Below are 576,716 nucleotides of genomic sequence, written 5' to 3'. Positions count from 1 at the left end.
TAATGAGGAAGGATCAAGTATTAGAGCCAAAATTGAATTTTGAAATTAGCAATACAGTTGCATCAGTAATCAGGTCATATCACTATTACTCTTTAACCATTGTAGTAGTGAATCAATAGAGTTAGCCTAACAACTATTTGTAAATCCTCTAACAAGGTGGCATTTCAAGATTGAAGTGTCCAAAGACCTCTAACAAGGCCACTCCTAGTAGGGTGATTAAATCCTCTAATAGGGTCACACCTAATAATGTGTTTTATAACCTTTAATAGGGTTGGCTCCTAATAGGGTTCACTTCAAAAGAGTGAAAAATTGTAACTAGCTACAATTGGTGGTTTTTCCCAAATTGGGTTTCCACATTAAATCTTGGTGTCACTTGTGTTCATGCTATTTCTTTTATATGTATGAAACTAAGTTAATTAAGGTTAATCAAACTTAACATCTTAAGATCTACATATAGTATTTGTTGAGTAATAGTTGATATTATAGTGCTTGTTGAGTTACAACATATTGATAGTGTTAACCAAGTGCCTGTGTGTTAATCAAGTGACAACAATTTTTGCAAAGTTTATGTTTTGTACTAACATCTAAGGGATCTGGGATTTATTTTTGTGGTAACCGATTTACCCCTCCCCTCTTAGTTACTCCTCTTATATTTCCAAAAATTTAGTGTTGTGATCAACCCAAGTGAGAAAAAAGGTTATATAAATCTCTCCAATTCTAGATTTGTAAAGTTTAGAAAATTTAATGAGGACTTAGGTTTGGTGGTTATGAATTAGGCTTGTTTATTTGGAATAATCTAAGAATTGGTGAAGATAAAATTTTGGCCTATTTGGAGAAGTTATTTGTCAGTTTTGATTGGTTTGGATATATACATTTTCATGTCTTTAGTGATCCAGTCTAGTGGTTTTTATCAGTAGCCCATTTCCTTGGAATCTAATAAGAGTACAAAGATTAAATAGCTACCCTTCAAACTAGAGTCCTTTTGGTATCATCACTCAAAGTTTAAGAAGGCTTTGTAAGGTTGGTGGACTAAGGAGTTCAAAGGACATAAGAATTATAATATGTTTTTGAAAATTGTAGAAGTGAGGAGGAATGTCAAACCTTGGAACAAAGAGATAATTGGTATTTTTTTCAATGAGAAGATCAAAATTTGTGAAGAGTAAAGTTGGTTAAGAAGAGCATCATGGAATACTGACTACTCCCAAGAGCTAAAGGAGAGGGAGTGGTGTAGGAGCACCTAGCCATCATATAATTACATGAGATCATAATGTATATTTTAATTATTTATATTCATTCATATATGTTTCAATATCATTCTATGTAATGGAATCCAATTGAAAAGAAAAGTTGTAACAAAAATGTTATGTTGTCCACATTGTCATAGATAAGGTCCCAATTGGTTTAATTTGTCAAAAAAAAAAATGACCCTTGAAAGGATAATAAACATGTAAAAGGTTATTAAAATTTTCAATATAATTTTAATATTTATGCAAAGTCAAAGCATCACATTTGTCAAAAGTCTCAAAAGTTGTCAAGAAGGTGAAGAGTTGCAAAAACTGCAACAATGTAAAATTGCATTAAAGTTGTAAAAAGGAAGTCCAAAGGTCATGGGTGGTATTTATAAGGTGTAAACTGACCAAGAAACTATAAAAGGAATTTTAAGATCAAACCAAGCAATAAAAATGAAGGAAAGGAAGGGAAAACAAGTGAATATTTATGTTCTTTTTGAGCAGTACATACTTGTTATTTTGATTGGCTTTCTAGTTCTCTTTTTGTTTTCAGGATTTGTACGTCCACATACAAACTGGAAATGATGCATTATTGATGTAGTATAGTAAAAAAATTAATATTACTTCCATTTCTTTTGATTTGATTTGATTTCATGCATATTTGAGAAAGTTATGAGCATTCTATGGATGACAATTTTTCATATTTTTAAATTACAATCATATTTAAGCAACATGTATAAATTTTAATTTGATGTTTCAAGGGATGAAACTTAAGTTTCTAGAGTGAGGGATGAATTAGTTTTCTAATGCAATTGGTTTGCTACATTTTTGCTAAGTTTGTGAAAGTTATGATAGTTTTAGTGAAAGTTGATGTTTCACCCTCTTCAATAGATTCATAGAAAATGGGTTTCGGTGTAAAGACCATAACATTTCAGTCTACTATTGGATGTTTCTGAGTTTTTGGAATAAAATTGCACCTTTTTTGTACAGTTACATTGAATAAATAATATTTAGTTCAAAAGTTATGAATATATGTATGCAAGTCCATCTAGAATGACATAATTGTAGAGTATGTTTTCAAGATTGATTTGTTATTTGATGATGATGATTTGATGGATGATTGTATAAGGAAATATATGTTAATGCCTCTAGAAAATTGAGGATAATATTTTTATGATTGGAACTCTATAACTGATTTTGAGGTTTTTGAAGGGTTATGAAGATGCTCTGGATTAGGGAGTGAATGAGTTCATAGGACGGAGGAGATTCTTTGACAACAAAAGTGTAATGTGACTTTAATAAAATTTTGGCTATCATAATGTTGAAGATATTGTCATTGAAGATGTGGTTACTACTAAGGAAGAGAGTAGGAATTTTTTTGTTTCACTTTTGGGGTCTCCTCAAATGGATGATGTTTCTCAAAATGCCTACCTTGATTTGACTTTTCTTAATCGTAGTAAGATATTTTTTGTACATTGTAAGAAATTAGATCTTCTACCTTTGACTTAGGTGCCACATCCACATGATAGTCAGGTGATGAGTTCTTTCAATGATTTTGGCATGTAGTGGAGGAAAATGTTTGGAAGGTTATAGATGATTATGTGTGTAGGAAGGTTATGATGAAAGCTTGTAATAAAAAAATTATATCCTTCTTCCCAAGATGCAAGATCAAAGAGTTTCAAATATTTTAGGCCTATTTTCTTAAGAAACACAAATTATAAGATTTTCACTAGAGTTAAGAAAAACTGCCTCAAAGATTATCTACAAAAGGATATTTCTAGAAATAAAGTAGGTTTTTAAAGAACATGCACATCTTAGATTAGATTATTAAGACACATGAAACAATCATCATTTTTATTCTTACTCTTGTTGTGTCTTTAGACAAATAAATCAAGCTAGAAACTTGTAGGGGCTCACTCTTGGGTTAGCAAGTTTCACATAGATTTAGCAATGTCACTCAACTCCAATTTTTTGATGATACTCTGCTAATTAGAGGTGGCCAAGAGCTTTATTAAAGTTTTAACCCTTTTTAAGAAGAGTATTGGTTAGGTCTTGAATTACTCTGAGTCCATAATATTTTTCCTTAAGAACTATTTAGTAATATTGATTATCTTGAATGGCCTTCATAGGCATCTCCATAAGCCCCTTATCAACTAGTAGACCAAGGTTTCTGATTGGACCATGTTGGTGGATAGAGTGTAGCACATGCTTGGTTCTTGGTAGGGGCATTGGCTCTCTTTAATTGGGAGGATCATTCTTATAAAGCATGTTGTGTATAAAATGTTGATTTTTAAGATTTGTACAAAAGTGGCAACCATTTTGGAGAGGACCCAATGATCCTTTATGAGGAGAAGCCATGAATTTTATTTTGGTTTAGTGAAGTTATCCAAGGTATACAAGCCATATTGGTGTGGAAAGATTGGTCTAAGAAGGTGTATTAGTAAGAACTAGGCTTTAGGGGCAAAACTCATTTCTTGGATTTATGTTAAAGGTAAGAACAAGGCTTTAGGGGAAAAACTCATTTTGGGTGATGGAGAAAAATATTTGGTTGCAACATATTTGCACTATCTAGAAGTCATTTCCCCCATATGCACAATCATAGGCATCACCTTATTTCATGTCTATCAAATCACCTTTGTGTACTATGCATTTTATGAGTTGTCAAATAAAATAATATTGTCAAAACATAAAGTACAAGGTATAGGCTATATTAGGGATTAATAATTTCAAATTTAATATGTTCTTTTATTAAATGATTTTTTATTTATTTTTGGTATGTAACTTGTTCTTAGTTGAAGTGAATATTTTAAAAATATTTTTTCTTTCATTATAGTTTAAATAATTTTAAATTTAAAAGATTAAGATTATTTTACTATTTTGAGAGCTCACTTGTGGTCTAGCAATGAATTGGGGTGACCTCTATATAGGAGGTCTTAAGTTTCACTCTCTCCTATATATGTGTGGCCCCAACCAACTTAGTTAAAAAAGAAGAAGATTATTTTACTATTAGGTGTGTGTAGGATCATAGTCAACCAAACTATGGCCTTAAGTGGTAGTGAAAAACTAGCGAATCAGGGTTATGTAAACTTGACACATAATTTTAAAGTGGTTCTGCACTTTATATCTAAAAGTTGTAAGAAAATAATCTATAGGAAATTGAATGCAATTTCTAAACTACTAGGCCTTATCTAGAGAAAAATAAAATTGATTGGTCAAAAGTTTGGATTTTAAAGTAGTACTATGAAAATTTCAAGGCAAAAATAAAAATTAGGTGTATGTTTGACCTCCTTAATCAAAATCAAGTGATAATATTTTTTAATTTAATTATAAATATAAAAGGTAGACTCATGCCTAGATGTGACACATATTTTGGGTATTTTTATTCTAAATAAATAATTAAATATAAATTTTTTACTATAACTTTTCTAGAATTTAAAAAACTCTCATGTTTGACCACCTTAACTAATTGAAAACTTTACCAATTTTGTTTCCTTATACTAGGTGAAGCATAAAACGTGACGCAACTTTTGGATTTCAAAAATGTTATACCATTTGAAATCTATAGCTATTTTTCAATCAGTATGTCAATCAACACTTTACAATCATCTTCATTAAAAATTAACTAATAAATACTTCTTGAACTTAGAATTTGATAGCAAATATATGGATGGAATCTTGAGAGTGTTATAAAAAAACCCTCTTTGTTTCATTGAATTTTGATGAAAAGAATATTGTCAAATGGCTACTCAAAGTCTGAAAGTCAGTGAAACCATTCTCAAACATGTTTGGTGAATACCAATCCTAATTAGGTACTTGATTTCAAATACCCTATATGAAATCAGATACTCAAAAACTCCTAATTTTCCAATTTTCAAAATTTTGGAGGGAAACCACCCACATTGGAAATTTTGGAGGGAAACGACCCATATTAGAGGGAAACAAAAATTTGGGAAGTGTGGCATTATTATTATTACATATGATTATGATTATTAGTATTAACTATTATTATTATTATAATATATCATTATGATTATGATTATTATTATATATAGTAATATATATGGTTATTATTATTATTATTAAATATAATATAGTAATATATATGATTATTATTGGTATATAATCTAGTAATATATTATAATTATATTAAAATATATAGTATTATATTATTATTATTAAATATAATATTGTCATGAAATGCATTGAAAGGGAACCTATGACCCCTTTTTGACACACTCGAACCAATCAAATGGGTCCTTAGGGGTCTTAGGGCCCCTATGGACATATGTTGCCATGAAATAGGTCAAAAGGGGTCATAGGTTAACCTATGACCCCTGTTGACATATTGGAACTAACGAAATGGGTCCCTAGGGGTCATAGGGCTCCTAGGGACATATGTTGTCATGAAATGCATCAACCTATGACCCCTTTTGACAAACTGAAACTAACCAAATTGGTCCTTAGGGGTCTTAGGGCCTCTAGGGACATATGTTGCCATGAAATGCATTGAAAGTGGTCATAGGTTAATTCTGACACATTGGAACCAACCAAATGGGTCCCTAGGGGCATTAGGGCCCCTAAGGACATATGTTGTAATAAAATGCATCAAAAGGGGTCATAGGTTAACTTATGACCTCTTTTGATGTAATTGAACCAACCAAATCAGTCCCTAGGGGGCCTAGGGCCCCTAGGGACATATGTTGTCATGAAATCATCGAAAGAGGTCATAGGTTAACCTATGACCCCTTTCAATGCATTCAAACAAACCAAATGGGTCCCTAGGGGTCCTAGGGCCCCTAGAGACACATGTTGTCATGAAATGCATCGAAAGGACCTATGATCCCTTTAGACACATTAGAACCAAACAAATCTATCCTTAGGGGCCCTCTAGCCCCTAGAGACATATGTTGTCATGAAATGCATCAAAAGGTTCAACACATTTGAACCAACCTAATTGGTCCCTAGGGGTGCTAGGGTCCCTAGGGACATATGTTGTCATGAAATGCATCAAAAATTATGACCCCTTTCGATGCATTCGAACCAACTAAATGGGTCCCTAGGGGTCATAGGGCTCTTAGGGACATATGTTGTCATGAAATGCATTGAAAGGGGTCATAGCTTAAACTATTACCCCTTTCAAATTTAAACCAACCAAATGGGTCCCTAGGGGTCTTAGGGCCCCTAGGGACATATGTTGTCATGAAATGACCCCTTTCGATGCATTGGAACCAGCCAAATCTATCCCTAGGGCCCCTAGGGACATATGTTGTCATGAAATGCATTGAAAGGGGTCACAAGTTAACCTATGACCCCTTTCAATGTATTTGAACAAATCAAATGGGTCCCTAAGGGTCTTAGGGCCCCTAGTAACATATGTTGTCATGAAATGCATCGAAAGGGGTTATAGGTTAACCTATGACCCCTTTTGATGCACTAGAACCAACCAAATCTATCTCTAGGCACATATGTTATCATGAAATTCATTGAAAGGGGTCATAGGTTAACCTATGACCCCTTTTGATGCATTTGAACCAACCAAATCGGTCCCTAGGTGCCCTAGGGCCTTTAGGGACATATGTTAACATGAAATGTGTCAAAAGGGATCATAAGTTAACCTATAACACTTTTTGATGTATTTGAACCAACCAAATGAGTTCCTAGGGGTCCTAGGGCCCCTAGGGATATATGTTGTCATGAAATTTGTTGAAAGGGTCATAGGTTAAACTATGACCCCTTTCGACATATTAGAACTAACTAAATCCATCGCTATGGGCCCTAGGGCCCTAGGGACATATGTTGTCATGAAATGTGTCAAAAGGGGTCATAGGTTAACCTATGACCCCTTTTGATGCATTGGAACCAACCAACTGGGTCCTTCGGTCCCCTAGGGATATATGCTGTCATGAAATGCATCAAAATTGTGTTGTCATGAAATGCATCAAAATGGGTCATAGGTTAACCTATGACCACTTTTGACACATTTGAACTAACCAAATCGGTCCTTAGGGGCCCTAGGGCCCTTGGGGACATATGTTGTCATGAAATGCATTAAAAAGGGTCATAGGTTAATCTATGACTCCTTTTAATGCATTAGAACCAACCAAATGGGTCCCTAGGGGCCTTAGGGCCCCTAGGGACATATGTTGTTATGAAATGTGTTGAAAGGGGTCACAGGTTAACCTCTGAACCCTTTCGATACATTTGAACCAACCAAATTGGTCCATAGGGGCCCTAGGGCCCCTAGGGAGATATGTTGTCATGAAATGTGTTGAAAGGGGTCATAGGTTAACCTATGACCGCTTTCAATGCATCCGAGCCAACTAAATAGGTCCTTAGGGGTCCTATTGCCCCTAGGACATATGTTATCATGAAATGCATCGAAATGGGTCATAGGTTAACCTATGACTCCTTTTGATGCATTTGAACCAACCAAATGAGTCCCTAGGGGCCCTAGGGCCCCTAGGGACATATGTTGTCATGAAATAGATTGAAAGGGGTCATTGGTTAACCTATGACCCCTTTTGATGAATTTGAACCAACCAAATCAATCCCTAGGGGCCCTAGGGCCTCTAGGGACATATGTTGTCATGAAATGAATTGAAAGGGGTCATAGGTTAACCTATGACCGCTTTCAATGCATTGAAACCAACCAAATCGGTCCCGAGGAGTCTTAGAGCCCCTAGGGACATATGTTGTCATGAAATGTGTCAAAAACTTATGACCCCTTTCGATGCATTGGAACCAACCAAATGGGTCTCTAGGGGCCCTAGGGCCCCTAGGGACATATTTTGTCATAAAATATCTTAAACAAGCCCCTAGGGACATATGTTGTCATAAAATGCATTGAAAGGGGTCATAAGTTAACCTATGATCCCTTTTGATGCATTCAAACCAACCAAATGAGTCCCTATGGGTCCTAGGGCACCTAGGGACATATGGCTTGATGAAATGCATCAAAAGGGGTCGTAGATTAACCTATGACCCCTTTCGATGCATTTAAACCAATCAAATTAGCCCTAGGGGTCCAGACTCCTAGGGACATATATTGTCATCAAATGCATTGAAAGTGGTTATAGGTTAACCTATGACCCCTTTTGACACATTCAAACCAACCAAATGGATCCTGAGGGGTCCTAGGGCCGCTAGGGACATATGATGTCATATTTGGAACCAACCAAATGGGTCCCTAGGGGTCTTCGGGCCCCTAGGGACATATGTTGTCATGAAATGTATTGAAGGGGGTCATAGGTTAACCTATAATCCCTTTTGATGTATTTGAGCCAACCAAATTAGTCCCTTGGGGCCCTAGGGCCCATTGGGACATATGTTGTTATGAAATCCCCTTTTGATGCATTTGAACCAATCAAATGGGTCCTAGGGACATATGTTGTCATGAAATGTGTTGAAAAGGGTCATAGGTTAACCTATGACCCCATGTGACCCATTGGAGCACCTTAGGGACATATTTTATCATAGAATGTATCAAAAGGGGTCATAGGTTAACCTATGACCCCTTTCAATGCATTTGAACCAACCAAATTGTTCCTTAGGGGCCCTAGGGCCCATAAGGACATTTGTTACAATGAAATGTGTCGAAAGGGGTCATAGGTTAATTGATGACCCCTTTCGATGCATTCAAACCAACCAAATGGGTCCCTAGAGGTCTTAGGGCCCCTAGGGACATATGTTGTCATGAAATGCATTGAAAGGGGTCATAGGTTAAGCTATGAACCCTTTCGATGCATTCGAAGAAACCAAATGGGTCTCTAGGACTCTTAGGGCCCCTAGAGACATATGTTGTCATGAAATACATCAAAAGGGGTCATTAGTTAAGCTATGACCCCTTTCGACACATTTGAACCAACCAATACAGTCCCTTGGGGCCCTAGGGCCCCTAGGGACATATGTTTTCATGAAATGCATTGAAAACTATGACCCCTTTTGACGTATTGGAACTAAGCAAATGGGTCAAACATATGTTGTCGTGAAATGCGTTGAAAGGGGTCATAGGTACCAACCAAATCGGTTTTTAGGTGTTGTAGAGCCCCTAAGGACATATGTTATCATGAAATGCATCGAAAGCAGTCAGAGGTTATCCTTTGACCCCTTTCGATGCATTTGAACCAACCAAATCTGTCCCTATGGGCCCTAGGGCCCTTAGGAAGATATGTTGTCATGAAATTACTATATTATATTTAATAATAATAGTAAAAATCATAATAATACAATATAATAATCATATATATATATATATATATATATATATTAATATGTTATATTTATAGGTCATAGTAATATATTTTATTTAATAATTATAGTGAAAATTATAATAATATAATATAATAATCATATATATATATATATTAATATATTATATTTAATAATAATAGGTAAAATCATAATAATATAATATAATAATCATATATAATTATAATTATATATAATAATAAATAAAAATTGTATTGCCCACAAAATTTGTTCAATTCCCTCCAAAATTTGGGCATCAATTTCAAATATCTGATCTCATATCAAGTATCTAATTTGGGATCAGATACCTGATATGAGATTGGGCACCTAATATACAAGCATGCTTTTCCTAACATATTCCCTATTAGTGTCAACCCGACAATCTCTTTTTTGTGGGTCATTTTCACGGATTTGGAGAAATTAATTTTTTGCGCCCATACGATTGAAAAGGGTTCTATAATATATGATTAGGTGTTTGATATTGTTTTATGAATAGGGAGCAGTGGTTATCAAATGGCTAAATGCAAAAGGAAGGTATCGAATGAAGACATTATAGCATATAGGGCAAGGGACAAGCTAAATCACCAAAGGAAGAGATAAGGTATGTTAAACGTGAGTCAAGTTGACAATGTATTGATCGAAGGTGAAATCATCAAATAATGAATATGTGCAGTTGGAGATTGAAAATGTACCAATTGATAAAGATAATGTCAGGATTGAAAATTTAGAAAATGAAAATTTGGAGAATGAAATGCTACCAAGTCATAATGTAAATTGCATAATTGACTGTGTCAAAAATGACAATGCATAGGAATGTTACATATCTCCCAATTATAATTGACATGAAGGTTCTAGAACACCAAAATGGATAATTTAAATTGATGAAACGATTATTAGCAATTTGGAAGGGAAAAAATTAGAAAGAACCATTGAATTATGGGCTTCAAGACTATATAAGTTGTTTTTCGACAACAAGATAGTGGTGGAGCAATGTCAACTTTTTATGCACTTATTAAAGATGCAAAAGATGAGACCTATGCTTTCCAAATTAAAGATTTGTGTCAATAAAAAATTGGAAAGAAATGACATTATTATGAAGAATCTTTTTAGTGCTTTTAATAGTGTTGGAAAAAATGATAGGGAGAGGGATAAGAGAGCTACTCGAAACATTATTACAACCTCTTTGGTAAGTCATCATTTGAGAAAGGGTAGATTTATGGGACAAACTTTTATTGACTTGAACCTAAATCGTACTACTTTGAGAAGAGATCTTAGTAGACAAGAGAGAATTAATGATCCTCTCCAAAATGAAACATGGGCTTTTGGTGGGAGACTTCCACATTTTGATAAGAAGCTATCCAATGATGTGAAGAAGAAAATTACACAACTTTGGCACTCTAGCTCAAGAGCATCACTCAATGCTAAAGACATGTTAAAGTTGACAATTGGCATCAGAGACTGCACACCACATCCTAAACATTATTTTAAAGTGAGTCAAACTATGTTGTTCATACAATTTAGAGAGAGTCATCCAAAATTTCATATATCACAAAGGGCTTTTGAATCTTTGAATCCATTTTATTGTGTACCACTTAAATTCGAAATACATGTTGTAAATATCATGCTGAGTTTTCTATGCATTGTGAACTATTATGCTTCATTCGTTCTACTTTGCATAGTAAAGAAATGTTGGAGAATTGTGGTGCTAGTGGTCTTCCAAAATCATCAAGAGACTTTCTAGATCAATTTTTATGTCATAGAGTTGATGGTTGTTTCTTTTATAGAAATGCTTGCTTAAATGAGAAGTGTTGAGAATGTGGTGGCTTATCCAAGTTTGACACATGTTTCTATAAGAGTTGCAAACAAGATTTTAGGAAGATAATAGTAAAAAAAATGGTATATGAAATGGTGAAATACACATTGAAGAGTGGGGGTGAGGGCTCTAGATATGAATTGGTTGCAAAAGAAATCAGTGTGGCTAGTTTTATTTCAAATTTCAAGACAAATATTTTCTACAACTATGCAAGACATACTCACAATTCTTAGAGGTTGGATAAAAAATTTAGAATGTGTAAGGAGACTTTTCCCATTAGCACTATTATATTAGTTGTTGACTTTGCTGAGAACTACAAATTGCAACTTCAAAATGAGATACAATCTCAGTATTAATTTTCCATTCAGATTGCTATTTTTGTCCACATAACATATAGACATGCCCTTAATAATGTGGAAGACAATTGGAAGATTATTAGAGAGTACCGTTTTTATATGAGTGATGATAGATCTCTCTCAGGAGTTTGTGCAACATTGTTTCGAGAATTATTTTGATTTCTTACAGGAGCATGCAATTGCTATGGATAGACATATCATTTGGTCAGGTAATTGTATAGGTCAATTCAAGAATGCTCACATGTTTAATTGGTTGTATAGGATTCATGTAAAGAAGAAGGTACCTCATATTTGGAGTTTCTTTGAGTCCGGCCATGGGAAAGGGGAACATGATAGATCAAGGGCATGTGTGAAGAGAGCTCTAGTTAAGGAGCAATTGAAAATTTTAGGAGCAAAGCTTCTTGATGCTTGTAGCATTGTTGATTGGTGTAATTTAACATTATCATTTGGGAGGACTCTTGATTTAGGGTTCTTTTGGTTGGTTGAGGAAGGGTCCATAGGTGATAGATTAGATTGTGCTACAATGATAGACTCATCAAAAATGCATTTATTTCAGAGCTCTAATTCTAATACATGGACCATTTGGACATGACAACTAGCTTGTTTTTTTCCTAGTTGTTTTTAGTGTGATTGAGATCATTGTGAGTTGAGTGAGTGAGTGGACACATGGGCTCCACATTTTCTTACTCCATTGTCTATCATACCCTCTATCAAAAATGATGACATGGAAAGTTCAGTTGAGCATAACCATCTATCATATCTTCTTTAGCTAGGGCATGTCTTTGCATTGGTTGCACCATAGGGGAATGATGAGAAATATGATTATTGGTTAGCACATTATGTAAGAGGTAAAAAAAACCTTTCACAACCAAACATAGATAATGATGGATTCACATATCCTACTGGTTCAGTGGTTGTCACTGGAACATGGCTACATACATACATGCTTAGAAGGAATGGAATTCCTACATTTGAAGACTATCAGAAGCACAAAACAATTACCATATATTCACATCTTATTATAGCAACAAATGTAAAGTTGAAGCATCAAGGAAGACCAAAAGTAAAAAAAACTGTTTACTATTACTAAATTTGATCATGAAGCCTTATTGGAGACCCTAAAATAGAGAGGGTACCCTACTGGAACACTCAACTAGGTATATTTACTTCTTATGTTATTTTGTTCATAATGATTCAGTGAACTAATGATTATCTTGCTTAATACAATAAGTTACTAATATTTTTTATGATATTAGAATGTAGGTACATTATGAAGAGTAGCCATGCATGAAGATAAAAAACTAAATAAGGAGCAAAATGAAGAAAAATCTATTCTATTTTTGACACTACAATTTTTGACACTGTGATTTTTGGTAGTTGTGTATTGATGTAATAATGATGAAACAATTGAGATATTTGAAATGTAAACTTGTTAATTTAATGTAAGAAACAAAGATGATTTTACTTAATGCAATTTATGTGGAGGGACCTAAAAATGATGATTTTAATACATACTAACACCAAACTTGCACCATGTCCAATGCCAAAAACTTGAGAGAGGTAAAAAATAATGTTTTTACTTTATACAAACCCTAGTGACACCCTTGTTATAGCTACAGAGACCCTCCATCATCCGTAGCCACTCCATACCAAAGAGTCTCCAAGGTGCTCTAAGTGCATGTCAAGGTCGATCTTCCAAAGGTCTTAACTCAGAGCTCATGGGGGATATTGATGAAATGTTTAATGCTACAAGATAGTCATGCTGAGGCATAAAATATCCTATTTCATTTTAACATATCACATTCTATTTGGATTTGGCACAACAATCTCGCTCGATGCCAAAACTCGCAGTGTGCCTCAATTCATAGGTGTATCACAATGCAACTTTGAAACCACTGATCTTAGCATTGAATCGTGAACACCATTAGCTTCGGATGGGTGGGTGAACCCTAGTGACACCTTTTTTTGGCCACGAAGAGCATCCATTGTTCATAGCCACCCCATACTAAAGAGTCTCTAAGGTGCCCTAAGTGCGCGTCGAGGTCAATCTTCTGAGGGTCGTAACTCGAACCTTGTGGGGGCTATCAATGAAATGTCAAATGCTATAGAATGACCACGCCGAGGCCTAAAATAAACTATCTCATTTTTGAGAGATCAGATTCCATTTAGATTTAGCACAACGATCACACTCAATGCCAAAACTCACAGTGTGCCTCAGTTCATAGGTGTATCACAACATAATTTTGAAATCACTAATCCTGACATTGAATCATCAGCCATTAGCTCTAAATGGGCAAGTGAACCTTAGTGACACCCTTGTTCTAGTTGAGGAGAGCCTCCATCATTTGTGGCCACCCTGTACTGAAGAGTCTCCAAGGTGCTCTAAGTGCGTGTCGAGGTCAATCTTTTGAGGGTCTTAACTTGGAGCTTGTGGGGGCTATCAATGAAATGTGCTATATGATGCTCTTGCCAAGGCCTAAAATAAACTATTTCATTTTCAAGAGATCACATTCTATTTAGATTTGGCACAGTGATCTCACTCGATGCCAAGACTCACACTATACCTCAGTTCATAGGTGCATCACAGCGCAACTTTGAAACCATTGATCTTGGCATTGAATCGTCAGCACCATTAGCTCCAAATGGGTGGGTGAACCCTAGTAACACCCTTGTTTTGGCCACAGAGAGCCTCCACTATTTGTGGCCACCCTGTATCGAAGAGTCTCCAAGGTGCTCTAAGTGTGTGTCAAGGTTGATCTTTCAAGGGTCATAACTTGGAGCTTGTGGGGGCTATTGATGAAACATCAAATGCTACAAGATGGTCATGCCAAGGCCTAAAATAACCTATCTCATTTTCAAGAGATCACATTTCATTTAGATTCAACATAGCAATCTCACTCGATGCCAAAACTCACAGTGTGCCTCAATTCATAGGTGCATCAAAACCTAACTTTGAAATTGCTGATCTTGGCATCGAATCATTAGCTCCATTAGCTCTAGAAGGGTAGGTGAACCTTGGTGATTCCCTTATTTTGGCCATAGAGAGCATCCATAATCCACATCCATGCTATACCAAAGAGTCTCAAAGGTGCTCTAAGTGCATGTCGAGGTCAATCTTTCGAGTGTCGTAACTTGGAGCTTGTGACGACTATTGATGAAATGCCAAATGCTACATGACAGTCATGCTGAGGCCTAAAACAAGCTATCTCACTTTTGAGAGATCACATTCTATTTGGATTTATCACAACGATCTCGCTCAATGCAAAAACTTGTAATGTGTCTTAGTTCATAGGTGCATCATAGTGTAACTTTAAAATTGTTAATCTTGGCATCGAATCATCAGTGCCATTAGCTCTAGATGGGTAGGTGAACCCTAGTGATATCCTTGTTCTAGCCACGGAGAGCCTCCATCGTGCACGGCCACCCCATACTAAAAAGTCTCTAAGGTACTTTAAGTGTGTCTTAAGGTCGATCTTCTGAGGGTCATAACTTAGAGCTCGTGTGGGCTATCAATGAAATGTCAAATATACAATATGGTCATGTCGAGGCCTAATATAACCTATCTCATCTTTGAGAGATCACATTCTGTTTGGATTTGGCACAATGATCTAGCTTGATGCCAAAACTCGTAGTGTGCCTTAGTTCATAGGTGCATCATAGCGTAACTTTGAAACCACTAATATTAGCATCAAACCATCAATACCATTAACTTTGGATGGGTAAGTGAACCCTACTGACACCCTTGTTCTGGCCACGGAGAGCTTCCATCGTCTGCGACCACCCTAGTGCAGGAGCACTTAAGTAGTCTAGTTTGTACCTAGTGCTTCTTTCTTGTCATTTTGGCTTGTAATTATTCTAGCCACATCACTAGTGGTTTAATAAGACCTATTAGGTCCTTAGGTAAGGTTAACTTAGTTGCTAAGTGGGTTTTGTCTCTAGGTTACTGTTAATGCCTATAAGTTGCTTAAAAGAGGTTAGGTTGACAAAAGTGGTAGAAAAGTTGACTAAGGGTTAAAAACCATCTTGGAATTTCTAAATCAACCTAATAGTACCCCTTATCAAGTTTGGTGAACTTGTCTAATTAAGAATTTTAAGTTATAGCAAAAATTGCTCAAAATTGCAAAATTGCAATTTTGCAACTTTTTCTTGCAAAGTTGAAAATAAGTGCAAAGATTTAGTTATGGGTTTGAGAATGACCATAAAAGGTAGGAAAAACCTATATAAGGTGTGAAATGACCTTGCTATGATTGTGATTTTAATGTGCGAACAACAAAATCTAGTTGAAATTTGTTTGAGATATTGATTTTTAGTTATTGTAGAGTTGTTGGTTGATCCAAACTCATACATATCAATGTCATGATGCTAATGGAAGCCTTAAATATTTTTTTCATTTCCAAAATTTCATGTCGCCTTGGTAAACCAAATGTGTGGTAAAGTCTCATAATAGCACTTGTTCTCATTTTCTTTTGTAAAGTTGATGTACCAAGGTGAAGGAGGTGGATTGCAAAGATTATTTCAAATTAAACATATATGATAATATTTAAAATTTAAAATTGCATCAAAATTTGATAATAAATATTGTTAAAATGTTATTCACAAATTATTGCATTTGAATTGAATATAACAAACATGATCAAAATGAATGATATTCCATAAACATGAACAATGCACATGATCTATGATAAATTAAACAGTACTATGCTAAATTAATATGCACATCATTGTGCACATAAATGAAAAAAATATATATCAAAATACATGTATCCATAGAAAAATTACAAAAATATATATATCAAAGTTCATGTATCCATAGACAAATTACACAAATATATATCAAAATACATAGATCCATATACAAAATGTGGTAATCATGCCATCATAATGTCTATAATATCAATGTTTCTGTAAACAATGTGGCATATGCCATCTCAAAATGTCTCATGACGAATCCTATGAAAATTGTATTATTATAGGCTACTGGTGGATGATCAAAATGTAGCCTCTTTGCTGTACTAGGTGGATCGGATGCCTCCTACATAAACAAAAAAGGAAAACCAAAAGTTATATTACTAAATTTATATGATTCTATGTATCTAACATTAAATTACTCAAATGCATAATAATCTTTTTTTTTAATAAAGATTTATAGTATTAAAATTTCATCATAAATACCTCTCTCATCAACCTCCTGCGCTGATTAGGAGTCCTCTCATATGTCCCCAGCAATGGTTGAACCTCATTGATTATGGCCTGTGTATGTTCAAGTATGTTTGTTAGATGAATCTACAACTTAAACTATAACATTATAATTCATAGCATGCTAAATTTATAACATATAATCATAATTCTAATTACAGCTTACCTATGTCAACTCCTCCTCTAGATATAATGGTTGCATCAGCAAGATACAAAACTTTGGCTTCCAACCTCCTCTGCACTAGGTATTTCCCATGAGATACACAATAGTAGTTAATATCATGGAAATCAGTTTTGAATTTATTTATGAAAATAAGGAAAATAAAAAATAAATGATACTTATAAATACAATGGGGCTCTTAGTGCGAATGAAAATGCTAGAGCGTTTACGACGTGAAATCTGTCTAGAATCATCACCAATTGCCACACCCTATACAATAAAGAATGTAATTAAATTTCATTACCACAAACATTTTACAAGAATGCATTGATATTTAATCAAATATAAAGCACCTAATTACCTTTCCCTTGTCAATGGGTAGTGCCTCATCTCCCGTAGTCTGCCCCCCACTGATAGGTGATACGTACAAGAAAAAAGAAAGATTAAAAACCATATATGCTACAATATCAAATAGTAAAGAACAATAAGAACACAACATAATGTACCATAGATGTCTCAAAGTCAAATGAAATAGCTGAGAGTGTGACATTATCAACCTATCTGATCTCCTCCTCAGTCATCAACTAAACATGAATGAAGATCACATACATGTATACATCAATATGTCTTAAAAATAAAAATTACTCAATTATAAAGATGAATTTTAAATCACATATGTTGTAACAAAAAAATGTATACACATACCAACACAGAAGGAGTCCATGCCTCTGCATGCCCCCCCTCTCTCATGTTAGGGTGTGTAGCCTCTGTACATGCATCTAGTGTATCCTTGTCAAATACAAGCTGATACTCAAAAAGATCACCTACGAGACCCAGACAAATATTATTGCACATTATGCAAGTATGGGGCACACAAACATGTGATGAGCTCGTTGATGATGAACTCGCGCTAGCATCATCAACACAAAGAGGCAACACTGACCTAAGCCTGAGATATCAATAGGCTACTCAATCTATGGATGACTCTAGTAATCTAAAAGCTAGGCTCTACAATGATATTAGGATGCTGCACTCAAGGAGGGGGTGAGACATCAGTAGGGGTGACAAAAGTGCTAGTTTTCTTCCACTAGGCAAAGAGTCTATCCTGAGGAGCTCCTCCTCTTACACCCATGTTGGACTTCATACTCCAATAGTTCACCTTGAGGCCCAACACAAATTCTGCATACAATTTTCTAAGGAAATAAAATGGAACCTCTAAATTGCTATGTGGAGGGACATCAAAAACCATCCACCAACGATCCCAAAAGTTCACATGCTTAGCCTCATTTGTGCACCACTTAATTGATAGTTTGGGCTTTGTGCATTCAACTTGTTTACCATTTTATGGGTCTGCAAAAAGGCTATCCAAATCATCTTTAGTTATATTTAGGGCCGCAACCTCATCATAGTCCAACCCATCATCAAACATGGCATGCATTTGGTAACGCCAGTGAAGAGCAACATTTTGTTCATTAGTAAGTGTTTCAACATTATCCACTATGGTGTTTAACATGGATAACATAGGAGCCAATGTGAGTATAGTATTATATGTGGTTCTCAAAACCCTCAATTTGGTGAGATTTTCAAATATCAAATCTTTGATTTGAGGAGGGCTTTGAGGGGGTAGGGGATGGTTTGGTGGACAACTTTGAGGGGGCACTGGATCGTCTCATGGAGGTTTACGAGGAACATTATTTCTTGCCTCAGTATCATAATTTTGATCAGCCATATCTATTAATTTACAAAACATAATTTCTATTAAAAACAACCTAAATTTAAACAATTTCTATTAAAAAACCTATTTTTTAACAAATTCAATTAAAAATAACTAATTTATAATAAGATTCATTCAAAACACTAAAAATTTTTACTAATATCGTATACCCGTTCTAAAATATAATACTAGAATACAGGGGACTCTCAAACACAAAGAAAATGCAATGTGAAAAGAGCCCTTAGGTTTTTTTAAAAATCAATGTTAAAGGTTTTGGGTATCTGATTTCATATCGAATACTCGATAAGGCTTAGTCCTAACTTTTTAGCTTTGGTATCAGGATGGGTGGAAAAAAGTCAGAGCGGATTTTGAAATGCTTTTAGATGTTTTCAAACTTTATTTTTTCACATTACCATTTTTTGGCACAACATGATCTTGCACATACCCTATTTTACAACTAGCACTTGCACCATAGGATGTGCAAGGGAATAGTTGATAAACAATTTTGTACATGTTGTAACTTAATTACCTATATGCTGTGTTGGAATTATTTAGAATAACTAGGGGTGTGAATCACTTTTACAAGGTCCATATGTACAAATAAAGCTCTTAACAACTTAGTGAACCCATATCCATAAAACATTTTCATGTATGCATCCATTAGATCATATAATGCTTAAACTTTGTAGGTTACTATCCTAGGTCAAAATAACTTTGCAGAAATGTAAACATGAAACACAAAAAATTCAATAATACATTTGACACATGGATTTTATGTGGAAACCCAGTTTGGGAAAAAATACCAGTAACATGCTACTAATTCTCACTCTTCTAGAGTGATGCCCTATGAAAGGCCAACCATGTTAAAAGTTGCAATACACACTATTAAATGTGACTTGGTTAGAGGATTTCAATCACCCTCATAGGAGTGAGCCTTGTTAGAGGACTTTAGAATATTCCCTTGGAATGTCACCCGGTTAAAGGATTTACAAATGACTATTAAGTCAACCTTAATCCAAAGGATTTACCCTAGACTAATACAATGATTAGAAAGTAACAGTAAGGCTTGATTTGATAACAAATTACAACTCATAGATTTCAAATCTCTATTTCAATCCTCCATTCTACTTGGCTTTCACACACTTCAGCTCTAATAGCATGTTTACTCTTCAAGCATTTATACTCTTAAGCCTTTTTGCTTTGCTTGTCAATAGCAGTATCTTTTGTTCAGCCATTGAATGAAGAAAATATCCTAGACTCCTTGTCTTTTGTAGGTTCTCGCACATGATGACCTTTGTTTTTGACTAATTCTCTCTATAAATAGAGATTTAAGAACTTTTTTCGTTTCACCACAATCGTCCATTTTAGGGTTAGGTAGAATACAATAAATCTATCCACTTTTCCATTTGGCTCCTCTAGAAACTTCTTCAATCCTCCTTGAATTTGCTACAAAATAGTTTACCTTGAATCTTGTGCCACCAGCTCATCATAGTTATCTTCCACATGCTTCACACAATTCGGGAAAAATAAAATAGTCATTTTAGATTCACTGAATCTATAATTTAACATGAATACTAGCACTCAACATCAATATATTTTCACTCAACTTCCATATTGTTCTTCCACTCATCTTCAACTAGTTAGCTTGGCAAACACTAAAGTTTACTAATGCTCGACACCAACTAAACTTTACTTGGCTTACGCTAAGTTCACTCGACATACACTAAATCTTCATTTTTCTTAGCTTTGACTAATTTTCTTCTCAACTTGTAGTAACTTTCCTTGGCACTACTATACACTCAGTCAAACTTAGCAGACACATTTTTTTTTACTTGTTCTTCTAGACTCAATCAGTGTATCCAACCTTTGCAGCCTTAAGTAAATAAACAATACACTATATCGTCACTGTCTTAACTGATCTTTGTACTCCTTTTTCATACCATAACTCAACCTTTCCTTTAGGTGCTCTTGTTATCTCATTTTATCAAATCCTCTTCATCAATCAAACAAATAATAGTACTCAAATCAACTAAGCAATTGTCTTACTAGCGAGTAGCAAGTTTGACATTAGTGACAGAACAATGATTGAAATACATTCTCGTACTTGTATCAATCTTTTCTCAAAAATGCCCAACTGTGTAAAATTGAATAGATTATTTATGTAATTCCTACTGTGCCCATTATTTGCCCCAATCAAAGGGTTTTCTTGACTCTTATGGTCATGGCATAAAAAATTGAGTTGCCCAATAGATAGGTTACCCTACCACAAATCCTCATCATGGTAAATGGTCCCAATTACTCAAGAAATAAGAAAATGAAAGGTATCTCAACCTTTTGTACTGCTAAAAAATCTAGGGAAAACCACCATGCACTATCTTGCTTCTCAAATTTATAGGGAGCATCAAGTTCATTCTCCTTCATTATGACATTAAAGGATACCTCTAAGATAAAGCCTTCTTTTATCCGTTGCCATTTTTCATAGTTGTATTAATGAAAGAGTTTTTTTCCTTTTAAAGCTTCAACACTCTTTATTGTTTTCATACGAAACCTAATGATTGGAAGTGACAAACTATTGGGTTAAAAAAAATGATTTAAATCATAACCCCAAGCATCCTTTCATGTTTTGTAGTCTCTCTTAATAGTTCAATATTTTGAGAATTGTCAAGTGAACCCTTCCCACATGTTTCTATCCAATCTTGGACTAAGAACTTCGCTTCAACTCAAAGGAGTTAAGAAAAATATTTTGATGACCAACTGCCAGAATCTCTTCACATAATTGCAAACTTGCGTATCTAATAAGAAGATAAAATCAGAGTAACAATGTTTAAAGAATCTCATTTGCAAGAAAATAACTCTTATCAAAGTTAGCTCAAATAAACCAAGTGTCTATCACAGTCTACTTTTGATATCAATCATAGAGATGCCAATGAAACCTTCTACATACAAAGATGATAAATCATGATCAAAAGGTCCAAAAAGAAAGGAAAGTAAATGTTAGTACACCCAAAATAACCAACCATCCATGTAATGATTACTTACTAAAACTGAATTCAAAACAATTGCAAAATTCTTCAAAGGACTAATTTGAACCTAAAATCATACCACATAGTAAATAAAAAAATTATTACAATTTAAAACACAAGTAGATATTACTAGGTGACAAGTTGTCTCTCACAAAATATCTTGGGTCTATTTACAGGGCTTTGCAACAAAAACTCACAAATCCTAAATATTAGTGCTTGCAATAGCTTTTCCATTTTAGTTGTAATCAGTATATTGAATGGACAATTGATATTTAACACTATAGAAAATAGACAACTACCAAATATTTGAAGCCAAAATGTGAAGGGGGCCACAAAATCATGACTATTAGAAGTATGAATAAGGCTCTTCCTATCAAGAAGGGGTGGAGAGTGTACCAAGATAATAAGGAATGAAGCTCTATTTAGAAGATTAAATGCCTTCATCATGCTCCCCCTCTATTAGATTTTTTGAACTACCTAGTGATTGCCAATTCCTCAGCCATATGGAGTGTGGTTCAAGGGGCTAAAAACATTCTTCAAAGAGGTTGTAGATAGAAAGTGGGTGATGGTAAAAAGGTGAGATTCTAGGAAGATGCTTGGATTACAAATTATCCTTTGCTAAATATACATAATGATGTTTCTTCCATTGAAAGATGCAAGCATACCTTTGGGTACTTTTTTTAAAACTATAGGAGAAATGATGGTTGGGTGAATCTTATAGAGGTCAATCCTAATCTTAGAAGTATCTAAATTTCTCTCAACTCTTTTTGTCTTAACCTAGACCGGGAAGACTCTATGTTGTGGGGAATTTAACTAAGTGGGAACTATAAGGTGGCCTCATCTTTAAGAGTTGACTTGAATGAGAATCAACCGCACTGGGCCAAAGCATGGATGAAGGGGCTTATGCCCAGGCTTTAAATTTTCTTCTGGATTGCTCTTTAAAATAAAATTATGACTATTGTCAATCTTCATAAAATGTGATTTTGTATTGTTGACAAATGCATTTTGTTTAAGATGGATGGTGAAGACAATAATTGTCTCTTTATTCATTACAACTACAACCATGAAGTCTAGAATGTCATCCTTGAGTACTAGAAAATTCATTGGATTCAACCTAAGAACCTCACAGAGTGTTTTAAAGGCTAAAAATGTCATGTAAGCTGCCCTTATACTCATTTTTTATGGAATTTTACTGTCCCCCATCTTTGTTGGGGTCTTAGGAAAGAAAGAATCAATAGGATCTTTAGAGATAAAGAGTGTCTTGCTTGGGTGGTAGACTGCAAAGTTCTAAGGGTTGTAAAAGAGAATTTTTTTAATCTCAAAGTGGAAATAAAAGGGATTTTAACATCAAGGATTTTAATATCTTTGATCCTATTAGAAATAAAGTTATTAAAAACAAAACTAGTAGAGAGGGAGTTATCTAGAAATCTCCTCCAATGGGAACTACTTTCTAATTATAGTTTTTGGCTCTTATTATACTACTCAAGTGAGGATTGTATATTTTGTATAAATTTTTATTATATACCACTTTCACATCCTTATAATTTTGTGTATGTAAAGTAGTATGAACATTCTTATCATGTTATATTTTATTAAAATAATTTACTCTCAAAATCAATATGTGATGGTGACAAATACAAGATGATAGTAAAAAATCTTATGTAATTTTTACTAGGAAAACAAAACTTATCAACTTACATCAACTATATGCAGATGGTGAGGATACACCATTTATTCATTAATATAAAATTGTCTACATGTAGGTGGTCTCATAGGAGTACAAGATCATGGAATATGGTTAGGTAGAAAATATTTAGTCATAGAAAATTTTTCACATAAAGCATGAACAATAGGGTCAACTAAGTATTTGTAATGCCCCGCCAAGGGATCCAAAAAATTTCACTAAGTTTGCCAAACAATTTTTTTTTTTCTTTAAACATGAAAGTAAAACCATTCATAACATTTGCGAAAGCAATAGTAACAAATCAAATAACATAACAGATTGCATTCTTTAAAGATCCCTTAACATTGTATCACATCTAAATTAACTATTCATGTAACATCACATCCTTATGAAATAACAATGATACATGCAACATTCTTAAACCATATACAAGTATCCTTTTTGTAATTACATTTTAGTTTAGCTCAATCATCCACTGTACATGTTACAAGGTATGAAAGGCTTAAAAGAACATACATCTGTGTAAATAAATAACATCATCATCCAATACTAATCCATGATGCAATAAAGTAAATGAAACCACAAATCATACATGATACATCATCACAAAAGATATAAACATCCATTACAAGAGATAACCATATATCAAAAACATAAATAACTAAGTGCACGGTTCCTCCCAACCATAAATAGCATCATTAGACCATCATGGATCCTAGCCATCCCTCTGTGCGTAACATTCCAAAGCACCGAAGAGATCATCGGTATTAACATAGTAGGAATGTCACTCCTAAAACATCCTACTAACATGCAAAGTAAAGCATAGGATACCATCATCTAACATATGCAAATCATCAATATAAGAAACATATCAATTAATACATCCATCATAAGGTATATCTTCTATCATAGTGATCCAAGAACAGAATGAAGATAAATACCAACCAAGAATAATCCAGCCACGATGTCTTAGATGGATCTCAAATGATAAGAGTGAAAAATACACTACCACCTGACCACGTGGAACCTAAGTGGTCCACTCCCACCGTGCTAAAGAGATAATCTCAAGTCCCAAGCAGGCTATCAATCCAAAAAGCATAAATCTCTATAAATCCAAGAATCCTAAAAGTATACTAACTCAAAGGTTTCGTCACACAAAATCGACATCTAATTCCCAGAGGCACAACAATGACATGCAGGAAACCTACTCTGCAAGCGAAAAAGTGTCATCGCATTTATCACGTACAAGTTACTCTGACAGTTAGCTAAACTCCATGGGTCCATACTGATCTCATGTGGCCACTAGTATCCTCTCATACTGATGAGGCATACTATGGAATGCACGGTCGCAACCATGCATTCTCACTACTCCCATCCTAGCTTGTGCAAGCACTCAAGGCATGGGCGAGAACCAAAACAATTATTATTTTAGGTTTATTTAATCCCCATTTAGTGTGTAAATGTTATCACTTATTAACCAAACTTATAATGAGTTACCCTGGCAGCCACTTAGGGCCCCGACCCCCATTGCAAGCCACTTCCCGACACTACAAGTAGATTACCTACCCTAAGCTCATAGAATCATAAAATCACCATAGCCCTGTACAAGCGACTGTAAAGAAAATCCAAAAGATAATCCATAGAAAGAATCATCAAATATCCATAATAAGAATCATCAAATCTCCAAGATAAGAATCATCAAATCTCCATGAGCATCTGAAAAGCATCCATAGAAAATCATGACCACAACAGTTCTCTATTGGCAACTGAAGGCATCACTGATAATCATAAGTATCCATTGGTTCTCAATAACAAAAATATATCTCAAAATGAATCACAATATCCATTGGTTCTTAGCAAACAACCAAGAATATCTCAAAATCATACTGATCGAAGACTCCAAAATGGTTGAGTCAAAACATGTCACAACATGACATCATCAAGAAATAAATCCACATTCAGTCCCATCATGGCGACTAGAAATAAACCAAGGATAACTGATCGATGACTCAAAAATGATTAGCTCAAGTGTCTCACACACATAGATCTCATCTTCACACGTGAAGACTGATGAACAATAACAATCAGTAAATACAAATATTTCATAGAGCATACGATCACATAACCATAGTTGGGCTTATAAAGATCGAGACCAAATAAGATCAACATGCCATCATATCTCATAACCTCCGAGCCTCTGGTAACAACCTATGATTGGTCAACACTAGTCAACCCAAACCCCAAAACAAGAAGCATATAGAATATACGATGCAAACACATGTTTTGGTTTGCTAAATTCACATAGTTGAATAATGTGTAGGGGTTTCTAGTTTTTTGTTTGCAAATATACTTCAAGTGTATAGGTTTTACCATTTGACCTACAAGTCAACCCATTTTCCCCCATAGCATTATCCTTTCTTTATTAAGAATTACATTCTAAGAATAACTTAAGGATAAATATTTACTAAACTGATCATCATTGACCTTTAATTAAATTGTCCTCTATATTTAACCATGATCCATATTCTAATTGATTAACTCTTCTTTTAAGGTTACTTCAACTTCCAACATAAATCAAGGATCATTATTTGTTAAATTATAAAAGAACCAATTATCAATCTTTGAATAAGAAGAATATAACTTTATTAAAGTGACCAATTAATATAGAAACACAATCCATGATCCATTAACATTTAAATGGTTAAAACTTAATTAAGTATCTCTAACACTTAAGCCTCTTAATCATTATAATAATTAAATTGTCACTTATAATCATTAAAATATCTAAGTCATTAGAATAAGACTTATCAACTTGATCTCAATATTTCTACAATCTCATTAAAATAATTATATCAATTAAATCTCTATTACATAACTTAGTTATTAATTAAAATCTAATTAACTCTCATTAATTGATTTAATTAATAATTGCATAACCATAGCAACGTTCCAATTAACATCAGTTGACTAATAACTAACTAGAATTCTGTAAGATAAAAGTCAACTATAGTTCAAAACTCAAATGATCATATTACTAATTCAATAATAATTACTTGTTAATAAATAACAAGCTATATTGATACTCTTAATAATAATCTTGTAATATCCACATTCGTCATACTTATATGATCATTGATTAATTCGTATTATCCATAATCATTTAGATCATTACTCTATTAGTTAATATTCAACTAACCTTTAAGGTATATCAATAACTAATACATAACGTATTAACAAATTCAGATCATGACTAGGTTATTAAATATTATAACAATGATTTTGACCTTGTCAATTAAATACAATATCATTTAAAGTCTCTTGATTTACATTACTATAATAATCATCATTAAACATCTTTATATATTACCATCTCATAATTATTTAATATATATTAAAAATTAACATCAAAAGTCAACCATTAGACTTCATATTCTAATTCCTCAATACTCAAAGTAATAATTCAATATCTCTTTTCTTTTAATAATATCACTCACAATAGTTTACAGTAACTAGCGTTGCTTAAGAAAAACCTCGTTGAATCCAAGATCAACTTCCGTTAACATTTGAATTAATAGTTTAATATTAACTTGTTAACAACTAATAACAAGTTATATTAAATTAACCCCATTAAATCAATATATTGAGATGTTCCTAAAAGTATATTCCATATTTGAAAAGATCCCTATTGTGTTTCAGAAAGACTCATTGTGAATTCAATATTAACAAATATAATTCCCCCTAAGTTCATTTAGATTAGATCTATAACATTAGATATCAATAGAATTATATATATATATATATATATATATATATATATATATATATATATATATATATATATATATATATAATTTAACATTAATATTTAAATCATATACAATAATTATCATTTAAAATTTATTAATAATTAATATCATTATATAAAATGATATAACATATAACCATATCATAAAATTCATATGATAATATTATAACATATAACATTACCATCAAATTCATGTGGTAACGTTATACATTATAATACTACCAACAAATGCTGGTTATAATTCCCACCGTACCCTGCGATTATCAACTGTGCAGGCCGGGGTCCCATATCCTATTTATAACCCTGCAAACATAATCAAATTGTACCGCCCCCCGCAACTTCAATACCCACGACCATCCGTGGATTGGGTGGCATTGTCGAAGCAGCCTGCTGACGCAGGCCTGTGACAGCACTATTGTCGCAATGTCTTCGGCAGCAGAGCTACCAGCTCTCATTTTCCGTGAGAGAGGGTGGGGGTACGGGCTTGTCCCTCCCCGCCTCTCCTTTATTTTATTTATTATAAAACGTTTCGGCGATATATATAAATCGACTCATCAATCATTTTTCCAAATAAATTTCTTTTATGACCCTTTTTAATTATAACGTTTTCAAAATTATATATATATATATTCTAAATTACGAAAGTTGCACAATCATATATGAATTTACATATATAAAGACCAAATCTAAAAATATGAGTGCAATGTATTTCTTCTAAGAAACTTCATTTAACCCTAATTCAAATAATTTCTCAGAATGCATGTGGTGTTTAAATATTCATGATTGGAAATGCATACATCTGAAGCATTTATTTCAAATCTTGTTTATCTAATTTCACAATATAAATTCGAACCCAAACTCGATTTAGATCTAATTCCTTCCATAATTGGATCTAGGGTTTTTCTATTGTTTCCTTTGCAACCAAATAGAATATCTAGATTCCAATTCAAATTGCAAATTCATTCATGGAATATAATCAGACACATATAATAGACACAATGAAGACAGGAAGAGAAATAGTGCAAAGAGATTATGCGAATATCACGAGTGCACCTGGACACTGATGCTAATTTTGTCATGCCTCAGAAGTCCATAGAAAATCCCTTCCTTCTCCATCATTTGCAATTCCTCCAAGATCCAAGCCAATCGAATCCTCCAAGTGACTAGAAGTGCTAGAAGAAGCATAAAAGCAAGTAAAAAATATATAAGCATATGAATCTTCTCCAATGCATGTAAGCTTTGAAGCCTCCATTTAAGCTTGTAGCTTGTAGCTTCCATTAAGCTTGTCTAAACACACTAAAAGAACCTCAATTTAAAGCCTCTAAGATGCATCTAGAGTGTCTCTAGAAACAGCTAGAAGATAAGCATTACAACCAAGCATGGGTCTTCTCCAACCTTCTAGATAAGTCTTAAGGTTGTAGACACTATGTGCTCAAATAAAATGATAACTTCTAAGTGTAAACAACTTGTACATTCTTAGAGTGCAAACTCCAGTGTTGTCTACATGACAACTCTCGAGAATTTGCCAACTCCTATGTGAGAAAACATTAAAATAATGCACATTAATTAATATAATATTTATTTACTCTTTCCAATTTAATTTATTTATTTATTAAATCTCATGCACTAACTTTAATAATTCCACTTTTCAATCTTAATATATTTATATTTTAATCACATGAGATTTAGAATCTTTTAATAATTTAAATATATTTTCCACTTTTAAATTTCATTTTTTAAAACTTAATTGCTAAAATATTTATTAGCTTTAATAATAATATTATTTAGTCATTTATTTAAAAATGAACTCCAATATATTATTATTAAAATAAATATTGTCACATTCCAAATTTAAACTTTTAACTTTTATTTTCAAATTTAATTATTTTATTTAATTAATTTTTCAATTAATTAAATAAAATAAATATTAAAATACCATATTAATTTTTCATTTAATTAAACCATTAATTAAATCTTTTAATTAGGCTTAATTAATAGAAAATACACCAAAGACTCACAAGGTAAAAATATAAAAACCCATCATAACCAAAATACATACAAAATCAAACCAAGGGTTTAAATCATGAATTATGTCATCCAATGTATTCGGAGGGTACTCAATTCAGATACTTGTCTTAATTTTTCAAGTAGAACAAATGGCTTAAAGGGTAGGAATTTGGACTTGAGAATTTATCTCCCCTCTTTTATCATTGAGATAGTGTGATAGGGTACGCTCATCCTGGCAATTCAGGGAAGTCGATACCCAGTACCTGCAACCTGCATAAAAACCACGCATGTACAAGCACAATATATACTAAACTAAACAAGCAATGGCAGGAAGTGGTGCATCGTGTAGATCCCGACTAGCAGGTGACTACGACTCCCTTCCTTAACCACATCAGACACGCCATACAAAAACAAACACTCAAAGCAAACACACACACCATACACATGCAAGTATGGGGTAAGTATCCATAATAAAACACATATGATAATAAATCATCTTACTAATCATCATTAATAACTGCAAACACTAAAAATAATCATCATACATACATGAAATGTAGAGTCTAAGTAATCTCATCACATAATAAACTGAATCCATAGCACAATATCTGATACTCTCAAACGAATGCTGTTAACCAACAACATAAAACTAACTCTAAAAGAGTTCAGCAATGATAACAAAATGCGAACCAAGGGCAGACACTACATCCACCCCCCCTGGGATGAGGCTTACTCTTGGAAGCCTACAAGAATGAGAAACTAAGATACTCACTATGTGGGTCCCATTGATCCCATTTTCTCTATAGGGAGACATGATTCCACTGAAGATATTACAACACCCTTAGAGCAATATGATTCTGGTTTAATGGTAAACCGAAAACCATATCGATCCAACATTCATTCTTTTAACAACTATTGAAATAGATTCCTTAATACATTCTAAACAAGAGCAACTTAATGCTTGCAAAGATATTCAAGGACATACTACCTTACAACATAGATAAAAGATACATGTTTTACAACTAGAAGAAGTTCCAATTTTCAGTTTTGCCGACGTTTAGGTTTAAGTAGAATTTTCAGATTTGAAAGCTAAGTGTTGAAGTATGAGAAATATGCGAGTAACAATTTTAAGTTTTGTTTCAATTCACCTAGTTTTCAAGTCTTCAGTTTGAAAGAGATACACATCATAATTCAAAGTTTCGTTTTGTTCAACTAGTTAACAACTAGTGGCATTCAAATATACCTAGAGCTCCCAATGTTGAAACTTGGGCTCTGATAGTATTACCACATTTAACAAAGGTTGCTTGACATTCTATATAGAAGTTTCGTAGGACAACTTGAATGTTACGTAAGTATTGTATTAGATCTATCTGATTTCCACAATCTATCAATATTATTAATTTGTTTTATGGATCTTTTCTATTTACATTTTGATGATGGATGAAATATTGATGATAAAAATGATTCATGTAATCAAATTTACAAAATAAACTATCAATAAGAATTATGCTGTCAACTATAGAAATAATCATTTATCCAACATTTGCACCTCAATAATGTAAAGTGTAGCTGATATTTATAAGATTAAAACCAGCCATCATTGTTAATTTTTAGCTAAAATGTTTATTGAGATCACATCAAATAATGTCAATCTGATTATAGGAAATACAATAGATCATGTCTTGTAGAACACTAAAATATTATTTCTAAATACAGTCCCTAATTAATGCTGTCTAATGGAAAGCCTTGTCGACGCGTATGTTCCGAAATGGTGCATTCAAAAAGTATCTTTTGGCTTTTCCGATAATTTCTAGCATCTCAAAAGTAAAGCAATTAACTTATGGTAATAGCAGAGTCCACAGATACAGAAATATTGAGATTATTATCAGTGTCAACTTTTATTTTTCACTTGAATTTAAGATCTTGTCAGACTCACAACGCCGATGATTGCTTTCTTAGAAAGGAGCATGTAAAGATTAAATGTATACGATACCGGGTCATCCCGTATGATCAAGTAAAATAAAAGCGCTTCAATAAAATGCTGAGGATTCTATGTTTACATTCTGCAATATTTCAGATTTCCAATCAAACATAACATTTACTTGGCATTTTAAATTCCATCTTTTCGACTCTACATTGTTTTCATAGAAAGCAGCTGAAGTATTTGATTTCTCTGAAATAATTGTTGAGGGAGATGATAGGGGAAGGCATAGATGGAATGATAAGAATAAAATGGATATGGTACCTAATGGCGAGGTGAACATAGCGTCAAAGTTCTCTAGCTTATGCAAAACTGCATGCAAGCGAGACAATGTAGACTTACCAAAAGCTTTTCCAAGATAACCTGCCAATGACCTTCGATTTCCAGGGCACCCTCATTTTGAAACCTCTAATTTAATCTTTTAAAACATTCCTTCGTATAGCAGCCCCACTTTCTCAAGTGATTTACCAACTTCCCTTTCTTTTCCTCTCGAGTGAAAGAGGGATCCCCCCATCAAATGCAATGCCTTCATCCTTAAATGCAAACCCACCAGAATCGGTATCGTGGTAATTCTACTTTACATAAGCATAAGCAGCCCATACATTACTACATGCAGAAAAATCCCCAATCCTTTATGTGATGATGGATGCCAGCCTTTACCCAATTTAAAATCCGGCCTTCGTGAACAACAGTCGCCTCAAAGCGATTCAACATATTGAAAACCTCTGCCATCAGTGACACTGGAGCACACATGCAAGCTCTAAGCCCCACAACCATGATCCTCCAATTTGTACATACAGATCAGATCCTTACGGCTCGAAGCCAAACTATATCCAAACCCATCTCCATTCAGAACCACACAGAATGTATATGTTGGGAATAAGCCACACTTGGACTAATGATGAAATGACCAAAGAGTGGACGGTAGTTGAGTTGGTAGAGAGCTCCCACAAGGTCTTGGATGTGAGTCCTAGCTGGTCCACAAGAGCTGTAACTCAAGTGACTTACACTTTCATTGCAAAAGGGTGCGTAAGTTACTCCATAGACGGCGCCTTCAATTACTAAGAAGTACATCAGAACCCCAAAGCCCAAATTTTAACATATAAATCAAACCCCCAGAAAAAGTTTCCCATGTCTACATTGAAACACTGGCCCACTAACAACAGCAGATTATACATGCAAATCTTAGAACTCTCATTTGAGTATCAGTTTTCGGGCATCGGTAAGTGCACCAAAATCCTAAACCAGGCCTACAGGCTTGGGAGAATACGACAATGGAAATCTTGTTTTCTGATGAGCTTCGTGACAAGCTTAAAACCTTCCATCTAACATGCAGTATAAACCAAGTCAAATTACAAAGCATGTAAAACCCCTTTAGGCAAGAGATAACAACAATTGTCTACATGATTAAAGAATATATCATTTAATATTGCTTGCAGAGATAGTAAATATGCTAATTAAAACGTTGCATTGAATTTCCTAGTGAGATTTCTTAATCAGATAGTTTACATACATTCAAAAAACAGGGATTCACAAGAATACCTTATTATTTTTTATGTTTATTTCATAATTTACACCATGGATTCATAAGTGAAGTTCCTTTGCAATAATTTATTGTAAAGCAGGTGCTGCAAGTATAACAAATTAATGTCTTAGACCATTTTCTGCCTAGTTTATTCCTCTTGGAATCTGTAAATTACTCTTAGATTCCAAACTGAACCCAAACGATTGAATATAACATAATTCCAGAAGGAAACTTGATAAATGACTACATGTTCATCCGTCCGTACAAAACCCTCAGCAGCAGTAATAGAACACGAATCAGGGTACCCTTTGATAGATTTCTTTTTGTATTAAGGTAACAATAGAGGATGTGTCAATACAGCTAGCATCAAACTTAGATTTCAACCCTGAAATCCACGGCCAGATTTTAATCTAACAGCACCTTGAAATACACCTAAAATTTCGACCCCTTGATTCTTAGCCTCCAGGGTCGAAAAACCTCCTACACCCACACCGAAACTTGATTTATCAAGATCATCAGGGAGTGCACAATGAAGCTCTAAATCCCGCATCTAAATACTAATCTTCAAGCACCACCACATGCACCAGTGAACCAACTGAAGTCAAATACATTACACCAAATTAAAATATCTAGGGTTCGTAAATTTCCTAAATCTATACTCCAGTCTGTTCCATTGAGAATGCTAGGCAGTGGACATTGAAGCCATCAAAAACCCCTTGATGCCCACATTCAAATTCCAGTTCTCCAACACCATTAGATGGCACTAAAAGCCCAATGAACAATTTTACGCATGTAAATTAAAGCACTGTGATCTGAAGATATTTGTCCACATTCAAATCCTGCTCCCGAGTGATCATGGAAACCCTAAACTCCACCTCGGAAAAATGGCTTTCAAGAACAATGAACTAAACCCTACCGTGCTCAATTAACAACTCCAAAGAATATGCGACAAGACCTTTCCCCAGAGACTCCAATTTCTCTGTACAATCCAAAATCCCAGAGGCTATGTCCGAATCCCTTTATCACAGATAACCAATCTGATATGCACCAAAACTAAAACTTCAACAGCGATTAAGAACAATGTAACAAAATCCCTACCTCTTCTTCCTCCATTGCTGTTTGAACCCACGGACATACCCTTTGCCCTCCTCATGCTCTCCACCTCCTCCAATAAATCAAAACTATTCCCCTTCATCTTCAGCTCCTCAATACAATAACTCAATAATTTGGCATCTTTATTTTCCCTTTCAACCTGCCTTTCAGCCCTCTTTTCGAAGCCCATTTTTTGCCTCATCCCACATATCATTACGAAAGATGCTACCGCTGATTGCAAGCAAGGAATCCAGATCTTGCTGCAGGCGTTTAGATTATCTGCTGCAGTACTGTATAGCAGAATTAAGGTCACTGCATGGTATACGAAATAGAAAATTTATAACTGCGTAGTTTGTTTTCGTGTGGCATCTAAGTAGGCTTCTTTGACGGCAATTCTTTTGCAGATGGCTGCTTCCTTCTTCATCCATTGTTTTAACAGAAGCTTGTGTTGGCAATTCCCTTCTATTTCTTGCAAAGTATTCCTCTCTACTTTGGAATCCATTCCAGGAGGCGGGAAATTTAGCAGAGGTGGTTTTCTTGGGAATTCGATACAACTGATAAAGAAAGTTATGCGGGAAATCAGTTGTGCTAATTTATTAGAGATTTAACTGCCATATTCGTGGTAAATGCGGGATTTGGACATTTTGAAGAAACCTACCTTAAGAAAATATATAAAATCTTGGCGAATCATTTAAATTTTTTATAAATATAATATTATTATATTTTTTAAAATATTATTTGTAATAGCAATTTGTTTTGAATTAATTTTTTTTCTAGAGAATATTGACAATTAAAAATAATAATAGGAAATTTAAATTATTCTTAATTAATTATTGTGACTAATGTTTTTTTTTAATATAAAAATCTTCCTATAAATTATGAAGCTATATATAGAAATCTTTGATGGGTTTAAGGGGTGGATTTTATATTATTTTATTGTGTTATTTTATTTAAAATATAATTTAATAATATTTATTATATTGTATGATATATATGTATTGATAATATTTTTAAATTCTTATAGGCCCCAAAATTTCTCCAAAGCTATTGATGTCTATTGGGATCAACAATCTAAAGGAAATCTTTTTTACAAGCTAGGGTTGTTCTTGCACCAAAAGATCGACCTATCAATGTTTCATACAACTATTAGACTTAGTACATAGGAAGCAGTTAAGCCATGTCATGAATCGTGAAGGGGAGTGATGGCAATAGGTTGAAGGTCATTTATAGTTGGCTAGAAAAATAAAATCAAGGTCAAAATAGATTTTTAAATTTTCTATATCAAGTTGATGGTTTAATCAAATATACTAATTACACTCCATATAAGTTTACATACGATAATGCATTTAAATATTACTTGTATTGTAGATATGTAGAAGTTCACAATTCATTTTAGCACGTGTTGGATAAAAACAAAATTAAGGTGGAGTTTGTTGTCATCTCATACCTCTTCATATTTGAATCCACCTTTAGTGCTCCATCACATTATCATCCTCTCATTGTTGCACATTCTTTGTTACACAATGAAGGATGACTCACTTTTGGTGGATGTGTAATTAAACCAAGCTAGTGAAACATGATATGGTTGCGATAGAAACTCATTATCTAGATAGGTAAACTAGTTCCAAGATGTAAAAGTGACAAATAAACAATTTTAGGTTAGACAGGTTAAGAGGTTACACACAAGTTAATAAAGAATGAGTTCTTGAGTGATGATAGGTTAACTGTAATAGAGTAGGTGTTAAGGTTGCAATGACTTAGGGCCAGTCAATTATAATCTAATGATGTGGATGTAATACGGAGGTGATGATGTGGCATCACAATGATCAAGATTGATTTTGTAGAGAAGATTCTTGAGGAAGGTCGTGATAGGTCAAAACATGTTGACCTTTAGCACACAATTCTATGAATTAGTTGGTGTGGTCAAGTAAAGTGATTTGTAACATAAGATAATATCTTATGGTAGCTAAATCTATGTGGGATATTTTAATTTTCTAACATAATATGTGTAGGATTTTGTTAAGTTAGTGGAAGTGGTAAAACTATTATAAATAGGTAAATGAAGGACATGTTTTAAATGTTCATTGTGATCTAGTTTGTGCGTGAAAAAGTGGAAAGTGCAGCCTAGCCAAGAAGAAGATAAGTGAGTTGCGAAGGGTAAGAGAGATTATGATGCAGGAGCATTTTGGGTTCTTTGGCAATCTTACATCAACCAAAAAAAATCTTTTTATTTGTTCATGTTTGTTGTTCATGGAATGACCCTTGTTGTTCATGTTTTTTCCTTTTTCTTTTTGCATAGTTGGTTTCTTAGTGTGGACCTATCATGGATCCTTATCGTATGTTCACAAAACTTAATTCCATTATATATGGGGGTGAACCCACAATAATGGGTTCCACTTTAGTGGGATGAACAAAAATGAGAAAAATTGCAAAATGAGAAATTGAGTTTACCATATGTTCGCGCGAACTTTTTTTTTAATCATGTTCGAGCGAACATATGTGATATATATGTTCGTGCAAACATGATTTGCATGTTCGTGCGAACATACGTTCACGCGAACATGGTAAACGTGTTCACGCGAACGCCATGTTTGCATGAACATGCAAAATCACAAAAATTTTAACCTTTTTTTTTTTTTTTCTTTTTTTTTGCTCTTTTGACTGTCATAATTGCAGGAGAATGATCTCCTACTATAAAATAAAAAGATGTCAAAATGTGCTGCTCGGAGCAAGCTTTCCAATGACTATAATTTTATTACATAATTTAATCATTAAGACTTTCAAATATGAGTTTAACTCATTATAGCTTCATTACCGATTGAACATAAACCAACTTTGACACCTCAGGAAAATTAGTAAATTAGGTCAATTTTTTTTTGAAAAATATGGAGGCACTGGCTTATTGAGACACCTTTCTATTCAAAAAAAAAAAATGGTTTATGATAAATTGACTTCAAATTATCTGTGTCAAATGGAATGTATGTTTGAATTACGGTTCATGTCACTTCAAAACTTCATAAACTATACAATATTCAACAAAAATAAATCAAACCAAATGCAGACACTGGATATTGATGTTACAAATCCAACATCAAAAGAATTACTTCATTATTATTTCTAGAAAAAAAGTTGTGTGTCAGATGGACTGTCACTTTTTAAAATATTGAATTTTATTATGTACCACTTTTTGGAGGAGATAAAAAAATTGACATAAATATATATATATTTTTAAGATTAAAAAATATGGTTACAAAGTAGGAACAAAGTACTCAAAATCACTAGTTTATGTCATCTTGAAATTATTTATAGTTTTGGAGATATAGTCACTTGAACGTGACGTTTGTTGCAAAAATATTGATTTCAGTGTCAAAATTGGTCAAAAAGTGGAACCCATTATTGTGGGATCACCCATGGGTGTTAAATCATTTCTCTTTACTTGTAGCATGTTCTTTCCTAAAAACTAAAGTAACAAGTGATATTTGGCTTCGATGAGGTTTTTTTGTTATCAAGGCTTTCCACGACCTTGGGGATCTCTTCTTGGATCACATGTGGACCTATCTTTGTTCTTGTGGATGTTAGTTTTCTTAATTGCAAGGTTGTTGAATTCTCCTTTGGGTTAGGACATATATTTTATAATAAATTGCCTGAGAAGCTAACTTGTGGTCTTGTTGGCTCTATAATTTGAGATCTAGGATTAGGAAAGTAAGTAATGATGTTTGATATAAGGAAGATAATGAGAATTTAGCTTTGCAAGATCGATCTTCTAATCTCAGAGGTTGTAAATTGAATATTTATGGATGTAACCAGATAGGCCTTGTGCTTGGCATATTGTAAGAAGATTTTCTCATCACATATGTAATTGGATTCAATATAAGTTCTTTTAGTTTCTTCAATGTTTTGTTGGCTTCTGTGTGTAATGCTAGTGAAGGTAGCTTGTGAGCATCTTGTTCAACCCTCCTAGCCTTGGATAAGATTTCTTAGATATACCTAATTAGTTATCCTTAGGTCTAGATATACCTATTCAGATTTTAACAACTTCAAACAACTTATTCAAACTCATAAATCCCTTCAGCTGATATAGAAACCTAACTTCTTCATTCATCACTTATCACTTTGCTCAGTATATGTAGAATAATAGAAATAAAGAATAGTAAATAGCATGCACCATCAAAACACCATTCACACATGTATGACACCAAGATTTAACATGGAAATCCAATTTGGGAAAAACCACCAAGTAACATGCTATCACTTTTCACTCTTCTAAAGTGAGCTTGGTTAAGAGCTAACTTTGTTAAACGTTACAAAACACACCATTAGGTGTGACCGTGTTAGAGGATTTAATCACCATGTTAGGAATGCCCTAGTTAGAGGGATTTAGATCATTCCATTAGAATGTCACCTTAATTAAAGGATTTACAATATGACTATTAGGTCAACCTTGATTAAAGGATTTTACTACCATATTGGTTAGAAAGTAATAGCTAGTTTTGATCTGATGAAACACAACTTAATTTACAAATTCAAATCTCCTTTTGGCTCATTTATGGTTCATTGATTGGACTTCATCATATACTCCATCTGTGATCTTCTTGGAAACCCTCCAAGAAATCACTCTTCACCAATATTCTCATTTGTCCTCTGCTACATTGTTCTTCACTGGTTCCCTATAAATTTTCCAATCAACAACCATAAAACATCTTGTGTGCCTCCTTAAATAGGCAGCTTTGATCATTTTTCACTTAAACATCACCATAGATCTTAGGGTTTGATCAGATTTGTTGAATTTGTCCATAATTTTTTCATTCTTCTCCTTTCTTGAAACTTCTAGAAACTTCTCTCTAAACCATAGACCTCTTAACAAACTCAATTCATGCATTAAATATGACATCTCATCAATGCTTATCATTTACATGTTTTGACCAATCCAAAAATTTAAATATGTTGGCCTCAAATATTGATTATTTCACAAAGTGTTATTTTGTTGACACTTAGTCATTCTTTTGCTCTTCAGCTTGGTCAACATTGTGTATCTTAAACTCTACTATTCTTTATCACTCATCTTACACTGGCTTGCTTAGCCTTCTCTATGCTTGGTCACTTCTATAGTTTTCTTCTTTAACTTTCTTGGCCATAACTATCACTTGGCTAATACCATTTTCTCAACTTCTACTTGAGTTCCTTAATCTTCTACTTCAACTTCTTCATTAACCTAGTAAAACTACCACTCGATCAAGCTTAATGTTTTATCCAACTTCTCTTCTACACTTCAATTGATATGTCTTCTTCACTTTATATAATGATCAAACAACACATTATCTTGTCAAAGACTAACTGATTAAGTGCCCATTGTAATTACATCATACTTATTCCTCTTTATTCAAAAAATTCACTAGTTCACCTTATTATTTTTTCGTTTCAAATCCTCTTCACCACTCAACTAATATGGAACTCTACACTATTAGAAAATGTCTTACCAGTAAGGTTTGACATCACTGACAACATAACAGTTGTTTCAATTGTAGTTTCTAACAATTTCTCTCTTTGGCATTGATGGAAATACCTTTAATTATCATATTAATGCAAATAATTCACTTAATTTTCACTTGTAGCCCTCTTTTTGATTTGTATCAAATCTTCATTAATATCCTTAGTTTCATTCTAATTCTCATCCATGTACTCTTAGATACACTCTATCAAATTTTCTTCTTCTTTACACTTCTCCAATTGTAGATTCTTCATTCTAACACCAATTTTATTAGCTCACTCTTTGACATATCTCCATGATTGTAACATAACATAACATACATCTCCCTTATCCATCTTCAGATATTTATCTTCTCCCTCTTTATTTGTAACATGACTAACATAATAACATACTATCCCTCTTGATTTACAACTTGTATCAGATGGTAACTAACATATATATTTTCCTTGTTTGATAATAATGCCAAAGAAATCATTCACTTTATACATATCACCCTCTTGTCACTATCTAACTAATTTGGAAGTAATCTGTCACTCTTTCATCTTTGTCTTTGATTGTATCACCATATTCTCACTTGTAGCTTCATCAACTCATACAACTTTCTATCTTTTTATAGCTTTAAGCAACTCTTAAAGTGTGACCTCCTGTAATAATTTGTAAGATATTTTGATCATAACAATCGATGCAATGTTGCATCCCTTCTAGGTAAGTGCAGAAAGTTGTGGTGCCAAAAAGGGGGTATAAGATGCCAATTTATTTTTCCTTCTGAAATTAGTGATTTCTAAAATTTGACGATAATTTAAAGACAGTCATTTGAATCTAGTTTCTAAACTACTTTAAAAAATAAAAATGATAGAGTTTAAGGCTATCAAAAAGGGGGCCACAGAAAGTGGTACTGCTTCTTTAGTAAAAAAAATAACATATCGTGAAGTGCAGTCCTCCTAAAATCCTATTTTTTTGGGGAAATTATTTAATCACTCTAGTCAGAAATTAGCTAACACCATGTAGTTTGTCCCATATTTTTTGGGTTATATATATTGAATTTTGTAATTGAGCACATTCTAAAAGCATGAAATATCAATGTGCCGCCCTAAAAATCAATGAAAACTAATAAAAATAATAAATTCATTTTTATAAAGTGTGTAGAATGGAGTCTAGATTCTAAAAAACTAACTTGTTGCAAAATCCAATGAACGTGCAAAAATCTAACCCCGAAATACTACATGTTGGTTTTTGAGAAAAAATGGACATACATTCAAAATAAATTATAGTTGAAATGCTTAAAATAGTCTAAAATCAAAATAAATTATATGGTTATATAGCTAACACAGAGATCTACAATGTCATGTAAACTGATTTTATTGATATTCAACCAAAAATAAACCTGATGGAGAGCACATAAGAAAACTTATTCATCTTTTGATATGCTTGTTGGAAAACATGTCATAGACTTGTTTGAAGCCACAAAGCCTTTGTTAGAATATATATTCCACTGATATAAATGAGGAGGTAGGAGGGGGGGTTTGGTGGAATTAGTTATCCAACTATTATCACAATTATCAACCTTAAAAAAACTTAACCATATGAGCAATATAAACTGAGACCACAACAAGGTACCAATACACAATAACATTAGATATGTTAACTAGGGAAACCCTTGATCAAAGGGAAAACCCAGGGGGAATGGTACCCACAAGATGATGTACTAATATAAATGTTCCTTATTAGAGGATGGATCCTCTTAGGAGTCTATGAATATATTTAGTACATATAAATCCCTATTAGGAGACTTTGAATCCTCGTTAGGAGATTCCAACCTTGTTAGGAGTTATGCCAACCTTGTTAGGAGTTTTGGAAGATAGCTAGATCCACTACCCAAATAGCTTCAAGGGCAAGATCAATGAATCCATTGTCCAAATGATCTATGTATTATTACTTACAAAATAATAGAATTGTACTGTATTTTTCCTTCCTCTTTTTTTGTCCTATCAACTAGACTTCTGCTCCTTCTAATATTGTAACCAGATTACAAATCTCACATCCAAGGGCCCTTAGATCTCTTACACACATTTAGTAAGCACTCTGCTCCTTTTTTCACTTCACAATTAATACAATGATGACAACACACTACAAATAAGGAAAACATATTTCCTTTTATATCATATCTTCATAATAATTCCTTAAGTTGGTCTTGAGGCTTTCCCAATAGTTATAATAAGATAATTAATTAATTACAATTACAATAACATTGTCGCCTCATAGTCTATACAAAAATTTACACGTGTGATACTAGGGCTTGCGCACTCACTATGTTACCAATTAATTGTCCTCTATCATTGCCTGACTACACATCTTCTCATTGCATCTTAGATGTAAGATAGCAAAAAAACATTAGGAACTGCTTTTCCAATACTCTGTCTCTGAGCTACTTTCTATAAAATAGGTACAACTTTCATACATCTTTGACTTAGACTCTGTGCACTTGACCATGTCATTAGGACACTGTGCCAAACATGTCCATGACTGCACACCATTAGGCAATCAAATAATGATACATCAATTTCCCATTTAATCTGATACACTTAACATCACTTCTTCATTTTATCTTCTATATTTTTACCAACCATTTCTTTTCTTACCACTACATCCTTCATATGATTTGGTAACTTACATAAATTAGTAAGTCAATATGCTTGAAATTAATGACAATATAATAACTAATTTAATTCCCCTACATTCCTTTTAGTGCTTTGTTGGTTAACTAACCTTATTCGTCATCAACATCAATTTGGGAATCAATATCATTTGTTGTAATAATATTCCCCTTGGTATTGATGGCAACCATATTCCTAGGACTCTACACGAGTTAGAGAAGAACTCATTAAGTCTAAGCCAAAGTCCATCAAAATGAGGTTGATCACCTCTGGGCTTAGAGTTGGAAGATTCTTGCTAGAGTTGTCATGGACTCACTGAGTCTAGGGACCCTTTGAACTTCCAAAGTTATGAGCTATGAACTCTCACTGGCAACATGACTCATAATGTGCAAAAAATAACAAAATAAAATGGTTAAGTGAATTGTTTTTACTTTGTATAAAATTTATTTAATCTCAAAAGGGCATTTCATACTTTGCTAGTGTTTTTGATAGAATGAAAAGAGTAAGAGAAGAGTTTATACAAAAGCATCCTGGGTGTAAGAGAAACCTTGCGTCACTCAAAAATATTTCCTTTTGTTTCTTGAATATGGGTTGTCTCAATGCAAATTTGTTATTTTTGGAGGCTTTCAACTTAGTAAGTTGGTCATACGATCTTAGAATTTACTAATTTTAGAAGTTGATGTTCATCCTTGATATATTAGCCTGCCATGTTTTGCTCAATTCCATATCTTTAGTATTCATGAAGATATTGCATATTTTTGGTGTGTAATTTTGGTAGAAAAACTTAAGGCTGAATTTAGAAGGCCTTAGAGGCCCTAGTTGAGCTCACAAATGGGATCAACTTGGGCTTGCACAAGTCATGCACTATAGATTAGAATTCAAGGATTTTAGAATTGGGTCATGATAGCCAATCAATGCAATGGTTCACAAGTTATGGTCTTTTGAATTCAAGACAACCAATTTTTTAAAAATAAGTCTAAAATGTGTACTCAACCAACTCTATATGCATTTTTTAGGATTGGTCATCATCGAGGGTTAGGGTTTGATGTCTAGAAATTTCCTAGGTGGCATTAAATTTCCTATATAAGAAAGCCACAGGTTATCTAGGATAACTCTAGGAGATAGTTTACAGTTCTATTTTGGAAATTTTTGTAAGAAAAATTCCCGTGTGGGTTTGCCTAATGTATTTTGAAAAATTGTAATTCTACATTTGGAGTGATAATAAGAAGCTTAAATTTTGTTCTCGTAAACTGTTGCATTCCTTTATTTCTATTATGTTTTTGTGGTATTAAGGGGAGCATCCTTCATCAAGTGTTATCGAAGAAAGAGTTTCCAAGTATGTAAACATATCAATGAACGTGGGGTAGTTGCACTAGGACTATAGATTGGGATGAGCATCAAACAGATCATTGATTGTGAGGCATTTTGCACTAGGGTTGAAGTAGAATCATGAAAAGTGCCTCTAGAAAGAGAGAATGATGGAAGAGTCACATGTATTACACCTAAGGTTTAGAGCCCTCTAGAGACATATGCAAGCATTGGAAGAATAAATTTAAAGAGGAATGAATATTTCCATAAGAGATGAAAGTAAGGATAAAGGAGAAGACAAAGAAAATGTTGAAGAAGAGGTGGTTTTGAACCCTAAAAAATGAAAGATTTTGAAGGTCATTTCAAAAATTGGAAAACACTTAAGTTTGAGGTTTCCACATTTTCAAGAAATATTAACCTAAAGGATTTGATCGATTGGATCAATGAATTCTAAGAATAATTTGAATATTAAGATATTGGGGATCTAGATAGGGTCAAATTTACAAAGGAAAAATTGAAGGGTCATACAAAGATATGGTAGCAAGAAATTCAATTGGAGGAAAATAGAAGTAGAAAGGATAAGATCAAAAGATGGGATTGGATGATAACTACGTTGAAGTGATAATTCATTCCATTGATTATGAGCTTTATTGAAGAAAATACAAGCATTGAAGCAAGTAGGAAGATCTATTCAAAACTATATAGAAGAGTTCTATCAATTTATAATTAGAGCGATCCATGCAAAATATCACAAGTTGAAAGTTGCTCATTATTTCAATGGGTTAAGGCCAACAATTTATGAGGATATTGAAGAGGCATACTAGTTTTCCCCAAGAGTTGAGAAAAAGGCAAATAAGAAGTTTGATAACAAGAATAGTGGTATAAGTTATGGTGGGAGATCTAGAGGATGACCTTATGGAGGTCAAAATGATAATTACGAAAAGAAGGACGAGGCTATCAGTAGCAGTTAGAACAAAAGAGGAAATAATTCCAATCATTTCATGATCAAAATAATAGAGATCATACGTAAAGAGGAAGAGGAAAAGGATTTCATAGAGAAAGTTCTTGTAGAACTTGTTTTCACTATGGAGAAGAAGGGCATAGGGAATTTGAGTGTCCTTAGTGCCAAGGAAGGAGAGATTGGAGAACTGAAGGTCAAACAAAAATTGCACATGTTGATGAAGATGTCAAATCATTACATTCTAAAGATGCTAAAAGTGGAGAAGTACTAGTTAATAAAAGAGTCATGTTGAGTGGTGAGAATGGACCTAATCAAAGGAGGATCTTGTTTTGCACAAGGTGTAGATGTGAAGATGAGTGTTGTGATGTGTTTATTGGTAGTGGTAGTTAGACAATATTGAGTTAGGATATATGGTAAAAAGGTTAAAGCTCAAGAGGTAGAAACACCTACACCCATACTATATTGTCTAGGTGTAGGAAGACCACAAGGTTATGGTCAATTAGAAGTGCCTAGTGAAGTTCAAGATTAGAAGATACCAAGATGAGGTAATTTGTGATATCATACCTATGGAAATATGTCATATGTTGTTGGGTAGGCTATGATAGTTTGATAGACATGTTGTATGTGATGGGCATGCAAATACCTACACTCTACAAAATGATGTAGTGAAACATAAGCTAAAGCCATTGAAGGACATAGATGATTTTTTTTCCTAGAGTGTATGAGGAGTGAGCACATGTATTTTCTATAATTATAAAAGATGGTAAACATGGAGTAAAAAGGCACCTATAGAAGTTTCAAATTTGTTAGAAGAGTTTTAATATATTGTATCTAATAATGTACCTAATGGATTACCATGAGTAAGGAAGATCAACTACCAGATTGACATTCAATATTAGGAGCTAGTTTTCCAAGCAAGACAACACATAGAACGACACTAGTAGAAAGTGGAGAGTTGGATAAACAAGTGCATGATTTATTGTAGAATGGGTTGACTTGAGAGACTATGAGTCTAGGTGTTTTACTAGTAGCATTTGCACCCAAAAAGAATGGAGAATAGAGCATGTGTAAAAACTATCAAGATATCAAAAAGATCACAATCAAGTACATATTTTTATTGCCACAAATGGATGGTATTATAGATTTCTTGAGTAGATCTATGTATTTCACAAAGATAAATATGAATAGTGGGTACATCAGAGAAGGAGATGAGCAGAAGACTATGTTTAAGATAAAGGAAGGATTATACAAGTGGTTAGTCATGCCTTTGGGCTAACCAATGTTTTGAGCACTTTCATGTGTCTCATGAATGAGGTACTAAAGGAGTTTATGGGTAATTTTTTCATTGTTTACCTAGATAAAAATTTGACATTTAGCAAGATATTGGAGGATTATTTGATGTACATTAATAAGGTGTTTGATAAGTTGATAGAAGAAAAGTTGTTGATAAATTTGAAAGAAGTGTAGTTTTTTTAAGGAGTTGGTGTACTTGGGATTTGTAGGTTTAGTAGAAGGTCTAAAATTGGAAAGGTTGTATAAAAATGTTTCACTTGATAGGAAAAAGTGGTTGGATTTCATAATTCAAGATTGAATAATATTTAAAGAAGGCTAGTTGTATATTCCAAGAAATCCTATGAGAGATAAACTCATCAAGGAGTAGCATAATGGAGGATTGAAAAGAAATTTTGGCAAAGATAAAATCATTACTTTAGTTTCTATGAATTATTAGTGGCCACAATTGTTGAAATATTCAAATGGGAAGAGTACTTTTGAGATGGGGAGGGGGGGTTGAATCAGAAGTAACAAATTTTTATCCTTTTAAACCCTTATTAACACATAACTAAACGTAAAGTGCATGAAAGTAAACATATAAGAAAACATGAAATGAAAGCATGCATCACCACATGAAACAAGAGATTTGGTAACCCAGAAACCCTCCAGGAATAAGAAGGTAAAATTGGGGTGGGGATGACAACCACAAAATCACTATAGCAATGAGTTCAACCACTTCTGATGGTTTGCCCTGTTAAAGCCCTACCCTGTTAAAGGCTTTACACTATGTCAATAGTGACTTGGTTAAAGTATTTACAAACAATTTACAAGAAATGTCACCCTATTAAAGGATTTACAAATAGGTTGTTAAACCCACCTAATTTAATAGGACTTTCATCACCTTCTCCAAAGGTTCTCCTACCTAGTTGTTAAGCTAACCTATCAACATAGGATTTCAATTTCTAATAAAATGATAATAAAGTATTAGAACATTTGACCTGATGGAATATAATCTATAATTATTGGGTTCAGGTACTAGATCTTCTCTTCCTGTTCTGATCCTTGCTTGATCTGATCTCTATGTGTATCCCCTGTTCTATTCTGATTAACTAAATGTGTAGTTGCAGTCCATTTCACTAAGTCCCTGACACCTCTGCTAATTGCTCTGCTCTATAATTTGATAACTCCTCCAATAACCTCCTCAACTCTTGCCAACAACCTTCAATGTGGTGTCATAGTCTCCTTATAAAGATATTGTGAACTCAGGGTTTGGTATGTAATCACAAACTTAAAATTCTAGCTCAAATCTTTGGTATTCACCTATTGGTTGCATGTTGTCTCCAATTTTCTGATTGGTTGCATGTTGATTTCATAAGTATGTGCAAAGGTTTGATCTTATCTTCTTATCCCTTCGTGAGTCATACAAAAATTATTTTGCATCTTAGTTTGTGAGGGCACAAACTATTATGTTGATCCTATGTTACTCTGCACATATTGCATTACTGATGCTCAACATGAACTATTTCTAGATTGCTCGACACCTATTATATTCCTGGTTTTCTTGGCACCTGTTATGTCCTATACTTCTTGGCACATGAATGTTCCTAGATTACTCGACATCTGAACATTTTTGGATCACTTGACACATGAAAATTTCTGAGTCACTTGGCACATACTATGTTCTAACTTGCTCGACATGAATTTTGACTCGACACTTATTGAGATTTTGACTCGACATACATTGTGAAAATGGTTAAGTGTGTTGACACTCAATTGTCAAAACCATTCTTTTGACCAAAAATCTCCCCCCTTGACATGAGTGTCAAAAACACTTAACTAAGCATTGATGAACTAACCTTATTGAGTACATTCTTTATTTTTCTTGGTATACATGCAAAATTTCAAAAAAAATTTGAGTAACAATTATACCTTATGACTCACCCTGAGTTGATTATGCCTTATCCATTCTTGAAACTGAAAGCTTTTTGTTGATGTGCCTAATTCAATTGTCCTTTGTCCTATTTCTTCATTCTAAGCCTGTATGTTGTATTTTATTTGTATGATGTTCAAATTTTTTGCATCTCCCCCTCACTTCTTTATTACTTGTCTCCCCCTTTTGACTATTTAAAAAATGAAAGATGTAATAAAAAATGATCAAAATTTGATATTCTCCCATATATTTACATATATACATATCTCCCCCTAATGTATATATCTCCTCCTTATTGTATATTTCTCCCCCTTTTTGACACTGATGTCAAAGGGTTCTATGGAGTAATACCATGCTTAGCCAAAAATGTGATATTTAACTCCAGGAGTATCTTCAAAGATGCATCCCAATATTCTAGTGCAATGTCCAATGATTTATGCTAGATGGAAATCTCTACCACAAGGTGTACAAGTCCATCAAGTGTAGAAATATTTGGATCTTTCTTGAGTACTTCTAAGTGTGGGGTTATAGAGGACTAAATTTGCATCAACTTAGATTTTGTATTTGTCTCCTCTACTATTAATACAACTAACTCCCTTTGGGTGTGAAGAATTTGAGTAAAATGCTTCTCACTCTGAGCTGGATTGGTTGGGAGTTGCATGCTAGAAATATTTAGATTTCTCTCCAAGCTCATTATTCTTTGGCTAGTCTCTTGTGTGAAGTTGAAAAAATCACATGACTTGTTGTATAGGGAGAATATGTTCCCAAGTACAATTTTCACTTTATCCAATTTCTTAGCCAATTCTACTTGTGCCAATGCTATATCATTAGATATTTTCTAATTAACTTTACCTTGAAACTTCCTTTCTGACCATTCCATTAATTTGACATTTGTATCATAGTCTTCATTTGTCACTTGATCAACTATATTAGATAGTTGCTCTACTATTGGCCTTGACTCATCTGGTGACTGCAAGCTGAAGGCATCCATAAAGATGCTCTTTATCTGATTTAGTGCTTGCCTATACTTATATTCTCTTCTTAATACCTCTTGGTTCCTTCTCCTATCTAGTGCACTCTATATTTCATTAATCTTTTCTTCAGTGAGGGTGCTGGATTCATAGTAAGGTATTTTGATTTCTTCATCTAGCTTAGGAATTCCATAATGAAGTGTCTTGGCTACCTTAGTTGAGCTCAAGCCTAGTGTGTGAACTTGCAATGCTAACATGTCAATGCTTGTCTTCTGAAGAGTTTGAGTGGGAGTGCCTATCTTTGATAATTAAACCAATGTTTGTATCATAATTTGCTCCTCATCTCTTGTCTCTTCCTTCTCTTCTAGTTGTTTCTCTTTATTTCTATCAATGGTTGGGGGTACGCTTGCTAATTGTTTTGATTTTCCTTTGTTATTGTTGCACTCAGCACCTGAAGTGCATTTGTTATTGCTATTGGTGCAGATGGTGGTGGGAGCAATAGTAGTCCAGTAGTTTGAGTGGTCAAAGGTGGTTCTTGTGTTTGCACCTTGACTTCTTTGGAATCTACTACTAACTTCTGCAACTCATCAACACTGACCAGTATTGGACTTGAGCATAATCTAGCTACTTGTTTTGATTGGTCAAGGATCTTTGTGAGATCCTCTGCAGTTAAAGGATTGATGTTTTGACAAGAAGTGTCAATAAAATCCTTTATCTTAATGATCTTTGTAGGTGTAGTGGTGGTATGAGGAGGGCTAGGAGGTGGCAGTTGTGTGTCTTGCACACTTTGTTCTTGCTATTCATCTGTGACCTTTTCTTCTGCTTTGGCCAATTCCTCCTCTTTCTCTTCCTTATTCTCCTCTTCCACTTTTCCTTCTTCTTTCGTCTCCTCTTCATCTTTATTCTCTTCCTCTTCTTTCTTCTCTTCACCTTTCTTCTCCACTTTCCTTCCTATTTCTTTTATTTCTTTTCTTTTGGCACTTGCTTCGCCTTATATTCCTCATAAAAAACATCATCAATTTTCTTATAGATTATCTTCCACAATTTTGTGGATTTTTTGACTACATCCTCAATTTTATTCTACAAAATACAAAGTGCACTATATTTTGGCATAAATCTGCTATTGTGCCTCTTATTTGCATTAGCAATTTGACTCTTAGTTAGGTTAGGCAGTAATCTAGCTAGTGTAGATTCTCTTATTTCTTTCTCCATTTGTAGAAAAAAATGCCATTTTTCTTCAACTATCTTGTACAATTCCTTAGGCATTGATCCATCCAATTCTAGAGGTGTGTGCTTATACTCAGCCACTATTGTATATATAGATTCCTCTATCTTATTTTGTTGTTCTTTAGTGAGCTTATTAAAATCTAAATTCTTTAAGTCTTTTAAGTCTCCATTCATAATCTTTGTACATAATTTATCAATGGTAGACTTAGGTGAGTCACTTACCACTTTAAATTGTTTGTTGTCATCTAACTCTATTTTCTCTTCATCTGAGTTAGGTTGAGCCACATATTTTCTTCTTTTCCTCGACTCATCTATAGTCTACTTTGTGGCTTTCTTCTTCTTTTCTACCTCTTCTTTAGCCTTTTGAGTTGAGGCTTTGATTATGGCTCTTATAGTAGGCTTCTTTGTAGTGGGCTTTGCCCCTTTCTTTGCCTTAGGCTATGGTGCAGGTTGAGCTTTTGCTTTCCTCTTGGTGATTTTGGTTCTTATAGGTGCTTCCTCATCTTCTTCTTCCTCTGTACCTTCTTCCTTGTCCTCACCTAGGCCTTGTGTTAATTGTAAAGGACCTTGCCTTGGCTCTTCCTCTTCATTTCCACTTTCTTCTTCTTCTTCCTCTACTTCCTCTTCCTTTGTAGTGCCTGCTACTTCAACTCCAAATCTTTTCTTGATCTTCTTTATGAGTTTATCCTTCTTTTTCACTACAGTGGTTGTCTTTAGGTTTCTTACCACCCTAGATTTGACAACATCATATGTTCCAAAGTGTTTTGTAGCCTTATCAATTTCTTTTACAAGTAAAGTTGTTATTACAGCCAAGCCCTGATCAACATCAAGTTCATATCCTAGTGGCCTAAGCCATCTCACTCTAGGTATGACTGCTTGGGTGTAGGTGTAATCAATATCCACCAAGAAGAAAATATCCTTCACATGTTGTTCCACCAGTGAGACTTGTATCCTCATCCTATGTTTCATGGACTTCTTGAAGTCCTCAAAATAGCTTGTCATTTGGGCATAAAAAATTTCACCCATCTGCTTGATGAAGTCATTGATCTGTTCAACAATTTTCTTATTTTTATCCCAATTCACCTTACCTACTAAAGGGAATTCTTTCATAACATAAAAGAAGATGCATACAAGTACTGAACCAAATTTGTATTGGGCTTCTTTAGAATTCCTTATAGCTCCTAGATTCTCATTGATCTGCTATAGCATGAGCTCTGTAAGGTCATATGCATGATCCTTCTTTACCAATTTGTATGCCACATCCACTACAATACATGGTACACTATTTAATCTACTTTATTGGTAGAATTTATGTGATACGACTCTCCTAGAAAAATCTAGTAGAGGTTTAGTGATAGTGTCTATTGTCATTCCCCTATTATTCTACTTTGCACCAATAGTCTTCTCCATGGCCTCCCTTTTGTCACTCCTCAAGGTCTGTGGCTGATCTAGGGTTGGAAAACCAGTAACCTTATGGATAGTTTTCTTGGTAATCTTCACTAGCTTGATCTTTAACTAAAAAGCTGCATCATGGATTCTACTCAACACTATTTGAATCCATTCAGTTTTAAAGATAGTAGGGAAAACTAGGGCTTTGGTCAGACTCTTCTTCTCAACTATGGAGAAATCATCTTTTAGATTACCCTTATCACATAGTTTATCAAATGCATTAAAGATTTCCAAGTCTCCTATGGCTCCAATTTTGTAGTTATAGCATTTCCTTACGTCTTGGACCATGACCACTTTGTCTAGTATAATTAAAAGAGCACTAGCTAGATCATTTTTATATGCAACCTGGGGTATGGGCTTAAAGTTTGGTTGTTTTACTTTGTTACTAAATAGTTGGATTTCATGGCTTTCCTTCCCCTTATTATTTTTGGACCGAGATGCCATCATTAACCAAACTAGGGTTTAAAATTAAATAAGCTTTCAAATTCTACGTAGCTTGGAACTTGGATGAAATACTTGTGAATTGATGAAATCGTGGTGAATTACTATTAGAATCAGTGCAAATTAATGCTAAATCACTGTATGATCACCTCTTTGCTCTGCTCATCTTCACCTTGTGTTCAAATGACTCAAAAATGAACAATTTTCAACTTTATTAGGTTCAAAAACTTAGTATTTATTGCATTGTGATTACAACTGTATACTCGACATCCAAAGGATTCATCAACTCAGCATCCACCAAATTTCATCTACTCAGTAGCTACTATCACATCTCACTCAGCATCAACTGAGCTTGTCAATTGCTTGACAACCACTAACATATCTTACTTGGCATCCACTAGACTATTCAACTCAACATTTACTAGAGTTTTACTCGGCAACCAGAGGTAGCTCGACAACCGCTAACATATATTACTTGGCATCCACTAGACTATTCAACTCGGCATATACTAGAGTTTTACTTGGCAACCAAAGGTAGCTACTATCACATCTCACTCAACATCATCTTCTAACTTTTAAAGTTTTAACTAGGCATCATTTCTCATGTAGATTTCTTCTTTGTAGCACTTCTTTGTTCTTTTGGGCTGATGTATGACATATCTATGTATATTAGCCCCATGCATTTGTTTTGTGCTTAATTGGATAAGGTATGATCACTTGACCTCTTGGGTGAAGTGACCCCTCCATTGGATGTGCTTGGTCCATCTCTTCTTTGCCATGTCTTTTTCGTTTCTACCCTGATGTGTTCCACATCAACTTTTTCTTTACCCTTGTTGACTTCTGTCTTGGGCGCCTTGGCCTTTGTTGGACAATACTTGCTGACATGTCTAGTCTTCAAGCAACTAAAACATGTGGTTTGATTCAACCACCTACTATAATTCCCTTTGAATTGTTTTCTTATGCAGTTTTGAGGTACATGACCATATTCCTAATAGTAGTGATAACTTTGCCTTGTATTGTAGTCCCAATTGTAGTGGTGTCCATAGTTGTTTCTCCTTGTTGGCTGATTAGGTGTCCACATGCTCTTTGATCTACACACAAAACCTCTATGTTCATACTTTTTGCAATTGTAGTAGTGACCTTCAAATCTTGGTGTCTTTATGGCTTTGATCCTACAATCTTGTGTTAGCTGTCCTTACATGTTACACTTGTGACAATAGCCTTTTCTTTTAGGTGTGTTTTTCTGATTGGTCTTTCTACTCCTACATGCATTAGTAGTGTACCCCTTTTTATTATAGAAATGACAAGTGGATTTTGAGTTCTTACCTTTGTCACTCCTTTGCTCAACACTCTTTGATGTTTCACCTTCTCCAACACTGGTGAATCCTAGTCCTGAAGTGTCATTGATTGATCTTGGTGATTTCAGCAACTGCTCAAAGTGCTTGATGGATTCACTTCACTTGTTGAAACTCTTTGCTATCTCTTTTTCTCTTTTCAACTCATTCTATAATTTTTCATTCTGCATTTTCAGAGTAGAGATCTCAACGTCCTTCATGTTTAGCTCATGATGAGCATTCATCATCTGACTGAGTGTGTCCAACTGTATGTTTGAAATCTTTATGAGTTCTGTGGACTTCTCCTCAAGTCTATTTGCAAGGTTTCTCTTGTCATCCTCAAGCATGGCTCTATCCTCAACTGCTCTCTTTTTTTGTTTAGATATCTCACATAGCATCATGGCTTGCAATTCTTGTTCCATCTTAAGAGATCTTATCTCTTCTACTTGAGCCCTATTTTTCTCCATCAATTCTGCTATTGTTGCATCAAACTCCTTGGAATATCCATTAGAAAATAATTATGTGGTGCTAATCTCCTTGTAGTGTATATCATTCTTAGTTCTGGCTATGTCCTTCCTTCTTTTTAAGGATTTTCTCAGTTCCTCTCTGGCTTCCTCTACCTTGTGTAGAGAAAGATGCACATCAATCATTTGATTGTTTATGATCTTCCCAAGTTTGAAGACTTCCATCTTCTGATATTTTTTTCCAAGATGTTAGGCTTCTCCTTGTGAGAAATTAGCTCTGATACCAATTGTTGAAATATTCAAATGGGAAGAGTACTTTTGAGAGAGGGGGGTGAATAAGAAGTAACAACTTTTTATCCTTTTAAACCCTTATTAACACATAACTGAAAGTAAAGTGCATGCAAGTAAACATATAAGCAAACAAGAAATGAAAGCATGCATCACCCTATGACACAAAAAATTTGGTAACCTAGAAACCCTCTAGGAATAAGAAGGTAAAACTGGGGTGGAGATGACACCCACAAAATTACTATAGCAATGAGTTCAACCACTTCTGATGGTTTTCCTTGTTAAAGGTCTACCCTATTAAAGGCTTTACATTGTGTCAATAGTGACCTAGTTAAAGGATTTACAAACACTTTACAAGAAGTGTCACCTTGTTAAAGGATTTAAAAATAAGTTGTTCAACCCACCTAATTTTATAGGACTTCCATCACCTTCTCCAAAGGTTCCCCTACCTAGCTATTAAGCTAACCTATCAGTTCATAGGATTTCAATTTCTAATACAATGATAAGAAAGTATTAGAATATTTGACCTAATGGAATGCAATCTATAATTGATGGGTTTAGGTACTTGATCTGCTCTTCCTATTCTGATCCCTGCATGATCTGATCTTTGTGTGTATCCCCTATTCTATTTTGATCAACTAGATACGTAGTTGTAGTCCATTTCACTAAGTACTTGACACCTTTGCCAATTTCTCTACTTTGCAATTTGATAACTCCTTCAATAACCTTCTCAACTCTTGTCAATAAACTTCAATATGGTGTCGTAGTCTCCTTATAAAGATATTATGAACTTAGGGTTTTCTATGCAATCACAAACTTAAAATCCCTGCTCAAATCTTTGGTATTCACCTATTGGTTGCATGTCGTCTCCAATTTTCTGATTGGCTGCATGTTGATTTCATAGGTAAGTGCAAAGGTTTGATCTTATCTTCTTATCCCTTCATGAGTCATGCAAAAATGATGTTGCATCTTAGTTTGTGAGGGCACAAACTATTATGTTGATTCTATATTACTCAACACATATTGCATTACTGATGCTCATCATGAACTATTTCTGGATTGCTCGACAGCTATTACATTCCTTATTTTCTCAGCACCTATTATATTATTTATTGCTTGGCACATGAATGTTCTTGGATCACTCGACATCTAAACGTTTCTAGATCATTTGACACATGAACATTCCTGAGTCACTTGGCACATACTATGTTCTATCTTGCTTGGCATGAACTATGACTCGACACTTATTGAGATTTTGACTTACCATACATTGTGAAAATGGTTAAGTGTGTTGAGACTCAATTTTCAAAACCATTCTTTTGACCAACACACAATTTCAGCAAGATGTTAAGACATTTGTATAGAGTTGTAGAGTATGTCAAATGGAAAAAGGAGTGAAGAAAAATATGGGGTTGTATAAGCTATCATGCAGTTCTTCCCACCAAACCAAGTTCACTCTTGTACATGGAATGGCCTCAAACTCCCATCCTTAGCCTTCTTGAAAACCTACAAACTCTCGTCCTTGGGTCTCCTTCTCTACAGGTTTGGTAGCCTCTAAAGAACAACAAATCAATGAGGAAAAATCAAGCTTTGACATAAACCTGAATTGCCTCCAAACCTCTTTAAAAGGGGGCATAACCCTAACCCTAACTCATGACCAAGAGGAGTCAATAATACTTATCTTAATAGTAATGTTCATTTATTAATCCATTTTCCAAAGGTTAAACTCCTTTCCTGAGGCTTCACTTTTTGAGCCCACCAACTTTAGCAAAAGTCATTATTTTTTAATTATTTGAAAAGGGGACATGGAAAGTCCTCCCTCCCAAATATTTCTTTTCCTCAAGAAATGAAGGTTGGGATGCTCAAGAATATGTCCTCCTTCCCAAGTTGCATCCTCCAATGGTAATCCTTTCCATTTGACCAAATGCTCTATGATGCTCCTATTTCTCAATCTTTTATCTCTTGTATCCAAAACCTCTTCTGGTATCAAAACCAATTTTCCTTAATCATCAAGAGGTGGTAATTCTATAGATACTATGGTTTTCTAGCCTAGAACATTCTTCAAGCAAGAGACATGGAAAACATTATGTATTTTTCTGTTTGGTGGAAGATCCAATTCATAAGCTACTTCTCCTACCTTCCTGATGACTTTATAAGGCCTATAAAACCTTGGCTTTAGCTTCTCCACCCCACTCTTCTTCAAGGTGCTTTGCTTATATGGTTGCAACCTGAAAAAGACCAAATCTCCCACCTCAAAAAATATTTTAGTCCTCTTCCTATCAGCATACAACTTTTGTTGGTTATGTGCATGTTGTAGATTATCCTTGAGGGATCTTATTATGTCTTGGCTTTGCTTGAGAAAATCACTTGTAGCAGGTACTCTACTATCTAAAAGTACTAGATCAAAAAAGGAAAGGGTATCATAACCATAAAGAGCACAGAAAGGAGGTATACCAATAGACATGTGATGAGATGTATTATAACAATACTCCCCTAGGTGCAACCATTTCACCCAAGCATGTTGTTGATTTGAAACATAGTTCCTCAAATATCCCTCTATCCATTTATTAACTATCTTTGTTTGTCCATCTATTTGAGGGTGATAGCTAGTACTGGGAGTGAGTTCAATTCCTGAAAAATGAAAGAGCTCCTTCTAGAAAGGGCTAAAGAATCTACTGTCTTGGTCACTAATAATGTTCCTAGGCAAGCCATGTAACTTAAAAATTTACTTGAAGAACAATTTGGCCACTTGTGATGCCTTGAAATCAAATTTGATGGGAAAGAAATGTGCATACTTAGTGAGTCTATCTACCACCACATATATGCAATCCTTACCCTGAACCTTGGGCAACCCAGTGATGAAGCCCATGTAAATACTCTCCCATTTTTGTTCAAGAATAAGAAGTGGCTGCAACAACCCTGTACGAAAAATTTGCTGACTCTTACTTTGTTGGCATACCATACATTCCTTAATGTGTTTAAGGAAATCCTCCTTCATACCATTCCGTGAAAATCACTCATGAAGTTGTCTATATGTCTTGAAGTATCCTTGATGACCAGCCAAAGGTGTGTCATGAAAGGCCCTCAATATCCTCTCCTTAATTTTTGATCCTGACACTAAGAAAATCCTATTCTTGTAATAAATCAATTCATCAACAACCTTGTACCCATTATCATCCACTAACTTATCAAAAATCTTGGTGGCAAAGGAATCCTTAGCATACTCTAAAATTATGGAGACTTTCCAATGAGCAAAATAGATGTTAAGGAACACAAAGTAGGCTTTCTTGAGAGAGCATCAACAACCACATTATTCTTTCCTTTCATGTATTCAATATAAAAATCATAAGTTTTCCTATTTTTTGTTGATAATCATTCAAATACATTTGGTTCAAGAAGAACCTGAGGCCATTATGATCTGTCTTTACAATAAATCACCCACATACCAAATATTGTCTAAACTTATGAAGTGCATGCATGATTGCCAACATTTCCTTATCATAGATGGAGTAACCTTTCTCTGATTGCTTTAATTTTCTACCCTTAAATGCTATTTGATGTCCCCTTTGAGTTAGGACAACCCCTCTACCTTCTCCAGAACCATCATATTCAACCACAAAAGGTAAAGAGAAATCTGGAATTGCAAGCACAGGGCATGAACTCATGACCTCCTTAAGCTTATCAAATATTTTTTGTGCCTCTTCTATCCAAATAAAAGATCCTTTCTTTGTCAAATCAGTCAAGGGGGTAGCAAGCTGAGAAAATTCCTTTGCAAATCTCTTATAGTAGCTACACAAACTGAAGAAACCTCTCAATTATGTAAGATTAGTTGGTGGAGGCCAATCCAAAATTGCCTAGATTTTTTGTTGATAAACTTATACTCCTTTAGAACTTATAATATGTCCCAAATATAAGATCTTTGTCAAACCAAACTCACATTTAGATAGCTTGGTATAGAAGGATTGCTGATCCAAGATTTCCAAAATAGTGTCTATGTGCTTTAGATGCTCTTCCCATGTTTTACTGTAAATCAAGATATCATCAAAAAATACCAAAATAAATTTTTGAAGATACTGGCTAAATACCTTATTCATATAAGATTGGAGTGTTGCTGGTTCATTAGTAAGGCCAAATGGCATAACAAGAAATTCAAAGTGCCCATAGTGACATCTGAAAGCAGTCTTTTCCACATCTTCCCTCCTCATGCAGCTTTGATGGTACCCCGATCTTAAGTCAATTTTTGAGAAGTATAAAACACTATGTAACTTATCAATGAGATCATCTATGCATGGTATAAGATACCTATTTTTAATGGTCTTCTTGTTTAGAGCCCTGTAGTCTATGCACATTCTCATTGTACCATCCTTTTTCTTGACAAATACTATAGATGACGGAAATGGACTAGAGCTAGGCCTTATGAATCCCATATCCAAGAGTTCCTTAATAGTTTTTTCTATTTCTTCCTTATAACCTCTTGGATGGTTGTATGGAGTTGTTATAACTGATTTGACACCCTATTCTAGCTCTATAACATGCTCAAAACCTCTATCTAGTGGTAATCTTGGAGGCAAATCATTGAAAACTATACTATGTCTATCAAGAATATTTTGAATTTCAAAATTGAAATTACCTTGATTCTTTGGAGAGCTTGTTGGATGGATTATGATTCCTGCTACCCATGCTACATGTCCTCTTCGAAAATTCCTCTCCATCCTCTTTGCAGAGACTACCTTAGGTGCTCCATTTGATAATGCTCTCAATAAGACTTCTTCCCCATTGGAATGAAATTTGAACTCCATAGTTTCATGGCTCATGTAATAGCCTCCAATAGAGTGCAACCATTGAACACCCAATACAATATATGTCTCCCCAATGCCAACAACATAGAAGTCATCACATAACTCATAATCTCCTAAGGTCATCTTGAGTTGTTTCACCACCCATGTGCAAGGCATAGTGAATCCATCAGCTACAATAACATTGAATCCCTAAAAATCTTCTACTTTAAGCCCTCTTTTCATGAAAAATCCCTCATCAATATAATTGTGAGTTGCTCCACTATCAAGAAGAATTGTCAACCTTTGCCCTGTTAGTACCCCTCGAATTTGAAAGGGATTATATCTTGGGACTCATGATAATGCTGCCAAAGTTCCATCCTTGTTGATTACTTTTTCTTTCTCTTCTTCTTCCTCCTCCTTAGTGTCATGAAATTCCTCATGGTCATTTGAATCAGATTTTGAAGCAACATCAATATAGTGCACCTGACCTTTCCCCAAACATCTGTGTCCTAGAACCCATGGTTCTCTACAAGTGAAAAAAGATTTTTCCTTTGTAATTCACTCCTAGTCTCTTCATCTACCTTCTTTTTTTCTACATTTATCACATTCTTTGGTGGTAGTGTTGGAAAAGATTTTTTCTGAAAATTCTCCTTATATTGCCAAAGATTTGGGGGTTTTTGATTTGTGGCTAGTTTCATAGGAAAACAAGTTTCAAGTTGCAAGCTTATTTTGATAGCTTCTTGTAAGGTTGAGGGTGAGAAAGCCTTAACCAAACCCTTAACAGAATCTTCCAACCCATCAAGGAAAAGATAAAAAATTCTCTTTAACTCATATCAAGTACCATAACAACCACTTTTTGAAACTCTTCTATATACTCATTAACTGATTTAGTTTGCTTCAACTTTGACAATTCTTTAAAATACTCTTCATCATCCTTTAGGTCAAATCTATCTATCACTCTTTGGCTGAAATCATCAAATATAGTTACCTATTCATGACCTTGAGTAGTCATTCCATGATACCACCAATCATAGGCTTCATCTTCCAAATGTAGACTTGCGAATTGAATGACATCACTCTCCTTCATGGGGTTAAGTGTGAAGAAAGTTTATAATTTGTGTAGCCATGCTCTAGCTGAAATTTTATTTGTTCCATCAAAAGTAGGGGTAAAAGCACAAACTTGTGTCACCTTTTATAAAGAAACGTGATATCAGAATGCGACAATTCAACATTAATGACAAAAAAAAAAATGGTATTTGTGTTTAGAATATGAAGATGATGTAAACTGATGAAATGTGTAGAATTGGATGAATTTTATGCCTATAATTTTTATGATTTTTTTGAGTAAGAATTTATTCATTTTATTTTATAATGGAGTCCCTTTTTTAAGTATAAAAAATATAACATGTAGTTGCCATCAAAAAAGTATGTGCAAATCATCTTTTTTTGTTTTGATTTGATAATATCTTATAGATGACATGTATAGCTAGTGAACAAAAAAAGAAATAATTATTTTTGATGTATATTTTCTTTGTTATAAGTACTCAAGTTCAACCTTATCAGGATCCAATAGTTTTTTCCTCCCGTCAAAACTTCCCTATCAAATCTATACCTTCTTGAAAAATAATTACATATTCGTGAAGAGGATTCTCTCCTCTAGAGATAAATATGATTTTTAATTTTTTTATATATGATTTACTATTTTTTTTTTCCTTTTTTGAGGGAGCATCTTCTGAAATGTTGAAATATTGACTTATAATATTTTTAAATTATAACATATTATAACTTATCAAAACACTTAAAGATTTATATAATGATGATATTGAATCTGATATCTATAAAATGGTATTTTTAGTTTTTGAAAAAAATTAAGTTTTGAGAGAGAAATGAGATTTGATCAAAACAAGTTTTGGTATCATAAACGGTGACACAAATCTATGCTTTTACCCATAGGTGCTGTAAACTTGCTTATTTTATTTTTGAGGTCTCTTCCACTCATATCATGCTCCCTCCTATACTCTTACTTAGGCATCAAAGTGTTCATCATATCCACATATTCTCTAAAAGGAATTGAATTGTGAAAGTCATCATCTAAACCATTGTAAGTAGCTCTTAATGCAATCAAGTTACGTATAACCTCTTCCATAGGACTAGGGGCTGGATTTGGTACTGGTGGCTCATCTGCAGGTAGAAAAGTAGTTTTTGTTAATTTAGAAGGTGTGGGTTTCACATTTCTTGACTCCTTTGAAGTGCTCCTTTTCTCATTAGTAGATACAACTCCTTGCAGTTTTTTTATCAATATCCGTAAAGCCTCTCTAGTTTTTGCCAAACTATCCACTGTTTGCTTCTGAGTATTCTGGATGTCCTAGAAGAATTTATTTTCCATCTCATTTGAGTTAACCATACCTATTCCTTCCTTAGATTTTGTACTTTTATTTTTAACTTGAGGTTTGATCCAAATTTCTTTATTCTTTCCTCACTACAAATATCTCTTTTCTCTTTCACTTGGTTGCATACAAACTTCTACAAACCCTCAGGCTGGCAAGATCATAGCTCTGATACCACTGAAATGTCCCCTTTTTGATTTCATATGATATCTAAAGCCCTTGATCAAATTTTAAAATCAAAAAACCAATTTCTTTAAAGATCTACCAATTTTTCAATAAAACCCTAAATCAAATATGCTTGTAATAGTGCCAAAAACTTCATAGCTTCACATATTATTAATAAATTTGGAAGTAGACTTTTAACAAAAATTTCTCCAGCATAATGTCCCACAAAATGAAATTTTTAGATCTGTATAAAGTTCACACAGTAGCTCACAAATGGGGGACAAAACAATGCTCGAAAATAACACAAAATAGCCCGACAACTCACAAATTTGCACTATTCAACCAAACGAAAACTTTGCATGAGCTTGCACATGGAATGGCCTCAAACTCCTGTCCTTAACCTTCCTAGAAATCTGCAAACTCCCATCCTTGGGTTTTCTTCTCCACAACTTTGGCAGCCTCTGAAGAATAATAAAGCAATGAGCAAAAATCAAGTTATGATATAAACCCGAATTGCCTCCAAACCTCTTTTAAAGGGAGCATAACCCTAACCCTAACCCTAACTCATGACCAAGAGGAGTCAATAATACTTATCTTAATAGTAACTTTCATTTATTAATATATGTTTCAAAGGTTAAACCCCTTTCCCGAGGCTTCACTTTTTGAGCCCACCAACTTTAGCAAAAGTCATTATTTTTTAATTATTTGAAAAGGGGACACAACATGAATGATTTTTCTGTAATTTCTATGGATACTTACCCCATACTTGCATGTGTATGGTGTGTGTGTGTATGCTTTCTTTATGTTTGAAATTTTTGATGTGGTTGAGGAAGGGAGTTGTAGTCACCTACTAGTCAAGATCTACACAATGTACCACTTCCTACCATTGTCTGTTTAGTTTAGAATATTGTGTTTGTAAATGCATGAATTTTATGTAGATTGTAGGTATTGGGTATCGACTTCCTTGAATTGCCAAGATGAGCATACTCTATCACAAATTTCAATGGTATAAGTGGGGAGATAACTCTTGAGTCCAAATCTTAAACCCTAAGTTAATTTTTCTAGAAAATAGGACAAGTATCTAAGTTAGTTTCACCTTTCCGAATTCATCAAGTGACATGAGTTCATGATTTTAACCTTGGAATTGATATTGTCCTTTGTCTTCAGTTGAGTTGTCATTTTTGGTTTTGTGGGTTTATGATATTTTTCTATTTTAATTAAATCAAATTGAAACATAATTTAATGATCTAAGTTAATGAAAATTTTATAAAAAAATTTAATATTTAATTAATTGAGAAATTAATTAAATGAAGGAATTAAATTTAAAATATTATATTAAAGTTCTATTTTTGATGTATTTATATTTATTTAATTTAGTTATAATTATTTAGGAGTTTATTTTAATAATAAACTCTAAATAACACTATTAGTTGAATTAATAAATATATTATCAAAGCATCTCATGATTTAATAAGAGAGAGAAAACATAATTTAATAAAGTTTATTTTAATTAAATTGCATAAAGCTTATGCATGAAATTAAAATATAATAAATTAATTAAAGAGAGAGTAAGAAATTATTTAATAAAGTTTATTTTAATTAAATTGCATAAAGTATATGTATGAAATTAAAATATAATAAATTAAATAAAGTGAGAAAACTAATTAATTTAATAAAGATATTTTAATTAAATATCTAAAAGTTTGTGCATGAAGAGGTAAAAGATAACAAGTAATAAACAATAATTGATCAGGGAGTTTCCTCACATGATTGTACAATCAAAGCCCCAAATTAAGAGAGAACTCTTTATCAGAGATCGTGTGATTGTACAATCAGAGCCCCAAATTAAGGGAGAACTCTTTATCAAAGATCTAGAGCTCATTATGCAATTACATAGGTTTGGAGGAGCTGATTTCTAGAAAGAGGGTTTTCGAAGGGAAGAAAAATTCTTCCGTGTTTTATGTATTTCTTGTTTTAGCATTAGATCTAGGTAGGATCTTGTGGATTTATGAAGTAGTTGCTTACTCTTTGATTTCTTTTTCTTCTTCATGTTGGTGAATATGTTTTTATAATTGAATTGAATTTGAAACCCTTGTATGTGATTTTATTGTTCTTTATTTGAGAAACCTTTGTATATGAATTGAATCTGAAACCTTGTTCATAATATTATTGTTCTTCATTTTGAGATCGTCCGTATGTAAATTGGAAAATTGAAACGCTCGTATTGAAATTATCACTCTTTATTTCTTGAGAATATCTATGAATGAATTTAAGCTTTCAAACTCTTTTGTAAAAGGAAATTGATTTATGTTTTTGGAAAGTTTCCATTTTTAGTAAGTTTCTATTTTAGAAAAGTCTCTTTTTTAGTAGGTTTCTATTTCAAGAAAGTTTCTATTTTTAGTAAGTTTCTATTTTAGAATAAATTCTATTTTTAGTACGCCTCTATTTCAGGAAAGTCTGTATTTTACCAAGTTTCTATTTTTAGCAAATTTCTATTTTTAGAAAGTTTTAATTTTTATTATGTTTCTATTTTTAGTAGATTTTCATTTGTGGAAAGTTTCTATTTTTAGCAAGTTTCTTTTTTGGGAAAGTTTTTTCAAGGTTTGATAAATTTAAAATTATTATGGTAATAATTGATAATTATTATTTTTAATAATTTTAATGAGCATTGTTAAAATTTAAAAATTTGATTTATTAATTTATTATTTAAATATAATTCTAAAGTAAATTAAAAATCAAAAAAATTACTTGGGAGAATTAATGTTTTTCTTTTATAAACTTGGATGTGTTTATATGGTTCAGATATATGGAAATGGTTTGTAATACTAAGGAAATTTTATTATTTGAAAACCTTAGTAATTATAATACTTTGAGAAAATGAAAGCTGAAATCCCGTTTGAGACCACAAACATTCTGAAATGATATATTGATAACAAAATTGAAAACTTGAAAACCTATAAGTGAAAATAAAACTGGTGTGTTTTCAAAACCTACCATATTGTAAAAGTAACTTTTGTATGCACTCTTTTTATGATGTGTGATTTTACCGTTGGGTGTCAGATTGACTTAGCTTTGACCAAATAAGGATGTTTACGAGAGGCTCAAGAGTTCTATTTTATGATGTCATGATGATGTTTTGATTACAATCTTTTATACTCAACCATGATAATGTGTCTTGTATGTTCTATGAGGTGTTTTGATCCATTGATTGTTATTGCTTTCCAGTGTTCTTGTGTGAAACTAAGGTAAATGGTGTACCTATTTGATTAACCTTTGAGTCTTCGATAAATTGTTTTTGGATTGCTTTCTAGTTGCTCGTATAGGATTGAGGTGTTTGTATGATTTGTTCTTTGTGATGTCATGTTATGACATGGATTGGTTTATGAGTACTTGATTTTTGATCAGTCCTAAATTAGGATGATCGTATTGGTGAAATCCATGATTATAATTAGTGATTTTAAGAACTGATGTATGGTATGTGGTCTTTTGTGATCTTTTATTTTTATTGAGCTTAGGGTAGGTTATATATATGTCATGTTGGGAAGTGGCTTGCAATGGAAGTTAGAGCCCTAAAGAAGCTTCTTGAGTAACCCATTCTAGGTTGTTTTAATAAGTGATAACATTTCATTAAATAGGTTAAAACTGAATTAACAAGATATGGTACCACAAAAAGTCACTAGGGGGCCAAAGGATTAAAAAACTAGCTAGATAACCTTAGAGCTGACTTGTTAGTATGCCTCGTTAGTACGAAAGGATACTAGTGCCACATAGATTCACTAAGGGGCCAAAGGATTAAAAGACTAATTAGGTAACCTTAGAGTTATTTTGTGTGATGACACTTGTCCACATGCATAATAGATTTCCTGTGTGTCATTATTGCCTCTGGGATTAGTTGATGCTTATGTCTTGGTAACCTCTAAGATAGTTTTCTTATAGGTGATTTCTTGAACCTAGATGTTGGTTTTGACTTTTGCATTTGTTATCCTATTTGGGAATTGAGTTTGGTTTTGACTTTTGCATTTGTTATCCCATTTGGAAATTGAGTTTATCTCCTCAACATAGTGGGAGTGGGCCTTTTTGGGTTCCACGAGGTTAGGTGGTAGTGTTTTTTCTTATACCATTGAGATTCGACCGTCGGATGCTATTGCTAGATGTGTTTGTGTAGATGTTCCTTTCTATCTATTCCTATATTTCTATGATAGATGGTTATATAGTTAGTGTATTGTATTTGATTTAATAGATCTTACAAGATGATGTAATTTATTTCATGATGTATATTATTTCAGCCTCTCACACCCTAAGACTTGTATAGTGGATGATTGTGCATTATGATTATTGTCAAGTGACATTTGAGACGACTGCATATTATTTAAATAGATTCATACTTGTATATTATTATTTCATGTGTATTTATTATATATTGTATTTAGTGTTAATTACAATTAAATGCGATTCATTGTCATGGGACCCTTAAGAGTTGTAACCTATTTATGTGTTGTTAATGTATGAGTGCATGTTATTTGCTTCTGCTATTCTATAATTGTTGTTGTATCTTTATTTTAATTTGTTTTAGCAAACTTAGTGAAACTTTAGGTTAATTTATTTTGGGTCACATAGCGGGGCTTTCATTTGATATCAGAGCTAGGTTTTCTACATTGGGAGCTCTAGGTATATTGAAATGCCACTAGTTGATAACTAGTTGAACTAAAACAAAATTGGAAGTGTTATGTGTGTTTATTTCAAACTTGAATACTTGAACTAGTTAAACTAAAATAAAATGTAAACAATGTTATGTATCTTTTGCAAAATTAACACTTGGAAAGTTCAAACTTGAACACTTGAAACTTAAAAATTTAGACTTGATACTTCAAAAATAGAAAAAGGAAAAACTTGTGATGTTAGATTTCAATTTTTATTATTATTTATGATTATGCTTTAAGGTAGTATGCCTTTTAATTGTCTTTGCGAGCATTTCTTATTTGAGTGTTTTTAGTAGAGTTACAAACTTGAACCTAAACAATTTGAACAAGAAAGATTAGAAGCAGTGGAACTTTTGAACATTAAACTTGAAAACTCATAACATTGTTGTTCTTGACTTTTGATTTATGTCTATACATTATAACTTTTATGTTTTTCGATGGATTTGGAGATGTTGATATTTTCGTTCGAGTTTTTTAGGGATCTATTTCAGTATTTGTTAAAAAAGATGAATGTTGGATCAATATGGTTTTCAATTTATTATTAAACCACAATCATATTGATCTAAGTGACTAAAAGTGTATACATAGTTTACTTATTTGTGTTAATTTCTTAAATGAGCTTTTTGTTTGACATTATAGATAATACTCTTTGACTTTTAGTTACCCTAGTCATTGTACTAGGCTTCCACGAGTAAGCCTAAGTCTAGGGGGAGTGGATGCAATGCTACCCCTAGTTAGTTTTATCTTTCTTGTAGGCTTCCAGGAGTAAGCCTAAGTCTAGGGGGAGTGGATGTAATGCCTACCCCTAGTTTAATTTTTAGATTTGTTTGCCAAATTCTTTTTAGCCTATTCTAGATAGGATTATATTTTATGATTATTGGTGTTCGTTACCAGATTAGAATAAACATATTTCATATTCAGTTGATATATGCATTGAGTTAGTTAATTCAGGTGTTTATGATTGTTTCGATGATGATATATATGTTCATGTAGTGACTTTCAGTTAGTTAATGATGTTGGTTAGATGAATGATTTTTATGTGGTTTCTATGGATACTTACCCCATACTTGCATGTGTATTGTGTGCATGTATGTTTTCTTTATGTTTGACATTTTTGATGTGGTTGAGGAAGGGAGCCATAGTCACCTGCTAGTCAAGATCTACATGATGCACCATTTCCTACCATTGCTTGTTTTGTTTAGAATATCGTGTTTGTACATGCATGGCTTTTATTCAGATTGTAGGTATCGGGTATCGACTTCCATGAATTGCCAAGATGAGCATACCCTATCATAGTATTTCAATGGTATAAGCGAGGATATAACTCTTGAGTCCAAATCCTAACCCTTAGGCCAATAGTCCTAGAAAATAGGACAAGTATCAGAGTTAGTTTCACTTTTCCAAATTTGTCGAGTGACGTGAATTTATGATTTTAGACCTTGGAATTGATATTGTCATTTGTCTTCAGTTGAGTTGGCATTTTTGGTTTTGCGGGTCTATGGTATTTTTCTATTTTAATTAAATCAAATTAAAAGATAATTTAATGATCTAATTTAATGAAAACTTTATAAATAAAATTAAATATTTAATTATATTCAATTAATTGAGAAATTAAGTAAATAAAAGAATTAAATTGAAAATATTATATTAAAGTTTTATTTTTGACATATTTATATTTATTTAATTTAATGATAATTATCTATGAGTTTATTTTAATAATACACTCTAAATAATATTATTAGTTGAATTAATATATATATTATTAAAGTGTATTATGATTTAATAAGAGAGAGAAAACATAATTTAATAAAGTTTATTTTAATTAAATTGCATAAAGCTTATGCATGAAATTAAAATATAATAAATTAATTAAAGAAAGAGTAAGCAATTATTTAATAAAGTTTATTTTAATCAAATTGTATAAAATGTATGCATGAAATTAAAATATAATAAATTAAATAAAGTGAGAAAGATAATTAATTTAATAAAGATATTTTAATTAAATATTTTTACAATTGTGCATGAAGAGGTAAAATATAACAAGTAATAAATAATAATTGATCAACGAGTTTCCTCACATGATTGCATAATCAGAGCCCCAAATTAAGGGAGATCTCTTTATCAAAGATCTAGAGCTCATTATGCAATTAAACAGGTTTGGAGGAGCTGATTTTTAGAAAAAAGGTTTTCAAAGGGAAGGAAAATTCTTGCATGTTTTGTGCATTCATTGTTTTAGCATCAGATCCAGGTAGGATCTTGTGGATTTGTGCAGTAGTTGCTTGTTCTTCGATTTCTTTGTCTTCTTTGTGTTTTTGAATATGTTTTTACAATTGAATTGAATTTGAAACCCTTGTATGTGATTTTATCATTCTTTATTTGAGAAACCTTTGCATATGAATTAAATTTGAAACCTTGTTTGTGATATTATTATTCTTCATTTTGAGATCATCTGTATGTAAATTGAAAAATTGAAACCCTCATATTAAAATTATCGCTCTTTGTTTCTTGAGAATATCTGTGAATGAATTTAAGCTCGAAACTCTTGTGTAAAAGGAAATTGATTTTCATTTTTGAAAAGTTTCCATTTTTAGTAAGTTTCTATTTTGGAAAAGTCTCTATTTTTAGTAGGTTTCTATTTTGGAAAATTTTATATTTTTAGTAGGTTTCTATTTCAAGAAAGTTTCTATTTTTAGTAGGTCTCTATTTCTGAAAAGTCTCTATTTTTACCAAGTTTCTATTTTTGAAAAGTTTCTATTTTTAGAAACTTTCTATTTTTGGAAAGTTTCAATTTTTAGTAGGTTTCCATTTGTGGAATTTTTTAATTTTTAACAGGTTTCCTTTTTGGAATTTTTTCCTAAAGTTTGATAAAAATTTAAAATTGTTATGGTAATAATTGATAATTATTATTCTTAATAATGTTAATAAGTATTGTTAAAATCTGAAAAATTTGACTTATTACTTTATTATTTAAATATAATTTTAAAGTAAATTAAAAATCAAAGAAATTAATTGGGAGAATTCATGTTTTCTTTTATAAACTTAGATGTGTTTATATGGTTTAGATATATGAAAATGATTTGTAATACTAGGAAAATTTTATTATTTGAAAACCATAGTAATTATAATACTTTGAGAAAATAAAAGTTGAAATCCTGTTTGAGATCACAAACATTATGAAATGATATATAGATAATGAAACTAAAAACTTGAAAAACCTATGAGTGAAAATGGAATTGGTGTGTTTTCAAAACCTAATATATTGTGAAAGTAACTTTTGTATGCACTCTTTTTATGATGTGTGATTTTACTGTTGGGTGTTGGGTTAACTTAGCTTTGACCAAATCAAGATGTTTACTAGAGGCTTGGGAGTTCTATTTTGTGATGTCATGCTAATGTTTTGATTACGATTATTTACACTCAACCATGGTAATGTGTCTTGTATGCTCTATGAGGTGTTTTGATCTATTGATTGTTATTGCTTTCAAGTGTTCTTGTATGAAATTAAGGTGAATGGTGTACCTATTTGATTAAACTTTGAGTCTTTTATCGATTATTTTTGGATTGCTTTCCAGTCGCTTGTATAGGATTAAGGTGTTTGTATGATTTGTTCTTGGTGATGTCATCTTATGATGTGGATTGGTTTATGAGTACTTGATTTTTGATTAGTATTATTAGGATGGTTGTATTGGTGGAATCTATGATTATAATTAGTGATTTTTAGTACTTATTAGTTGCTTGTTTAAGAACTGATGTATGGTATGTGGTCTTTTGTGATCTTTTATTTTTATTGTGCTTAGGGTAGGTTATCTATATGTCATGTTTGGAAGTGGCTTGCAATGGAGGCCAAATCCCTAAAGAGGTTGCCTAGGTAACCCATTGCAGGTTGTTTTAATAAGTGATAATATTTCATTAAATGGGTTTAAAATGAATTAACAAGATATGGTACCTTAGAAAGTCATTGGGGGGCCGAAGGATTAAAAGACTAGCCAGGTAACCTTAGAGGTGACTCGTTAGTATACCTTATCAGTACAAAAGGGTACTAGTGCCACATAGAGTCACTAGGGGGCCGTAGGATTAAAAGACTAGCTAGGTAACCTTAGAGTTGGATCTTGCGATGACACTTGTGCACATGCACAATAAATTTCCTATGTGTCATTGTTGCCTTTGGGATTAGTTGATACTTGTTTCTTGGTACACTGCAAAATAGTTTTCTTTTACGTGATTTCTTAAACGTAGATGGTAGTTTTAACTTTTGCATTTGTTATCCTATTTGGGACTTGAGTTTATCTCCTCAACATAGTGGGAGTGGGCCTTTTTGGGTTTTATGAGGTTGAGTGGTAGTGCTTCTTTGTATACCTTTGAGATCCAACTGTCGAATGTTGGTGGGTATGTGTAGGATGGTCAACCAAACTATGGCTTTAAGTGGCAGTGAAAAACCAACAAATCAGGGTTATGTCAACTTGACACATAATTTTAAAGTGCTTCTGGACTTTATATCAAAAAGTTGTAAGAAAATAATCTATAGAAAATTGAATTTAGTTTCTAAACTAGTAGGCCATATTTGAAGAACAAAATATTTGATTGGTCAAAATTTTGGATTTTAATGCAGTACTGTGAAAATTTTAGGGTGAAAATAAAAAGTAGGTGTATGTCTGACCAGCTTAATCAAAATTAGATGATAATATTTTTAAATATAATTATAGATATAAAAATTAGACTCATGCCTGGATATGACACATATTTTTGGATATTTTTATTCCAAATAAATAATTAAATATGAATTTTTTTTGAAAAAAACTCCCATGTCTGACCACCTTAACTAATTGAAAACTTTCCCAAATCAATTGCTTTTTTTCCCTTTATACTAAGCGAAGCATAGAATGTGACACAATTTTTGGATTTAAAAAGTTATACTATTTGAAAGTTATAGCTATTTTTCAATCATTATGTCAATCAACACTTTATAATCATCTTCATTAAAAATTAACTAATAAATACTTATCAAACTCAGAATTTGTCAATAATTATATCGATGGAATCTCGAAAGTGTTATAAAAAACTCTTTTCATTTCATTCAATTTTGATGAAAATATCATTGTTAGATGGCTACTTGAAGTCTGAGTGTCAATGAAACTCTTCTCAAACACATTTTTTGGGTTGACCAAATAGGCTTGGTAAGTACTGAGCCTAATCGGATACCCAAAATCAAATCAAGTATCCGATCTGTAATCAGATACTTGATATGAAATTGGGTATCTGATCACTATGAGATTTTCCAATTGCAATTTTGAAGGGAGGGAGGGAAATTTGAGAGGAATGAAGTTGTCCGATTGGAATTTTGGAGAGAAATTTGTGAGGGAAACTTTAGAGGGTTTTAGAGAGAAATTTATTCAGGGGAAGTGTGGACATTGATATTATTATTACATATGATTATTATTATTATTAACTATTATAATTATATATGACTATAATATTATTATATATAGTAATATGTATAATAATAATTATTAAATATAATATAGTTATAAATATAATAATAATAATTATAACTAAATATAATATAGTAATATATATGATAAATATTATTATTAAATATATATAGTAATTTTATATGACTATTATTATATATAACAATGTATATGGTTATTATTATTAAATCTATAATCTAGTAACATATATGATTATTATTGTTATATAATATAATAATATATTATTATATTAAAATATACAATAGTATATTATTATTAAATATAATAATTTCATGAAATGCATCGAACCTATGACCCCTTTCGATGCATTTCATGATGACAACATATGTTCCTAGGAGTTCTAGGGCCCCTAGGGACATACGTTGTGATGAAATGTGTTGAGAGGGGTCATAGGTTAATCTATGACGCTTCTTGACACATTGGAACCAACCAAATGCATCCCTAGGTGCCTTAGGACCCCTAGGGACATAAGTTGTTGTGAAATTAGTCACGAGGGGTCATAGGTTAACCTATGACCCCTCTCAATGCATTGAAACCAACCAAATGCAACCCTAGGGGTCCTAGGGCCCTTAGGGACATATGTTATCATGAAATTCGTCAAGAGGCCTCTCAACACATTGGAACTGACCACATACACCCCTAGGGGTCCTAGGGCCCCTAGGGACATAGGTTGTCATGAATTATGTTGAAAGGGGTCATAAGTTAACCGATGAATCCTCTCGATGTATTAGAACCAAACAAATACATTGCTAGAGGTCCTAGGGCCCCTAGGGACATATATTTTCATGAAATGCATCAATAGGGGTCATAGGCTAACCTATGACCTCTCTCGACACATTAGAACCAACCACATGCATCCCTAAGGGTCTTTGGTCCCCTAGGGACATAGGTTGTCATGAATTGCATTGAGAGGTGCCATAGGTTAAGCTATGACCCCTTTCAAAGCATTAGAATCAACCACATGCATCCCTAGGGGTCCTAGGGCCCTTAGGGACATATGTTGTCATGAAATATGATGAGAGGGGTCATAGGTTAACCTATGACACCTCTTGATGCATTGGAACCAACCACATATGTCCCTAGGGTTCCTAGGGCCCCTAGGGTTCCTAGGGCCCCTAGGGACATAGGTTGTCATGAATTGCATCGAAAGGGGTTATAGGTTAACTTATAACCCCTCTTGATGCATTAGAACCAAGTAAATGTGTCGTTAGGGGTCCTAGGGCCCCTAGGGACATGCATTTTCATGAAATGTGTCGATAGGGGTCATACGTTAACCTATGACCCTCTTGACACATTACAACCAACTACATGTGTCCCTAGGGGTCCTAGGGCCCCTAGAGACATAGGTTGTCATGAATTACATCAAAAGACATCATAGGTTAACCTATGACCCCTCTCGAAGCATTAGAACCAATCACATGCATCCCGAGGGGTCCTAAGGCCCCTAGAGAAATACGTTGTCATAAAATGCATCAAGAGGGGTTATAGGTTAAGCTATGACCCTTCTCGATGCATTATAACCAACCAAATGTGTCCCTAGGGGTCCTACGGCCCCTAGGGACATACATTGTAATGAAATGCATCAATAGGGGTCATAGGTTAACCTCTGATCCCTATTGATGCATTAGAACCAACCACATGCATCGCTAGCAGTCTTAGGGTCCCTAGGGACATAAGTTTTCATGAATTGCATTGCCTCTCAATGCATTATAACCAACCACATGCATTCTTAGGGGTCTTAAGGCCCCTAGGGATATACATTGTTGAAATGCATTGAGAGGGGTCATAGGTCAATACATTATAATCAACCAAATGTGTCCCTAGGGGTCCTAGGGTCCCTAGGGACATACATTATCATGAAATGTGTTGATAGGGGTCATAGGTTAACCTATAATCCCTCTTGATGCATTGGAACCAACCAAATGCATCCCTAGGTTGTCATGAAATGCATAAAGAGGGTCATAGGTTAACCTATGATGCCTCTTGATGCATTAGAACCAACTACATGCATCCCTAGGGGTCCTAGGGCCCCTAGGCAGATAGGTTGTCATGAATTCCATCAAGAGGCATCATAGGTTAACTTATGACCCCTCTCGACACATTAGAACCAACCACATGCATCCCTAGGGGTCCTAGGGCCCCTAGGGACATACGTTGTCATGAAAAATGTTGAGAGGGGTCATAAGTTAACCTATGACCCCTCTTGACACATTATAACCAAACAAATGCATCCCTAGGGGTCCTAGGGTCGCTAGGGACATTCATTGTCATGAAATACATTGATAAGGGTTAGAGGTTAGCCTATGACCTCTCTTGACACATTGAAACCAACCAAATGCATCCCTTGGGGCCCTAGGATCCCTAGAGACATAGCTTTTCATGAAATGCATCAAGAGGGGTCATAGGTTGACCTATGACCTCTCTTGAAAAATTGGAACCAACCAAATGTGTTCTGAAATGTGTCGAGAGAACCTATGACCCCTCTTGATGCATTGGAAAAAACTAAATGTGTCCCTAGGTGCCCTAGGACCCCTAGGGACATAGGTTGTTATGAAATGCATCGAGAGGGGTCATAGGTTAACCTAGCAACCCTTTGGATGCATTGGAACCAACAAAATGTGTCCTTAGGGGCCCTAGGACCCCTAGCGACATAATTTGTCATGAAATGCATCAAGAGGGGTCATAGGTTAACCTATGACCTCTCTCAATGCATTGGAACCAACCACATGCATTCCTAGTGGTCCTAGGGCTGCTAGGCACATAGGCTATCATGAATTGTATCAAGAGGGGTCATAGATTAACCTATGACCCCTCTTGACACATTGGAATCAACCAAATGCAACCCTAGGGGTCCTAGGGCCCTTAGGGACATACATTGTCATGAAATGTGTTGAGAGGGGTCATAGGTTAACCTATGACCCCTCTTAATGCATTGAAATCAACCAAATGCATCCCTAGGGGCTCTAGAGACATAGGTTATCATGAAATGCAATGAGAGGGGTCATAGGTTAACCTGTGGCCCCTCTAGATACATTTTAACCAACTACATGCATCCCTAGGGGTCCTAGGACTCCCAGGGACATAGGTTGTCATGAATTGAATTGAAAGGGGTCATAGGTTAGCCCATGATCCCTCTCGATGCATTAGAACCAAAAAAATGTGTCCCTAGGGGTCCTAGGGCCCCTAACAATATACATTGTCATGAAATACATCAATAGGGGTCATAGATTAACCCTCTTAACACATTAGAACCAATCATATGCATCCCTAGTGGTCCTAGGGCCCCTACGAACATAGGTTGTCATGAATTGTATCGAGAGGGGTCATTGGTTAAGCTAAGACCCCTCTCAAAGCATTAGAACTAACCACATGCATCCCTAGGGGTCGTAGTGCCCCTAGGGACATAATTATCATGAAATATGTCGAGAGGGGTCATAGGTTAACCTATGAACCCTCTTGATGCATTAGAACCAACCACATGTGTCCCTAAGATTCCTAGGAACCCTAGGGACATAGGTTTCCATGAATTCCATTGAGAGGGGTCATAGGTTAACCTATGATCTTTATTAACTCATTAGAACCAACCAAATGTGTCCCTAGGGGTCCTAAAGCCCTGAGGAACATACATTGTCATGAAATGCATTGATAGGGGTCATAGGTTAACCTATGACCCCTCTCAACACATTAGACCCAACCACATGCATCCCTAGCGGTCCTAGGACCCCTAGGGACATAGGTTGTCATGAATTGCATTGGAAGGGGTCATAGGTTAACTTATGACCCCTTTCAAAGTATTAGAATCAACCACATGCATACCTAGGGGTTCTAGGTCCCCTACGGACATTCGTTGTCATGAAATGCATCGAGAGGGGTCATAGATTAACCTATGACCCCTCTCAATGCATTATAACCAATGAAATGTGTCCCTTAGGGTCTTAGGGCCCTTAGGGACATACATTGTCATGAAATATATCGATAGGGGTCATAAGTTAACCTATGACTGCTCTTGACGCATTAGAACCAACCACATGCTTCCCTAGGGGTGCTAGGGCCCCTAGAGACATAGGTTGTCATGAGTTGCATCAAGAGGGGTCATAGGTTAACCTATGACCCCTCTCAATGCATTAGAGCCAACCACATGTATCCCTAGGGGTCCTAGGGCCCCTAGGGAGATACGTTCTCATAAAATACATTCAGAGGGGTCATAGGTTAACCTATGACCCCTTTCAACGCATTATAGCCAACCAAATACATCTCTAGGGGTCTTAGGGCCCCTAGGGACATACATTGTCATGAAATGTGTTGATAGGAGTCATAGGTTAACCTATGAGCCCTCTTAATGCATTGGAACCAACCAAATGCATCTCTAGGGGCCTTAGGACCCCTAAGGACATAACTTGTCATTGCATTAGAACCAACTACATGCATCCCTAGGGGTCCCTAGGGCATGAATTGCATTGAGAGGGGTCATAGGTTAACCTATGACCCCTCTCGACACATTAGAACCAACCACATGCATCCCTAGGGGTCCTAGGGCCCCTAGAGACATAGGTTGTCATGAAATGCATCGAGAGGGATCATAGGTTAACCTATCACCCCTCTCGGTGCATTATAAGCAACCAAATGTGTCCCTAGGGTTCCTAGGGCCCCTAGGGACATACATTGTCATGAAATGCGTTGATAGGTAATATATGATGCCTCTTAACATATCCAATCCAAAATTAGATATTTGATTTATTATTGGATATCCAATCTTAGATTAGATACTCGATTAAACTAGCATGATATTTCCAAAATATTCCCTGTGACTGTAGACCCGACAACATCGGTTTTTGTGGGCCATTTTCATAGGTTTTGAGAAAAATCACATTTTGGGGTTCGAACGATCAAACAAAGTTTGATAATATATCATTAGGTGTCCAATATTGTCATCTGAAAGGGGAATAGTAGTCAATGAAAGGTAAATGCAAAAGGAAGGTATCTAATGAAGACATTGCAACATATAGGGAAAAGAACAAGGCAAATCACTGAAGGAAAAGATAAGGTATGTTAAATATGAGTCAAGTTGACGATGAATTAGTCAAAGGTGAAATGATAGAGTTAGATAATGAATATGTGTAGTTGGGGAATGAAAATGTACCAATTGATAATGATAATGCTGGGATTGAAAATTTAGAGAATGAAAATTTGGAGGATGAAATACTACTAGGTCATAATTTAAATTGCATGATTGACCATGTCAAACATGACAATGCACATGAACCTTACATATCTCCTAATTATAATTGACATGAAGGTTCTAGAAAACCAAAATGAATAATTAAAATTGATGGAATTATTATTACCAATTTAGAAGAGAGAAAATCAGAAATAACCATTTGGTTATGGGCTTCAAGACTTTATAAGATGTTTTTCGGAAACAAGAGAGTGGTGGAGCAATGTTAGCTTTTTGCGCACTTATTAAAGATGCAAAATATGAGACCTATGTTTTCCAAATTGAAGATTTGTGTCAATAAAAAATTGGAAAGAAATGTCATTATTGTGAAGAATGTTTTCAGTGCTCTCAATAGCATTGGGAAAAATAACACGAAGAAGGATAAGAAAGTTGCTCAAAGGGTTATCACCTCTTGTATAAGTCATCATTTAGAAAAGGGTAGATATATGAGACAAACTTGTATTGACTTGAACCTGGATCATACTACTTTGAGAAGAGTACTTAGTAGACGAAAGAGAATTGGTGATTCTCTTCAAAATGAAACATGGACTTTTGGTGGGAGACTTCTACATTTTGATAAGAAGCTATCCGATGATGTGAAGGAAGAAATTACACAATTTTGGTACTTTAGCTCAAGAGTATCACCCAATGCTAAAGACATGTTAAAGTTGAGAATTGACATCAGAGACTGCACGCCATATTCTAAACATTATTTGGAGTTAAGCCAAACTATGTTGTTCACACAATTTAGAGAGTCATCCAAGTCTTCATATATCATGAATGACTTTTGAATTTTTGAAGCCATTTTATTGTGTGCCACTTAAAATTTGATATACATGTCGTTGCAAATATCATGTCAAGTTTTCTATGCACCGTAAATTATTATGCTCCATCCATTCTACTTTGCATAGTAAAGAAATGTTGGAGAATTGTGGTTTTAGCGGGCTTCCAAAAGCATCAAGAGACTTGTTAGGTCAATTTTTATATTTTAGAGTTGATGATTGTTTCTTTTATAGAAATTCTTCCTTAAATGAGAAGTGTTGAGAATGTGGTGGCTTATCCAAGTTTGACACATGTTTCCATGAGGGGTGCGAACAAGATCTTGGAAAGACAATAGTAAAAAAAAGGATATATAAAACGATGAAATACACAACTAAGAGTGGGGGTGAGGGCTCTAGATGTGAATTGGTTGCAAAAGAAATTAGTGTGGCTAGTTTTATTTTAGATTTCAAGGTAAATATTTTTTACAAGTATGCAAGACATAGTCACAGGTCTAAGTGGTTGGATCAATAATTTAGAATGTATAAGGAGACTTTTCCCATTGGCAATATTATATGAATTTTTGAGTTTTCTTAGAACTACACATTGCAACCTCAAAATGAGACACACTCTCAGTATTACAACTCTATTCAGATTGCTATTTTTGTCCACATAACATATAGACATGCCCTTGATAGTGTGGAAGATAATCGAAATATTATTAGAGAGTATCATTTTTATATGAGTGATGATAGATCTCACTCTCACGAGTTTGTGTGACATTGTTTCAAAAATTATTTTGATTTCTTACAGAAGCATGCAATTGCTATGGATAGACATATCATTTATTCAGATAACTATACAGGTCAATTTAAAAATGTTCACATATTTTATTGGTTGTGTAGGATGCACGTAAAGAGGGGATTGCCTCATATTTGTAGTTTTTTGTTGAGTCCAACCATGGGAAAGTGGAACATGATGGAGGAGGGGCATGTGTGAAGAGAACTCTAGTTAAGGAACAATTGAAGATTTCAAGAGTAGAGCTTCTTGATGCTCATAGCATTATTGATTAGTGTAGTTTAGCATTATCATAGGGGGGACTCTTGGTTCATTGGTATGTAGGATCTTTTGGTTGGTTAAGGAAGGGTCCATAGGTGATAGATTAAATTGTGCTATAGTGAGAGACTCATAAAAAATGCATTCATTCTGGGGCTCTGATTCTAGTACATGGACCATTTGGATAGTACAACTAACTTCCTTTTGTCCTTGTTGTTTTTGGCATAATTGGGATCACTGTGAGTTAAGTGAGTGGATGGACACATGAGCTCAACATTATCTTACTCCATTGTCTATCATACCCTCTATCAGAAATGATGACATGGAAATTTCACTTGAGCATAACCATCTATCATATCTTCTTTAGCTAGGTCATGTATTTGCATTGGTTGCACCATAGGGGAATGATAAGAAATCTAATTATTGGTTAGCACGTTGTGTAAGAGGTAAAGAAAATCTTGCACAACTGATCACAGATGATGATGGATTCACATATCCTACCGGTTTAGTGGTTGTCACTGGAACATGGCTATGGACATATGTTCTTAGAAGGAATGGAATTCCTACATTTGAAGACTATCAAAAGCAAAGTATAATTCTTATATATTTGCATCTTATTATAGCAAAAAATATAAATTTGTTGAAGCATCAAGGAAGACCAAAAGTAAAATAATTTTTTACTATTACTAATGCTGATCATGAAGCCCTGTTGGAGACCCTAAAATAGAGAGAGGACCCTACTAGAACACTCGAATAGGTATATCTACTTCTTATGTTATTTTCTTCATAATGATTCAGTGAACCGATGATTATCTTGTTTAATACAATAAGTTACTAATATTTTTTATGCTACTAGAATGTAGGTACATCATGAAGACTAACCATGCATGAAGATAAAAAGTTAAATAAGTAGCAAGATAAAGAAAAAGCTATTCTATTTTTGACACTATGATTTTTGACAATACTTTTATTGATACTACGCTTTTTGACACTAATATTTTTGACACAACAATTTTTGATAGTTGTGTATTGATGTAATAATGATGGAACACTTGATATATTGTAAATGTAAAGTTTCTAATTTAATGTAAGAACCAAATATGATTTTACTTAATGCAATTTATGTGGTTGGACCTAAAAAATGATGATTTTAATACATATTAACACAAAAATTGCATTGTTCCAAATGCCAAAAAATTAAGAGGTAAAAAATAATGTTTTTTCTTTTAATACTAACCCTAGTGACACACTTGTTCTGGCCACGTAGACCCTCCATTGTCTATGACCATCCTATACCGAGGAGTCTCCAAGGTGCTCTAAGTGCATTTTGAGGTCGATCTTTCGAGGGTTGTAACTCAATTTTTTTGAGAGTTATCAAAAAAATGTCAAATTATATAGGACGATGATGCTGAGACCTAAAATAATCTATCTCATTTTCAAGAGATCACATTCCATTTGGATTTGGCACAACAATCTTGCTCGATGCCAAAACTCGCAGTGTGCCTCAATTCATAGGTGCACCACAACGTAACTTTGAAACCACTAATCTTGGCATCAAATTTTTAGTGCCATTAGCTTCAGATGGATAGGTGAACCTTAGTGACACCCTTGTTCTAGCCACAGAGACCATCCATCATTTGCAACCACCCCATACTGAGTAGTCTCCAATGTGCTCTAAGTGTATTTCGATGTTGATCTTCTAAGTGTCGTAACTTGGAGCTCATGAGGGCTATGGATGAAACATCAAATTCTATAGGATGGTGACCCCAAGGCCTAAAATAAACTATCTCATTTTCAAGAGATCACATTTTGTTTGGATTTGGCATAATGATCTTCTTCGATGCCAAAACTTGCAATGTGCCTTAGTTCATAGTTGCACCACAACATAAATTTGAAACTGCTAATCTAGGCATCAAATCATCAGCACCATTAGTTCCAAATGGGTGGGTGAACTCTAGTGACACTCTTGTTCTGGCCACAGAGACACTCCATCATCCACAACCACCTTGTACCGGGTAGTCTCCAAGGTGCTCTAAGTACATTTCAAGGTCAATCTTTCGAGGGTTGTAACTTGGAGCTCATGAGGGCTATCAATGAAATGTCAAATTCTACAGGATGGTGATGCCGAGGCCTAAAATAATCTATCTCATTTTCAAGAGGTCACATTCCATTTGGATTTAGCACAACAATCTCACTCGATGCCAAAACTCATAGTGTCCCTTAGTTCATAGGTGCACCACAGTATAACTTTGAAACCACAAATATTGGCATCGAATCATCAGTTCCATTAGCTCTAGATGGGAGGGTGAATCCGAGTGACACCCTTTTTCTAGCCATGTAGACCATCCATCATCCACAACCATCCCGTACTAAGTAGTCTCCAAGGTGCTCTAAGTGCATTTCGAGGTCATAACTCAGAGCTTGTAAGGGCTATTGATGAAACATCAAATTACATAGGATGGTGATGACAAGGTCTAAAATAAAATATCTCATTTTTGAGAGATCACATTACATTTAGATTTGGCACAAAAATCTCACTCGATGCCAAAACTCACAATGTGCCTCAGTTCATAGGTGCAACACTTCGTAACTTTGAAACCACTTATCTTGGCATCAAATCATTAGTGTCATTATCTCCAGATGGGTGGGTGAACCTTAGTAACACCCTTGTTCTAGCCATAAAGACCCTCCATCATCCATGGCTACCCTCGTGTCGAGTAGTTTCCAAGGTGTTCTAAGTGCATTTCGAGGTCAATCTTTCGAGGGTCGTAACTCAGAGCTTGTGAGGGCTATCGATGAAATATTAATTTTTACAGCATAGTGATGCCAAGGCCTAAAATAACCTATCTCATTTTTGAGAGATCACATTCCATTTGGATTTGGGACAATGATCTCACTCGATGCCAAAACTTGCAGTGTGCCCTAGTTCATAGGTGCACCACAGTGTAACTTTGAAACTGTCGATCTTGGCATCGAATCATCAGTACCATTAGATTTGGATGGATGGGTGAACCCTAGTGACACCCTTTTTCTAGCCACAGAGACCATCCATTATCTGTGGCCACCCCGTACCGAGTAGTCTCCAAGGTGCTCTAAGTGCATTTCGAGGTCAATCTTCCAAGGGTTGTAACTCGAAACTCATGAGGGCTATGAATGAAATGTCAAATTTTATAAAATGCTGATGCCAAGGCCTAAAATAGACTATCTCATTTTTGAGAGATCACATTTCATTTGGATTTGGTACAACAATCTCACTCAATGCCAAAACTTGCAGTGTGCCTTAGTTCATAGGTGCACCACAACGTAACTTTGAAACCGCTGATCTTGGCATCAAATTGTTAGTGCCATTAGCTCCAGATGGATGGCTAAACCCTAGTGATGCCCTTGTTTTGGCCACAAAGACCTTCCATCATTCGTGAGCACCCTGTACCAAGTAGTCTCCAAGGTGCTCTAAGTTCATTTTGAGGTCGATCTTCTGAGGGTTGTAACTTGGAGATCATGAGGGCTATTAATGAAACATTAAATTCTATATGATAGTGATGTCGAGGCCTAAAATAACCTATCTCATTTTTGAGAGATCACATTCCATTTGGATTTGGCATAATGATCTCACTCAATGCCAAAACTCGTAGTGTACCTCAGTTCATAGGTGCACCATAATATAACTTTGAAATTACTGATCTTGGCATCCAATTGTCAGTGCCATTAGCTCTAGATGGGTGGGTGAACCCTAGTGACACCCTTTTCTGACCATGGATACTATCCATCGTCCATGACCACCCTGTACCAAGGAGACTCCAAGGTGCTCTAAGTGCATATCGAGGTCAATCTTCCAAGGGTCATAACTCAAAGCTTGTACAGGCTATTGATATCCCCTTACCAAGTTTTGTGAACTCATCTAATTAAGAATTTAAAGTTAGGGGTTTGAGCATGACCATACAAGGTTGGAAACACCTATATAAGGTGTGAAATGATAACATGCATTAATGAAGTCAATTTTGTTAAGTGGATCAGTATGGGTAATCTGATCAATGTGAGAAATGTATAGATGTTATTCATATGGATATGGTATTGGGGAACCAAGTTAAAAAGGTTTGATCCAATCAAGTCTCTTAAGTTGGGATATTTTGAGGTTATGTTGAAATTGAAAAGTTGTAGCATGAGGATAATAACAAAGTGAAGGGCTAGTTATCAAAGATTATGAGTCTAGGAATGAGTTTGTGGTTGAGAATAGAATCCATGGTTGAGGAGTGGAGTTCTTAAGTGTGTTGAGATTAGATTTGAAGCCAAGATTTAGTTTCAAGGTTGAAGGTGGAGTTGAAAATCAGACTTGGGGTTATGTGAACCTTGTGTAGGAGGTTAACAAGTGTGTTTATGTCATGATAGCACTTCAAATTAAACGTTGCATCCAAATTTGATAATAAAGGTTGTTAAAATATTATTCACAAATTATTGTATTTGAATCAAATATAAAAAAAACATGATCAAAATTAATGATATTCCATAAACATGAACAATACACGTGATCCACGATAAATTGAATAATACTAGATACTAAATTAATATGTATATCATTGTGCACATAAATGACAAAAATATATATCAAAATACATGTATCTATAGACAAATTACATAGATATATATCAAAGATCATGTATCTATAGAAAAATTACACAAATATATATCAAAATACATAGATCCATATACAAAATGTGGCTAATCATGCCATCAGAATGTGTATAATATCAATGTTTCTATACACAATGTGGCATATTCCATCTCAAAATGTCTCATGACACATCCTATGACAACTATACTATCCTAGGCTACTAGTGGATGATCAAAATGTAGCCTCTTCACTGCACTAGGTGGATCAGATGCCTCCTACATAAACAAAAAAGGAAAACCCAAAGTTAGACTACTAAATTTATATGATTCTTTGTATTTAACATTGAATTACTCAAATTCATACTAATATTTTTTTAATGAATACTTATACTATTAAACTTTCGTAATAAATACCTCTCTCGTCAACCTCTTGCACCAGTCAGAAGTTCTCTCGTATGCCCTCAACAATGCTTGTACCTCGCTGATTGTGGCCTGTGTATGTTCAAATATGTTTGACACATGAATCTACAACTTAAAATATAACATTATAATTTAGAGCATGCTAAATTTATAACATATTTAATCAAGAATTCAAACTACAACTTACTAGTGTAGTCTCGTCCTTAGGATATAGTGGCTGCATCATCAAAGATACACAAATCTCCCACCCAACCTCGTGTGCACTAGGAGTTTCCTATGAGATAAAAAATAGTAGTTGTTAATATCATAGAAATTAGTTTTGAATTTATTTATGAAGATAAGGGTATCTGCAAGATCATGGTCAACTAAATTATGCCCTTAAGTGGCAATAAAAAATTAAAAAATCAAGGTTATGTCAACTTGACATGCAATTTTCTATTTGTTATTAACTTTATATCAAAAAGTTGATAGAAAAGAATACCTAGAAAATTAAATCTAGTTTCTAAACTACTAGGACTTATCTAAAAATAAATAAAAATTGATTAGTCAAATTTTTGAATTTTAATGCAATATTACAAAAAGTTCAAAACAAAAATAAGAAGTTGACATATGTCTGACCACCTTAATCAAAATCAAATGATAATATTTTGTAATAATATTCTAGATATAAGTAGTAGACTCATGCCTAGATGTGACACATATTTTTGGGTATTTTTATTCTAAATAAATAATTAATAATTAATTTTTGAATTTAGTATTTTTTGGAATTAAAAAACTCTCGTGTTTGACCACCTTAACTAATTCAAAACTCTTTAAAATTCAATTTTTTATTATTTTTTCCTTATAGTAGAAGAAAATAGATGTGATGCATCTTTTGGATTTAAAAAATCCTGTATCATTTGAAAGTTATAGTTGTTTTTCAAGTAGTGTGTCAGTCAACACTTTATACGTAACTCCATTAGAAAATAAGTAATAATTACTTACTGAAATCATAATTTGACAAACCTTACATTTATGGAAAGATAAGAACATTCTTAAGAAACCCTTTTTATTTCATCAAATTTTGGTGAAAAAAAAGTCATCAGCTAAATGTTTGAAGTAAAAATCACATAAAAATAGGCCAAAGGCACATTTTTAGGATGTTTTTTAAGTTGACCATATAGGTTTGGTATCCAGAAATATAGTAGACCTTATAAAGATATTAATTTTTTTCATTTAGTATTACAGTGGGTGGGAAAAATGTTGAAATAGATTTTGAAATGGTTTGAGATATTTCAAAACTACAGATTTTCAGATTGCCACTTTATGGCACACCATGATCCTGCACATACCCATAAGGAAAATAAAAAATAAATGATACTTATACCTTTAATGGGGCTCTTAGTGCAAATGGAAATGCCTGAGCGTCTATGACATGAAATCTGCATGGGCTAATCGCTAGTAGCCACACCCTATACAATAAAGAATGTAAATAAATTTCATTACCACTGATATTTTAGAAGAATGCATCAATATTTAATCAAATAGAAAGAACCTAGTTACCTTTCCTTTGTCAATGGGTCCTGGCTCATCCCTGCGCTTTGTCCCCTAGGGACATGTGGTATCTGCAAGATAAAAAAAGATTAGAAACTATATATGCTACAATATCAAATAGAGAAAATAATGAGAACACAACATAATGTACCATAGATGTCTCAAGGCCAAATGAAATCACTGAGATTGTGGCATCATCAACCTATCTCAGCTCCTCCTCAGTCATCAACTAAACATGAATGAAGATCACATACATGTATAAGTTAGTATGGCTTAAAAATTAAAATTACTCTATTATAAAAATTAACTTTAAATCACATATGTCATAACAAAAATATGTATACACATACTGACATAGAAGGAGTCCATGCTTTTGTATGCCCCTCCTCTCTCACATTAGGGTCTGTAGCCTCTGCATGTGCATCTAGTGTATCCTCATCTAATATAAATTGATACTCAGGAAGATCACCTATGGGACTAAAAAACATTTCTTGCATGTAATGCAAGTATGAGGCACACAAATGTGTGATGAGCTAGCCATGATGAACTCACGCCAACATCATCAACACATGGAGGTAGGATTGACCTAGCTTGAGATATCAACAAAATACTTAGTCTATGGATGGCTCTAATGGTCTGAGAGCTAGATCTGTAATAATATCAGGATGCTACACTCGAGGAGGGGGGCAGACATTATTAGGGGGGACAAAAGTGCTAGCTTTCTTCCTTTGGGAAGAGGGTCTATGCTGAGGAGATCCTCCTCCTATACCCATTTTGGGCTTCATGATCCAATAGTTCATGTTGAGGCCCAACACAAATTTTGCATACAATTTTTTAAGGAAATAAAATGAAACCTCTAAATTTCTATGTGGAGAGATGTCAAAAACCATCCACCAAGGATCCTAAAAGTTTGCACGTATGGTGTCATTTGTGCACCATTTAATCGATAGTTTGGGTTTTTCGTGGTTGATTGGTAAATCAATTTTTGGGTTCACAAAAAGGCCAACCAAATCATCTTTGCTTATTGAGGGCTACAACCTCATCATAGTCCAAACCATCATCAAACATCTCATGCATTTTTTCACACCAATGAAGAGCAGCATTTTGTTCATTGGTAAGTGTTTCAATGTTATCCAGTATGGTGTTTAATGTGGATAACATAGGAGCCAATGCAGGTATAGTATTATATGTTGTTCACAAAGCCCTCAATTCAATGAGATTTTCAAATATCAAATCCTCAATTCAAGGAGGGTTTTGAGGGGGTAAGTGTTCATTTGGTGAAAATTTTTGTGGGGGCACTGGATCATTTGGTGGGGGGTTATGAGGAATAGTATTCCTTGCCTCAGTGTCATCTTTTTGGTCAGCCATACCTATTAATTTGCAAAACATAATTTATATTAAAAAAACCTAAATTTAAACAATTTCTATCAAGGAAAACCTAAATTCTAACAAATTCAACTAAAACTAACAATTATATAATAAAATTTAATAAATTATACTAAAATTGATTATAAAAAAAAAACACACCTATTATCGCGTATCGTATTACAAAATGGATATTTGAGCTTCTTAAATGCTATTTCACTGTCAAAATAACAACCCTTGGGTTGTGTTTTTTTAAAAATAATATTATAGTTATTGGGTATCCAATTTGATATCAGATATCTAATATTATCTGATCTCCAATTTTATATCTAATATCTAATAATATCGGGTATCCGATATCAAATCAGATATCAGATAAGGGTTGGGGGCCCTACTTTCTAGGTTTGGTATTAGGATGGGTGGAAAAAATTCAAAAAAAAATTTGAAATGCTTTTAGACATTTTTAAACTCTATTTTTTTCACATCACCACTTTTTGGCACACCATGATCCTGCACATACCTTGCTACTGGATGTGTTTGTGCAGATGTTACTTTCTATCTATTCTTGTATTTGTATGATGGATGTCTATACTTAGTGTATTGTATTTGATTTCATATATCTTACAAGATGATACAATTTATTTCATGATGTATAATATTATTTCAGCCTTTCATACCCTATGACTTGTACAGTGGATGATTATGTATTATGATTATTTTAAGTGGCATTTGGGAGGACTATATATTATCTAAATGGATTCATACTTGTATATTATTATTTGATGTGGATTTATTATATATTGAATTTAGTGATAATTAAAATTGAATGTGATTCATTGTCATGGGACCCTTAAGAAGTGTAACCTATTTATGTGTTGTTGATATATGAGTGTATGCTAATTGCTTTCACTATTCTATAACCATTGTTGTATATTTATCTTAAAAAATAATGTTTGACAAACTTAGTGAAACTTTAGTTAATTTCTTTTGGGTTACATGGTGGGGTGTTGCACCTCATGCCCATTAATAATATTTTATGAAGATTTAATAATGAATTACATATAGGCATTTGGGTGCCAAACAAAAAAATCCTCTAAAGGGAAAGTTGGAATCCAGATTCTTTCCATCATATTCTAAAATTCTTGTGTTAAATTCTAGTTTAGGGTCATCTAATCAAGTTTTGTACAATTCTCATTGTTATCTTTATAGTTTCTTAACTACATATCAAACTTTATCTATAGAAGTATTCCTCAACAATATAAATTGAGTTTTCCATCGGGCGTTACTCATCCAAATATCCTCCCAAAACCTAATCCTATTCCCACCCCTAATGGCCTATCTGATACCCTTCCTCAAGAGTTTCTGACTTTTAACAATATTGGTCCATATTCTTGATCCTAATGGGAGATCATTATTAACAAGGTAGTACTCAAAAGGATTTCTCCTCAAGTATTTAGCCTTAATGATCCTACACCACTCTGGCATATTCCAAACCAATCTTCATCCAACCTTTGTGATAAGAACCCAATTATGATAATTAATTCTTCTCAAGTTTAAACATGTTAATCTTCTTCGATCACTGGAAATGTAATAAGACTTCCACGAATTCAGTATGTTTTTTCTAAATGCAACAATAACTTACTTTTATTGAGTATAAGTCATGAATAGACATGGCCTTTTAAGGAACATGTCTATTTGTTAATTTATAATTATTATATAATTATAATAAATATAACCATAGTTATATATATTATAATTATATTAATTTATCTTATATAATAAACATACATATGTAATTATACCTCATACATACATACATACATACATACATACATACATACATACATATAGGTATGTATGTATGTATGTATTTATGTATATATATGTATGTATGTATATATATGTATGTATATATATGTGTGTGTGTATATATATGTATATGGTATATGTATATATGTATATGTATATTTATAAATACATGTATATATCTATATATATATCTATATATATGTATGTATGTATATATGTATGTATGTATATACGTATATATTTATATGTGTATATGTGTACATGTGTATATGTGTATATACATATACACATATACACACACACATATGCATACATACATACATACATACATACATACATACACATATATACATATATGTATATATATGTATATATATACACATATGTGTATATATATATATATTATAATTATATTAATTTATCTTATATAATAAACATACATATGTAATTATACCTCATGACATATATACACACACACACACACACACAGAGACATATGTATATGTACACACACACACACACACACACACACACACACACATAAAGACATCTGAATTGACTAAAACTTATATAATAAACATACATATGTAATTATACCTCATGACATACACACACACACACACACACACACACACACACACACACACACACACACACACACACACACACACACACACACACACACACATAAAGACATCTGAATTGACTAAAACTTTAACACTCCCTTTTAGTCAAGAAGGATAAATTCAATTTGATAATCAAGGATAATTGTCTATCACTATTTTACTCAACCCATAGATATTCAATTTAATGATATCTAGGCTCTTTGTTGGTAAAATAATTAGTATCCATTTACACATATAACTCTAAGAAATTATAATTAATGTCTAAGATCTTAGTCATAAGTCTCACAAAATGCATACTTACCAATATCTCTAATATATATTAATTCAAAAAAATCAAAGAAAGTCAATTTAGTGACATCTAACTACATAGTTATAGGTCTCACAGAATACATACTCACATGATTCATAGTTATAGGTCTCACACAATACATATTCAAATGATTTAAGTACAACACTTACTCAAAATGTATAGCACAAAGTTTTTAGTCAACTAAAGCTACCACACATCAACATTCCCTTTTAGGTAAGGAGGATTAACATAAGACATATATTACACAATTGGTAATATCAGGAATGCCAAGTTTTAAGGATCCGTTTGATTAGAAGATATGCACCATTTTGATATCACATTTTATATCATGAGTATTGGTCTCCCAAAATACATGATATTCACCAATTACTCAAATGTATGATATCACATCTGATATCAAGAGTATTGACCTCCCAGAATACCAATTATATTCACCAAGTACTCAAATTAAGATTTGATATCACATATGATATTAGGAGTATTGGCCTCCTAGAATATCATACGATATTCACCAATTACTCAAAATAAGGTTTGATATCATAATACAAGTTATTGTAAGATCGTCATCTTACATAAAATTCTACAAATACAAGTGACAACATTTGGAAGTTGCCACTTCCTCATTATGTACATAGGTAGTAGGCCCATTAAATCTTACAATCATAAGCATGATCTCAAAAGTTTACATGAAGTCAAATCTCCCTTTGGTTATGATATAATCAAGATGTTTAAAGACTGACTAATACATATCCTCTATTTTCTTCTTCATATAGATGTTTTAGATATTAGACACCCTTTGAACATCAATGTTCTGAGATGCTTGATCTTAGAATAAGTGTAAGACTCCCTTTTAATCTAATATTAATCCTTCTTTTCCTGCAACAACATTGTCAAAATGGATCAAGGCAAATAGCTTGTAATGAAATACAATTAAAGAAACATAAATCTCAATCTTTTATTTTTCATACTCCCATCATAGATTTCACAATCATTATATTAATTTATTCAATATCATTCTAAATGAATGTTGAAATGTAATTTTATATATAATTTATTTCCACATACATTCTTCAATTCATATGATAAACATAAAAAAGAATGTAAAATAAATTGATCATTACTAACAAAGAATACTTTAATACCTACCTTTGTATGGTGAGTGTATGATGCATCTAATAAATAAGTGTAGGGATTCCTCCAATAACTTATAACCTTAGGCTTCATCTTCTTCTTATGTTTATCCACTTACTATACAATTTGTGGTTTATTCCTTTGTTGATTTGAAATATTCTTTCTTTTGCAATTTCTGAAGTTTGAATTAAATTTTCTTAGATAGTGGGTTCATACGATATGTTGATTATTTGGTGACTTTGTCTTTTATATTAGTTGGATGTTTATTTACTTCCTTCTACAATGACACAAGAAAATTATAATCAATTTACAATTTATTTCATTTTGACTTGTTCCCCTCATGCTGTTGCAGGTTCACTCTTTAATTTTAGGGCCTCTTTGGCAATGGAAATACAAGTGGAATAGACATATGTATATTCTTAAAATTTTGAATTCTTATTTAGATGCACCAAATTGGAATTGGAATAAGAATAAAATTGGAATGTGTATTCCAATTTTTGCTCAAAAATGATGATTTTCTATTCCACCTAAATAGGTGGAATCAGAATATGTATTCCTATCCCTATTTATTTATTTATTTTAGAAAACATAATTTTTTGAGTCCATGAATTCTGCATCAAATTTTGGGTGAACCAAACAAGAATAGGAATACATGCTTCCCCATTTTCTATTCGAGAATAAATGTTACTATTCCCATTTTTATATTCCCACAGCAAAACAAACCCTTAGTTCTTTGTCCAATCAATGAAAGTTATGCCTTTACATGGCACCATGGTAATGAAATTTTGATAAAATGGGTCTTTGACTAGGAAATGCAAAACATGTGCTTTCTAATTAATAGGTTGGCATTGTTATATATTTCAAACCATTTGAAAGGTTGTATTTATTGCAGTCATGAATGCCTCTTTCTCTATTACTTGTGCTCATGTCAATTCATGCAACGATTAATGAAATATTCGTAGATATTCTTTTAATATGGAAGAGGAGAATATAGTAATGAATATGGGTTTTAAACTATGCATCAAATTTGCTTCATTGGACTCCACAAAATATTATAATCCTACACCATATTCCTTTAATCACTTATCAACATGATAAATGGATAAAATATAATTATTTATGTATTAGCCTTGTTGAATGGTATCTTCTCATGAGTCCTAAGTATAGTTCATGTCTATAATGTCATCCATGGTTTTACTAAACCTGCTTGACCATTTTTTAGTCTCCTATTCCATACATTATTAATCTTGGTATAAATTGTATTCTACCCATACTGTTGATACAATCATCTCTCTGATGGGTTTATTGCATCCTTTTCTCTTCTAACCTCTTGTTTGATCTCCTATAATTTTAATTTTCATTTTGGTGGTTCTTTATAACTTTAGATCCCTTGCTTTTTCTAATTGAGAGTGGCATATTAAATACTTATAATTTCATTTCCACTGTAGAGATTATATGGAAAGTTTCCTTCTCTTTATTAGTACCCTTCATCTTAATATCTGCCTACTATGATACACACACACACACACACACACACACACACACACACACACACACACACACACACACACACACACACACACACACACACACACACACACACACACACACACACACACACACACACACACACACACATACGACCTTTATATTTAATTTATCTTTTCAAGTGGTGGCCAACTTTGCATTCAAGTTACACATATATAAATAATTTATTTGTAGATTCTCCCAATTGCATGTAACTTCCTAAAGGAGCAATAGTGGTATTGAAAATCTATATTTTTATGTCCTATTCATTGTGTATTTTCATTGGATTATAGGCATCCTAGATGGATGACACAGATAATCTCTTCCAAATGACATGAAAAAAACTTTAGATGTGCATCTAGAAGACATTCACATGCTCTCCCAAATTTTTTTTATCAATTCTTTCATAATTTTGCATAACTGGGAGTATCCCTTGTATCTCCTTTTGTGTTTCAATTTTCTCACAATTTATATTTTTCTCTTCAGTATCAACCAATATACCTTCATAAGTTGCCATCTAAATGTATAGGCATTCTTCCCAAGCAATCTCAAGTTCTATCAAAAAGCAACAAGCCATCACCTGAGCCCACAAGTATGAGGGTAATGCATCCTGATCCCTTGTTGGCGGTAGTTAGTAGTATTAACTTTTGTCATTAAAAGCAGACGTCCAGCCCACAACTCTGCCGTCCAACACCGTCCTTAATAAATTACATAGCAGACACTCTGCCGTTCCAGCCACCCACGTTTTTAATATATGTAATATTATATTTAATATAGTAAAATGTGTTGTGTGTAGAAAGTTCTCATACCCTCTATAAATAGAGGCCTTATGTAATGCATTTGTGCAAGGCAGTAAGGCAATAAAATTAGTTAGTATTTCTGTGTATTTGTCTTTCTCTTTGCCTTCAAATTGGTATCAGAGCTAATGGAATATGATCCTAGAGATCATGGAGAGCTCAAGAAGTTTAAAATCGGTGAAGAGTGTTGTGGCAACGTAGCCCAACAAGCAATGGCATTTGAAGTTATCTTCTGCAAGAATAAAGAGAAGAACAAGTCAAGAGCTTGCTATGAGAAACAAAGAAGCTGTGAAAAGAAGAAAGTCAAAGTTGAAGTGTGTTTGAGTTAGTGCTGTGTGACGCTATCATTCATAGATTAGAAGCATGTGGAGCATCTTTGTGCAAACGGGAGTGCCAAAGAATGCATACACATGACATGGAAGATATTGATCATGGAAATTTTTATTATGTTTGTGTTTGAAATATGTGTGTCAATTGTTATGCATTAGTTGTTAAAGTTAAGTTGGTTATCTTAGGTGTAACATGTTGAATAAAATGTGAGATGGTGTGCTAAAGCTCGTTGTCATAGTGCAAAGGTCTGTGTGTGTGCTGATTGGATAAAAGTATTGGGATTGGAAGGGAGAATTTGTTTGTCTAATTGTGAAGGATAGGATGTTCTTGATAGTGGTCATGTAATAGAAGTTGATTGCATTGATATCCCCCAACCAAGTGATGAAAATTGAATTAGTAATGATTGTTAATGGGCTATATGAATGTATGGGGTGCATTATCGGTTGTACCAGACACCCTAAAGGTTTTTGGTTTGACATATTGATGAACCATGTATATGAAAAGGATTCCTATAGAATTGTCAAGTACATCGGTTGGGTACCCATGTATCTCGGTAGATGGATTTCTTTTTATATGGACTCAATATTTAGTTTGATGTAGGTACAAAAAAGAAAGGCTCAAAGTGATGATAGTTTCACTGTAGTGATGATTTATGATCAGTAGAACCAATGAATGCTTGGTTTGTAAACCATTGGAGTGCAAAGTTTATGGTGATCTTGAAACCATTTGTGTAATGTTTGAGAAGTTCGTGGTGAGCTTGGAACCACTTCAAAATTGCATTGGTTAGGGGTAAGCCGTAAAACTTGAAGTAATTATAATGAGGGAAAACAATATAAATGCTGTAGCATTCTAAAGATTTGTAATGGAGTTTAGTTATGTTAATGAGTATGAAGTGCTGTAGCAAAACTTGATGTCTTTGTGTTTTGCTTATTGATTTAAATGTTTATCATTGCATTCATGTTTGCCTTTGATCCACTCTGTCCACCTCCTTCCAGTGTCAACTCTAGTTGCAACAGGAACAAAACTTAGCAAGGAAGAAAAGGGCTCAAATGTTGATCCAACTATGTTTAAAAGACTTGTTGGAAGTTTAATGTATATGACAGCTACAAGGCCAGACATCATGTATAGTGTCAGTTTAATCTCAAGGTTCATGGAATCACCACAAAATTCTCATTGGCAAGTTGGAAAAAGGATATTGAGATATATTGTAGGAACAATGGGATATGGAATTCTATATTCCAAAGCTAATAATTTTGGTTTGATTGGTTATACTGACAGTGATTTTGCAGGTAGCATTGATGACAGGAAGAGCACTTCTGGATATATCTTTCACCTTGGATCAGGAGTTGTATCATGGGCATCAAAGAAGCAACCTATAGTGACAATCTCATCAGCTGAAGCAGAATATGTAGCTGCCACTTCCATAGCATGTCAAGCAGTATGGATGCGTCAAATTTTGCTCGATCTTCACCATCATCAGGAGGAACCAACGCCAATTTTTTGTGATAATAAATCAGCAATAGCATTATCTAAAAATCATGTATTTCATAAGAGGAGCAAACATATTGATACAAGGTACCACTTCATCAGAGAATTGGTCAACAATGGAGAAATCTACCTTGAGTTCTGCAAATCTGAAGATCAATTGGCAGATATATTCACTAAGCCATTACCAAAGAATAACTTTGAATATCTGCGAGAGAAATTGGGTATTACTGATGCAAAATTTGTTAATAACAAAAATTAAGGGGGAGTGTTGGCAGTAGTTAGTAGTATTAACTTTTGTCATTAAAAGCAGACGTCTAGCCCACAACTCTGCCGTCCAGCACTGTCCTTAATAAATTACATAGCAGACACTCTCCCATTCTAGCCACCCACGTTTTAATATATGTAATATTATATTTAATATAGTAAAATGTGTAAAATGTGTTGTGTGCAGAAAGTTCTCATACCCTCTATAAATAGAGGCTTTATGTAATGCATTTGTGCAAGGCAGTAAGGCAATAAAATCAGATATTATTTCTGTGTATTTGTCTTTCTCTTTGCCTTCATCCCTATAGTCAAATGGTGTGAAGTTTGGTACCAAAGTCTAAACCCCATCATTTGAGCAAGGTAAAATTGTGTTCACAAATGATAGTGCATCATGTTGACAACATTTGATCTCTCCAGTCTCCAATCTGATGTAGTGAACATAAGCTATTTAATCCATCAAAAACACATTTGTATGATTCGCACTAATTATTGACTTATACCCCCACTGAAAGAATAAAAGCCACAAAATAGTGTTGAAGGCTCTGAAGGTTGTGAATATCCAACCCAAAGACATAACCCATTCTTATATGGCGGGCACACATGAGTTGTTTGACAGAATGTGTGCAATGTCATCATCATCCCCAAATCCATAAAAATTGGAGATTGAAGAATTGTTTTAGTTCAGAGGGGCTGAAAGATGTAAAAGTGAGATGGACACCATGTCAGTTTCAATGAGAACCTCGCAAAACCGTGAAACGGAATTCAAAGTTTCGATGGTTAATGTGGAGTGCAACATTCATTAATACCTTTTCCATGTGGAATGATTGTGTTGATTCAGGCTATGTTTTAGTACAAGGGAAATCATTTTAAAAAGGCACCCAAGTGTCTCGAGCTAAATTTCTGACAACCAACAAGATGACAATTTAAAAAGCTTCACATAATAGTGTCGATCTTGATGATGGAGAGCTCATCCACAGATATAGAGGCGTGCAATCCATCTAAATGCTCGGTATGTTTGTGATTGATATCCTTCACTCAGAAAAATCCAATCTAAATCAAAATGCGACACATGAGATAAACGAAGATGTGATTAAATCATGCTAAATACTACAGTGCCATGTCAAGTCAACTTCTGCTTCTAGAATATCAACTTTAACCTTTCCTTTGCTCCATTTATATAAATAATATGTCATTCCTTGTTCCTTGAAGCCACCTTTACACTCGATGCCTCCAATGAGGAATTAATGTGGGCACACCATCCACATTACAGGTCTCTCCATCAATTCAAAAGATCAAACCCAACGTAGGTCATCCTCACAGAGATTGCATTGCAGAGATTTGAACTATCTGCCTAGTGCACTCACAGAGAAACGCAACCCATCCCCGACTCGACTCTGATGTTAGTTCCTTCTTTTTCATTACCTACCATGTCTTATACCAAGGCGTTGGTTGATTAATGTCTATGCAAAATATATAGTATTCCATATAACTCTTTTCCTTCTAGTCATCTACATTGTACGCCGCTCTATATAATTCAAAAATCTCTTCTAGATGATTACCAAGTACAAATAAAATCAACTTATTTTTCCCTTGATTCGAACCGAGTTCTCATACCATGTTAATTTTCTTGGATCGTTGGAAATTTAATAGCACCTTCATGAATTCGGTATGTGTTATCGAAATGTAACAATCACTTAGAATTATATTGAGTATAAGCCTTGAATACACGTCTCTTTATAATTTATTAATTTATAATTATTATATAATTATAATAAATATAACTACAGCTATATATATATTATAATTTTATTAATTTATCTTATATAATAAAGACACATATATAATTATACCTCATGATATAGATATACATATATATAAGATAAAGACATTCAAATTGACTTAAACTTTAACAAAATCCACTACAATTTGAGTTTGCAAACCTTCTCCTAGGCCATAAGGTTCATCTTGGATTTCTCCTTCATTCCCAACCACATAAAATTATGCTGAAGTTTATCTATAGTACCCCAAATGCTTCCAAATAATTTAAACATGGATAAGAAATAGACATGAACATAGTTTCAAAGAGGTAGAGAGAAGTTGCAAATTACTTTCACTTTTGAGTATTGTCCCCTTGCATCTAGCTAGCTTCCTTTGCATACGTATCACAATCAAGTTCCAAAACATGGGATTGACCTCCTTAATAGTAAGAGGTAACCCAAGGTAAGTGTTAGGGAGGTTTTCCATTTGACAATGCAATTCTCCTATAATCCGATCTTGTAGGCCTCTCTCAGTATTGAAGAAATATAGCTTTCTCTTGTGATAATTAAGTGTGTTGTCCCAAAAATTCAGCATAATTTTCCAAGAACTTCTTCTAGCACCTAGCTTCTTTGATCGAAGAAATCCCATAGAGAAACACTAGTAGAATGAAACTCTTTTTTCAATGAAAGTTGGTCAAATTTTCTATTGAAATTTGAGGAAAAATTCACAATTAGTCTTGTCAATATTTTTCCCATCAAAATTTTGGCAAGTTTAGACTGAGGTCAAAATTTATACAAACATATTGGTTGAAAGTGGCCTAGATAGTTGGTCAACTCATATTCATCAAAAATTTGACTAATATTGGTCAAAATTTCCAAACCCATGTGACAAGGATCCCAAACCCACACCGACATTTTGGTTAGCATGTTCATCAAAATTTTGACAAACACTAGTTGAAGTTTCCACACCTATCTGATTGGGATGCCATACCCATGATAACATGTTATTTATCATGTTCATCAAAATTTTGATGAATCTGCATTTTTTCAAAAAATAGAAATGGCAGGTCTAACCTCATTAGTGGGGGGGCCATTCAATATTCCATATTGTACAAGGTTATTTTTGTTTTTCTATGTTCTAGATTGCAGTGTAACAATTTTAGACATGTCAGGGAATAGGTTCAATGGTTCTATTCTAGAATCTATATGCTCCGCCCCTCATCGCCTAGATCACCTAGACTTCTCAAAGAACAAACTAAGTAGTGCCATTCCTAAGAATCCTATGCAAGCCTTTTGGAAGTATATTTGTAGATATTTTTACTTCTTTCATATAGTTCATATTTAGTATCACCAAACATTATATATTGACTAGCTTCATTAATTGGTTAGAAGCATTGATAGTCTTACCCTCATTTCATCTAGGTGATTGATGAGGGCACAACCCAAGACAAAATGAACACGACAAGAAAAGGGGAATATTATTATCAGAAGTGATATGATATTACATCTAGTACAATAAAAATAGACCCAATGACATGCCTTAGGGGCTTACAATGTTGTTTGATTCTAGAGAAAAACACTCACCACAGTACCTTCTCCAAAACTTTACCAAAAAACTATGTTTACAATGCCATAAATGACCTTAAGTAACCCAAATTAGGTTTAGGGTTAGGAATACATTTTAGAATATTCCATTTGGTATCCACCACCAAAATAGAAGGTTCTAGAAAACACATCAAAAGATGGTGCAAAATTAGAAGAAATTAGAAGTGGTAGTCCAACTTTCGGGAGGGATAACTTTTGATGCGAGACTCCCATTGACAAACTATTTACATTTTCAGAAATCTCTCTAAGAGCCATATAACCCTATGGAATAAATTTACTCATCCTCCATTTTTTGGGCCCGTACAAGGCCATTTAGTGCCTCAAATCTGACTTTGAAGAGCTCTTAGGGGGTCTCCAGGCAACTTAAAACTGTAATAACTTTCAAACTATAAAGCCTTTTGACCTAATTCTTTTTCTAAAGTTCTTTAAATTACAAGTATATTTATCTCTTAAACTTACACCCTCTAACTCATCATAATTATGGCTCAATTACAAAATAATCTATTTTTTGCATTGGCACACATCCCAAGGTGCTCAAAAATACTAACCTAGAAGACTAATAGTGGAATTATGAGAGTTGGAATCTCTATTTTACCCAAATGGGTATCTAGAAATAAAAAAATATTAAAAAAGCTAACACTAAGCATATTTTTGGGTGATACAAGATTGCCCTTAAACCACTGGATGCTCTTGCAACAGACACCCAAGGTAAATTGAAAAGTGACCCTGTCACTTTATAACTAGTAGAGGAAAACCCAAATGGGAAACTTCCACCATAGATATCCAAGTTGAATGTTTCACTGGTTATCCTTTCCATTTCACCAGGTATTCTTCATACTACATGTTTTTGGTACTTTGGCGAACATGACTATCCAAAATTTCTTCAATCTCTTCCTTCCTAGAAGTTGGAATTGGACATAGCTCCAACATCAACTCCTCCTCTACACTATCATCATGATATTCTGTCAAGTCTTCAATATTGGAAATAGGAGAAATGTGAATCCTGTCTAGCAACTCCACCTCATTTGCATTTCCTGAATCATGTTTCTTCAAAATTTTGTAGGGAGCAAATTTCTTCATATTTAGCTTGTTGTAGGTACCCACTAGAAATCGTTCCTTCCTCAAGTATACCATAACCAGATCCTCAACTTGGAACTCCTTATGTCTCCTCTTTTTATCTACTCTAGCATTATATTGTAGTTTCATCTTGACAATATGTGCATGTATCGCCTCATGTATGTTCTTGACATGTTCAACAAAGTTTTCTGCCTTAGCATTTGTCCTCTCTTCTTGCTCCATCTTCCTTAGCTCTAGTGCAATCCTTGGACTACTCCCATACACAATTTGGAATGGTGATCTACCAGTACTCCTATTCACAAAATTATTGTAAGAAAATTCTACTTATGGTAGAATCAAATTCCATCCTTTGGGTTTATCTCCTACTAAGAACCTCAACAAATTGCCCAGACTTCTATTCACTACTTCTATTTGTCCATCAATTTGTGGATGATGTGCAGAACTGAAATTCAATTTTGTATTCAACTTCTTCCACAAAGTCCTCCAGAAATACCCAAAAAAATTAGTATCTCTATCAGAAACAATACTTTTTGGGAGACTATGTAGCCTCACCACCTCTCTAAAAAATAAATCTACAATATGCACTACATCACGAGTCTTGTGGCATGGAATGAAATGTGCCATCTTAGAGAACCTATCAACCACAACAAATATTGAGTCATTACCCCTTTGCATCCTTGACATTCCAAGAACAAAATCCATACTTATGTCCTCCTAAGGCTTCAATGGAACATGTAATGGCTAATAGAGTTTGTTACTTTGACTAATTCCTTTGATTTTTTGACATACTCAACAACTCTATGCAAACTTCTTCACATCCTATGATAATTGAGGCCAAAAATAATGTTCACTAATAATGGAAATGGTCCTATCTCAACCAAAGTGCCATACCATCTCTCCACTATGTTTTTCCTTGATCAAGTTCTCCCTCATGGAATTCCTTGGAATGCACAATTGACTATCCTTGAAAAACATACCATCCTAGATCATGTAATCTAGCCACCTAGTCCTGTCTAGAGTAACAGGTTCTTTAGAAGCTTTCCAAGCCTCTACAAAGTTAGGGTCCTCAGGGTACAAATTCTTGAATTCATCAAACCTAACCACTTGACCCTACATTTATTTTGGCAACAACTATCTCCTACTTAATGCATTTGCAACCTTATTAGACCTTCCACTTCTATGTTTCAATACAAATGTATAGCTTTGCATGAACTCTACCCATTTCAAATATCTATGATTCAATTTACTTTGGTTATTTAGGTACTAAAATGCCTAATGATTACTATACAAGAAAAATTCTTTTGGCAACAAATAATACCTCCATTTCTTTAAGGCTTGAACTATTGCATAGGACTCCTGATCATAAACATAATACTTCTTGTTTGCATCATTCAATTTTTCACTAAAATAGGCAATAGTTTTACCTTTTTGGCTCACTACAACCCCAATAACACTACCTCTAGCATCACAATCCACTTGGAATACTTTTTTGAAATCAGGAAGTGCCAACACAAGTTACTCTATCACCTTCTTCTTCAGCAATTCAAAAATCCTTGTAGCTCCTATAGTCCACTTGAACTCTTTTTTGTTCCCCCTAATTGTTTCAGTTAGGGGTGCACATATACTACTAAAATTCCTAATGAAATTCCTATAAAAACTAGCCAGACCATGGAATGACCTCACCTCAGTGGTAGACCTTGGAGTAGGCCATTCCGAGATGACCTTCACCTTCTTTGGGTCCATTTTGAGACCTTCAGCTGATACAACAAACCCCAAATGGACTAACTTCATTTTGGAAAAGCTACACTTCTTCAAATTAATCAACAATTTCTCTTCCCTTAGCCTTTCAAGGATACTATGAATGTGCAATAAATTCTCATCCAAAGAATTACTGAAAATCAAAATATCATTGAGATAGACAATAACAAAATTTCCCAAAAATTTCTTTAGTACCTCATTCATAAGCTACATGAAGGTGCTTGACACATTGGTTAGTCTAAGGGCATGAATAACCACTCATATAGACCATCTGTGGTCTTGAATATAGTCTTCCACTCATCTCTCTCTCTCATATCCATATCTAGTGATAACCACTCTTGAGATCTATCTTTGTGAAGTAGTGAGATCCATTCAAGTAGTCCATAAGATCATCCATCCTTGGCAAAGGAAATCAATACTTGATGGTTATTCTATTTATAGCCCAAGATTCTGTACATATTATGCACTCTCCATCCTTGTCTAGTGCCAGCATTGTAGGTACTACACATGGACTCAGGCTCTCATGAATGAAACCTTTCCTCAACAAACCCTAAACTTTTTTTTTTAGCTCCTCAGTCTTAGTGGGAGTCATCCTATGAGAAACCTTGTTAGGCAAACTAGCTCTAGGGACTAAATCCATTTGATGTCTAATTTTCCTTATTGGTGGCAACCCCTCTAGAACATTATCAGAGATGAAATCTCTGTACTCACTTAATAGACCCAAAAATTTAAGTGGAAGTTCACTACTACCTTCCTTATCCTTTCTAAGAATTAAAGCATAACACATATGCTAATCTTTCATGCCATCCAAAAATTTTCTTCCATCAACAAGACATACCCTAGCACTACTAGATACCTTTTCACCCTCCTTTATCATGGGCTTCAATTTTTGGTGGACTGCTTCCTTTGTCAGAGAGTATGTATTTGCATGACCATCATGTATAACATGCCTATCAAACTACAACAAGCTTCCCAACAATAAATAAAAAACATCCATTGGGATGATGTCACAGAAAGCCTCGTCATGGTAACTCACAATCTTGAACTTTACCAAACATTTCTCACTAAACAGGACCTTATGATCATCCTACGCCCAAGAAATCCAATAGGGATGGGGATGTTTCTCCCTCTTGAGCTTTAGCTTTGAGACCATTTCTTTTGACACCAAGTTTATAGTGCTTCCACTATCAACAATCACATCACAACATTTAACCTTACAATGGCACCTAGTACAAAACAAACTCCTTTGTCCAAGTTTAGTCTCACCACTAAGAAAGACCCCTTCATTAACTAGACCCTCTCCTCTTTTTACATCCTTTGAATGTGATGACTATGCATCATCATCCACATGAGCAACCCTTGCTTGACCAATAGCTCTCCAATCTGTCCTTCCTTGGCATTGATGGCATTCATAGGCATGATGACCTTCTTCATTGTGGTAAAAATAGGTACCATGGAAGCCTCCTCTTCTTGAACCTTATCCACATCCTCTACTTCTTCCTATCTGATCTCCAAAGTTTTGATCACAAGAGCAGTTGAAACCCTCGTTCCTCTAGTTTTGACTGATACCCACATCTTCATTTTTCTTCTGCTTCTCATTTTGGCCTCCAAATGAACTACCACTATTTCTTCCCTTGACTATGCCCTCTTTGCCTTCCATCAAGCTTTTTATTTAACTTTTCCACAACTTGCAAGGAAAACTAGTATGCCTCTTCAATGCTAGTCATTCTAACTAGACTTAACTCCTCCTGAATGCTAGGTCTTAACCCATTAAGGTAACTGGTAACCTTCTCTTTTTTTCTTCCACATGGCCTACTGATGGGGCTTCAACCCAAGAATAGAATGGACACAACAGAAAAGGGAAATTGTACTAACTAAGAAAATAAGCTAGTACAAATAGTATAGAGAAAATAAACTTCAAAACATGCCCTAAGGGCTTATAATAGCATAAATTTGGAGATAATTTCTCCTTTCAGTACCTCCTCTCAAACTCCACTCCGAACTGCCTTTTACAATGCCAAAAATCTCCTTAAATAGACCCCGAAGGATTAAGGACTAGGAGTACATTCTAGAAACTACTAGTAGGCACCCACCGACCAAATAAAAGGTTCCAGAAGCTACGGTAGAAGTCGGCACAAATCTAGAAGAATCTAGAAATGGTAACCGAACTTTCAGGAGGCATAACTTTTGAACCGTAGCTCTGATTGACGAACCGTTTACATTTTTGGAAAGCTCTCAAAGTGCTCTATAGCCCTATGGACCAGCTTCACTCATCCCCCATTTTTTGGCCCTTTTCAAGGTCATTTAATGCCCCTAACCTGACTTTGAAGCATTCTTAGGAGGTCTCCAAAACCCAAAAAACTGCAATAACTTTCAAACCGTGGGGTCTATTGACCTGATTCTTTTTCTGGAATGCTTTAAATCATGATTACATTCATTTGTCCAATTCACACCTTCTAGTTTACCAAAATGATGGCCCAATTACATGCTCCTATTTTTTTGGGATTTTCAAAAACACTGATAGTTGAACTGTGAGAGTTGGAACCTTTATTTGACCCAAATGGGTATCCAAAAATGTAAAGACATGAAACAGAAACTAAGTCTAAGTACATTTTTTTGGGTGACACAGGATTGCCCTTATACCTCTGGATGCTCCTGCATCAGACACCCAAGGTAGATTGAAAAGTGACCCTATCGCTTTATGGATGGTAGAGGAAATCCCAAATGGGAAACCTCAGCTGCTGAAATCCAAGTTGAGTCCTCGATCGGTCATCCTTTCCATTTGACCAAATACTCTTCATACTACCTATTTCTGGTACTCCTACCCACACGATGATCTAGAATGTCTTCTATCTCCTCCTTCTTAGAAGCAGGAATTGGACATGGCTCTAACACCAGCTCCTCATCTGCACCATCATCATGATACTCTATTAAATCTGCAATGTTGAAAATGGGAGAAATGTGAATACCATTTGGCAGCTCCACTTCATATGCATTTCCTGAGTCATGTTTCTTCAAAACTTTGCAGGGGCCAAATTTCTTCATTTTCAGCTTGTTGTAAGTACCGGCTAGAAATATTTCTTTTCGTAAGTGCACCATGACTAGATCCCCTACTTGGAATTCCTTATGTCTTCTCCTTTGATCAGCCCTAGCTTTATATTATTGATTCATCTTGGTAATGTGTGCCTGAACCTCCTCATGTAGATGCTTGATATGTTCAGCAAATTCTTCCACTTCAGCACTTGTCCTCTCCCCTTGTTCTATCTTCCTTAGCTCTGGTGCAATCCTTGGGCTACTCCCATATACAACTTGGAATGGTGATTTTCCAATACTCCTATTTACAGAGTTATTATAAGAAAAGTCTGCCTGTGGTAGAATCAAATCCCATCCCTTGGGCTTATCCCCAACTAAACATTTCAGCAAATTGCCCAGACTTCTGTTTACCACTTCTGTTTGGCCATCAGTTTATGGGTGATGCATGGAACTGAATTTCAAGTGTGTTCTCAAATTTTTCCACAATGTCCTCCAGAAATACCCCACAAATTTAGTATCTCTGTCAGAAACTATACTCCTTGGAAGACCATGTAGTCTTACCATCTCTTTGAAAAACAAGTCTGCAATATGGACAGCATCATGAGTTTTGTGGCATGGAATGAAATGTGCCATTTTGGAGAACCTATCAACCACCATAAATACTGAGTCATTACCCCTTTGTGTCCTCAGAAATCCAAGAACAAAATCCATACTTATGTCCTCCCATGGCCTTGATGGAACAGGCAATGGCTGATATAGGCCAATATTGTGACTAAACCCCTTGGCAACTTGACAAACCTAGCAACTCTGTACAAACTTCTTCACATCCTGTGAAATTTGAGGCCAAAAATAATGTTCTCTAAGAATGGCAATGGTCTTATCTCGACCAAAATGTCCTGCCATCCCTCCACTTTGTTTCTCCTTAATCAGATTTTCCCTCATGGAACTCCTTAGAATGCACAATTGACTACCTTTGAACAAGATGCCATCCTGAATCAAATAGTCTAACCACTTGGTTCTGTCTATAGCAACAGGTTCTTTACAAGCTTTCTATGCTTTAGCAAAATCAGGATCCTCAGGGTACAAATTCTTGAGTTCATCAAACCCAACTACTTCAACCTGCATTACTGTAAGCAACAACTATCTCCTACTTAGTGCATCTGCAACCTTGTTAGATTTTCCACTTCTATGCTTTAACACAAATGTATAGCTCTACAAGAACTCTACCCACTTCATATGCCTCTGATTTAATTTACCTTGGCTATTTAGGTACTGTAATGCCTGATGATCAGTATATAAAACAAATTCCTTTGGCAATAAATAATGCCTCCATTTCTTTAAGGCTTGAACTATTGCATAGAACTCTTGATCATAAACAAAATAATTCTTCTTTGCATCATTCAATTTTTCACTAAAATATGCAATAGGCTTACCTTCTTGGCTTAATAAAGCCCCAATAGTGCTGCCACTAGCATCACAATCCACCTAGAAAACCTTTCTAAAATCTGGAAGTGCCAACACAAGCTGTTTTGTCACCTTCTTCTTTAGCAATTCAAAACTTCTCCCAACTGCTACAGTCCATTTGAACTCTTTTCTATCCCCTGTTATTGTATCAGTTAGGGGTACACATATGCCACTGAAATTCTTAATAAACTTCCTGTAAAAACTAACCAGACCATGAAATGATCTTACCTTAGTAGCAAACCTTGGAGTAGGCCATTCGAAGATGGCTTTTACCTTCTTTGGATCCATTTTGAGACCTTTAGGTGATATAACAAACCCCAAATAGACTAACTCCCTTTTTGCAAAGTTACACTTCTTCAGATTAATTAACAGTTTCTCTTCCCTTAGCCTTTTAAGGACACTACGAATATGCAATAAATGGTCTTCCAAAGTCTTGCTGAAAATTAAAATATCATCCAAATAAACAATAACAAATTATCCCAAGAACTTCTTAAGTACCTCATTCATAAGTCGCATGAAGGTGCTTGGAGCGTTCATCAATCCAAAGGGCATGACTAACCATTCATAAAGACCCTCCTTGGTCTTGAAGGTTGTTTTCCACTCATCTCCTTCTCAAATCTATATTTGGTGATAACCACTCTTCAGATCTATCTTTGTGAAGTACTGAGCTCCACTCAAGCAGTCCATAATATCATCCATCCTTGGCAAAGGAAACCGGTACTTGATGGTGATCCTATTTATAGCTCGAGAATCTATACACATCCTCCACTCTCCATCCTTCTTTGGTGCAAGTACTATAGGTACTGCACATGGACTCAGGCTCTCTTGAATCAAGCCCTTCCTCAACAGCTCCTGAACCTGTCTATTTAGCTCCTTTGTTTCAATAGGAGTCATCCTGTGAGTAGCCTTGTTAGGAAAACTAGCTCCTGGAATCAGATCTATCTAATGACTGATTTGCCTTACTTGCGGCAATCCATTTGGAACATTATCAGAGATAATATCTCCAAACTCCCCTAGTAAATCTGAAACTTCAACTGGTATTTCACTACTACCTTCTTTATCTTTCCTAGGAATCAAAGCATAGTACATATGCTGATGTTTCATGCCATCTAAAAACTTCCTTTCATCAACAAGACAAATCCTAGCACTACTACATACCTTTTCATCTTCCTTTTTCATGGGCTTCAATTTGTGGCGAACTCCATCCTTTGTCAGAGAGTATGTGTTTGCATGTCCATCATGTACTGCATGTCTATCAAACTTCCATGGTCTACCCAACAATAGATGGAAAACATCCATCGAAATAACATCACAGAGAACTTCATCATGGTAACTCCCAATTTTGAATTTCACTAAACATTGTTCACTTACCAGGGCCTTATGATCATCTTTTACCCAAGCAATCCGATATGGTTGGGGATGTTTCTCCCTCTTCAGCTTCTGCTTAGAGACCATCTCTTCTGATACCAAGTTATCAGTGCTACCACCATCAATGATCATGTCACAACATTTATCCTCACACTTGCATCTGGTATGGAACAAACTCCTCTATTGTCCTGGTTCAATCTCACCACTTCGTAGGACTCTTTCATTTACCAAGGTCTCTCCTCTTTCTGCATCCTCTGAATGTGATGATTGTGCATCCTCATCCACATGAGCAACCCTAGCTTGGCCCTCAGCTCTCCTATCTGTCCTTCCTTGTCATTGAGGGCATTCAAAGGCACGATGACCTTCTTCATTGTAATGGAAACAGGTACCATGGAAGCCTCCTCTTCCTTGTCCATGTCCTCTACCTCTTCCTCTCTGATTTCCAAAGTCTTGATCATGGGAGCGGTTGAAACCCTCATTCCTCTGGTTCCTGCTAGTACCCACATCTTCATTTTTCTTTTGGGTTTCATTGTGGCCTCCAAATGATCTACCACTTCCCCTTCCTCCTTGACTGCGCCCTCTTTGTCTTCCTTCAAACCTTTTATTCAGCTTCTCTTCAACTCGTAGGGAAAACTGGTATGCCTCTTCAACGCTGGTCATTCTTACCAGACTTAATTCCTCCTGGATGCTAGGTCACAACCCACTGATATAACGAGCAACCTTCTCCTTATTTGCTTCTGCATGTCTCACTCTAATCAAGAGTCGGTAAAATTCCTCTGTATATTCTTGGACTGATCTTCCTGCTTGCTTTAACCCATGCATCTTCTTAAACAAATCAAGCTCATAGTCCACAGGAATGAATTGCTTCTTCAATTTGTCCACCATGCGATCCCATCTTGTGATCTTCTCCTTTCCTCTTCTATTTCTTTCCAATTGAACCTCTTGCCACCAGATTTTGGCATGGCCTTTCAGTTTGGCCTTTGCAAACTTAACCCTATCTGGGTCCCTGATATCCTCATACTCAAAGTATTCTTCCAGTTCATTGATCCAATCAATCAACTCATCTAGTTTCAGATTTCCTGAAAATACACCCACTTCAATTGTGGGTCTTTTCCCAAACTTAGTAATGGCCCTAAAAAGCCTTTCCTCTACAGGATTCAGAACTTCCCCGTCAAATTCCCCTTCTGGTCCCATTTCTTCTTCTGCATTTTTATCCTCACTGTCATCACCTGCGACAACATTTGCTCCTCTATGGAGCTCCTCTTGCAATGCTTGTACCTACCTTTGGAGGGCTCTAACCTCCTCAAGATTAATAGCTCTGGCCCTTCCACCACGCTTTCTTCATGGAGGCATCTTCTGACTTGAACCCACAACCACACAGTCCTGGTGCAAACTACCTCACAGTTGGTGCTCTGTCTACATACTCAGGAAAACCAGCTTTGATACCACTTGATGGGGCTTCAACCCAAGAACAGAATGGACAAAACAGAAAACGGAAATTGTATTAACTGAGAAAATAAGCTAGTACAAATAGTAGAGAGAAAATAAACTTCAAAACATGTCCTAAGGGCTTACAATAGCATAAATCTGGAGATAATTTCTCCTTTCAGTACCTCCTCTCAAACTCCACTTCGAACTACCTTTTACAATGCCAAAAATCTCCTTAAATAGACCCCGAAGGGTTAAGGACTAGGATTACATTCTAGAAAGTGCTAGTAGGCACCCATTGACCAAATAGAAGGTTCCAAAAGTTACGGTAGAAGTTAGCGCAAATCTAGAAGAATCCAAAGACGGTAACCAAACTTCCAGGAGGCATAACTTTTGAACCGTAGCTCCGATTGATGAACCGTTTACATTTTTGGAAAGCTCTTGAAGAGCTCTATAGCCCTACAGAAAAGCTTTTCTTGTCTCCCATTTTTTGGCCCTTTTCAAGGTCATTTAATGCCCCTAACCTGACTTTGAAGCATTCTTAGGAGGTCTCCAAAACTCGAAAAACTGCAATAACTTTCAAACCGTGGGGTCTATTGACCTGATTGTTTTTTTGGAATGCTCTAAATCACGATTACATTCATCTGGCCAATTCACACCTTCTAGTTTACCAAAATGATTTCCCAATTACATGCTCCTATTTTTTTGGGATTTTCAAAAACACTGATAGTTGAACTGTGAGAGTTGGAACCTTTATTTGACCCAAATGGGTATCCAAAAATGTAAAGATATGAAACAAAAACTAAGTCTAAGTACATTTTTTTTGGGTGACACAGGATTGCCCTTATACCTCTGGATGCTCCTGCATCACCTACCCTAATAAGGAATCAATAGAACTCCTCTATGCATTCGTAGATAGATTTTCCATCTTTTTCTAACCCTTGCATCTTCTTGAACAAATCAAGCTCATAATCAATAAAAATGAACTGCTTCTTTATTTTGTCCACCATGCGATCCCATCTTGTGATTTTGTCCTTTCCTCTTCTATTTCTTTCCAACTGAACCTCTTTCCACTAAAATATGGCATGGTCTTTCATTTTGGCCTTCACAAACTTAACTCTATCAGGGTCCCTGATATCATCATACTCAAAATATTCCTATAGCTCATTGATCTAGTCAATCAACTCATCCATGTTTAGATTTCCCAAAAACATGTTGATGTAAATTTTAAGTCTTTTTCCCAGCTTGGAAATGGCCCTAAAAATCTTCTCCTCTACCTAGTTTAGGACTTCTCCATCTCCTTCCCCTACTACACAATATTTCCTTCTTGTTCACTTTCCTTCTCAATTTTGTCACCTATGACAATATTCATCCCTCTATGGATCTCCTCTTGCAATGCCTCAACTTGTCTCTAGAGGGCTCTAACCTCAGGAGGAACAAGTCTAACCATTCCACCATGCTCCTTCCATCGAGGAATATTTTCACTATATCAAAACGCACAACCACATAGTCCTGGTGCAAACTGCCTCATAGTGAGTGCTCTGTCTACACACTCAGGAAAACCCACTCTAATACGACTTGATGAGGGCACAAACTAAGACAAAATGAACATGAAAGGAAAAGGGGAATACTATTATCAAAAGTGATATGCTATTATATTCAGTACAATGAAAACAGACCCAATGAAGTGCCCTAGGGGCTTACAATATTGTTTGATTCTAGAGAAAAATAATCCTCATAGTACCTTCTCCCAAACTTCACCAAAAAATTGCATTTCCAATGCCAAAAATGACATCAAATAACCCAAATTAGGTTTAGGGTTAGGAATAAATTTTAAAATATGAAATTTAGCATCCATCACAAAAATATAAGGTTTTAGAAAACATGTCAGGTGTCCATGCAAAATTAGAAGGATCCAAAAATGGTAGTCCAACTTTCAGGAGGCATAATTTATGATCTGGGACTCCAATTGACAAACCATTTACATTTTCAGAAATCTCTCTAAGCGCTTTATAGTATATGGACAAAATTTTCTTGTACCACATTTTTTGGGCCTGTATGAGACCATTTAGTTCCTCAAATCTGACTTTGAAGCACTCTTAGGGTGTCTCCAAACAATTGAAAACTACAATAACTTTCAAATTGTAAAGCCTTTTGACCCGATTCTTTTCTTGAGTGCTTTAAATTACAATTATAATGATCCCTCCAACTTAAACCCTCTAAATCATCATAATTATGACTCAATTACAAAATAACCTATTTTCCACATTGGCACATATCCAAAGGTTCTCAAAAACACTAACCCAGATAACTAATAATGGAACTATGAGAGTTGGAATCTCTATTTGACCCAAATGGGTATCCATGAATAAAAATACATTAAATAGAACGTAACAATAAGCATATTTTTTGGTGATACAGGATTGCCTTTACACCACTGGATCCTCCTGCATCATTGATGCCCATAGAGGTGAAGCACTAGGGCTTCTTGGGAGGTCAGGCATCCCAATGAGTCCCAAGACTATCGATGAAAATCTTATTGAGATGGGTGACCTAGTAAATTTTTATGCTTCACCATTGTGAGCATCACCAAAATGTAGTGAGTGCTAAGTGTTTCATTAATTCTCATTCAAATGGGTTCTTCCAAATGACTACTCATGAAGCATGGGTCAATGAGTTTGACTAAAAAATTATATAGTTGAATCTTGATAGCAATATCACATTGATTTTTAAATTTCTTGAAAAAGATGATGACAATATTTCCCTATATTCTAAGATGACTCATATATCGAGTCAAAACTAATACATTATTATTGCTATTGTAGATGAAATTTAAAGTCAATCTCACTCCACCATAGAAAAAATTTTCACAATAAATCCCATATTTCACATGTAATTTTCATCGCTAATATTTCAACCAACTACAACTTAGAAATGAAAGGTATATATATTTTTGTATCATCTTCAATCAAATGCAACTTAGAAATGAAATGCATAGAAATGAAGCATTATCAATTTCAATCTAATAATGGTGTAAGAGTTGATACATTTCTCCATACTACTATATCCCCATCTTCACTGGCTGCCCTTTGGCCCATCATCTTTTAAGGGGAAATGATCATTTAATTGATATCCTTCATGGTTATGTATTTAATTTAATAAATTTATGCTTCTTCATATCTCCCACTCTAGATTTTATTTAGGCCAACTTCACTCCATTTCCACAACACCTCAAGGACTAAAAATTCTAGAAAAAAATTGAATGTGATAGTGTAATCTATGTTAAAATATGCTTTTAATTTTATAACCAAGCTAAATTGATATTATTGTTCATGTTGCTACATGTCCCATGTGCTCCTTGCGTGCCATTAACTTGTGGCATATGATTATTATTCTACTCTTGTAAATTAGGTAGCCTACAACAAGATTCCTTCAAAATTGCATTTTTTGCACCCCTCAACAAAACTTTGATATGAGTCTCATCCTTGAGTGGAAGATCATCTAGTAGTAGTTTCAGACAAGAGTAATATTTACCATTCTTGGTTGTACTTCATTGTCAAAAGGAGTGGAGGATAGTCCTTTGACTAAAAGGACTACTTTTAATCCTGAATCCATGCATTCCATTGCAAATTTTTTGACCCACCATACATGCTTGACACTTTTGAATCCTACACATAAGATTCTATAAGGTTGTAATAAACAATGCCAACATTAGAACAAACTTTGCATTTAAATAAAGAACTGGGTAATGAAGTAGTTGAGAATAAATCTAATCAAGATTATAAGGATGTCAAATTATGGTAATTTTACAAATTCAATGTAACACTTAAAATTTTATTATAGTGTTCAATGATGGGAGTAGGAAGAATGTGGAAAAATCAGAATGAATAAATGAATGGGAATAATACACTGAATTATAAGCAACACAATTATTTGTTAGGATGAAATAGGAAAATACAATGCCTATCAACTATTTCTAGTCTTCTCAGAGTCTAAAAAATGAGTCTTCAATGACTATCAACTCAACAAAGAATATAATACCTATCTGAGAATTGATCTTATATGATTAGATTATATATAAGCCAAGAAGAAGAATACTCATTTAGTAGTGATACCACATAAGATACAATATATTTGTGGAGCAAAGAAGAATTCATGATTAACTCCTAACAATCAACTATATAGGTAGCAATAGATATATAAGGAGGTTGAAGTCATTCATTCATGTACATAAACTTCTACTCCTTACATTTTATGATAATTTATTCAATGGATCATTTTCTTCATCAACAAATTTAGTTGTATCATCTGAAAATATATATTAGAAATAATACCCTAATTAATGCAAGAACACATATTTAAATTATAAATATGAAGCATGTTTCTATAAACAATAATACATAAAATGACATTGTTTGACTTGAGAAAGGAAACTTTCTACAATGGACTATTGAAGGTTAATTATTCCCAATTACCCACACTACAACAAACTCTTATTCATGACAAGTCCAAGAATTAAGTATAATCATCAATCAAAGGGAGTCTTCTATGATTAAATTATATAATCAATCTCGAAATCAAAAGGATCAGTTAGGAGAGATTACACAATGGAATACATATTCTTTGATAATCATATAAAAAATATAAGTAGGTTGTGCCAATCACTTGACAAAGTAATATTTACAATCACATTTTAAAAATGTAAGAAAATTCAAGTCCCTAATGAATTGGAGTAGATGTAATGTATCATTTTTAGTTTCTAATGTGCAATATGCTGGTAAAAAATAGTAATAATATATGATAAATGTTTAGATGATTAAAAAAAAAGGATGACTTTAAATGTGAACAAGAAGATCATAAATCATATAAGTTATAACAATGACATATTTCCAATAATAAACTTATGCCTTGAACGGTGATATACTTTATTGTTAATCAATATCGCATCAAAGTTTCTTTGAGTAATTATGAATGCATCCTTGAGTAACTCAATCATAGACTAGAGCACTAGTTGATTTGGCAATTAAATCCAATTAACTTCAATCTATACTTGATCTTTTATTTGCATCCATAGATGGGATAAAAAAAATGTTATTGATTTGAAAATCATTTGAACACACCTTGAAAGCTTGCACTAGGTAAATAGAGTAGATAACAAGACTACATTTGGTATAGTCAAAGTGTATTCTCTCCTTGCATCCTTATGCATAAGTACTAGTTTAAATTTACAAGTTCAAGTTGAATTTTGTTAGTTTAAAGTTAAATTATATTTTCAATTCACATTGTGAAGCCATATTAATCAAAGTTAAGTGAAAATATACCAATCAATCTTACCTATTTCCTTTTAAATGTTCTTGATATGTCCCATCAATTATGGAAGGTGGTCTCAATTTAATCTAACAGTAGCTACAACAATTGCCATAATACCAACCAAGAGAACCAGTGTAGAATTAAAGAAAACATATTTGATATTTCTCAATGTCATAATTTTTGTATACCAAGAATTTAATCTTAATGTCCAATTGCAAAGTTGATATCTATAAGTGGAACTATATAGATTTGATACATTCAAGAAGAGAGTACTTACAAAAATTGAAGTTGAATCATGCTAGAAAAGTTGAGTATTGGCCCTTCTAGTTTGTTATTTGATAGTTTCCTAAAAATGACACATTCAAAATGCACTTATGAGCAAAGGCCTAGAATAAATAAAATTTATCATTTAATGAAGGTATGTTAGTTTGAACATCACTTGGTTTTGAGAATACTTTAATATTCTCTACTTAACATGGCCAACCATGTGAAGGTGGAAGCTCATTTAGCCTCACTCCCCTCCCCCTATCATCACTCTAAATTCCCCATTAACATCTAATTACATACTTCATTCATTCATTCATCAATACAAAAACATAACATTCATTATTATGACATAAATCCATTAATACAGAATAGTAATAAATAACTAATTAACACATAACAATATTCATTAACATGACATAAAATTAAATATTAATATCTGACATCCATAAATAATTCATTGAAACAACATTCTTTCATTATCCAAACAATTTTATTAAACAAGGTTGAACAAAGAGCATTTTAAATTTTTTTTTTTTTTTTTTGTTTTTCTTAGATTTCTTAAGGAAAAGGCTGATAGGAACATCAATATCTTCCTCATTATCCTCCTCTCATGATTGTGATATCAATTTATGATGCTTTCTCATGGTTTGAGGAGTATGAGGCTACTAAACTTAAGGGTGGCCTACTATAATAATAAGTAAATGAGTTAAATTCACTTTTTTTTTTTTCACTATTGCAAGCATTTTATCAACTACTAGAACATAACATGCATTTTTGTTTACCTTACAATGCCACATCATGTATAATAAAATTTTCATTGGCTGGCACCTCAACATGTTGAACATTGGGAACATGCTCCACTTGTCCTCCATGATGTTCAACATGCTCTAAAATATTCAAAAAAAGGTTACACCAATTGTAATTGAAGATGTTAAATTCTATTAATAATTACATAATTTATTTTCAATAGAAAATTAATGCCTCCACCACTATGATGCACATCATGGCCTTCATCACATGCAAGTTCTATGATAGGATTTGAAGGTTGTAGTGAAATGTCATGTGCATTGTTATCATTGTATGGTATATAAAATAGGAATAATCAATTTATTTTTGAAATTAACACCAAGCATAAAATTTCCCAACTATTCAATTCAATTTACTTTTCATTTGACCAATTGACTTGTGTGTCATTTGGTGCACTAGATTCTTTGGTATGGCTTTGGGGTTCTTGGCATAGGCATGCAACCATGACTTTATAGCCTTCCTTCAAGGAATTTTTTTTGTCTGCATCCATGGGCTCTACATTGAATTACATGGCCTTCATTTTCAGCTTAATATTGTCTTTCTTGAATGTATGATTTGATTAAAGAACTTTTTTTTGCGATCTTATATTAAAAAAATTGATATAAAATTTGATTTTTGCTATTTATAAGTCAAGAGTGAAGTTTCATCTAGCCACCAGAGCCAAGTTTATGTTGGCTAACCTATTTTACTCTCACTTATGCAGCTTTTGATTTGTCCTATAGTCTATGAAAAGTTTGAAACATGTTATATTATATAAATAAAAAGATCACAAATTAGTACATGATTACATTCTACTTAATACTATCATGACATACCTTCTTTTTGTTGGAATTACAATAGGGGTAAGTGCACCAAGTTGTGGTGCCAAAAGGGGGGTATAAGTGGACACCTTTTTCCTAAAATCTATAATTTTTGAACTTCAACAAGAATTCGAAGATAGTTATGCTGAAAATTTTAAGATATGACAAAAACAAAAGTCGTAGTCCTTTGAATCTAGTTTCTAAACTACTAATTTTTTTCAAAATGGTTTAGTTTTAGGTCCTAAAAAAAGGGGGCCACAAAAAGTGGCATTGTTTATTCAAAAAAAATATAACATAGTACAAAGTGTGCCCCCCCTGAAATTTTAACATTTTTTTTGAAATTCTTTAATTGCTCTAGTCAAAAGTTACTTAACACTATGTAGTTTATCCTAGATTTTTTGGGTAATTTTACAATGTGTATTTTTTTTAAATGAATTTTTTAACTAGACACATCCCAAACATGTGAAATATATGTGTTCTCCCCCTAGAAATAATTGAAAACTAATCTAAAATCAAAAAAAAATTTCCGTAGTGTGTAGAATGGAGTCTAGTTTCTAAAAAACTAAGTTGTTACAAAATTCGATGAATGAGCTAAAATATATAGCCAAATTAGTACATGGTGGTTTTTGACAAAAAATGAACATACATTCAAAAAGAAATTATAGATGAAAGGCTTGAAATAGTTCAAATAAAAAATAAATTATATGGTTAGATAGCTAACACAGAGACCTATAATTCCATGTAACCTGATCTTATCGATACCCAACCACGAGGAATCTTGAAGGGGAGCACACAAGAAAAATCAATCATTTTTTGTATGTTTGCTGGAAAACACGTCTTAGACTTGTTTATAAACTCCAAACCTTTGGGTTGGATCTCCAAGGCAAAACCAAGCCTTAGGCTTGGTTTTAATACAAAGCTTTCAATAGCGCATGTGCCCTATAATGCGCACATGCTATTAGAACCATTTGAATTCTCAGTAGTGCACTATTGAGACCTAAATTGCAAAGAAAAGAAAGAGAGAGCTGGGGGAATGGATATGCGTGTGTATGTGAGAGAGAAAGGGATAGAGAGAAAGTAGGGGATGGGAGAGAGGAGAGTCTATAGGATGGGAGAGAGGAAGTGAGAAAGAGTAGGGGTGGCAGAGAGATTAGATGATGGGAGAGAGAGGAAGTGCGAGAGAGTAGGGGTGGTAGAGAGAGTACATGATGCAAGAGAGAGGAAGTGTGAGAGAGAGTAGGGGTGGAAAAGAGAGACTATGGGATGGGGGAGAGAGATTGAAAGTAGGGGATGGGAGAGAGAGGAAGTGTGAGAGAGAATACATGTTAGGAGAGAGAGATTAAGAGTAGGGGATGGGGGAGAGAGAGAGTAGGTGGTGGGAGAGGAAGAGTGAGAGAGAGGAGGATGGGAGTGGATATGTGTGAAAGAGAGAGAATAGGGAATGGGAGAGGGGGAAGATAGAGTAGCTCGAGAGAGAGAGTAGGGGATGGAAGAGAGAGTAGGAAATGGGAGAGGGAGTGGGAGAGGGAGAGAGAGGGGGGATGGAAATGTGTGTAAGAGAGAAAGAGAGAGAGAGTAGAGGATAGGAGAGAGTGTAAAAATGTGAGAGAGAGTAGGGGGTAACAGAGAGAGAGCGGAGAGGGAGAGAGTGAGAGCGAGAGAGAGTGAGAGTGAGAGTGAGAGCGAGAGAGAGAGAGAGTAGGCGATGGGAGAGGGAGTGGGAGAGGGAGAGCGGGTGAGAGATAAAGTAGGGGATGGGAGAGAGAGGGGGGGATGGGTGTGTGTGTATGAAAGAGAGAGAGAGTAGGGAATGAGAGAGGGGAGAGAGAGATAGAGAGAGTAGGGGATGGGAGAGAAAGAGTGTAGGCAATGACAGAGGGAGTGGGAGAGGGAGAGAGAGGGGGGATGGGAGTGTGTGTAAGAGAGAAAGTAGGGGATGGAAGAGAGTGTGAGAGTGAGAGAGAGAGTAGGTGTGGAAGAGAGAGAGTGAGAGTAGGAGATGGGAGAGAGAGGGAGAGAGTGAGAGAGAGATATATAGTAGGTAGTGGTAGAGGGAACGGGAGGGAGAGATAGGGGGAATGGAAGTGTGTAAGAGAGATAGAGTAGGGGATGGGAGAGAGTAGGAAATAAGAGAGGGAGTGAGAGAGAGAGGGGGGGGAATGGGAATGTGCATAAGAGAGATAGAGTAGGGGATGGGAGAGAGTGTGAGAGTTTGAGAGAGAGTAGGGGGTGGCAGAGAGCTTGTATGCGAGGGGGGTGAGAGAGAGAGAGAGAGAGAGAGAGAGAGAGAGAGAGAGTAGGGAGATGGGAGAGAGTGTGAGAGGGAGTAGGGAATGGAAGAGAGAGAGTGAGAGTAGGAGATGAGAGAGAGAAAGTAGATAGGGAGAGAGAGTACTTGAGAGAGAGAGATAGTAGGCGGTGCAAGAGGGAGTGGGAGAGGGAGAGAGAGGGGGGATGGGAGTGTGTGTTACAAATCTAGAGATTAGGGGATGGGAGAGGAGAGAGAGAGGGGGGGGATGGGAGTGTATGTGTCTATGAAAGAGAGAGTGTAGGATATGGGAGAGGGGAGAGAGAGAGTAGGGGATGGGGGAGAGAGAGTAAGTAGTGGGAGAGGGAGTGAGAGAGGGAGAGAGAGAGAGGGGAATGGGTATGTGTGTAAGAGAGACATAGTAGGGGATGGGAGAGAGTAGGTGGTGGCAGAGAGAGCTCATACAAGATGGGAGAGAGAGAGTGAGATTAGGAGATGGGAGAGTGTGAGAGAGAGTAGGGGATGAGAGAGAGAGAGAGTTAGAGTAAGGGATGGGAGAGAGAGAGAGTAGAGAGGGAGAGACAGAACTTGAGAGAGAGATAGTAGGCAGTAGGAGAGGGAGTGGGAGAGGGAGAGGGAGAGAGATAGGGGGATGGGAGTTTTTTTGACAGATCTAGAGAGTAGGGGATAGGAGAGAAGAGAGTGGGGGATAAGAGTGTGTGTTCCTGTGAAAGAGAGAGAGAAGGGGATGGGAGAGGGGAGAGAGAGTAGGGGATGGAGGATAGAGAGTAGGCAGTGGGAGAGGGAGAGAGTGAGAGTAAAGGATGTGAGAGAGTGAGAGAGAGAGTAGGGATAGGAGAGAGTGTGAGAGAGAGTAGGGAGAGGGAGATAGAGAGAGGGGGATGCGAGTGTGTGTGACAAATCTAGAGAGTAGGAGATGGGAGAGAAGAGAGAGAGAGGGGGATGGGAGTGTGTGTGTGTGTCTATGAAAGAGAGAGAGAGAGAGTAGGGGATGGGAGAGAGTGTGAGAGTGTGAGAGAGTGTAGGAGGTGGCAGAGAGAGAGTATGGGATGGGAGAGATAGAGTGAAAGGATGGGAAAGAGTGTGAGAGAGTAGGAGGTGGAAGAGAGAGAAAGTATAGGATGAGAGAGATAGAGTGAAAGGATGAGAGAGAGTGAGAGAGAGTAGGGGATGGGAGAGAGTGTGAGCGAGAGGTGGGGATTGGTGAGAGAGAGTAAGAGTAGGGGATGGGAGAGAGAGAGTAGAGAGGGAGAGAGAACTTGAGAGAGAGATAGTAGGAGAGGGAGAGGGGGAGAGGGAGGGGGGATGGGAGTGTGTATTTGTAGAAGAGAGATTTTAGGGGATGGGAGAGGGGGGAGAGAGAGAGTAGCATATGTGAGATAGTGTAAGAGAGAGTAGGGGATGGGATAGAGTAGGGGGCTTGGGGAGAGAGAGAGATAGTAGGAAGTGGGAGAGGGAGAATGGGAGTGTGTGTGAGATATCTAAAGAGTAGGGGATGGGAGAGGAGAGAGGGTGAAAGAGGTAGAGAGAGTAGGTGGTGGGAGAGGGAGAGTGAGAGAGAGAGAGAGGGAGAGAGAGAGAGAGTAGGGATGGGAGAGGGGAGAGAGAGTGTAGGGGATAGGAGAGAGAGTAGGGAGAGAGAGAGAGAGTAGGGGATGGGAGAGGGGAGAGAGAGAGAGAGTAGGGAGGATAGAGAGTAGGAAGGATGGGGAGTGATGTGTTTTCACATGGTGCATACGCACTATAGTGTGTACATGCTTTATAGAGCATATGTGCTATAGTGCATACACACTATGTGAAATCACCTAAAAATGGTCAAAAAGAAACTTTGGGGCCCATTTTATCCATTGTCTACTTTTGGTTTGTTGTGCACTCTGTTATTCCAACAAAAATCATAGGTTTCAACATAGAAAAAACCATTTCAACACTTTTTGAAGCTAGAAAACACCAAATTCAATCATTGGATACTCGATTTGAAGACTTTTTGAATATTCCTTGTATAGAAAAGGTTAGTGCAATCAATTTTAAATATTGTTTGTCAATATATAGATACAAATTTGATTATAATTTGACATGTTGTTTAATATATAGTGAATTCATAAAAAATTGTATGTTTGAATGAAATTTTATTTCAAAATGGTTAGTAATTTGACAAGTCATTTGATATATATTTTGTATTCATTCAAATAATTATAATTTTTATATGTATTTGAATAATTTGTAATTTACGCATTTTAAGTAATTTAGATGTTTGAATAATTTGACATGTAGAAATCATCATCATGCCAAGGAAGAAACCAAAAACTCAAACAAATGAAGATAGTGAGAGTGATTTGGCAATTGAAAGAGATAAAATTAAATTACTATGTGAACAAAGAAAATTGCAAAGCAATAATGAAGAATTGACTTTAGAAGAGGATCAAGAAACACCAGTACAAAGAAACAAAGAGGAAGAATTGGAAAGACAAAGAGAATGAACGAGACTGTTACACTCAAGAAGACAATTGAATTGTGAAGCTACACCATCTTCCAATGTTGGAGTCATACCATCCACTACACCATCTTCCAATGTTGAAGTCATATCATCCTCACATGTTGAAGAGACATTGATTTGTAGATCTGACGATATACACACTCCATCATGTCATGTTGAAGGCACAACATCAACACATCAAGTAGGTGATATTCTATCTTTTGCATCTTATTGCCAAGGCACATCATCTTCAGTTCAAGGTACGCAATACACTCAACCTTATGTCGATGTTCAAAATGTTGAGGGAATTGAAGAGATTATAACACCTTCTAGAATTCATTTTAGAAGACCAAAATATTTGATTGATATTGATACTAAAATTTGGAAATCAATGCTTGACAATATTAGCAAGAGTACTTGTCAAAGAAAAGTTAATGGTATGTGAAGATATTTTTTTGAAAAATTAAATATTATAGGTCAATGCTAATTATTTTTTGAAATGATGAGGAATTTAAAATTTATTCCTATTATGGAGATTCTTGGGCTAAGAACGATGGACAATTCAAATGAAAAAAATATTGTAAAGAATCTAATGAGTGCTTATGACAAAGTGGGTTTTAAATCACACACTAAAGATAGTAATATCACAAGACAAGTGCTTACATCGAAAATAGCAAGTAGCCAAATGAAGAAATCTTGACTCATGAGAAAGACAAGAAAAATATTAAAAATTGGTAGAAGTACTCTAAGGAGAGCCATGCTAAGGCGTGACAAATTGGAAGATCCAAAAAAAAAAGAGTTATGGACATTTAATAGTAGACTACCGCGAAAGGATAAAGAAATTAGTGAAGCCTTGAAATCATTGATCGAAGATTTTTGGAAAAACAACACACGTGTTTCCCCTAATCAAAGAGATGTTGTAAGAAGGAGGATTGGTAGCCAAACTCATGACCCACATGCTCAACATTTTTTGGACTCAACTCAGACACAATTTTTTGCAAAATTTATTGGAATGTATCCTCAAATTTGAATAAGTCAAAGATTTTTTGAGATGGGTAAACCTTTTTATGTGAAGATAAATCACACATGCACAACTTGTTGTTGTAAGATACATATTGAATTTTCTAACCATTTTGATGTTTTAAGGCATATATGCATATTTGTGCATTCTCAATTTTTTTTGCAAGATTGTGACATAAATGAGCCACCAAGATCTTGAAGGGAATTCATATCCAACATTTTATGTGAAGTAGGGTATGGCCAACAATTTTACAAGATATCATGCTTGGATAGTACGTGCTTATTTTTTTGTTTTTTGCAACTTTTATCAACTTGTCAACATATGGATAGTACACATCAATTGGAAATGAAATAGTAGATTACAAAAAATTTAAGATAGTGACATATGCTCTAAAATATGGGAAACATGTTAAAAGATGTGATTTAGTCATTTAAAAGATTCCAGTGTATGAGTTCATGAAGATTTTTCATGAAAATATTATTTACGAGTATGCAAGCATACCCATAAAGCTGGATGATTGGATTTGAAATTCAAGTTGCGCAAGGATACATTTCCACTAGATACCATTGTTTCAGTTGTAGATTTTGCAGAGAACTACACACTACAACCACAAAATGAGGTGCAAGCAAAGTATTATACTTCTCAACAAGTTTCCATATTTTTTCACATAACATTCATGCATTGACCTCCAAGTACAGAGAATGACAGGAAGATTTTGAGGGAGTACCCTTTTTCCATTAGCAATGATCGATCACATTCTACAGAGTTCATACATGGTTTTTTTCAACTATTTTATGGAGATTTGGCTAATAGGGGCATAACATATCATTAGCACATTATTTGGTCAAATAATTGTGCATCTCAATTCAAGAAAGCACAGATGTTCTATTAGTTGAGCAAGATGCATAGGTTGTGTAGAATTCAATATATGTGCAATTTCATAGAGGCTGGTCATGGTAAGGGAGAGCACGATGGTGCAGGTGCATGCATTAAAAGAGCCTTGGCTCATGAAGAACTAAAGTACAAAGATGGAGCAATATTGATAGATGCAAAATCCATCATCCAATGGTGTAGTGCTACAATGGGTCTAGGTAAGGAAGGTGAGTCTATGGTTCGTAGATTTTTTTGGTTGATAGATAATACTAACATTGCACCATATCAGGATTGTTGCACACTAACATGATCTAGTGAGTTAAACTCTTTTAGAATGTCTAATGCAGGTTCATGGAGTATCCACCTATTAAAAATGGCATGCTATTTTCCATCATGTGCAGAGGAAAATTGGGATGACTGTGAGTCAATTGAATGGGTGGACAAATGGGATATATGGGTTTTGGACCCAATTGACACCTATCGCCCCCCACAAGCATTGGAAATGGTATAGATGGATTCATCTATTGACTTTGACCACTTGTCAGATCTAGTGCAACCTGGTAATATATATATTTATATATCTTTATAATTTCAATATGTAAGTTTATAACTTTTACCTAAGTATTTTCTAAATTAATGACCGCATTTTGTACATTTGTCACTGCAGGCCATGTTTTTTTTGTTATTGCACCTGAAGGCAATGAAGAAGCAACATATTATTATTTGTGTCGTGTCCAAGCCAAACAAAAATTGGATCACTTGGTTACAGATGGCAAAGGTTTAGAGTACCATGTCAATGCGGTGGTTGTAATTGACACATGGCTTAGAGGATATTCTATGAAGAATGCTAACTTGTGGTTATTTGAGGATTGGCAAATAGAGAGGAAGATTCTTCATTATTCAAACCTTTTTGTCACAATGTCCACTTGATAAAATATGGTGGAAAACCACATAATAAGATTCTTTGGAAAGTTCACAAGTCAGACCACGAGGCAATACTTGAGACACTAAAATGTCAAGCATATCTAGTTGGCTCATTAGATTGAATAGGGAGAGAGGGAGAGAGAGAAAGAGTGATCAATTGGATCCAAATACAATTTTGAAACCTCTTCCCCAAGACTATCCACATGACTAAGGTGGACCATATTTTTATGATGTGTAAGTGATGAGATTTAGCTTAAATCATAAATTTTATGTTTTTATTTGTTTAAAATCTAGATACATTATTTGAATTTATACTAGATTCTTTAATTAGACCCATTTTTAGATTAGTTATTTGAATAAGTGAAAGTTTAGATCAAAATCTAATGAAAGAACATGAAAATTGTTAGAATGTGAATGCTTTGTGATATAAAGTCATGATTGTTTGCATGTAACCAGAAACTTCAAACTGGCAAAAGTAGGGATACAATGGGAGAAGTTTTCAATACTCATCAAGCAAAGGTTATCATACAACTCGGAAAGCAAGGATTTGTACAAATGGATAATTCTTAATCACAAGCCAAATAATTTTTTTTCATTCTCTAATTTTAGTAGATTAATCTTATCTTAGATTTTTTACTGTGCTAATTCTTCATTTGTAGGTCACCAAAGAAGAGGGCTAATAAAGTTAAAGCACTAGTGATAAAGGGTGAGATGCCAGTATCATTTTGTGTTAATCATCTTATGCCTAGAATTGTAGAGGATCACAATCATCAAAAAGTAAGAAGGAAAATGGGTCTCAATCTGATGATAGGTTTGTAGCATTTTAAGATTTAATTTTGTGGATTGTTTCCTCATGTTGTACATGATAGGTTTGTTCAAGTCACATATTATGAGGTTTTCTATAAAACATAATGATTGAGTTGAAGTGATTTATGAAGTAAAGGGCTATTTAATCAATCATGCATATTTGATAGCCATTTTTTATGTAGGGGCATCTAGGAGGGCAACTAAACAAAGGAGGACTCCAAGGACTAAGGAGGATAAAATACAATCAAAATAAGTCAAGTGGAATGTCTTGAAGCCTATAATGGCCTTGTGTAATGATTAATACAAAAAATTATGTAAAGGTCCTGATAAAGGTCTACGGACCAAAATACAATGTAATAGGTGATAAATGCAATGTAATGGGTGGGGTAGTTTTCATAGTTAAATGCATTCAATAAATCCATTTGACCCTTCATAGGTTGATGGAATAGGCTAGGAGATTAGAACATTCATAAAATGCATAGTTTGAGATTTAAATTTTGAATTCAAATGATTATATGGGCATTTTGGAGGGAATTAGCTTTTAAATTGTTTTTAGGCTTAGCTAAGACTCCAACTATTTAAAGTTGGTTGGTATAGGTAGAGAGAGTCTATTAAATGACCATGATATCCTTGGTATAGGTAGAAAGGAAGAAACTAATGTCTAGTAATGCACACTGTCTCAGAAATTTGCATGTAAAAGCTTGGTCTTTGATAACAATTTGAAGGATTCTTGGGTTTCTCTGCATATCTTTGGATTTGGAATGCATTGTGCAATATTTTTAGAAATTTCTTGATTTTCTAAACCAAGTTTTGAATCCAAATTAGTAAGTTTATTATTCAATTTCATAGACTGTTGGCTATAGCAGACAATTTATTAGCAATTTTTAAGTTCTTTTCAAATAATCATGTTCATTCCATGAAATTTTCCCCTGTTTCTTCATGGAATGACATTATCATAACTTATACCATGTTTTCTATCACTAATATGCTCATCTAACTTGAGGATTATGGTGGCCACCAAGCAAAAGTTCATGAAAATAAGGGGTAATTGTAGGGTACAAACCTACAATAGAGGATTTTCCTTAAGGAGGGGATATTTTGAGTTTTGATTGATGTTATTGATGTTGAAAAAATAATTTCTTGACCTTTAATTGATCAGAGAAGTGTTGGCACATGTGAGATTGGTAAAACCCTAGGTATAAGGGTTTTGATAGGGAAAATTAGGGCTTTTGGGGTTAAGGAACTGTTAGGTTGAAATTGAGTGTGGAATATTCTAATTAGAGACTTTTTAAGAGCCTATGAAAGATTTGGAAACTAGATCTTAAGTCCTCTTATCAGTTGCTTTGTAAATGCATCATTCTTACATTGTTGAAAATAGGGGCATTGTGACGGGTTAGTGATATTGTCCAAAGGAAGCATACCTCAGTTTTATGTATGTTTTGTGAAAGGATAAAGGGTATCTAAAATGTACACTTTTTCAAGGAGTCTTTTGAAAATAACCAAAGTTATCTACCTATTTGTCTTGCTCCTATAACAAAATTGTAAATTTGCATTGACAACATTTTGGCATGTTGTGCATTTTGGCTTGAAAGATATTGAAACTCAAGGGAGTTTATTGGAACATGCTAGATATGTCAAAAAAAACTCATTGAAGCCTTAAAGCCTCCTAGAATTGACCATTTGTAGGATTTGACCATCAGGACCTAGAAGGGTCACTTGGCACATTGGTACAAATTTGCTCATTTTGGGTTGTTTAAGGGTTGATCATCCTTTCCTCTGCATCAATTTACCTCTATTTTTTAGTCCTTTTTCACAACATTATTTCTAACATGGTGTTAGTTGTTCAAGTTCATGAACGATCACAATATTCATGACAAGTTTTTGATCTTCCTTGCTACATGACTATCCCATTACAATAATATGGTCATTTGAGACCTTATTAAACACAAAACATTAAACAAATCTCATATATATCCTTTGAACCCATTTCATGACTCCATTAAGCCCATTTTGGCTTATATTGCCAATGTTGGCAATTTTACAAAATATTGCACTTCTAGTGCCTTTTACATCTTTTAGAGGCTTTGATAGCCTTATTACATTATTCAAGACCTTTATAGGTCTTTTCTATCCACCCCTAACCTAGGAATACAAATCCATTCCTAGTGACCCCTAGGTACCTTGTAGGCTCAATAATGCCATTAATGCTTACATTAAGGCTTTCATTGAGAAAATTCTTACACTTAGCATAGTTGCTATCTTTCAAAAGTTCTTCCTTATCCTTATAAATATTGGATTTGTGTGTAGTTTCAATATTTGGTAGCTTATTAACAAGAGTAGTCATCTCATAGGAAAAAAGTCTTCCAGCCTAAGCTTCTCTTGAAACTTGTTTTTTAGTTCTTACTTTCTTGATGTTTCCTAGGGAATGGATCCATTATAACATGTTTCAAATGCTGCTAACCAATTTGAGTGTATGAAGAAACATTTAAGGGGTGATCACCATGACTAATAGTGGGAAAAAGAGGAAAATTTTGCTAGAAGTACTCCAGTAGAACATTTACCTTAATGAGAGCATAATTTTATGTTTGGATGAGTTAGGGCATGTCCTAAATATGGTGTTTAGTCTTTAAATGAGTCTTCGAAGTGATTGGAAGTGGGAGAACCATAAAACCATTATTTTGCACCATTTAATTAGAGGGTTTATTGGAAAGCATGCCTAGAAGAGTCAACTTGGAAAAAGGACTATGGAATCCTTAGTTTGGAAGTCTAGAGGTAAGTTTAAAGTACACTTGCTTTGTAAAAGTGGCCTAATAAGGCCTAATTTTGAGACAAACTACCCTGTTCTGTACAATATTTACAAAGGATTGATATCTTGTTTTTAGATATATTATACAACTTTGAAAAGGGTATCTAAAACAAGTGTTTATTTTCTTGGTGTTTTGGAAAGTTTTTGAGATAAGTCCAAAAAATATTGTTTGCTAACCTAATAGAGAGAGCAGCCTAGTCAAGGGGGGTAACTTGGTTTGTGCATGAACTTGAGTTTTGGGGTTATAAAACCTATTGAAACATGTCCATTTAAGTTTGTTAAAACATTTTGTGAGGTTGAAATAGATAGTTGAAGGTATATTCCAAATTTGTGCATTTGAGTGGCTTTAAGAAGCCCAGTGAACCTTGTGCACCATTCAACTTTGTGAATTTATTATAGAAGTTTTTTTGTTACCTCCTTGGCTCTGCATTAGTTAGTCTTGTGGATCCAAAGGTGTGGATTTTAGTACGTTAAGCCTTTTAAATGATTATTCTTTGATAAAATATTGAGTGGGTTGGGTCATTGTTTTAGTTACACTTAAGGAAGATATAAGGGCGTTGTTTCAAAACAAAGGGATAGTTAGTTGTTTCTACATCAAATCATCGGTCGACCACTGATGATGCAGAGCACCTAATCAATTAATTTTTTTTATGCAATGTAATAAGGCCTTAGGATTGATAAAAATCTCCTCAAGGCCATCCACCATTTGTGATGGACACAAGACCCCAAGGTGACAATATGAACCTAAGCATCGATTGGTCCAAAGGTGGAACTTGATATATATTTTGTTTTTTAGGTTGGTTTAGTGGTTTTGAGTCTTATAATAATCATTTGGAATGATTAGGATTCATTTAGGTTGGTGGTTAGTTGAAATTCTAAAAAGTGCAAAAATTGCAAAGTTGCAATAGCAACTTTTGTAACAATTTAGCAACTTTTAGCAAATAACCATAAAACTATCTTTGGATAGTTGAAACTATTTGTAAATTCATTTATAGGCCCTATGCACTTGAATGAGAGGCATAGAAGGAGTTTGACATGTTTTTCTTCCAAGAATCTAATAAAAAACCCATTGTTCCAACATTTTATGTCTTTTTTGGCCATACAGTACGAATTTTCAAACTAAAAGGGTGCTATTTTGCATTTGTTATGTATCTAATTTGAAGAATTTTAGAGGTGGTTTGAAGGAGAGATCAGTTTCCATTTGCAAGTTATACATTTTTCCTTCCTCACTACTTGTGAAACCCTTGAACCTAGGGTTTCGCCAAAGAAGTGGCCCTAGTTTGAGTTCCCATAGTTGGAATTTCTTCCAAACTTGCATGGGGTAGGCTAGGGCCATGTATTTTCATATTTTAATGGTTTTGGAATAGGGGGTTGAAGTAGGAATAAATGAGAGCAAGCCCTAGGTCTAATATGACCTAGATTTGATGCTTTGGTTAAGTAATGAAAAGAATAGGAATTGAGGACTTGTCAAATCAGTAAAACACCCTCATCTAACCTAGAAGAATGCTCTAGAGTTGAAGAATGAAGTCCATGCACCCATTTCTCGATCTTTGCTTTGTAAAACACACCTAAAATTGCTAATTAGGCCTATGTGCAAGGTAGGGGTTAGGCTATGCTGGAGTGGAGTGGAGTTTTGAAACTTTGGAGTCTTGTAGTACTTGAAAAAGGGTGTCCAGAATTGTTCATAGATTGTCAAGTCCTTTGTCACAATTCCAAGTTCTTGGTGAAAAATAGTGTTGAATAACCTAATTGTTTACTAGGTCTTTGGTGTCAGTTTTCATTAGATTCTACATACTGAGGTTCCAACCATTGATACACCTTGTTTTGGTCATTTTAAAGTTTCTTTAAACCATCTTTAAGTGTGTGAGGAATCTTGAAGTTCCAAAGTGTCATTCTTGTCACTTTGTGTGAAGAACAATGCCAATTGCTGCATTACTGGTCTGTGAATAATAATAGTAAATTTGACCACTATTTTGATATAGTTTGGATTGTGTTGGATGGTTTTAGGTCTTTATTGATATAGGGGAGGTTGAAGTTGCTGATGTCACATTGTGTTAAGGTTGAGTGAATGAGATCTTGGTTGGTACAAGGGGGAAGTAGTTGGTATTCAGTCTTGAATGAAAAGTTTAGTTTATGTAACCAAAGGAGAAGGTATAAAACTCAGTGTATTCCTTGTGAATGTGAGTCAAGCCTTGAGTGATCTTGTGGAGTATAGAGGGTTTGGATGGTAGTTTGAGTTGCTTGGTGATTCAAAGGTGCATTGGAGTTGTTTGGTGCTTCCAAAATGCTGACTCTATATCACTTAAGGTGTCATCTCTACTTATAATTGAAAAAACTATATCATTCATTCTCTACATAAATGGTGAAATAGTTCACTTTCACTCATCCTTATATCTTCATACTTCCCATAAAGACCCTACAACTTAGATTGCTTAACATACCTGTCACCTTTACAAATAGCTTCTAGCTTTTTCCATGCCTCATGGGTTATCATTTATCCATAGATGTGACGATACTCTATATCAAACAAGACACTAATCAAATATTAACTTTCTATCATGCATATAGAATTGTCCAGTTGTCTCTACTATCTCATACTCTTCCTAGGATCTCCCATAATTTCTTGAGTATCCCTATGCCCTTTTTTAACCTCATGGTTCCTATTTCCAACTACAAAGGATGGAATATCGACCTCTATATCAACCTCATGGTTCATATTTCCAACTACAGAGAATGGAATATCAACCTCTATATCACTACTACCAATCTGTACAAGCCATACCAAATTAAAACAACAGAGAAAGAGGCAAAAATTCTAAGTTTTATTCAATGTTTGCTGCTCATTGGTCAAGTTGATCAGATATAAGTATGGATATCTAGTATGGTTGGATTTATTTTTGAATCTTCCTTTTTTTGCACTTGGAATGAGGTTCTAATTCACTCTACAACTCAAGATATTCCCATTTTACTAACTACTATCCCCATTTTGTGCCATTACCTAGGGTTTCATCTATTTTGCCTCATATCTTGAGATCCCACCATGGGAAATTAATGACCCTTGGTGGAATCCAAGCTAGGAAAATTTTTCTTATGTTCCTTTTGGTTTTAGGTCAAAAGAATGAGGCTGGAGAGAAAAATTTGATGCCCTAGGCATGCAAGATCCATGTGCATGCTATAAATTCGTAGCAACATCTTCCATAACTCGCTACAAAGAAGGTTTCAAGGCTTGAAAATTAGTATGTGATCATCTTACATGATCACCCTCATGTTCTAATTTCTGGTTTGAATTTTTACTCAAGGGGTAGGGTACTTCCTTTGTTAATGGATGCCTAATTGCCTACATTCCTAAGTGAGCCTTAAAAAACTTAGTTGCTACATACTTCTCTTGAGATCCCAAGGCTTTAGTATGTTGTATAAAACCCAAAAGGGTATCTGAATCTATGATTTTTTTCTTTGGGTTGTGAGGAGATGTTTGCAATTTTCCATGTTCAAGGCTACAAGCCTAGTCTTGAGTTTGTGAAGCAACTAGCCAATGAAAGTTGCATAGTTTGAATCCAATGTTGGATTTATGTTAGTTTGGACCTAAATATACCATTTCCATGGTTGGAAGTCACCCCTAGTCTTTATTTAAATTTGTGGGGTTTTGTGTCAAATATGCTTATGGGACACTTTTTAGGCATAAAAATGAGCAATATAGGTGATTTTTCAAGGCAAAAAAGAATTTTATGTTTCTTAGAAGGTTATAAATGTCTTAGGGTCATTAGGTTAATTTTTAGGCATCTAGGAGTTAAAATGTTAAAAATTGCAAAAAATTGCAAAAGTTGTCAAAGCAAAATTGCAAAAATGCTGACAACTTTGCAGGAGTTTGGGAATTGGTAAAGGGATGAGCATTTGGAAATAAGTTATTTTACTATTTCTAAACCTTTTCTAAGTCATAGAATTGGAATAAAGTGAAAAATGTAAAAATTGCACTTTTTGTGTAAAGTTGTATTGTTGAAAGTTGTAAAAGTTGCTCAAATTTGCAACTTAGTTAAAAAAGGGTCATGGGATTGAACTGTTTGCTCCATTAGCTCTAGGTGGCTAGGTAAACCCTATCCCCAACCTCATCCTATCCCCTTCAATGCTCAAACATTCTTGGGCATGTCGAACCAGAATGTCCTTAAGGGCACTAAATGCCATAGGGCTACGATATTTGATGGAGCATATCTCAGAGCTCGTGTGAGGTATGGATGCGGTTCTAGTTCCTATTAGACCATGTTGTATAGACCTACAATAAACTCTCACTTTTTGGAGATCACACTCTATTTTCATTTTATGATGCCATCTTAGGTGATGCTAAAATTTGTAGTGTTGGCCAGTACAGAGTTGCCAACTGCCAAATCTCTCTCACCTTTCATCGTGGGATCAAAATGTCTACTCTATTAGCTCTAGGTGGCTGGGTAAACCCTATCCCCAACCTATTCCTATCCCATTTAGTGCTTGAACATCCTCGGGCATGCTGAACCAGAATGTCCCTAAGGGTCACTAAATGCCATAGGGTTGTGATCTTTGACAGGGTATATCTTGGAGCTCGTGTGAGATATGAATGTGATTCTAGTTCCTACAGGACCATACTACAAAGATCTACAATAACCTCTCTCACTTTTTGGTGATCACACTCTATTTTCATTTTAGGATGCCGTCTCGGGTGATGTTGAAACTTGCAGTGTTGGCCAATACAAAGTTACCAACTGCCAAATCTCTCTCACCTTTCATTGTGGGATCAAAATGTCTACTCTATTAGCTTTAGGTGGCTGGGTAAACCCTATCCCCATCCTTGTCCTATCCCCTTTAGCACTTTAACATTCTCGGGCACCTCGAACCAAAATGTCCCTAAGGGTCACTAAATGCCATAGGGCTGCGATCTTTGATAGGGCATATCTCGAAGATCATGTGAGGTATGTATGTAATTCTAGTTCCTACAGGATTGTGTTGTGGATACCTACAATAACCTCTCTCACTTTTTGGAAATCACACTCCATTTTCATTTTACAATGCCATCTCGGGTGATGTTGAAACTTGTGGTGTTGGCCAATACAAAGTTGCCAACTGCCAAATCTCTCTCACCTTTCATCATGGGATCAAATTGTCTACTTTGTTAGCTCTAAGTGGCCAAGTAAAACCTATCCCCAACCTTGTCCTATCTCCTTTAGCACGCAAATATTCTCAAGCATGCCAAACTAGAATGTCCCTAAGGGTCACTAAATGCCATAAACATACAATTTTTGATAGGACATATCTTAGAGCTCATGTTAGGTATGGATTCAATTCTAGTTCCTACAAGACCATGTTGTGGAGAGCTACAATAACCTCTCTCACTTTTTGGAGATCACACTCCATTTTCCTTTTACAATGCCATCTCAAGTGATGTTGAAACTTGTAGTGTTGGCTAGTACAAAGTTGCCAACTGCAAAATCTCTCTCACCTTTCATCATGGGATTGAACTGTCTACTCCATTATCTCTAGGTGGCTAGGTAAACCCTATACCCAACCTCATCCTATCCCCTTCAATGCTCGAATGTTCTTGGGCACTTCGAACCAAAATCTCCCTAAGGGTTACCAAATGCCATAGGGCTACGATCTTTGATGAGGCATATCTCAGAGCTCATGTGAGTTATGGATGCAATTCTAGTTCCTATAGTACAATGTTGCAAAGACCTATAATAATCTCTCTTTCTTTTTGGAGATCACACTCTATTTTCATTTTACGACACCATCTCAGGTGATATTGAAACTTGCAGTGTTGGCTAGTACAAAGTTGCCAACTACCAAATCTCTCTCACCTTTTTTCATGGGATCAAACTATCTACTTTGTTAGCTTTGAGTGGCTAGGTAAAACCTATCCCCAACGTCATCCTATCCCTTTCAGTGCTTGAACATTCTCAGGCATGCCGAACCAGAATGTCTCTAAGGGTTACTAAATGCCATAGGGATGCGATCTTTGATGGGGCATATCTCAGAGCTTGTGTGATGTATGGATGCAATTCTAGTTCCTATAGGACCATGTTGTGAAGACCTACAATAACCTCTCTCACTTTTTTGAGATCACACTTTGTTTTTATTTTACGATGCCTTCTCAGGTGATGCTGAAACTTGTAGTGTTGTCCAGTACAAAGTTACCAACTGCCAGATCTCTCTCATCTTTCATCATGGGATTGAACTATCTACTCTGTTAGCTTTGTGTGGCTAGGTAAACCCTATCCCCAACCTTTTCCTATGCCCTTTAGTTCTCGAACATTCTCAGGCATTCCAAACTCTAGGGCTACAATCTTTGACATGGCATATCTCGGATCTTGTATGAGGTATGGATGTGTTTCTAGCTCTTATAGGATCATGTTATGAAGACCTACAATAAATTTTCTCACTTTTTCGAGATTACACTCCATTTTCATTTTACGATGCCATCTCGGGTGATGCTAAAACTTGTAGTGTTGGCCAGTACAAAGTTACCAACTGCCAAATCTCTCTCACCTTTTTTTGTGGGATCAAACTATCTACTCTGTTAGCTCCAAGTGGTTGGGTAGACCTTATCCCCAACCTTGACTTTTCCCCTTCAGTGCTTGAATGTTCTCAGGCACGTTGAATCGGAACATCCCTAAGGGTCACTAAATGCCATAGGGCTGTGATCTTTAACAGAGCATATCTCAGATCTCATGCAAGGTATTGATGCAATTCTAGTTCCTACAAGACCATGTTGCAAAGACCTACAATAACCTTTCTCTTTTTTTTGGAGATCACACTCTGTTTTCATTTTACGATGCCATCTTGGATGATGCTAAAACTTGAAATGTTGGCTAGTACAAAGTTGCCAACTACCAAATCTCTCTCACCTTTCATCATGAGATCAAACTATCTACTCTGTTAGCTTTGAGTGGCTGGGTAAACCCTATCCCCAACCTTTTCCTATCCCCTTCAGCACTCAAACATTCTTGAGCATGCCGAATCGAAATGTCCTTAAGGGTCACTAAATGGCACAGGGCTACGATCTTTGATGGGGCATATCTCAGATCTCGTGTGAGGTATGGATGTGATTCTAGTTCCTACAAAATGGTGTTGTGAAGACCTAAAATAACCTCTGTCACTTTTTGGAGATCACGCTCTATTTTCATTTTACAATGCCATCTTGGGTGATGCTAAAACTTGTAGTGTTGGCCAGTACAAAGTTTCCTACTACCAAATCTCTCTCACCTTTCATTGTGGGATCGAACTGTCTACTCCACTAGCTTTGAGTGGCCAGGTAAACATGGCTAAATCAATTTGGCCAAGTAAATGTGCCAAATCTCTCTCACCTTTCATATGTCTTTCTTAATGTGTTCCTAGATTCTAAATATTAATTTGAACTCAATTGACATGGCTATAATGATATGTAGGAAGTACTTTACAAAATTTTTAATGGTTATCTAATTTCAACTTATTATATAATATAGCTAACCTATATGCATATAAAGGTCCTATTACTAGTATCGCCATTGTAGGTAATGAAGATCTACCATAAGACAAGGAGCTACAAGACCTCACTCAACCACTAGTACAAGAAATTGAATGCATTCTAGACAAGAGGATAGCCAAACAAACCAAGAGGTCTACTTACTATGAATACCTAGTAAAATGGAAACACCATTTATTGGAGGATGCTACTTGGTTGACACTATTTTTTTTTAAGAAGACCGCTTTCAATTTAGAAGAACTCCTAACCAAAGTGACTTAAGTTATTTGGACATAGGGAGTATGGTTTTAGTTGTGCAATCATATATGTGGTGATTCTTACAAACTAAATTGATTTTTTGAAGATCCTTTGTGTTATTGTGATATTTTAAATTGGTTTGAGATGGTTTAGTTTTAATTTAAAGTGTTTAAGGAAAGTTTTCTAGAAACAATCTAGAAAAAGGCTTGTTAAGAGCTCATTCCACAAATGAAGCCCTAACTTGTATTTGAACCAGTGGAATTCTCTAAGATTCTAGAAAATTCAAGTAAGGAGGGTATAATTATAGATTCCTAGAGCTCATGAAGTGTCTCAATGGAAAAACCATGTTTACATTAGTCCCTAAGTTGAATAGCTTAGTGTATTCAGGTAGGATTGAGACCAAAAAGATTTAAAAATATTGAATTGAATTGATGGGTGTAGTTTAGTGGTGGATTTGAGTTATTTTTGGTTAGTAGACAAGGTCTGAGGGCATGCACTAATTATCTAGCAATTACTTTGAAAACCAAACCTATTGTGACCTTATTAGGTCTATGTACTTTACATGGGTTAGGTGCTATAGGAATAGAATTGGGAATCTAGGCTTTGGAGTCTTAATTAAATTCCAAAATGGTGTTTGAATATACCTGTAGAAGTTAGATTTCAACCTAAGAGTAATTTAAGTCCAGAAAATCAGAGTAGGAGACCTACAAGCAATTCTATGATAGTCAACATTATTTACTATACAAAAATTGGAGGGTTAAACTAAGAGTTGATTCTTGATCAGTTCAACGTAAGGAAGGTGTCCCAATAGAAACTTGGGGTTGGTGAAGCCATTGGTGAAGAGTTCCAGTTATTGGCTTGCAATAGGGCTAGTGTCCCTAAAATAAAAAGGTGCAAGATCTTGATTGGAGAAGTACTCACCTTGAAGGAGTTCACAAATGACCCTATCACTTTGGATAGGCCACAACAATGATATCCTAAAAGAGTAAGATATTAGGAAGGCCACAAGTTTAGTTCGGTAGATTAGGAAGAAGAAAGTGCTTAAACCTCACTTCTTGCTCAAAATCTCTACATTAGTGAGGGGGAGATAAAGAGGATCGGTGGCTACATAGATATAGAAAAAAATAGATATGGAAAAAATAGGAATATAAAGAGGGGGGGAATAAGAGAGAGTGAGATACAAGGATAGAGAGATATGGATTTTATATATAGAGAGAGATAGAGACATACAAGTAGGGAAATATAATTATAAAGGGAGAAGGAGAGAGGGAGAGAAGGAAAGATGCATAGAGATAGAGGGAAACAAAAGAAGGTGTAGGTAGACATGAAGATTAAAGGAAATAAAAAAGATAGTGATAAATGATTAGAGATATAAGAAGAGGATGAATGTGAGATAAAATAGAGAGAGTTAGGGAGACACAGAGAGACATCTAGATGGTGATATAGATTCATAGAGATCATCATATTAATACTTAGTTTTTTCTAATTCAAAAAATATTGAAGATATCATGCTAGAACTCTCTTATTGATTTTGTATTGACTTCATACTTAATTTGTCTTCTTGAGGTCATCCATTTTAGGTTTAAGTGTATGTGCATACATTAATGATTATTAGCAAATGTAAAACTTGATCTTCTTCTTATGTAACAATATTTCTATGTTTAGATGAATGCACTATTTATTTGATTATATATCTATAAATTGGTCTATACAATGAAGGCCAACTGTTTCCAATCCAAGGTTTTAATTCAGCTAACAAATGGAGAGCTTCTCAAGCTACTAATTTCTTTCATGGATTAGCTAATAAATCTCAAGGTTCTCATTTAGGTGACCAACTACCAAGAGGTCCATGAATAGATCCACTGATTTTCCACTTTTGGTGTTGGGAGGTCTTGAAACATCAAAACCCACTTTGTTACCTTGTGGGAAGAAGGTCATTGATGATCCAATAAGGGAAAGTTAGATTCTTGTCTACCTTGGGTGAGTAGAGTTTTTAACCTATCGGAAAGTTGTATCATTTGTGCTAGATTCATTTGGAAGTAAGTCATAACCCTTGTTTAGTCCTTGTGGAGTTAGGAGAATTTGGGTAGTAGGTTGATTTTTTTGGTGCTTCCTTGTGCGTACTCTGCATCTTCCCCCATCTTGAGTCCTTTCTAACTTTTTAAAATATTTAAATTGTTGATTAACACTCTTCTCTCATAGAAATTTTAGAGTTGACTCAATATTGCATGTTTGTGAAATAATTTGTTATGTGTACAATATATTAATTTGATAATATTTAAGATTAACTTGAATAATTAAATTCAAAAGAAATTTACATAGAAAGAATCATTTATAACCATTGCATTATACTAAAATGAATCTAATCTACACATTAATCTAGGACACCTGCATGGTTGATTATTGTTTGTATGAATACAATGTTGGTGTAGTTGAAGAATTTGACCTTGGATAACACAAGATAACATAACTCTTGCGATCTAGTGATCCTCCCAAGGTATTTTCCATACCACTGTCCTAACAGAAAACTTAAGACATAAAATATACGGGTGAAATAGAGGGTAGGAGCATAGCTATAATATCACTTTGTGCATTGGATTAATGCTATAAAGGGTAGGATTGGTGCAATGTTGATTTGTAGGTAATACCATTATAGATCTTGCATTGTTACTATGCTTATTGGGGCCCGTATTATATTATCAGCTATGTTATCTAATGCTCAGTGTATTTTGAATTTGATTGCTTTGATTTGGAATAAATTGGTAGTAGATATTATTTTTGTGAAGGGAAGTGTTAGGTATATTATAGTAACAGATTTCTTTCCAGGGAATTTGATCCTTTTGTGACTACCTCAGAAACAAGTCAAGCTATCAAGCAGTGCCTCTTAAACTTTGTGAGATTGATCTTGACTAATAAAGTTTATTGGCAATCAATATTATATCAAAAATTCAAACTAATTAGGTATTGAATTAAACTTTGGAAGAAAATGATAGAGAAGGAAAAATTTAAACATGAACAAGATCATAAATCATATGACGATGACATATTGGAAATGATAAACTTATGCTTAAACAATGATAAAGTTTATTGTTAATAAATATTCTATAAAAGTTTCAAACAGATTTGGTATTGAATTTAATGTCATACATGAACATATCTAATTTAATGTCATACATGTACATATCTAATTTAATTTCATACATGAACAAACACATAATATAAAATGATAACCAATAATGTCATGTACATTAACAAACACATCATATATTAACCAATAATGTCATAAGTCGAATAATGTCATACATCAAATATAAAATTTTATATACATTAAATGTGTATCGAATATGTCCACTGATGCCTATATATATACATGTCAAGATCAACTATATCTTTTCCTTCCCACGAGGGGAAGGAAACAAATTTCTTGAGGTCTTCTATCGTCGCGTGGAGGGAGATAATGGAGATGATGGGGTCCTCCTAACATGCTCACTCGTCCTCTTGTTGAGGCTCTTCTCTAACTTGAGTTAATACAAACAAAGTAGATATGAATCAATATTTATTATATGTTAAAATAAAATATATGTACACACAAAATTAATTGTTTTCTTACTACCATCAAATAGTTGTTTTGTAAGTCTACATCGAAGGCTCCTGGATGATCAGGCGTGATGAGACCCTACAAAAAATCAATCAATATAACCTCTTATAAATAACATTAGAAATTTTGATACTAACTATTATAAACAACAACTAAAACAAAGAAAAAATTCTTTCATACCTCAGTCAACGGCTATGAGTTAGCCATAGCTGCAACCACTCCATGATCGATGCATTGTTAGAGATGAGGAGGAGTGTTTGACATCATGAGCTGTATGTCATACAATACAAATTACATGTAACATGAAACATAAAACAAATATAATTAAATGAATTAAATTAACATGAAACAAATGTACCTATACGTAGCTCGTATGATGTCTATGCTCTGAGTCCGTAGTAAAGGTTGACGGTCCTGTAGAGAACTAATGCACATGCATAATTTTTTTCATCAATCCTTAATATGATTACTTAATAAATATATGTATTAATTTAAATGATTAAATTTATACATACCTCTGGACTTGTGGATGGGACAAAAAATGGGGCCGAAGGATCACTGCTAAGCCTACCAACACTCTAACCCTAAATTTTGAACAATGTTAAAAGATGCTAATTAATTAATCATTCACTATACATATGAAATGTGATCAAATTAGTAAATTATAATTGTTATTTACCTATGTGTCAATGCCAAATGTGTCATTTAGGAACTGATCAGTGACGAGCCCATCATCCGCACCATCTCTAGCATGAGTGCCAAATGTGCATAAGGATCCGCATGAAGTGCACATGTGACTGCGACATGCAAAAGGATCCCGCTCAACTAATGGGCTCATGCAATGGATGAGGGTCTACGTTAAAGTATTAACGGTCCCTAGAGTGTTGGTCTCTACATGTTCCTTCACAATTGAAGGAATAGTTGGTGCCCTAACTACATTAGGGTCACCACGTGCTCCCGACCTCTCAAATGATGACCCCCCACCTCTACTCTAGGAGTCTAATATATGAAAATAATTGGGGATCTCTCCAAGGACAAACTCACAATACAATTTCTTCAAAAAATACATGGGGACCTCATGATTATTGCAAGGAGGGGCATCAAAAACTATCCACCATCTATCCCAAAAATTATTTATAATAGCATCATGTATGCACCAATGGATGGGCAATCGTTTAGTACTCTCTCTAACAATATTTTTCTCATCGGGTTTTCTAAATAATTCACATATTCTATCTTTTGGTATTTCTCTTTTTTTAACATCTTCATATGACAATTTATTTGCATAAAATATTTTTTGTTCATCCCTCAACCTGCCAAATATCTAACTGACCACTAACTGAGGCTATCTGGGTCTTAATGGATTCGGGGGATGATGCCAATTGAGCCATCCTTGGATTGCTTTGTCTAGATTCTTTCAACCGACCGATGAGTCCTTCTAATTCAGTTTTGCCTCTTTCTATTTCATTTATTATATTTTCTTGTGTGCCAGGTAAAGGTCTTGCAATTGGTTTGGGTTACGAAATTTGTTGTTCTTCTTGGGGAGGGTTTTGGTTTTGAGGTTCTTGAGGGTTTTGAGGTTTTTGTTGATTTTCTAGTTGATTATTGACATTTCCTGATAAAAATTCAATTGAAATCTAAATTAATAAACAAATCTAAATAAAAATTGTAAAAACCCTACAAAACAATATAAAAATCCTACAAAACATTATGAAAAACATATCAAACAATGCAAAATGAAGTTTAGATCACATGCAACATGGGCATGGGCATGCTTGTGATGTTGGATTTCACCGATGAGGAGGCATATCGGCAAGGGGGATATTGAAAAGCTTTGTTTTTCCAACTCACATATGCACTACTATTGGAAGAAGGCAAAAAATAGAGATGAAATAGATGGGCTACGGGTATGAAGCCCATTTATAAAATTTTACTTTTTTCAAAGTGCATACACACTATAGTGCATATGTAGTATGGCTTGCGTTAACCAAGCCATAGCGCATACGTGCTATAATGCAAGCCATAGTGCGTACACGTTATTCAAAAATAGAAAAAAAAAAAAAACTTGTCACATTTTTGGCACCAAAACTTGGTGCATATACCCATAGGAAAGGTAAAATTCTAAGTGGGAGGGGGGGGGGGGGGGGGTTTGTGAATCATTTCTTTAAAATTTAACCCATAAAAACATTCACCACACATCCATCTCACACATTCAATAAGTAAATTGAAATACCATGTAAAAGATATGCATTTGAAATATATAAGTAAGCATTCACACATACATGACACAAGATATGACTAGAAACCCTCCAATGAGAAGGTAAAACTTGGGTGGTTATGAGACCCAATAATCTCCACTACTACACTAATAAAGTATACGTAATGATAGTTACAATGTTTGATCATGCAAAATGATCTACCCTATGAAAGGTTTGCCTTGTTAAAGGCTTACAAAGACTGTTAGATCTCACCCTATTAGAAGTATGCCTATTTAAAGGAATTCAACTCATAATTAAGTAAGCACCTTGTTAGAGGATTTAAATACAACCTGTTAGGACTACTCTATTAAGATATTTAACTGATTCACCTATTAAAATGTCTCAAAAATAATCCTTTGGTTAACACTCTGATGCTTGATGACATATCACCTCAATTCTGCTATGTAATCGATTCTTCTTGATCAAATGTCTCTCTACTATTCACTATTTCCTTCCTCTATTCTCCTTTAATTGACTCTGTAATTCAATTTAGATCATAATGCCTTGGTCACCATGAATGTCCTGGTTTGCACTTGCAAAACTCTACTTTTTCATTCCCTTTCTTACATGTATATGAAGTTTGGGTTTTTTTCACCTTAAGAAGACCTAGGTAAATTGGGTTCGGTATGAATCAATGGCTATGATTCATCCACATTGCCACTTATACCTTCCCTTTACCTAATTGGGTGCATGTAATACATAGGGATTCCTACTTAAGATTCATCTTTATCAACCAAATATCATAATTCAATCCTTATGTTGTCTCAAAAATGGTTTATATAGTAATTTGTGCCATTAAAAATAACTATGACAAAATTATGTTACTTGACATATGAAGTCCCTGATGCGTGACACATACTATGACTTCAATGCTATCACTTGGAAGATGACTTAGCATGCACTGCTTGCTCAATTCCTGAATCACTCGGTACATACCATCTATTCGATACTTGAGTGACTCGATATATGGATGACTTGACACTTGCTATTTACTCAGAATGCTATAATTTATATGTTGTTCTTGGCATATGTTACTTGTTTGGCATGAACATGTAAATGAATTATGTGTATGGAAACTCACTTGTCAAACTCAATATGAGATTAACAATCTCCCTCTTTGACATGAGTGTCAAAAACATTTGGTCATATATTAATACTCTTAGTTTTATGAGCATAAGACAAATGACTATTTGACTTCTATAAAAAATTTCAAAATACAAAAATTTTGTAACATGACTTATACCTCAAAATCTCATAACTCCCCCTGAGTTTTTTGATCTTTTCTGTACTACGCTCTGTATCAAAAACTTTTTCTTTCTGAGTAGATTTTCCTCAACTGATACTCTTTCTCTTTTTTCTACTTCTAGTTGCACTTTCCCTTACTCTTGCTATTGCTCCCCCATTCTTGCTCCCCTCTAGCTCTCACTCCCCCTTTTTGACATTGATGTCAATGGTTTATACACTAATTTAGTGTATTTGTCCAAAAAAGATTTTGGATCTCAAGTATAATTTTAAGAGCTGCATCCCAATTATCACAGGCTACCTTCAAAGACTTAATTTGGATGGCTAGCTCAATAGTAAGGTGTACTAAGCCATCTAATGTAGAAAGATTGGGGTCTTTCTTCATATGTGTTTTTGCATAGCCTAACTCCTTATGTAGGATCTCCATGTGAGGAGTCAATGCAGACTGCATGCTAATTAGTTTAGCCCTTATGTTGGCTTCATCGACATGTAATGTTGCTAATTGACTTTGGGTTTGAAAAAGGCTCCAAAAGTGTTTCTCACTTTGAGTTGGACTCATGGGCAATTTGGCACCTAATGACCACATTTGACTCTCCAAGCTTAGGATGTAATTCCTTATTTCCTATGTGAAGAGTATAGGATTACACAATTTGGTGTATAAAGAGAAAATGTTCTTTTGTACCTTCTTCACACTATCTATTTTAGTTGCCAATGCAACTTGTGTTAGTGCTATATCGCTAGATATCTTCTTATTCACTATGTTGAAAATTCTTCTAAGACCATTCTAATAATTTGACATTAGTATCTAGGTCTTTATTACTTACTCTTTCCACTATGTTGGTTAATTATTCAATGATTGGTTTTATTTCATCTAGAGTAGGCAAAATGAATGCATTTAAGAAAATATCTTTGATCTCAATCAAGGCTTGCTTCTTCCTATGCTCCCTTGAGTAGTTCTTGATGTTACTTTCTTGCTAGGGCTTCGTATAGTATACCCATCTACTCAATTGTTATTCCCTGAAGTTGTTTGAATAGGGGGCGATTCTTCATTCCACAACCCCTAGTGGGGTTGGCACAACTTCTACTAGGGTTGGAATCTCCTCACATGGATTCAAAGTCTCCAAATAGGGACTAATATGTACTAGATGTATTTCATTGGATCCTAATAGAGTCCATCCTTTTACAAGGAACTTATATATTAGTACATTATTTTTTGGATGCCATCCTCATTGGGGTTTTCCCTCTTATCAAGGGTTTCCCTAGTTAATAGATCTTGTGTTATTGTGTATCATTATATTCTTGTGGTTATTACACTTGTTTATTATATGTTTCAGATTCAATAAGGTTAATAATAATTTTTTTAATTGGATAACTGATTCACCCCCTCTTCTCACATATCTTGGTGGATTCTACTTTCTAAAAAGATCATGGAGTGATAAGATATCATCCTAGTGAAAGCTTGTAGTGAAAAGAAAGGGAGAATGTTCCATTACACTAATATTAGGAGTTGGTCCAACCATACCTAGATAAGATTGGTACCTATTCTATTATTAGAAAAGGTAGAAAGAGAACCTTAGAGGTCAATATCAAGGAGATTATTGTAACTAAGGAATTCACTCAAATCATACATGCTCTCAGAGTAGTCCTCTAATCCTCCCATTTTTTTAGAGGGGTAAAGGGGCATGTTAAAGTGACTAGCACATGTTATATTAACAATATGAAGAGATTATAAATCCCTAGAGGCCTCATCCTATACTTGAAGCCTTCTAGGCTTCATGTTGGGAGAATATTTTAAGTAATAACCATCTATAATCTCTCTCATTAAACTCCACTGCAAGGAAATACGAATATGAGAAAACCTCTGTTCCTAAGACCTTATTAGGATCTCATATAGTAATAATTCTCTAGATGCACCAATAAGCTCCCTGTAAGCATCATTATCACCAGGCTAGATGTGGGTCACCAAAATTTCAAAATTACTCACAGTCATCTTAACATCCTAAGTAAGTATAATATCCACTATATGGTCTACAATTTTCTACTTAATAACATACCATTTCCTTGGACTATTAATTCCCCTTATTTTCTAAGAATGATCTTTATTTTTTGTGTCTCTACATATCCTCCAAGGTAAGTTGAACTCATACCATGAGCAATGTCCCTTATAGTTACTTTTGTCCTGATAGTCTTCTCTAGAGGTCTCCCGACTATAGAATCAAATCCCACACTAGGTATAATAGTTCACTGGGTCTTCCTTTTCACTATATTCCACCCCTTAGAGGGGTGCCCAATAGCAAGGGTAGGTGCCACTAGGTAATCTAGGCTTGGTATAGATGGGCTAAGAACTTCATCACTAATCAGAAGGGACACAATTAGGGAGCTTATAAGTGAATCACACTCCCCCACATCATCCTTCAAAACTCCCTCTCTCCAAGCATACTCATCATGACAATGTTTGCATCCTTAGGATCCCCCTCTATCATCTTTTGGTCAATCCCCAGAAAGACATTCCTTTCCTCCACTATTAGGAGGGCCACTTACTTCTATTACTAACTCATGAAGTGGCTAACAAAAGGAGTTTTAACTCTAGTATACATTGGGGGTTCCTTTCCATACTCTTAACCCCTTCTTTTGGGATTTCTACTTCTTCTAGATTCTTTTGAGGCTCCTCCCTACATTATTATTTAGGAGAGGAGACAAGCTTAGCTAAGTCCTTAGAGAAAAAGTAGTCCTCCATTATAGTCTTATTTTCCAAAATAGCATAAATAATCCTCTCCTTATTTGACCCCCTTTCCCCTTGGTTCAAGGGAGAAGTTTTAGAGCACTCTCTTGGATAATATGACTCTATGAGGAGCACTACTAAGAGAACATAGTGACATTCTCATATGTGATAGGTTGAGTCCACATTCTTCATTTTTATTTCAAAACCACTACACTAGGAAGGGTTTTGTTGATGGCTACATTCACATAGAATATTTTAAATACCACCTTGGATTTTCTTAAAGTAAGATTGTTAGTTTTAATAAAATTACCTAAAGAGTCTCCAATCCATCTAAATATCTTCTCATCCCAAAAATCCACCAAGAGATCATGGAGTCTTTTCTAGACTATCACCATACATAGTAGGGTTGTTTCCAAGTTAAACTCATGTCTCCATTTGGACAAAGCCAACCCATTCTTTCCTAATTTCCATGAACCCAATAAGTTCATACACTTTTATTCTTTAGATGTAAAGCCAAACAAAAAAAAACCACTCAATAATGCAAATACGTTGATTGAGCCCTTAAGTATCCATTTCATAGAACACCATTTTCTTACCATCTCAATAGATATTCTCAATCCCACTAAAGCCTAAGAACCCCAAGTGATATATTCTCAACTACTAAGTTATGCAAGCTGAAGTATAGCTCATGTTTTCCATGAGATATCTGAGGTGCCAGTTCGAAAGACACAAAATCCTTGTGACCAAGTAGTTGATTTTTCCATCCTAGTTGAGGGATCTCCACCATCCCCAAGTCAACATTATTTTGAGTCTCCTTGGGATAAGAAATACCAAGGAAAGCCAAATCATCTAGCAGATAGGAGGACCCAAATAAGGACACTTGCATCCTAAACTGAGAAGGATCAACAACACTAAATTGAGTAGAAAGGGCAAGGTACAAATCCATACACACCTATGTCTAGTCCGGAGGAGGGGAATCCTCACCAAAATCACACACTATGGGTGGGAGTTACAAAGCTCATTGTTAGCTAATAAAAAATAAACAATTTGAGAATTTTGAACACCATGGGCTAAACTCTATCATCTTCTTCAATTGGTTATTTTCATACTATTCCCATTTCGCAAGCTGTTATTTTCTTCTTGCAAAACGATGAAAGCTAATAGATCAATGTTATTGTAAAAAAAAATTTCATGTTATCCCCATTTCATATTTTTTCATACACACATTTTTATTAAATTTGAAAATTTTATTTATTTATTTAATTTTATAAGCAATACAATAAATAAAAGGAAATTTTATCATTCAAACAATTTCGAGAAAAGTAACTGTAACTTATAATATATAATAAGAAATATTTAAAGACAATTGCAAGTTAATGCTAGATTTGAAAGATTTTCTAGTTTTAATATAAATGCATAAGAGACATAAAGGACCATATAAACTAAAAAGGTGGTTGATATCTCAAAGGACTTGATAATGGCTTCCTAAGTGATGAATGACCAATATTATGGATTGGTCAATGATTTGATTGTTTGGGTCCTCATTTTATCTTCAAATAGTTGAATTATTGTTTTGGTATGGATGGTTTTCATTCAAGGAAAAAAGAGAAAAATTGGTGTGTTCCTAGTCATGGTAGTATGAACAATATACTTGTTCTTTTGTAGCTTCCCTATTCTGAGTTTCTCTTGATTTGATTTTTCTCTTCCCTTAAATCAATGTATAAGAACTCAAATACAATATTTGGTTTTGTCAGTGCCTTCACCAAGGTCTATAGTTATAGATGTTCCACTCAAATTTGATTATGTTTTTATATTTTGTATTGCAATCAAGGGCTATAGTTATGGATTTTTAGTCTAGATTGTAAGTGGTCTATTTATTTATGATTATTTTAATTATTCCCCATTAATCTAAAGCTTAACCATATTTGCAATATGAAGCAATGTAAAAATTTATATTATTTATATGAAGCTTTCTCAATTTAGATGAACCAATCATTTTTTCAATCTAAATTCAAAGCATCTAATGTTTCAATTTTATTTTTGGTTTCTACCACTAAAATTTAACTATTTTAAAAATTGTTTGTTAATTTGAGTACTGAAAAAATCATACATAGATTCTTGGGTAATGTATCTTTTGATTATTTTCTTTTGAATTGTATGTTGCATTAAATATTAAAAGGAAAAGAAATTATGTGTAAAATAGAAATGGGAATATGTGAATATTTATGGAGAATTCATGAATCAATTTTTATTATTAAAATAAATATTAAGAGAACTCCAAAAATAGAAAATAGCTCAATATAATCAAAATGCCTCAAAACATATTGTTTAATGTCCCTTGATAATTACCTTTGACTGGCAATGGCCATATCCTCCCCTTTCCTCTCATTTGAACCATTTGTTTAGGTGCTTAGTTTACAAAAAACCCTATAATAGATGCTAACTTTTTGTGTTGATAGTAACTATTAAAATGCTTACTTTATAGATCAAAGTATGCACTAAGAGATGTTTGACACATAAAATAAAAAATTATTTTAAAGAGGGAAACAAAGAGAATAAAAATTATGAAAAGAAAAATTAAAAATAGGAATAGAAATTGATAAACAAAAATCTAAAATTATTGTACAATCCTTATGAGTTAAGGGTTAAGGGTGGATTTGAAGAATTAAGTAAGTTAATTCTTCAAGTGTACCTCCTATTTCATGTTCTTTAATAGTTCTCTAAAATGCATAATAATAATAATAATAATTATTATTATTATATAAAGAAGCTTAAGTTTATCTTATAGTAGATAGTTTTTTCCTAAGGATTTATTAGTCGAAGATGGGGACAAGTTATTTAAAATGTCATATATTTAATTTTATAGTTAAACAGTCAAATAAATTTTTAAGGTAAGATAATATTAGAGAGACACACTTGTTGAAAACAAAGAGAAGAAAGGGGAGGATATAACCATCCTATTGGGGAACCCTAAGAAAAGGAAGGCTGAGGAGGATTTTCCATCGGAAGGGAGAATTGATGAGACATCTGAGAATTTTGTTCCCTTCCCTCCCCTCTCTCCAACACAGGGGAAGATTAAGGAAATATTGGTGGAAGATAGTGGGGAGATGGCAATGAAAGAAAGGAGGATGTCATGGAGAAACTTCAACACTAAAATGGAAAAGATGGGGATCATCAAGGAGACAATGAATCCTCAAGTTATTAAAGACAAGGAAGGAAAAATTCACTTTGATGAACTCATAGACCTAACTCTAGTAGCAATTTCAGACAATGCAAGGGAGATAGGGCTCAACTTGCTCAATAATGCCAAAAATAGTATGATAGACAACTTTCGGTCAATCAAGTGGCTTTTCCACATGATTGAAGACCTCAAGGAGAAAAGGAGCTAGGAGGAAGGCTAAAGGAAGAGCAATGACCAGGGATATCTTGCTGACTAGGAGGATCATCTACCTAAGGTTGAGAAAAGGGTGCAAAGGATGGAAATATCAAACCAAAACCTTGCCAATTAGGTGATCACCACTCTGAACACTCTAAATAAGAACATCAATAGTCTAGGCAAATCATTGAAAAATGTGGGCATTGGTGGAGAAAAGGAAGAAAGGGCCAATGAGGATTTCAAGTAGTCTGAGGGAGAAATAAAAGAGACTAGAGGCTCAATGGAATGTTTAAATGATCCAAACTAGGAGCGCCTAGTCGTGGAAACCTAGAGTGCTAAAAAAGTAGTTGAAACCTTGTAGGAACTCAATAGGAAGACCGAATATTAAGAGTTCTTTTGTTCTATCCTTTTCTTAGTTTGGTTAGTTGGCTTTTCTTTCCTAGTCGTAGACCTGTCTTTTGTTATGGCTTCATGTAGTTAGATGTATAGGGCTTGGACTTTATTTAATATTATGCTATTAGCTATTATGTAAAAACTTTTTGGTTTCAAGATCCCTATAAAATCTATTTTTATTAATCAAAAAAATTTATTCAATTGTATATTGTCATTGATTTTACACAAATATTACACTCTAACAGAGCACTACTGGTAGTAACCAAGCTTAGAAGACTCCAGTATTAGCCAAGAAAAAGTTGTGAAGAAGCCAAGTTCAGTGATCAAGTGAAAAACAATATAAGTTGGTTAGTGAAAGATTCAAGTGTTAACTAAGTCAGTTGGTTACTAAAGGGGTTCAATGTAAGATGAGTTAGATTAGTTACCAAGGAACCCACTGATAACCGAGTGACCCAATTTCAATTTTAGCCAACCTATAGAAAAATAGTTTTGTTTATTTTTTTTTATGTAAGCTGACTTAGTGGATGTTAATTTCTTATTTTTAAAGGTATTCAAGTCAACTTGACCTTGGGTTTGATATGTTTGAAAGGTCAAGTTGTGGATTAGAATATGGAAGTTGTGGAAGAAGATAAGATGCAAATAAAGAAGGATATTTGATTAAGAGTAGAACATTCAAAGAAATGAAAAGATTATTATAATGAGGGAGGATCCAAATGATAAACCAAAAGAGAAATCAAAATCTACAAATTAGTTTCTTCATAAATGAGGTCAATCATTGTTACTTTCTAACAATTGTAGCAGTGATGAAATCTCTTAACAAGTTGACTTAATAGTCATTTTGTAAATCCTCTAAAAAGGTGGCATTTCTAGATTGAGGTATCTTAAGAAATCTAACTAGGCTACTCCTAATAGGGTGATTCAAATCCTTTAATAGGGCCACACCTAGCAGTGTGTTTTGTAACCTTGAATAGGGTTGGCTCCTAATAGGGTTCACTTCAAAAGAGTGAAAAGTTGTAACTAGTTGCATTGGTGATTTTCCCAAATTGGGTTTCCACATTGAATCTCAGTGTCTCATGTGTTCATGTTATTTATTTACTACTTTATATTTTTGCAACTAAGTTACTAAAGGTTAATACATATTAATATCTCATGATTTCTTTGTTAACTAAGTTACAATGAATATCTAGTTCTAATTGAAATGTCCAATGATTTGAGTTAATAAGTTTGTTTTGACATCTAAGGGATTTGAAATTGTTTTAGTGGTAACTGATTCACCCCTCCCATCTTAGTTATTACTCTTATATTTCCAAAAATTGGTATCAGAGTTGTTGGTGCTTGCAGAAAATATTTCAAGGATCTAAGATAAAGATAAAGATGTTTTAGAGAAGAGAGATTCTAAGTTTAATAGAGACAACTTCAAATCATGACAAGAATTCATGAAGCTACATTTGGGAACTAGTGGAGATACAAACCTAATATTCTTGGAGAACTAGTATCCATCACCTCCTAATCCTTTGACTATGGATCAGATGGTAGATGCAAAGAAGATCACAACATAATGATGATTGACATTGCTTCTATTCTTAATTATTTTGAATCTGATGAATTCAAAGATTGTCCTTCTGCTCATAAAATATGGAATAAGATGAAAAAGATCTATGGAGGAGATGACAATGTGAAGAGAGCCAAAGAAAAAAGTCTAAGAGGCCAATTTGATAAGATGAAAATAAAAGAAGATGAATTTTTTTCCAAAAATAGTGAAATAATCAAAGCAAGTGTAAGTGCAATTAGAGCTGCATAATTCCAAAAATAGATTATGTAATAGTAGTCAAAAAGATATTAAGAAATCTTCTTCATGTTTATGCAATTATATTTTGAGCTTTCCAAGAGATGAGATGTGATCCCAAAAATGATATAACTCTGATGCATTAGTGGGAAGGTTTAATGCTTTTGAGTTGGATAACTTTGATAACTATCTTCCTAGATCTCAAAATATAGAATCAAAATTCAAAGCCAAACTAACTCTAGGTAGAAAGAGAGGAAACTCAAAATGAAAATAGTTTGAGAATGAAGAAGAAGAAGAATTAGACAATGACCTTAATGCTATTGAAGCCCTGCTTGCAACAAGGTTACCAAGACGAAAAGGTAAATACAAAGGCAAAATTCCACTGATTTGTTTCTCTTGTAAAGAAGTTGGTCACATTGCTACAAGGTTTCTAAATAAGGAAATAAAAGATGATACAAAAGTCAACATGTTTAAAGGAAACAAATATTTCAAAAGCTACAAAGACTACAAAGACAAAGGCAAGAAATATTTTTTATATTGCTAAAGATTCTGAGAGTGATGATGAAGATGAAATAGTATATATTGCTATTAAAGATGAGTTAGATGATGAGGATAATGAAAATATGACACTTATTTCTCATGTTACCAAGAATGACACATGGATAATAGATAGTGGTTGTTCTCATCACATGACTGGTGATGAAACTAAGTTTGAACATTGGAGCACTATGATGGTGGAAGTGTTAAATTTGGAAATAATGAACCATGTTATGTGAAGGGAAAATTATGCATTGCATTGACTGATGAACTTAAATGTTACAATGCTTACTGGGTTGAAGGACTAAGATACAACCTTCCAAGTGTGGAATAGTTGAACAATATTGGATATAAGGTAGAATTCATGAATGGGAAGGTGAAGCTTCTAGATGGTAAAGGAAACCTAGTTGGAATTGGCAATCAAACAAAAGGTATATTTTTTTATGTAGACTTCACTAAAACTACATGTTAAATAGAGGAACCCAAGTCATAGAATGTGGGAACTGAGTCTCTGATAGAGGAACCTAAGTCATAGACTGTGAGAACCAAGTCTCAAATAGAGGAAGTTGATTGGCAAACATAGGAGATATTAAAGACATTTGGAATTTAAGATTCTAAACTAGTTGGAACACCTATGTATGTACTAGACACAAACTATCTAAGAATGATGAATCAAAAGAGGTAAGTTAGACTACCTACATATTTATGATTGGGAAAATTTAGTATGTTGTTCACGTAAAACTTGATATTGCATTAGCAGTTGGTATAGTTGTAAGATTTTTTGCAAATCCTAGAGAAAATTATATGATAGCAGTCAAAAGAATTATTAGATATCTAAAAGGTACTCAATAATATGGTCTATGGTACAAGAAAGGAGGAAAACTTGAGTTAAAAGTCTTTACTAATGCAGATTGGGTTAGAAGTGTTGATGATAAAAAATCATCAGTGGAGAAGCAATCCTTCTTAGAAAGAGGCTAGTGTCATAGACAAATAAGAAGCATAATTGCATCTCTTAGTCTACAACAAAGGTAAAATATGTTGTTTTAGCTATTAATTATTCCAATATAGTCTAGATCAAGAAACTTTTGTTAGGAATAAAGGAAGAAATTAAGGACCTAGTGGTTATCTACTATGAAAACACAAGTGCAATCAACATATCCAAAAATCTAGTGATGCATTCTAAGACAATACACATTACAATCAAGTATGATTTTATGAGAGAATTAGTTCAAGATAAAGAGGTTAGATTGGAATATGTGAACACAAAGGAGCAAGTTGTTAAAATATTTACCAAAATATTACCTGGGGATGCATTTTTTGATCTTAGAAGAAAGATAGGGGCCATTCCCCAATTTGATGCTTACTGGAGTATAGATTAGTGATGCTTCAACCAAACTACATTGAAGATCTATCAAGTTCATGCAAAGAAGTAAGAGCTCATTGCATAAGAATCAATACATAAGGTACATTACAAACTTATTTTGTCAACTCTTTGGCATTTGATGTCAAAGAGGGAGAGATTGAATATGTCATGTTCATATCTAAAGAAAAGAGGCAGAACTTGATTAGATGGAGTATGAAGTTAAAGATGTTGGAGGGAGAATCTCAGAGGGAGTTCTTATGGATGGATGGAGAAAGAGAATGAAACTAAGGATATTATAAAATCTTGTAAATTATTTTCTTTTCTCTAAGTTTCATTTTCTTATGAAATATTTTGTTGCCATCAATGCTAAAGGGGGAGATTATTGAAAAAATTATTCAATTGTATATTGTCATTAATGTTACACAAATGTTACACTCTAACTAAGCACTATGAGTGGTAACCAAGCTTAGAAGACTCCAACATCAGCTATGAAGAAGTTCAAAAGAAGTCGAGTTCAATGATCAAGTGCAAACTGAGCTAGGTTAGTCATTGAAGGATTCAAGTGTTAAGGGTGATCCCACAATAGTGGGTGCCACTTTTTGACCAATTTTGACACTGAAATCAATATTTTCGAAACAAGACTCACATTCAAGTGAGTATATATCTAAAACTATGAATAATTTAAAGATGACATAAACTAGTGATTTCTAGTACTCTATTCCTAATTTGTAACCATTTTATTTAATTAAAAAATATATATTATTTAAGTCAATTTTTTTTCTCCTCTGAAAAGTGGTACATATGAAAAATCAATATTTTTAAAGAGTGACAGTCTGCTTGACACGCACAATTTTTTTTTCTAGAAATGATAATGAAGTAATTTCAATGTTGGATTTGTAACATCAATATCTAGAGGATACATTTGGTTTGATTCAATTTGGTTAAATATTGTATAGTTTATGAAGTGACATCAATCATAATTTAGACATACATTCCTTTTGACATAGATAACTTGAACTCAATTTATCATAAATCTAATTTCCTTTTTTTAATAGAAAGCTATCTCAACAACCTATTTCCTAGAAAAATTTCAAATTTGTTTTGACCTAATTTACAAGTTTTTTGTAAGTGTCAAAGTTAGTTGATGTTCAATTGTTAATGAACCTACAATGAGTTAAACTCATATTTGAAAGTCTTAATAAATATAATATGTATTACGATTATAGCTATTGGAAAGTTGGCTCCGAGCATCACAAATTGGAATCTTTTATTTTATAGTAGGAGATCATTCAATCTCAATTTTGGGCGTCAAAACAACCAATTTCATTTTTTTTAAAGACAACAACACCAAAATTTAATAAATTAACATGTTCGCGTTAATTTTATAAATTATATATTCAATGGTTCATCTACTTTTTCTAAAAGAAAAAGTGTTCACGTGAACACTATGTTTGCGGGAATGTACAAGCGTAAATAATCTAGTGACCAGAAATTTAATTTAATGTGTTCATGTGAAAATGTAAAATATTTGTGTTCGCATGAACATGCCAAAAAAACAAAATCCTAATGTCACCTATAGTGAGGACAAAAGTTTGATAGTGAAGCCAAATGTTATAAAGTTATTGCAAATTTTTTATAAAGTTACTGTGAATTTATCAAGGCAAGGGAAAATTTTCTATTTTTATGGTTTTTTTATGGGAAACAAGAAAGGAAGATAAAATGAAACTGCAAGGAACAAATCTCATGAATCAGAAGAAATAAATCTTTAGAAGACTTTGATACATTATCATCGAATTAAACAAGGTTTATATATATATATATATATATATATATATATATATATATATATATATATATATATATATATATATATATATATATATACGTATGTATATATATGTACGTATGTATATATATGTACGTATGTATATATATGTATATATGTATATATATGTATATGTATGTATATACATGCATATATATATGTATATATACATACACACACACATATATATACATACATATATATATATGTATATATACATACATACATATATATACATACATATATATATATATGTATGTATATATACATATATATGCATATATATACATATATATATATATGTATATATATATATGTATATGTATATATATATGTATATATATATATATATATGTATATATGTATATATATGCATATATATGTATATGTGTGTGTGTGTGTGTGTGTGTGTGTGTGTGTGTGTGTGTGTGTGTGTGTGTATAATTTATTTTTATGGTCTTGAATTTAATGATGTATCAATCTTTTTTTTTTATCTAATTTAATTTATTTATAAATTTATTGTAGAAAATCAAAAAGGTGAAGTTGAAGAAAATGTTGAAGGAGGCTCAACAAATGTAGAAGAAGTGCATATGGGAGAATGGTCACAAAAACTCTGTATGGAATCTTAAACAATGAATGTTGAAGAAGGTTTAAGATCTCTCCGTACAAAGGTTCAAATAAAAGAAGTTAGAGAAGGGTCAAAATCTTTCCCTATAGAATCTAAAACAATGAGAAGGCTCAAGGTCACTCCCTATAGAAATTTTAGTAACATAAGTCAAAGAGGGGTCAAGATCAAGTGCATGAATTGTTTTGGACAAACTCATAAATATTGTCCAATCTATAAAGAATGGAATTTATTATAAAAATTTAGATCATTTACTTAAAATGGATGTGGATAAATTGAGAACACTTGCTAATACTATTCAACCCCTAAGTTTTTCTAAGAAAAGGTCAATGAATAAGAAGATAAGAGAAATAATAACTAAAATTTGATAACATTGAAACTCTTAAACAAGCTTAGTTTCTTTCACTTTTGCCTACATAAAAGAAGTTGCAAGAGGCATTGAAGTTTTTAGGTGTAGACACAACATCAAAGAAGAGAAGATTTTCTAACATGTAACCTGATGTGATTGAAAATGTTAAATAAGGTTTGAGAAACATAGAAAAGCAGTCTAAAACTAAAGATAAGTCCATGGAAAGAAAAGTGATATTGATGTCCGTTGTAAATAAGAATATGACCAAAACTAGACAAATATCTTCACTTTAATCTAGAATGGGTTTTAGTAGGAAAATAATGATAGAATATGTTAAGAGAAGATTAATTTTGGATGATAGTACTATGGAAGGAAATTGGCCAATCATGTGTAGAGCACTTCGTTCTAATAGGATTGATGAGGGATTAAAAAATTTAGTCATATCATTTTTGATTGATAATGCTCATCCTAAATCAAATAGTAGAGATGTTATCAGGCATAGGATTGCATCTTCTCAATATGAACATCATACAAAATATTGGTTAGACACAACACAACATGAGTTATATGTGTCATTTTGTAGTGAAGATCCTAATGTAAAAATTGGGCAGACGTTGTTTGAAAAATTGAAGCCATACTTTGTGAGGTTAAACAAAGTGTTTAAAGCATGTTGTTGTTATCAACATATTGAGTTTGATCTCCACTATTAGGTATTTTGAAAGTTTGTAGAAGACACATATGGTTTTCACGTTGCTCCTCCTAGTAGGAGAAGTGAGTTTGTATCATCCATATGATGTGACAAAATAGATGATCAAACCAATCAAATAAATTGCATCAAAGGATTATGTGAAACATGTCATAAATTGGCTCTATTTCCTTTAGAAATTGAAAATATTGATGAAATAAAAAATTGAATTGCAAAAGTTACAAGTACGTGAAGAATGAAACAAAGTTGGGGAAAGAGACAAAAAGGTTGGAATATGATGAAGAGGAGTTACCTATTGTAACATTTATGACAGATTTAAGGATTTGATTCAACCTTATGTTCACACAATTTTTTTACAAAGTGGCAAGCACAATAGTTTCAAACATTGAGAGATAATTTCCTACTTGGAATGATTGTATCAGTCATTGATTTTGTAGAGAACTATTCATTTTTTCATCAGAAAGTAATTAGATTAGATTATTTCTTTTCTAAGTAGGTCACTATTATGATACATGTTTGTTATAGACATGCATAGTTAGATTTGGATGGTGTTTAGAGTACGGTTGAAGAATGAGCCATTAAAAAGGAATATCACTTTTGTATAAGTGATGATAAAGAACATGACATTCACTATGTAGAACATTGCTTCAAAATGTTCTTTCCTTATTTGAAAGAAAGAGACATAAATTTTGATTAACATTATGTTTTGTCTGATGGATGTGCCACATAGTTCAAATCATCTAGACCATTTTATGCATTATGTAGATATAATCATAATGAGAATATAAAATACATATGGAATTTCTTTGAGAGTATGCATGGAGAAGGTGAACATGATGGTGCTGGAGCTTGCATCAAATGTTCTCCATGAAAGTATCAAATGAATTATTAGGGAGTTCATATAAATGATGCACATGATGTTGTTGAATGGTGTAAGACACATTTTGCATCAAATAAGGTCGAGACATCATCAACAATGAGTCAACAAGTACCATATAGATTCTTTTGGGGGATACTAGGTATGGATGTGTACATTTGTTTAGATGTCATGCAAGTTTTAAAATTTCATTTTTAAGTTTTGTCTCTCAATTCGTTGAAGTTTAAATTTTATTTGTCCATATTTTCAATGTAATGAGCTTTCAAGTGTTAATACAAAAAACATGCATGGTTGCAAGAGGATAGGAAAGACACATTCCTTACATTCAGTCATGAGTACAGATAATCACAATTGGATATTGAAGACAAGAGAATACTCATATTTTTGTGATAGTTGCATTGATGAAGACTCTCAAGAAAGCATCAATCAAACACATAGATATAGAAGTGCATGGGTTTCAGTACCACTTGATGTTACCGATACGTTTAATAAAGATGATGAATTTTTGATGATATTCCATTGATTTATGATGATTATAATCATATCTTTGGATTGATAAAAGTGGGTAAGTATCATAAAAATTAATTTGAACTTGTCAATTAATCTGAACTTGTTATTAAATTATCAATGAATTGTCCTATATATATTGTACACATGTATGTATACTTGTTCTGTAGGAAATGTCTTTGTAATGATTGCTGAGCTTGGAAATCATGAAGCTGTTAGTTATTATTTATTGCAATCTGTTGTCGAGAGGAAAAAGTTATATGCTCCTGAAGAAAGTGATAAAATGTTGTTCCCCATAGACATTATACATACATGTGCATGTACATATGTAAGTTTATATATATCTAGGTAACTTTATATCTATCAAATTTTAAAATATTTAAATTTTTGGTGCAAGTTATGTTGTGATATAGGGAACATATTTGAAGCAAGACAAAATAGTCCAACATGGAATACACTTTGTTGATTATCAACCTGGCAACAAGGTTTTACAATACAACCACTTGGTCATTGCTACAGGGCTTGGTCTGCATACAGTCAAATTTAAGCATGTATGTCACAAGTGGAGACTAGACAGTGAAGATCATGAGAAGATATTACATGTTATAAGTGTACATCATGATTGAACTAACCTTTGAGATGGTCGATAATTTAATTTAAATCAAATTTTAAGACGTTTAAATGTAGGCAACTAGAAAGGATGAATGTTGTATTAATTTAATAATATTATCTTAAAGGTTTTAGATATTACTTTTTCTTAAGATTTATTCTATAATAATTTGAATTAATTTAAAGAATAGTTTTCCTTGATATACCAAATTTCAGGACCTTTGAATGTAGACGATTAGAAGGGATGAATGTTATATTAATTTAATAATATTATCTTAACTAGTTATTACTTCTTCTTAAGATTTATTTTATAATAATTTGAATTAATTTGAAGCTATTTTCCTTGATATATCAAATTTTAGAACCTTTAAATGTATACATTTTAATAATATTAATTAACATGGATGAAAGTTATTCAGAACATTATATTTTGTAATAGTTTTTTAAAATAGTGTATTGGCTTACCAACTAGCATATTTTTATCCACATAAAAAAATATGTGTCTTCAGTCCTACTAATTGATTTAAAAAATAGAAGGTGTGAATTTTATATTAATTTAATAATATTATCTTAAATGTTTGCGCACTAGGAGCTGTAACACGGGCCCACCATGAGCTCTATGATGAGCTGCAACAAGAGCCCCACCACATGCCACAACACGAGCCCCACCATGAGTGCCACGGTGAGCAATACCATGAATTGTTCTACAAACCATAATAGGAACCGCAATAGGAGCCACAATAGGAGCCATAGTAGGAGCCACAATAGGAGTCACAACATGAGCCTCATCACCCTCAGGATGACGAGCAGGCTGATCATGTGAAGTTATATCTATAATGATGAAGCTAATATATATTATAAATACACATGTAGTCTAGTACACAAATATTTATTTAAAAGATATGTAACCATCCATCATCTAATGCATGCATCAATATATCATGTACATGAGAGTTAGAGTTAGAGTCAGGGTTTGAGTTTTTAGTCAGAATTAGATTAGGGATTGAGTTAGGGTTTGTTTAGGGTTTGATTTTTAGGCTTACAATTAGATTAGGGTTTGACTAAAGGGTTTCATTTAGATTGTGTTTGAGTTAGATTAGGGTTTGAGTTTTTAGTTAGGATTACAATAGAGTTTGAGTTAGATTAGGGCTAGGGTTAGGTTAGGGTTATCTAGTTAGATTAGGGTTACAATTCGATTAGGGTTTGAGTTAGATTAGGGTTTGATTTAGATTAGAGTTTGGTTAACGTTTGATTTCTGGGGTTATGGTTAGATTAGAGTTTGATTTAGATTAGGGCTTGAGGTAGATTAGGGTTTGGTTAGGGTTTGATCTCTAGGGTTATGATTAGATTAGAATTTGAGTTAGTTTAGGGGTTCATGATTAGGGTTTGAGTTAGATTAGGGTTTGATTATGGTTTGATTTAGATTAGCGTTTGAGTTAGATTAGGGTATGATTAGGATTTGAGTTTTCAGTTAGGATTAAATTAGGGTTTGAGTTAGGGTTTGATTTCTAGGGTTATGGTTAGATTAGGGTTTGTGTTAGATTACTATTTGAGTTAGATTAGGGTTTTAGTTTGAGTTAAGGTTAGAATAGGGTTTGATTTAGGGTTAAGGTTAAATATTAGGGTTCAATTATAAGGTTATGGTTAGATTAGGGTTTTAGTTAGGGTTATATTAGGGTTAGGTTTAGATTCTAGGGAACTAGAGTTTTTAAGTTAGGGTTAGATTAGGGTTTGATTTAGGGTTAGGCTTTGAATTCTAGGGTTATGGTTAGATTAGGTTTTCAGTTAGGGTTAGGGTTAGATTTTAGGGAAAGTTAGAGTTTTTGAGTTAGGGTTAGATTATACTTACAATTCTAGGGTTAGATTAGTGTAACTTTAGTTAGGGTTAGTGTTAAATTAGGGTTTGAAATTGAGTTAGGGTTAGATTAGGGTTTGAGTTCTAGGGTCAGATTAGGGTTAGGTTAGGGTTATCTAGTTAGATTAGGGGTTACAATTCTAGGGTTGGATTAGGGTTACAGTTCTAGGGATAGATTAGGGTTCTAGTTATGGAACTCTAGGGTTAGATTAGGGTTAGAGTTTCCAAGTTAGGGTTAGATTAGGGTTAGAGTTTGAGTTAGGATTAGAAATTAGGGTTAGAGTTTGAGTTAGGGCTAGATTAAAGTTTGAGTTAGGGTTAGGGTTGGAGATAGAGTTTTAATATTTTCTAATTTTCTAGAATAATATATATATATATATATATATATATTCAAATGTTTTTCTAATATTTTGCAATCTTTTTTCTAATATTTTCTAATGTTATACTTTAATATTTCCTAATGTTAAATACTAATTATTTTTCTAATATTATAGATTAACATTTTTAAATATTTCAAGTAAAATTTTTCTAATATTCTACACAATTGTTTTTTTAATATTTTTTAATGTTTTTTTAATATTTTGTAATATTTTTTGTAATATTTTGTAATTTTCTAGACTAATATTTTTCCAATATTTCCTAATATTTTCTAGACTAATATTTTTAAATATATTTTCTAATGTTTTTCTAACTAATTTAAATGTCATGTTTTTTCTAATGTTTTTCTAATATAACTAATATTTTTCTAAATTTGTTTCCTAATGTTTTACTAATATTATCCTAATATTGTAGACTAACATTTTTTTAATATTTTCTAATTTTTTCTAATATTCTACACTATTTTTTTTAATAACTTGTAATGTTTTTCTAATATATTGTAACATTTATCTAATATTTTCTAGACTAATATTTTTAAAAATATTTTATAATGTTTTTCTAATATCCTACACTATTATTGTTTTAATATTTTGTAATGTTTTTCTAATATATTGTAATATTTTTCTAATATTTTGTAGACTAATATTTTTAAAAATATTTTCTAATATTTTTCTAATATAAATGTAATGTTTTTTCTAATGTTTTTCTAATAAAACTAACATTTTTTAAATTTGTTTTCTAACATGTTATACTAATTTTTAAAAAATATCTTTTAATATTCTACACTATTTTTTTTAATAACTTTTGATGTTTTTCTAATATATTGTAATATTTTTCTAATATTTTCTATACTATAGTTTTTAAAAATATTTTCTAATGTTTTTCTAATATAAATGTAATATTTTTCTTGATTTTTTCTAATAAAAATAATATTTTTCTAAATTTGTTTCCTAATGTTATACTAATTTTTAAAATATTTTTTAATATTTGTCTAATATTCTACACTATTTTTTAAATAATTTTTAATGTTTTTCTAATATATTGTAATATTTTTCTAATATAAATGTAATGTTTTTGCTAATGTTTTCCTAATAAAAATAATATTTTCTAAATTTATTTCTTGATGTTATACTAATTTTAAAAATATTTTCTAATATTCTCCACTATTATTTTTTTAATATTTTATAATATTTTTCTAATATATTGTAATGTTTTTAAAATATTTTCTAGACTAATGCTTTTTAAAATAGTTTCTAATGCCTTTCTAAAATAAATGTAATGTTTTTTCTAATGTTTTTCTAATAAAACTAAATTTTTTAAAATTTATTTCCTAATGTTATACTAATATTTTTTTTTAAATTCTAGATTAATTTTTTTTAATATTTTCTTATTTTTTTCTAATATTCTAGACTATTGCTTTTCTAATATTTATCTAATCTACCACTAATGTTTTCTATATTTGTTTCCTATCAAATTTTAACTAGTGATCGTCTTCACAGGTTGAACAGTTCTGACGCTTTAACTGTGTGCTCTGTCTGCAAGTTAAATTGCCCTTTTGCCCAAGATTGTTGGCATTTTGTCCTTGACCAGCTTAATTTCCATATTCCATTACCTAATTCTCTATGGGATTTATTCCAAGCATGGCCAATCTTATACTCTAAATCAATATTTTCATGTCTTTGGAAGTGCATACCTACATCTGTAGTATGGGAAATTTGGTGGGAAAGAAACAAGAGAATTTTTAGATAGATATCATCTCTAATACCTCTATTTTGTGAAGGATTAGAGAGATCATCTATTGAGCTTGTCAATGCTTCAGTAAGTAAATATAAGGGTAAACATGTTTTTTCTCCTTGGGATGGCTATGTTATTTAGCAGTGAAAGGGTTTAATTTTTCCTCATCTTCCTACTCAATTGTGCCCATCTAAGATTCCTCTTATCCGAGAACATTCCAAGTGGATTCCTCCAAGTGAGGGTTATTTCAAACTCAATATTGATGGTGCCTCTAGAGGAAATCTTTGCAATTCTGGCTATGGCATTGTCATTAGAGACTTTAAAGGTCATGTTATTGTAGAAAAATCATCTTCTCTCCCTTGGTGTACTAATAACAAGCTAAGGCCTTGGCCTTGCTTTCTAGTTTGGAACTTGCAAAATCAGTTTCTATATCTAAGTTACATGTTGAAAGGGATTCATCCATTATTATTAATGTGTGTATTAAATGTCATGTATATAATTGGTCCATATAATATATATTGCATCAAGTATGGTCTCTTCTTGATTCAATCTCTGAATGTTACATCATGCATACTCATAGAGAAGGAAATCTTTTAGCTAATTGTCTCACTAATTTGGGTACTGACAAGGTTTATATTAACTCTTTACTTTCCCCAGTTAACCTCCTTGATCTCCTCAACTTGGCAAATATTATGACAAAAGAATATGTTTAGGATAAGGTCGAGTCCTCCTCATATATATATATATAGTAAATCATGCCTTCTCTATGATTTCACATATTTTTTCTTTTATGGATCTCACTTGTTCTTTTGAGATATTATATGCAGGTCAGGGTCTTAGATTGCACTTGCATTAGATGGATTTCTAATATCATGGTCTTAATTGAAGTTTTGGATGTAGATTAGTGATGGTAATCTCTATGATAGTTTTTGGCTAGGCTTTGGGTCTCGTCTCAAGCATCAATCAATGAATTATATTCATATGAGTTTTGGGCTCTTTGTAATTACTATATTCTTGGTCTAAGAATATCTAGGACAAGATTCATTAGTGTTGATAGATTCTCTCTCTTGATGCAATATTACTTCTTCTGCATCCTTTTTTATATCAGGCACTAGCCATAGTTTTCTTTTCTGGTTCTTTTCTTTGGGAGCTTTTTTGAACCAGTTATTATTAATATAAATATAATGTTTCGCCAAAAAATAAAAATATTTTTCTAATATTCTGCACTAATATTTTTTAATAATTTCTAATGTATTTTTTAATAACACTCATATATAACTAACAAATACAAAAAAAATATAAATGATAAATTAATGGAATTAACTAACATAAATAAATAACAAAAATATTAAATTAACATGAAAATATTCTTTGCAAACATAAAAAGCATAAAAAAAATTCAAATAATAACATATAAACATATCCAAAATAGTGCAATGACCAAAATATGTAGGAAAATAATGCAAAATGATGTAGCTTGCTTACTAGTATGATATGTTGGCTCCATCGTCCAAATTAAATTCACCTCGCCATAAAAATGAACAAGTAAAATGGAAAAATGGGGGTTTTAACTCAAAATCGCTAGAATTATATGTTCGAGTGAACATATTAATTAGGGATGTTCATGTGAACATACCCTATTTGGGAAATTTCCAATGTTTCATGATTTTCTTCATGCCACAAAAGTGGTACCTAGTATTGTGGGTTCACCCTTAATTGAGTTAGGTCAGCTACCAAAGGGGTTTAGTATTTAAGCTAAGTCAAGTTAGTTACCAAGGAACTCAGTGGTAACTGAGTGACCCAATTTGAGTTTTAGCCAACTTGTAGTAGAATAATTTTAGTTTATTTTTAATTTTTATGTAAGCTAACTTAGTGGATGATAATTTCTTATTTGTAAGGGTATTCAAGACGACTTGATATTTGGTTCCATATATATGAAAGTTTAAGCTATGGATTGGAATATGGAAGTTGTGGAAGAAGATAAGTTGCAAATAAAGAAGGATATATGATTAAGAGAAGAGCATCCAAATAGCTATGAAGATTATTCTAATAAGGGAGGATCCAAAGAAAAACCTAGAAGAGCAATTTGAATTTGCAAATCAGCTGATTCATTAATCAAGTTAATCATTGTTACTCTCTAACAATTGTAGCCACGAAGAAATCTCTTAAGAGAGATGACTTAATAATAATTTGTAAATCCTCTAACAAGGTGGAATTTCTAGATTGAAATGTCTTAAGACCTCTAACAAGACCACTCCTAATAGGGTGATTCAAATCGTTTAATACAATGACACCTAAAAATGTTTTTTGTAATCTTTAATAGCATGGCTCCTAAAAGGGAGCACTTTAGAAGAGTGAAAAGTTATAACTAGTTGCATTGGTGGATTTCCCAAATTGTGGTTCCATATTAAATCTTGGTATTCCATGTGTTCATGTTATTTACTTATAGCATTGTCTTTCTACAACTAAGTTACTAAAGGTTAATACAAATTAATATATCAAGATTTCTTTGTTAATTGAGTTAAAGGAAATATCTAGTTCTAACTGAGCTGTGCAAGGATTTGAGTTAATAAGTTTGTTTTGACATCTAAGGGATTTGGAATTGTTTTAGTGGTAACAATTTCACCCCTCCACTCTCAGTTACTACTCTTATATTTCCAACAACACTAACAATGTATTTATACAAAATGGCCTTATAGATAAGTTACCTCTCATTACTAGATTATAAAATGCACTAAACCTTTCTATTAGATACAATTGATTAATTGTGTGTTGTCTTTGATGTTACACAAATGTCATATAAATTATTAGTTACTGCATACTGAGCTCACTCAGATAGTGAACACAATTTTTTGTATCTACTGAGTGCTCTTGTTCAGAAGACAGTGTCTACCGAGTTCACTTAGGCATTGAAGGAAAATGTATAGAAGATGAGTGTTAACCGAGATCACTTAGTCAAAGAAGGAAAGGTTGGATGGAATCAATGTTAACCATGTTCACTTGGTTACCAAAGGATCATTGTGAAGTTTGTAATGTTAATTGAGCTTGAGTTAGTGTCTATCGAGATGGGTTAGTTAACAAAGAAATTTTTTATTTTGGCATATTGAGGTTAATTAATTTATCTATTGCTTCTAGCTAACAAAGATGATGAATGCTAATTATTCCAAGTTATATTCCAGCTGACTTGACAACAAGAAGACTATAAGTATAAGGTCAAGGTGTGAGATAGTGTGTGTGTGCAAGAAAAGATCATCATTAAAGATTTGAAGATCTCTCTAAGGAAGCAAATCTAGAGGTCAGAAAGATGCGTTTGAGTAGCTAAAAGGATACATTCAATTATGAAGGATCATGTACAATCCAGAATAGAGATCTGTAATCTACAATTCAATTGCATCTAAATTAGGTCATCTCATTGTTACTCTCTAACCATTGTAGCAGTGATCTAAATCTCTTAACAAAGTTTGTTTAACAACTATTTGTAAATCCTCTAACAAGGTATCATTTCTATTGAATTGTCTAAAGAGCTCTAACAAGGACACTCCTAGCAAGATGATTAAATCATTTAATAGGGTCATACCTAATAGTGTTTTTTGTAACCTTTAATAGTGTTGGCTCCTAATAGGGCTTACTTCAGAAGAGTAAAAAATAGTAACTAATTACAATTGGTGGTTTTCCCAAATTGAGTTTTCATGTTCTATATTGGTGTCATAACTGTTCATGCTAGTCCTTTCATGCTTGCAATTAAGAAAAAGTAATGATAATCACTAACAACATCTTAAGATCTGCAAAGTTAATTCATTACCAAGTACATCCAATATTTACCGAGTTATAGTATTCTATATGTGTTTACTAAGCATAAACAATATTCAATTTTCAAAGTTTGTTTTATACTGACATCTAAAGGGATCTTGGATTTATTTTTGTAGTAACTGATTCACCCCTCCCCTCTTAGTTACTCCTTTATATTTCCAACAATTGATATTAGATCTTTTAGTTCTTTTAGAGAAGGTTTCAAGGACCTAAGCTAAAGATTAGGATGTCTTATAAAAGTGAGATTCAAAAGCTGAACCGAGACAATTTTGCAACATGGCGAGGACTTATGAGGTTACATCTAGCTACTATCAATGATTTAGGTTGAAAATATCTTAATACTCAATACAAAACTCTGATTAGAATATTATCAATTAAAGATATTGCTGAGAAGAAGAACCATCACATCATGATGATCGATAGTGCATCTACTCTTAGTTGTGTTGGATTTGATAAGGTAAAAGATTGTAAATCTACTCATGCAATGTGAACCAAACTAAAAGATATCTACTGAGGTGATGACAATGTAAGAAGAGACAAAGCAGAAAGTCTTAGAGGACAATTTGATCAAATGAAGATCGAAAAGACGAAAACATTACGAAATATGTGGAAAGAATCAAGGCCAGTGTAAGTACAATCAAAGCATCCAAAGGAGAGATTTAGGAGGCAATTTTTGTAAGAAAGGTATTAAGAATTCTTCTTCATATCTATGCAACTAGAGTGTTTTCTATTCAAGAAATGAGATGTGATCCAAATAACAAATTAACCTTGGATGCTCTAGTTAGAAGATTGATAGCTTTTGAACTAGAAAACTATAATAACTATGTTCTTATTTTTAAGAATATTGAGTGTTCATTTGAAGCCAAACTCTCACTTAAGGAAAAGAGAAATAAATCAAAGGATAATCAATTAGGAAGTCAGGAAGAAACTAAAGAAAGTTTTGATAGTGATCTTGAAATTTTTGAAGCTCTACTTGCAAAGAAATATTCCAAAGGCAAAGGAAAGTACAAAGGTAAAATCCCTATAATCTATTTTTCTTGTGAAGAAATTGGTCATATTTCTGCTAGGTGTCCAAACAGAGAAAGAAAGGATGAAAAGAAAAGACACAAGCACAAAGGAAAGAAGGAATTCAAAAGTCACAAAAACTACAAGGACAAAGGTAAGAAAACTTGTTTTATGGCTAAAGATTCTGATGATAGTGAAGATGAAATGGTGTATATTGTTGTAAAAGATGAATATGATGATGAAGGAGATAAGATGACACTTATCTCTCATGTTAGAAAAAAAGATACATGGATTATAGAAAGTGGATATTCACACCATATGATTGGAGATAAATCAAATCTTGAACATTTTGAATATTATGATGGAGGAAGTGTAAGATTTGGTAACAATGAACCTTGTTGCACAAAGGGAAGAGGTTGTATCTCACTAACCAATGAACTTATATCTAATAATTTCTATTGGATTGAAGGACTAAAGAATAATCTATTGAGTGTGGCATACTTGAACGACATTGGATTCAAGGAAGAATTCATGAATGGTAAGGAAAAATTGTTGGATGACAAAGGAAATCTAGTTGGATCAGGCAAGAAAAAAAAAGGTAATCTATTTTATCTTGATCTTGGTGAATGCCCATGTTTTATTGCTCAAGTAGAAGAAAGATGGTTATGGAAAAAAAGACTATGTTATGTAAACTTTGATAATTTGGTCAAGATAAGAAAACATAGAAGAGTAAGAGGTATTCATAGTTTGAAGAAACCTGATGTGGGTTTGTGCAAGAATTGCCAAATTGGAAAAATGTGAAAGACTAATTTTAAAAGAAAAAAACTATTAGTTAAAAGAAGTCTTGGAAATTGTACATACTAACTTATGTGGATCCATTGGAATAAAGAGTTATAGTGGAGAAAAGTTTTTTATTATTTTTGTAGATGATTATTCTAGAATGATGACTATGATGTATCTAAAAAAAATTAGAAGCTTTTGAGAAATTCAAATGGTATTTGGCAAGAGTTAAAAAAGAAACTGAAAAAATATTGCAATGTTTAAGATCAGATAGAGGCAGTGAATTCATCTCTAGTGAATTCAATAATTTCTGCATTGAAAGAGGAATAAAAAAACAAGTATCAACCGTTGGTACACCTCAGTATAATGTTATAGCTAAAAGAAAAAATAGATCCATCATGGATTGTGCAAGGACACTGATGATAGAAAATAATGTTGCTATCAAATATTGGAAAGAAGCTATCAACATTGCAGTTCATACTTTGAAGTGAGTTTAGTTGAAAAAAGACTCAAACCAAACTCCTTATGAACTATGATATGGTTAAAAACCTAATGTAAGTTACTTGAAAGTATTTGGAAGCAAATTTTATATCTTGAAAGAGTCTAGAAAAGGAAAATTTGATGTAAAAGGTGATGAAGACATATTTCTATGATAGTCGTATAGAAGTAAAGCATACAAACATTTGAATTTGTCTACTCATAAGATCATAGAAAGTGCACATGTAAGAATTAATGAGTTTACATAAAAGAGTAAAGAAGAAAGCAAAAAGGAGCTAGAGGATTACAGAAGATTTGTCTACTATGAACCTAGTACATTTCCAAATCTATTTGAAATAAAGAAGACTTCATCTCTTAAGTCCCCTAAATCTCCAATGGTTACGAGTTGCAGGTAGTGCAAATCGAGTTGCATTCTAAAGGACCTGAGTCATAGATAGTGGAACCCAAGCTTAATTTTGAAGTCCATGGTGAAAATAGTGGAGCTCACACCAAATCTGAAGAACTTATTTTAGCAACGTATGTCAAAAGGCATTATGCACCTGATCAGATTAGTGGAGACAAATCTAATGGAACAATGAGAAGAAGCAAATTGAAAGGTATATGTTTACTTTCTGAATTTGAACCAAGAAATATCAAAGATGCATTAGCTAATAAAAGTTGGGTTGAAGTAATGAATGGAGAGATATAATAGATAGAGAAGAACAAAACCTGCACTCTTGCTCCTAGACCCAAAGATAAAAATATAATTGGTACTGAGTAGGTATTCAAAAACAAGTTGAATGAAGATGGAAAAGTGTCTAGAAACAAAGAAAGATTGGTATGTAAAAGTTATTCTCAAGAAGAAGGTATTGATTATGGTGAAACTTTTGCACCTGTTGCAAGATTAGAAGGTATTAAAACTCTACTTGCACATGCAACTTATAGAGGATTTAAAGTGTATCAAATGGATGTTAAATCTACATTCTTGAATGGAATTCTTGATGAGGAAGTCTACATTGAACAACTAAAATGTTTTGTGGATCCTAACAAAAGGGACATGGTTTGTAAATTACACAAAGCACTATATGGTCTCAAGCAAGCTCCTAGAGCCTAGTATGAACAACTACATAACTATTTGATACATATTGGTTTTCAAAAAATAAATGATAATAATAACTTGTATATCAAAGAAGGACCAGATAAAAAGATTGCGTTGGCAGAAATATTTCTTGATGACACTTTACTCATAGTAAATGAAGACTTGTGAAAAATATTTTTAGAAGAAATGAGCAAGGAATTTGAAATGTCTATGTTTGGAGAAATAAAATTCTTTGTTGGATTATAGATTCAATAAAAGAAAGATGGTATCTACATTACTCAATCCAAATACATCAAACAAATACTAAAGAAATTTGGAATGGAAGATTCAAGACCACTTGGAACCCCTATGTCTACTTGATATAAGATTTCCAAAAATGATGATTCCAAAGAAGTAGATCATACCACATATAGATCAATGATTGAGAAATTGTAGTATGTAGTACATACAAGGCCTGACATTGCACTAGTAGTTGGTATGGTGGAAAGATTCTCAAAAAGTCCCAGAGAAAACCATATGATGGAAATCAAAAGAATCCTGAGATATTTGAAAGGTACTAAGGACTATGGATTATGCTACAAACTTGAAGGCAATCTTGACTTAAAAGTGTTTACTGATGCTGATTGGTAGGAAGTCTTCATGATAGAAAATACACTAGTGGTGGAACATTCTTTCTTGGTAAAAGACTAGTGTCTTGGACAAGTAAGAAACAAAATTGTATCTCGCAATCCATAGAAGAAGTAGAATATGTGGCATCAACAGTCAATTGTTCTAACATTGTTTGGTTCAAATAACTATTAGAAGGAATAAAAGTAGAGGCCATGATCTGCTAGTCATATATTGTGATAACACCAGTGAAATCAATATATCAAAGAACCCAATGATGCATACCAAAACAAAGCACACTACTATAAAATATCACTTCTTAAGAGAATTAATGCAGGATAAAGAAGTCATATTGGAATATGTAAATACAAAAGAGAAAATTGCAGACATATTCATCAAGCCATTGCCTAAGGATGTATTTTTGTATCTAAGAGGTAAGCAAGGGTCATTCCCCTATCTAAAGCTCATTCAATGAATTTTCTCAATGCATCAACCAAAGCAGGTTAAAGATCAAATAGTTGATGTAGTATTGACAAGGGCATATTGAAAATGAATTAGTACTTAAGGTACATTGATATTATCAAAATTGTTGTCTTTGGTATGCATTGTCAAAGAGGGAGAAGTTTACTATCATATCTCACAGAAATTTTTATAAAGAGGGAGAAGTTCTATGAAGTGATTTCAAAGAGGGAATGAACTTGGTAGAAGGTTATTGTAGACAAAAATTTTCTAATAGAGGGAGAAGCTAAAGATTTCATACTGACAAAGGGAGTCTTGTTCTCAAAATTTCATTGTGTTATGACATGTTGTGTTGCCATCTATGCCAAAAAGGTAGATTGTTAGATACAATTGATTAATTGTGTGTTGTCTTTGATGTTATGCAAATGTCATATTGATTATTAGTAAGTGCATACCAAGATCACTCAGATAGTGAAGATAGTTTTATATGTCTACTAAGTGCTCATGTTCTGAAGATAGGGTCTACCGAGTTCACTCAAGAATCAAAGAAAAATATACAAAAGATGAGTATTAACCGAGCTCACCTGGTCAATGAAGGAAAGGTTGGAAAAAATCACTATTAACTGAGTTCACTTGGTTACCAAAGGATCATTGTGAAGTTTGTAGCATTAACCAAGCTTCTATTGATTAACACAGGAAATCATTTCTAAGTTAGTGTCTACTAAGCTGGGTTAGCTAACAAAAGAATTTCTTATTTTGGCATATTGAGCTTAATTAATTTATCTATTGATTCCATCTGACTAAGATGATGAATGTAAATTATTTTAAGTTGTATTTTAGCCAACTTGACAATAAGAAGGATATAAATATAAGGTCAAGTTGTGAGATAGTATGCATGTGGAAAAAAGGATCATCATTGAAGATTTGAAGATTTCTCTGAGGAAGCAAATCTAGAGGTCAGAAAGATGTGTTTGAGGAGCTACAAGGATACATTCAATCAGAAATCATCATGTACAAACTAGAATAGAGATCTGTAATCTTCACTTTTGTTGCATTTAAATCAGTTCATCTCATTGTTACTCTCTAACCATTGTAGCAGTAATCTAAATCTCTTAATAGGGTTGGCTTAATAGCTATTTATAAGTCCTCTAACAAGGTGGTAGTTCTACTAAATTGTATAAAGACCTCTAATAAGGCCACTCCTAATAGGGTGATTAAATCCTTAAACAGGGTCACACCTAACAGTGTGTTTTTTAACCTTTAACATGGTTGGCTCCTAACAGGGCTCACTTTAGAAGAATGAAAAACAATAACTAGTTACAATTGGTGGTTTCCCAAATTATATCTTGGTGTCATATGTGTTCATGCTAGTTCTTTCATGCTTGCAATTAAGATAAAGTAATGATAATCACTGATAACATCTTAAGATCTAAAAAGTTAATTCATTATTGAGTACATCTAGTATTTACCAAGTTTCAATATTCTATATGTCTTTACCGAGAATCAATAGTATTTAGTTTTCAAAGTTTTTTTTATACTCACAACTAAAGGGATCTTGGATTTATTTTTGTAGAAACTAATTCACCCCTCCCCTCTCAGTTACTCTTTTATATTTCCAACACCTTTCACCTCATCTACATATAAGAAACCATGATTCTAACACAACTACACAAATTTCTCAATTTAGTTTAGCCATAAAATTAATAATGCATTAAATCAATAGCATCATGATAAGTTTAAACTTTTTATTAATAATGATATTAAAATTTTATATGTGCACACACAATTTTTTTTATATAACATAGTTTAGTCATAATTTTTACACTAGTACAAATTACCATGGTACTAGGAGTTGACAACAAATTTCAATATGATATCTAATTGATATTACATAGTTCCCTCTTAAGATAATGATGATTGAAGTCAATTAAAATTGTGATGGTGTTCTAACTTTATTATATTTTCATCTTCCTAGGTGGTACACTATTCCACATATTGCTTCAAAATGATCTTGGCTTATTGGATAGTTTAGTTTCATAATTGTACATTGTGCATGTCTAAAATTATGAGTGGTTCAAGGTGGTGATCCCCAAAATCTTCTACTTATATTTTTTTCCTAATTGATTACATTTTTTTGGCATAATTGATTTACATGTTGTTTATGAAGAAGGGGAAGATTTGTATTATTTTTTATCAGATATATTTATTTCCATTGATGTCAAAATTTTGACATATTATTTTATATTGTTAACATATCTTTGGGAAGTCTATTTTTTGGAGCACCAAGGAACCAAGGAGAAAATAAGAAAGGAAGCTTACTAGGTAACAAATGGAATGATCGATGGATGTAGTTTGAGCGATGAATTATCTTATCAAATTATCAAAACGTGAGGCTTATCGGTGAAGTTATCTTTTATCAATGAAGTAGGAAAATCAAGTCAAGTTTTATGTCAAGAAACAAAAGATTATTTGAGAAGCCTTCACATGAATGCAAATATGTCTTTGTAATTATCAGATCTAGGTTTTGGGTTTTTCAATTATATGTTAGAGTAAAGAGATATTTTCTTATTAATTAAATTATTTTGATTTAATTATTAAGTCACTTATTATCTCTAGTTTTCTTAAGCTAAACTTTAGGCATATAATAATTAATTCTCTTATGAATTATTATCATGCAACCTAGCTTTTACCATGTTAGGGCTTTGATCTCCTTTTATAAGGTTTGATCTCTTTGTAATTTTATTAATTCACTTTTGGTAAGCAATTTCTCTTTTTTCTCATCAAGAATGTCTCATCTCTACATCTGGCAATTCTAGCCTCCATAGCCTTTTTCTTTTCTCTTCTATAATAGGTGTTTGCATACAGGTGATTCTTGGGAGTTGTGTGATTGACCTTTCATTAACTTCAACATGGTATCAGAGCTTTAGATTTTCATGACCCTATTTTGTTTATGAGAAGTTTGGCTTGGCTTTTAGATCTATATTTTTGTTTAGAGGATTTCTTTTTTTAGAATTTTTTGTATTGAATTTGGGGGATCACCATTTTTTAGTGCACTTTAAGCCCAAACAAACATCATCGTTGAGCTCAAAGTGCCCAAAGACCTCTATTTTCATATAAAATTTGTCCAATTTGGATATAGTTGGAATTTGAGGCTAAAACTTTTGCTCCTTGATTGGAAACGTTTCTTGAGGTGATGATTTTCTAATTTTTGGCATGTTTCTTGAGGTGATGATTTTCAAATTTTCTAGCATGTAAATTGAAATCTATATTAAAAAATTGAGATTTTTGGCACATTTCTCGAGGCATTAAATTTCTAAATTTGCCCACAAATTGAGATTTTGTATGTTTCCTGAGGTGGCAATTTTGTGATTTTTAACATAAAAATCAAGAATTTTTTGCAGGAAAATTGAGATTTTGGGGCACACAAATTGAGATTTTTGACACATTTGTTGAGGTGGTGATTTTGTGCTTTTTTGCCCAAAAGTCAAGATTTTTTTTGGCATGTAAATTGAGATTTTGGGGAATACAAATTGAGACAATTTTGATATCAAATTAACACACTTCCTGAAGCAATTTTTGGTACTGTTATTTTTTTTTTCTATTTTAACACTTTTTTGACCTACATGTTGTTTTTTGGCAGTAACCTGCTCATCCAAACTCCATTTTTTGATCTAAAAGAAGTGCTAGAAAGCTAATTCCAAGCTCATCATAATAGTGTAATTTATTTATATTTTTTATGCTATTTGCTGGACTATTTTGGCTGTCAAAGTTAGAAGTTCTATTTTGCACTCTGAGATCTACATATTTTGAGACATTCTATTTTCCAGATTCTTCTCCAAGCACATCCCAATCAATTTTTTTATTTTCTGCATTTCAATGGATATCTTGGTTGTTTCAAATCCAAGGATCGATTTTGTTGTTTTAGATGATTTTTCATGAGTTATACTATTTATTGTACTAGTCCTATGTCTCTTTTGATCTTTGTTGACATCCTTTTGTAGTATTTTTACAAACACACTAAGATAAAGTGCCATTCTATTGCATTTTAGGATCTTGGTCATCTTTGTGTTTTGTTGTACTTGCACTACATTATAAAGTACCTTAAGGGGTTTCACAATGACCATATTTTCCATTTTCCTTTGTCAAGTGAGTGTTCCTTCCACAACATTATCCTCATGATGTGTCGATGACACATGCTAGTATAGGTGTTTGTACTTCTTTTTGCACTCTTGATGTTCTTGGTCCTTCTTTTTGCAGGAGATATTACTTTCATTTTTGGTGTTCATGTCTTACCTCTCAACATTATAGGAGGGTTATGTTGGGTTCTATTTATTTCTTGGTTCAATGGAGTGGGCTATGTGTTTACTATTTGATCCTATGTACTAGGTGATTGTAGTGGCTGGATACCTACGCATTTTGGTTAGATTGATCATTTACCATATAAATATTACTCCATTCCTATTTTTTGAAGCCACGAAGATACCTTCCATATTTGAATAATTAACTCTTCAAACTTAGTCTTCTCTACCTGGTCATGTTCTACATAGTGGAGTTTCTTCAGATCAACAGTTTGATAGTGTTTGTAGTTTCATGCTTTAGTGGTATTCTTCATGATCATCTTTTGTTCCTATCTTCTAGAACATTTTTTCCATCTCTTTTTTGAGTAGGGTTTTTCCCATTTGGTTTTCTCTATTTCTAATCTTTACACAGATTTGGTTATGCTTGGGTACCTCATCAGACCTTATTGTCAGGACCCAAATTCACTTTCAGTAGTAGTTTCTAGGTTTCTAGCTACTCCCTAAATGTATCTTATGGGGGGGTGTTAGTGTAACAAGATATTTCCTTATTAATTAAATCTTTTTGATTTAATTATTAAGTCACTTATTATCTCTAGTTTACTTAAGGTAAACTTTAGGCATATAATAATTAATTCTTTTATTAATTATTATCATGAAACATAGGCTTTGCCTTGTTAGGGTTTTGATCTCATTTTATAATGATTGATCTCTTTGTAATTTTATCAATTCACTTTTGATAATTGTAATTTCTCTTTTTGCTAATCAAGAATGTCTCATCTCTGGATCTGGCAATTCCAACCTCCATGGATTTTTTCTTCTTTCTTCTATGATAGGTGTTTGTGTGCAGGTGAATCCTGGGAGCTATGGGGTTCAACTTTTTTCAACTTCAACATTATAAAAAGAAAAAGAAAAAGAGAAAGAAGTGGAGAGAAGAGAAGAATAATAGTTGGAAGTGAAACAAAGCTATTAGAGCATAGAAGGAAAAAGGTGTTTTGTAAGAAAAGGAGAATAATTATATTTTTGTGTTAAAGATATTTATTGAATCCAATATAAAAATATAGCGTGAATTAGAGATCATCTTTTGTCTTTGTTATTTTTATTTATCACTATTCAATCTAAATTCCTTTGAAGATTGACCTTAATCAAACTATTGTAAAAATTCTAACAAGGTGGCATTTTTAGATTAGAGTGTTAAAATCCTTTCACAAGATTGCTCCTAGAAAAGTAAAGATCCTAATAGATCTAAAGATATATACTTTTAAAAAGTACATTTAACAGTGCTTTATAACCCTTAATTGAGCAAGCTTTTATTCTAGAAGAGTACAGTATGAGTGAGCAATGATCTCACAACATAGGTTTCACCCAAATTGGGTTTCCACAAGATAACTTGTGTTATTTTTGTGTTGATGATTTTATATTTTATTGTGATTTAAACATATCTAATCGATAATATCATTATAGGTATAATTGAATCTCACTAGTAGATAGTTTGAAAGTTGTTATTTTGGTTATTACCGATTCAAACCCCTTGTCATTAATCAATCCTATACCGAAAATTAGTATAAGAGATTTGGTCCTTGAACTTGAAGCTTAATTTCTTAGGAAAAAAATATCTCATGATGTATATGAAGGAAACACAAAAGTTTAATAGGTATAGGGATGATTTCAGAATATGGACAAGAAGAATAAAATTGTACCTATTAATGCTTAGAGATAATATAGACGATTATCTTACCTAAGAATACATAAAACCTACTAGTCCACTTTATGATGCTCAAAAGAAGGAAAAGTTAGTACATAAATAGTAATGATAGAACTAGATAGTGCTTTAAAGAGCTTAGAGTATGTTGACATTTAGGATCTAACAACACCTAAGCTAATGTATGATAAACTAGTATAAGTACATGATAGAGATGTGCATATTCGAGAAGCTAAGGTAAGAGGACTAAAAGGAAATATGGATGCTATGAGAATGAGTAAGAATGAGACTATTGCATTGTATAGAAAAAAAATCAAATAAATCATTGTTGCAATCAAAGGAGCTTATAGAGGAACTACTGAAGAAAGTGAAGTTGTAAGTAAGATGTTGCATATGCCTTTCCTTTTTGCTTGTGTTTAATACTTTTAGATATTTTGGATAAGACTGAGAATAGAGGAAATTCAATGCTAAAGAATTTATAAGAAATAACAATCTCCACATTTTTTTTTTTAAAATTGTGATCTTAGAGGGGCCGATAGAAGAGCAAAAGAATGATGGTGGGTTTGAATTTGAATTCTATGAGTCAGAGCAATGATGATGGTGAGGAGGAAGCAGAATGTCCATAGGGAAAAATATGGGAATCTAGCCCTCTAATAGCCTTTATATATGAAAAAATTGTTCTCATAAATTCTCTAGAAGATTCTCTTAAATGTGTTGAAAAATATTTTCTTAGGGATTAAGGTTGGAGCATCTGAGATTGTAGTCCCATTTCCCTCGAGTGTTGTCTCTCAATCTAGTAAAGGGGGGCATGAGGTGTATTTAAAAGTGGGGTTTGGAGATCCTCTAATAGGGACATTTAAATGGGAACAAAAATACTAGGGAAAGTTGTTTGGGAACACCCTTAACAAGAGGACCTTGATTCCTGTCAAACCTATCAAAGTGGAATGCCACAATGGGGAGTTCTTGATTTTTATTCCTGACCCCCCCTGGGATTATTCTATTTTAGCTTTAGAGATGACACTTATAGGTAAGTTTCTTGGAACCCATCCCAATATTGAGGAATTATGTTTACATTTTAAAAGGAAATGGTATCTAAAAGGCCAAGTTGAGATTGTAGCCCTTCTAAAGGGTTTTTTGTAGTTCAAGTTCTCTAATAAAGAAGACAATAACTGAATCCTTTCTGGGGAACCTTGGATGATTGGTAAAATGGGCCTTTCTTTTCATAAATGAGATCCCAAATAGAACTTTGAGGAATATTTTTGCCTCTATCCATATATTTGCTAGACTCCTTGGTTTGCCTTTAGAGTTTTGGAATGAAGCAGTTTTCAAATGGATCTCTACTTAATTTGAACAGGTGTTGACAATTGATCAGTGTTCAACCACTAGATCTAAGTTGATATTTTCTTGAATGTGTTGTTTTTTTTAGAGTGGAAAACCTTTTTTTATCATGATCAATTCTAAGTGTGATTTTCTAAAATAGTTGATGGAATTCAAAAACCTTCCCTTTGCCTATTTTATTTGTAATAAGATAGGCCAATCAGCTAAAATTTTCCCAAAAAATCCAAGGAGGATGCTTAGCCTCACCCTCCGTAGGATAGAAAAAGTAGTAGATCTATAAATAGGGATCTATTTCTAGTAAGGATTCTAAGTCATAGTTTTTTTATCAAGTGAATCAATATTTTACTTCCTCCCCAAAAGAAGTAGAAGTGGTGCTTTCTCTTGTTATGCCCAATATTGCTAGTAGAGCACTACCTTGTAGCCCTCAGGAAGTAGGTATATTGTTCCCCTTCATTGTGCCTAATAATTTTTATTTAGTGATGAAGACAAAAATTTTGTGCTCCTAGAGGGCAAGCCATCCTATGAATCGAGATTTTCAAGTTATGGTTTGATGGGTAGGGTTTCTAAGGAAGATGTTGGTGAGGATTTACATGTAGCTACTGATCCCCTTGGGTTCTTTTGAGGTTTTAATGGAGTGATGTCATTCTTCTAATGGGTTGATTTGGAATATCCAATTGATTTTACCTAGATCTTAAGTCACAAGCCTAGAGGTAGTTGTGAACTTTGTCAACCTTGTTGCTTGGTCTTGGAAGTTTTCTAAATTGTAAGAGATCCTTCATTAGGTCCTCAAAACTTGTTTTCTTTAGAAGATTAAGAGTCTAAAGTTTTGATAAATTTGAACTCTATGATTTCCACATTTGATCAACCTTCAAATTTTGTGAATAATAAAAGAAAATTTTAAAAAAAAATTTTATATATTTTTAATAAACTGGCCCAAAATTTTATCAAACTAGATATGTGGGGCAATAAATTAGGTCCTTGTAGGAATAATAAAAAGGAGTCTCGGGAGTCAGCCAGTATACAAGATATTATAGAAAAAAAATAAAGAACCATCCAAGAAATATTCCCCCCATTTTCTAAATGAATATCATGTCCTATACTATAAGGGGATTGAATGCCCCTCTTAAGCAAGATGTAGTGAGGAATATAATTTGGAATCATAACATAGATGTGTTGCTAATCCAAGAAACCAAGATGTCTAAATAAAAAATTGAACTTCTTTCTCTATTCAAGAATAGAAAATAAGCAGCCTGTGATTGTCAAGGAGCCACATGAGGTGTGGCTATCTTGTGGAGTAATATTATTATTCAATTTGAGGTATTTTTGGTTAATAATAATATAATTTGTATTAAGTTTTCTCACATTAGATAAAATTTCTCTAGGATTAGCTCTAATGTCTATGGCTCCAACTCAAAAAATGGGAGGTTGGCTTTTTAGAAAAGGTTATAGACTTTTAGAAACCTTTTTATGGATCTCCCTTGGCTAGTTATGGGTGAGTTTAACTCTCCCCTAAATGAAAAGGCTAAACTTGGGGGAATGTCTTCCCAAGCTCATCTAGATTGTAGGCTGGACTTAATGGGTTTTATCAATTTTCATGGTTTGTTGGATGTGTATCTCCATGGATGCTCCTATACATGGTCTTACCATAGGAAGGGTAAGCATCTCATTTAGGTGATACTACATAGAGATCTTATATTGGATGATGGACTCAATATGTTCTATTATTCTCTTTCTTCTATCACTAAGATTGGATTTGGTCAATTCCTGATATCTCTTTTGGTTAATCCCTTAATCATTAAGCATAATTTTCCTTATAGGTTTAAAAGGATATGGATTGAAAACCCCATCTTCGATATTCCTTTTTAGTATTGGTGGAAGGTGAAGGTTGATGGATCATTCATCTTTAAAATAGAAAAAAGAACTCATCATGTTAAAAATGAAGTAAAAGCTCAAAACACAGAGACTTTTGGAAATATCTTTCACACAAAAATGATACAAAAAAAAGTTTGGATGATGTACAAAATGATATCAATAGGGATAGAGATTCCCAAGGTAATATTGAGGAGGAAAAAGAGTTTGATGTGAAGTATCATGATATTGTGACAATGAAGGAGCTTTACTAGAGACAAAGATGAAGAGCTCTCTTACTGAAGGCTAGAGATAGAACACTAGGTATTTTCATTTCATGATGTCTAAACATAGAACTTTCGAAAGGATTCTAAATATCACTTTAGAGAAAGGAGACGTATGGTCTGATGGGGATATTTCTAAAGATTTTGTGGATTTCTTCTCTAATATTTTCAAAAAAATTCCAATATTTTTCCTAAAAATTAGAATCATCTTTTGGCTACGATTCCTCTAATTTTTTATGGCAACATTAATAAAATTCTAGTTTTTATTCTTTTGGTGGATGAGATCAAAAACTTGTTTTTTTCTTTTGCAGGGGAGAATTCCCTAGGGCATAATACCTTTTGAACATTTTTCTTTCAACAATTTCAGGAGTCATTGGGGTTAGAAGTGTGTTTGGCAATTAAATAATTTTTGGGATCCAAGAAGATGCTTAAAGAACTCAATTATAATTTTATAGTTTTCATCCCAAAGAAAGTGAGTGCTAGAATGGTGGAAGATTTTAAATATAATCAATTTGTGTACTTCCATATATTAGCGCTCATGTGTCTAAAGAGTTTTTTATTGGCCTTAAACCTTCTTCTGATGGACTTTCTCTCATAAGAAATTTGTTGATGATAATATTATGATGAAGAATCCTCAATTAAGAAATAAGGAAACTTTAAATATTTCCTCAAAGTATAAACTAATCCTTCATAACAATTGATTAATTAGAAAAAAAATCTGTATTCTTTATCAACACCCCTATTCCTAGATAGAGGGAGATTGCTAGAATCCTACACTATATAATTGAGAGCATGCTTGATTCCTATATAGGGATTCCTTTAGGGATGAAACCTCTAGAGGTCTTTTTTGCTAAGATGGTTTATAGATTTAATGAAAAATGGGCTGGTTGGAAATGTACCCTCTTTAGCCAACTAGGGAAACTCTAACTTCTTAAATCTACCTTACAAAACATTCATGTTTATGCTCTTAGAATGTTCAAAATGTTGGCCAAGTTTTTGGATGCTATAGAAAAATTCTAAAGGAATTTTCTTTAGTCTTGAGTGGAGGACAAAAAACAATAGCACTGGTTGATTGGGATAAATTTTGTAATACTAAATCAAACGGTGGACTTGGAATCCACTCCATCAAATTAATTAATTCAACTATCTTGGCCAAGAAAAAATGTTTCATTTTTAAAGAGAAAAATGTTTGGAATAAAATCCTATAGAGTAAGTACCTCATTAATAATATGAAAATTATGGAATTCTTGAATTCCCAAAATATGGCCAATGGGTCCAGTATCCAAAATGATAGCCAATGGGGAAAATAAATAATTTAGTCTAGATCAATATGGAAAGTGGGTAATGTTCATAGTTTGGACTTTTGGGTAGATAAGTGGATTTTTTAGGAACCTCTCTCTTTTTTGGTAATGATGAAATCATTCAAGAAAATATGTATTGTTTAGTTTGGTTCTTAGCACTCAAACTATAGGGAAAATGGAAAATCGATGGACTTGACTATTCTAGACCCTATTTTTATTCTCTTTATGACTCATCTAGAATCCATAGTGTTGGTTGTCACCGAACCTAATCAAGTTATCTAGGAAGTTAATGTCATTGTTTTGTACATTCAATGGCTTTAGGGTTAAGTTCATTTAAAATTGTTACCATTCCTCCTTCGATTTGTTCCAAAGTTTGGAACCAACATCTCATACAAAAAATCAATATTTTCCAATGGCTCATGCTCTATATCAATTGTTATGGCCCAAAATTTTGACCTCATTAAAATTATTATAGTCATTGAGTTTATTAGATTTTTCTTTCCTAATCATTTGAAAATGGTAGTTATATGTGACCATTCTATCATATGAAATTCCTTGTTATCAATTATTTTGTATAACTATTACTTGTCATATGGTGATGATGGTAGTTAGCAGTTGCTTGGTTTTGGAATTATGGTTATTAACTAATTTCCTTACTACTATTTATGTTATATGTTGATATAGATTTATCATGGGAACTTGTTATTATTGTAGAAAAATATTGCATGGGTAGTTGTAGGAGTAGATGAAGGGGAGAAGCATTGCTTAATGGGATCTATAGAATGGCATACTACCTTAGTCCATTTGTCTAATCGATATATATGACCTCTAACTATCTTGGTAAGGACCTAGCAACTTGAATAACATGGTACATTCATTGGATATGCATGAGCTATTGGACAATCATTAAAACATTAAACATTTTAACTTAATCAAAGTGCATACCTTTAATGGTTTATGTTGAAATTCCCATCATTTCCAATATTACATATATGTATGTGCACATAAGTATAAAAGTATGGTGCCCCCATAATATTAACTTATACAAGCTCATATCTAGTAATATACATATACATAAATATGTGTATACCCTGAGAAGATATGAAGACAAAATATTCTTCCAAGTATAAATGTATTTAAATATACATATCCAAATAAATATAACCTGGGACAAAATGATAATAATATGATGTCACTATTTGAAATTTTGTGTGTGTGTGTGTGTGTGTGTGTGTGTGTGTGTGTGTGTGTGTGTGTGTGTGTGTGTGTGTGTGTGTGTGTGTGCGTGCGTGCATGCGTGCAAATATATATATATGTATGTATGTATGTATGTATGTATAATTTTATAATTTATCCTTTTTTATTAAGGTAACCTTCAAATTCTTCCTCATATTTATTAGTCTCTATAAGAGACGAGAACATACAAATTTTATCGGTGAATCAAGAAACTAGTTTTCTTTCTTAAAACTACTGCAAGGGCCACGACTTCTTTCAAACCTTTATATTTTTCCATATGTCTTCTTGCAGGATACAATTATGAGAATAGAAAATTTAGTTCATCACTTTAGCTATGTTCTCTTCTTTTCTTCTCTTCATCATTTTTGTGATTGGATTTGAAGAAAAATCCAAGTCATTGTTTTCATTCAAAGATCTTAGATTTGTGCTCCACATTTTGGAACACACACTTCAAGACCCAACTATACCAAATCAAGCCCAAAGTTCCATATCTTTCTTGATCAAGTTAAGTAATCATATTTTCCATATCATATTTTATGTATATGTTATACATTTGATAGTATAGATGCAATGATTATGTCAATGGTTTCTATGTATCAATGTTTGATTTTAATATCAAATAGTACATTTGATGAGTCCATCTCACTATGTTAAGTTTGAACCACTTATATATGTTATGCTAAGACACCTTTCTGTCTTAGTCAAATTCCAAATTCAAGTTATTTCTCTATAGTTCATTGGCAGAAGTTCTCAGGTCTCAAGAATTGTATTATGATAGTACTAAATTTATATTATTCTTTCCACTAGCTGAGTTTCACCAAAAGTGTTGAATCACTCCGAAATTTGATAGCTAGGATGCACCCGACTGAATAGCCAAGAAAGAGGGTGAAGAGGTGAGAGAAAAATATGCAAGAATAAGAAAATAAAATTAGATGTGATACAATAAATGATGTTAGTAATGCTAGTTATTTAAACATGTCTATCAATAATTGAACGAACATTCTAAACATTGGTGTTGCTCAAATGGTTAGACTATCAGTGCCCCAAGCCAAACCCTGGGGTAGGGAGGACCTTTCTTTTCAAAATATTGTGTGGGGATGGATATGGTCTGTGGTTGGGAGGGTATGCCTTAGCTAATTCCTCTCCTCTTATCTAAAAGTTGAGGCTTGCACAAACAATTCAAGACTCTCCAATTAGCCTTTTCATTTTCTTTCTCTATCCTTATCTATACATTTACTTTGTTTGTGAATATCGAATATCATAGTATGTATGGTAATGTTTTAATTTTCTTCTATAAAGATGATAGAAATCAATTATTTCAGTTGGTAGTTATTTCAGTTGAATGTTAATTCAGTTATTATCTAATGAAATGAAATTAAAGATGTTATGTTTTTGTTGTTTAGCTGAAGTATTACCTTCATATTTATTTGAAATCACATTTTAGCCCTAATCTATTGGTTAAGAAAAAATGTTTGTTACATATGGTATCAAAGAGCTAGGTTCAACACTAAACCTTGGGCACACTACCTAAGTAGGATTAGTAAACTTAAGATTTTCTTAGATTAAATGTAATAGGATGCAAGTACGTAAGATACCTCACAAGAAAGAATGACATCCCATCTTTCCATGCTTGATTAAGAACATGCCAAAACACAATTACAGTTGTTGTTCCATGCCTCAAGAGAGTGAAATCTTAAACAAGCTCTGTAATGAATGAGGAAGGAAAGAGTCAGTTGGAATCCTATTAGGAAAGTAACCTGTAGAAAACTACTAATTCAAACATGGAATGCCTACTAGGCCAACCCTCCTATGCACTTTCATAGATCTTGGATGGTGCGGGATATGTATAAAACCAAAACTGAACAGGATGCTGAAAATAAAATTTTAGAATAACTAAATCTAAATGAAAACATCCTTAGAAGATGATTTTGATTTTTTTTCTAAATAAAGGCTGCTGAAAAATGAAGCAAAGAAGTTTTAAAATTGACAAAATAAATTGGTCTATTCATGTATTCTTTCTACTCGCAATATCCTTTTTTTCATAAACATATAAAACAAAAAAAAAGAGAGAGATTTTTTTGGGCATAAGGATCTTGCATATATTTTTCAAGAAAAAAAATTAAGAAACATGAGGAGTGATGAGAATGTTGTATGCCATGACATGGTCCATGAAAATAACCCACAAACTCCTTCCGATTTGCTACTTCAGATTTTGCAAGAAACACAAATGAAGTTAGACAATATGGAGAAAACAATGAATGAAATGGCAGCTCAAATGGGGAAAAATCAAGAGGAAATGCAATTCTCTCCCCCTCATAGAATAGAAAGAAAAATCTCTAAACATGACGAGAAAACCCCTCAAGCCCCACTTACCCAAACCAAATAATAGAATAAAATCGAAATAGTAAGTGACCTATCTATAGACATTAAGATGATCAAACCACCCAAGTTCTCTGGTTCTAAATTCAAAGATGATGTAGAGGCCAAGTTAATAGAAATGGATTAAAATTTTGAAATTAAATTTTTTTGAAGGACCTCAAAGGTGGTTTGGGGAATATACCATTTTACAAGAGAAGCTACTACATGGTGGGGAAACACCAAGGTTGAGCTTAAAAATAAAATAATTGAAATTACTTAGGAGAAGTTTATAACCATCTTTAGAAACTATTGGTTACCCTAAACCTTCTATGGCCAAAAGCTATTAGATTTCCAAAATCTCAAACAAGGAGATATGTCCATACATAAGTATTGGGATAAATTCACTCAACTACTAAAGTATGTACCTCCATACCAAAAAGAAAGGAATCTAAAGATGAGGAAATTTATAATAGGGTTGAATAATATGATTGGAGGTGTAGTTGATGTTCTCACTCCTTGAACCATGGAAGACGCTCTAGAAAGAGTTGTCTTTCAGGAATATAAAATAGAGAGAGATGATTCTATCTAAGATAACAAAAGGAAAACAAATTCAAATATAGAAGGTGCAGATACTTGGTCCTAGAAGAAACAACTTAAGGACTACAAATTTAACAAGCTAGAAACAAGAGGGAATGATATTAAGGATTTTAAAAGTAACCCCAATATAGGTAAGAATGTCAATGGCAGTGCAAAGAAGGGGTTGCCTTCAAGATGCTACACTAGTGGAGGAGATCACTATGCTAACAAATTCCATGTTAAGACCAACACCAATTAGCCACCCTAACCATCCCTCCCACCATAGCAACATGTTTACCAACAAAAGATTCATGCAACACTTGATAACTGACAAGAAAAATGATAGATAGGCCTGATAAATACTTTGGGTAAGATCTATAGGAACCCCCTTTCTATATTAATTGATACTAGAGATTTTTAATGCTTTATATCACCTAAATTGTTAAGTAGATTTCTAAAGAGATCTAGTTTTATTGAAAAATGATGGATAGTTGAGTATGCAAACCAGTAAAGGGCTATGGTAGAACAGTGTTTGTTTGAGGCTCGGGTAAATTTTCCAAACTTCTCCACTAAATTGAATTTTTATGTAGCACCTCTTGGGTCTTATGACATTATTATAGACATTAACTAGCTTAGTGAGCATAAGGCAAATGTTGATTGTCATGCTAAAACTATAGATTGTTTGGATGACCAAGTCAAAGTTGTAAGCATTAAGGGAGTTATAGATGAAATTAAATCAAGATAGATATCCACCATGCAACTGAAGAAATGTGGAAGAAAAGGTTGTGAGATCTTTGCACTAAGGGTTAAGGATTTGATAAAGCGAATGGATGCCATGCATAGAGATGAAGGAGTTAAAGGAAAATTGAAGGAATATTTTGAAAATAAGTATCCTTACCTAAAGAAATTATAGGATGTGTTTCTCAAAGAACTCCCTAGATTACTTCCATCCCGAGTCATTGATTTTACCATAAATTTAGTAACCAGAGCAGAACCAATATCTTGAGCTCCTTATCAGATGACTACCATAGAATTAATAAAGTCACAGTTGTAGTTGTAGGATATGTTAAATAGGAAACTTATTTGACCCAACGTTTCACCTTTGCGAGCCCTAGTATTGTTTGTGAGGAAAAATGATGTAGCTATGAGGTTGTGTATAGATTATAGAATGCTTAATAAGGTCACCATTGTGAGGCCTCACACAAGCCACTGTAGTATAGATGACAATTGCATTGTGGTACTTTTAATTTGATGTTTTGATATAGTTTCGAGACTATAGGGTTATGTCATTTTAATATCAGTATTTTAGTGATTTGTGATTATTAGAATCTATTTGATATATTTAATGGTTTCATTTCATGTTCTAAATTAATTTAGTTGCTTAAATAGAAACTAAATTGCATAAATACTAAATACTTGAATGTCAAATTGTAATGTTCAAATGAAAATTAGCACCAAAGGATAGATTTAGATATGCAAATGAACCCAACTCATGTGTTTGATCATTTAATGATTATAAGATTGGTGATAGTACTTAGAACAGTAATTTCATATAGATAAGAAGGACAAATGTTGATACCCATATGTTGATATTGTAATTTTTTGAATATGAATCAAATGATAGTTAATTATAGATGCACTTAGATGAAAGTTAAATGAATATGACATTGCAATGCTTCCTTTCATAGTATTTAGAATGGAAATGACTAGATGGAGTTAAATGTATATGTTAATATGAATTCTGAGACATTTATTGGGCTACTAATGTTTAAGTTGAGTGTGCAGGAAAGTTGAACCATGGAGATAATTGGGGGAAACAAGGTTCAATCTTATGTGAACATGGTAAAGCCAACGTGAATCTTTGAAAGATTTGAAACTTGGTTGTGTTGTGTTTATTTCGTACTATGATTGTGCATGAGTGTTATAGTCAAAGAGCATGATTAATTAGAGAGATGTCATCATGATGTGTAAAGTGTTTTAATGTGTGTGTGTGTCCTTTGACACTTGTATTGTCTATGTGTAAATGACATGTCAAATAGGATTCTTTGGCATGAAGTCACTTAACCTAAGCCTAATCCTCATTATGAAATCAATTAACCCACCTTGGAGAGTGTTAGGAAAAGTCACTGTCTTGATGGAATTCAAGTTATATTTTGATAGGAACCTTAGAGAGCCTGAAGTGATTTCCAAGTGTTAATTTTGTGAAAATAAGTTACCCACATGGTAATAGTATGGGTTAGGGGTTTAAATTTAATCATAAGTGGGTCTAGGGGACCTAGGGGACCCTCAAACATAGTCATTTCCAAGCCAATTCGAAAATCATATTGTCACATGACTTCTTCCCTCATTACACCACTTGGTTAAGTTATCATTGGTGGAAAGATACAAAAAGTAAGAGGGGTAGGTGAGGATGAAAGTGAAGGTCTTTATAGGGAGCTTGTGCCAACCTTGGTGATCATTCACCCACTCTCTAATTTTAGAGACAGACAGAGATTGGAAAGGAGAAGTTTGGAAACCAAGCAGGAAGAGATCTTCATTCCATTGCCATAGCTTGTAAGTAGGTTAGTCCTTCATGCCATGCTTTCTTTATATCATACAGCTGAAATTGGAAATTGTAAAAGTGCCTTTTTGTAGGATTGTTCTTGGGATTCTTGTGTTGTGTTGTATTGTGAGGGTGTGTATTGTTCATGAAATTTCTTGGGGTTTCTTTTAAATTTTCCTATTTTGTTTGGATGTTGAAATTTGTTCACGGGTGTGAAGGCTTCACTCACCCTTGGGAGGGAAGAGCAAGCCTTGGGTGAAGGGGTTAGTTGGGCTTGAGATATAGTTGAGAACCTTGGAGAATGGCCTCCATTGTATGCCATATGCCTTCATAATTTGTTATGGATAGTAAGGAGAGTGATGGTGTGGTAAGAAGGTTGATGAAGTATGGTTTTCAAGGTGGTTGTAGTTGATGGTAGTATGAAGGGAGAATGCTTGTGAATAGCCCCGAAAGGGCATGAAATTATTGTTTTGTGAAAGCCTGAAAGGCATGGAAATCATTGATCAATGAAGCCCCGAAAGGGCATGGAAATTGTTGTTACAAATTTTATAGGATATGGCAAATCTCCTAATTGTGAGCCCACCTTCACCCAATGTTTATGATTCCATGTGTGAATCATTGTGCAAACCTTGGTTGGGGTTGTAAATGTGTTACAAAATATGTGATTGTGTTAGTCTATGTGTTGTGATGATGTTTGGATGAAACTCGATTGAGCCTTGTCTCCCCTAGCGCAGGGGTGGTCTCCTTGAGGCCTAGGTTGGGTGGTGAGCCTCCATGGTTCGTCATGTTGTCTCTTATTGTAAGTACTTGTTTAGAGTTTTTGGACAGTTGGAAGTTGTGGAGACATGCCTTTGCATAGTAGAGAGAATACTATTGTATTTGTATTGAAATGTTGGTTAACTTTATCTTGTTATGTGAATTCCATTGAGTTGTGGAAGTAATATTATCACTCTCATGCATATTCCAATATGAGAAAGTCTGTTAAACATCAAATCTGTACAGGTCTTACATTGTGTATCATGTTAAGATGATATCACCACCCTAGTTGATGTTAGTGTTTGTGTTGAGTGTGTGATTGAGAGGAACATAAAAAAAGGATTATTGCTTAAGTGGTGCCAATCCACGTGGTTAAATTTATTGAAGGAATAGCAAATGTGTGTCAGAATATACATTGCATGAAGAATAGGAGGTTATCTTTGTTATTTTTATTTCCACAAGTTCTTATGAATGATTCAAAAACATTTTAGTTAATCTTGAAATTATATCAAGTGTAGTCTATGTTGAAAAGATAATGATTCAGTGATCATAATTGAAATATTAACGATAAATCAGAGCATTTGAGGTTGCTATATTTCCATGCAAAAGTTGTATTGTCTTACAAATAAAAGCTTTGTAGTACAAGTTTGAAAGTAAATAGAATAGTTGTTGTCTCCAATGATAAATTCCAATATGGAATAATTCATGAGATTTATGAAGTAATAGTCAATTATATTAGTCTTCAAATAAGCATACCTATAAAAAATGAAATTGGAAAGAAGCAAACCAAAAACAAAACTAAGAATCTCAAACGTAAGAGAAAATCCTGTAGGTGCAAAATTAGTCCTCTAGAAAACGAAAGGAAGAAGAAATAAATCAATCCTAGATTACAGATCAATATTTAATTCAAGAAATGTACTTAGAATTTTGGTGTTTGAAATATTACAAGAATAATGCATAGAATAAAATTTAGTAATTAAAAAAGGTCCAAGTCTCTTACCTTATTCATGAGACACGACCTTCTTGGATCTTGTAATGGCTAAGAAAATAATATAAAAACATTCCATTGGTAATCTAAACTTTGCCCATAGAACAAAGCTAGTACCTTGGGTTCCACGCACGTACCATGGAAAAAGTGGCGCTTGACATGGAGAACAAAATATATTTATATAATCATCCAATAAACATTACCTAGCGCTCAATGCAAAAAGGGAACAAATCTGACATAAAGTCACATCAGCATGTCCCCATATCTTTCCACCTTGAGCCACGCAAGGCAATCCTCTAGAACCCATGGAAAAGTGCAGATTTTAAAGTAGAAATTCCAATCCACGTGTTGTAGAAGTCAAGGTTATTTAAAAGCATCTTGTCAGATGCTTATGTGTAAAACAACTAATCTCCCATTACTTTTACTTGGCGCCCCTATGTGTTGACCCTGGGAAAAACGCCCACTTATTGCATTCTTTGGGGCTCGCGCAACTTGCTTGGGAAAAGTGGTATGTGGGGTAGAGTAGTATAGAATAGGTGTGTAGGGGTAGAAATATGGTGTAGATTTTTTTTAAAAAAATATGAGTTTGATTATAATCAAAAAAGAAAAGTTTGAGTTTTGTGTTTTAAATTAAATCATTTATTTAATCTATGTAAATTTATGCTTTATTTAAATACTAAGTAAGTAAAATATATATATATATATATATATATATATATATATATATTTATATTAATTATTTGTCACATGGATAAAATAGCAGTAATAATAACAACAATATTAAAATGAATGTATACATATACGATAAAAGAATCAAGTGGTATGTTGATCAATTATGAAGTCTTTAGGGCTGATAAAGAAAAGGGTAAATTGGTGGAGGGAAGCAGTAGTGATCATGAGACATATGAAGATATAGTTTAGAAAATAAAAGTAGGATACAATAGGATATTTGACCGGGTTAGAAATACATATAGATACTGGTGTTGTTGTTATATTATAGTATATATTTTTAGTAAGAAATATATGTATATAAGGTAAGACATTTTCTAGGATCATGTTAGCCCTTCAGAAGGTCGGAGTCAATTGTTAAGATAATTAGCATTTATTATGAACGTTAGCGGGGTTAGTAAAACTATTATTTCTTAGATTGGAGCATCTAGAATTTATTTGCATTTAAGTTAACAAATCTTGCTATGGTATTAATTCCTAATTAAGCTTTCAATTTATTTGATTTTACGATAGTAATTTATGAAAATAAGATATAGTCAGTGGTAAGTAAGAAATTAATTTACATATATGTATAATATCAAAGTGATAGACATAAATAATTTCAAGTGATATTATCAACCATCAAACATAATAATTGAAATAATTACAAGATAATAATAATAATATCAATCTAAGGATCTACCTCACATTTATGGAAGCGAAAACAAAAAAAAATAGTTGTACAAGTATAATCACATAAGAAAATGTATAAGTATAACTAATACAATGGAAGTACATCCAATAAATAACATCCACTACACATGTCATAGGGTATGTGAGAATAAATACAATACATCAGAATACTTGGTAACATATATACATCAACTAAATAGAAGTCTCCAAGGTGGAAATAAGAATGATAAAGGAACATCTCCTACAATGAACATCCAACAACTGGCGATGTGAGGGGGGCCCCAAATGGTAAGAAGACACTACCTCCTAACTGTGTGGTCACCTAGTTAGGCTTCCACTCTGACCATGTAGGTATGATGATGAATGATCCACATATGGCTAATCAATTAATAAACATTCCTAGGCAAGGAATTCCTAGTAGCAAAAGCTACCTCAAAGGTACCACATACTACTCAAGAAGATAAGATACTCCAAAAGAAAGAACACTCAATCCAATAGCAACACTACATAAAAAAACATCATTCATATACCATGAATAGATAAAATCACCAAAATAATAAGATAAAGTCAACGAAAGATATTCACCTCAAGTCAGGAACCACATGTCAAAAGTACATCATGCATGAATCACCAATCATCATCAATGAAAGTAAATAACCACAATAAAGACATCCAACAATAAGTACACCACCAAAGGTACAAAAAAAATCTATAGAGGAGACTTAGGCTACATACTAGGAAGTGTCATCACATGGTCAAATGAGTTACCCTAGACTAATCTCTCAATAGACCTCAGACCCTCAAGCATTTAGTTACCCTAGATTGGTTACTCTAAACCTTAGGTTCTTAACATGACACATGCAAAACTAGAAAACCCTTTCAAGAAGATGAGGCAAACCAGTCATACTGTCATCCCATTCCCATCCTTATTCTATACAAGCACTCAAGGCATGGGCAAGACAATATCTCTAACTTATCTTTTTAGTGTGTTTCCCAAAATATTAATCACTAGATTATCACTTATTACATAACTTACAATAGGTTACCCTGGTAATGACAACTTTGGGTCTTGGACCCCTACTATAAGCCACTCCCAAGGACATGTACCTAGACAACCTTTCCTAAGCACATAAAACATAGTTGTGTCCTTTACCACAACACCCATAATGATCGAACTTGGTTCCTTAATAGACATCCCAAAAATAAGTTGGTTCTCCTTACCCAAGTAAACATAATTTTGCCATAAAGCATATCTCATAAATATAACTTTCAGTCTAAAATAAAAGCCCATTACAACTCTAGAACAAATAAACATCATAAAAGAACTACAAAAGCCTCTGATGTACACCTAGTTGGTCCGCTAAATAACTCAATAAAATTGTCATGCAAAAAAGTATATATCACAAGCCCCAATTAAAGCACACAGAAAAAAAAGGGTTCCAGTCATAAGATTTAATTAAATCATTTGATCAAAATTAGTTTGAACCATAATGTGTTTGATATCAATAATATATATATAGTTTTGAATAATAATTGAAAATAATAATGTTTGATGTAAGAAGACTATGGTTACTAAATTCATGTATATACATACTACAAAACATTGATAACATTCTTCACATAATCAATTTGATTTAATTAATCATAATCTAAAATGAACTAAATTATAAACTAATTAAATAAATAAACAAGTTCTTAGTATTTAAATTTTTATTTATAATAAATATTAGCAAATATAAATTTAAAAAATAAACAACAACTAATCATATTACACTAAATAAGAATAGGCTAATATCACAACATAAAAAAGATATCTAACAAACTTAACTTGTATTAATCTCATAATTAAAATGTTAGAATTGTTTTTTTTTAATATAAAAAATTATAAATACTTTCCTTTAGGAGAGATGGTGGTCCCACCCCATCCTTCTCATTCCCACCTTAGCATGGAAAGTGGGATGTGTTTTTTTGCCTTTTGCTTTTACATAATAATAGGTAGGTGCAAGTGATAGATCTAAATAAATCAAATCAAGTCTTCGGCAATTAGATCTAAATAAATCAAGTCAAGTCTTCTTATTTTTATACAATATCAAGTTATGTATTTTCCTCCTTGTTATTTTCAAGTTGATATTTTAATACAATACAACCCATCTGTCCACCTGCCCCTTCACTAGAAGTCCATCAAGTTATGTATTTTCCTCCTTGTTATTTTCAGGTTGATATTTTTATACAATACAACGTCCATCAAGTTATGTATATTCCTCCTTGTTATTTTCAGGTTGATATTTTTACACAATACAACGCCCATCAAATTATGTATTTTCCTCATTATTTTCAAATTGATATTTTTATACAATACAACCCATCTCTCCACCTGCCCCTTCTTTTCCTTTATGCAAAAATGTCTACTCCAAGTGTAATGTGTGGGGGAATCAGTTAAATTTTTAACTATTTAACATCTCTTCATATTATTATTTGTTCTCGCTTCAAGATTGACGTTGGAGTTTCAATGCAATACAGCTTAAATGTCCATGTCCCCGTTATCTTTATTATTTGTGCAACAAAATGTCTTCAGCAATCGTAATATGTCCATGAATCAATTATTTAATTGTGACACAGCTTGTCTACTTTTAACTATTTAATACCTCTTCACACTCCCCGCTACACGTCTCTCTAGTGGTTCAAGAAAAGAAAGTAGCAGTGAAGTGTAGAAATAATAAGTAATGGATGCAGTAGCAAGTTATAAAAGTTCAGAGAATGAGAATATGGTGGAGAGAAAGAAAGGAAACTTTCATCCCAACGTCTGGAAGGATGATTTCCTGCAATCTCTTTCATCCCCATATGAGGTGCGTGGGTGGCTCATTGTTCATATATTTGTGTTTTCATTTATTTACAACCTCAATCCCATTCATATGTTGAACAGGAACCTTTGTACCGTGAGAAAGTGGCAAGCTTGATTGAGAAGATCAAGGAGAAGGCTTTTAATCCCCTGCTTGCAGATGGAGAAATGCGCACCAAGCCTTACGACTTGCTTCAGAGATTCTTCCTTGTTGACGCTCTCCAACGAGTAGGAATTGATCGTTATTTTCAACAAGAAATCAAATCACTTCTCGACTACACTTACAAGTAACTATCTTTCAGTCAATCAATATCTTTTAATTAACATTATTAGACTTCTACAATGTTTTTCCATTATCTTTGGGATAAATACTCGAATATTTGCACTGCATGTCCGTTACATCCGTGTGTCGCCATTTGTTCTGTGAGTCAACATCGAGTCAAATCATACAACTACATGTTGTAGAGTTAATTGTCGGCCAACATAGATTTATTAAAATTACATAATTTTTATGTTAACAACCGATATTTTTTTCACAGCATGAATTTCTTAGAATAAATATAGGAAGTCAGTAAAGTTAAATATTGAAAGTGTTAAATAGTCAAAACTGATTGATTTTTCTTGTTTCTAAGCTTAATTTGGATCTTAGTGTGTATTTAAGGGGTGTCTCTTTTATTATTATTTAACATAAATCAAGTCTTCCATCTTTAATTAAGAGTTCTTGAATGAAAATTTTGATGGTTCTAATGATGTTTTTATAGCTATTTAATATATTGATATTTTATTATATAGATATGGTGAAGAAATAATATCTATATAAGAGTCCAATACTATTCAGTTTAAGGAGAGTCAATCTATTTTCTAACGGATAAATCTAAGAAAAAGTGAATATATGATTCAAATACATAAACTGTGCATGCTATCTTATATTTTATTTTTTCTTGACAATATAAATTATGAAGATTAAAAAAAAATTCAAAATATTTGGTACTTTCAATCAGCTTTTTCAAGAAAATTGTCTTTTAGTGTATGTATAAAATTTAATCTCCACCAACTCTTCTAGCCCTGCTAGAATAAGAAGATCTAGAAATATATAATGTTTTATATATTGTTTAGCTATTGTTCCTATTTTGCAAGTTAAGCTTGAAGTAGTTTATATTTTTATCACCATGCAAAATATTTTGATATGTTCATGTAACAAAAGTCTAAAAGATACAAACATATATATTTAATTATATATTTCAATAATTGCAATCAGTGATTGTTTAGTATTTTGTTATTTTAAGAATTACTCTTTCCATTTAATTTATAATATTTATTTTCGAATTATATTATCAAATAAAGAGATGAAATCTAAGAATTTTATTTTATTATATTTTGATAATTTAATAATTTAAAATCATGTTGTAAGTTTTCCTTTTTATATTTTAATTTTGTTATCATATTTATTACATTAATTAATTTTAAACATTACTTAATTTAAGAAGTAAAAACTCTTTAGTGATGAAGATAAATTCAATGTCAATGATGATATTAAAAAGAGTATAAAATTTATTTGAATTGCGATGATAAAAAGTATACAAATAATAAATATATATAGAGGTATATGAATTTTCAAAATTTTGTGAATAGATTTGTCATTTCTAATCTAAGTTTCAAATGTGTGTAATTATTATTTAATATTAATAGTGGCATGTTGTAATGGTTAAGTTGTTGAGTTGTTATCCTTGCCATCAAGGTTCAAATCTAATGGGGATGAGGTTCCCTCATTTGTGGCCTCACTGGTTCATAGCTCTAGGTCAAAAGTGTTTACCCCTTTTTACAATATATATATATATATATATATATATATATATATATATATATATATAAAATTTAAAAATCATAAATAAAACTATATAAATATATATTATGATAAATAATAATTTATTATAAAATATAAAAATAAAAATTAAACTTATTATATTAAATCAAAATAAAATAATAGTTTTCTTATTTTTAACCTTGACTACCAATACTTTTTATCATTCTCAAATTTCATTGTAAAATAATCTTTATTTTACTTTTAGCACGGTGGTTTTGTGCCGATTAGCTCTTCAATATGCACAATTTAATTTGATTTCGTTAACAGAGGATGAGGGAAGTAATGGATATGTGGTGCAAATATTCAGCTATTTAGCCGCTTCACACTAAGTGATCCATCATTAAAATAAGAAACTGCAGGATGAAAAAGTGTACCAAGGCTGACTATTTCTAAACTTTAAAGCTTAAAAAATCAATTGATACCATTCATGAAAAGGAGCTATGTCACAAATCTAAATATCTTCAAGTCAATACATTACATATATTTGTATCTTTTCGTACAGGCATTGGAAAGAAAATGGCATTTCATGGGGGAGTCAAAATTCCACTGCAGATCTCCACGCTACTGCTTTGGGATTTCGAGTTCTTCGCGTTAATGAATATCACGTATCTCAAGGTTTTAATTTTAATTTTTTTTGGTGAATAGACTTTTTTTATTAATTAATTTAGTTATGATGAATAGATCTTTCTGAAAGTTTTTATTTTAAATTTTTGGTCTTCTCTTCGTTTCTAAGACCTTCATTTTAAATTTTTGTCCTTCTCTTCGTTTCTAAGACTACATTGAATTATTCCTATTCAAAACTGATTTGGATTTTGATATCTCCTGTTTTTTCATTTTAATCTGAACAGAGGTGTTCAAAACATTTTGTGATGAAAATGGACATTTCGTTTTGAGGACACCCAGTGAAGAAGTTCACAATCAGTTAAGAAGTGTGTTGAGTTTATATGAAGCTGCAGAGATTTCTTTTCCGGGAGAAACGATTATGGGAGAGGCTAAATCATTTGCCTCTCAATACCTTCAACAAAAACTTGCACAGAGCCACATCATAAACGAGAAAAGCCAACTTCGGGCAGAGGTAAGAACTGCATTAACTGAATCCAATTTTAGAGAGGTTATTGCAAAATAATTCTTCTATGGTCTTGATTTTAATAAGTAGATCATTTCATAATAAAAATATGTAGGTTGAATACTTTATGAAGTATTCTTGGAGATCCAGAAATCCACGATGGGAAGCATGGAATTCCATTCAAATATTTAGACAAGATATTGAATCCTGGATGTCAATGGAGGGTGTCTACAGGTCAGTACAAACAAACAATCTTCTCCCTTTTAAAAGTTGGAAATGTAAAATGTCCTCCTAGCTCAATGGACCCCCTACAGAGATCCAGGAAGATGCAAGAAGGCATCCTCTGTTTTGTTGAGCTGTATTTGGTTTTCACTCTCTACAAACATAGAACAAATAATCGGGCACTGCAGCTTCTGGCTATGCTTTTTATTGCTTTCTCTTCGTAGTGTGATTTATTAAACCCTAAACATGACCTGAAGAATGAAAAGCTATTGTATCAAATATATCATTTCGTCACTCTAATTGTAAATGCTTGAGTTCGCAAACATAATTGGGTAAGAGCTGTGTACTCTCTTGAGCTTCGTAAGAATAGCCTTCTCGAGACTCAGAATTAGGTTCTTAAGGACTTTGACCTCAAAAAGAACAATGCTACAAAATTTCTCTCCATCCCTATAATCTTATGAAAATTCATAATTTCCTTATTTTCTTGAACTTTCGAAGAAGAACCTTGTTTGGACTCTGGAATCTTTTTAGTAAGAACGATTGTACAAAATTGCTCTCCATGCCTATAATCTTATGAAAATATATGCTTTCTTACTAGTTGTTAAAAATTGTCTACTTACAGGTACATAGGTATTATTCATGATTGATTTAGCAACAGGTCCATTGACTAATATTATCTTAAGAACGGTTAATATCTCCAGAGCAGGTGTTGTTTTTTCAGTCAACATAAGAAAATAATATTGAAAATTTAAATGATTAAAAGATGAAGCTGATATTTTCAAAGTAACAAACGGACAACTTGAGTGGGAATGTTAAAGAGTCAAGAAGAGGATCCATTATTCCTATCCTGGCCATCTCAGTGAAGGCTGACATGTAAGGTTGATCACTCTAACTTAGGGTGCAACATACGCTGCAATATTGAGCATGCCGTATAAGTTTATGTCTCATTGTTTGTTTCTCTAACAAGCATAGAGATATCACCTCCCCTACCCCTATGAAGGATACTGCTAGGGGTGAGGGGAAGAAAAACTGTCATTGCTATCAGCAGGACTAAAGGAAGATTTGGTTGGACAGGTTAGAAAAATTAATGCATCAGCTAGCCAACAATCAGGAAGGCTTGTTCGCAAAGTTGCAACATTTGCCAAGTTCTCTACAAAGTTCACGCATTCGGAAGCCACCACTCTTTGGTTTCTGCAGGTGAACAAGAAGGAGAAGGAAGCGGGAAAAGAGAGTGAGACCACCCCCTCCCTACATAGCTTCCTGGCAAAGGATTAGCTGAAGACTCTGCTAGATAAACCCGTCAAAGAGGAAGGGGAGAAATCGGCCATTGAGGACCCTGATAAAAAGGAGGGGAAGGACCTAGAGGAGAAAGAGGGCAACTAGCCCTTGTGCCTTTGTTTCTTTTATTTTTGTTATGTTATGGTTAATTATATACTTCATGCCCTATGTGGCATTTTTAGTTAATGAGGGGAAGGACCTAGAGGAGAAAGAGGGCAACTAGCCCTTGTGCCTTTATTTCTTATGTTTTTGTTATGTTATGGTTAATTATGAACTTCATGCCCTATGTGGCATTTTTAGTTAATGTAGATATTAATCGTTTTAACAACTATTGTAATTTATGTTGTTATGTTATGTTTTGGTATCGTATGTGTGTTAGTGGTAGTTTGGTTGATACTGATATCCTTGTTGTGATGTTAACTATTAAAATATTTTCGATGTCCAAAACAAGTATTGGTTAGATAGTAGGGGATAACTACCGGTTGTTCTCCACTCTTTTGTACTATGAGGCCAACCCCCCTTCTTGTGGCTGCTATCTAATTCATCAAAAACATATTTAGACTAGTTCTTCATTTCTTTTACTATATTAATTTGAATTTAGTTTAATAAATGTAGACTAATTCTTAACTTTTTTCTACTATGTCAATTTGAATTTAGCTTCTGTTATACAAGGACCAATCTCATAGTAAGTTCTTTAATAGGTTATTATTTTTGTCATTTTTATTCTATTACTATCTATCTACATTATTGGGTTCGGCTTTGCCACCTAGAACCCTAGTGCTCATGTGATAAGGAAGTTCTTACCCTATTGATTTATGATAGTGTCAGTTAGATACAAGAATAAGTTGTTTAATGCAATTCTATGAGGTCACCTATTAGATGTCATGGGACAGTTGAGAAGATAGAAGAAGGAACTTTTCAAAGATAATGAAGAAAAGATAGGAGGGAAAGAAGATAGTGGAAAGAAGATAGTCCCTTGCATGGAGAAGCAAAAAATGATAGTAGGTTTGAAGGGGAGTAAAACTAAATTGAGAAGCAAAGGATAGTAAAAGTACACAAAATTAAAAAGAAGATGGCAATCAGTTGACAAGAAAAAGTAGAATTCTCATAGAAATAAAATATGCATCTAAAGGGGAAAAATGAATGCATGCATAGCCAAATATAGAAATAAAGAAATATATAAATAATAGACAACTCCATGTACTCATCTGTTACATGCTAGTGGGTAGTTAAGAAGACAAATCAATGGGACAATCCATATTGATTTCAAAGACAATGGAGAAAAGATGAGAGAAAGAAGATGGTCTCTTGCATGGAGAAATAAAAAATTGTAGAACATTAAATTGAGAAGAAAAGGATAGTATAACAAAAATAAAGGAGAATGAAGGTGACAATGTGTTGGCATGCGAAAATGGTAGACCCATGGAGGGTAGAATATGCATCTACACAAGAAAAATGAATGCATTCATAACTAGCTATGAAGGAAACTCAAGGGACATAGGGAAAACTCAATGAACAAAAGAAAATTTAGAAAAGATAGTGGAGAAAAGAAAAGCCACAAGACTAACAGAATGGGTGAAATAAAGAAGGGGAAAATGTGTATGTATTCTCAATGTGAATCAAGATGGTTGTCACAAAGGATTGCACTCAAATTGTTAAAATAGGTAACTAGCAATCTCATCAACTATGGAATGATTTTCATGCATGTGGGTATGCCTATCCTAAAAGTCAATCTTTGGATTATGGGTCGGCTTCCCTATTGAATCTCTTAAAACCATCTTTAATGAAGAAAAGAGAAAGATAGATATGTGGAAATTGCTATGCCCTTAATATTGATGTATATACGGTTATGAATAGTCAATTTGTGACTATCTTAATTAAGTCATGTTATCATTATTATATTATTAGTTAGGTAGGTAGGTCAAACTATGTATTATATACGATTGTGTCTATTCAACCCAAGAACAATTAGGTATATATAGGATGTTGTGAGTCTTATTTCAAGATTGTATTGTGAAGTGTGTTCTCATTGGAAATATTTGAAAGTTTCCCCCTCGAAGTGGCCTGCTACTCTCAGTTATTATCAAGTATTTATAAAATATTTCATATTATCTCTTCCACTATGTATGTTATTTCATTACAAGTGGTACCAAAGCATGATCTTGGCACCATAGAGGTAAGATTTTTTCTCAACATTGGAGATGATTTTTTGAAGAGCATAACTTTCAGATTTTAGTGAATTTTTAAAATAATTTTTAAGGGTTTTTGAAGACCATATTAAAGAAGCTATAGTCCAAATTTTAGAGGAATTGGAGAAAATTTGACTAAATTATTGTAGAATTACTATTTCTACAAAATTTAAGTAGATCTACATATCTCTCACATCCTGCCAAATTGGAGTATAACTTGTATTGGGTTTTTTAATACATAGTAGAGGAGCCTACATTTCAAATCTTGAAGAAATTGAAAAAAAAAAGCAAGTTATTGCAAAATTAGAAAATTTTTCTCTCAAGGTAGCCAATTTACTAATTTTTTGGTTTTTTTTAACGTAAGGTTATCTTGCCCCTAGTAAGTTACCATTTTAAAAAAAAAAGGATTTTTTTTTATAGAGAATTTACATTTCATTTATGTGATTCATTTCAAAAATATTGGTTTTCACCATGACGGGGCCTCCAACAAGAGGCAAAAATAATTCTACCATGTTAGAGAAATCCTCCAATAAGGATTGGGAAACAACAGAGAATAATATTTCCAATGTGGAGATAAGTAAGTTCAAGGAAGAGGTTAAAAGGGATATGTGTGATCTACAAGGAGATATATAAGATATACAAAGCATGTTAAATGCCTATATGAATGAACCAAGGAAGGAGTTCTCAAGCACTCAAGGTGAAACCTTCAAGTCAACTAATAATGACACTAATTTTAATACTCCTATGGGATCTATGATTTTTTTTCCAAAGGTGGATATGTGCAAGTTTGATGGTAAGAATCCTCTAACATGGATAAACCAAATGGAGAATTTTTTGAAGTGTACATCAAACCCCATATTGACAAAAGATCACGATGGCTTCCTTATATCTAGAACTGGATAAATTCATTTGGTATCATTGGCTTTGTACTCATTGGAGGGAAAAAGGTGTCACCATATCATTGTCAATTTTTCCAAAATAACTCCGAGCACAATATAGAAATAGCGTGACATACAACTTCTTTAGCCAGCTTGCTAAGCTTCAACAAATAAGATTAGTTAAGGATTATATTGAAAATTTCCAAAATCTATCCTTAAGAGTGGATACAATTATAGAGAAGACCTTGAATGATTTATTCTTGGGTGGTCTCAAGGATCACATTTGAAATGAGGTATGCATGTTTATTCCTAGCTTAGTAAATGAGTCTTTTATATTGGCACGTAGGGTAGAGGATAAGTTCTTGATTCCTAGAAAGTAAGTTTCTTATGTGACAAGAGAAAAAGGATACTCAACACCTTCTCTTCCTCAGCAAGAGGATTTGGAGGCATAAAATTATTTTGCTAGATGAGATTACCTATTCAATTTACCGATCTTGATGGAAACATTGCTCTTCTTTAGGTTTCTTCAATGATTGATATTGCTTTCGTTTCTAATTTGATACATCATTCCTACAAAATCAACATATCTTGACTACACTTGGCAGGAACTATGCTGCCTTACAGCTCTTGTTTTTATGGCTAATGTATTTTGTTATATAAGGAACCATCTTAAGTATGATGGTAGATGGCTAACTTTTTGTACTGACTACATTTCTTTTAGAATGCCATATGAGGTTTGTCAAAATATTTTGGAAGCAGCAATATTGGATTTCAACATAATACAAGCCCAACATCAAATTGAGCTCAAAACTGTATCCAAGTAAGTGATATGTTTACATATGAAAATTCACTTTGTCTTTATTAAAAATAATTTCTTATGCCAATGTTAGATTGCTGGTAATATTAATTATAATGGAACATGTATGATGTGATACAAATATGTAGATGGTGGAACGAAGCAAGTGTAACCAAACTTGATTTTTTTCGACATCGACCTGTGGAATTTTACTTTGCATATTCATGCGGATTGTACGAATTTGAATTTTCTCTCACACGAATTGGATTTGTCAAATTGGGCCTCGTGATTACCACGGTTGATGACATTTTTGATGGTTATGGAGCTATTGATGACCTCATACCTTTTAAGACGGCCTTGATCAAGTAATTCTAGCACTTCACATTTATATTTATATTTATGATTGCGATGCCTTGCGATGAATCATCAATATCATTTAAAATAATCATAATTCATTATTAACAAATGAATTACTTTACTCTTGAATTTTGTGTTCCTTAGCTGGGATATGTCTATGGTGGATGGTCTTCCCCAATACATGAAAATTACTTGGTCGTGTTGCCATGAAATATACATGGAATTAGCTAATGAAGCAGAGAAAATACATGGTCAACGTGCACGGAAGTGGATGCAAGAACATGTATGTCACTAGTCAAATTCATCTATCAAACTGTGTGTTTATTTAAATATGTATAAATCTTATATTTCGCATTTCATGCCTTTTCTATTGCAGTGGACAAAGCTTATTGTGTCAGTGTTTCGAAATTCTGAATGGAATGCGAAAGACTATCTACCCACTTTGGATCAATTTTTAAAGAATTCTCTTAACGCTTCTTTGACACCCGTGGTCACACTATTTCCAATGATTTTAATTGACACGGTTCTTCCTGATGATATTCTAGAAAGGGTTAGTAAGTTTGAATCTGATGTATCACTTGCTACTCGACTAATTGATGATATCAAAGACTCTCAGGTATCTATCGACCAAACTTGCCTAAACCTATCTTCTTATTATCCATAAAATACACACTTTTAAATAAAAGATGGTATTATTTTTCTTAATGAGCATAGTTTCTAATATCTCTTGAAGGAAGACAAAGATCGAGGACAAAATGTTTCTTGGCTAGACTGTTATGTGGCAGATAACCCTGGAACTACAATGGAGCAAGCTTTAGATTATGCAAACGCTACCGTTCAGCTACACACAGAAGAATTAAATAGAGATTTCTTTTGTTATGAGAAAGATATACCAAAATGTTGCAAAAGAGTGTATTTTGATTGTATGTATAGATGGGTAGGTTTTTTGTGGAGGGATATTGATGGATTTTCACACCCATCTAAGGGTAAGGATGACATAATGAAAATCCTAATCAATCCTATAGCTCTTTATCCTTGATAAAGTGTCTAACTTAAAAATAAATAAGGGACGATGCTAGGTTTTCTTACTGGTTCTTTCCTAGTTGACCTTTTTGAACCAGATTTATTAATATAATATAGTGCCTTGCCACTTTTTCCTTAAAAAAGAAAAAAAAAAGAATTAAATAAGGGCTATTATATTCATTTTTATTTTTGAGATTTTAATAAGTTGACAAATAGAAATATTTTTGGAAGCTTAAAATAAGCTAGGAGAATCCTCAAATATATATAGTGGAAACAAATTCTGTCTGCCTTTGTTTTTGGCTGGGCCTTGTGCTTATTTTCAGCCGTTAGACATGTTTTTATTTGGCTGGGCTTTTATTGCTTATTATCAACCATGTTATTGTAGTTACTTTTGGGTTTCAAGGTTTCAACCAAGGAGTTCAGCCAATAGATGAAGTTTTTACAATAATTTGTTTAGGGGCCTGCCTCACCCCTATCTCACTGGAACATTGGTCTACCGCCCCATAGAATTGTAGGGCTAATCCCTCGATCGATGTCTCCCCCCACTCAGCTTAGATTGAAGGATGAAGGAAGTCATAAGGGATGTATTGCCAGTCCTAGCTATTTGGTTAATCGGTCCATTGCCCGGCCTAGGAAAGGGATGTCCCTACTTGTGCTTCCGATCGACCGTCTATTCAATCTCTTCCCTGTAAAACTTGTTTATCTTATCAAAAACAAATTCAACATATATTGATGCACCCAATATTTAGATGCTTCTGTTTGCACCTATAGAAATGCATGCATAAAAGATAAATTTATATCAGCTAGATAGTTTCTAAATTAATGGATGTTTTCTCATAGTTTCTAAATTGTATGAATAATATTTTGATAGATTTAAAAGAGTTTCATGTATACTCTAAAAAGAAATATGTTGTTTAATTTGATTAATTATAATTGTACTTGATGTAAATAAATGAAATGATAATTTTTGAAATATAAAGACAAAATACTTTTCAAGAAAAATATAACACACTCTAGTAGTCAAATATGTGCTGAAACGTCTAATAAAAAAATTAATAGTTACCGAAAATTATTTTAGATTCCTTATATTTAAGGATATATAATGGAAAATGAAATAAAGTGAAGTAAAAGAACAAGCACAAAATAATATAACGACAGTACAGAACCACAAATGGATCCTCAGGGCACTGTTAAAAATGATTTTTTGTTATGGTAAATTATAGGGAAGTTGACATAGAGTAAATATTGTGAGTGACTTCCTTTTTACGTATTTAGATTAGTTTTTGAGAGGTTTTCTGTTATTGTTTTGAAGAATGTATATTATGGAGAATGGTTGTTTTTGCATGAATCTCAAGATCAATTTGGAGAGATTAGTTGCTGATGCATGTGTTTGGTCAATGTACTTGTACCTATTGGAAGTTCAATTGATATGCAACTTTATTTATAAGTGTGAATGGTGCAGCCAATTACTACTCTTTTTCAGATAAATGAAATATTTGGTGCATGACACAAGAAAAAAATACATAATCAAAATCTCTCTAAGATTGTAAATTGGTCCTTTTGCAGTTAGTATGTAGCTTTTGTTATAGTAAAAACACTACTACATAGGTTGCTCTTCAATGTTTTCTATAGAAATTTTCTCATCAAATTTATGAAATTATCATTTTATTTATAAGTACGAGATATTTTCTATAGTAATTCAAATTGTGATATTGCTATCAGGATTTAACTTTATAGTTTTTGAGTCAAATTCATTGACCCATATTTTATGAGTAGTGGTTTACAAAAACCCATCTTTCATGAGAATAAATGGAAAACTTAGTACTCATTGGATCTGGGTGATGCTCATAGAGGTGAAGTAGGAGTCTTCTAGGGAGGTCACCCATCCTACTACTACTCTAGCTCAAGTGTGCTTAACTATGGATTGATCTCCAGGGATGTGTGAGTGCTTCATGTCTGTGAGCATATCCTAGATCCAATGAGTGCTAAGTGTTCCATTCATTGTCATAAAAGATGGTTTTGTGTAAACTAGTACTCCTAAAATCCAAACATCCAGAGTTCTAAAAATGCGAAGAGAAAAACAAACTACATCCAAAAAAGGGCACGTTCAACCTTAAAAGTTGTTGCAGTCACACTTCCAAACAATCACCACGCTTATTTGCCTTGGAGGGTTCCACAATGCCTTTGCTAAATAAATTACAAGGCACCTAATTAAAGTACAATTAAGGCCTTTTATAGGGTTTGACTGATGATCCCAATTCGTAGTCAGACGTCACATGAACGAAACTCTTGAATGAAAAGCAATTAATCCTCGTACAAATTGATACCAGATAAAGTAAAGACAGATGAGCTTAATCCAAATCCGGTTTATGGATATATACTTCATGAAACATAATTAAATTCATCCCTAGTGAAGAGAGGGATCTTTTCCATCCCAACACCCCAATTGGGAGCCCATTAAACACATCTATACTTAGCTCCCATAATCGGCCAATATAGTATTTATGCTTTGTTAAAATTTAGGATAAATATTTTTTAGACAAGAGATGCACAAAACATTAGTCTGCTAGAGTCCCCTAGACTACTAATCGTTTTAGTTCATGTTGTAGGCTGTAGAACTATAGGCAGATTTTTTTAAACTATTGATTAATCTATTGAACATCAACCAATCATTTTCACAATTTTTCTTCTTCATATGAATTTTTAATATTTAATAAAGTAAAATGCACAATTTATAAGTTTTTCAATTTATAAAACTATTTATCTTTAATATGATTGGTTAAAACAATGGAGCAATAAGAGCAGATTTCAAGGAAAACCAAAATATTATAAAATGAACAAAGTTAAATAAAATTTTAATCATTTCATGTGTCAATTTTTTAAATTATGAAATACTTTTAAAAAATAATTTTTAAACAATTATCAAATACATATTTTAAATATTTATTTATAATTAATAGATAATAAAAATATGTTAAATTTAAATTTGAAATTAATTAATAAAAATGAATAAAAATATAACATTTATAATTACGTTTTTAAATTTTAACTATTTTATTTAAAATGAACTATTCTCATTATTATTCCATATATTCCATCAATTAATATTTTAATTTAGATAAATTATTAAATATTTAAACACATTCATTATATTTCCATCAAGAAGTTAAAACTCTAAATTATTTCAAAACATGTAATATATCTTCATTTAATTTTTTCAGATCATCATACTTTTATGATAGAAAAGAAAATCATTTTGTTAATAGAAAACATTTTTGTTAATAGAAAAGATATATATATATATATATATATATATATACACATGTGTATATATATACATGTATATATATATATACACATGTATATATATGTATATGTATATATTATATATATGTATATATATATGTACATATATATATACATATATACATACATACATATATATATATATATATATATATATATATATATATATATATATATATATATATATATATGTACATATATATATACATATATACATATATATGTATATATGTATATATATATGTACATATATATATACATATATATATAATATATATATACATATACATATATACATATACATATATATACATATACATATATATATATATACATATATATACATATACATATATATATGTATATGTATATATGTATATGTATATGTATATACGTATACGTATACGTATATATATATATACATATATATATGTAATATATACATATACATATATATATATATATACATATATATATATATATGTATATATATATATGTATATGTATATACGTATACGTATACATACATACATACATATATATATATATATATATATACGTATACGTATATACATATACATATATACATACATACATACATACATACATACATATATAAAACATAATAAAATACTTCATTAATTTTTTTTTAAAGTACTATACAAGGATCAAATATAACTTATATAAGCTTTGACTCTTTTAAATAATTAAGTTAACATGATGATTTCACAAATTCAAATTAAAAAATAAAATAATAATATTTAATATCAAATTATTTATCATTTTTTATTTCAATATTTTCTTAATATTAATATTAATTTAAATATGTAATTTTAATTTTTTTCATGTTAATATTTTAAAAAAATTAAATATTAACCTATTCTATCAACTATTTGGTACGAGCTTCGTTGCTATGCAAACTTGTTTAAAAACTAGTTCTTCAATAATCTCATGATACAGTTACAACACAACATTCTAATGGTTAACTAAATACTTTTTATTGTAATTTTCCCTAATCCAACTTTCTCCAATATCAAGTTAAAAGTGAGATAGAACCTCTCTAAATCCAAATTAGTTCATAAATAAATTTAGATATTCTAGAATAATATTTCAAGTCAAAACATAAAATTGTATAAAAATTATTTATTTTATCATAAAAATAAACTTAGAATTTTATCTATTAGAGATAAATATATTATAATTTATATATCACATATCAAGACATGGTGATTATAAATAGGCTAAATCTAATTAATCTAGAATAATAATTAAAATCAAAACATTAAATTATTAAATTTCAATTCATAAAAAATCTTTTTCTTAGATTGTCTTTCAACTACACATGAATTGTCCTAGGGGTTTTGGTTTTCATTGTACTGTAAGTTACCTCTTCTGTCTATCCCCTATCATATTGCATTTATTGCAGGATTTTTAGGTTATATCATTGCTTTAGCCTCCTTTAGCCTATTTGTTGATAATGGTGTGAAAGTTGTTTCTTTCGATGCTTATGGCATCGCCTCATAACAAAAATCCTCACAAGTTCATCCCAAAGGTTTTTCATAAGGTGCATCTTTTGATGTTCTGCTCCATGTTGAAGATTTTCATAAAGCTTGTGATAGGTTTAAAATTTGTACTTCGATAGTTTTTTTTGTAGGAAGGACCCCCCTGAATGCATGTTATAGGAATGGGTTTGCAAAGCTTGGTCATTTCATGGAATTCACCTTGAGGTCATCCAAAGCCTCACTAAGGGATATTTTCTATTTCTCTTTTTCAATCCCTTGTATGTGGATGTCATTCTTGGTAATGAACATGGCCTATTTGTTTTTCCTTGTTGCTTTTCCATGTTGGTCTTGAGACTTTACAATCTTTGATGAATAAAAGCTTCATGTCCTTGTGCGGGTTGAGTTTTTTGGTTTTCCCTTATTGTGTTGGTAATTTTGTTCAAATTATTGTGTGGTTTATAGGCAAGGTGGTTAATCTTGAACTTGACCACTTTTAACACTCATCCCCAAAGAAGGGTTTTCTTTAAGGTTTACCTTTTAAATGACCTCAAGAAAAATATCAAGATTCAGATGGGTAACAAGACTTTCCCTTAGAAGGTTTTGTATCTTAGCCTGCCCAACACTTATTACTATTGTCAATAAGAAGGAAAAAAGATCAAGGGTTGTCTGATGGTCACCCCTCGAACTAGACCACCTACCATGGACATCAAGGATGCTAGTCCTCAACCAGCTAATGTAGCAAAAAATGAAGAATGAATAACTCTCATCTGCAAAGGAAATAAACCCCCAATTTTGAACTTAAGCATGGTTTTGGTGCTTCTAGACCATTGTAGACTACTGCTTCTCATCCTACACAAGATTTTATTGCTCAACCAATAGTTATTTCAAACCCTAATCAATAGGAAACCTTTGGGGACCTAGTGTGACCCCTATTAGAGGGATAAATACTTTGCCTTCATATTCGTGGTCTCCTTTGGTGAGTACACCTCAGGAAACTTTAGCTATTAGCATCTTTGTCACTTTGTATATCTCTTGTAGTCCTTCTAGGCATATGGAGGTTGTAGATGGCAGCTCTAATAAGCACATGGTTCTTGATCATACAGATTCTTCCATCAAATTCACTCCTATTGCTCCTTTTTTTCCCAGTAGATTCTTGTCCTTTGGAGATGAGGATGACATCCAAGATTTCTAATAGTGAACTTCCTCTCATGGAATTTTTATGGTCATACTAACCTCTATAGAAAGTATTATGTTTGTGAGGCTTGTTAGAGATTTTGTAAATTTGATTTAGTGGCATCTTGGGTCATTGAGAAATCATGCATCAGCAGAAAAGATTACTTTTTTTTTGTACTAGTTTCCTATTCAAGGAGTGGTCATTTCTTCTCATGGTTTCAAGTTGTGTGCAATTGGCATCTTAATGTGATCTAATTTTTAATCCCCATCCTATGTGTATAAAATCTAATGTTCTTTGTGCTTGGGGTTTGGCACCTCTTTCCCCACTCACTTTTCACTACTTGTTTTATCCACCGTACCATGGAGTTTCTTTATGTACAGTTTCCTATGATGATGTGGCATTGAGTGTAGTTGAGGAACCTCTCTTGGATTATGTATGAACTTATCCTTAAGAGTGTTGATTATCATTTGATAATTTTGTAATTAATTGTGTGACATGTTGACTTGTTCTCTTGTTGGTTGTATAAGGACTTACATTAGATGTGGGAAAGAAAGGTAATATATATTGCAAACTTGGAGCTTAGATGTTGTAATTCATTAAACTAGCCATAAGGAAAAAGGGCTTACAACCTAACATTTATATTTTATCATGCCAGTTGTCTACTCAATCGATATTTGTTCAAGAATTAAGTTTGTTCTTTTCTATTGCATTTTTTTGTCATCCATTTTTACTCTTGGCAAGGTTTTAGGATACTAGAATTGATTTATCAAGTAGTATTAGAGCTAGGTTTTCTTTCCTTGTGAGTTTTTGATCATGGAGAACCTTAATTAGATTGGTTGTAAGATGGCACAACTGAATTCTAACCTATTAATTAGCATGGGCTTATGATCTTGTAGGAAATAATGTCAAAATGGTCTATGAAAGATGAAATGTAGATAATGTCATTATGAATGTGTTGAGACAAATTGTAACAATACTTAAGCTATTGAGATGGCCTAGAAAAAAGGTGTGTACATCTTGAGGATTTTAGTGGTGATGAAGAAGTGGCACCTAATCCTAATCCTAAACATGAAGTGGACCAAGATGAGGAGATGCTTCTAAGTGTTCTATCTAGGGAAAAGTCTCGACCTTCTATTGAAGTTTCTTGCTATGATGGAAGGCTTGATGTTAATGTTTTGTTTTATTGGATCTCTAAAATGAATAAAGTCTTTGAATATGAATGTACCCCTACGAATAGAAAAATAAAGATAGTAGTCACCATGTTGAAGGGTTGTGTAGATTGAAAGGAAGAAATGCGGAAAATAAAAGATCAAGAAATGGGAAAAGATGATTAGCAATATGAAGAACTTCATTCTTGCATATTACAAGGTTAATTTGTTTTGGAGAATGCAAAATTTGAGGAAAAAGAATATTATGGTGAAAGAATATATTGACGAATTATACAAACTAAACATCAGATCTAGACATGTGGAGGATGAGGTTGACAAAGTGGCTAGATATCTAGATGGTTTAAGGACATAAATTCAAGATGTGATTAGTTTTGTTATGTTGGATAGTGTGAAAAAAGCATATCAGTATGCCATACAATTGGAGGAGTTATTGGCAAATAAACATGCTCAAAGTAAAAGATGAAGACGCAGAAGATTTCAAAGAAGAAGAGGTAGAACCTAAGGAGAAAGTAGAAGATCTAACAATATAATGCAAGACAAAGGTAAAAGAGAATGGAAAGAGGAATCTATTGGTAAGAGAGGTAATTACACTAGAGGTATCTACACTAGTTACTCTATAAATGAAAATAGTAGTAAAATAGAATAGGATCTTGGTTAAAGGGAACTTATTTCAAGTATGGTAAAGAAGGACATAAAGCCTTTTAATTTGTAAAAATTCTGGAAAGAAAATTGTAGGTATTAGTAGAAATGTTTGAATCACCCAATAAGCCTAAGAGTGGTGAGAACTTGATTTTAAGAAGATCCCTATGGAATGAGGAAACCAATGAAGAACCTTTTTAGAGAATTTTTTTATTCAAGACCAAATACAATATTGTAGAAATGTGTTGCAAAGTAATTGTTGATAGTGTTAGTTTAGATAAATTGGCACTAGAGTTGCTAGTTAACAACTATGGTTGCAAAGACTAAAATATCCTATTCCTTATCATGTTGCTTAGATCTAGAAGGATAATAAGTAAAAAAATTCTTCTTAAATTCAGGACTATAAATTATTATGATGAAGTTTTGTGTAATATTATGCCTATGGATTATTGTCATATTCTATTAGGTAGACCTTGGTAGTATGATAGATAAGCTCTTCATAATGGTAGATTGGTTGAGTATACTATTTTTCTTAATTATAACAAACATGTGGGTATTTGCACAAAGATGGGGGACCGAAAATTGCCACCTTTTTACTTTTCCACATCCAAGACATAGTGGGTATGTACTATGCTTTGTCTTTCTTGAGAAATAGGCTTGAACATAGGAAAACATATTTCATACATACTATAGCACATACATGTTGTTTAAAAATAGCATAAAAGTGTCATTTTTCATATTTAAATAGTGTGTATGCATTATGGTATTCATGGAAGATTGCCAATCCTAAGGGTTGGATTTGTCTTGGATATCCAACCAAAAGGCTTGGACATATGAAACAAATCTAACAAATGATTTCTAGATAACATACACAATTTAAATTAAGTTGTGTAGCATCCATTTGGTTTAGTTTTGGCTATATATTAACAAAATTAGGTTATATTGTTGGAAATGTAATACAAAAAGTGAGATATTGAGAGGATGGGGGAGGGGGCATGGGTGGGTGAATCAAGATCTATATAAAAGTTCCACACTTGAAACATGAAACATATTTGAGGTCATCACATAAACCCTCATTTGAACATTAATTTCATATCAGTGTAACAATTCACATCAACATAATATCATATCTACCTTCTAGCTAAATGAATGTAAACTCATTAGAACATAAAACATTAACACACATATTTGGTAATGCAAAAACACTCCAAGGTGAAGGTAAAACTAAAGTGGAGATGAAACCAAAAAAATTGCACTAATGCAGAAATAGAGTTATGCCTATTAAGGCTACAATGTTTTGATTACTTCTAGTGATCTCCCCTATGAGGTGTCTTCCATGTTAAAGGTTAAAATAACTATTAGGTTCTACCATGATTAAATTATTTTTACATTAGAATTAAGTGTGTACTCTATTGGGAGATTTACGAAAGCTTATTGAAGCTACTTTATTAAAAGATTTAAATGTTTAAAAAACTTTTAGAATGTTTAGTGTTTGATACTTTGGTATGCACTTACAATATTGATTAAAATTCCCCTCTATGTAATATGTGCTCAATTTTTTTTATCTCTCCTTGAAAATTTTCACTAAACTACTTGGTGAATCAGGATCTATATAAAACTTTCACACTTCAAACAAGAAAAATATTTGACATCATCACATAAACCCTCATTTGAACATGAATCTCATATCAATGTAGCCATTCACATTAACATAATATTGGATCTACCTTCCAACTACATGAATGTAAACTCATTAACACATAAAAAGTTATCATACAGATTTGGTAAAGCACAAACAATCCAAGGTGAAGGTAGAACTAAAGTGTAGATGACACCCAAAAAATATGCACTAATATAGAAATAAAGTTGTTTCTATTAAGGCTACAATGCTTTGATCACTTCTGATGATCTAGCCTATGAGGGGTCTACCATGTTAAAGGATAAAATAATTGTTAAGTTCTACCTTTATTAAAGGATTTTTACATCACAATTAAGTGAGTATTCCATTAGAAGATTTAGAAAAGCTTGTTAAAGCTAGTTTGTTAGGAGATTTAAATGTTGAAACAACTTTTAGAATGTTCAATGCCTAATCCTTCAGGATGCACTTACAATACTACTAACAATTCTCCTCTATGTAATATGTGCTTGATTTTCTTTATCTTTGCATGAAACTATTTACTACACTACTTAGTCTCTTCTAAATCAAACACTCTAATTCACCTCCAAAAATTTGCATGCAACCAAACTCTTCATTCATAGACTTACATTGTTGGTACCTCTAACCTTTTTTGTCTATTAGTGTCAACCACTTAGTTATTTACAAGGTAGAGTCAGATGGTCATCACTATGACTGAGCTACTCTACATAGGTTGAGTCATGTACATAAGATAGTATGTACCGAGCTATACTATAGAAGCCAAGTTAAGTATGGTCATAGATAAAATTTTTATATGTACCAAGCTCACCAATGATTGAGAAATACATCAATGACCAACTGATTCCAAGTATATAGTATTGAGTGATGTAGTTTTTTCTTAACACAATATATATCCAACACCAAAAATTTAACAAAGCCCAAGAAAAAAATAATGTCAAGCATAAAAAAAACTAAAGGTTGAGAAATGTAGAAGTTTATATAAAAGTCGGGAATGAAATAGAGTTTTAGGAAAAATGACTATCAACCCGAATTGGAAGGTTTATATAAGTTTTGAAGAGGTTATTATAGAACATTTAATACTTGAAGAACTTGTTATAGAATATTTATATGACATAGATCACATGACCCTGTGTGTATGTTCAATGGTTAGGATGAAGATGCAAAACAAGGAACCATCTAGAAGAGTCTTGATGGAATCTTTAAATAGTGATGATCTTAACCTAGATCATGTGATTGTGTGTGTGTATGTGTGTTAGTGATAGAGGAAGGAAGAGAATGAGGAAATAAGAAAAGAGAAGATCAAAAGTCATTCAAGTGTTCTGTTATCATCTAACAAAGCAAGTTACCTATTCATAAGTAGTAAATGTGAATGGGAAAGACAAGTGTTATCAGATCATAGGAGAGGATCAGTTAGTAAGGAGAAGATTCTAAATTATCTTGTAGAGTAAACTAAGAGTTAGGTACTGGATAAGTTTTAACAGACTTGAGTTAAAATCTCTTAACAGAGTGGTCATAATAGATCTTTTTAAATATCCTAATAGAGTCCTTACTTATTTGTAAATGTTAAATCCTTTAACAAGGTGAAACCTAATAGTTTCTTAACTCTTTAATAGGATATGCTCCTCATAGAGTAGATCATATTTAATGGTCAACCATTGCAACCTTAACTGGTTAATTTTATTACTACAGTAGTGAAGATTCATGGGCATCATCTCCAACCTAGTTTTACCTCCACCTTGGAATGTTTATAGGTAACAAATATTGTGTTATTTACTTTCATGCATGTGATTGAATTGATTTACATTTTACAATAAGTTTACATTTATAGTTTTGCATGCACAACTTATTGATAGATGTGGATGAATTTGTATGAATTTCAATTCAGCCCCTTCTTAGTATGTAGTTTTCTCCTCTATAAATCAACATGTCAACTAGGTCATAGACTCTCCATAAATATATGTTTGGGTGAACCTTCTAGATCTAAATTGATGATTTAGATTCATTTCTTTTTCCTCTTAGCCTTTATAGTTTATTTATTGGCAAATTGCCTCACATATAGATTAATGGTCTTCCATTTTACATGTAACCACCTCCTTCATTACCTCCTTGATCTTCAAAACAAACTTCCAACTTGATAAGAAATGGTTTACATAAGATTTAGTGTCATTCCAAACAAATATGTAAAATTATGTTTCTTGGTAGTAACACAATACTGGCACTTAGTATAAACCATTTCATCCTATTGTCCCTCAGCCTTAACTGTTCTCAACATATACTAAACTATGTGGCCTCTCTATTACTTAGCATCAACTACTTTCCTTGATAAACTTGGTAATGACTGGAGTACTTGGCCAACTGTAGCTTTCTCTATAGTAACTATTGCTCAACACATAACTTGAAATATATACAAGTATTTACTACTTAGCTCAGCCTAGATAGGATGACTTGGTCATAGTAATGAATAAACAACCCTGCCTTATGGATGACTAAGTGTTTGACACTAATAGACAACATGACTTAGAGAACATCAATCTCCCCCTTTGATATTAGTGATAAAAAACTTTACCATGTTAAAAATCTATTTATTAGAAAACTAAATCACAAGTACTCACCCTTATAATACAATCCATAACTTAACTTGATATCCACTATACATGGTCTCTCTTTGCACTCGGTATATATACATATTCAAATTTTCAAAACTTTAGAATTGACAAGATCCCCTTGATCATCCTTGTGCATTATCAGTGTCCTCCTAAACCATGCTCATTATCTATCCCCCTTGTGTTTGTCTCTCATGGCTATTGGGGTGGAGAAGTCAAACCAAACTTATCCAAATATGGTTTTTGAATTTGCAAAATGTTTCTCAATGTACTATCCCAGTTAGTCCTAATGGATTCAATAGCACAGTTCTTGATCTCCACATTTTCTACAAGATTGATGATATCAACAAATCATAGATTTGGATCTACTTGAACTAACTCTTTTTCATTCTTCAAATAAATCTGCATAACCTCAAGATTAGGTGTCTTCATGACTTGTATTGAGATCATTTTTTCTCTTATTCTTCTGTACTCAACAGTGAAGTCTATAAGCCTTGACTATTTAAAATTGACCTCAGATAAGTGCACATTACTAGAAATTGGATCCATAGTAAGTGTATTGGCACTATACTGCAAATCAGCTTCTAACTTATCTATCCTATCTCTGATGTCCTTAGTGTATGTTGAGCTATCACATAAATTTTAAAAAATTATATGCACATTCTTTGAAATTTATTCCAAGTTAGTCAAAAGTTTTGACAACTCAACCTATGTTACAACAATTTCTACTACATTTTCCATGAATATTTTCTTGAATTTCTTTTTTGACCATTACATAAATTTTTTAGTTGGATCAATATCTTGGTCATTTATCTTCTTTGCAATATAAACTAATTGATCTATTATATAGGTTCTTTCTTATTAGTGTTTTTCACATCAAAATTTTCTAGAAAAATATCCTTAATCTCATGCAATACCTATTTTAGTTGTTTTTTTCGCTTTAGCTCTTGTTGTCTTGTCTTCCTTGCCAATATATCTTGTAAAGTTTTCATTTTCTCATATGTTAAGTTATTTGTGTCTCAGTTAGGAATTACAATACCTTCAATTAATGTAACTGGCTTCCAAGGTGACTTTGTCTTCTTTCTTTGAATCCTCTTTCTTTTATAACCAAGGATACTAGGGATCCGTAATGGTAATTGCAAAGTTTGAGTTTGGAGATCTAAACTCAAACTTTGAATTATTTCTTGTGTGACCTAGGCACCCTTTTTCTCTTCTACTAATTGTTTGTCCTCAATGAATATGAGTTCAATATTTGAACTCAACTAAACTATTTAATTTTTCTATTTAATGTAAAGTCCTAAGGAACTTGGCCTATCATTGCAAGTAGTAGATTACTCTACTTGTACATTCAAGATCTCTTCCCCCTTCTTCTCATCTTGGTTTCCATTGATCACATCATCTATCTGATCAAGTTCTTGTCCATCTCTCCCTTAATTTTCCAACATGCTCTGCTGCTCAAGAATAGCAACATCATCTTTTTCCTCTCCTGGCATTTGTTAATTGTTACCTATTAAGATTGTTATTTCTCACTAATTTATTAGGATATTGTTTGATCTATACAATTACTAGACTGGTGTCCATCAGTACTTTTATTGATTTTGGATTAAGAGCTTGCTCCTTCATTTTTTTCTCAGCCTTCACAATCTTTTTTGACTCTTATTTAGTAGTAGTAATATCTAGCACTAAATTTTCTAGAGGTTCATCATCCATAGTGGCTACATATGTCTATTTATCATTATCTTGTTCTATTTGATGTATGATCTCAACAAAATTCGCGGCATCACCATAGGTATCTTCTTTATTGTCCAATTCTATTTCTTCAATTTCATTCGATTTCGATCAAAATAACATTGTCAGATGGCTACCCAAAGTCTGCATGTCACTAAAACCCTCCTCAAACATGTTTTTTGGGTTGACTGGGTGGGCTTGGTAAATACTAGGCCTAATTGGATATCCGATCACAAATCGGATATCCGATATGGCTCGGTGAGCTCCCATCCATATTTGGAGGAAAAATTCAAAAGGCAAGCTTTTTTAAATTTTAAATTTGGAGGGAGACAAATCTAAAGGGAAATAAACATAAAACAATAACTTTAGACAATTTTAGAAGAACTTATATATTTTGTGAATGTGTGAACATTATTATTATAATTATTATTACATTATAGTAATATATATGATTATTATTATTAAATAAAATATAGTTTTAAATATAATATAGTGATATATATGATATATATTATTATTATTAAATCTATAATCTAGTAACATATATTATTATCATTGTTATATAATCTAACAATATATTATTATTATATTACAATATACAATATATAATATAATTATTAAATATAATATTGACATGTAATGGATTGAAGGGGGTCCTAGGGGGTCACCCTACAACACCCTTCGACTCGTCAGAATGATTCTAACATGTCCCTAGGGGTCCTAGGGACATATGTCATCATGAGAAAGATTCTAATATGTCCCTAACATATGTCATCATGTAATGGGTCGAAGGGGGTCATAGGTCACCCTATGAACCCCTTCGACCCATAAGAACAATTCTAATATGCCCCTAAGGGTCCTAGGACCCTTAGGGACATATGTCGTCATGTAATGGGTTGAAAGGGGTCATAGGTAACCCTATCACCCCCTTTGACCCATAAGAACAATTCTAATATGTCCCTAGGGGTCTTAGGACCCCTAGGGACAAATGTCGTCATGTATTGTGTTGAAGGGGGTCATAGGTCACCCTATGAACCCCTTCAAACCATAAGAATGATTCTAATATGTCTTTAGGGGCCTTAGGACCCATAGGGACATATGTCATCATATAATGGGTCGAAAGGGTCATAGGCCCCATCGACGCATAAGAACGATTCTAAGATGGGACATATGTTGTCATGTAATGGGTTGAAGTTACCTATGACCCCCTTTGACCCATAAGAGCACTTCTAATATGAACCTAGGGGTCCTAGGACCCCTAGGGACATATGTTGTCATGTAATGGGTCAAAGGGGGTCATGTAATGGGTTGATGGGGGTCATAGGTCAACCTATGACCACCTTCGACCCATAAGAATGATTCTAATATGTCCATAGGGGTCCTAGTACCCTTAGGGACAAATGTCATCATGTAATGGGTCAAATGGGATAATAGGTCACCCTATGACCCCCTTCGACCCATAGGAATGATTCTAATATGTCCCTAGGGGTCCTAGGATCCCTAGGGACATATATCATCATTTAAGGGGTCGAACGGGGTCATAGATCAACCTATGACCCCCTTCAACCCATAAGAATGATTCTAATATGTCCCTACAGGTCTTAGGATCCTTACAGACAAATGCCGTCATGTAATGGGTCAAAGACCTATGACCCCCTTTGACCCATAAGAACGATTCTAATACGTCCCTAGGGGCCTGAGGACACCTAGGGACATATGTCATCATGTAATGGGTCAAAGGGGGTCATAGGTCAAATTGTGACCCCCTTTGAACCATAAGAACGATTCTAATATGTCCCTAGCGATCAGGGACATATGTCATCATGTGATGGGTCAAAGGGGGTCATAGGTCAAACTATGACCCCCTTCGACCCATAAGAATGAATCTAATATGTCCCTAGGGGTCCTAGGACCCCTAGTGACAAATGTCATCATGTAATAGGTCGAAGGGGGTCATAGGGTGACCCATAAGAATGATTCTAATATGTTATCCCTAGGGACATATGTCATCATTTAATGGGTCAAATAGGGTTGTAGGTCAACCTATGACCCCCTTCGATTGATAAGAATAATTCTAATATGTACCTAGGGGTCCTAGGACCCCTAGGGACATATGTCATCATGCAATGGGTTGAAGGGGGTCATAGGTCAACCTATGACTAGCTTTGACCCATAAGAACAATTCTAATATTTTCTTAGGGGTCCTAGGACCCCTAGGGACATATGTCATCATGTAATGGGTCGAACAGGGTCATAGGTCAACTTATGACCCCCTTTGACCCATAAGAAGGATTCTAATAAGTCCTTAGGGGTCCTAGGACCCTTAGGGACAAATGTCATCATGTAATAGGTCGAAGGGGCTCATAGGTCAACCTATGACCCCCTTTCACCCATAAGAATGATTCTAATATGTCCTTAGGAGCCCTAAGACCAATAGGGACATATGTCGTCATGTAATAGGTCAAAAGCGCTCATAGGTCAACCTATGACCCCCTTGGACCCATAAGAACAATTCTAATATGTCCCTAGGGGTCTTAGGACCCCTAGGAACATATGTTATCATGTAATGGGTCGAAGGGGGTCATAGGTCACCCTATGACCCCCTTCCACCCATAAGAATGATTCTAATATGTCCTTAGGGGTCCTAGGACCCCTAGGGAGAAATGTCATCGTGTAATGGTTGAAGGGGGTCATAGGTGACCCATAAGAATGAGTCTAATATGTACCTAGGGGTCCTAGGACCCCTAGGAGCATATGTCATCATGGAATGGGTCTAACGGGGTCATAGGTCAACCTATGACCCCCTTCAACCCATAGAAAATATTCTAATATGTCCCTAGGGGTCCTAGGACCCATAGGGACATATGTCATCATGTAATGGGTCAAACAGGGTCATAGGTCAACCTATGACCCCCTTTGACCCATAAGAATGATTCTAATATTTCCCTAGGAGTCCTAGGATCCCTTGGGACATATGTGGTCGTGTAATGGGTCTAAGGGGGTCATAGGTTGACCCATAAGAACAATTCTAATATGTCCCTAAGGGTCCTAGGACCCTTATGAACATATGTTGTCATGTAATGGGTCAAACCAGGTCATAGATCAACCTATGACCCCCTTCAACCCATCAGAATGATTCTAATATGTCCCTAGGGGTCTGAGGACCCCTAAGGACAAATGTCATCATGTAATGGGTCGAAGGGGGTCATAGGTCACCCTATGATCCCTTTCTACCCATAAGAACGATTCTAATATGTCCCTAGGGGTCCTGGGACCGATAGGGACATATGTTGTTATGTAATGAGTTGAACAGGGTCATAGGTCAACCTATGATGCCCTTCGACCCATAAGAATGATTATAGTATATGTCAACATGTAATTGATCAAAGGGGGTCATAGTTCAACCTATGACCCCCTTTGACCCATAAGAATGATTCTAATATGTCCCTAGCGGTCCTAGGACCCCAATGGACATATGTTGCCATGTAATGGGTCATAGGGGGTCATAGGTCACCCTATGACCCCCTTCGACCCATACGAACGATTCTAATATGTCCTTAGGGGTCCTAGGATCCATAGGGACATATGTCATCATGTAATGGATCGAAAGGGCTCATAGGTCACCTTATGATCCCCTTTGACCCATAAGAATGATTCTAATATGTCCTTAGGGGTCCTAGGACCCCTAGGGACATATGTCATCATGTAATTGGTCGAAGTGCCTTTCGACCCATAAGAACGATTCTAATATGTCATCACGTATTGGGTCAAAGGGTGTCATAGGTCAACCTATGACCCCCTTCAACCCATAAGAACAATTCGAATATGTCCTTAGGGGTCCTAGGAGACCTAGGGACATTTGTCATCATGTAATGGGTCGAACTTGGTCATAGGTCAACCTATGACCTGCTTTGACCAATAAGAATGATTCTAATATGTCCCTAGGGGTCCTAGGACTCCTAGAGACATATTTCATCATGTAATGGGTCGAAGGGGGTCATAGGTCACCCTATGACCCCCTTCGACCCATAAGAATGATTCTAATATGTCCCTAGGGGTCCTAGGACCCCTACGGACATATATATATATATACTAATAAGATAATATATTATTATATATTAATAACATAGCTCATAATAATAAGATATTATAGATAATAATAATAATATATATTAATAACATATATATATATATATATATATATATATAATGTTATTATATTTAATAAAAATATAGGAAAAATAATAATAATATAATATAATAATATATATTATATTTTTAGATTATAATAAGAATAACATAATATATAATATGATAATATATTTTTACATAGTAATATAACTTAAATAATTGATAAGTTATAAACTATTAACTCACAAATTTGGTTTTCCCTCCAAAATGTCTTTAGGAGGCATATTGGATATCCGATTTGATATGAAGTCGAATATTCGATTTCAAATCAGATATCCAATATTACTGGCATCAATTTCCAACATATTCCACCTGACAACATCACTTTTTGAGTTTTTTTCTACGAGTTTTACAAAAAGTTGCATTTTGGAGCCCAACCAATCAAAAAAAGTTTCAAAATAAAATCTTAGGTGTCTGATATTGTCATCTAAATGGGGAGCAGTAGTCGTCAAAAGGCTAAACGCAAAAGGAAGATATTCAATGAAGACATTGCGTCATATATGGAAAGGGACAAAATGGAACAGCGAAGAAAAAGATGAGGTATGCTAAATATCTATCAAGTTGATGATGAATTAGTCGAAGGTGAAATAATAGAGTCAGATAATGAATATGTATAGTTGGAGAATGAAAATGTACCTATTGAAAATGATAATGCCAAAAATTGAAAACTTAGAGAATGAAAATTTTGAAGATGAAATGCTACCAAGTCATAATCCAAATTGCATAATTGACCATGTCGAACATGACTATGCATAGGAACCTAATGCACAAGAACCTTACATATCTTCTAATTATAATTGACATGAATGATCTAAAACACCAAAATGAATAATTGAAATTGATGAAATTATTATTACTAGGTTGGAAAGGAAAAAATCAGAAAGAACCATTCGGTTATGGGCTTCAAGACTATATAAGATGTTTTTTTCGCAACAAGATAGTGGTAGAGCAATGTCAGCTTTTCATGCACTTATTAAAGATGCAAAAGATGAGACCTATGCTTTCCAAATTGAAGCTTTGTGTCAATAAAAAGTTGGAAATAAATACCATTGTTGTTAAGAATCTTTTCAGTGCTCTCAATAGCATTGGAAAAAATATCAGGGAGAAGGATAACAGAGCTGCTCAAAGAGTTATTACAACCTTTTTGGTAAGTCATCATTTGAGAAAGGGTAGATATATGAGACAAACTTGTATTAATTTGAATTTAAATTATACTATTTTGAGAAGAGCACTTAGTTGATGAGAGAAAATTGATGATCCTCTTCAAAATGAAACATGGGCATTTGGTGGGAGACTTCCACGTTTTGATAAGAAGCTATCTGATGATGTGAAGGAAGAAATTACACAATTTTGGCACTCTAACTCATGAGTATCACCTAATGCTAAAGACATGTTAAAGTTGAGAATTGGCATCAGAGACCACATGCCACATCCTAAACACTATTTGGAGGTAAGTCAAACTATGTTGTTTAAACAATTTAGAGAGAGTCATCCAAGCCTTCATATATCACAGAGGGCTTTTGAATCTTTGAAGCCATTTTATTGTGTGCCACTGAAAATTCGAATACATGTTGTTGCAAATATCATGTTGAGTTTTCTATGCACTATAAACTATTACGTTCCATCCATTCTACTTTGCATAGTAAAGAAATGTCAGAGGATTGTGGTGCTAGTGGGCTTCCAAAATCACCAAGAGACTTGCTAGATCAACTTTTATGTCATAGAGTTGATATTTGTTTGTTTTATAAAAATGCTTGCTTAAATGAGAAGTTTTTAGAATGTGGTGGCTTATCCAAGTTTGACACATGTTTCCATGAGGGGTGCGAACAAGATCTTGGAAAGACAATAGTGAAAAAGAAGGTATATGAAATGGTGAAATACACATTGAAGAGTGGAGGTGAGAGCTCTAGATGTTAATTGGTTGGAAAAGATATCAGTGTGGCTAGTTTAATTTTAGATTTCAAGAAATTTTTTTTTTACAAGTATGCAAGACATAGTCATAGGTCTTAGTAGTTGTATCAACAATTTAGAATGTGCAAGGAGACTTTTCCCATTCGTACTATTATATCAGTTGTTGATTTTGCTGAGAACTACACATTGCAACTTCAAAATGAGACACAATCTCAACATTACAACTCTATTTAGATTGCTATTTTTGTTTACATAACATATAGACATGCCCTTGATAGTGCAAAAGATAATAAGAAGATTATTAGAGAGTATCATTTTTATATGAGTGATGATAGATCTCACTCTCATGAGTTTGTGCAACATTTTTTTGAGAATTATTTTGATTTCTTACATGAGCATGTAATTTCTATGGATAGATATATCATTTGGTCAAATAACTATATAGGTCAATTGAAGAATGCTCGCATATTTTATTAGTTGTGTAGGATACATGTAGAGAGAGGGGTGCCTTATATTTGGAGTTTTCTAGAGTCCAGCCATGGAAAAGGGGAACATGATGGAGTAGGGTCATGTGTGAAGAGAGCTCTAGTTAAGGAGCAACTAAAGATTTTAGCAGCAGAGCTTCTTGATGCTCGTAGCATTGTTGATTGGTGTAGTTTAGCATTATCATAGGTGGGGACTCTTGATTCAGTGGTACACAGGTTCTTTTGGTTGGTTGAGGAAGGGTTTGTAGCTGATAGATTAGATTGTGCTATAGTGAGACACTCATAAAAAATGCATTCATTCTAGAGCTCTGATTCTAGTACATGGACCATTTGGACATGAAAGCTAGCTTGCTTTTTTCCTAGTTGTTTTCAGTGTGATTGGGATCACTATGAGTCAAGTGAGTGGGTGGACACATGGGCTCCACATTATCTTACTCCATTTTCTATCATACCCTCTATCAGAAATGATGACATGGAAAGTTCACTTGAGCATAACCATCTATTAGATCTATTTCAGCTAGGACATGTCTTTGCATTAGTTGTACCATAGGGGAATGATGAGAAATCTGATTATTAGTTAGCACGTTGTGTAAGAGGTAAACAAAAACTTGCACAACCTATCACAGATGATGATGGATTCAAATATCCTACGAGTTTAGTGGTTGTTGTTGGAACATGGCTGAGGACATACATGCTTAGAAGGAATGGAATTCTTGCATTCAAAGACTATCAAAAGCACAAAATAAATCTCATATATTCACATCTTATTATAACAACAAATGTAAAGTTGTTGAAGCATCAAGGAAGACCAAAAGTAAAATAAATTTTTACTATTGCTAATGCTGATCATGAAGCCCTGTTGGAGACCCTAAAATAGAGAGAGCACCTTATTGGAACACTCGACTAGGTATATTTACTTCTTATGTTATTTTCTTCATAATGATTCAATGAACTGATGATTATCTTGTTTAATACAATAAGTTACTAATTTTTTTATGATATTGGAATGTAGGTACATCATGAAGAGTTTTTTTTTTTTTTTTGGGGGGGGGGGAGGGAGGTAGGCCGGGGTTGGTATTGGGGAGAATTCCTAAGATTTATGATGTATTATGATGTAAAATGTGAACTTTTTTTGTATATGGTTTTTGTAATAATGAAAAAGATAGGTTAAATTAGTTGCACATTCTAATTTGTATTTTGGTAGGTTCTTTGTAAGGAATTATAAGAGGAAGATATTGAACAAGTTCTTGCAAATGATATTTGCATGTGATACAAAGCTATAAGGACAATTTTAAGAGCATTCATAACTATATGAAAGATAATTGCTTGCAGATATCTTATTACAAGTTTGGCTTTTTCCTTATTTGACATAAAGCTGACATTATGATTATTAAAACTATTTTTATCAAACTAATCAAATAAGAGAAATCTAGAAAGTATGGATGAACAATTAGATTACTTGATTTCTTCCATTTTCCAACCAATCATGGCATTTGAAAGCATAAAGAGTCATAATATTGTATAATGTTTTGAAAGACTTTCATATTGAAAAGTTGTAAAGGACCATGAGATTTGAATTTTAGTAATGTCTAGGTTTGCATAGGGTAAGTGAGTCATTAGATAGGTCCTAATAAGGTCTCATAATAATCTCAAGTCATTTCATAAGTTGAAACACTCAATAAGTCACTTAAAATTTAACTTATTGCTTTAGAAAATTCAAATCCTGAATGTAACGGTTACATGAGCATTTTGGAGGGAAACTCCATAGTTTAAATTTTATGAAGGAAATGGAAGTGAAACCAATTGGAGGTGGTTGAGTGGGCCATTAAACATCCCCTGAAACTTATAAATAGTGTTTGTACGGACTGATTCAAAATTTTGAATAAAAAAGATTGGATTTTAATTACAATTTGAAGGTTCTTTGGAGTTTCTGAGTTCTTTATGATATTATAATGCATTGAGGCATCTTCTAAGATCTATAAGGAAGTTTAGGACCAAGTTTTGATTTCATTTTTGAAGGGTTATTCATTTAACTTGCTGATTGTTGGCTGTAGCAGTCCCTTTCATAAGCATTTTGACAGTTTTTTCATCTAATCATGGTCATTCCATGAAATGCTTAGCTGATTCTTCATGGAATTCCATTTTCCTAACATTTATAATGTCTTCTAACCCTGAAATGATCAACTAATCAGAATAAGTGGTGGCCACCAAACATAAAAGGTTGAAAACAAGGGTTGAAAGTGAGGGGACACTCCTACAGGAAGACATTTTCCTTAAAGAGGGTAGTGTTTGTGAGTTGATTCATGTCTATGGTGATAAAAAATAGATGTATAAATTTTGTATTAGTCCAAGAAGGCTTGGAATGTGTGAGATTGGTGATGCCCTAAGAAAAAGGGTTTTGAGAAGGTGAATTGGGTCTTTTGGGGTTAGGGAACCCATAGACTAAAATTGAGAGTGAATTGTTTAATTGAAGTCATTTTAGGAGCCTATGCAAAGTTTGGAGTCTAGATCTTAAGTCCTTCTAGTGGTTGCTTTGTAAATGCATCTTTTCTACATTGTTAGAGAATAGGAGAAGTGTGAAAGTTCATTGATATTTTCCAAAGGAAGGGTATCTAAGTCTTATATATGTTTTGTGAAAGGATAAAGGGTATCCAAAAAATCCATTTATTCAAGGAGTCTTTTGGAAAAAATAAAATTTATCCACCTATTTGTCTTGTTGCTGTCATAGAATTGTAAAGTTGCATAGACAACATTTTGGCATGTTGTGCATTTTGGCTTGAAAAGTATTGAAAATCAAGGGTAACTATTGGAACATGGTGAATATGTCAAAACAAACTCATTGAAACTTTAAAACCTCCCGGAGTTGACCATTTGTGGGATTTGACCATCAGGACCTAGAAGGGTCACTTGGCACATTGTTACAAATTTTCTCATTTTAGGTTGTTACTTGGGTCCATCACCCTATCCACTGCATCACTTGTATATTGTCAACATTTGGGACTGAAGCAACATGTTGCATTTGATCCTCTGCATAATCATCTTCATGTTCAAGTGCATCATGGTTCATAGTGTTTCTCCTTTTTGTTGGTTCATCATGGTTACCATGCATTATTACAACCATGCCAACTCTTCCTCCATTGGTTACCATGCTTAGAATCATTGGGAAAATTGCATATACTCTGAATTTTTAGTAGCAAGGTTCTCACAAAAAACTTTTACAATACTATAAAAATAATCTTCTAAGCTTTGGTTAGCTGCAATCTCCAAATGAGCTATTCACTAATATGGTGATTTAACATCATTCTAATATGTTGAGCTCTTAGGCCCACCCCTTGAAACAAGAGTAAAATTGATAAGAATTTCTTTGCATGTAGTCTCAAGCCTCCCCAGATGAACTAGTCATTACCAAGGTGGTTCAACATCACCCATTAGTGTTGAACCCTTAGGCCCACCCTTCCAACTGAGAGGAAAATTGGTTCTTAGTCCAATAAAATTAATGAAATATTGGGAGCACTAGTGCAAAGCACCTAATCATTTTTCTTTTGTTGATGTAATAAGGTCTAGGGATAGATCTAATGATCTCCCTATGACCATCCACATTTGTAATGGACACAAGACCCCATGGTGCAACTATAAGCCTTGGCCATCAATTGGTCCAATAAAGTGGATTTCTTTGTAAATTCCATATTTTTTAGGTAAGTCTAGATGTTTTGAACATTATTAGGGTCCCTAGGAGTTTGTAGAGTCCATTTGCAATCAAATTTGCAATAAAACTTGTCTTAGCGCAAAAATCGCAAAAGGTTGCTTAAGGACTTTTGCAATTTTCTCAACAACTTTTCAAAATATAACTCCTAATGGCTAGAACTATTCAAATCATCAATTTCATTAGCTCTAAGTGGGTAGGTGAACCCTAGTGACACCCTTGTTTAGGCCATAGAGACCATCCATCATGTGCGGCCACCCCGTACAGAGGAGTCCCCAAGGTTCTCTAAGTGCATTTTGAGGTCGATCTTTTAAGGGTCATAACTTGGAGCTCATAAGGGCTATCAGTGAAATGTTAAATGCTCCAAGATAGTGATGTTGAGGCCTTAAATAACCTATCTCATTTTTGAGAGATCACATTCTGTTTGAGTTTGGCATAGTGATCTTGCTCGATGCCAAAATTTGCAGTGTGCTTCAGTTTATAGCTGCACCATAGCATAACTTTGAAATCGCTGATCTTGGCATTGAATCATTAGTGCCATTAGCTCTATGTGAGTGGTTGAACTCTAGTCACACCCTTGTTCCATTCACGAAGGCCATCCATCATCCCCAGCCACCCCATATCGAGGAGTATCCAAGGTGCTCTAAGTGCATTTCAAGGTCAATCTTCCGAGGGTCATAAGGTGGAGCTTGTGAGGACTATAAATGAACTATTGAATGCTACAGGACGGTGATGTTGAGTCCTAAAATAACCTATCTCATTTTTGAGAGATCACATTTTGTTTGGATTCTACACAATGATCTTGCTCAATGCCAAAACTCGCAGTGTGCCTCAGTTCATAGGTGCACCACAATGCGACTTTGAAAATGCTGATCTTGGTATTGAATCATTAGTGCCATTAGCTCTGGGTGGGTGGATAAATCCTAGTGACACCCTTTTTATGGCCATGGAGACCATCCATCATCCATAGCCACCCCATACCGAGGAGTCCCCAACGTTCTCTAAGTGCATTTCAAGGTTGATCTTCTGAGGGTCATAACTCAGAGCTTGTGAGGGCTATCAATGAACTATCAAATCCTATAGGACGGTGATGCTAAGGCCTAAAATAACCTATCTCATTTTTGAGAGATCACATTTTTTTGGATTCGGCACAACGATCTAGAACATTGAAGGAGGAGGTATACTCAATCAACAAATATGAGCTATCTACTTTGCCAGGCGTAAAGAAATCTTCCCGATTCCATCTAAATAATAAATATGTATGAATGTAACTATTAGGAATAAGGGAAAATTCATGATCTCAAACATTTAATGTTTACCTTGAAGAGTTATATGGTTGCCCCATTTTCGTGGCATGTATGGTTGAATCATTTGTACAGTGGAAATCTCCCATCCATTTTATGATGGACTTGGTAATAACTTCGTCATTTGAAGCAAACATCCAGACTAAATTTTCCCTCAACTGATTGGCCGAGAAGCTAAGGAATTCAAATATTTTGTTTCCTATTGTAATGCCTTCCTTCAAAATTGACAATATTCTTTCATATACTTGTGATCTTTGTGGTCTTGCATGGAAACCATATTCAATTTTTGCAGTCAAAGCAATTGAATGAAGCTTATTAAAGTCCTCCTCCACAAAAGAGACTTTGAGGAAATCATCAAAATACTTTGAAAAATGCCTTGTCACTCGACTTGAAATATTCAAGTTAGGTCCCAAAAAGTAGACCCTAGTCAGAGTAACTAGGGCACAATGGAATTTCAATGTGTCATTATGTCCAAAAATTGTTAGAGACTTCAACTAATTTTGACTAGTTTGCAACTTGTTTACTTGATTTTGAAGCTAGGTTTCTAGGTCAAAACATGTTGACTTCAATTTATGTAGTTCTATTAAGGCCAGACATATGTGCAAAGCCGCTTTCTTCTCATTATTTATCAAATAAAAAAAGTGACAATTCAATGTTGGGCCACTGAGTATCCCATGATGAATAAGAGAGTTGGTTTGAAACAGTATCTCATAAGGTAGATTAACACCCTCTAGAACATTAACAGTTGGAACCATAGGTGGAAAGGGAGAAAATGAATTGCCATTTTCTAGAATAAGTTGCTCTGTCATTACTCTATGCAGAGGCAAGCTTTCAATGATTTTAGTAAGCTTGATACCATTAGGAAGTTTCAGACAAAATGCATTTGACTATCCAATTCTACAGAATGCTGAAAAATCTATTGTCCTACACCAGATAATCTCAATGTCCTCTTTGCAAAATTTGTAAGGATCTTGGTCAATTATCAAACATGATCTCTACACTGCAACCTTCTTAAAAATTCTTGAACCAAACTGCCACTACAAAAAAAAAAAAAAACATCACATGCTAACTTTATTAGCATTCTACTCCAAGTCTACAAGCACAATAATATTTTTAATAAAAAGACAATTGTGTGTGAAATAGGAGGTGAATTTAAAACCTTGCCTGAGCAGAAAAATTTGATTTCCTTCAGAAATTGTATACCTTTTTTATAGTTTGTGATAACAACTGTCTTTTCCTCATTTAACAAATTCTTAGTTATCAAAGGTGGCTGTGATAGAAAGTTAGCATGTAAGTATGCTTAGAAAAGGGTTAAGCAACAAACAATAAGTAAGAAGGCTGAGGTGCTTCTTCGAGAATCTAGCATCATGTGTTAGTATTTAGTGTTACAAAAATTACTTATATGTCTTTTGTTCCTATTATTATCTGTATAAGTCACACATCTTTTTTTTATGTTATTACAGTTTACATTTAAAAGAAAAAATATTTGTTAAAAGCATTTGGTTAGCTCAACCACTCAGAATAAGATTTTTCTAGTGCTAGGGATGTCGAGAATAAATATTGAATTCATATGATATTAATTTTTAAATGGGCTAGTGAACTGACTGATTTTGATCTTAGAAATTTTATGGTTAAGTAGGTTTTGAGTTAGAGCAGTGCAAGGATGGAGATTTTTAAGAAGTTTTTTCATCTATATTAGCATTGCTAGAATGCAATAAGTGCTAAATAGACCATACATTCTTATAAGTCATAAATTTGTACAAACCACTACCCATATAATATGAATCAATAATAAAAATTTGAATTGTAATGTACCATTTATTAATAATGAACATGTTAAAATTAGAATTTAAAATTGATGATTGACAAGCTAAATGGCACTAAAGCATTCATTAAGGAACTGGTTCATGGACAAATCTCCAATTGTTAGAAGACATTTGCCTCCTATCAGATTCAACAACATCCTAGGTCAACATAGCTTTGAGTCATGGCAACACAAGGCTTGACCATGCCATAGCTTAAGCAATGAAAAAATGATAATGCATTCAATGGTGAAGGTTTAAGGTGGTATGCTACAACAACTTGGAAATCTTAGTTTTGTACTAGAGCCTTCCTTCACACTTTCATCATACTCAAATTTTATAAGAAAGTTTGTGGTAAAATAAAAATTAAAGAGGATATGTCTGAATGTTTTAGCAGTGACATTATAATCAAATAGTGGTGTGTTCTATATTCTACATTATTTGAGTTATATATTGACAGACTAGAAGAATGGCTAAATAAAATTATAGTTGAAGGTATTCAACTAGTCATGGTAAAGAAACTTTTGTATATAGCCAACCTTATTCTTATTATGAAACCTTTTCATGGTTTGAAAGAACATTTGAAGGCTTTAGAGCTCTTTTGCCACAAAGTTGGGAATTAACTAAAAACTAGCAAGATCAAATTAACAATGTTTTTCTTTAAAAAAAAGAAGCAACAGGTTAGCTTTATCCTTAGGGAAAGCTTGTTGAAGATAGTGGCAGAGTAAAAGTACCTATGAGTTGGTTCCACAATAAGCTCCCTGAAGACACATGTAGAACAAAAAGGATTCAAAGAGGATGGACAACTTCTTAGTTACTTCAAAATAGGTGTAGGAAACCAAAGCTGTGGGATTGGAAAAACCTCTTTTCTTTGTTTGTCATGCCAGTTGTCCTCTATGATTGTGTGAGATTGGGGGGAGTAGTATGTCAAACCTTAACTAGAGACATCTAGAAAAAATCACAGAACATTTAATCATCAATACTCTTAAAGTCAAATCCACAATTCTCTATGAGATCCTATTGAATGAAGAAAAGATGAATCCAATGGAAGCAACAGTTATAATCTATTTGCTAAGCTATTTTAAAAAGTCTAAAACATGAAGAAGAAAAAATTGCTGACCCAAAAATTATTGATTAGAGGAATTAGCACTATTGAAAGAAGAATTAGATGAAGCAAAATAAGTGAATGAGAAAATGGGACATTAATGGGCAGGAATGTCTTAATATCAATGAAGAGACATAAAAAAAAATTGTGCAAGAAAAATTCAGGACTTCCATGTTAGAAAAACAAATAGGTTAGAAAATCACACTATATCATAAAGTTCAACCCCATATGGGAACATAATGAAAAGGCTTATTTAAAGGTTGCAATTGAGTCAAAGGCTAGAATTTTAGTTGTTTAGTTGAGGACTAGGTCTCACCATCTTAGATGTGACACAAATAGATGTCCAGTCACCAAGAGGAAAGAGAAAAATTTCATTTCCTACAACAAAGGAATGGTTGAAACTAAACAACATTTCATACCAGATTGTACAACACATAAAGATATTCATACTCAACTTGGAAACATGTTGCAATTAAGCTATCTAAAAGAGATATTAAAACGAGGGCACTTCACTATTTAAAAAAGATATTAAACTGATAGGGCCTCATTATATAATAGATTTTATAATCAAGATATAATAGAAAAGCTATAATTAAAAGAAACATATTTCTGTATACAAAATGAAAACCCAATCCTCTATGGCCACCGATTATTCTTTTCTAGATTTTAATTACTAGGTAGAGAGAACACAAAATTCATTTTAACATTACTAAACTCACCTCAGCTAATAATGGAAGCACATATCCATAAATTCAACCATTGGAAAGCATATTTTGCCAATGAAATCTCTCTGAATCATGAGCTAAACGTGGGGTTGGATTGAATGGACAATGAATACATGTTGCACCTCTTGAATGGATGTCTATTTTTCTGTATTTGTCATTCGTTCATCAATTAGACCAGCATATCCATAGACAAAGTACTCAAATATATATCAAAATACATAGATCCATATACAAAATGTGGCTGATCATGCCATCAGAATGTGTATAATATCAATGTTTTTGTATACAATGTGGCATATGCCATCTCAAAATGTCTCATGATGTATCCTACAACAACTATACTATTCTAGGGTGTTGGTGGATGATCTTTTTTGTGATGAAGATCTATACTATCAAAATTTTATAATAAGTACCTCTCTCATCGACCTCCTGTGCCGGTCATGAGTCCTCTCATATGCCCTCGACAATGCTTCTATCTCTCTAATTGTGGGCTGTATATGTTCAAATATGTTTGTCAGATAAATCTACAATTTAAACTATAACATTATAATTCATAGCATGCTAAATATATAACATATTTAATCATGAATTCAAACTACAACTTACTATTGTAGGCTCCTCCTCAAGAGAGAGTGGCCGCATCATCAAATCTACATAACTCTCGCATTGGACCTCATGTGCACTAGGAGTCTCCTATGAGATACAAAATAGTAGTTGTTGATATCATGGAAATCAGTTTTGAATTTATTTATGAAGATAAGGATAATAAAAATAAATGATACTTATACATACAATGGGGCACTCAGTGCGAATGGAAATCCTTGATGGTCTACGACGCAGAATCTATATGTGCTCATCGCCAATGGCCATGCCCTACATACAATAAAGAATGTAATGAAATGGGATTACCACAAACATGTTACAAGAATACATCATTATTTAATCAAATAGAAAGCACCTAATTACCTTTCCTTTGTCAATGCATACTAGCTCACCCCCCACACTTTGTCCCCTCGAGATAGGTGGTACCTGCAAGATAAAAGAAAGTTTGGCAACCATATATGCTACAATATCAAATGGAAAGAAAAATGTGAACACATCATAATGTACTGCAGATGTCTCAAGGCCAAATGAAATGGCCGAGAGCATGACATCATCAATCTATGAGCATGGCATCATCAATCTATCTAAGATCCTCCTCGGTCATCAACTCAACATGAATGAAGATCACATACATATAAAAGTCAATATGGCTTAAAAATTAAAATTAATCTATTATAAAAATTAACTTTAAATCGCATATGTCATAACAAAAAATGTATACACATACCAACACCGAAGGAGTCCATGCCTCTGCATTCCCCTCCTCTCTCGCATCAAGGTCTGTAGCCTCTGCACATGTGTCTAGTGTATCCTCGTCTAATACAAAATGATACTCAGGAAGATCACCTATGGGACCCATGAAAATATTCTTCCACGTAATGCAAGTGTGAGGCACACAAATGTGTGATGAGCTAGTTGATGATGAAATGGCACCAACATCATCAACATGAGGAGGTAGGACTGACCTAGCCTGAGATATCATTAAGCTACTCCGCCTATGAATGGCTTTGATGGTCTGAGAGCTAGCCTCTGTCATTATATCTAGATGCTACACTCGAGGAGGAGGGGAGATATCATTGGGGGAGATAAAAGTGCCAATTTTCTTCCACTGGGAAGAGGATCTATCTTGAGGAGCTCCTAGTCCTAAGCCCATGTTGGGCTTCATGCTCCAATACTTTAGTTTAAGTTCCAACACAAATTCTGCATATAATTTTCTAAGGAAATAAAATGGTATGTCTAAATTGTCAGTGGAGGGATATCAAAGACCATCAACCAACGATCCCAAAAGTTTGCATGTATCATGTCATTTGTGCACCATTTAATGGATAGTTTGGATTTTTTTGGGTCAACTGGTAAACCCATTTTTGGGTTCGCAAAAAGGCTAGCCAAATCGTCTTTGGTTATGTTGAGGGTCGCAACCTCATCATAGTCCAAACCATCAACAAACATCTCATGCATTTCATCATGCCAATGAAGAGTGACATTTTGTTGGTTTGTAAGGGTTTCAATGTTATCCACTATGGTGTTTAACATGGATAACATAGGAACCAATGTGGGTACATTATTATATGTTCTATTCAAACCTCTCAACTCGGTGAGATTTTCATTTATCAAATCCTCGATTCAAGGAGGGTTTTGAGGGGGTAGAGGATCATTTGGTAGATGGTTTTGTGGGGGTAATAGATCGTTTGGTCGGGGGTTACGAAGAATATTATTTCCTACCTTAGTGTCATCATTCTGATTAGCCATTCCTATTGAATTGCAAAACGTAATATATATTTTTAAAAAAACCTTAGTTTTAACCATTTTTTTCAAAAAAGCCCTAGATTCAACTAAAACAAACAAAATCATGCTAAAATCTATTAAATTTAGGTTAAAAATGAGTCAAAAAAAAAGAAGGTCTTAATATCTGATATCTGATATTCAATCGTATATCTGATCACCCTAGCAAAAAATTGGCCCCAAATAACCTAATAATGCGCCCGTGGGTCTGTGTTTTTTATTTTATGTTGTGCACAAGTATTAGATATCCGATATAATATTGAATAATATTGGATATCTGATATATTATATATTAATTATAACATATAATATCTTTTATTATTATTATTATATGATATTTAATATATAATATTTTACATTATATTATATTTAATATTATATTACATTATATTTTATAGTTTTGGATATTATATTTTATATTTATTTTTATTATATTTTATATATATTATATTACATTACTATATATTATAATATTAAATATTATATTATATTATTATAGGATAATATTATACGATTATAATATAATAATAATAATAATATATTATATAATATTAAATAATATATTATACTCTTATAATATAATATTAGTATATTATTATAATATATTATACTATTATAATATAATATTATTATATTATTATAATATATATTATATTATATTATAATAATTATAATTATGGTATTATTATAGAACATTAATTATTGGATATCCAATATGTGATCAGATATTCGATGTCGAATCAAATATCCGATAAGGCTCAACCTTACCTTCTAGGTTTGGTACCTAGATAGGTGGAAAAAAGTCAGAGTGGATTTTGATGCACTTTTGGATGTCTTCAAACTCTATTTTTTTCACATCACCACTTTTTGGCACACCATGATCCTACACATACCCAATAACTATTAAATTAATCAATGTTTTGAATTTCAATTATATATATATATATATATATAAAATACATTTTTAAAAATATATCAACAAGTTTATTTTTAATAGAAAATTATGTAAAAATATTGAATAATATTTAAATTAGGTATTATGTCTAATTATTTTTCATATAATATTTGTTTAATCATCTACATTACTAATTACTTTACATTGAATTTGGAAACATCATTTTATATTATAAATATAAAATTGAAAATAAAGATAAAATATGAAAAAAATATGATAAGTGAGCAATTGATGATGAAAAAAGTAAGGATTAAAAAAGAATAGATTTTGAAAACATTTTTAATCCCTAAGTGTGATGAAGTCAATGGTTTTATTGACATGACAATGGAAATTGCGACATTGGAGACTAGACTTGTCCAACAAGACAAAATTCCACCCATGAGAATATAAAAAGTTTGACGCTCAAATTTACTACACTATAAATATGAGCATAGTAAAATGGTTGATGGTAGAAAAAGGAGGAAAAAAGTCAATGGATTTGGATGGTACAATTATTTTGCACACCATATGCATTGTTGATTTAAAAACTCAATCAAGACATTTCATATCAAATGCCTTCAACATAAATATGTTTACATGGAAAATTAGTCGAGTGATGTAATATCGTGAAAGTCAAAAGTTGAAATAAAATACAGTAAGGATTAGGTGGTCACATAAAATTTGTACGAGCAAAGAGAAAGTGGATCCTTACTAAGAGGGGGACTGTAATTGTAATTGTACAAGAGTGTAGCATCAAGAATGAGTTGAAACCTTAACTCTATAGGCAACCAAATTCCAATTATAATGTAGAGCTTTCCAAATGAGTCAAGTACAAAATTAAAGTGGCATATCTTGTTTTGGGGATTTCCCCTACATATCTAATGGTCATTCACATTTTTTCCTTTGGAAATTTTAATATTTTTCACAAACGAATCCTAATGTAGGTTCATATGTATAATATGAACATTATTTGTAAATTAATTTATGTTTAGATTATGTTTATTATTTTATTTTATTATATTATCAATTAATTAATTAATATAATTTAAATCATAAATATTTATTGTTTTTATTATTAACTCATTTTATTTCAAGGTTTAATATTTATTAAATAGTGGTTCTTGTTATTTACTGAATACTAAAATATATTGAACGTAATGATAATAAAATAATGTTATATTTTAAGATTATTATTACATGACATTAATGTGATCAATAGAAATTATATATTCTAATCATAAAATACTTAATTAATAATTAATCTTTTTGATGTGTAGAGATAGACTTGGAGTATTATTTTGAGTGCATAGAGGGTTTCTATTTTGTTCAACAGTTCATAGATAGATTTTGAAAAGTGTGAGTGTAGATTGAGATGATTTTAAGTTCATTTCTAGTTCAATATAAGTTGAGATGAAATTTGAGGAAGTTAATTGATAAATGATGCATTGATAGGATATAAATCCAATCAGTGAGTAATAAAAGTTATAATTATTTTCTTAAAGAATGTATTAATATGATAAAAATTCCTTCATAATTCATTTAGTCATTTATGTGAGTGACTAATTAGTAGTGATCAATTGTTTAGTCATTTATTTGATCATTTATTTAGTCACCTATTTTTTCTAACCGTATGATTTTAGTCGATGACCAAATAGGTCATTTATTTAGTCACTTATATTTATAAATTATAAAATATTACTAGAATTTTATCACTTTTACTCACATGACTAAAACTTTTAGTCTTGTGATTAAATTTTTTAGTCATGTAGTCATTTATTTTCCAAATTCTACTAGTGCTACCTTAGATTATCACTTTCCAGATCAAAATGAATGTGGAGGTGATATTACATGATTGTTCATACAACATTAATGTAGAATATGATAAGTTCACTGATACATCTTTGTATGTGATTGAATCAACTCAAGAAGATGAAGACAATAATTAACACATTACTTAGGCTTTAATTTGGCATACTAAGAAATGGTTGAAGAGCAAAAGGGAAATGAAGTTATGTGTAGTTTTGCAAAATAGACTTGAAAATTCCTCTTTTTCCTCCCTAGTTTATAGTTCTAATGTATTTTTTCCCATTGATGATACAAGTAAAGTGAAATTGAAAGGTAAGAAATGTACCCCCCGTAAGCATACGATTGAAACTTCTACCACTTGCCCTCTGGCATGCACAACTAGGTACACAACCAAGTCCAAGAAACATAGCACGATGGCCAACGAATGAGTAGTTTATGTTGACTTGGATAAAGAAAAAGAATATGACCTAAACTCTTTGAGCCTCAATGTAGAACATCAAGAGTATGTGATTATTTACTTCGATGACTCAACAATTAATTTTCTTAAAACCCCCACAAAGGCCCCTATAGAAATGATTGCATCTAGTACCACACGATAATGACTAATATAAATAAATAAATAGGGAACCCAACATAGTGCTAATTTTTATATCCATAAATAATATGGCAAGAAAGTATGTAATAATGAACCCTATAGCTAAAAATACGAAAAAAAATTACTAGGGTGATTGCAAATTTAAAGATTAGATGATGGTCTACTAATGCTATTGTATACAAGCCTAAGGAAGAGATTAAAGACCAAAATGTTGAGAATTTTAACATATAGAAGGTCAATTTTGGTGTCAAGGGTAGGGAAGCATATAGTCATATTTTTGAGGTATCATCAAATAAAATATTGATGTATTCTTCAAAATATAGTAAGGACAAAAAAGAATTGAAGGAGATAATCAAGACCATGGAAGAATATATTGACACCTTTAGCAACTTTTGATTTCTTCCCTTATATTAATTACCCCAAACATTTGATGCCATTTCTTTTGAAAGTAAAAAATAAACGTTGAGCCAAATCTAGCAGGTTAAGGTGTTGGTTGTTGTTATGGATGGTTGGATTGATGGGGTTATAAAAGATGGGAGCAAGTTAATTTTTTAATCTCAAATGGCATTCGATGATATGGAGCAACATAAAATAATTCCACACAACACCTATATGCTGATCAACTCCTTAAAGAACTTAGACATGAGAGTAAAGTTGAAATGGGAAAAAGAAGACTAGAAAATGTTACTCCTCAATTTGAAGAACTTCAATTTTCTAGCCATTCAAGAACTTGTGAATGCATACAAAAACTAGAAATATATACATGGTACAATGTTTGAGGGTGTTCAAAATGTCAAAAATGGATTAACTTTATCTTCCTAGTTGTTTTCAGCTTTTTTTGATATTTTCTTATATTGGAGACATGTGTCCAAAGACTAAACATTCAGTTATAAAAATATTTATGTTTTTACTAGGAGGTTGGCTTTTTCAAAGAGACTTCCCTAGTCATTTAGACTGACCATATATTAGCTTAGCTAAAACCAAATAAGGGTTTGGAAAAGGTAGGTGCCGAAGAAACTAAAAGTTCTAATTTTATGTTTTTGAATGAAATGACAGTTGTATATCTCTAAAATTAGAATGTCTTCTCTATGAACATTTATTGATAAAATTGATATATGGAAGTGGGTTGAATCTATGTGTTTGGATTCACCAAATGTATGTTTGTATGAGAACATTTCATTTTATGTCATGTGTTGATTCAAAGTGATTAGGCATGTCATTGTAAGGTGGATAGTTCAATACATTAGAATATTTTTGTTTCTTTTAGAGTCATGGATAATGGAGAACTTTCATTTTCTATATTTGTAATTAATCTCCTTGATTTCTAATATTACACTCTTCATCTAGGAATGATCTAAGTGACCTTAAGTGATTTTGGGTTAAAGTAAATTTCTATATTAATTTAATAATAAATCATTAAAATTCTTATGAAGCGAGTTGTACCTTTTGTAAAATTTAAAGGGAAGTGATTATTGCACACTTACCCAACCATTGATTAATTATTTTCTCCTAAAAATAAAGTGATAAAGTAAATTTAATAGTTTTAAATGGTGGAACATCTATTAACCAAAAAAATACAAATTTGAAAACTAATTAAACACTAAACTACTGAACCATATTTATCAACTTAAATAAACCTAAACTTCAAACTAAAATGTATATAATCACTCCCCTATTATCAAAAAATTCTAAACTAAATAGAACCATATACCTAAATCAAATAGAAAAATAAACCAAATCAACCCACAATCTTAAACCAAATTATAATGTAATACTAAAAGTAGAAAAAAAATGAACCATGACCCTAATCTAATTTGAACACAAGGCCTTAAGCTAACGGTAACCTTGAACACTAACCATAACATCAATTAAATCCTAATACTAAAGTACCTAACTAAAGACCAATCACATTAATCCCTAACCCCTACCCTTTAAAAAATGGAATATTAATCATTACAATACATGAAAAGTCACTCTATTCATCAACACAATTGAGCCTTAACCTTAACAATAAAATGAATTTAGCCTTGACCTTGTGATCATGAACTCAAAGCTAAATAAATTTGTAAACCTAAGAATAAAGTAATAGAACTTTAATATGCAAGTAATAAAAAACTAAACCACACTGAACCCTAATATTTATTAATTTATATTTATAATTCCACTCACAACATCAACCAATTCTATGTAATCCCAACCATAATAATGATGCAAAACAAACTCTAACTATACCACTAACAACTATTTAATTAAGGAGATAATACTTTAGTCATAACCATAGAACTCAAGGAAATAGGACCTTAACAATAAACTAAATTGAACCGAATAGCTAAACATGACCAAATATTAGAAAATCAACAAAGTATGGATCCCATAAATGAAATTATAATAGGAATAAAATAAAAAGTCAAATATTAGTTTCTAGGGAATGAAAAAGCTACTAGTTATTGACCAAAGTAGAAAATAAAATTAAAAAATAATAGTTCCAATTCTATAATACCATATTAGTTAATTGTATTTAAACTTAGTTCTTTCATTTTTTATCTTTCCTTTTGTTACTATAACTTTTCTTATTTTCTAAAATATGTTACATTGCACCAATTGATTAAAATCATCCTTTATAGTTATAATATATGAATTGCAAGTTTAGAATTAAAACTATTTTCCTATTAAAGAAGATTTATAGACAACATCATATAGATGTGGGAAATATGATAATACTCAATATGAAAACAATAGTAATAGTTTATCAATAATATTAATATATTGATAAGTAAGTATAGATAATGAATTTTAAAAAGTAAATATATTGTCATCATTTCTCTCATCAATTTTATCAATCTTGATATTGATTTTAGACTCTTTATTTTACTTGACCTATTACAAAGGTACCTTACTCATTGGCCCAAAAGTTCAAAACTGATTTGTGAACTAAGGGCAAAAAAATCTCAGCTACATAAACTAGAAAATCTAAGAAAACTTAGTATACATAAATGTTAGGCTTTTATAATTAGTTATACAATTAAAAACATTAAAAGAAATATTTAATATCTGATTTTTTTTTTTGAAATTATTATTCAAAGATAATTAATCATAAAATATCATAGTGATTGTGTAAAAAAAAAGTGAAAATATAAAAATAAAATATAAATTAAGTATAATGTAAGAATTTAATAAAGAAGCAAAAGTATCAAGAATTTAATTGAAAACTAATTTTTTCATTTAAAAAATACATTAATGAAAGCAAGAATCAAATTGGCAAATGCAATGAATAAAAAATCCCAACTAAGTAGACAAGATCTTGTGTTCTAAAGCATAGGGCAGAAACCATTAATGGAGGTTATGCAAGCGTATTGGGAGGATCTCTAGAAAAAAATTCACTATGCTGGAATGTAGGTGGAGAACGTAATGAATGTATTTTACCATTTGTGGATGCTCCACACTGTATGTGCCAGATTCATTTTTGTCAATTGCACCTACGCTGTAAATTACTCACTCCTCTACACAAGTATAAAACAATGTAGAAATAGAAATGAGAAATACATTGTTCTTTGCACGTGAAAGCAGAAAAAAGAGGTAAAGAGTGAACTCATAATTCAATTACTAAGTAGAAAAGGAGGTACCCAAAAGGATTTAAATGTGAAAAAAATAATAGCAGACACAAGACAAATACAAAACACTAAATTTATCCTAGTTCATCACAATAGTGGCTATGTCTAGACTACAGAATATTAGATTAATGTATAAAAGATGATTACAAATGAATAGGAGCAGGATATAAATAGGCACCAATAACATTACATATGAATGGTCTCATGAAACAAAGAGACACACTTATTGGAGGGAAAGATAATATGACTGTTGGCCTTCATCATATCAACAAATGTTGAGAACATGTGTCTCAACCTTGCAACCTTCTTTTGGAAAATTTCAGAATTTGTTTGTTGAAGATTTCCTCTTGTTTATATCTTGGAAAAGAGCGTATAAAATACCAAAAGGTGCCCTGTCCATATTAGAATATAGCACGGCCATTTTTAGAGCATAATTAACTTGTTTTATGACTTTTATGGAGGTCTAGACTAAGAGACAAAATTGTGGACGGGATTACTATTTTAACCTGGTTATTTTTCCATATTGGAAATATCAATGTAAAAAATGGGTAACATGTATTATGGTAGTTTTTCCCATGGTTTTGTAAAACCAAAAGTGGTTTCTAGGTTGTAAAATCACTATAAAAGGAGGGCTTGGGGAGGTGTTTGTGTAATTGAGTTCAGTTTGCAAGACTGGTGCTAGAAGGAGTATCTCCAAGTTCAAGTTGTGGTGATGCACACTTGTAAGAACTGGCATTGCAAGTGTATTGTAATCATCTTGGTTTGATAATACATTGTGCGAGTTTTGGAGGGTGGGGTTTTTCTCCCAGAAGGGTTTCCACATGGTAATCACTGTGTTATGTTTTCATTGTGATTTTGATTATGTTATTATGCATTCCTTGAGATCTATGCAATAGTTAGTTGAATTTGCATAATTGTCCTCTCAAAGATTATAATAGGAAGTGATTTTGTGCACCTTTGCTTCCTTACAAGTAGTATCAAAGCCTGGCTAGTTTTCATTCTATTTGTTACATACATGGATTTTTGACCTAATCAAGGTTTGAGTGGGAGCTTGTGCAGAGTATTTCATTTGTGTTGTAGGATTGAAAAGATGGCAAGCATGTCAGGAGGAATTAATGTTGAAAAGTTTTCTTGCACAAACTTTGAGATGTGGAAGCTAAAGATGGAAGATCTATTGATTAATTGAGATCTATGGGATGTGATTAATGAGAAAATGTTGAGGCCCACAGATCCACCTCTAGCTGCACAATATGATGTGACTGATAGAAAAGCTAAAGGTCTCACCAGATTGTGTTTTGCAGACTCAATTCTGATTAATGTCCATGAAGAACCTATCATGAAGAAGCTTTGGAAAAAGCTAATTGAGATCTATGAAGAGAAAAAACTTGTGAACAAGATTTTCTTGAGGAAGAAGTTGTATTCCTTGAGGATGGAAGAAGGTGGACAAATTTTTGAGCATCTGGAAAACTTTAATATGTTGGTGACTCAGTTGACCTTAGTAGGGGTGCCAATGGATGAAGAAGAAAGGTGTCAAATCTTGCTATGTTCATTGCTAGACTCATGGGATAGTCTTGTGATGGCTATAGGGAGCACTTTAGTTGTCTTGAAAATGGAGGATGTTGTTGGTTCTCTACTGTCTGAGGAGATGAGAAGGAAGGTCTCTCTGAATGTGAAAGAGGCTTTGAGTGTTTGCAAAAGACAAAAAGAAAGAGGCAAGAACAAAAAGCAGCATGGCTATTCTAAGTCCAAACATAAGGGGAGATCAAAATCTCCTAGTAAGTCCAAGGCAATTTTCTAGAATTGTGGCAAACCTGGACACTTCCAAAAGGACTGCAAAGAGGAGAAGAAAAAAAAGAAGAAGAATAAGAAAAAATTTGATTCTAAGTTTGAGAAGGATGATGGAGATGCTTTCATCGTAGCCTTGGCCACTCATGTAGGTGAAAATGCATGGTTAATAAACTCAAGTGCATCTTTCCACATGACTCCTAATAGAAACTGGTTTAGTAAGTATGAAAATTTTGATGGTGGTAAGGTGTATTTGGGTGATAACTTAGTACTTGATATTATTGGTCATGGAAGTATTCATGTGAAATTTTTTGATGGTACAATTAGAAGATTTGATGGTGTCTTGCATATCCCTGGACTAGCAAGGAATTTTTTATCTATTAGTAAGCTAATAGATGTGGGTGTGCATGTATAGTTTTCTAAAGTAGGTGTAAAAATGGTGAGAGTTGCTATGGTAATAGTAAGAGGAAGCAGATTGGGTACATTGTACCAGCTTGATGTACACATAGTCAAGTGCAATATTACTTCTGATAAGATTGTAAAAAGGACTACTTAGTTGGAGAAGGAGAAGATTTCTCTTTCAATAGATGGTCATGGTTCTTGGGTACCCAAGGGTGCTCTATCTACCAAATCAAAGTTTCTATAGAGAAGTCCATGTCATGGTACCAAAGACTTAGCCACATAGGTCAGAAGGGTTTATGGACCTTGAAAAATAAGAACCTTGTTGATGGGTTAAATGAATGCAATCTTGAATTTAATTTTTGTGACCATTGTATGTATGGTAAAGAAAACCGCATTCAATTTTACTCGAGTTCTCATAAGTCTTCATGTATCTTGGATCTAATCCATTCAAATGTATTTGGTCCAGTTGATGTTTCTTCTATTGGTAGATCAGTTTATTATGTTTCTTTCGTTGATGATTTTAGTAGAAGAACATGGGTTTATTTCCTTAGGAGTAAAGCTGAAGTTTTCAGTCATTTCAAAGAATTTAAAGCAATGGTTGAATTGCAAACTGGAAAGAAAATAAAATGTTTGAGAACTGATAATGGTGGTGAATTTTTCTCCAATAATTTTGACACATTTTGTAAAGATTGTGGTATTAAAAGATAGAAGACAACTTTGTATTCTACATAGCATAACGGAGTTGCAGAAAGAATGAATAGGACCCTAATGGAGAAGGCTAGGAGTATGCTGATTGGTGCTGGACTAGAACAAAATTTTTCTGCCAATGTTGTAGCCACTGCCTGCTACCTAATAAAAAAGTATCCTACATCAGCTCTTGTTGATAAGACACTAATGGAAGTGTGGTTAGGCCACAAGCCTTCACTTAGACATCTAAGAGTGTTTGGTTGTGAGACATATGCTTATGTGCCAAAGGATAAGTGAACAAAATTGGACAACAAAGCTATCAAATGTATCTTCATCAGATATAGTTATGGTGTGAAAGGATACAAGCTTTGGGATCCTATTGCACAAAATGTATTTTATTCCAAAAGTGTTATTTTTAGAGAAACTAAGCCTTATTCTATTACAATGCAACCATAATAGATTAAAGAAAAGAAAGATGTTATCCAACTTCCTACTACACTTGAGAAAGTTGAATCAAGACCCTTAGAAAGACAAGATGTTGAAGAGAGCTCTATGAGTTTTGAATCATTAGAGGAAGAGGGAGAACCTAATCATGAACCTAAACCTCCTAAACCTAAACCATATCTTGTTTGAAGATCTACTAGACAAAGGAAACCACCTGAAAGGTATGGTTATTCTCCTGATGATTGGAGATGCATATTTGCATTGAATGCTAATATTGATGAATTGAGATCTATTCAAGAGGCTCTTGGTATGAATGATTCAGAGTCCTAGAAAATAGCCATGGATGAAGCAATGGTAGCTCTTAAGAGGAATCAAACATGGAAACTTATACCATTGCCTAAAGGATGTAAGCTTGTTGGTTGTAAATGGGTGTTCAAAAGGAAGATGGGTTCAGATGGAAGCATTGAGAAGTATAAAGCACATTTGGTTGCAAAAGGTTACTCTCAGGTTGAGGGAGTAGATTATGGTGATATTTTTTCTCTAGTAGCCAAAATGACATCCATTAGATTTTTTCTTTCTACTGTAGCAGCTTATGATCTAGAGATCGAGCAAATGGATGTCAAAACTGCTTTCCTTCATGGAGATTTGGAGGAATAAATTTACATGTCACAACCAAAGCACGATGTGGTAATAGGTAAAAGTCATTTGGTCTGTAAATTAAAGAAATCCTTGTATGGTTTAAAACAAAGTCCTAGGATGTGGTACGAGAAGTTTGATTCATATGTATTGAGTTTGGGATTTGTGGGATCTAATCTGATCACTATATATATTTCAAATCTAATGGTGATGGTTTCTTGGTTATGGTCTTGTATGTCGATGACATGTTGTTTATTGGCAAAGGAAAAGGTTTGATTGTAGAGTTAAAATCTCAACTCTCAATAAAGTTTGAAATGAAAGATCTTGGTGCAGCTAGACTTATTCCAAGAATGGAGATTATAAGAGATAGACAAAACAGAAAGCTTTGGCTAGGCCAGAGTAAGTATGTTGGTACTATTTTGAAAATGTTTAATATGCAGGATTCAAAACCATTGAGTGTTCCGGTTACTATGGGAAAAAAACTTTCTAGCTCATAATGTCCTACATCCCCATTGGAGATGGAAGAGATGTGTTGAGTACCATATCATAGTGTTGTTAGAAGTTTTATGTATGCTATGGTTTGTACAAGACCAGACATTGCCTAAGTAGTGGGAGTACTTTCCCATTATATGTCTAATATAGGAAGAGCATGTAATGCCCCGCCAAGGGATCCAAAAGAATTAACCTAAAGTTTCTCTAAGTTTGCTAAACATTTTTTTTTTTTTTAAAGTAAGAAAGTATGACATACACATCAAACACATAGTAACGGAAGCAATAACATGTAATCATCGACAAACATACATTGCAAGTTACATTTCTTAAAGATCCCAAGATGTTGAGTCACGTTTAAATTTAATTAAATCTAAGTCTAACAACTATCACATACATATGAAAGAATAATCAGAAAGTCCCATGTCCATAATATACATTTGTTCCGAATGCCTCTCGGCAAATTAATTCGGAATGCTCAATCATCCACTATACAAGTCACAGGGTATGAAAGGCTTAAAAGAATATACATATGTAAAGATCAAGATACAACATCCTTAAATCCATGATACAAAGTACAGTAAAAATATATGAAACTATTCACCATACATGATACATCCATACATCCATAATGATAAAACATCTATCATAAAATCTAACCATCCATCATAATAATCCAAGAACATAGTGAAGGTAAATGCCAATCATGAAAACTCCAGCCACGGTGACCATGGAACGGATCTCAATGGTAAGAGTAAAAGCACTACCACCTGACCGCGTGGAACCTAAATGGTCCACTCCCACCGCGCTGAGGAGACAGTCTCAAGTCCCAAATAGGATAACAAAGCCTATAATCAAAATTATTCTCTAAGTCCAGGAAATCCTATAAGTATGCTAACTCAAGGGTTACTAAAAAGATCGACATCTAAATCCCAGAGGTACCACAAGACACGTAGGAAACCTAATATGCAAGCGGGAAAGTGTCATCACAAAAGTCATGTAGAAGTTACTCGAGCAATCCCTTAGGAATCCTGGGTCCCTATTGATCCTGCGGCCACTAGTATCCTCTCGTACTGATGATGCATACTATGGAATGCAAGGTTGTAACCAAGTGTTCTCTCTACCCCATCCTAGTCTGTACTAGAACTCATGGCATGGGAGAGAACATACAATTATCTTGTTAGGTTCATTTTCTCTCATTTAGTGTAAATGTTTTCACTTATTAAAATGACTTACAATGAGTTTCTCAAGGCAGCCTCTTAGGGCTCCGACCCCCATTGCAAGCCACTTCCCGACTCTACACATAGATAACCTACCCTAGCTCATGAACTCGTAAATCAAAGAATCATAATAAAACCACCTCAGTCCTATACGAGCAACTGAAAAACATCATAAAAAGATAATCCACAAAATTACATCAGTTCTTCATGAGCAATAGATAACATCAAATAGTAATCATGTAATCACGACAGTTCTCTATCAGCAACTGAAGGCATCAATGATAAGTCACAAAATCCAATGGTTCTCTAATGAGCAACCAGAAAGTAATACAAGTATAACTGATCGAGACTCAAAAATGGTTATCAAATATAACTGATTGAGACTCAAAAATGGTTAAGTTAGGTATTCTCAAATACATACACCTCAACTTCACACAAGGAAACTGGAAAGCAACAACAAATAGTAACACAACATGTCATAGAGCACTTCATCACATTACCATGGTCAGGTTAAGAAAGATCGAAACCAAATCATCATGACATCACATTCACAACCCCGAGCCTCTGGTAACAACCTAAACTGGTCAATGCTAAACCAACCCCAAAACATTAAAAGTACAAAGACAACATCAAAGTCTCAGAGATTGGATCTGAAAGTATATTGTTTGAGTTAAGGTAAGGTTTATGTTTCAGTTTAATGTCAAAGGAAACATTGAGTAAAGAATAGTTTAATGTCTCAGAGATTGGATCTTCAATTTGGTAGAAGATGTAGAACCAGAATCAGTATGCAAAGAACATTAACAAATGAAGTAAACATTCACAAACCAAAAACTAAATTCACATATATGCTTAGACTAAGAAAGAAAATAAGAAGTGCAAACCTCACAAGAGAAAACACTCCATGCTTTCTTGATTCTGTAGATGTGTCCTTTTGCTGTGGATGTATGCTCAAGATGCTCAAAAGCTACTTCAATGGAGATGGGTAATGGCAAATTGGTAGCTTTGTGAGCTCTCAATTTGGCATTATAAGGGTATGGTTGATGGCTTTGGTTCTCAAAATAGCATGGTAACTTTAGCTCAAATATTGTTGATGAAATGGCTTGGGATGGGATTCAATTTATAGGCTAAGGGGTAGAGGGATGGAGGGCTTAGATGCAAGGATGGATGAAGGCTTAAGGAGGGCTAGGATGCACTCAAAGGAGAGCACATGGATTGTGCTTGTTTAGCACCAATGGAAAGGTGACACTTGTCACAAGGAGGATGAGTGTGAGAGGGTAGGGTTAAGGGTTGGTTAAAGTCATGATGAGTGGGGTTGAGTATGTAAGAGGGATGTAAGAGGAATGAGTGTGGAAGAGGGAAGAGTGTGGAAGATGGGTGTAAGAGTCATGAGTGGGCTTGTAAGAGTCTTTATGTTTTGTAAGAGCACTCATGACTTAGTGGTTGGGTTTTTTTGAGGGGAGACTTTGGTTGGATTAGGAAAGTCTTAAACTTGTTTAAGGAATGTGACAACATTAGGGGGTGGATTAGGCTTGGGTTTAGGATTAGATTAGGGATGTTAGAGATGTGCAAGTGGATGGCATTAATGAGGGTGGGTGAGTTAGTGGCTAAGCTTGGTTAGTATGGGTGGATGGGGTGGATTAGGCTAAATGGAGGATTAGAGATAGGTTAGGGGTTTTTGAATTTGAGGATTTCATTTATCAAATAGATTTATTTAATAAATGGGGATTTTTGGAATTAGATAGAAGAATAGGATTTAATTGATAAATAATAGATTATTTGATTTATCAATTAGGACTATAGATGATTAATTAAATTAATCAACTAGGGGATGACAAAGGATTAATTAAATAGAAATTTAATTAATAATGCCTTTTTAGATAACTAAATAGGATTACTAAAATAGTGTAATCAAATTTAGGTGTCTACATTTTGCCCCTCTTTGACATAGTGTTGAGACAACACTATTTCAAAGAAGTTTGAATGAAGACGACATGAGGAAGATGTTTTAGCAACAAGGTTGCCCCAGTCTCGGATAAGAAGAGGAGAGACTAGACTTAGATGATGCCCCCTCAAGAAGGCGACAGGGAGAGAAATGAGGCTCGAAGACTTCTTGAAAAGTACAAGAAATTGAGGCGAGCTGAGACGCAGGTTGGCGAAGAGAAGGGGCTGAATTAGCTCAAACTCTCACTACGGGAGAATGATAAAGGGAAATCAGAGGCACAATAGGAAGCAAGCTTAAGACTTTAGGGAAGGTGGAGGATGAAGGAGCAGAGCGCTATAAAAGGAATCCATTGAAGCTTTTTGAGCGGGGGGATACTTCAAAGAGAAGTAACACCATGTAGTTGAGCACTAGATTTGCTATAGGATTGTTGGTTAATTGCCAAGGTTACCAAGAACATCAAGGCCTTTTCACCAACCGTCCAAAGGACTGACGAACTGACTCAAAATGTAGAACCAGAATCAGTATGCAAAGAACATTAACAAATGAAGTAAACATTCGCAAACCAAAAACTAAATTCACATATATGCTTAGACTAAGAAAGAAAATAAAAAGTGCAAACCTCACAAGAGAAAACACTCCATGCTTTCTTGATTCTGTAGATGTGTCCTTTTGTTGTGGATGTATGCTCAAGATGCTCAAAAGCTGCTTCAATGGAGATGGGTAATGGCAAATTGGTAGCTTTGTGAGCTCTCAATTTGGCATTATAAGGGTATGGTTGATGGCTTTGGTTCTCAAAATAGCATGGTAACTTTAGCTCAAAGATTGTTGATGAAATGGCTTGGGATGGGATTCAATTTATAGGCTAAGGGGTAGAGGGATGGAGGGCTTAGATGCAAGGATGGATGAAGGCTTAAGGAGGGCTAAGATGCACTCAAAGGAGAGCACATGGATTGTGCTTGTTTAGCACCAATGGGAAGGTGACACTTGTCACAAGGAGGATGAGTGTGAGAGGGTAGGGTTAAGGGTTGGTTAAAGTCATGATGAGTGGGGTTGAGTATGTAAGAGGGATGTAAGAGGAATGAGTGTGGAAGAGGGAAGAGTGTGTAAGATGGATGTAAGAGTCATGAGTGGGCTTGTAAGAGTCTTTATGTTTTGTAAGAGCACTCATGACTTAGTGGTTGGGTTTTTTTGAGGGGAGACTTTGGTTTGGATTAGGAAAGTCTTAAACTTGTTTAAGGAATGTGACAACATTAGGGGGTGGATTAGGCTTGGGTTTAGGATTAGATTAGGGATGTTAGAGATGTGCAAGTGGATGGCATTAATGAGGGTGGGTGAGTTAGTGGCTAAGCTTGGTTAGTATGGGTGGATGGGGTGGATTAGGCTAAATGGAGGATTAGAAATAGGTTAGGGGTTTTTGAATTTGAGGATTTCATTTATCAAATAGATTTATTTAATAAATGGGGATTTTTGGAATTAGATAGAAGAATAGGATTTAATTGATAAATAATAGATTATTTGATTTATCAATTAGGACTATAGATGATTAATTAAATTAATCAACTAGGGGATGACAAAGGATTAATTAAATAGAAATTTAATTAATACTGCCTTTTTAGATAACTAAATAGGATTACTAAAATAGTGTAATCAAATTTAGGTGTCTACATTTTGCCCCTCTTTGACATAGTGTTGAGACAACACTATTTCAAAGAAGTTCAAATGAAGATGACACGAAGAAGATGTTTTAGCAACAAGGTTGCCCCAGTCTCGGATAAGAAGAGGAGAGACTAGACTTAGATGATGCCCCCTCAATAAGGCGGCGGGGAGAGAAATGAGGCTCGATGACTTCTTGAAAAGTACAAGAAATTGAGACGAGCTGAGACGCAGGTTGGCGAAGAGAAGGGGCTGAATTAGCTCAAACTCTCACTACGGGAGAATGATAAAGGGAAATCAGAGGCACAATAGTAAAGCAAGCTTAAGACTTTCTAGGATTGGGGGGGGAGATGGAGGAGCGGAGCGCTATAAAAGGAATCCATTGAAGCTTTTTGAGCGGGGGGATACTTCAAAGAGAAGTACCACCATGTAGTTGAGCACTAGATTTGCTATAGGACTGTTGGTTAATTGCCAAGGTTACCAAGAACATCAAGGCCTTTTCACCAACCATCCAGAGGACTGATGAACTGACTCAAAACAAACACACAAGGATTGCCCTAGTATCACACATGAATCCCAGAGGAAGCAGCGTGGAAACGACACTAGGTAACCCACAAGTAGAAAAAGAAAACAAGCAAAAGACCTGATCAAGACCTTACGCTCTAATTGCCCCATTTGCAGCATACCATGATATGGAAGATCATGGCAACCTTGAGGAGGGAACAAGGAGATTGCTTGGAAAAGATATTTCAAGACCCAAAAGGGAAGATCCCAAATCAAAAGAAAGTGAAAATCCAAAAGAGAACTGTTTGCCAACTGTTTACCAACGAGATGGGTAGGACGAGGTACTAACGGACCAAGATCAGACATGAGGAAAGCTATATCCTGCAAAAATCTATCAGAGAGCACCTAAGCTGATGGATCTGGATGAGTGATGCATCTGGCAAGCTGAACTAAGAAGGATAACACTTTGGTGATAGGAGATCTAGCTAAAGGATGCATTGGAATATCTAACCAAGGTGTGCAATGTGTGCAAGATGTTGACCAAGGATGAACTAACATGAAAGCCGGATAGATACAATGATACTAAGCTAAAGAGGATGTATAAGCTGACAGACCAAGATATGTTACAAATGTACAAGTTTGTTCATGTTTTGGTTTTTTTGTGAGATGGAAATTTTTGTGAAGGATGGGATGTCTATAATAGTTGATAGGTGGATAGGTAGATGGTTTGTGAAAAGTTTAAGGAAAATGGCATTCTGTGTGTGCATGTGATAGGATACAAGCTAGGATACAAGATCATTTACAAGATGGAATATAGTACAAGCTTCGGACAAGATTCGAATGTATACAAGGTATGGTACAAGATTTACAAGCAGTACAAGAGGTATTGACAAGCTCCATCAGATTTTGGGTATTTGATTGGAACACCAAGGGAACAAGTAGGTGTTTTATGGGATGGTGGGTGGATGTATGAGGGATAGGATAGTGATAGATAATGGATTAGTCTTTAGCACACAAGGCGCCTGAATTACCAGGTTTTCACCAAGGTACCTATCCAAGGCGCTTGAATTGCCAAGTTTTCACCATTGGACGCTTATTTCTCTTTACTATTTTTTTTTTGTATTTTTTCAAAAGCTGGGTATACCAAGGATCTTCAAGCATAGAACTTCTTGAGATGAATGATGTTAGTGGGATCATTCAAGAGTTCTCCTTCTGGTGTAGATAATTGATAGGCTCCGGAGCCAAAGGAGGCAGTAACCACATAGGGACCAAGCCATGTAGGTTCAAACTTGCCTTTCTTTTCTCGATCTGCTTGGACTTTCATATTTTCTTTGAGGACCATGTCACCTGGCTGAAAGTGTCGTGGGAGCACCTTCTTGTTGAAATTCCTTTTGAGACGAGTTTGATAGACTGTGAGATGGTCATAGGCTTGTTGTCTCTTCTCGTCTAAGAGATCTAGCTGGGTGAGTCGAGCTACTCTGTATTCTTCATCTGAGATTTGCCCTCGCAAAGATATGCATAGTGAGGGAAGTTCAACTTCTATAGGTAATACCGCTTCGGCACCATAGACTAGGGAGTATGGAGTTGTGCCTGTGGATGTACAAAAGGAAGTTCGATAGGCCCATAGAGCCGGATTTATTTGAAGGTGCCAATCACGGCCGGAATCATTGACAACTTTCTTTAGGATTTTGAGGAGGGTTTTATTAGTTGCCTCTGCCTGGCCATTACCTTGTGGGAAATATGGGCTAGAAAAGTGGTGATGGATGCGAAGGGAAGTGCATAATTCTTCCATGTTGAGATTTTCAAAATTACCTCCATGGTCAGTGAAGATGGTGGATGGGATGCCGAAGCGGCAAACAATGTGGTACAAGATGAACTTGGAGACTTGAACTCCTGTAGCTGAGACTAGGGGGACTGCTTCCACCCACTTAGTGAAATAGTCTGTAGCTGTTATTATCCATTTATGTCCATCAGATGAGAGAGGGGTGATAGTTCCAACTAGATCAAGGCCCCAACAAGCGAAAGGCCAAGGTGGTGCAATAGGCTGTAGATCCTGTGCTGGAGCGTGCATAAGATTTGCATGCTGCTGACATGGGAGACACTTTCTGACAAAGTCACAAGAGTCTTCTTCAATGGTAGGCCAATAGTAGCCTGCTCTAAGGATTTGTCGTGCTAGGACAATACCACTCGTGTGGGCACCACAAAGTCCGGAATGTACTTCTTTTAATGCCATCACGGCCTCATTTTCATCTAGACATCGAGAGAGAGTATCGTGATAACCCCGACGATATAGGGTATTGGCTATGATAACATAGCGGGATGATTTTTGGATGAGGTTCTGGCGTTGGGTACGTGTGAGGTGAGGGGATATGATACCATCGTTAAGGTAAGCGTGAATTTCATGGTACCAAGGGGATTGGGGACCAACCAAGATACAAACACGGTTTGAATCCTCATTCGCATAGGCAGGTGTGAGGAGCTGCTCAACTAAAAACTCATACTGTGTAGCTTCTTGGGGAATTTCCAAGAGTGAGCCGATAGTGACCATGGCATCTGCTGCCTTGTTCTGCATTCGAGGCACTTGTGTAAACTGAAGCTTTGTAAAATGCTGGGTCAACTGATCAACTAGCTCTTTGTAGGGTAATAGCTTTTCATCTTTGGTTTGATATTCATTTAAGACTTGTTTGATGATGAGTTGGGAATCACCAAAGACTTGTAACTCAGTGATATTCCATTCTGCAACTATCTTTAATCCTGCTACAAGAGCTTCATATTCTGCTATATTGTTGGTGCTAGGGAATTGTAGCTTGAAGGCTTTTGGAATGTAATCTCCTTGAGGTGTAACTAATAATATTCCTGCCCCTGATCCATGAGAGGTGTATGAGCCATCAAAATAAAGCTTCCATGGGGGCTGTTCTTCAATTAGGCAGATATGCTCATCTGGAAATTCTGTGAGCAAAGGATATGCATCTACTAGAGGTGCATCAGCTAGGTGATCTGCTATAGCTTGCCCTTTGATTGCCTTTCTGTCCACATACTGGATGTCAAACTCACTTAGTAGCATAACCCATTTGGCCAAACGGCCTGTAAGTGCTGTTCTGGAGAGCATATACTTGAGAGGGTCAATCTTGGAGACTAGTTGGATGGTATGACTTAGCATGTAGTGGCGAAGCTTTTGAGTTGAGAACACAACTGCCAAACAAGCTTTTTCCATAGGAGTGTAATTGAGTTCATAACCAACTAGGGTTCTACTAATATAGTAGATGGCTCTCTCTCTGCTATAATCATCATGTTGTGCTAGAAGTGCCCCTAGAGCAGTAGGTGTTGCTGATATATACAAGATCAAGGGACGACCAGGAACTGGTGGAACCAAGATAGGGGGATTGGTGAGATACTGCTTGAGCTGATCGAAGCTGCGCTGACATAAAAGATCCCACTTGAAGTTCTCATTCTTCTTTAGCAAGTGTGAAAATGGTGTACACTTATCTGCAAGTTGGGAGATGAAGCGCCGAACAGATTGAAGTTTCCCCTGAAGAGAGCGAAGCTGTCGCAGTGTCTGGGGAGGAGGCATGTCTAAGATAGCCTTGACCTTTTTGGGGTCAATCTCTATACCTCGTTTAGAAACTATGAAGCCTAGAAGCTTGCCAGATGTGACCCCAAAGACACACTTCTTGGGATTTAGCATGAGATGATATTGGGCCAACCTATCAAAGACTTTTTCCAGGTCAGCAAGATGATCCATGAAGGTGTGAGATTTGACTAGGATATCGTCCACATAATCTTCCAAAATGCTATGGATAAGATCATGGAAAATGGTTGTCATAGCTCTTTGATAGGTGGCCCCAGCATTCTTTAGGCCAAAAGGCATCATGGTGTAGCAAAAGGTTCCCCAAGGAGTAGTGAATGTTGTCTTATGCTGGTCCTCTTCTGCAATCTTGATCTGATTATACCCAGAGAATCCATCCATAAGGGACAGAATTTCATGTCCAGCTGTGAGATCTACAATCATATCTATTTTGGGCAAGGGAAAATCATCCTTTGGACAAGCTTTGTTAAGATCTCTAAAATCAGTGCAGATTCTGATGTCACCGAAAGGCTTAGTGACAGGGACCATGTTGGAGATCCATTCTGAGTAGTTGATAGGTCGGATAACCTTAGCAGCTAACATTCTTTCTAGTTCAGCTTTGACTAGTAATGCCACCTTGGGGTGCATTTTTCTAAGCTTTTGTCTGACGGGCTTGATCTTTGGATCAACTGCAAGATGATGAACTACAAGCTTTGGATCAAGTCCTGGCATGTCCTGATATGACCATGCAAATCGGCCAATGTTCTCTTGTAAAACCTCAAAGAGGAGGTCAGCTTGGTCTTGTGATAGGGATGCAGCAATGTGAACAATTCTAGGGATCTCTGAAGAACCAATGTTGACTTCTCTAGTATCCTCTATTAGAATAGAAGACACCTCTGGTCGATTATCTTGAGGAGGCAATACTAAATCCTCATGTTCTTCTCGTGGCTCTGGATTTTCTTGCTGAGGGGTTCTCTTTGCTACCTTAGCTAGTCCCGATTTTACCTTAGTTCCAGTTTTGTGTGTATCGAAACTAGGTTGGGGATTTTCTCCAAAATACCCCTTGGGATCTAGCTTGTAGATGTAGGCAGAATCTGGCTTTGTCTTCTTATGAGGAGTTTCAGCTCCCATGAATCTTAGAAGCGCTTCCTCTGATGCGAACTCATCAATATGTATGACACTTGGTTGGTCCCAATCTATGAGTTGTGGATGAGCAAGTGGTAGGTCAATGAGATGGATGGATAGTTCTCAGAGAATAGAGTCTCCTAGGAAGATTTGGTCTGGGATATCGTCGTAGGCTCTCTTTTCAACTTCCTCAGGAATGTCTTCGATTCCGACAAGGTCGCGGTGGATGTTCGAAAAGCGTGACCATTCTCGTTGGTGCCCCCAGTTGTGGGTATGCCAAAGCCAAGACCTGACTTTATCTCCCAATCATGTGCTTCGATGGGACATTGCATGCCCCTTTCTTCTGGTCCTAGTCCACCTCCTTGATAGTTCCATTTTTCAGTGACAAGCTTATGTTGTTGGGGATACTTCTGGCTGAAGTGATCAAGGCGCGCTTGATTTCTTGGAGGTGCATCCTTATGTAGCCAATTGTTGATATCTGGAGTGAGCTCCTCATAAAGAGGGGTTTTTGAGGACACAAAGGTGGTTGGGCCAAACTGTTTGTATCGAGGAGGTGGAATCTCCTTAGCTTTGTGATATGTTGGCCGTCCATGGGTATGTGGATCAAGTGGGATTGCTCCGACAGCAAATGCATCTGATAGACTATATTCTCCACATCCTTTGTTGTTGATCTTTACAGTAGATAGGGTAGAGGCAAGGATGGTTTCTACGTCATTACAAGTGTGGGATGAGATGGTGATGGCTGTGCCAATGTCTATTCTAGGGCAATGGTTTGTATATGAAGCTTCAACTGCATTGCAGTAAGCAAAGGGTTCTGGATCGGCATGGATGGTTACCTCAGTGCCTTGATGCGGAAATTTGATGCACTGATGGTAGGTGGATGGAACAGCCTTCATAGCATGAATCCATGGGCGACCGAGGAGGATGTTAAATGGTAGGTTTAGATCAACAACATGGCAAACTGTCTCTTGAATGACTGGCCCAACCTTGATTGGTAGCAAAATAGTCCCTTCTGTGGTCCTTTCCAAGTTGTCATAAGCTTTGATGGTGATAACCTCACTGATCATATCTGCCTCAGTATACCCAGCTTGTTTTATGAATTTTAGGGTGCAAATGTTCAAGGCTGATCCATTATCTATCATTACTCTTTTCACAGCAAAATTGGATACCATGATGGCTATGCGAAGTGGAAGGGTGTGATCTGGCTCAACCGCGGGTATGTCGGTGGGTTTGAAAGATAGGGCACATGAGGATGAAAGGTGTCCAACAAGATTATGAAAATCAGTAGCATTGATATCAGAAGGGACACGGGATTCTATGAGAGCACTGTCAAGGATGTCTTTGTACACGGGACTAGTGCGGAGAAGGTCTAAAATGGATATTTGGGCTGGCATGTTCCCAAGGTGTTCCAAGATATTGTATCGGCTTTTTGATGGAGCTAATGGTGTTGATGAAACTGGTGGGCCTGCGATGTTAAATCGCGCTCTTCGAGTGGTGACCGCACACTCATTGTCTGGTCCTCGGATATTGATAACATTGACTGAAGGCTCTTTCTCAGATATACAACCTATAAGGCTACCATAGTCTATATAGGATGAAGTGTGGTCATTGTTCTTCCCATGCTGTTGGTTTGGCTGGCGATTGTTGGTGTTGTTTTGGATAGGTGCTTTTCCAAGATTTTGGTTGTTGTGTGGAGGAAAAGCATTTTGATAAATTTGTAAGCCTGCATTGGGAGATTTTTGGGCACCAACAGTGATTTCCTTCTGATCAATGAGGTCTTGCACATAGTCTTTCAGTTTCATGCATCTGAGGGTGGTGTGACCATTTACCCTATGGAACTTGCAATACTCATTGTCCTTGTACCATGCAGCTTTGGATTGGCTTGGATCAATTTGCTGGGTAGGAGGAAATTTGATAAGGTTTTCCTTAGCCAATTTCTCAAAAATAACATCCAATGGCTCACCAAGGGGTGTATAGTTTCTAGGTGCAGGTTGGAATCTGGGCTTTTGCCCTGCAGCTACATTGATGGCATTAGCTTGATTGTTAGACCCTTGAAAGTTGGGTCTTGTATTGTGGTTTTGATAGCTTTGGTTATTTCGTTGTTGGTAATTGGTAGCTTGTTGGTTGTTTGTTTGATATGGTGGGTTAGACTGGTTTCGAGAAGGACCAATGATATTTACATGTCTGGTGTCAGTAACCCCATCTGTTGCAACATGCTTGTTTTTGTTCCAATACCTAGACTTGTCATTGGAATGTGATTGATTTTGGTTGGCCTCTTTGTAAATCCTTACCACACCATCTTTGATGAGTCCTTTCTCAAGGATCATTCCTTTCTCTTTGATATCCTTATAGGTCTGCAAACAGTTCATGGTCATGTGGTGAGCCAAGCTGGGATGTGCATTATCAATAAACATTTTCACCACATGGCGTTCTGGCAAGGTGCAGGATATGCGGGTGGTAAGGGTTTTCCATCTTTGCAGGTATTCGGCAAGGCTTTCTCCACCTTTTTGCTTGGTGTGGACAAGATCAACTATTGATAGCTCTGGTTCAACAAGATGGGCATATTGGGCTACAAATGCCTTAGATAATTCAGGAAAGTTCTTAATTGTGCCATAGGGGATTCTATAAAACCATTCAAGAGCTGGTCCAACCAAGCTTTTGGGAAAGAGGCGCAAGAGGAAGACATCATTGTATGCCACGTCTTGGCAATGCATGTAAAATTCTTTGATATGTGTGACAGGGTCTCCTTTTCCTCTGAATTTGTCAAATTTAGGTACCTCAAAGTGTTTGGGAAATGGTGTCGTGGTAATGGCTCTGTCAAATGGGTAAGGACACACATTCTCAAACTTGAATGTCTTTGGATCATTCCCTTCTTGGATGGCTTTCAGAGCTGTCTTCATTTGCTCCCACTCTGAATTGATAGGTGATGGTTGGGGTGCCCCCAATGTAGGAGTGCCTTGAGGTAGGTATGTGTTGGATGGGGTCACTGAATATGGATGGCTATGAGGGATTTGCTGATAGGGATTGTACGTTGTTTGGGCAGCTGCATGGTGGATGACGGGTTGTTGAGGGGGAGGTGGCGCATATTGTTGCATGTACTGCGAGGCTTGCTGTTGATATGGGATTTGAGGTTGGGATTGAGGAACATAAGCTGGCTATGGGGTAAATGGATTGCTTTGTGGAGGTAAGGTATAAGGTGGTTGTGAGGCTTGGGGAAAGGGTCGGAGGGCTTGTGGGGTTTGACCAATGTATGTGGGTTGTGCCCCCATTTGGGATGGCATCTGCAAATAATTGGTGGTTGGCTGGGGTGGTGGATTACCTCCTAGAAGTGGCATTGAAAAGTAGTTGGTAATTGGAGGTAATGGATTAGTTGGTGGTGGAGGTGGTGGGAATTGAAAGCTTGGGAATGGAACTGATGGGGTTTGATAGCTTTGTGGCTGGATTTGGAAGCTTGGTAGAGTGGTGGTGGGAGCTAGGGTCACTTGGGAGCTTGGTAGAAGATTGGCAGTAGCTTGTGGGTTTTGATAGCTTTGTGGAGTGAAGGTAGTAGCTTGTGGATTTGTGGCTGGTGGTATTGAGCTCCCAAGACCTAATGGAAATGATGGGATTGTGCTTTGGGCTGTGGTGAACAAGCTGGGGGCGATGAAAGGTTGATTACTTGGCCCCATGGGTGGCATCCCTATTATATATTGCTGAAGTTGGCCAAAGATGCTAGCACTGATTTGGGAGATGGGTGGATTGGGAAGGCTAGGTTGGGGAGCAGCAGCAATAGTGAAGGGGGTGAACGGTGAGGTGTTTTGGGTAAAGGGGGTTTGGAGCGGAGAGGTATGAACCAAGGATGGAGTGGTGGTGGCTGGGTTGGCTTGCGGCATGGAGATTTCAACTTGGGTGGATGATGGTATGTTTGGGTCTGTTGGATCATATGGATTGGCTAGAGGCTCTTCTTTTGGAATAAATTGAGGATAATTTGGATCATAAGAGCCTATGGGTGGTGGCAGCTACCCAAACAATGGGTGAGATGGATCTGATAATGGAGGGGGTCTTCCAAAGTCAAAGGTTCCTACATTGTCCCTTCGAAAATTAGCCATGATTGTCTCTTTGTTTTTGTCTATAATGGCGTTTACCAATACTGCATTTCCTGGTTGGTTCATGAAAGCTTCAATGTCAGTAGGTGATGGCATAGATGGCTCTGGGCTGAAGGATGGCTGAGTGCTCAAGGGGGGTGAGGCTGTTCGATCTAAATGATAGGGCTCCATTGCTTCTTTCTTCTTGGCTAAGCGAGTGACGGGTGGCATGAAAAAATGCTCCTAGGGATGAGATGCAATAATGCTGATGGATGCAAAAGGGGGAAGGCTTTTCTATGCAAATGATTTCCTAGGTTGAGGCAAAGCTATATGAAAAAACCTAAGGAGGATTGGGTTGGGGATTCTAACTTCAAAGATATGTTGTCAAAGTACAAAAGGTTTGCTTTCCTATGTGCAAGCTTGGTGGTGATTGTGTCAACTTAAGGATAGACTAATGATCCTTTAGGAAGAACACGAGATTGACCACTTGTGAATCCCAACCTTTAGCTCAAGGTGATGAGGGATAACAAGTGACAAAGCTAGATTACCCTAGACAAAGCTATGTCAAAGGGATAACCTTGGTGAGATTGGTGGATTTGAAAGATTTTAGGAATGGCAAACTTTTAGCAAGGTGACAACATTTTTGAAAGCTTAGATATGCAGAATTTTGATTACTGGCTAGATGGTATGATTCTAAATGAGATAGATGAGCTAATAATGCTTAAGGGGATAAGCTAAGATGGCTGGCTTTTCTACAAAGATGACTCTAAAGTGAAGTTTATCCAAGAAGATGTGGAGAAACAAGGGTGTCTAATCATAGAAATCATGCCTAGTTGGTAAGGCATAAGCAGGATTAACTCCTGGATGTTGGCTAAATTTGATGGTGCGCTCTAACCAGGCCTCTTGAAGTGCTTCGTCGGTAGCTTTGTCCTCTGCTTTGTGGAGTTTGGAAATTCGTGGGCTTGGTGTTATTGCTTTTCTCTTGGCTGAAAGTTCTTGGTATGCTAGAGATGGCTTGAGTTTGACCTTGTGAAACTTCTGTTTGGGTTTGGGTTGTTCCGACATAAATTCCTGAATCTGCTTGGCTTTGGGAAAAATCTCAGTTGTTTTGCTTCAACTTGTTCAACTTCCAAAATAGGCAGTGACTACGCTAAGTGTGCCCTAAGCTAGGATTGACCAAGTTTGGCAAACATTCATTCAACAAGTAAAATAAAAACAAGCAATAGATAGGAACACCCAGATAGAAGTTTGTGGTTCTCAGAATGTGGTACTTGCGCCAAGGAGTGTGTATGTCCTACAAATGTTTCGATCAGTCACTCCAAACACATTAACATCCTAGATGGTTTTCTGCAAGGCAGACAATTGGTTTAGCTAGGGAGTCCTCGATATACGCAAGGTACGTGAGGCCCAAATCTGTAGATGAGACCAAAAGGATGTCACACAGCCGAGAGGAGCGGTAACCCACTTCTCCTCTTTCACTTCTCAAGGGTATAAAGTTCCTTGAGGCTTAGCTCGAATGACAAAATCTTGATCCCAAGAGAGGTGTCTTTCGATTCACCTCCCGATTCTTATACTCCGCCGGAACGCTGGAGTTGAGGTCGTCCAAGGGGTGATGAAATCCCCAAGCAGGCCTCCTAAAAAAAGAAACAAGGTTTTGGATCCTAATCTTATGCACCCAAGATGGCCTCGAAAGACGACAAGGGGAGAGAAGACTCGGATGACCTTGGGCTAAAAAACACGCTTTTTATTTTACCAACTCTTATGTGCGCTAATCTAGACTTTGCAAGCACTCATGTTTAAGAGACAATGTTCAATTCCAACTTGAAGCGCCAACAAAAGTAAATCGATCGAAGAATGCACACAATAAGAAGAGTTAGGGTCAACAAAAGCAAACTCGCGCGCCCGAAGGCCCTCCACGTCAAGTATCGATTAATTTTCTTTAAGGCATTCAAGATTGAGTGTGAGTTTGTTTTAAGCCCAAAACAAAAGTGTGTGAGATTCGATTTCAAGCGCGCGCCCGGAGGCTCTCCACGTCAGTTGTTGTTCAATTTTAGTGCCCAAACTTGAAGTGTGATTGATTTAATCTAGAGTTTTGACCATTTAAGAATTTTGATAAAGTTAAAGCAAACGTTCAAAGACCAAGTGAGTGAGTTAGATTGTGGAACATTTAACACCTTTTTCAAGCAGACCCATCCCCATAAATGGCGCTGAGATTGCAACCAATGGTTAATATTTGATGGGTGATTAGAAAAGAGGTGAGTCCAAGGAACTACTCAAATTGATTTTTGTAAATTTGTATTTTAACTTAACAAAGTTTCTTAAATGTCCAAAAATCCAACTTTACCTAGATTGCATGTGAAAAAGAGATTTGTAATGGTTAATTGATCCTTGGCATTCAAGATTGGATTTTTTTTGTTTTAAGCATGCATTCCAAAGAAAGTTGATTTTAACCCATTACATTCAAGAGTGTGTTTTTGAGCAACATTCATTCAATGAAAAATGTGTTTAACCATTCAAGTTCATTTTTTTTTTTTAGCAACATGCATTCAAAGACAAATGGTTAAACATTCAAGTTCATTTTTTTAGCAACATGAAAACCTGCAAGAAACATGGTTAGTGGTTCCATATGTGCTCCAACCTGTAATGAGACAAAAAAAAGAAATTTTAGTTAGTTAGCCAAAATCTTCAAAAATGAGAGCTTAACTATGGAAAAAGTTTTTTTAACTTTTTTTGTTGTTTTTTCTACGCGTAAAAATGCTTAAAATGGTCTAAATCCTATGGAACATAGGCAAGCAGAGAAGACAGTCTGTCAAAATATGAAGATATCGATTTTCGCAGATGTCATTTTTGCAGATGTCAATTTTTGCAGATGTCAATTTTCGCAGACGCGGATTTGCGCAGATGTCGATTTACGCAGACAGAACAGGTTGCAGACGCCAAAACTGCGCCAAAAAAGCTGAAAAATGCGATTTTTTTTTTTTTTAGATGGTATTTCTTCTTCCTAAGTGCGTTCTTTAACCTGTAAAAACAAGCAAAACACCCTCACAACACACTCAAACAACAACAAACATTAGATGGTTAGAAAAATGACATATAGATGAAAATAGATGATTAAATGACCCATAGTGGGGTCCCACCGGGCGTGCCAAAATGTAGAACCAGAATCAGTATGCAAAGAACATTAACAAATGAAGTAAACATTCACAAACCAAAAACTAAATTCACATATATGCTTAGACTAAGAAAGAAAATAAGAAGTGCAAACCTCACAAGAGAAAACACTCCATGCTTTCTTGATTCTGTAGATGTGTCCTTTTGCTATGGATGTATGCTCAAGATGCTCAAAAGCTGCTTCAATGGAGATGGGTAATGGCAAATTGGTAGCTTTGTGAGCTCTCAATTTGGCATTATAAGGGTATGGTTGATGGCTTTGGTTCTCAAAATAGCATGGTAACTTTAGCTCAAAGATTGTTGATGAAATGGCTTGGGATGGGATTCAATTTATAGGCTAAGGGGTAGAGGGATGGAGGGCTTAGATGCAAGGATGGATGAAGGCTTAAGGAGGGCTAGGATGCACTCAAAGGAGAGCACATGGATTGTGCTTGTTTAGCACCAATGGAAAGGTGACACTTGTCACAAGGAGGATGAGTGTGAGAGGGTAGGGTTAAGGGTTGGTTAAAGTCATGATGAGTGGGGTTGAGTATGTAAGAGGGATGTAAGAGGAATGAGTGTGGAAGAGGGAAGAGTGTGGAAGATGGGTGTAAGAGTCATGAGTGGGCTTGTAAGAGTCTTTATGTTTTGTAAGAGCACTCATGACTTAGTGGTGGGGTTTTTTTGAGGGGAGACTTTGGTTGGATTAGGAAAGTCTTAAACTTGTTTAAGGAATGTGACAACATTAGGGGGTGGATTAGGCTTGGGTTTAGGATTAGATTAGGGATGTTAGAGATGTGCAAGTGGATGACATTAATGAGGGTGGGTGAGTTAGTGGCTAAGCTTGGTTAGTATGGGTGGATGGGGTGGATTAGGCTAAATGGAGGATTAGAGATAGGTTAGGGGTTTTTGAATTTGAGGATTTCATTTATCAAATAGATTTATTTAATAAATGGGGATTTTTGGAATTAGATAGAAGAATAGGATTTAATTGATAAATAATAGATTATTTGATTTATCAATTAGGACTATAGATGATTAATTAAATTAATCAACTAGGGGATGACAAAGGATTAATTAAATAGAAATTTAATTAATAATGCCTTTTTAGATAACTAAATAGGATTACTAAAATAGTGTAATCAAATTTAGGTGTCTACAGAAGAGAGACCAGATCCTAGGTTTGATTATTGAGTAAAGAATCCATTTCTTCATGCATCACAACTTCCCATTTTTCACTGTTTACATCTTTGAGTGTAGATTTATAAGTTGTTGGTTTAGAGAATTCAGAAATCAAAAATGAAGGCTCTATCTCCTCAGCAAATAACAACTCAAAATCTAATAATTAAGTTGGCATTCTCCTTTCTCTAGTGGATCTTCTCATTTGGGGCTCTTTGTTCTATATTTGAACCAATTCAAATGGAGAACTATTTACTCTAGTTCATTGGTTCAAATTTTGAATACCCCCTCTACTATTGGAGAAAAAATTATCATAAGACTCATGCATCAGACTTTGACCATTGATAGCAATTGAGTTGGTGAGCTCTGTATTTCCTTTAATATTTCTTGCATCCATATTGGATGTCCCAAACTCATGAGGGAGAGAATGGTGGAGTCTACCATCAAATTTCATTCGAATTATGTTTGGCTGCTCACAGATGAAGTCCCTTAAATGGGAGAGTTTCTACAAAGGAGATGGACTACACATATCCTATGAAGACTCCTGTTGGGATCTATCCATGCCCACTGTCCCATGTTGTGTAGTGTCACTATGGTAAGTAGAGCACAACATAGGCTAATTAGCATCAATACCATGGCCTATGCCTAAAGTAGGTGTAACAATCTACAGATTAATTACCCCTTGCAGATTTACTTTTGCAACCTCTATCTATAGTTTAACTTGCCATGGATTGACCTTGGTGGATAGAGGACCATAGGGTTTTACTTCTGCAACTTCCATTATTTCCTACGAATTAACTTACCCAAGCCCAAAGTGGGTGTTACACATAGCAAAGTCTTCATAGCCTGTGTTATTCACTTTTGGCTATGAACATTTATGGGTGGATTGTTGATTGAGTGACCATTCCCCTTGGCTTCCCTCAATATCATGGATATGAATAGAGTCTTCTTGGCTATGGTTGATGGAGTGTTCAGTCCCATGTCTATACTCTAGTGATTTTTCTTTATCTATGACATCGTACCTTATTCCTTTGCAACTATCTTGGCATTGAATGCGTTCTATTTCACTAGAATAGACCTGAGGTTCTAAAGGGATAGGCCAAGAATTTGATTTATTTATGTTGGCAAAATGTTCTATGTTTAAATTTTCATTATCATAATTTCTCAAGTTGAAGAGGGAATCTTCTACCTTAGTATGCCATGTATCCTTTGAGGAAGAGACAGGGGTAGGGACAAGAACTGATGGAGGAGAGAAATTATTTGTGGGATACAACAACTGCATATTACCATGTTGAGAGTTTGAGCCATTGTTGATCATATCAAATTAAGGAATGTATTATTTGATAGGACTCTTTATCTTTAGAATGAGGAAATACCTTCTCACCAAAATCTATATCTTTGCTCTTAATGATTTTCTTATTAGCTAAATTCCAAAGTCTAAAGCCAAACTGATCCTCTCCATATCCAAAAAATATGCAAGGCTCAGACATAGGATCCAACTTGCTTCTTTTTTCTTTGCGCACATGTACGAAATCCTTACAATTGAATACTCTAAGATGAGAGTATGAAACTCTTTTACCTTTCCATTCCTCTTTCAAAATTCCAAAGTTCAACCTTGAAGAAGAACTCTGATTAATCAAATATATAGTTATATTGCATGCCTTAGCCTAGAATTATTTTCCCAAAACTGCATTTGAAAGCATACATCAAGCTTTCTCCATTATAGTTATGTTGACTCTTTTGGCTGCCCCATTTTCTTGAGGGGTGTAGGGGACAAATTTTACCCTACGAATACCATTATCTACACAATAATTGTCAAACTCCAGTGAAAAAAGCTCACCTCCATTATCCATTTTCAAGAATTTAATCTTGTGACTTCTTCAATTTTCAGCAAGAGTTTTGAAAACTTTTAACATAGAAAAAAGTTCAGATTTATTGGCCATCATATATATCCATACTTTCCTAGTACAATCATCAAGGAAAGTAATAAAAAACTTTGAACTTCATAAGGAACTTACCTTGATGGGACCAAAGGCATCTGAATGTACAAGTTCCAATGGGTTTTCATTTAGATCATGTCCATCTTTCCAGAAGTTGACCCACTTTTACTTTCCATAGAGGCAATGTTCACAAAACTCGATGTTTCTTGATTGAAGACCCAGTAATTGATCCCTTTTTGAGCATTGCCTCAAGGCCCTTTCTGCTCATGTGGCCTAATTTTTGATGCCAAAGTGTTGCATCATTGTCCATGACTATCATAATAGCCCCTACTTCAGTAGGCTTTTCAAGAAGGTAAAGATTACCAACTTTATTTTCATTGGTAATGATCCTCGAACCCTTGGTGACTTTCCAAGAATCTAGATGTAAGAATGGATAATACCCTTGTGCAAAAAGTTGACTAACAGAAATTAGATTTCACCTTAATTTGGGAACATGGTGAACATCTTTTAACAACCATTGTCCTCCATCTTCTAGCTGTAAGAAAATGTCACCTTTGCTAACTATTTCACAAGATTTGTTGTCTCTAAGAAATACCTCTCCAAATTTTCCTTCATGGTAATTTGTGAAACAATTTGTACATGAAGTGGCATGGAAGGAGACTTCAGAATCTATCACCCAAGAATTTTATTTTTAGTCACTTGTAGAAAGAATTAAAGTGGGTTCATCTTTCTCATAGGGTGTATTTGCTTCAATGTTTCTCACTTTTTCTTGTGCTTTCTTGTAAGCTCGACAATTTTTGTTTTGTGTGGTTGGGCTTACAAAAAAACCATCAGTCTTCATTCCTACCTCTTGACCTTGATTGATTGGGTAATCTAGATTTCCTTTGATTGTAATGGTTATTACCTCTATGATGGCTTCTTTGCCTTCACTCAATATTGACTATGGTGAGAGCATCACCAGATGAGGAGTCTTTGTTACTTCTTCACATGTCTTCACTTACTAAGGTGGAAACAGCTTCGTCATAGGCTAACTTTTTCTTTGTCAAATTTGAAGTGCTTATAACTATAACTATGGTATCCCAACTATCAGGTAAGAAACATAACAAGATGATGGCTTTGGCTTCGTCATCTTGAGTCTTACCAATCGAGGTTGCTTGACATAGTAGAGTGTTCAAATCATTTATATGATTTGAAATCACAGTCCCTTCCTTAATTTTTAGTTTGTAGAGCTTCTTCATAATGAAGATTTTTTTTTTCTGCTGATGCCATTTGAAACATATTTTGAAGTTTGTCCCAAACTTCTTTTGTTGTCTTTTCATTCAAGGCATTGAACAAGATATTTTGTGATAGTGAGAGAAAAATTGATGCCATCACCTTCTCATCAGTCTTTTGCCAATCTTCATCTGACATTGCAGCTGGTTTCTTAGACTTTCATTCAATTGTGACTGATAAGTCTTGCTTAACCAGCAAAGAGTGCATCTGCACTTTCCATAGGTTGTAGTTCTTGCCTATGAATTTATCTCTTTTTGCATCCTCCATCTTTCCAAAAATTTAAAAATGATTTCTAGTCTACACACCTTGTTCTCTAATACCAATTGAAAGGATTTAAATGCAGAAAAATTAATAGCAAACACAAGACAAATACACAACACCAGATTTATCCTAGTTCACCACAATAGTGGCTATGTCCAGACTGTAGAGTATTAGATATAAAAGATGATTACAAATGAACAAGAGCAGCATATAAGTAGGCTCCAATAACATTACATATGAAAGTTCTCATGAAACCAAGAGACACACTTATTGGAGGGAAAAATAATATGACTGTTGGCCTTCACCATATCAACAGTACCATGGTAGCAAAATCAATTGTCGATTTCAAGTTGAAAAATGCATTGGAGAGAAAATTGAAAGTGGAAGAATACAAGCTAAGAAAATTGTAGGAGAAAATACAGAAAACAAAAGAACAACATAAAATTGTAGAGGAGGCTGTGGTAGTCAAGAGTAAAATGGAAGAAAAGAAAAGGAGAGAACGTGAAGAAAAATAGATGAAGAGACTAGAAGAAGTTTGGAAGGAACAAAAGGAAGCTGAGGAGAAAAAACATATAGAGATTAAAGGAAAAGAGCATAGACACAAAGCTTTGGTATTATTTATTATGTTCTTGTAGATTAAAATCAAGATTTTTTAGATAAGAGGTTTACAATTTTATCATTGTGTTGTAGTTCTTAGCTTTTTAATTATGTGATAATCTTACTAATTTATATCCAAATTTTAATTAAAGGCTAGAAATAATTAAATAGATTGAATATGAGTGAAAGAAGAGTGAAATGGAAGAAGAGACAAAGAAGAAGTGGTGCATGGAGAAAGAAAAGGAAGTTGCTAAGCACAAACATCGCCTAGTAGAGGATGTGTCCATGTCTATCAAATTTGTATCAAAGGACACAAATCACACTAAAGAAGTTGTAACATTCTCATGCAAAGGTAAAATGCTAATTATTTTTTAATGAATGTGACTAAATTTTGTTTGTAATATTGATAAATTAGAGTTATCAAATTTCCACAATCTATCACTATTGTTATTTACTTTTTGGATTTGATTGTGTGAATGATATTTTAACATAATGTTTCAGATACACTCAGTGATCTATCATCAAGATGCTCCTTTCTCCTTCTCTTTTTTTGCATGCATCCAGAAGATGGTTCATGGAGTGTGATGGGAAATGTTATTTTAAAAAATTATTCACATAATTATCAAATCCAAAAACAAATAACAATACTAATAAATATTTATTTTTCCTTTTAAATATGCTCTAAGATTATTTATACAAACATATTTATGGTATAAAATTTTTATGGTTAGAAGGTTTTGTTTACTGTAGTTGTTGGTATTGGTTATGATCTTTTCCAATTGGGTTACTTTTCATGATCTTTTTAGACTGTCTCATTTAAACTTGATGTTACTTTTTTGTTACAAGTTAGAACCCTTCCCACTTTAATTAATCAAAAAACATAATTATGATATAACCAATTTTCAAACTTTTTATGTATTATAGATGTTAAGTAGTCAATGTTGAGTAGTGAAACTACTTCATGTGAAATGACTTCTGATGGAGGCTCCAAGGATGAGGAGAACTATGATGATTTTGGTCAGGGAAAAGTCACTCAATCATGGACAAGGTATTTAAGGAAAAGCTACTATTTATATTCCTTTGAATAGAGAGTAATAAATATCCTAATTTTTTTCTTTTAACCTTTGTTTCTTCAGAAAAGAGAATTTGATTCTTCTACTAATGAGTCAACTTAATATTGATCCAGATGAGTTATTGCCTGGTTCAAAAACTATGAATTTAAATGAAGGTACATCACTACTCATGCTTGATTAAATTTCATATTATTTTTCTCTCTTTAGGATGTGCTAAATTATTTTTTAATTTGTACTTTTTTTTATCAATTAAAATGTTTTGATTTGATAGTTTTTGAATCTTATGGATCAAATATGATAGGAGATTTCAAATGACGTAGTTACAATGGGGAACAGGTTAATGATTGTTTAACAGAAGAAGAAGAGTATATGTACAAGTTGAAGATGGGATACATCTAAGTAGGATCATGAACTCAATTGAAATTGCCTTTTTGTATGCTTATCAACATGTATATACCAAAGTTTTACCTCTAATATAAATTTTATAACAATTTTATTGGAATTAAAGATATCATCTTGAAGTTTAGCACATGTAAATAACCCACAAGAAAGCTAGCACCAAAAAGGCAAAAAAAGATATCGAGTATTTATTTGATTCTTTTCTATTTAATTTTCATTTACATGATTCATTTTGATGTATAAGATTGACATTTAATATATAACTAGTTTAAAGTTTTGTGGAAGCATGTGGTTGTATGTGTTAATATGTTTAATTAGTATATTCAATTCACAATAAGGTTCAAATTTTATCATCCATTACTCTGTACAAGGATGATATTCAATACATAATTTGTTCAAAATTTTATGTAATCATCTATTTGTAACTTTTTTTTAAGCCTTCTAGTCAATACCATTTGAATTATTAATCTATTATCAACTATGTTGAAGTAGAGACAAAGGAGACAGATATTTGCTCACATAAAACAAAGATAAACCAAAAACAAGCATACACAGATAAAATAGATATGTTATATCGATTCAAACATAAAATACCATTTTTCTACAAATTCATTTGTTGAACAACCAGTTGCCAATCCTAAAACAAAGCTATATACTTCTCATATATTACTGTCATAAAATAGAGCATTTCAATTTACGATGAGTCTTCTATCTCACACTAGAAGCTTCCAGATAAGTCTTAAACAATCTAGAAAATATAGTTTACAAAATGAGAGGTCTAGAACTCTCCATGGAAAGACAACAATAACTAATGTACTTGGAGTAAGTAAAGGGAAAGGGAGATTAAAAAAGGACAAGCTAAAAGCCTACATCACCAACACTCCCCCTTAATCTTCACTACCATGTATGTCTATAATACCAATACTTTCTCAAAGATGTTCAAAAATATTCTTTGCAAGAGGCTTTGTGAAAATGTTTGCTAGTTGTTCTTTGGACCTACAAAACTTAAGACATATGTCACCATTATTCACTATTTCATGAATATAATGATATCTTATATCTATATGTTTACTACATTGATGAAAGACATGATTTTTCGATAAAGCAATTACAGAATTATTATCACAATATATTCTTGTAGGTTCTTCTTGTGGATGCTTCAAATCTAAAAGTACTCTTCTCATTCACATTGCTTGACAAGCTGCTAATGTTGCTGCAACATATTCCATTTCACTTGATGATAATGTCACAATCAGTTGCTTCTTTGATGTCCATGAAATAGCTCCTGATCCTAGGTGAAAGATATATCCTGAAGTGCTCCTTTTATCGTCTAAGTTGCCTACCCAGCCACTATTTGTATAACCAATCAGCCTGTAATGATCTGAATGTGCATACAAAATCCCAAAGTTCTTTGTTCCAACTATATACCTCAAAATCCTTTGTCCAACTTTTCAATGAGCTTCTTTTGGTTTGTCCATGAATCTAGAAATGAAACTAACTTTGTGTATTATATCTTTTCTTGTAGCTATCAAATATAGAAGGGTGCTAACTAATTTTTTGAAAAGAGTTGTTTCTACATTAGGACTTTCATCATTCTTGCTGTGTTTTAAACCCAATCAAACTGGTGTAGGGGCTGAATTCACATTTGTCATTTAAATTTTTTTCAACAAATCAGTAGCATACTTACTTTGGAAAATGAAAATGCCTTGATCATTTTGATTTACTTGTATCCCAAGAAAATATCTCATGAGTCCCAAATTAGTCTTATCAAATTCTTTTTTCATGGCTACCTTGAAATTGTTAATTGACATATTATTTGTGAATATCAAATCATCTACATATAAGTAAACTATCAATGTTTCTCCTTCATTGCTCATTTTTACTTAAAAAGTTGGTTCATAGCCACACTTACTAAAACTATTATTCACAAAATAAGAGTCTATTCTACTATACCAAGCTCTAGGAGCTTGCTTCAAGCCATATAGTGCATTTTCCAGCTTGTATACCTTATGTTCTTCTCCTAAAATTTTATATCGTGGTGGTTGTTTTATATACATTTCTTCTTCTAAAATTTCATTCAAGAATGTTGATTTAATGTTCATTTGATAAACCTTCCATTTATTTTGGCTGCTATGGATAAAATCATTCTAATATTGTCTAATCTTGCCACAGGTGCAAATGTCTCATTGTAGTCTATACCTAATTTTTATGTAAAGCCTTTGACTACTAGTCTTTCCTTGTGTTTCTCTACTTTTCTATCAGAATTTTATTTTGTTTTGTGTACCCACTTAACTCCAATCACATCCTTGCCTTTAGGAAGATCTACTAAGTCCCAAGTATCATTCTTTTTTATTGAATGAATTTCTTCATCCATGGCTGAAATCCATTTGTCATATTTAATAGCTTCTTCAAAATAAATTGGATTAGCATGTGCTAAGAGTGCAAGATTGATGAATAAATTATCATTTTCAGCCTCTTGTAATTCATCATATATGTCTCTAAGACTTCATGTCTTCCTCAAAGTATTTACAAACCTTGATTTTAATGATGCAAGTGTTGGATTAGATGATTCACTACTATTGGTGCTTGTTGGAGTAGTAGTGTTTTGAGTGGTAGGTCCCCTTGTAGGTGTTTTAGGAACATTTGTTTGTGTTGTAGAATGCACATCTTGAGTTTCATTTTCTTGTGGAACACTAGGGACAAATATAGTTGACTTATCCAAGACACCATCCCATACTTCTTCTACAAACTCAACATCATGACTTATTATTAACTTCTTTGTGATGGGATTGTATAGCCTATATGCCTTGGATTGTTCACTATATCCCACAAATATGCACTTTTCTCCTCTATCATCCAATTTTTGTGCCACTTCTTGAGGTACCAATGAGTATGCTCCACTACCAAATATTATCAAATATGTTATATTGTGCTTCCTTTTTCTCCAAGCTTCTTTTGATGTTTTATTTATTACCACTTTTGTTGGACATCTATTTAGTATGTATATTGAACATGCAACTGCTTCAGCCCAATACTCATTTGGTAAGTGTTTCTCCTTTAACATAGTCCTTGTCATCTCCAATATTGTTCTTTTTTTTTTTGCTACTCCATTTTGTTGTGGAGTGTACCTTGTTGTAAATTGTTTCCATATGCCATTTTCTTTGCAAAAATTCAGAAAATGATTTGATATGTATTCTCCACCTTGATTAGTTCTTAATTTTTTAATAGAGTATCCACTTTCTTTTTCAAAATTTCCCTTGAATTCTTTAAAGACAACAAATATATCTGATTTATACTTCACAAAATAAACCCAAACTTTTATGTTGAAGCCATCAATAAATGTCAAGAAATAAAGTTTTCTACTTATGGATGGTGTTTCCATTGGCCTACAAATATTTGAATGGACTATCTCAAGTGGATGTTTTTATCTATTAGCTTTTCCATACAAATTTTTTTCTCCATGTTGCTTTTCCAAAATGCAACTCTCACATGTTGTCTTAAGTGGCTCTATTGATGGAAACCCATGGACCATTTGTTTCTTATATAAGAGTTTTAGCCCTTTGAAGTTTAAATGACCAAACCTTAAATGCCATAGCCAAGATTCATTTTTGTATGAAGCTTTAAAAGCTGATTTAGCTACTTTTTTGAATTCATTTGGATCTAAAAATAGTTCACTTTGGATTTTAAGTGAGAACATTCTATTTTGGATCATTTCAACTTTTGCAATCATCCCATTGCTTGATTTTTATCTAGAATCACACATTCACCATTTTAAAAATGTATTCTATATACTATTTGTACTAGTTGCCCAATGCTTATGAGATTATGTTTCAATCTAGGAACATAATATACATCAAGAATTTTCTTTTCTTCACCTTGCTTAGTTCTTATGCTAATTGACCCTTTTCCCATGACTGAAATTTGATGATCATTTCCCAACTTAACCTTTAATTTTACTAATTCATATATTGTTAAGAATATCTCCTTAATCCCACTCATATGGTTACTACAACCACTAGCTAATAACCATACATCTTTAGAACTCTCTTGTGCAACATTGCATGTTATCGAGATGGTGTTTTTCTCACTAGTGTTGGGTTGATTTTCATTTATAAAATGTGCCTTTTGCCTATTCATGTCATATTGATTTTTTCTACACTCAGATGTAATATGCCCAAATTTATTACAATAATGACATTGGATGTTAGTTTTTTCATACCTTTCTCCTTGATGATGGTTTCTCCCCCTTCCTCTTGTTAATGTGAAATGGGTTTGTGAGCTTGATGCTGGTCTTCTACTTTCAAACTGTGGATTTTCTCTTCCTCCTCTTGGTCTAAAATGTTCTCTACCTCTGCTATAATATGGACTTCCTCTTGTTCTTCCAAATGAAATTTAAGTCTTGAAAGCATTCTACAATGATGAAGTTCCTGAATGATTCAACCTTTGTTCATGTGATAAGAGAGAACCCATCAACTCATCTATTGAAAGCAAAGAGAGATCCTTAGATTCTTCAATGGTTCCAACTTTTGAATCAAACTTATTTGGTAGACTTCTAAGTATTTTCTCTACAATGTGTTGATCCCCAAGGGTTTCTCCATAAGATCTAATCTAAGTTACTATCCCCATTGCTTGAGCAAAGAAAGAGTCTATTGAATCTGATTCTTTCATTTGTAAGTTTTCAAAATCTTTTCTAAGATTTTGTAACTTTGAAGCTTTTACCTTGCCTATGCCTTGGTATGTTGATTGCAAGTTGTCTCATGTTTGCTTTGAGTTTGTGGAAGTAGCTACCTTTGGAAATATTGGTTCCTCCACTGCCTTCTAAATAAAGAAAAATGTCTTAGCATCCTTTTTCCTATTTTCCTTTAATAAATCCTTTTCAACTTGTGAAAGAGCTTGATATGACTGCTAGTTTTCTAGTTCAAGGAACCCACTTTCAACTAAATCTCAAACATCTTGAGAACAAAAAAGATTTTTCATTTTGATGCTCCAATAATCATAATTTTTTCCATCAAAAGTTGGAATTTGTGGCTATGAAATACTTCCACTGGTTCCTACCATGATTTAACAGTAAAACTCTCTCTTGTAACAACTACAAACCCTTTCTCTTCCTTCCTCACACAACAACTATGATCTCTTCCTTAGATCTTCAACTTTGCTCTCATTTTCCTTTCACCCATAATGACATTCGCCCATAAAAATAAATGCCCAAATATTCTACAGCTCTGATACAAATATTTTAAAGTAGAGATAAAGGAGACATATATTTGCTCACATAAAATAGGGATAAACCAAAAACAAGCACACACAGATAAAATAAATATGTTATATTGATTCAAACATAAAATACTATTTTTCTACATATTCCTTTGTTGAACAGCTAGTTGCCAATCCTAAAATAGAGCTATATACTTTTCATATGTTAGTGCCATAAAATAGAGCATTTCAATTTACAATCAATCTTCAATCTCACACTAGAAGCTTCCAGATAAGTCATAAACAATCTAAAAAATATAGTTTACAAAATGAGAGGTCTAGAACTCTCCATGTAAAGACAAAAAAATATAAAGTAGTTGGAGTAAGTAAAGGGCAAGGGAGATTAAAAAGAGGATAGGATGGAAGCCTACATCACTAACAAATTGGCCAATAAATAGATTTAGCTAGTTTGGTCAAAATTCCATGTCAATGGTATTCTTTATATACTTTTACAAGTATAAAAGTTTGTGGTTCAACATTTTTCATACCTAAAAAAATGTCGCGAGTAATTGATTAAAAAGAAAACCCATGCCATCAATTATTGTTCTATTAATGAAAATAATTTGCACTGAAATATAGCTCAACAAAACTAACTTAAGACACAACTTACATAATTCAACATACTGAGATTATATATAGCTTGCTAAGCATTGGGCACATTCTAGAAATAGAATACCAATGCCCTAATAGTTAATATGAGACTAGAAAACACTCATGAAAAATTAACATGCGTAGAAGTCATAGGTTTAAACAATTGGAGAATGGGGTGAACACTTGTGAAGAAATAGAAGAGGAGAAACAATAACATGATACTAAGTTGATAGTAGGCCAAATCTAATGACATGATAGCGGAGTCTTGCTCCTATATCTGATATACTTTTCATTCATGCTTCAACTTGACTATTTTTTCTGGGGAATCTACATTGGCTTTAGAATCTTCATTAAAAGACATATATTACTTGTGGTAGATTTGTTTCAAAGTTTCAAAGTTTTAGGATCATTGGTTACACTTTCTAGGAAATTCAAATTACTAAATTTAGTAGTTTGTTTATGTTTCACCTCTTTTAGAGGTGTACATGACACAACTACATCTATACAGGTTTATCTTGCAACTGTGCCTTTGAACAAGGAAGGAAACATTACTAATCAAATGGTAGAGAGGGGTATAGAGGGATACATGTTCTAATGTGTGGTATTGTTGGATTTTTAAATTAATTAGTTGTCCACTAACCATGTTCACCTCTAGCTATGAGAAGATTGAGATCACTAAATTTAGTCCCCAGCTATAGCATCAATAATCCATGCGCTTATTGTAGGTAGGTAAGTTTAAAATATGAAAATGAGTTGGAAATTTTTGTGTGTGGAAAACAAGTAGACAAAAGGGGAGAATGTTTACTTATTTTTAAAAGAGATTTGGTTAAGTTTGACATGTAGAAACAGTAGGACATGTTTGTATTTTTGAAAGTGAAAGTTTTTCTTGGCTGAGTAGTGATTGCTCCAAGGTTATATGCAGCCACATATTACTGTAAGTTTATTTTATGAACAAAAGTAGTAGCTATTTTAGTTTTCTAAGTATGTAGTTTATTCCCTTTTAGATTTTTAGTAGTTCATTTCAATTTAATAGAAAACAAGAAAGCAAGAAAACTTGCATATCTTGAGCTCAACAACAATCTTTATTCCTATATTTTTTAGAATTTTATTGTCAATTATTTGCGGTGGGTTAAAAAGTAAGATTACTGAGGGTTAACATTTTCCTAGCCTTGTCTACATGTTCATTTTGGGTTATTGATTCCTATTTTGATTGAGTGACTTGGTCATTGTTTTGTCAAGTATCTTGGTTGTGCTCAGTCTTTTAACCCCTAGTTCTCTAGTTTTTTGACATGGTATTAGAGTCATTTGCAGCTAAATCCTTGTGTGTTTGGGCAATTTTTTTCTAGGTATTGAAGTTTTTTCTATTGGAAACATGGCGAGAGGAAAGATTTGACAACAACCATTGTCCTTTAATGGACAAATTTGTAATGTCCCCAATTTTTTATAAAATATTTAATTGGGTTAATAAATTAAATGATCCTAAAAATTAAATAATATCATAGGGAATTATTTAATTAATTGATATAATTAATAAAGGGGCTTGATCTTTTTTTTATTTTGTCATAACTTGTTGGCATATCAGCATTTTTGTAATCCTTTGGGAACCTTCCCTGAAGCCCTTTATAAGGCCATCTTGTAGGGTGTTTTGGGCATGTAATTTGGATTATTTTATTGTATGCAAATTCATGTTGGATTTCTATGTTATTTGTCATTTTGGAAGTGACAGATCTTCCCTATTTGGCTTCTATGGTTTTGATTGAATTCAACCACATCCTATTCTATCCTCTCTACTACTTGTTTGGATCTGGCAAGTCCAAGTCTCATCTTTGCCTACAATATAAGATTGAAAATTGTCTATAATTTATTACATATCTGTATGTGGCTTACTTTTGGTATTTGGTGAATATTAGGCATTTAGTAATTCATTGTTGTCTTCAATTAGTTGAATATCACAATAATATTTTTCTTCCTCAAGGTGTTTAGATCACTTGTCATAGGCTTTAGTTTCCACTTGCAGGACATTAAGCTACCTTTGATGTTTCCTCCACTCCCTCAAACATGACCTCAACTACCTCCAACATGGCTCCTTTGGTGGTTTTCACTTGAATGGTTCCCCTCATACACTTTCCATCAAGTGGTGTCCCTCAGGTACTTTCCCTCAAGTGGTTTCCATCAACTACTTCCTCTCAAGTGTGTTGTTAGGAATATTACTATGGTATTAGAGATAGTGATATTACGATCATATTGGGTATTGAATTCAAATCATGGTGTTGAGTGATGCATTGATTGAGATGTTGAAGGAAATCAAGAAAGATTAGGTGATTGGTTGATAGGCAAGTGACATATATGTTAAGGAATATATAGAATTGTGAATGAAGTATCCATAATCTCAGTGCAATAAACTCTTCAACAATGGTCTAAAGAAAGAGATTGATAAGTGCCTATTGAATAAATTCATACACACATAAGAGGAAAATAAAGACTCATATGAGGATTCACAAGATTCTATTGCTATGCCTAAGGGTGGTAAGCAATTGAAACTTCAAGATGATGAAAATGGTGAAGAAGATATTTCCACTAATTTCATCAAACTAGCTCTTGTGGATCACATCAATGAAAATTTGGGCCCTATAGGTTATACTTAGAAAGAAAAATCTCTACCAATAATTGTTCAAATTTATTGAGATGCTAAAAATGATTCATTGCAAGAGAAAATAGAACTGGTTGAATACAGAGTTTATCCTTCAATTGTACCTACCTTAAAGGAACTATAAGACATGGAGGTTGTGTTTCTTGTCAAGGCAACATGTCTATCACCAAAGCTATGTCCATATTCTAGGTCATGTCCATCACCCAAAATGTGTGTCTATGACCATCATTGTATCAGTCATCATCACCAAGTCTATGCCTATCATCAAATTTGTGTCCATCATTATAGTTATGTCTATCAACATGTTTATTTCTATATTTGTGTCTATCACAATCATTGTGTATATTTTCATGATTGTGTCTTGTGCTAAGTTTGTGTCCATCACTGTTATGGTGTCTGTCATTGTCATTGAGTTTGTGTCTATCATCATTATCAAGTTTGTGTCTCTCATCATTGAGTTTGTGCCCATCATCATCATAACTATAGTCATATCCATAGTCATCATTGAGTTTGTGCCTATCATCTTTGTGTCCATCGTCATCATCAAGTCCATGGTTGTCGTCATTGATTCTTTTCTTATCATCATCATTGAGTATGTGTCTGGCACCATTGAGTCTATGTCAGTGATTATTTTTGTGTCCATTATAATCATTGTGGCTATGCCTATCATTGTCATCATAATCATAGTTGTGCCATCATCATCATGGTTGTCTCTATCACCATTGTGTATCTATCACTATGGCCATTTCCATCATAGTTTCTACTTCTATTACCATGTATGTTACTAAGGAGATGCTCCTTTTCGAGGCTTTATTCATCATCAAAGTTTTGTGTTCTTCTAAAACTCTATTTGTAGCTAAATTTTTTTTTTTTCATCAAGGTTTCCTCTAACACTAAGGTACTCTATGTTGAGGCTCTCTTTGTTGAGGTACTCATGGTCGAGGTTCCCTTTTGTGAGTTACCCTTTTTCGAGGTTCCCTTCACCGATATACTATTCATTGAGGCTCTCTTTGTTGAGGCACCCTTCATCACTCATGTTGTTGAGGTACTTATGACTAAGGACCCCTTCACTAACATACTCTGCACTAAGGCTCCATTTATTGAGTCACATTAGCTAGTTGACTATAAAACTTGCCTTTTGTAGTGTCTATATACTGTCATCAAGTATCTCTCCATTCATGCTCTCTTCAATAAGGTACTTATTATTTTGACTCCCTTCTATGAGATACTCACAAACAAGGCTCCCTTTATTGAGGTACTTTTTTAAAGGCTTTATCAATTGGTAATATTCTATAGGGTTTATTTAGAGGCTATTTTCCAATCAAGAGTATAATAGTGGTCACTATGGTCATGTTAGTGACTAATTTTGTTCCAACATCAATGTCTATACCTATGACCATACCCAAAGTGATTCTTGAACATCACAACATAAAGGATTTCATTGATTAGCTTCATTGGCATCATAGTGAAGAGTATGATAATGTTTATATCAAAGTGATTAAGTGGAAGTTGGATGATTGTGTGTTGCAAAAGAGATTTGATGTCAACTCACATGCTCTACTTGTGCTTTTGATTTGGGATATAAGAATTGATGGTGTGGATTGGATAGTAAATTAGTGGCAAGGATTTATAATGTCCCTAATTTTAAATAAAATATTTAATTAGGTTAATTAAATAAATGGTCCTAAAAATCAAATAATCTCAAAAGGACTTATTTAATGAATTGATTCAATTAATAAAGAGTCTTCTCTTTATTTTATTTTATCATAACTTATCGACCTGTCACCATTTTTGTAATCCTTCTAGGAAGCTTCCTTGAATTTCTTTATAAGGTCATCTTGTAGGCTATTTTAGGCATGTGATTTAGATTACTTTATTGTATGGGAATTCCTATTGGAGTTATGTGTTGTTTTCCATTTTGAAGTGAGAGATCTTCCCTATTTGGCTTTTACAATTTCAGTGAAATTCAACCCCACCCTATTCTGTCCTCTATACTACTTGTTTGGATTTGGAAAGTTTGAGTGACATCTTTGTTTGTAATATATTTTTGAGAATTTTTAAAGATTTATTACATCTCTATATATGGCTTACTTTTGGTATCTAGTGAATATTAGGAATTAAGTGATTCATAGTTGTCCTCAATTAGTTGAATCTCACATTAATAACTTCCTTCCTTGTAGCCTTTGCCTCCCTTTCTGTAGCCTCTAGATTCCTATTGAATGGCATTAGGCTCCCTCTAACATGGCATTACCTCCCTCCCATATGGTGTTTGATCCATCCAATGTGGCCTAAGGCTACCTCCCATCTGGTTCCCTTGCATGGTTTTTCCCTTGAGTGGTTTCCCTCAAGAACTTTCCCTCAAGTGGTTTCCCATGGGTACTTTCCCTCAAGTGGTTTCCATCAGGTGCTTTTCCTTTGGCGGTTTTCCCTTTGTTGGTTTCCACCAAGTACTTACTCTTAGGTGTATCATCTAGAACATTACAAAAATTATAATACTTGGGCAAATAACATTATAACCATTATGGTTGCAAATGATTTGTGGGAGTTTGTGATCAATGGATTAAATGATGTGATAGAACCATCTTAGTATTATTCCCTCATAAATAATCAAAAGACTCAATGGAAGGAGTCAAGGAGGAAAGATGCAAAAGCATTAAGATTGATTGAGGAAGCCATGGAAGAGATGATTTTCCCAAAATTGCAGCAACTAACTATTCAAAAGAAGCATGGGATATCCTTGAGATTAATTTTAAAGGGACTGATAAAGTCTGTGTGGTGAAGCTACAAATGATTAGAAGAGAGTTTAAGAATCTTCAAATGAAAGAAAATGAGTCTATTTTAGAATTTAGCTCAAGAATCTTTGGTTTGATAAACGAATTGAATTTAAATGGAGAAGAATATGATGAGAAAAGAATAGTGGAGAAAATTTTAAGAGGTCTACCCCAAAATTATTATAATCTTGTGATGACCACTGACAAGGAAAAATACCATACCTCTTTAACTATGGATGAGTTGATGGGTATTCTCCAAATAGATGGGCACCAAATTAATAGATCAACAAAATCTTCCCAACATCAATATTTTAAAACTCAAGCCAACGCAAGAGGCAGAGGGATAGGAAATGACTCTAGTAGAGGCTCTAGAGGTAGTGGTCATGGTAACTCTAAACAAAGAAATACTGGTGGAAAAACCTCAAAACAAGAAGGTAGCTAGGAGGGAGTGAGAAACTCTCAAAATATCTCCAAAGGAGGAAATAAAAATTATAGATCTAACAAGAGCAATGTGGAGTGTTACTATTGCCACAAATTTGGGCATTATGAAAGTGAGTGCTAGAAAAAGAAAATTAAATAGTCAAGGAAAAGTACAAATGTGGCTAATGTGAATGTGGGTGAAACAAATAATTCCAAGGCCTTCATGATATGAAACATTGATCAAGAAGGTAGCCCTAACATGTGGTATTTGGACAGTGGTTGCAACAACCACATGAGTGTTAATGAAATTTTATTTTCTTTTATTGATAAAAAATTCAAATATGAAATTAGAATGGGGATAAATGGAACCATTCCTATTGTGGGAAAGGGATCTATCATGATCCACACCAAGCAAGGTGAGAAGGAGATTCAAAATGTTTATTTTTACTTGGGTTTGAGGCACAATTTGATGAGTCTTGGACAATTCATTCATAATGGTTATAAAGTACTGATGGAAAATGACAAATGTGTCATTCATGATAAAGATGAGAATAAAAAAAAAGTTGCAAAAGTAAAAATGATAAAGAATTGGATGTTTCCTTTGAGAATAGAGACATGTTTCTCTTTTTAAATCATTGTTGCACCTCCCAAGAATGTATGTACTATAGTACACATGAAATCAACTCTAAATAGTGTGATTGGATACCCATCCAAGCTATGGAATGTTAAGTATGGACATCTTGGTTATGTTAGTTTGAATTTATTGTCCAAGAAAAGACTGGTAGATGGTTTGCTAAAAATTATGGAGTGTTTATAGGCTGAAAGGAGCTCTTTATGGGTTGAAATAGGCTCCATTGGCATGGTACAACATGATTGATTTATATTTGATGAGAAATAGCTTTAGAAAAAGCAATGATGAGCTTACTTTTTACATCAAGGTAGTTGGTGGTAAAGTTTCAACTGTTGTCTTTTATGTAGATGATTTAATTTCTACTAGGAATGATGATTTCCTCATTGTTGATTTCAAAGGGACCATGTAAGGTGAGTTTTAATGACACATTTATGTCTCTTGAAGTACTTTCTAGGCATAGAAATAAAATAAATGCATGATGGCATTTTTATTTCTTAGGAAAAACATGCAAATAAGATCTTGGAGAGATTTAAAATACAAAATAGTAGGCTAGTGCCAACACCAACATCAATAGGTGTTAAATTGAGAAAGGAAGATTGAAGAAACATTGAAAATCCAACATTGTATAAGAGTTTGGTTAAAAACTTGATGTATTTGACAACAACTTGGTTTGATACAATGCACACATTAAGTTTGATTTCTAGATTCATGAAAACTCCAAAAGATGCCCATTAGCAAGTAGGAAAGAGGATCCAAAGGTATGTGAATGGCAAGAAAGGATTTAGTATTTTGTATATTGTTGAAAATGAACTTGGGTTGGCTAGTCATATATATAGTGATTGGGCTAGAAGTTTGGATGATAGGAAGAGCACTTCTGGTTATCTATTTCATATGGGCTCAGGTGCAATTTTATGGGCATACAAGAAGCAAACAATAGTTTCTCAATCTACAATAGAGGATGAATACATACCAGAAAATACAATAGCATGTCAAGCTACTTGGTTGAGAAGAATCTTGGTGGATTTGAAAGAAGAACAAGAGGATGGAACCACAATTTATTGTGACAACATTTCCTCAATAGCTCTAATAAAGAATTTAGTATTTTATGGAAGAAGAAAGAAAATTGAAATAAATTATTATTTTATTATAGAGCTAGTTGAGAATGGTGAAATTAAAATAGATTATTTTAATTCTAAGTAGTAGCTAGTGGATATACTCACCAAGCCATTGGCCATAGAAAGTTTTTTGTTCCTAAGAAGAAGACTAGGTGTAGTTAATTTGGATCAAAAGTCATCTTATTTGTTGGCCCGAGATAAAGAGGGAGTGTTGGAATTTTAAATTAATTGGTTTTCGGGCTTGAGCCTATCATTCACCTCCCTGCCAAAACATTGAGATTCCTATATTTACTCTAATGTTCTAGCCCTAATAGTCAATGCATTTATTGTGGGTGGGTAAGATTGAGATTTGAAAATGAGTGGGAAATTTTTGTGTGTGGAAAACAAGTAGAAAAAATGGTGGAATGTTTATTTATTCATAAAAAGATATTCAATTGAGTTAGGTAGGAAACAATATCAGCAAAAAGAATATTAGAGTGTGTAGCAGCACGGTGAAATCTTCTATATTTTCAAAAGTGAAAGTTTGTCCTATCTAAATAGTGATTGCTCCAAGTTTATTGTATACAGCCACATATTTCTACAAGTTTATTTTATTGACAACAATAGTAGCTATTATAGTTTTATGGGTTTGTGGGAAGTTTTTGTGTGTGGAAAGCAAGTAGAAAAAATGGTAGAATGTTTATTTATTCATAAAAAGATATTCAATTGAGTTAGGTAGGCAAAAATAGTAGAAAAAAGAATATTAGAGTGTGTAGCAGCATGGTGAAATCTTCTATATTTTTTAAAGTGAAAGTTTGTCCTATCTGAATAGTGATTGCTCCAAGTTTATGTATACAACCACATATTTCTACAAGTTTATTTTATCGACAACAATAGTAGCTATTTTAGTTTTATAGGTTTGTAGTTTATTTCATTCTAGATTTGTAATAGTTGATTTCAATTTAATAGAGAGAAGAAAGCAAGAAAACTTGCATATCTACAACTCTTGTGTTTGTGTTGTCTTCATTTTCTTTATTATGTTGTGCTTTTGGTTGTAAGACAAAATAGAGAAACAACCTTTGTTCTATCCCTATGTATTTTTTGGAGTATTATTGTTAATTTTTCATGGTGGGTTAAGATGCCACTTTACAAAGGTTTAAAATTTGATTGGCCTTATCTTGGTATTCATTTTGGCTGAGTGGTTCCTATGTTTTTTATAAGAAAAAAAAGTTTTATAGGGATCCTAAACCCCAAAAGTTGTTACATATCAGAGGGCTGGAAATAAACAACAATAGCCCAAAAACTTAACTACAACCAATAGAAAGGCCAGGATGAAAAATAGGCAAAAAACCAAACTAGAAAAGAATAGAAACCAAAAAAGTCAAAAGAAAAAACTGACATTCCTTTGCTTACTCATCCACCTTCCTTTCAAGGTCCTGCATTGTTTCCACCACTTCATAAGCTTTCTTACACTCCTCAACCATTTTCTCCTATGTGTCCAAGCAAGTCTAATCTAGCTGGGTAGTATCCATTATGATTTCCTAGTCCATCCTATCTTCAGCTTTGTTCTTTTCCTCTTTGTCTTCCAGATAACTACTGGCTTTCAGTTTTCCAATAAGAGTAACAAGGTTTTCACTAAGGGAGTTCAAGATACATATCATCTGGTTGGCCATGTTATGATTGCAATTCTCTAAATTTTTAATCATTTTTTCAATAAGCCTAATACCATCCCCCTGATCTATCTGATTTCCTTTCCCAATCTTGCTCCCCTAGCTTTCCAACTAACCCATTCTTTCTTTAACCTCCTCCAATTCATGAAATAGCCATTTAATTGATCTAAAATTATCTATCATGCTATTTCTAGCATTGTTAAGTAGGTTCATTCCTACTTCCCTCGCATTATCAGTTATAGCCACTAGTGTCAAATCAATAAGTTCCTCCATCTAGATCTTTCCCTCTTTATCTTTAATGATTTAGGGATTGATGGCTTCTCTTGTAATCCCCATCTTTGAAATTTTGACATTGAAATTTTTCCAAGCCACATGCCTATATTTAATAACCACCTCACCACTTCCATCCTCTAGCTTTTCCTTTTCAAGATCTTGTGGGAGACTTGGAAATGCAAGAAGCACTGAATCTTCAAGACAAGATCAGTTTTCCCCTCTAATGATAATTCCTCGCCTTTCATCCTCCTCTGCTTCTTTTTGGGATTATGAACTGGCACCTCTATATCTTCTCCTCCCTAACCCTTTTTCTCCTCATTAGTATCCATGTACCCTCCTTACTCATCGTACTCTTCTTCTCCCTGACCAACATTTTTGGGCCCAAGACCTCTAGGGATTTTTATACACTAAACTTTGGTTGAAGAAGCCGTTCCCTTATCCTTACCCTTTTCCTTCTTACTAGATTAGAGATAATACTCCTCATCTAAGCTTTTTCTCTGAACATCATCCATGTTTGAGGAGAAGTTAGAGCTCCCTATCTTATTAGAAGTAGTCACTGTCGGAGGCAGGGATTTACTCATAGATTAAGCCTTAAAATGCTCATACATCAAGAGAAGTAAACCCTCATGCAGCTTCAGGTTAGCTATAGGTTTTTTCTTATGCACATAAATGCTCTTATTCATGGAAGAATACAAATAAAATGGAAAAGAAACCTTAACCCCATTACATAAATAATTAAGCAACACTAAATGATTGCTTCTAACCCTATAAAATCTTGTATCTAGAGAAATATACTCAATAATGACCCTCAGCACATACCTCCAGAGCTTCTTAATTGAGTCCATCTCATAGTAGATCTCACATTTCACCAATTCATTTTTCTCTGTCATGTTCTTGGCAAAGTCCTTAACTGCATTCGCAGATACCTTTTTATCTCTATAGAACTTTAATCCCTCATCTAGGATTTTAGTGACTTGGGCAATGACCTCCATATTACCCTAATATGACACCCTATCCACTTTGACCCTACATCCTTCCATGAAATAACCATAAGATTGGTGACCATTGGGTCATATCTATGAAGCTTGGCAATATAATTTGCAATTCCATCCTTTTCAAGTTTCTCCCAAACTTTGGTTTTTTTCTTCCACTTGTCCACTTCAGCTATATGTTATTTTCTACTCCATTCACCCACCATCTCTATAGCTTGAACACTTTCTATTTTCATAAACATCTTCCTCTGGTTCCCCATCTCAATCCACTTAATGCTTTTATCAAAACCACTTTGTTTGTGGCCACATTGTCTTTCAATCCTATAAAAATGGTAAAGGAAATAGACAACCCACATAGCATGTTGATTTGACATGGAAAATATTGTCTACCTATTCCTTTCATAATTATCATAACTAAAATGGTTTATACCCATACTTACGTTCATTCCCATAATTAACTTTGGATTTCTCCTATTCCTTCTTGGATCCTCTCTTGATCAATAAGGCTTTTTGTATCTACTAGAATATTCTTGCTAGTGTACCAAATCATCTCTATATCCTTCTTTACTACTTCATTGGCAAACCAATCAGCCACTTGATTTGCCTCCCTATACTCATGACTTACATGGGTGCAATTAAATTTATTAAGTGTTATATAGATTTCTTCAATAATATTTGCAATAGTCCATGTAGGATGGAGAACCCCTTTTATGCATCTAATAGTATTATTAGAGTCCACCCCAACCATAATTTTTGACTCCCACATCTAGGGCTAACTTAATAGTGTGGAGAGTAGCACTAGCTTTAGCATAATGATTTGTATAGATACCCAAAGGATATGAGAGAGCAGCAATTCCTCCACCATGATAGTTTCTAACTATGCCACCACTTCTTAAAGGACCAGGATTCCCCTTTGCCGCTCGATCAAAGTTGGCTTTATGCCAACCCTTAGGTGGGGATTTCCAATTCACCTCCTATCTTTTAGTTCTCCTGTCCTTTTCCTTTTGTTTATTTTTACATCCATCTTCAATATCTCCCCCTTTCTTACCTAGTAGTTTTCCCTTCATATTACTATTGATCTTATCCACAAGGACAAAAGTAGGTTCCTCCCTATCTCTAAAAATTCAATTTCTTCTCTCCTTCCATACTCCCTAGTAGAAGTGAGGCAAAGTCCATGAGCTAATAGCATGCAAATTAGTACCTTTATACATACTATCCAATTTATAGAAGAAATCCAATACATTACCTAGCTTGCACCAACTTGCCCCATAATTCCTAGCGAGCATATCCCAAACCTCCATGGAAAAAGGACAATGGATAAAAATATGATTAACCGATTCCAATTGATTTTTGCAAAGAATACATCTATTTGAGATATACTTACCTTTCTTTTCAAAATTATCCAAAGTGGGGATTTTATCCTATAACAACAACCAAAAGAAAATATTAATCTTAGGGGTAAGGCCTAACAACCAAACCTTAGCCGAAGGAGGTTTCTCTTTCAAGCTCTAAAGTGCATTATACCTCGATGCCACAGAGTAGCAACCATTATAATTATACTCCCATATTAATTTATCCCTCTTATTTTTTAAGATCATTAGGTTTAGCATTACCATTATTGGCTTGAGATCATTCGAGATGAGAGACAGGTCTTTCCATCCTAGGTCTATTCTATAGTCACTAACTTTCAAACCAAATTGCTTAATACAAATATTTTCCTAGTTGTCAAACATAGGATTATTAATAAGATGACCTTGAAACAACCAGTTAACATGCCAAAATAGGATATCTTCACCATTTCCCACTTTCCACTTGGTCTTAGCATTAGCCAGGTCTCTTACCTTTAGAATACCATTCTAGAAAACTAACCCATTTGGGATGTCTAGATCATTGAGAAAAAAAACCTTAGGGAAGGCCTTCTCATATACTTCTCCACTAAAATTTCTCTCCATTCTCCCATACTATTAAATATGCACTCGATCTGCTTGGCTAGAAGAGCCTTATTAAGATGTCTAAGTTTCCTAATTCCAAGACCTCCATAACTCTTGGGAAGGAAAACATTATCCTAGGCCACAAGATGATATCTTTTTTGTTCCTCTAGACCTAACCATAGAAAATCTCTCTAGATCTTTTCCATTTTATCAACAAATTTAGTCGGTATGCCAAAGAGACTTAGGGCATACATTGGAAGATTCTAAAGAGTGGATTTCACCAAAGGACATTTTCCCACATGACTCGGAGTGGTTCCTTTTCATCCCACTAGGTTCTTATTAAATCTATCCAAAATCCCATTCTAGAAAGAGTCTAGTGGTTTAGTTCCCAACAAGAGACCAAGATAGTTAGTCAAAAGGTTGCCAATCTTGCACCCAAGAATCCCAACAATATTCCTCTATCTTACCAAAGGATTATCAATAAAGAAAACTAAACTATTTGCCCAATTGATGAGCTAGCCTTATCCCCTAACATACACATCCAATAGATTCTTCATCTCTTTAGCCTCTTAGACTGAAGCTTCCCCTCCCATGATAGTATCATCCACAAACTATTGATGGGTAAAAGAAACCTGACTAGAAGAAGGCTTGATTCCTCTTAAAATTCCATTCTATCTTTTTCTTTGAATCAACCTACCAACACACTCACCCATGATAATGAACAAGATAAGAGATAGGGGATCCCCTTGCATTAAGCCTCTTGAAGGTTTGAAGAAATCAAAAGGAGCCCCATTGATCATAATGGCAAGCAAAGAAGTAGAGATAAGTTGAGATATCAGTTTACATACCTTCTAATCAAACCCAAAAGCTTGGAGAATAGAGCTAAGGAAAGTCCAATCCACCCTATCATAGGCTTTGGAAAGATTGAACTTGAGTAGAAATCCCTCTCTTTTACCTACTTCTAGCAAATGAATGACTTGATGAACCATCATTATAGAATCCAAGATCTATCTTCCAGGGACAAAACTTGTTTGCTACTGAGATATGATCAAAGGAAGAACATTAAGTATTCTGGAGATCAACACATTCACAATGATCTTATAGAAAGAATTACAAAGACTAATAGGTCTAAATTGATCCATTGAATCTACCCCTAGAAATTTAGTAATAAGAACCAAAAAATTAGAGTTGAGCTCTTTGAGAAGAGTCTTGGCCCAAAAAAATTCCTGCAACACCTTGACAACATCCTCCTTAACCACCTCCCAATAAACCTAAAAGAACATAGGAAAACCATCTAGCCCTGGGGCTTTATCTACTAGCAGAGAGAACAAAACTTGTTCAACTTCCTCAGCCTTAGGAATCACTTGCAACATTTTATTGTGGTGTGGTTGAATTAACTAGGGAATAGATGAAACTATTTTATTCTGATCCACCATAGACAACAAGGGATTCTAGGATATTATCTTTATTTCTTTTACTAGAGCACTCCAAAATAGTTCTTTGGCTCCCATCCACCAAATTCCTTATAGCCTCTTCTTGCATGATTTGGCTTGCATTCTTTCTACCTACTAACTTTGGTTTAACTCCCACATTTTATCTTACATTGCTTCTAGTCATTACTGGTGAAATAGGTGAAGGATCCCTACTATTCTTCTTTTTGGCCTTTGTCTCACTCCCCTTGTTTTCATCAAGCCATTCCACCATTCTTGAAATCTTTCTAGGGGAATAAATTTTGACCTTATCAAAAATCCTTTCTTCCAAATTACACAAAGTGGAATGATACTTTATAGGATATGAGGGGACCACCATGGTTCCCTGAAGCTCTTGAGTTTCCCTAACAACCTCCTCTTCATCATTCAATCTTTGCTTGTCCCCACTCTCCCCTAGAGAGGAAATCCTACTGATTTTCTGAAGGGGAATCACACAGTATATCATATACTGTTAGCATGAAGAATTAATAGTCTCCTTATCTAGTCCATTATCTTCTCTTGCTAGCTCACTTTCCACCTCATTAACCTTGGCTCCATTCTAGTCTAGTTCATTCACTTATTTAATATGCATTTCAACTAGTTCATCCTCCTTACCAACCTTGGATCCATTCTAGTCTGGTTCATTCACTTCTTTAAAAGGAATATCCACAATCACCTCCTGATTCACCAGACGATCCTTGATTTCCTTCTTTTTCCAACTCTTTTTCTCCTTTCTAGATTTCAAAGCTACCTTTTTCCAGCTCTTATCTACTTTAGCCTTTGGGAATTTATTAGCCTTATGACTCGATTTAAAACAATGAAAACTTGCAAAAGGAACACTTTCATAATCCAACTTCTAGACATGCATTCCAAGTTTTGAATGGAAGCACACAACCTTTGACATATCTTCCCCCTCCCTAACTCCAATAGAAATGAGAGCATACATGATTCTTATTCTAGATGTAGTTATTGTGTCTATGGAATGGAACTCACCAAAGGAGTTTTCCACTCCCACAAACACATCCTCATTCCAAAACTCCAAAGGTAGCTCTGGGAGTCTAACCCATACTAGAGCTTGCACAAAAAATGAATCATTCAAATCTAGCTTTGAAGACCACTTCTGGAGGACCAAAGTTGAGTGACCTATAACCCAATGTCCTTCAAACAAAATGTTTGATAGATCCTCACTACAAGAAAAATCAAAAGACAGAAAACATTTGGCCATCAAAGTTACAGTGACGAGACCCTTAAGGTTTCATTTTTTCTGCATAAAAGATCTAACAATATCTATATTTGGCTATTGCCCGATAAACTTACCCACCAAGGTATAGGCCATTGAAGTAATATTTTGTTCTACTAGTTCGTCTAAAATAGAAATCACACATGAACCCTTTTCTGACCCAGTGAGTATTTTAACCCTTGGAAAAGAGTCACTTACCTATTGGTTTGACTCCAAATAGAGAAGACCATTTTGAAATAAGAGCCCTAGGTTGACCCACCTTGGAAGATGAGAAAAGCTTTTTTGGATCCTTGCCTTGGGCACCTGGGTCCCCATCTCCATTCTCTATCACATTTCTGATCTCTACGTTCCCCTGAAAGTCTCTATTCCCTCCTTGTGTTCTATGCCCTAGGCCAAGTTTCCAATCCCACCCAACCATAGGAATCCCACACAGGATAGGTTTTGAATTTTGAAAAGATGCGCTTCCCTATGAACTTCCCCATCTTCTTCCCCATCCACTTCCTCTTCCACTCTCACTTGCCATCTTTAGTTCCTTCCCAAAATTTACTAACCCTTGGTTGTAAGCACTACATGCAACAAGCCCCACTATTTGACCAAGGGTCAATAGAAAACATTCTCAATTAAGATCCACAATAGAGAATGGCCCTATGGGGACATGAACCTTGGTTGTAGGCCCTATAGGAAAGAAGCCCCACGATTTCACCAAAGGTACAAGCCCACTAAGTGGTTCCTATGTTGACCAAGTGAATTGATCATTATTTTGTTGAGTAGCTAGACTATGTTAATTTAGTTAACCACATGTTCTCTAGTTTCTTGATAGATATCATATTGGACTAGCAAAAAACCTAAGCAATATATTGTCCAACATATATTGGATAAATTAATAATCAAAATTAAGTGCTCAATAGTTATCATAGGATGCTCTAGTAAGATACCATCTTCATAGTTAAATTAAATAAGTTGATTGAGTTATATAAATTAGAAAAGACTTTCTTACCTTCATTTTTGAATATAAAATGCAATTAATTATAAATTTGGTTATGAATTCTTATCATATAGTTGTTAAATCAAATAAGGAATAAAAAGACACTTTACAATTTTTATTGATACTCACCCTGGGAAACGAATACTTCTGGGCCTCATGAAATTTAATGCAAGGCTTGAAATTTTCTTGATGAGTAACAATTTTCCCTATGGAAAACCTATACAATTATCATCAATACCATAATCTACCAAAATAATCTTGGCAAGGTTCACCAACAAAGCTCTCTTGTGTAAAACATCATTTCAATAATTTTGGTCAAAGTTTTAAGCAAAAACAAACATTACTATAACTAATATCAGCTATAAATGAGCTCAAAGGTAACCATACCATAACTATCCATGTCCATATCTTCAAACCTATAGTAGTGGGTGTCTGCTTCAACTTCATCAATATTTTTAGAAGTGCATTCCCTTGAAGAAGATATTAAGATAAATTGGAAGTAAAATGTTGATATCTTAAAATTACAAATTTTGAAATGTTATGTAGAAATATCAAATTTTGAGGGATATATGGCATGGCAAATGCATTCCTCAAGATTGTATTGCATCCTAAAGTGTAATCAAATTTTCATGAAGATTTCCAAATTCATAGCAATTCAATATTTTTAGTCAAATATTCATTTGGATCTTCAAATAGACTATAGAATCTAGTGTTTAGTTGATTTTATTTAAATTTATATCAATTATCAATAAATTTCAACTAATAAGAGAATTCAAGGTGAACATGATAAATGTGATAAACAACCTCCTATATTTATTTCCTTCATCCTATTGTTCATCATATTAGTTTATATCAATTTGATGCCACATTAAACTCTGTAATTTATAAAACATTTGAAATATAAAAATATTAAGATTGTTAATATTAAAAAAAAGAAATGAGATTAATGTTTAACATATACGCAAAGATAACAATACTGACATTAATGATTTTGAAATATTGAAAAATAATGCATTCACAATAGACAATTTGAAGACTTGCAAGAAATATGTTGTCTCAAACTATGTTATAAGTCCCATAATGATTAAAAATAATTATTGGCTCATAAAATAGATAGCTATGAGATGAAATTTTGCTTTAAATTGATATTACACAGTAGTTTTCAAAACATGAAATGGTTGTTAAGGTTCCAAAACACACAACACACAACACTGACTAATATCTCTTATCTAAGATTTAGAAATATAATATATACAAAATATAACCTGATATATCATTAATTTAGAACCCCTAACCCATCTTGGGTTCTTTAATCACTATAAAAGAAGACTTATTCATTTCACTTAATCATCTTTTTTTATGTGCACTAGATCTAATTTATATGCAAGTTATCCATTATTATCTACTACACACATAAGAAAGCATACAAGTCATCATTTGCAAGAAAGCTTGTAAGTGTTATTCAAGGATTTAACTATTCAATTATTAACAAGAATACTCAAATCCATTGTTCAAAGATTTTCCAATTTTAGATATATTATATTTGTGAATAAATCCTACATTCTACATCACACACCTTTATTCAAGAAGTTATACATCTTTATGAATAGTATATCTAGATCCATCCATATTGATTTGGCAAGTAAGGTGAATATTTACATCTATCTTAACTTTTATATGTGTTCTCATTTCAAGTTTAATTCCTAACATGTATTGACTAAGGACATTTCTCCTCCACCCTGATGAAAAATTCCAAAGTAGCAAATTGAAATTTTATAACTAGGGTTTCATATTTCTGTCAAACTTTTAGATTTATTTTCTCATACAACACAAGTTAAGGTTGACCCATACATCAATCCATGTGGACCTAGACTCTCCAAGTCCATCTTTACCAAAGAATCCTTGATTTTCAAGATCCATAATCTTAGTTTTAGGGTTTTCTATTTTGTTTTTATTTTAGATTTTGACATAGTTTGATAGTCTATTTTCAGATTTGATTTGGCTTCTCCTATTGCACCTCAAGTTTCATTTATTTCTCATTTCATAGAAAAAAAATTAATTTTATGGATCTGATCCTTTTATGTTTTTAGCATTCATATATACTTCTACATTTATTTAGAATTTAGTTAGATAATTACTCTCACTAATCAAATCCATTAAAAACATAAAATTAAAGAGAAATAACATCTTATAGAAAGAGATCTATTGAGTATATATTTGGGAATTTAAATAATAGAATTCAACATTGACACCCTTTGTATCCTCTAGTTTGGGTAGTGCTAATCAAATTTGGGCCCTTTAGAAGGTTATGTTTGAAGGTCTCTCTTTCTCTTTTTCTAATATACATCATTTTTTCTATATATAGACTATATATTACCTTTAAAAAAATTCTTAATTTTAATTTTACATTAGTAAATTATTTATTAAGTCCCATAATGTTCTAATCTATTACTCTAAAGATTTACCCCAATTATATCAGATTTATGACAATATTTCATGGTAAGATCAAGTCTACTTTCAAAGATATTATTTATTTATTTATTTAATTTTTGGAAGAGGGGTACAAAACTTTGAACTCATCTATGAAGGATTTAGAGGGTTTGGAAATAGCTTAAACCTTGGCATGGCTCACACATGATAGCTTGAGCTAGTAGATAACTTTGTGCCATTTTAAAACTATGTTATAATAATAAATCAGGTTAAAATGTGAAGAGTTATAGTCTCCAAAAGTTACTTTTCTTTAAAATAAAATAAAAATAAAAATTCTCCCAAAAACTTCTATGAGTTCTAAAAGATTTTAGGGGCTTGTTCCAATGGAAGAAAAAATAAATCATCTAACTTTAGGGATGGTTAGCCTCAAAATAGAGGGTTATAATTTCTAGAACCATCTACAGTGGTTAAAACCCCCCTATATAATAAAAATCCATAGGGTTATCTAAGGTAGTTCTACCATTGTATATGGTAGCTATGGCTTGTAGACTATTGAAAGAAAATCGCCAATGTGGCTTTAACATGTCATATTTCTCAATATTTTAATATCTTTTCATCGAAGATAATAGAAAGTAAGCTTTACAATCTTGCAATTTTTTATTTCTTGTATTTTTTTAAAATTCCTCTATGATGGTGTGCAAATGTTTATGTCAATAAGGGGAGTACCCCTCATTAAACGTATATTCATATGTCTACCTCAATAACTAGTGTATCCACTTATGCTCCACCTCTCATAAACACATGTATTCAACACAATTATCCCTTGCCTACTATCTTTAGATGCTTTTGTAATCCTATTATTTATTCTCCTTAAAGTTTTTTGGGTATTTCACTTTTTTTTTTATGCATAACTACAATAATGTCCCATTTTCATATTCCACCATCCCTTATGTTTCTCATAATTCTCCAAATATTTTACTCCTATTTCATATGAATATTTATACAAAATCCACTATAGAAAACCTTTCTAAAATCACTTCATCCTTGCAAAAATAAATTGTGTCAATGACTCAATCAAAGGAAAAAATTAATACTTGTGACAATTCTAGTCCTTATTCCTTAGATATCTATTGTGGTTCCACAACACATGTTTGATTTTCAACTTTACAAATGGGGACTGCCATTTTTTAATTTGACTCTCTAGAGCTCATTCCTTAGAAGTGGTTATTTTCCAAGGTGCCTCAAGAAGTGGAACTCTTGTAGTTTAGGTTTAGGATTTTGGTCAATTAGCATCATTCAAAATCTACCAATCAAAATATCAAGTACTACATAAAAGATAAAGTTACACACAAGCACACCCAACGTACATGCCCACCCTTACAAGGTGTGCCATGTACACTACCTTGACTTGTTTTGTAGATGTGCACTTGTGCACCTTCCCAAGGTGCACTAGGTGTTCCCCTCTCTAGATGTGCAAACCATGGTGCTTGTACTACATAGATGAGCTAAGTGTGCTAGTGCACAGTTGTTTCTTTTGTTAGTTATTGACCATTTTCTGTTAGTTTTTCTTGTCAGTCAATGCAAGCCAAGGCTTCACTTGAAGAAGATATATTCTTTTGAAGAAGATATTAAGATTAATTATAAGTAAACTATCGATATTTTAAAATTACAAATTTTGAAATGTTACATGTTGAAATAAGAAATTTTGAGAAATATAGGGCATGTGCAATGCTTCCCTCTAAATTGTGTTGAATCTTTAAGTCTAATCAAATTTTCTTGAATATCTACAAATTCATAGCACTTCAATACTTTTAGTCAAATATTTATTTGGATCTTCGAATAGACTAAAAAATCTAGAGTTTAGTTAATTTTATTTAAAGTTATATCAACTATCAATGAATTTCAACTAATAAGGGAATTCAAGGTGAATAGTTGATAAATGTGATTCCAAATAAATTCTACTATAAAGAAAAACCCTTGATATTGAATCAAAGGTTGACACATTACAAGTGAAGATAAGATTTAAGAAAAAAAATATTCAATTTCTTGGATTGAAAAGTTCTATTAGCTTAAGTATGAAGAAAAAGGTCATGACAAAATTGTAGATTCTATTGGAGGGATCATTCACTCATAGACATAAATGTTTCAATTTGATGGAAGACAAAGGACTCACTTCCCTCTTGCCAACTAACTTAGAAGCTCAAAAACTCACAACAAAAACTAAAGGCAATAGAATTTTTCTTAAATACAACACTTTGATTGATATATCTACATCATTAAATGGTAAAATTTAATTAGTATTGATTATATAAGACTAGTATTCTTTTGGGTAAACACTTAAGGGAATATAATTCTCCATAATTGAACATATGTGATTTCAAACTTATTAATAGAAGCTATAAGATTAATCTAAATTAAGTAAAGCCCCAACATTTCCTCCTTTATTATATAAATTTAAGAAAGAGTGAAACATTACAAGGGTTTTGAATCTAATCCTTCTAGAGGCATTTTTGAAGCATGGTCACCAATCCTTGTCACTCAATTAAAAAGTACTAAACTTACTACATTAGTTTATCTCTTAATTGTAGAACCTAAAACAATTTCACAAAATGAACTTTCTAACCTCCCATGCACAATGAGACCTATTTTCTTTGAGATTAAACATCTCCTCTAAGTGTTTCCTATGCCTCCAATTATCTACATTGGATTCCCCTCTAGTCCTAAAAAAAATACACCCATCTATTATACAAATTATCAATCATCTTCTTGCACATCACACACATTTCCTCTAAAAATTGACACCTTCAACAAATGTTAATAACACCCCCTCTATTTCTCAACAAAGAATTAATTAGATATTCCCCATCTATCTTCTCCTTAAGGGACAACCACAATGTCAACCTCCCTCTTTTTATCAAAGACAAATATGTCAAGCCCTCTCTTTCTATAAGGGAAACAAATAGGGTGTTCTCATATGATGTATCATTCCTAATTTAAGAATTCATTTCAATATGATAGAAAACCTCCTATATCTATTTCCTTCATCGTATTAGTTTCTATCTATTTGATGCCACAATATACTCTATAATTTATAAAACATTTGAAAATATTAAGATCCTTAATATTAAAAAAAAAAAAAATACAAGTAATTTTTATCATATATACAAGGATAAAAATAGTGACATTAATGATTTTTAAATCTTGCAAAATAATGCACTCACAATAGACAATTTGAAGACTTGCAAGAAATATGTTGTCTCAAACTATGCTACAAGTCCCATAATAATTAAAAAATAATTATTGGCTCATAAAATGGATAGCATTGAGATGATATTTTTCTTTTAATTATCATCCAACATTAGTTTTCTAAAAATGAAATGGCTTTTAACGTTCCAAAACACTCAACATTGACTAATATCTCTTATCTAAGATTTAGAAATATAATATATAGCTAATATGACCTCAGATATCATTAATTTAAAATCCTTGACCCATCTTGGGGTCTTTAATTTATTTTCATACCTCTTATTATCAACCCTTTCAATTATAATTCTTAAATAACTATAAATGAAGGCTTATTCATTCCATTTAATCATCTTTTTTTACATGCACCAGATCTACTCTATATGCAAGTTATCCATTATTATCTAGTACACACACAAGAATGCATACAATTCATCATTTGTGAGAAATATTATAAGTGTTATTCAAGGATTCAACTCTTCAATTATTAACAAGAATACTCACATCAATGGTTCTATCATTTTCTACTTTTAGATCTATTACATTTATGGATAAATCCTACACTCTAAATCACACACCTATATTTAAGCAGTCCTATATCTTTATGGATAGTATATTTGAATCAATCCATATATATTTGGAAAGTAAGGTGAATATTTACATTTATCTTACCTTTTATAAGTGTTCTCATTTTAGGTTTATTTGATAACATGTATTGACTAAGGGCATTTCTCCTCCTCCCCCCATGAAAAATGCCAAAGCAACAAATTAAAATTTCATAACTAGGGTTTCATATTTTTGTCAAAATTTTAGAATTATTTTTTCATACAACACAAGTTAAGGTTGATCCATACTTCAATCCATGTTGATGTACTCCCTCTAGGTCGATCTTTACCAAATAATCTTTAATTTTGAAGATCCACAGATCTCAATTTTAGGGTTTTAGATTTATTTTTATTTTAGATTTTGACATAGTTTGATAGACTATTTTAAGATTTGATTTGGCTTCTCCTATTGGATTTGATCTGATCCTTTTATGGTTTTAGTATTCATACATGCTTCTACATTAACTTACAGTTTAATTGGTCAGCTTACTCTCACTAATCAAATTAATTAAATACATAAAATTAAAGATAAATAAAATCTTTTAGAAAGAGATCTATTTTGTATATATATGGGAATTAGAATAATAGAATTCAAGATTGACACCCTTTGCATTCTCTTTCCCTTTCCCTAATAGACATCATTTTTTCTTAATATACACTATATGTTACCTTTAAAAAAATTCTTAATTTTTATTTTACATTAGTAAATTATTTATTAAGGCTCATAATGTTCTAATAAATTCCTCTTGAGGTTTACCTTAGTTATATTATATTTATTGTAATGTTTCATGGTAAGATCAAGTCTAGTCTCAAAGATTTTTATTTTTTTTTGTTTTTTGGGAAGAGGGCTACAAAAATTTGAACTCATCTATGAAGGATTTAGAGGGTTTGGAAATAGTTTAAACATTTGCATGGTTCACATATGACAACTTGAGATAGTAGATAACTTTGTGCCTTTTCAAAAATGTGTTATAATAATAAATCAAGTTAACAAGTTAAGAGTTATAGTCTCAAAAAGTTACTTTTTTTATAATAAAAAGTAAAAAATAAAAATCTCCCAAAAACTCATCTAATTTCTGAAATATTTTAGGGGCATGTTCCAATGGAACAAAAGATAAATTATCTAACTTTAGGGATGGTTAGCCTCAAAATACAAAGTTATAATTTCTAGAATCATCTGGGTGGTTAAAACCCTTCTTTATAATGAAGGTCTGTAAGGTTATCTAGGTTATTTCTAATGATGCCTTGGTTTGCAGAGTAATAAAATCAAATGCCCATGTGGGATTAACATGTCATATTTCTTAATATTTTAATATCTTTTCATTGACACTAATTGAAACTAAGCTTCACAATCTTATAATTTTTTATTTCTTGGAATTTTCTTTTTATTCCTTTATGATGGTGTGCAAATTTTAATGTCAGTAAGGGGAGTACCCCTTATCAAACCTATATTCCTATTTATACCTCAATAACTAGTGTATCTACTTATGCTCCACCTCTCATAAAAACATGCATTCAACACAACTATTGCTTGCTTACTATTTTTAGATGCTTTTGTAATCCTATTATTCATCCTCCTTAAAGTTTTCTGGGTATTTCATGAATATTATTTATGCATACCTACAATAATGTCCCATTTTTGTATTCCACTATCCCTTATGTTTCTCATAATGCTCCAAATATTTTACTCATATTTCATATGAATCTTTATACCAAATCTATTATAGAAAACCTTTCTCAAATCACTTCATGCTTGCAACAATAAATTGTGTCCATGACTCAAGTAGAGGATGAAATTCATACTTGTGACAATTCTAGCCCTTATTCCTAGGTAAAAGCACAAACCTCTGTGACCCTTTTGTAAAGGAAAAGGTTAACAAAAGTATAATTGTTCACCTTAAATGACATTAAACTAGTATTATTATTTTGAATTTGGAAATGAAGTAAACTAATGAAATGTGTATAAATGGATGAAGTTTAGGATTATGATTCTTAATAATTATTTGGAATAAGAATTAATATATTTTTCTAATTTTTATAGACCATTTTTTAGGTGCTAAAAAATGCTAAAAATTAGGGGTCTAGTTCTCACCACAAAACTATATGGAAATAAAAATATTTCCCTTTGATCTCAAAGTATGTTATAGATAATATATATATCTAGAACAATCAAAAATAAAAAATTTCTTCAGATCTATATTTTCTCTTTTCTAAGTATTGAAATCTCAACTCACTTGAAATTGATAGTTTTCATCTCCCACCAATTTTTTCAAAGCAAATCTATTATAACTAGGAGAAAAGTTACATATTCTAGAAGAGGACTCTCTCTTCTAGAATGTTATATAATTTTTTATTTTTATTTTTGATATAATCTAATATTTCTTTCTTTCTCAAAACTGACATCTTTTTGAGTGTTAAAATACATGCTTGTAGAAATTTTTAATTACAATATACTATATCTAAATAAAACACAATAAAATCTATATGAGAATATTCTTGTCTCTAATCTCTATAAAATGGTGTTAACATATTATCAAAAAAATATCATAAAAAATATCAAGAGTTATTGAAATGCCACATTTCTGAAACAATTTTATTTCTTTAGTAATTGGACAAAAACTAGTATAATGCATGCATTTAATAGATATTTCCAATTGGAAAAGTGTGAGACCATATATAACTTAGCTAGAATGAGTTTATCTAGATCATGTATTTTAAAAAATAGATTTTTAGAAAGAAATACTCAAATTCAATCATTCTGGCAAGTCAACCTACAAGGTGACACAACTTTGTACTTTTACCCTCCTTAGATATCTATTGTGGTTCCACAACACACACCCCATTTTTTACTTTGGAAATGGGGACCCCATTTTTTAATTTGACTCCCTGAAGCTCATTCCTTAGAATAGGTTACCCTCCAAGGTCAGTCAAGTAGTGGAACTCTTGTAGTTTAGGTTTAGGATTCTGGTCAACTAGCATCATTTAAAATCTACTAGCCAAGAAGATCAAGTACTAGATAAAAGCTAAAGGTGCACACAAGCACACCCATCTCACATCTGCACCCTAACAAGGTGTACCATGCACATTGATATGACTTATTTAGTAGGCGTGCTCGTGTGCACCTACCCAAGGTGTGCTAGATGCGTAGACCATTGTGATTGACCTAGTTAGCACACCTGAATAGGTGTGCTAAGTGTGCTAGTGCACAATTGTTAATTTTGTTAGTTATTGACCAATTTTTATTAGTTTTTTTGGTCGGTTGAGTCTAATTATTAAGCATCATTTTAACCCCATAGCACTAGTATACTGTTGTTTATCCTCTATGTAGCTCATTATAGAATCCTCATCATCCTTAGAAGTAAATATTACTATGGTGTATTGTATGTGCATATTCAACACAAGTGCCTAAGGATTTTAGATAGAAGAAGTAGGAGTTCAAGTCCATTAAAATTTTGGAGTATAAAGAGGGAATAAATTATCAAAGAGATTAGGAATAAGTATAGTAGACCTCATTTGAGACAAACCCATAAATTATTTTCATATCTTGAAACATATATGTTTTAGAAAATTGAGAACCTTGTGCAACTCCTTGAAGATGTACTAACTGATGAGGTGTGTGAGTACAAAGGTACACTAACTTTGAAGGTGTGCTTAGTCTGTGCTAGTGCTAAGGTGTGCTAAATCTTAAGGTATGCTAGTTTACATATCAAAACATACAGAGGTCCCTAAGATTACCATGCCTTCGTCATCTTCTGTAGCAACTAAGATCACACAAAAACCCATGACTCTCAAGTTCTAAGAAGTTCCCAAGAAGTAAAACTTCATGGATTTGCACTTGGAAGTGAGAGATACATAATTTTAATATATTTTATTCAAGAGAAGAAAAAGATAAGATTGATGATTAGATTGAGAATATAAAAGTTAGTTATAAGGTCATGTTATCTATGTATGAAGATATCCAAGCTATGCAAATAATGCATGCTGAACTATTAGAAGTGAATAAATACTATAGTTCAACTAGCTATAGATTTTTTATGATGACTCCAAAACCTAACTATTCTATGTGAAAATAGTTGTACAAAATTTTGAACATTGTTTCAAGTAGTGTACTCTAAGGATGATGTTGGATATATCTCTAAAATTTAGGAGACACTAAGGGAGTTGGACTCTAAGATAGATGATTTTAGAGATGTATGCCAAGAAGTTCATCATTTCCATAGGGAAGTGATAGAAAAGTATGAAGCTTTAGACTTTTTAGATCCTCAAGAAATCATCTCCATCATCCAAAAGTTCAAAGGGGAACATCCAAACATCATTTTGGTTGAAGTTCAATAGGACATAGATGTTGGAAACTAAAAATTGTAAACTTAGAAAAAATTCTGTCACTTTTGGAAAATTGTGGACCTAGAAAAACTTTTGTCACTTTTCTAGAAAGTTGTTGACTTAGAATTTCTTTTGTCACTTTCAAAAAATTGTCGACTTCAAAAAAATTTGTCACTTTTGGAAAATTGTTGACTTAGAAAAATTATGTCACTTTTGGAAAATTGTGGACTTAGAAAAAATTCAGCCACTTTTGGAAAATTGTGTACATACAAATAATTCTATCACTTTTTTAAAAGTGTGAACTTAGAATTTTTTTTGTCATTTTTGGAAAATTGTGGACTACAAAAAAATTCTATCACTTTTGGAAAATTGTGGACCTAGAAAAACTCTATCACTTTTGGAGAATTGTCGACTTACAAAATTTTGTCACTTTTGAAGAATTGTGGACTTCCAAAAAATCTATCACATTTTGAAAATTGTGGACATAGAAAAATCTTATCATTTTTGGTCCTTTCATTAAGGCATGCTTTTCATAAAGGTGCACTTTTCATAAGGTGCTCCAAACATGAAGGTGTATTTTACATAAGGTGTTCCAAACACAAAGGTGCATTTTTCATAATGTGCACTAGACCCAAAGGTGAGCCAATAGTTTTGGATCAGTTGTGGTTCATTTGCAATTAACTAATTGTTCTAGTTTTTTAGTATTTGATGCACTGAAAGTGCATTTCAATGATAGTTTAACTCCTAAAATTTCCTTGAGAAGGATGATATTGCATTTTTTGAAGCTCTAGTGACTCCTAAATCATCTCATGAATTCTCTCTTCTTATCTTCTTCTTATTTTACTATTTTTAGTCATGTAAAGGGTCATGCACACATTAATTGATATAAACAAGGGCAAAGACCTAATTAGTACCATTTAGAGAGTTAGTTTGTACACAATTAGTTTTATTTTATTAGTTTTTAAGATACTATTTGTATTAAAAGAACTCTCACTCATAGTATCATATGAGAAGATGGAACACTATAAATACATGAATGTAATATGTATTGAAGGCTAGTATTTTGATGCAATAAAGGATTCTTTTTGGTTCTCTTATTGTTTGTGTAGTATTTCTTTCTAGAATGTCTATTTATTTTTATGAATTTATGTTCATAAATAATAATGGAGCCAATGATTTTGTTTTTCTATGGTAATTGTGTGATCTTTTAGTTTAGGTGTTTCACTTACATTAACAAATTTTGTTGTTGTGATGAATTAGAGAAATGATAACTATTATTCATGCATAGTATTTTGTCTCATGTGCATGCACTTTTCGTGGTTGCAAAATTTGATGAATCATAAAAAATCTTTTGCTTTCCATCAAAGTTCCCATCGATTATAACATCAGTGGAATTGAGGAAGCACTGCTCCTAATTTCATTTGTTCTGTACCAAGTACTTTTGATAATTTAATCCACGAACATGTTGTTGCTTGGGCTTGTGTCTACTACGACTTCCCCTTTTAGTAATTTAGTTTAATCTCTCCTTACCCTATCTTCATTATTTTGTTTTTGTCATGCCCAAAATATTAGGGAAAAAGCACACAATTTTTCTTTCTTAAATTAATTAATCTACGAAGTTTGATATATGGTTGCCTATGACTTACATGACTCAAAGGGTTTTGATAAATGTGTGTGTGTGTGTTTCATAAGTTACACTATAGGTATGTTGAAGGGCGAATATAGGTTCCTCTAACAATACCTTGACATTTTATTTTAGTTTATAACATCGTATAGGAATAATTCGCTATATTTAAAAATTATTTATTTAATTGATTATTTAACATACGCAACCCAATACAATTAATTAAAAGGTCTAAGCATTATGCTTTCAAAATCATATATGATTTAAGCATACTAGCTCACCCTTTCAAAATCAATCTTAATTTTCACTAAAATAACTTTAAAAAGATTTATGTTATCAATGTTTCTAAAAAGTCACTAATATTAATTAAATCTTTCATGGCAAAAATAATATATATTTTAACTTAAATTTCAATTAATCTAAAATAATATTAATTTTACTTGCCTCTAAAATATTACACATGTTAAATAACCATATGCTAAATTTACAAACTAACCAACTACTAAAACATAAATTAAAACTAAAACTAATTCAAAATAAGATTAACTTAACCAATGTAACATTAATTAAATAAAATACTAATTAACAACATAATTAAATTACTTTAGTAACAAATTAACAAATCTAAATCTAACTAATCAAAATATTTCAATAAAAATAAAATAACTAACTACACTAATATTAACATATAATCTTAAATAATATCCTAGTATTTAACAAATTAAATACCTTTATGATAAATCTATAAATTGACCAAACTTTATTTAAACTAAAACAAACAATTCAACTATAATTGAAACTAATTTAAATAACTTAACACAAAATAAAACTAACCTTTACTAACTTTAAAACATATCTCAAGATCTAACATAAACTTTAACTAAATATTTAAACAAATAATAATACTAACTAATTTTCTAACATCTAACATTACTAACTTTAACTACACTAACAAAATAAATTTTAAAAAAAACTAACCAACCCACCAATAATATCTTAACACCATATAAAATTTTAACAAAAAATAAAATTTAAAAATAAAATAATAAAACTAACTACTTTTGGGTAAGGGAAAAAGTTGTCATGTCATCTCCAATGTAAAATCAACAAAGGAGGGTAGGGCTCATAAAGTATAAAGTTTAGTAGTTCAATCTTTTAGGATAGGGTAGGATATTTAGGATATTTATGATATGTATTAATAAATTTTACTTTATTTTCCTTTTTCTTCTTTTATTTAAATATATAATATTATATATACCCAAATAAGAATATTAGTGGAATCTTTATGTTATGCTCTATTCTAAAAAGGGGAATTATTTTCTCTCATACAAAATCCAGAGAGCATATTTGCTCTAGGGGATATTTTCTTAAGAACAAATTTTTTTTCTAAGTATAGATTTAGAGTGAAGTTTATATTTTGAAAGAAAAGGGGGATTTTTTTTTTTTTTTTTCTCAAGTCCATTTTATTTCTAACTACAGATTTTTAATGCAATTTCTATTTGCATGACAAGGGGAGTAAATTTTTCTTTCTACTATTGATTATAGCATCAAGTTTAATAATTTGTTCAAACAATAATGTAAGATTATTTTATCTCCTAATAATCATGAAAATAACTTGAAGTCCCAATCATAACATTAAATTTTCTTTAACATATTTTGAACTTATAATTGCATAATTATATCTCATCATTTTATCCAAATAATATTAATCAAGTGAATGCAATTTAAAAGTATATAGTGTTGTAATAAGGTAACACATCATCACATCTAATTTCAAGTAAGCATATGAAAAAGAAACTGAAATACCAAAAATATCATATGCAAGAATATTACTCAATTTTTTTATCAATGTATGTGGTCCAGTCATTTCTCATTTGTTTTATTGAACCACCTATTTCAAAGGCTCCACTAGGAATTAACCAGGAAGAAAACTCGACATCATTGTCATTTCAACAATAAGTTTAAATATAACATTTTTACATAGGATTATTATCCCAAGGAGAAATCTCCCAACATAATTGAATGTCAATAATGTTTCTAAATTTCCTTCTTGACTCCACAATAGGGAAACCATTATGAAGTCTACAACACATCAAGATGATCATGGAGAGAACGAAAAAATGACTAGGAGACAACCAATCTTAACATGAAGACAATTTCAAACATTCACTCCCATCCAAATTTGCACAATGGTTCATCATTGAACCAAACAAGGGAGAAGATGGATTTTTCCAATAGGAGACATAAGCCACAACACTATAACAAGTGCCCTTTTAGGGCTATAATCATGAGAACTTCTATTCTTCCATTTCCTAAATTCCAAAACTCAAAACATGATTTGTGCTGACGAGTAGGAGTCCAACTAAAGACCTCCTCCCATACATGGATACTTTTTCCCTATCTGAGGGTGAGTAATGCCAATACAGGCCATACAATCCCTTTGAAAATCAAAGCAAAATACTAGGAAAAAACATTTAAGAAAAAACCCATTTCAATCCCTCCCAAACATATTCAAGAAACACATGAATCATACATATGCAAACAAAATCACTTAAGCATGAAAATAACATGAACAACATGCGCTGAGGGATTCCTACCTTCATAATAAGGTTGTGGCAACTGAATGAATTTGAGATGAGCTTCATTTCCTTCTCCTTCTCTTTCAATCCTGAATTGCTCTCTAAAATTAGAGGTTGGGTGAACACTCTTTCTTTCTCAAATTTGCCTCTAAATAGGATCTTAACTCAACCACCTCCAAAATGCAATAACTCCCCCACTTACCTAAAGGTTCTAAAGTCTTCTAACTCAACTTTCATAAGGCTAACCTTAAGGTGGATTTTAACTTATCCAACTCATGGTGAAACATTCAATTTTCGCAATAAAGCAAAAATGGGATATTTGGGTGACCATAAAAGTCAACAAAAGGGGCTAGAGGGGTGGAAAATGATCCCAACCCATACCTATACTCCTTAGGTATTTAGTTTTCATAATTTTTGGCCTCTAGGAATATTTAGGGACCCAACAAAAAGCTTGAAAATTTTGACTTCCTAACAACCCTCAAAAATGAAAATTAATCACTAATCATTATTAGGGTAATTAATTACTAACTGATTAGCAAAAAGGTAACTAACCTAGTACAACTTAGATCTTTAAGTTACTTGGTTAACCCTAACTATCAAGCTGAAATGCATAAATGAGTCACGAGTGTCAAATGACACTATAAAATCATTGTTTACAAAACATGAACACTTAATGCTTATACAATGATACATTCATTCAATTCATGATATAAATAAAATATGAACAATGGGGTTTGCATCTTTTATTAGATCAACCATGGTTTCTACAAATGGTACATAGGGTCCACCTCTGATTCTCTGTTAGATTTCTCAGCTAATAAATCCTGCACACTCATTTTACACACTAGTAGCTTGAGAAAATCACATGCATATATTTAAAACTTATTTGGATAAACGCATAAATCAAAACATAAATCATTCATATAATTAAATATTTAGTTCATTTTTGCTCGCATTTAATCATTAGTAATTACATAATCAATATAACATAACTTATTCATTAATTCAAATTCAAATACTAGAATAATCATCATTAGGCTTGCATATATTTAAATATCATAAATAGGCAACACTGAACTACCTAAATGCATAAAACCTAATCATTGAGGTACCACAATCAATACCCTCATCATCAGGTGAAACCACCTTGTATCATCGTTAGTGAAATTTTAATGTTTAAACAATCGAGATAATGTAGTAGTTCCCAAATCATTAAGTATTTAAAACATGAATGTATCATCTGATCTCAATATTCATTAGGACATCTAACACATACAACATTACTTCATATTTATTCAAATATCCTATATGGCTTTAACAGAGAAATTCATATTTTAAAAAAGCACATGTGAGGAGGGACCTTATAGTTTTCAAATTGGTGGTTAGAATAGGAGTTCATATGGTTTCATTAATTATAAATTGAATTCTTCATAAAATAGAAAAATACAAATATGTGTTGGTTTTGTTGTTACATTTTGCCAAAGCTGTTTAGAATTGACAGATACTTGAAAAGGTCTCTTTGTGAACATTCACATTTCTCTTCAATTGAGCTACCTAGTAGGTTGAAAAATAGCCATCCAAAACCTTGGAGTTGGTCATTAATTAGCTTTCAAGAGAGAGATTTGTGAGAATTTTTGTCATTAGCATCATGCTAAACGCCCGCTCAACAATATGATTACTGTTGTAATCTCTCAATATATGGACATATCTAACTTGGAGACTTATAATTGTAGAGGTATTCCCTTGAGTCATGTGAAAACTTCCCAAACAAATTTGTAGGGACCTTTCTCATGATAATAGGTCCATGGAAGGAATGGTTAACATAACATTTTAGTATAATGCCTTGTAATAGTGTTTTTATTTTCCTCTTATTCCATTTATTCAAAATGTTGAGAAGGTGATATTGCTTAGACTAAGACTATTTTTTGTTATATTAAAAGCTTGAATAAATAACACAATAATTTATGATTAATTTTATCTATTGTAATTTCATTGTATCTTTGGAATTTTAGAAAAGGAGATAATGTTAAGGGGTGAAAAAAGGTTTAATACTAAGCCCTTCAAAAGATTAGCATTTCATAATATTTCTTTGTGTGTAATTTTAACTATCTAGATTTTGAGGAACTTTGAAAAAATAAAATTATAATGACTTTCCATTATAAATGCATTTGAGAATCCTTGTGGTCAAGTGTGGGAAAATTTACAAAATATAGAGGAAAAATATACTTTCCTTCAAAGGTTTCTAGAGATTTTAAAAAGGTGTAATCACAAAGGGCCAAATAAAGTGAACTAGAAAAATGCTAAAAATAGGTAACCGAATTCCTTACGAAGGAAGGTAGTAATGTAATATGTGAAGACTTCAGATCCAATGTGGAACTCACTATGGATAATTTTTCTTAAGATAAGTGCTGAACATCCCATTATAGTAAAATTAAAATTATCTAAGTTTTAGGTCTTGTTCTGGCTTTCTTTCAGCCCATAGACAAAATAATTAGTCTATAATATGTTATTATGCATCTATGGTTTATCAACTAACTAAGCAATCTCTCTAAAGATAAGTTTATTAAATGAAGACATTTTAGGTGGCCTTGTAGGACTTATTTTTGTGTTATTAAATGATTACCCTATAAGTTGAACAATGATATAGATCTATCTTAAATGTATATCCAATATTAAAAAAATTATAAATTTGTTGGATGTTATTTATATCAAACTTTAACACGATTGAATCATTCTAAATATATTTCACTCAAAATGTCATCTTTTCACATATCATATGATTCATATAAAATATTTTCCTCTAAAAATTAAGAGAATCTTTTAAAATGAATTGTAAAATATTTAAAAGTAATATAATTGTATCAATAAAGATGAACATAATTGGAAAAATAATACCAAAAATCAATGTGTGAAACTATAGTTAATATAGTCCAATAAAAACCAATGTCAAAAAAAGGGATTCATATCAACAATAAGGATTATAAATATTATTATCTTTTTTTTGATATGATATAATTTAGATCTACCATCATTTAGTAACACTTAAACTATAATGTTAGTGACACTCTTAGATTTCCTTAGATATTTAAGACATGAGATATCAATTAATATGGAACTACTATATTGAGGCAAATAAAAACTATCTATTGTTGTCATTTCTAGTATTTATTCATTAAGTCAACTTAATTACACTTTATGTAATTTTAAACATACATACTATCTAATTGAGTCTTAAAACTAGAACTATAAAAATACACTTAAATAATTTACCATAATGTTTTCTTATCTATTTCACTAAGCCATCACTCTCTTTCTACTCTTTAATTTATCATACATACATATTCTTGCAATATTGTTCTCATCACACATACCCAATTTTGCCAAAGTAAAGTATGGATAGCCTTCTTTTCAATTTTCAATCATTTTATTGATATGACATAGTTTGTAATAGGTGTATGATTGATTGTCATGTCAAGCATTGAATTTATATTTATCAACCCATACAAATCTTGCATAGTTCATGTTTACATACATGTATTTTTAAACATTAGTCATGAATCATGTCTACTAAGTAAAGTTGAGCCCAAAATAGTAAAAGATGCACTGCAAGATGATAATTGGCATAAAGCTATGGAAGAAGAGATAGTTCAGATTGTGAAGAACAAAACTTGGACCCTAGTTCCAAGACTAGCTGATAAGAATGTAATTAACACCAAATGGGTCTTTAGGAAGAAGCTTGATGAGAATGGTGAGATAACAAGAAATAAGGCCAGACTAGTTTGCAAAGGCTATGCACAAGAAGAAGGACTAGATTATGGGGAAACATTTTCCCCTATTGCAAGAATGGAAGGAGTGAGAACATTACTTGCATATGTTGTATAAAAAGGTTTCAAAGTCTATCAAATGGATGTAAATTCTACTTTTCTTAATGGTATACTGGAAGAGGAAGTTTACATAGAACAACCAGAGAGATTTTTTGATGATAACAACAACGATATGGTTTGTAAATTGCACAAAGCACTATATGGTTTGAAGCAAGCACCTAGAGCATGGTATGAGAGACTACACAAATATCTTGTGAAGATAGGATTTGAGAGAATACCTGACAATAGAAATGTGTACATCAAAGAATATAAGATATTTTGATATCTAAAATCTTTGTTGATGATATAATATTTGGAGGAAAAGATGTCCTATGCAAAGATTTTGCTGATCAAATGAAATGTGAGTTTGAGATGTCAATGTTTGGAGAAATCAAATTCTTTGTTGGATTACATGTACATCAACTGAAGCATGGCATATTTGTGACCTAATCAAAATATATCAAGGAGATACTTAAGACATTTGGCTTAGATGATTCAAAATCAATCAACACACCAATGATAACAGGACATAAGCTATCCAATAATTATGAATTAGTTGAAGTAAATCAAACATTGTATAGATAAATGATTGGAAAGTTGCAGTATGTTGTGCATAGTAGACTAGACATTACATTGGTTGTTGGAATAGTGGCAAGATTTTCTGCTAACCCAAGAGAGAATCATTTGATGGTAGTAAAAGGAATATTGAGGTTCCTAAAAGGAACAAATGATTTTGGCTTATACTACAAGAGGAGTAAAAATTTTGAGTTGAAAGCCTACACTAATGCAGATTGGAGAGGTAATATTGATGATAGAAAAAGCACTAGAGGAGGAGCACTTTTCTTAGGAAAAAGATTGGCTACTTGTACTAGCAAAAAGCAAAGTTGTACTTCACAGTCCACAACAGAAGCTGAGTATGTTGTTGCTGCTATCAATTGTACCAACATTGTTTGGATCAAACATCTATTTCAAAATATGAAGGAAGAGGTAATTGAACCTATGATACTCTATTGTGATAACATAGGTACCATCAACATATCATAGAATCCTATGGTGCATGCCAAAACAAAGCATATTGCAATTAAGTATCACTGTGTAAGAGAATTGGTGGAAGAAAAGCAAGTGAGAATGGAATATGTCAGCTCAAAGGAATAGATAGCTGACATCTTTATAAAAGCACTACCTAAAGATGCTTTTGAGTATCTTAGAGGTAAGTTAGGGGTGATACCCCTAGCCAAGGCTACTTAAGTAATAGCAAATATTTCCCTACATCAAATGAATTGATTGTTGAAATATTACAAATTGATGTAGAACACATTTACTTTAAGATGATGCTTGAAGTAATTAAAGTGCTAAAGTTCCAAATCAGTCACAAGCAAGGTGATAGAGGGAGAAATTTGAGTACCTACAAATGCTACACTTGCATGCTAAGATGCTGATATAATGTATCTTTGGCATTGTTGTCAAAGAGGGAGAAGTAGCAAAGATTTTTTAGCAAAATTCAACTAAATAAAAGGGAGAAGTAGCAAATTGGAGAGAGGAAGAATAGCAGAACATGATCAATGCATACAAAGGGAGAAATAATGTAAGAAGGAGTTAGGAACAATACAAGATCAAAGTGAATAGTGGTAAGCCACAGAAAAGAGGGAAAAAAAGGATGTTTAGGAAGATATAGCAGAGAGAGGAAACAATAGCTAAGAAGGAGATGTGCAAGGATAATAGATAAAAGAGGGAGTTGTGGAAATTGATGGTTACACATTTTTCTTTTTGGCATTTGGTTTACTATTTTAATCTAGTTAGCATTTTGATAACTTGGCTAATCAGTTTCGTTTGCCATCAATGTCAAAGAGGGAGATTGTTGGAAATCTAATTGAAAATGAATACTATCAAAGAAGGAGATTGTTGGAAAGAAGGAAGATGGTTGATAAAGAATATTTTCAATCATTGTTTTGTCATTGATGTCAAACTTGCTTATAAGATCCAAGTACTATCACTTAGTTGATTGAGGAAGAGGATTTAAACAACAAGATGTAACAAAAGCACCTAAGGGAAAGGTTGAGTTATGGTTTTGTAATGAAGTGAAAAGATTAGTTAAGACAATGGTAAAATGATGTATTGATAATATACTTGAAGATACAAAGGTTGGTCACACTTAGAAACATTAGAAGAATAAGTTACAATAATGTTGTCTAAAAAGCTTAACTAAGTTCATTAGTGAGTGTTGAGAAAGCTAGTTTGAGCTGAGTAGATTTTTAGTTAGTGTTGAGAAAATGAAAAATTTAGTATGAGCTGAGTGATACAGAAGGAGCCAGGTGTGTTCAAGTGCCGAGCAAAGTAACAGGTGTTGAGCATCAGAAAACTTAAAGGATGCCAAGTGAATCCATAGTAGGTGCCAAGCATCAGTAAAATGTAGTTGAGACCAAGTAACACAATATGTGACGAGCACCAAAATTTTGATAGTGCTGAGTTAATGCATTATGTGAAATGTTAAAGATTCACCAAATCTGAGCTGACAAGGTTTTTATTTTGAATTTTATGAACCAATTGGAGGATAACGATGATGAACTAGTGATATAGAAATTTAGATAAACTATTTTTAGGCAAATTCAAGAGGATCCTTCATGATGTTTCTAGAAGGAACAAGATGTCGGTTAAATTCAATAAATCTTACTTAATCCATTCAAACCAAAATTAAAGGAGGGAAGAATCAAATGAGAAAAGCAATTCTAGACTTCTATTTAAGGAGTCATATGCCAAGAAGCTAGAGTTGATGGTGTGCCAAATTGTGAAGTGGTTGAAGGGTCTCAAGGAGAAGGCATCAAGGAGAAGAAAGAACATAACATAGAGACTCTGCTTTGATAAGTGGTCATAAAGGAGATTGCACTAGTACATCGAGCATGGAGACTCAAGGAGACAAAGATTGAAAGGAGGACAATCTATCAAGATCTACAAAGACTAAAAGCCAAGAAAATTTATGAGCTGAACAAAGGTCTAAAATCTACAAGTTAAGTTGTGAGTTGTATCAGGTTAAAAGCCCTTGTTGTTACTCTCTAACAACTCTACAAGCTAGGGTAAAATCCTATGGACTTAGGTTGGTTTAAAAACCATTTGTAAATCCTTTAATGGGGTGGCATTCCAAGTGAATGTTCTAAAGACCTCTAACCAGGCCCACTTCTAACAGGGTGGTTAAATCCTTTAACCAAGTCACATTTAATAGTGTGTTGTAGCCTTTAACAACGCAGGTCTTTCGCAGGGCATCACTTCAAAAGAGTGATAATTGAGTAGCATGTTACTGGTGGTTTTTTCCAAATTGGGTTTCCACGTAAATCACTCTATTATGTGTTGATTATTCATGTGTTATTCTTGCATGTCGATTTATAGTAACTTGCTAAGTAGAAAAAGTTTAAGCTTGGATGCATAAACAGTTTAATAAGCTCACTTAACTTAATGAAAAAAATTTAATTGCACATTTGGACCTTGAATAACTAATTCACCCCCCTCTCTCAGTTATTCTAAAGCATTTCTAATAGAAAAGTCATGTGATTGTACAAAATCAAATTTGGCTTGGATGGGATACTCTATTTTTTTTTTGTTTTAATCTATGGGAAATTGACTTTAGATCAAGTTATCATGAATTTTTCTTTCTTTGTCCACTTTGTAGGATTTTAAGATTACGAGTGGACTTTTGATATTTTTTTTACCTAATCCAAATTTGCTTCTGTTATTGACATTTCCACCTATAATTTAGTCCAAATGTGAGCTTACCCACTTTATCGTAATTTTTTTAGTTTCCTAGCTTTAAAATTAGCTCTCTACTTCTAACACATTGCTAAGGGGTTATTCCCCTTAATGTAATACCTACCCCTAGTTGACTTTTTTGATTTTCTTTGACCCAATTCTTTTAGGTCTGTTCTATTATTATGTTTTATGATTAGTGGCGGTGGATTATCATAATTGATTAATTGTATTTCACAGTTAGTTAATATATGTATTGAGTTACTTTAGTACTAGTTATTTTAATTATTTCATGATTGTTTTGATGATGATATACATGTTCATTTATGACTTTCAGTTATTTAATGATGTTAGTTAGACAAATGATTTTTATGCAGTTTCTATGGATACTTACCCCATATTGCATGTGTATGGTGTGCATGTATGTTTTCTTTATGTTTGACATTTTTGATGTGGTTGAGGAAGGGAGTCATAGTCACCTGCTAGTCAAGATCTACATGATGAACCACTTCCTACCATTGACTATTTAGTTTAGAATATTGTGTTTGTACATGAAGATTTTATGTAGATTGCGGGTATTGGGTATCGACTACCCTGAATTGCCAGGATGAGCATACCCTGTCATAGTATTTCAATGGTATAAGTGGGGAGATAACTCTTGAGTCCAAATCCTAAACCCTAAGCCAATTGTCCTAGAAAGTAGGACAAGTATTTGAGTTGGTTTTACCTTTCTAAATTCATCAAGTGATGTATGAATTCATGATTTTGACCCTAGAGTTTGATTTTGTCCTTTGTCTTCAATTGAGTTGTCATTTCTGGTTTTGTGGGTATGTGATGATTCTAAGTTATAATTAATTCAAATTAAAAAATAATTAATGATTTATTTTAATGAAAATTTTATAAATAAATTTAATATTTAATTAATTAAGAAATTAATTAAATAAAACATTTAAATTTAACAATTGTATTTAAGTTCTATTTTTGGTGGATTTATATTTATTGAATTTAATAATAATTTAGTTAAGAGTTCTTTTTTAATAATAAACTCTAAATAATATTATTACTTGAATTAATAAATATATTATTAAAGCATCTCATGATTTCATAAGAGAGAGAAAGCATAACTTAATAAAGTTTATTTTAATTAAATTTCTTAAAGATTATGCATGAAATTAAAATATAATAAATTAATTTAAAAGAGAAAATAAATAAATTTAATAAAGATATTTTATATTGCAAAATGTGTGCATGAAAATGTAAAAGATATTTAAATATAAAAAGATAATGATCTTTGAGTTCCCTCTGGTGATTGCACAATCAGAGCCCCAAATTTAGGGAAGAACTCTTTATTAGCAATTTAGAGTTTATTTTTTGTTAACCTTGTTTTGGAGGAGCAATTTCAAAGGGGAAGGTTTCTAGAAAAAGAGAATGGTTGTGTGTTCTGTGTAGTTGTCATCTTAGCATTAGATCTAGGTAGGATCTCATGGTTTATTTGTACTATGGTTTTCACTCTTTGAATTCTTATCTTCTTTGTGTCTATTGCATTTCTGTTTTAATAATGTTATTTGGATTGAAATCCTTGTATGCAAATTTATTGTTCTTTCATTAAGAAATATATGTTTATGCTTTGAGAATTTGAAACCCTCACATTGAAATTATTGTTCTTCATTTCTTCAAAATATTAGTAAATGAATTTTGTTTTGAAACCCTTGCTCAATGGATTTGAAGGGTTATTTTAGATTGTTAAATCGAGTTGTGGGTTTTGAAATAATAATCAAGGTTGTTTTATTGATTTTAACTATTTAGTCCAGATTTCCCTACTAGGTTTAAGTTGGAAATTTATAATACAATTACTGTGTAATTATATTATTACATATATTAAAAATGCTTGGGGGGGGGGGGGGGGGGGGGGTTGTTTTGTTTATATATATATATATATATACTAATAAAAATATTAATTTTGAGTGGGTGGGGGCAACCACCCCCCACCCTACTTTCTTTTCGCCACATCCTTTATCGCTGGTGGCGATTACTAGTATTGTAATAGTATTGTCATAGCAGTAGCAGGTTCTACTGCAATAGCAGTAATCGGTTGCAATAGTCTTGAATTTTAAGATGGAGGTCTATAAATGTATGTTATGATGTTAAATGTTTTATTTTATTTTATTTTATTAAATCTAATTTATGTTAATTTTATTATATATTATTTAATATATAATTAAATATTATTAATTTTAACAATTAAATTTTAATGAGATTATTATCATTATTAATAATGAATAATAATTATTTATTATTAGATTAAGAATTATGTTATTAATAATTTAATTAAAGTTATCATATTAATAAATAAATAATTATAATCTTTGATTATTAAATGATTATTATAATGCTCTTTTAAATTAAAGATTTAATTGCTAAAATGTATTTGGGGAGTAAAAATTGTTATTGAATTTTAATAATATTTAATTAAATTATTATTAAAATAAATTAGAGATGTAAATTATGAATGCGTGTTAGTAATCTTCTATTATGCTATTAAGAATTTGTTAATCATTATTTAATAATTATTTAATTTTATTTTATAATCCTAGGAGAGACATGAAATTGTGAATAATTTTGATGAACTGAGAAAACCTTAGTTAATTTGGAAACTAGAGAAATGAAAATTGAAACTCAAATTGAGATTGGACAACATAACAAAACTGAAAACTTGAAACCTATAAGTGAAAATGAAGTTGCCGTGTTTTCAAAACCTAATATATTGTGAAAGTAACTTTTGTATGTATTATGACATGTGATTTTATTGTTGGGTGTCAGGTTGAGTTAGTACTTTGACCAAATCAAGATGTTTACTATAGGCTCATGAGTTCTATTTTGTGATGTCATGATGATGCGTTGTATATGATCTTTTATAAATAACCATGGTAATGTGTCTTGTATGCTCTAAGGTGTTTTAATCTATTGATTTTTATTGCCTTCTAATATAACCTTTGAGTCTTTGATTAATTCTAATCTGATTTCTTTCTAGTCAGTTGTATAGGACTGAGGTGTTTGTATGATTTTTTTTAGGTGATGTCATGTTGTGACATGGAATTGGTTTATGTGTACTTGATTTTGGGATCAATCCTATTAGGATGATCATTTTGGTGGAATATGTGATTATGATCAATGATTTTCAGTACTTATTAGTTTGTTTTTTAAGAACTAATGTATGGTATGTGGTCTTTTGTGATCCTTTGATTTTATTGAGCTTAGGGTAGGTTATCTATATGTCATGTTGAGAAATGACTTGTAATGTAGGCCGAGGCCCTAAAGAGGCTAACAGGCAACCTATTATAGGTTATTTAATAAGTGATAACATTTCATTAAATGGGTTTTAAATTAATTTACAAGATAGTGGTACTACAAAAAGTCACCAGGGGGTTGTAGGATTAAAAGACTAGCTGAGTAACCTTAGAGATGACTCATTAGTATGCCTTGTTAGTACGAACGGATACTAGTGCCACATAGAGTCACTAGGGGGCCAAAGGATTAAAAGAGTAGTTGGGTAACCTTAGAGTTGGCCCACATGATGACACTTGCCCAAATGCATAATAGATTCCCTACATGTTTATGTTACCTCTAACATTAGTTGATACTTGTGTCTTTGTACCCTTTGAGATAGTTTTCTTTCAGGTGATTCCTTGAACATAGGTGTTGGTTTTGACTTGTGAGTTTATTATCCTTTTTGTGACTTGAGTTTATCCCCTCAGCATGGTGGGAGTGGGCCCTTTTGGGATCCACAAGGTTGGGTAGTAGTGCTTTTTCTTATACCATTGAGATTCGACCATTGGATGTCATTGCTGCATGTGTTTGTCCAGATGTTCCTTTCTATTTGATCTTGTATTTCTATGATGGATGGTTATACCTTTTGTATTGTATTTGATTTCATGAATCTTATGAGATGTTTTTGTAATCTATTTTTATGTTGTATATTCTTTCAGCTCTTCATACCCCGTGACCTATACGATGCGTGAAGGTGCATTATGATTATTGCCAAGTGGCATTCAAGATGACTATATATTGTTTAAATGAAATCATACTTATAAGTTATTCTATTATGTGGATTTATTATATTTTAGATTTAGTATTAATTAAAATTAATTGTGATTCATTTTCATGAGACCCTTAAGAGTTGTAACCTTTTTTGTGTTGTTGATGTATGAGTGTATGTTAATTTCATCCACTACATTATATCTATTGTTTTATCTTTATCTTAAAAATCAAAAAAAATTTCAATCATAGTAAAACTTTAGGTTAACTTCTTTTGCGTCACATGGTGGGGCATTACACTTAGCTAATAATATCTAATTTATACAAATAAGGAGACAATGGTTGTGGTAATTTTACATACAAGAATTCAAAAAAATATTGTATGAAGATTGTCTAGGTTGTCAAACTTAGTATTTCTAAATGTAGTTCCATTGATTTTTATATGTGGTTTCTTAAAATTATCTTGGTCCAATTACAATGGTTTTCTTAAAGTAGGAAAACTCTAGAGTACAAAAGTAGGACAATTCCTCACTATTATTATTGAAAACACACAAGTGAACTAAACACTTCTAAAAAACTAAACCATTGTCAGTTAGAAATTCAAATTCAAGTGGGAAATTGAAGCAAGAGCATCCTAAGGTAGTTAGAAAAATAGTATGTAGGAGCATCAATCTTGTATTTGTGGACTTCTATTCATGCAATTGGGGACATATTGGAGATATATTGCACAAGCTTGTTAGAGTACGCATAATGATTGAAATAATCATCTTGTAGTTAGAGCCTTTTGTAGAACTTACTATAGTTTCTATTATTTTTTATTCACAAAAAAATGGACATGAATCAAAGAAAGACACTGGAATTGAATAGAGATGTCTAAAATTCTAAGTTCCTATGCCACAAAGTGTATCACTAAGCACAAGAATTATAGATTCAAAAGGAAAGAAGTCAAAGAAGAATAAGAACGAAGCATAAGAAATAAATTCTAACCCTGTAACACTAGATACAATGGTTTTTATACCAGACTAAGATCCAAATGCTTTATATGAAGAGAAAATGGAAATATATACCAAGTTATATGATAAAAAATCTAAGAAAACAAAACTAAGAGGGAATTATAAACAAAAAAAAGTGCTACATGATGTCAAGGACATATTGCTAGATTTTGTTCTAGATATTCTATTGAATGAGAAGAGAACCATTTTTTATCAACTCATAAAAAATGGACAAGCTTAATGCACCAAAAATTGATAGACAATCAAAGCTTATGGAGAGATAGGAGAAGAAATTTGAGCAAGAGAAAATTGCTTGTGAAATTTCTATACATCAAGTCTCTTTTTCCACCTATGTTACTAGATTGGAAAAAATGTGAAGAATTTTTTACTATTGTTTCAAAAAATGTGTTGCATTCCCTAGTTAACAAGTGAAGTCAAAAGAAAATTGCAAAAGGTTAGTGGTGATATGAAGGAAAGTGCTAGTGAATTGGAAATAGATCCAAGTACATCATCCATGCACTATAACCAAGTGATATTTCTTATAGGTTCTTAAACTTATCTATAGCTTCAACTCACTGAGTGATAAGGTCTTCAACTTACCAAGTGATATTTCTTATAAGAAGAGAGTATGCAAGATCAGATTAAATTTTCAAAAATCTCATATCTTCCTTGAACTTATCTATTGTTTATCACATAATAGATCTCACTACCAAACTAAGGATAGAAAAGAAGATTATTGACCTGATCAAGTCCAATTGGGATAGTACATTGGAAGTAATACTAAAGAATCAAAACAATTTTCTTGATCACTTTGGATTGCATCCAATGTAATTATTACTTTGTTTCAATCTATTTTTTAATTGGCATCCAAAAAATGGGGAAAGTATATACTTTTTTCTATATGCTTATTTTTATTATGTTTGTTTATGAAGTTATTAAGAGTTGATATAGTAGAGAAAATAAAAATACTTTTGAAAAGTATTTTGAAATATAGGTCATGCCAAAAAGTATATGCATAGAGAGAGTTATATTTGTTTTTGTGTATATTTTTTTGTCACTAATGTCAAAGGGGGACAATGTTACTCCCATATATAATCATAATACCAATTAGTGTAAAAATATTCAACTGAAAATGAACATACTAACTAAGTCACAGTATTTCCTGAGAAAAGAAGGAAGAGATGAATGTGATTTAAAATTATACTTAAGCTTAGTAATTATTGAGCATTTTAATATATATCGAGAAGAAGCATTCACCGAGCTAGATACACATCCTAGGAAAAGCTATTAAACTGATCTACATGGTTATAGATGAGAAGAGATAACATTGAATGACAACACAAAGAATAGAGTATTTACTAGGTGAAATAGACACTATGTGAACATTTGAACTAGTATAAAATCCAATGATACATGATCATACAAAGTGAAAATAGTTTACATAGGTAAATATTTGTGAACATTTCTTTAATAATGTGAATTTAATATTCTATGATTATAAGGTACAAAAGGTCAATGAAATTAGGAAATGGGAGGAATGAAATAATAGCTTATTGTAGACCATTAATTTCAATCAATCATGGATTTTGGAAAGTTCCTAAACCCCAATTCTTTATGGATATTTGTATCTCCTATGTTTTCTATCTCATAGTGAATATACCTTCTTATGTCCTTAACATGAAGAACACATTTTGGTACTTGTGAAAATGCTCCAATGGGGTCATCAAGTAGAGAAATAAATTGGTGTTTCTTGAAGTTATATTTAGGTCTATGATTGATATCAAACACTTCTTGTGTTGTCATTACTAAAAATATGCTCAACAAATTCAAAAAATACCTCAATTTCAAATTTTAGGGTCTTTAGTGATCCCACATATCTGCAAGCTTCTTCAACACTTCAAGTAGCTATCAAATCACTATTCAATATTGCACTTAAGATTTCACACAAGAGAATGATCCTCGTAAAAAAAAATTTGTGCCTTAAATTATTTACAATCTATACTTCACATTAAATGTGTATTTGTAACAAATTTAAAATATTGTCTCTATGTAATAGAGAGATTATTTTTTTGCATAACCTCATATTGATCATATCAAGAAATGTGCACTTTATTGTAGACATCTCTTAGTGTCAAGTATATAATGCTAACTACATAACTTGTATTCTCTCTAACATCAATTTTTATTAACTAACACACTATTTTACTAGGAATGCTTAATTTACGAAGGATGAGTCATAGACAATAAGTGACATTACTATCTTATCAGGTACATCAGAATGTACTTCTTACAGAACTGTATGAGAACTTCCAAGTTCTTTTTCCTTTACAAATTTTTCCTTGAATTCTTCCATCTGCTCGTTCTTTTCTTTTGTTGGTCCTTTTGTATTTCTAATTCATGTTTAGGTTTCTTCTATCCATTCTATAGAACTTTGTTGTGTCTCCAAAGTTATAACATAATTGACATACAGGTATATTTCTTCTTTGTTAATTATACTAGTTATTAGGTGCTCTACAATTATTTGTGATGTTTCCAAGCTTATTACACTTGTAATGATCAATTTTTCTTCTTTCTCCACTTTCATTGCTATGAGATCTTCTTTTGTTGCCTACATAGTTAGTTTTCCTAAGCATTCTACTATTTGCATTATCATTATAAAATTTAGGTTTCTTACAATCTACTACATAATATCCATATCCATGAAAATTATGACAATAAAAATTTGAAATAGGTTTAAAAGACTTACCTTTGCAATTGTCTCCAATATGTTTAGGTTCATCAAATCTGACATGAGATTCCTTTCTTCTATTGTCTTGATCATAATCTTTAGATTTCTCAGAGTGAGTAACATTCTCTTTATCTTTAGATGTATCATCATATTTTCTCATGTTTAAATCTTTCTTGACATCAAGAGGATCAGATTCTTTTGTCTCAATAGATTTCTTGGTAGATTTCCCAAGAAAGAATCCAAGTCTAGTCTTATCATAACTAGGTCTTTGTAAAAACATTTGTTCTTCAATCTTTTCACTATTGTTATATAATTTCTCAAGTTGCTATTTGGTTTACACTAGTTGACCTTTCACAATAATATTATATTTCTCTAACTCTACAGGTTCCAACTTGATAGATTCTAATTCAAATCTTACTTTTCTTAATTGGGATCTTAGATCTGCATTTTCAACTTTTATTTCAGAATCATTCTTTCCTCCATTTTTCTTAAGACTTAGCTTAAGTTCTATGATTTTTAACTCATGTTTCAAAATCTCATTTTCTTTCTTTAGATCTTCAATATCATCATCACTAGTTTGCTCACTAGGTCTATTTTTCTTTAGGTTATCTATCTTATCATTTAGTTTACCAATATAAGCTTTTGCATCTTCATATCTATCCTTTAGGCCATCTCATTCACTAGTAAGGAGATAAATTTGTTCAAGAGCTTCTTCAAGATACTTCTTCAACTATTCCATATCCATAGGGATTTTATTCAAGTTGTTAAGCCTCCTTTGAATAACTAGGCTCTAATACAGATTGTTAGAAATAGATAATACTCAGAAGTGGGGTGAATCAGTATTTTCAATCTTTTTGCCCACAATTGGATATTATTAATTACTTTTCCACATGCATAAGAAAGTAAACCAATAATGCTAAATAGCATAAAAAACTATACATAAAGAGAGCTCATAATGACATATTTTGTTAACTATGGAAACCTTGGCCAAGGGAAAACTCTGGTGGGGATGAAACCCACAAGATGATTCACTATATAAAGAATCTGGTTAAGGATATTGATTCTGTTAGGAGTCTATGAAGAATGTATAGTATCTTGAGTCTTTGTTAAGAGACTAGGCCTTGTTGGAACTATAAACCTTGTTAGGAGTTGCTTCAACCTTGTTAGGTGTTAGTGGATCATATACAAATGTATGCAAGAAGAGCCCAATTCCCTAACATGCAACTATACAATTAAGTTCTTCAAGAGAATAGATATACATACAATACTGGTTCACTTGTTGTACTTCACAATTCTTCTTCTTGTCAATTCTTCATAGAAGCCTTTGGTAGACTTTAGAAAATCCTTCTTTATGTTTGCTCAATGTCATAAACAAGGTGTAACTAGGAATTAATCAATTTGCATCATATCTCACATTATCATATCACATAACATGACCTCGCATTCACACATAACTTCACTAATGAAGTTCTTCTCTTATATCAATCATATTAATAAGTCCTTCTTTAGTTGGCTCACATACCATGCATAGAGTCAGCTCCTCAAGAATTAATAATCAAAATAATTCTTTAAGTCATGCAACTCAATTTCTTGAGTTGCTCTATTTTGTACAATGAAGTATATGCATTAATATTTCCTTCATATCTTTAACTTGGTTGTCTGTATGGGCATGTGCATTGGTATACATCATCAAGATGATGTCATGCATCTATAGTCAACTATGCAAGAGAATATTCTTAATGAATCTTCTGATATCAATAAATCTCATCATACTATTGTAACATTGTTTAGGGTAAAAGCACAAACCTGTGTCACCCTTTTACAAAGGAAAAGGTTAACAAAAGTATAGTTGTTAACCTAGTATTATTATTTAAAAATTGAAAATGAAGTAAACAAATGAAATATGTAGAAATGGATGAAGTTTAGGATTATATTTTTTAATAATTATTTGGAATAAGAAATTGTATATTTTCTTATTTTTTAAAGGTAACTTTTAGTTTCTAAAAAATACTAGAAATTAGGGGTCTAGTTCCCACAACAAAACTACATGGAAATAAAGTTATTTCCCTTTGATCTTAGATTATGTTATAGGTAATATATGTAGCTAGAACAATCAAAAATAAAAATTGGCTTTAGACCTATATTTTCTCTTTTATAACAATTCAAATTTCAATTTATTCAAATTGATAGTTTTCATATCCCACCACATTTTTCAAAATAAATCTATTCCAACCAAAAGAAAAATTATAGATTCTAGAACAAGACTCTCTCCTCTAGAACACCATATAATTTTTAAATTGTTTTAATATGATTTAGTATTTGTTTCTTTCTCAAAATTGACATCTTCTCAAGTGTAAAAATATGTACTTATATATTTTTTAAATTATAATATACTATATCTAATTAAAACATTTTGAACTCTATATGAGAAGATTATTGAGTTGGAGCTCTATAAAATGGTTTTTATATGTAATTAAAAAAATATCATAACAGATAGTAAGAGTTATTGAAACATCAATTTTCTGAAATCGTGTTTCTAACTACAACATTTTCTACCTGTCTCCTATCCATATTATTGTACTTGAGTCATAATGCTTATTTAATTGCACAAAATTTTTGTCATTAATAATTTTCATATTAATATTTGTTACCTTTGGCTTCCATGCTTTCCTTCCTACTAAAGTCTTTTCTTCTTGATCTATGGCTCTACTAGTCTGTCACCAGTCTCTTCTTCAAATTCTGAGGAACTAATTTGTAGGGTTTTCCTCCTTTTACTTGGTTCACTTGTTGTTTTCTCAATTCTCTTCTATAGAGAGGGGATCTACATGGGTTTTATTTTCTCAAACCTTTTAGACATTCTTGGCATTGATGCTTCCTTCTTTTTCTTTTGGTTCCTCAGGGGTTGCTGCTATGCAACTACTACATATGACACTAAAGGTGCTTGCACACTTGTCTGTGCAATTGTGACCTCTACAGTAGGTCCTACCATTGGAATAGGTGTAGGAGTTAATAGTTTAGTTTGACCACTAGCTTTCATCTCCAAGGCTATCCATTTCACCTCTTCAAATTCTTTTCTTGAGATCCCTAATTCTTTTAAGATAGAAACAATTACTTTGTCTACTTTCTTCTTGATGTCCTTGTGCATTAAATTTGTTTTGACTTCTTTCATCTTATCATTATATGTACCCCATATAGGGAATCTAGAATCTACTTTAGAGTATAGAATTATCTACACATAGCCTTCAATTAGTTTAATGTTGATTTCATAACCCATAGGTTCAATGAACTTTACTCAAGGAACTACTGCCTCCATCCATGTGAAATCTGTTTCTACCATGAAACACATTTCATCCTTATATTTCTCTATCAGTGTAGGTGGTATCATATACCTCTACTTTATTGTAGCTTGGAATAATTTCATCATTCCATCAATATCATTGTCCCTAACTATTTCCAATTTAGATCTATAAACTCAAGTGATAGTTTGTATTGCACACTTGCTTCCATCCCAATTTGAAATACCAAGAAACTTCTTTACTACTTAGAAGAATATATGAGTCAATAAGGATTCAAACCTAAAGATTGCACTCTTAGACTTCTTGATCTTCGATATGCTATCCAATAGCTAAGTTTGGATAATATCACATAGATTAAACTTTTCACCCTTTACCGCCATCACATAAGCTGTGTTAAGAAATTTGGCTAGGACTGAATCTATCCTAGATCCATGGTTGAACATATAACCCAAAATTTTACTTAGGAATTTTACTCCATCATCTTGAATGTTGTTAATCTTCATGTTTCTTCCATTAAATCTTGTGTTGAGATTTGTTCAACTATTTTGTGCACATTCTTTATGTTCACAGGATTGCATCCTTCATTGCATGAACTAGTGACCTTGTGAATTAGGTCATTATGAATGCATATAAGTGAATCTCCTAACCACAGTAGGTCATCATGAATTCTAATCAAAAGGATTCTTATCCATTCATTGTTTTCAAAGTCCGTATAGATCATGTACTTAACTAGGTTAAGTTGTTCTAGGTATGCATATTCTAGTTTGAATGATAAATCATTATTGCACATTCTCTCCAATTCTTTATGGATCTTAGTATGTCCTATGTTTTCTATCTTATAGTAAATATAACTTCTTATATCCTCGACATGAAGAACATTTTCCAGTACTTGCAAAAATGCTCCAATAGGGTCATCAAGCAGAGGAATAAATGGGTGTTTCTTGAAGTTGTATCTAGTTCTATCACTGATATCAAATACTTCTTGTATTGCCATAGCTGAAAATATGCTGAAAAAATTCAAAAAATACGTCAATTTTGCGTTATAGGGCTTTCAGTGATCATGTGTATCTACAAGCTTCTTTAGTACTTCAAATAGCTATCAAATCACTCTTAAATATTTCTCTAAAGATTCCATACAAGAGAATGATGCTTGTAAATTAATTTCCATCCCTTAAATATTTTACAATTTGTACTTTACATTAAATTCTTATCTGCCACAAATTTAAAATGTTGTCTCTATGTAATAGAGAGATTTTTTTTTTGCATAACTTTATACTAATCATATAAAGCAATGTGCACTTTATAGTAGACTTCTCTTAGTGTCTAGTATTTACTACTAACTATGCAACTTGTGGTATTCTCTCTAACATCAATTTTTAATAACTAACACATTATTTTACTAAGAATGCTTAATTCAGGTTGGATGAGTCACAAACAATAAGTGACCTTATTATCTTATTAGGTACATTAGCATCTGCTTCTTCCTTAAATGTATGAGAACTTCTAGGTTCTTTTGCCTTTACAAATGTTTCCTTGAATTTTTCTATCTGCTCCTTCATTTCTTCCTTCAGACTGTCATCATTTCTTTTGTTGTTCCATCTATAGTTTTGATTCTTTTATAGGATTCTTCTATCCATTTTGCAAAACTTTTCTATGTGTCCAAAGTTAACACATAACTAACATATAGGTACATTCCTTCTTTGTTCATTAAACTGGTTGTCAGGTGCTTTGCAATTCTTCACAATGTGTCCAAGATTATTACATCTGTAACAAACAATTTGTCTTCTTCCTCCACTTTCATTGCTATGAGATCTTTTGTTTCCTGCACGGTTAGTGTTCCCAAACATTCTACTATTTGCATGATCATTAACAAATTATGACAACAAAATTTTGAAATAGGTTTCAAAGAATTACCTTTGCAATTGTCTCCAGTATGTTTAGGTTCATCACATCTAATATGAGATTCTTTTCTTCTATTTTCCTCATCTTAATCATATTCTTTAGATTTTTTAGAGTGAGTAACATTCTCTTTGTCTTTAGATGTATCATCAAATTTTCTCATTTTTAAATGTTTCATGACTCTGAGAGGATCAAGTTATTTTCTCTCAGTAGATTTCTTGGTGGATTTCCAAGAAAGAATCCAAGTCCAGTCTTATCATAACTAGGTCTTTGTATAGACATTTGTTCTTCAATCTTTTTAGTGCTAGCATATAATTGATCAAGTTTTTTTTTGGTTTGCACAAGTTCACCTTTCACAATAATATTATATTTCTCTAATTCTACATGTTCCAACATGGTAGGTTCTAATTTAGATGTTACTTTGCTTTACTAGGATCTTAAATCTATATTTTCAGCTTTTATTTCTGAATCATTCTTACCTCCATTTTTCTTAAGACTTAGCTTCAGTTCTACTATTTTTAACTCATGTTTCAAGATCTCATTTTCTTTCTTTAGATATTCAATATCATCATCACTAGTTTACTCACTACGTCTATTTTGCTTCAAGTTATCTATCTTGTCCTTTAGTTTACCAATATAAGCTTTTGCATCTTTGTATCTATCCTTTAGGCCATCTCTTTCATTGATAAGGATGTCAATTTTCTATAGAGCTTCTTCAACATTCTTCTTCAACTATTCCATATCCATAAGGATTTTATTGAATCTTTTAAGCATCTTTTAAATAACTAGGCTCTGATACCAATTTATACAAATAGATAATACTAAGAGGGGGGGTTGAATTAGTATTTTCAATCTTTATGCCCACAACTAGTTATTATTAATTACTTTGCCACATGCATAGGAAATTAAACCAATAATTTTGAACAATATAAACAACCATACATAAAGAGAGCTCATAACACCATATTTTGTTAACTATGGTAACCTTGGGCAAGGGAAAACCTCAGTGGGGATGAAACCCACAAGATGATTCACTATATAAATAATCTGGTTAAGGATATTTACCCTATTAGGAGTCTATGAAGAATGTATACTATCTCGGGTTCCTGTTACATGACTAGGCCTCGTTAGAAGCCTCAACCCTTTTAGGAGTTGCTGGATCATATACAAATGTGTGCAAGGAGAACCCACTACCGTAGCATGCAACTATACAATTAAGTTCTTCAAGAGAATAGATATACATACAATATAGGATTATTTGTTGTACTTAACAATTCTTCTAATTTTTAGCTCTTCATAAAAGCCTTTGGTAAACTATAGACAATATTCCTTTCCATTTGCTCAATATCATAAACAAGGAGTAATTGCGCATATATCAATTTGCATCATATCTCGCATTATCCTATCACATAACATGACCTAGCATTCACATGTAACTTCGCAAATGAAGTTCTTTATTTATATCTATCATATTAATAAATTCATCCTTAGTCAGCTCACATATCATCCTTAGAGTTAGCTCATCAAGAATTAACAATCAAAATAATTTTGTAAGTCATACAACTCAATTTGCTAACATGCTCTATTCTATACAATGAAGTATCTGCATTGATATTTCCTTCATAACTCAAACTTGGTTGTCTGTACAAACATGTGCGCTGGTACATATCATCAAGATGACCTTATGCATATGTTGTCAACTTCACAAGAGAATATTCTTAAAGAATATTCCACTATCAATAAATCTCATCATGTTGTTGTAACATTGTCCAATAGTTAGACAACTTTCCATCACAAAAAATCATAGCTATACATTAAAACATATGTTGCCATAAATGAAACCACATATCTCATCTTATTTGACTGATTGGTCATATTGCCAACAATCTCCCCCTTTAGCATTGATGGCAACATTTTGGGAAAATTGGTGAAGTCCCAAAAATATTGTCACACCAATCAAAGTAAATAAACATACATAACATAGTATATCTTAAAAAGATTACATCCCTTATAACTCTGATTATAAAGTTTGCTTGAAGCAAAGCTTACTACTATACTTCAAAATACACCTATATAACTTAAAATTATAATTTTCCTTATTTCTCCCGTTTTGACATCAATGACAAAGATGTCAACAAACTAAAAAATTCTCTAAATTTTTTAAAGCTACATCAAAATCTAGAGAAATAATCATTGAAGTCAGTCTTCAACTACACAAGATGTCTCATCCAACTATCTTTTAGTGCATCTGATGCACTTATTAGTGCACATAGGGCATATGCAACTAACTTTGTTGCATTCATGTCTATAGCCACAAACTTGTCATATGAAGTTTTAGGTACCAAGCATTGCTCCAACTGATTCTGTAATAATGTAATCTATGGGGCTAAATGATCTCTCAAAAGAGTAAATCTTTTTCAGGCTTTCTCTCCTTTTTTGCTTGTATATCCTGGATGCTATCATGAATTTCTTCCATTTAATGCTCAAAGTTTTCTAACTTATGATCTTGTTTCTGAAAGTTCTCAGTAAGCATCTATAGCTCAATTATCTTTCCTTTGATCTATTCATCAAAACTATGAAGGTGAAGGTATGCCAAGTTGCACTTAGCATATATCTTTTTCCCTTCCTCCATACTCTAACTCAATACCTTAATAATTATATTTAATATTTCTATATCATTCCTTAAATTTGTACACATAGTATAAAGAATATTAGCAATATGTGTAGTTTGTGCTTGCATTGTAACAACATTGGTAAGCATTGTAAACTCATTGTCAAAAGTTTTGCACACAATTTTTGACTTGCTCTATTTTGTACAGTGAAGTATCTACATTGATATTTCCTTAATAACTTGAACTTTGTTATCTATACAAACATGTGCACTAGTATACATCATCAAGATGATGTTGATGTATGCATCTATGGTCAATTGTGCAAGAGAATATTCCATTATCAATAAATCTCATCGTGATGTTGTAACATTATCCAATACTTAGACAATTTTCCATCACAAACAATCATAGCTATATTGTAAAACATATGTCACCATAAATGACAACCACATATCTCATCTTAGTTGACTAATTGGTCATATTGCCAAAATTCTCTCCTTTTGGCATTGATGGTGATATTTTTGGAAAAATGGATATGTCCCAAAAATATTGTCATACCAATCAAAGTAAATTAACATACATAACATATTATATCTTAAAAAGATTACATCCCTTATAACTCTTATTACAAAGCTTGCTTGAAGCATAGCTTACTACTATACTTCAAAATACAACTATATCATTTACAATTACAATTTTCGTTATTTCTCCCCATTGACATCAATGACAAATGTGTCAAGAAAGGAAAAAATCTTATCAAAGTTTGAAAGTTGCATAAAATTTGGAGAAACAATCACTGACATCATGCATCCATAGTCAACTACACAAAAGAATAATCCAAAGGAATATTCCACTATCAATAAATCTCATCATGCTACTGTAACATTGTCCAATACTTAGACAATTTTCCATCACAAAAAATCATAGCTATACTATAAAACATATGTTTCCATAAATGACAATCACATATCTCATCTTCTTTGACTGATTGGTAAGATTGCCAACAATCTCCCCATTTGGCATTGATGGCAACATTTTTTGAAAAATGGCTAAGTCCAAAAAATGTTGTCATACCAATCAAAGTAAATAAACATAAATAACACAGTGTATCTTAAAACGATTACATCTAGAAAGATTACATCCCTTATAACTCTGATTACAAAGCTTTCTTGAAGCAAAGCTTACTACTATACTTCAAAATACAACTATATAAATTTAGTAGTAGATTTGTTGATTCCAACCCCACTATAGTTTTCCCTCTGACCAAGTGTTTTTGTGTGATCAAATGATTTGCAAAGTGTTATGTTTTATGTTTATGAGTTTATGATTAATGCATGTGTAATTAGTTAAGTTAGTTTCAATTATAATTAATATGGTAGATGTTATACCTAATTATTGAGTGATAGAGGAATTAAGGTGAATATTGAATTTTTTTAACGATAAATTTTTTTGAGGATACAAATTCCCTTGCCTCTCAACATTCTACCTTTCCTAATATTCCAACATCTTGTTCCTTTGTTCACCAAGGTGTCTATTTTGTTTTCCTTTAAAAATGACTTTTGTATGTAATTTATTGTCTAGATTAAATGTATGGCGTTGATCATCAAGAAGCATGTGGACTTATTTTTGGTCATCTCTCTATCTAATGTGAATCTAGAATCTTTTGTAAGCCATTTTGAAAAGTATAAATGAAGGGGTCAAGTCATAGGTTTAATATGCAGAGAGAATATTTAGAGGCTAGGTAGAGTTGAAGCTTGGAGTCTATAACATTGTAGATTATGTGTGATACATGAAGAATCTAATCTATAATTAGTTTTTCATATTTTGTGGCAACCCAAAAGGGCTTATATTCTTTCGTGTATGGATTAAATTGCTAAATTAATAAAGATCTACTTTTTCTCTCCTTTTGTCATTGTTTCTTCATTATTTTTCTTATGTTGTATTAACATAGCATGGATTCATGATAATTGGTTGATCCTTTGGCCGTAGATATCATTATACCTTACATCAGGTGGTATCAGAGTGAGGTTTTGTCTATGTGAATTTTTGGATTGTGGAGAACCCTAGCTGATTTGGTTGTAGGGTGGAAGACCTAAGTTATGACCTATAACATGCAAAGGGTTGCGATCTTATAGGAACATGTTATCAAGATTTTTTGAGGTAGAGGAAATGTGGAAAATTCTATTATGGACATGCTGAGACAAATAATAGCCATATTAGATGTTGTTAAAATATCTCAAAGGAGAGGAGTATATCTTGATGATATTAATGATGATGAAAAAGTACCATAACCTAATCTTGAACCTTAAATTGAAAAAGATGAATAGAAGGTTTTAATGGTTTTGTCTACAGAAAATTCTAAACCCATTGTTGAAGTTTCTAGTTATGATGGGAAATTGAATACCAATGCCTTCTTAGACTAGATATTTGAGATGGAGAGTTTATTTGCATATGATAGAACTTTTGATAATAGGAAGGTGAAAATAGAAGTTACCAAGTTGAAGGGTCATGCTTTACTTTAGTGGGAACATTTACAAATAGAGAGACAAAGATGAGGAAAAGAGAATATCAAAACTTGGGTGAAGATTGTAGGTAAATTGAAGAAGAATTTCCACCTTGTAGATTTTTAGGTTGATTTATTGAGAAGAATGCAAAACTTAAGGTAGGAGGTTACAACTATGAAGGCTTATATTAAGGACATCAATTCAAGATGAGATCAATTATGTGAAGGAACCATACTAGTATGCCTTGAAGGATAAAGAGGTTCTAAAAAAAAAGTGTAAGAAAAGACAAACAGGAAGAGGATGAATATTTCAAAGAGGTAGAGGTAGATCTTATGAATAAAATATGAGATATGATGGTATAGTACAAGATTAAGACAAAGACATGAATAGAAAGGAAAAGATAAAGTTAAGACCAGGTGGAAAGGTGGTAGTTCACACAGAGGAAGAAGTAGTTCTTATTGAGGTGGTTATAGTAGACAAAGATTCTATGGAAAAAAAAATTAGTATGGAGAAGGTCATAGAGCCTTTAAATGTACCTAATTTGAGAAGAAGACTAGGAGCAGTAATAGAAATATATTATCTCAAGAAGAATATCAGAATATCATCCAAATAAACAATCACAAACTTACCCAAGAATCTTTTTAGAGCTTCATTCATCAACCTCATGAAAGTAGTAGATGCATTAGTCAAACCAAAAGGTATAACCAACCATTCATACAAACCATCTTTTGTCTAAAGAGAAGTATTCCATTCATCACCTTCTCTAATTTTGATATGATGATAGCCACTCTTCAAATCAATCTTCATAAAATAATGTGCTCCACTCAAACAATCCATTATGTCATCCATCCTTGGCATAGGAAACCTATGTTTCATTGTGATCTTGTTGATAGCTCTAGAATCAATAAACATTCTTCATTCTCCATTCTTCTTAGCTACTAATATGATAGGTACAACACATGGACTCAAACCTTTCTGGAACTACTCATGCACTTATTTATTAAGTTCTTCATTCTCTATAGGTGTCAATCTATATGGTGCTTTATTTGGCAAACTAGCTCCATGTATCAGATCCATATAATGAATTATGCTCCTTATTGGAGGTAAACCATTAGGTATATCCTCTACAACAATCTCTTTATACTCATTCAAAAAATTGTCAATTTCTACTGGTACTCGGCCTCTACCAGCTTCTACTATCACTTGGTCATTACTAGCTTCTACTGTCACTCAGTCATTACCAACTTCTACTATCATCCAGTCATTACTACCAAAACTTGGTCCTCTAGGAATTATAGCAAAGTACACCTAGTTCCTTTTCATTTCTTCTTCAAATTGTTTCCCATTGACCATGCAAATTTTCATAGTAGTACAATTAACCTCATCTAGACTTTCAATCAAAAGTAGCAATATTTCTTTTTTTCCATTCACCCAAAGAGCATATTGATTAAATCTTCCATTATGTATAGCATATCTATCATATTCCCAAGGCCTACCTAAAAAAATATGACAACAATCCATAGGCATAATATCACATAAAAATTCATCAAAGTAAAGTCCAATCTTGAACTTCACAATACATTACTCACTTACCAATATATTATGCTCATCTTTGTTCCATGAAATATGATAAGTTTTAGGATGCTTCAACCTCTACAACTAAAAATTTGTAACCAATTCTTTAGATTCCAAATTTGTAGAACTTCCACTATCATTGATTACCTTGCATCATTTTATAGCCATCTCACATCAGGTTTTGAAAAGACTTCTCCTAAGGACAGGTTCCTCACCACTTCACTTATTACATAAGGTTCGTCTCACTATCAGATTTTCTCTAGCCTCAGGTCCACTTGGTGAACCCTCAATGTCTCCTTGAATATCATCATTTCTATTACCTTGCCTAGTTTCAAAGGATCTACATTTAAAGGAACTATGCTCTTATTTACCACATCTAAAACAATTATCTCAAAATCAACCTCTAGAATAAGAATTACCTCTTCCTTAGTAAGAACTAGTACCTTCGTGATATGAACTACCACATTTCCACTTGGTCTTCTTTGTCATCATTCATCCATTTTAGATTTTCCCTTGCACAGAATTATCAGATCTACAACCTTTTCCATAAGATCTACATCTACCTCTCTATAATCTACCACCTCTGCCTATTTGTCTTTGTTCATGCTTCTTTGTCAAGATCTCCTCAACTTTAAAGGCATATTGGTATGCTTCTTCCACACTTTCCAATTTTACAAAACTTTTTAAATCTTGAATTCTAGATCTCAATCCATTTATGTACCTAGAAATTTTCTAAATATCATCATCCACATGTCTAGATCTGAAGTCCAATCTATAGAATTCCTTCAGTATGCTCCTTCACAGTCATGTCTCTTTGTCTCAAATTTTGCATCTTTCTTAACAAGATAACTTGGTAATTAGCAGGAAGGAATTTTTTCTTTACCTTGTTCATCATTTTTACCCAAGCTTTGATCTTGTCCTTTCCTCTCCTTTGTCTATCAATTTGCAAATTCTCCCACCATAGTGAGCCATGTCCTTTCAACCTAGTAATTATAATCTTCACCTTCCTATTATCAGGAGTGTTTTCATAGTCAAAGAACTTCTCCATTTCAAAGATCCAATTTAACATAGTATTGGTGTCCAATTTCCCATCATAAGGAACAACTTCTATAGCAAGCTTTGAACTTTCCTGAGACAACACTCTCAACAATCTTGTTTTATCTTGATCTTCTTTAGGTTCTAGATTAGGGTTTGGTGCTACTGCTTCATCATAAATTTCATCATCAAGATGTGCTCCTCTCATTTTGGGAGTCTCTGCAACATCTAATCTAGCTACAATCTATCTCAATGTATCCAATACTACATTATCAACATTTCCTCTACCTCAAACCATCTTTACAAATCAAGTACCTACAAGATTGTAAGCCTCTAAAAGATGTAGGTCAAATCCTTATATCTACTACCCCACAACCAAATTCACTTAGGGTTCTACACAATCCAATTTCTGGAACCTCGAGCTCTAATACCACGTAGTGTATGGAAGAAATAAATAACAAGGGCCAAGGGCACACCTAGCTTTCCAAACCACCTTCTAGAGTAAACAAAGTGGAATAAAACAATAGAGAACAACACCAAGGAGAGAGAGAGGGAACACAATATTTTATTGATTCATCAAGTCATTAGCACACATACCCAGGCATTGTATGCGTGAATATGTGACCTATGCTAACACACACCAACACGGTCTTTGTATGAGGATTCATCATGGAATGAATATGAGATTTTTCATCCAAGATTTGCCCTACAAAGTGACTTGTTGCCTTCTATCTAAAGGGATTTTGCCTGTTAATATCCTCAAAATCAAGGTGTAGGCAACCAGACCCTCTAAGAACGAAGGATTTAAGAAATGAAATTAATCTATATGATTATGCAGATTAATCTAGAATGGAGTATGCATTTAATCTAAGAACAAGAAAAAGAAATTATACTAAATGTGTGCATATTAAATCTATATGAGAATTATACTAACAATGAAAATCTTATGAAAATAAGGAGATCAAATAAATGCACAATCCAGCAGCAATTCAATGCAAATTCTCATTCAACCCCCCTTAAAATGAAGAGATGAGGGTCTCTTAAATAGACTTTCCTGGAATCCATCAACGATTGAGATCGATTTCAATCAACGGTCAGGATTAAAGGTGAAGTTCAGTCATAAAGGAAGATTCCCAAATTAAAGGGAGTTAACAAATTTAATTTGAGTAGAATAAGGAGTTAATTGATTTAATTACTTTTTGATCAATAGTGAACTAGAAATTTCCCTTTTTGAACTGAAGAGAGATTTTGTTGAGATATTTAATTTAATAAAATGAGATATGCTCTCATAATTACCTTTTCTATTTAATTAAATAATCTTTTCATTAATTAGAGACACTTTTTTTATTTAATTAAATAACTTCATTTAATTAATTAGGAATGGCTTCCCATTTAATTAAATAACTTTGTTTAATTAATTAGAAGTATGTTTTCCATTTAATTAAATAATTTCATTTAATTAATTAAAATAGGCACATTTATTAAATTAAATAAATTTAATTCCATAGTACATTAGCCTTAAGATATAATTTAATTTAATTAAAGTATAAATACTTAGTAATTAAATATAATATTAATTAATAGGTTTAATGTGACTAATATGAGTAAATACTATAGGAATTAAATAATAAGCATGATGAATGTAGATTAGGGTTTTCTGCATTTGACAATTAAGTCAAGTAGCGAATAGCCGAATAAGAATTTGCCTAATGGAATAGGACTTTAGGATTGATCAGAAATAGACTAGAATTGGTTGAGATGGCAATGAGCCAATTTTGGGGTATTACATTTTGACCCTCTTTGAATGAATGTGCGAGCAGCATGTTCAATTCAAAGATAATAAGAAAGTATGATGCATAGATTAAAAAAAAGAAGAGATTGGTTCTGAAATTGATTCTATGGAGACCAATTGATGAGCTTTTAAGGACTATCTCTAGAACAGAGCTTAATCCCAAGGAATCCAAGCAAAATACCTAGATACCTGAATTGAAATAGATAAGCTTTTAAGGATCATCTCTAGCACGAAGCTTAATCCTAAGGGATCCAGGTAGAACACCTAGATACCTAAGTTGATAAGATCTAATTATGAGTCATAGAATCATCCCAAGAATGAGGCTTGATCCTCAAGAGTCAGGGTTTAGACTGTCCTGATACCTATCCATCAGACTCAGATCAGAAATGTTATAAGATGTGACCAAATGATGAAAATATGAAGTAGATGAAAAGGATGCTAGAAAGAGGAGGACAAGATGCCCCGAGTAATGAGATTCCCCAAGTGAGAAGGACATAAAATGGGAACCAGATGCCCCAAGCAATGAGACTCAAAATGAGTTGAAATTTAGTTCAATGATGTAATCATCCTACCCCCTCGGGAGCAAAATCAAAAGATGACACACCGGAAGTATGATGTAAGGAGAGTGATGAAAGATATAGAAGAAATCAAAGGTTTAGTAGAATATAGAAGAGATTAGAATGATCAAAAGAAATATAAAGAGATTAGAACGATCTAAAGAAATATAAAGAGATCAGAATGATCTTGAAGAAATATGAAGAGATCAGAACGATCTTGAAGAAAATGAAGAGATGAGAATGATCTGAAGAAATTTGGAGAGATCGGAGTGATCTAAAGAAATATAAAGAGATCAGAATGATCTGAATAAATATAAAGAGATTATAATGATCTGAAGAAATATAAAGAGATCATAACAATTTGAAGAAATATAAAGAGATCAGAATGATTTGAAGAAATATGAAGAGATCAGAATGATCAAAAGAAATTTGGAGGTTGATCTGAAGTGATTTCGAGATCCAAAAGACCAAGTTTGAGTTGAAAAGATTCCAAGAATTGCAAAGTATCAGAAAGATTTGGATTGCACAAAACAATTTAAAATGCATTTTGAGCCACTTAAGTGTGTTAGATTTCAAATTCGATCCCAAAAAATGGGTTTAGAGCAACCAAAGTAGCCAAGAGGGTGATTAATCAATCATTTGTCCAGTTTGTAAAAGAACATGATACTTTGAAGAGATTAGAAATTCATCATCAGAGAAGGTGAAAGTAGATTTTCAATTGAATTGCATGCTTATGCAAGTGAAGTATGCAATGCAAGACTATGTTAAGTGCAACCTTAGGTCTGGTTACCAAGCCTCAATATTTAATCATCACCGGATATAGAACAAAGCTCATAGGTCACACAATTCCCACTGACATTGCAATCATGGAAATATGAATATAATATACATTATTGGTTTGTCAAGATTAAATGTAAGCATTCGAGGCACAAGAAGTTAGAATGACCAGAACATTTGTCCCTTTTAATGTAGCAAGTTAACATAAGCATCAAAGCATAGACGCTAGGATGACCTGAATGTTGCTTGCATAACAGACACACCAAACACACAGGAGATCCATCTTATGCTAAGTACTTAGTATTTATATTGTTCACAACGACCCTTGCATTCGTAACTTGAGACAAAAGTGTGCTAGATATACTTGCAGTGACTCATACGTTCACTTAGCAGGACGAGTATCAGTATTTACTATAGCATGAAGAGTTCACTCCAAAAAACAAGGAGAAGAACCAATGTTATTGGTGTATTCATATAAAAGTAGTTGAGATACACACGACCATCCAATACGAGATGAAGGCTCTTATAGTGGACACCCCTTTTATAGGAATATATCAACTTATTGGAACTAAACCACAAATAGAAAGCAAAGGAAAAGATCATGCCCCCAATCATTACTTCTCTAGTCGAAGATGACATCATCGAGTTGCTCGAGGAGATATGATAAAGAAAAACAAAGAAAAAAAAGAAAATGCTCAGCATATCCAAACAATTATATCATTTTTGAGTTCAATGTTTTCAGGATTGAAGTCAAGTGTCAATGTCTAGAACATGTTTGAAAGAAATCTCTTCAATAGGGTGATGACAATAGGCAGGCGTAGTCAGAACAACTATTGACTGAGGTCAAAGAGGAAACTTCATGATGAAGAACCTAAGAAGGACTAAGCGACAGTAGACAAACACAGCCAGGATGACTGGTAACCGACACAAGAGAGATTTTCCAAAAGGAATCTGGAGACATGACCTTAGCAATAGTAGGTAGACACAGCTGAAACAATTGGTGACTATTGCAAAAGAGATCCTATGAGAAGGATCTCAAAATGAGTGACACTGACGATAGTAGGAAAATGTAGTGAGGACCACTAGTGACTGTCGTGAAAGAGATTCTATGAGGAGAATCTTGAAGAGAATGAAACTAGCAACAGTAGGTAAACGTAGTGAGAATCACTGGTGACTGTTGCAAAGGAGATTCTATGAGGAGAATCTCAAAAAGAGTGACACTAGCGATAGTAGGTAGACATAGTGAGAACCACTGATGACTGTCGCAAAGGAGATTCTATGAGGAGAATCTCAAAAAGAGTGACACTAGCGACAGTAGGTAGACGTAGTGAGGACCACTAGTGACTATCGCAAAGGAGATTCTATGAGGAGAATCTCGAAAATAGTGACACTAAGGGGGAATGCCCCCAAGCTGTGACAAGACTCAATCCATGGATACATGAGCAAGAAAAGCAGGAATGCGACTGTACAGAATAACCAAAAGATGCGATGCAAGATGGAGCATTGCGAACAAGAGGCACCTGTATAGTAGGTTTTCACCTTCTTGGTAGGATTTCCTTTTTTTGCTACCATGATGCCTGTTTCCAGGTTTTTACCAATGGCACTTTTCGTGTTTTTCAAATTTTTTGTATTTTTCTCTTTTTGATTTTTTTTTTTGTATTTTTGAGAATTTTTCACTTTTTTTTGGTGTTACCAAGGCCCCTATTGCTAGGTTTTCACCAGGGTAACAATTTTTTTTCAGGACTTTTTCTGATTTTTAGGATTTTTTCAAAATTTTAGAACTTTTTCAGAGATTACTAGCTCTCAAGAAGGATTACCTTGATTTTGTTCCAGTGTCTAGCAAGGTGTAGGAAAATATGTAGTAGCAAGCTATTGGATAAGCAGACATGGAAAGGCAAGGAGTATGAAGCGGTGAATGTTACCCTCAAGGAAAGCCTTCCCAAGATTACTCAAGCTAGGGAAAAGGATACAACAATATAAGCTCATGGTGTAATGAAGGATATCATGTAATTAATCTAAGAAAATGACCATGTCAAGAGATTGCTAAGAACTAAGTTTTCTTCTTTCTTTCGTTGATCAAGACCAAAGGGTTAACTGAATATGACATGAAAGTTTTTTTATGGAGGTTATGAGTGAATGACTTTAGGAATGAGGACATCTAAAGGATAAGCAAGATCATGATAGGATGTCATGGATAGAAGAATTACGCATGACACCTATTTACCAAGTTTTCATCATGGTACTTGTCCAAGGTGCCACAAGAAGTGGTTTTCACCATAGGACGGATTTATTTTTCTTTACTTTTGCTACCAAGGTGCCTGTTTCCAAGTTTTCACCGAGGCACTTCTTTTTTTTTTTGGAATTTTAGAGTTTTTGGAAAAAATTCCAGTTTTTCTCAAGTTATATAGGATGCCTATAAGAAAGATAAGATATGATAAGCCAAGGCCATAGCAAGGTACACTCAAAGATGCTAATAAGGTAATGGAGGAAGATAGTAGAAAAGGTATATGGAGGACAAGGTTTAGGCTATGGATAAGATAAATGGGATGGAAGGATAAAAGGTGGAGGATAGAAGGTGGAGTGGATAGGGTATTGAAAGGGATTCGCAAGAGGAGAAGAAAAAGTGGGCAAGATCAACATTGGCACACACCTTGGAGGGTAGTGGAATGATGGAGAAGATATGGATGAAATAGATTGAGGCTTAGATATATGAGGTGGTCAAATAATTTTGGAGGAAGGTGGAGTAGAAGGCTTTGAAACCTTTTTAGGAAGATGTTGGGAAGAAGGTGGAGTGAAATCATTTGGAAGCTTGAATGTCAACTTTGATTTGTTTTCAATATTCAAGTCCTTCAAAAGAGACTTGGGAATCCATATAGCTTTTGATTTTTCATTAGGTGCTTTGGAATGCATTTCTTCAATAATAGATTTAAGAACCCATACTTTCTTTGGTTGAGCTCTTTGAATAGTGGACCTTTGCGGTCTCTTTTTTGTATTTTTCTTGTTGACATTCACATGTTGATTAGAGGAGACATAGTGAACTTTTGAGGATGGATTCATGCATTTGTGTTTGAGTTGATCATCCAAATTGCTTCCAAAGGACTTGGGATTTATGGATGAATGAGGCCAATATGACTGGTTTAGATGAAAAGGTGAATGTGAAGAGTTCAAGTATGTGTATCTTTGTTGATCTTGGGGTAGGGTAGGAGGAATGTATAATGAGCTAAGAGTGGAAGTAGGAGATGGAGGAACATAAGGTCCCAATATGGATGGAAGACTTGAAGGTTTTAGCTTAGATGGGTAGGGACCAAGGATAGATTTAGAAGATGTGAATGGACCATGAGTAGGGATATCAGCATCTTTACAGTGAGCAACATGACCAAAGCCATCAATAGATTTATGAGTAATTGTTATAGGAGAAATACCTTTGACAAGATTATTTAAAGCTTAAGAATAGTTTTGAAGTGAATGTAGTGAGGTAGAACACGAGAGTGAGGGAACACTTTCTTCAAAAGGAAGCTTAGGTAGTAGAGGAAAAGTATCCTTCTCTTGGTCTTTAATAGTCTCCTTGGGGATGTTGGAAGGAATATCATAATCTTTCCTAGTAGAGGGGTATGATATGGGAGATGGAGGACTATGTGGCTCTTGAGATGGAGGCACGAGATCTTGGAAGACTTGAAAGGGGATGAAGGAATCTTGGTCTTGATCAACACTTGTTTCTTCAGCATTTAAGTAGTCCTCTTGAAATGAAACCAAATCCAAGAATGAGGGAGTATCTCAATCTGTATTTGAATATATTTCTAGAGTCTCCATAACAGGCTCTTGAAGGGACAATGGAGGAATAGTTGGAGTGGGGATAATAGGAGGAGCAACACATGGAAGCTTTGGATCTTTGCTTTGTGTAGTATGGGAGAGGTTTGCAGCTAAGTCAAGATTAGCTTGAGTTTCCTTTAAAGGTAGTCCTTGAGGGTACATATAGTCAACTGGGGGAGTAGTGAGTTCTTTTGGTGAATATGGGTTGGAAAGATTGGACAATTTAGAAGGTGGATGTATGTTGGGGGAAGTAGAAGTTGTGTTTGAACTGTTACTAGACATGGTTTCATGAGGTTGATCCTTCTTGAGAGTAGAATCTTTAGTAGTTGAGAGCTTAGATTTTTGAATTATGCCACTATCAAAGAGATATTGGATCTTATTTTTCAGCTCCTTACAATGGGAAGTTTTATGTAAATTATGTCTATGATAGGCACAATAGTTACTCATAAAGGAAACTCCCACCAAAGTGAGCTTAGGTAAAGTAATGAGTTTTTCTTCAAGAAGTTCTTCCAAGGTTAATTCATAAGATTTTCCCAAAGGTGTGAAATCACGCTTTGGTTTAGGTTCCCAAGGTTTGTTTTCAAAGATATTTCTAGATTTCTTGGGTGTTTGTGAAGTGTTCTCAAATATCTTGGATTCAAGATCACAAGAATGTGATTTTTGGTTGTCATAGAAGGAAGGGAAATTTTCTCTCAAGGAGAATTTGTTTGATGATGTTTCATCTTCCTCCTTTAGTCTTTGAAGTTGAGCATTCATTGATTGGATTTGTTGCTTCATGTTTGCAATAAGTAGCTTTTCTTTCTCACTAGGAATATTGGATTTAGCACATTTGTTGTTAGCCATTTTAACATACTATGTTTCAAGTAGTGACAGCCAAGTTTTAGAACATAAGTCAAGTTGCCACAGTCATAGACAATGACAAAAAGTAAAATATTAGACAAGGACCACACTAGAACTTAGTCTCAGAAAAGCAAGCTAAGAGTGTAGTATACTAAGGTACGAATAGTCTGATTTGAAGGCTAGAACAGCCAAAGATTATGATTATCATGACACAGAGTATAACAAGCACTAAAGGACAAGAGCAAGATAACTGAGAGACAAGACTAGTTAAAGTATGGATCACAAGTCATTAGCTAAGTGAGATGCCACTATTTGGAGACTGTTTGCAAATAGAGAGAGATAAATAGATGTAGAAAAAGATGGCATGCAAGCCGCAGATAGCTAAAACAAACCCAAATTGGTAATGCTGACACAACATCTCGCGCAAAAAACTTATACGGGTCGCACGAAGAAGTTTTCTGTCTCACGCAAAGGTTAGTGACAGTAATTTTGCGCAAGGACTAGATGATTTCACACGAGACCAAAATGATTTCGCACGAAAAGGCAAACCAGTTTTACAATAGAAACTGATTTTGATAAATTTTTTGATTGTTTCAGTAACTAGGTAGATAAACAGGCACATAGAATAGCAAGTAGGTGATTTCAAGCACATTTGAAAATAATGAGCAAGGGCAAAAGCAACCTTGCGCATGAACAATCAAGTGACTTAGTTTGTGCTAATCCCTAGGAGAGCTATATGTGTATGTCTTCAAAGAGTTTTGCAATCATGCATACATCCCTAGAAAATAAAAGTTGGCCTCTCTAAGGTTTTTATTAATGGTTTGACTCTGCAACTTTTATAACTCACAGGGGTGACCTCCAATCTCGGAGCACCGAGGTTTTAACACAGTCTGAGAACTTAATCTTCAAGAGCTGTTGGGGAGATCTGACAACCCACAATGAACCACACCCATGGAGATTTCTTTCATAAGGACATTTATATAGCGGTTGTCACTACCACATCAAAAATGGCTATTATTGCTCGAGGTTTTGTCAACACAATTTGCTCTATAGAGGGATTGTCTGCTACGGTTAACCCTCTCTAAGGGTGACCGACTCACAATAGTGTACCACAAGGGGACTTAGCTTCCAGATTCAAGGTTTTGACACCTTTACACTTTCAGCCCAATCAAAGCAAGAAGATTAATCCGACATGCTAAACTAAGATTATCTCTTAAAGATCTATGATATCAACTCTCAGTGATCTATCAACCTCTCTGGAGAAAGGATGCCTCAATCAACAAGTTGAAGACTCATTTATCTGCGAGATGCTCAAAGTATCCTCCCCACCTACAAGGAATCTATCTTAGAGAGGAGTTTCACTAGGAATCCACTCCCTCAAGATCCATGAATAGTGTTCATGGGCGCCTAATTACTATGTGTGTACAGATGTTAATTCCCAAAAGAAAATCTATCCAAAAGTAGTCAAAGAGCACAAGGTGGTACACTTAATGCTTTAAATAATGCGAGGTGAGTCCAAAGATGTGGAACATTTAACCCCTCACACAAGCCAAAATGAGTCCACAACTCAAAAACTAGTGAGTTCTAGAAAGCACAAAAGGGTTGTCGTGTGGATCATTTAACGCTTCTTTCCTGTAGACCCCTCCCCTTTAATGTGGTGTTGATCTTGCAACCACAAGGTGAAATGAGGGGTCGACGGATTATCGAGTCCAATAACCCAAGATAGCTAATTAGATCTATCACTAGTAACTAAGCCTACTAGATGAAACTAATAAAGATCACAACCTAGTATCAAATTATGCATGTGTTGTAAAATGAAAACATGGAAGGAAACACACACAAGCTTGACATGAGAGATGTTTGTTTTAGATCCAAATGAAATGTTATTAGTTGAGGAAGGCTACCTTGTGATCCTTGCAACACGCTTAGTAGATTTTACCTGATTTTTAACAATTCTTGTGCTGTTTTCGAAGCTAGCAAAAGTGAGATGCATTTTTATTTTTATTTTTTCTTTCTTTTGTCATATTTGAATGGCCTTTCTTTCTTCCTTGCTGTTTTCCAAAAAAAAAACCTGCAATAAAAATTATTGATTAAAATTCAAAGATTTGCATCATGAGTTAAAAATTTTTTTTTATGAAAACACATAAAATGTTTTATTAAAAATAGAATTATGATCCAAAAAAATCTGAAATTTTTACTGTAGTCTAAATAAAGTGTCTCAAATTGGAAATAAAATTTTTAGATCAAAATGTTGAGATTTATCTGATAAATTAATTTTTTTATAGAAAAAAATAAAAGAATTAATAAAATAATACTTTAAAAAATAAAACTCTGATTTGTGTATTACAATATCAAGACACCATCCTAAACGTTCAGTAAAAAGTTTAGATTTTAATTCGATGATTTTCTATGTAAATTAATTTTTCAATGAAAAAACTATTAACGAATTACTAAAAATCCAATTGTGATTCAAAAATTCTTCAATTTTTACTATGAATGCTAGACATTAGTCCAAATTTTTAGAAAAAACATCAGATCAAAATGTGTTGTTTTACTAGCTCAGATAATTCACATAGAAAAAATCATTAAAAAAATATATAAAATAAATTTTTAATCAGAAAAATCTGAAATTTTGCATGTGATTTTTTCCTATTGTCTAGAACCTTCAGTAAAAATTTCAGACTAAAATTCATCAATTTGGTCTACTTTTTATGATTTTTATGAAAAATCATAAAAATAATTTAAAAAAGAATTTTGATCAATTTTTTATTTTTAAATTTTAGAACATGAGAAGGAAGAAGAAGAAGATGAAAAATAGAAGAAGATTAAGACAGAGAAGAGGAAGAGGTTTCTCAAATGCTCATTTGCTCATGATTGTTGGATGTCTTCTCAAAGTGTCTCCCAACCTGCAACAATTCAAACTTGCAAAACAAGATATAAACAAAAAACTTAAAAATGCAAAATAAGAAGAACGAGGCCAGAAAATTGATTTCTAAGCCCCACGGTGGGCGCCAGAAATGTATGCGTGAATATGCGGCCTCTGCTAACACACACACTTCAACACAGTCTTTATTTGCGGATTCATCCCAGAATGAACATTAGATTGTTCATCCAAAAATCAGTCGGCAAGGCGACCTATTGCCTTCTATCTAAAGGGATTTTGCCTATTAATGTCCTCAGAATCAAGGTGTAGGCAACCAAACTCTCTAAGAACGAAGGATTTAAGAAATGAAATTAATCTATATGATTATGCAGATTAATCTAGAATGGAGTATGCATTTAATCTAAGAACAAGTAAAAGAAATTATACTAAATGTATGCATATTAAATCTATATGAGAATAAAACTAACAATGAAAATCGTATGAAAATAAGGAGCTCAAATGAATGCACAATCCAGTAGCAATTCAATGCAAATTCTCATTCAACCCCCCTTAAAATGAAGAGATGTGGGTCTCTTAAATAGACTTTCCTGAAATCCATCAACGAGGTTGAGATCGATTTCAATCAACGGTCAAGATTAAAGGTGAATTTCAATCATAAAGGAAGATTCCCAAATTAAAGGGAGTTAACTGATTTAATTTGAGTAGAATAAGGAGTTAATTGATTTAATTCCTTTTTTATCAATAGTGAACTGGAAATTTTCCTTTTTGAACTGAAGAGAGATTTTGTTGAGATATTTAATTTAATCATGATTACCTTTTCTATTTAATTAAATAATCTTTTAATTAATTAGAGACACTTTTCTTATTTAATTAAATAACTTCATTTAATTAATTAGGAATGGCTTCCCATTTAATTAAATAACTTTGTTTAATTAATTAGAAGTAAGTTTTCCATTTAATTAAATAATTTTGTTTAATTAATTAAAATATGCACATTTATTAAATTAAATAAATTTAATTCCATAGTACATTAGCCTTAAGATATAATTTAATTTAATTAAAGTATAAATACTTAGTAATTAAATTAAATATTAATTAATAGGTTTAATGTGACTAATATGAGTAAATACTATAGGAATTAAATAATAAGCATGATAAATGCAGATTAGGGTTTTCTGCATCTGACAATTAAGTCAAGTAGCGAATAGCCGAATAAGAATTTTCCTAATGGAATTGGATTTTAGGATTGATAAAAAATAGACCAGAATTGGTTGAGATGGCAATGAGCCAATTTTAGGGTGTTACAGGTGTAAGGCCTTCTCAATTACAACTAGATACAAAATACAACTTCCAAATCCATGATCTAGATTCAAATTCACATTTTTAGACACATATACATTCCACCTTCAAAACCCTCTAAGTTATGCCTTTAATCTAAGCCTAAGCACTCTATTTATACTTGCCAAAATGTCTTATGGAAGATTCTAGAACATTACATGATAGAAAGGTTGACCACAAAATGGTCAATACTCATCCCTAAACAAGATCCTATCATTAAATTCTTGATCAAAATTAAATATGCAAGTTGGATCCCACTAAGAACCAAAACACAAACAACTCGGCTAAAGATGGAACTGAGCATCAATAAATAACAAGCTCACTTGGCACACACTAGATAACTTAGTACACACTAGATAACTTGACATACACTAGACAACTTGCCATACACTAGACAACTCAGCATACACTGGATAACTCAACACACACTGGAACTCGACAGTAGCTTGAAACTGGCACTCGACAACAACTAGAACTTGGTAGCAACTGGAAGCTGCCACACTTAATAGCAACTGGAACTCAACAAAAACTAATAGAATGAACAAAATGTTTAGGATTACAAGGCAAGCTAAGATGCTCTTCCATCAAACACATTCTTCAATTATTTTGTCTTACTAAAAAGTGTAGTTTCTAGTTTCTAATTTCATATCTAATGTTTCTATTATAAATCCTTAAAAACATAACTTTATATTATAAAATCAAGATATTTGCATCATTTTTATAAATTTTATTAAAATCTATTTTGTATGGAAAAGTTATTTTAATACAAATCAAATTTCATACAAGTCAAGTTTCTTATCAAATATTTCCACTATAAACCCTTAAAAGCATGGGTTTCTATTATAAAGTCAAGAGAAATATATCGTTAGCACAATACTATTAAAACCTATTTTATATTGCAAATATATTTCTATACAAATCAAATTTCATATCAATATTTCTACTATAAACCCTTAAAAACGCAAGTTTCTATTATAAAATTAAGAAATTTACATCATTGTCACAAATACTATTAACATCTATTTTGTATAATATAAATTATTTCAATAAAAATCAAATTTCATTTCAAATGTTTCTATTATAAAACCTTAAAAATACAAGTTTCTATTATAATTTATAAAATCAATAAATTTGCATCATTGTCACAAATACTATTAAAATCTAATTTACATTCCAAATTTTATTCATTTCAGTTATTTCAATACAAATCAAATTTTTTTTTCCCTAAATTCAAAATTTAATAGACTGTAATCATATGAAATTTATTGGATAAACTTAGAACAACATTCATAGCAGCTCACAAAAGTAGACCATTAACAACCTGCATCGAGGGTTCTTAGCAATGGAAAAAATTGCAGCATCTATGATCAATGAGTGACATTACTGAAAGATCTCAACACAATCTTTGAAGAAACTGAAATGGACAAAAGATACATGAAGAAATTTTGAGAAACCAAATCCTTAAATTTTTCCTTAGAGTTTAAACCTGTCATTGAGACACATCTCTCACAACTTGATAATTTTAAGTATAGCTACAATCAAATAGCGAAGCAACAATTTAAAATGAAATATTATTGCAATCAAATAGAAAGAGAATAATTTCAAATGAAAACTTACAATCAATGGCAAACTAAGAATAATGCAACCCAAAAGAAAGGGGATCAATACTCAAAAAGGGCTTTTGGTCTTCTTTAGCATAAAGAGAAAGAACTTCCCTAATCACATCGATTGTTGTTTCTTATGTAGAGATAAATATACAAAGAGGCCCAATAGTTTGTACAACAATCACCAACCATCAATTTAGAAGCACTGGATTTAAGGGAGATAGAGATATTTATGGTCAACTGTGGATGAATTTGTACATAAGAGAAACAATTTCTGTGAACTTATATGAAACTAACAATTTCTATGTTATTTGTTCACATAAACATATATGTAACTATTTTTTTCTTTGTTGTCTCTTAAAACTCAGAAAGTTTCTATGACAACATTAAAGATTGTTTCATCAAAATTTCTTTAAAAATTTGTGCTAGAAAATCCAGAAAAAAATTCAAAAACCATTGGGGTTGACAAATTTTTGATAGAAATTTGTAAAATTTGGGAGCAAATCTCTCACACATAAGCCTATTACCTTAAAATATAGGTGGTTTCTAGATTTTAATACATTTAAAATTCAAACACAAAAAATCCTTGAATCACTTTCCTAATCACCCAAAATTACTTTTGTGTTATTCTATATATTTATTTGATATTGCATAATACTAGTACAAGTATAGGTAATTATATTTTTTTATCTTATGGAGCTATAAAATTGTGTGCATGCACATGTAGTGGTCTTGTTCAAAAGCTTCTAGAAAAACATTAATAAACATAAATAGGATTTCAACATTATTTACAAATAATATAGCTTTTTTGTAGTGTTAATAAATTTAATTTCTTATTATAGTATTCTTTATTTCAATATTTACAATAGGAAAATAATTTTCCTATCAATATCAATTGTTATTATCCTATCTATTTACATATCTCTTCCATCAATTCACCATTTTCCATAGATTACTTTTAACTATTATTATTTTTATTTTTATTGAATTTGTTAATTATCTTTGTTCGCAATCATAACTATTTTGTTGAATACTATTCAAGAGTGTTTTACCAAATGGAATCCCCCTTCTAGGAGAAAGATACTCAAATATTAGTCTTATACCCTCCCTCATGTTCTATAGTGTATCTAGAAAGATGGAACAATAATTCTTTTAGGGGATTAGGTTCTTCCTTAGGTTTGGTCTTCAACTTGATTAACATGGCCTTTGTGGAGAATCATTCTATATCCTTCTCCTCCACCTCCTTGTGAAACTATCTTTTAGCTTCTCCTAGTCTTGGAAGAATTGACATCAGATGGATATCTTTTCCCATAGATTGGGTAAAAGTGAATTTTCATGGTGAGGCTAAAGTTAACCCTAGGCTAACCGGGTGTGGGAGAGTGTTAAGAGACTATTTGGGTCATTATCTTGTTATGGTAGCACTCCCAATGGGTAGTCAGGAAAACCACCTTGCAAAATTTATGACACCCCTTAGGTTCAAATTCTTGCTAAGAAATTAGGTGTCTCTAAAATTTGGCTTGAAGGGGACTCCAATAACATCATTATATGTTTAAAGGGTCTTAGGCCACCTTCATGGACCATATAAAATATGATAAGTAAGACTAAGGCTATTCTTAATTCAATTGGTAAGTATTATATCTCTCACGTCGATAGGGAATCTAATTATTTGACTAATTCCTTAGTTATCGCCATGAAGAAAACTAGCACTTTGATGACATGGAAACTTGATTATAATCTCCAAGATGATTTCAGGTCTAATATTCTTTATGATAGGGTACATATAAAATATGGAATTATCAATGATGATTTTGACAAGTCATAAAAAAATTGAAAGGTAGTTGTACCGTTGGCAAGTGTGACAATTATTACAACTTTTTTTGCACTCTTTCTGAATACAATTGTCATCTCTAAGTTTTGTTTAAAGTAACCAAACTATTTTGTTTACCATATTCATAGCTATTGCATTGTGGGATTTTCATTGAGTCCAAAGTCGAGTCTTTTATGGGGAGCATGGTGGGGGGGGTGGGGGTCGCTGAGGAGAAGAAGGGAGCAAGGTTATTATGATATATGGAAGGCTACAACCAAGGTCTAAGATATTCTTCAAGTGAAAGTTGTCACCCAATTTATAAAATATTTTCATGGAGGTAACAACACTACCACAACAATTTTTTATAAAGAGAGCAATGAGTGTAGAATGGTTATAGTTAGCTGGAAAGTTCCTATTGATAATTAGGTCACTTCAATGGTTACTAGCATTATTTTTGTTTGTAAAATATTCTATATGGATAGAAAAAATTTGATATAATTGTGGCAAAATTTCCTAAGAGTGATAAGGAGAAGGGTGCTTTTGTTAAAGTATACAACACCTATTACCCATCTTATACTATCAAACATGTTTGGAGAATTATGCTTAGGGCCATTATTTAGTATGAGAACCTTGTTGGAAGTTCTCTATGGTTTGTACATGCAATATCCTATTTCTATATTATTTTAATTATGATAGCATGATGTTAGATGTGATATTATCATTATTATTCCTTTAATACTAATATTAAAGGCATCAGGTCAAAAAAAGACATTATCCCCCCATCCATAATGGTCACATTGTCCTTATTTATAAATATTTAAAGGAAAATGTTGGTATCCCCTATACTCAAGAACATTTTTAGTCCAAGGAAAAAATAGAGGTCTTTGAGTCTCATAATGGGGAGGACATTTTTAGACATTGACGTAACTGGGTTCTCTAAATCAAAGGAGGAATATGTGAAACCTAGTCATAAAAAATAAAAATAAAAATTCTTTGGAGCCCTCTTCAAAAAGAAATAATACTCATAAAATTATCAAAGAAGTATAGAAGAAGAGAAAAACTAAGATTGGGTTTTTTTTCTTCAAAAGAAAGGCATAATGAAATGGGTAAGATATGGATTTTGTAAGGGAGATTTGAGATAAGTTAAGAAGAATACTTCTAGGATCTTAGGTTATAATTATGGTATCTCATTTAGGATTCATAGCCTTAAGGAAATTATGTGTGTCCTCTATCATTTCCTAGGCCTAAAGATATTGTCTATAGAGACATGGATGATGATATGGAATCTAATGCTAACCTCTCATCTCCTACCCACCCCTTCTTTTGAGAAAGCCAAGGCTCCTCTTAACTTGGCTAATTCTTATACCATTTACATTCATCTATGAGAAATGGTTTCTACATTCAGTACTATAGTAAATATGATGGGTATGAACCTTGAGTCTTTTATTGACCCCTGCATGATCATTCTCAATTATTCTAACCATGAACATGGCATTAATATTCTCTAGGATTCCAAAAATGGGGTGTTGGATTTCTATAGACTTCTTATGTGGTATTTCCATGAAATTAAAGATATCAACTTAAAGCTATAGGTGATGGAAAGTAGGAATTACCTTTTGAAGGTTACACCTAGTGGGGGAGACACCATTGAAGGTATGGGTTTAAGTATGGATGAGAAGGTTGAGTAGATTAAAAGATAATGACACTAAAATATTCAAAGATATTGAGGACATTATTATGTCCTTGAAGGATCAGAGCACCAATATTGAGGCTTCCCTTAGCGTCATCAGGGATCAAAATTATAAAGTCTTAAACACCTTGACTCTTCATGTGAGAATCCTAGTGGAGAAGTTGGAGAACTTAGGTATTGATAGGGTCATTGTTTAGATTATATATGAAGGAGAAAGATAAACCCAAGGGTATCACTTCTAGTCCTAAAATAACAACTAGAACTAGAACCAAAAAGAAGGACCAGTCTATGGCTAATGAAATTTAGGAAATTAGGAGGGTTTCTTGGGATATGGAGAAATTGGAGAAATAAATTTTTGAGCTTGTTAAATTCTTTTTTACTATGTTCTTTCTCTTGATCACGCTTACTCTATTTTGTCTCTTTTTTGTGTGCATTATATCTTTTAGTTTCCTTCATATGTGTCATTTATTTCTCTTGGCAGGCTTATGTGATTTTTACAAACTATTTTATTGTGTAGCTTTGTTATATTTTACTCATCTTTTTGTGAATGGATTTTAGAGCCTCTTTAATCCATACTTTCACTTAATCAAAGACAAGATTTAAACACTTTATTTGATTCATCTTTAAATTAGGCTACAAGCCTTAGAAATGCTCTTAAATTAGTTACCATTTTCCTTGTGTTCTATTTGTTAATGGTTTTTTTCCTTCGACTCTATGCTTTTGTCTAACTATAATATTAAGTGAAAGAGTGATCACCTTCATCATTTTAAGCTACAAGTTTAAATATCTAAATAAAACATTAAAATTGGTAAACATAATTCGAATTGATAAATTTCTCTAATTATTTTTAGGATAAATCTTCCATGCCCTCTTATATATGATCCATCCAAATTATCAATATTACTAATTGTAAACTATTTTCTACTTTTGTAATACAACCTATTCGAAAAAAAATGCTTTAATTGTTATTCTAAACATTATAATCATATAACTTACAATTGAATGACCTATTTTATTGCTGAAATTTTACATAAATAATTTTCTTAACCTACTTTCTCCATTTTGAATTTGAAGATTATTTAAGACAGTGCACTTTAACAAACTTCTTATTAGCACAAAGTGTAGGAAATAACTATGACTTTCTAAATCTGTCTGTCGAATCCATAGTCAAGGGATTCTTTATATTCCAAATATGCATGACTAATGTGAACTTCAATCACTCTGAGTGTATTAATCAACAAACTATACAAACAATATTGTAATCTTAGAACCTAACTAAAAGGCTTATGTGAAATCTCACAAGACATATTACAATGTATAAAAAAGTTATAATACATTCAAATGAAAGAATGATTTTTTTTTTATCAATTACTTACATTTTTTTAATTTTAAAATTTAAATTTTCTTAAGACATGTTCAATCAAAACACTTTTAGTTAAAAGTATATAAGATTTACACAATTTCTAATTTTAAATGCATGTCATTTAATTGTAAAAATTTATTGTGCATTAACGTTTCATATTATATATTTTATCAAATATTATTCAAATAATAGAAAACATAAAGAGGAAAATAATGCGTGTTAACTATTTGGTTCATGGAAGATGACAAGAATTGGATTTCTTAAAATTTGGATTTGAAAATTTTTGCGTTTGTTTCAAAATCGAAAAAATGGAATTAGAATATCAGACTTCTAATTTTGCCTCAAACTTGGTTTTCTAACTTCCTATAGGAGAGTAAAAATAATAGATTGAACTACTTTTTGGAGCCTCCAACTACATGCTTACTCATAAAAATGTGTCTTCACACTCATCTTCCCAATGCAGCAAACTGTTCAAGTAAACCTTAATTTGGCATAGTTCTACAGTTTCACAAACCAAATAGACCCTACATTATTATTATTTATTTTCTTGCAAAACATTATATTTATATTAATAATAGCTAGTTCAAAATAGCTCCTAGAGAAAAGAACCAGAAAAGGAAAACTCCAATCATTGTCTGATACAAAAAAGATGTAGAAGAAGAAATATTGCATCAAGAAAGAGTATCTATCAACACTAATGAATCTTATCCTATAGATTCCAAAATTGAGAATATAATGATTACAAAGAGCCCAAAACTCATATGAATAAAATTCATTGTTTGATGCCAGAGACAAAACCAAGAGCCCAGCCAAAAACTATCATAAAGATTACCATAATTGATCTACATCCTAAACTCTAATTGAGACCATGATATTAGAAAGCCATCTGATGCAAGTGCAATCTAAGACCCTGACCTACATACAATATATCAAAAGAACAAGTGAGATTCATAAAAGAAAAAACATGTGAAATCATAAAGAAGTCGTGATTTACTATCAAATAAAATATGAGGGCTCAACCTTATTCTAAATATATTCTTTTATTAAACCAAGTTGGGGAGATCAAGTAGGTTAAGTGGGAAAAGGAAAGAGTTAATATAAACCTTGTTAGTACCCAAATTAGCCAAACAATTAGCTAAAAGATTGCCTTCTCTATAAGTATGCATGATGTAACATTCATAGATTGAATCAAGAAGAGACCATACTTGATGTAATATATACTATATCGACCAATTATATACATGATGTTTAATACATAGATTAATAATAATGGAAGAATCATCTTCAACATGTAGCTTAGATACACACATTAATGATTTTGCTACAATCACATGACCTTTAAAATCTCTAATGACTATGCCATAGCCAACATTTTTTGGATTTCCTCTAGAGGCCCCACCTAAATTGAGTTTGAAATAACACTCACTTGGAGGAGTCCACTTGGATTGTGCTCAGATAAGAGGAATCCTAGATAGACACAATGGCATAGGAAGATGATGAAAAGGTAAACCTTTCTACTAATAAATAACATAGCCATCCCAAGGAGAAAAAGATGTTTACCATTTTATTTGCTTATTGAAACATTAACAAGCTCAACAATTTATCTCTCTAATCCTTCCAAAAATTGAGGCATTGGAGACAACGTCTATCTAAAAATTCTCTTGATTCTTTCCCACTAAATCGCTCATACTACAAATGTAGGGATGTAGTTCCAAAGACATGAAAGCATTGATTTAGAGAATAAGATTAGCCATGCTTGGAATAAATATTGTAGATAATTAGGTAATGGCATATGGAAATTAAGCTTATGAAGGAAAAATGCCAAAAATCTTGGGCAAAAGGGCAATTTAAGAGGAGGTGGTCTTTTGTTTCTATAACTTGCAAACAGAATAAATAGTTAAAGGGATCATAAATATCTAATCTATAAAGATGATCACTAGTTAAAATTTGGTTCTTTGGTGCAAGCCATGCCAAGCATCCTTCTTTTGGCAAAACTGAGCTATTCCAATAGAATTCAAAAGCATGATATGTGGTCCAATTAAACTGGTTGTGTTGGAGAGCCAAGTATCCTAGATTAATAGAGTATTTACCATTTTTACTTGGAAGCCAAAATAGGCAATATAGTTAATTAGACATAAAAGCATTCCTTTCAGGTAGTACTTATTTGAAAGAAGTAGTCTGATTTTGGGATATAGGAAGAATTGAGGGGTCTTGCCAAATGACTAGCCCTGTGAATCTATGAATAGCTAAGATATAAGTAGAAAAAGATGTCCCCCAAGCTTGAATCACTATGTTTGAAAATTCCTTTATAGAATAAATAGTGGCAAGGGGGGAACCCATTCCATGAATCAAACAAAAAATTAACACTATCCCCATTGTTCACTTGCCATAATATGAATAAAGTAATAACTTCTCGAGAAGCCATTATGAAATCCCAAATGATAGACCCCTTTGGCGGGTCTTGCATAGTAAGAACTCTGCAAGGTTCCAAGTTATCTAAATATTTCTCTAGTAAAAGGTGACACCATTTGGCAGAGGATTTTTCATACATTTGCCAAACAAGTTTAGCATCAAAAGCCTTATTCCTATTAGTAATGTTAGGAACTTTGACACCTCCTATCTTACAAGAGGTTGACATGGCATGAATAGATATTAGTAGTATTTTCTTCTGACCATTTATATTATCTGACCAAAGAAAGGTGTGGATTAAAGTTTAGATTTGAGAGATGATACCTTTGGGAGCTTGTAGAATGGAGAAGTAATAATTAGGAATGGCAAAAATAATAATTTTGAAAAGAAAAATTCAACCTTAGAGGGATAACTAGTGAACCTTCCCAACACTAATTCTACTATTGATATGATCAATCATAGATTTCCAATAAGAGGATTTGTTTAATCCCATAAGAAAGGGGACACTACGATAAGTAGAAGGTAAATGATTGTGGAGAAAACCAAGAAGATGGATTATCCTTTGAGTAACCAATTGGGATGTATTAAAAATATAAATTTTAGATTTAGTTACATTAATGCATTGAGCTAAAACTTGTGTATATAGGTCAATGTCTTTCTTCATACTTTGGGCTTCTTGATATGTAGATGATCCAAAGAGTAAAGTATCATCAACAAAAAGAGAATGAGTTATGGACAAAGATGTGCCTACAATATTGATAACTTTCCTTAACCCTTTTTTATTAAAAGAGTTAATAAGTTTGTTGAAGGCCTTTGCCATAATGATAAACAAGAATGGAGAAAGAGGGTCACCTTGACAAACTCCTAGGGAAGAGGCAAAGAAATTGACTGGTGCAACATTAATGAGAATAGAAAAATATACACCTGAAATGCAAGATTTAATCTATTTACACCACCTAGAAGAAAAACCAAACTAATGAAGGACTAGAGGAAGAAAAGGCCAATTTAGTTTATTGTAAGCCTTCATCATATCTAATTTGGCAAAAAGAGCTTAAATATTATGTTGTCTAATGGAATGAAGGGTCTCATGGGCTATTATAGCTTCCTCAGTTGTTTCTCAACTAGGGACAAAACCCCCTTGTTCTGTTGATATTATTTTTGGAGTAATGGAATTAAGTTACAAATAAATAAGCTTTGTGATAATGTTATAGATAGTATTACATAGAGAAATAGGATAGAAATCAGCAAAAGAATAGGGATCATTAACCCTTGGGATGAGAGAAATATTGGTGGTATTAAAGTTCTTCAAAATGGAAACATTTTTCCTAGATTCTTTAAGAACCTCAAGCAAATAAAACCAAATGACATCCTAACATTTTTGAAAAAGTAATCTAGTGAACCCATCAAGTCTTGGTGCCTTATTAGTAGGCATAGAAAAGACTATAACATGAATATGAGAAAGAGTAAATGATGCCATAAGAATTAGATTGTCTTGTTGCATAATCAAAGAAGGAATGAAACCTAAGATCTCATTTGCAAGGTGAGAAGAGTGGGGTTCCTGTGGTGGATGGGAAAGTAGATTAGAGAAGAACCTTACACTCTCAATTTGAATGCCCTTAGTGTTAGAAATCAAATTTCCTAGATTGTCATGAATTCTAAAGATTGTCTTATTAGCCTTTTTTTTTTTGGTAGATGCATGAAAAAAATTAGTATTCCAATCCCTTTATTGAAGCCACAATTCTCTAGACTTTTGACTCCAATACTCTTCTTCTCACTTACTTAATTTAGACCACTCCTCTTGCAAATTCTTTTGTCTTGAATGCATATCAGTATTTAAACCATGGAGTAAAATATGTTTATTAATCTCAGCTAGTTTTTCTTCTACCACATTTTTCTCCTCAAAAGTATTTTTAAAAACATGTTTACTCTAGATCTTGATAAGCCCTTTGACGTACTACATTTTCTTGTGAAACTGAAACATTTTAGTTCTTGGCTCTAGTGGAGCATCCTTCCACCATTGTTTTAAGAGACCATCAAAGTGGGGATGGCAATACCATACACTTTCAAACTTAAAAGATGGTCTAGAAAAACTAGTAAGAGGAGAATCTAATGGAAGAATGGACAATTAAATAGGGAAATGATCAGATTCTTAATACAGTAATATATCTGATTAGATAGTATAATACACCAATTTCCAACATTTTGAACACAAAAATCTATCCAATCTAACTACAATCTGGTGGAACCCAACTCTTCTATTAGTCTAAGTGAAAGATCTATCTCGTGGGGGAACATCAAATAGAGCATTATTGTCAACAAATTCATTAAAGTCCTAGATAGCTTTAGGAGTGGGAGTAATACCTCAATACTTATCCCTAGGATGAAGAATGACATTAAAGTCATCGACAATAATAAATTTGGCACCTACTGATTGTTGGATAAAACCTGTAAGAGTAAGCCATAAACTTTGTTTATCTGACATAGGGGTAGGGCCATAAACATTAATCAAATGGAATGAAAGTTCATAGTGTTGAATGGATAACATTTGCCAATTAGTTCCTTGATGAAGATGTTGAGCCTTGATGTTCTTAGGATTTCATAATACAACAAGGCCCCCAAAAGCACATAAGCTAGGAACATGTGAGGAATTCCATGTTGACCAACATCCAATAGATTTCTGAAAGTTATTTGTTGATAGCTTAGTCCCCTAAAGCAAGACTAGATCACATTAGATATAATCAAGACACTGCTTGATCCTATTACATTTTTCAAGGGCATTAATGCCCCTGACATTCCATGAGAGGATCTTCACAGCTAACAAAGAGCACTTTTGGCACACCTTATCAATTTTTTAGAGGTAGGAAAATTACCATCCAAAGCTGATTGGATCCCTGCATCAACTTCTTTTTAAGATTTTGATGCTTTTGATGGCCTAGCCCTAGGCATAAAATATTTCTTATATATAGGAGATGATGAGGGGGGTTTGTAGCGTAGACAATTTCTAGGAGAAATCAAAACTAACATAAGCAAGAAGTGGATCAGCAAAGTGGGACCTAGTTTGACATGAACTATCTATTTGAGTAGTAGAATTTTTAACTGCCGGCCCAAGATCTAAAACTTCATAAAGCCCTCCATCCTAGGTGAGGGGGGATCCAATTTAAAGTGTACATTATCCTCAGGTAGGTCATGGAGCACATTATCTTCATCAAAGAATTTGGGAGGAATTGGTTCACTACACTCTACTCCTAAAATTTGAGCATATTTAGAAGATAATGAATGTCCTTGGGGAATTGATGTAGCTTCTAATCTATACAAGAAAGAATTAGGTGGATCATTATAAATGAGCTCATTAACAACAACATCCATCTGAGAGGAATAAATATCATCTTCTTCATTGGAAGCCAGATATGTAATTACAAGTTTAGAACATGTTGAGGACTTAAAAATAGACTAATCTAGGCTTATATACTTATCTCAATGAGTATTTCATTTAGAGAAAAGATGGGTCAAAAGCAACATAAAGTCTTTAGAAAAATTAGAGGAAAAAAAACCCTAAATTGGGAAAAGCCATAAGAGAAAAACAATTCCCCAAAAATGAATAATAGATGTTATCGAGACCCGAACAGTCTCCATGGGATTGATCTTTTTGTGTATAACAATGACCCTTTGGTGAATGGTAAACAACTAGATTTAGAAATGAGAAATCATATGGGTCACTTAATATTTTAGCTTGAGATACACAAGCATCATTAGAGGCAAAAGCAATAGACTGTCCTAAAAGTGCACTTCAGCAGGTTAGAGTTATGGTTACTACAAACTATCAAATTAGAGGAACTTGGATCTCGACATTGATTAGTAAAATGACGCAACCAACTTGCCATCTTAACCACAGTCTATGTGTCTTGAATAATAATTTTTTGGTTCCAACGTCCTTATTTACATGACATAATTAAGGGAAAAGGTAATGGTTTACTCAGATTTAGCAAGGCACAAAATCTTATAGAAAGAGATGGTTCATCAAAAGGCACTAGATCATGTTGGATGAATACCCCAATTTTATTTGCTATTAATTCAATAATTTGTAGATCTCTATATTCTATTAGTAAAGTAGGAAGCTCAATCCAAAATGACATAAAATCACAAGCTATATGACTAGGTTTAAGGTTTGGTGACCAAGTGTTGGTATATATTCCCAACCCTTTACAAAACCAACTCTTAATTTGAAGAACATTATTTTGAACAAGCTTAGAATCAAATATAGCAATATAAAAAAATAGTCATGATAAATGTAGAATAAATCAGTAACAACATACTAGTAATGCTTCGCCTAGGAATGAATATCTGAAGCTCAGAGGAAGGACCAAATCTTATTGATGATTGTTGTGTTGAGCATGTAAGAGATATGTTTTTTGAGAAGTCCATCTTCAATCACAAGAAGCTAGGCATCGCCATCTGTGAGTGTGGCATTTTAACTATCCAGATTATTATTGGGACAAGTTGATCTTATTGAAGATGTATACCCCAATTTTTCCTTCCAAACTTTGGCATGCTGATTTCCCAGAGATTCATTACCTCCAAGTGAAGTATTCTTGGGATAAGACAAAAATTTTGGATCAGTAATGGAGACGTTATTTGACCATGACACATAAGAAGGAAGTTGGTAGTTGAAATGTCTGATCTCCTCACCAGTTTTAGAAGAACTAGGTGTAGGCCACTGAAGTGACCCATTACAAATGTCAAAAATTGACTGGAACTGGGGTTTGGTAGCCTTGAGAACATGTTTTTTCTTCTTACAGACCCTACATTATTATGAAAACTTTAAAATTTTATTATTATAAAATTTATGGTTTACCTTACAAATCAATAAAAAATGGAAGGCATCACCTATGGAGATTAAACATTATGTATTAAAAAAAAAAAACATGCCAAAGCAAGTCTGAGTACTCGTAGAATATCATCATCAAACAAGGGAAATCGTTATTGCAAAGTGAATCTCCTCCGTTCATAAACGGTATAGTCCATAAAATATTAAACTGAAGAGATAGTTCTACACAATAAATGTCAGCACTCTCTATTTGGGAAAAAATGTGTCATTTACAAAGAAAACTTTCGCAATCAACATACAATTTCATTAAGAAGCTTATATTTCTTCACAACTCTCCTTTCAGTACTGAATGTAATTTCAGGAAGCCTCTGCTTCTTCAGCTCTTTGGTTATCTGTCCATTGATGCCGGCAGAAGATTTTCGGGAATTCCTCTTGCATTTGCTATTGTGGGTGATCATGTTTGCGCCCTCTTCAACTCCAGAACAACTACCGATCCTTTTAATAGAATCTCTGATCATAAGCTTATCATTAGGAACTGCATTTTTCTGCTGAATAGTGAAGCACCAATCACACTCTTCCTTCATGTTCTCAACTTTTACATTCTCATAATACGCTCTGCTGCAATATCTGAACAAAATGGCCAACCCATATGATAAAATTCAGTCATTGCTTAAATGGAAACAATAAATCAGCATGTATAGTACTTGAAACTGATCTATGTAAAATTGAATAAACTGAGAACATTAATTAGGGTAAATGTGAATTTAAGCATGCTGAAAACGTATTAGACATTTTGTGCACTGGAATAAATAGACTTGAAAGCCCAGATCGCCACACATGCTGAACTCCATTGTTGCTTCTTTCTTTCCTCTCCTTTAATTTTGATTGTAATATTGCAGCTAAAAGGACCAGACATCTTATGTGACGTATTGAAGGGGTGGGAATGTAGCGTGCAATAGTCAAACTGCAGTTTTTCCATGAAGTAGCCGTTGGAGTAACGGCTCCTGCCTGATTAAAGCTTTTCCTTCATTTTCTATGGATATCACCTCTGATTTGATTCTGTTCTTTCCTTCTATCATGATGTGGAAACGGTTGAATGTGGGGTTTGTTTTCTTTGACGTCAACGCGTATGTTTTGGCCAACGAGACTTTGGTTGCTTACTTTAAATACGTGTCCAACGTCGATGAGATTTTGACACTATTAGGGTAGTGGGTTATTTGAATATTCGGAAGATTTGTCGCCTTACAAATTAGGGTTTAGTTTAGGTTGACTTTGAAATTTTCTTAAAATAGGTAACTATTGGAATCATGAGATGTCAGGTATTTATAAATTTCTAATTTCTTTTAATGAATATTTTTTCTATTAATAAATTAAAAAAAGGTAATAATACCATTTACTAAAATTCTTATTGGCTCTGAGTAAAACAGACAATGAAAATTTTAATTTTAATTTGAAAAAATCACCCAAATTCAGTGCTCTAAATAGTACAAAATATCATTAATATTTTTATTAATGAATTTTAAACAGCTTTGTTCCCATTAACTTGAACAATCTTCATAGTTGCTCTTCATTTCATCATTTAAGACATTTCAGCATTGGAAAAATATGTAGATGTGTCCCTAAAATAGATTTTAGTTTGAAGCAATGCTATTGTGGATAAGTTAGATTTAAAACTAATCTACCATTTCCTATAAACTTAGAAGTATGTGTCAGGCTAATATTAGAATGGATATTAAATAAGGTTTTCAAATTTGTATTTATTAGTCTAGGCAGGAACTAATGTTTTCATTAGACCTCTCCCTATTAGTTTTTACAATTAAAACATTATGACATTGTAAGCTATTAAATGTTTAATTTTTAAAATATATTTCTATATACTAATATCTAATTTTCTATTGATTACTAGCATTTTAGCTGGGGGATAAAATTATTTTCCTCACACAATAAATAACAAAAACTAAATTCTAGACTATTCATGATACTGTGCTGTCAAATTTCTGGATTTGATTGTGTATAATTTTTTTACATCAACGTTTCGGATCATACTACATGATCCATCATCAGGATGCTAGAGAGAAAAGAGAACATGTTCTCTTTTCTCTCTAGCATCCTGATGATGGATCATGTAGTATGATCCGAAACGTTGATGTAAAAAAATTATACACAATCAAATCCAGAAATTTGACAGCACAGTAGCATGGATTGTGGAAATCTAATAGATCTCATATTCATGATACACCAAGAAATAGAAGAAGGTTCTTTAGAATAAGCCTGCCATAAGGTGGCAAAGCAATGACCACCATAGAAGCTTTGGCAACTATTGCCGACATCCCTCACGCAAACTTTGCACTCCCAGTATCTTTGCACTTTTTGCCAAATCTCACAGATTTAATTCACCTTCTCTACAATTTCCCCCAAACCCACTTGGGCATTCTTCACTTCCTCCACCTCACATTCTTGCCGATCATAACTCATAGTGAGAGCATTTGCTGCTGGGTTCCCCTGCTTTTTTGTGGGCGAAAAAAGTATAGTTAATCGATGTGAGTGCGTTGGCCCTTGGCATGGAAATTATGTTCGCATTTTACATAACCCACAGGCATCTCACAACACTGCCCAAGAATGGACTGATGATCAAATCCCTCCGTGGGCAAGCCATCTAGGTATCTCCCAGTTATGAGCTCCAAGGCAATCCTCCTCACAGAGGTAGGTCTCTTCTAGTTCCCAGTGGAGGATTCAAGAGAGTAAGAGACTACACTACCATTGCATACATCAATTGCAATGTCTCTGTCCTCATTGTCACAAAGGTCTCAAAGGACCAAGTAAAAGTTATAGAAGTATTAATCCATGGATACTGCACAATATTGAGAACATTTTCAATTTAGTGGAAAAAGGTTAGTACAACTCAATTTTTCTCTCCCAAATCAAACGCATTGCCTTCTCGGGGCCTTTCCTAGATAAGGCAGACGAAATTTCTTGACATCCGACAAAAATTTAAAGACACTAACATGGCAGCGTGTATGTTATCATAGTTTTTAAGCCTGCTCAGGAGACAAATTGTGTTATTTCTGGTGATCCACTACCACGATTTTAACGGCGTTGACAACATAGAATTCAGAAAACTTGACACGGTGGCAACTTGGATAGGAAATGATGTTGAGGCCGTTAGATTTATGGACGACATTGATGGCCTTCGACAGCCTACGATCTTGAAACTGCATATGGTTAATCGGAATCCCAGAGGATGTTGGAAGCATGTTCAAATCCTCCTCCCAAAAAAAATTATTGCCACTAATAATGTTTTGGACATAATCAATGCTAAAGAATTAGTATTGGGATGGGTGACCTCTCGAAAAGGCCAGGTGCTTCACTCCTGTGAGCATCACCTAGATCCAATGAGTGCTAAGTCTTCCATTTATTCTCATGAGAGATGGATTCATGTTGAATCACTACTCATGAAACATGGGTCAATGTGTTTGACTCAATATCACATGATTAAATCCTGATAGTAATATCAAAATGATAGAGAAATCAAGTAAATAAGTGAAAGAAGCCAGTTGGGTTACAATGGCTACAAGCTCCCCAAAGTTGACAATGTGGAGGGGTGTTGAGGCTCTAAAGTTATCCCTCCATATCTCTCCACAAGGAAATATGATGAAATGAAAAAGAGCAGAAGAACAACTTATTGGAGAGGCCCAAGGGAAGAATCGGGGCATCAGATGCCACAAGCATTGAATTCTCACTATTGTTCTTCCTGTTTGCATAATCATCTACTTTGTTGATGCCAGTTTCTCCACTGTTAACTTTGTATTGGGTTGTTCTCTAGATTTTTATACTGTTGTTTTATAGTTTCGTTGCTTGTGTATCTATGGTAGTTTGGAAAAATGAAGAAACCAATTGAAGATTGCAAAGTAAAGTTTTTGGGCTATTGAATCTTCTGCATCAACAATTTAGAGAGTCCATTATGATCATCCCATTACAAAAGTTCTAAGTAGTGTGGTCTGTGTTAAGTAGGGATGCATATACACTTGTATGAAAACAATCATTCCATGTTGAAAAAATGGTGCACATGTAGAAGCATTGATATAACATGTGCTGAGGTGAACACATGCCATTAGTTCTACTTGTAAACTACTATATAGAAGCATGAATTATATAACATTGACATAATAAAGAATATCGACACTTCACTAGCAATTGTACATTTATGTTATAAATGTATGGTGCACAAAAGGCTTGTGCTTGATGAATAGGGCTTTTTAAAGATATAAAAGAAATAATTACATGGTAATTTTATTGATAACTTATTAATTTGTCTCTAAAATAATGTGACAATAGATAATCTTAGCATATTCTAGTTGTTGACAAAAAATTTGTATGTAAAATGAAATTTTAATAATTTGATAAACAAAAATATTAAATAAAACTTATGGCTTAAATCTCCTATCGTATAAGTAAGGCATTTTGTTATCTTTTAATATCAAGCACTAACTTTTACAATTGCATACGGATATAATAACCATCTATAAAGAGATGATGACATGAGACTATCACCCAAAATATTAAAACATGTTAACTATTGCACCTTCTACTTGTTCTCTTCCATAATATATTATTGATTAATGATTTGAAGCTTATGTCCCAACTACAATTGAGTTTATACTTCTTAACTTCATTGAGTTCCATTTCTCACAAGGCAGGGACTTCAGCTAGCTAAGAGCTCTTGTTATTAAGAAAGATTGTTTACTTTGTAATTTATATATGATGTACAATTCTTAGCTTCTTAGGTTTTACATTAGTGATATAATTATTTGTTGTCTTATAGATAATCAAAATAAATTTTAGTACTTTATTAGATTAATTTCAATTTATTTAATAGGATACTTAACTATTATTGTTTATAAAAAATATTTTGGATATCTTATTTTGTATTTTTGGTCTAGTAGTTGAATTTTTTAACACATTTAATATAAAGTCTCTTAATTCACATTTGAATTTGAATTATTATTTTTTGGTATGAATACTTTGAATATTTTTTTTAATGTTGTGGATTTTGAAGTTGTGTATTTAAGTTATAGATTTACATAAATGTACCCTATTGTCTATTAAAAAAATTGTGTAGCTTCTAAGTTTAAATTTTAGTTTTTTTCAATAGTGAGTAAATAAGTTGATTGTTCCATTTCATCAAGTATAGTTAAGTAAGTTGTTTCATACATAAAAGTCCTTAACTAGTTCTTCATTATACACTAGTTTGTCCTAGAGATTACAAGTATCCAAATTTCCCATGCACATTTATAAATGTGGTATATTTTTCAATCTATTCAACACACACATAATTTCAACATATAACATAATATATTAAATTCTACAAAGACTCAAATGTAATCAACAAATTTAAAGAAGACCGATTCACTAATTTTGTACAAACCTTTATCATGTATAATTCTCATTTATTTCAATTGTTCCTCCAATGTGTTCTAAACTATGATCAATATCTATTTGACTGCATTCTCCACATCTCCAAAATATCTATTCTCCATGTTCATTTCAATTCTTTATTTTCCCAACATACAACACTCCAACAATTACAGAAATGGTAGGAACTTTGGTGCTTGCACCTCTTCTTATATATTGAGAACTTTGGACCTTGGTCCTCATATCCAAGGTATTACCATTGACAATTGGCTAATAAGGATATGTAATTGTTGTCATTTATAGAAACACATGATGTACATGCTTACAGGAAACCTCTAAAATAAATATACTTAGCTTTTGATACTCAAAAAATTGTCTCAGTATGAATTTGGTATACAACAGTGTATTGTTTTGTTTGTAACTTGTTGCTGAGGTCATTTTATGACTAGAAAATTTTTATAGAGATACTATACATGTTGATGATGATGTGTATAACCTCAAAAGTTAGTACAGACTGTATGGAAAAGAGATATTTGTGTTTGAAGCAAAATAGGATAGTGGAATTAAAGGAAGGAATTATTTTGTTTACAAAATAATTACTTCTCTAATTAGGGTTAACATCCTAGATATTTACTCTAGGTTGGAAAAGTTCATTGTGGTCTTAGTTGACGTAGCAACAATTTTTGTAAAGGCATGGTATTTATGCAAAGGACATCTTGCAATGAGAACTGCAAGTGATGTAAGTTATGTGAGTATTGAGATATGCGAATTTACTATAAAAGCAATATATGTGAAGTTTTGTGAAGCTATTTTATGATCAAAGATTGTGGTGAAGATCAGTGATCAGTCAAGAAATAAGTTATAGTACTTGTATTCCAAAAGTCTGATTACTTGTTTGGGCAGTGAGCTCTTCTTGTAATTGGAAGTGCATGTTTGGGTAGTGGGCTCATCTTGTATCTACTTTACTACAACTCCTAATAGGGTGGGAATCTCCTAACAGGGATTCAAACTCTCCTAACAGAGACTCCTTATACTAAATTTTCTCAATGACTCCTAATAGGTCCATCCTCTAATAAGGAACTTATATATCAGTATATTATCTAGTGAGTATCATCCCCACTAGAGTTTTCCCTTGGCCAAGATTTCCCTAGCTAACAAAATATGGTGTTATGAGCCATCTTTGTCCATGGTTACTATTAGTTTTCAATATTATTTTATTACTTTTTTATGTATGGTTTAAAGTAAGAAATAATATAAAATTGGTGATTAATGTTTGTAGATTACTGATTCACACCCCACACCCCAAAGTAATCCCTATTTCTAACAATCGGTATCAAAGAATAATTACTCAGAAGAGGCTTAACATCTTGAGTAAGATCCCTATGGATATGGAATAGTTGATGAAGAATCTTGAAGAGGTACTTGAACAAATTAATCTCCTTATTGAAGAAATAGATAAGTTGACGAATAGATATAAAGACTCCAAAGTATAGATTGGACAATTGAAAGAAAAGATTGAACATCTCAAATCCAATCTTGAATCTCTTGAATTTGAAACTATTGATCATGATTATTCAAAGCTGAAGATAGACAACAAGATCTTGAAGCATGAATTGAAGATTAGAAATCTAAAGTTGACTTTGAGAAATGATCCTAGCAAAGTTGAAAATGATTTAAAGACTGAGAATGCAAATCTTAGAACAAGTCTGGCAAAAAAGACATCTAAGCTTGAAACATTGAAAGAAGATCATGAAGAACTTGAGGAATACAATACCATTGTGAAAGGTCAATTAACTCAGTGCAAGCAAAAACTTGAGAAGCCTTATTCTAGCAGAGAAAAGGTTGATGATTCAATGTCAATAAATAGACCTACTTATGATAAGACTAGTCTTGGTTATCTAGTTAACTTGTCTACAAAGAAACCAGAGATTAGATCAGATCCAAAAGAAAAAGATAAATTTGATGATAAGATTGAATCTAGTCAATCTTCTGATAAACCTAATGAAGTTGGACAAGACAAGGAAGTTGAGATATTGGATGAACCAAAGCAAGTGGAATCTCCTAAGGAAACTAGGTATGAATTTAGAAGTGAGAATTTTTCATGTAATGAAATAGGTCATATGAAAAGAGATTGTAAAAATAAGCTATTTAATCATGTTAAGGACTTTTATTCTCATAATTGTCATGGTATGGGTCATAGAAAAAATGATTGTAGGAAACCTAAATATAATAACGATATAAGAAATAGTAGAATGTCTAGAAAGACTAATCCTATAGATAGAAGAAGAAATAATGAATAGACATTGAGAGATGGAGACTTATGAGGAAAGAAGATAGATCATGTGTTATAAGTGTCACAACTTTTGACACATAGCTCATAACTATCATGCACCTGATGACTAGTAGAATCCTAGAAGAAGAACACTAGTATATCAGTTATGTAAAAACTTTGGACATACAAAAAAGTATCATAGAATGGATAGAAATGTTGGAGATAGAAGGAACAATGGAAGAAACTTCAAAATGAAAGCAATGATGGAAGAAATGTTAGAAATGATAGAAGGAACCATTAGAGGAACTCTAGAACTAACAAAGACATTAAGGAACAAAGAAATATAGTTAGTCAACTTTGAGAAGAACTCAATGAGGCATTTGTAAAAGGATTAGACATCTCAAAAGATAAGTTAGGTGATGGTGAGACAGGAAGATCAAACTCAGTTATCAAGTTTGATTCAATTAAGTTGAATTAAGCTTGATCACAACACCAAGATTTGGAAACTTCATTCAGAGATTGAATTGTGGGTAGCAAAGTTGGGAAAAGTTATATCAAGATATATTTAGATAGTACCTAAGCTCACTTTTAATTTGGATCTTATCTAAACTAATTGTGAAGGAAGTAAGAAATGTCCCCACTAGCAAGGACAATAATACTTGCAAAACCAATGTTACAATTTATACAATAATAAAATATATTTAACTATTCTACCCTCTATCCTAACTCAACCTTAAATAATTCTCCACATTGAGATCAATAACCCTCTTGAGGATCCTTGGATCCGTAGTTACTTCTTCATCTTCTATGAAGTGCTCCCTTTAAGGTCCTTCCCAGAAGAGACATTCTCTATCCAGGGCCCTTGACACATATGCATATGTTAACATCTATGGAATATTTTGGCCTTATAACTAAATTAAGATCACTCTCTTGATCTTAAACAATTAACCATTAAGTCATGTGTGTTATCCATTTCAAATTATATATATATATATATATGTATGATTCCTTAATATAAATAAATTTATAAACATAATCAAAAAAATATAATCCATAAACATACCTTCCTTACCTTCCTCTTTGCTTGGACCATGTGTTTATATCATTAGTTGGCCCTTCAATGAATTAGTCCTTCTAGATTATATCAACTCTATATTTTCTTTCTAAAATTCTTCATTTTCTAATTATAAGGAAAGTATAAAATAGACTTTGTTTTCTTTCTTTTCCAAGAGTCACAACCCTTCATAATACAAATCCTTTGAAAAGTCACAACACTTCATGGTTATAATCCTTTCAGAAAGTCACAACACTTATAACTAAAAACCTTTGGAAATGCCCCAATACTTAATAATTTCAACATTTTTGAAGAGTTGTAACTATCCATAATTATCACATTTTTGAAGGTTCACATCCTTTTAATATCATAGACACCTTTTCAAAAGGTCACTTTCTTATTTTCTCCATAATTTTTTCCTCTTCCATTTTTCCTTTTGGAACTCCTATCTTCTCCTCTTCTTTTTCCTCCTATCTAAAATAAACTCTCCTCCCTTTTATATCTTAATTTTTAGGAGTCATGTCTATTTGTTAAATATCTCTTGACTTTTCATAAGATTTAGTGAATTTATATTATTCTATGTGATATTATTTATTAACATAATTGTTTGTGTTTATTTTATTTATTATTAAATTCTATTATATACTTAACATACTTTCTACAATATTGTCTCTTGTATTTAATTTTCTGTCTTTCTTTATTCATTGAAATTTTATTATTTTTTAATTATTTATAATATCATACTAAATATTATTTTATTAATAATATAGATCAAATAATTATTATTTCCTTATTTTATATTTTTGTATTAGTTTTAATACACTTTTATTATTTATTTAACAACATTGTATTATCTAATTATTATTAAAATTCTATCTTAAAATGGGGATATGATATTATTATAAAGAATTTTAATTGTATAGCAGAAGCTAAAAACTATGTTGTTGTAGAGAATTTCATGAAGTCTTGAGGAGCTTTATCATGATGGAAGAAAGCTATGGAGAACCTTAGATGACATCTTAAGATTGGATAGATGATCGTGAGTAGTTATTTGATTTCAAAATGCAATTGATAAGTTTTTTGTGTTTGCAATGTATGCAATTAATGCAGGTTCAAGTTGAGGGAATAAATGGTGTACAAACTTGCTTTCCACTTTATTGTGAATAGATCTAAAGTAGAGAGCATTTAGAAGTGACTTGTCAAGGTGATTTCAAGGAAAACCCTATTTTCATAAAAGGTATTTTATCATTCTTCTATGGAATTTATTTGATAAAAGTTTATATTTGTTGGAAACATGGATATGTCTATAGTTCACAATATTGACAATGAGGAGAGACTGAAATTGAAGGTAGTTTGAAACTCATAGAAGGAAACCCTAACTTAGCATATCCATTACTCAAAAAAATGTAGTGAATTTGGAAGATGTAGGAAGTTATCTTACTAGCAAGTTTGAATCTATTGTGAGTAAATATATGAACAAGGATATGAAATTAGTTTTCAATCACAATATGACTATAAAACCTATATTTGAACACTTGAAGGAATTAGACCTATTCAAATATAATTTCTACCATGAATTGGGTATAGATGAGTGGACATAGATGGTACTAAACATAATACATGATAGGAAACTATGGATGCAAGATAGTGTAGTTGATATCTCAACCAACCTTATTCATGAGGTAACTAGTCTTTGTAAACAAGGTAGTGTACCTATAGGTGAGAAAATGGTTAAGAAGAAAGTTGACAGTTATACCAAAGAAATTTATAATGGAAAGGCCACGGTGATCAACATCATTAAGAAAGACAATGTAAGATTCCTAAGTAGAATCACTGCCTAAGTTCTATATGGGCAAGTTCAAAGATTGATGAATTGTTAGCTGGATTCATCTATGTAGCCTACAAGATATGTATTGAGAAGGAATAAGTAAACTCTAGTGAAATACTAAGAATGTAACTACTTGAGAACCTATAAAAGATCAAGAGGACTTAGGATTGTGAGTTTAGATCTCAGTCACTAATTAATCACATATTTTTTCATGCACTTAAAAGATTTCCAAATTCATCAATCATAGAGATTATGAGTACTGATAGATGTACAATGGATAAGATCACAGAAGTATGTAGAAGAAATCCAAAAGATAAGATATTAGATAGTGGGAATTTGATAATGAAAACATTTCAGAATGAAATGAGATAGAGATTCAGAATTACACTTGCAGTTGTAGATAGATTTATGGAAGATATTTGTGTTATGGTTGTTACAAATTTTACTTATATTAAAGTAGTAGAACCTCTAGAAACATTTCTTGATCCATTAGGTTATGAATTCAGTGATGAAACAATAGTTGGATATATTGATTTATTGTTGAAATTAGAAAAGGACCAAGTAGAATAAAGATTTGGAACTTATGATCAGATTACCCAATCAACTCATTAGCCATCCCTTGAGAAGGAATCTAACAAGAAGATTGAAACTATAATGAAGAAAGCTTTATTAAAGGTAGGTATGACTAAGAGCAAGCACAACCAATCAGACAAATCATGAAGGAAGGTATAGTAAATGTGCAACCTTTTTCAGTATCTATTATAGAGACATCTTTAGAATAGAGCATTTCATATGCAGTAGAGTCTAATTTTTAGAAAAATGAACTTAAGAGAAAATCAAAGAGATTAGTGGAAGCTATGACCACAAAAACTAAAAGGGTCAAGCAAAAAGCTACTGGACTAGGCAAGAGACAAAAGACATTGTTGACAATTGTTGAGTCTAGTGAAGAATCTAAATAGATGGAGAATATAATAACTTCAAAATAGTTAGCAAGAAAAGCTTAGCAACCCTGGAAGCTAAAGCTAGACAAGATAAATTTAGCTATTTCTAATGAGGGTGACTTTGTGTAGATGAACAAATTCTACGATTTGTATAATAAATTTGAGAAATATTAGATTGATATCTCTACTTTTTGATATATTATAGACAATAATCTAAAACTAAAGGATATTGAAGGCATGGTGAATCAAAAGGCCTAGTATAGACTTATTAAAAAGAAGGTACCAGATAGAGAAGAAGATTTATAACTTTAGAAGTCTATGCTAAGGACTATTTGCAAGACTGATGAATAAGAAGAAGTTAAGATATTGTTAAACAATCTAGCACTGTACTTCAAGAACAAAGTAAGACCATTTTTGTTTATGGTGGGTATGAAAGACAAATAAAGAAGTGAGACTTCAGCAGCTATAAATTAGATGATGGAAGAGTCTAAGGTAGCATCTTCACCAACACCCACAACTTCAAAAGTGTTAGTGAGTGGTGAGACAATGCAGATAGATCATACCAATGTTACTATTAACATTGATGATAAAAATCCATTTGAAGGTTCCAAATAGAATGAACCTTGTACCAAGGATATTGAAGACAAATTGAGGAAAATTTAACAAGAGAAGAGTTATTAGAGTCTTAAAGAAAAGAGGACAGTAGAAGATGCCAAGCAGAGATTGATTGAAGAAGAAATGAAAAGAAAAGTAGAGGAAGACAAGAAGAAGAGAAGAGAGAACATGAAAGGAAGGAAAGAGAAGAAAGAGGGGAAGAAGAGAGAAGAGTCAAAGAGGTGGCCAAGAAGCAAAGGGAAGATGTCACAAACCTTTTAGTTCATCTACTCCACTTTCACTTGCCAACTTGACAACTAATGATGATGATAAAACTAATTTGATCTCATCCAAGTATCAAAATGCATTTAGAAGAATAGAATAGTGAAGAGCCTACAAAAAACCTTGATGGACATTACTAACAGACTACATAGTACTCTAGTAGTTAGTACATAGAGGCAAATCCAAAACAAAGGGCATAAGCAGTGCTAAATTCATTTGATGAGGAATTCACAAATCTATTGAATGTTGTAGAATCTAAGGCACAAATCTCACATGATGCTAAATTGTTTAGCACCATTTGTCAAAATATTAAGAATGATTTCATAAATCTTGATACTTGTATCAAGGAACTTCGAAAGTGTTATCAAGATAGTAAGATATTTTACATTAAGTGTACTATATCTCACAAGCTAACTAAGGCTATTGATAGTCATATTGGAGGAAAAATGAATGAGTTATAGGCTCCATCTAGCTAGATATAGCATCCATCTTGTAAAGTTTATAATTTTGAAGGACAAGTGGTCAATATCCACAATGATGTCAGGAAACTGAAACTTTGGGAAGGAACAAATTTTGAAGAGAGTATAAGATTTTAGAGACTCTATTGCTTTAAAAATATCCTTTTCTAAGAAATAGTTAGAGAAATGTGTCAAGGCCAAGGACACTTATTCTAAATTTTTGTATTCAGACCCTAATGCAATTTAGATTACATCATATGCCTTATGTGCAATTCTCAACTTTGCTGAAGCAACCAAAGAGACATGGACTAAAGTACGGTTAATCTGAAAGAAATTTTTGATGATTGCATGAAGATTCTATTAGCTTAAGGCAGAAGGATAAAATTTTTGAAAATAGCTTTTGATAGTTTTTGACATCTTAACCTTTGTCATTGATGTCAAAAGGGGAGAAAATGCATGAGAAAATTGTAAATCATGTAAAAGAAAAAGTATGAAAGTATATTGTAAGAGGGAACATAAGTAAGATGGACAAGTTGTAATAGATGTAATGTTACTTTATTATTTTGTTAAGTTTTTGTCACTTCGCCAATTTTTCCTATTTTGTTGTCATCAATGCAAAAAGGGAAGATTGTTGACAATTGGATAATGGAGATATATAATTGTTTTCATTTATGGAAACAAGTGATATACATGCTTACAAGAACTCTCAGAAATAAAGATACTTAGTTTTTGGTACTCAGAAAGATTGTCTAAGTATGAATTTGGTATATATTAGTGTATTGTTTTGTTTGTAACTTTTTGTTGAGGTCATATTATGACTAGTGAAGTTAGATTGAGATAGTATACATGTTGATATTGACATGTATAACCTCAAAAGTTAGTACAGACTATACAGAAAAGAGATCTTTTTGTTTGAAGCAACATAGGATAGCAAAATTAAAGGAAAGGAATTATTTTATTTACAAAATAATTACTTGTCCAATTAGGGCCAACATCCTAGATGTTTATTCTAAGTTGGAAAATTTTATCATGGTCTTAGCTAACCTAGCAAATTTTTTTGTAAAGGCATGATATTTATGCAAAGGACATCTTGCAATTAGAAGCACAAGTGATGTAAGTTATGCGATTATTGAGATATGTAAACTTACTATGAAAGTGATATATGCCAAGTTTTGTGAAGCTATTTTGTGATTTGAGATTGAGCTAAAGATCAAAGATCAGTCAAGAAATAAGTTATAGTACTTATATTCTAGAAGTATGATCACTTGTTTGGGTAGTGAGCTCTTATTGTAATTGGAAGTGCATGGTTGGGCAGTGGGCTCATCTTGCATCTACTGTACTAAAATTCCTATTAGGGTTGGTACAACTCCTAATAGGGTTGGAATCTCCTAATAGAGATTCAAAGTCTCCTAACAGGGGCTCCTTATACTAAATTTTCTCATTGACTCCTAACAAGGAACTTATATATCAGTATATTATCTTGTAGGCATCATTCCCATCATGGTTTTCCCTTGGCCAGGGTTTCCCTAGTTAACAAATTATGGTGTTATGAGTTATATTTGTCCATGGTTAGTGTTATTGTTCAACATTACTTTATTACTTTTTTATGGATGGTTTAAAGTAAGAAATAATACCATTTGGTGACTAAAGTTTCTAGATTACTAATTCACCCCCCCTCTCATTAATCTCTATTTCTAAGAATTACTTGAGAGATGTTCAATTTGTTGATGATACAATTTTATTTATAGAGTTGAATGATTATTCTTTTGATAATATGTTCAACAAGCTTCAATTTTTCATGGCCTTTCGAATAAGAATGTCATCTCATAAATCAATTATCTTTGGTTGGTCTAACTCTACACATAATTGGGTAACCCGGAAGGGAAGGTAATGCTCTTATTTGAATACTATTGTAAGATATTTGGATATTCAGTTTGTTGTTAGACCAACTACCAAAGACATGTGTCTCTAGCTTTATTCTAAAATTGAGAAGAGATATTTTAAATGGGAAACTTGTTTACTATCCTTAGTTTGTAGAATTTAACATGTTCACAAGTTATTTTCCTCTCATCACATTTATTTTCCCCCTTCATTGCAGTTTGCTAATAATCAAATAAATAAAATATATATAATTATGAGGAAATTTCTCTAGTCTAATAGTTTGGGTAATTGGAAGAGCATTGTGTTAAATGGGAATGGTGTTTCATGGCAAGGAAATTAGTTGGTCTTGGAACTAGATATTTGAAAGTGCATGGCATAGTTCATTCTTCTAGATGAATCATCGAATTCTTGAAGAGAAATAAGCCTTGGAGATTCATGATCAAGAATAATGCAGTGAAGTTCATTATTAAGAAAGGTAATAAGTGGAAGGGTTTTTTTATTTGTGATATTGTTATAGGTTAGTTCAATAGGAAATTTTTTAGCTCTCAATTTTTTAAGTCTTCATAGAGGGCATGGTCCTAGGTAAGGGAGTTAATATTGAATCACAATGGGCTATTGGTGATCACCCTTTATATGTTGTTACATATAAAATAATTTGTTGATGTGTGGATATGAATTGCAAACCCCATGCTTTGACCCAAAGTTTCTCTACTAAAAACTAAAATGAAAAGGAATTTCCTTAATTAGTAATATCCTATTTGACAATTGGTTAGGGACCTAGATTAAGATTAGCTCTAAATATGGTTTTCCTCTCTCTTGGTAAAAAGACTTATTCGCTTATTCTGAAGGATATAATATCCTTTTCCCTATTTAAACTATGAAAACTGAAGCATTTTAGTACCAATTAATGTGGGTTGATGGTACTACATGTTTAGATATGTCTACTAAGAAAATATGTAATTATTTGAATGACAATTTTATTATTTTCAATTGAGTTAACCAATTTTGGGGCCTTGACTAGTATTACTTATAATGGTTCTTTATATTTGATTTTTCCTTTGATTTTCCCTCTAAACCCAAGAAGTCATTCTTTCATCAGCTATTGCTTCTCAAGTTGTCTATGGTTGGACTTGAGCCTATTATCTATGTTTTTATCTCCATCACTAAAATATTTGAGCATTTCACTTTTTAATGTAGCTATGAACAAATGATATCTCATCTATATTCTTTAGGTCAATTATTGTTCGAAATTGTCACACTAGAATTTATTATAGTGAGAAATTAGTTGGTTTTGCATTTTGCTTTTATCTTAAATCTAATAATCATTGGCCTATTCTTATTAAGTTCTTTGGTTCCTCTTGAAGGAAAGAAATGGAGAAATTTGTAAAAACAATGATATGCAGTACTAGGTTTAATTTTAAACTCATACAATAGCATATTATGTGACAAATATCTACTTCTCTATATATTTATAAAGAGATATTTATGATTCTCATCAGAGAAGGTACTCTACAAAATCACAGAAGTTACATTCTCTCTTTCTAGTACTTCAACAATCACAAGGATGTCTTATATCTTAAGGAACTTGATACGATAAACTAGTACATCAAAGATCTCATGATTGATGTTGAAATAGGAAATGAAAGTGGATGGAGTCTAGTGACACTTGATCATATGTGTGATAGGCATGCAAGTCCTAATCTCATTTAAAGTTGTGCTAGTAGGGTTTTTGTAAATGACCAAGATGGATGGAGTAATATTAGTGTTGATCCTTGGAGCATTTAACATGGTTGTACAATTCATAAAATAGAAAGTCACCATTTTAGACCTTTAGAGCCCTTATCCTATCCTTTGGAGACCTTACAAAACATGGATCGATTCTTCTACTATCACCTTTTTCTCTTGTTTTGTCCCATATTTTACACTCTCACCATTGTAGCTTTTTCACTATTTTTGGGAGACCACTTATTTTTTAGATAATGTATTGTTATATATAGTTTAAAATAACAATGTGTTGGAATATATTACTTTATGCTATTTTTTGTAAATTTTTTGAAAGAATTAGGTGATTGAGTTGGGTGATTATTTGAACTATGAATATTCACTTTATTAAAAAAAAAAAATTGTAAACTAGAAATGTGCAATTGGAGGATGGTTGAATTTTAAAATTGTGTAAGTTTTCTAAATTTCAAGTTTTCAAATCTACTTTGGTAGTCAGTGAGGAAACAAATATGAATTTACATTAGATCAATCAATAATTTTGTCATTTACATCATATTAATGACATGAATTTTCCTAATGTATTGTCATATGATTTAGAAAAGCCAAAGTACTAAAGAATTATAATGATTTTAAAGAAGTTTTAAGTGTCTTTATATTTAGTTTTCCTATTGAAATGATTTAGATAAGCTAATAGAACTAAATGGTTATTTTAAAATACTTTAAATTATCTATTTATTTAATATTCCTACAATTTTCTATTATTGTACAAGTTTCTTAGTAATTAAAAATTTCAGTATCAAATTTCAAAGATATAATAGCATGTAGACAAATGATAATTAGACTTAAAGATGTGATCGTAAATTGATTTTTTATTATTTAATTGAAAATATAAGTCTCATCATCTTTTCCCCCCTTTTAATCTTTTGCCATGTTAGTAATGACAATCACCTCCTAGCCTCTATCACTTGTCTTTAGGTTACTATGAATTGAGAATTTCTCTATTACTTGTCTTTAGGTGATTATGAATTAAGATTTATTTATTATAATCATGATACAATATCATTTTTTAAATCTACATTCTTTTATGAGTTCATATTTTTTAAAAGTGACAATACAAGGGGATAAGTGCACAAAGTTGTAGCATCAAAAGCGATATAAGATGCCACATTTTTTTCTAAAATTAATGATCTCTGAAATTTGACAAGAATTCGAAGATAGTTACACAAAAAAATTCAAAATACGACAAACAAAAGGTGTATTCCTTAGAATCTAGTTTCTAAACTACTATTATCTTTAAAATGGTGGAGTTTAAGGAAATCAAAGAAGGGGACCATAGAAAGTGGGACTACTTTCTTAGTAAAAACATAACATAGCATGAAGTGCGCCCCTATAAAATCCTAAATATTATTTGGAAATTCTTCAATCGCTCTAGTTAAAAGTTAGCTAACACCATGTAGATTATCCCATTTTTTTGGTAAATTTTTAATGTATATATTTTCTAACAAATTGAAAGTGAGCACATCCAAAAAATACAAAATATATGTGTATTCCCCCTAAAATTCATAGAGACCTAATAAAAAGTTGTTTGTTTTTTTTGGAAGGGTATAGAATGGAATCTAGTTTCTAAAAACCTAACTTGTTGCAAAATTGAATGACTGAGTCAAAATCTAACACCCAAATACAACATTTTAGTTTTGAGAAAAAAATGGCCATACATTTAAAATAAATTATAGTTGAAAAGCTTAAAATAGTCAAAAATCAAAATAAAATACATAGTTATATAGCCAACACAAGATGTACAATGTCATGCAACCTAATTTTATCGATATTCAACCACAAATAAACTTGATGGGGAGCACACAAGAAAAGTTACCCATTTTTAGATATGCTTGCTAGAAAATACACCTCAGACTTGTTTTAAGCCACCAATTGGGTTGAATCTCCAACGCAAATCCAAGCTTTGGGCTTGTTGAATCATTAAAAAGTGCACTAGCATAATAGTACTAGCACGTTATTAAAATATAGTAGTATAAATAACACACATGCTATAGTGAAAACACACTATAGTGCATACTCCCACAACAATAAATAAAGATTGGAAAACCCTTTCAAATAGGGCACATTCATGTCAATTTGACCATTGGGATCATATAAATAAAATATAACATTTAAGTATACTAAATACATAAAAGGGCACACTAATGCCAATTCAAGTTCTCTCTCTCTCTCTCCCCCCCCCCCCCACCTTGTTCTTAGATATATTATATGATCAAATGGGTCAAAAGGGGATCATAAGATATCTTGTGACCAATTCACAACATATTAAATGTGATAAGGGGTCCTTGGACTGCTTAAAACAAACATTATTCAATTGAATGGGTTAAAAGGCTCATAGGGTAATCTATGAGCACTTTTGACCCATTGTATGTTTGTTAAGGAGTTCCTAGGCCCCTCAAGACACACATTATGTGATTGAATGGGCCAAAACTGGTTATAGAGTACTCTATGACCATTTTTGACACATTGTAATGTGAAGATATGTGTTAAGGGGTTCTTAGACCCTTTCAAACACACATTATGTGAGAAAATGGGTCAAAAGGGGTCATAGGGTACCTTATGATTCCTTTTGATCTATTTGAACAATTATGTATGTATAAAGGGGTCCTTAGACCCCTTAAGACAAACATTATATGATTGAATGGATCAAAGGGGTGATAGAGTACCCTAAGACCCCTTTTGATCCATTAAAACCATTATATGTGTGTTAAGGGGTCCTTATATGCCCTTTTGACCCATTCCATCATATTATATGTGTCAATGAGTCCTCAAACCCTTTTAGACACACATTTTGTGATCCAATGGGTCAAAAGGAGTCATAGGGTACCGAATGACCCCTTAAGAAACATATTATGCAATCAAATACATTAAAATTAGTCATCCCTTAACCCTATTTGACCTATTGAAACCATTATATGTCCTATAAGGGGGTCCTTAAACCCCTTAATAAATAAAAAACACAATCAAATGGGTCAAAATGGATCATAGGGTACTCTATAATTTCTTTTGACACATTTGAACCATTATATATCTACTTAGGGTTCCTTAGACCCTTAAGACACATATTATGCAATCTAATGTGTCAAAAGGAGTCATAGAGGACTGTATGACACCTTTTGATCCATTAGAAAAATTGTATCTGTGCTAAGGAGTCCTTAAATCTCTTAAGACACACATTATGTGATCAAATAAGCCAAAAGGGGTTAGAGGGTATCCTATGAGACCTTTTAGCCCATTTGAACCATAATGTGCATGCTAAGGGGTCCTCAAACCCCTTAAGATACATATTAAATAGTTGAGGGGTAATAGGGTACTTGAAGACACCATTTGACCTATTCAAACCATTATATGTGTGTTAAGGGAACCTTGGACCCCTTAAGACACAAATCATTCGATCAAATGGGTCATAGGGTACCATATGACCTCTTTTAAACATTTTGATTGTATTTTGTGTGCTAAGGGACCCTTAGACCTCTTAGGACACACATTATTTGATTTAATGGGTCAAAAGAAGCTATAGAAAATATTGTCTCCTTTTGACCCATTCAATCATATTATATGTGCTAAGGCCTCCTTAGATCACTTAAGAAACACATTATATTATCTAATGGGTCATAAGGTATCTTATGATCTCTTTTAAATAATTATGTGTGTTAAGCGCTCTTGGACATGTTAAGACATACATTATGTTTTAAATGGGTTAAAAGGAGTCCTAGGGTAAGTTATGATTCCTTTTCACCAATTCAAACCATTTTATGTGTGCTAATATGTTCTTATATGCTTTAAGATAGACATTATACTATCAAGTGTGTCAAAATGGGTTATAGGTATCCTATGACCTCTTTTGACCCATTAGATCAATTATATGTGTTTTAATGGGTTTGAGAACACCTTAAGCCACACATTATATGATCAAATGGGTCAAAAGTTGTGATAGGGTACCCTAAGACACCTTTCGACTCATTTAATCACATTATGTGTGCCAAAGGATCCTCAAACACCTTATGACACACTTTTTGTGATCCAATGGGTCATAGGGTTCCCTATCTTGCCTTTTGACTAGTTCAAACCATTATGTGTGTCCTATAGGGTCCTTAGACCACTTAAGAAATATTATGTGATTCAATGGGTTAAAAGGGGTTGTATGGTACCCTATGACCCAATCAAACCATTATGTGTGCTAAGAGGTCCATAGACCCTTTCAGAAAATATTATGCAATAAAGTGGGTCAAAAGGGGTCATAGTGTTTCTATGACCTTTTTTGACACACTATATCCATTATATGTGTTTCAAGGGGCTTGACGACCACTTAAGACACACATTGTGTGATCAGATGTGTAAAAAATGGTCATATGGTACCCTATGACTCCTTTTAACCCATTCAAACCACTATATATTTACTAGTGGGTTTATAGACCCCTTAAGAAACATATTACATGATCAAATATGTTAAAAGGGGTCATAGGGTAACCTATTACCCCTTATAAGCCATTTTATCATATTATGTATGCTAGGCATTCCTCCAAGGCACACATTTGCTATCAAATGGGTCAAAGGTGTCATACAATACCATATAACCAATTTTGACCAATTCAAACCATTATACGCATGTGAAAAGAGCTCCTTACACCTCTTAAAGCATACATTATTAGATCAAATGGGTCAAAAGGGGTTATAGGGTAATCTATTTTTCTTTTTACCCATTGGATGATCCATTATATCTATGCTAAGGGGTCTAAGGACCACTTAAGACACATATTATGCCATCAAATGGGTCAAAAGAGATCATAGGATAATCTAAACCCCTTTTGATCCATTCAAACCATTATATGTGTGCTAAGGGGTCATTAGATCCCTTATAACACACATTACTAATTTAGAATATATATTTTTACATAGAAATATATTATGTTGGAGATTTACAAAGTGCACTTGTGATATTTTGAAAATTTTCTAAGCCTATGGTTCACACTATCTAAACCATAGTGTGATCTTGCAATACCATGATCATGCTATTGTGTGATCACACTTGCTTTAGATTGGATAAAAAGGAAAGTGACAACTTTTTGCTCCATAACTTTGTGCAGTTACCCAGGGATTTCTTGTAAATTTTATTTAAAATATATAAATATATCTTTGTACAAGAAATTTCCAAGTGCCTTTCTCCTATGCTATAGTTCAACCAATGTTTAAGTGCCAAATAAATTACTTAAGCTTCTTTCTTTTCAAACCTTATCTCAACTAGGTCGTAGGTTTTACTAGCATCTAGTATGAAAGTTAACTATGTATTAAATAAATTCTAAAATCATGGCAAAAAAAAATGAAATGATTTATTCTACTCCTTGTTATACTTATCAAAAAAATCTAGTCCTTGTTATACCATTCTAGCTTTCACTGGTGTACAAATACTTTATAGGAATAATCTTCCTTATAATTAATTTGAATAGTAAAGTAACCAATCTTCAAATTCATGACATTATTTTTAATACTTCGAAGGTACTATCATAAACAATGCCATAGTTACAAGCTACTATAATGATTCTTTCTTTTCCATTCCTATTTATTAACTTTATAGTTTTAAATAGAAAAACAAAATCTTAAATGCACTTCAATAATGCTACAACTAGAACACATTCTAAATAAAATCCATACTAATTCTTAATTGTGTGTGACAACAAGAATTTCAAGTTGCAAAATATAGAGTTTTGAGAGGATGGTTTATTCAATTTAGCAAAGTTTCCTACTATCTAGAAGCAATGATTTAATTTTCATAACTCCTTACCAATTCTTCAAAGATTCCAAAACAATATCAACAAAAATTCCTTGACTTTTTAAAAACTTCTAGAACTTATAGTCAAGTATACTATTTTTTTTTTTTGCATTTGGCTTGAAGGTCTATATGAAGTACAAAAATGAGAGAATGATATTTTTGTAATTATTTCTTTTTCTTTTTGTTATATTCATAAAGAAGATGTGTCATATTCCTATATGAAGATTGACCTAACTATATCTATTATAGTTTACAACTCCATGCTCATATAGTCAATTTCTCCTTCATTTCTACTTATTTAATTTTTTGAGCAATGAATTATATAATTATTAATTCTTTTTAGATGAATAGTCCCTTCTATATTAAATAAAATATAAAATTTACATATTCACAAAAATGCCCAGGGGATACAAGATCACCCCACAACACTCCACACAGCACAAGGCTGGAAAAAACTAACAAATATTCATTAAAAAAAGCATATGTACCCTAAGGTAGCTAGAGCAATGCCAACCAAGGGAGGAGGATCTTTCCGATCATGAAAACCACAATGATCTATGAGGTTGGAGGGAGGCTCAACATTATCCCACCCATCGTCAACAACAACAACAACCTCTTCTTTTGACTTAGTGCAAGGCATGAGAATCCCCAAAGGAGATGTCCAAGCCCCCAAAAAATAACCACACAGTACAAACACAAAAACAAAGAAATTATAGTACAAGATCTAATACCAAATCACAACTTTTTTATTCATAAAATAACTAATTACATGCAATATGCCTGGCTATAAGGCCTTCCGAGGTAGGGCCAAATACAAACAAAAATTACAATATTAGTTCCACGAGATCCCACAAGATCCAACTTACAATCTTAATCCCTAGCTAGTCCAGATCCACAACTAGATAAGAATGCCAAGAAGAATCCACACCTGTACCCTCAAGTTCACCAAGAAAACCTCTGGTCTGCAAGCTACAACTACTAGCTCTTCAAACTCTTTAAAATTTTCATCTATCCTTCATCCTCTTCTCCAAACTAGATGTTCATGCTTAAAGACTCTACAAAACCCCCTACTTATACCCAACTAAGCCACAAATTGCCCCAATTCATTACAAATTAAATTAAATCCCTTACATTAAATATATGTTGAGCCACAAGTTGGCCACAACAAAAATTAAATACCCAAAGTCGACTCACATACAACTCGACACCAATAGGAACCAAGACCAAGCTGAGCATTAAAAGGACCAAGTCAAGCATCAGTAAATTCCAAGTATTCTCAACCTCCTAGTGCAAACTGAGCACCACAGTGCATGCCAAGAATGTAGTGCATGTCGAGCACCACAGTACATGCTGAGCTCTCAATATCTTCCAAGCTCCCTTTAATGACTGAGCTGACTCAGGCAAGGCTATTGATGAGCTCCCAATGCAAAGTGAACTCCCAGTATCTTTTGAGTGCTCCAAGCTTTTCTAAACTCCTTCATTAACAGAGTCACTCAATTAACACCACAACCCAAACCAGCTCAATATCAACTAAGTCACACTTTATTCTTCGACCAAGTTCCAAAACTACAAAGCCAAGCCACACCATCTTGCAAGATTGCAAGCCAATCAAGGATGCTCATGCATCATCTTTATCTTCTCCCACCATGTGAGGCACAATGGATAGTTCTAGGTAGGGGAAGGACCCCTTAGGATCAAAGGCAATAGGAACTAGGGAGCCAACAAAGGTAGAAGAAGGAACCAAGGACAACCTAGAGCCATGTTGCAAAGAGGCAGAGTGTCAATGCTTAACATCGGCCTAAGAGTGAGGCATTTGTGAATGACAGGCCGAAGAGCTATGCTTGCATTGGTGCCCATGGGGGTGGAGTCTGGTCTGCCAAAGTGGAATTCAGTGGCCCCTAAGTAACCATAGATGCAACATTGCCCAATGTTTGAGTAGCACATTTATTAATTATTTGGCTACAACCATATCATAAAAATATGATATCTTTCATAACAACAACATTAAGGCCTTTCTTATTATCACAACTATTTCTACTAACTTCCTATTTTTACAAATTTGCATATTTTCTTCTAATGATTCTTAATTCTTTCTCCTTACAATATCCTCTTTGATAACTTCTAATACTTTTTATTCATCTCCCTTTACTCCTCTCTCATTATACAAGGTATAGACTCAAGCTACACAAAGCTATTTCTTTTTTCTTCTTTTTTAAAGTAAAAGTGGAGTATCCACCCTATTTTATTAATAATAATACGATTCAATAACTCCCCCATGGAAGAACCAGTAAGATACCCTAGGATCATTGTTATATACAATTATATATTTGATAGTATTCAATTACATAAGATATCCATTTGACATTTGGAAAATAAACTACCAACTACTATCAGTCCATCCCATAGATCATATTTGTGTTGTTATCATTATAAATTAGAGATACATCAAAGTTGAATCTAACATAAACAATGTAAATGTGTTTAAATGCCCTAATAACCATATTCAATCATGCTCATTATTTAAAAGAAGTGCATTAAGAATATTGTTTGATGAATAGTCCCTTCCTTATATTAAAATAAATAAAATAAAGAATAAAATAAAATATTGCAACAAAAATAACTAGAATATTAGAATATTGCAACATGCTACTAGAATAAACTAGTCAAGAATAGATGGGCTGCTTGGCATATGTAATCAACAGACAATGTCGACTTGTAGAAAAATGTCATCATCAGTTGTGATGTGTACCCCATAAGTTTTTCAAATATTCAAATGTTAGAAACTTTGAACATTAATGAGAGAAAACTCTAGACACTGTTATTGTCAAACCGAACTCAATAATGTCTACGAATGCCAAAATTCCATGTATATAATACGGTTACTACCCAACAAAAATACATCACAAATCAGCATGGCCACTTTCCTTGCTGTATTCTTATATTTATTTTATAAATAAGAGTTGGAATCCATGCTTCAATAGACGGAGAAAATTTCTACTGGTATTGTTTGACAATTTGTAAGTCAACGCATGATGTGCAGATTCATAGCCACCTCGCTCGAAGATTTGTCACTGCATTTTCCTATGCAACATTCAAGAAATCCTATTGACAGTTTGCTATTTTATAGTGATCAAAGCTATTAAGACACTAAAGACAAGGACATTGTTCTTGCTCTTTTATAGCATTGGAAGCAACATTTTTTGAAGTGTTAAAATCGGACATCTCGCTATAAATGCTATTTTTTTTTTTTGAGTATCTCATTCTCATGAATAGAGGAATTGGTTGGAGCATATTACATGGAAAGAAAAATGGGATGTAGCATTTGTGGAGATTTGGGTTTCCGAGTCTATTTATTCCAATGCACTAAATGCCTGTGGTGTTTGCAACACCAGTAAGTAACCCAACAATTCCTTACCCTCTTTCCCTTATCTATTTCATGTATTGTTTTCAACGTTATAAATAAATGCTGGTTGGGATTGTCACCTTTTCACCAACCCATTTCATTAAAGCTCCGAAAGGATCATATAAATCTTGAATTGTTTTTGGTGTCATCAGGTATTGCAGTAGAGCATATTATGATAATGTATCAGAGTGTAAGGTTTGTGACTGGTGTTACACTATTCGAAAGGATGAAGAAAACTCCAACATTACCATTATGACAAATTCTATTGGGTTTGGAGAATCCACGAGTCAAGGTGAAGAGAAAACTGAAAAACTTCTGTGCAGACATTAATTTCCAGAAACCCAAAATGCAGACGAAACAGAAGCCTGAGATAGGGGACAGAAGAGTTAGGAAGAGATATAAACTTCTTGACGACATTCTGTATTGAAGAAAATTGAAATGACTTTCAATGGAAGAAATCCGTTTTGTCTTCCATAGTGTGTAATGTTTATAGGTTCTGTGGGGCTGGCTGGTTTGCTCACAAGTATACTAAACAGTGAATGTAAATAAACCTTCCCAAGTAGATCGCAAACGTACAGATCTGCTTCGCCTCATTTGGTTAATGGCAGCGTTAGAAAGTTGGCCCACAGACATAAGGCTATTTTATGGTATTGCTCATATTACTATCCTAATTGTGTTTCTATCTAGTGCTCCATATGGTAGGATTTTCTATTTTCATACTTTCCCTTATACATAATTCATGTTCTGTAAGGGTTAATGTTATCTTTGTTGTTTTGTTTTTTTATCGTAAAAGGTAAATGTTTTATTTATATTATATTTTTAAAATAATGTGAAAGAAAATCCATATTATTTTCTGATACCAAGGTCTTGTTCTACAATGTACATGTACCCTTAGGCCCATTAGAACACATTCGTTCTTTAGAAAACCTCTTTATAAAACTTGATATTCATACATTTGATATTCACTCTTTAGAATAAATACTTCTTTACATAGAATGATGTACATGTGCCCCTAGGCCCATTAGAACACATTCCTTCTTTACAAAATCTGATATTCATACATTTGATATTCATTCTTTTAAATATATACTTCTTTACATAGACTTTTATTAACTATTTTTATTACATTTATATTGTTATATTCTTAATTCCTTAAATGACTTACTTCCTATTCCATTTCTTCACACAATTGTCCTTGTTTGTATTGTCTCCTTCTTGCCTCGGTATAAGATTTCAAGATTCCTTATAGACTCCAGTAACATCAAATAAAACTTCAAACTCAAACTTATAGGGTAGTATAAAACATACATAGATATCATTTTGATATATCTCATTTGTATTTTAGAACTCATACCCACTCACTACATTACATTACTACGTATTTATTTGATGAATTTATCTTTGCTACGGAGTTTATGTTAGAACAATTTACTCGTTGAGTGTAGCTGATTAATTATTTTGGATCTATGGGAGGTTTTTTTTCATAAATACTTCCATTAATAGCATTACCATATCTTTAGCTCATGGAAAAATTAAAGTGAAGTCAATTGTAAATAGAATGAAAGGTGAATTGTTCACTAGTACTAGATACTCATAAAGTATATATGTCTAGTTTGATATAATATCTTAATAGATTCTATTTAGTATAAATGTCTGATTTGATAGAATATCTTAATAGATTCTATTTAGTAATGGATAGAAAAGATATGTTTGAATAGTCTTAACTTTCATTTAATTTAAACTATAACTATAGTTTGTTTTAGTTCTTTTTAATCTAACTGAAATACTGCTCTAGTAATATCTAGTAGAAATCCTCAAGTCTTAACTATCCACATTAATTCTTTCATATTTATTAGATGTTCCTTAATATTCTTAGCTTTTTATTATGCTTTTTCGTATATAGCTTTGATATCAATTGCTCATTTAAGTTAATCCTCAATTAGCACGATCTCCTCTACAACTTATCTATATGTCAACATTTTTACCCTTTTATAGGTATTTTACCCTACGTATCTTGGAATATGATTATTCTTCCTTATAGCATATACCTTATAAGTCTATTAGGGTCGGTTTTGTTTGTAGAAGATGATAGGTACTGGGTTTTTCAAAATCTAGATTTGAAACATTTTACGTTTGTTCCAAAATTGGAAAAATGGAATTAGAATACCAAATTTCTAATTTTGTCTCAAAACCAAGTTTTTAGACTTCTTACTAGAAAATAGGAATTGAAAATCAAAAGCTGGTTATGCTTCTTGAGAAGTATACAAACAATAGAATGGGCTACATTTTGAAGTCTATTTTCAACTCCAAGCTTACACAAAAATGTGTCTTCCCACTCATCTTTAAGTGAAACAAATGGCTGAAGTAAAATCCCAAAAATAAGAATGAAGATTAAGCCAAATGAACTATGGTAATAAAGGAATTAGTTAACTTAACTTATAATAAATGTTGTATTATATTTGTTTCTATTGGTTCAATGCTCCTTTAAGTGTCTCAAATGATTGATATTTAAGTTAGCCAAGAGATCTTATCTATGATAAACTTTCTTAGAACACATAGAAATAAATCAAAAGGAGATTCTATGGAGACTCTATGCATTCATTGCATTAGCCATGCCATTAAAAAAAGAATTATTCAATCTTTGAGAAAAATTTTCCTTATTAAAGAAAATCATCAGGAGAGTCAAGACCCTCTTGCTACCCTCTTCCTCTATAGCTTCTTTGCTTTCACTACATGGTAGTTCTAATAGATTCACATCAAAAATCAAAGAAAGAGAAAATCAAGACACTAATCTAAGAAAGAGAAAATCAAGATCCCTATTGTCATCGAGGCTATGAGCCATACCAATATATTTTGATTAAATCCTAGGTATCTCTAGGTTTGACAATGATTATGTCCTCATGTAAATCCCATTGACAAAATTCCTATACATCATTTAAGCATAGTGTATTGCCCTCTCTTGTTTCTTGTTACTATGGAAAGGAATGAGATGCATATTTCAATTTGGTCACATTGCCTACAATCTACTTCTATATCCACCTTTACGCCCAATTCTTTAAAGAAGACCTCAAGCCAATTGGTGAAATCCTCTACCACATTGTGCCATTGAAGAAGAAAATGAAGATACCTTTCCATATCAAGCTGAGCTTTATCAAAGCCTTATTTATTCTTAATATACTAGCACTTGCATCTTTGAGGAATGCAAGAGTTACGTCGATAGTGAAATATATACCAAATTGGAGCTTATTATTGGATCTCTCTCTATTTGTATATCAATATGTCTATACTTGACTCACAATTTTTCTATCTACCACCCTAACCATGTTTTTATATATTTATTAAATACATAAATTAGCATTCCTATCTCTTTACCTTCAACATCTTTAGCTATATTCAATATTCTCTATTTATCTTTGATCTATCTATCTATCTATTTATCACCACACATTAAAACTTCCCTGTATCTCACCCTAAAATCAACAACAATGAAATAAAAAAGGAGCTCCCATCCTAATCATTAAGTCAATAGAGAAAGATTACGTTACTTCAAAAGATAGACATGTTTTGAGTTATTTTTAATCAGTACATATAAATCCACCGTCTCGGCCAATATGGCCATCAAATTCCAGGCCTGATAGCAATCATTAACAACATTATTTCATATTCAGTTTTATAACAAAAGCTTAGGTAATGTTTCTAGAAAGTTTGTAAATGGACTCCCAGCTCTAAATATTTAGGTGAAAATCGGCCAACTGAAAGATTTATGAAAAACATTAAAACTTCCCTGTATCTCACCCTAAAATCCACAGCAATGAAACCAAAAAGGAGCTACCATCCTAATCATTAAGTCCCAGAACCTACGCACAATGACTAAGAAAGCTAGATAAATCAACAAACAAACATAAGCTTCAGTCAATAAAAAGAAGAACCCATGGGATCACATGAGCCATTGAAGTCGAAATTGAGATTGCGTAAAATAATCGGATCCATTGACTTGCCAAATTAATTGAATGCAGCTAATCAAACAGCAAATAAGCAAATAAATAAAATATTATCTTACTTCGAGAATGAAGTGTACAGCTGCAGTGTGATTATTCAAAGCAGCACACTGCAGCGCATAATAACCGTTGCCGTCAGGCTTTGATACGGAGCAACCCTCCACTAATACCAACCTCTTTAAAGCCTCCACGTCGCCATATGTAGCTGCAACATATACATTATTTTTCAGCTGCTCTTCGTTCCCCAATTTTTTTTGAGATTTTGTGGCCAGTTTGATCTCTGAGGAAGCCATCTCAGGTGCAGGCTCCCAAACACTCTGGGGTTTTGTACTTACACTCTCTTCAACTGAAAAGCCAGTTTATACGTTTATATGTACATGTCTTATGCAACCTTTGTCTTCTCAATGTAGAACAGGCAGAGGGGAGAGAGATCGAAAGAAGCCGCGCCTGCTTTTGATTTATATGTATCGCATTTCTAATTTGATCAATACGAAAATAGTATCTCTCTGTTCAAACACAATATGTTAGGTGGACTCAAAATTTAGAAGGGAGAAAATACGGTTAGAATTGTTTTCATTTTTTGCGGCATCATTTTTGTGTTTAACGACGTATGACTGCCATCGGTGGATCAGTCTGATATGCAGACATGGAATTATAAAGCCCTAGCTATTTGTCTATCGTGGTTGCGCATCCTTATTTATAATGCTGATTGTTATCGTGACGGGCGCTATTACATTTTTTGGAAGCGGACTATTCTCCCCAGCCTAAGACTGCTGGCCATTTTCGGTCACCGTTCCTTCTTCCAGCCTAAGACTGCTGGAAGCGTCCGACTGCCGAAAAATCCGAACAGACTATTCAAAGATGTTCAAGGAGTGAAGCCTATCGGCTTAATAAAATAGGTCTTTTATGTACAATGGTGTCCCTTTTCTCAGAATTCTAACCCATTGTTCATGTTTGACCGGGCCCGTAAGTGTTGTAGTTCCTTCTCCCTAAGTGTGATATAAGGAAATCACAGTTTCTATAGCTCAAAACGGCCACCATAGGGGGGGAGGGTGATGTAAACTATACAAGATTAGGGGTTAGGTGAGGTGTTAAAAGAGATGAGGCTCAATAAAATGTTGCAGTGAATTCTATAAATCTTCTTGGAAAAACCAGAAGTTTCTAGAGTCTTCTAACCAAGACTGATAGAAGAAAATACATCCGGCCTCCTATATCGTATACAAGAAATAACCATACCATCTATAGCATAGGTTCATGCCATCTAAGGATTGAGAGAAAAAAATAAGATAAAAGTTAAAGGGTCCAACATCAGAGAGAAGATCACTATAATGATGTCATTCTAACTTAAATCGAACTAAATCACAAAATAAAACTTAGCCACCTAGAAGAATATGGCAAACCTTCATAATTAATAACTAAAACAATGAGAAGTTATATAGGTGAGCAAGGATAGGAATAATGAGTAGAAAACTTAAGGAAAAGAATAAGTATATAAATCTAAATATGGGATGGTCGAGCTAAATGAGGGAGCTATATGAATGCATTGTTACAATGGGAGATGATAGAGCATAAGGTATTTATTTAAAATATCTTTTAATATTATTCGTAAATTGATATAACTACATGTCCAAGGACTTACTAATAAAATTATATCTTTATCATCTCAAATTTGAGTTCTATCTTATTTCCATGATCTTGTGATCTACTCTAAGTAACTCTATGTCCTTCAATATTTGTTATCTATCTTTGTAAACAACAAATTCTTAGTCCTATGAAGGATCCAGAGTGATCAATATATATATATATATATATATTACCTCTCATAATTAGAGCCTAGTTCATTCTATTCTCAGAATATATCTTAATATCCAAAGCCAAATCATATGAATACCAGTCTATCTTGTATTCTTTATAGGTCTAGGTCTAATGAAAACATTATTGTATGACATGCTTTGTATTTGGCTTGTAACTTTGAGATAAAATACTAGTCTAGCCATCTTTGTTGGTCATCCTACCTAATGTGAACCAAATAAAGAAGAATTAATATGATGGTTTTGTATTATTCTAAATTTCAAGATAATTATATTTCATTTAATTACTTTTATTGTTATTTTTTTAACATTTCTATTTCTAATGTTTATTAGACCTGGATGTAGCTTTTATTAGGATTTTTTTTCATCTACCCCTTGTTTTCTAGTTATAAACTTCTTTAGTCCTTTCATGGTAACTATGGTTAATGTTTATTTCTTTGAATTTATCTATTCTCTTTAATTCATATTCAAGTTTTGAGTGTAATTTCTAGTTAGGTTTCTCACCTTCCTTAAGGCATTCAAGATGATTTGTGAATCTCCTTCAATAACTTGTTTTCAATTCCCATCTACCAACTAAAGCTTAACCCTCAATTAGAACCTCTAGTTCTGCAAGGTTGTTGGACAATTGCAGTAATTATTTTCTTCTTTTGGGTAAATATATGTCTTTATTATGATGCATAATGCACCCTAGGTCTTCTTGTCTAGGGTTGTGTCTTGATGCCTCATCGAAATCTAACTTATCCCATCCTATCAAAGGAGGGATCCATTTGCATTTATCTCTGGCTAGTTTACTAAATTTAAACATCTTAGTGTATTACCCTAAAATTGGTCTCATACACCAATTTTTCCACAATCTCCAATACCAATCAAGAAAGTTTTAATTTACTAGAAACTTCTTCTCCTAATTGTCTATGCTTGATCCTAGTATAAATTGTATAAAACCACTAATGTGAAATAGTCTTTAAGATTGATAAATTGCTAAGTATAAAATTAAATGTTCTAGTGAACCTATTTAATTAATTAATTTAATATAAAGCTCTAACAATTTTATCAAATTGATACATGTTTTGCCAATTTTACATGAATAATATTTATTCATTTATGTTGATTAAACATCGTAAATTAATAAATATCTAAATTTAATTGTTCAGTAATTAAGGAAATCATTTAGAATGATATAATATTCAAATATTCCCCAAAATTATCTATAGATATAAAATAGAAACAAATCAATCAACTTGAATTTAAGAGGGAAAAACTAGTTAAATAATTCTCAAATGAGTGGTTAAACAAAGGAATCAATTAACTGTTGACTTTGTAAGAACATTACTAATTGAAAAATAATTTACTCAAATATTATGGAGAGAATCTATTACCACTATAGTCTACACTATTAACCAATTTTAACTAAAGAAAGAAATAAACAAGACACCTTATGAACTTTGGCATGGTCATACACCTAATGTGAGTTATGTCAAGATATTTGGAAGTACATGATACATTCATAAAGATGAAAGGAATGGTAAATTTAATTTAAAAGGTTATGACTATTTTATATAGATATTCTTCTAAGATAAAGGCATGAAAATGTTTGAAAAGGGCTACTAATATAATGATTGAAGGTAAAAATGTAAGAATTGATGAGTTTGTAGACAAGAATGATGAGGAAAGCAAAAAGAAATTAGATGATTAAAATAAATTTGTATATGTCAATGAATATGCTTGTGGACTAATGTATGCGAAATAATAGAGAACCACCAAGGATCAACCTCTAGTACTCGAGTTGTAAGTAGTACAATTGAAGAAAGACAGAGAGCCCCAACTGAGTTAAGATAATGGTGAAAATTTGAGAACTAAACCTATACTTGCAAAATATACAAGAAGGAACAACTCAATTACAAAAATCATTGGATATAGAAGTCTTGGATTCATCAAAAGAAGTAATTCTTGAATGTAATATCAATTTTATTGCTGAATTTGAACCAAGAATGGTTAAAGATGCACTTGATAATGAAGATTGTATTAATTCTATGAATACAAAGATTGATGAGATTAAGAAAAAAAAAACATGGACTCTAGTACCTAGACTATTTGATAAGAATGTAATTGGAAAAAAACTAGATTTTCAAAAAAAAAAATGAAAATGGTGAATTTGTAAGGAATAAGGCAAGATTAATTTGCAAGAAAAAGTTATTGACGATGAAGAGACTTGTATACCGATTGCAAGATTGCAAGGAGTTAGAACTTTGTTAGCTTATGCTACTTACAAGAGATTCAAGGTATATCAGATGGATGTTAAGTCATAATTTTTGAATGAAATACTTGAAGAAGAAGTGTACATAGACCAACCAAAGGATTTGTTGAACTGGATCAAAACTCTATGGTTTGCAAATTGAACAAAGCTTTGTATGGATTGAAGGTTTCATTCATAGTTGATTAATATTGGATTATTTAGAACAAGTGAGAACAATCATTTGTATTTGAAAAGTGAAACTGATAACATGGTGGTGATTGTTGATTTTTTTATGGATGATATCATATTTAGTGGGAATGATTTGTTGTACAAGTCATTCACTAATCAAATGAGAAAAGAATGTGAAATGTCTATATTTTGTGAGATAATTTTTTTATTGCCATACAAGTTCATTAAAAAAAATTGTTATATATGTGACCCAATCTAAGTATGTAAAGGAAATCCTAAAAATATTTGTAATGGATGAGTCAAGAGTAGTTGGTAGGGCTATATTGACTAGATTTAAAAATTGTCAAAAGAGGATACTATGTTAGAGGTAAATGAAAGACAATACAAATCAAGGATTGCTAAATTATAATATAGTGCATAGTAAAACTAATCTTTCTCATGCAGTTAGAATTGTAGCAAAGTTTTCCTCTAATCTAAAGGAAAAAAAAAACATGGTTGTTAAAAGGATATTTAGATAAATGAAAGGAACTAATTTTTTTTTGGATTATGGTACAAACAATATGGTGACTTTACACTCAATGTCCACATTAATGTAATTGGGCTGGTAATGTGGATGAACGAAAAAGTATAAGTGGTGGAGTTTTCTTCTTAGGAGAAAGAATATTTACATGGTTAAGCAAGAAATAGAGCTACATTTCACAATCTACTGCTAAAGCTTAGTATGTTTTTGGTTCAATTAATTATTCTACTATAGTGTGGATTAAGCAACTATTTGAAGGAATGCAAGAGGATGTAACCAAGCATGTTACTATTAATTGTGATAATACTAATGCAAAAAATATATCAAAGAATATGATGATGTATGCAAAAAGAAAGCATATATCTATCAAGTATCACTACATGTGTGTGTGTGTGTGTGTGTGTGTGTGTGTGTGTGTGTGTGTGTGTGTGTGTGTGTGTGTGTGTTTGTGTGTGTGTGTGTGTGTGTGTGTGTGTGTGTGTGTGTGTGTGTGTGAGAGAGAGAGACAGAGAGAGAGAGAGAGAGAGAGAGAGAGAGAGAGAGAGAGAGAGAGAGAGTACAACATAAGAAAGTGAGTATTAAATATTTTATCTTTAAACAACAAATTGTAGACATATTTACCAAGACATTGTCTAGAAATGCTTTTGAGTATCTAAGAGGTAAACTAGAGGCCTTTCCCCTATGAATTATCCATTAAGAAAAGATGCATGCTGTCAAAGGGGGAGAGAATGACTAAAGGGACTGATATACTATGGACAAGAAATAATATTATTGTTCAAGAGGGAGACACGTGTTATTGGAGTTCTTGTTGAAAATAGAAGTACACCCTAAGGGATAGAAATTGATAAATTATGGGGATGAAGCTACAAATTGAGTGAATTCTAATGTTGAAATCTATTGAAGAGAACCTAAATAAGTCACAAAGATGAACAATTGCATTTTTTTTAATGCATACATTTTATAGTCATATGCATAATGTTTTGTAATGTAAAATCTTACATTTATGTGTTTCTATCAATGCCATAGAGGGAGATTGTTACCCCCAACTGATGATGTAACAGATAAAGTTGGTAGCATATTTAAAAGAGTCATAATAGTTGTTGTGCTTTCATTGACATCAACCCTTAGTTGGTTAGATACTATTCCATTTTAGAAGAGTACTGTAACATTTGATTGATGAAGAGATTTGATTGATGAAAATAATTTGAAGAAAGTATGAGGATAGAGTTGATAAGTATTCATATTCAATATTTTCTTGAATGAATTAGACTATGACAATATAATGTTAGTTTTCTTGTTTTACAATCATGTAGTATTGTGATGAAGCTCATATATTCATCAAACTACATAATCTACACCAAGTAATTATAGTTATCATAGAGGACTTGACAAAGCAAAGACAAAGTTTAGTGTAAATAAAGTAAGTCTAGTGTTAACTAAGTGATGTTTTAACTAAGTGTTTTTGAATGTTCATCAAGTGTGAATAAAAAGAAAAATTTAAGAAGGATTGAATCTAAGGCCATATGTTGGTGAAAATAATTTTGTTTTCAAGAAATCCAAATGATAATTTCAAAGTTTGTTACAAGATCTATGGCTGGAGAAATGTGATGAAGATATCATGAAGGAGATTTATGCAAGATAAGGATAAGCACAATGTTCAAGGAAGTTATATTTTTTGATTGACTAAAAATAATTAATGTGATATCTACGATCATGATTAAGTGGCAAAATATGGATATATTTGGAAGGCATCAGTTTATGGTTTAAAGAGATGATTGAAACTATTTTCAAAAGTTGATTATTGATGATAGATTCTAAAAAAATTAAAACTATAGAAGGTGAAGAAGAAAGAAAAACAAGGTGAACCAAGAAGAGAAAAAGAAGAAAGATCAAGTAGAGGAAGTGCAAATTAAAATAAGACTAATGTGAACCAATAAGACAAAGATCAAAAGGAAGAAGATAGAATTAAGCAGAGATCTAAACAACAATTGTAGTCCTAAACCTAACAAATAATTCATCTATTACATTCCTACCATTGTAGAAGATAAATTTTCTTAACTAAGTGGACCTAACAAGTCTTTGAAATCTAATATGGTGATGGGTAAAAGTACAAAGTTGTGTCACCTTTTAGCTTGACTTATTAGAATGATAGAATTTGAGTATTTCTATCCCAAAATTAATGTTTGTTCAAACATATGGTCTAGATAAATTCATTCTAGCTAATTTATATATGGTCTAACACTTTTACAATTGGAAATGTCTGTTGCATGCATGTTTTATACTAGTTTGTATCCAATTACTGAAGTAATAAAATTATTCTAGAAATCTAATGTTTCAATAACTATTACTATTTTTTATGATACTTTTTAAGTAACATATAAACACCATTTTATGGAGCACAAAGTCAATAATATTCTCATATAGATTTTATAGTGTTTTAATTCATTATAGTATATTGTAATTAAAAAACTCTATAAGTGCATATTTTAACACTCAAAAAGATGTCAATTTTGGGAAAGAAAAAAAATATTAAATCATATTAGAAAAAAATGAAAATTATATAATGTTCTAAAGGAGAGAGTCCTTTTCAAGAATGTATAATTTTTCTTTTGGTTAGAATAGATTTGTTTTCATAGATGTGCTGGGAGATGAAAACTATTGATTTTAGTCGAGTTGAAAAATGAATCATTATAAAAGAGAAAATATAGGTCTAAACTCAACTTTTATATTTGATTGTTCTAGCTATATATGTTATATATAACATAGTTTGAGATCAAATGGAAATTTTTTTATTTCCATATAGTTTTGTGGTGAGAACTAAACCCCTAATTTTCAGTGATTTTCAACAACTAAAAAATCATTTATAAAAATTAGGAAAATCTATCAATTCTTATTCCAAATAATTATTAAAAATTAAAATCCTAAAATTCATTCATGTCTACACATCTCATTAGTTTACTTCATTTTCAAATTCTAAACAATACTACAAGTTTTATGTAATTAAAGGTGAACAATTATACTTTTGCTAGCCTTTTCCTAAACAAAAGGGTGACATAGGTTTGTGCTTTTACCCTAACGCAGATTAATAATGTTTCTAATTCCTTTTGAGAAGGACACTCTCTAGTAATTATAGAAAGTGATAAGGTCTAGACGATCTTTGGTAAAAATCCTCTAACCAAGTTACACTATAAGTGTGCATGTAAACATTTTAAACATGGTTCACTCCTAACAAAGCTCACTTCGAAAGAGTCAAATACTTGGATTTTCAGTTTCCAAGTGATTTTTCCCTTTACAAGACTTCCATGTTAAAATATCTATGTCAAAATGAATAATTTTTTACATAATGCAAGTTAATTTTCATGTTAATTACATATTTCTACAACTTGATATAAGCTAAGTTATATCTCTAATACTTGGTAAAGTAATGGACAGTGAGATAACAATTTGATGCTAAAAGTTTTTAGTTTAAGTTGAGAAGTTGAATGTGATTAGGAAGTTATTGTTATGACAATTTATTGACTGTAAATTAGTACCAAGTTGTTTGAAAGCCCTATAAAATAATTGGATATACCTGATTAATCCTCATCCTCCCCCCTCTTAATTATCTACCACTTTCCCTCCAAATTTCCCAAATGAGGAGGTAGCATAAAGAAGACCAAAGACTAACATAAGAGTCTTTGAGGTGGAGTTTGGTCCAAATTAGAAGAAGAGCTACTATACTATAGGGAAGGGAAAATTTCCAACCTAACTTATTCACTAGCTAGATCAAAAATTGATTGGAGAATTTACAATTTAATAGAATATGATAAGGGGTCTCAGAATCAGTTTTGCAAAGAATGCATCTTAAGGAACATTGGTAACCCAACCTTCCACATTTTTCTACTATAAGGATTTTTCAATGAAATACCAACCAAGAAAATATCATAGCTTTAGATGTTAACTTTTACCTCCATATAAATTTAAGGGAATGTTAGACTAGAGAAATACGCTGAGTTTATAAAAAAATTCATAGCCTAATTTCATGGAGTTTTTCCCTAAGGGGGAGATGCTCCAAATAATTCTATCAAGCCTATTATTATAACTACCACCCTAGAGGATAGAATCTCCCTTAGTCTACAAGTAAACCCTACTAGAATATCAAGAATTAAATCTAATTCCCATTGAGAATTTGTAAGGTTAGATGAGGTCAATTTTATCATATAATATACCACATACACTTCAATTATATCTTTCATAATCTAGATAGGTCTCTTTTCCAAAATAAGTTGTAAATAAATTGGAGTCCTTCCCATGATTCATCCCAAAATAAATCTCTTTCCCCATTCCCTAGACTCCATGATCGACAATTGATGATTAATGACATGCATTTTACATGAAAGTTCCAAACAGAAGATCGTTTAGGAGGATAAACATGCCTAAAGATATTATTTGGGTGTATTCCCTTAAGATATTTATTTCTTAAAATGCTACCCTATTTCAGATAAAGTCCTATAGTTATCCTCTAGACAAGATTAGTACCTAGAGCCTTGATTTTTTCCTCTAATCTCTTTACATTGGCCCCTCCATCCTTTTTAGATCTCTTGATCTTATCACAAAATAGAATCATAAATTTTATTTCATCACTATACCCTTTAAAAAACAATGATTTGAATTTCTTTGTAAATTTATTGATGCAATCTCCTTAAAGGTCTAAACATGTCATCTAGTGTATAGAAATAGGTGCTAGTACTAATTTAAGCATAGTAGCTTTGTTGGCTAATGAAATTTATTTACCTTTCAAAGAAGGAATCCTAAGATCCACCTTCTTAACCATATCATTACAAAAACCATGCTTCCTAGATCTAGAATTAAGAGAGATGGCTAGATATTTATTTGGAAGGTGGCTTTTACTACATCCCAAGACATCAAGGATCTCCTATTCTAGGCTAGCAAGGGTATTGAAGAAATAAACCTCTAGTTTTCCCTTATTAATAAGTTGGCCCAATACTTATGCATGATCAGACATAATTTTATCAACTATCTATCTTCCTCAATTTATTCTTCCCCATACATCATGGTGTCATCTATAAATTATTCATGAATAGTGGGTTCCACTTCAATAGTGATCCTAATGACTTTAATGTTGTCCTCAAGTCTGCCTTCATGGATAGATCTTCCTAATGTTCCTCCCTTGATGATAAAAGGAAAGGGTGAAAGGGGATTACCATAAAAGAGTCCTCTTGAAATATGAAACAATCCTTATGGCCTACCATTTACTAGGATCAAAATTCTAAGTGTCGATATGCATTCAAAAACTAGATATCTCTACTCCTTTGTGAAGCTAAAGGCATGAAGACACTTACTTATGAAGGACAGTCTAATGTTGTCAAAATATTTTTTAACATTGAGTTTTATTAACATAGATTTTCTATTATTATGTTAGACCAATTGAATGGCTTCTTTAGCTATAATAACTCCACCTAAAATAGATATACCTATAAAAAACCTTGTCTAGTCTTCTGAGATCAGACTGGGTAGTAGGGATTTCAGCTTGTTTACTAAAACTTTGTTAAATAATTTGTAAATAGTATTAAAAATATATATTGATCTAAAATCATTTAAAGCTAAGACATTCCCATTTTTGTTTGGGATAATGACTAGAAAAGTGTAGTTTAATTATCTAAACAAATTCCTAGAGTTCTAAATATTATCTAGAACATCTTCTATTTTATCTTGCAAGAGCTGCCAACATTTTTGGTAGAATAGGAAAGGAAATGCATCTGACCCTGGTATTTAATACTGTTTAAATTTAATTAAAGCCTTATTAACCTCTTCCTTTGATATTTTCTTCAGTAAAGCTTTTTTTTTATTTAAAGAAAAAAGATAATTTTTTGCATGCTGTTCAAAATGTTATTATTGACAAGATAGGGATCCCTATCATTGTTTAGTAGGTTCTAATAAAAGAGTACAGATTCTGAGGCTATATCCTCAGGATTATTAATTACTAATTTATTGGCACTAGATTTTGATCTAATCCTATTTAATTATCTTCTTATTCTTGTATTGTTATGAAAAGAAATGTATTCCTATCTCCTTCATGCAACCAAAGTTCCCAAAAGATTTCCCTCCAGAAAATTTCATCATTTTCAAGTGCTGCTAAATATTTTCTCAAAATATATTTTTCTTTGAGAAAACTATCATGGTTTAGACCATTAGGAACAACTCCTTGTTTGAACTATCCAAATCTTACTCAATTTTAATTTTTTCTTCAAAAATGTTCCCTCATAAATTAACATTGCACTCTTTAAGTCTGCTTTTAATAACTCTAAGTTTAATAATAAATATAAAACCTTTGTTGGATCTATGAACTACATTTTCTTCAAAATGGAAGGGAGTTCTATTAAGAGTAGCATTTCTCACAAATTCCAAAATGATAAGGTAATGGTCCAAACTAGGGAATGACATGATTTGGAAGTTTAACTCAAACTTAAAAATTTAGAAATTACCTCCCTAGAAGCACCTATGTAATTTCTCCTTAATATTACTGAAAACTATCCTTTGATTGGTCAATATAAAAGTGTTGTTGGAAATGGGAATTTCTAAAGGAATTCTTCTTTGAACCCATTATCTGAAAGAAATCATTATTTGGAAGGTTCTATCTATGCCTGCTCCCTTTTCCTCACTTCAAACAATCGCTTTGAAATTCTTCTTTATTATAAAGTTCTAGGAGGCCAAGAAGCCATCAATTTTTGCCCAAACTTTAATCTTATAATGTAGAATGGAGGAACCATAGATGTTAAAAATACCCATGATTAGATCACTATTGAAGTTGAAAAGACTTTCTCATAGCCAGAATTTATCGTTATCAAGAAATTACAAATGAGCTTTATGAGGGTTCCATAAAAAGCCTACCCCTTATGAGGCTCCCCAACATGTTTTCCCACAATATCCCAACACTATAATTTCTTTTACCAACCTTCCAAAATTTCCTAATCTAACTTGGTTTCCTAAATAATAATAAAATTGTCCACATTTTTCTTAAGAGTATACTCTTGATATGATATACTTTGTGAGGAGCATTCATACCTCTAACATTCTAGGATAAAAACTTCATGTCGCCTTGGGAAGGCTCTACCATTTTACATCATATAATGATAAGATTTGACCTATCATGAGGCTTAAACCTTATTTTTCCTTAATTCTAATAAGGGATTCCTCCCCCTTTTATTCATTCTTTTAGTATAATCCATCCATTTTTCCCTTGGTTATAAGATGTCATCCCTACTTCCAAGGGCTCAATCCTATCCTTACTTTTCCACAAATCCCTTGCTCCTAGAAATGGGCCCATTTCAAATATTGAATCCAAGTTGGTAATATCTTCCAAAATTAAACTTGAATACATGACACCAAATTTTTGAGAAATCAAATCTAAAACTATAAGTTCTCTAATTTCTTCCAATTCCAAACAATTTCTAGCTTCCATTGAGTTTGATCTAGTATTGGTGCAATAGGAAGATCTCCCCATTTTGTAAGAGGGACATTTTTATCAATCAACGATAGTTCCTTTTCAACAACTTCCTTCAGTAGCTCCATTTGATTATGAATAACTACAAGTGAGTCTTTATATTCTTCTATATTTAAATATTAGTTACTAATAATAATATTATTCCTATTGTTCTCATCATATATAGTTGAATGTTTAAGAGGTAAATATTCCACCACACACTCCTTCTAACAAGTAGGGGTAGGGGTTCCCCATAAACAATATTGTCCTCCATTTAACCCACACTATGGATTTTAGATATAACAATCCTTTGTCCTTCCTTAAATGGTTCCTACAATCCCCTATCATCACTTTGTCCTTCTTCCAAACCCTCCAGTATAGGATAAGGTATATCCCTTAGCTCAAAGCCACCACCTTCTTCCCTAAGATAGATTTCTACCTTAGTTGAATTAACTATCCATTTTCTTCTCCACCTTAAATAATACTTCTCATCAATGATAGGGTTGTCAAAGAATTTTGGGAATTCCTTAAACTGATGCTTCCTACTTATAAAAGTAATTGGATCTCAAGTTTTGATAGTAATCTCCATATCTAGTAACATAATAACTCTCAATTTTATTCTTGATCTACCCTTCCTACTAAAAATCCCAATATTTTACCAATATAAATTTTGAGCTTGGAAGACACAATTTAAGTATTGTAGGAATTTATATATATATTGGTCACTAATGTATGATTTTCTCTTTGCTAGAACAATAGTTATTTTTGGATTTTATATGCTTGTAATCCTACCATTTGTATATGTCTTTGCACAATTTTATTTATTTCTTTAACCTAGAAATTATTGGAGTTATAAACTTCCCAAAGATCAAAATTTCTAAGAATATGTCTTTGGGTTTAAAGTGGCATTGTGCCATTACATTTGTCAATTCTTCCATTCTGAAACAAAAGGATTTTGATAGTGGTTTAATAATGTATTTTATTTTTGTTACTATCATGTGCTGCTATAATGGTTTAGATCAAAATCTCCCCACTTTGAAGACCTAGTCCATAACTGTATGGTATGCTTAATGCTTGAGCACAATTTCTTTCATTCTTGTATTTTAAATGCTTGTAACACTATTATTTTTCAATCATTCCATACTTGAATGGATTTAGTATAATATATTATATAATTTAGGGGAAATAGAAGCTTTAGAAAGCCCCTTAATCTTGTCAATTGATAAGTAGGAGGTAATTTCCACTCAAGTCAAATTGTGATATTTCTATCAGGATTTATTTATGCAGTTTTTGAGTCAAACTCATTGACCTATTTTACATGAGTAGTGATTCAACATGAATCCATCTCTCATGAGAATAAATGGAACACTTAGACCTCATTGGACCTAGGTGATGATCACAGGGGTGAGGCACCAAGACTTCCTAGGAGGACACCCATCACAGTACTACTCCAGCTCTAGTGCGCTTAACTATGGAGTCTCCTCCATGGTTAAACCCACTCTTCTTGAAAACCTATTTCCAAAACCTTCACCAAGTACTATACCTTATTAAAAATTCAATAGAAATCCCCTTTAGCTCATCAATTTATAAGTAATGGATAATTTCCACAAGTCAAATTGTGATATTGCTATAAGGATTTATTTGTGTAGTTTTTGAGTCAAACTCATTAAGCCATGTTTCATGAGTAGTGATTCTAAATGAATCCATCTCTCATGAGAATAAATGGAACACTTAGAACTCATTGGATCTAGGTGATTCTCGTAGAGGTGAAGCATCAAGACTTTTTGTGAGGTCACCCATCCCAGTATTACTCCAGCTTGAGTGCACTTAACTACATAGTTTCCTCCATGGTTAAACCCACTCTACTTGTAGCATTGTTTGAAAAAAATTCACCAAGTGTTGTGCCTATGAACCATTCACTAGAAATACCCTTAAGCTCATCAATTGAAGAAACTTCATAGTTAAGCACACTCGAGCTAGAATAGTACTGGGATGGGTGACCTCCCATGAAGTCTTAGTCCTTCACCTTTGTTAGCATCACCAAGATCCATTGAGTGCTAAGTGTTCCATTTATTCTCATGAGAGATGGATTCATGTTGCATCACTACTCATGAAACATGGGTCAATGAGTTCGACTTAAAAACTACATAGTTAAATCTTGATAGCAATATCACAATTTGACTTTTTGTGGAGATTATCTGCTACTTATAAATTGATGAGCTTAAGCACTTTCTAGTGAATAGTTCATAAGGCACAAAAAATGTGAAGGTTTTTTAAATGGGGTTGCAAGTAGACTAGGTTTAACCATGGAGGAAACTCCATAGTTAAGTGCACTCAAGCAATAGTAGTACTAGGATGGGTGATCTCCCAAGAAGTTTTGGTATTTCACCTATGTGAGCATCACCTAGATCTAGTGAATTTTAAGTGTTCCATTTCTTCTCATGGGAGATAGATTAATGTGGAATCACTACTCATGAAACATGGTTCAATGAGTTTGACTCAAAAACTACATAGTCAAATCTTCATAGAAATATCACAAATTGACTTGTGCAAATTATCCCCTACTTATCAATTGATAAGCTTAAGGGGCTTTCTAGTGAATGGTTCATAAGACACAACACTTTGTGAATGTTTTTCAAATGGGGTTGTAAATAGAGTGAGTTTAACCATGGAGGAAACTCCATAATTAAGTGCACTCAAGCTAGAGTAGTACTAGGATGGGTGACCTCTTGGGAAGTCCCGGTGCTTCACCTCTATGAGAATCAACTAGATCCAATAAGTGCTAAGTGTTCTATTTATTCTCATGAGAGATAGATTCATGTTGAATCACTACTCATGAAACATGTGTCATTGAGTTTGACTCAAAAACTACACAGCTAAATCTTGATAGAAATATCACAATATATAATATTATCTATTTAAAAGTGTATTATAAAAAATAAAATTAAAAAATGATTTTGATAAATACTAAATTACTATAACTTTATATAAGTCATCTATATTTAAAAATATAAAATTTTCTTATCTTCATTCTATTTTATAAATATAATATATATGTGAACCTTTATTTCTTCATTGGATATCATTATGTTGAATAAGTTCAATTATATGGTATACCACCCATTTTCACCTTTTTAAAATGTATGAATCCACATCAAACTTAGTGTACAACAATAATTACCCCCCACAAGTTTGATGTGGTTGAGGATGATATTTTTGTATTATAAGTGTAAATAGTAGCACTTCGTTAGATTCAATATAATATTTTATTATTTCAAAATTTAATTACTTATTATTAAAACTTTTAAAACTAACTTATTATTACATGTTAAAATTATTATTTTTATCCTTTATTAGTATTTTATATATTACATTATTACTTACCAAGTTAACATATAAAATCAAATTTAAAATATAAAAATATTATTTAATTTCAAATATTTTTAAATAAGTATAAAAATTGAAAAATAGCTCACTTATAACTCCATACCCATTTTGTGGTGTTGGGCATTACCTCCCAAGCTGGTAACTAGAATTTGTTTAACTTCTATGCCCCCAATACCTGTATTGGTAGGCTGGTGGTCTTGGATGAGGCAACATAAGTGATGGATTTGATGATGCAGAAAAATATTATGTGTATTGAAGAGTTTATCACTCCTCTATACCCTTCAAAGAAAATGGGCAGCCTAGAGGACTTCTCTAAGAGTATGCAGTACTTGGAGTGCTTGCTTCGGAGGAATGATTTGATAGATATCAGCCCTCATCTTAGCCCACTGAGACATTCTCCCACATACACTATTAAATTTGGACCCAATTTTAAACCAATTTTGGTTCAAATTTTGACCTAGGTTTGTTGCTATTTTTCTTGTCAAAATTTTGACCAAATTTCAGGTTGGACAAAATTTTGATGAATACATTTGTTGCAATGCTGAAACAAAAACTTTTTGATGAATGTATCCATCCAAATTTTGACTAACCTGCAATTTGGTCAAAATTTTGATGAGAAAAGTAGCGATGAACCTTGGTCAAAATTTTGACCAAAATTAGTCAAAAATTGGGTCCAAATTTACTAGTGATACCTCCTTAAAGGTGCACCTAGGGACCATCTCAAAAAACTCTATGCTTCTTTTCTCATGTACATAGAATCAAACCAATATACGTAGGCCCTTTAGGTATGAAATCCTATGGCACTTACACCCAAAGTTCAGGGACTATATTGTGTGGTGGTGGAATAATCTAGTTGAAGGGATTGACTATGTTCCATATTAATAAGAATCTTGAAAGAATTTGAAAAGAGGTTAGAGGATGGAGAAAATATTCATTTGGAAAAAATTTCAAGGAAAATAAGACAACTGAGAAGAAGTTAGAATCTCTTCAGACATGTCTGGCATAAGAAAATTCATCCCCTGAATATCACCATGAGGTGAGGGATTTTCAAGATAGGTGGAAAATTCTTCTTAAATGGGAGGAAATCTTATAGAAGAAGAGATCTAAGGTTCAATGGTTGGAGGAGAGTGAGAGGAATATGGCCTTTATCCATATATTGACCTATTAAGAAGAGAAAAGATGAATGCCATAAACCCTCTAGTTTACAATAATGGTCAAGAAATAATGGAGGTGGAGGGTATTGAGGATTGGGTCAATAACTATTTCTAGGGGATCTACAACCCCCCACATAATCAAGTTGGTAGCCATACACAAAAAATTATTTTAAGGTAAGTAAACTTGGTGGTGAGTGACCAAATGAATGAGACCATGACTAGTAAGGTCAAGGAGGAAGAGGTGAGAAAGACAATGTTAAGAGCGAACTAGTACAAAGCCCTAGGACCTAATGGGAAATGATTTTAGTATTACATAATTAATATGTGTTAAGGGAACTTTAGACCCCTTAAGACACAAATCATTTGATTGAATAATTCATATTTTACCCTATGAACCCTTTAAAACATTTTGAGTGTATTATGTGTGCTAAGGAGTCCTTAGACCCCTTAGGAAACACATTATGTGATTGAATGTGTCCAAAGAGGCTATAGAAAATACTATGACCCCTTTTGACCAATTTAATCATATTGTATGTGCTAAGGGCTCTTCAAAACACTTAAGAGACACATTAAATTATCTAATGGGTCAAGAATGGGTCATAAGGTACCTTATGACATCTTTAAACCCATTCAAATGATTATGTGCATATTAAGGGGTCTTGGAAACCTTAAGACATACAATATGATTTTAAATGGATTAAAAGGAGTCATAGGGTATGCTATGATTCCTTTTGACCAACTCAAACCATTATATGTGTGCTAATATGTTCTTATACACATTATACTATCAAGTGTGTCAAAATAGGTCATAGGGTACCCTATGGCTACTTTTGACCCATTACATTCGTTATATGTGTGTGAATGGGTTTGACAACACCTTAATCCACACATTATATGATAAAATGGGTCAAAAGTTGTGTTAGGGTACCCTAAGAAACCTTTCGACACATTCAACCATATTATGTGTTGTAAGGGATCCTCAAATCCATTATGACACACATTATGTGATCCAATTGATCAAAATGGGTCATAGGGTTCCCTATGTCACCTTTTGACCAATTCAAAACATTATATGTGTGCTAAAGGGTCCTCTGACCATTTAGGACATATTATGTAATTAAATTGGTTAAAATGGGTTGTATGGTACCCTATGACCCAATCAAACCATTATGTGAGCTAAGAGGTCCACAGACCCCTTTAGAAAATATTATGCAATAAAGTGGGTCAAAAGGGGTCATATAGTTTCCTATAACCTCTTTTTACCCACTAGATCTATTATATGTGTTTGAACAAGCTTGAGGACCACTTAAGACATACATTGTGTGGTTAGTTGTGTAAACAATGGTCATAAGGTACCCTATATCCCCTTTTAACACATTCAGACTATTATATGTGTGCTAGTGGGTCTATGAACACCTTAAGACACATGTAATGTGGTCAAATGTGTTAAAAGGGGTCATTGGGCACCCTATGACCCATTTTAAGCAATTTTATCATACTATGTGTGCTAAGGGGTCCTCTAAAAAACACATTTCTGATCAAACAAGTCAAAAGGGGTCATGTACAATACCATATAACCTATTTTTACCCATTCAAACCATTACACATATGTGCAAAGGGCTCTTTACACTTCTTAAAACATACATTATGAGATCAAATGGGTCAAAAGGGGTTATAAGGTACTCTATATCACGTTTTATTGATTGGATTCATTATAAGTGTGCTAAGGGCTCTATGGACCCCTTAAGACACACATTATATTGTCAAATAGGTCAAGAGGGATCATAGGATAATCTATGACCCCTTTGTACCCATTCAAATTGTTATATGTGTGCTAAGTTTTCCTTAGATCCCTTATAACACACATTACTTGAAAATTTAGAAGAAAAAATTACATGGAAATATATTATGTTGGAAATTTACAAAATGTGCTGATGCTATTTTGCAAATTTTCTAAGCCTATGGTTCGCATTATCCAACCCATAGTGCGATCATGAAATACCATGATCACAATACTACATGATCACCCTTGCTTTAGATTGAAAAACAGAGAAAGTGACATCTTTTTGATCCACAACTCTGTGCACTAATTGAAGGATTTATTGTAACTTTTAAAATATATATAAATATATCTTTGTACAAGAAATTTCCAAGTTCCTTTCTCTTGTTCTACAATTCAACCAATGTTTAAATACACAATAAGTTACTTAAGCTTCTTTCTTTTCAAACCTTATCTCAAATAGGTTGTAGGTTTTACTAGCATCTAGTATGAAAGTTAACTATGTATTAAATAAATTTTAAAATCATGACATAAAAAATTGTGAAGTATTCTAAAGATTGATTCTACTCCTTTTATACCTATAAAAAAATTATACTCCTTGTTATATCATTCCACCTTTCATTGGTCTAAAAATATTTTATAGGAATGGGCTTTCTTATAATTAAACTGAAGAGTAAAGTAAACAATCTTCAAATTCATGTCATCATTTTTAATACTTCTAAGCTAAATTATCATAAACATACCATAGTTACAAGCTTCTAAAATGATCTCTTTTGTTCCATTCCTATTTATTGACTTTATAGTTTTAAATAGCACGACAAAATCTCAAATGCACTTCAATAATGGTACAACTAGAACACATTAAAAATAAAATGCATAGTATATCTTAATTCTTTGTTATAACAAGAATATCAAGTTGCAATATATAGATGTTTGAAAGGATAGTTTTATTTAGTTTGGCAAAGTTTCCCATGATCTAAAATAAATGATTTAATTTTGAGAATTTCTTACCAATTCTTCAAAGATTCCAAAATAATATCAACAAAAATTCCCTAACCTTTTGAAAAATTCTTGAACTTGTATTCCACTTTTAGCATAAAGGTCTATATTTTGTAGCAAAATCTTTTTTTTTTCTAAAATATGAAGTACAAACATGAGAGAATGATACTGTTGTAATTAGTTCTTTATCTTTTTTCTATATGCAAAAAGAATGTGTCATATTCCTATATGAAGATCGACCTAAATTTATTTATTATAATTCACTACCCCATGTTGCTTATAGTCAATTTCTGCTTAAAATTTCTACTTATTTAATTTGTTGAGCAATGAATTATATAATTATATTTTTTTTTTTGATAAATAGTCCCTTCTCTATTAAATAAAATATAAAAGTTACATATTCACAAAAAATGCCTCGGGGATACAAAATCACACATACTACACAAGGCTAAAAACAACTAACAAATATTCCTTAAAAAAAAAACATAGTTCCAGCTAAGGGATGAGGATCTTGATGATCATGAAAACCCTAATGATCTATGGGGTTGGAGGGTGGCCCAAGAGGAGCCCACCCATTGTCAATAAAAGCAACTTGTTCTTTATCATTTCCCACCCTGGGAGGTGAAGTGGATAGGTCAAGGTAGGGGATTGACCACTTGGGATTAGAGGCAAGAGGAAATGGTCAGGACACTAGTACATTTGAGACCATTTTTCGACCATTATTGGTCGAAATTTTGACCCAATTTTCGACCAAACTCCGACCAAATTCGACCAACCCATTGGTCGGAATTTTTTCGGTCGAAATTTTGACCAACCACAATATGTTGGTCGAAAACCTCCATAGCCATGGTGCAAGTTCTGCCAGGAATTGGTCAAAATTTTGACCAATGAAGGTAGAAAATTTTGACCAATAAAGGTACAAATTTCGACCAACGATGAAAAAAATTTTGACCAATAAAGGTAGAAATTTCAACCAATGAAGGTCAAAAATTTCAACCAATAAAGGTAGAAATTTTGACCAATGAAGGTAGAAATTTCGACCAATAAGGTAGAAATTTCGACCAATGAAGGTAGAAATTTCTAGCAACAGGTAGGTGTAAATTTTTTTTTAGGCATTCTATAAAACAGTCACATGCCTTGCGTATGATATGACATTTTGCATGCATCCTGCACTCACTCATCCTGCTGATGATGGATTACGGAGAGTGATCTGAAACCATGATGCTAAAAAGCACACACAATCAAATCCAAAATGAACTTGCATTACAAATGGATTGTGGAAATCTGATATTGTTAATTTTGCATACATGTGTACTGGGACAAATATATGTTTAAGTTGTGATTGTCCTGGTAGACATGCATGCAATTTTACCAATATCAGATTTCCACAGTCCATTTGTAGTGCAAGTTCATTTTGGATTTGATTGTGTGTTTTTTAGCATCATGGTTTCAGATCACTCTATGTAATCCATCATTAGCCAGATGAAAGAGAGTGCAAGATGCATGCAAAATGTCATATCATACGCAAGGCATGTGAACTATTTTATAGAATGCCTGAAAAACACTGACAGTAACTAATATGAAAAATATATAATTAGTTATATGATTGAGACAAATCATGTACCAGTGAGTTGGTCAAAAATTTTGACCAATGGATTGGTCAAATTTGGTCAAAAATTTGATCAATGAAGGTCGAAAAATGAACCCAAATGCACTAGTGCAAGTATGCTCGCCAAGTTGACTCTTTGAGTTTGGTCATCAAGTCACCCCACCAAAGTGCCTCATCAAGGTCAATATTTAGGTCCACTCATCGAGCTTGCTCACCAAGTCAACTCACCATGTCACGTCTCTAAGTGGCCTCGCTAAGTCGGCTCACCAACTTGCCCCACCAAGTTGCCACTTTAAGCCCACTCACCATGTTAATCGCCAAGCTGACATCCCAAGTTAGCTTTCCAAGCTAACAATTGAAGTATGCTCACCAAGTCGACTCTCTAAGTTCGCTCACCAAGTCTACCCCCTAGGCCAACTCTCCAGGTTAGCTCACCAAGTCACCCCCACCCAGTCAACTCAACGAGGTGACTCATTAAGTCAGCTCACGAAGTCGACTCACCTAGTGGTTTTACCACCTTGCCACATAGAGTTGCTTCTCTAAGCTTGCTCACCATGTAAACTCACTTGGTCGGCACGCCAAGTTGACACTTTAAGTTTTCTCATCAAGTCACCCAACCAAAGTGCCTCATCAAGGTCAGTCATTAAGTACACTTAGTAGGTATAATCTACTTGTTATCATCATACATATTAGGCAGGTCACTAATAGAACTAAGGCTTATGATAAATTGGTTTTGATGCAAATATTCCACAATTCCTCAGTACAGTGTGGGTATTTGAAGTGAGTGCACAAGATGAAATCATTAAAGCTTTAATATTAATACTTTTTTACTCTCCTTCTCCTTCACTGATCTATTGTTTCAGTCAATTGGCTCTCATACTTCAATCAAAAACTATGCCTATTAAACTCTCTCCACTTGTGAGTCTGTGAATGAGACATTACAATGAGAGATTTATTAAAGGTGGCAACAACATATTACACAGTCTAATAAGTGAATCAATAGTATGTAGAGACAAGAAAATGTAAAATTTTCTCACAAAGTCTCCTAACACAAATCTTTCTCCCAGCCTGACAAAGCAAATACAAGATGCCTGCACTACAAGAGGTAGAAGAAACATTTCAATACTACCTATGACCAATCTCTTGAAATCCAGAACATGTCCCACTTTGCAAACATATTTGACTAAGGCCTATATAATGTTTGAAATTTCTTTTGTAGCAACCTTCAAAATGAAATGAAATTCACAACCTTCCACTAGGACATTATGAATTTTAAAGCACAAATGAAGGATATAGAAAACTTAAAAATTAGACATAGTCCACAAAAGTAAAATATGATTAGCTTCCCACTACAACAAGAACTCGTGTTACAAAAAAATTATATACAATCTCTAGATTAATGTTAAATTGAAGGCTATAGCTTCTTTTCAAAAGTTTACATATTTATAGCAATTTGTTATGTAAGTGATCTTATTCTCAAACTATCAATCATGTCTTATATCAAGGTGTTTTATTCCCTTTAGTTTCTATTCCATATGCAACTCCATCAACATCATAGTTGTTTATTAATCAAAGGAATCCCAATTGGTTATGTAGGCTGCTGACTATTATGTATGTACAAATATCTGGAAAGTTAAAACAATCACTCTTGTTAGATCTACATCTCTAGAAGCTTTTACCATGGCTTGATATGAATAATTTATACTTCCAAAAAATATCACAAATTAATAATCTACACTTTTAAGTACAAAAGAGCTTTACACAAAAACTTCACGGAAAGGTCTGCAAGGTGTGACAGTAATATGGAACAACATAGGAACTATAAAGAAATGTCACTGATACCTATAATCAACCACGAATTATATGTAGATATGTATTTGATGAATATGTTAGTTAATACCTACTTGTTGTAACTAACAGTATTTTTTCTATATTAGGAACACTAGAACAGGTCTATACAAACAAGAAAAATAATTTTATGTATGTTGTCATTGATTCTCATTGCTCACCATCTATTGTAGCTTAATTATTAGAGTTCCAAGTATCTCTTCGTATAAACCAAAGAAAAATAGAAAGATATCAACAACAAAAATGTGAATGAGTCAAAAGAGGTTATATCCATGCTTTAACTTTTACTCCATGGTTAATGCTATAGTGTCCGAAGTATACCTTATATTGTATCTAGTAGAAAATGTAAATTCTAATAATAACATAGGTGAAAATCCTACACTAGAATCATCAACTAACAAACACATTTTGTTCCCTAAGATGATTTTATTCTTAAGAGAAGCAACCATTCCTTAGCATTATGGAAATTTCACAACATTGTAAATATAATTATAAATAATAAACATAAAATATACAAAAGATTGTACACCATATTCAACATGAGTAGAAATATAATTTGAATACATTAGACATAACAATTCACAATCCCTACAAAGAATAAATTGGGGGGTGGTAATTTTTTAGAAGTTGCATGTATCTGGTTGAGGACAGTTCACAAACCCTACAAAAAATAAATTGAGGGGAAAGTTTTAGAAATTGCATGTATCTGGTTGATGGAGAAATTTTGTAGAACAAATGAAAATTTGTAGTAAATGTGGGAACAAAACACAAGCATAGAAGGCTAGTTATCAAAAAAGAGCTTGAACAAAAACAAGGACAGGAAAATAAGAAAGAACATGCAAACCTAGAAATATGACTGTGCTTATTACACCCTCCATTCCTCCTTTTGAATGACATCTCTTGCTTCAGAAAACCCTGATCTACCTCCTCTGCTCGACTCTTGCGCCTCTAGAATGGAGATTAGCAATAGGAAATCGAAAACATCAAATTGTGTAACCATTTTTGCCTCTTCACCAAACTAGCTTCTTCAATCTCAATCTCAGTTTCATGACAAATTTTGCAAATTAAAACTTAAACTCTGGCTCCTTCCCACACTTGGTGAAATGATTTAAAGTTAAAGCTCGTGTTGGTCAAAATTTTGACCAACATGGGTTAGATTTTTAAAAAAGAGAAAAATTTCCTTCTACAATCTGACTAACCTAAACTTTTTTAATTGATGGTCGAAATTTTTGGTCAAAAAAATGGGTCAAATGTAGTAGTGGGAGGCAGTGGTGCTGTACAATCCAACCACTAGGAGAGCAGCCTAGGTCTTGGGAGTGAGGCATCAGTGAGCCAAAGAGCTATGCCAGTAGTAGTGCCATCAAGGGGGAGTCTGGTCTACTGAAGTAGAATCTAGCAGCACTCGGGCAAACATACATAGAGCATTTCCCTAATGATTGAGTAGCTCCTTTATTAATTCTTTGGTTACAACCATACTATAAAAATATGGTATCTTTGGTCACAACAATATTAAGACCTTTCTTATGATCACAACTATCTCTACAAACTTGTTATTTTTACAAATATACATATTTTCTTTTAATTATTCTTAATCCTTTCTCCTTACAATATCCTCTTTGAAAACTTCTAATACTTTTTATTTTATTTTTCTTTACTCTTCTCTCATTACACAAGATATAGACTCAAGCTCCACACAAGCTCTAGAGAGCTCTTGTTGTCATTATAAGTTATAGATATATTAATGTTGAATTGAACATAAATAATGTAAAACTGTTGATTAAATGCCCTACCAACCATATTCAATCATGCTAATTATTGAAAAAAAATGCCTTAAGAATATTGCAGCATGCTACTAGAATTACCTAGTGAAGAATAGATGGGCTATTTGGCATATGTAATCAACAGACGACGTTGACTTGTAGAACAACATCCTCATTTGTTGTGATCTGTACTCCCAGAGATTTTAAAATATTCAAATGTTAGAAACTTTGAACATTAATGAGAGAAAACTCTAGATACTGTTATTGTAAAACGAAATTCAATAATGTCTACGAACACCAAAATTCCATGTATATAATACTGTTACTACCCAACAATAAATATGTCACAAATCATGGTCACTTTCCTTGCTGTATTCTTATATGTATTTAATAAATAAGAGTTGGAATCCATGCCTAAATAGATGGAAAAAATTTCTAGTGGCATTGTTTGACAATTTGTAAGTTAACACTTGATGTGCGGATCCATAGCCACCTTGCTTGATGATCTGTCACTACATTTTCTGGTGCAACATATGTCAAGAAATCCATTAGACAGTTTTCATTTTCATAGAATTGTATGCAGCATAGTTTTGTGTTCAAATTGGACATCTCGCTATAAATGCTATTTTTTTTCTGAGTATCTCATTCTCACGAATAGAAGAATTAGTTTTAGCATATTGCATGGAAAGAGAAATGGAATGCAGTATGTGTGGAGATTTGGGTTTCCAAGTCTATTTATTCCAATGCACTAAATGCCTATGGCGTTTGCAACACCAGTAAGTAACCCTGTAACAATTCCTTACCCTCTTTCCCTTATCTATTTCATGTAATTTTTTCAGAGTTAGAAAAAAATGCTGGTTGGGATTGTCACTTTTTCACCAGTTCCCATTTCATTAAAGCTCTGAAAGGATCATATAAATCTTGAATGTTTTTGGTGTCATCAGGTATTGCAGTAGAGCATATTATGAGAATGTTTCAGAGTATAAGGTTTGTGACTGGTGTTACACTATTCAAAAGGAGGAGTAAAGGTCTAAGATTAACATTATGAAGGATTGTATTGGACTTGGAGAATCTATGGTGAAAGTGAAGAGAAAACTGAAAAACTTCTATGCTGACATTAATTTCCAGATACCCAAAACACAGACGAAACAAAAGCTTGAGATAGGTGATAGAAGAGTTAGGAAGAGATATAAACTTCTTGATGACATTCTCTATTGAAGAAAATTGAAATGACTTTCAATGGATGAAATCCATTTTGTTTTCCATAGTGTTAATGTTTATAGGTTTTGTGGGGATGGTTGTTCTGTTCATCTTCCCAAGTAGATCTCAAAGCTACAGATCTGCTTCGCCTCGTTTGGTTAATGCCAGCATTAGAAAGTTGGCCCATGCTCATTAGACTATTTTATAATATTTCTCATATTATTATCCTATTTGTCTTTCTATGTGGTGCTCCATATGGTAGGACTTTCTATTTTCATACTTTCCCTTATACATTAGTCATGTTTTATAAGGTTAATGTTATCTTTGTTTTTGTTTTTTTTCTAATGGTAAAAAGTAAATGTTCTATTTATATTATATTTTAAAAATAATGTGGAAGAAAACCCATATTATTTCCCAAGACCAAGGTCCTATTCTATAATGTACATGTGCTCCTAGGCCCATTAGAACACATTCCTTCTTTACAAAACCTTATATTCATACATTTGATATTCACTCTTTAGAATATATACTTCTTTACATAGAATTTTATTTACAATTTTTATTACATTTATATTTTTATATCCTTAATTCCTTAAATGACTTACTTACTTTGTATACCATTTCTTCACACAATTGTCCTTATATCCTTAATTCCTCAAATGACTTACTTCCTATACCATTTCTTCACAAAGTTGTCCTTGCTTATATTGTCTCCTTCTTGCCTTGATATAAAATTTCAAGATTCCTATTACAGGATTCTTTATAGACCCCAGTAACATCAAATAAAGCTTCAAACTCAAAGTTATAGGGTAGTATAAAAAATACATAATAAAAATATCATTTTGATATATCTCATTTGTATTTTAGAGCTCATACCCACTTATCACATTACATTAATGCATATTTATTTGATGAGTTTAACTTTGCTAAAAAGTATTTATTTAATGAATTTAGCTTTGCTAAGGAGTTTTTGTTTGAACAAAACAATTTACTCTTTGAGTGTAGCTGATTAATTATTTTTGATCTTATTTTGGATCCATGGGAGGTTTTTTTTCATAATTTATTCTATTAATAACATTACCATATCTTTAGCTCATGGCTGAATCAAAGTGAAGTCAATTGTAAATAGAATGAAAGGTGAATTGTTCACTAGTACTACATACTCATAAAGTATATATCTGATTTGATAGAATATCTTTATAGTTTCTATTTAGTATATATGTCTGATTTGATAGAATATCTTAATAGATTCTATTTAGTAACGGATAGAAAAGACATGTTTGAATAGTCTTAACTTTCATTTAATTTAAACTATAACTATAGTTCTTTTTAGTTCCTTTTAATATGACTTTATAGTTCCTTTTAGTTCTTAACTATCCACTTCAATTCTTTCATATTTATTAGATTTTCCTTAATATTCTTAGTTTTTTATTGCACTTTTATTATATAGCTTTGACATCAATTGCTCATTTAAGATTAATCCTCAATTAGCATGATAGTTCTCTACAGCTTGTATTTATGCCAACATTTTTACCTTTCTATAGGTATTTTACCCTAGGCAACTTGAAATATGATTATTCTCCCTTATAGCATATACCTTATAAGTTTATTAGGGTCCATTTTGTTCTTAGAAGATGATAGGAATTGGGTTTTTTTAATTTGGTTTTGAATTTTTTTGCATTTGTTCCAAAATTGGAAAAATGGAATTAGAATACAAGACTTCTAATTTTATCTCAAAACTAGGCTTTCAGACTTCTTACTAGCAAATAGGAATTGAAAATCAAAATTTGGTTTTTCTTTTTGAGAAGTATAAAAATAATAGATTGGACTACTTTTTAGAGTCTACTAGCAACTCTAGGCTGACCATAAAAATGTGTCTTCCTACTCATCTTCCTGGTGAAATAAATGGTTGAAGTAAAGTGCCAAAAAATAAGAATGAAGATTAAGCCAAATAAACTATGGTAATAAAGGAATTAGTTAACTTAACTTACACTAAATGCTATATTAATCTTTGTTTCTATTGATATAATGTTGCTTTAAGTGTCTCAAATGATTTTCAATTAAGCTAGCCAAGAGATCTTATATATGATAAAAAAAATTTAGAACACTTAGAAATAAATTAGAAGGATACTCTATGCATTCATTGCATTAGCCATGCCATAAAAAAGAATTATTCAATCTTTGAGAGAATTTTCCTTATTAAAGACAATCATCAGGAGAGTCAGGAGAGAGTTAGAACCTTCTTGCTACCCTCTTCTTCTATATCATCTTTGCTTTCACTACATGGTAGTTCTAATAGATTCACATACAAAATCAAAGACAATGAAAATCAAGACACTAATCTAAGAAAGAGAAAATCAAGACCCCTGTTATCATCAAGGTTATGAATCATACCAATATATTTTGATTAAATCCTCATTTTATCTAGGTTTGACAATGATTATGTCCTCTTGTAAATCCCATTGAGAAAATTCCTATACATCCTTTAAACATAGTGTATTATCCTCTCTTGTTTTTTGTTATTATGGAAAGGAATGCGGTGCAGATTTCAATCTGGTCACATTTCCCACAATCTACTTCTATATCCAGATTTACATTTCCCACAATCTACTTCTATATCCACATTTACACTTGATTTTTTAAAGAAGACCTCAAGCCAATTGCTAAAATCCTCTACCTCATTGTGCCATCCAAGAAGAAAATGAAGATCCCTTTCCATATTAGGCTACTTTATCAAAGCCCTATTTATTCTTAATATATAAAATAGTTATTTTACATACAATGGTGTCCCCTTTCTCAAGATTTTATCCCATCATTCAAGTTTGATTAGGCCTGTAAATTTTGTTGTTCCCTCTTCCTAACTATGATATAAGGAAATCACAGTTTCTATAGCTGAAAATGGCTACTAAAAGGGGGAGAGTGATGGAAAATATACATGATTAGGGGTTAGGTGAGGTAAAGAAAGAGACAAGCCTCAATAAAATGTTGTAGTGAATTCTATGAATCTACTTGAAAGAACCAGAAGCTTCTAGAGTCTTCTAACCAAGACTGATACAAAGAAAGACATGCGGCTTCCTAAATCATACACAAGAAATAACCATATCATCCAGAACATAGGTTCATGTCATCTAATGATTTAGAGAAAAATTATGGTAAAAGTTAAAGGGTCCAAGATCAGAGAGAAAATCACTATAATGATGTCATTCTAACTTATATCAAAGTAAATCATAAAATAAAACTTAGCCATCTAGAAGATTATGGCAAACCTCTATAATTAACAAGGGCTCTATAGAGCTAGAGTCCTTGCATAGGAGAGGGAGGAATAAGCAAAGATGGAGGGATAGAATTGAAAGAGGATGAAAGATTTTTTTTTTTTTAAAGAGAGTCGGGATTAGTACAAACAGTTTGTAACCAGCCAAGAATTGTACAATTTAATGATAAGTGAATGGAATATCCAAGATGCAATATGGAACAATGAACTGCAATATATACATGCACATCAGTTTTCATGTAGGACTATGTCTCATCTACTTTATGTGTAGAGGAGTAAGATGTTTGCAGTTTGCACTTATATTTTAAAAACATTTATATGTTTTTGATAAATATATAGACCTATATGCAAAATGTGGAAGAACAAACATGCTAGTTGACAAGACTGTATGGGAAATGTGGTTTTGAGGACTACAATGGTTATAGGATAAATAGATTTTCTCTTAGTTTACAAGCACTCTTTGAAAACTTCCTACCTATATGTTATATAAGCAAATAACTAGTAATGTAACTAAACATGAACTTCTTAGCTTAGAATACTACTAAGAATATTGATTGAAATGGTAAATGCTATTTTATTTTTATCCTTCAAATCCTTATGCTTGTCTCAACTTAAGGTTTTGGACCAAAAAATCAAAAAAATACAAATATAATTCAACATGGTTTTGATTCTTCATAAGCCACTACTAAAGACACTAGACCAAAAAATCGTGAACCTAGAGAACTTGAGATTTCTACTCCTTAAGTGTGCAAGCAATTGACATGTTATTTTTCCTATGATGGTATGAGTTGTAATGATTTGGAATAGAACCTGTGAGTTACAAGGGTTTAGAATAGAATTTGTGTTTGGTCATTTTCTTATAGCCCTCTCTTTTGCTCTCCAAAATTGTATGATTCAATCAAAATCATAGTAAAATCTTTTAGAATTATGGCTATAGAATGGTGGTTTTTTATTGTGAGATTTCTTGTCACTATGAGCATCATCTGCAAACATTGAAAAAATAATTAAAAGAGTTTAAGAAAACTAGTTCTTCAAATGCATAATGTCTAATAGAAATAGCAATTATTAATAAGAGATTTTAATAGGAAATCGAAGCTAATCTATTAGATGAATGAAAAAGTGTACTAGATCCAAAAACCCTTATTTTACAATGTATGGTATAAAGAGTGGGAACAATTCTACATGTTATCTTTGCATAGATTCTCTACTGAGCTAATTTCTATATAGTGCGATTAAAAAAATAATTACTTGCACAAAAAACTAAGTTTGTAGGATGAAAGGTTATGAAAGCTTGCAAGTGCTAAGAAAAGAAAAAATAATAATAATAAATGCAGATATTTCTAGAAAGAATATTAAGCTTCAAAATAAGAAAATTGCAAGTAAATCAAACACGTACACTAGAAAAATATGAAATTCTAGAACTGTTGTAAAAATTGAAGTGGAATATTAAAAATACAATCCTCTTCTAAACTTGAGATGAGAAGAAATCTTCTGGAAATGTCAAGTGTCCATGAATAAAAGTGGAGAGCATCATGAGTATTTTTGGAAGTCCAAAGATTTCTATTGCATTAATTTTTCCACATATCGATAAATAGTAAACATGAAGCTATATGCCATGTCAATATATACACTTCCAAAACAGGATTTCAATTTTGTGGCTCTAAAAAATGGAAGCCCAATAATTATGCACAAAGATAGTGTCAAGAATGAAAATACAAAATAAATCCTCATCAATGGTACATATAAGAGAAAATATATATGAAGTTGTGATGGAATGTCTAGAGAATGCTAAATAATGGTTTTTCATTCATGTATTTTAATTAATAAGAAAGAATCTATGGCATTGATAAGCCTTCCTATTGAAATATGTATGTTTTGACCAAAAAAATTCCATAGAACAAGTCTTCAAAGGAATTAAAATTTGCATAATCAAACATGGTAAGCTACAACATGAAGGTAAAAGGGAAAAAATCCAAGTAAAATCAAAGGTTTCTTACCGTAAAGCTATGACCTACATAAGAATATTAAAAACTACAAAAGTTAGCCTAGCAAAGGGAGGAAACCCTCTCTTTCTCTAATCAAAGCCATCAAATTCCAGTACAACTAGAGGTTCTATATTTTTAGTAAATTGACATAGAATCATTAATGGAAGAATTTTAAGTTTTAATTAACACTAATCATGAGAGACAAGCTTTGAATGTCTAAAAACATAGAGCCATATGACAAGGGTGGAGAGTGCACAAAAAAAAAAATGGAACAAAAATGCATATCTACCAAATTGTTGTGGTAGTAGAGAGGGTAAGCATTTTGAAGCTAGAAAATAATCATTCCTCTACAACCTTCCTTATCTTAATAGCTTCCATTTAATTAGAAAAAAACTAGTTCAACAATAAAGATAGAGCAAATTGAGACCTTACCAAATCACACTCTACATAAATTTGTAGTAGATACAAGTCTAGGAGTTGAAAATCAATATGTAAAAAGTAGAAAAGACTTTGCAAAGGGAAATTGATGCCAAGAGAAATGGGTGCCACCCATGTAGATAATAATGCCACCTGGTTAGCAATGACAAAGTAGTGTAGACATCTGCCCTCAATGCAAACACTTGTCCTCTTTTGGTGTTTCTTGTAGGCATCTATCCTCTTTTTGGTATTTTGTGTATATGCAGTAGACACATAAAATCTTATGTCCAAAAATTATGATAATTTATCCTAGTGAAAATAGAAAAGATCACCAGCAAAAAGACTCAGCCAATGAAAAAATGAAGAATTAAAATAGGAAAATTTCATTCTAATAAATATATTGTACAAACTATAGGATATAATACATTATGAACAGTTTTCAAAAATAGAACTAATAGAAATAAGCACTTGAAAACTTTAGTCTCCTACCTTAATCACAGGGACTAATAACTAAAACAATGAAAAGTTATATAGGTGAGCGAGGATAAGATTAATGAGTAGAAAAATGGAGGAAAATAATAAGTATATAAATCTAAATATGGGGGGGTCAAGGTAAATGAGGGAGTTATATGAATGCATTGTTACAATGGGAGATGATAAAGTATAAGGTATTTATTTAAAACATCATTCAATGTTATTCATAAATTGATATAACTACATGTCCAAGGATTAACTAATAAAATTAGAGCTTTGTTATCTCAACATTGAGTTCTATCTTATTTCCATGATCTTGTGATCTACTCTAAGTGAGTCTATTTCCTTCAATATTTGTTGTCTATCTTCATAAACAACAAATTCTTAGTCCTACGAAGGATCTGGAGTGATCAATATATATTGTGTCTGATTATTAGAGCCTAGTTCACTCTTTTCTCACAATACATCTTAATTTATCCAAACCCAAATTATGTGAATACCAGTTTATCATGTATTCTTTATAGGTCTAGGTCTAATGCAAACATTATTGTATTACATGCTTTGTATTTGGCTTGTATCTTTGAGATAAAATACTAGTCTAGCCATCTCTGTTGGTCAACCTACCTAATGTGAAGTGAATAAAGAAGAAATAACATGTTGGTTTTGTATTATTCTGAATTTCAAGATAATTATATTTCATTTACTTTCTTTTATGGTTAATTTCCCCTTGCTTTCTAGTTATCATCTTCTTTAGTCCCTTCATGGTAAATATGGTTAATGTTTATTTCTTTGAATTTATCTATCCTCATTAATGAATATTCAAGTTTTGAGTGTAATTTTGAGTTAGGTAAGTCACCTTCCTAAAGGCATTCAACATGATTTTTGAATCTCCTTCAATAACTAAATTTCAATTCACATCTCCCAACTAAGGCTTAACCCTTAATTAGAACCTCTAGTTTTGCAAGGTTCTTGGACAACTACAGTAAGTGTTTTTTCTTTTTGGGTAAACATGTGTCTTTATTAGAATGCATAATGCACCTTAGACCTTCTTATTTAGGGTTGTGTCTCTACACCTCAACGAAATCTAACTTAGCCCATCCTATCAGAGAAGGGATCCATTACCATTTATCTCTGTCTAGTTTACTATCTTTAAACATCATAGTGTATTACCCTAAAATTGGTCTCATACACCAATTTTTCCACAATGTCCAATACCAATCGAGAAAGTCCTAATTTACTAGAAACTTCTTCTCCTAATTGTCTATGCTTGATCCTAGTATTAATTGCATAAAATCACTAATGTGCAATAGTCTTTAAGTTTGATAAGTCCCTAAGTATCAAATTGATTTTTCTAGTGAACCTATTTAATTAATTAATTTAATAAAAATCCCTAACAATTTTATCAAATTGATATCTATTTTTCCAATTTCGCATCAATAATATTAATTAATTTATGTTGATTAAATATTGTAAATTAATGAATTTCTAAATTTAATTGTCCAATAATTAAGGAAATCATTTAAAATAATATTCAAATATTCCCCAAAATTATCTATAGATATAAAATAAACATAAATCAATCAAATTAAATTTAAAAGGGAAATAAACAAATTAACTAATTATCAAATGAGTGATCGATAAAAGGAATCGGTCAATTGTTGACTTTGTAAGAACACTGTTAATTGAGAAAGGAATTGCTCAAATATTATGGAGAGAATCTATTAGTTCTATAGTCTAAACTCTTAACCAATTTTAACTAAAGAAATAAATAAACAAGACACCTCTTGAACTTTGGTATTGTCATACACCTTATGTGAGGATTTGGAAGTACATGATACATTCATAAAGATGAAAGGAATCAAAAATTTGATTTAAAAGGTTATGAATGTATTTTATATAGATATTCTTCTAAGAGAAAGACACACAAATGTTTGAAAACGGCTACTAATATAATGATTGAAAGTAAAAATGTAAGAATTGATAAGTTTGTAGGCAAGAATGATGAGGAAAGAAAAAAGAAACTAGATGATTAAACTAAATTTGTATATGTTTATGAATATTCTTATCGACTAATGCATGAAAAATAATAGAGAGCCACCAACCATCAACCTTTAGTATCCTAGCTATAGGTGGCATGATTCAAGAGAGACAAAGAGCCCCAACTGAGTTAAGATAATGTTAAAAATCAAAGAACTAAACCTATACTTGCAAAATATATGGGAAGGAACCACTCACCTACAAAAATCATTGGAGATAACTGTTGGATTCATGAAAATAAGTACTTCTTTAAAGTAATATCAATTTTACTACTAAATTTGAACCAAGAATGGTTAAAGATACACTTGATAATGAAGATTGGATTAATTCTAGAATGAATGAAGAGATTGATAAGATTAGAAAAAAACACATAGAAACTAGTACCTAGACCATTTGCTAAGAATGTAATTGGAAAAAGTTAGATTTTCAAAGAAAAAAAAATTGAAAATGGTGAATTTGTGAGGAACAAGGCAAGATTAGTTTGCAAGAAGAAGTTATTGACTATGGTGAGACTTTTACCCCTATTGCAAGATTGCAAGGAGTTAGAACTTTGTTAGCTTATGCTACTTACAAGAGATTCAAGGTATATCAAATGGATGTTTAGTCATAATTTTTTAATGAAATACTTGAGGAAGAAGTGTACATAGACCAACTAGAAGGATTTGTTTAGCCTAATTAGAACCGCATGGTTTGAAAATGATCAAATCTTTGTATGGATTGAAGGTTGAATTCATACTTGATTAATATTGGATTTGTTAGAACAGGTGAGAAAAATAATTTGTATTTGAAATAATAACATGGTGGTGATTGGTGAGTATTTGAATGATTTGCTATACAAGTCATTTTTAATGAAATGAGCAAAAAGTTTGTAATTTCTATGTTTGGTGAGATCAAGATTTTATTGGCATACAAGTTCATTAAAAAAATATGGGATATATGTGACCCAATCTAAGTATGTAAAGGGAATCCTAAAAATATTTGTAATGGATGAGTCAAGACTATTTAGTATGCCTATAGTGACCAGATCTGAAAATTATCAAAAGATGATACCGCATTAGAGGTAAATGAAAGATAATATACATCAAGGATTTGTAAATTTTAGTATATAATGCATAGTATACCTAATATTTCTGATGTAGTTAGAATTGTTGCAAATTTTTCCTCTAATCCAAAGGAAAAAAAAACATGGTTGTTTTTTAAAGGATATTTAGATATCTGAAAGGAACTAAATTTTTTGGATTGTGGTACAAACAAGATGGTGAATTTACACTTAAAGTCCACATTGATGTAGATTGGGCTAGTAATGTGGATGAAAGAAAAATTATAATTGGTGGAGCTTTCTTCTTAGGAGAAAGAATATTTACATTGTTAAGCAAGAAATAAAGTTGCATTTCACAATCTACTACTAAAGCTTAGTATGTTGTTGATTCAATTAATTATTCTACTATTGTGTGGATTAAGCAACTATTCGAGGGAATGCAAGAGGATGTAACCAACCCTATTACTATTTATTGTGATAATACTAGTGCAAAAATAATACAAAAGAATATGATGATGTATGTCTAAGGAAACTCAGGTGTAGAAACAACTTCCAACACTAATCCCTTGAGGAAAGTATTGTACAAATTCCTATTAAATCCTTAAAATTTCAGATTTGATATTATGTAAACAATAATATTGCAGTCAACCATGAATACAAAAAATAGTTAGAGAAAGAAAAAAACATAAACACAAAGATATGTTAGTGGACAAAAACATTTTAGTAAAACAACCCATCTCCTCCAAAACCTACATGATGTATTATCTTCAACATAAAAGGTTACAATGCACTTACAATGAAAGTTCTTTCAGGACATAGAAGACTAATCCAATAGCAACCAACAATAGACTTTTCACTTTCTCATATCTGTAACCCTAAAAATTCTTATATTGTGCACTTTCTATTTTAGGGCAACTTCCAAAGAACAACCATATCGCATGCTAGATGAAGACTCGAGTGTACAATAATCAATGATCAAATCTTCTAGAGATAGCTCTTATGCATCATAGGAATCTGTCATAACTCTTTTAGCCATGATCTGCTTACACACAATTCAAGATGCTGACACATACAAGTAAGTGAAACATCAAAATGCCAACTAGAGATGTACACTTACACATAATTACATTAGTTACAAAAAAATACATTTACAAAAAAAGAAAAAAAAGAAAGAAATTATCCAAGGTTGAGACACATTATTCCTAATAGTATGCAAAAACTAAGCATATATCTATCATGTATCACTACTTGAGAGAGAGAGAGAGAGAGAGAGAGAGAGAGAGAGAGAGAGAGAGAGAGAGAGAGAGAGAGAGAGAGAGAGAGAGAGAGAGAAAGAGAGAGAGAGAGAGATAAGAATGTGAGGATTAAATATGTGAACTCTAAAGAACAAATTGCAGCCATATTTACCAAGACATTGTCTAGGAATTCTTTTGAGTATCTAATAAATAAACTAGAGGTCTTTCCCCTATCAAATATCCATTAACAAAAGATGCATGTTGTCAAAGGGGAAGAGAATGACTAAAGGGAGTGATATGCTATGGAAAAGAAAGAATATTGTTGTCAAAGAGTGAGACATGCATTATTGGAGTTGTTATTGAACATAAAAGTACACCCTAAGGGAGAGATATTGCCAAATTATAGGGATGAAGCTATTGAAGCTACAAATTGAGTGAATTCTAATTCTGAGATCTGTTGAAGAGAATCTGAATAAAGTCACAAAGTTGAACAATTCTATATTTGTAAATGCATACATTTCATAGTCATATGCATAATGTTTTGTAATGTAAAATCTTATGTTTATGTGTTTCTATCAATTCTGTAGAGGGAGATCGTTAGGATCAATTTATGATGTAATAGATAATGTTGATAGTATATTTAAAAGAGTCATAATAGTTGTTATGATTTCATTGACATCAAGCCTTAGTTGGTTAGATACTATTCTATTTCAGAAGACTAACATAACATTTGATTGATGAAGATTATTTAATTGATGAAAATGATTTGAAAAAAGTATGATGATAGAGTTGATAAGTATTCATATTCAATGGTTTCTCAAATCAATTAGACTATTACAGTACAATGTTAGCTTTCTTGTTTTGATATCATGTAATGTTGTGATGAAGCTCATGTATTCATCAAACTACACAAGCTACACCAAGTGATTATAGTTATCATAGAGCACTTGAAAAAGCAGAGATGAAGTTTAGTGTAAAAAAAGTGACTCTAGTGTTAACCAAGTGATGTTTTAACTAAGCATGTTTGAATGTTCATCGAGTATGAATAAGAAGAAAATTTTAAGAATGATTGAATATAAGGCCATATTTTGGTGAAAATAAAAAAAGTTCAAGAAATTGAAATGATAATGAAAATGTTTGTTACAAGATCTATAGCTAGAGAAATTAGTTGAAGATTTGATGAAGGAGATTTATGCAAGATAAGGATAAGCACAAATATTAGTGAAGTTCTATTTTTTGATTGACTAAAAATAATTAATCTAAGATCTACGATCATGATTAAGTGGCAAAATATGGAAATATTTGAAAGGCATTATTTTACAATTTAAACAGATGATTAAGACTATTTTTGATTGTTGATTGTTGCTAATAGATGTTGAAAAAGTTAAGACTATAGAAGCTAAAGAAGAAGGAAAAAAAAGGTGAACCAATAATAGAAGAAGAAGAAAGATCAAGTAGAGGAAGTGCAAAGAAAAAGAAGACTAGTGTTAATCAACAAGACAAAAATTAGAAGGAAGAAGATAGAATGAAGCAAACATCTAAACAAGAAATGTAGTCCTAAACCTAGCAAATAATTCATCTATTACATTCTTACCATTGTAGAAGATAAATTTTCCTAACTAAGTGGACCTAACAAGTCTTTGAAATCCAATATGGTAATATAGATTAGTTATGTTTCTAATTCCTTTTGAGAAGGACACTCTCTAGTAATTAGAAGGAGTGATAAGGCCTAGATGATCTTTGGTGAAAAATCTTCTAACCAGGTCACACTATAAATGTGTATGTAAGCTTTAACATGGTTCACTCCTAACAGAGGTCACTTCAGAAGAGTGAAATAATTGGATTGTCTATTTCCAAGTGTTTTTCCCTTTATAGGATTTCCATGTTGAAATATCTATGTCAAAATGTGCAATTTATTATGGCAAGTTGATTTTCATGTTAATTACATATTTCCACAACTTGATATAAGGTAAGTTATATCTCTAATACTCAGGAAAGTAATGGACAATGAGGTAACAATTTGATGCTAAAAGTTTTCTAGTTTAATTTGAGAAGTTGAATGTAATTATTGAGTTATTGTTATGCCAATTTATCAAGTGTAAATTAGTATCAAATTGTTTTAAATCCATATAAGATAATTGGATATAGCTGATTAATCCCCCTCATCCACCCTCCTCTCAATTATCTACCACTTTCCCTCTAGATTTCCCAAATGAGCTGGGAGCATAAAGAAGTCCAAAGACTAACATAAGATTCTTTGAGGTGGAGTTTGGTCCAACTTAGGAAAGGAGCTACTATATTATAGGTAAGGGGAAATTTCCAACCTAACTTATTCACTAGCTAGATCCAACATTGATAGGAAAATTCACATTTTAATATAATATGATCAAGGGTCTCAAAATTAGTTTTGCAAAGAATGCATCTTAAGGGACATTGGTAGCCCAACCTTGCAAATTTTTCTACTATAGGGATTTTGTAATGAAAAACCAACCAAGAAAACACCATAGCTTTAGATGTTAACTTTTACCCCCACATAAATTTAAGGTAATGTTAGACTAGAGAAATAAGTTAAGTTTATAAAAAAATTCATAGTCCAATGTCATGGAGTATTTCCCTAAGTGGGAGATGCCCCAAATAATTCTATCAAGCTTGTTATTAAAAATACCATCCTAGAGGATAGAATCTCCCTTAGTCTAGAAGTAAACCCTGCTATAATATCAAGAATTAAATCTAATTAACATTGAGAGTCGGTAAGGTTAGATGAGGTCAATTTTATCACATAATCTGCCACATACACTCCAATTCTATCATTCATAATCTAGATAGCTTTTTTGTCCAGAAAATAGTTTGAAATATTTTGGAATCCCTCCCATGATTCATCTCAAGATAAAATTCTTTCCCTATTCCCTAGACTCCATGATAGATGATGATTAATGGCATACATTTTACGACAAAGTTTTAAAGGGAAGATTCTTTAGGAGGGTCAACATGCCTAAAGATATTATTTGGGTTTATTATTTCTAGGTATTTATTTCTTAAAATTCTACCCTATTTTAGGTCAAGTTCTACAATTATCCTCTAGAAAAGCTTAGTAACTAGATCCTTGATTTTTTCCTCTAATCTCTTTACACTAGCCACTCCATCCCTTTTAGATCTTTGAATCTAATCTCAAGATAAGAGGGGAAATTTTCTTTCATCACTATACCCTTTCCAAAAGAATGATCTAAATTTCTTAGGAAATTTATTGATGGAATCTCCTTGAAGGTCTAAACATGTCATCTAGTATATAGAAATAGGTGCTAGTACTAATTTTAGCATAGTAGCTCTGCTAGCTAAGGAAATCCATTTAACTTTCCAAGAAGGAATCCTAAGATCCACATTCTTATCCATATCATTGCAAAAACCACACTTCCATGATCTAGAATTAATAGAGATGAATAGATATTTATTTGGAAGGTGGCCTTTACTACATCCGAAGACATCAAGGATCTCCTATTCTAGGCTAGCAAGGGCATTGAAGAAATAAACCTCCATTTTCCCCTTATTAATAAGTTGGCCCAATACTTATGAATAATCAAAAATAATTCTATCAAAATTTCTATGTTCCTCAAATTAATTCTTTCGTATACATCATGGTTTCATCTATAAATTATTGTTGAGTAGTGGGATCCTCTTCAATAGTGATCCTAATGACGTTAATATTGCCCTCAAGTTTGGATTCATGGGTAGATCTTCCAAATATTTCTCCCATGATGATAATAGTAAATCGTGAAAGGGGAACACCAAAATGAAGTCCTCTTGAAATATGAATCAATCTTTGTGGCATATCATTTACTAGGATGAAAATTATAGTTGTTGATATGCATTCAAAAACTACATAAATCTACTCCTTTGTGAAGCTAAAGGCATGAAGACACTTACATATGAAGGACCATCTAATATTGTCATAATATTTTTTAATATCAAGTTTTATTATTATGTTAGACCAATTAAATGGCTTCTTTATCTATAATAACTCCACCTAAAATAGATATACCTAGAAAAAATCTTGTCTACTCTTCTAAGATAAAATTGGGTAGTAGGGATTTTAGCTTGTTTGCTAAAACTTTGTTAAATAATTTGTAAATAGTATTACAAAGAGATATTGGTCTAAAATCATCTAAAGCTAAGAAATTTTTTTGTTCTTGAGATAATCACCAAAAAAGTGTAGTTTAATTATCTTAACAATTTCCTAAAGTTCCAAATATTATCTAGAACATCTACTATTTTATCTTCCAAGAGCTACCAACATTTTTGGTAGAAGATGAAAGGAAATGCACTAGAGCTTGGTATTTAATCAGGGTTAAATTGAATTAAATCCTTAGTAAACCTTTTCCTTTGATATTTTCTTCAGTAAACCTTTGGTTTGATAAGAAAAGAGATAAGTTTTTGCATGCTATTCAAAATGCTATTATTCAGAAGATAGGGATATCTGTCATTGTTTAGTAAAATCTAATAAAAGAGTACAAATTTTGAGGCTATATCCTAAGAATTATTAATTACTAATTTATTGGGACTAGATTTTGATCTAGTCTTATTGAATTATCTTCTTATTTTATTATTATTATGAAAAAAATTATATTCCTATCTCCTTCATCCAACCAAAGTTCCCAAAAGATTTGCCTCCAAAAAATTTCATCATTTTCAAGTGTGACTAAATATTTTCTCAAAAGATATTTCTATTTCAAAAAATTATCTTGGTTTAGACCATTAGCAATAACTCCTTATTTGAAATTTCCAAATCTTACTCTATTTTAATTTTTTCTTCAAAAAATTTCCCTTGTAAATCAGCATTCCACTCTTTAAGTCTTCCTTTTATAACTCTAGGTTTATTAATAAATATAAAACGATTGGATTCTTTGAAGGATACTTCTTCCCACCAAATTTTTTATTAGATCAATAAAGATATTTTGATAGTGGTTTAATAATGAATTTTCCTATTGTTACTATCATGTGTTACTTTAATGTTTTAGATCAAAAGCTCCTCACTTTAAAGACCTAGTCCATAATTGTATGGTATGCTTAATACTTGAGCACACTTTCTGCCATGCTTCTTTTTTCATGGACATAGAATCAAACTAATAGATGTAGGCCGTTCAGGTATGATATCCTATGGCATTCACACCCGAAGTTCATGGATTGTATTGTGTAGTGGTGGAATAATCTTGTTGAAGGAATGACTATGTTATGTATTAAAAGGAAACTTGAAAGAATTTGAAAAGAGGTTAGAGGATGGAGAAAATCTTCATTTGGAAATATTTTCAAGGGAAATAAGACTACTAAGAAAAAGTTAGGATCTCTTCAAACATGTCTGGTAGAAGTTATTTCATCCCCTAAACATCAACATGAGGAGAGGGATTGTCGAGATAGGTATAAGATTCTCCTTAAACAAGAGAAAATCTTCTAAAAGTAGAGATCTAGGGTTCAATGGTTAGAGGAAGGTGATAGGAATATGACCTTTTTCCATATATCAACCTGTCAAAAAGAGAAAGATGAATACCATAAACCTTTTGGTGGTCAATAATAATGAAGAAGTAATAGAGGTGGAGGGCACTGAGGATTGGGTCAATAACTTCCAGGGGATCTACAACCCCCCATATAATTAAGTTAGTAGCCACGCATAGGAGATTATTTTAAGGTTAGTGAACTTGGTGGTGAGTGACCAAATGAATGAGACCATGACTGATAAGGTTAAGGAGGAGGAGGTGAGAGTGGAAATGTTTAAAATGAACCTATACAAAGCCCTAAGACCTAATGATAAATCATTTTAATATAACATTATTAATATGTGTGTTAAGGGAACCTTGGACCCCTTAAGAGATAAATCATTTCATCAAATGGGTCATATGGTACCCTATGACCTCTTTTAAATATTTTAACTTTACTATGTTTACTAAGGGGTCCTTAAACCCCTTACAACACACATTATGGGATTGAATGTGTCCAACAAGACTATAGAAAACACTATGACCCCTTTTGACCAATTTAATCATATTGCATGTGCTAAGACCTTTTCAAATCACTAAAGAGACACATTATATTATCTAATGGGTCAAAATGGGTAATAAGGTAACTTTGACCTCTTTTAACACATTTAAATGATTATATGTGTGTTAAGGGTCTTGGACACCTTAAGACATACATTATGATTTTAAATGGGTTAAAAGGGGTCACAGGGTACACTATGCTTCCTTTTGACCAACTCAAACCATTATATGTGTGCTAATATGTTCTTCTACAATTTGAGACACACATCATACTATCAAGTGTGTCAAAATAGGTCATAGGGTACCCTATGGCCTCTATTGACCCATTACATTCTTTATATGTGTGCTAATGGGTCTAAGAACCCCTTAGGCCACACATTATATGATCAAATGGGTCAAAAGTTGGGTTAGGGTACCCTAAGATACATTTTGACCCATTCAATCATATTATGTGTGGTAAAGGATCATCAAACCCATGTCAAAAGGGGTCATAGGGTTCCCTATGTCACCTTTTGACCAATTCAAACAATTATATGTGTGCTAAAGGGTCCTCTTACCATTTAGGACATATTATGCAATTAAATTGGTTAAAATGGGTCATATGGTACTCTATGACCTAGTCAAACCATTATGTGTGCTAAGAGGTCCCTAGACCCCTTTAAAAAATATTATGCAATAAAGTGGGTCAAAGGGGGTCATTGGGTTTCCTATTACCTCTTTTGACCCACTAGATCGATTATATGTGTTTGAAGGTGCTTGAGGACCACTTAAGACATACATTGTGTGGTCACATGTGTAAAAAATGGTCATAGGGTACCCTATGGCCCCTTTTAACCTATTCAGACCATTATATGTGTGCTAAAGGGTTCATGAACACCTTAAGACACATATTATGTGATCAAATGTGTTAAAAGAGGTCCTCTATGGCACACATTTGTGATCAAACAAGTCAAAAGGGGTCATGTAGAATACCATATAACCCATTTTTTCCCATTCAAACCATTAAACATATGTGAAAAGGGCTCCTTACACCCCTTAAAACATACATTACGAGATCAAATGGGTCAAAAGGGGTTATAAGGTACTCTGTTTCACTTTTTATCCATTGGATCCATTATATATGTGTGCTAAGGGGACTATGGACCCCTTAAGACACATATTATGTCATCAAATAGGTTAAGAGGGAGAATAGGTTAATCTATAACCCCTTTGTACCCATTCAAACCATTATATGTGTGCTAAGGGGTCCTTAGATGTAATGAAATAACTTGTAGAATAGAAGAAATAATATGAACTATTATATAAATACTTCATAATAGCTGAGAGTAAGAGGCCACTTCAAGGGAGCAACCTCCAAATATCTTAAATGAGAACACACTTCACAATATGATCTTGAAATAAGACTCATAACCTCCTATATATACCTAATTATGCTTATGTTGAATAGACACAACCCTACATAACACCTAGGCTGACCTACCTACCTAAATAATAATATAATAATAATAGCATGACTTAATTAAGGATTATAGTCACAAGTTGACTATTGATAACCCTATATACACCAATATTAAGGGCATAGCATGCCCCCTCTCCTTAAAGAAGAATTATCCTCAATGGTGACCAAGTATGGATTCTTTTGAATGAACTCCTCATCCTCCCATGTGGACTCTTCAACTAGTAAGTTCTTCAATTGGTTGAGATATTGAGTGAGGTTTCTATTCCTTATCTTCTTCATGCATGTTTGAAGAATGCACTCTAGTTCCAAAACTATTCTTCCTTCTTTTTCAAGCTCTGGTAGTATAGTTTGAGTAGGAATATTCTGTCCAATTACCTTCTTCAAATAATGAAAAACTAGATGTATCTTTGTTGTTGGTGGAAACTCAAGCTTGTAGGCAACACTACCAATATTTTACATGATTTGGTATGGTCCATAATATCTTGGAGACAACTCTTTTTTTGTTTTTGTTGCTTCATTGAGATTTTTTTTATAATGCTGCAATCTATAGAAGACCCAGTCCCCAATGTCAAAATTTCTTTCACTACAATGTTGGTTCGCTTGTTGTTTCATTCGATTCTATGCCATAGCTAAATTCTCCTTGAGTCCCAAAAGTACCTGTTGTTGATAAAGAAAGTGGTCCTCTATTGCCTAAACTCTTGGTGACAACTTTAATGATGATGTGATGGAAGGAGGATGATATCCATAAAGTGCCAAACATGGAGACATTTTTGATAGAGCTATTTAAAGAAGTATTGTACAACCATTCTGCATGAGGTAGCCAATCTACCCATTGAGATTGTTTTTTTTTAAGTGAAACAACATAGATATCCTTCCAAATATATATTAACAATCTCAGTTTGCCCATTTGATTGAGGATGATATGAATAACTATGAGCCAATTGCATACCCAAACATGTGTATAAATCTTTCCAAAAGTGACTAGTAAAGATAGAGTCACAATCACTAACAATAACCTTAGGTGTACTATGTAACTTTTGGATATTCTCCAAGAAAACATTTTCCACTATACTTTTTGTAAAAGGATGTGATAATGCAATGAAATGTGAATATTTATTGAGGTGATCAACTACTACCATGATGACATTATGACCTTTAGATTTGGGAGGTATTGTGATGATGTCCATGGATACCTCTTCCCAACATTGGTTAAGAATAGATAAAGGCTACAAGAGACTTGGTGTCTTAATTGTTTCCCCCTTATTTCATTGATAAACCAAACATTTAGCCACAAGTTTTTGAACATCACCTTTTAGCCCTTCCCAAAATAATCTTGCTTGACCCAATGATATGTCTTCAAAAATCCTAAATGACCACCAATAGGGGACTCATATAGTTCTTTGAGAATCTTGTGTTTAAGAGTAGAATTCTTATAGAGATACAAGCACTCTTTACACCATAGAATATCCCATTTTAAACAAAACTTATCTGAACTACTAGGGTCACTTTTTATTTCCTTGATAAGATTACTTATTTCAACATCATTTTCCCACTATTCTTTGGCTTCTACCACCCAATTTTCTTGTAATATTAAAAGGGCACACAATAAGGGTTCATCATTTTCATCCTTCCTAGAAAGTGCATCAGCCACAATATTTTCCTTCCCTTTCTTCTATACAATTTCAAATTCATATTGCAACATCTTAGTCATGCATTTTTGTTGCTCTTCTAAAGATATTCTTTGTTCCAAAAAAATATTTAGGCTATCATGAGCTGTCTTAACCTTGATCTGTTGACCCATGAAATAAGGCCTCCATTTTTTAATTGTATGAAGGATTGCTAGCATTTCCTTCTCATAAATAATTTTGAGATGATTTTTACCTTTTAATTGACAACTCTCAATAGCAATAGGTCAACCTTCTTGCATGAGAACTACTCCTAGCCTAGTTTCAAAAGCATCACATTCCACATTGAATTCCTTGTTGAAGTCTGGAGTGGAAAGCATTGGAGTTGTAGACATAGCCTTCTTCAATTTCTCAAATGTTACATCATCAAATTCATTCCAATGGAAAGAATCTTTCTTCAATAGAGTGGTAAGGGGTGCTTCTATATAACCATAATTTTTCACAAATCCTCTATAGTACACTGTTAATCCCAAGAAACCCCTCAACTTCTTAATGGTTTTTGGAATAGACCATTCCATGATAGCCTTAATTTTTGTAGGGTCCACCTTTACTCCTTTGTGTGAAACTATGTGTTCCAAATACTCCACCTACTTAAGACCAAAAGCACACTTGGATGGCTTAGCATAGATTTGATGATCTTTGAGTAATTGTAATGCTTGATCTACATGCTACCAATGTTATTCCAAACTCTTTCTATAAATTAATATATCATCAAAAAACACTAACACAAACTTTCTCAAGAACTTCTTAAAAATGGAATTCATCAAACTTTGGAATGTAGAAGGTGCATTGGTAAGACTGAATGACATCACAAAAAATTCATAATGACAGTCATGAGTTTGAAATGTTTTCTTGAAAATAATGTAGGTACGCTCTGATACCACTGACGAAGGGCCACACCACCCTTACCAACTCACAACCAATAATGCAAAAATATGAGGACAATTTTATTATACTTGAAAATTCAATAGCAATTACAATAACATTTTTCCAAGATCTCTCAAGATCCAATCCAAACCCAAGCTAGTCCAGATCCACACTCTTGTAGAAACCTCTGAGATCTCAACTTGTGCTCACAAGCCACCAAGCAACCTCCTTTTTTCTAAACCGCAGTCACTAGCTCTTCTCACAAACTTAATCCAAGATCTAAGTGTAAACTACCTCACATTCGGCACTCTGTCTACACTCACAACTCCACCATAATCCTGCTATAAACTGCCTCACATTCAGCGCTCTATCTACAAACTCAGGAAAAATCACTCTTCACTTCCTCCTTCTCTCTCACAACTTCCAAGCTTTCCAAGCTTCACCTTCCACAACTTTCACCTTTCCAAGCTACTCCTTGAGCTTCCACTTCTCAAGCTTCTCCTTGAGCTTTCACCTTCTTCTCGAGCTTCTACTCCTCAAGCTTCCCCTTGAGCTTGATTTAGAAATGCTCATATGCCTTGCTTAAATAGGCACTTACCACCCCATGCATGACTTATCCACAACCTTCTAGAATTCCTCCACAACCTTCTACAACTTCCAAAACTCTCTACAATATTCATAACTTTTTAGAATTCTTCCCACACACCTCGATAAATGGAATGACAACCATTTAGTTTTTCTATTATGCCACCTATGCACCTCGAAAATAAAAATCCTCTTTTTCTTTCTTTTCTCCTTTTTCCTCTTTTTTATTTTTTTATTATTTCTCCTCTAATTTTCCTCACTTTCTCTCTCCTCCACAAATTTTTTTTTTTTTTTTCCATGCAAGATGCTCCTGCATCAGACTCCCCCGGTAAATAGAAAAGTGTGTCCCACACTTTGATGCCAAAAGAAATATCTACCACCATCTTCATCTTCACCAAAGGTTTCCACCTCAACAGAGACAAGAAAACCACCATACAAATCTTCCACATCTGCATCACTCTATCAAACACCAGAATCTCAACCATCCAATCAACATGCTCACTCCCAAGAACAAACTGCACATAATGCTTAATCAACAAAATTTCATTCACATCAACAACTAGTGAATCCACACTAGCAACAACAAATCCCGCATTAGCAACAACAAACTCCATATCAGCACCAACATGTAGATCACCATCAATACATGCCAAACCAACAACCTCATTGCTCACAACAAGATGCTCTACAATACATAACTCACCTCCAACAACCAGATCATCCATGACCAAGTCCTCTGCAACATTCAAGTCACCACCAACATCAACTGGATCATCCACGACTGAGTGCTCCACAATCTCCATGTCAGACTCAACCAACTGATCATGAAAACCAACCTCTGTCCCAACATCAACAACATTAGGAATATCTTCAGCAACAACCTCTAGTTGCTCTGCAGGTTCTACATCAGGCTCCACAAACTGATCAGCAAAACCATCCTCTTCCACCTTGACCTTCTTAGCTTTATCAGCCAATCTAGCATCCAACCGAGAAACCATCTTAGAAAAATTCCTCTCCACTATATCATGGATTTTTGCAATCATCTTAGGGTCCAATCCTCTTGGAGCCATCTCCCAAGATCTTCGTAAACCCTCTACAACAAATCCTTCCCACGCTCCTTGTGACAACCTTGAATTGTTTGTAAGTCAGATCGCAACCTGCCACCTCGCATGAACAATCAAGAATCACATCACAAGTCTAGGACAACGGATTTGCAATCCACCAGCTCTGATAAACTTTGCCCAACCAAGGTCCTAGTACAAACTGCCTCACACTTCGACGATCTGCTTGTACACTCAGGAACTCCTACTCTGATACCACTGATAGAAGGGTACGGCTCTGATACCACTGATAAGGTACGCTTTGATACCACTGACGAAGGGCCACACCACCCTTACCAACTCACAACCAATAATGCAACAATATGAAGACAATTTTATTATACTTGAAAATTCAAGAGCAATTACAATAACATTTTTCCAAGATCTCTCAAGATCCAATCCAAACCCAAGCTAGTCCAGATCCACACTCTGGTAGAAACCTCTGAGATCTCAACTTGTGCTCGCAAGACACCAAGAAACCTCCTTGTTTCTAAACCGCAGTCACTAGCTCTTCTCACAAACTTAATCCAAGATCTAAGTGTAAACTGCCTCACATTCGGCACTCTGTCTACACTCACAACTCCACCATAATCCTGTTGTAAACTGCCTCACATTTGGCGCTCTATCTACAAACTCAAGAAAACTCACTCTTCACTTCCTCCTTCTCTCTCACAACTTCCAAGCTTTCCAAGCTTCACCTTCCACAACTTTCACCTTTCCAAGCTACTCCTTGAGCTTCCACTTCTCAAGCTTCTCCTTGAGCTTTCACCTTCTTCTCAAGCTTCTACTCCTCAAGCTTCCCCTTGAGCTTGATTTAGAAATGCTCATATGCCTTGTGTAAATAGGCACTTACCACCCCATGCATGACTTATCCACAACCTTCTAGAATTCCTCCACAACCTTCTACAACTTCCAAAACTTTCTACAATATTCATAACTTTTTAGAATTCTTCCCACACACCTCGATAAATGGAATGACAACCATTTATTTTTTATTTTTTCTATTATGCCACCTATGCACCTCGAAAATAAAAATCCTCTTTTTCTTTCTTTTCTCCTTTTTCCTCTTTTTTATTTTTTTATTATTTCTCCTCTAATTTTCCTCACTTTCTCTCTCCTCCACAATTTTTTTTTTTTTTTTTTTTTTTGTCAAATTTGTTTTTTTTTTTTTTTTTTTTTCCATGCAAGATGCTCCTGCATCAGATCTACATGCTACCAATGTTCTTCCAAACTCTTTCTATAAATTAATATATCATCAAAAAACACTAACACAAACTTTCTCAAGAACTTCTTAAAAATGGAATTCATCAAACTTTGGAATGTAGAAGGTGCATTGGTAAGACTGAATGACATCACAAAAAATTCATAATGACAGTCATGAGTTTGAAATGTTTTCTTGAAAATATCTTCCTCTTGAATCTGAATTTGGTGATAACCCGATCTAAGATCTAACTTGGTAAAATACATAGCTCCATTTAGTTCATCTAGACGATCATTGATGACAATAGGAAACTTATCTTTAATGGTGTACTTGTTGATCACTCTATAATTTGGACACATGTACCAAGTCTCATCCTTCTTATGCACCATCACAATAGGTGAGGAGTAAGCACTTGGCTATGCCTGATAATTATTGCCTCTAGCATTTCCCCAACATTTTTTTCTATCTCACTTTTTTGTATATGTAGGTACCTATAAGGCCTAATTCTTGGTGATTGGTTCCTTGGAACTAGTTGTATGGAATGGTCATGATCCCTCTTAGGATGAAGTCCTTTAGGCATATATCCAAGAATCACTGAGCAATGATCAATTATTGCTTGTAAATCTAGATGAGTAAGAGGATTAGATTGAGAGACATCTAATGAACATAGCTAGGCCACAAATCTATCTACTCCTTTGTTAAGAAACTTTTGCATTTGATGAGAGCATACTGTCTATGGGGATTTTGACTTCAATCCCCTTATCTCCACTATCTTTCCTTTTGATTGAAATCACATGAATAGTTCTTGGAAGTTCATCTCAATTATTCCTAGTATAGGAAGCCATTATACTCCCAAAACAATATCTATCACACCCATGGATATCACATACATTAGGGTATCAATTTGATAATCTCCCATCAATAATTTGATGCTATGATACTTCCTAGAACAACTAACTATGTCCCCATCTGCAGTCAAAATCTAAAACTCTATGGCTAGATATATAAAAAAATTTAGAAGAGTTGCCAACTTTTTATTGATAAAATTATGACTACTACCTGAGTCTATCAGCATTGTTACTTTCTCCTTCTTTAAGAAACCCACTAGCTTGAGAGTTTGTGGTGTACTAAAACTTGAAAGTGCATGACAAGAAATGATTGGTTGAGAATCATGAGATTCCTCACTTGACTCCCTATCCTCCTCTAATATGGGCTCATCCTCTTCATCCTCACTTGGAGCTTCAATATAGAACAATTTATTTTCACTATATTTATATCCTCAACTATATTTTTTATCCCAATTGAAACACAATCCTTTTGCTCTTTTCTCCTCGATTTTTTGTGGAGTCAACCTAGTAGGTTGAGGATGATAAGGTGTTGAATAACCTTTTTCTCTTGTCACATTAGCCCCTTGCTTTCTAGGAATCAAGAACTTCTCCTCTACCCTATGTGCCAATATTAAAGACTCATTTACTGAGCTACAACTAAACATGCATACCTCATGTTGAATGTGATCATTGAGACCACCCAAGAATAAATAATTTAATTTCTCCACTATAATTGTATCCACTCTTAAGGATATATTTTTGAATTTTTTAATATAATCCTTAATTGATCCTATTTGTTGAAGCTTACAAAGTTGGCTAAAGAAGTTTCCTGTCACACTATTCCTATATTGTGCTTGGAGTTCTTCTTTAAAAATTGACCATGATATGGTGAGACCCTTTTTCGTTCTATGAGTACAAAGCCAATGATAGCAAATGAATTGATCTAGTTCTAGATATAAGGAAGCCATCCTACCCATTTTTCCACATGGGGTTTGATGTACCTTAAAAACTTTCTCCGTTTGATTTATCCATGTTAGACAATCATTGCCATTGAATTTGTGCATATCCACCTTTGGAAAAAAATTCCTAGATCCCATAGGAGTATTAAAATTTGTGTCATTATTAGTCAACTTGAAGGTTTTACCTTGATTGCATGAAAAATCCTTCCTTGTTTCATTCATATAGGTTCTTAACATGCTTTGTATGTCTGATATATCTCCTTGTAGGTCACACATATCCCTCTTAAACTCTTCCTTGAACTTACTTATTTCCTCATTGGGATTACTATCCTCTATTGTTTCCCAATCTTGATCAGAAGATTTCCCTGGTGTGGTAGAATTCTTTTTCCCTCTTGTTGGAGGCCTTGTCATGATTGAAACCATTATTTTTGAAATAAATCACACAAATGAAATATAAATTCTTTGATTTTTCTATTTATTTTAATTGTAACTTACTAAGGCCAAGATACCCTTACTTGGGAAAAATTAAAAAAATTGGAAACTTTTGCTGCCTTGAAAGAGAATTTTATTAATTTTGTAATAACTTGATTATTTTTGCTTCAATTTCTCCAAGCTTTGAAATTTAGGCTCCTCTGCTATGTATTCAAAAACCCAATACAAGTTATACTCCAATTTGACAAGATGTGAGAGATATGTAGATCTCAATAACTTGTGTAGAAATAGTAATTCTACAATAATTTCCATAAATTTTCTCTAATTCCTCTAAATTATGGACTATTGATTCTTTAATATAGTCTTCAAAAACCCTTTAAAAATCTTTCATAAGTTTGCTAAAATCTGAAAGTTGTGCTCTTCCCAAAATTGCCCCAATGTTGAGAAAAAATCTTGCCTCTATGGTGCCAAGATCACGCTCTGATACCACTTGTAATGAAATAACTTACAAAATAGAAGAAATAATATAAAATATTATATAAATAATTTATAATACCTAAGAGTAATAGGTCACTTTGAGGGGTCAACCTAAAAATATGTCCAATGAGAACACACTTCATAATATCATCTTGAAATAAGACTCAAAACCTCCTATATATACCTAATTATGCTTAGGTTGAATAGAGACAACGCTAAATAACACCTAGGCCAACCTACCTACCTACCTAAATAATAATATAATAATGATAGCATGACTTAATTAAGGATTAAGATAGCCACAAGTTAACAATTCATAACCTTATATATACTAATATTCCTATGACCTCTTTTGCTCCACTAGATCTATTATATGTGTTTGAAGGGGCTTGAGGACCACTTAAGACATACATTGTGATTTTATGTGTAAAACATGGTCATAGGGTACCCTATGGACCCTTTTAAGCCATTTTGGGCATTATATGTGTGCTAGTGGGTTCATGAACACCTTAAGACACATAATATGTGATCAAAGTTCCCTATGACCCATTTTAAGCCAATTTACCATACTATGTGTGCTAAGGGGTACTCTAAGGCACACATTTGCAATCAAAAAAGTCTAAAGGGGTCATGTACAATACCATATAACCCATTTTGACCCATTCAAACCATTAAACATATGTGAAAAGGGCTCCTTACACCCCTTAAAATATACATTATGAGATCAAATTGGTCAAAAGGGGTTATAATGTATTCTATTTCACTTTTTATCCATTGGATCCATTATATGTGTGCTAAGGGGTTTATGGACCCCTTGAGACACATATTATTCCATCAAATGGGTCAAGGGGGATTATAGGATAATCTATAACCCCTTTGTACCCATTCAAACCATTTTATGTGTGCTAAGGGGTCCTTGGACCCCTTATAACACACATTATTTGAAAGCTTATAATATTTTTTTACATAGAAATATATTATGTTGGAAATTTACAAAGTGTACTTGCACAATTTTGAAATTTTTTTTGAGCCTATGGTTTGTGTAATCTAAACCATAGTGAAATCATGCAATACCACAATCACATTACTACATGATCGTGTGTGGTTTAGATTGGAAAAAAAGAGAAAGTGCATCTTTTAGGTCGACAACTTTGTGCACTAACCCAAGGATTACTTCTAACTTTATATATATATATATATATATATATATATATATATATATATATATATATATATATATATATATATATATATATATATATATATCTTTACACAAGCAATTTCCAAGTACCTTTCTCCTTTTCTACAATTCAACCAATGTTTAAATACACAATAACTTACTTAAGCTTATTTCTTTTCAAAACTTATCTCAACTAGGTTGTAGGTTTTACTAGCATCTAGTATGAAAGTTAACTATGTATTAAATAAATTTTAAAATCACGACATAAAAAAATGTGAAGTATTGTAATGATTGAATCTACTCCTTGTTATGCCTATAAAAAAAATTCTACTCCTTCTTATACCATTCCACTTTTCATTGGTCTAAAAATATTTTATAGGAATGAGCTTTCTTATAATTAAAATGATTAGTAAATCAACCAATATTCAAATTCATATCATCATTTTTAATACTTCTAAGCTAAGTTATCATAAACATACCATAGTTACAAGCTAGTAGAATGATCTCTTCTATTCCATTCCTATTTATTGACATTATAGATTTAAATAGCATAACAAATTCTCAAACGCACTTCAATAATGATACAACTAGAACACATTAAAAAGAAAATCTATATAGTAAATCCTAATTCTTAGTGATAACAAGAATGTCAAGTTGCAATATATAGATGTCTAAAAGGATAGTTTTATTTAGTTTGGCAAAGTTTCCTATGATCTAACAGAAATGATTTAATTTTGAGAATTTCTTACCAATTCTTCAAAGATTCCAAAACAATATCAATGAAAATTCCTTGAACTTTTGAAAATTTCTTGAACTTACTATCAAATATACTATTTGTTTTTTCTACTTTTGGCATAAAGGTCTATATTCTATAGAAAAACCTAGTTTTTTTTTTCTAAAATATGAAATACAAACATGAGAGAATGATATTGTTGTGATTAGTTGTTTATATTTTTGTTATGTGCATAAATAATATGTGTCATATTCCTATATGAAGATTGACCTACATTTATTTATTACAGTTTACCACCCCATGTTGCTTATAGTCAATTTCTACTTAAAATTTCTACTTATTTAATTTGTTGAGCAATGAATTATATAATTATATAATTTTTTTTGGTGAATAGTCCCTTCTTTATTAAATAAAATATAAAAGTTACATACTCACAAAAAATAGCTAGGGGATACAAAATCACACACACACTACACAAGGCTGAAAATAACGAACAACTATTCATTAAAAAAAGTATATATGCTCTTAGGCGGCCAGAGCAGCACTAGCCAAGGGATGAGGATCTTGTCAATCATGAAAACCCCAATAATCTGTGGGGTTGGAGGGTGAGCTGGGAGGAGCCCACCCATTGTTAGTAGAAGCAACTTTGTCTTTATCATTTCCCACCTTGGGAGGTGGAGTGGCTAGGTTGATGTGGGGGAAGGACCACTTGGGATTGGAGGTAAGAAGAACTAGTTAGCCAGTAGAGGCACGAGGAGGAGGAGGAGCAACAGGCACCACCTAGAGCCATGTCGTGGAGAAGTAGAGCGATGGCGTTGTACAATCCAACTACTAGGAGATCAGTGTGGGTCTTGGGAGTGAGGCGTCAGTGAGCGAAAGAGTTACACTCATGATAGTGCCAACAAGGGGGAGTCTGGTAGACTTACATAAAATCCAACAACACCCGGGCAAGCCTACACGGAGCATTGCCCCAATTATTGAGTACCACCTTTACTAATTCTTTCATAATAACAATACTATAAAAATATGATATATTTGGTCACAACAATATAAAGACCTTTCTTATGATTACAATTATCTACAAACTTGCTATTTTTACAAATTTGTATATTTTCTTCTAATGATTCTTAATCCTCTCTCCTTACAATATCCTCTACCAAAACTTCTAAAACTTTTTATTTGTCTCCCTTTACTCCTCTCTCACTACACATACTCTACACAAGCTCTAGAGAGCTCTTGATTAAAGTTGAAGATATGTAAAATTGTTTTTAAAATTCCCTAACAACCATATTCAATCATGCTTATTATTAAAAAGAAGCTTATTAAGAATATTGCAGCATGCTACTAGAATTAACTAGTCAAGAATAGATGGGCTGCTTGGCATATGCAATCAAAAAATGACACCGACTTGTAGAACAACATCATCATCTGTTGTGATGTGTACCCCAAATTTTTTTCAAATATTCAAATGTTAGAAACTTTGAACATTAATGACAGAAAACTCTAGACACTATTATTGTCAAATTGAACTCAATAATGTCTACGAATGCCAAAATTCCATGTATATTACGCCCTAGCTTAAACATCACACACTAAGCCATTGACCACTTAGGTGGATAAGATGGGCCCCAACCATACTCCCTCTACTTTTATTTCCATTAATGGTGTTGTTTCATGGATGCATTGATGGTATTATGAACTAATGTACATCTCGTATAGTAATTCATCTTCCTGTCTTATCTTGTCAGTACTATGGCGCTTCCATCTATCGATTGTCAATAACATAATTATTTTATTTTAAAATTTGAGCTTCCCCCACTTGATAACTAAAATTCCTTTCATAATTATGACAATGAAAAACACAAGGAAAGGAAAACAATAATACAACTTGCAAATATGGAATGTGACAACTAGATATAAATCTAGTAATTAATACAAAAAAAATTGTGAAGAAATGAAATAGAGTGTTTAGCTACAACATCTCCGTTCGATTTTAAAGTTTCTAACAGATATTATATAGGAATATACCTTGAAATTGTTTATCACAATGACAAAAATATTGAAAAAATTCAGGCCATTTCCATTATGTTTGTCAAAGTGTTCCTTCAACTAAATTGGTTATTATAAAAAAGAATGGATAAACTAGATTATGTAGTTGTAATTTTTTTTTAAAAAAATTAATTGTTTGCTTTGCGATTTCCCTTCGTTTGAATACGTTGGGGTTCTGTATATTTGTTACCCATGCAAGCAAAATTTGACCATAGAGGAGGCTTGCATCTATAGGTAAGATTTATAGTGAAATTTTTATTTTATTTAATAATTGTCACCATTGACATATTGTGTTAAATTGTATTAAATTGTATTGAAGTATTTGTCTCCCATTTTTCTTATAGAATGTGCATGATGAATTTTAAAATATAAGTTATATAGTAACATTATATGTTCTGCTTAATTGTGCCATTCCATTTTCTTTTGGTTGTAGAGGTGATTCCATTCCATTTTCTTCTTGTTGTAGAGGTGATTACATTTTGCATTAAGTAAAATAAGTATGAACGATGAGAAGGACCATCACCCATGTTATTGTTTTTTAAGTTTTTATTGTCAATAGTTGGAGGTACATCTTATAGAGAATATAAAGACTGGTTTAAAACGCTTTCCTGAAATATTTTAAAACATTTGGCTCTGCTTCAAAAAAGGGGAAGTTTTGGATGATTTTAATTTTTTTGGACAAGTATTTCATTTTCTTAATTGAAACATAATGGGTTTTCACATTGTACATTATGACGATCCATTATTAAGATGAGTGGAAGTTAATTGAATCAGAAATTTAGTTTCTTGATAAATTAGAATTATAAGGAAGTGGAAAAGAGATGAAATGGAAAAATAGTATTAGGTGATAGACCTATCATTTCTTCTCATTTAAAATTTAGTAATCAAGTAAACAATACTTATCTCATTGCGAATAGTAAAGTATTGATGTTAAAAGTATAATTATCCCTGCACCACTAAATTAAGTGAGGTTTATGAAATTTTTTGTATTCTCTTGATTACATTATTTTTTAATCTATGAAAAATATTCCTTATTTTTAGTATTGTTTATCTTCTCCTAAAAATTACTTCAATCTTTACTTAATAAAGCATTTGACTCTAGTTGTTTAAAACCGTACTCAAAGGAGATTTCAAAATAATCTTTACATGTTTATAAAAAAATATTATTTACAATAATAAATTTTTATTTAATTGTGTCTTTTAAACCGTACTCAAAGGAGAGATCAAAAATTTTTTTACATGTTTAAAAATAAATTCAATAATAAATTTTGATTTAATTGTGTCTTTGTATTGTTTTGAGCCATTAAGAAAATGAGTGAAACAAGTACCACTTAATGGATGTGAGACTCAATTATTATGGAATGAGTAAGAGGATTTTACATTCATTGAAAACAAACTATAGTTCATGTAAGAGCATCTCCTAACTTGTGGGTAAGTCCAAAACTATGCAACTCATCTTTTTGGTACCCCAAAAAAGTTATGACATATTCCATACATGACACACATCATGTACCTTGGTATGCCTAGACTCAAGCTATGATACACCAAGCCTATATGGTGTACATCATATATGCCACACCACATTTTAGTACCAATTTTTTTTTTTTCTTGCATCTTTAACTTTTGAGTGTTACTTAGAGAAGTCAACCTTACCTAGACAATTAAGGAAAAATATGTGTAGGTCTATATAAAAAATGAACATGAATGAAGGAACACATAAAAATAAAATGAGATCTTGTAGGCATAACGGGCAAATGTGTATAACAAAAAAGAATGTGTAGAAACTTGTAACATTCATAAATTTAAAATAAAATTACTTTCAACTCCAATACATGAAAAAAAATATGAATAACTCTACTCTTGGGAGTATCACATAAAATAATTGAATGCCATGCACACAATTCAATTAAAACAACATAACTAATGTTAATTTCTACTAAGCATAATTGCAAGTATGTATACAAAATCATTAATAATAAATGCAAGGGATAGAATAAACAATCATGCTTTGAACTCTATCACTACAAGTAGTCTTCCACTTGGATAGCACTCTCCAACAATGATGTATATTTCCACCTATCTACATACTACCATTCCACCCCACCATGCATGTGGTGATAGCCACTTGACCACACACACACCAGTAAAATACATAAGTCATGACATATAATGGTACAATGATCCCAATTAAAAACCATGAATATATAATAGAGAATGGTGCATGTATAAAGGTTTTTGACTCAGTAAAAACAAAGGCTTAATATAGGGACTCATGAATGGGGTTTCATTACATGGCACATGGTGTTCCATATAGCATCGAGCCTTTGATCAATGTTTGAATATATGAACAAACACAACATGCATCTTTGATCAATATTTGTAGATGACTTGTGGTTCCTTTGATCAACATCCTTGATTAAATAAGCATTAAATCAACTTCCATAAATGTCCTCAAATGACTAGGTTGTTAGGATTATTGAGACGAATGTAATAATTGCATGCAAATATAACCAATATCATAAATGAATAATGTACAAAGAAAAGAACACTAGACACAAATATTTAACGTGGTTCACCCAATCCCTAAGCTACATCCACCAAAAATGACTCCAATATTCTTATTATCCAAGGATTAAAACCTTATTACAATCCACAATCCCTTGAAGCTCAATACTTCCACAAGAAGCTACTAAATCATACATAATGAAATCCCTAATCCTAAGCCATTTTATATAATATTTTTATTGCTTACAAAATTAGGGCTACAATAAGTCATCCAATAGGAAAATATTTCCTAACACCTTTTAGAATTTAAAAGTCATTTGACCTTTTAGGTGGCTATGTCAAAAACCCCCTACAAGGGCATTGCCCCTTAACCCCACCCTATACTGCAATAGCGAGCACACTTGAGGCTTTGCCCTAGGATCCTACAAGGGGCACTACCCCCAAACCCCCATATAATAATCTAGGGAGAAACCAAACTAATGAAGTGGGAAAATATTAACATCCAAGTTTGATTAGGCTCTATATAACAACATAGGTAGGTATATGAATCTTGTCAATATATTTTAGCTAGTTCATTCATTTAGTTTTCACTTGATTAAGACTTTTTAGAGGTTACATTGGAGATGCATTCGTGTCCTAGCTCCCCATGGAGAGCCACTCCCAGTCTTCTACCCAAACACATAGGCTCATCCCATTCAAATATATCAGAGTAATAAACAAATCAAACAAGGTCTCCAAGACAAATAGCCAAAATGATAAAAGAAAACATTGACAGATTCAACCAAGAACATGGGTCCCTTAGGATCCCAAAAAGATGCACTCAATTATGGTCATGATGTGGTCTAAAATTCAATTACCAATATATTATGATGCTATCTTGATCAAGCATAAAAAAAGAGCTACTAAGGAGAAATGGTGAATTCCACATGCACAATGCATGCTCAACTAACCTCATTGCCGATACTAAAAAATTGAGGGTGAATCCAATACTAACAAGTAGTAACTACTAATTGGTCATAATCATGGGATAATTTCATTCTTTTAAATTAAAATAAAATGTAAGAAATGTTCAAGGGGTAACATTTAGTCATGAAGGAATTCACCATTAATGATCCTTCAAAAATGGGCATAATTTAAACTTTAATTTAAGTTGAAAGGAGAAAATCCTTCTAGTCTATGGTACCTAACAACAAATTGGTCCAATAAAAACTTCCATTTTAGGAACATAAAAATATGCAAGATATCGTGATGGAAACCATATATTTTGACATACAAAAAGAAATTAAATGCATGAAAAATTAGAAAGGAAAGGAAAAAAACCATACACATTAGAGAATAAAATACATCTCAATTTACAATAAACAAAAAATCAATCAAATGAGAAATGAGTGAAATTTGAGAAAAAACTAATTTTCTCAATAGCACAAAAAAAATGGAAGATAAATTCAAGATACTAATAGAATAATTTTTTTTTTATCAAAACAAAGCAATCCCTGCACAAACTAATGAGTCAATATCTGCAAAATCTAGCAAGATGGTCAAACTAAGCAATCAAAAGGTTGGTGTTCTCCAATATAGTTGGAGCAAAAGCCAAATTTTCAAAACATAAAGTAAGGAAGATGAATATTTTTCCAATAAAAGGTTACTTTTTTACCAAAAGGCCAAAAGACTAAAACTCGCATCACTTTAAGACATCATAGTCAATAGACTTCCCCAAAAATGCACAAAAAAATTTATTCTACTTCTAGCTGAATGGAAATTTTTAGGGCACTAACATGTAGAATGACTGTCAAATAATAAAATCCACACCCTTATTGTGGACTATAGTTATTTACTTACATGAATGCAAGATAACCACGATAACATATAAAATAATAGTAAATACATAATCTACAAAGTTAAGGTTGAGAGATCAACTCCTAAGACTTCCTATATGTACCTAAAATATATAATAATAATAATTTTATAATTGCAAAGGTAAATGCATGGAAACACTTTACAATTATAATATTATTATTAGAACTTGTATATTGTAATGATTTTTAGATCTAGTGATTAAAATAAGTTGTCTAGACTGATCACAATTTATAATATTTCTTATTTTATTACAAATTCAATATCTGTATAGTATAAGTAAAATATTTTAAACTTTATAAATTATAACAACTATCTATTGTTCATATGATCGACTAACTAGATTTTACTTATATAAGAGAAATTTATTTTTAATTTTTGGTAAATAATAATTAACTATTGTATATAATATTATATTTTAAAAAATATTATAGTGGGTAAGTGTACCAAGTTGTGGTGCCTAAAGGGGGGTATAAGTGGCCACTTTTTTATGAAATCAACAATTTCTGAACTTTGACAAGAATCTAAGGATAGTCACGCTCAAAATTTTAAGATATGACAAAAACAAAAGTAGTAGTCTTTTGAATCTAGTTTCTGAACTACTAATTTATTTATTTTTCAAAATGGTTTAGTTTTAGGTCCTCAAAAAAGGGGGCCATAGAAAGTGGTATGTTATTTCAAAAAAAAACATAAGGTAGTGCAAAGTGTGGCCCCCCTAAAATTTTAACCTTTTTTTTGGAACTCTTTAATCGCTCTAGTCAAAAGTTGTCTAACACCGTGCAGTTTACCCTAGTTTTTTTAGGTAATTTTATAATGTGTATTTTTTTAATGAATTTTGTAATTAGACATCCCAAAAATGTGAAATATAGATGTGCACTCCTCATATAAATGATTGAAAACTAATCCAAAATCAAAACTTCTTTCTTTCAAAGTGTGTAGAATGGAGTCTAGATTCTAAAAAAACTAAGTTGTGAAATTTGATGAATAGGTTAAAATCTACACCCCAATTGGTACACGTTGGTTTTTGAGAGAAAACATTCAAAAGAAATTATTGTTGAAAGACTTGAAATAATATGAATTTGATATAAATTATATGGTTATGTAGCTAACATAGAGATCTACAATATCATGTAACCTAATTTTATTGATGCTCAACCACAAGGAAACTTGAAGGAGAGCACACAAGAAAAATCAATCATTTTTTGTATGCTTGTTGTGAAACACACCTCATACTAGTTTAGAGACTCCAAACCTTTGAGTTGGATCCCCAAGGAAAATCCAAGCTTTAGACTTAGTAGTATCCAATGCTTTATATATAGTGTGTGAGTCATAGCATGTACACATTATAGTGCACACAAATTATTTAAAGGATTTTTAAATTCAATTCTTAAATAATACGCACACACTATAGCATGTACACACTATAGTGAGCACACAGTTTGTAAGCCTTGTATTTCAATAGAGAGGATGGATAGGGAGAGAGGGAAGGGGAGAGAGTAGAGAGTAAAAGAGAGTAGAGGATGGGAGGGAGAGAGAGAGAGAGAGAGAGAGAGAGAGTTTTCACATAGTGCATATGCACTATATGAAAACACCAAAAAATGGTTATAATGTTCTGATAAAAAATATGGAATTCATGGTATTAAAAGTTAGAAAACATCAAATTCAATCATTGAATACACTATTTGAAGGGTTTTTGAACATTATTTGTATAGAAAAGGTTAGTGCAATCCTTTCTAAATATTCTTTGTTACTATAGAGACAAATTTTATTATAATTTGACAAGTTGTTTAATATATGGTGAACTAATTGAAATTTTTATGTTTGAATGAATTTTCATTTAGAAATGGTTAGAAATTTTAATGTATGAATAATTCATTGTAATTTTACAAGTTGTTTAATATATATTGTGTATTCATTGAAATAATTGTAATTTGTATATGTATTTGAATGTTTTGTTATTTACAAAGTGTACATAATATGAATGTTTGAACAATTTGGCATATGGAAATCATTATCATGCCAAGGAAGAAACCAAAAACTCAAACAATGGAAGAGAGGGAGAAATATTTGGCAATTAAAAGAGAAAATGGAACTAATACATGAACAAAAAAAATAGCAATGCAATAATAAAGAATTGTCTTTTAGAGAGGGACATGAACCACCAATACAAAGAAACAAATAGGAAGAATCGGAATGAAAAAGAGAATGAATGAGACTCTTATTCTCGAGAAGACAATTGAATTGTAAAGCTACACTATCTTTCAATGTTGGAGTCATATCATCATCTCATTTTGAAGAGACACTAATTTCTATATCTGATGATTTACACACTCCATGTCATGTTGAAGGCAAAACATCAACATATCAAGTAAGTGTTATTCCATCTTTTGCATAAATGATTTCCAAGGCATATCATCTGCAGCCCAAGGTACACAAATCACTCAACCTTATGTTGGTGTTCAAAATGTTGAGGGAATGGAAGAGATTATAACACCTTCTAGAATTCATTTTAGAAGACCAAAATATTTGATTGATATTGATTATATCACCTACAATGACCTCCCTCTCTTTTTGGAGATTGCACTTCATTTTAATTTTTCTACCCCATATTAGGTGATGTTGAAACTTGTAGTGTTGGCTAGCACAAAGTTGCCAATTGATGAATCTCTCTAACTGTTCATCATAGGATCAAACTATCTACAATGTTAGCTTTGAGTGGTCTATTAAACCTTAGTCCCGAGCTCATCTCATCTCATTGACTGCGTGAATATTCTCAAGCACACTGAATATAATTGACCCTAAGAGTCACTAAATGCCATAGGGAAGTAATCTTTGATGGGGCATATCTTGGAGCTCGTGTGAGGTATGGATGCAATTTTGGGTGCTATAGGATCATCTTGTTTACACCTATGATAACCTCTCTCTCTTTCTTTTTGGAGATTGGATTCCATTTTGATTTTACAGCCCCATCTTAAGTGATGCTGAAACATACAAAACAATGCTAAAACAAGGTTAGAAAACATACTTGATGAACTTGATCTTGATCTCTAGCGATGAGGAGGCATTTTGGGGAGGAGAGTGAGAAAATATTTCACCTTATAGAAAATGTGTGCACATTGTTGCAAGTAGAGAAGGAAACCAAAAAATGAAATGGAATAAATGAGATGGGCCATAGGCTATAGTCCATTAATATGTTTTCACATAGAGTGCATATGCTATGTGAATCCTCAAAGCACGTGCACACTATAGGAAATTTTTGAAAATCAAGGTGGCTGTCATCTTTTTGGCACCACAACTTGGTGCATTGGCCATAATATAATAATACAATAATATATTATATAGTATAATAATATATAGAATAATATTACAAATACTATATTATTGGCTCATTAATAGATTGAGAGGGCTCATCCCTAGTCTAGCAATCGAGTAGTGGCTTAATGATAATCGTTGGAATTGAGATGGATCAAAATAAATTTTGAAGGGGCATCGAAAGTGAACCCAAGGCCTTCAAACATTGGGGAAGTAGAAATATCCAAATATGGAAGCATTTTGGCAATGTCAACAAAATGGATTCCAGATAGTACCAACAACCAGGCAAAATGCCTCACAACACTAAGAGAATTTTTGATGGGAATGAAGTTGGGTGTGAGAAAAATCCCCCCAGAAGGTGATTCATAAGTGATAGTTTGAGGCATAGTGAAAGGATAATTGGAGGCATGGCATTTGGATAGATACATCAAATAAATTTGGGATCTTTTAGAAACTTTTTAGGACATTAGGGTATCACATGTTCTAAGAGAGGACAATGTCATCATAGATAATCTATCAAAGTTCAGAATGTGTGGTGACAATATGGAACTTTTTGAAGGTTTTCATAGTTTATCAACATGTGATTTGGATACGTCTCTATATTTCCAATTTGATCATTATTTATTAGAGTAGAGGTGGGAATACCACCTCTAGAGGAGTGTCTAGTAATCACATGCAAGAGCAACCTTGGAAAAGGCACATTGCAAGACCATGATTACCCCCTTTCTTTCTAGAGGCTTCACTTGGAAGTATTTAAGGGGCATTGATCAAATTTAGTTCTTAACTCTTAGCTTGGGCAGCACAGTGAATAGGTAGTAATGAAGGCCAACTTTTTAGTTAGCATTGATGGGTAGATTTTGGCATTCAAAGGTACAATCTCTATTACCCACATGGGGAATATTTATAGCATGCTAATTAGTTCTTTTTGGAAGCTTTGAAGCTTATTTTTGGTGAACAATTATGGGAATATGGGTCAAGGATAAAGTTTAATCTTGGTATCTCATCCATTTTTCTAGTGCTTTCCCTTAAGATTATAGATTTGAAACCAAAGGCATGAAGCATTGCAACGGCATGCATTGAGCCCAAATGGGGTGTTAGGCTAGAGGAGGTGGTTGACAAAGCAGAGTTTGGATATGCATTCATATATGTGATTGACCTAGGTGTCTCATTTGCAACAACCTAGGGGAACTGAAACCCCTCTTGATATGGACCTTAGGCACTCCTTTGAAAGTGCACTTTCCAATTGTTCGATGGAGATGGGTGAAATTTGGTGGCTCTCTAAAAACTCTAGAAATGGAGCATGTTTTTATTGATGGTAGATTGGTAAGGTTGAGAAGGAAAATAACAAAGATTAGGTCTACTTCTCCCTTGGATGAGGACATGAATCCCATGATTTGTAAACAAATTTTACCAAGAAAGAGGACTCGTAATGTCACATTGAGTGATACTAAGGCGTTTGGTTGAGTGAATGGTGGTGATTGGTTCTTTGATGGTATCTAGCAGGCTTGCATACAATGACATCTATGCTTCTAGAGTGGACATCTCACTGCTACCTAATTGTGGGTGAATTCTATTGAGCCCAATGGGTGGTGTGGCATAGATTGTGGTTGTTTGCATGGTTTTTGTGGTGGTGCTCATAGTTCTCGACTGAGGGATAGTCCAATAGCTATGATAAGTAATGCCATTCAAAATTTCTCTAGTGAATAGGTCACTCTCTTATTTAAATAAAAATTTTCTATGATGTTTATGTTAGTGTAAATAATTAATTATTATTACACTTTACTTAAGTTTACTTAGGTTAATGCATTATTAAGCCAAGAGGATTTCTATAGTGGAAACATTCATCAATATAAAATTTTGTTACTTTTTAAAAAATTGACATTCATTTAAGTGTCATATATTTTATAACTATTTTTACATTTGTTCATTGCAAATGTAAATGATAATAATGCATATAATCAAAATGTAAAAGCAAAGATTAAAGAGTCACCTACTGCAAACAATAACTCCTGTGCTTTAAGAATTTTTATTAACATTTAATGAGAATGGAGGAGAGTGGATGGAGTAGTAGATTAAGTTTATTCATAGCTAGTACCTCTCAAAAAAATTACTAGAGAGTATTATTCAGCTGTGCAACAGATTTCATTGCATATTTTGGGCACCTATTGACATAAATTATCTCAGTCCTGAAAAGTATATCTCTTGGCTTATATATATAAGCTAGTTATATTAGTTTTCATATAGACACCTAGGAGTATGTGTATTCATATGAGTTGTCTTGTTGACAACATAGGAGTTTGCATATTCATTTGAGTTGTCATGTAGACAACACAATTGTTTACACTCCAATTGAGCACATGGTGTCTACAACATCTCTTTACAAGATACACCTATGTAACCTTATCCTCTGATCATCACACAAAATCTTGTGGTCAATGGAGGATAATCCACTCTTGGTGGACATGTGCTTATTTGTGAGGCTTATCACTTTGCTAACCCCTAGTCATTTTAGATGCCTTTATATGTAAACACTTCTAGTGTGTATTCATATGATATTCACTCTCATTATTGTTATTATGATCATACATTATTGGTTCATATTGTGCTAAGTTCTTGAGCTTCTTGATCTTGGTGTCATTTTGCCCTAAGGAAAATTCTTACATGGTATCAAAGCTGAGGGAGCTTCATTTCATAGCCATTGAAGACCATTTTTGCTTCACCTCTCAAAGGGCCATGATTCAGATCTGGAGTATTTGCAATTATTGAGAGCATCTAGAGCCATAGTGGACCTCACCATTATGTCTAGAGCATCAATTCGGTCAATTTTGACTATAAATTTGCCTACTCTAGGCCATAGTCAAATCTGAGGCAAAGTTTTTTTTGCAAACTGGAACCAAAGGCCCGATTTGCAAAATTGGTATGATCAGTTTAGATCTATGTACTTAATTTTTTAGATCTACATTATTATTGGCTTCTCCAAACTTTTTTTATTTAGATATGCATTTTTGCTTTTTGGATTTGACATTTTATTTGCAAAATTTTGTCAAAAAATTTTTTCCATCTGGCCAATAGGAGAGTAATTTTATTGCAGGAAGGCTAGGTGATCAAACCCTAGCCCCTTGTAGCTAGCATTAATATTTTGTAGAATACACACAGATGAAGCACAACAACACAAAAACTACAAGTGGCCAAACGAACCATGATAGGCTTCACAACACTAAACCACAAATTGATGAAACAACAACCGGTAGCTTCTTAGTCATTTCAAGTGTTGTGGGTTTGCACTTTTATTCATAGTGGCCCCAACAAGCATGGTGCATGTGGGATTAAAAATCCCATGCCACCTGTTGGCTTCTCCTCTCGTCGGCTTCTCCTACCGTCGGCCAAACTCTTCCAGTGCCACGAACTGCTCTTCATCATCACAGTCAATGTGCTCCCTGATGCCACATCACCTACAATGTAGCCTTTTCTAATAGGTTCATAGCCACCAACACGGTAGTACCACTCGACCACATTAGCATCTAATGCAGCCACAACATCAATTGCAATGACAACACAATCAACTAACACATAGACACATCAGCATCATAGTCATTTGCCACATCAATAATCTATACTGTATGGACTACCATGTCAACTAGCTTGGCCCAAATTTTTGTTGACAACATCTAGACATGCACCTAAATTTGACGGTCATTTGACCATCATAGCAGGCCATATTACATTGTCGAGATGGCCTTTTGGACATAAAATTTAACATAGTAGTTTCCCAACATCATCAAGGTAGACCCCTCACCATTTGCAATTTTGATTTGAAAGTCCAACTTTGGGAGGCCATATCTCAATCATTTAGACTCCAAATTAAGTGCAATTTTTTTTTGATTTAGGCTATAATTTCCTAAATTTTTCAATGGTGCTATTATTTTCTAGATTTGGTGCATGGATTTGTTGGTTATGTAGACTCTCATAAAGCCTAAAAGTTGATGGATCCAGAGACACATGAATTTTTCTATGAGAAGAGTGTACACTTTGAAGAAAGTTGTCCAAGCTTTACTTCTTCAACTCCTCCTTCCTCCTTCATTGAAGAGAGCAATAGTCATGATAGTGACTTGGAAGATGTTCATCCACAACCCAAATAGAGGCATCCAAAAAATGAGGTTTAGGAAATCCCTTCTACTTCTACATCTTCTTCCACTAGACCAAAATGGGTTCAACAGACATTGGATGCAACAGGACCATTGGTAGGGAATCCTTCAGCTACTAGGAGGACAAGATCACAACACAAATCACTCCCTCATGCTTATACTGTAGTTACTTTTGATCCTCAATCATTCAAAGAAGCTCCAAGAATTCCAGAATGGGATAAAGCAATGGAGGAAGAATATGATTCTCTTATGAGAAAAAACACATGGGACTTAGTCTCTCTTCATAAGGGAAGAAAATTGATTTGGTGTAAGTGGATCTATTGGACCAAGTTTGTAGTGGATGAAAGTGTCAACAAGGAAAGACTTGTTGTAAAAGTTTTCTCTTAGGTGCCTAGTATTGACTACACTGGGACCTTTGCCCTAGTTTCAAAAATGAACTCCATTCATTTGACACTAGTTATAGCTACAACTCAAAGATGGTTTGTTCATCAAATGGATCTAAAGAGTGCATTCTTGAATGGTGATCTTCATGAGGAGATTTATATGGAGCAGCTACAGGGGTTTATTCAGGATTCTACTTTGGTTTGCAAGTTGAAAAAGTCTATCTATAGACTAAAACAAGCTCCAAGAGCTTAGTATCCCAAGATGGATTCTTTCCTTCTCTCAGTAGGGTTCACCACATGTCATTTAGATTTGAATGTCTACATTCTTCAGTAGGATGATTCTCACTTGGTATTTGTGCTTTATGTTGATGACTTGATCATTATAGGGAGTGCAACATCCATTATTGATAGTGTCAAGTCTACTTTGTAGGATAGATTTTTCACGACTAACTTGGGTCTTCTTCATTAGTTCCTTGGTATTGAGATACAACAGACTTCATCAAGGATCACATAATCATAACCCAAGTATGCTCTTGATCTACTTGCTTGATTTTGCATGAGTGACTGCAAGGTCGCATCCACTCCATTTCTTTTAGGTGTTAAGTTAGAAGCAAAGTGTTCCACTCCACTTGTTGATGCTACTTTGTATAGATAGTTGGTTAGATATCTCATCTACTTGACACATACATTCCCTAACATATCCTTTGTAGTTGGCATGGTTTCTCACTTCATGCAAGAGCCACATGAACTTCACTAGAAGGTAGCCAAATGCATCTTACACTATATCTAGGGTACACATACAAATGGGATATGCTATGCAACTCATACTGGACTATAGTTAGTGGGTTATACAAACTCAGACTATGTAAGGGATCTTGATTCTTGCAAATGCACTTTAAGATACATGTTTCATCTTGGTTCTAGCCCCATTTGTTGGTAGAGTAAATTTAAGCAGAACACTATTGCCCTTTCATCTATTGAGGTTGAGTATTAAGGAGCTATTACCGTGGCTGTAGAAGCTATTTGGTTACAACATATTTTGTCTATAGAAGCTAATTCATGAGCAAGTCATTGCATTGCATTATTGTCCTACAAAACAATAGATTTCAGATATCTTCACCAAGCCCTTCACTGAGGTCAAGTATCTTCATTTGCAAGATCTGTTGGGGGTGCAAGATTTTTCACCGGTGGGGTCACACAACTCTTCTCTTCTTTATTGTATTTATCTCTCTATTTGGGGGAAGGTTTTTCTCATGAGGTTATCCCTCTTTCTCTATTTTCAAAGAGATTGCATTGCATTGTATGTAGAGCATTGCATTTGTACATGAGTACCTAACATGGCCTGATAGCTAGGACCCATCATGCATTTTCATCATAGCTTTTGTGAGCTTAAGTGCATTCCCCTAAGTTGCACTTAAGGGGGGGTGTTAGTGTAAATAATAAATTATTATTACACTTTACTGAAGTTTACTTAGGCTAATGCATTATTATATTAGTTGTCATATAGACACCTAGGAGTATGCGTAGTCATATGAGTTGTCTTGTTGACAACACAGGAGTTTGCATATTCATTTCAGTTGTCATGTAGACAACATAGGTTTTTGCACTCCAATTGATCACATGGTGTCTACAACATCTCTTTACGAGATACACCTATGTAAATGTATCCTATCATCATCACACAAACTCCTATGCTCAATGGAGGATAATCCACTCTTGGTGGACATGTGCTTAGTTGTGAGGCTTATCACTTTGCTAACCCCTAGTCACTCTAGATGCTTTTATATATAGGCACTTCTAGTGTGTATTCATATGGTATTCACTCTCATTATTGTTATTATGATCATACATTATTGGTCCATATTGTGCTAAGTGCTTGAGCTTCTTAATTCTAGTGTCATTTTGCCCTAAGGAAAATTCTTACAATTTTTGATGGTTGGTTTTTTGGCACACTTGTACATCTAATAGGTGGCCTTTGGCCTTTGAATATTTTATGTGGTAAATGTGATCACACTTTTTTCTCTTTATGATCCTTTTGTATATCTAAGTGGGTATTGGGTTTGTTGATGTTGTGACTTGGTCTCGCCTTATGGAAGACAAGATGAAATATATGTACTTATACATTTTCTATATTAATATATAAAATAACCTTTGTAGTGGTAAAAAATAAAATTATATTACTAATATATTTTAAATATTTGATATATTTAATGTAATAATGACATTCTTATAATTTCAAATGTGTAAAAAATAGTATCATAGCTATTTGTAAATATGTTTTCTTATATTAAAATTATATAAAATTAATAAAAAAAAAAATGATATTGTTTATAATATATGATTATAGGTCAATTTTATAAATTTTCAATTTTAATATGTTAATATTTAACATTTTAATTCTACATTACATTTTTTTTTATTATAGAAATATTATTATATCTAAGAATATAATAATAATTAGGCAAGAGCCTAAAACACAATGGTAAATTATAAGCCTCTTATTTTGGAGGTCTTGAAGTTGAATCTATAGAAAAATATTATCTCCATATGATTAGTAAAACAAGATAAGCATTTTTTATTTGATTACTAAATTTTAAATGAGGAGAACTATTTTCCATTTCATTTCCTTTTCCACTTACTTATAATTCTAAATTATTTAGTTTCTGATTCAATTAACTTTCACATGGGTGAGTCCTTCTCATTATTCATAATTGTTTTCTTTATTTTCTTTATTGCAAAACATAATCACCTCTACCACCAGAAGAAAATAGAATGGCACAATTAAGAAGAACATATAATGTTTTTGCATAAATTATATTTTAAAATTCATCATTCACATTCTATAATAAAAATGGGAGACGAAAACTTCTATACAATTTATCAAGACTTGAATATTTTTAACACAATATGTCAATGGTGACAGTTATAGAATAAACTAAATTTTCACTGTAAATCTTACCTATAGATGCATGTCTTCCTCATGGGTCAACTTTTGCTTGCATGGGTAACAAATAAATAGAACCCCAACGTATTCAAAGGAAGGAAAATCACAAAGCAAACAATTAAATTTTTTTTAAAAAAATTACGACTACATAATCTAGTTTCTCCATTCTTCTTTTTAATAACCAATTTAGTTGAAGATAACACTTTGATAGACATAACAGACGTCGCCTGACTTTTTTCAATATATTTGTTAGTGTGATCAAGAATTTCAAGGTCCTCTTGGTAATTTGTTATTGTTTTCCTTTTCGAGTGTTTTTCATTCTCATAATTGGGAAAGGCATTTTAGTTATCAGGTGGGGGAAGCTCAAATTTGAAAATAACATAATAATGTTACTATTGATGGAAGCGCCATAGTACTGACAGGACTGGACGAGATGTACATTGGTTCATAATACCATTGATGCATCCATGGACTAGCACCATTAACGAAAACAGAGGTAGAAAGAGTATGGTTGGGCCCCATCTTATCCACCTAAGCAGTCAATGGCTTAGTGTGTGATGTTTAAGCCAGACCGAATATTACACGGTTACCACCCAACAAAAATACATCACAAGTCAGCATGGCCACTTTCCTCGCTGTATTCTTATATGTATTTTATAAAGAAGAGTTGGAATCCATGCCTCAATGGATGGAGAAAATTTCTACTGGTATTGTTTGATAATTTGTAAATCAACATGTGATGTGTGGATTCATAGCCACGTCGCTTGATGATTTGTCACTACATTTTCCTATGCAACATATGTCAAAAAATCCCATAGACATTTTGCTCTTTTATAGAGATCAAAGTTATTAAGACACTAAAGCCAGGGGCATTGTTCTTGCTCTTTTATAGAATTGTATGCAGCATATTTTTGTGTTCAAATCGGACATCTCACTATACATGCTATTTGTTTTCTGCTCGTATCTCATTCTCACGAATAGAAGAATTAGTGGAGCATATTGCATGGAAAGAAAAATGGAATGCAGCATGTGTGGAGATTTGGGTTTCCAAGTCTATTTATTCAAATGGACTAAATGCCTTTGGCATTTGCAACACCAGTAAGTAACCCAACAATTCCTTACCATTTTTCCCCTTATATAGTTCATGTATTGTTTCCAAATTTAGAAATAAATGCTGGTTGGGATTGTTACTTTTTCACCAACCCATTTCATTAAAAGCTCTAAAATGATTCTATAAATCTTGAATGTTTTTGGGCTCAGGTATTGTAGTAGAGCATATTTTGATAATGTATTAGAGTGTAAAGTTTGTGATTGGTGTTACTCTAATCAGCAGGAGGAAAGCTCTAAGATTAACATTATTAAGGATTCTATTGGGCTTGTAGAATCCATGGTCAAGGTGAAGAGAAAACTGAGAAACTCTTGTGCTGACATTAATTTCTAGATACCCAAAACCCAGATGAAATAGAAGCCTGAGATAGGTGATAGAAGAGTTAGGAAGAGATATAAACTTCTTGATGACATTCTCTGTTGAAGAAAATTGAAATGACTTTCAATGAATGAAATTGGTTTTTTTTTTCATACTATGGAATGTTTATGTGTTATGTGGGGCAGGTTGTTTTTCTTACAAGTATACTGAACAGTGAATGTAAATCAACTTTCCCAAGCAGATTGCAAAGCTATAGGTCTGCTTCGCCTCGATTGGTTAATGGCAGAGTTAGAAAGTTGGCCCACGCACAATTGGCTATTTCTGTCTAATGGTAGGATTAGTCAAGATTTTATAAAGGTTTGCTTTCAAAGTGAATTAAATGAGAATTAACACAAATCTAATTTTGATGACTACTGTAGTGCTATTTATCATTTATATAATGATTTTTTTACAATTATGTTAAACATTTAAAATATAACCGTGCAAAGAAAAGTGGAAGATATGTTGGAAACTAGAACTATTTTAGTTATCTTTAAAGACACTATTTTATTTACCTTAAAATTGTATTATTTCTTTCTCGCAATAAATTTTATTATATTTTTATATCTGTATTGTATCATTTATGAGACTCTTTATTTTTTAATTTTTTTGGGAGACAATTTTTTATTGTTTTTATTGTACTATTCATTATAAAAATATATTATTTTAAATAAATAGTAATAATTTGACATGGTAAATGGTTTATAAGTGGGAGATATTTTTCACTTCTATATTGTTCGATTTAAATGTGTAGTTTTTGAGTCTCATGTGTTTAGGAGGTGTACACAAAGATATCTCTAATGACAATGAATATAATACTTAGTTTTTATTAGATCTAGATTATGTTAATAGAGGTGAAGCACCACCAAACACTAAACACAAAACACAAATCAATGAATTTGACTAAAAAATTATATAGTTGAATCCCAATAGCAATATTGCTATATAAATCTTTCTCAAAATTAAATTAAATTGTAAAATATTATTACAATTGAATAAAATCCAAATTTTACAATATTTCTATATATAAATATTTGTCAAAATTAAATTAAATTGTAAAATATAATTATAATTGAATAAAATTCAAATTCTAGTTAAATTGTAGGATAATATAATTACAACCGAATAAAATTTAAATTTTATAATATAGTTACAATTGAATAAAGTCAAAATAATATGACTCAGTCCAACTTTTTTTCCCTTACAAACAAATTTTGAACTATGAAATATTGTAGTATGATACCTCAACTCTATTTACATGTGGAAATATGAAGGAGAAATGCATGTTTTAGATGAGCAAAGGGTACTGTGGAAAGTAGTCACATTAGAAAAGAAGACCTTGAACAACAAGAATTTTGTCAATTACTCAGTATTCTTAGAGATGCAAATCCAACAATTGTGGATTGGAATTTATTAATGTTAAGAAAAAGGATTAATATTATTCCTAAAATAAATGATGATTTTGATAAAAATCTACATTTATTTTCAACAAATGATAATGTTCACATTCATAATAGAAGTATGTTACATTCTCTTAGACAACCTTTGACACACATTATTGCAACTAAAATTTCAAATGTTAGCTTGAAATATTGTAGTATGATAGCTCAACTCTATTTACATGTGGAAATATGAAGGAGAAATGCATGTTTTAGATGAGCAAAGGGTACTATGGAAAGTAGTCACATTAGAAAAGAAGACCTGAAACAGCAAGAATTTTGTCAATTACTCAGTATTCTTAGAGATGCAAATCCAACAATTGTGGATTGGAATTTATTAATGTTAAGAAAAAGGATTAATATTATTCCAAAAATAAATGATGATTTTGATAAAAAATCTACATTTATTTTCAACAAATGATAATGTTCACATTCATAATAGAAGTATGTTACATTCTCTTAGACAACCTATTACACACATTATTGCAACTAAAATTTCAAATGTTACTAGAGCATATGGCAATTCTACAGATGAACTAGATATGAAATTTTTGATCTCAAAGCATGCAAGAGTAATTTTTACTTCCAATTTATGGATAGAGGAAGGACTTGTAAATGATACTCTAAGGTTTATTTATGAAATTGTGTACAAGCCACGAACCATGCCACCAGAATTACCCTTGTATGTAATGGTGAAATTTGACACCTAATCCAAATCCCCATTCAATGAAAAAAATTCAATAATAGTTCCAATTTATCATGCTCAAAGAGGTTATACAAATCAAATACCATTGCAATTGGCTTGGGCATTGACAATACACAAATCTCAGGGTTTACCACTTGAAAAAGAAACAATTGATATAGGTCCAAAAAAGAAAACATGAATAAAATTCATTGAAAAATCTCATGTAGATTCATTATAGGGATTGAGATAATGCCACCATTTTCCTATGAGAGAAAATGAAAAGAAGGAAAGTACTTGAAAAATGAACAATAGAAGAAACGAGGCTTAGAGAAATAGAAAATGTGACATAAAATATTTCTCATTCAATATTACCATAACTTTGACTACAACAAGTATTCTTTTTTATTTTATTCTAATACAATTGCAAAATCATTTGTAAATAGGTAGTTTATGGAAATGTAATACTCATCATTTACCAAGAAGGTTATATATTTTTCTTCTCTTGGAAAGATAGGAGAAAATAAACTTGTCATTCTTTGATATTAGCAATTGAATTGCAAATTATAATTATTTTTAAAATAATAATTTTAAAATTATCTTTGTTAAATTACTCCACCTCAAATGTACTATCTTAATTTTTCAATAGATGTTTTACATAGATTTTATTCCCTTTTGTGCAATCAATTTTTCTTATCTTTTCTTTCAAACATTTGAAAAAATAAATATTAAGGCAAAGGACAATTCGAACTCATGATTTCTATGAGCATGCGGATCTAAGAAGAATTCATAGTGTATAAGGGAAAAATATTTATCTTCAAAAGGAAATCTTCTCGAAGTAGGTTTACATAGGTTTCATCCTCCAATTCTTTTAAATTTCATTCATTTTTATAGAGATACTATTTTTGATGAATTGATTTATTGAGAGGAGTGTGATCCTACATAATTGTACTTTGTTCCTACAAAGATCTATTTAGAACAAGCTCCTTATCCCAACAATTCAGATGAAAATGGTTCTTAGTGTTTGAAAACAATGATTCAAGCCCTGTAGGTTAGTACTCAAGGTCTAGAGAATTTTCACTATCATGGCCAAATATTTCATATAAAATTTGTTGGAATACTAGATAAGCCTTCGAATCAGCATATAGTTGAAAGAAGGGGACCTAGAGGTTTTTTTTTTAATCTTCCATTTTAGGAAAGAATAAGAAAAAATGTAATAGAACATTTATACCTACATAGACAGAATCAACATGTGAATTTTTTGTATTGAGATTTCTAGATATTGGTACTTCACATATGAGACACAGAACCTTTGAGCAACTATATTGGTTTGATTTGACAATTCCAAAATCTTGGCAAGAAAGGAGATGATTGGCATACACCCCCCCACCCCCCCTCCCCCCCCCCCCCTGAGTCCTAGACCAAGCTAAATTTCAATGGGTCGGCCATGATAGATAGCACCACTGTGGGGGGTATACTTTGGAATAGCATTGGAATTTTGGTGGCCACTTACTTGGGTAATTGTGGTGGAGGCTCTAATAATAAAGTTGAGGCACTTGTGTCTATCTAGGGTCTAAGAATTGTGAGAGGTTAGGGAGTCACTAAACTATTCATAGAGGGGGAATCTATACTAATCATCAAGTCCACTAAGGGAGAGGGAAAATGCAATTGGTCGATTAAAACCATAATCAACTAAATACAAAGGATGATGGAAGATTATCATGATATCCACATGGTACATATACATCAGGAAGGAAATATCATGGCAAATGACCTTGCCAAAGTTGGTCACAATGTCATGTGGTTAGTGGAATGGGATGATGCTAGTTTAGGGAGCATACCTTCAATAATGACACATGAACTATCAAACTAGGTGGCAGGTCTTCATTTTTACACATGGTCACTAGAATGTGGGGCTTTGTAAAGGGTTTTCTTGGCATGCTTGGATGTTGATTAACATTTATGTCCTGACTACTATGAATATTGATCACTATCATAAAAGGATGTAGAGGGGCGATTGATTTTATTCCTACAAATGGTTTAGCTAATGACGACCATTTGTAAATGAAAAGGGACTACCCACACATATTGAGATGGAAGATTTTCTTTTGGAGAAACATTGTGGATTTATGATGACTATGCAATGCCTTTTCACTTTCTCCTTTGTGGCTTTGCAATTATAATTTACAAAATCAAAACTTGGCGCAAGGATCCATCTTTGAAAGAGTTGGTTGTGGACCTAGACAATGACATGGGCACTAGCAATCGTATTGAATCAGTAGTTGTGAAACATCGATGATCTACTTGTAGGAGGGAGGCCTTTCACCTTATATAGAGGACATGGTTCAACACCATGAAGCCATCTTGATGCAAATCTTTCAAATCTAGGAGGGAAAAGTTATTGTTAATGGCATGAGCTTTGAAATTTTTGAAGAAAACAATGCTAGGGAGGGGGATTTTCCATTAGAGGGCTAGAAAAGGTAGAGGCAAGGTAAGGTCAATGAGGAGGTGAGCTTGCAAAAATTATTTAAATTCAAGGAAGAACTGAAGAGATTGTGTGGTGGGTTTGAATAGGTTTTCCTTCCTAAGCCATGGGACATCATCTACTACGTTATTATCAGATACATTACCTTGGAAGACCGCTGCTAGGTATTGTATTATTATCACTTTCCTATTGTGAATCATTTTAGAAATCATGACCATGTCTCCTTTCCATTTCTATTACTACATTCACTAGACAATAGCATTTGTAAGGATAGAAGGAAACAAGAGGAGGGGAAACCCTTCTACCTTATTCACCAAGGCCTTATGAATAAAGTTTCATTCAAAACCTAGCTTAAAATCCTCCTCTCCTAATTAACCCCCTATCCTCTATCACCCCTCAGACCTCCTTGGATCCCAATCCTAGCTCTACTCTTAAGAGGCCCAAGAAAGCCAATCCCACTGAGGTCAAAATTAGCCCTGAGGTTAAAGTTAACATTATTGAGTCATATTTAGACAACAAGAAGTGCAAGTAGTATGCTATGAGAAAAAAAAAGCATCTTCAACTAGAGAAATTTAAGAACCCCTCCCCTAAAGTACAACTCCATCTCTGACTCGTCCAATTGTGAGGAGAAACCTGCTAAAAGAAAAAGACTCCACTAAGATATTGAAACTACCGCCAACTTTATCAGCCCATCTCATGTCTCTGATACTCTGAAAGCTAAGCCAGCTCATAGTGGGGGGCGAGAAGACATCACCTCTCCTAGGAAGGAAACCTCCAAGGGTACTAGGAAGAAAGGTAAACATAGCCACACTAAGATGTAGGTGGTGATGCTTGAGAAGGCCACGAGGGACATGATACATAACCATACCACTATTTGCCATAGATTTGAAAGCCTAGTTGAGTTCTCTACCAAGGTAATGCACTCTAAAGCCACAAACCTCTACTTCTTATAAGCTAACAAAGAAGAAAAGGACCTGTGAAAAGCAACTAATACAACTCGTTCCATCTATGGGTTCTTGGTGGAGGACTGGCTAAAAACCATCATTGACAAACCAATAGAAGTGGAGGAGGAGGATGCAGTGGGGGAAGCACCTAAGGAAGGAAAGAACGGTAACCAAGAGAAGGAAGAGGGAATCTAGCCTAGGATCTGTTGTGTTTTATAGTTGTTTTTATGATTATGTTTTTGAACTTTATACCCCATGAGGTTTTTTGGACTATGTTGATTACTTAGACCAATAGTAGCGATGCTTTTAAATCTTGTTGGTTTATTATTCAGTTTCTTATGCATGGTAGTTTAAGGACCATGGCTAATGACAATTTGGCTCTAAACATATTATGGTTTTTGTTGTTTAAAGTTGGTATAGGTTAGATAATTGGGAGGTATCCTCCAACTGAATTCTCAGCCTTTTTGTACCCCAGGGCTAGCCCCTTGTCTTTTTGGCTACTATCAACTATTTCAAAAACTATATTTGTTTGACATATTGGATCCCAATGGTAATGACCTTCTTCAATGAAACTTGATTCAATGCAATGAATGTAGTGATTCAAACTCAAATGAGTAATTCTCAGTACTATTGTGATCAATTTATTTAAACATAGTATTTAAAACAATTCGATGATAATTTCAATGTTTAGTCAAACAATTATAAATGCAAAAATAAATTTGTTAATATTTGTATTTACTTATGTTGTAACTCATATTAGAATATAGAAAAATGTTTATTTTTCTCTAGTTATTTAATATATTACATATTTGATTAACATATTTCACTAATTTACAATTTAAATAGAAAGCTCTAAGATTTTTATATGAAACACATTTATGCTTTTAGGTTACCACAAATAGTCTACAATATTAGTGTGGGTATGTGCAGGATCATGGTGTGCCAAAAAGTGGCGATGTGAAAAAAAAAGAGTTTGAAGACGCCTAAAAGCGCTTCAAAATCCGCTCTGACCTTTTTTTACCTATCCAGGAACAAAACTTGGAAGGTTAAGCCAAGCCTTATCAGATATCCGATATCATATCGGATATCCGATTTGAAATCCAATATCCGACTAATAATTAAAATCATATAATAGTATGATATATTATTTAATATTATTATTATTGATATAAAATAATAATAATATTATTAAATAATATATCATACTATTATATTATAATAATATTATTATTATTTAATAGTATTATTATAATAATTATTATACTATAATATAATAATATTATTATAATTATTATTATACTATAATATAATAATATTATTATTATAATAATTATTATACTATAATATAATAATAATATTATTATTATATTATAATCGTATAATATTATACTATAATAATAATATTATAATAACATATTATATTATAATAATATAATATAATATTTCATATATTATAATATATAGTAATGTAATATAATATATAATAAAAAAGTATAATATATTATAAATTATAATAATATAGTATAATAATAATATTTTATATTATAATATATAGTAAATTAATATAATAAATATAAAATATAATATAAAAATATATAAAATGTAATATATATGTTATATTATATATATTATAATATCAGATATCCGATATAATATCGGATATCCCATATAATATCGGATATTCGATAACTGTGCATGGATTAAACACAAAATCACAGACCTGCGGCCCTTATTTTCACGCGAATTTGGGCCAGTCAAATCGGATATCAGATAATAAATCGAATATCAGATAACAAATCGGATATCAGATATCAGGTATGTTCCCCCCCCCCGACTCATTTTTAACCTAAATTTAATAGATTTTAACAAGATTTTGTTTGTTTTAGTTGAATCTAGGGTTTTTTTGACAAAAATGGTTAAAATTTAGATTTTTTTTTAATATATATTACGTTTTGCAATTCAATAGGAATGGCTGATCAAAATGATGACACTGAGGTAGGGAATAATATTCCTCGCAACCCACCACCAAATGATCCAGTATCCCCACAAAACCGTCCACCAAATGATCCTCTACCTCCTCAAAACCCTCCTCGAATCGAGGATTTGATAAATGAAAATCTCACTGAGTTGAGAGGTTTGCATAGAACATACAATAATGTACCTGCACTGGCTCCTATGTTATCCATGTTAAACACCATAGTGGATAACATTGAAACTCTTACAAACCAACAAAATGCCGCTCTTCGTTGGCATGATGAAATGCACTAGATGTTTGATGATGGTTTGGATTATGATGAGGTTGCGGCCCTCAACATAACCAAAGACGATTTGGCAAGCCTTTTTGCTAACCCAAAAACGGGTATACCAGTTGACCCAAAAAAAACCAAACTATCGATTAAATGGTGCACAAATGACGCCATACGTGCAAATTTTTGGTACCGTTGGTGGATGGTCTTTGATATCCCTCCACATGGAAATTTAGACATACCATTTTATTTCCTTAAAAAATTATATGCAGAATTTGTGTTGAAACTTAAAGTGAACTATTGGAGCATGAAGCCCAACATGGGCTTAGGACTAGGAGCTCCTCATGATAGACCCTCTTCTCAGCAGAAGAAACTTGGCACTTTTGTCCCCCCCCCTGATATCTCCCCCCCTCCTTGAGTGTAGCATCCAGATATTATGGCAGAGGCTAGCTCTCAGACCATCAGAGCCATTCATAGGCTGAGTAGCCTAATGATATCTCAGGCTAGGTCAGTCTTGCCTCCTCGTGTTGATGATGTTGGTGCCAGTTCATCATCGGCTAGCTCATCACACGTTTGTGTGCCTCACACTTGCATTACATGCAAGAATATTTGCCTGGGTCCCATAGGTGATCTTCCTGAGTATCATTTTGTATTAGATGAGGATACACCAGATGCACGTGCAGAGGCTACAGACCCTGATGCGAGAGAGGAGGGGAATGTAGAGGCATGGAATCCTTCGGTTTCGGTACGTGTATACATTTTTTTGTTATGACATATGTGATTTAAAGTTAATTTTTATAATAGAGTAATTTTAATTTTTAAGCCATACTGACTTTTAGATGTATGTGATCTTCATTCATGTTTAGTTGATGACCGAGGAGGAGCTCAGATAGATAGATGATGCTACACTCTCGGCCATTTCATTTGGCCTTGAGACATCTACGGTACATTATGTTGTGTTCGCATTTCTTTTTTCTATTTGATATTGTAGCATATATGGTTGCTAATCTTTCTTTTATCTTGCAGATACCACCTGCCCCGGGGGGACAAAGTGCGGGGGGTGAGCCAACATGCATTGACAAAAGAAAGGTAATTAGATGTTTTCTAATTGATTAAATATTGATGCATTCTTGTAAAATGTTTGTGGTAATCTCATTTAATTACATTATTTATTGTATATAGGGTGTGGCTACTGGCGATGAGCCTGTACAGATTCGGCATCCTAGATCATCAGGGATTTTCATTCGCACAGAGAGCCCCATTGTATGTATAAGTATCATTTATTTTTTATTTTTTTAATTGATGCAGAGGAAAGTATGATTGTTGTTCTATACAATTTCTATGATTTTTTCCATACCAATAATGATTCATGTCTTGCATATGTTCATTACAACTTAAATAGGCTTATATGCACCTGTCCAACCGACCAAGTTGGTTACAAAGGTTTATTTAATCAAACAAATACCAAATTACTACTTTCCCTCCAAAACTAATATGACCGTTTGAATTTGAAATTCAAATTTCAGACTATAGTTTTTATGCATTCCATAACTTTCTAAACTATTCCATTGACTCAAAATTGGTCATATGGATTTATTAAATACAACTAAGTAAATTTCCAGAAAATTGAAGTTTTTATTATTTTTTCTCCAAACCACCGTACACTCTGATCTCCCCCTTTCAATTGAGATCACATATGACATATATAAAGGTCTACATGACCGTTGGAACAACCATATAGGCATTCCCAACCATAAAACAAACAAACAACCACTTTTTGCTAATACTGTTTAGACTCTAAATACCCTATTCTAAGGCCTTTTGGTCCCATGGAGTCACTTGGTTTATAACCACACCAAAATGCTTGTGGGCTTTACATGTGCCTTTATTACAAAACATAGACCAACTTGTAAAATATGGACCAAACCTTTATTCCAACTTCCTAATCTACTTGAATCCTCGCTTTCATGGAGTGGCAAGGTGTCCGGCAATAGAGATACTTGTTCCCCCCTACCACATAGGTTAGGTGCCCTGCACCACCTTTCCTCTCTCTCATTCTGAACACTAGTCCACCAAGTGAGTGATGTTCCTCTTAGTCTTGTTGTTGCTACTTTTACCTTCTTATCTGCCTCTATGTCTTCAAGATCAAAGTAGTTCTCAAGGGCCTCTATCCACCCTAGCACTTCTTCACTATCCATTTTACCCTGGTATATTGGAAAATCAATATGGTTCTTCCCACCATTACCTTGTACTGCCTTAATGATTCTCATAAATCTCCTTTCTTCAGGATCATCTGTTGTCTCATGCTCTTGCCTTGCATTACCAACCTCTTCTTCTTCATGGTTCTCTCCATGATTTCTTCCTCTAACCTCTTCTCCTCTAGGTTCTTTCCTTTCCTTTTCTAAGGATTTTATCCTTGCAATAAGCTTCAGCCTCTCTCTTCTCATCTGTCTTTCTTCCCTCACTCTAGATGCTTCAAGTTCTCTCCTCTCTCTTTTCTCTTTTGCCAACTCTTCTGTCAATTCTTCAAGTTCTCTAGCCATTTTATTTTTAGGAGGCATTTTCACAACAAGTTTTCTTCCTTCCCAAGGGCCAACTCACTGATTCTCTTTCTTTCCTCACCAAGAAATCTCTGGACACCACTTATGTACCTTTCAACTCTGGGACAGACAAGGAGGAATTAGACACACCAAGGCTTCAACAAAGGGACCAACACCCTAAGGATTTTCAAGATTATAGGTCTTGGTCACACTCCTAAACACCCAAACTTCAAAACCCTCCTTAAGATGGCTTAAAAACCAGGACCTGCTTGTTCAAACCCCAAAACTCAATTCTAGAACGTTTTGACTTGTCTAATGACAAGATATGATCATGACAACCTACATGAACCTATCAAATGACACATCTACCATATGAAATCCTAAAATCCTATATCATGCCCAATTACAACTTTCTTCCACATATGAGTCCAACATTATAACTTTTTATGCTTCCATGAGCCATAATTGGTGCGAGGATTGCCCAATTGACTTCAAGATATGTTCCATGACCTCTGTAATGCCTTGGATCTTCAATGTTCCCCTGATGAGCATGGGATGCTCTTGCATCACTTATCTTCATAAATAAATTCAAAACTAATTTCCATGATATTAACAACTACTATTTTGTATCTCATAGGAGACTCCTAGTGCACATGAGGTTCGACGGGACAGTTATGTAGATTTGATGACGTGGCCACTCACTTCTGAGGAGGAGCTTACAATAGTAAGTTGTAGTTTGAATTCATGATTAAATATGTTATAAATTTAGCATGCTATAAATTATAATGTTATAGTTTAAATTGTAGATTCATCTGACAAAGGTATTTGAACATATACAGCCCACAATCATAGAGGTACCAGCATTGCCGAGGGCATACGAGAGGACTCCTGACTGGCGCAGGAGGTCGACGAGAGAGGTATTTATTATGAAATTTTGATAGTATTAATCTCCAATATGGAAAAGATCATTATGCATTTGATTAATTCAATGTTAGATACGTAGAATCATATAAATTTAGTAGTCTAACTTTGGGTTTTCCTTTTTTGTTTATGTAGGAGGCATCTGATCCACCTAGTGCAGCGAAGAGGCTGCATTTTGATCATCCACTAGCACCCTAGGATAATATAGTTTTCGTAGGATGCATCATGAGACATTTTGAGATGGCATATGCCACATTGTATATAGAAAAATTGATATTATACACATTCTGATGGCAGGATCAGCCACATTTTGTATATGGATCTATGTATTTTGATATATATATATTTGAGTACTTTGTCTATGGATACATGATCTTTGATATATATTTGTGTAAAATTTTTTCTATGGATACATGTATTTTGATATATATTTTTATCATTTACGTGCACAATGATATACATATTAATTTAGTATCTAGTATTGTTCAATTTATTGTGGATCATGTGTCATGCCCTAAATTTTACTAGTAAAAACACAACAATTTTTTTTTTTTTTTAGCTTATGAAGTCGCATAAGAAATTACATATTGTAAAACAAGGTTATCATTGAATAGGAGTTCAAGACTCATGTGAATAGTGTGAAGGTGTTAACATTTTAGTCATAGGTGGTTTTCAAATAGATTGGATGACAGTCTAGTTCAAGTTAGCGTCAGGAGTCAAATGAGCAAGTTCAAGATACAACACTCATAAATTAGTGAGGTAATTCATATCCTAACAAGCCTCTGATACTAATATTCTATTAGGGTCTGTCAGTTGTATCATATGGACTAGGTCATGATTCTAGCATGTAAGGGAAGGGGATCAGAATTACTTATTATCCTCATTACCAATGTACACACATTCATTAATCATTACAATATATATTAATGTGACAATTAGTATATTACTATATCCTCATTATCTATCAACATTGCTTCCTCACCAAATTATTGAGTGCACAACAAGATTTTAAGCAATCTACTAAGTTTTAAATTTATACAATCAATGGTATCACATAACATCTATGGATTGTTATTATCAACTAGTCATTTACAATACCACAAGGAGAAAACTTTCTTTCACATTTTCAAATGATAACAATGATGTCAAAGCAAATCTGTGACTCGTACCAATGCTTTCATAACAATATAAACTCCAAATGAAACATGCATATACAACCTTATCAATATTTTCTTCTACACGTACATTAGGTAACAATGATACAATCTCCTTCCATCACAATGGGGCAACATAAGGGACTTTTCAAAATCATAAGGAACATGGACATTGAAAGATATGGACAATGAGTAGCATGAACATTGTCCAACATGATCGTTGAGAACATGAACAAGTTGGTGAATCCTCCTTCACAAATGAGGGCACAATGTCAAGTTTTCTCATCCAACATCAATCTGCAAGATGATCATTCCAAGCCATTTCCATTGCTCCCTTGGACACAAATCTGCATATGCAACACAACAAAATAACAAGGACCATGGGTGCTTTCCACCCAACCATAGGCCTCACAGAGAGCACCCCCACACTAGGGAACAAGGCTCAAACTGGAATACACATACAATCTTTCAATGCATAAACATTACATTTCAAACTTGAACAATTTCCCCCAAAGACTATTTCACAATGGCTTCACAGATGGAACCATAAACATAGGGTGAAGGTGTGTTCTAAAATGGAGACTTGCCATACCAAACCATATTTGCAATAAACAATTTTCATGCCCTCTCGGGGCTATCATAATTCACCAAATTTCATGCCCTCTCGGGGCTATCAGAAATGAACCATTTAATGCCCTCTCGGGGCCTCCACATTTCCTCCTCCAAACCCACTACCATCAGCTATAACTCCTCAAACTTCCTTTCTACACCATACTTTCCTTATCACCCCCAGCAAGATATGAAATGTTATGGCATACAATGGAGCCCATACTCCAAGGTTCTCAATACATTTTTCGAACCCAACTTAAGCCCTTCACCCTGGACTTCTCTTCCCTTCCCACAAGGGTGAGTGTAAGTCCCAATCCCATAACAATACTCAAGCACAAAACAAGAAAACAAAACCAAGTAGAAATAAAACAAGAAATTTTGGCAAACACCCCACTAGTTTGGCCAAGACCCTCTAATAAAGCCTTCCCACTAACTTATTTTAGCAAAAACACTAAGCCACTCCATCCTTATGAACTTGTCTCCTCTAACGATTCATCGATATCCCTCACGAGCTCTGAGTTATGACCCTCGAAGGATCGACCTCAAAATGCACTTAGAGCACCTTGAAGACTCCTCGGTACGAGGTGGCTGCAAATGATGGATGGTCTTCGTGGCTAGAAAAAGGGTGTAACTAGGGTTCAACTGCCCATTCGGAGCTAATGGCACTGACGATTCGATGCCAAGATCAGCGTTTTCAAAGTTGCGCTGTGGTGCACCTATGAACTGAGGCACATTGCGAGTTTTGGCATCGAGCGAGATCGCTGTGCTGAATCCAAACAAAATGTGATCTCTCAAAAATGAGATAGGTTATTTTAGGCCTCAGGATCACCGTCTTGTAGCATTTGATAGTTCATCAATAGCCCTCACGAGCTCTGAGTTATGACCCTCGAAAGATCAACCTCAAAATGCACTTAGAGCACCTTGGAGACTCCTCAGTACGGGGTGGCCGCAAATGATGGATGGTCTTCGTGGCTAGAACAAAGGTGTGACTAGGGTTCACCCACCCATCCCGAGCTAATGGCACTGACGATTTGATGCCAAGATCAGCGGTTTCAAAGTTACACTGTGGTGCACCTATGAACTGAGGCACACTGTGAGTTTTGGCATCGAGTGAGATCGCTGTGCTGAATCCAAATGGAATTTGACATCTCAAAAATGAGATAGGTTATTTTAGGTCTCAGGATCACCGTCCTGTAGCATTTAATAGTTCATTGATAGCCCTCACGAGCTCTGAGTTATGACCCTCGAAAGATCGACCTCCAAATGCACTTAGAGCACCTTGGAGACTCCTCGGTACAGGGTGGCCGCAAATGATGGATGATTGTTTGAAGACTACTCCATGTGTCACTATCTTTCTTGGAAAAAAAATTGCTTTTGAACATCAAGCTTGCAATATTATCAATTATTGTCAAACTTTTTCAACCAAGTCAAAATGTCAAATGCAAATATTTGTTTGCATTTTTTGCTAAGGGGAGTTTCATAAATTGACTTTGATTTTCTATGTCTCTAGTGCTTGAACATACTTAAAATGGCTCTTTGGTCTTAGAGCTATTGGTATTTTCTAACTTCATGATCTATGATATGCATACTAAGAACTTCTTTCACTAAATGGTTTCCTTGATCTATTGACTACACTTAAATTTGTTCACTTGTCATCTCTCTTTCTATATGTTCAATACAAAGAGCTAGAAGAGACAAATAATCTTTCTTACCTTCATCTCTCTAAGCACATGATAGAAATAAATTCTAAACTTGAGAAAAGGTTAGAGGAGAATATTGCATTCTTAAATTAATCTCCCTTAAGACCTTTAGATACACACAGGGCATTCTTAAATTAATCTCCATGGAAGAAAATTTCATAAAACTAAAGATTCCATAGTGTTGAAACATAAAATCCAAGATCTCATTTATGATGGGATTTTTGATACCTCTAATGACTCATCCACTCATAGCCTTCATATCCAACTTCATATCATGTCAGTATGCATGTGCTATCTTGCTTATTGGCTTTAATTGCTTATCCTACATGCTATCTTCTTTCATGGATTTTATGGCTTATCCCAAATGTGCTTCATACAACTTTTCAATATGAAAGTCTTTCAAAACATTATACAATATTATGACTCTTTATGCTTTCAAATGCTATGATTGGTTGTAAAATGGAAGAAATCAAGTATTCTAATTGTTCATCCATACTTTATGGATTTTTCTTATTTGATTAGTTTGATAAAAATAGTTTTAATAATCATAATGTCAGCTTTATGTCAAATAAGGAAAAAACCAAATTTGTAATAAGATATCCGCATGCAATTATCTTTCATATAGTTATAAATGCTCTTAAAATTGTCGTTATAGCCTTGTATCACATGCAAATATGATTTGGAAGAACTTGTTCAATATCTTCCTCTTATAATTCCTTACAAAGAACCTACCAAAATACAAAAACCATATACAAAAAACTACACATTTTACATCATAATACATCATAAATTTTAGAAATTCTCCCCAATACCACCCCCCTCCAACTCTTCATGATGTACCTACATTCCAATATCATACAAAAATTAGTAACTTATTGTATTAAACAAGATAATCATCAATTCATTAAATCATTATGAAGAAAATAACATAAGAAGTGTATATACCTAGTCAAGTATTCCAATAGGGTCCTCTCTCTGTTTTAGGGTCTCCAACAAGGCTTCATGATCAGCATTAGCAATAGTAAAAAGTTCTTTTACTTTTGATCTTCCTTGATGCTTCAATAACTTTACATTTGTTGCTATAATAAGATGCGAATATATGAGAATTACTTTGTGCTTCTGATAGTCTTCGAATGCAGGAATTTCGTTCCTTCTAAGCATGTATGTCCGCAGCCATGTTCCAGCAACAACCAATGAACCAGTAGGATACGTGAATCCATCATCATCTGTGATTGGTTGTGAAAGTTTTTGTTTTCCTCTTACACAAGGTGCTAACCAATAATCGGATTTCTCATCATTCCCCTGTGGTGCAACCAATGCAAAGACATGTCCTAGTTGAAGTAGATCTAATAGATGATTATGCTCAAGTGAACTTTCCATGTCATCATTTTTGATAGAGGGTATGATAGACAATGGAGTAAGATAATGTGGAGCCCATGTGTCCACCCACTCACTTGACTCAAAGTGATCCCAATCACACTGAAAACAAGTACGACAAAAATAAGCTAGTTGTCTTGTCCAAATGGTCCATGTACTAGAATTAGAGCTCCGAAATGAATGCATTTTTGATGAGTTTGTCACTGTAGCACAATCTGATCTATCACCTATGGACCCTTCCTCAACCAACCAAAAGAACCTGCGTACCACTGAATTAAGAGTCCCCCCTTGTGATAATGCTAAACTACACCAATCAACAATGCTACGAGCATCAAGAAGCTCTATTTTTGAAATCTTCAGTTGCTCCTTAACTAGAGCTCTCTTCACACATGCCCCTACTCCATCATGTTCCCCTTTTCCATGGCTAGACTCAAAAAAACTCCAAATATGAGGCACCCCTCTCTCTACATGCATCCTACACAACCAATAAAACATGCGAGCATTCTTGAATTGACCTGTACAGTTATCTGACCAAATGATATGTCTATCCATAGCAATTGCATGCTCGTGTAAGAAATAAAAAAAATTCTTGAAACAATGTTGCACAAACTCGTGAGAGTGAGATCTATCATCACTCATATAAAAATGATACTCTCTAATAATCTTTCAATTATCTTCCACACTATCAGGGGCATGTCTATATGTTATGTGAACAAAAATTGCAATCTGAATAGAGTTGTAATACTGAGATTGTGTCTCATTTTGAGGTTGCAATGTGTAGTTCTCAGCAAAATCAAGAATTGATATAATAGTGCCAATGGGAAAAGTCTCCTTACACGTTCTAAATTGTTGATCCAACCACTGAGACCTATGACTATGTCTTGCATACTTGTAAAAAAGATTTGCCTTGAAATCTGAAATAAAATTAGCCACATTGATATCTTTTCCAACCAATTCACATCTAGAGCTCTCACTCCCACTCTTCAATGTGTATTTCACCATTTCATAGACCCTTTTTTTCACTATTGTCTTTCCAAGATCTTGTTCACACCCCTCATGGAAACATGTGTCAAACTTGGATAAGCCACGACATTCTGAACACTTCTCATTTAAGCAAGCATTTTTATAAAAGGAACAACCATCAACTCTACGACATAAGAGTTGATCTAACAAGTCTCTTGATGATTTTGGAAGCCCACTAGCCCCACAATCGTCCAACATTTCTTTACTATGCAAAGTACAACGGATGGAGCATAATAGTTCATGGTGCATAGAAAACTCAACATGATATTTGCAACAACATGTATTTCAAATTTTGAGTGGCACACAATAAAATGGGTTCAAAGATTCAAAAGCCCTTTGTGATATATGAACACTTGGATGACTCTCTCTAAATTGTTTGAACAACATAGTTTGACTTACCTCCAAATAGTGTTTAGGATGTGGCGTGCAGTCTCTGATGCCAATTCTCAACTTTAAGACATATTTAGCATTGGGTGATACTCGTGAGTTAGAGTGCCAAAATTGTATAATTTCTTCCTTCACATCGTCGGATAGCTTCTTATCAAAACATGGAAGTCTCCCACCAAATGCCCATGTTTCATTTTGAAGAGGATCATCAATTTTCTCTCATCGACTAAGTGCTCTTCTCAAAGTAGTACGATTTAGATTCAAATCAATACAAGTTTGTCTCATATATCTACCCTTTCTCAAATGATGACTTACCAAAGAGGTTGTAATAACCCTTCGAGCAGCTCTATTATCCTTCTCTCTGCTATTTTTCCCAACGCTATTGAGAGCACTGAAAAGATTCTTCACAATAATGGCATTTCTTTCCAACTTTTTATTGACACGAATTTTCAATTTGGAAAGCATAGGTCTCATCTTTTGCATCTTTAATAAGTGCATGAAAAGCTAACATTTCTCTACCACTGTCTTGTTGCCGAAAAACATCTGATATAGTATTGAAGCCCATAACCGAATGGTTCTTTCTGATTTTTTTCCTTCCAAACTAGTCATAATCGTTTCATCAATTTCAATTATCCATTTTGGTGTTTTAGAACCTTCATGTCGATTATAATTAGGAGATATGTAAGGTTCTTGTGCATTAAGTTCCTGTGCATTGTCATCTTCGACATGGTCAATTATGCAATTTGGATTATGACTTGGTGGCATTTCTTCTTCAAAATTTTCAATCTCTACATTTTCAATTTCTGCATTATCATTTTCAATAGGTACATTTTTATTCCCCAACTGTACATTTTCATTATCTGACTCTATGATTTCACCTTCTATTAATTCATCGTCAACTTGATTGATATTTACCATACCTTGTCTTTTTTTTCGGTGTTTCGTTTTGTCCTTTTCCCTATATGCTGCAATGTCTTCATTGGATATCTTCCTTTTACGTTTATTCTTTCGATGACTGCTGCTCCCCATTCAGATGACAAATTCGAACACCTAAGGTTATTTTTTCGAATTCTTTTTGATTGGTTAGGCCCCAAAACACGACTTTTTACAAATCCTGTGAAAAAAGAGGTAAAAAAGTAATGTTGTCGGGTCTGTAGGGACAGTCAAATATTTGAAATTGATGCCAGTATAATCAGATATTCAATAATAGATCGGATATCCGATCCAGGATCGGATATCCAATATAGGAAGAGGACTTTTGGGGGGAAAACTTGCTAAGGTTTCTCTCCTTTGCCACAATAATATTAATATTATGAAAATATTTGGAAGCAAATGACTTTAATTTATAGCTAAGTTAATAGTATATTAGTATTTGTATAAAATATCAATAATATTAATATAAAATAGTATTAATATATCTATAGTATCAATATTATTATTATACCTATAATAGTATTAATATTATTAATATAGATATAATAGTGTAAATATATAGTGTTTATTTATATTAAGCTACAATATATAGTATTAATATATATTATTATTATAGCTATAATAGTATTATTATTATTATTACTATATGTATAATAATATTAATATTTAGTGTTTATTTATATTATAATTATTATCCTAAAATAGTATAAATAGTATATCCTAAAATATTACGTTATATATACTAAAATATTACGTTATTATATAGATATATTAATATAATAATATTTATAATATATATTATATTTAATAAAAATATTACGTTGTTATATATATATTATATTATTATACATATTAATATAATAATATATAATACAAAGAGGGTCGTCATTTAATGGGTCAAAGGGGGTCATAGGTCACCCTATGACCCCCTTTAACCCATATGAACGACTTGACTATGTCCCTAGGCATCCTAGGACCCCTAGGGACATACGTCGTCGTTTAATAGATCAAAGGGGGTCATAGGTCACCCTATGACCCCCTTTGACTCATATGAACGATTCAAATATGTCCCAAGGGGTCCTAGGACCCCTAGGGACATATGTCATCATTTAATGTGTCAAAGAGGGTCATAGGTCACCCTATGACCTCCTTTGACCCATATTACCCATTCGAATATGTCCCTTGGGGTCCAAGGACCCCTAGGGACATATGTCGTCATTTAATGGGTCAAAGAGGGTCATAGGTCACCCTATGACCCCCTTTGAACCATAATACCCATTCGTTATGTCCCTAGGGGTCCTAGGACCCCTAGAGCATATGTCATCGTTTAATGGGTCAAAGGGGGTCATAGGTCACCCAATGACCCCCTTTGACCCATATTACCCATTCGAATATGTCCCTAGGGGTCCTAGGACCCCTACCAACATATCTCATCGTTTAATTGGTCAGAGAGGGTCATAGGTCATCGAATGACCACCTTTGACCCATATTACCCATTCGAATATGTCCCTAGGGGTCCTAGGACCCTTAGAGACATATATCATCGTTTAATGGGTCAAAAAGGGTCATAGGTCACCCTATGACCCCCTTTGACCCATATTACCCATTCGAATATGTCCTTAGGGGTCCTAGGACCCCTAGAGACATATATCGTCGTTTAATGGGTCAAGAGGGTCATAGGTCACCCTATGACCCCCTTTGACCCATATGAACGATTGGAATATGTCCCTAGGGACCTAGGACCCCTAGGGACATATGTCATCATTTAATGGGTCAAAGAGAGTCATAGGTCACCCTATGACCCCCTTTGACCCATAATACCCATTCGAATATGTCCCTAGGGGTCCTAGGACCCCTAGCGACATATGTCATCATTTAATGGGTCAAAGGGGGTCATAGGTCACCCTATGACCCCCTTTGACCCATATTACCCATTTGAATATGTTCCTAAGGGTCCTAGGACCCCTAGCGACATATCTCATCATTTAATGGGTCAGAGAGGGTCATAGGTCACCCTATGACCCTCTCTGACCCATATTACCCATTCAAATATGTCCTTAGGGGTCCTAGGACCCCTAGAGACATATATCATCGTTTAATGGGTCAAAAAGGGTCATAGGTCACCCTATGACCCCCTTTGACCCATATGTACGATTTGAATATGTCCCTAGGGGTCCTAGGACCCCTAAAGACATATGTCGTCATTTAAAGGGTCAAAGATAGTCATAGGTTACCCTATGACCCCATTTGACCCATATTACCCATTCGAATATGTCCCTCGAGGTCCTAGGACCCCTAGGGACATATGTCGTCATTTAATGCATCAAAGGGGGTCATAGGTCACCCTATGAACACCTTTGACTCATATGAACGATTCAAATATGTCCCTAGGGGTCCTAGGACCCCTAACGACATATGTTGTCATTTAATGGGTCAAAGGGGGTCATAGGTCACCCTATCACCCCCTTTGAACCATATGAAAGATTGGAATATGTCCCTAGGGTCCTAGGACCCCTAGGGACATATGTCATCGTTTAATGGGTCAAAGAGGGTCATAGGTCACCCTATGACCCCATTTGACCCATATTACCCATTCGAATATGTCCCTTGGGGTCCGAGGACCCTTAGGGACATATGTCGTCGTTTAATGGGTCAAAGAGGGTCATAGGTCACCCTATGACACCCTTTGACCCATATTACCCATTCGAATATGTCCTTAGGGGTCCTAGGACCCCTAGAGACATATATCATCATTTAATGTGTCAAGAGGGTCATAGGTCACCCTATGAACCCCTTTGACCCATATAAACGATTCGAATATGTCCCTAGGGGTCCAAGGACCCCTAAAGACATATGTCATCGTTTAAAGGGGTCAAAGAGGGTCATAGGTTACCCTATGACCCTATTTGACCCATATTACCCATTTGAATATGTCCCTAGGTGTCCTAGGACCCTTAGGGACATATGTCGTCATTTAATGGATCAAAGAAGGTCATAAGTCACCCTATGACCCCCTTTGACCCATATGTACGATTTGAATATGTCCCTAGGGGTCATAGGACCCCTATGGACATATGTCCTCATTTAAAGGGTCAAAGAGGGTCATAGGTTACCCTATGACCCCATTTGACCCATATTACCCATTCAAATATGTCCCTAGGGGTCCTAGGACCCCTAGGGACATATGTCATCGTTTAATGCATCAAAGGGTGTCATACGTCACCCTATGACCCTCTTTGACCCATATTACCCATTCGAATATGTCCCTTAGGGTCTGAGGACCCCTAGGGACATATGTCATCGTTTAATGGGTCAAAGAGGGTCATAGGTCACCCTATGACCCCCTTTGCTCCATATTACCCATTCGAATATGTCCCTAGGGGTCTTAGGACCCTTAGAGACATATATCGTCGTTTAATGGGTCAAAAGGGTCATAGGTCACCCTATGACCCCCTTTGACCCATATGAACGATTCGAATATGTCCCTAGGGGTCCTAGGACTTCTAGAGACATATGTCATCGTTTAATGGGTCAAAGAGGGTCATAGGTTACCCTATGACCCCATTTGACCCATATTACCCATTCGAATATGTCCCTAGGGGTCCTAGGACCCCTAAGGACATATGTCGTCGTTTAATGGGTCAAAGGGGGTCATAGGTCACCCTATGAACCCCTTTGAACCATATGAACAATTCGAATATGTCCCTAGGGTCCTAGGTCCCCTAGGGACATATGTCATCGTTTAATGGGTCAAAGAAGGTCATAGGTCACCCTATGACCCCCTTTGACCCATATTACCCATTCGAATATGTCTCTTAGGGTCCAAGGACCCCTAGGGACATATGTCATCGTTTAATGGGTCAAAGAGGGTCATAGGTCACCCTATGACCCCATTTGACCCATATTACCTATTCGAATATGTCCCTAGGGGTCCTAGGACCCCTAGAGACATATATTGTCGTTTAATGGGTCAAGAGGGTCATAGGTCACCCTATGACGCCCTTTGACCCATATGTACGATTCGAATATGTCCCTAGGGGTCTTAGGACCGCTAGGGACATATGTCATCGTTTAATGGGTCAAAGACGGTCATAGGTCACCCTATGACCCCCTTCGACCCATATGAACGATTCGAATATGTCCCTAGGGGTCCGAGGACCCCTAGGGACATATGTCATCGTTTAATGGGTCAAAGAGGGTCATAGGTCACCCTATGACCCTCTTTGACCCATATGAACGATTTGAATATGTCCCTAGGGGTCTGAGGACCCCTAGGGACATATGTCATCGTTTAATGGCTCAAAGAGGGTCATAGGTCACCCTATGACCCCATTTGACCCATATTACCCATTCGAATATGTCCCTTGGGGTCCGAGGACCCTTAGGGACATATGTCATCGTTTAATGGGTCAAAGAGGGTCATAGGTCACCCTATGACCCCCTTTGACCCATATTACCCATTCGAATATGTCTTTAGGGGTCCTAGGACCCCTAGAGACATATATCATCATTTAATGCGTCAAGAGGGTCATAGGTCACCCTATGAACCCCTTTGACTCATATAAACGATTCGAATATGTCCCTAGGGGTCCTAGGACCGCTAAAGACATATGTCATCGTGTAATGGGTCAAAGAGGGTCATAGGTTACCCTATGACCCTATTTGACCCATATTACCCATTCGAATATGTCCCTAGGTGTCCTAGGACCCTTAGGGACATATGTCGTCATTTAATGGATCAAAGAAGGTCATAAGTCACCCTATGACCCCCTTTGACCCATATGTACGATTTGAATATGTCCCTAGGGGTCATAGGACCCCTAGAGACATATGTCCTCATTTAAAGGGTCAAAGAGGGTCATAGGTTACCCTATGACCCCATTTGACCCATATTACCCATTCGAATATGTCCCTAGGGGTCCTAGGACCCCTAGGGACATATGTCATCGTTTAATGCATCAAAGGGGGTCATACGTCACCCTATGACCCCCTTTGACCCATATTACCCATTCGAATATGTCCCTTAGGGTCTGAGGACCCCTAGGGACATATGTCATCGTTTAATGGGTCAAAGAGGGTCATAGGTCACCCTATGACCCCCTTTGCTCCATATTACCCATTCGAATATGTCCCTAGGGGTCTTAGGACCCTTAGAGACATATATCGTCGTTTAATGGGTCAAAAGGGTCATAGGTCACCCTATGACCCCCTTTGACCCATATGAACGATTCAAATATGTCCCTAGGGGTCCTAGGACTTCTAGAGACATATGTCATCGTTTAATGGGTCAAAGAGGGTCATAGGTTACCCTATGACCCCATTTGACTCATATTACCCATTCGAATATGTCCCTAGGCGTCCTAGGACCCCTAAGGACATATGTCATCGTTTAATGGGTCAAAGGGGGTCATAGGTCACCCTATGACCCCCTTTGAACCATATGAACAATTCGAATATGTCCCTAGGGTCCTAGGTCCCCTAGGGACATATGTCATCGTTTAATGGGTCAAAGAAGGTCATAGGTCACCCTATGACCCCCTTTGACTCATATTACCCATTCGAATATGTCTCTTAGGGTCCAAGGACCCCTAAGGACATATGTCATCGTTTAATGGGTCAAAGAGGGTCATAGGTCACCCTATGACCCCCTTTGACCCATATTACCTATTCGAATATGTCCCTAGGGGTCCTAGGACCCCTAGAGACATATATTGTCGTTTAATGGGTCAAGAGGGTCATAGGTCACCCTATGATGCCCTTTGACCCATATGTACGATTCGAATATGTCCCTAGGGGTCCTAGGACCGCTAGGGACATATGTCATCGTTTAATGGGTCAAAGACGATCATAGGTCACCCTATGACCCCCTTCGACCGATATGAACGATTCGAATATGTCCCTAGGGGTCCGAGGACCCCTAGGGACATATGTCATCGTTTAATGGGTCAAAGAGGGTCATAGGTCACCCTATGACCCTCTTTGACCCATATGAACGATTTGAATATGTCCCTAGGGGTCTGAGGACCCCTAGGGACATATGTCATCATTTAATGGGTCAAAGAGGGTAATAGGTTACCCTATGACCCCATTTGACCCATATTACCCATTCGAATATGTCCCTAGGAACATATGTCGTCGTTTAATGGGTCAAAGGGGGTCATAGATCACCCTATGACCCCCTTTGACCCATATGAACAATTCGAAAATGTCCCTAGGGGTCCAAGGACCCCTACAGAAATATGTCATCGTTTAATGAGTCAGAGAGGGTCATAGGTCACCCTATGACCCCCTTTGACCCATATTACCCATTCGAATATGTCCCTAGGGGTCCTAGAACCCTTAGAGACATATATCATCATTTAATGGGTCAAAGAGGGTCATAGGTCACCCTATGACCCACTTTGACCCATTTGATCGATTGGAATATGTCCCTAGGGGTTCTAGGACCCCTAGGGACATATGTCATTGTTTAATAGGTCAAAGAGGGTCATAGGTCACCCTATGACCCCCTTTGACCCATATTACCCATTCGAATATGTTCCTAGAAGTCCTAAGACCCCTAGGGACATATGTCATCGTTTAATGGGTCAAAGGGGCTCATAGGTCACCCTATGACCCCCTTTGACCCATATGAATGATTCGACTATGTCCCTGGGGGTCTTAGGACCCCTAGGGACATATGTGATCATTTGATGGGTCAAAGGGGGTCATAGGTCACCCTATGACCCCCTTTGACCCATATGAACGAATCGACTATGTCCCTAGGGGTCCTAGGACCCCTAAGGACATATATCATCATTTAATGGGTCAAAGAGAGTCATAGGTCACCCTATGACCCCCTTTGACCCATAATACCCATTCGAATATGTCCCTAGGGGTCCTAAGACCCCTAGAGACATATGTCGTCGTTTAATGGGTCAAAGGGGGTCATAGGTCACCCTATGACCCCCTTTGACCGATATGAACGATTCGACTATGTCCTTGGGGGTCCTAGGGACATATTTCGTCATTTAATGGGTCAAAGGGACCCCCTTTGACCCATTAAAGGATGACACATGTCCCTAAGGGTCCTAGGACCCCTAAAGACATATATCGTTGTTTAATGGGTCAAAGAGGGTTATAGGTCACCCTATGACCCCTTTTGACTCTTATATATTAATAATATACATATCAATATAATTATATATATATATATATATATATATATATATATATATATATATATATATATATATATATATATATATATAGATATATATATACATATTACATTATTATATTTAATGAAAATATTATGTTATTATATAAATATATTAATAACATACATATTAATATAATAATATTTATAATATATATTATATTTAATAAAAATATTACGTTGTTATATAAATATTATATTATTATACATATTAATATAATAATATATAATACGTATTTTATATATATATATATATATATATAAATTACGTTATTATATTTAGTAAAAATAATAATAATATATATTATATTTATAGATTGTAATAAGATTAACATAAGATATTATTATATATTACTAGATTATATCTTGTATGTTTACATTACGTTATTATATATATATAATATATTAAAATATGCCTTTACATATTAATATAAGTGAAATAATTCAAAAATAAAAAACTAGAACGTTTAAATTGAATTTCCCTCCAAAATTTGAAGATTTTTCGAATTTGACTACCGAGCCATATTGGATATCCGATGTCAAATCGGATATCTGATTTTGAATCGGATATCCGATCAGGCTTGGTATTTACCAAGCCTGCCCGGTCAACCCTAAAGACGTGTTTATAGAGAGTTTTAGTGATACTCAGACTTCGGATAGCCGTCTGACAATGTTATTTTGATCGAAATTGAATGAAACGAAATGAGTTTTTTAATATTGCCCTCTAGATTCCATCAATATAATTTTTGTCAAATTCTGAGTTTGATAAGTATTTATTAGTTAATTATCAATGAAGATTATTGTAAAGTGCTGATTGACATACTGAATAAAAAATAGCTATAACTTTCAAACGGTATAACATTTTTTAAATCTAAAAGTTGCGTCACATTCTATACTTCGCCTAGTATAAGAAAAAAATAAAAAAATAAAAATTTGATCAAATTTTCTATTAGTTAGGGTGGTCAGACACGAGACTTTTTTTAATCCAAAAAAGTTTTGGTAGAAAATTCATATTTAATTATTTATTTGGAATAAAAATATCAAAAAACACATCCGGGCATGAGTCTAGTTTTCATATCTATAATTATATTAAAAAAATATTATGATTTGATTTTGATTAAGGTGGTCAGACATACACCTACTTTTTATTTTTGCCTTCAAATTTTCTTAGTACTGCATTAAAATTCAAACTTTTGACCAATCAATTATTTTTTTCTCGTGATAAGGCCTAGTAGTTTAGAAACTACATTCAATTTTCTACAAATTCTTTACTTACAAATTTTTGATATAAAGTCCATAACCACTTCAAAATTATGTTTCATGTTGACATAAACCTGATTTGCTAATTTTTCACTGCCACTTAAGGCCATAGTTTGGTACACCATGATCTTGCACATACCCGTGTTCACAATAATGATATATTACAGTTCTATAATGTTTTTTCTTTATGTTTAAATTAAAAATGAATATAATGTTTTCTATGCATGATTTTTGAAAATAGGTATATGTGTTTCACAATATAGTTTTCACATTTTATTTTATTGTAAATCATATTTTCTACTGTATACATGCTCTCTATTTTTCTGACCCACCATATATAGTAAGTTAAATGTAATAATGTTTAATTTTCAAAATTTTATGTTTTTTGTAATAGATAAATATTAATATAATGGATCACTTTGATAATGAGTCTTAAATCATTACATGATCACCTCAATTAATTATTGATATATGTAAAAATTCTTCATTAGAGTGTCGTTATAAATTGCTTCTAATTTTTGAAAAATACAATAGCATGAATTGATTTTATCGAGGATAATGAAATTTTGAGAACGTAAAATTTTGTAGAAAATGTAAGAGAGACATTTAATAGAATTGTTATTTTTTTCAGATGTTTTGGTAAAGGTCAAAGCTAATCATCAAGAAAATAAAGGTTGTAATACTAATTTTCATCAGTGATTATTTTATAACGTCATTACATTAGCCAAATTAGTTATTATTGATAAAATATATGATGTTATTCATACATGAAATTTTCATGGAGATTATATAAACTATTATAGACTTTTATATCATAATGCATGGTATATTTCTTCATTACATATGTTTTCCCTCATTCTTTCAATAACAAATTATAACCTTTTTCTTTAATACACGTGTTTTATTAGTCATAATTCATGTTTTTAACTTAAAATGTTTTTTTGGTAATAGAATCATATCTACAACTAATAATTATTTATATATTTATGTATTAATTTAATTTCATTGTGCTTAACAAAAAAAAATTACTTTGTAACATTAAAATAATAATATATATTGAATCATATCTATTATTAAATTATTATTTTTATATAAATTGTTGAAATTATATTTTTATATAATTTTTTTTGAAATTATATTTTTATATATAAATTGTTGAAATAATTTATTATTAAATAGAAGTAGATATAGAAAATTAAATTTAAAAAACTATATTAAAAAAATAAGTCCTATATTATTTAGTCATTGAGCATAATTATTTTAAATTTTTTTCTATAAATATTATTATTAGTATTTTTTGATTAGTAAATGGCCAAGCCCTTGATAGTTTTTATTCATAAAAATGATTATTACAACAATGTATCTCTATTCAAACGGGCACTGGTAGGAAAGAATAGAGAAGAAAACCTCCAGTCTAGCCTAGGACAAACGTCTTTTATTATTACATCATAAAAGGGGCATACCCTAGTAAAATTAACTGATAAATGTTATTACAAAGAAAAGATTGTAATACAAATTAATACAATAATCAACAATTCTTCAATGCCACTGAGACCAATTATGGTTGGACCATTCCAGCCATAGCCTTTTACATCCTTCTTTTATTAGACAACATGCTCAACCTTGTCTAATTACTTAACCATCAAAATTGTTAGTGATATGGCTACATAATCTTTTAATTGTGATGGCTGCCTTGGAGAAAATAATTATTCCATTCTTTCATTTCATTTGCGATATCTCCTACAGAACTTGAAATAAGGCATTCATTAAAAAATTCTTGTGATTCCTTAAATAAGCATAATCCTTAAACTGTCTAAAAAAATAGTGTTAGATGCCTACCCAACAATACCTTTGACCTTGTATTTGAAATAATAAGACTTGTCTTTGTTATGCTTTTCTAAGTAAAACAAATCAATGAGCTTATTAAAATATCTATAGTCTTCTAATGCCAAATATACATTTGCGTATCCTTAAAAGATTCTTATCAATTAGTCTTAAGCAACCAACATCTTAATTAGTTTTACAGACCTAATAGTAGGGCTTAAATATTATAAATTGAAGATTTTTAGTTAATTTTATTCAACACTTTTGGGTTTTCACCTCCAATCCAAATCAGTCTTTGTCATCTGATAGTTAAGCTATCAAGGGCTCTGACTCTTAATCCATAATACCCAATAATGAGGGTGTTATGAAAATAGAGTACCTTACTTATTGCAGCCACAACCATAAAGATAATCATTTTACTATTAAATTTGGGAGACTAATCATCAAAAGTTGAACTATCCACTCAAAATTCCACACCAATTCTTAGTAAGTATAATGCTACATTAATCACATAACTGAATGGATGTCTAAATGAGCATCACAAAAAGAAAGAAACCCTTCAAAGTAGAATTAAAACATATTCTTCTATTATTCTATATTCATATCAAGTTTATTAGAGCTACCATAGAGCACTGACATATATACAATCATGGGCATTTAAACTACCCATTGCTAAATATCATATTTTAATCAACCTACTTACATTTCACTACAAACCAAAACCCTAAAATAAACAAGGACTAACCTAGATTAATGATTAACAGAACAAGTTCTTGAAGACTAAAAATAGAATATGAATAGAGTGAGCCTTATGCCCAAAACCAAAACAAGTAGGGGACAATGCTTCATGATCGAGTCTTCAAACTTGAGAAAAAAAATGCTTGAAGCAAAAAATCCTTGATTCATGTCATTTATTCTAGTACATCATGATTACTTCTACTACATCATTCAGATTTTACACCTAAAAGTTTGGAGGAAATTTAAAAGATGACCATTCTCTGCTGGTCTTCTCTATGTTGGGGGTACATAAATCTAACCTATCCAAATTGCCAAATACCACTCCAGGATGGATGTAAGAATTAAGAAGGTTGACATAATTGTTGAGCCATCCCTGGTCGACATTCACCGTAATCTTTCTCCATCCAAGAAGGAAATGGAAACATGCTTCCATCTTGGGCCAGGCCATATTGAATGCAATCATGTCCCTAATTACAAGGGCTAGTCTCCTAGGGATATTAGCCACCACAAGACTTCCTAAGGGATGGTCCATATACATCTCTTAGAGGGGCACTCTTAGCTCTTCATCTAAACTAAAGATCACTTCCATAATACCTTGGTACCAAGTGGAGTAAAAAATATTTAAACAAAGTTTTACCATATTCCATTTACTCATCCTTGCATAGGCCATGCAACTAATGAAATTGCCTATTATATCATTTTTCATTCTCTAGGTGGTGTATTCATATTTGAAAAACCCTTTGTTGATAGCTCTACTTATTGCAATGCAAGTCATTCCATTCACTGCCCTAATGATTTGGTTCCATATTTTTGGTTTGACATTGCCTCAAAAGGAAAAGGTGTGCACCTCAAAAGTATGGAATGTGTAGATATTCAAATCCATCTCTTTAAAAAATGCCTAACCTAATGATAGAGACTAGGTATTTAATAAAATAAATAAACCACCTACTAGAGCCTCTAGAACCTCCTCAATTTTTTTGAGAAATCAGTGGATCTTGACGTCACCTTAGAATGATGATGCATACATACTCTAGCCATATAGGTTACATATATTGATATGGGATGTTATAGACCTATATTTTTAATTACATTCTTAATAAACTCTAGTACTGCCTATTCGAAGACTAATGAGGAAGCCTCAAGAATATCTTTGCTTGCCTAGATTTCTTAATAATACTAACTTTTAATGTCCTAGTTGGTATATGTTCCTCCAAGTATCTAAAAAGTAAGATATGTTAATACATGTGGATACCCCAAATTATCTAACCATGTAAATAATAGTTTGATCTAGCTCTCCTAGGATAACCTATACCATAATACCAAATGTGTCAATAAAAGACTAAGCCTTGAAATGATAATCTAAAAGATCGTCTCCCATCTCTAACATCCAATAAGTTGCCACCATCAACACCTTTATTAGCCAAGGTATCTACCTTCTAATTACCCTCTTGATATATATGACAAACCCTAATTTCCTCAAACCTATCTATTAGAGTAATAACTTCTTCTAGTTTGGAATTAAGGACCCAGTTTAGGGTTGCTCTATTCCTTATAACATTTAAAATGATTTGAGAGTCACCTTCAACAATGATCTTTGGTAATCCTAAATGATGACACAACTTTAGCCCTTCTTCTAATGCTTTGAGCTCTACCAGGTTATTAGAAGTGGGTCTAATGGACATTGGTTTTTTGTCAATCCATTGACCTAAGTCATTTTTGATGATGCAACCAATTCTTGCTACCCCTGGATTATCTCTAACCGTTCCATCAAAGTTGAGCTTTTCCCATCCCTTTTGGGGCAGGGGGGTGGGGGAAGTCCATCTACAACTTTTCCCTACCTCTTTTCTTTTCTTAAAATAAATGAGAGGTGGATTTATCATATTAGGCCATGCCTTTTTAATATGCCCATCCTAGAAAGAAAATGATCCTTCATCCATTCTAGATGTCCTAAGATGAGAATTAGTTGTTTCAACTATGCTAGCTTCTATTTTTAGGACTAACTATTTTGATTTCATCTCAGAATCACTAAAATTCTATTCCTTTCTTTACATAGTTCCCTTAGGAGGATGGAGGAGCAGATGTTCCAAAGTTTATTATTAATGCGCTTGCATAGGTTTGAAGGTTACCCCTTGAGAAAATCAATGAATAATTTTGGAAATGGAGAAATCCAACCTCACTTCTGACTTAGTCGTTCCAAACAAACTCAAGAGTATGGCTAGCTATATAAAAGATGGTATACATTTTCACAGTCCCACTTGCAAAGGACATACCTCAAAGGGCCTTCTACACCTAGTTTTTTGAGTCTATCAACCGTCAAAATCCTATTTTGGGATGCAAGCCATAAGAAAAAACCTACCTTTAGTAAATGAGCCAAATCCCAACAAAGTCTGAGTGGGATTTCCACCTCCTTCAATCTCTTAGATTTTATCAATGCTTTGTAACCATTTTTCACATTATACTTGCTATCATTTGAGGCCGCCCAGATGAGCTTATCCTTCCTATCGAGCTGCTTGACTTTCCTATGTTGTATGATGTTCTCAAATGCCTTGATTTTAGCAAAATCCAACCTTGCATCTTCCAATGGTTTCCAGATCCACCTAGATTGATTTTCCATAGAAATCTTTATTCTATAATCACCAACTTTCCTGCCCCAATGAATTATAAGTTTTTCTTTTAGGTTTCCTGGGACAAGGTTGTCATCTATTGATGGGTGCCTATCCCAAGAATCTTCCAAAAAAAGGGCATCTTCACCCTTACCAACATCCCAAGTTAAATATTTTCTAACAAGATGCTAGTATTTAACCATGAAATTCTAGCTTTCCAATCCTTTAGGAAGGGTCTTCATTCTAAAAATTAAAATTGGGTCTTCTACATCCAAATATTTATTAAACATTATCTTAACCAATTTTTGCTCTTTTTCCATGTAAAGACACCATATTAATTTAGCCCCTAACACTTCATTTTGCCATTGCAAATTCTTAATGCCTAACCCCCAACATTCCTTAGGTTTGCAAATTTTTTCCCATTTAATAAGGGCCAATTTTTTAGATTCCTCACAGTCATTCCAAAGGAAGTTTCTAATTTTAGACTCCAATTTATGATGAAGCTACTTGGGAAGCGGAAGGAAAGATAGCATGTATATTGGAAGGCAAGACCGAGATAATCTTTATACTTTTTCCTACTTTCATAAGTCATTTATCTTTCTAGCATCCGATCTTGGCATCCAACTTCCCCATTATATTATTTCAAACCTTCCTTGATCTCAAACCCTTCTCTAGTTCAATGTCAAGATACTTGCAAGGGAAAGAACCTTTGTTGTATCCCTTAGTATGGAAAATCTGGTCTTCAATCTTGGGATCTGTGTTGATGAAATATATCTCTGATTTTGATTCATTCACTTTCTAACTAGAGGCTTTCATATATCTATGTATGATGGATTTTTTGGAAATAATCAAGACTAACAAGGTTACTGAGAGGGGAGGGGTGAATCAGTAACTCTAAAACTTTAACTCAATTCTGAATAATAATATTTTTACCATTCATCCATCTAAACTACTGTATGCATGAAAAGATAAACATTTGTAACACATGAACACACAGATTTGGTGAACTGGGGTGGGGATGATACCAACAAAACTTCAATACTGTAGTATAAACTTGGCCAGTTAAGGCTTACAATGATCACTTTTGATGATTTTCCCTGTTAGGAGCAAGTAGGATTGCTAGATCCACCTTGTTAAAGGATTTACAAACATACAATGAAGTATGCACTCTGTTAGGAGATTTACAAAAGACTGTTAAGTCTACCTTGTTAAAGGATTTAGCAAACTGATTCACCTGTTAGGATGAAGCAGTGGATCTGATTACAACTGATTGCTGGTAAAATCCTTTGCACTCTGATCACCTAATGTGATGAATATATCCTTTCTGCATCAATGTTGACCTTGATGTATTCCTCTGTTCTGCTGGTGATTCACTTTTTTTCTTCTCAAATTATTGCTACACATCATAATCAACTTCTCTTAACATCTCATAATTTCACATGATATATACCAATCCAATATTTACACTGGCAAGGTCGGCCAAATACAAGTGAACAATTATTACTGAGTCGATCAGGTGGTAGAAAACTTGGGTTCCACAAACTAACTCAGTGACCTTCTAATACTCGGCATCCACTACAATACACTGCATCATTATGCACTCGGTAAGAGTAGAGGCATGGTCCATACTAATCATTCTAAGTAGCTTGGAACTCGGTAACCATTGGTGACTCAGTGAATATTGTGTCACTCGGTAAAAATTGAATCCATTGATAACCTTCTTCACTTGGTAAATACTGATTCCTTCATTTACCTTAAGTATTCGGTAGTCACTGATTCCTTCATTTACCTTGGTCACTAGGTAAACACTAAGTTCTTTGTTTACCTTGATCACTCAGTAAACACTAAGTTCTTTGTTTACCTTGATCACTCGGTAAGCACTGACTGCTTGGGGAACACTGTTTTGCTCAGTAACCACTAACTGCTTGGAGAACACTATTCTGCTCAATAACCACTATGAACTTGGTAAATACTACTGAATTTCCCATATGCTCGGTTTCCAAAAGAATGTTGGGTATCAACTGTTTACCTGTGGAGTTTATAAGGTAACCACTGAATGCTCGGTGTAAACTGTAGACTAGGTGATCAGCTCGGTAAGCATTCAAAATTGAATAAGTGTTGTCACTGATGAAAGATATATCATAATTCCAAAAATCTCCCCCTTTGGCATTAGTGACAAAAACACTTATGAGTCAAAACTTATATACAATATTTGACATACTGACAACTGATTTTGCTGAATATACACGGCTTCCTTACATGGATTCCTTACATATGACTCCCCCATGCAATATACACAAGGTATTTACCTGAGTTATATGACTTTTATTTACAGTATCTCTTTGTCCGTTTTGTACATTTATCTCACCAATAACTCTTTCTGAGTATCTCTTTCTCCCCCTTTTTGAAAATAATGCCAAAGAATAAAAAATGTACTTACATAGAAACACCAAAATGTGAGATAAAATTTGAATGTACCTGATGAATGAGTTGTAGAGTCTTTTCCCAATTCTCTTGTAGGATTTTGCATGTGGATAGAGCTATTTGAACTTCTGCAGAGAGTTCAATCACATGGTCTGCAACGGAGAAATTGTTGTCATGGATCAATGTTTTTGAATGGGTAATGTGCTTTTGCATTGTGTCCATGATGGGAAGGATCATATTCTAAATATCTAACAATTTAGATTGGATCCTTGACTCTTCTCTCAACAATTCTACTTGTTTTTCTGACAAAAATTTGATTCTGAGGTGATGAGATGAGGTTGAACTGGGGTCAAGCTTCAGGTTTTGTGCGCTTGCCTTTAGATCCTCATCTATCTTATTCAATTGCTCTCTTATTTCCTTAGTATACTCGGTAACATCACAAAGCTTAGCAAAAAGATATGTTACATTATTAAAAGAATTTTCAATGTTGGCCAAAATTGTGATTAATTCAACCTGTTTTATTGCTATATGCTGAGCAATGTGCTCAAGCACCTTATTATCAAATTTCTTCTCTGCCTTCTCTATCGACTTTTCTTGACTGGAGGTGTCCTCATTGAATTTATTGACTGCCTCTTCTAATTGTAGCAAAATGTGTTGAGAAGTATCAACATCAACACCTATAGCCTCAGTAATTATATTTTTTGCTTCATCAATAATTCTAAATTCTCTATCTCTCTCATTCCTTAGTTGTTTCTGCTTTGCCTTCAGTTCTATTCGCTAACTGAGCAGTCTTAGTTCATCAACTAAAGTAGTATCCGTATCTATCTTTGGAATGATAATTTCAGTATCCAAGTCTACATCATCATCAATTGTCTTTCCTATAAGCAAAAGTTTTAATGGAGTCTTTGGTTTTTCTGCTATACTAACATCTTTTCCTTTTGAAACAGAGACAATGGTTGATGAGGTTGGATTGGCTGTCAAAATTGGAATAGGACCAACTAAAGGAAGACTGAGAGAGGGGCTAAATGTATCCAAAATTGGTATACTTCCCAGAATTGATGTGCATACCGAAATATTTACAATTGAAGAGCTCACTGGTGCAAAAATTGGTGCTAATGTAGCTGAAGTTGACAAAATTGGAGAGCAAACTAGAAAACTTACTGTACATATTGCAGGAGTAATAGATACTTCTGATGTGGTGACTGCTGTAGTGGATGACTCGATAACTAAAGAAGTTGTCTGTAACTCGGTAGATGAAGTGGAGGTATGCAGCTCAATAGATGAAGTAGTAGACACTTCCATTGATGATACGTAGAGCTGAGATGTGGCAGGTGCAAATGATATATCTGATGTAGTTGTGACCAAACCTACCAAAGTTGACTCCAAACTTGATGATATCACAGTTTTAGGTGGAGAGTGAGGAAGGGATGCAATAACTACTGCTGCAATTTTCACAGGGTCATGCTCTTCCTTATCTGCCTCTTCAGCTTCTCCCTCCTTGTCTTCTTCCTCCTTATCTTCCATCAGTGCATGTAGCTCTCCTGGTGAGACTGTGATGGATGGAGTACTATCAAGCTCATCATCATTGTCATTTTCATCAGCTTTGATTTTTACTAGGTCTACATTGGGCTTATGTAGATGATAGATGTTTTTCCACATGTTTTTAGCATCATTTACAACATGTTCAATGTCTTTAATCAAAATCAAACAAGTGTGGACTTTGATCATCATTTTACCTTCATGGTTTTTCATTTTAGCTTTTACTTCTACTCCAGTGAGACTTGGCGGAGATTCCTTAGAGATTGCTCATAAATATCTTCTACCGTTTGGGTGGCTAATTCCCATCTCAGTTGTAATCTCTCCAGTAGTTCTTTTGAGATTTAAGGGGCAATCTGGTCTGGGGAGTATTTCCATATACCCATCTTGCTGAGTACCAGTTCCTCAATCTGCATTTTCTCTGCATCAGTTCTAGTTTCAAATTTCAATGCTTTGAAATTTGTGATGCCAGCTCCTTCCTCCAATTTTTTGAGCCTTTGGTCGAATGTGGGTGCAGGCCTAACTAGTATAGGTTCCTGTTTACCTTTCCTGGTTCTTCTGGTGAATACTGTAGTAGGCTTCTTTTTGGGTTTGGTAATGATTACCTTACCTTTCTTCTTTGGCTGTTCCTCTATAGATTCTTCTTCTCCTTCTTCTTCACCTTCTTCTTCTTCTCCTCTTTCTTCTTCTTCTCTTTCTTCATCTTCACCTTTTCCCTCGATGAGCATAAGAGAACCGGCAGAAGTTTTCAATTTTGCTATTTTCCTCTTGCCCTTGCTTATGGCCTGTGGTAGCTTGATTTCAAGCTCAATTTTGGCCTTAGCTTCTTCATAGGTTCCAAAAATTAGTTGCCTTGGGTCTACTGGCTCATTTACTAGTGCCTCTATGATGTCTTTGGTTTCATCAATATTTACCTCATAACGAATAGGTTTTACCCATGCAACTCAGGGTTTGACTGCCTGAATGTATACCTTTTCATAGTCAACCATGAAGCACACATCATCTTTTTAGTCCTCAACAAGTTTAGGAGGGATTCTAAATCTATTATTCATTCTTTCCTTTAAGTCTTCAAAATAATTATCCATTATACTATCAAAATTTTCACCCATCTCTACTACAAACTCATTTATTTGATACAAAATTGGAATATATTTCCTCCATGCAACTGTACCTTTTGAAGGGAAAAACTTTTGTACATAGAAAAATAAACAAACTAACAAAGAACCAAATTTACAAGAATTTGTTTTTGAGGTTCTTATACTGTCCATGTTTTTATTAAGTTGTTTTAGTAGCACATCTACTAGGTCAAACTCCATGTTTTTCTTCACAACCTTATAGGCTAAATCTACAGCCTCATAGGGCACGCTGTTCAATCTGTTGGAACTATACATCTTATATACAATTAAATAGAGTCTGAATCTTAACTTTGCATCAGATACATTGTTAGGTTTTAATCCTCTACCATCCCATTCGACTAAAGTTAACTTCTGAAGTTCATCCCGACTTAGGGTTTTGGTGGTTTTTGATTTGCTTAACATTGGCAAACCCGTGATCCTATGAATCATTTTCTTTGTTATCAGGACGGGTTGCTCTAACCATAACTGACCATTATGCACTCGACTTAAAATGTGTCTTATCCATTTTATTTGAAAGTTCCTTGGAAGATGAAGGATATGGGTCAAACCTTTGGTTTCCAGATGTTTGAATTCGAGTTTGAGGGTTCCATCCACACACAACTCGGCTAGGGCATTATCCATATCTAGTGTCCCTATTTCTTGAATAGTGCATTTGAAATGAGTATGAATGTCATTTATAAGAAGTACCTTTGGTGGAATTTTTGATTGAGCTCCATGAGGGTCGAGTGATTCAGCTATGGCAGGAATGAGCTTGAAACTAGGTGCTTTCCATTTTGCTCCTTTCACAAACATTTCAGAGCCTCTTTTTGCCTTGCAGATTCCATTTCTACTTGGTAAGTGAATGATTTCATTAAACAAATTCTTCACTAGAAAATCACTTCAAATCGCTTGAACTCACTTTTGCACTCTTGGAAACTCTTTGCTCTATATATTTTGAATTCGCAGTGAAAAAATGAGATCAATTTCTACCTTTTTGATGAAAAATCTGCCATTAATGCTTGGGTACGAAGGTAGCTAAGATGACCTAGGGTTTTTTAGAGAGTCACCGACTTACTCGATACACCTTACAACTTGGTATACAAACAAAATCTTTCATATTACCGACCTAGCTCAGTTAAGTCTGAAACCAACCTTGCTCAGTAAAATGCATCACAGTGAACAATACTGATTTGTCATTTGCACTTCTACATTCTGGAACTACTTAGGATATTGCTTGAAGATGCAGTCCTTGGTCCTTCTTGATGAGTCTAATTAGAAATGGTGGAGTCACCCACTTCTTGAGTGACATAGCCCTTATTTGAATTTTTTGGCTCGGTATATTTTGGAATCCACTGTTGTCTCATCTACTTTCGAATGTTGTCAACTCTAGCTTTCTTTTCATTTTCAATTCTTCTTGTATTCATGCAATTCTTGGATATATGACCAAGTTTAGTACATGTATAACATCTTATAGTAGTATCTTTCTTCCTTAGGTGATGCCTTGCACAGTTTATTCCAATGTGTCCATATTCTTCACAATAGTGACATCTGCACCAAGTATTGTAGTCCCAACCAAATAATGCATTGACAATTTGTTCTATTGGATCGAATGATTTAGATCTACATTCAGATGCCTTGTGACCTTGTTTCTTGCATTTGTGACATTTTCCCTCAAACTTTGGTTTCATTTTGCATTCATTTGCTTTGTGACCATGTTGATTGCAATTGTAGCATTTACCATTGCTCCAACATTTGTTAGATGTATGACCTAACTTTCCACAGTGATTGCAAGTAGGTTTCTGATTCTTTTGGGAACCCTGTTTGGAAGATTCACCTTCTTCATTGTATGCAAGGCCTGCTTTACCTTTTTGTCTATAAAGATTCTGCTCATTTTGCAAATTCGATTGATCCATATCTGCTTGAGATTTTATCATCCTTTCATTGACTTGTTTTTCAACATTTAAGTCATTTTTTAAACTTTCATTGTTTTGTCTTTCAGATCTCAGATCACTTTGCAAACTTACATTGATTTGTCTTTCAGTGATTAAATTATTTCTCAAACTTTCATTCTTAGATCTTAGAATCATAATTTCTTCATTTGCATTAGATAGTTGTCCTATAAGATCTTCATGCTAAAGGGATAGATTATGTCTTACCTCTAAGTCTTCATTTGCCTTGTTTCTCTATTCCAAAACTTCACATAACTTGATGGATTGGACTTCTTGTTCTCTTTTGAGCTTTCTTACTTCTTCCTGTAGAGAACCATTCTTTGCTAGGAGTTCCTTGATTGCTTCATTAGCTTCATTTGAACTACATAATGGTAAAAGGTCTTCAATCCTTTCTTCAATATACTAATAATCATTCATTTGTCTTGCAAGTTCCTTCCTTCTTTTCAGGGATTGAGAAAGATGCCCCTTTGCTTCATTGAATTGAGTCATGGCCATTTCCAGATCTAGTTTTTCATTCCCAATAGATTTGTCAAGTTTGAATATCTCCATTGTCCTTGATCTTTGCTCAAGCTTTCAAACTTTTTTCCTGAGAACCACAAAGCTTTGATACGAATTGTTGGAAATAATCAAGACTAACAAGGTTACTAAGAGGGAGGGGTGAATTAGTAACTCTAAAACTTTAACTCAATTTTGCATAATAATATTTTTACCATTCATCCATCTAAACTACTGTATGCATGAAAAGATAAACATTTGTAACACATGAACACATAGAATTGGTGACCCAGAAACCTTCCAATTAGAAAGTAAAACTGGGGTGGGGATGATACCCACAAAAATTCAATACTGTAGTATAAAATTGGCCAGTTAAGGCTTACAATGATCACTTCTGATGATCTACCCTGTTAGGAGCAAGTTGGGTTGCTAGATCCACCTTGTTAAAGGATTTACAAACATATAATGAAGTATGCACTCTGTTAGGAGATTTACAAAAGACTGTTAAGTCTACCTTGTTAAATGATTTAGCAAATTGATTCACTTGTTAGGATGAAGCAATGGATCTGATTACAACTGATTGCTGGTAAGATCCTTTGTGCTCTGATCACCTAATGTGATGACTATATCCTTTCTACATCAATGTTGACCTTGATGTATTCCTCTGTTCTTTTGGTGATTCACTTTTTTTCTTCTCAAATTATTGCTACACATCATAATCAACTTCTCTTAACATCTCATCATTTCACATGATATATACCAATCCAATATTTACACTAGCAAGGTCAGCCAAATACAAGTGAACAAGTATTACTAAGTCGGCCAGGTGGTAGAAAACTCAGGTTCCACAAACTAACTCAGTGACCTTCTGATACTCGACATCCACTACAATACACTGCATCATCATGCACTTGGTAAGAGTAGAGGCACGGTCCATACTAATCATTCTAAGTAGCTTGGAACCTGGTAACCATTGGTGACTCGGTGAATATTGTGTCACTCGGTAAAAACTGAATCCATTGATAACTTTCTTCACTTGGTAAATACTGATTCCTTCATTTACCTTAATTATTCGATAGTCACTGATTCCTTTATTTACCTTGGTCACTCGATAAACACTAAGTTCTTTGTTTACCTTGATCACTCGGTAAACACTAAGTTCTTTGTTTACCTTGATCACTCGGTAAGCACTGACTACTTGGGGAACACTGTTCTTCTCGGTAACCACTAACTTCTTGGAGAAAATTGTTATGCTTAGTAACCACTGTGAACTTGGTAAATACTGTTGAACTTACCATATGCTCAGTTTCCAAAAGAATGCTCGGTATCAACTATTTACATGTGGAGTTTATAAGGTAATCGTTGAATGCTTGGTGTGAATTGTAGACTAGGTGATGAGCTCAGTAAGCTTTCAAAATCGAATAAGTGTTGTCACTAATGACAAATATATCATAATTCCAATAGGATTTTATATTTTTTTCCTCTTTCATTAAGCTTTCACTTGTAAATATTGTATCATCCACATATTGTTGGTGAGTTATATTGGGAATATTGCTAGTGACAGTGATCCCTTTAATTTCCTTGTTATTATAAGCCTCAGTAATAGCTCTCTGAAAAGATTTAACCATAATTATGTATAAGATCAGAGATAAAGAATCTCCTTGTCTTATACCCCTTGAAGTCTCAAAAAAACCCTTAGGGGACCCATGAATGAGGACCAAATTTTTTGTAGTTGAGATACATTTGAAGATAAAGATTAATCCACTGATTGGAGAAACCAAAAGCTTCTAATGTTTTATAGAGGAACCACCAATCCACCATATCATAAGCTATTTGGATGTCAAGCTTCATAAACATATAGGCCTCTTTGTTCTTTTGGGTTGATGAATCATTTCTTGGATGATAAGAATACCATCTAGAATTGATCTGCCTAGGATGAAACCTATTTTTTCCTTAGAGATAATCTTTGGAAGAATTAATTTTAACCTATTGGCTAAAATCTTTGTGAAATTTTTTTAAATCATATTATAGAGTGCAATAGGCCTGAAGTCTTCTAGACACCCAAGTTTTGACTATTTGGGGATCAGAGTAAGGAAGGTATAACTAATTTTAAATAATAAGGATCCACCCTTCCTAGAGACTTCAATTTCCTTCCAGAGATCTATCCCAATAATATCCTAGCATTTCTGATAAAAAAATGCCTCAAATCCATCTAGGCTTGGTGATTTACGAGGATTAATGTTGAACACGATCTTTCTAACTTCTTCTAACATTATAGGACTATTTAAAGTCTTGTTTGCCTTTGTTGAAACCAGTTTAAGAATTATTCCAAGCAAGTAGGATTGAGCTTCTCTATTTGACCCTTCAATATTTTTTAACATATTCTTAAAATGATCCACAAAAATTTCTGAAATTTCATTTGGTTTGTCCATAGATATACCTGTGTGGTTTTTGATACTCGTTATTTTACTCTTGGCTCTTTTTTAAGGGGTAGAATTATGGAAGAATTTAGTGTTCTGATCTCCCTTTTCCAACCACATTCCTTGAGACTTTTGTCTCTAGAATATTTCTTCTTTGGACAAAATATCCTCTTGTTTTGCGAGTAGTTCTTTTTCTAAAAGATAACTTTCATTATTCATACCTCTCTTAATGATTTCTGAGTTCAATTACCTTAGCCTATCTTCAATGTCCAATTTTTCTTTAAAGATGTTGCTGAAGTTTTCTTTGTTCCATTTGAGAATATTTTCTTTGAGAATCTTCATTTTAGAGATGAAGATAAACATCCTAGAGCCTTCAAAATTACCTTGTCCCCACCATGTCTTAATATTATCTAGGAAACTAGGATCTAGAAACCACATTTTTTCGCATTTAAAAGATCTCCTGGCAAATTTATGGGGTTCAAAAAATTCAACTATAACTTGGAAATGATCAGTACCAACAATAGGTAGAATCATAGATTGAATATTTAAATCATTAACATCTAGGTCTCCTTTAATAAAAAATCTATCTGATATTTTGGCAATATAGATAAAGTCCTTTCGCTTATTGTTCCAAGTATAATTCCCATTCTTAAACAGGATGTCAATCAAGTTGTGGACATCACACCATTTTTTGACATCTTTCAGATACTGGGGAATCAGATGTTAACCCCTTGATTTTTCATTTAAGTTTAGAATGGTGTTGAAGTCTCCTCTTAACAAAATTAGATCATTGTGACGGTTATTCAAAAAATAGCTGATTTCTTCCCAAACTACTCTTTTCTCAATATTGTTAGTAGGGCCATAAATATTGATTATGATAAATTGAACGTTGGATTTCTAACTCTTGACTAAACTACTAATCTAATTTTTAGCCATACTTAATATTTTTAAGGTAACTTTCCTTTGATTCAAAATAAACCCTAAACCCTTAGAGGCACCTACAGATTCTTGCATAGCAATATTTCAATTACCTAACTTCTTGTCTACTTTAATACCTTCTATCCTATTTAGTTTTGTTTCCTATAATAAAATAATTTCAGATTCAAATAATTTAAGGTTTTGTTTTAAATAATATTTTTTTACTAGGGGCATTTAAGCCCCTAGCATACAACATGGTGATCTTCATGGCTCTTTTGGAAGGAGCTTCCCCTTCCCTATGTTAAAAAATCTCTCTAATTTTCTACTATTTACATGCTTGACCATCTACTTCTCTAAGTTCCCTAAGAGATTTTCTACCTTGTTTAGCTTTTGTTCTACAAAAATTAGGGAGGTAACCCCTTCTTGATTCATCATTATGCCCAATTGATCCAAATTCTCATGTACACCCTTAACTATTTCTGATTGAATGATCTCCATAATCTCCTCTTCTTCATTGACTAGTTCCTATAAAATCTATTCTATTAAGCTTTGGTTATCCAAGGAAGTTCTATCCTTATCCTCACTTCTCCTTTTGGCTACTATGTCATTAGTGTCCTTATTTGTTTTATTTTCTTCTTCAAAAGATAGAAGGTCCCTTCTTAGATCTTCATATGTATAATTGTCTCCTCCTAATTCTAATACCAACTATAGTAGATCTTATTTTTTTAAGTTACTACATTTGTCTACATTTTCCATGTTGAATACATAGATCAATCCCTCAGAAAGTCTTTCCGAATTTTCCTTATCTTCCTCTTTCAAGGCTACTACTTTAGTGTCTTTCTTCTCCTCCAAATATTTATTTTAAAAATTTTGGAACTCTAGTACTAGGCTTTCTTTTGACCTATTTTTTCTAGAAATATTTCTCTTGTGATTGTCTACAAGAGACTCCCTCTTCATGGTTGGAGTCTGCCAAAATTTGGTTAGTCACTTCTGAGACTTATTTTTAGGGTAAGAGACCTCCAGTATTAGCTCTTTGGTCTACTCCTCTTGAACCTTTAGGATGTAATTAGTATTTTTACTTTTATTGGAGATTGAATCTCCTCCATGTAGTGATGAAAGTTCTTTTTCAACAATATCTTTGGGTGAGTTATCTGAGTTCTTCACACCCACTAGTTTATCTCTTGATTCCAAATTCTTCTGTCCATGTAAAGATTTCAAAAATCCTTTCCTTTTCTTTTCTTTCTTTTCTTCCCTTCTATATTTTTTATTGACAACTATTGCACTCTGTATAATGGGTTGCTTTTTTAATTTGGAAGGTTTTTCCAAACTCTTGTTAGGCTCTATCTACTCCCTCCTACCTAGTGTCTATATTTTGGTTGTGCTCTTATCTATGTTAACTTGGAAATTTTCTTTGTTTTTTTCTTGGAACCTCATAACTCCTTCCTTCTAATTTCCATTGGTTTGAGGCATCTGATAGTTATTGATCTCTCTTAAAACCTTATTTTCCTTATTTGCTGATTTTCTACTTGAATGATGTATAACATTAGTTGGTTCATCTTCCCCATCTATACACTCTTCCTACATTAGTCTCTCATAACCAATTTTGATCATGGGGAATGAGACAATGACATCTAAAGTTACTTGTTGGATTTTGAAAGAGGTTTTCCATTCATCATCAAGCCTGATAATTTATGCAACTTAACCTTCATATCTTTGAAATTTTAGATTATATATTGATCTATTGGTGATATGTTTGATTGGTTTGATAGTCTTATTGTTTAGTTTACAATTGATGAAGAGTTTTGTGTTGTTGCAACACTCAAAAGAGGCATATATACCCATCAATTCTCCCATTGATCTTCCAATCTTTTTGATGATACCTATTTGATTTAACTTTGGGGGGGATAGGGTTTATAGAGAACTAGGTAGGAATTCAAAATTCTAAGTTATCTTCATTGCAATTGGGCATCCAATTAAAGAATTTAACCACATGACCCTTAAAAAAACAAATAGAATTATCAAGAAAATTTTGTTTCACAACCTCCTCACAACAATGAATGTAAATTAGCCTATTAGAATAGTGATATATACCTACCTGATAGTTGCAAAAGTCTTCTAGCCAACCAATTAGATTATGTAGTTTTGCTTTAGGACCATTCCAAAAGGGAAACAATCTAACCTCCTGGCATTCTTGCCAGCAGTCCTCACTGGCTTCATCACTGATAATAATAACCTCATCACATTGATCTGGGGGGAGGGGACAAGGTAGCTGAAAGGGGGAGAGAAAAGGTTGAAAGGGGGATGATGACAAGGCATCCTACAATGAGGAGGAACATAAATTCTTGTAGAGTTGGGAAAAATGGAACCTAGAACAAGGGTTGATGGGCCATTGAGAGGATTAATGGAAAAACCCGCTTGTTTTACATAAATAGGGTTAAGATTTGACTTGGCATAGTTGGTGAGGTTAAAGTAGTAAATCTATTTGTCTAAGTTGCTAGTGGATAGGATTAGAGTAGGATCTTTGTTCGGGCACTGATGCAAATGGGAGAGATTGCCACCAACATTGGCTTCCCAATTATCATCGAATTCTTGAACATTTCTTACCTCCTCCTCCTATGCACAATCTAAAAGGATGAATGGGTTCGAAGTATTTACAACAAAGGGAGAAGATGCTTGATGAATGTTTTCCAGAAGTACCTACTTACTTCCCCTTGTACAATTCCTAGTGCTATTGATGGGTATAAACTCTGGACATGATTTCAAAAGCCCAATTTTTTTATATTTTGCCTGCACTCATTTATAAGGGTAGTCTGCTTTTCACTATATTCGCCATTTTTAAAAAGGTTTTCACTATCCATATTTTCTATTAATATTATTTTTATTGTAAATATATGTAATATTAAAAATAATTAGTCAAATATATTTTATAAATTCTATTTTTTATTAATTTATAAATTTAACTAATACAATGTACTAAATTTAGCCTCATGTTAAACTAAATCTACACTAAGAAAGTTTTCCATTTATCTAAAATTAAAATAAATATTATTCCTAATAATATTTAAAATGAAGCTCCAATACTAAATTTAATTGTATACTACATACCATTCTTCTACAAGTGGATATAGAGATTGATAGTTAGATAGATAGATATGTGTATGTATATGTATATGTATGTATATCTTTATGTATGTATGTATGGAGGGAGGGAGGGAGGGAGGGAGGGAGAGAGAGAGAGAGAGAGAGAGAGAGAGAGAGAGAGAGAGAGAGAGAGAGAGAGAGAGAGAGAGAGAGAGAGAGAGAGTATTACCCTTCTGATGTAATCCAAACCCTTCAAACAAAAAATAGAAAATGAGACAGCACAAAAGTTTTAGAACACTATAATTCTTCATTAAAATTTCCAAAATCTACACTACCTCTACAATGAAAGACAACAAATACATATTAAAATTTTGAAAATTACCATATTTTGTAGATTTTTGGGAAAGACAAAATTTTCCATTTTTGGTAATTTTCGAAACCCATCTTATGAATCCCAATTTTCCCAAGAAAATCCCCCAACCGAGGCAAGATGAATTGCCAACGAATCAACAAAATAAAAAATATGATTTCAGATTTATTACAAAAAAAAATTTCTAAAAAAGAATAAGAAATCATAAAAAGCGAATTTCAGAGGCTAATATGATATTTCAAACTCCCAGAAGAATGTAAACATTCAGCCAAAACCCACATTTGAGTCAAAATTTATGACCCACAAAAGTAAATCTCGACCAAAACCCACATCTGAGTCAACAACCTTAACCCTCGGATGCCCTTGTATCATCTTCTCTCATAGCCTCATAATAAAGGGTAAAGTGGGAGCTTAGACATGAGGTAGAGAAAAATGGGGTGTGTGTGTGTGTGTGTGTGTGTGTGTGTGTGTGTGTGAGAGAGAGAGAGAGAGAGAGAGAGAGAGAGAGAGAGAGAGAGAGAGAGAGAGAGAGAGAGAGAGAGAGAGAGAGAGAGAGAAATGTTTAAAAATACACATACATATGTGCGGTATCCTAACTTTGAATTAAACCAAATCTAACTCTTTTGTTAACATTGACTTTACACTAAAATAAATCCCCCTTTACCACATACCTAATAATACATATTTAAATTTTTATAAAAAATTTAACTATACTCCTAATATTGAAGTAAACTAAATTGAACTCTTATGTTAAGATTAAATTTATACTAAACTAACTTACCCTTTATGACATTAAAAATAAAATATTTATTCCAAATAGTAAACAATAATTAAAAAAATACAAATTTAATTAAACACTAGATACCAAGTCAAACTCAAACAAACTAAATGAAATGTGAGAGTATGTGAGAGAGACATGAGTTAGTGATGAGGTAAAATTGGAATAGCAAGAGATGGTGAGAGTAGGTAGGGGAAAAGTCACAAGGTGTGGGAAAAGAGGGAGAGAGTGAGACACATGAGGAGAATTCTGAAGATATTTAAAGGAAACCATATGCTGAGATAGTAAAATAGCTACTATGGTTGGCTTAATTAGTCCATGCATTCAATTCAAACATAATGCTAACTTTGAGAGGGAAAATATATAGGATAACCAAAGCTTAATCTTGACCATGTCATTGAATCAAATTCAACTCAATTCACTCCTATGAACAAATACAATTCCTCTTGAGTACTAAAATGGAAGGTTTCTCTAGTACTATGTAAAATTTAAATGTAACCCAAAACTAAAGTCCATTGAATACAAATCTTAATAAAATAAAAAAAAAAACTAAACCCAATTTAGTCTTATGTACAAATCCAATTCCTCTTAATTACAAGAATGCAACATTTCTTTAAATGTAAATTAAACTCAATCAAAAATTAAAATCTATTCAATACAAATCTTAATAAAACTCCAAAAACTTAAGTTAAAATAGAAAAAAAAGGTTTAATTATTTACATAAACATATAAAGGCTAACTATCAAAATAATCTATTAGCCTTAACATTAGCTCTATACTAAACTAGTAATAGTCCCTAAAATTAAATAAATATGAAATCTAGCCCTAAAACCAATCATACCCTAATTTTGAACTTAATTCAAAATGGTCCTACGTAAATGAATATGAATCTGGTTCCTTTTCAACTTACTTTGTTTCACATCTCTTGCTCTCTCATCTTGATGATGGATCACTTAGTGTGATTTGAAATGATGATTATAAAAATCTCAATATAATCTAGTCTAGAAGTTGAGCACCATAAACCTAAACATCAACTCAAATATAGTATAAAAAAAATGCCATAGTGTATCCTAATAGTAAACCAAATCTTATGAAAACATGAGCTTGAAAATCTAAATGAAATCTACCCCTTTTCATAATTGAATATTAAGACATTTTAATCTAAACCTAACCATCAAAACAAATATAATACTCACAAAATATACTTTTGCACTCTAACCATAATTGAAATCTTATCATAACATGAAAATAAATTTTATTTGATATAGATTTATACTATATAATAAAATTTAATTATACTATATAATGAATTATAATTTTATTTCTTCATATGTTACATAATCACACAGACACGCACATGCACACGCACACTCACACGCACACGCATACGCACACACACACACACACTATAGATATTGAGGCTTTAATTTACTATAGAAACATGTTTGACATTTCAAAGTTAAAGTCTTATATATATATATATATATATATATATATATATATATATATATATATATATATATATATATATATATAGTATTTAAAAATAAATATATGGTCATCATTTCTCTCATCAATTTTATCAATCTTGATATTGATTTTTAGAATCTTTATGTTAATTTACCTATTATAAAGGTACCTTGTTCATTGGCTTACAAGTTGAAAACTGATTTGTGAACTAGGAGGTTAGTTTTTCAAAAAGGCTTGGTTATTTAGACTGCCTATATATTAGCTTAGCTAAAAACTAATAAGGGTTTGGAAAAAGTAGATGCTAGCAAAACAAATGGTTTTTACTTTATTTTTTTGAATGAAATGATTTTTGTACATCTCTATATATCTCTGAATTAGAATGTATTTTCTGCAAACATTGATTGATCAAACTAATATATAGAAGCTAGTTGAAATCTATATAATTGGATTCATCAAATGTATGTTTCTATGAGAACATTTCATTTTATTTCATGTGTTGTTCTAATTTAGAGTGAGGAGGCATGTCATTGTAAGGTGGATAGTCCAATACTTTAAAAGAATTTTATTTTTTGGAATCATAGATAATGAAGAACTTTGATTTTCTAGATTTATGATCAATCTCCTTGATTTATGATATTACACTCTTCATCTAGAAATGATCTAAGTGACCTTAAGTGATTTTGGGTTAAAGTAAATTTTTCTATTAATTTAATAATAATTTATTAAAATTCTTGTGAAGGGAGTTGGACCTTTTAGTAAAATTCAAAGGGGAGTGATTATCACACACTTGCCCAATCATTGAATAATTATTTGTAACAAAAAATAGGGTGATAGAGTCAATTTAATATTTGTAAAAGAAGGTGCATCTACTAACCAACAAAATCCAAATTTGAAAACTAATTAAACACTAAACTACTAAACCATATTTATTAACTTAAATAAACCTAAACTTGAAACTAAAACATATATAACCACTCCCTTATTATCAAAAAATTCTAAACTAAATAGAACCATATAGTTAAACCAAATAGAACAATAAATCAAATCAACCCATAATCCTAAACCAAATTATATCCTAACAGTAAAAGTAGTAATAAATGAATCGTGACCCTAATCAAAATTGAACACAAGGCCTTAAGCTAATGGTAACCTTGAACACTAACCATAACATCAATTGAATCCTAATAATAATCCTAATTAAAGACCAATCACATTAATCACTAATCCCTACTCTTAACCCAATGGAATATTAATCTTTACAATGCATGAAAAGTTACTCTAGTGATCAACATAATTGAGCCTTAACCTTAATAATAAAACATCTTTAGCCTTGATCTTGTGATCATGAACTCAAAGCTAAATAAATTTTTAAACCTAAGAATAAAGGAATAGAACTCTAGTATGAAACCTAATTAAAAACTAAAGAAAACTTAACCCTAATCCTTATTAAATTATACTTATAATTCCACACACAACATCAACTATAATTCTATTTGAATCTTAACTAGAATAATAATCTAAATCAAACTCAAACTATACCACTAACAAATATTTAATTAAGGAGGTAATACTTTAGTCATAGTCATAAAACATAAACAAATAGAACCCTAACAACAAACCAAATTAAACCTAATAGCTAAACATGACCAAATATTAGAAAAATAAAAAATTATGGATCCCATAAAAGAATTAATAATATCACTAGAATAAAAATCAAATATTAGTTTGGAGGGCATAAGGAGGTCCCGTGGTTTGTGGCCTCCTCTAATAAAAATCTACAACTATTGATAAGTAAATCTAGATTATTAATATTTAAAAGTAAATATGTGGTTATCATTTCTCTCATCAATTTTATCAATCTTGATATTAATTTTTAGACTCATTATTTTACTAGACCTATTATAAAGGTACCTTACTCATTGGCCCAAAAGCTTAAAACTGATTTGTGAACCAAGGGAAAAAATATGGAAGCTACATAAACTAGAAAATCTAATAAAAATCTATATAAAAAAATGCCAGGCTTTTATAATTAGTTATACAGTCAAAACAGTAAAAGAAATATTTGAAATCTGAAAAAAAAAGTTGAAATTATTATTTGAGGACAATTAATGATAAAATATTGGAATAATAGTAAAAGAAAATAACTGAAAATAAAAATATAAAATGTAAATTTGAAGTATAATGTAAGAATTTAATAAAGAAGCAAAGATATCAAGAATTTAATAACATAAAAATTGAAAACTAAAATTTTCATAATAATAAAAAAATACATTAAAAAAGTTGGAATCAAATTAGCAAACGCAATGAATAAGAAATCCCCACTAATAAGTAGACAAGATCTTTTGGAAGCGAAGCTTTCTAAACCACAGAGCATAAACCATTAATGGAGGTTATGCAAACCTATTGGGAGGATCTACATAATTTTGTTCACTGTGCTGGTGGAGAACGTAATGAATGTATTTTACCGTTTGTAGATGCTCCACACTCAATGTGCCAGAATAGTTTTTTCCGTTGCACCTGTGCTATAAATTACTCACTCCTCTACACAAGTATAAAACAATGTAGAAACAGAAGTGAGAAATTCATTTTTCTTCGCATGTGAAAGCAGAAAAGAGAGCTAAAGAGTGCATTCATAATTTAATTACTGAGTAGAAAAGGAGGTACCATGGCAGAAAAATCAATTGTCACTTTGAAGTTGAAAAATGCTTTGGAGAGGAAATGAAAGTGGAAGAAGACAGGCTTAAAAAATTGCAGCAGAAAATATAGAAGGTGGAAGAACGACATAAAATTGCAGAGGAGGTTGCTGCAGTCAAGAGGAAAAAGGAAGAAAAGAAAAGGAGAGAACATGAAGAAAAATGGATGAAGCAACTAGAAGAAGTTCAAAAGCAACAGAAGGAAGCTGAGGAACAACAACATCTAGAGATTAAAGAAAAAGAACACAGACACAAAGCTTTGGTAAGTGAATAGTAGGATTTTTTCAATTGTTATTAATTATTATTATTATTTATTATGTTCGAATAGATTCAAACTACTTAATAAGAGGTTTAAAATTTTATATTGTGTTGTAGGTTCTTGCTTCTAAATAATAAAAATTTGAATTATACAAATTATATGCTAATTTTGAGTAAAGACTAAATAATTAAACAGGTTGACTATGAGCGAAAGAAGAGAGAAATGGAAGAAGAGACAAAGAAAAAGCGATGTATGGAGAAAGAAAAGGAAGCTGCTGAGTGCAGACGCCACCTAGTAGAGGATGTGTCCAAGTCTACCAAATTTGTATCAAAGGACTCAAATCACAGTAAGGAAGTTGTAACATTCTCATGCAAAGGTAAAATGCTTACTATTTTCTAATGAATGTGACTTAATTTTTTTTGTAATATTCATAAATTAGAGCTATCAGATTTCCACAATTTATCAGTGCTATTATTTTTTTTCTAGATTTGATTGTGTGAAATTTTTTTTAACATAATGTGTTGGATCAAACTCTGTGATCCATCATCAGGATGCTCCTTTCTCTTTCTTTTCTTTTGCATGCATCCTAATGATGGACCATGGAAAATGTTATGTTAAAAAATGTTTACACAATCAAATTGAGGAAACAATTAACAATATTGATAAATTTTTCTTTTTTCTTTTTAAATATGCTCTGAGATTACTTATGCAAACATATTTATGGTATAAAGTTTATGGTTAGTTGGTTTTGTTTACTGTAGTTGTTGGTTTTGGTTATGATCTTTTTCCATTGGGTCGTTGCTCAAGATCTTTTTGGACTGTCTAATTTAAACTTGATGTTACTTTTTTGTTATGGGTTAGAACCCTTCCCACTTTAATTAATAAAAAACATATTTATGATATATTAATTTTTCAAACTGTTTATGTACTACAGATGTTAAGAAATCAATACTAAGTAGTGAGACTACTTCATATAAAATGACATCTGATGAATGCTTTGAGGAGGAGGAGAACTATGATGATTTTGGTTCAGGAAAAGTCATTCAATCATGGACAAGTTATATAAGGAAAAGCTACTATCTATATTCTTTTTAATAGAGTATATTAAATTTCCTGATTTTGTTCTTGTAACCTTTGTTTTTTTAGAAAAGAGGATTTGATTCCTCTACTAATGAGTCAACAATATATTGATCCGGATGAGTTATTTTCTGGTTCAAAAACTATGAATTTAAATGAAGGTACATCACTACTCATATTTGATTGAATTTCATATTATTTTTCTCTCTTTAGGATGTGCTACATTATTTTTTCATTTGTACTTTTTATCAATTAAAGTATTTTAATTTGACAGTTTTTCAATCTTATGGATCAAATGTGATAGGAGATTTCAAACAGCATAGTTATAGCGGAGAATGGGTTAATGATCATTTAACAGAAGAAGAAGAGTATCTATACAAGTTGCAGATGGGATACATCTCAGTAGGATCATGAACTAGATTGAAATTGCCTTGTTGTTGTATGCTTATCAGCATGTATATACCACAGTTTTACCTCCAATATAAATTTTATAACATGATTATTGGAATTAAAGATATCATCTTGAAGTGTAACACATGTAAATAACCCACAAGAAAGCTAGCACCAAAAAAGGAAAAAAGAGATTTGAGTATTTATTTTATTCTTTTCTATTTAATTTTCATTTACTTGATTCCTTTTGATGTATAAGGTTGACATTTAATGTATAACTAGTTTAGAATTTTGTGGAAGCATGTGGCCATATGTGTTCATATGTTTAATTACTATATTCGATTCATAATTAGTTTCAAATTTTATCATCTGTTACTCTGTACAATGATGATATTCGATACATAATTTGTTCAAAATTTTATGTAATCATCTATTCGCAACTTTTGTTTAGCCCTTCTAGTCAATACCTTTTGCATTATTAATCTATTATCGATTGGCCAACAAACTGATTTAGCCACTTTGGTCGAGATTCCAAGTGAATGGTATTCTTTATATACTTTTATAATAATACAAGGGTTACAGTTCAACTTTTTTCCTACCTAAACAAATGTTGCAAGTAATTGATCAAAAAGAAACTGTGCCATCAATTATTGTTCTATTCATGAAAATAATTTTCATTTAAATTACCATTTGCATTGAAATATAGCTCAATAAAAATGACTTAAGACACAACTTGCATAATTCAACATACTAAGATTATATATAGCTTGCTGAGCATTGGAGACATCCTAGAAACAGATTACCAATTCCCTAATAGACTAGAAAATACTCATGAAATGGTACCATGCTTAGAAGGCACAGGTCTAAACAATCAGAGAATGGGGTGAACACTTGTGAAGAAATAGAAGAGGAGAAACAATAACATGATACTAAGTTGATAGTAGGCCAAATCTAATGACATGATAGGGGATTCCTGCTCCTATATTTGATATACTTTTCATTCATGCTTCAACCTGAATATTTTTTTTGAGGAATGTGCATTGGCTTTTTTAATGAAATAGAATCTTTGTTAAAAGACATATTCCACTTGTGGTAGATTTTTTTCCTTTGTTTCAAAGTTTTATTATTGGCCAGACTTTCTAGGGAATTCAGTAGTTTGTTTGATGTTTCACCTTTTTCTAGAGGTGTACGTAGCGCAACTACATCTGTACAGGATTATCTTGCAACTGTGCCTTTGAACAAGGAAGGAAACATCACTAATCAAATGATAGAGAGGGGTATAGAGGGGCAGCTTTTATGCAGCCAACTAAATTCGATGACTAAATTATTTTTCAATATTATTATACAATTGTTTCTAATTTTTTATTTAATAAAAAAAATATAATAAACACCATTTGGTTGGCTAGTTAGCCACTGGCCAATAGAGGGATACATGCTCTAATGTGTGGTATTGTTGGATTTTTAAATTATTTGGTTGTCCTTTGAGCCTGTTCACCTAGCTGTCAGAAGATTGAGATCCCCAAATTTACTCCTCGGCTATAGCCTCAACAGTCAATGCATTTATTGTAGGTAGGTAAGTTTGAAAAATGAAAATGCATTGGAAATTTTTGTGTGGAAAACAAGTAGACAAAAGGGGGAATGTTTACTTATTTTAAAAAAGAGATTTGGTTAAGTTAGGTAGATCAAACTATCTACTTCATTAGATTTGAGTGGCTAGGTAAACCCTATTCCCAAGCTCGTCTCATCCCATTGACTGCTCAAATGTTCTCAGATACACCGAACTGAATTGACCCTAAGACTCATTAAATGCCATAGGGAAATGATTTTTGATGGGGCATATCATGGAGCTTGTGTGAGGTATGGATGCAATTCTAGGTGCTATAGGATCATGTTATAGATACCTACAATAACCCCTCTCTCTTTTCAAATATTGGATTCCATTCTGATTTTGCGGTCTCATCTCAAGTGATGATGAAACTTGTAGTGTTGGCCAATTCAAAGTTTCCAATTGGTGAATCTCTCTAACCATTTATCATGAGATTGAATTGTCTATTTTGTTAGCTCTAGGTGGTTAGGTAAACCCTAATCCCAATCTCATCCCATCTTGTTGACTAGTTGAATGTTCTTAGGCACGCTAAACCAAATTGACCCTAAGAGTCATTAAATGCCATAGGGAAATGATCTTTGACAGAACATATCTTGGAGTTCATGTGAGGTATGGATGCAATTCTAGGTTGTATAAGATTGTGTTGCCAACACCTAAAATAACCTCTCTCCTTTTCAAGATTGGATTCCATTTTGATTTTGTGGCCCCATCTTGAGTGATGTTGAAACTTGTAGTGTTGGCTAGTACAAAGTCACCAATTGGTGAATCTATCTAACCATTCATTGTGGGATCAAAATATTTTCTTTGTTAGCTCTAGGTGGCCAAGTAAACACTATTTACAAGATCATCCTATCCTATTGACCACTCAAATGTTCTTGAGCACACCGAACTGAATTGACCTTAAGAGTCCTTAAATGCCATAGGGAAACAATCTTTGACAGGGCATATCTTGGAGCTCTTGTGAGGTATGGATGCAATTCTGGGTGCTACAAGATTGTGTTACTAACATATACAATAACCCCTCTTTAGTTTTGGATATTTGATTCCATTTTGATTTTGTGGTCCCATCTTGGGTGATGCTAAAAATTATAGTGTTGGCTAGTACAAAGTCACCAACTAGTGAATCTCTCTAAACATTCATTATGGGATCAAACTATATATACTATTAGCTTTAGGTGGCTAGGTAAACCCTAGTTCCAAGCTCATCCCTTCCCATTGACCACTTGAATGTTCTCAAGCATGTGAAACCAACTTGACACTAAGAGTCACTAAATGGCATAGGGCAACGATCTTTGATAGGGCATATCTCGGAGCTCATGTGCAGTATGGATGCAATTATAAGTGCTACAAGATCATGTTCTTGACACCTACCATAATCTATCACTCTTTTTAGAGATTAGATTCTATTTTGATTTTGCAGCCCCATCTCGAGTGATGTTGAAACTTGTAGTGTTGGCTAGTACAAAGTCGCCTACTAGTGAATCTCTCTAAATCTTTGTCAAGGGATCAAACAATCTATTCCATTAGCTTTAGGTGGCCAAGTAAACCCTAGTTCCAAGTTCTTCCTATCATGTTCACCACTTGAAAATTCTCAAGCATGCCAAACCAAATTGACCCTAAGAGTCACTAAATCCCATCAGGCAGTGATCTTTGACAAGGCATATCTCGGACCTCATATGTGGTATGGATGCAATTCTAGGTTAGTGCAAGAGAACCACCTCCACCTTCAAATTTAATATCTTTATATCATTTTAGAATTTCATTAAAATCATTGTCTAGTATTGAAAATATATTGTAATGCATACAAATGGGTTTATTTGCTACTTGTCACCAAAAGGCCAAAGGTAAATGTAACTAATCATATTAGTTGAGTGGTTTGTAACTATCCAAGATTTGATGTTAAATAGACATGACTATAATCAAATGAGGGAGAGATAAAAAAGAAGTTAAAAGAAGATAATTTAGACTGAAGTGATAGAAACTAAATGTAGATTTTGTGATAGTTGGATCCAACATGTAAGACAGAGACAATGATGAGTTTGAAAGAGTAAAAGGTTTTTAGCCTCTAATTCAATTTATTGGAAGATAATAAAATGATAATATGAAATTTTTTGGAAAACCATTGATGCCCTCTACATCAATTGGTATCAAAGCTAGAAGCACTTGAGGTTGTGAGGATTGAAACCATAACCTAACCCTAGGTTGGGTTTATTTCAAATTCTTGTTTGAATTTTTGGTTGCAAGGTTGGTATTGGTTTTCTTAGCTGCAAGTGGGTGGACAACAAGGTCTACCAAGTGGACCATGTGATTTTCTTGTGTGTTGCCAACAAACTAAGGAGGGAGGCATGAGGGACTCCTAGGTGAGGGATATATGCGACATAGATGAGTGGACTGTGAAATGACAAAAGCACCATTGAAGGTGACCAGCATAAACTCCATGGATAGGAATCACAATTAAAAATAGATTTTGGAAGAAAGGGAGGCATCGATCCAATGATGATGAAGAGGTGAAGATTTTCATATTTACATCAATGCCTTTCATGAGGACATGGGAAATTTTGGAGCTTGGGAGTATGGTGCACGAGCACAAACTCCACCTTCGAATTTAATATCTTTATGTCATTTTAGAATTTCATTAAAATCATTTTCTAGTGTTGAAAATATATTCTAATGCATACGAAATGGGTTTATTTCCTACTTGTCACCAAAAGGCTGAAGGCAAATGTAACTTTCCATGGTAGTTGAGTGGTTTGTAACTATCCAAGATTTTATGTTAAATAGACATGAATGTAATCAAATGAGGGAGAGATTCACAAGGAGTTAAAAGAAGATAATTTAGAGTGAAGTGATAGAAACTCCAAATGGCTCTCTGGAAATAGCCAGAGAGCCATATTTTTGCAATTTTTAGATGGTTCATAAATGAAAGTGTATGTTCATACTTATTTGGTGTTTCAATTTTCTAAATCCTATTGTTATTGATTTTGGCTATTTTACCTATACATTTGGTTTTGGTTCCTTGTTAAAATACTTTGGTGAAAGAAGATAATAAGAATTTTTTATGGGTTCCTAGAAATTGATAGTCAAGTTAATGATTATGTTTGGAATAATTTTGCATTGTTTCTTGTTTGGTTACGGGTGCATTTGCATGAAGAAGACATCATATCATCGAGTTTTCTTAAAGAGGAGAGAGCTAGTTTTGAGAGAGAAGACCTGATAGCATTGGATGAAGAAACAAAATGTTTCTTTGTTGATTTTTGATTACATTTTGTGTTTTTGAAAAGGTTGTAGTGGATTATGAACACCTTATATCACACCCCAATCATGGCATTCTTGAAGGAGAGGCTTGATAACCAATAAGAAGACTAGTGTAAATTGGATTGAGAGAAGGAACTTATCTCTATAATGGTATATAGTAACAAGAAGGTGGAAATTTCCTTTTAAGTTTCATGTTATTATGTATATTCATGGTTGAATTTGGGTTGATGGTTTAGGATGTGCATTTACTCTATGTTTAAAGCTATTATATAACTTAATAGGAGATGGATCTCTACTAGAGATGACATATAGATATTTTAATACATGGATGTGTGGAAAATGATAGAACTTGAATACATGCTAGTGAAGATGGAGCATGATTAAATGTAGATTTTGTGATATTTTGATCTGGCATGTAAGACATAGAGGATGTTGAGTTTGATATAACCAAGTTGATATTATTATATCAAGTAAAAAATGTTACTATTATTGGAAGAGTAAAAGGTCTTGAGCCTTAAATTCAATATCTTGGAAGACAATAAAATGATAATATGAAAATTTGTGGAATACCATCATTTCCCTCTACATCATGGGTGGTACAAGATCATGTTTTTGACACCTAGAATAACTTTTCTTACTTTTTGGAGATTGGATTCCATCTTGATTTTGCAATCCCATCTTAGGTGATGATGAATCTTCTAGTTTTGGCTAGTACCAATTTGTCAACATAAACTAACTTAATCCAAGGTAAAACTTTGATGTTTAATGCAGTTTCCTCTTTGGCTCCTCTCACAGAGATTATACTTGAAATTCTTGTAAGTTATCTCATTGATATTGCAATATTGATATCCCATGAATAAATTTAAAAAAAATATTCAATTCTTCTCATGTTCTAAAGATAATTTATATATAAACTCTTGAAATTTTTATGATGATAATAAGGTTCAAGCTTAGACATTTACATAATGCAACCAACTCAAGCATCAAACTTCAATGTTAATTGTATAACAATAATAAGAATTCAAGTTTCACTGGTCTGATCCCAACAAAAACTCCAAATAAGTTACTCATAATCAAAATTACTCATAACTTGTACAATTTAAATACAAATTAATATCATAGCCTTATTCACATGTAAAAAGATACTATCAAAGCTTATTATAATGTCTCCTACCCTTATTTTGTGGTGTAGGGAACCTACGTGGAAACTGGATATGTCATCTCATCCAATGATGGAGACTCATGATAGAAGGTAAAGGGGTGATCATACATCTCATTTTTAACATGCTATTTTTTTATGGTAACAAGGAAATCCTTTTTTTTAAGGTCAAGGAACTTGACGTCACCTATAAACCCAAGTTGCCTTAGTCCTAAGGATTTTTTCTTTTTTGTTGTTTTTGTTAATAAGTTGAATAAAGAAGTGTTTTGAGATTCATTAAACCTTATATAGGTCCTATTTGTTTCCAAAAACCACTTGGTTAAGTTCTAGGAAGAGTTAGTGCAAAAATTGCATTTTGCAATAAACATTGCTAACAATGTTTAGGCAATTTTATCATTTTCTTGAAAAATGTTGAAACTAACCTCGTAACAAATCAAACCAATTGGTAATTAGTTGGAATGGATGTCAAATCATTAAAATAATCTCTATGAAGTTAGAGGAGGCATAAGGTGTATGTTCAACAAATTTTTAATACCAAATATACAATTTTTTTGAGAAATTGCCTATTGTATGGACTTGTAGGGATTGGGAGGCCAAATCTAGTTGAATTTTTTGAACACAAATTTTGTCTAGATTATAGTACATTTTGTTTCAGGTTAATTGATTGATTTTCAAGAAATTTGGAGAACTTTCTTTCTAAGTAGGTTTCAAAACCCTTAAATTAAGGGTTTCAAGCAAGTTCTGGCCCTAACCTACATTTCTATGGTTGGTTTTCAATGGCCTTCTAGGATTTTCAAGGTTAAGGTAGATAGACTAAGATTCCTAAGTTTCATATTTTTCTCAGATGATCTAAGGGGTTAATGAATGTTCCCTATGTTCAACTATTCAAATGGGAAGAATACTTCTGAGAGGGGGGTGAATCAGAAGCATCACACTTTAACCTTTTCAAAATAATTTAAAACAAATAACTAAAAGTAAGCTACATGCATGTAAACATATTAAATAAACATAAATTAAACACATGCATAATACACATAAAATAATAATTTTGGTAACCTAGAAACCATCCAGGAATAAGAAATAAAATTGGGGCGGGGATGATACCCACAAAATTACTGTAGCAATTAATGTTTGACTACTTCTGATGGTTTTCCCTATTAAAGGTTTTTACATTGTGTCAATAGTGACTTGGTTAAAGGATTTACAAACACTTTACATGAAGTGTCACCCTATTAAACAATTTAGTCACCTCTTCAAAGGATCTACAAAATAGCTGTTAAGCTAATCTATCATCATAGGATTTCCACTATCTAATACAATTGCTAGAGAGTATTAGAAATATTTTACCTGATTGCTTACAATCCTCAATTTCTAATTTTAGTCACTTGATCTATTCATTCTGATGTGATCCTTGCTTGATCTAATATCTATATATATCCCTTGCTTTGTTCTCATCAATTGGATATTTAATTGCTGCTCAATTCACTAAGTTTGTGATGCCCCTGTTGTTTGCCCTATTCTACAATTTTGCTATCTACTTAGAAACTTCCTTACTTTATATTCAACAACATAAAATTTTGGGGTCTAAGACTTCTTATATAGACTTAATAGAAGTGGGGTTAGGTATGGATCTATGATCCATATTGAATATTTAATTCTTGCTCATTCCTTGCATTTTTCGAATTGGTTGCATGCCTTCTCCACTTTTCTTATTTGTTGCATGCTAATTGCATAGGAAATATAAAAGATTCTTTCTTATCCTTATTATTCTTTGAAATCCTTCTATGTCAGCTCAAAAAATGGTTTACATCTGAGTTTGTGAGGCCACAAACTCATATGTTGATTCTATGTTACTTGGCACATACTAGACTATTGATGCTCAACACATGTTTGATCCTAGTTTGCTCAAGTCCTATTATATTCTGTCTTGCTTGGCACATGTATAATTCTAGCTCACTTGGCACATATTATATTTTGACTTGCTCAACATCAACTATGACTTGACGCCTATATATCACTCAGCACTTGAAGTCACTCGACACTTGTTGGAATTTTGGCTCGGCACATACTATAGCTCAACATACATAGTGTACTTGGCTTCAATGTAGAAAGTGGTTAAGTGTTTTGACACTCAAATGTCAAAACCAAACTGAGACCAACAATCTCCTCTTTTGACATGAGTGTTAAAAACACTTAAATAGACATTATTGATCTAACCTTATGAGTACCCTGTCCAATCTGCTCTACATATGTACAAAATTTCAACATTTGTTCAAAATAGCTTATAACTCCCCCTAAGGTTGATTGTGCCATGTCTATTTTTCCAACCAAAATTTTGTACTAAATGTGCCTAATATTCTTTACCTTTGCCCTATTTTTGTAATCTATACTTGTGTGCTAAGTTATTCTGTCTACTCTGACTATACTTGTAGGTTTTATTCATATCTCCCCAAAACATTATTTCTCCCCCACACTATGTACACATTATGTCTTATCTCCCCCTTTCTGGCTATCTACAATCTTTTCCTTTTTCTTCAAAAGAATGAATGAAAGAATGTAACTACTAGAATACTTAGTATTCTCCCCCTTAGTTATATCTTCCTTATTGTTATTCCTCCCCCTAAAAATTATATCTATCTTACCCCAAAACATTATTTCTCCCCCACACTATGTACACATTATGTCTTATCTCCCCCCTTTTGGAACTTATGTCAAAGGGTTCTAAGAAGTAATACCATATTTAGCCAAAAAACTATTGTTTACAGGTTCCATTATCATTTTTTGAGCTACATCCCAATTCTCCAAAGCAATATCTAGTGGCTTATGCTAGATGGTAATCTCTATAGTAAGATGTACAAGTCCATCAAATGTAGAAAGATTAGGATCTTTCTTTAAGACAATTTCAACATAGACTTTCTTTTTGTGGAGGACCTCCAAATGTAGGGTAATGGAGGATTGTATCTACATAAATTTGGCCTTTATATTGGCCTCTTCACTTGTTAGTGCAACTAACTCTCTTTGAGTGTGAAGCGATTGGGAAAATGCTTCTCACTTTGAGTTGGATCTCTTGGTAATTACATCCTAGAAATCTTGAGATTCCTCTCCAAGCTCAATATCCTTTGACTTGCCTCTTGTGTGAAATTGGAAAAATCACACAACTTTTTTTATAGGGAGAAAATGTTCTCAAGTATAGTTTTGACCTTTTCAATTTTCTTGGCCAATTCTACCTATTCAAGTGCTATACCACTAGATATTTTCTCATTTACCTATCCTTGAAATTTCCTTTCAGACCATTCCACAAGTTTGACATTTGTGTTTTGGTCTTCACTAGTCACCTGGTCAACTATATCTAATAATTGTTCTATTATAGGTTTTGACTCATCTAGTGACTACAAGCTGAAGGCATCCATAAAGATGTCCTTAATCTCATGTAGTTCTTGTTTGTATTTATACTCTTTTTTGAGTATTTCCTACCTTTTTCTCTTATTTAATGCATCTTGCATCTCTATAATCTACTCCATCATGATATTCTTTTAGTCATAACCATGAATTATTATCTCTTCATATAGCTCAAGGTCTTTATAGTGAAGTACCCTAGTTACCTGGTTGAGCTTGAGCCTGGTGTAGAGATTTACAAAGGTATGGCTTTAGTGCTCAGCTTCTGAAGAGTTTTTGTAGGAGTGCCTATTTTTGGTAGTTCTACCATGGTTTGAATAGAAACTTGCTCCTCTTCCTTTGATGTATCCTCCTTCTCATCAAACTTCCCTTCTTCTGCACTTAGCTTCTATGTGGTGTCACCTGTTGTTATTGTAATTGTTGGAGATGGTGGTGGAAGCATTAAAATTTGAGTGCTAATAGCTGTATAGATGAAAGGATGTTCTTGTGGTTTCACCTTGTCTCTTTTTGGTTTTACTACTGCCTTCTATAGCTCATATACACTCACCAATATAGGGTTTGTGCATAATTGTTCCTATAGAGTGGATTGGTGAAGGATCTTGGAGAGATCCTCTATAGTTATGGGATTGATGTTCTAAGAAAAATTGTTAGAAACATCCTTGATTGTTATAGTATTTGCAAGTGTGATGGTTACATGAGGAGGGCTAGGAGGTGCCATTTAGTTTTCTTGGACACTTTCTTCCTCTTGCTACTACTCAGCTATTACCATGTCTTCTCCCTCTTGTGTCTCTTCCTCCTCACCTTTTTCCTTATCTTCTTCCTCTTTCTTCTCTTCTTCTCCTTTCTTTTCTTCATCTCCTTTTGTTGTTGCTTCCTCCTTCTCTTCTTCTTGCTTCTCTTCCACTTTCTTTTCCTCTATCTTTTCCTTGGTATTGCCCTCTACCTTATTTACTTCTTCATCCTTGTCATCAATTATCTTGTAGATTGTCTTCCACAATTGTGTGGATTTATTCACTACATCCTTAATCTTATTTTGTAGGATGCTAAAGGCTCTATATTTAGGCTCTACAGCCTCTGTTATTTGACCTCTTGTCAGGTTAGGCATCACTTGTGCTAAGGTAGATTCTCTGATCTCCTTTTCCATTTTCAAACAATAATGCTATTTCTTTTCAATTATCACATATAATTCCCTAGGGATGGTATTGTCTAGTTCTAGAGGTGTGTTCTTAAATTTAGCCATCATGGCATACACTGATTCCTCTATTTTATTTTATTCTTCTCTGCTTAACTTATTGAAATCAAGGTTTTTCAAATCATTCAAATTTGTATTTTTAATATTTTCACAAATTTTATCTATAGAAAATTTGGGATGAAGGCTTACCACTCTAAATTGGTTGATATCCTCTGATTCTGTTCTCTCCTCATCATCAGTGTCTGGCTATGCCACATACTTTCTTCTTTTCCTTGGCACTTCATGAGTTTGTTCAATAACTTTCTTCTTTTCTTTGACATTCTCTTTTGCCTTTTGTGTAGATGCCTATGCGCTAGCCCTTGTTACTGGTGCTAGCTTGGCTTGTATAGGCTTTGTTACCTTCTTAGGTATGGGTTGAGCTAGAGGTTGAGTTTTATCCTTTCTCTTCTTTTTCTTGGCTTGTGTAGGTTCTCCCTCAACTTCTTTTTCCTCTATGCCTTCCTCCTTATCTTCTCCTAAGCCCTGGGTTAACTCCATTGGGCCTTGCCCTTGTTCTTGTTCTTGTTCTTCTTCTTTTTCTTCTTTTTCAGAAAATGCTACCCCTTCAATATCTGCACCAAATTTCTTCTTTATCTTCTTCTCTAATTGATCTTTCCTCTTAATAAAAAAGGTTGTCTTCAACTTTTTTTCAACTTTATATTTCACAAGATCATATGTGCCAAAATGAGGAGCATCTTTATCAATCTCCTCTACAAGCAATGTTATGATTGTTGTTGAGGCTTCATTCACATTGAGTTCATATCCTAATGGCCTTAGCCATCTCGCCCTTGGAATTTTTTCTTGGATATAAGTGTAGTCAATGTCAACCAAAAAGCATATGTCATTGATATGTTTTTCCACTAGGGAAATTGGTATTCTAACCCTTTGTTTCATGGATTTCTTAAAATCCTCAAAATAGCTTGTCATTTGGGCTCCAAAGTTGTCACCCATCTGATCAATGAACTCATTGATTTGAGTGATTGTAGTTTTGTTTGGATTCTAGTTCACCTTTCTAATTGATGGAAGATCTTCCAAGACATAAAAGAATATGCACACAAGAACTGAACTAAACTTGCATTGAGCACCTTTTGACCTTCTTATTGCTCCTAGGTTCTCATTTATTTGCTACAACCTTAGTTCTGCTAGATCATATGTATGATCTTTCTTCACAAACTTATATTCTACATCAATAGCAATGCATGGTACACTATTTAATTTTCTAGATTGGTAGAATTTGTGAGAAATCACTCTCACCACAAAATCTAGAAGGGGATCTATTACAATATCAATTTTCATACCCCTCTTATTCCACTTTGCCCCTATATTCCTTTCAATAACTTATTTGGAATCACTGCATAGGGTCTTAGGCCAATCTAGGGTTGGGAAACATGTAACCCTATGCACTATCTTCTTGGTAATCTTCACGAGTCCTATTTCCAACCACAAACATCCATTATGAATTCTTTTGAGAACAATCTATATCCATTTTGTTTTGAAACCTGTAGGGTAAACTATGGAATTCATTAGACCCTTCTTCTCAACTATATAAAACTCATCCTTTAGAATTTTGTTATCACAAAAAAATTTCATCCGCTTGGAATATCTCAGGGTCACCTATAGCCCCTATCTTGTAGTTATAACACTTCCTTACATCCTATACCATGATAATCTTGGGTGGAATTATGGACAACATGCCATTAGGGTTGTTTTTGTAAGCTACCTTAGGAATGGGTCTAAACTTTGGTTGTTTTACTTCATTACTAACTAGCTAGACCTCATGAGCTCCCTTTTCATTGGGGTTCTTAGAACTAGAAGCCATTATGCCAAACTAAGGTTTAGAATATATTAAAAACTTCAACACTGCGTAGCTTGGCGCTTGATAAATACCTTAGATTAACAAAATTTATGCTGAATCATTGTTGAAATTGATGAAAATGGCTTCAAGGTTGCTCTTTGATTGCTTCTACTCTCTTCTCATCTTTGCTCTATGTTCAAATGGCATAAAAATGATCAAAATTTGGCCTTACACCTTTCAAAACCTAGCATTAAATGCTTAGTGCATACAACTATAAACTTGACACTTGAAGGTTTCAACATGACTCAATTCCCATCGATTTTTTTTCACTTGGCTTCTACTAGATTTCCACTTCACTCGGCTTCCATTGTCATTTCTCAACTCAACACTAACTATCAACTTAGTCGCTACTAACAATTCAACATCCACTTGGAGCTTTACTTGGAATTTAAGGACAACTCAAACTTCAAATTTTGAATTAGCATCTTTGCTTATTTTGATTTCTTCTTTGTAGTACTTCTTTGTCTTGGGATTGATGTATGATATAACATTGTATATTAGTCCCATTCATCTATCCTTGCTTAGTTGGATGAGATGTGACCACTCAACCTCTTGCATGAAGTGATCCCTCCATTTGATGTGTTGCACTCATCTTTCTTCTTCCAAGTCTTGTTCATTTTCCCTCTATTTTGTTCAACATCTACCTTCTCTTTTCCTTTGTTAACTTCTGACTTGGGTGCCTTTGACTTTGTTGGGCAATACCTGCTAATATGACTAGTCTTCAAGCAACTGAAACATGTGGTTTGGCTTAACCACCTACTATAGTTCCCTCTAAAATGTGTTATTATATAGTTCTCAAGAACATGCCCATACTCTTTACAATAATGACAACTATACCTAGTATTGTAATCCTAGTTGTAGTAGTGTGCATGGTTGTTTCTTCTTGCAGGCTGATTAGGTGTCCACATAGGTTTTGATCTACACTAAAAATATTTCTATCCATATTTCTTGTAGTTGTAGTAGGGTCCCTCAAATCTTGTTGTCCTCATGGTCTTGGTTCTACATTCATGTGCTTGATATCCTTGCTTTTTGCACTTGTGACAAAAGTTTGCATTTTTAGACTTATCATGTTGATTTCCATCCTTGGTCCTACATACATTAGAGGCATGTCCCATTTTACCATAGAAATGACAAGTAGGTTTAGTCTTCTTACCTTTTTTACTACTTTATTCTTTAGTCTTGGATGATTCTCCTTGTTTAGTGCTAGTGTAACCAAGTCCTGAAGTATCATTGTTGGCCCTTGGTGATTTCAATAATCGCTCAAAGTACTTGACAGCCTCATTGGGTTTATTGAAGCTTTCTACTATCTCCTTGTCTCTTTTTAGGCCATCGTGTAGTTGATCATTTTATAACTTCAATGTAGAGATCTCAATGTCCTTCATATTCAGTTCATGATGTGCATTCATCATTTGGCTTAAGGTGTCAAGTTGCATGTTTGAGATTCTTTCAAACTCAATTGTCTTCTCTTCCAGTCTATTGGTAAGATTTCTCTTGTCATCTTCTATCATAGCTTTGTCTTCAATGGCTCTCTTCTTCTTGTTTCAGTCACTTCACAAAGAATTATGGCTTGTGATTCTTGTTCAAGCTTGAGTAATCTAATTTCTTCTACTTAAGCTCTATTCTTCTAAATCAATTCTGTTATTGCTGCATCAAATTCTTTGGAATCTCCATTTGAAAACACTTGTGTGGTATAAATCTCCTTGTATTTTATGTCATTCTTACCTATGGCTATATCCTTCCTTCTTTTCAAGTATTTTTTCAATGCTTCTCTAGCTTCCTCCAATTTTTGTAGAGCGAGATGCACATCAATCACCTGATTTTCTATAATCTTCCCAGGTTTGAAGACTTCCATCTTCTAATCTTTTCTCTAAGTTGTTAGGCTTCTCCTTGTCAGAACCTTGCTTTGATATGAATTGTTGGAATATTCAAATTGGAAGAATACTTCTAAGAGTGGGGGTTGGGGGGGATTTAGAAGTATCACAATTTAACCTTTTCAAAATCCTTAAAAAAAAATTTGAAAGTAAGCTACATGCATGTAAACATATTAAATAAACATAAAGTAAACACATGCATCAACATACATAACACCAAAATTTTGGTAAGCCAAAAACCCTCCAAGAATAAGAAGGTAAAACTAGGGTGGGGATGATACCCACAAAATCACTACAGTAATAAATGTTTGATCACTTCTGATGGTCTGCCATGTTAAAGGCCTACTCTATTAAAGGCTTTTACACTATGTCAATATTGACCTGGTTAAAGGATTTACAAACACTTTACATGAAGTGTCACCCTATTAAAGGATTTAGTCACCTCTTCAAAGGATCTACAAAATAGCTATTAAGCTAACCTATCATCATAGGATTTTCACTATCTAATACAATTGCTAGAGAGTATTAGAAATCTTTGACCTGATTGCTTACAATCCTCAATTGCTAATGTGATATCCCCATTTCTATATATAAATTAATTATACATAAAGAATATAATATTAATAATCGATAATTTATATAGACTAAATTATAATTATTTTAAGTTACAAATATAAATCATTATATATTATATAATTATAAATATTAATTATATATATATGAATATTATTATTTATATATAAATATATAATTAGATATTTAATTATCATGCTATAAATAATAAATATTTACATATATATCAACTATTTTATGTACTACAGTATATGAAAATTATATTTATATTAAATAATCATAAATAATTAAAATGATGCATATATAATATACAATAATATATAATTAATATAATATATAATATATAATGATATTTTATAATAATCATTTATAATTAATATTAATCTATATTATTAATATATAACACATAATTATTAATATAATACACCTTATGATATATAAATAACCTTGTTAATATAATTATTAATATAATATAACTATTATGAAAGGATGTGATCCTTCAAAGATACGCATATATTGAATATCAAACAATGGAAAAGATATTGGAGGAAAATCAAATGAATTCTTTACAAATTGGAAAAAATTCAAAAATGCCCTAAACGGGACATTACAAGTGGTATCAAAGCTAGCATCCTCCCAGCCTGTAGGGGTTTTCTATAGAGATAATTTTAGTGATTTGTGTTGACCCTTCACACAATCTTTCCATCGCTTCAAGGTTCTGCCAAATGAGCTATTGCATCCAATAATCAAGCTCATGCTAAATAGATGTATTTTGATGCTTCAAACTATCCATGACATTTGATCACTTTAGGCTTGATGTACTCAGCTTCCCAACACTCCAACCACCCTAGCCAATAACTTCAGCACCAAACTAGGGAAGTGAATACCAAGTAGCATGGGGAGACTCAGATGTTGGTTCATATTCCCATTACACAAATGTTTCCTACATATAGTAGTACATATGTATTTTGCAAATGCCCTCTTTGCTTATGGCATATAATGTGAAGGAAATGAGGCTAAAGGCACCCTATGCTATTACACTAAACCACTAGAATTTAACACAATTAAGTATGAATTTGAAAAAAATATATAGAAGAAACTAGGCCCATGAATCCGAGCACAGTGAAACACAGGAAAAAAAATATAACGAGCTAATGTTTCATAAAACCAATGGCTAGAGTCATAGATGAAAAAGGTGTGAAGAGGAAGTAAAGCAATGGCAAATGCGAAGGATATATTAGGGCTTCTGAAGGTGGTAGTTCATGGCCTCTCTCGAGAGGTGTATGCACTCACTGGTGGTTTACCTCTTGTTATGCCTACATTGTATGCATTGGGGGACTCCATTATTGATCCAAACATAGAGTCCAACAAGAAGAATAATTAGTTTGCAGAGTCACAACTCTAGTCAACTATTAAATTACCAAACTTATTCATTATACCATTCATAGGATTTAAGCAACCACACGTTGAAAAGTTAAAATTTATTACACATCATGGAAAAGGTGGAAGTAGGTACAATTATTTTGAAGTGTTGCTTTCCTTCAATTGAAATCACCATAAATGTTACCACCAAACACATTTTACTATTTGATGATAGATCTCTTTAAAGTTGATGCCTTCAATAGAATTCTCACAATAATGAAGAAAGTAAAAATGGGTTGTGCTAAATCTTATACATGGATTCACTTTTTTGTGTGTATAGTACTAGTTTTAGCTTGCAGAGAGAATGGCATTGAGAGAGGAAATGCAAGTAGAGTTGTTAATGGGAATGTCAAGATTTCTGCTCTATATGGATTGGGGGACTCCATTATTGATCCAAGCAATAATAATTTCATCCCCACCATTGCTCAGACCAATCATCCCCCATATGGCCAAGATTTCATTGATAAAAAACCTACTGATAGATTTTCTAATGGGAAACTCCCAATAGATTTCATAGCTGGACATGCTTCCCCCATATTTGGAGTCTAATCTAAGCACTGAAGATTTTCTAATAGGACTTAGCTTTGCTTCAGCTGGAATTGGATATGTATGTGTGGGAAAATATTGAATGTAAAAATTGAAGGAAAGGAATGTCCATTTCTCATAGGAATAATAAGGATTGAATTTATTCAAAGCATTAATGAGAGTTAAAAAAAATGGGGAGAATAGTCAAATCAAGGAAAATAGTATACAAAGGTAAAAGTAAGGTATGACTTTATTTTGATTTCTATTCATTTTATTTTGTTTATTATGTTATTGTATAAAGATGAACAAATATATTTTCTATTGAATATAATCAATAATTATGATTTTGATATTAAAGAAAGAAAAAAATATGCATTTTTAATTTATGAGATTTTCATTATAAAAATAAATTATTATTATTATTATTGGTATTATTAGAAGTGTATCAGGGAATGGATTTTCAAGTGTAATCAAGAAAAGGCTTGAGTAAGATTCCACTTCCCACATAAGATTTGTTTATATATGTAATACATAAGGGAAATTTAGATTTGAAATGGATAATCAAAGGATAAGTAGATTTCTCCTCCCTGCTTTAATAGAAACTAAAGATTTAATAAACTACAATGTTAAGTAAAAATGATTAAATTATCTAAGCTCATCATCTTCCAAGATAAGGTAAGGCTTGTGGTAGAATGGGCAAGGTCACACCACTCAGATGTACTGGATAAAGCCTACGAGTACTGGGTAAGGCCTACGGTGGAGCAAATACCCTAGGGTACATCATACAAAGGCACTATCTTGGAGGTGATGGTTGGATAGAGGTAACAATAATGAGGGAGAATGGTGAGGCTCACTAATTTGGGTAATAGGGAACCCCATTATGATTTCTCCCCCTATAATTGAATGATAAGATTAAGTATCTAATATTTCAAAGATTATGCTTTAAAAGACTTCTTATTGAAAAATAGTTGATAAAATCACCTTAAGATCATGATTCTCCAAGTTGAGATAAGGCCTATGGTGGAATGGGCTGGGTGACACCACTCGAGGTACCTAATAAAGCCTACGAGTACTAGGTAAGGCCTACGGTGGAGCGAATATCCCAGAGTATGTCATACAAAGGCACCTTTTTGAAAATGATGATCAAAGAGAGATAAAAATAATGAGGTCAAACGATGAGGCCCATGATTGGGTAATAGGGCACCCCATTATAGTTTCTCCTCCTATACTCAAAAATTGATGGATTAATATTATAATGAACAGATAGTTTTGATTGACAAGTCAATAAATTGAGACTATAAACACTTTGTCAGGAGATTGATTTATGTATAATGTGTACTAATGATTTTTTTGGTTGTAGGTTCACAATTAAGAAAATTCCTAATGTGTATATTGCATGTTTGCATCATGTTTTCTCTATCTCTTCATCTATCTACATCGTGTCTACTTTGTGTTTTCATCTATCTACATCATGTTTGCTTTGTGTTTTCATTCATTGAGATGTATATTTAATAAATATTTTAGGACTTTTGTATACAAATATGTTTGTATCTATGAAGGAGTTTGTATGTGAATGATTTTGCTTGAGGACAAGCAAATTTGAGAGGGGATGGCTATGATATCCCCATTTCAGTATATAAATTAGTTATACATAAAGAATATAATATTAATAATCAATCATTTATATAGAATAAATTATAATTATTTTGAGTTACAAATATAAATCATTAAATATTATATAATTATAAATATTAATTATATATATATATATATATATTGTTAGAGTAAATAATTAATTATTTATTATTTATTCTATTACTTAAGCTTACTCAGGTAAATGCATTTTATTTATTAGTTGTAGTCTAGATGTTAGTTATAAGTTGTTGACAATACAGGAGTTTGTTCTCTCCTAAGTCATCCTTATCCTCTCACCTTATTCGAGGACTTTCCACCTCATGTGGATGCATGCTTAGTTGTCACACTTATCTCCTAGTGTCTTCTAGCTTCTTCTAAGAGATTCCTAGAGCTTTTTATATTCGAGCTCCCTCATTGTATTTTCACAACTTACATTGCATATTGTAAATATATATTTTCTTGTGTTGCAATATCTTGTTCTCTCTCATGTCCATTTAGGGTTTTTCCTTTGCTCCATGCTCTTCTCTCCTTGTCTTCCCTTTGACAGGTTTTTGCATGTAGGTGATCTTGGGTGTCTTCGAAGTTGAATTTCATCAACTCCAACATGGTATCAGAGCCTCCCTACTGTTGCTTCATTGAAAGATTTTTGAAGCCATGATTTGAAGTCACAAACCCTATTTTGTTTGTGCATTTTTTTTCAAATCAAGGGAACAATGATTTTTTGAAGCATATTGGGCCCAAACAAATGCTACCATTGGATCTAAAAGGCCATTTTCAATCAAGATTCATATAAAACTTTTCATTTTTGGAGATAGAGCTTCGAGAGGCCAAAAAAATTATTCAGAGGGCATCCATATGGATTGTACGGACATGACATTTAAAAATAATAATTTTAAAAAATTTATAGGACACATCACTAGGCGGCCACCACCACACCACCCGATGGCCACCTGCCCCTCGCTTGCTTTTTTACTTTCACAGATCGAGCTCCTCCCTTCTCCTCTAGCAGCTCATTCTCCTTCTAGTAGAACTGCTCCACCAATTATTACACTCAGCCCACTGACTGGGGACACCTCAACTCCACTTTTGAATCGTTAGTGCGCCAACTTAGATTTCGCTCTGTATCAGCTTGTATAGTCAGCACCTACGAGGACCTCCACATCAACAGCATAGTTGGCAACTTTTTGTCCCATTAGCACAATTTTGTGGTGACATGTAGCAAGGGTGCCACATGGCACTCTACCACATGGACCCTGCCACATCAGCCATTTTCCATGTGGACCTACCACATGGCACCTTTTTTTAACTATGATGGGCCGCAGGCTATCAAATTTAGCACAGTGAAATACTGACATCATGCTACATCAGTATACCTTGCTTGCCCATCTCTAGGGTTAGTTTTTGACCTACTTATGGTATTTTGGCCATAACTTGAGCATATAGAGATATTTTTTTGATCTGAAAGAAGCGTCGAAAAGATAGTTCTAAGATGAAGACATTAGTGCAAGTATTTTTAGGTTTTTATGCAATTTTTTTCCCTATTTTTTTAGTTCAAGTCTGAAGTTGTGTTTTTGACACTGGCTTGCACATCTTTTGTGTCCAATGTCAGTTTTTTGAAAACTTTATATTTTTGGAAAGTTGGTTTTCTCACCTTTTCATAAATTTGGTCCTTTTCCTTAGTTTTTGGCCCATGCTCTTTCTATAATATTTTTGGTTTTCTTGCTATATGGTGGATATCTTGAGTGTTTTAAGCCCAAAGATCATTTTCCTGGAATGGTTTCCTTTGTTTTAAGTTGTATTTTCTTTTTTGTCAACTTTTTCCTTGTTTTGATCATTGTAGACATCATTTGTAAGCACTTTTGTAAATGTAGATAAAGTGTCACTTTTGCATTTCAGGTTCATGAACATTATTTTTGAATTAGTTGTACATGCACTATTTTTATAAAGCACCATGGGGGGGATAGTTGTTTATTGTTTTAGGCATTCTCCCTTTGTCAAGTGAGTGTCCCTTCCACAACATTAGCCCCATGCAGTGTTAGTGTGACCGTGTCTTTATAGGTGTCTATACCTCTTCCTCTCTCATAATTCTTAGTCTATCTATAGAAGACTTTGGCCCACCTTCTCACTTGCATGTCATCACACCCCGTTTACATTAAGGGAGGGTTATGTTGTTGTTTTAATGCATCTGTAGTTTGATGGTTTGATAGTGTGAACTGTGTGTTTAGTGGTTGATCCTATATACAAGGTGATTGTAGTGGCTAGCTACCTATGCATTTCAGTTAGATGGATCATCTACCATATAGACATGCTCAATTTGTGCCTTCTTCTTCCATGGAGGTTCTTCAGATCATAATTTTTCTTTGTGATAAAAGATTTGCAGCTTCTTCATGCTTCTGTGATGCTCTTCATGATCACTCCTTCATCCCATTTTAGGGGACATTTCCATAGTTGGAGGCTTCTTTATTTCTTCACTAGGTTTACCTCTTTTTGTGGGAGGGTTTTCCCATGTGGTTTTCTCTCTTTCCCCATTTTCAGAGGTTGCATCTCTTTGCATTGTACATGGGTACCTAACATGGCCTCGTTGTCGGGACCCATTCTGCATTTATGCATTTTTTAGTTTTGTGAGCTTAAGGCATTTCCCTAAGTTTCACTTAAGGGGGGGTGTTATAGTAAATAATTAATTATTTATTATTTATTCTATTACTTAAGCTTACTTAGGTAAATGCATTTCATTTATTAGTTGTAGTCTAGGAGTTAGTTATAAGTTGTTGACAATACAAGAGTTTGTTCTCTCCTAAGTCATACTTATCCTCTCACCTTGTTCAAGGACTTTCCACCTCATGTGGATGTATGCTTAGTTGTCACACTTATCTCCTAGCGTCTTCTAGCTTCTTCTAGGAGATTCTTGGAGCTCTTTATATTGGGGTTCCCTCATTGTATTTTCTCAACTTACATTGCATATTGTAAATACATATTTTCTTGTGTTACAATATCTTGTTCTCTCTCATGTCCATTTAGGTTTTTTCCCTTGCTCCACACTCTTCTCTCCTTGGCTTCCCTTTGACAAGTTTTTGCATGCAGGTGATCTTGGACATCTTTGAAGTTGGATTTCATCAACTCCAACATATATATAATTGACATGCTATAAATAATTAATATATACATATATATCAACTATTTTATGTACTATAGTATATGAAAATTATATCTATATTAAATAATCATTAAATATTTTAAAATGATGCATATATAATATACAATCATATATAATTAATATTAATCTATATTATTAATATATAATACATAATTATTAATATAATACACCTTGTGATATATAAATAACCTTATTAATATATAATTAATATAATTATTAATATAATATAACTATTATGAAAGGATGAGATCCTTTGAAAATACTTATATATTGAATATCAAACAATGGAAAAGATATCGGAGGAAAATCTAATGAATTCTTTATAAATTGGAAAAAAATTCAAAAATGCCCTAAATGGGACATTATAGCTAATTTTAGGCACTTGATCTATTCATTTTGATATGATCCTTGCTTGATCTAACATCTATTCATATCCCTTGCTTTGTTTTGATCAACTAGATATGTAATTGCTCCTCAATTCACTAAGTCCATGATGCCCCTATTGTTTGCCCTATTCTAAAATTTTTCTACCTACTTAGCATCTTCCTTAACTTCCATTCAACAACATAAAATCATGGGGTCTAAGCCTTCTTATAAAGACTTCATAGATTCAGGGTTCGGTATGGATCTATGATCCATATTGAATCTTTAATTCTCACTCATTCCTTACATTTTTCTCATTGGTTGCATGACTTCTCCACTTTTCCTATTGGCTACATGCTGATTGCATAGGAAATATAAAATATTCATTCTTATCCTTATTATCCTTCAAAATCCTTCTATGTCAGCTCAAAAAATGGTTTACATCTGAGTTTGTGAGGCTACAAACTCATATGTTTGTTCCTAGTTTTCTCAGCACCTATTACATTTTGTCTTGCTTAGCACATGTATAATTCTAGCTCACTTGGCACATATTGCATTCTAACTTGCTCGACATCAACTATGACTTGACACATATATATCACTCAGAACCTGTATAATGCTCGCCACCTAAAGTCACTTGGCACCTATTGGAATTCTAGCTCAACACATACTATAGCTCAGCATACATAGTGTACTCGACTTCAATGTAGAAAGTGGTTAAGCATGTTGACACTCAAATGTCAAAACCAACTGAGACCAACACCCTAGTGCAAAAATATGTTGTTTTTAGTCCTTAAAATGCTGAAAACTTCGCAAATAGTCATTCCATGTTGGGAAAGGTCTAATAAGACCCTCTATAACGGAAAACTAATCCTAAGAACTAATTCTTGCACATTCCAAGTGCCCCAGGCTTGATTTGGCAAATTAGGTTTGTGAGGCTTGTGTAGGTTGAAGATTGTTGGAGTAGCTTGGGGAGTTGAAGCTTTGTAGTTTTATGTAACTTCAAAAAGGGTATCCAAATACCCTTTTTTTGCTAGGTTCAGTGGATAAAAACAAAGTTGTTGTCCCAAAACCACAAAAGGGCTACAAGAGCAATTTTGGAAAATAAATGTTAGGAGAGTAAACCAGTTGTGGAAACCTCATCATTAGGTGTTCCTTGAAGTGTCTAAGGTGTTAGTTTGAAGCAATTTTATTAGGATCCATTTCTCAAATTTTCTCATTTTTCCCTTATTGCTTCCCAAGTCTTGAATAGGAAAAGTGATCAAGTAGTTTTGTGAAGTTGGGTAGAAGTTTATTTACTGTTGTAACCAAGTTGAAAAGAGTCTTTGAAGACACTTAAGAAGGTAAAAAAGGTATTTTTCCTTACAAGTGTTAATTTTAGGAATCCACTAGCTTTGGTTGTGAGAACTCAACATCATTTTGGATGCAAATTACATTAAAATGAAATACATGAAATACTTAAAATATAAACAAGAAAAATAAGAAATATATTATGATAACCAATAATGCCATACATGAACAAAAATATAATATATTATGATAACCAATAATGTCATACATGAACAAACATATAATATATTATGATAACCAATATTGTCATAAGTCTAATAATGTCATGCATCAAATATATGTCATACATCAAATATAAAATGTCATATATACATCAAATGTATGTCAAATATGTCCACTAACATAAAATCCAAGATATATGTCCACTATTTTCTATAAATGTATGTCTATCCCTATATCTTCTCCTTCCCATTAGGGGAAGGAAACAAATCCTAGAGGTCTTCAGTCATTGCATGGAGGGAGATGATGGGGATGATGGGGTCTTCCTGACACACTCACCTTTCCTCTTGTTTAGGTTCCTTTCTAACTGGAGCTGATACAAAAAAAATTTATATATGAATAAATAATTATTATACATCGAAATAAAATATATGTACACAAAAAATAAAGTATTTTTGTACCGCCATCAAATAGTCACTTTATACATCCACCACAAAGGCTCGCGAACAATTAGGAGTAACAAGGCCCTACAACAATTCAATCAATATAATCACTTGATCATACTCGTAAATATGATTTGAAATTTCAATAATAACTATTTTAAATAATAACTAAAACTATGAAAACTCTTTCATACCTTGGTCAATGGCTCTGAACTAGCCATTGCAATATCAACTCCACAATCGATGGACTAGCAAAGATGAGGAGTCTCAGATGTCAACAACTCCAAATCACATAATATAATTTATATGTAAAATGAAATATGAAACAAATATAATAAAATGAAGCAAATGTACCTCTACGAAGCTTGTATCATGCCTAGGCTCAAAGTTCCTTGTGAATGTCGATGCTCCAATAGAGAACTAATGCACATGGATAAAAAAAAAAATTCAATCCTTCATATGATTACTTAATAAATATATGTATTATTTTAAATTATTAAATTGATACATACCTCTTGACTCATAGATGAGACATAAAATGGGGTTGGTGAATCTATACTAGGGGGCCATCAACACTCTTACCCTAAATTTTGAACAATTTCAAGACATGCTAATTAATTATCCATTCATTGTACATATGAAATGTGATGAAATTAGTTTATTATAATTATAATTTACCTATGTGTCAATGCCAATCAAGAACTCATTAGTGACTAGCCCATCATTCATGGTGTTTGCAACATGATTTCTAAATGTGCATAACTATCCACATGATGTGCACATGTGACCATGATGCAAAGAAGGCTCCTCCTCAAAAAATGGACTGGTGCAATGAATGAGGATCTATGTCAAAGCATTAATTGTCCCTAGAGTACTAGTCTCTACATGTTCCTTTATAGCTAAAGAAATAATGACATGCTCACCCTATGGCTTGACAACAACCCCCTTAACCACATTAGGGTCGCAACATGCCCCCAACCTCTCAAATGATGACCCCCCACCTTTACCTTGAGAATCTAAAATATTGAAACAATTGGGGATCTTCCCAAGGACAAATTCACAATACAATTTCTTTAAGAAATACATTGGAACCTCATGATTATTGCAAGGAGGGGAATCAAAGCCCATCCATCGTCTATCCCAAAAGTTATTTCTAATATCATCATATATGCACCAATGGATGGGAACCTTTAAGTTGTATGTTTAAAATGTCTTGTTCTCCAGGATTTTTAAACAATGTACATATACTACCTTTCACTATGTTAATTTTTCTTACATCTTAATAGGATAATTTTTTTTCATAATATCTTCATTGTTCTTCTCTCTTAACATGCCAAATATCCAACATACCACTAATAGAAGCTACATGGCTCATAATGGACTCAAGGGATGATGCCAATTGTGCTCTCATGGAATTATTTTTCCTGTAAGATTTCAACCTACCCATTATTTCTTATAATTCATTTTTCCCTCTTTCTATTTCATTCATTATATTTTCTTGGGTGTTATGAGGAGGTCTTTCAGTCAGTGGAAGTTGTAGAATTTCTTGCTCTCCTTGTGGATTGTTTTGATTTTGATCTTATGGAGGGTTATGATTTTGATCTTGTGGAGGGTTTTCATTTTTATTTTGTTGATCGGGCTAGGGATTTGGTGGTTGATTATTCACATTTCCTAATAAGAAACCAATTGCATTTTAAATAAATAAACAAATTTGAAGCAAAACAATGCAAAAATATACAAAACAATGCAAAAAGAAGAGTAGAAAACATACTTTACGACCCCAGTCTTGATCTTCAGAAATGAGGAGGCATTTTGAGGAGGAGAGTGAGAAAATTCTTCAAGTTCTAAAAACTATGTGCATAGTATTGAGGGGAAAGAAGGCACCATCAAAAAGAAAAAAGGGAAAATGGAATGGGTCATAGCTTTATAGCCCATTTATAGACCTTTTAAAAAGCATGCATGGGCTTTGTCTTGGGCTCCACTTTTGGAAAGCCCAAGCCAAAGCATGTGTGCACTTTTAGAAATTTAGAAACTTTTGTTGTGTGTCATCTTTTTGGCACCAAAACTTGGTGCATTCACCCATAAATCATTTCATGAGGTTACATTCTAAATGGAATGTTAAAAATCCTTTGACAAGGCTACTCCTAACAAGGTTATTAAATCCTTTAACAAGGTCACATTTAACAGTGTTCTTTGTAACCTTTAACAGGGTTGGCTCCAAATAGGGCTCACTTCAAAAAAGTGAAAAATAGTGACATGTTGCTAGTGGTTTTTCCCAAATTGGGTTTCCATGTAAAATCCTAGTGTCAAAATTTGTGTTGAATGATTTATATGTTTTACATTTGATAATGTTTCCATTATGCAAAGCAAGTTATGTTTAAGACAGTTTTATAATAGACATTGGGAAATGACAGGATAAGCAAACCAATGAGTTTTTGTGTTTAAATTGTTCAAGTGGTTCTTAAGGACCTTGAGTGACTTATTCACCCCCCTCTCAGTTAATCTAAAAATTTCTAACAACATAGCACTAAATATTTCAAATCGAAAAAGTATGAAGATGATTCCTTTCAAGAAGGTATGTTGTTCAAAGGAATTTAATTATGTATACTAAGGGGATCTATGAGAGTTAATTTGATAAAGGAAAAGCATAGTATTGACTTGGCTAGAAATTTTGGTATTAATAAGGAATTTATTTTACTAAAGGAGAATTTTTTGAAAATGAAAGGAGTAACTATGAGGGGAGGCGTGAATCAGTTACCACAAATAAAAATCCAAGTCCTTGAGATGTCAATACAAACTTCTTAACAAATATAATCCTTGCTTCTCTTGGTTAGAACTCAATATCTAATGTAACTTGGTTAACAAATTAGTCTTAATATATTAAAGTGTATTAATATTTAGCAACTTAGTTGTAGAAACATAAAGCATTATGAAAATAACACATGAACACATGAGACACCAAGTTTTAATGTGGAAACCCAATTTGGGAAAACTACCAATGAAACTAGTTACAAATTTTCAATGTTTTGAATTGAGCCCTATTAGGAGCCAACCCTATTAAAGGTTACAAAACACACTCTTAAGTGTTACTATGTTAGAGGATTTGAATCAACCTATTAGGAGTGGCCTTGTTAGAGGATTTACAAAATGACTATTAAGCCAACTCCATTAAGAGATTTATTCACTGCTACAAGTATTAGAGAGTAACAATGATTGACCTGATTGATGTAGCAACTAACTTTGTAAATTTGGATCATTGTTCTATTTTAACCTCTTGATCCTTCCTAATTAGAATATTCTTTTCACCTTGGTCTTCTAACTAAGATGCTCTACTCTTAATTAGATATACTTCTGATTTCACTTCCTTCATATTGTTCCCCAATTTCTCTATTCAATCCACAACTTGACCTTGCATTGATATGATACTCAATATCAAGTCAGTTTGAATACCCTTCCATAAAACAATTTAACATCCATTTGGTCAGCTTGTATTAACCAATTAATTAAAAATAATAATCTAATAACAATCAACTAACACTAGACTAATCCCTCGATTAGTATAGAACTTCCTTCGATGATCAACCAAACTCAGTTAACACTAACTATTCTTCATTGACCAGAAAAGATTGGTTAAAATTGACTTCATCTTGGCCAATACTAGAATCTCTTTTAGTGACCAACTAAGCTTAGCTAAAGCTAAGTGTTCTTGGTTAAAGATGGACATTTTTTTAACATCAATGACAATATACAATTGAATAATTGTTTTCAACAATCTCCCTCTTTGGCATTGATGGAAAAACAACATGTCATTATACAAAGAAAATTTAGATCAACATAATGATTTATAAGATTTAATAATATCCTTAGTTTCATTCTAATTCATCATCAATGAGAAATCCTTCTAAGATTCTCCCTCTAACATCTATTTTCAAACTCTGTCTTATCAATCTCTCCCTCTTTCTCTTATACAAATTTCTCCCTCTTATTATTTTCCTTGACATGACATCAATCCCTCCCTCTTTAAAATAAATTTCCAAAGACTTCAAAAAATGAAATTATAATGTACCTAATGTACTAATTCATATGCAATGTTCTCTAACAACCTTACATCAACTTGATAGTTTTTAATAAAGCTCAGTTGATGCATCATTAATATGTACTCTAGTGAGCATTAGATAAGGGAATGACCCCTATCTTACCTCTAAGATACACTTATGCATGCTTAGATAATGGCTTGGTAAATATGTCCACGACCTTCTCCTTGGTGTTAACATATTCCAATCTTACTTCTTTGTCTTCAACTCATTCCCTCAAAAAATGATACTTGATTTCAATATGTTTTGTCTTGAACTAATTCCCTTGGAAAACTATATTCTCCCTCATGGATCATTGGATTATACATAGAAATTGCCCCTTGAACAATAATCCTTCCTACAACTTATAATTAGTAAAGTCTACCTTAAAGCCTTGCATGAACTTCTCACATGCTTCATATGTTTCTTTGAAGTTTTTGTCCTCCTTATAGAGACCTTTAAGATTATTCATTCCCAAACTTTGTAATTGTATCTCCTAAATGGATAGCACTCTCCTACTTAGTGCATCTACAACTTTATTGCTGACTCATTTCTTATGCTTTTATAGCAAAGGTGTATGCTTGTAAATACTCTACCCACTTTAGGTGTCTTGGTTCAATTTATCTTGTCCATTCAAGAAGCTAAGAGCATGGTTATCTATATATACTAAAAACTCCTTGGGTAAGAGATAATATTTCCACTTTTTAAGTTCTTGGACAATTGCATATAACTATTGTGGTCCCATAATGCATGCCCCATTCCCTAGCAGAAATGGGGACCCCCTACTTTATTTTTTGACTTTTTTGAGGTCTTGCCTAGTCCCCTTTTTTGCATTGTAGGTCTTGACTAGGAAATCCAATTGTCAAAGGAGGTGGTGTTAGAAAAGTGAAAAATTTAAAATGCACACCAGTGCACCTAATTTGGTGCGGTGGTGCACCACATGTCAAGGGGAGCGCACCACCCTTTGGCGATGCACTGATGCACATTTGTGCACCTGCATAGCACCAAAGGTGGGTGAGGCTATATAAGCCCCAACTTCCTACCTCCTCCTATCTTGCCTTGTCTTCATTCTCCACATCCCCCCTCAAATATCACACCTCCTTGCATCACCAGCACTCTATCACACTCAGAGATCTCCTTGTATCATCTGTACTTCCAATCTAGTGTGCTACCTACTTCACTACCAAAAAAAAAGGCTAGGTGCACACTAGTGCACTTAACTTGGTGCACAAGTTTGCACCTAACTCTACATGAAATATAACCCGAATCCACACTCATAAAAAAACTTGGGTGCACACTAGTGCACCTTCTGGGTGTGCTAGTGTGCACCTAAATTCAAAATTTAAAACTTAAAGATAAAGTATATTAGGTGCGCACTTGCATACCTAATCAGGTGCGCTAGTGCACACCTCCACGTATGCAATAATGGAAACATAAAACTTGAACAAAACCAAATAAGGTGTACACTAGCATAGCTAATCTAGTTCCCTAGTGCTGACCTTGTGTATTTAGAGTATGGTTTTAAAATTTCACATCTGGTGTGCCTAATCTAGTGCACTAGGTGTATTAATGGGTTTTTGTTAAAATAGGGTTTTCTAGTAGTATTTTGAGGCATTTGAATTTTGGGGTTTTGAACAATTTCAAGACATGCTAATTAATTATCCATTCATTGTACATATGAAATGTGATGAAATCAGTTTATTATAATTATAATTTACCTATGTGTCAATGCCAATCAAGAACTCATTAGTGACTAGCCCATCATTCATAGTGTTTGCAACATGATTTCTAAATGTGCATAACTATCCACATGATGTGCACATGTGACCATGATGCAAAGAAGGCTCCTCCTCAAAAAATGGACTGGTGCAATGAATGAGGATCTATGTCAAAGCATTAATTGTCCCTAGAGTACTAGTCTCTACATGTTCCTTTATAGCTAAAGAAATAATGACATGCTCACCCTATGGCTTGACAACAACCCCCTTAACCACATTAGAGTCGCAACATGCCCCCAACCTCTCAAATGATGACCCCCCACCTTTACCTTGAGAATCTAAAATATTGAAATAATTGGGGATCTTCCCAAGGACAAATTCACAATACAATTTCTTTAAGAAATACATTGGAACCTCATGATTATTGCAAGGAGGGGCATCAAAGCCCATCCATCGTCTATCCCAAAAGTTATTTCTAATATCATCATATATGCGCCAATGGATGGGAACCTTTAAGTTGTATGTTTAACAATGTCTTATTCTCCAGGATTTTTAAACAATGTACATATACTACCTTTCACTATGTTAATTTTTCTTACATCTTAATAGGATAATTTTTTTTCATAATATCTTCATTGTTCTTCTCTCTTAACATGCCAAATATCCAACAGACCACTAACAGAAGCTACATGGCTCATAATGGACTCAAGGGATGATGCCAATTGTGCTCTCATGGAATTATTTTTCCTGTAAGATTTCAACCTATCAATGATTTCTTATAATTCATTTTCCCCTCTTTCTATTTCATTCATTATATTTTCTTGGGTGTTATGAGGAGGTCTTTCAGTCAGTGGAAGTTGTAGAATTTCTTGCTCTCCTTGTGGATTGTTTTGATTTTGATCTTATGGAGGGTTATGATTTTGATCTTGTGGAGGGTTTTCATTTTTATTTTGTTGATCGGGCTAGGGATTTGGTGGTTGATTATTCACATTTCCTAATAAGAAACCAATTGCATTTTAAATAAATAAACAAATTTGAAGCAAAACAATGCAAAAATATACAAAACAACGCAAAAAGAAGAGTAGAAAACATACTTTACGACCCCAGTCTTGATCTTCAGAAATGAGGAGGCATTTTGAGGAGGAGAGTGAGAAAATTCTTCAAGTTCTAAAAACTATGTGCATAGTATTGAGGGGAAAGAAGGCACCATCAAAAAGAAAAAAGGGAAAATGGAATGGGTCATAGCTTTATAGCCCATTTATAGAACTTTTAAAAAGCATGCATGGGCTTTGTCTTGGGCTCCACTTTTGGAAAGCCCAAGCCAAAGCATGTGTGCACTTTTAGAAATTTAGAAACTTTTGTTGTGTGTCATCTTTTTGGCACCACAACTTGGTGCATTCACCCATAAATCATTTCATGAGGTTACATTCTAAATGGAATGTTAAAAATCCTTTGACAAGGCTACTCCTAGCAAGGTTATTAAATCCTTTAACAAGGTCACATTTAACAGTGTTCTTTGTAACCTTTAACAGGGTTGGCTCCAAATAGGGCTCACTTCAAAAAAGTGAAAAATAGTGACATGTTGCTAGTGGTTTTTCCCAAATTGGGTTTCCATGTAAAATCCTAGTGTCAAAATTTGTGTTGAATGATTTATATGTTTTACATTTGATAATGTTTCCATTATGCAAAGCAAGTTATGTTTAAGACAGTTTTATAATAGAGACTGGGAAATGACAGGATAAGCAAACCAATGAGTTTTTGTGTTTAAATTGTTCAAGTGGTTCTTAAGGACCTTGAGTGACTTATTCACCCCCCTCTCAGTTAATCTAAAAATTTCCAACAACATAGCACTAAATATTTCAAATCGAAAAAGTATGAAGATGATTCCTTTCAAGAAGGTATGTTGTTCAAAGGAATTTAATTATGTATACTAAGGGGATCTATGAGAGTTAATTTGATAAAGGAAAAGCATAGTATTGACTTGGCTAGAAATTTTGGTATTAATAAGGAATTTATTTTACTAAAGGAGAATTTTTTGAAAATGAAAGGAGTAACTATGAGGGGAGGCGTGAATCAGTTACCACAAATAAAAATCCAAGTCCTTGAGATGTCAATACAAACTTCTTAACAAATATAATCCTTGCTTCTATTGGTTAGAACTCAATATCTAATGTAACTTGGTTAACAAATTAGTCTTAATATATTAAAGTGTATTAATATTTAGCAACTTAGTTGTAGAAACATAAAGCATTATGAAAATAACACATGAACACATGAGACACCAAGTTTTAATGTGGAAACCCAATTTGGGAAAACTACCAATGAAACTAGTTACAAATTTTCAATGTTTTGAATTGAGCCCTATTAGGAGCCAACCCTATTAAAGGTTACAAAACACACTCTTAAGTGTGACTATTTTAGAGGATTTGAATCAACCTATTAGGAGTGGCCTTGTTAGAGGATTTACAAAATGACTATTAAGCCAACTCCATTAAGAGATTTATTCACTGCTACAAGTATTAGAGAGTAACAATGATTGACCTGATTGATGTAGCAACTAACTTTGTAAATTTGGATCATTGTTCTATTTTAACCTCTTGATCCTTCCTAATTAGAATATTCTTTTCACCCTGGTCTTCTAACTCAGATGCTCTACTCTTAATTAGATATACTTCTGATTTCACTTCCTTCATATTGTTCCCCAATTTCTCTATTCAATCCACAACTTGACCTTGCATTGATATGATACTCAATATCAAGTCAGTTTGAATACCCTTCCATAAAAAAATTTAACATCCATTTGGTCAGCTTGTATTAACCAATTAATTAAAAAAATTAATCTAATAACAATCAACTAACACTAGACTAATCCCTCGATTAGTATAGAACTTCCTTCGATGATCAACCAAACTCAGTTAACACTAACTATTCTTCATTGACTAGAAAAGATTGGTTAAAATTGACTTCATCTTGGCCAATACTAGAATCTCTTTTAGTGACCAACTAAGCTTAGCTAAAGCTAAGTGTTCTTGGTTAAAGATGGACATTTTTTTAACATCAATGACAATATACAATTGAATAATTGTTTTCAACAATCTCCCTCTTTGGCATTGATGGAAAAACAACATGTCATTATACAAAGAAAATTTAGATCAACATAATGATTTATAAGATTTAATAATATCCTTAGTTTCATTCTAATTCATCATCAATGAGAAATCCTTCTAAGATTCTCCCTCTAACATCTATTTTCAAACTCTGTCTTATCAATCTCTCCCTCTTTCTCTTATACAAATTTCTCCCTCTTATTATTTTCCTTGACATGACATCAATCCCTCCCTCTTTAAAATAAATTTCCAAAGACTTCAAAAAATGAAATTATAATGTACCTGATGTACTAATTCATATGCAATGTTCTCTAACAACCTTACATCAACTTGATAGTTTTTAATAAAGCTCAGTTGATGCATCATTAATATGTACTCTAGTGAGCATTAGATAAGGGAATGACCCCTATCTTACCTCTAAGATACACTTATGCATGCTTAGATAATGGCTTGGTAAATATGTCCACGACCTTCTCCTTGGTGTTAACATATTCCAATCTTACTTCTTTTTCTTCAACTCATTCCCTCAAAAAATGATACTTGATTTCAATATGTTTTGTCTTGAACTAATTCCCTTGGAAAACTATATACTCCCTCATGGATCATTGGAGTATACATAGAAATTGCCCCTTGAACAATAATCCTTCCTACAACTTATAATTAGTAAAGTCTACCTTAAAGCCTTGCATGAACTTCTCACATGCTTCATATGTTTCTTTGAAGTTTTTGTCCTCCTATATAGAGACCTTTAAGATTATTCATTCCCACACTTTGTAATTGTATCTCCTAAATGGATAGCACTCTCCTACTTGGTGCATCTACAACTTTATTGCTGACTCATTTCCTATGCTTTTATAGCAAAGGTGTATGCTTGTAAATACTCTACCCACTTTAGGTGTCTTGGTTCAATTTATCTTGTCCATTCAAGAAGCTAAGTGCATGGTTATCTATATATACTAAAAACTCCTTGGGTAAGAGATAATATTTCCACTTTTTAAGTGCTTGGACAATTGCATATAACTATTGTGGTCCCATAATGCATGCCCCATTCCCTAGCAGAAATGGGGACCCCCTACTTTATTTTTTGACTTTTTTGAGGTCTTGCCTAGTCCCCTTTTTTGCATTGTAGGTCTTGACTAGGAAATCCAATTGTCAAAGGAGGTGGTGTTAGAAAAGTGCAAAATTTAAAAGGCACACCAGTGCACCTAATTTGGTGCGGTGGTGCACCACATGTCAAGGGGAGCGCACCACCCTTTGGTGATGCACCGATGCACATTTGTGCACCTGCATAGCACCAAAGGTGGGTGAGGCTATATAAGCCCCCACTTCCTACCTCCTCCTATCTTGCCTTGTCTTCATTCTCCACATCCCCCCTCAAATATCACACCTCCTTGCATCACCAGCACTCTATCACACTCAGAGATCTCCTTGTATCATCTGTACTTCCAATCTAGTGTGCTACCTACTTCACTACCAAGAAAAAAGGCTAGGTGCACACCAGTGCACTTAACTTGGTGCACAAGTTTGCACCTAACTCTACATGAAATATAACCCGAATCCACACTCATAAAAAAACTTGGGTGCACACTAGTGCACCTTCTGGGTGTGCTAGTGTGCACCTAAATTCAAAATTTAAAACTTAAAGATAAAGCACATTAGGTGCACACTTGCATACCTAATCAGGTGCGCTAGTGCACACCTCCACGTATGCAATAATGGAAACATAAAACTTGAACAAAACCAAATAAGGTGTACACTAGCATAGCTAATCTAGTGCCCTAGTGCTGACCTTGTGTATTTAGAGTATGGTTTTAAAATTTCACATCTGGTGTGCCTAATCTAGTGCACCAGGTGTATTAGTGGGTTTTTGTTAAAATAGGGTTTTCTAGTAGTTTTGTGTGAGTTAAGTTAGGGAATAATTCACTTGCTTCTTCTCCAACCTTAGACTAATGGACATCTTTATTTTCGTCATTAGATATAATGGCATCTTCATTAGGTGAGAAAATGGAACCAAAACTTGTGTTCAAATTCTAAGACATGCCATTCAAATCAAGGTTCCAAGATGACTACTCAAAGATTAAGGACATAGATTTGGGATGCACTACTTTGAGGGATTTCCTAACGATTTACAACAAACCCACTAAGAGATCAGCTATGGTTTCTACATTAATCTAATCAAGGTTGGTAAATGCAACTTGACACCCTATGTTAGTGCAACCTGAGAAGATTGTCATGACACTTGCACAATATTTTGTCCCTGAGGAAAGGATGTTGAAGAGTGTGATAGGAGAAATTGTCCTTGATCTTAGACCTAATAATATTGAAAAGGTATTCCATCTTCCAAGGGTAGATCAATTCATCAAATTAACCTATGAGGTAGGAAAAAAGTGGTATAGAGAACACCTAAATGAGGGTGCTAAGATTATCCAATCCTCTTATCTTATTTAGAAGACTCCTTTAGGGAAGGTAACTAGAAAGGTGGATATGAAAAGGGTGTACATGAAAGAAGATATTGGATACTCCATCATTCTATTGAGTAGAGTAATGGGTTTGCCAGCAATTGGACACCTAAATGTCTTCATGATAAACTTCATCAAGACTATCAAGATGGCAAAGATGCCACTTGACTAGGCCACCACATTGAGTGAAAATTTGTGTGAGTCATTGTGAGTAGTAAAGGATAAAAAGAAGTTCTACATGACATTGTATTTGGTGTACTTGTTAGCTACAAGGGCAATAGTCTACTTAGGGATATACAATAAAGGCAACATGCAGGATTCCAATGCTTGGTCATATATTGTTTATCTATAATTAGTAAAGAAGAGACTCTCAAGATAGAGAAAGGAATAAAAAATTATAAATGATTCCTTCATGTTCACTATAATCAGATTCATAGAAGGAGATTATGTGAAGAGGCTATCAAATGAGGTAGTGGCATAGGTAATAGCACTTGGGGCCGGTTATATTCAATTCATAACATTCATGTATCTAAGGGCAACTGGTGCCACTATCCATCCAAGGAAGCTCCCAAGACATCCTAGTGATAGACTTGTTCTTTTGGAGATTGCATGACAAATTGAATCCACATATGAAAGATTTAGAAACCAACATAGACTGTGTTGGACATGGCCTCATATCATAGGACCATATCAAGTAAAGTGGAAGTAGGATATTCCTTCTTTTGAATGGGAATGGGATCAATATCCCTTAGGAGAATACAATTCTCTAAGGCCATACTTTGATAATATCAAGAGAGTCCAAAGTCTGGCAAGCAAGGAATTTCGGCATGAAGAAGCTATTAAAGATCATTGGATGAATGTGACAAATGACTATGATGTCCATATTAGGGATTATTGTAGGATGAATTTGTATTTGGTAGAAAAGGCTCTAAATATAAATATTCCATTGGAGATACTATAAAAAGACTTAGGGGAGCTTCTTGACCCTTTGTTCAATGAAGATAAAATTTTGGAACAACCCACTATGAATGCAGAAGTTGACAGGGAAGAGAATGATGATATTAATCATTAGGTGAGGCACATTATCAAGATGATGTAGGATTGGATTAGGAAACAATTTAAATTTGATCCAATACCTGAGTAGTGGTCTTCCATGCACATGCCCACCCAGCCAAAGGTAGAGGGAAGAAAGTCACTAGTCCTACGTTTGTAGCTCAGTCACCCATAAGGCCCAAAATGGTATACCAATTGGACAAACTAATTGGATACTATCACCCTCTAGAGAAAAAAGGAAAGGGCAAAAGAAAGAGGAGTTCTCCTCAAAGAGCCAAACTAGAGGAGGGTGAAATTTTGGCACCTCTGCAACAACAAGAAAATGTACAAGGGCTAGAGGATACTGGGGCACAACAGGTTCAAGAAGACCCACTATTGCCACCAACTATGCTCAAACAAGAAGAAGTAGAGGCTAGAACCCATGAAGTCTCGCCCCCTTTATAGGCCAAACAAGCATCCCCTTCCACCCCTGGAAAACAAAGAAAGATTAAGACTCCTTGCAAGAAAAGGAACAGGGTGATTAGAAGGATAGTTCCTTTTCCATCTATCCTAGAACCCATTATTGAAGAGGAAGAAGAAGAAGAGGAAGATGAGGAGGAAGATGTGCCATTGCAAAGAAGGACTCAGCTAGCTAGGGCCACAAAGTAGGAAAGGACGAGAAGTTCTACTATGACACTACCATCAGTCTCAAAAGAACTTTTAGAAATAACTACTTTAGATGATGAAGTACCATCATGGGTTGATGAGAAGGATGTAGAGGGTAATGATTTATTCAAAATGTCAAATTTTTACTTCATGCCCTTAAGAACAGAGTTGATTGGGGATAAGATCCATGTTACCCAAACAAATGAGCCTCAATAGGAGGACTATACATAGATGCCACCAAAATCATAAGGTATTGATCTTACTCCTTCATCCCCATTACAAGTCACAGTAATGGACAAAGGCTCAACTACTCCTTTACCTCCAAGTACTGAAGAAGAAGAGATTCAAAAGAAATAGGAGGAAGGGCCACAACCAATAGCAATTAATGAAGTGTCTAAAGAGGGAAAAATGGTTGAATACCCTCAACAAACCTCCCAAGACACTAAGGTACAAATTGTGGGCTCCATAGAGACAAAAACCATAGAAGGAGAGCTTTCGTAGAGGGAAAGAACTCTGAAGAGGAGTGATAAGGGGAAAGTAGTGGTAGAACAAACTCCCTCATCCTCCAGACGGGGGTCCTCAGTGGAGAAAGTCCCGAGGTGGTTACAAAAGGAAATGATAAGAAGTAAAAGGTCATAGTTCATTGCCAATGAAGATTACATGACTGAGTTGGTAGAATTTTTGACCAAACCTAAGTCCTCTTCAAGAGAAGCAAGAACATTGGCTTTTATCAATAGTGATCAAGATCAAGATTTATTCATACAAGTGGCTATCCCTCCTCCTAATGCAGATGTAGAAGATCTAGGCCCACAAGATTATCAAATTAGAGAGGTTATGCTTGGGAAGCTCACATTGGATACTGCTAGGTTGATGGTCACAATGGGGATGAAAGATGTCTTTAAAACCTTAAAGGAACAAGGGGCAGAACTCAAAACACTTCATAGGCAAAATGAAGTCCTAAAAGGATATTTAGCTAATGTTGTTGGTCCCTTGGATCTAGAACACCCTGAGGAGACTCTAAACATTTCACTTAGAGATGGGGGAGGTGTACATTTGGATCCATTTTTGAAATCCTATTAGCAATGGTAGGAAATTTTTGAGGAAAAGGGCATTCTAATCATCCAAGGGAATCAAAGCTACTACATGCTACACAGGAAAATGTAGACAAAATGGTAGCATTTTTGAAGCAATATTTCAGTATCATGGATGAACTACATTCTTGGAGTAAAGATTTATAAGTATTACAAGCCATAAAAGGGTAGAGGTACAGTATTTTGGTAGATGTATATACAAAAATAGAGTTATATTTGATTGATGATTAGATTGAGAAGATAGTAGATAGTAATAAAGTAATGGAAACATTACATCCAAAGATCCATTGGCTCAAGAACTAAGCCTGAGAGCAAATTTTTTAGGCAGAGAAATATTATAGTGATGCATGCCTAGATATTTTTGAGGATGATGAGTAGGAGAAATTAATGCCTATAGAGTTAGTAGTAGAGAAGTTCTAGAAGATTTTTGAAGAAGCTTCTAGTGAGGATGACATCTGGCAAGCATTTAGAATAGAGGAGGCCTTGCTAGAGTTTGATACAAAACTCAGGGATTTTTATGATACTCATATTGAAGTAGACAACTACAAACAAAAGGTCAAAGATAAGTATGATGCTTTAGCTCTATTGGATGTGGCTAATATTACTAAGATTATTGAGAAATTCAAGGGCAAACATCCATACATAGCTCTGGTATGAAGGGTAACAAAATCCAAAAGCCAAAATTTCAATTTTGACACTTTGTAAAATTTGGAGATTTTGGACCTTTTGAGGTGTGTAGGTGCGTAGGTGCATAGGTGAACTGGTGCACTTTTCGAGAGGCATTCTAATAGTTAACTACTAGTTCCAAAAATAGCTTTCCATCCATCAGAAAAATATTTTGACAGCAGTTTAACTCCGACAGATGCCTAGTGAAGGATTAGCTTCTATTTTTGACACTTTTAGACACTTCTACTTTGAATTAAGGCTTTCTTCTTGTTTTTTCTCTCATAATTTCTTTGTTTATGATATGTAAAGGCTCATGCATCCAATTAATGAATTTAAAATGGATGGAGTCCCACTAAGCACTAGTTAGATTGTTAGTTTGTATATAATTAGTTTGTTTTATTAATTTAAAAAACATATTATTGCATTAAGATATCTCTCACTCTCAACACAAATTGAGGAGATAATTTCTTATAAATAATCCATTGTAATATGTATTTGGGGTCATCATTATTTTGCAATAAAATTATGCTTTTGGTGCTTGCATTTGGAGTATAGTGATTCTTGCCTAAGTGTGTCATATTTTTTTGAATGTATGTTCATGGAATTGTGATTGAGCCAAAATTTTATTGCTTTTTTTATGGTTGTGCGATCTTTTAATTCTGGTTTTTGCTATAGGTTTACAAATTTCGTAGACATATCTAGTTCAAGAAGAGATCACCATTGTTCCTTCATAGCTTTTTGTCTTAAATGGGTGCACTTTCGTGGCCTTGTGATCTAATGAAAAGTGAAACATCATACGGTGATTGAATTCCTCATAGACAATTACATTAGCAAAATTTAGGAAGTATTGCTCCTACTTTCATTGGTTTCCCACTAATTTCTTTGAAAGCTTAACTCATAGATGTGTTGTTCTTGTAGTTTATGTTTGTTAGGATTTACTTTCACGTTATTTCCTTAAACTTCTTATTACCCTATCTTTGTTATTTTCTTTATTCACCCCCTTGTTAAATTATGAATTCATATGACTTGCATTATTAGATTGCATTCATTGAAAAACATTAAAAAATACAAAAAAAAAAACCATAGTTCTTTTGTGTGTTTTATTTTGAAGTAGGGAATAGATTCAATAGCTCATTCAAAATCAAACAAACAAGAAAAGGCATCCTCATGGAAAAAAATATTTATCTTCAACTAAGTAAATTCTAGTAGGTCACACGATCACCTGGAACCTTCGAGTTGATTCACAAGATTGACTATTCAAGAGAGGAGTTTGAAAGAATTCCTACCATTAAGCATCATGCAAAATGACAGATCAACAATAACTCTCTAGATCATAAGTAGAGTACCTCTTCTTGGCTTCATTAAACTTCTTAGAGAAGAATGCCACAAGATGTCCCTCTTGACTCAATACTACTCCACTAGCCAATTTTCTTGGATCACATTCTACCACAAATAACTGGTCGAAGTCAAGGTACCTAAGAGTAGGTAGCTCTACTATCTTTTTCTTCAATACATTGAAACTCTTACCTATTGCATATATCCACTCTAATTGACATTTTATTCCTCCTTTGATTGTTTTTAGGATAGGTGTACACACATGGCTAAAGTTCCTTACAAACTTTCTATAATAAGAAGCTAGTTCATGAAAGCTTCTCAGATCCCCTATGGATCTAGTTGTTGGCTAGTCTAGTATACTCTTGACCTTATTATGATTCATCTTAATACATCCATAAGAAACAATAAAACCAAGATAGACTAATATAGTTTTCAAAAACTCACATTTCTCTTGGTTGATCATTAACTTCTTTTAATGTAGCCTCCTCAAGACCATCTCTAAAAGATTTATGTGCTCCTCCTTGAACCTGATAAATATCAAGATGTCATCAAGATAAAAAATTATAAATTTACCTATAAAATCATCTTGCACTTCATTCATGAGTCTCATGAATGTTCTAGGGCATTTTTCAAGCCAAATTGCATTAATAGCCAGTCATACAGCCCTTCATTTGTCTTGAAGGTTGTCTTCCATTCATCACCAAGCCTAACTCTAGTTTGATGATATCCTAATTTCAAATCCACCTTAGAGAAGTAGAAATATCCTCCCAAATTATCTAGCAAATCCTCAATTTGGGGCATAAGGAATCTATATCTGATGGTGATCTTGTTGATCTCTCTGGAGTTAGTACACATTCTCCATTTTCCATGTTTCTTAAGTGTAATGAGAGTTGGTATAGCACAAGGGCTAAAGCTCTTCCTTATAAGGCCTCTCTCCAACAAATCTTGTATTTGTCTAGCAATTTCAAAATTCTAACTTGGAGTCATCTTATAAGCTCCCTTATTAGGTATGTTAGCTCCTAGTATGAGATCTATTTTATGACTCACATCCCTCATAGGTGGCAAGGAATTAGGTATTCCATTATCCACAATTTCATTATACTTCTCCAATAGTTATTGTACTTCTTGAGGTATCTTCACCTTCCCTTGGGTTTCCTCTCTAGGCTTTACTACCACTACCCAAAAAATTATTTTCTCCTTCTTCATAACCTTAAGGAACTCTTTTCCACTCATCACACTTGATCCCACATGTTTCTCTTCACTAGATTCTACCAAAGGATCCATCTAATATTTCTTGCCTTGTTTAGTAATTATACATTTGGTTTTCTCTTCATCATGAATTGCCTTCACATCATATTTCCTTGTACATCCTAACAAGAGATGACAAGAATCCATTGGCATTATATCACATAGTACCTTATCTTTATATTACCATATTTCAAAATCCACCAAGGTTTGTTCATCCACCACTTTGTGTTGTCCCTTACTCAACCATGACACTTTGTATGGTGTGGTGTGAAGTATCCTCCTAAGCTTTAGCTTGTCCATCATCTCAATTGACACTATGTTCTTTGTGGAGCTAGAGTCTATTATTACCATTCAAATCTTCCCATGTGAACTAAAAGTAGTTTTAAAAAATTCTTTCTTTGAGGTGGTTCCACAACATTAGGCACCTTCAACAATGTTCTTCTCAACATGAGATTTTCTCCATCCAATTCCATCTCTCCCTTAGAAATTGGTGAAGTGAGACTTTGACTATTTCTTCCTATAGTAATTGAGTTCTCCTCCCTCCCATGGTTGATATAGAACCATTTTCAAAACATATGCCCATGGTATGACCTACTTGATTACAATTATAGCATTTTCTAGTGAAGACTGAATTGCCTCTATCTTGGGACTGAAACCTACCTCTAGGTGGTCCTCTTCCTCTATATCCCCCTCTCTAAAATATGTTCTTGTTCTAATTACCCTCATTATTTTCATTTTTTTGAGTTTCATCTAGTCTACTTGGTCCTTTTCCTCTGCCAAAGTTACCCTTTCCTATGAAACCTCTATTACCTCTGCCTCTTTGTTGTGAATCATGTCTTCTCCTAGCCTTCTCTAATTCCCTCAAGGCTAGCTGAAAGTATTCATGCATACTATTAGGGGCCATCATGATTATCTCATCTTGGATCCCTTGTCTCAATGCATTGAGGCACCTTGCCACTCTTTCCACTTCCTCTTCTTTTCTTCTTGCTCTTAGGCTTAGATTGTTGAACTCTTTAGTGTCAACACTCACTATGAGATCTCTTTGCCTTAGGTTTTCTAACCTCTAATATATATGTATCTCCTAGTATATGGGTAGGAATTGTGCCCTCAACCTAATCCTCATCCTATCCCAAGACACTATTTTCTTCTTCCCTACTATTATTATGTCATCCTACATCATATTCCACCATACTAATGTTGATCCCTTGAGTATATCCTTGTCATAGATGACTCTTTTCTCCTCTTGCACCTCTTTGTAATCAAACTAATTATCTATGGCCTCTAGCAAATCCAACAATTCTTCTCCATTCAAGCTACCACTATAATAAGGAATATGATTCATATTGTCTTTGTTGAGAGACTTAAAGGCATCCAAAAACATGTTTTTCTCCTTCTCCATCTCTGGGTCTTGCCCCTATCAAATATCTGCCCTATTTGACTTTCATCTTCTTCCTCAATCTCATCTCCTCATTCTGTGATTTTATTTTTACCTTTTTTTTATACTTGGTTGGCCTTAGCCAATAGATTCTTGACCAAACCCACTATGACACCCTTTATCATTACTCTGGCTAGCATATTGTCAACCTCTTGGCTATCTTCCATGTTTGACATGCACCAAACTAAAAGTTTGCTCTAATACCACTCTAATGCAGAGGGACTAGGTTTCAACACTTAACCACTCCTAATTAAGGGTCTAATCCTTGAACCATCCAATGGTTCTTTCTTTCTTGTTCTCTTCACCAATCTTGGTCTCCAAGACTCTTACCTCAACTTGCCTCCTAGGTATAGATGGATTGGTGTATACTTAATCTTCCTTATTAAGGCACTAGTTCTACTAGTCCTTCTTATCTTTAGAACCCTAACTCTTTCTGAGGATCCTACTCTCACCCTTACTTGGTTTCTATTGATTTTTTAGATACACTCCATATCCTTGTTGAGCTTTCTTAACACCTCTAGTCACATTAACAAACATTAAAAAGTCATTATCTTCAAATAGGGTTAATTAGGCCTATTTGCATTAGGTCTAGTAACATTGTTCTATTCTATTTCTCCAAATCCTTCCAAATAACCCAATGGAAAACCCTAATATTTTGAAATTTATCATCTAGCATTTCTAGAATCCAAATTTATAGAATCTCAAAATACCCACAATCCTATTCACCCTTAAACCCTAGTTTCTAGGTTATCTTTTAGGCCTCTAGACTAGTTATAACCAAAAGACCTCTAACTCCCTTCAAACTTCCATCCAACCTTCCCAACAACTTGATTCATCAAAATAACATCCTAGGTGTTCTAAACATCCCATTGGATTGGCCAAGTCTTATCATGGGTGTGTTCTGCAACAACCTCTTACCACTATCCTAGCTCACCTACTCCCAATAGTCAGCCTAGGGCATCACTCCATAGCTTAAAAACCAGTCCAAAAAATGAAAACGAAAAAAAAAACCATATGTAAAGAGTCAAACCTATCATCCCACAAAGTTTCATACATTTTCCACTTTGGATGATCAAGTTAGAGCCATTTAAGTGACAACAACCATGTGAATGGGAATCATAAACCAGCCACCAAAAGAACCTTAACAACTTTTCAACCCTACAACTTGAGATTGTGTATGAATATGAAAAATAAGGATGAAACATTTCACTACAAAATCTAGAATTTAGATCATCTATGCCAATCTGTACATAGCCCATGCTAGGGCAAGAAAGCTCTATAAAAATAATGAGAATCAAAGGAACAATCCTTACAGTTTTCTCACACATGTGTAATCTAATTGGAAATCATTCTAACCTTCCAAAATATACATCCCATGCTCAAATACCTAAGCATGTTTGGTTAGAACTACCCAAACCATCATTCACAACTTTTTCAAGCAACTTTTGAGCATTTTTTGCTCTTTACATATTTTGATCAAATGGGTAAATCTAGGCCTATTCTACGAACCTAGTTAGGATTACTAGAACCTAATAACTAACCAAATACCTTAGTTGGCCATCCCTAGAATGTTTTTATCCATTAAGAAATTTTTGACAACTCTAGGACCTAATGAGCAATTTTGGCTCTTTTACAAACACATTGGGACTAGTCGAATCACAAGGACCATTGGAGCTTATTCAAACCACACAACCTCTTATCTAAACCTTAAAAAATCCTAAAACTAAAAATAAGGGAGGTTCCCTACACCAATTAGTTCCCACCATGTTGAGAAGTTCTCTCATTTAAGCTGAAGAATCTCTCTTCTATTAGACATCTTGATCTATAGATTGGGTCTTCAAAACCTTTCTTGCAAGAACCATCAACTATGATACCAATTGTTGAAAATGCAAGGAGTAAGTAAGAGGGGAGGGGTGAATTAGTTACCACAAAAAAATTCCAAGTCCCTTAGATGTCTACACAAACTTCTTACTTAATAAGCCAAATCCTTGCTCTACTTGGTTAGACATATATATATCCATTGTATTAAAGTGTATTAAAATTTAGTAACTTAGGTGAAAAAATATAAAGTGTTAAGATAATAACATGAATACATGAGACACCATGATTCAATGTGGAAACCCAATTTGGAGAAACCACCAATGCAACTAGTTACAAATTTTCACTCTTTTGAAGTGAGCCCTCTTAGGAGCCAACCCTATTAAAGGCTACAAAAAACATGGTTAAGTGTGACCCTATTACAATATTTGAATCACCTTTTGGGAGTGGCCTTATTAGAGGTCTTTAGACACTTCAATCTAGAAATGCTAGCTTGTTAGAGGACTTACAAAATGACTGCTAAGCCAAATCTATTAAGAGATTTCTTCATTGCTTTAATTATTAGAGAGTAACAATGATTGACCTAATTAGTGAAGAAATTGACTTTGTAGATTCAAATCATTGTTTTGGTTTACCCTCTTGATCCTTCCTGATCAAAATATCCTTTGCAACTTGGCATTCTAACTCAGATACTCTATCATTAGTCAAATATCCTTCTAATTTCACTTCTTTCACATTGTTCCCTAATTGCTCTATTTGATCCACAACTTGACCTTGCATATATATGATACCCAATTTCAAGTTGCATTTGTTAGCATTAATGCTGATGATAATACATTGTGTGAGTATTCTAAGCATTGGAGAGTATTGACATGTTGCATCCATGATTGTTTTTTTCATTGATGTCAACATAGCATGGTTTCTATAAAGATTGGCTAAGTAGTAGATGGAGATCTTGATGGTATGAATAATGGTTTGATTATTCGGTGATGCACAGTGATGGACATTTTTGGCATAGCTTCCTAATGACATGGTTAACTACAAAGATTCTGAGTTGAAGATGTATGAAAATTGTACTCGATTTATAGAGAGCAGTTTAGAGATCGAAGATGCAATGAGAAGATGTGTAGTTAGATAGTGAGAGAGAATAGTTAGTTGATGACATCAACAAGTATACGAGCCCTAGTATTGCACATGTGAAGTTTTGTATAGATTGTGAGCTGAAAATTCTATTGTAATTGTAATTAATTAATTTTCTTATTAAAATTAATTGGAAAAGCCTCAAGGCCGACTCAAGGAATTATTATGAAGATATGGTAAAAAGGAAAGATTTTTTCCTTATTTGTAAACATGTATGGAGAGTATCCATTATTAAAAGAAGTACAAAGTATGAAAAGAAGAAGAGTGCTTACTAAATGGAAGTAAGTGATCTAAGGGATTATTGGATGTGAGATTTGTGATCTGGTTGATAGGACAGAGAAAGGAGAAGCAATAGTAAAGTACAGTTCTATTACTCTACAAGGAATAATAAAAAAATCATTTGGATAGTGGATTAATTATGCTTTCCCTTGAAGTTGTTTGGGTAGTGGGTCTAGCTATCTTTCATAACTCCTAATAGGGTTGGCACAACTCCTAATAGGGTTAGAATCTCCTAATAGGGATTCAGAGTCTCCTAATAGGGACTCATATGTATTGAAGGTATTCATAGACTCCTAATAGGGTCCATCCTCTAACAAGGAATATTTATATCAGTACATCATCTTGTGGGTACTATCAACTTTGGGATTTTCCCTCTAATCAAGGGTTTCCCTAGTTAACATATTTGGTGTTATTGTGTATGAATATATTGTTGTTGTTTCATTTTATATTACTCATATGGTTAAGCTTGTTTACGGTTGATAATTATGATAATAGTTGGATAACTAATTCAAAACCCCCACCCCCCTCCCTCCATCTCATTTATATCAGTGAACTATATATTATAGTAATAGGTATTAGAGCATGAGGTTCTTGAAGTATAAGCTTAACTACTTTGGGAGATCGATGGTGAATATTTAGAGAAATGATAATCCTAGATTTGATGGGCCCAACTATGAAATTTGGAAGGGGAAGATGAAGACTCATCTATTGTGCATGATTCTAGGATATTGGATCTTAACAAAGAATAAGAAGATAATAATTGTAGAAGAAAAGCTTGAAGGATGCAGTGAAGAAGAGAGAGATCTATTCATGTGTTACATGAGAGCAAGAGAAGCTCTAGTAACAACTCTTCCAGAGAATGAATACAATTAGGTAAGTTCACTTGTAATATCTTATGAATTTGGAAAGCATTAGAATATACTTTCAAAGGTGATGATCATGCAAAGAGAATAAGATTACAAAATTGGATATGTGCATTTCAAGATGCTAAAATGATGGAAGATGAATCTTTAAGAAGTTATATTGGCAGAGTATCAAAAATTGTGGTAGGAATTCAATCTCATGGTGGAACCAACAAAGATGATGAAGTTATATGGAAGATCTTGAAAAGTTTGATACCACCATTCAAGCCAGTAGCTTAGATGATTCGGCTAGTAATGCCCTACACTAAGGATTTCAAAATGGAAATATTGCTTGGAAGATTAGAATCCATAGAAGTAGATCTGAGAAAGACTAGAGATCTAGCAAGAGTTGAAATAGCTTTTAGTTCCCTAAATAGTTGACCTGAACTGACAAGGAGCATAAGCATGTGTGGAGATTTTTCTGGTAGCAACAGATCTAATGAGGACAATAAAATTGAGGAATGGATATTTCTTCTTGTGAGAAGAAAAAAAGATGGTAAGAAAAATTTTAAATGTTGGACTTATGATGAATTTGGTCATTATGCATCTAAATGTGCTAAAAGAGAGAAAAAGTATAAAGTAAAGTAAAAGCTTGGAAGAGATAGAGATAGAAACTATTTGTATGAAAATGATGATAAAGAATATGATGAAAAAGGCAAAGTGAAAGTGATGATGAATTGGGATTTCTGGCTATCAAAGAAGATGATCTTGATAGTGAAATTAGAGAAGAAAGAGCTCTAATTTTCTAAGTGGAAAAGAAATATGATTGGATAATAGACAATGGTTGTTCACATCACATGACTAGTGACATTAATAAGATTGTTAAGTTCAAGAACGATGATGGAGGTGTTGTTAGAGTTGGTAACAATGTAACCTATCATATAACAAGAATTGGATCCATTACTCTTGATGGTAAAAATAACACTAGTGATGTTTATTTTGTTGATGGATTAAAGCATAACTTGTTGAGTGTTGGATAATTGGTGGAAAAGGGTTGCTAGTTGTAGTTCATTGAGAAGACTTGATTTATTAAAGAAAGAGATGGTAAGATGATTGGAAATGGCACTAGATCCATAGGTAATTTATTTCAATCAAATCCTACTAAAATGACATGTTTGGTAGCTAAAGTGGGTAATAATTGGTTGTGGTATAGAAGATTCTATCACATAAACTTTGATATTATGAAGGTTAGTAGCACTTTTGCAGCCATAGACTTGCCTAAGAATACAAAGCCTACTAATGTTGTGTGTAAGCAATGTATTTTGGCCAAGCAAAAGAAAGTACCATTTCCTAGCAAGAAGTTCACTACCACAGAGAAGCTAGAGATCATTCACATAGACCTGAATGGTCCTTCTAGAACAAGAGAATTCTATGGTAAAAGGTATTTTATGATTATTTTTTATGATTTCACTAGAATGATGTGGGTAACATTTCTTAAAGAGAAATCTTAAGCTTTTGAGAAGTGTAAGATATTTAATAATAGAATTGAGAATGACTTTGGTGTTAAGATAAAGTGTTTGAGATCTAATAGAGGAGGAGAATTCACCTCTAGAGAGTTTAACATATTTTGTGGAGAGAATGGAATTAAAAGGAAGCTATCTTCACCTAGAACACTTGAGAAAATGGGATCGTTGAATGAAGGAATACATTTGTAGTAGAAGTAGCAAGAGTGATGTTGTTTGAGAATGATCTTTCTAAGAAATTTTGGAGAGAAATAGTCAATATAGTAGTATACACTCTGAATAGAGTACAAATTAGAAAAGGCATGAACAAGACACCTTATGAAATATGGTTTGGTCATTCACCATTAGTTAAGTATTTCATAATATTTGGGAGAAAATATTACATTAAGAGATGATGACATTGGTAAGTTTGATCCAAGAAGTGATGAAGGTATGTTTGTTGGTTATTCATTGAAAAGCAAGGCATATATATGTTTTAACTATAGAACTAAGACAATAGTTGAATGCACAGATGTAAGAATTGATGAAAATTTTTGAACTAAGGAAAAGATTGTAGAATATAATTAAGATGAAGAAGAACATAATTATGGAATTGTTAGATAGAATGTTGAAGTTTTCTTGAGACTAACAATGATTTGTAGAATGATAAGCTAACTATTGAGAAAAGAGGAGAGTAGAGATCTGATCCTAGAGAAGAGATAAGAGTTGAGATGTCAACTCCTACCTCTAAAAGAAATCTAACAAAGAATCACCCTCCTAAGAATATAATTGGAAGGAAAGACCAAGATGTGATGACAAGGAACATAGTAGATGAGGAGATATGCTTGATATATATGGTTGAGCCTAAGAGTGCAAATGAAGCATGTAAAGATGATCATTAGATTCAAGAAATTAAGGAATAATTAGATTAGATTATGAAGAATGATACATGGGAGCTAGTTCCTAGACCTAAAGACAAGAATGTGATAGGAACCAAATAAGTATTCAAAAACAAGATGAATTAGCAAGGTGAAGTTGTGAGGAATAAGGATAGACTTTTATTTAAGGATTTTCATAGAAAGAAGGCATAGACTATGAGGAGACATATGCAGCTCTAGGTAGGATGGAAGCAATAAGGATGTTCTTGGCTTCTGCAGTGAATAAGAAGTTCAAGGTCTATCAGATAGATGTTAAATCAACCTTTCTAAATAAAGAACTTGAAGAAGAGGTATATATTGAACAACCTAAAGGTTTTCCTTTATCAAAAGACAAAGACATGGTATTCAGACTAAAGAAAGCACCTAGAACCTAGTATGCAAGGTTGAACAATTATTTGGCAAAGCTTAGATTTGCTAAAGGTATGGAAAATAGTAACTTGTATTTGAAAGAAGTTGAAAATGGTTTCTTTATTATTGTAATACTTGTTGATGACATTATTTTTTAAGGTAATCATGAAGCAAGTGATAATTTTTCTAAAGAGATAAAGAATAAGTTTGAAATGAATTTTTTCCTAGGATTGTAGATTGTATAGAATAGTGATGGTATTTTCATTTCACAAGGTAAGTACTTGAATGATTTGTTGAAAAGGTTTGGTTTGGAAAGTTGTAAACAAATTGGTACACCTATGATAACTAGTCACAAATTATCCAACAAAGATGAGACACCTGTCATAGAGCAGAAGAAGTACAAATCCATGATTGGAGGTTTGTAGTATCTGACTCATGCCAAACTAGATATAGAAAATATAGTTTGGATTTTAGCTATATTTCTAGCTGATCCTAAGGAATATCATTTTTCTGCAATGAAGAGAATATTCATATATTTGAAAGATTTCACTCTATGTGCATATATTGATGCAAATTAGGTAGGCACTATGGATGACAAAAAGAGCACCAATGGTGGAGCATTCTTTCTTGGTTAAGAAAGAAGAATTTTTTTTATTTTGCAGAGTACTATTGAGGTAGAGTATGTTGTAGCAACAAATAATTGTAATCAAGCTATGTGGATGAAGGAGATGTTGAAGGATATCATAATTGATTTTGAAGAACCTGATATCATTTACTGTGATAACACAAGTACAGTGAGTATTTCTAAGAATCATGTATTACATTCTAAGACTAAGAATAAATCTATTAAGTATCATGTGATGAGAGAGAAAGTAGTAGAAAACAAGATCAAATTGGAGTATGTGAGTACTAAATATTGAATTGCAGATATCTTTACAAAGCCTTTTCCTAATGATACATTTGAATACTTGAGAGGTAGGCTTGGGCTTATTCCCCTGCCTACTTTTGAGTAGATTATGTAGAGAGTGAACCAATCTAGTGGTACAAAGCACTATTGTTAGCCTAGACTAAATATTGATGCTTCCTAAATGGGGGAGTATCTATGATTATCTAAATCATTGAGGACTCTTGTTATTTTATATTGAATAGTGTCATTGGACACTAGAGCTAGTTGTAGACTTGAAGCAACATATTAGCAACTAGTATTTATCAACTAGTATATAGTAACATTGAGATTGAGGTCCTTGACATTAATGTCAGTGGGGGATAATATGCATGAAAAAACACATCTCCTAATGTGTGGGGGAGAGTATCTCCTTAGGCATGAGGGAGAGTATGCATGTAAAGAAACATATCCTAAGTATGGAGGAGAGATCTCTCTTTAGATAGATTTAGAAATATTCATGAAAGGAATAAGGAATATGTATTTGATGTATTGTGAATTTTTTGGTGTGAATTAAACAGTTGATGTCTAAGAAGGGGTATACACCTATTGTGCACCTATTTTTTTGAGATTATTTTTAGCGTACGGATAACTAATGTTGGTCAGTAGTGTCAGTAGAACATAGTTTGGTATTCTTGGAACTTAGATTTTTTTTCATCTATGTTGCCATCAATGCCAAATGGGAAGATTGTTAGCATGAATTTTGATGATACTACATTGCTCAATCATTGTAAGCACTAGAGAGTATTGACACATTGCATTCATGATTGTGTTTGTCATTGATGTCAACTTAGCATAGTTTCTATAAAGACTCATTGATTAAAATACATAGTTCTGAATGGTATGGACAATGGTTTGATTGTCTAGTGATGCATAGTTGTGGACATGTTTGGAATAGTGTCCTAACAATGTAGTTAAGTGCACAAAGTCTGAGTTCAAGATGTACGAAAGTTATACTTGATTTGTAGAGAGCAGTTCAAAGACAAAGTATTAGGAAAGTAGTTCTTGATGTTTTTTCACTATCTTACATATGAGATGCAATGAGAAGATGTGTAGTTAGATAGTAATAGAGAAAAATGATTTGATGATGCTAGTGAGTGTGCAAGCCCTAGTATTGCATGTGTGAAGTTTTGTATAGACTATGAGCCAACAGTGCTATTGTAATTGTAATTAATTAATTTTATTATTATAATTAATTAGGAAAACCTTAAGGTTGACTCAATGAATTTTTATGAAGATATGGTATAAAGGAAAGATGTTTTCCTTGTTTGTAAACATGTATGGAGTATATCCATTATTGCAAGAAGCACGAAGTGCAAAAATAAGCAGGGTGCTTACTAAATGCATGTAGGAATCCAAGGGATTATTGGATGCAAGATTTGTGATTTAGGAGTAGAAGTTCAATTGATAGGATAGAGGAAGAGGAAGGAATTGTATAGTACAATTATATTATTCTATAAGGAATCATACAGAGATCATTTAGGCACTAGGTTCATTGGTCTTTCCCTTGAAGCATTTTGGGCAGTGGGTCTAGCTATCTTCCATAACTCCTAACATGGTTGGTAAAACTCCTGATACAGTTGGAATCTCCTAACAGGGATTCAAAGTCTCCTAATAGGGACTCATATGTACTGAATGTATACATAGAATCCTAATAGGGTCCATCCTCTAACAAGTAATATTTATATTAGTACATCATCTTGTGGCTCCATCCCCACTAGGGTTTTCCATCTAATCAAGGGTTTTCCTAGTTAACATATTTGGTGTTATTGTGTATGAGTATCTTTTTGTGGTTTTGGTTTATATTACTCATATGGTTAAGTTTGTTTAAGGTTGATAATTGCGATAATAGTAGGACACCCCCCCCCCCCCCCCCCCAAGTTAAATCAGTGGACTATATATTCTAATAGGCTTGATACCCTTCCATAAAAACATTTAACAACCATTTAGTTAGCTTGTATTAACCAATTAATTAATAAAAGTAATATGTTGATAGTTGGCTAATAGTAGACTGATCACTCAGTTAGCACAAAACTTCCTTCGATGACCAACAAAACTTGGTTAACACTAATTTTTCTTCATCAATCAATCAATCGACCAAGCTTGGATAACACTGACTTCTACTTGGCTAATACTAGAATCTCCTTTAGTGCATGATTAAGGTCAACTAAAGCTAGTTGTGCTTGATTAAAGCTTAACATTTGTGTAACATTAATGACAATATACAATTTAATAATTATTTTCAACATAAGTATCATTAGCCTTAGTTTTATAAGGATGTTGAAACTTTTGTAAGGAATTGTGGGATTTGTCAAGTTGCAAAAGGAGTAGGTCATAACACTAGATTATATACACCTATTTTAGTACCTGAGAAACCTTGGAGTGATATCAGTATGAATTATTTTCTTAGCTTACTAAGGATAGAAAGGTAGAATGATTCGATATTTGTTTTTGTGGATAGATGTTCCAAGATGGAACATTTCATACCTTGTAAGAAGACACATGATGTTGTGCATATTGTGGATTTTTTTTTAAGGATATTGTCAGATTACATGGATTATTGAGGAGCATTATCTTTGATAGGGACACTAAATTTCTTGGTTATTTTTGGAGGACTTTGTGGAATAAATTGGATACTTAGTTGAATTTTATTTCTATGTTCCATTCACTGATTAGTAGGTAGAAATAAGTTGTAGATAGGAGTTTGGAAAAAAAAAAAGATGCTTAGTTGGAGATAAGGGGAGTAATTAGGCTTTAGTGTTAGCAAAAACAAAGATTGCATATAATAATTATGTAATTAGGAGTACTAGAAAGACACCTTTGAGATTGTTACATGAATGTATCTTAGAGGTATATAATATTTGAGGGATATTATTGCAGAAGAAAAGAGGAGTGTTTAAGGAGAAGAATTTCCAAAAGTTATGAAGTCTTTGAATGAGGAAGTGAAATATAAGCCTTTGTATTTGGAAGTGAAACATAAGCTTGAATAGAGTAATTAGAAATATAAGGATAATCCAAATAGATCAAGGAGACTTAAGATTTTTTAGGTTACTGATGAGGTGATAGCTCATTTGAAGAAAGGTATATTTTTCATTGGCACATACAATATGATGAAGATTAAGAAGTTTGGTCTTTGTAAAATCCTGAGGAGATTTGAAAGTAGTATTGCTTATGAAGTTGATTTTCCTAATGACACGGATATATCACATATATTTATTTTTTCTAATTTGTATGATTATTATGAATCTATTGAATTTTTTTTTTTACCAAGTGATTTCCCTAAGAAGAAGATAGAAGAGGTTGAATAGATTTTGAATCAAAGAGTTGGTAAGAGCACAAGAGGAAAGGATTACATAAATTATTTTGTGAAGTTGAAGATCCGACCTAGTGAAGGTGCTATGTGGATCTCTCAATCTAAGTTGGATTTAACTCAGGTTGCGGTACCTTCATGATTTGGATAATTATTTATTTCAACCCTAAGTGTATGATAAATGAGCATCTTGGGTTGCTTGGTTATCCTACTTATTGGCTTGGACTTTCTCAGTTTCTTCCTTGGGCCTGCTCAGTAGCTATTATTGTAGTTGGCTTCGTGGATTTTTTCTTTCCTCTTTCACTAAAATTTCTTGACTTGGCTTAGTACACATATTTTCTAAGTGATCATTTTCTTTGTTTATCAGGTTATTCTTCCTTCACTCACCAAGTGTACTTGGTGGCTTGTCTGAGTCTATTCAGTGATGTCTTTCTCTTTGTTCATTGAAGTGTTTGTTTTTTTCTTCTTTGAGAGATGACTTGTGTATTTACTTTATGGCATGGATTCAACATATGGGATTGATCATTCAAATGTGTGTGGACCTATTTTGGGTTATTTATTTATCCAATGCAAATCTAGAATCTTTTGTAAGTCACTTTGGCAAGAATGAATAAAGGGTTTGAGTCTTAGATTTAATATGTAGAGAGAATTCTTATAGGTTGGCTAGAGTTAGAGCTTGGAGACTAGAAGATCATAGATCATGAGTGAAGCATAAAGAATATATTTTATAATTGATTTTTCCTATTTGATCACAATCAAGAAGGCCTTATATCCTAGTATGTATGAATTAAATTGTTGAATTGCTAAATATCTATTATTTTCTCTCCTTCTAGCATTGATTATTGTTTATTTTTTATTCTATTGTGTTAACTTTAAGAGGTTTAATGATAAATGGGTGAGCCTTTGGCCCAATTTATCATTCTACTTTGCATCATGATTGATCCATCTCCTATTGTAAATTTGATTATTGAAGAAAATCTCTATAACAAACATTTTCATAAAGATACCTATGATATAATTTGTGTATGGATTCAAACTTTTAATGATATTTTTAATCATCCTCAAGGTTCTATCACTCTTGCACCAAGGTTTATTTATACTACTTTTGTTGTTATTCCTACTTTTTATTAATTTTAAGTTAGGCTTAGTATTCCATGGCTTTCTTCAATGCAAGTTGTATATTCTCCTATTCATAAGTGCATTACATTTCCTATATTGGAAAAAATTTCACCATTAATCGTTCCCTTTATAAACCTTTGCATCCTCAAGATTGTGCCAAAACTAATTTGTATTGTCCATCTCTTACTAAAAACCCACCTACTTGTCCTAATCATCTTTAGTGAACCTATTAACATTATAATGTATACAAGATTCTTGAGCTTAACCTTCCTAAGGGTCAGTATTCTATGCCTATCTTTCTTACTTTGTCTATTACTTCCACATTTGAACCTATTTTACCTCCTTCATCCATTCCTTTAGTTAGTATTCCTTACCTTGTGTTCATTCCTTCTTTGGAGCCTATGGTAGTTGATCCTAATACATCTATGTTATCTCTCAAAACTATTCATAACCAATATTCTTGCCAGCATCACGAGAACCATCAAGCTAAGGCTAAGGCTCATTCTCTTTCTTATCAACCTACAACTCCATCTAAACCTTTACCTTCATTTTATCAATCTATGTGTGAGTCTTTTGAAGAAGATAATCAAGGCAACAATATACAAATGGCCAAACATGATGATTTTTTTCATCTTTTAAATTCTATTAATCTTGACATGGAATATACTCTTAATGATGAACATGCTTGCAGTGATGAAGAATTAATTGATATGGATTATAATTTACCTAACATACTTTCTATGCAACTTACAATCAATTCTAGTAATGTGCATAGTGACTATCACAAGAGTCCTTTCTTAGATTTGGTTGTGATTCCTATTATATTGGATGTTCTTCCTCTCATGATTCATCATCCTTCCCCTAGAATTTATTTTTGAGATGGGGGGACACATAGAACACTTGAAGTGGACTTCATTTAGAATGGTAGTTTTTGTGATCTCATGTTGTGTTTACCCATGTATTATAGATTTTTCTTATATGTTTTCTTTAGATTAGTTTAGACGATCCTTGTTGCTCCATTATCACAAGAGGATAAAGTGGTTGAACCTACGTTATAAATTCTTCATTTTTTATCTATTTTCTTATTTATGGTGTTGCATGTTATGTTGCACATGTTCTATTATCCAAACCAATGATCTTTTGTAGTATTATTGATTGTGAGTGATATGGATTGATTCTTTATGGTTGCCATGCTATTTGCCCAAAAAGACTCTAATTTGTAACTATTGCATGTCCTTTCCTCTATTGATTTTTACTTCTACTTCCTTTTGGGAATGATGATATTTCATAATGTATATAATATTACATATTATCATATGATCATACTCACCCTTAAGTTGGTAGATCCCTTCATATTCTTATTTTATGTTATGTTCTCATTCCCCTTGATATATTCTTTTTCTTGTGGGCATCTTAAAGTTGAAATATTCTTAGAGGATGCATGTATGCTTAGGTTAAAATTACTTCTCCTATTAAGGTGTTTTTAAATCACTTGAATATGGGGGCATGCACTCCACTCATCCCTTTTGATCGTGGATTATAAAAGATATATTCTATGTATATCTTGGAGTACTTTAGCATTATATTCTTGGTATGATTTCTAGGTTATCCTCAAATCTATGCATAATTACTCCATCTATCTTTTTTTTCTCTATCTTTCCTTCTACGTAATATCAATTTCCTAGAGCTAATGGTAGTTCTTGGGGGCTTGGGATATTTGGATCCCTCTCTAAACTACTAACAATTTGGGAGGTTTGATCCTTCTTTTTTGTCCTTCTTTTAATGATAGATAGTCTGGAAAGCTTGATCTTGTTTTTTATCTCTTAAGGACACACACATCCTTATGCCTCAGTCATTTTTTTAATTCTTCTTTCAAGGAAATGGATTTCACTTGAAGTTGGATCCTTTGATGGATTGAAAATAATTCCACACACATTTTCTAGATTGTTAAATTTATCTATGATGGGTTGACCAGCATGCCACACACACTTGCTAGATCATTCAGTGCTACCCCCTTTAGAGACCCTCCCCCTATTTGTCTTCTTCTTTCATTTTCTTTTGTAGTTCAAAATAAGGAACACAAAGCTTATTTGGTGAATAACTAAACCCCTTTTTAATTCTTTATCTCTTATTGTGATTTTGTATATGATAAATACTCCAATCTCTTGGGGGATTAATGATTTCTCTGTCTCCCAAGTCATGATATGATTTTTTCTTTCCTTTCAATCTACTTTACCATGAGGTTAAGAATCATACTCCCACTAAAGTGGGGACTAAATATGCAATCCTCAGATATATGCACTTTCCTTTTAATACCTTTTAGTACTCATTACATAGTGACTTCCTAGACTATGGATGGATCTATTCTTGTTGTTCCCTTTCTCCTACATTCATCCACCTTCTTCCCAAATATTTCTACATTCCTCATAATATTTTCATGGCTTACCCATTCCATCCTCTAGGAATATGTTGACCCAATTCAGCCTAGTCCACAAGAGGTTAACCCAAGTCAACTTCTTCCCTAGTGATTGTGGGTCTCACAATCCAAAAGGTCTCATGATTTTAATTTGTTAACCTTACTCTTCAATCAACATGTATTGTTTTCCTACCCAAAACCTAGTATATAAGGAAACTTGGAAGCTTCATTTTACAACCATACTCTAATATAACACTTCTATGATAGCTAAACTTATACTTTTCATTGAATAAGATCAAGCATGTAAATAATTTAAAGCATTTACATACTTCAAGCATTCAAGAAAAGAAGATTTCATCAAGAATTGAAGGATTCTTTGTGAGAATTTCCTCTTCAAAATCTATGATATTGTTGGCCATCAAGGGAGAAGATGAAAATTAAGGAATTTATCATCTTCTTCATTGATGCACACTTACATTCATGACTCCATGATATAGTTATGGAAGATCTAATGTAACTTGTGAAGATATCCTACATTTACATATAGAATTCAACATCTACAACATACAACAACGTAAAATTCTTAGTAACAAGGGCTTTTACAAGAAAGGTGAATATGTATATTTCTCTTGTTTCAACCATTTATATTTACATTTCATAATTTGAGGTTGATTCCTCAATCTAAGGCTTGACCAATGCAAGCCCTCATCTACTAAACAACAAAAACCTTTACTATTTTTGTGTAGGAGCAGGATAGAAAAAATATAATCATAGGTCAAAAAATAACTTTCTTAAATATCTCTAGAGGACCTAGGTGGATTTTATTATAGTTCCCTAGGATCATGGAGGCCTCATGGGAATTGTTTTAGAATAGTTATAACTAAGTCAACATGTTCCCTAGTACTTTTGCACAAAATTAGTTTCTGAGTTTTTCTAGTTTTTCTATTATGTTCAAAGATTCACACTCATATTTGAAGTTACAAATCCAGATCTATTCTTTTTGGAGCTAAAATAAAACTTCCAATATGCATTTTAAGGTGAGTCTTTCATATCTTATTTCCATTTATAATTTTAGCTTAAATTTTTATTTTAAATTAGCTAATTGTATATATTTTACATTTAGATCTACATTACTTAATCAATTAGTTCAAATTTTCATACACATTTTCACACATGGGTCAAAGAGTGTATTACCTCATATTGCATTCCTTTCACAATTTAAGTTTTAGTGTTGGCATACCTTTCCTTTTGGGTTTTGCTAATATAATTGAATTATAAACAAGGAATCCTATATGGGAAAATCTCCCCTTCCCTATACACATATCTTTTGAATGTTTTAGCACCCAAAAAGTGGAGGCCTAAATCCTATTAAAATTCTTCCATTTTCCCCCTAAACACTATTAAAGTATTTAATCCCACTATTACAATGTTCACCCTATTAAGGTATTTACATAAAAGATCTATTAGGAACTACTGTCTTAAAGGATTTTATAATACTTGTTAAAATTGTTTGGAATACAACAAGAAAATTGACTTGTAATTACACTCCTCATATGTTGACCAGATCAATTAAGAATTGTACTTGACTATACAATAATATTTTATCCTCTATGAAACATAATATGATATCACTCTTTGATTCACCAATAATTTCGCATATGAGTGATTTAAGAAGATGAATGATAACTTTCTTAACAAATTCCTTAAAATCAATTAAGGAAGAAAGTATATTTGATACATATAATGTTAGGGAACCTATTTGGAAAAATAAACTTAGCAAAAAAAATTGCAACAAAAACTAACAACTAATACCAAGCCTTGTCAAGCTTCCTAACAAGGCTTTACATTTGGTATCAAAGCCCTAGGTTTCTCCACTAAGATCTCTAGGGCTTATTATGTAATATCACCCTAGAAACATGATTTGAGACTTATTTTGAGACACTAGATTTGCATAATATGTTTTATGATTGTGGTAGGAGGCTAGATAATACTTTACATGATGATTTTGAGTTACACTTTCTATGATACGTTTAATATGATTTCATTTATGTATTATGAATTTCTATGGAGTTATAGCCCTACTAACCCATCTAATGCTTGTATCACTATTTGATATGATTTAATATCATCACGATGTTATTCATAGGTATACATGTTGGTTAAGTTGGTGATGTAGGTGTGTATAGGAACAAGTACTAAATCCTCTATATTATCTATTGATTAAAAGATAAAACCATGGTCCATGTAGGCACCTTGAGCCTAGATGTCCTAGTAGGGAGTCAACTACCCAAGTTGGGATTTTTATCCTTTTTTTGTTTAATGGTATCTTTATTTGTTACTTAATTGTAATTTTAATTTCATTATTGAATTCTTAAACATATTTATTAGAGTATATATTGGTGCACATGTATATACCCAAATGTGTGTGTGTGTGTGTGTATTATTTCTTCTATGTAATTTTATCTATTAGTTTGCAAATTCTAATAGTTAATTAATAAGTAAAAGGAGGAAATAGATTAAATTAATAGAAGAAATTAAACTATAAGTGCTTGTTATATTTGAACATAGAACCTACAACCTTTCATTTACACCCACAACTAAATCATGTATTTAATTCTTTATAATCCTAAGGAATAAAATAGATTACCATAAACAATTAAATTTTAGTAAAAAGGAGAAAAGTCCTTGAGAATGTAACCATTGAGCTCTTGATGAACTAGAGAAGACTTAATCATTTGACCACAAGAAACCATTGATGTTGAACCCCAAGATCATATAGATAACTGGTACTTAGTTGAAAAATTAGAGAAATAATTACAAATAATAAATAAATTGGTTGAATAAATAATCAAACCTTGTTAAGGATGTTAGTTGCAATGGATGCAACCATTGCAACAACATCCTATTTCTTATAAAATAAGATCATTTCTAGAAAGGATACATAGGAAAAATTTAGACAAAAACTATAGTCAAATTTCCATCATCTAGAAGGTGGCTTGTAAGGAGAAGATTGCACAAAACATAGGAGGAGGGAGAACCCAAGAAAATCTAGGAGTCATAAGAGCACCACCTTCAACCTTTCTCAGGAAATCAAGTAGTCCTTGATTCTCTTGTTTCTTTTTCTCCTTCATCCTAAAAATACATTAAATGGTCTTCAAAAAAACAAAATGAATGTTTGAAGTAAAATTTTTGTTGTTTTATCATTGATTTCATAAAATAGATGTCTTATTGCTCTACTATTTGTGGTGATATTTTGGGGTGTTTGTGTTTATGCTAAATGTTTCAAGTTTTATCTTTGTGTACATTTGGTTAAGAGAAGATTGCAAGGTTTTGAATCCCCTTGAGAAGGAGTAACCGTAGGGTATTTCCTTGGAAATCAATCCTAGATGTTGTAGTGATGAAGAATTAATTGATATGGATTATAATTTACCTAACATACTTTCTATGCAACTTACAATCAATTCTAGTAATGTGCATAGTGACTATCACAAGAGTCCTTTCTTAGATTTGGTTGTGATTCCTATTATATTGGATGTTCTTCCTCTCATGATTCATCATCCTTCCCCTAGAATTTATTTTTGAGATGGGGGGACACATAGAACACTTGAAGTGGACTTCATTTAGAATGGTAGTTTTTGTGATCTCATGTTGTGTTCACCCATGTATTATAGATTTTTCTTATATGTTTTCTTTAGATTAATTTAGACAATCCTTGTTTCTCCATTATCACAAGAGGATAAAGTGGTTGAACCTACGTTATAAATTCTTCATTTTTTATCTATTTTCTTATTTATGGTGTTGCATGTTATGTTGTACATGTTCTATTATCCATACCAATGATCTTTTGTAGCATTATTGATTGTGAGTGATATGGATTGATTCTTTATGGTTGCCATGCTATTAGCCCAAAAAGACTCTTATTTGTAACTATTGCATGTCCTTTCCTCTATTGATTTTTAGTTCTACTTCCTTTTGGGAATGATGATATTTCATACTATATATAATATTACATATTATCATATGATCATACTCACCCTTAAGTTGGTAGATCCCTTCATATTCTTATTTTATGTTATGTTCTCCTTTCCCTTGATATATTCTTTTTCTTGTGGGCATCTTAAATTGGAAATATTCTTAGAGGATGCATGTATGCTTAGGTTAAAATTACTTCTCCTATTAAGGTGTTTTTAAATCACTTGAATCTGGGGGCATGCAATCCACTCATCCCTTTTGATCGTGGATTATAAAACATATATTCTAAGTATATCTTGGAGTACTTTAGCATTATATTCTTGGTATGATTTCTAGGTTATCCTCAAATCTATGCATAATTACTTCATCTATCTTTTTTTTCTCTATCTTTCCATCTATGTAATATCA

At 33.2% G+C, this 576,716-nt stretch overlaps 1 protein-coding gene across 1 annotated transcript; it reads left to right on the top strand.

The window, feature by feature from the left end:
* The first annotated feature begins 191,997 nt into the window (after nucleotides 1-191,997).
* On the top strand, nucleotides 191,998-202,185 carry LOC149528959 (sesquiterpene synthase Cad-like). Its single transcript, XM_089809335.1, has 10 exons — nucleotides 191,998-192,393; nucleotides 192,471-192,673; nucleotides 194,753-194,865; nucleotides 195,099-195,325; nucleotides 195,432-195,550; nucleotides 200,605-200,703; nucleotides 200,829-201,044; nucleotides 201,181-201,319; nucleotides 201,413-201,652; nucleotides 201,770-202,185. Exons 1-10 carry the CDS (start codon nucleotides 192,271-192,273, stop codon nucleotides 202,073-202,075), a joined length of 1,785 nt encoding a protein of 594 aa, XP_089665461.1. The 5' UTR covers nucleotides 191,998-192,270; the 3' UTR covers nucleotides 202,076-202,185.
* The last annotated feature ends 374,531 nt before the right edge of the window (nucleotides 202,186-576,716 follow it).

Source organism: Cupressus sempervirens, chromosome 11 (genome assembly GCF_028749045.1).
Source record: "Cupressus sempervirens isolate cs-2001-9-10 chromosome 11, ASM2874904v1, whole genome shotgun sequence".
Taxonomy (NCBI): domain Eukaryota; kingdom Viridiplantae; phylum Streptophyta; class Pinopsida; order Cupressales; family Cupressaceae; genus Cupressus; species Cupressus sempervirens.
The sequence above is the reverse complement of the archived record's forward strand: the minus strand, read 5'-3'. Positions and strand labels throughout refer to the sequence as shown.

Coding starts and splice junctions, on each gene's coding strand:
- LOC149528959 (XM_089809335.1), top strand. CDS start 192,271: ATGGATGCAGTAGCAAGTTATAAAAGTTCAGAGAATGAGAATATGGTG. Junction 192,394..192,470: donor CTCTTTCATCCCCATATGAG/GTGCGTGGGTGG, acceptor TATGTTGAACAG/GAACCTTTGTACCGTGAGAA. Junction 201,653..201,769: donor ATGATATCAAAGACTCTCAG/GTATCTATCGAC, acceptor TATCTCTTGAAG/GAAGACAAAGATCGAGGACA.